The sequence below is a fragment of the Anser brachyrhynchus genome (assembly GCF_964034855.1).
Source record: "Anser brachyrhynchus genome assembly, chromosome: 10".
In the NCBI taxonomy this organism is placed as follows: Eukaryota; Metazoa; Chordata; class Aves; order Anseriformes; family Anatidae; genus Anser; species Anser brachyrhynchus.
The window spans coordinates 1,666,236-2,098,514 of NC_137705.1; the positions used below are offsets into that span (position 1 = coordinate 1,666,236).

The 432,279-nt window shown below is 47.1% G+C and overlaps 7 protein-coding genes and 6 long non-coding RNA genes across 37 annotated transcripts in view; 4 read left to right on the top strand and 9 right to left on the bottom strand.

The window, feature by feature from the left end:
• Positions 1–16,393, bottom strand: part of LOC308200554 — a 21,343-nt gene extending 4,950 nt beyond the window's left edge. The window contains exons 1-3 of one of the 2 annotated variants that reach the window (XR_013955683.1): positions 16,060–16,393; positions 12,320–12,447; positions 1,189–1,277 (exon numbers count right to left, since the gene is read on the bottom strand). This is a non-coding gene — a long non-coding RNA (uncharacterized lncRNA). The remainder of the gene's footprint in view (positions 1–1,188; positions 1,278–12,319; positions 12,448–16,059) is intronic. The other variant, XR_013955684.1, reaches the window with a different exon arrangement.
• A 4,498-nt stretch (positions 16,394–20,891) lies between these two features.
• LOC308200238 lies at positions 20,892–27,582 on the bottom strand. Of its 3 annotated transcripts, none has more exons than XR_013955368.1 (4): positions 27,516–27,582; positions 27,050–27,326; positions 23,457–26,403; positions 20,892–21,567 (listed from the first exon to the last, which is right to left on the bottom strand). It is a non-coding gene; the product is annotated as an uncharacterized lncRNA (long non-coding RNA). The 3 variants fall into 3 exon arrangements; XR_013955369.1 differs by lacking the exon at positions 27,516–27,582 and having other exon boundaries at positions 23,457–24,166; positions 25,803–26,403; positions 27,050–27,436; XR_013955370.1 differs by lacking the exon at positions 27,516–27,582 and having other exon boundaries at positions 27,050–27,436.
• Positions 27,583–34,415: 6,833 nt separating this feature from the next.
• On the bottom strand, positions 34,416–50,188 carry EDEM1 (ER degradation enhancing alpha-mannosidase like protein 1). The gene is made up of 12 exons (XM_080605999.1): positions 49,636–50,188; positions 48,322–48,394; positions 45,086–45,189; positions 44,068–44,239; positions 42,732–42,915; positions 42,022–42,196; positions 41,319–41,439; positions 40,746–40,916; positions 40,111–40,184; positions 39,003–39,099; positions 38,044–38,229; positions 34,416–37,617 (listed from the first exon to the last, which is right to left on the bottom strand). Exons 1-12 carry the CDS (start codon positions 50,088–50,090, stop codon positions 37,528–37,530), a joined length of 1,902 nt encoding a protein of 633 aa, XP_080462125.1. The 5' UTR covers positions 50,091–50,188; the 3' UTR covers positions 34,416–37,527.
• Positions 50,189–53,769: 3,581 nt separating this feature from the next.
• On the bottom strand, positions 53,770–67,966 carry ARL8B (ARF like GTPase 8B). Its single transcript, XM_080606010.1, has 7 exons — positions 67,689–67,966; positions 59,332–59,412; positions 58,626–58,699; positions 58,112–58,205; positions 57,482–57,549; positions 57,176–57,246; positions 53,770–55,744 (listed from the first exon to the last, which is right to left on the bottom strand). The coding sequence occupies exons 1-7, from the start codon at positions 67,809–67,811 to the stop codon at positions 55,695–55,697; spliced, it is 561 nt and encodes a 186-aa protein (XP_080462136.1). The 5' UTR covers positions 67,812–67,966; the 3' UTR covers positions 53,770–55,694.
• Positions 67,967–72,931: 4,965 nt separating this feature from the next.
• LOC308200363 (uncharacterized protein) lies at positions 72,932–87,712 on the bottom strand. Its single transcript, XM_080606007.1, has 3 exons — positions 86,595–87,712; positions 77,209–81,192; positions 72,932–75,935 (listed from the first exon to the last, which is right to left on the bottom strand). The coding sequence occupies exons 1-2, from the start codon at positions 86,918–86,920 to the stop codon at positions 80,511–80,513; spliced, it is 1,008 nt and encodes a 335-aa protein (XP_080462133.1). The 5' UTR covers positions 86,921–87,712; the 3' UTR covers positions 72,932–75,935; positions 77,209–80,510.
• LOC308200372 lies at positions 81,186–88,343 on the top strand. The gene is made up of 2 exons (XR_013955575.1): positions 81,186–83,875; positions 85,877–88,343. It is a non-coding gene; the product is annotated as an uncharacterized lncRNA (long non-coding RNA).
• Positions 87,842–92,929, bottom strand: BHLHE40 (basic helix-loop-helix family member e40). Its single transcript, XM_080606003.1, has 5 exons — positions 92,585–92,929; positions 92,368–92,437; positions 92,099–92,206; positions 91,339–91,462; positions 87,842–90,400 (listed from the first exon to the last, which is right to left on the bottom strand). Exons 1-5 carry the CDS (start codon positions 92,662–92,664, stop codon positions 89,541–89,543), a joined length of 1,242 nt encoding a protein of 413 aa, XP_080462129.1. The 5' UTR covers positions 92,665–92,929; the 3' UTR covers positions 87,842–89,540.
• Positions 92,930–95,582: 2,653 nt separating this feature from the next.
• Positions 95,583–104,917, bottom strand: LOC308200367. 6 transcript variants are annotated; one of them, XR_013955565.1, is made up of 4 exons: positions 104,787–104,917; positions 101,005–101,593; positions 100,414–100,548; positions 95,583–99,240 (listed from the first exon to the last, which is right to left on the bottom strand). It is a non-coding gene; the product is annotated as an uncharacterized lncRNA (long non-coding RNA). The 6 variants fall into 6 exon arrangements; XR_013955566.1 differs by having other exon boundaries at positions 101,005–101,627; positions 104,783–104,906; XR_013955567.1 differs by having other exon boundaries at positions 101,005–101,590; positions 104,787–104,904.
• Positions 104,918–115,551: 10,634 nt separating this feature from the next.
• On the top strand, positions 115,552–138,081 carry LOC308200370. The gene is made up of 2 exons (XR_013955573.1): positions 115,552–124,988; positions 127,337–138,081. It is a non-coding gene; the product is annotated as an uncharacterized lncRNA (long non-coding RNA).
• On the bottom strand, positions 137,380–307,319 carry ITPR1 (inositol 1,4,5-trisphosphate receptor type 1). 14 transcript variants are annotated; one of them, XM_080605987.1, is made up of 62 exons: positions 307,163–307,319; positions 294,703–294,810; positions 293,453–293,563; positions 290,845–290,915; positions 262,411–262,526; positions 258,790–258,876; positions 257,070–257,228; positions 255,741–255,839; positions 255,182–255,265; positions 254,948–255,094; positions 253,488–253,583; positions 252,048–252,092; positions 248,868–249,022; positions 248,157–248,256; positions 247,549–247,709; positions 246,700–246,841; positions 246,163–246,321; positions 245,424–245,596; positions 245,048–245,167; positions 243,579–243,773; positions 241,664–241,915; positions 240,149–240,290; positions 239,070–239,223; positions 238,556–238,743; positions 236,943–237,081; positions 235,272–235,330; positions 233,863–234,024; positions 233,592–233,762; positions 232,061–232,126; positions 231,006–231,143; positions 229,320–229,445; positions 228,763–228,963; positions 226,998–227,249; positions 226,338–226,463; positions 225,495–225,623; positions 221,610–221,730; positions 220,791–220,975; positions 219,388–219,536; positions 218,304–218,415; positions 214,797–214,826; positions 204,597–204,632; positions 202,852–202,902; positions 199,392–199,524; positions 197,821–198,011; positions 182,891–183,071; positions 182,025–182,278; positions 176,721–176,921; positions 174,572–174,682; positions 173,169–173,264; positions 172,335–172,457; positions 171,212–171,316; positions 170,210–170,402; positions 166,225–166,347; positions 162,903–163,078; positions 161,475–161,639; positions 160,026–160,221; positions 158,559–158,660; positions 156,763–156,902; positions 155,171–155,336; positions 154,344–154,504; positions 143,182–143,343; positions 137,380–138,776 (listed from the first exon to the last, which is right to left on the bottom strand). In XM_080605987.1, exons 2-62 carry the CDS (start codon positions 294,792–294,794, stop codon positions 138,690–138,692), a joined length of 8,367 nt encoding a protein of 2,788 aa, XP_080462113.1. In that variant the 5' UTR covers positions 294,795–294,810; positions 307,163–307,319; the 3' UTR covers positions 137,380–138,689. The 14 variants fall into 14 exon arrangements, with proteins under 14 accessions (XP_080462113.1, XP_080462108.1, XP_080462114.1 ...); XM_080605982.1 differs by lacking the exons at positions 202,852–202,902; positions 204,597–204,632; positions 214,797–214,826 and adding an exon at positions 222,615–222,641 and having other exon boundaries at positions 233,863–234,028; positions 235,276–235,330; XM_080605988.1 differs by lacking the exons at positions 202,852–202,902; positions 204,597–204,632; positions 214,797–214,826 and adding an exon at positions 222,615–222,641.
• A 1,495-nt stretch (positions 307,320–308,814) lies between these two features.
• SUMF1 (sulfatase modifying factor 1) lies at positions 308,815–335,806 on the top strand. 4 transcript variants are annotated; one of them, XM_080606005.1, is made up of 9 exons: positions 308,815–309,068; positions 310,672–310,845; positions 312,597–312,671; positions 322,618–322,700; positions 324,477–324,599; positions 325,295–325,409; positions 326,342–326,455; positions 330,759–330,804; positions 330,983–331,088. In XM_080606005.1, exons 1-9 carry the CDS (start codon positions 308,850–308,852, stop codon positions 331,030–331,032), a joined length of 999 nt encoding a protein of 332 aa, XP_080462131.1. In that variant the 5' UTR covers positions 308,815–308,849; the 3' UTR covers positions 331,033–331,088. The 4 variants fall into 4 exon arrangements, 3 of the variants coding, with proteins under 3 accessions (XP_080462131.1, XP_080462132.1, XP_080462130.1); XR_013955558.1 differs by lacking the exon at positions 330,759–330,804 and adding an exon at positions 327,051–329,234 and having other exon boundaries at positions 308,816–309,068; XM_080606004.1 differs by lacking the exon at positions 330,759–330,804 and adding an exon at positions 334,016–335,806 and having other exon boundaries at positions 308,817–309,068; positions 331,054–331,113.
• Positions 335,807–338,052: 2,246 nt separating this feature from the next.
• On the bottom strand, positions 338,053–340,279 carry LOC308200364 (histone-lysine N-methyltransferase SETMAR). Its single transcript, XM_080606008.1, has 2 exons — positions 340,154–340,279; positions 338,053–339,326 (listed from the first exon to the last, which is right to left on the bottom strand). The coding sequence occupies exons 1-2, from the start codon at positions 340,226–340,228 to the stop codon at positions 338,532–338,534; spliced, it is 870 nt and encodes a 289-aa protein (XP_080462134.1). The 5' UTR covers positions 340,229–340,279; the 3' UTR covers positions 338,053–338,531.
• Positions 340,280–354,176: 13,897 nt separating this feature from the next.
• On the top strand, positions 354,177–359,780 carry LOC308200371. The gene is made up of 2 exons (XR_013955574.1): positions 354,177–356,413; positions 358,983–359,780. It is a non-coding gene; the product is annotated as an uncharacterized lncRNA (long non-coding RNA).
• Positions 359,781–432,279: the final 72,499 nt, after the last annotated feature.

Sequence of the window (432,279 nt, forward strand, 5' to 3'; positions counted from 1 at the left end):
TTGAACAAATTTTGCGCTTTGATAATAGCTTGCTGTGGGAAAGATGACAAAATGGAGATCACCGTCTGATGCGCCATAATTCCCTCAAGGCACAGCGATGGGTGCTTGGGGCTGTGTGCTGAACAGGGCTGGGCTACTAATGGCGTTAATTGCCACCACCCCACTGTCCTGAAGGGTGACCATTAGTGTCAGCAGAGGCTCCCTTGTGGGTCACAAGCAACCCCTGATGAACCTCGGACGTACCCAGCAACATGAGGGTGAACGGGCGTAGCTCGGAGGTCTTCTGCTGACGTTCAGGGTTCTCCATGCACTGGTCTCAAGGGCTTTATTAAAAGCACGTCTCAAAAAGACTTTGTTTCTCTTTAGAAATTCATATTTTACTTTATAGCCATAGCTCTTTCAGACAAAACAGCACCGTGTACAAATAACTTACAAGAAGCCTCGTTGCAGTACATTCGCTGCAATGCTGTGTGAATTAAACTGTAGCACCACAGGAAAACAGAGCCGCATTTAATTGAGTTAGGGAAGGACAATTTATCAACTGACTTGGAGGATGCGCACATCCAAATGAAGATGAAAACATGACTCATTCCAGAAGCTGCACAAAGCAGAAAGTGCTGTTGATCTATAGCCTACAGTCTGATTACATTAAATACGTACTTTGCTGCACGTATTACGGGATGAAGAGAGCCATCACGCACTCCGCTGCTTATTCGCCGTCGGGCAGAGGCGCAGCAGGCGGTGTGCATGTAGCCGCCCCACGGCCACGAAGATCTGCCTCACCTGTGCAGGGGAAGGGGAAAATGGCCAAAAAAATGGTGCTTGTTGTCAGTTACACCTCTCAATAGATCCCATCTTCCTCCCTGGATCTTTCCTCCCTCTTTTTCCTCCTTAGTTGCTTGTACTTGTTCACGCGTTTCTCATTTTGCTGTTCCTGTGCCTTCTGTGACCTTGTTGTGGCTGCTTAAGCAGCCTCCGTGGGGACATTCTTCTAATTTCCGTGCATTTGACCGTGGAGTTTTCTTGACTGAAGACCCACCCTGGCTCAGGCACCAGCCTGGAGCAAGTTAATTAACCCCAGTGCCCCGAGTTTTGTCTCTGTGATAATGCTCACCTGTGCTGCGGGAGACCAATGGGTTGAGAGGATTTATTACTGCTATTAATTAAACGTCGCTACAAAAGCCTTACCCTGGAGGAAGAGGATCGCAGCTGCTTTCCTGCAGCCCGTGGTCAGTCCGTATTTCATGCAGACACAAAGGGGAAGAAAGGCAAACGACCTGCAGGACAGAAGTGGGACCAGCGGGACAACCCCTGCCACCAGGCTGGTTCACCCCCGGGAGATGGTGCCAATAAGCACAGAAAGCTGCTCCCTTGTACCATCACGTTACAGCATCTCTTTACTCATCCACTTCCCTAAGACAAGAATAATTGTCTCCCTGCTGGATTTCTAGAAGCTTTGCCACAAGTGTCCTTGCCAGATTGAAAGCCTCCCTTGGCATCCCACCCGGCCGTCCTGCCATCTCAGGGGCCCAAACAGCCGCTGTTGACAACCAAACGCCCTGACTCTTCTTTAGCTAACTATTTAAACACAGCATAGCTTTTAAACAGAGCCAAGGTGGTGCAGGGTTTCTCAGAGGAACGCGTGCACAGGGACACGTCTTGCCCTGCATCCCGCCACCTGCTGCAAACCTCAGCACGCAGGGACGCACCCAGGGCGTTGCTCTCACCACAGACACACCACCGTGCTGCACCACAACCACGTTCCACTGCCTCAGATATAACCCAGACAAGTCCCGTTTTAAACTATACAAGCAGGGATACGTGGATTTAATTAACAGTAAATCAGAAGTCAATTAAATAAAGGCAGAAACTATGTGCTTTTCAATGATCCTAAATCAGAGGCAATGACTCATCCTAAGGACTCTAAGTGAGGGTGTTAAATAGCATGATGGAGAAGAAGCCTTTCTGTACCAGGGTGGAAAATTTTGTGCCACTGCATTCTTTAGCTGTGGTTACTGAACAATTAGCCTGCACCCTTATTATTACTTAGAAGTATTTGCCATTAACTCCAATAAAAGAGATCATAAGAGGCATGGATTGTGAACAATAACAGACAAAAAATGTACTGCTTAGAGACCATACTATGGATGTAATACTCGAATTTCTGTCTCAGTCCCCTATAGGATAGACAGCTTAAATCATTCAATATAAACAAAGTTGTATTGGTTATTTTGGCTTTGATCTTGGAGCCAAAAGACTGACTTGCTAGTGACTCCGTTAAAAATCATCTAAAAAAGGTGACCTTCCACTTTTTGACCATTAAGCTCAACTCATTTGCACCACACTTGACCAGACATTTCTTTTGTATGCTGCCAAGATTTCAACCTTTTCACAGAAGGGAAAGTAAGAGCTAGGTGGGGAACATCAGGCAGCCAGTGATCATCGCTGACACATTGTAATAATGGCCCTTTGGAAGCAATCTTCTAGCCTCCAATTCACAAAATACACTTCTGCAGCTCACTGGAACAAAGGTTTGCTCTTCTCTTCTTTGTAAACAAAGTATTTTCAAATTATGCAGGAGAGGACTTTGACTCATCTGGCCTTTTGTCCGTCAGTCTACCTGCCGTCACAAGGAGAAATCTTTATTATCATTGGACTCATTAATTTTACTTGCTTGATTAAAAGCAACTGAAAATCTTTGTGTCTGATTTACGCATTGCCTTGGTTCCTAAGTTTCAGGTTAACACCTGGAGTTCAACACTACTCAAGATCCATCTGAGAGTCAAATATTTTTAGATGTTCGCAGGCTGAAGTTTTTTATTCCAGCTAAATACCTATAGATAGACAAGTGTTCATTCAAAATAAAAATTAACAAATCCCATTAGTAATTATAGTTCTACCAAATACTTAAAAATTTATACTGTGTATTGTGGCACTCTGTGCAGTTAGGTGACCTTAAACAAATCTTCAACATTGCTGTTTAAGGTGGCCGGATAATTATTTGATTATTATTTCATGCAAATGAAGAGATAGCTTTCCTAAAATAGCTGATTTTCAATTTCATCCTTATTTGCACACTGCATGAAACCATGACATTTCAAAGTTCTCCAGAGTCTTTCACACTGCCTGGCACCATTATACGTTGTTATCTGACTCTTTTTTTCTTCTTAACTTATTTCCCAGATCATTTTTTGTTATTACCACAGCTGAATTGGTACATCACCTAAATGCACACCATTTCATGCAACACCACGTTAGGAAGTGAATACAGAGACAGCCAAGCTGCGGCAGATCTCCTCCCTCCAACTACAGCTATGGGGGGGAAACAACAACAGACTTCTTGTAGGAATAGCAAAACTGCTTGAAATAAACACAGCCAGGAACCCACCAGAGCAGGGACACAAACACACACACGTCATTCACATCCTTTCCTGCTAGAGAAGTGCCCACATCCTGGAGCACAAAAATTGACACCAGTTCTCCAGCACGGAGCTAATTTGTAAGGCTTTGGTTATAGGTCTGTCCAGTTCTCTCCTGTTTGCTGCAGAGCCTTCGAATCCTCTTCTCCCTGGACAAGATGAATAAGCTAGCAAAGAAATATATTGGAGTTTTAATTATTGGAGCATCTCCAATACTGAGATCCTCCAGTAAAAAAACTGTTTTCCGTATGTATTAGATGCACCCAACAGCACTTCAATAAGCGTACAAACTCACAAATTGTTATGCCCATATTTTTTTAAAACTTCTGCCACTTCTTATCATTTGTAATGCAAACAAAGCTTTTCTCCTGTAATCCGGCCGTTTCTCCTCATGGAATCGTTCACCAGTGCCTCTCATCTGCCCCCGTGGCGTTATTGCTCTCCCTGCAGGAGCCTCCGGAGCTGCCCTGGGAGGACACAGAGCCTGTGCAAGCTCCTCGGGGCCATCCTCTCTGATATGGAGCATCAGATGCCACAAAATTTGCACTAAGAGCCTCGGTGAGCCTCTTCTTAGCAAGGCACTTAGATATGCAATTACTACAAATAAAGTGCCCAGTGCTTTGCCCGTGAGTTGCAATTAGTTCACAGGGAAAGCTGGCAGGGTCTCCCCTGTGCAGGCAGGGAAGCAGAGGCTGAGGGAGGGGGTGGAACCTGCCAAAATTTCCCCAGCAAGCCAAGGAAATGCCCACCTGTGCGCTGGTGTTGTGGCTTGTCACCAAGACATCTCAAAAGCTCTGACATCTCATCTGTGAGACGGGTACAGCCAGGTAAAAGAAAGGCTCAGGTTTGCTTTTGATAATGTAGAGAATACCACGCTTGAAGAAGCACCAGAAGCACACACTCATCCTCCTCCAAACAAGGGTGAGCAAAAAACCTACAGGAAGCTTCCTGTAAAGCCTGTGTAGACAAGGAGCCCAAACAAAAGAGCGCAAAGGCCAGGGCAGATAACACGGAGCAGAAAAAGGAGCATTAATGGAGAGGCTGTGGATTTCTAACAATGCAAACAAAACGTACGTTTCTGTACAAGGTCCCCAGTACTCAATAGGAAGTTCTGCTTGGGAAGCTGCATCTTTTTCTCTAGGTTATTAATATTTGTATTTGAATAAGTACACAAAGCCAAATAAAAGCTTCAAGGTCAACAATCTTTTTATAGCAGCAAAAGCCCATGAGAGGGATCCAAGCAATTATTCTTAGCCAAAAGAGCAGTCAGCTCAAATAAGTGTATCAAAACCTCCAAATTGTCAGCAATAAAATCTTATGTCATCTAATAATGACAATAATGATGATAATTACTAGGACAGCGATTTAAAGCTCAGTGTTTTTACAGTGCCTAATTTAACAAGTGCAGGTTACTTATTTGAGCCATTCCAAACTGAAAAAGCATTTGTCTGGGTTTGTTTTGGACTCTGGGAGATGAAGACTATTTCTGGAAACCATCGCGCATGTTCCTTTCAGGAAGAGATGCTGACAAAGACACAACTGTAATAGGCAGAAAGTTAGCAGATGTCAGTCTGCATTTACAAAGGAAGTGGAAGAATTAAGAGCAGAGGAGTGGCAGGCTGGTGGAAACAAAAGTCAGGGTTTGGAAACCAGCTTTGTTTTCTGGTCAACAGTCATCCAAGTGCATTCCCCGTGCGGACATCATTACAGCATTTTCTCTGCATCTCTGGAGCTGGAGGCAGAAGCCAGGAAGCCTAACACACGTGAGAAGCACTAATAAATACCCTTAACATTGAAGAGAATCCCGTGCTACATGCCACGGGGAAGAGGATGTCAAGAGGTGGCTTCGGCCGCAGCCCGGCGCTGCCAGGACGGGCGCCCTGGGGCTGGGAAGCGGCACCCAGCAGCACCGAGCCAGCCGCTGCCTGCTGGAGCCCTTTGCTCTCCTAACGTGAGAAACGAAGCTCGCTGAAAGCTGCCGAAATCACCTCTTCCCAGGGGCGAGCAGAGATCAAAGACAGAACATTTCTTCGGGCCAGTCCCAGAAGGTCAGCTTTTCGAAGAATCCCCCAAACACCGTGCCCTCTTTGCTAACAGCAGTATTTGCAACCCTCCGAGGCTTCTGGCACTACCCAGCGTTGTTTTACCCGTTAGCTTTCCCCAAGTAAATTATTCCACCAACCTTTTGCAGTCAAATGATGAATTAACCAACTGTTAATCCCTCGCCTCATCCCTGGAGAAGCCACGCTGTGCGGAGGAGCCTGTGCTCGGTTTGCCTCCAACTGTTTGGGAAGGGGGAGTACGTGGGAGCTCTTATGTAAGGTCCTAAAATATGAAACAACCCACCCAAATGAATGAAGTCATCCCATTCACTTCAGTAGGTGCTAGCTTAGTCTTTTTTTCCCCCCTCTGTAATTCAAAATAGCAAAAGCAATGAATGATACTGCATTTTTTATTTTTTTTTATAAGTCTGGGCACAGTGACTCACATCCAAACTGCTAAAAGCCAGCTCCGAAGCCATTTAATTATTACGAATTTCACATTGCCTGCTTCGCCCATGTTTAAATGGGCTAACCAAAGCAAAACACGAGTGCCTGCACACACTCCTCCCGGCCTCGTGATGTGAATTTACCCAGCCAACAGCAGCGCCCGCACCTGCCGTGGGAGCAGGATGCGCTCAGGCTCTGCCCCGTGTTCTGCTGCTGCCCCGTGGCACGTCGCTGAGCAAAACCTCACCTCGCTGCATGCCCCACAGCGTACCCCGGGCAGCTGCTTACATCCACCATTTGCTTTGCACAGCACAAAACGTTCCTGAGGTTCTCTCTGCTGTTGGAGCTGAACTCGCAGACTCCCATTCTGCTCAGTACTTCATAACACCAGGAGCACCTCGTCCGTGCCAGCAGATATATTTGCTTCTATGAATAGTTTTCACATCAAAACAATCTGCAGGACAAGACCTAACCCAGCCAATTTTTCAAAATATAAAAACTGGAAAATGGAGTGTGTCTCTACCAGGAGATTTCAGGTCACTTGTCTAAATTGGGACTGGATTCAAACCATACCAACCTGGGAAGCGTTCCCATTTTACGATTTACTAAGCTAATGGTTTGCTTTTCCCTGTAAAGCTGGAGAACTGCATAACCTGCAATATCCACAGGGACAGACTTCTCTTAAATTAAAAAAAAAATAAAAAGTATAAATATTTAATAAATTGTTTATATAACTCCACAGCATGAATCTCATGTATCTGATTGCAGGAATAAGCAAATTGGCACACTGCAAGGGCCCTGTTTAAGGCTGAGGTTGTCACCTGTACTTACATATTCAGTATGATGGTTGGACATCTACACTTATTTTCCTGACCAAGGAACTTAATGATCTGCAGTTCATGTATAGTTACCGAAATACGATGCTGAACAGAAGGAAGCTCCTAATTGCTGCCATTTGCCTTTCCTATGTCAATCGATGGGGGGGAAAAGAAAACCCAGAATAAATTAAAATCAGTGTTTACATCTCTCAAATACCTGAGTGGTGCTGGAAGTCTCGGGAGCCTCCAGGTCACTCAGCATCTTGGCAAGTCTGGCCGTGGCTCAAACTGAGAGAGAGCAAGTGCACGTTGACAGCGCACGTGGCAACTTTATTACACAGGAAGGAAATCAATCCATCACAGGGGAATTAATGCAGCAACTGGCCTCGCTTCCACGGGAGCTGCAGGAAAGGCTCCCTCACCCCAGCCGTGGCTGCACTCCCTGTGTCCAAGCACGTGCTGTTCCCACGACATTGCCCTGAGTGTCCTGCTCCTGGCATGGGGAGGGTGCCCTGGGTGTCCAGCTGCATCCACCCACCAGCAAAACTGGGTGTTAGTGCTTGCTCTGGAAGCTTGGGAGGGCTAATGAAGATGTAAACTCAGAAATGTGTGAGATTATTTAATCAGCATCAGCGGGAGGTGAGCGGCTGGAGCAGCCCTCCCCAGCCACAGGTGGGTGGCAGTGGCGCTGGTGTGTCGCCCACCTCAGGCAGGTTAATCATGGGTTGGCTTCCTCCCTTGGCAGGGTTCCTGCTGCAAAGAAGCAGAGCTAACTTGGGACGCTCCGTAACGCCTGTTCTGGCACAGGAGCTTATTCTGAATTTCACTGCGGAGGCACATGGCAGCACACGTTCACGAAGGAGAACAGACACAGGAGATTTGGGATGAAAAGTTAAACATCGCTAATACTAAATCATAACAAAAACAAGCAGAAACCGGAAAGCACACCAATGAATATCTATACAGAGAAGGATTTTATAACCAGGCTCCCTGAAGCCCAGCACGCCCTACGCAGCGTGGGTCGCGCGGAGCCCCAGCAGCGTGCACAGCAGGCGTCGCGCTGGGACAGCCAGGCCCAGACCCCACGGGCTTCCTACAGAGATAGCGCAGCAACTCTGCAGGCTGCTGACTCCAGAGATTTCTGAAAGGAGCTACTGCTGGCGATGAGAAATGATCTCCTGTTATGTCAAAACAAAACCAGTCTGAGCATTTTGTGTAAGAAACAGCGCTGATGAAACCAGTGGATCTGGCTGGGGCGAGCCCGCTGTTGTCAAACACCGAACAGAATCAAGACGTCTATTGACATGAGATCGGTATGTTTGCCTTGACTGCGAACAAATATTTGGCATTTCCCAAAAACAGGCTGGCTGCAGCTTGGCAAAGCCAAGTTTCTGCACAAAGGAGCTGAGATTTCCCTTCTCCCTTCGCAAGGCTTTCCCAGCGAGCGCGTCTTCACGCTGCTGGCTGCGCGACTCACCCCAGCTGTCGGGGCAGCACGGCCACCTGTGTCACGTTATTCTCTAGGCAAAAAAAAAAAAAAAAAAAATGCTGCTGGGTGTGTGCTTGCCTTTCTGATGAACCCCAGGAGCCATTCACATCATCGGCTGCAGAACCTCGAGCTCCTACAGCACTCCTGCTGAGCATCTCGTCTCATCGGGCCCAGGACCAAGCCCCAGCCAGGCTCAGCCCTCCTTTCATTTTCATTGCAGAAGGCTCCAGTGAGAACCTTTTTGTATGTGCTCCGAACAGGAGATGACACCGGTGTTTTTCAAAGAGATTTCAAAATATCTTTTCACAGCCAGGCGCCTGAGATGGGAAGTGGAGCCCTCGGCGTGCCAGAAGTCCTCCACGCCAACTCTTCTGCTCTCCGCAGCCTTTGCCTCGCTGTCTACACGTAACATCACCCACACGTATGTTATGTGATAGGTTTTGTACCGCAGATTCAGCTGCTCACAGTTTACACTGGTAAGGAGTATGCTCAGGAGGTTTCCAAACCCACAGAAACTCGTGGTTCCCACAAGCACTGGGAAAACCACAGCATTAATGTTTGGTTTCAGTATTTTTGCACACTGGCTGCCAAAAATAAGTTACTACAAAAAGTGCTTGCTGTAGATGTGTGAGCTTGTGCAAAACTGCATATTTTGGTGGTCAGTGCAAAATGGGAAAATGTGAAGAGCCAGACCCGAGAAGGTGCTGGCCCAGCTCCTACCTCTGCGTTTGGGAAGCCACCAGCACACGGGAAGGAGGTGAAGCGATGAGGGCAGGGGAATGTCCGGCCATTTGAGAGGTCCCACCTTGATTTTTTGCAGACTGCTTGAACTGCGGAGCTCAATATCTTCTCTGAAATATTTGTTTCTATAGGTTTTCTTGCCATGCTTACTCACAATCCTTTTTTGAGTCCTGAGTATTATGGTCTCAGTGTGGCAGGAAATTCAGTTATTTGATTACACGCCGTTTCTAATTAACCTGGCACTCTGATATTCCCAATGTGATCAAGGTCTCAGGTCTGTATTGGAAAAAGCTCAATCTCTTCACTTTAAATATAGCTTTGGTAGTGACTTTCCTATTGCCAATTAGAATATGCGCACACGTTTGCTTTTGCAATTCAAGGCAGCGAACGCAGGAGTTCGCCCTCTGCTTCTGGCGGTTTGCCATATTTCCCTCCAGCTAATAACATTCTGTCTGGAAACAACCAAGCCGATAATTTGCACCCATCAACCTCGTGTAACGTAATGTGCCAGCTATTTAGTAATGGAAAATTTATCACTCAACAAGAGTCAAGGATCTTGTACCAAGCAGTACTCCCACTTCCCAATTCCTGTCATTTCACTTGCTCTACACAATTTGCCAAAACATCTCACTCCCTGGTCTCTCCAAAGATTTAAGGCCAACATTTTCCCTGAAGCCCAAAATAGCACAAAGCTAGAAACACAAAAAACTCCTTCCAAATAGATGCATTATGCTAGTCACAGAAAACTAACCCTAAATTTATCTGCAAAAGCTAGCCGTGCAATGTGTAGCGGAATCCTCGGATGTTAGTAAAGTGTGCAAACAAATTTCAGCACCGAACCTGGACACCAAATCCGTCACCCACTGGTGGGTGACACCAGCGCCTGCCCCGGGTGCGGGAGGGGAGGAACGGGGAGGGCTCTGCCTCCATGGGGCTCCGGCCACGTGTCGCGCGCGTGGTGCAGATGACCGGTAATAAAACATAGGGAATTCATCATCATAACGAATGACCGTGAATCCAATTCCTTTTCATAAAACGCTATAATTGGAGTAATTAACTACCCAGTCGGTCGGTTACATACCGCTGCTATTACACACAATCCATCACAATTTCCTGCGGTAACAGCACATTAAACACATCCTCGGCTAAGAAATTCGGTAGCCCTAGCACGGCAGTGAGGTACAAACCTCGCTGATTACACTTTATAGCTCTTTAGGAAGGCGTGAGGAGGAGGCAGGTGCCTGATCCCGGCCGGGCACCGTCCCGAGCACACTCGGAGCTGCCCCAGGCAGCCCCGCCGGCCGGGAGGGCACCGGGGTGCTGAAGGATGCCTCGCCGTGCGTGACTGCAAACACAGCCCACGTATCAAATAATAAACCTTGCCATCGCAATAGAGGACTAATAGGTTTGCTTTAATGGATAGCACATTTCTGTGCCGCTCTGTATCAATACAGATGTATTGCTCCAGGCAATACGAGCAATTAAGCTGTAATGAGCTGCTTCCTCTGCACACACAAACCTGGGCCCGGATCTCCTAAATTAAACTGTAATGAATGAGCCGAGCCTGGAGGGGCCAGCCGGGGTCTCTGCTGGGTGTAAACCTGCTCCTGCTTCTCCTTCACTGCTGGGGGATGCAGCGGTGGGCAGAGGGCACGGGGCAGGTGACCAGAAGGGCTGGGGGACGCGTGGCAGTGGTGTGGCCGAACCCCACGCCCTTCCCCAGCACACTGTGCCACCCGGGGGGCTGACGGCGGGGACCACAGCACGGCAAGCACAGCACAGCACAAAGGATTTTTCTTTCAGGTAGTGGCAAGAAGGTCAATGGCTCTTCTGCCTTACAGAGGAGAATGTTACAGCTGCTCTTTTATATAGCCACAGGTATTTGAATTCTCTGTTGTCCGTCCTCCCTAAGGAGGGGAACCTGGTCACGCAACCAGCTGCTGCCACACTCAGAGCTGCTCTGCAGCCATAAAACCAGGCTTTGCAGCTCATTCTCTGCTCTAATCCTATGTACTACTTCCATTGCAACAGAATCTTAAAATATATATATATTCTGATGAAAGGATTAGCTTGGGAGAGAGGCTTTCAGCATCCCAGGCTCACACACACACATCTGGTTTGTTTTCCGTAGCATCTCACTGCCCCTCAGCAGGAGGAGTGCAGCCCGAGGAAATATCCAGGGGGCAGAGAGAATAAAAAAGCAGGAGCAAGAAGAAGGTGGCATAAAAGCACACATGATGCGACTACATGATCACCAGGAGTAAGAAAAGGGTTGGTCACTGCAGACAAATAAGATTAACGCAGCAAGACACTGGATAATTAAAACAGTTGTCCGTATGCAAAATTCAGCGGATATTCCCAAATGTCAGTGCCAGACAAATTGCACCATCTGGTCAGCCAGATAGAGTCTTTTAACAAGAACTTTGTAGGCTGGAGGTTCTCATCCACAAAAACAGTTCACACTGGTACACTGTGATGTCCCTAACTGAGGGCAATCTACCCTTCCTCCCCTCTCCTCCTGCATCCCAACTTTAAAAAAAACACAAGTGGCGTATTGTACAAATGGCATTAAGAAAAAGAAGCCAATCTCAACTCTCTCCTTCTTTCCCTACTTTTCCCTGACTTCAGATGCAAACATTATTGTTGAAAGACCATTTGTCTTTTTAAGAAGCAAGCTAAGTAATTTTAATAATATAATAAATATGTAGTAAGAATATTACATAATAAATATTTTGCATGTTCTGATAATATATACTGCATAAAAACACAGTATTATTTACAGATTTTAGCCTGCTGCCTCCCCAGCAGCATCACTCCCACATGCAGTCAGCAGCAGCAAGATTTTCCAGACAAACTTCAGGGTGTTTCTAGCACTTCTAGGGAAGAGCTGGGGCGCATGGCTTGAGAAACCTTGCGCCGTTTTGTATTTTGTCTGCTGGTTTAGCAAGAGGCAAGTCAGACCATCACAGGCATGGTTGCAAGGGGCAGAGCTGCACCATTTCACACTAGCCTGGCACACAGCCGGTCTGGCACAGAGAACTCAGCACGTTCCCAGGTGCTGGGCACTCCCGCACCACTGGCAGCGGTGTGGAAAGCACTTTCAGCACTCCCTGTGGAACTCTTTATGAATTTCACACACCACGCCTGCAAAACGATCCCAGAGACCACAGAGAACCCCTCGTATAAAACCAGATACGAGAGCCGTTTCAGGACAGGCAGAGGTAACCTCCCCTTTTATCTCAACACACTTGGATCAGCTGTCGATGCAAAAACCCACATCAAATATCTGCACCCTGGCTATTACTTCGGTGTGCCTACACACAGCTCACCAAAGCCGAACAGTGGGAAGCCTGCAGCACCTACCTGGGACCCTGACAGTGCCAGAACGTCTCGTGACGCGTGTTCCTAAGCGGCTGGATCTTCCACAGCCATTCTGAAGAGCCTGTGAACTACCACCACATAATAATCTCAAAGCCTGAAAGCCAGGAACGCTGCAACAAAAAAGAATAGATTTATATCAGGGGAGAAGTTCTCCTATGTCAGTGCGGGTTCAGGAATGTAATGGTTTTAATTACTATTTTATATGTAATACTAATTCCCTTGATTGTGCTGTGAAATCAAAAAACCTGTTGAAGACCTTTTTCCCCTCTAAAAAAAGCCCTCAAAGAAAATAAATATTCATGCACATCTGCCCATTTGAAATGAAAGGAGAATGAATCAATAATTTTCATAGCTTAGTAACCTCCCGCCAAGTGGCCTGTTATTTAGATTTTATACCAAGTTTGCTTTTATGAAATTCTGTTTAATATGAGTTTAAAAGTCAGATAAGCATAGTACACTAAATCAAAGCTGTTTTCTGTGCTACATCACATGGCGAAATACCCATCTGTTCTCTTCACACCACATTGCGAACTGGTATTTTAGCATTCACGGCAAAAAGCGATTTTGAGATATCCAGAGCACAGGCACAGCAGTGCTGTACCCATTACGACACCTGTGTATATCCTCATCTCTGGGCTCTGAATAATTTACCACGCGTTGGAGGCCAAACTTGGGCTCGGCACTGGACAAGAGGAAAGGATCTGCTGCTCGTTAGAGGTACAACAGGAAAGACATTCGGACAAGGAAAGGAGATCTGCATCATATAATGCAGATGGCCTCATTTCTACCAGTGCACATCAAGATTTAGGGTGCAGAGAAGCAGTATTTAAAGAGGCATTGGAAAACCGCACACATTTCCAGGCGCTGGGGAGACGGGGAGATAACACCCACGGAAATCCAGGCGAGCACAGCCCTCCCCGGGGACGCCCTGGGGACGTGAGTGCATTCGGATGAACATGGGTTTGTACTGCAGATGTAACTGCTCTGCCACGATCGGTCTCGTAATGGAAACGTGCGCGCAGTCCCGTGGATGAGAAGGAATAATCAGAAGGGAAATGCCACATGTGGCTGATTTTTCTGCTCACGGTATTTGAGCAGCTCGTGCTCTCCAACCATCTCAAAAGCTGTTAGGGCAGGAGAAGAGATTAAATGCTCACGTGTACAAGCTGCCAGAGTCTTCCAGGAATCCATCAGGAATAGGGTAAAGGGGCTAATAGGTTAATAGCAAATACTAACCAAATGGTAACCACGTAATAACTAGTAGGAGGTTTCCTGCAGAAGAGAAAAATATCAAGTCAGTGGTCGGCCAGCACCCCGGGGCTGGGGCAGCGGGATGGCTTCAGGCAGTCATTGGTGAGGAGAGTAATAAATGTAATATCCGGGGCTTCACCAAGCAGAAACTCCATCCGGACCCTAAGTTTGTACCCAGACACACTGGAAAGGTTCAGCAGTTTCCCAGTCAGGTTTATGAAAGCAAAAGCATGGGTGTGTATATATATGTATATATATGTGTGTGTGTGTGTGTATTAGATATACACGTATACACATACATTTCTCACAAAGAAAATCTTTCATTTGAGCCTAATTAAGTAGGCATTAATTACATCACAGTAGTCTCTGGATGTGTATGAGGCTCCAAAAACACAGTAGTGACCTTCCAGCTTTCCCCAGGACCCAGGAGGCCTGCTTCCCAGCGTACCAGATACACAGATCCCTGCGGGAAATCACGGAATTGCTTCCATTGGATTCTATGGAAAACAAACTAGATACACACAAGACACAATTATACAGGGCATTTTTTAATCCAATACATATGAAAGTTTGTATATGCTAACATGACTGAATGAATGAATAAATAGCTCGTTGAATTAACGAGTTCTCCTATACCCATTGCCAGTGCTCTGGCTCTACTCTCCATAGGCAGCTATGGCCAGAGACAAGCAAAAAAAATGTCTGAGGGCAAAAGGGAGCAGACTCCAAGCCTGAACCAGGCGTGAGCTGAAAGGTTTGTTTCAGACTGCACGAAGCACAGCGGCCGGCCTTGCCTCTTGCTCCTGCCTGAGCGGTGCCTGCGTGCGCCTTGGTTATTACAAATGCAGAATGCCCATAAAACATCAGCAAATCATTTAATGGTTATTACAAGTTACTTTTTATTACTGCTTCAATAACTATAAACTCCATTTGGTAACATCAATTATATTAATATAAGCACCCTCGGTTTACCCATTATAATTAAAGCAACTCCAAAACAACTAACTTAAGAAGAAAATGGTTTTCTCATCCCAAGTAAAGCAAAGCTTATTTTTACCTCTCCCTAGGCATTTAGCCACTTTACTAAGCGATAGCAATGTACACAAGTCTAATTACAAAAGCAGTAGTTCGCAGAGGTGCAGCTTTTCAGTGAGTGTCAATTTAAAACACAGTGAGCAAAGAGAGCCAACAGAGCCTTCACCTTTTGTAAGAGCACGTTGCAGCCTGCAGCGGGCAGATCACCAGGAACGCTGTTAAATGGGTGATTTGGGGAGGCTGGGCTCTGTCACTGCCCATGGAGGGTGCTAATGGAGAGCAGAGTTTGACCCCATCATTACCGAGATCATGTTTATGTTAAGGGAGCCTTTCCATTCCCTTTCTAGGGCAGTTTGGGACTACATTTATTATCTTTTTTTCAGAAAAAAAATATGAGAAAAGCAAAAAGCACTGGTGGAAGTCCCATAGAACAGAAGACTGTTGGCCCTGCAGTCACTGAATGCAAAGTGGCTGTACGTGTGAATTATTCCAATTTCCTAACCCTAAGCTTGACACACCTGCAGACCAGTAAGGGGGTGGAGGGCCCAGAAAGTTTTCTCTGCCAAGGCAGGAGACACCGAAGGGCACGTCCAATGCCACAGGAACAGTGAGCAGCACACCCTGTGCAGCGCTAGTCCATTATTTATTGTCACTATTTGTATTTTACTAGAGGTGAGCGCGGACAAGACATATAGCTGGGAACAAGGATGGCATTGTGCTTGGTACATGCCGCCATTAATGGATTTTGCTGGCAAGGCGCTGGAAAACAATTCATCAATAATCCCCATCACCGTCATCCTTGGCCAGCTCTAATGACTATATTACTATAGCATAAAGAGCAATAGCATCGATGCGTGATATATGAAGTACAGAATGTGTTTTCCTAAACATCTGCGAGGCAGGCAAACAACAAATTAACTTGTTGTAATTAAGTCTGATAATGCGATGATTTAAGCACGACCTTTTTTTTTGCCCTTTTTACAAAGTCTACCATCACTCATTAATGTTAATAAAGCAGTTGTGTCCTTTACTAAATAGATGTCCATCAACGCTACACTGGTAAATTGCTACACAGGTAGTTTTAATTAGTGCCTAGCAGGGCAGAGCACGCAAGGTTTCGGCTACGTAGAGAAGAAGAGTTCAGTCTCTGTGGTATGAACGCCAGCCAGGCGCTCGGTACTGTACTGAGCTGGCTCTGTAATCCACAACACCCACTAGGTCAAGCAGATTGTCTCAGAGCATCTTTACTCTCAGCCTTATAAATGATGGATTTCGTCCTTCTCTAATGCAGCAGGGAAAGCTCAGGTTTTGCCTGTACGAGGTTCGTAAATGATGCATCACTGCGATTCGTGATTCGCTTCTACACACCTTTCACACACCTGCCCGCCGCACCCAGCGCTGCCAGGCGCAGGAGCCGTACACACACGCGTACGTACCTGCATGCGGCCTCTCCAAGGAGTCCCCTGGGACTCCAAAGGTTGGGCAGCACAAACCACGCGGCAGCTTTGCCCTGGGAGCTTGTTCTTCCCTGCAGAGCCGTAACCCCAGCGCGCTGAGCACGGAGCAAAGGCGCAGCTTTCCCAGCCCAGAGCTCAGACGCAGCTGCCCCAAAGCTCTGGCCCCAGCTCCCCCCACACAGACGTTGCCAGCCCAGGTGTTTGGGGCTAAGGGGCAACAGCTGTGACAGCTGCCGGGTAAATTATGCCATCAGCAGCATGTGAAGGGCATGCGCGTCTGCATCGAGCTTTCCTCTCTCTTGCTGCCTTCCTGGAGAGCTGTAGACAGGACCCACACTATGAGTGTGTTTCAGGCTTGACCTCACTTGCTGGTATGACCAGCTTCCATCTTACAAGCAAACCTAGACAAAACACCACACAAAGGGAGGGGAGGGGAAGGGAGGGATGCTCGCAGCTCCTCACAGCCCAGCCATGGCTCTGGATGCTCGATGATTGTTGAAACGTGGACCCAAGTAAGCCATTTCTGCAGGAAAGATAGGCCTACATAATTATTGCCCTTGCACTGCCGGGCAATGTATATTAAAATGTTTGAATAGTGAACATGGCAATGAGTCCAGTTTCCATTTATTTTTTGCCTTCTGGAAGGTGTGAAAAATAGAAGCGAATACAATAACCAGAAAAAAAAAAAGATAAAAATTCTCATCTTCCTTCTTTTAAATTGAAGTTTACCTAAGTTACACAAATGCTGCATTTTAGCAGCACCTTTTACACTTCAAAGGGTTTCTATGTTTATATTAAAACCTTGATCAGTGGAATTTATTATTTAACTAATTCCACTTGCAGGAACTACCCCAACGTACAGCAGCCTGCATTTCAGTGAGCTTCTCTTTATACAATGTTTTCTGCTTGGCAGCAGGGAGGAAGGGAAAGCACCCGCCACCGAGCCCTGGGGTTTGTTTGATCGCAGCCACAGGCTCTGATGGAGGGTGGTCAGTACCGCGCCGCTCCCTGCATCCCACCCTGAGAAGTGCAAGTGCTAAAGCTACAGAGCCTGCAGTGTCCGGCACCCGGCCTGGCTCACGCAGCAGGGCACGGCAGCCAGCTGCTGCAGCAGTTTTGGCTTTGAGACTCAGGAAATATCCATGGCTACGTGTGGATCCCCGACCACCGTGGCAGCACACGGCTGCACAGGGCAGCACCCACACCGGCCGGTCTCCGCCTCGTGGCAGCGAGGACCAACAGGACCGTCCCAATCCATCAGAAAACAGGCGTCACTTGGAAAGGATGTTTTAAAAGACAAAACAAAGGGTGTCTTAGCGTGAAATCGATTCCTGGAGAGGCCTCAGAGCGCGCGGAGCAGCCCTGCGGCTCCTGCCTTCCCGCAGAGGTGTGCTGGCGTGCGTCCCCTTCGTTGTTAACAAACGTTTCCCTTGTCCTTGAGATCTTCCCATTAAGCACGCCCCTGACTCCCGCAGAATGCAAGCTCGACCTTTTCTATTGAATTAAGAGCCAATTTAGTGCATATTTTAAACTCATAATGAGATCAAAAGCGATAATGCCAGGATGACCTGGAGATCAGCCCAAGACACGAGAGGTAATTGTTCCTTAATTGTGATTCCTGCACTGAGCACCTCACGCCCTCCGCGCACTGGGACGAGGTGCAGGCGGCTCTGTGCCCCAGAGCTGTGACAGAGCCGACCCCTCGCTGCCGGCGGGGGGCTCAGCCCTGCACCCCTACACCCAGACAGCATGAAAGGACGGGCAGTTACCACTGCACGGACCCAGGACTGCAGGGAGAAGGGGGATATTTCGGGACAGGGAGGGCAATTTGCAGCGTGAGGCTTCCCGAGGGCCGCCGGGCTGCACGCGCCGCAGTGCTTCCCTGGCTCCGTCCCGCTCCTCGCTTGCTGTGGCAGAAGGAAAAACTTACTTCTGTTTTCCCAAAATGCATATTTTCAAGGGCAATTCTGCACAACTTGTCCTGGTTCTTCCATAACATCAGTATACTTGAAACAAAATGATAATAACACATGAACCGATGAACTGCTACCAAAACCCCGCTGGGCTCAGATCCACACGGCACAGCCCCAGGGCGCAGGTCGACACTTCTGGAGTGGTGGCCAGGGTCCCACCACGAGGCTGGCAGCACAGTTGTCCCCACCCAGCCCCAGCTAAGAAATTGGCTTTCCCACTGTAATCACCCCAGGTGTCTCTGGGCGTGCTGGCTAATTCGGACATACAATCTCTGCTGCACCTCCAGAACAGCAAGTCATTATTTACAAGGGGAAAAAAAAATAATTTAGTTTGAAGCTCCCCCCAAAATACAGATCGCATCACTGTATCCATTTCCTATGAGAAAAGCAATCATCTCATTGAAAGCTGCAGGCGTTTGCACATCGTCACCTGAGCATGGGCTCTAAACTGCAAATCCCTCCCACAGGCGACCCCAGACCCAGGCTCTCCCCCTTTCCTCATTCAACCTCTGCTTCCTCGTTTGTCCCCCTGCACATCGCCAGGTGCCCGCAGGACAGGCGGCCCGCGGGGCAGCACCCGGCCCCGCCAGGTCTCTGCCCCTGCCCCTGCCCCTGCCCCGCGTGGGGCTGCGAGCGCCGCTGCAGGGCGGGTGACAGCCGCTGCTTCTCGCTCCCGTCCTCTGTCAGCGGCCACTTGCCAGCCGACCGTAGCAAAGTGGTGACTCGAAACCATTCACAGCAGACGATTAGCTAATACTTGTTGAGCCAGCAGTATAAAAATTGGATGAATCAGCCTCATATGGAAGTCAACTCTCTAATCAATGTGCTTTAGTTCGTGCGATTCATACTGAATTCCTAAGCACAGCGTTAACTGGTGAGGATTATGGTTCCGTACCTGAGCTCACAACAGCCCTACAGTAACAGAGCTGGGGATTGAATAGCCTTTTAAATGCAGCCCACTGCTATCCTTCTTAAGGAGTGAAGTGGCTGTGAGGAGGTCATTATTTTTAATCCGTGATACCTATTAACGATCTGCAGCACAGCAGGCATGCCGTGATGAACCACTCATCCTGGATGAACTGTTCTCTCCTGTCAGGGAGAGCAGGGACCACGCTCACCCCACAGCCTTTTCCTAAAACCTCACATTCCGGAGACTTGTCGCAATTCATGGGGTGATGTGAATGACTTGGCCTCTCCCAAAATCCTGGCTTTCATTGACCAAATGTCCTGAGAGTGAAGCACGCACCCCAAAGACCTCTGGTGCCTGCTTTGGCTGTAAGCAGGCACTGAGCATTACTGCAGAGCCCTGAACGACATTAAAACCTTTGGACCTCGTCCCAGCTGGGTTCACCAAGAGTTTCCTCCAGCGGCAGAGCACAGAACAGCATCCTTATCAGGTGCCTGGTGGTGACTGCTCTGAGGTCCAAGGGGCTGCCAGTACTGAAGCAATCCTTTTGCAGAGGGAGCAGGAACATCCTTTTTGCTTCCAGGGCAGAAACACCTATCTCCCTGACCCACTCCCATTTTCCCTGTATGGAGAGAAAGCAAAACTCCAGCTGGTTTCAACATTCACTGTGACAAGCGGCTGCTCCTGCCCAAACTTTCTCTTAATGGTGCCCAGGGAAGAGCACAAGCCTCCTGCGGGCACCCCGGCTGCCATCACTCCCGGCGGGTGACGGTGACACCACCACGGCCGTAGGGGCAGCAAGGGGAAGGGAACACTTCCCGCAGCCAGCTTCACCTCCGCCCTCCACACTCAGCGCAGCCTGCTGCATAAGGTGGGTACAGACACTGATATGCATATAAATAACATATAAAAAGCAGTGTAATAAGTGGTTAAAGATTTAGGGTTGTTATAAACATGGGCAAATGTGAGCAGAGTTCATTTTATATAGTTTGTAATAGCTATCAAGTGGGTACAGCTTTTATTATAAATAGCTTGCTGATTTGCTGAGTTCTCTTACCTGCAAAAACAATTGATCATTTAATAAAAACATTAATGTGAAGTGCAACTGCAAGCTATTAACCCGAATATGAAAAAGAATTCAAACCAAATAAGAAAGCCTAATTAAAGACAGAGGAGACATAAGAGCACGTTGCTTTATTTTCAGCGTAGGCGATGCAAACACCAAAGGATTAAAAGATAGCACCAAAACAACTAACGTGCAAACTCTTGCACAGAGCAGGCTCCAAGCTCACCCTGGCCGGCGGCCAGCTCAAACCTACAAAAACACATCAGTCCACACCTCGGCCAGGGCCTGGCCCTAGATGGAGGCAAGTAACTGCATATACTTGTCCTGACGGTGGTGGGGCGCTGGGGGGTGAAGGCTCGGGTGGAAGTTGCGGGGTCAGGTACAGCCCTGCTGGGAGCCCGGCGTCCCTGGGCTGGGTGGGGAGAGCCGGGGGTGGTTTTTTTGAGAACACAGCCATAAAGAGCTTATTCTGAGTAACTTAGTGTCCTGCAACCCCGCCGGCAGCTGGCCCATGGAAGCGCCAGCTTAGGAAATACTAACGAAAAATTTGTTTCCTCCCCTCGCCCTGGGCTCGCACAGCGCAGCATCTCTGGAAGCAGACACGGCCTCGCATCCTCCTTGTTTCCATGGTGCTGTCGCCCTGCAGAGCAGCAATGCGGTCGGCTCGAGGGAAGGCAGCAGCGCAGGAGCCACCGGCCGGCAGCACGGCGTTACGGGGCGAAGCGAGCCCCCGGGCAGGTGCGGCACAGCCCAGAGCATCACCGTGCTGTCAGAGCTGGGAGAGCTCCCCCGAGCAGCCCCCTGGGCTGACTGCCCCGCTACACGTCACGCTTCACAAGTGCATGAAATACATCTGTAAACTGGAAGCCAGAGGTGCGTGAGGTGTCCCTTTCGTAGCCAGAATGGTGTTTCTATGCCTTTCCTCTAGCCAGAAGATGGTTGCACGCACGCGGCGGGGGGAGCACACACACCCGTGCGAGTTTTACCTTCCCACCCACGCCCGCTAACGAGAAACCGTTCGGATGGAAACAACGAGATTGTGTCTCACAGCTAACCGCGCGAGTGGCAGGGAGCACAGAAATATTGAATAATAAACCCGGAAGCAAGGTACAAAGAAGGATGAATATCAAGTAAATTAAAGGTTTTGCGGGAGGCTGATCAGAAAAAAAAAAAAAAAAAAAAACAACACTCAATTATCCTCAAAAAAATCCCCAGAGCCTCTCTCTGAAGTCCAGCTTCAGCAACGGAAGATGAAATCAAAGCACAAGGCAAGATCAGTGGGTGTAAATGGTGGAGAAATCCATTACAAATCAGATAACGAGGCCGATGTCCCCAGGAGGATGCTCTGTGCTAGTTCACCTGCCGCCAGGAGGGAATGATTGCTCCGGACGAGGTCGATGCCGAGCGCTCAGACGATGTCGCCTGTGTCACCACGTGGAGCCGCGCGCCCCACAGCCAGCACCAGGGGAGCCGGGATGTCCCCAGTAGGGCTCAGGCACCTGCTGTCAGGTCACTGCTCAATGGCACCGACGCCGCTGCTCCTGCACAGCAAAAGGCAACTTCAGGCTTTGGCCCTCCTTCCTACAACAGCACGTATAAAGGCACGAGGACTGAAAACGAACGCCCCCAGCGCAGGGAAGATGTGCGGCTGTAGCAGTCGTGCGTGCACATTTGTGGTCACAGAGTCTGTCTTTGCTTTTGCAATGACACAAGAAAAAACACGTTTTCCAGTGGATTTGAATGCTTTATTCCTAGCGTATAAACTAGCATATACACTCCTGTCCCCATACAATCATTTAAACACGTCTTCTCACTCCACAGAGGACCAGCTCCAGCCAAGTCTCCTAAGACCTAAGCTTCTTCATTGATCCCACTGTGTTACAAATAATTTCCATAGAAACTGGAAATATTTCCCAAACCAACAGAGACCTCCTTATTTCCAGCAATTATCTTAAGGTCTGATTTGCATTTTAAATGTCACCTGTATAAATTAAAACTGTTTACTGCTAACACTGTCATTATTCTGAGTCATTTGGCAATAGCCAGCTACAGGCTTTTTTTTGTTTCCTCCAGAAAGCTCCACGACACATCCCCAAAACGCTCGTGGGAACCCTCTCCTCCAGGCTCCAGCGCCCAGCCCTCTCGGCAGGCAGCTCGGCGATCAAACGCGCCATTTTTCACGGGTCTCCTGCTGGTTCTGGCAGTACTGCTGTCAGAATATTGCTTTGGATACATTTTTAAGCCGTTGCTGCAGATTATACAGCAATCTTCACTGCTGAAGGGACTTAAAGGGAAATACAGACGCAGGTACTCTCAGCCGCTGGTTTGGATTTTCCTACCCTCTTTTCTTTTTTTTAATGAAGTCATTTGTTCACTTATTTTTCCTGCTACTGTTCTGTAACAACAAGCAGCTTGCAAAGTTTGAAAACCAATTAAAATAAGCTAGGCACCCAAGCAGCTTTGCTCCTAATGGACCACTGTCAAACTGGCTGGCTCCCAGTTCAGACTGGGAGCCCCCAGCTGACCCACAGTGCAGGTAGGTTCACTAATCCCCGAGTTATGCTCACGTTCCTTGCCCTCGAGGCTTTTGTATCACAGTTCGTGCCCTCAGGTTGGGCTCCCTGACGGTGTTGCTTTGAACTTCAAACACTAAAATCAGCGAAAGGCGAATCGTGCATTGAAATCCAAAAATAAATAAATAAATAAAATCATCTGCAGACCTGAAAGAGCTTTGTAAAAATGAGAACATCCTGCCACATCCCTCACAGAGCAGGGGAAGGCCAGAAACGCAGAGCCTGGCTGCCTGCAAAGACCCCCTGAGCATTAGCTGTTAATCATGTTCCCCCTGATTCTTGTCGTATCATTGTGATGACCTGCAACATTTTTCACCATTCTGTTTTTTCCACCCTTCAGGCAAACTCCGACAGTTTTACCCATCGCACACAGGACTGAACACCGAGCAGGAGCTGCTAAAACAACAAGTCCTTACGCTCACTGGAAATTAAATACTGGGAAGCAAAACGCGCTGTCCTGAAGCATTCTCAAACCAACCCTTCCAGCCCCTCGCAGCACAAGTGTCGGAGACCTGGGGACCCAGCCGGGCCAATGCAGCGAGGTGGATCCTTCCCCCTGTCGCCCCCAAAAGCCCAGGGCTGCACCTTCCCCTCCCTCCCCTCCGCACCGGGGTCCCCCAGGGTCAGGGGCTGGTGCCCTTCAGCATAAAAGCTCAGGGAAATTATTATTCTAAGGGAGTTTATGGAATGATTATTTTGTCCAACTCTCCGGTTCAGCTTAGAGATCAATCTAGGTGAACTAATTTCTTCTCCCTAATGATTAAATGCTTCATATTAATATAACCCTGAGGAGGCAAGTTCAAGAAGGCTGTGTTTCCATTCCCTGGAATAATTATATCTTGAGAATAATTTTGTACCTCCTTGGCTTTCTCCAAATTCATTATTTCTTAAAAAGCTTTCCTTCACCTTCTGTTCCCATCTGTCCTAACAGGCAAAACAGCATTGTAACTCTGCCGAGCAAAAGCAGGCGTGGCTTTGCAGCCCAAATAAACCAGGTGAGCAAGGAGCAGCTGACTTACAGGGCTGGGAGATGCTCACAAACACAGCCCGCTCCTCAGCGGCCACTTAGCACCAAAATCAGGGTGGATTGCTTTGCCATGAAAACCATCAAGAGGAACACATTTCATTTCCCAGTACCTGCAAGGGCCCAAAGTAGAGAAAAGTTCAAATACACATTGATGCTTGTAGAAGATCGTGGAACTAAATAAATGTGAAATTGTGCCAAAATTCACGAAGCTCCTGTAAGGAGCTGGAGGCTCTGGGACCCAATGCAGAGCCTCTCCAGTCACAAACGCCATGCAGGGAGGTGGCCTCGTGGACCGCTTTAGTTGATACAAGAGGACTTCGTGCAAAGCCCTAGCCCAAAACAAGTCCAGTCACAGCCATCTATTCCCCTTTTCCTGAAGCTTACGCTGTCACTTTGCACCACAAAGTCTCCGAATTTTCCTTCTTGGGAAGGATTTGGCCGTGGTTGTGGCAGGGGACTCTGCTGCGGATGAAGAACATTGTGTAAGGGCTGATTTGACTCAATTCTTCAATTCTTTGTCGCTCCCATTCCTTCCAGCACCTTAGTCATAAGGGAGAAACGCAGTTTTAGGTAAGAAAGCTGAGAAAAGGGCAGTTACTTCAGCACAGCACTTTTTAGTTTTCTTTTTAAGCTATTAGAACTGATACAGCAGAAGTTAATTACGTCTTTGTTTCCTTGGAGGGCTCTCGGCTCAGTTAATTCATATAACGCCCCGAGGCTCCAGCTCCACGTTAACAGCGAGGCCTCGCCTCACGTAGCCCGACTCCCGCCAGCCCTTCGCTTTGAGGCCTGACCAGGAGGGAGCAGGCCCCACGCGGCCCTGCCCTGCCCCGGGGGCTCTGTGGGGGCTCCTGGCCATGGCCACGGCACCAGGCCCACCCCGTGCTGAGCCCCACGGCTCGCAGAGCCCGGCCACGGGAGTCAGCACCCGCTGCTTGGCTTTCGGCAGCGCTGGGACTCGGTCCGTGTGGGGCACAGCAGGGCAGGAGCCCCAGCCCTCACACCAATCGCCGCGTTTCTTCACCGTCTGTAGCGCAAGGACTTAGGGTATGTTGGTCGTTAGGGGTTCAGCCTGGTTTGGTTTTGGTTTGTTTGTCATAAAGCCGGGCTCACAAGCTCGTTACAGACCCTGCTTAGGCCTTGCTGTAAAGCTAATTAGGTTTGTGTTCATTGAGTTTTGCCGAATGATTAATATAAACCAGGATTTGCACGAATTGCAGGAGTCAGGGGTCAGAGCAGCCCTATCGATTGCAGACTTAGCGATAAAACATGGTTTCACACAGACATACCCCGGCCACCCCCCACAGTGGGTACCAGCTCCAGGCTGCACCCCAGCAGCGCTCCTGACCCTATAACACCCTACAACGCTCAGGGACCGCCTGGGTCAGACGGGATCTGCTCCTGCAAACCCCAGCACTTGCGCTTCCGCACGAGGAGCTCATCCCAACCTGCAGCCACAGCTGAATAACAGAGAGGTGAATACCTCTCTGTTTCAGCACAACGTGCCCTAATACGTTTTTGTTTAATTTACCTTTCATTTTTACTATTATTACAAAGCAATGCAACTTTCATAACCGTGCATTCATTATCATTTGAGTTATCCCTCCAGGAAATTACACTGGAGTATCTGAGAACCAAAGATAAATTACACATTGTAATTATACCGGCAGGCTCCCTGCTACAATATCTGGAAGTTGCAACAGGGAAGCTATAAAACAGAAGTAGGTTAGTGCTGCTCACAGCCAAGGAAAAACAGGATCAGACCCCGAAACCTCACTGACAGGAAAACAGAAACAGAGCAGCAACAGCTCAACACAAGTCGGAGAACTGCACTGGAAAGGATTACAGTTCTCCTCTCTCTCCAAACAGGATTTCACGTAAACAGATTAAATTGAAATTGCCGTCAAGTATTTACTCCAAAGGCCACTCTCGTCTGTTTGCATAGGATCCTTCAGTGCAACTGAAATAATTCCCAGGGATCAGATTTTACCTTATTTTCTCAAGGTTCAAGCGAAGCATAATGGCACATTGTGGCGTTGTCTAAAACTCCGGGAGGCTGCAGCCTGCCCACCAGTGCCCGGAGCAGCAGCCCCTCGGGCACCAGCACGTTCCCCGTCCGCACCCAGACCATGAAAGTAACAGCCGCACTTTGACGTGTAGAGAGGCATAAGCTGACCCCTAAAGCCTTCCCAGCTTCTTCCCAAGAAAATAAAATCTCCTGCTTTAAAGCTCTGCTTGATATTTAGAAGGCAAAAGAAAAAAGGCCCCGGACTCAGAGGCTGGTGCGGGACAGCTTTCGGAGCAGGACAAGCGTCAGTAGGCAGGCCTCGGGGCACAGAGCTCAAACAGGTCCTTAATCTAAGAGCAAGTTTTAGAATGGCATCTAAAAACCATAACCTCTAAATTAAAAAGGCAAGTGTACACAGCCTCTGGTATTGATTAACCACCCCCCAGCTTTATCACCACATAATTGCTCCAAGGTCATTTTTTGGCAGCACAAGCCAGCCCAAAACTTCCTGAATAAGAATTTTAATTTCAGGGCACCACTAATTTATTGTGCCCGCTACTGTTACGTTACAGAAGCCGATGCGATGTCTCTGCAGGTGTGACATTTTTCTTCTTGGCTTCAGCTTGATTCATTCCTCCATTTCAAAGGGAAAAAAACTTGCGTTTTCTTCTATCTGTGGTGCACTCCTGCATTTCTGATCACCACCTTTCCAAAAGCCCGGGGAAAGCTGCTCATTACACAGGGTTACCAGAATGCCTCCGGCCACAGCCTGTTTAAAATTAAAAACAGCAGACAAAATCCTTGCTTGTTGCTCTATCAGAAATTCTTTATGTTTAAAGAAGTCTGTACCGACATTTTATTTGTGGTAGTTCTGTGGTCACTTGTGGCACAATTTCAATAATTTATAACACACTGAGAGGTTTAATCATTATTTTACAGTCATTTACCTTTATTTTAGTACTAAGAACGCTCTCCAAAGATAATTACTCAGAAATGTCAAGCTGCCTGATGACTTTTTCTTATATTATTTTCCTTATGTGCAGCACTAAGGGTCACATCCAGGACCCAGCAGCCCTCTGCCACCATTCGCTTCAGACTGCTTCCAAGAAAACCAGGTCACAAATTTCCTTGGATTAATGCGAGTGCCGTGAATCCCACAATGGTCAGTTTGAGGCAGCTTTAAAGTCAGCGGACGGCAATAAGCAGGGCTATTAATGTCATTCCTCTGCCATGAAGGGCTGCCATTAGAACGGACTTCTAATGGGGCTGGAACATTACTTACATTTCCTAGTTTTCTCTGCCTTCTATTGTTTGCATTTATCTAATTTTTTTTAATGTTGAATCCACTTATATCTTTTTAATTATGTTTTAAATAGAGCTTAGAGTCTCCTCCTTTTCTCAGAACGATAACTTACCGCAGGCTCTTGCTCCAGAAGTCGGCCAAACCTCGGGCACTAACCTAATGGTGTCTCTACAACGTGTCCCCATCCCCATGTGCCGGACTGCACCGCCTGCTGCCGTCTCCAAAAGGCCTCCAAACACTCAAGCTTTGTCCATAAATGTTTTGACGTGACAGGGTGAAAGAGGTGAGAAAAGATCCTCTGGATTCTTTCAGTATTAAAGCCTCAAAATTGCTCCTGCAGTGAAGTTGCTGAACTTTTATCACAGCAAATCCCAATGAAATCCCTGGCCCTAGGCACGGGAAAGAAAAAGGATAAGTCAATAAACTGGAAAACAAAGCAAAAACTGCTTTATCGCATCTCTCGCCCAACAAGTGAGCCAGCACCATCCCACCCAGCCCTGACCCGCTCCTGGGAGCCGAGACGTCCCCGAACCAAAATAACCACACACCAGAGAGCACAGGGGTGGGGGCAAACGTACTGAGATTGGGTTTGCTCTTCATACTACGTTTCTTTCTGCACATATCTTTTTGGCCGGCCCCGCTGCCCTCCTGGCTCAACTCACCCCCAGCCCTCCCCGCTGCGATGGCCCAGCCGAGGGCATCTCCTCGGAGCGCGAGCAGAGGCTGCTGACGAGCACCTGTAACCTAAACCATGGCAAAAATGCAGGATTTGGGGCAGCCTGTCAATGGTCCCATAGCGTTTCTGCTTTTGTTCTGTGAGAACTGGTATACGGTCTATCAGATTGGATTTTTTTAAGAGTAATACAAAGTGCCTGGAACAAATTGATTTTGCTGCTCCTGCGTTTATTATGCAGGAAGAGTTCTCCCTAATTAGATAATACTAGATTTCTGGGCCCACACAAAGTAATTTAGAAATAAGACTCTCATCATTAATGGGACATACCATACAAAGAAACCAAGCAGGGTTTAATAATGCAGAAAAATATTAAATAGAGAAAGGTTTTAATTCTTAATAAGTAGATCCATGGGTTTCATTAACCGCTGTTGAGGGTTGTTTTTTTTTTTAGGGTCGGTTTTATTACCTAATTAATTAAAGCCTGACCAATAAGATACATTAATCTAATGGAGTTGCATCTTGTATTAACAGCAGTACTAATTAATCACCAAACTGAAACATTGCTCAGTGCTGAAATCTTTCCAGCATTAAGCTAGTGAGATCACTGAAAAGGGAAGGGAGAGGATGGGAGAGGACAGGCTGAGCACCCATTTCTGCCCTGCCCCATGGTCTGGGGGAATCTGCAGCTCTCAGAGCACGTGGGGTACAACCCACCCTGCCCCTACCACCGCTGGATGAACCCGGCCAGCCGGCCTGACACAGAAACCAAATCTCAGGGTTTTAGCAGTGTCCCCAGGGACACCAAAACCCAGGGTTTTGGTTATTAGCCGAGAAACACAAAGCTACGCAGACAAACAGGCAGGTGGAAGGGTGGCGGTGGTCCCCGGGGAGCACCTCGAGTCTCACCAGGTCGCCTCTGCATCCGACCGCCCGGCCCTACAGAAGCCGTGTGTTTGTTTTGCTGACGGGCAGGGGACCAAAATGTAAATGTGCGTTCAGCTCCTGAGTCATCACGATCAAATTACAGCACAGGTCAGCCATGAAATTGCAACCGTATATTTTTAGGGCCATTACATGCTAACAGACAAGGCCTATTTGTTTTTCTTTACCATAGCACGGGATTACTAAATCACTTCCTTGGTTCAAAAAGTTCTGATATTCATTCAAGTTGCATCAGTAGCAAAACAACTTCAGGTACAGTAATCCTCAAACACCTAATAATTGTATGTCAACAGAAGTGAAAAGCTACATTTTTCACATTATGAATAATACATTTTTAATAGCGTTTCCATTTCGGAAGTTTTACGCACATCACCTTAACCCCCTTTACGCCGTGCCAGCCTTGCTCTACCCGCAGGTTTCAGTGCAGAAGCGTGCTCAGGTTGAAGGGAGCTGTGGATTAACCCACAGGTGCTGAGCTCAGGGCACGCCGTGGCTTCATCTCTGTGGTCTCACACCACAAAAAGAACAGCCTGAACTTCAGTCAGTCTCAAAGTCAACATCGCAGACCCTCCTTTCCTTCTCCTCACCGCACGTTTTCAGCCCGTGCCAGCTGCTGAGATCCCAGGATTTTTAGGAGAACCATTTCAGCAGCTGAGGAGCCGTTAACCATATCAAAGCATGCCCCACAAAGAGCTGCTGTACAGCAACCGCAGCACCACGACACCTGTTACTTGGATTTTAGCGATCACAGCAAATTGTGAAGGATTTGGATGGCTGCAGTCTGGGCCCCCCCATGCCCAAGGGGAGCACCAGGAGGCAGAGCCGACCCCTTGGCGCACAGGCACCGCTCGCTGCAGCTCCTGCGGCCGCTGCAAACCCCAGAGGGCCCAGCCAGAGGGGCACGATTTCGGGCTCCTGGCTGGGGCCCGGGCTGCTGCTGTCACTTCAGCTCCACTGGAGGCTGGCAGCAGCTAAGGTCCGAGGAGAGGTTTGGGGAGGCTGCCCTCCTGGCTCCCCACAGGCCGGAATAAACAGAACCTTCCATCCACCCTGAAGCACAACCGTGTCTGTGGCGTAATTTCACTGCTCCCAGGAATGCAGCCCATTTCAAATGAAAGGCATCAATCCTGGTACCCTTAATGAGCTTGGCTCAGTGTTTTTATTTTTGTGGCAAGCGGGTGCCCGCCGGCTCTGGCTGGGAGAGGCACCGCTGGACGGCACATCGCTCCCACGCAGCCCCGCGGGCACGGGGGCTTCCCCAGCCAAGCCTGGGGCAGGACGGGACAACTCCAGAGCCTCCCATTTCCAGATGCCCGCCAGCATCTCTCCTCTCGCTGTCTCAGAGATCAGCCACCAGCCTCGGTGACCCAGCAAGCATAAAACTCCCATCAAAATGTCACTTGCTATTATCACAGCCTTTATAATATCACGCAACCTGCTCAGCCCCTCCAGGCAGCAAAGCAGCTCAGCCCATCACTCTTCAGTCACTGTGCAATCGGGTGCAAAACACGCTGGCTGAGGCTTACAGAGGGCAAAAATAATAATAATAGAAAAAAAAAAAAGTTGGCAAAAAGAAAATGAAGCCTGTTGGATGCGATTTTTCTTTTGGTGAATTATGGATTAATTATTCTTAGTACTCTCCACAAAGTACCTCACTGCTTAATAACAGCATATTAAAATGGCAAAAAGCCTGTTGATGTGCATAAAAATGCAGATCCGTGCTCTGCTGTGGAGTATCTGTGCTGCACTCATCTGCAGGAATGGAAGCAAAAGAAAGCAGGAGAAGTCATTTTCAAATAAATAAATAAATCTGTATCTACTGCGTAGTTTTTTTTTTCATAAGCAGCATCTGAGGGTAAGGGGATATTTGTTCTATTAAAAATGCTTATTTAAAAACTCCTTTTTATTTTTCCTCCTGAAGGCTGCTTTAAAAATCAGTCTCCTCTGTAAGAGAAGAGGCAAAAGCAGTGTTTTTTTCAAAACAGAATTTTATATTTCATCTGAAGTTAAGGTAACACAGCTCCTTGACAGAACAACGTAACTCCAGACTGCTAACACTACCTTCATGTGATGAAGATAATTGATTCGAGGTACTTTTCAAGAACTGTTAATGTTAAGAATTACTTATTCCACCAAATGAATACTTTAAAAAATTAATAGTGTGCAGATTTCCATTACTGTGAAGGCCTCTGGGCCTTACAGGGCAAGTAGTTTCAATTATTTAAATATATTAATAAAGGAAAATAATTTTTTATAATTTTCCTAATGTCTTTTTTCACAGTTTTAGAGCATCTGCCTCACATCACGGGGGCAAATGCCACTGTGTTTTGTGCTCTACCTCCGGAGCTGTGCAACGACAACGTCCTCAGGGACAGGTCCACAGACAGGTCCGTGCTGCCAGCGGGGGAGGCCCTGGGCCACCAGCTGCTCCCTGGGGAGACCGAAGCACTCTGCCGAGCAGCTGAGGGCCCCGTAAGTTCGTTTACACATTATTTCATTTGAAACCGTGGGTTAAATCGTTTGAATTTAAGCATCCACTCGCTGAACACGTACGCGGAGATGGCAGCAGGGCCGGATGCAGATTTCAGTCAGGTTCACGCCGTCAGACGGGACGGAGAGGCAGAGCTGCCCCTCTGGGCACCGAACAGGAGATGGACCCGGAGAGGGGTGGGCAGGGGGCAGAGAGACCTGGGCCTCCCCCGGCCCCAATAAATCCACGGCGGGATCGCAGCCTTCAGCCCTGCCAGAGGTGCCCGCAGGAGGCCGAGAGCTCAGCACCCGCTGGCAGAGGGGTGGGAATGGCAGAGCTGTGACTTGGTTTCACAAGGCCTTCGCCTTCCTGCTCTTGGCAGGGCGTTTGTGCCCCCCGTGCTGGCCGCGGCCCAGGGCGCCTGCAAGTCCAGAGCCGCCCCGAGGAGCTCCGAAGGCTCCCTGAAAGCTGCCTGCTGTCGGCATGCCCACAGCACGGACGTGTCTCCAGGCACAAATAATTGCCCCTTTTTTTGGCCACCGGGCCTACAGTGCTGGCTGCAGGGACCCAGTAACAGGACAGGCTCAGGAAGCCATTTAGCTGAAGGCACCCCTCAGCACCAACACCCCCCACCTCCCGTGTTTCAGGAGTGGTCATAAACACACCAGGATCATTTTCACAGCGGTTTCGTTCCATTTCTCCGAAGCACCCAGTTCAAAACAACACAGCTAAGACAGACCGCATCCCTTCCCCGTAAATTGCTCCGCTGAGCGCAACAGCACGCAGCTCCCTGCAGAATTCAGCAAGCTCGTCTCTGGATCGCGGCTCTCCCTTCAACAACCCCCATTCTGCCAGCCCCTTCTATCAGACCACAAGCCACGAGACGGCGTTCTGCAGAACCGGGGGATTTTTTTCCTATTTATTAGCACTATCTAAATAATAAATGACTTTACAGAACTTCACAGAGTTACTAATCAAACCCCGTCTCCTCTGGGAGCGACCAGTTCGTGTCGCTGCAATGCCGAGTTGTGCCAGCGAGGCTCAAGCGGCAATCCCAAGCTGTCCTTTTCTACAGCCAGGCAAAAATTTAAGGCAACAGAAATTGAATTACCTTTGAAAAAAGCTGCTTTTCAATGTGAAGGCCAAACGACCTTCTCATCTACTTCAGTTAAGTGGGGGACAAAGCGAACATAGTACAAAGCAGCTTTTAGTGAACACGTGCTTATCTTTTTCAGTGAATAAATTACTGAAGTGGTGATCAGTGAAACAAAAATTTTCTCTAAAAGAAATTTCAAGCAAGGACACAGATAAACGCCTCTGAATTAGGAAAAATGATTTTTGTCCTGAGCTGAGCTGCTGGGACAATCTGCCAGCAGCGGGACACGTTGGCGCTTTTCTCTCATCTTTCCTCAATGCTTTGCAGCTCCACCTGAAGGAGAAGCGGCGCTCACCAAAGCTATAAAAAAGCTACATTTCCAAACACTCCGCCTACAAGATATTACTTCTGTTTCACAGCTCCAGAGCAGACATTTCAAACAGTGGCACAAGAGTGGTCTCTTGTGGAAGCAGATCAGACCTACACCACTCTCACCAAACGCACGGGAATCCAAACCTGCCAGAAAAGTGAGAATGGGAATAGAAGCTTTTTGGAGTTATTTTAATAAACACGGACTTCAGAGAAACTACGATCAAAACAGTTCCGTTTCAGAGGCGTAACAGCCACTTTCCAACCCACCGACTTTCCGACAGCAGATAAGAGGGAAAACGAGATAAGGCACGTGGTAAATAGGGACAGCAAACAGTTGCTCGGGGCAGTGACACCACCAGTAAATGGGCAACTGCAGTGAAGGACGTTAGGGCTCTGGTTCTTCAAAGGCAGGACTTCAGCCCACTGAAGGTACTAAGGAACTGCCAGTCTGAAGTCAGCAAAAGCACCAGTAGAAAGCAAAAATCTCATCATAAAAAAAAAAAAAAACAGGAAAAAAATGTAAAACCACTACAAAAATCCAGTCTGTACAATCAGTAATGGTCAACAGGCATTTCCTCGTAACTTGGGGTTTGATCAAGAGCCAAAGACAGACAATGAAATGTCCTTTCAGCTCCAGCAGCCCTTGAATCGGGACTACAAAACATACAACAGAACAGATGTCAGTCAGAGAAAACAAATACAGAAAAAAAAAAAATCAAAGTGATGATCAAATACTTTGTTTTCACAGCCCTGTTTTAAATACCCTGTGAGCTCATTAGCGTACAGTTCTCCCAAGCCCTGAGAGAGCCCAGCAAGGCTGTCGGTGCAGAACTCCCACGTGCACTGCGCTCTTCACGGACCCACCTGCAGGCAGTGGCATTGAGAGACACCAGCAGGTCGCTCACCTCTCGCTCAGTTACCTGCTCCCCGGGTGACAGCTCGATGCCACGCTTCCTTTCCTCATTCCACATCAAATCCCTGCTTCAGCACCGGCTGCCCCTTGAGTCACTGCACAAGTGGCAGGGAAGGGGCAGAGGGAGGCTTTTTGTGCTGCAGGTGAGGGTGTGGGGTTTTTTTGTTTTGTTTTCCTGCAATATGGAGCCATCCCTTGTTCCCAGCTCGATGAAAATCCAGCACGTAAATATCTTACGGCTAGTGACAAAGGCAGATGAAGTTGCCAAGAAACCCCTCACCAGACAGCAAATGCTTCTCCAAACCCACTTATTGCATGTTGCTGCAAGGATGCGGTTGAGAAGTCTCTCTAATCTCCCGCAGGGAAAGTAAATGCTATTTCTTACACACCTCAATTATGTGCTCCTGTGCTAAACAGGTCCAACGCAGAGACAGAGACAAGTTATCCTTGGAGGAAAAGAATTGTCAGGTTCTGGGTTAAGCAGTCTTTTCCTTCCTCCCCCAAAATACCCAGCGGTACGCTCGATCTCTAAGGGCTGTAACACGGCATTTGCTGTAACAGACAGGAATGCTCTTGGCGGTGACAGCTCCTCATGGCTGGGGATAGCTCATTAAAAAAAAAGTGAATTCCCAGCCTACTCTGTGTGGCACACAGGTGGAGACTTGCATTCTTCACACACAGGGCTGCCCTACACACCCACAACAGAACTGGAGAACTGATTTAGGCCTTGGGTCGCTGTGTTGAAGTGAGAGGTCTCCAGCTCTTCAGATAGGCCAAGCCCAGGGAAATATTAGTAAGAGCCACAGATGTGCTCCAACACAGACGTCAGGTATGCCTTCCCTTACTCACCGCCACTCCCAGATCACCCTCACCTCCCAAAGCCTTCCTGTCTGATGACTGGTAAAGATGAGTTTGGGTGCGTATACCTCGTTTTTTCCTCTCCCTTTGGGAGATCACCTGTAAGATTCACGATGACCTTACAAAAACTACACCAGAAGAAAAACACAAGTGCTCAAATACACAATTTTTAATGCAAAACTTTAAAATTTAAGCTCAGTTTTGAAAATTTAGGACATTTCATGAAAGCACATTTGGTCCCCTTACAAGTTTCCCACCCCCAATTAAATACTGTTGAAAAACAACAATTAAGCATACATTGCATTTTTAATTAGGAAAAAATTATATTGCACATTATACTGAGAAATACAAAAGTCTGTTTCAGTAAGTTATTCCAGCAGTGTTATCAATTTCATTTTGATACCATTGACTTAGACAAAAATTTCCATTTTAGTGCATAGCATGTGCCCTGTCATTGCAGAGTAAAAACTTATCAGTATTTTTAAAACAAAGGAAAGTTGGCTCCTTAAGGAATACAAAGCCTTTCAGCAAGTAGCCAGTACCAGTCTCCTAGCAGACTGAACCCGCTCCTACGGGATGATAACTGTTGGATCACCTTGGCAACACGAATTTCAGCACAGTTTCTAATGAGAAGCTGACCACAAACTATTTGGCACTGTAATGGTCCGAGCCACTAAGGGCTGAAAGGCAGTAATACTCGCCTGTACTGTTCCCACTGTACAGCCACGTTCCACTGTTTCTGGCAATACACAAGAAGTGAAAAAGCAAGGTGTAGAACACTTGTGCAACTTCATTACAGTCGTGTAATTCTCTGAGGAAAACTCTGAAACAGATTTCTGTGCATAACACTCAGCTGGAACCCTTACCAGAGCTCAGGTTTTTTTTGTTTTTAGAAGGCACAAAACACAGAGGCAATTGCAAGATGCATAAATGCACATTCGGAGAGCTGAACTGCAAGTCGGGGAAAAATCATTACCAGAAGCATCCACAAACACACCTAGGACAATGTTTGTGTTGGCATCTGCACACCGTGACTTTACATGGCCTGTACCAGAATGCTGGGTTTTGCTTCCACGTTACCAAGCACTTCTAATTTCAGAGTTAAAATTAGAAGATCTGACCCAGCAAGAGCATTTCAGAAACCCCAGACATTTCTGCTTTCTCCCTCCCGCAGCAGGCAGAACGCGCTCCCTTGCTGCGTCCTCCCACACTCCTGTAGGTGTTTACAGACTGAAGTGTGCCAGCATGCCCAGTCAGTGTTTACAGGCAACTAACACATTCTAGGAAAAGATTTGCAAAGGCAATTCTAAAAGAGTTCAAATTGCCAGCTACCTCAAATAGCAAGGCAATTGATCCTATTGCAACATTTTGGGAAATCTTAACATATTCCTCTCTCCTACCTTTCAAACCCCTTGTTAAAACACATACATTAAGACTAGGAAGACAGAATATATTTTTTTGCCTGAATATAAGATTCTACTATCAAGAAATAGAAGATTCTATAATGAAGTCCCTGAGATGCATCTGTATGCTAAAGATTCAAGCAATAACCTCTTAAGCACTAACTTCATATTTATTAGAAATGTTCCAAGTTGCAACATATGGCTTATGAAAACCAATGTTTATGAAAACCAGTATTATCATAGAAGGTGAAAATACAGCAGATCAAGTTTGCCCTTACATTTAAGCCCTAATTTAAAAATAATGAACCCAATAACAACATTTAACTACTTCAACTGCAGCCAGAAGTAAAGAGCATGTAAGCAACGGGCAGCCACTGAAAAAACAGAGTAAGTTGTCTGGCTTCAGTTTCTCATCCCTCACGACAGTGCTGCCTGAACTCAAATGCTTTTTTCCTGGAAGTTCATATATAGTTACTCCTCAAACATATCTGAGCTGCACTTTATGATGCTGGGAAGAGACAACAGCAGTTTTTCATCATTCCTTACTGGAACCAAAAGGCACAGTTTGCAGTTACATTATAGCACTACTGTCAGCATCAATAGCTTCTGCAGGCATGATCCCGTTATGCTGGCATAGACCAAACTGTCCTGTAACAGAAGGAAATTAGTGCACTGCAAGCTCAGATCTCTTACCAGCTCCTTCCCTAGGATGACGCAGAGACAGCCCCTGTACTAATTACACTGACAAAGAGAATAAACCAGCTCGTAAGTATTCTCTGGGAGGGGCACAGCTGTTGATATTCTTGCATCATTTAAAAAAAAGGAAGAGTTGTCTCACATGTAAGTTACTTCATATGTTACTTTGGGACCCACCGTATATTTTAACTAGCTATTCAAAAATACTTCATCCCTCCTCCCAAGTAAGCTCAGCTTTTCCTACAAGTGAAGAAAATGCAAGGCACTAACACATTAATGCTGTAAGGAATATGAAACAGTTTGTTCTTCATATACTTGTACACCAGTTCTTTTCTTAGCAGCATCTGTCCTGAAGAGGCACTAGATACATGGGCAGACAACGTAACTCTTCGAACTTCTGCTCAGCTGAGCTATATCAAGTTAGCTGCTTCAACAGCTGAGTGGCTTTGTAATTCACTCCCCCCTTCCCTTACAAAAAAAGGCACCTAATTTGTTTTATTACTGGTTTCTGTAGCTACAGGCCCTTTTGACTGTGCAGTTCTATACAATTGTGTACATGAGAGAACTCATGACTCTACTGATAGCTTCTTGTATGATCAAGAGTTATCTTTTCAGGATACTATTCTAAACAGAGCATTTTTGTTTCAGCAAGAACCCACTACCAGTGGGTTGCTACCTGAGAAGTACTTAAGATTGTGTATTGCTAGTCAGAATAACTCAATAATTAACCTTGGTGTAAGAAATTGCACTTTCCCATTCCTTCCCCAATCCCAAGATCATTTCAAATTAAATACCTGACCCTTTTCCAAAGGGAAATCTGTAATGCAGCTACAAAGAGGTAGCTAAGTGGCACGTGCCAATTTTCTCTTTTTTTTTTTTTCCTTTTTTTTTTTTTTAAAGTATATCCAACCTTCATTTGCAACATTTTTCACTGGAAGTCTTAAAACAAGAAATCTCTATTCATGTGGCACATGGAGTTACCATAGTTCAGAAGACTGAACTCGTAAGAGAACAAAATCTCCCTTCAGGTCCATAATCAAAAACTAACAAGCATTGGGGATACCCAAGTGACTCAGCATATGCAGATGTGTGCTGAAGAGGAATGTCTAGAGCCAAATCCCATACTCCTCCAGACATACGATAGAAGTTACTCTGAAGAACCATTCAGATCAAGCCCACCATTCGATCAATCTGCCTCATGTAGTTGCTCTTCAGCGGCAGTAAATACCTCCTCTCATCAGGAACTCTGTTACACTGTTAACAAAACAAGAATATTTTTAAGAACTCAAATCTGGAAACGGTCCATCCCATATCCTATTTAACATAGCTGGCATTTCGGTATCAGTGACCACAGACTTCTTCCCAGTGCAGAAAATTGTAACCAACAGCACTTTTGGTCCCTACTCTCCCTCACCCTTTGCAAACTTAGAGCACAAACAGTATCAGTGAACAGCAAGTGTTTCCTTAGTGGGGGCTGTACGATTCCAAATACAAGCCAAACTACTGCAGCTTGTTATTCAACTGAGACTCCCCTCACTATGACAACTGTGAATTATTATTTTTTAAATAATGCTCTTTTTCTACAGGACTTTTCCACTTTTCTTTTTCCACTGCCTAGCCTAAGCCAACATACATTCCTTTTCCAGAAGCCCAAGCACACGCGGTCTGTGTATTCCTTACATTAGAACTGAAGTTGACTGCCTTTAATTCATTAGGTTTAACTTTTTCTGCGCGGTCCTCTTCTCCAGGGAGGATGTCTTGCCACAGTGAGTTCCGGAAGCGTTCATCCACAGACACGATATGTCCCTCAGTAGTAAACATGTATTTGTTTCCAGACTTATGCACTGGATTGTCTTCATCAAACAACTAAACAAGAGACACGAGAGACAGATCTGAATTAAGTGTGCAACATTTTTCAAGTCCCCCTCATCAAGAAGTGAAGCACACAGATGCATTTGAAGGATCACACGAAAAGCACACCTTTTCGTGCTAAATGGCCAACTACTATTAAAGCAAATGGAAATAAACAACTTTAATGCAAGTGATTTATTTTAGCAGTTAAAAGAGGAGATCAAAAGAAAAAACTTCTCACGCTACTTAAAGCAACCTTCTCTTTGTATGCTGCACTATGCAGGCATTTCTAGGCTGGCATCCACTGCTGCTATTCAGTCACAGGTTTTTTTTTTTTTCCTCCCCTTCCACCCCCCCTTTCTTCTTCTCTCTACTAAAGGAAATTGAGAAGAGTAGCTTAAGCAGTGTTGGCTCAAATGCTTTCTCCTGTGACTGCCAAAGCTCGATGGGGAGTAATTGGAGGCTGCTGCTATTCAGGCAAAATGGCTACAGCAATTTAACTTACAGCTGAGCCGTACCTCCCCTCCAGTCTCGCTCCCTCTCCTTTCAGCTTTCCCCTGAAAGAGCTGCCAGCTCTTCCATTTCAGGACAAGCAGCTCAGGCAGCTGCCCAAACCTCCAAGATTAGGGTGGGGGCAAAGAAAGAAGAGCACACTCTCCAATACTCTGATACCTAAACACCTCTGCTCCCCACAGCCCAGCACAGTTTCTAACAGCACCTGCTTCCTTGTGCCATCTTTGTGCACAAGACTTGCAATAGTATTTTTGAAATGAAGAACATTTACATACCAGGTACAAATATTTACAAGTTTCACTGAGAAAAAAGCTCTCCATTCGATCTTCTTTTGTCTTCTCTACAACATGGTGTAATGTAGCATAGCCACACCTGAAAGATACAAAGTTAAGTTTGGGCTTAGTTCCCACAAATTCTGACCTTGAAGAACTCCCTAAATTTCCCTCAACTTCAGACCATTCCAGTTAACTAGGGGTGAGGTTAAAAGGAAAAGTCTCTTTTACACGGAAGCATCGATTATTGATTCCTGGTATCCTGATGAGACTGTAATCATTGGAATAGCCCAACCACAGTGTCATTGTACGGACGTATTGAAAGAGTCTTTCAGAGAAGCAAGATGCTCTCAAGTCACGCTGCATGCACAGGTAATTTCCCCATAGCGAGCACACGAGAGACCCAGGTCTGGAAGCCAGGTCTCACACAAATGTTTTTTCCCAAGCTAGCAACTACTCTTCCCTCCCACTGACCCTTACAAATGCTGAAGCTAAAATATACTTGGAATGCACTTGGAATTATTTCAGTCACACCCCTATACTGCATCTGAATCCCATTTAACTGCAGAACAGCACCATTTTATACTGCCCTGTAGTTAATAGAGACTTGTCTATGAAAGCAAATTCCAACAGTTGAATTAATATCTGCTATCTTCCCTTTGAGTCTTGCAAGAAGTTCATATATGTACTATTAAAGTCAGGATTCATAGTTACTGTCTTGGGAAGAAAGCTGATATGCAGCAGAGTCTAGCTTGGAGGCCATCCCCTCAGTTTAGCCGAATACCACGAGTCCATGAGGTTTTAATTATTCTTGCAGGAGCCACAGGGAAAAAAAATAACCTTACCAGTTTTTGCCACCTGATCATGAACAAACCCTTTTTAAAATGTTATAAAATTCTGAAGACATAAATTTGTCACTGGACAATAAATTTCATTTTCAAATTAGAAAAATAATTGTTCAATAAATAAATCATCACTTGTGGCTTTCTGGTTTACCTACAGACTGGGTTTCCTGATTTACCTACATTTGGCAGATTAGTTTGTATAGAGCATTTATATAAAAATATACATATATAGCAGTGATAGAAAGCAAAGAACACTGAAGACTGACTTTGCTTTTGTGTATTTTTCCAAACTCTGTAGAATATCCATTCCCACGTGAAGATAAAATGGGTTCTTTGTGGCCTGGATAAGGGAAAAAGAGAACAGGTAGAGCCAGCAATTTGGAAATTTTGTAAAAATAACACTTATAGCAAAGGCGCAGTAGTATCAGATTCTCATGTGTCACAGTAAACTTACCTTTACAGGAACATGACTTAGATTACTCTGAGCAAGAACCTAGTAAAAGTTGTAATAAATTCAAGCTCTGATAGCTTCCTTGCAGCCAGAAATTTATTTTAGTTTACTGCATCTGCTGCCAGTCAGAGACTGTACCTGGACAATATAGCAAAGAAAGCTATTACACTTACTTCAATGATTTCTATTAAGTCACAAGTCTCTACTGTGTAAAAATCTGCCAGCCATTTTTCAACAGGTTGTTTAGTCTCACTTTTGCCTGTCCTATAAAAAGGGCTATTTTCAAAGCAAGCAACATAGCAACTACATTACATAAGTCAACTGCTTATACAGAGACCTCTATATAAGAGCATCCAGACACGGAGACACTAAGCTTTAACGGTCCACCAGTGACCCAAGGACATGGCAGGAAGTAGGGGTGTAAAAAGTGACTTTCTGAGAGTCAAGTACCTGATAAAGAAGATATGTGGATTCCACTAACTCCGGCCTCAGCGGATAAAAGGGAACATCCGGAGCTTGCAGTTGCCAGTTGTACCTCTCTGGGAGAGCTCCGTATCGTTTCCATATGGCATAATAAAAAGCATGGAGACAAATAGCATCTTCCACATCTCCTATCAGTACCTAGGTGTAACAACAGCCATAAACACGTATGCTTAACACTGCAGGCCAGCAAGTTACTTTCTACTCTGTACTAAGACCATATCACATAGCAAAACACTCCCCCCACAACATGGTATACAAATGCTGAGGTTAAATGAGGTAAGTGAGAAGTATCTCAAGTTCCATACAAAGCACGCCGAGACACCCAGTATCGCTATGCTGAATTGAAGCACTGCTACCCTGACACAGACATTGAACTGCCCTAATCCTCTCTCACCAGAACAGCCAGGTGTAAGCCTGCAAGTTAAAACTCATCTCCGAAGAGACGCTCGCATTCATGTGAAGGCTATGATTAGAACGAGCCTCTCTGAGAACCCCTCCCCTGTGTCATTCAGTCTTTAACAAAACCAAAGTTTACTTTACCTGTAGTCCTGGAAAAAAGGCTTGCAAGGAGTCAATCCAAGTGTTCATCAGCTGCCCAGTGAACATGTTTACATTAACATACAAAGGCGGGTCACCTTCACCTTCGTTGCAAGCTTCTCGACTGCCAAATGACAATAAGCATGTGTAAACATTCCCTGGTTTGGAACACGATGCTCGTTCCGTTTTACAGACATTTTACTGCCACCAGCAAAGAGAACAAGTTGCAGTTCTGTCAGTGTTAGGCCACTTCAAAGCCATTTCAAAAGGAACCGAGAAGTCCATTCAGCTCTCAGAAAAACAATTCATAAAGGCATGCACACCTTATCCTTCAGGTATGTCAGCAAGATGCCTGCCAAAAAGTCACACTAGGTAAGAGGAGGCCTTAAGAAGTATTAAGTTAGCCGGTGTAGCGCATTTCCTTCACAGCCCTACAGCTTTCTCTCAGCCTAGCATTTATGAATTTGGACAGTAACCAGTTCAGCTTCTTTGCACCAATAATGCCATCTACACCAGCTGACTAAGGAGTGAAGAGAATGTTAAAATTTCTTTCCACAGTGACTAACACAGAAATAAGTGTTTTTCTTTTTTAAAGAACAAAAGAGAACAAATTTTCCAGAAGGTGACCAAAACACTCCACAACCTGTCGTAACTTGCTGGAGTATTTATATGTTTAAGGAATCGATACTCATGTGAAATAACTTACCCTCTCCTTAAGTGGTTCTGAATGTTCCGATAAGCATCATTGAACATCTCCAAGTCTTCCTGTTCTCCAAAGAGGATGTAAGACTTCAGAAGATATTCGTAGAATGAATCTGACCCTGCTCCCAAGCCACTTTGCTTTCCAACCCAATGGCCAGTTTGGATATTCACAACATTCCCTTTTAGAACAGACAAAAGGTTTAGTCTGAAGTAGCTGAGTACATCAGAGAGAAAAAGAAAACATTCAAGAAATAGAACTTAAAACTATTAAATTTTCAAAGTCTTAAAAATCTTTTTTTTGTTCCCACTTATCAATGTGGGTGTTACAGTGCATTCATCCACGGAACTAGGATACACCTGCAGTCATTTTAAGTCCTTTTAGCCATCTGCCAGTCTAAATCATATTAATGGGAATATGAATACAAGCACTTCAGGTTCATTTCCCAGTTTAATGAAAAATTTGTCTTTGGAAAGCTGTGCCCTAAGGAGTCATTCAGGTAATCCATTTTTCTTATGAAATTAGAAAGTGCCATTTGTTCAACGGAAAGCACGAGTACACGAGGAGAGCACAAGTCCACAGCTGCAGGGGAAGCAGATCAACAAAGTTTCTGATACGCCAAAGAAACCTATAGAGTGAGGGCATTCTGCTACAGGAGACTGAGGCAGCACAAAGCAGAGAGCCAGTCAATGCAGCACCACCCCAGAGGAGATTACCTAGCAGTCCAGTGTTATTGCTCCTGAGACTCCAGAGCGCTTTGACAGCTCTCCTGGCCACCCATTCGAATGTGGAATCACCCAGCAGCCTGCTCAGAATACCAAACTCCACCAACAAGGAACCAGCTCCTGCAGTACAGGTTTCATTATTGCTGTTTGGAGGTACCCCCTTCTTCAGATTGACCTGTAAAGCAGAGAGTGCTAACAGCAAGGAGGCAGGCTGCTCCTCATACAGTTGTGCTCTAATCCAGTGTCTTATATTTATTAGAAAGCTTTTTTTCCATTAGTTTTTGCAATGCATTGAAAACCAGAATATTTCTGCTTGGTCAAAAAACTTTGCTAAAAAATCCTGAAATTCATCTTCTGAATTTATAACATCACTCTCAAGGTGAGAAATCCTCACTTTGTTACTCTTACACTTGATAATCCTTCCAAATTTCAATCCGCTTTTTCGTCTTTTTTACTAACCATTCAGGTTCTTGCAGGGTGACACGAGCACTGCTTCCCCTAGTTTAGGGCTCCCAAAATCAAGAGCTTCACCAGCAAATGCTCCTCAACTTCCCCATGGTGCAAATCGCTCAAGGGAAGTTGCGCCACCTTCAGCTGCTTTACTGCGCTCTGAGCAGAAGTGAAAGCTCCTGTGTCTACAGCCCGACACGTCTGGAAGTACAGCAGTGCTGCACAGCATCCCCAGAAACCCAAAGCAGTCAGGGAAGTGCTAATTAGTTTTGTGGTTGAGAGTTCTTCCCCTAGAATTTATGCCCCTCTCCTTATCCACTGCATGTTTAAAACCAGGGGACGCAGCATTCAAGAATACCGCGATGTTCTGGAGTGCTTACTGAGCAGCACTCGAGACAATGACAAATACCAAGCCCAACGTGACAATTATTTCAGACCGGTTTTATTTTGTCACCACAACGATATTAGTACCAAGTCACCAACAAAGATACTTGCTTAAACTATTTGCCTTCGCAGTATTTCTGGTTAACCTTCTTGCTGCCAGCACTGTTTGTTAGCATACGACACAGACGTGGAAAGCATGGGGCAGGGCACGTTCTAGCCAACCAGCATGGGAGCAAACAACTACTGACCCATAAGGAGCAACATATACGGGGTGAGGAAACAGCCTACAGAAAACGGTTACTGCACACCAGGAGCAACTCACACGTCGCCCATTTCACCACAACTTTGTGCAGTTCCCCCCCACACCCCATTTCAGTGTAACAGGCTCAATGCCCCAGATGCACGCAGAAATGTGGACGCAGAATTTGAGCTGTAGGGCAGGAGAGTCACTACTTTTAGATTCTTTCCACACCGTGCCGACATGCTCACTTACCCGAGGATAGGGGATTCCAGTTTTGGTGTTCTCAAAGGCTGGAAGTAGTCTCACTGCCAGGTCGTGAGCCATGTGCAACAATTCGTTATCGTAATCCTTAATGGTCATATCACCAAAGGGCTGTTTGGTATCTGTAATTATTATGTGGGCAGAAAGCAGGCTTCCCAAAACCCTATTGAAAAAGAAAAAGATATCCAGGTTTTAATTCTAACTTGAACCTAGTTCTTCAGCTAACCCCTTACCACTATCATGTTTAACAAGCATTGCTTTGTGCATCTTACAGGCACTACAGAAAGAGATCTCCTTTTTTCCCCACCATTAGTGAAAACATCCAGAAGTCGTTTTTTGTTACCCACAGAAACCTCAAGATCCTGTTCTGCAAAATTTACCTAACTTAGTAGCTCCTTTTAACATACCGAGCCTATTTATGAGCAAAGACTACATTCCCCCACCTTTTCTTGCAGTCATTTTACTGCTACAAACGACATTAAGTTTATGTAACAAATTTAGCATTCCCAAAAAAAGAAATCCTAGCAGGTTTACAGTTTAAGACAGTTATTCAAATAACGAAGCCATTTAATACTAGACAACATCTTCAACTCATCTCTAAGACCGACAGGCCTGTTTTTCATCTAGAACAAAAGTGAAAGCAAGCAGAAGGTCCGTGGCAAACAACCAAGACAAGGAAAACCTGTCAGCAGGGTTGTTTGTTGTGCACAGATCTGTGTCTCTGCTGCAGGAGCAGCAACAAAAACGTAGCAGTCTGCAACCCAGAGAGAGCTGAGACTGCCATTGTACCACCGCATCAAATCCCATGACTCATTAAAATCATTTTAAATATGAAAAGATGCAATCCTTTCATAGCAGGGTTAAAAAAAAACCTTAGTCAAGGAACATTCATGGCATAAAACCCACCAGAGATATCTTTATCAATGATTTTACTTTGGATCTCCCACATACACACAGCGAGCCTTTAACCTTGTCACTGTTTTAACGACAGAAACTCAGGGCTACCTACCTGATCGTTGCCTCAAACACTTGAACAGTTGAGTCTTTGTCAAATGAGACCGTATCAATCACCAACTTCACTGCTTTCTGGAATTCCGAGGAATTTCCCATTACCTTTTATACAAGAAAAAAAATAAAGTCTAATTACTGCTTCAGAAGAGGAGGGAAAACAAGAGAATGGCCAGCCCACATTTTAGACCAACAGTCATACGCACTAGATCTCAAACAAGTACTTCAAGCTCCTGGTAACAGACTTTCCAGGAAGTTAACCATACCACTGACATGAAAAACTGCATTTAAATACATATATATAATGTTAAAACAGGGAAATCCTGATGTATTTTTGTCCTTTTCACAAGTCTATGCACTCCCGTTCACCCAAGGTCACCATTGTGGGTGATCTCTTAGCCCACGAGCCTAAGATCTCTTAAGATCAGCATACTGAACATTTACCTGCTTTGCTATACATACACATTAGCTTAAGAGTTAAGTTTAGCTTAAAAGGTAACACGACCTGAAGAACAATGAAGTCTGATTTGACATTTACTTGACCAGGGCATCCAACGTCTTGGGCTTTTGACTTTTTTTTTTTTTTAACAACACTCACTGCACGCTGTGCCCAGGACAAAGGGTACCGGGTTTGTACAGGTGTACCTCAGCCAGTCCCCACCAGATCCAGAGACCGAGGCAAACTCAGCTCCAGGTTCAGGGAAGCAGGAATGCGGAAGGAGAGCACAGATCCCTTGCATAAGTTCACGATAAGGCCGGGCGTACAGCTCTTTAACCATCAGAGCACCGGTGCCAGCCAGCCTGCTCTTTCCAACACCCAGACCTAGTGGGAAGCATTCACACGCTTGATCTGAGGGTATGAAGAACAAAACAGCTTTCTCCCCACAGGAGCTTCCGAAGCAGAAGAGACTCCAGAAACCAGAAGTTTTATATTGGAGAAGTCAAACACTGTCCCCCGAGGCACAGACAGGACACGGAGCCCCCGGTGAAGGAGGACAGGAAGGCACCGTTTAACCAGCACGCGGCCAGGCGCACAGCTCACATCCCCGGCTGCTGCTTCAGTTACAACCAACGTTTCCTCACTTCCTGCTTTCAGTTCTGCTCCTGACCGCCACGCTCAGAGCAGCAGCTGAGACCCCTTCAGGCAGAGCTGCGCTCCCATTTCAGCAGCTGGAGGCACCGTATAACCCGGCGTCCTCGCACACACCTCCACCTCCAGACGAGAGAAGTGCTGCAGGGATCCTGCGCGTGGACGGGCCCCGGTCCCTCTCCAGAGGGCATAAGGAGTTCAGGGAGGGGATGCTTCTCCACGGTGCCACGCTACTGGTACTACTAACGTAAAACTGAGCTGCTTATCACTTTACCATCAAATTTCACCAGAAATGCATGTGACAGGCTACTGTGGCAGCTTTACAGCCTTTCCCCCCTTTCCTTTCACCACACTCCGTAAGGATTTACACACCCATCAGGCCCTCCCAGCCCAGCAGCACGATCAGAGCTCTTACCGCGTTCCTGAGTAAGACGAACTCTCCTCACACCATCTCAGCACCCAGGCAAACTGCAGTTCAAACCCACCCCTCCTGAACACCAGCACAACAGGAGTACGCCAAAAGAGATCTCATCTGGGCGCTGGGGAAAACCACTGAAATTGCCTCCACCTCTTCCGGAGATCTCTCTTGATCGTAGAACATCCCGAGCTGGAGGGACCCACGAGGATCCTCGAGCCCAACTCGACGCCCAAGCACGCTCGCCCTTCCCTGCGTTCCCAGCACGCTGCTCGCTCGTGCTCCAGCTGCTACACACCTCCGCCTCCGCCTCCCCGGGACGGACGGGCTGAGCCTCGCTCCTACAGAACACTGGGCACTTCCAGTTCGTGCTGCTCAACCTCCTGACAGGTTTTCATCACTCCTCACAAGGGCATTTCACCTTCTCTTCACGTTAAGTATTGATCTCCATTTCTGTCAGCAACTTAGTGTGAAACATCAGCATTTTTGCATTAAGAACACAAAGACTAAACGGCGCCTGTCCTGTGGCAGGCCCTCGGAACATGCCACGGACCAGCTCCCTTCCATTTAACACTTTTCGTTGCTGCCTTCCTTCGATTTCTCAACAAGTTTCTTTACATTCTCTCCTCTTCAGCTCCACTAGCTTGCTTCTGGTGTTTGTTGGAGGGGGTGGGAGGCATTGGGTGCTTTCTGCTGTGGTTTGGGTGCTGCTGTTTGGCTTTCTTTTGTATTTGTTTTGGTTTGTGTTTTTTTTTTTCCTGTTGTTGTTCTGCTGCGGTCTAAGTTCAACCTCAGAGCAAAGGACAACATCAGAACTGTTCTGTAACAGGGCTGATGAACTTTGCATGACCCATCTTCAAGAAGACACCAAGTAAATCGATGCTCCCCGTTTTCCCCTTTACCTTCTTCTTTCAGAGTCTGTTCTGAGACGCTACCTAGCAGAAGTTTAGTTCGCAGCCGTACTTCTACCTCGACTCGAGCTGTCCTGCAGCTGAGGCCCGAGTTTCACAAGCCTTCTAAAAGAAGCCCCGTGCCAGAGTTCTGGTTCTAGGTTTCCCACACCTGGGTCCAAACTAAACCAACAAACGTGACAGCCTCCCCCTTTCCTAGCCTCGTTTCCGCTGCTAACAACCAGACCAAGAGAACAACCGAGACACCCGTGCCTTCAGAGCACCTGGCGTTTCTCACGTCTCTCAAACCCCTCGCGCAGCTGACTTCATCCTCTCAGACATTCACGGCCATATCCTGTTAAGACACGGCCTTTACATTTTAATTAGCCAAATAATTACTCTTCGGCATTACATCCCAGCTACCTTAGCGTACCTTTAAACTAATTTGTAAAATCAGTTTGTTCCTTTCAGCCTCTCACGCTGACCTTTCTCAACTTCCTTCCTGAGCTTCTGATTGAATTTCGCAGCGGCTGGGCAGTAATTCCGAGGCTTTATCGTGCAGCAGGAGCAGGGTCACTGAGGTCGGGCCGATTAAAGCCTTCTTTAAGGAGGACTGACTTTGGAACTTGGCTGTTCCGTGATTTTAAGGCTCGGTAGCTACCCACAGGGCAGGGAGGATTTCACAGCACCCTTTTAGCTTCTCCCTGCAGGTGACGGGGCGCCGACACCCCTCCTCCCCAGGACACCACGACCCTTATAACTACTGATTCCTGTTCGGGACAGCGTGTGTTGTTCCCAAAAACGAAAGTGGGAAGGAGACCCAAAGCGTCCCGGCGACTCACCGCTAGGGTGTCCAGGGCGTCTATCAGCGTCAGCGAGTAGTTGCCCAAAACATCGTTGATGTTCAGGTTTGTGCTGGAAAATAAACATACAGCTCGGTGTCGGGGCAGAGAAACACACGGCTCCGCGTTAGGGCTCGGCAAAGTCACCGGGGTGGGATTTGGGGCTGGGGCTCTGAGATCTGGGGGGTTGAGGGGTTGGAATTTTGGCCCAGGGCTTTAGGGGATTTCGGGACAGGGCTCTGCGATTTTTGGGGCTGAGGGGCTGGGATTTGGGGCCAGGGCTTTGGGGATTTCAGGCCGGGGGGCTAGGATTTGGGAAGCTGGGATTTTGGATTTGGGGCCAGGATATAGGATATTTGGATATAGGGCCAGGGCCCTGGGATTCAGGACTTAGGGCCAGGGCTTTGGGGCCAGGGCTCCAGGATTTGGGGCCAGAGCTCAGGGATTTGGGGGGTTGGAATTTTGGATTTGAGACTGGGGGGCTGGGATTTGGGGCTGGGGCTCTGGGATTCAGGATTGAGGACTGGGGCTTTGGGGCCTGGGATTTAAGGGGTTGGGATTTGGGGCTGGGGCTCTGGGATTCGGGATTTCGGGCCAGGGCTGTGGGATTTGGGATTTTGGGTCATGGCGCTGGGATTTGCGGTTTAGGATTTGGGATTTAGGGCCAGGGGGTGAGGATTTGGGGTTTGGGGCCAAAGCTCTGGGATTTGGGGCCAAGGAATTTGGGGAGTTGGGCTTTGGGATTTGGGGCCAGGACTTTGGAGTTTGAGGTGTTGGGATTTGGGGCTGGGGCTCTGGGATTCAGCATTTAGGACTGGCGGGTTGGGATTTGGGGCTGGGGCTCTGGGATTCAGGATTTCGGGTCGGGGCTCTGGGGTTTGGGGGATTGGGATTTGGGGATGTGGCTCTGGGATTTGCAGTTTAGGATCTGGGATTTAGAGCCGGGGGGGGGGGGCTGGGATTATGGGGCCGGGACTTTGGGATTTGAGATTTGGGGCTTGAGATTTGGGGCCAGGGCTCTGGGATTTGGGGCTGGGGAATTTGGGATTTGGGGGTCGGGCTCTGGGATTTGGGGCCAAGGCTCTGGGATTTGGGGGCAGGGGATTTGGGGGGGTCAGGCTTTGGGATTTGGGGGGTCGGGCTTTGGGGCCAGGGCTCTGGGATTTGGAGGGTCAGGCTTTGGGATTTGGGGCGTCGGGCTTTGGGATTCGGGTCTGAGAGGTGGGGATTTGGGCCTAGGGCTCTGGGATTCGGGGCTTTTGGGGTCGTGTCGTGTCGCGTCCCCCCCCGCCCCCCCCCCGGCCCTCTCCTCACGGGTCGTCGCGGTCGGGCCCTCGGCCGCAGCAGTGCAGGGGGTCGAGCTCGTCGCTGGGGAAGGCGTGCCGCATGTAGCTGTCGTAGCCGAAGGCGAACATGCCGCGGGCGGCGTCGCGCAGGCGGGCGCGGAGCTGCGGGGGGAAGGCCCCGCTGTAGCGCGCCTCATACTCGTCCTCCCCCCCCCCGCCGCCTCCCTCCCCCTCCCCAACGGCCGCCCCCTCCCCGCCGGGCCGCGGCCGCGAGCCCCAGAGCGCCGCCGGCACCCAGAGCGCGCGGCCGGGCGGCGCCTCGCTGCCGCGGCCGGGCGCGGGGGCGCGCGGCGGGAAGGGGAAGGGGAAGGGCAGGCGGCGGCGCACGCAGAGGCCCGGCGCCAGCGCGGGCAGCAGCGCCAGCAGCGCGTGCAGGCCCAGCCTCAGCAGCAGCAGCCCCAGCAGCAGCGAGCGCCATTGCATGGTGCCCCCCGCGCCGCGCGCATCGTTCACGGGCGGCCCGCGCTCCGCTCCGACTGCACCCCCCCCACACACAGCGGGCAGCGGCGCCTTTAAGTGAGGAAGTGGAAACGGCGCGGGGAGTCCCGCCCCGCGCGGCGCTCATTGGGTGGGGAGCGCGGGGAGGAGGGAGAGGCGTTCGCGGATAGGCGCGTTGTGGCGTCAGTCAAGAGGGGAGGGGAGGCGGGGGTTTAAAGGGGCGGGAGGGGCGGGGCGGGGCGGCGGGGGCTGTCGTGGCACGGCCCGGAAGGAGGCGGCGGGGCCCGGCCTCGCCCCGGGGAGGGCACGGCCCTGACCCGGCCTCGGCTTGTCTGTGACTGAAAGCTGCTGGGTTCCTGACTGAAAGCTGATAGACGCGGCTTAAAATCGAGTCTAGTTCAGAAATAAGGCTCGTCCCACGTTGCAGCCCCGACCACCAGTTTATGGCAGCCTCTAAAATGTGAAATTTCCTCATCAGGCCCCAAAAGAGTTGGTGAAGGTGCCTCACGCTCCTCTCGCAGCTTGAAAGCAGCCCCAGACCCCACCAGGGCTGCCCCAAGGAGCTCACACTCCCCAGAACTGACGAAGAGCTGCGATGGGCTAGCTGGGTGCAGCGTTCTCCATAACTCAGTCCCTATTTCTAACAAAACAGCCGTGCGGCCACAAATGAATACGCCAAAGAAGGGTTTTCAACAACACTTTTATTGAAGCACTTCAAAATGTTCACAATGATAGACGTTGCCTTTAACAGAATAAAACCTGTAATGTCTTAATTGAAAGGCACTGATCCTGGCACAAAGGTCTACTTACCCACCTTCCACTGTGAGGGAGACAAAAACACCAAACTTTCACTTCTCCTTTAAAGGAGTACGAGCACACCCCTCCGAGTGCCATACTGCGTTTAAGCGACATGTGAAAGAAGTCCCTGATGTTTCACCAGGGCGTACTTTGACTTTCAGCATGCGTAGTAGTTCTAAAGCAACAGACAGTTTTTAGCAGGTTTATGATTTCATGAGAAAAGTCATTCTGAACTCACATTTTTGGAACAAAAGTCCCGGAGCATTTACCAGTCTTAAATATTCACACATCACTTCTCCTTTAACATGATTTACTGGTTTGCCGTTCACATACTTGGCAGCACACCACTCTTAGCAAGGTAGCTTAAATAATCTGATTTATACCCGCTGTCGAGTACTCATACAGCTCGCTCTAGCGTATGGGTCAGTGCAAAAACAAGGCAGCAGGGAGCAGAGCTGAGGCATGCTACCCGGAAAGAAGAGCATTTCTTTAACATTCATTAAACACACACCAAGCAAATCGTGACATGCCAGTACACCCATTGCACAGTCAGAGTAACTATAAAATCAAACGTTAGAAAAGTTAAAAACTTGATAATCTAGCTAAGTCATACTTCTCTTATTGTAGACCCTTGCACGACGCTCGTTAATTTAACCAGAAAGACTGTTTAAGGCATTTCCTTTGGCCTCTTTTCTTCCACCAGAAAGTGAAAATAACGCAGTTTTTTTTTTTAATCTGAGCATCCGAAAAGGACGGTCTTCCCAACTTGTTTCCATGAAGAAGTGAAAACAAAAAACTGCTAAGAACCTAGGCTATTAGTTCCACAGACCATGAAACAGCTCCATGTGTGCATTTTTCATGTTGTGATAGGGCAGAATTGCCTGTGCAGCTGCTAAGACACCGGGCTGCGCTAGGGGGTGATGATGCGCACTGTGCCGCACTGCAAGAAGCCACCAGCCACGCACAACATCACATAAACCACCCGATGGGCCATAAACACTTCCCAAGGAAAACTTGCACACAGCCCAGTGCTGTGGGCGCACGCACCATCGGTTCTTCCCAGGCAAGCCTAGAGACTTGCTGCTCCGTGATCGGTGAGTGATCACGTAGCACTGAACAAAATCAACAAGCGCTTGGGGCTGACAGCTACTGCAAACCGTAAGAACACCATACAAGACTAACACACCACAAGGCCATACAGGTATGACTGACGTCTAACTTGTGTGCATATTGATGATCACATGCATATTCATGACCAAGAGTTGTCTCTGGCTCAATATTTGCCTTTTCACAAGACTCAGTTCTCTTAATATGATAACGGTCTAGGCCTACTGCAGGTACATCAGAAGAGAGCTTGCTCACTACGGAGCCTGAGTCAAGTAATCTGAGAGATTAGATTGACCCGACAGATTTCTAGAAGCAGAACACTACTACAGCAACCAAGTTCAGCAACAACACTGCTAATACCTTCGGCTCTCCATTTTTTTTTTATTTTTTTTTTAGAACAGAAAAGGTTTAACCTTGGACTTAAGTCATGCCAGAAGAGCAGAGTCTTTTTCAGTCCAAGGCAGAAAGGTGGAGAGAAACAGCATCACTTCTCTAGAAAGACTTACTACACTTCCATTCCATCTCAAAATGAAGGTAACTGGCAAGTCCAACGAGCCCTCAAAAAAAGAGCATAATCCTCAGCATTAGATTCAGATAGTCACTTTGAGGTCTACATTTCTGCCACGTAACTAACTAAGGGCATCTGCAAGAACAGTACAAGAATAGCTGTGGAAACTTAAGCAGAGTCATTTTGTGAGTAACACAAATGTACAGTTTGAAATATGTACATTACAGGTGGCCAGTGTAGTCTTCCTTGCTATTAAGTAGAAGTAGCAACTGGCCATTATTTAAATACCACCTCAAGCAATCAGCTGTTGGCCAAGTTTACACTGCAGCTTATTTGAGTGACCTGCCAGGGTGACAGATCACACACACAGCAGTAACAGCATTTTGAGACTGTCACAAGGCAGTTTTGCTTTGAGTATTAGCTCCAGGTAGCTAATTTTGCATGCAGGAAACTCCTGTCAACTGAAGAAATAGGCATATGATGTTTCACTCAACAGTTCTTACTCCTTCCCCCAAGCCTGTGGGGATGCTAACCGATGTGAAGGATGCTAACCGACCAGTATTCAGGCCTAAGAACTAACCTGCTACAGTTCAGGGAGTTTGAAGGCTTATACGGAGGCAGACTGCATAGAAGACGTCTAACTTGTTACCGTTACTTGGAAGATGTTGACATATGGTCCTACAGGTCAGTCAGTCACCTAAGAAATAAATAAATCAGTGTTTGGGAGCCACAGTCAGTGCAGTTCAGACTGAAAAAATAATCACAAGAAAGGATTTTGTTTAAGACCTTAGTCAATGAAAGCCTCACCTCTCCAGTGAGACAAAAATCTCTACGCTTTAATTGGCAGCGAATGATCTGCTAGATCTGATATTTGTGCTAGGAAAGCAAGGACTTTAGGCGTGATGACAAGAAACAAGCTTTTAGATGCATGCATTTTTCTCCCCAAAAACAGAACTCCAGAAGGCTGACCTGCTCACAACCCTTCAGCTGACTAATCAGTGCCTTTCATAGGCGTAAAAAGCACTGAGCACTGAGGTTGACTCTAGCTAAACCTGCTCTTTCTGCTGAGAAAGCCCCATGGCTTGTGAAAGGTAGTTTTAGGAGCACTTCGCTTTAATAGTTTAACCGCAGAACATAAAGCAGCTCAGGTATTTATACTCAGCCTTCTTCACCCATTTTAATTTTATCAGAGGAGACAGACAGCCCACAGTGCAGCGCCATGAGTTAAGCCACTCAACTCAAGTCAGGCAGTTAAGTGTCAATACAACCCTCAAAACATAAGTTTATTGAATAAAGCTGAAGAGCAGTAAACCAACATATGCATCCACCTAAATAAAAAAATCCACATATTTACAAAGTTCAGTAATTGTATAAGTTGTTCACATGCAGAGAATAATGCACAGGTTAACAATTGGTAGTGTTTGGATGCCATTAATGCTGAAAGCAGTGAAGTATATAAACACCAAACACATCAAGTTTAGCTATAGGCCAGTTAACTAAACAGTGACCTGGTCCCCCACAAAGATCCACACATTCTAGTTTAGTTTCCATATTTTAGGCACAAGCAAGTTTGCTAAATAAAAGTACCTGTAGCAGTTCACGGTGAACTAGGGACTACAGTAGCAAGTTAATACACCCTCTCCTCTACAGCACCAGAGTATGAATTAATTGAAATCATGCTTCGGAGAACTGAAAGGGGACAAAAAGTTAAATGCAAGTTCAGACTGAATGCAGGCAGCATGTAGTGTCTGTGCAACGGTGCGACAGTTGGTACAGAACAGTAAGGCCATGGCAGTCCAAATTAAAACTGGTTTGTCACAACTGATACGGACTAAACAGTGTTTGCAACCGAGGACCCCAGAGTAACGCAAACTCCACAGTTAGGTAAGGAAGAATCACACACAGTGTGAGGCAACACAAGCAGGTGTACCATGTATTTGTATACACTAGCAAGCTACACTGACATTACTGTATGAACAAACCAGTCTTAACAAGTCTGTCCCTTTAAATATATTGAAGTCATTGAGAAAGTAAAGCTACAAAAACATTACAATCTTTAGTTTATACATACTTCCCTATACTGTAGAAGCTAGTCAAGAAATAGGATCGATTCGTTGGCTCTCTTGTGCTTTGACACAGTTGAACATTTCATCTTGCAACTTACAGACTTTGCACATGGTTACATCAAGAAAGCAGGCAGGTCTAGAGTTGTCACAATAGCCGAGATGTTTCATAGCACCAGGTGAAACTGTGCCCAGCTATTTCATGAGCAGGAGAGACACTAGACAATTACATAGATATTGTGCTAAAGGCCAACACCTGACTCTCTACAAAAACATCAGTAATTTAAGTGTCATGCAGCCGCTCAGAATGTATATTCTGGTTTCAGATAGAGATCACTAGTATCTGGAGACAGAAAAATGTGTTTGGACAAAGTCTGATGTTCCTAGCAGTTTGTTTTCATGCTGGAATACTCCAATTTTTGAAAGCTTAACAGAACAGTCCATTCCTATCCCCCAGACAAATGTTAAACAGAAGCAACAAAATGAATTTAAACAGTCGGCTCCCCTAATTCATGATAAGAGTTTTGTTTTGTTTTGTTTTTTTTAAGTGACAGGGTAAGATCTCAGCTGTAGATTAGTGATGCTGATCTGTGTCTTGTGCTCCCCTCTGCAAACAGTTTCCACTTCTCTGCTAACATACACACATCACATGCATTTGTGAGACAGATTAGTATCCCACAACTCACGCTTAAATGTTTTCTAACTACTGTATGTGGCATCTTACAGAATTTCAATGCTGTCAGGCGTCAGCATCTTCAAGCCACTAAACACTAGAAATAAAACACTCGCTGAAAATCATATAAAAACCTGGCCCTGAAAAACCAGAACAGTGTACCATCATAGTTAACATGGTAGAGATCTTTTTTTTTTTTAAAAAGCCCCCCCCAGAACCCTCCCACCATAGATGGTTGTAAAATAAATATTTGTGCTGACTTTATGACAACTCTAGTTGTTTTGTGACATAATAGGAATACAAGTCTTCAGCAGTGCACATGAGAAATGAACTGTGAAAAGGCAGATTCTCATTACAGGATTTTTGGGTAATATCTCGTTATGGAGGGAAGTGGACAATTGAGATTATGGCCAACTGGTACTGGAGATTCCAGGAAGACTTCAGCTTCTTCTAGATTTTGAATGCTGAATAAGCCACTGAAGCGTGATATCTGGAGAGAGAAGAGAAGTTCCATATTCAAGTGTTGATTTGTATTTGCATAACCAGCACCACTTTGGTATGCTCATGTCCTCAAACACATAAGAGTAGACAGCCTTTCTCTACAGGCTGATCCAAGATGGATTAACAGAATCATTTTTTGAAGGCTTGCTGTCTGTACTTTGGTCCTCTAACTGCCCAGAGTCCTGTGAGCAACATGTGAAGGAACTGCCTCAGACATCCACGTTCCTCAGTCAACCACACTTCTAAGAGACTTCCATTAATCTGATACCTCGGTCTCGCTCTCATGCTCACTTGTCATCAACATCGCTACATTTATACCAGCCTGACAGCCTGTGCTGCCTATCCTCACCTGGTGGAAACAATGTTAGTGGGCATCAAGCTTCTCCCTTCTTGGAAGAGGTTCTCTAAAGGCAGTGAAATGCGCAAACATCACACCAGCATAATGCTTGCAGCAACAGCTCCCCTATAGCATCAGTGAGGCTTAGCTGTGCTGTAAGCCTTGTGTGGGAGATACGACAGAAGGAAGCATCCCCTTCTCCTATCCCCCTTGTTTGCATCTCTAACTGAAGGCAAAGTGACAGGGGTTTCTTGAATAAGAAACCATAAGAGCTCCACAGGCTGTTCATTTTTCCTGGTCAGAAGTCAAGTTCTTGACACGAAGCAGTTCTGGTATCCTGTACAGTTTGTTCTTGTGACCACTAGACTGAAGATTTCCTCATCAGTAAATTCACGTTAGGCAGCCAGTGAACCAGTGTTAATTTCATGGCAGGCATATGAAGGCACCAGGAGAAGGACAGCAGGTGTGAAGTGCTTTCATTCAGCTGAGATTATTCAGTATAACAAGTACTTGACACTAGTATTTGTAATTACATAGTAGCATGGTTTCTGCCTTTGAATTCCACAAATTCTAAAGCAATTGACATCAGCACCAGAAAAATCTATTATTTGGCTGCCTGGAGTAGTGACTAGCACAGGCCACTACATGACCATCTTCGATAAACCAGAGAGGGAAGATGATTATTTCATGAGAATGACTGATGAGGAAAAGCTTGCTGCAAGGGCTTGCTAGCACCTACAGCCTCCAAGCAAAGCCAAGTTAAGAGTACCTGATAGAAGGATAAAATTTAGGGCAAGCTAATCGTGAGACTAGTCAGGTATTTCCTGCAAACTAATTAAAGGCAGCAGGTGTCAGAGTAGGCTATGATATGCTTTGCTAACTACAGCCCCTTCACAAACTAACACCAGTCAAGCTTCCTCGCTGCCATCAGGAGTCATACCACATTTAACCAGTGCATTTAAGTGTTGCTGTCGGATTTGTTACCACTTTCCTGAAGCAAGAACACTTATGTTTAAGAAGTTACAATCCCCCAATCCGTTCTGATGGTCTTTATAACACACAACATTTTAGGGTAATAGTTACCTATATTATCTTTCTCTTTGCATGAAATTGAGTAGCAGCAGATTTCTCTGTCCTGAATAGCAGCAAGGTTCCTACAAAAGAGACAAAATTTAAACACACGCTCCCCTTACAACAAGTACTCTTTCACAAAGAATCTAAACTACTCCCACTTCATCTTCTCCACGTAACTTGTTTCTGTACAATGTTTCAGTTACCACCTGTTGCTGTGTTTTCTACTTATAATACAAGTTTTTGATCTAACATCCCTATGTACATCAATTCCTTTATCGAGTTAAGGTAGCTTTTCTCAGGAAGGGTTAGACTTACATCTTTTCAATTAGTTGTTTCTCATCCAAAGCGTTAGGAAGGTCTCTCTTGTTTCCAAGTACTAGAACCTGAAATCCAAATCAGAAGAAAACAGTTGCACCTTTTTTTTTTTAAAAAAAAGTTTCAGGAGAGCCTGACGAGCAGTCAACACTCGACTTAAATCCAAGGGATTAAGACATTTAATAGTAAACGAGGTCAAGAGGGAAGATTTACCTAGTCATAGGAAAAGGGGGCATCCAAATAAACTCTTGTGAACTGATGTGTTCTCATGCTTGCTTTTTGCGCATGTGTGAACAATTCCAATAAACTTTCAGCTGAAGTTTCCCAAACTTACGTGGTATTTCTGTACTACCTGATTAACAGGTACTATAGTAACTAGAAGAGCACAAGCCCATATGGTAGAATACGGTTCTCTACATTACTGCTCTACTTTTTTTTTTTTGTGGGTACTGAACAAATATTATCACTGAAGGAACGATCAAGGTCAACAATTGTATTTAAGGCACTAGGGAGAGGTATTGCTTACAGTGCTTACACTGGACTTAAAGAGGTCAAGAGACTCTTCAGATGCACTAAACTACGTATATTTCTCAAGAAAGTTTAATAGTGATGTGAGACAATAATACTTACAGGGATTCCTTGTAACTGTGGCTTATCTAGAAGATTGTGCAGCTCATTCCGAGAGGCTTCTATTTTTTCACGATCTGCAGCATCTACCATGTAGCTTTAAGGAGAATTTAAGGTTAGTTCAGCAGGACTCAACTACTTCAGAAACAGCAGTCTTTGCTTTAAACTGTCAGGTCTGAGCACATTCAAAGCTTTAAACAAAGCTAGGTCTTCTGAGCAAGGAATTCGGTTCTTTTCAAAGAAATTCCCCACAATCAGAGAAGTGGGAAAATTCTTTCCGTTAGACTACTCTGCCTTCCAAGTCAAACTGAAAGTAGTTAGTACTCAGGATTAGACACTGATGAGAAAATAACACATCCTGAGCCCTGAACTTGAGGGTACAGAAGTTACTTAATACGGTTGCAGAACAGTTTCAGAATTAACACGAGCATACCAAGTCCATTGTGTACTACTACACTAGATACAGAAGAGAAGCAAATCTGCAGTTAAACATAAGCCTAAGGAAAATGACACTTACACAATAGCATTAACTCCTCTGCAGTATCGTTCCCACATGCTTCGGAATCGTGGTTGCCCTCCTATATCCCAAATCTGAAGTGGAAGGAAAAAAGACAATTTAGCCACACACTATTTAAGCATGTCATACATACAAGACGAGAAGTCAAAACAGTTTTCTTCTTTCCTTATGCTAGCTGCAGGACCTTTCACTTATTAGAATGGAAATAATCTCTGCAAGCAGTGAAAATACAGCTGCTCAAATCTCACAGGCCCAATAGTGTAAGATATAAACTAGAACATCTTATATCAGATGCATGAAAACCTGTGTATTAAGTTTTCTCAGAAGCATACTGTAGAATGCACAAAAATACAATGTACCAACTTCACACACTGGTTTTGACTTAAGCTTTGAGCAATACTGAAGAGCAGAAGAAGAACAGGAGAAATGTGAAAATTAACTCAGATTAAAGCCAGACATCATTATTAAAGCACTGCTTTAACTAGTCCAAGAATCTGGAAATCACACACTTTTTCTCATTTAAGAAACTCTGTAAATAAACATAACTGTATTCTTACGCTATTCTACAGATTTAGTGGAGCCTGTTCAGTTTGCTATACTTGTCCCAATAGTGGGAACAAAACAGATTAAGTGTACAATTTTTAAACTAGAACTTGAAGACAATTTAGTATGGGTTTAAAAAGAAAGACTGTCAATGTTAACATACCTTTATTGTAACATTACCCTTTGTAACTTTCCTCATGTTGAAGCCCACAGTAGGAATCATATCTTCACTGAATTGACCTGACTGGAAAAAAAAATAAAAGAAAGTTAAGTCTAGCACTTCTCATACAACTAGTTTATGTGGTAAAATACCACAGGCCTTCCAGTTGAAGGCCTTATAGCCAGGAAGTCACAGGTATTACACTGATGGGTGTTGAAGCTTGCACGGGCAGTCACAGCATTTCTTAAAAGCACTTAAATAATCTTTCAAGCCTTGAGGGAGTCAGAGACACAAAGTTACTTATAGAGCAGTGCTTTACACAGCTTAACAGATGGACAGCCAGAAGTATAGGACGAAAGCCATTCACCTACTTCTGCTGGAGCCAAGTTCTGTGCTTCAGGATCTGCGAGTCTCCTGGAAGCTCTAAATAGCCAGCTGTTCCTCTGATGCAAGCTACTCTATGGGCAACATTTGCAGTAATAAATCACTCTTGTGGAGTAAGCCTTCAACCCACAGGTATGGTTAGCACCTGAGGAGCCTTAAAAGGCTGGCAAGTGGAAGGACCTGCCCGGGCTGCTTCCTGTGTGGCTACAGTGTCCAACTCGTTCAGCAGTGCAAGAGGTGACCAAAACAAGTGGAGAGTGTTTCCTCCTGCTTCTACCAGTTCAGCATCACTTTAAGCTCTGGTATAACTGCTGCCGAACAGTGATGCATTAGGGAGGCTCTCTAATGGCAGATGTTTTACTATCAGTTACACTTTTATCTGTAACAGCCTGAAAGCCAAGTTCACAGCTATCTCTGGTAGCTAGCCCAGCAGTCACAACACGTGTTATCAACAGCAGTACAGATTTCTCCCATGCAACCTTGGCTATCTGGCAGAAGGTGAATCTCAACCACGGCGGGCATTATGCATCTCACTACATCCACTGCATTTAACAGAACCAGACAGATTTGGAAAAAAAAGGTCAATTCAGATGCATTCAGTTGTTTAATTAGTGCTCGATATCACAGCAGGAGGAAGCCTGCTTCTCTCCCCCCAAGCTGCACAGAGAAGGCAGCCTGAATGAAAAGCCCCTTTACAACAGCTGAAGCAGACATCACATCACCCTACAAGTTAGGGCCCAGCTGCTCACGAGCTGGAAGTACTGGCTTAGTCTGACTGGACGTGCTTTGACTACATGCTTTTCAGAGTCTGCAACCAGAAGTTTGTAATATCAGTGCGCTGTCATTCAGCTCTTGACCTAAAAACCCCACGCTTTCATAGGTTTGTTCCCCTCCCCAGCAGAACTGCGAACCTCCACTAGCAAACCAAAGCCAGAAGCTTCACACAATACGACACTAAAATACATTGAAAACATATGGATGACAATCTCATTTTTGTTTATCTGGCCAAACTGAAACTCTTCAGCTGAAAAGCTAAGCGGCACATTGTTCTGGGTGACCTCCAAAACAAATATATCCAGAGCTTGAACACGAAGGCAGCAGCCCCCTGAAACGGTGGTGGTTTGTCACATTTAAGATCTGCTTCCCAGTTGTACAGTTATACAGACAGTCTTAAGAGGCGTTTGAAAATAACTAAGTCCTTGAATCTAAGGAATGTAACTAAAAACAGTGATGACCTAAAAATGAACAACTTAAGCCTCTTTAAGCAGATGTTTTGCATTTCCATTTAAATGGAGTTTCAGCTGCCTAGACTACACAGAAGAACACGCAGCAGTCTCACGCAGCGCCACTTCAGGAACTGCTCAAACCTTTCTGCCAAGCTCAGCGAGGTAGGTGCGCAACCTGAACGCCTCCTTATTAGCTTCCCGTTACGGCCCTGAAAGCCTAGTGCCCAGCTTGGCCGTTTCAGCCCGTTTGATTGTGTGTAATTCAACAGCAGAAGGGTAAGCATTGTTTCCACGTTTGATGCAGCTTAGCTCAAAGCATGCACTGCCAGTCTTGCCTTTGAAGGGTCAGCTTGCCACGGTTGCTCAAGAACCACTGCATTCCTCCCTCTGCAGTCACACCCTACACCCACATCTTCTAACCAAGCGTCTCCTGAACACTCCCTGAACCTCCACTTCTGTGCTACTTCACAGTACCCCACATGCTGTTAGCTGTTCCTACTCACAGCTACTTCCAGATCCTTCAACAGAGAGCTGTTCCCATCGATAGCTTATGCTCTCCCACTGCACCTTTAGAACACAGATTCCTTCAGATAAGAGGAACTCCTCATCTGCACACAGTTCTGTTTGAGTTGGGCTTCTCCCCTGCCTCCCCCCATACGAACACAAAGCAAATTACTCAGCCCTATCCCTCGTTTTCACAATATGATGTTTTCTCCTCCTAAAATAGGCATCGGCTTCAAAACAAGTTTGATAAGCACAGAAATATTGTCAATCCCCAGCCTGAAAGTACTTGGCTGTTGTCACACATTGCTCAAACGCTCAAGGACAGCAGAGTAGCTGCTTGCAAACCTAGCCACAGCATCTGTTTTCAGCACCCGTGAACACCCCGACAGGCAGACACTGCGCTTCATTCAGGCCTCCCGGATCAGCCTTGTGCCCTGCAAGGGGTTGTGAATTCAGCCCGTAGCTCTGAGGTCACACAGACCACACAGCACTAACAGAAGCTGTTCACTGAAGGTCACAAAACAGAGTTAGTAACCTCTCGTCCATAAGTGAAAGATAAGAGGGAGACTAAACGGACTGAATTCCAGAGACCGCAGAAAGAACCTGCAGGATTAGTCTTTAAGCCTCTGAGTTTAAGAGATGCTCCCTTTACAATATTCCGTGCTCCTGGAAAACCCAAGCACGTGATGTATCAGAAGTTTAGTGTCATCCAGTTCCTAAGGTCAGGCACATCAGCAGGCAGTTCCACAGCATTTATATTAAGGTATTTGAATATTAGAATTAAACCTATAACCTGTTTAACAGAAGACAGTACCAGCCCCTGCAGCAGTGACGGAGATGAGCTAGAAGTGCCCTCTGGTACCTGTTCCTCACGTATCTGGACACTATATTCCCTTCACACTTGGTATGTCATGGATAATGGGCAAACAACAACCCTTTTGAAACCCTCACATCTGCCTACAGTCATCCCACTATTAACTGGGCCCTGGTGCACAAAACCATGAGGCTGAAGTCCCAGCAACACAGGGAAGCTCAGTGTGGAACTGCCCAGTGAAGACCACCTCGACCCAACAGTTCTTATATTCCAGGTCAGGCAAAAAATCACACCCAGCGCCAGACCTTAAGCACTTTAAGAGGACAGGGGTTACTAGCTAGCTACACAGGCAGCAAACAAACCAGCCTTGCGCCATGCTTGCCCACTCCGAGAGACAGTTCTCGTAACGAGCTGGCAGGTGAGATACAGGTAACCTTCTCCTGCAGGGCACTACGCACCCCTTACCTGCCCAAGTATCAGCCTGCCTTGGATAAGGGTTACTGAGAGAAGCAAAACTGCTTCTAGGCTGGACTAAGTAATTTAGGAGTACAGGGCAGACATCAGTTTGGACTCAGCTCCCCTGTGACTAGCACAGCCAGTTCCAACCCTTGCACAGACCGCGGCACTCACGAACGCTCTCCACACCAACCTGGTCCGCCTGTTACACACCAGCTAATGCTAGCTTTGGTTTGGGGCTGCACTGCGCTGAACTTCACCGTACAGTTCCTTGTTACAGGGAAGCAACAGGCACCCGAGCGGTTTGCTGGGCGCCCTCACACCGCTCATCAGCCCAGGCTCTGCACTGCTGCCACGGTCGGCTCCTCGGTTTGCACCCGCTTTAACGGGGTCTTGCGGCCGCTGTGTGCCCTGAAACACAACCAAACGTGTTAAAGTACAACCACATGCACTGCTTTCTACCTTGAACTCTGCCAGAGTGCCTTCCTGGGTCTGCACTGCTCTCCCGCAGCCCTGGTCTCTTTTGTTCAGCCCACCGGCAGCCCCGAGGCAGCCTTGCCAGCCAGCATCCCCAGAGTTTTCCCTCAGGAACAAGACTGCGGTGTGCCAGTTACAGCTACACTTCGTATTGCAGGAGGGGAGGATATGAGTGCTCTAGACAAGCATTTAGCCTAGCATCATCTAGCTTTTGAAAAGTATACACAGGATGCTGTTTTTTTCTTTAAATACATAGCATTGAAACAAGCTGCTTACTAGCTGTACCATTTTCAGCTGTCTCGAGTCAAAAGAACAAAGCAAGAGAGACTCCAGCTCCCGCCCGCCTTTCTGTAGCCACAAGCTACAGCCAGAGGACTGCCGGCTTCCAGAAAGGTACCCTTACCGGGCTGGCAGCATAAATGCCAAAGCAACTCAAGCAAGTAACTAAGCTTAAGACTGGAGCTCCTGTTTCCTGTACCTTCCCTAAAGATTCTTTAAAATGTTAAGGATGCTGAAACAATTAAGAGGCAGAACTCGAGTTGCAGCAGTAAAGCTCGCATTCCTTCCTCTTTCCTTCTGGTTAGTGTGGCAGCTTTCTTGCTGGCACCAGAAACCACATCTACAATGGCTCATCCACCTGGTCCTCGGTGACCAGCTACAAGATCACCATTCCGCTGCCTGCACGAGGGGATTCTTTATAGCAACAGGGAGTGGTAGGGCTGACCTTGGTTTGCATCTCAAAGCTAACGTGATTTATTACTGCTATAGGACAGATTTCTTCACATAAGTTTTGTTACTGCACAAAGACTCCAGCCAGGACACTCCTAGTCCACCTGAATGAGAACACCATCGTAAGTCCCGCTGTTTGCCCCTAGATTTCTGCCTACACTATGAAAAAAGCTGCATCTTACAAGTTCTTTTCAAAAAGCAGTCACTTTAGCATTATATAAAGCTACCCATACACTATGCCTCTTCTGCAGCACTGATGGCCTCAACCACGGGCGTGCATCACACAAGGACAAGTCGGCTCCATGGTTCCTGCAGTCACCTTCCTCTTGAAGTACTTCAGCATTTCAGCTACTTGTGATCACGTTCAGAAGCTTGAACACAAGTTCACAAGCTACGTGAGAACTCAAGACCGTGACAACAGAGAAACATTTCTATCTCAGACCACTTGGGGTACAGCAAGCAGGACCTCAAAGACAGTATTAACTGAACATGAGTCACTTAGTGTTGCCCTGTTACCTAATGAAGTGAGGCAATCCATTTCAATAGACTCCTGCAACTAAGGAGCACTTCACTTAAAGATGTATCGCACTTCTCACTGAAGTGCTACCAAGCATCAACGTAAACTCTTTACAGCCTACCTGGGTGCTTCAGAAGGCACTAAGCCAGCGCTGAAGCTGGTTGGAACAATGCTTTTCCATGCTCCTCCAGGACAACTCTAAGACAAAGTTACGTGTAACAGTCACGAGGACCGAAGGAAGCCACGGCTGCTGCTGCCCAGCAGAGCCGTTCATTCTGAGGAGCTTCGTTTGGTGTTGTCTCTTTCCAGGGACCAAAGCCTCACTCAAAGGCTTGTCAGACACACCACAGTTAGAGAAAACACACACTGCTTCAGGCCTTGACAGAAATCCTAAAGAGAGATCTTATTTATCCTATCAGCACAAACAGAACAGATTAAGTTTAGCTCTTAAACCCGACAACCACACCAGGGCAGCCTGCCTCCCTCGCAGCTACCCTCTCCTGCCCGCTGCAGCCCAGACCCCGAAGCTGCAGCGTTGCAGACGCCTGGGTCGAGGATCGCTGCACGGCGCTGCATGCAAGGTTGCCAACAGGGCGCAGCGCCCCTCCACGGAGCACCTTCCTGCCGCGGAAGCAGCCCTGCCGCCTGGAAGCGGCCCGTTTATTCGAGTCATGTTGCAGCTGCGCCACGTGACGGAGCTCGGTTGCCTGTCCTGCCTCCCGCGGCAGCGTGGCTGTGACTTGCAGCTCTGACAGCAGGTCTGATGAAAGCCCGTGGACAGGCGCTGGCTGCAGAGAGGCGAGCGACAGAAGATGCTGCAGACTCCAGAAAATAATGGTCACTTCCAGCCCTCGGATAAGGAGCCCGCCGTGCCCGATGCGATGCTGGGATGACATGCAGTTTCTCTGAAAGGAGCCACAGGCCATCTACTTTATGGAAATTAGGAGCAGAAGGAAATGATATCCTCCCTTGTGAGCAAGTTTACTCACGCACACGGAAAACTTATGCTAAATATCTAATTAGAGGCCGTGACTAATATGAAGCCAACAGCAAAGCAGAAGCTGCATCCAGCTGCGAGCAGATCTCACTGCTGAGGCTGCTAAGCCCCCTAGTCAAACGAAGTTTGGTCTGGTTACAAACTAACTCCTTGTTCAGACTAGAAAGATAAATAGGGCCCAAACCAGCTCACTGCCTACAAACACTGCTCTAGAACTGGACTGTTTGCCTCTCGTGGCATTTCCACCTCAGCGGTCGTCCAGGAGTTGTATCGAGCCTCCAACGCAATGGGCTCAAGCTTTCCCTCTGGTTACATGTGCCTGATCGTAGCGGGGACCCATGCCAGACACAAGAATACACTAGAGACTCACATTAAACTCACTGCTGTCAGGAGACTGGTAACAGCCCCTTGCTAGGCAGAATGCAACCTTAAGCTACATCCTGGCACGTAATCCAGCTTTTAAAGCTATCTACAGGACTAGCATCTTGCTGTGTCATTCCTCTCATTTCAGTTTTATGGAATCCCAGTGCTTGACAGCTACTTCCACCCAAAGCATTAACTGGCCTGCAGAGAGCAGTTATTCTTTTCCAGCACTAATTTCCCTGCGCACGCTCTGAACTAAAGACAAGACAACACCTGACAAGAGGTTAGCTCTGCACGCCACGGACTGCATTGTGCTGACAACTAAAGCTCACGCTATTTTTCTTAAGCCAATCATAAAAACCTAAGCAAGTTTCCCTCACTCTGCTTTTCTTAAAGAGGCACTAGATTTCCTAATTAAAAGCCTCAGAAATGTGCCTTACTGCTTCCAGACTTGAAGCAGTAAATGATCCTGTGTCTTATGCATAATGACTTCCTTATTTCAGTCAGTTTTGCAAGCCTATTTGAATGACACTTACTCAGATAAATTTCTGGGTGTGATCCTAATGAGCAGTCAAAACCTTGCAAGATTCAACCTCTAGCAAAGCAAGCTGGACGCAGTTGCCAGCTTTACTTCCAGTGCTTTTACCACCTGGGACAATCTAGATGGACAAAAATGCTGCGTGACCACTGCAGCTATCCTGTGGTACTCCACGTTACCTGCAGCAGTTTCACCTAACTCCTTGAAGGAGCTGTGCTTCAAGGCACAGATGAGCAGTACTTCAACACGTGCAGTCGCCATCTGGGATGACATAAGGGGAGAAACCTGCAGAGTAATCCCGATTACTCAAATTCAGTTGCAAGAACGCACCAAGCAGTATCAGTTCAGGGCCCCCACATTGAGGTTGTTCAGTGGCTCATGAGTTCCACTTGCAGAAATCCAGGAGCAGAGGAAGCTGCAGCCACTGGCGTGTGAGAGGAAAGGCTTCTGGAGCCCTCAGGTGAGTCCAGCAACTTTTCCTTAACCAGGCCGAGGAAGGGTCACCTTTTAACTAAGGCAGACCCACTTCACGTGGGTACCGCGAAGACCATTAAGACTAAGATTCAGCTGCACAAGAGCTTTGTTAGGTTTTGACACTGTCCCTGTAACAAGAACCATGTGTAACTGCAGAAGAATGAGTCTTTTTCCCTACCCAGTTTTTCAATCAACTGTGGCACTTAAATAAATACATTCATAAGAACACTCAGAAACATTAAGATGCCACCTCATAGAAGAGGCTGAAGGTCTGTTTGGGCCTGAAGTTGCGGACAATTCTAGGTGCGCTAGACTCAGGCCAGTCCCGGTCCCTGCAGAGCACCAAGGCCCCCTGCCTGCCCCCGTCAGCCCCCCCTTCTGAACTGGCCCCCTCGGTCGTTCTGTGGCGTGGATCCGCCGGGCAGGGCGCTGAAGAAGCCGAACAAGCCATTTAAGCACGCCACTCTTGCTCTCGTTCGACAGCGGGAGAGCTCCGTGTGGGAGGATTCCCACACCCTTCCCTCATCTGCTCCAGGCGGCTATCAGACAAGTAGGCCCGGGCTCGGCAGGCTGCTGCCGGGCTCAGCGCACACCTCCAGAGCGAGGAGGCAATGGGCGCGGGCCTCGGCGGCCACGAGAGGCAAAACCGGGAGCGCAGCTGCGAGGGGGGGAACCCCGAAACTGCGGCCGGGCAGGAGGGAGGGAGGGAGGGGACGGCGGGTGGCGGCCCCGTGCTGGGCCGGGGGGGAGCCCCGGGAAGGCCGCACGATGAGGCCGGGCCGGGCAGGGCCCCCTCAGTGCTGCCGCCCCCCGGCCCAGCACCGCGCCCGGCCGCACCCCCGGGCCGCATCGCCCCCCTCAGCCCGGTCCCTGCCGCTCACCGCGATGACGTTGACGAAGGTGGTCTTGCCCGAGTACTGCAGCCCCACCAGGGTCAGCTCCATCTCCTCCTTCCAGAAGAGCGAGCGGAACCAGTCCAGCAGCCGGGACAGCAGCGCCAGCATGGCTGCGGCCGGGCCCTCGCTGACGGGACGGGGACGGGGACGGCGGCGGGCAGCGCTCCGGCGGCTCTCGGGCACCCGCGCTGCCGGCTCGCCCCCGCGCCGCCCTCATGTGACGCCGCGGCCCGGCCGCCGCCGCCACCCCCCGGCCTCCCGCCGCAGCGCCCCCTGCCGGCCGCCGCCCGCACGGCGCCCCGGGAGGACCGGCGGGGAGAGGGGCGGCGCCGCCATCTTGGGCGGGAGCGCGGCGGGGGGGGGGGGGGGGCGGGCCGCGCCGCCATCTTGGGGCGCCCCCGGGTGGGCGCTGGGGAAGGCGGGCAGGGGATGGGGAGTGAGGGGCCGTGGTGTGAGCGGGACCCTCTGGTGTCAAACGAATGAAACACAAAGGAAGGCGTGCTCGCGGGGAATCCAGAAGCAGGCTCAGCTTCACAACTGGCCGTTCTCGCACGCCTGCTCGCTCTCCAGTTTCTGACCTGCATTTTGTGTAGAGCTTTTCAGGGAACTTGCCCTGGGCACTGCATCTCCACCAGTCACGGACCTGAAGCTGGTTATTTTCCTCCCCAGCCAAGCTAACCGTGGTTCCGTACAGAAGAGCCAATAGCAGGTGGAGGGAGATCAGAAATCCCTAACTCTGTTAAAGAACAGCAGAAAAAGAACACAAAACAGTGCACACACCTAAGCAAAGGTGGCAGGAGCAGTGCAGAGTTACGCACTGGACACCTTCACCTACATAGCAAACACCACTCCTCTAAACAACCCGTCTGTCCTTGGGAGAGGCGCTGCCGAGGAGCGCAGCGTACATATCCGTGCCATTCACCAGCCCGCCCAGCGCCAGCTCCACAGAGTTCAACTGTGGCACCTGCTGAGCGAGGCCAAGGCAGGAGGGATGTGAGCTGAGCATGTGGAGGCAGAGATGAAAAACGGACGTAGGAGGGTCCCTGAGGTGCCCAAGGGAGGAGAACCATGTCCCTTCACCTGAAGTGCACTCTTTTTTCCTCAGGATTTCTTACGATGCTGAAGAAAAATTGTTATCACTCGAATTCCCTCCATTAAGAGTTATTAGTGGATTGTATTATCATAGAATATCCTGAGTTGGACGGGACCCACAAGAATCATCAGGTCCAGCTCCTGGCTCCACACAGGACCACCCAAAAATCAGGCCGTGTGTCTGAGAGCGCTCTCCAACCGCTTCTTGAACTCCAGCAGGCTTGGTGCCATGGCCACGTCCCTGGGGAGCCCGTTCCAGTGCCCAACCACCCTCTCAAATGAATATGTAACAGGATCTGTTTGTCGCAGGATCACAGAGTCCCAGACCAGATAAGGCTGGAGACACCTGCGGGTGCCTCCGGTGCTCCAGGCTGTGCCCACTGCCCCTGGTCCTGGCACCAGGCACTGCCGAGCGCAGCCAGGCTCCGTCTTCCCCACACCTTCCTTCAGGTGCTTACAGACATGGGGGAGCCTCCCCGGAGCCTCCTCTTGTGCAGGCTGAGCAGCCCCAACTCTCCCAGCCCCTCCTCGCAGCAGAGGTGCTGCAGCCCCTCCACCACCTTGGCGACCCTACCAGTATGCCCAGGTCTCTCTTGTACTGGGGGGCCCAGAACCAGACAGTGGCTCCCCTGCCTTGCCCTGTCAGCCCCCACACAGCTGGGGGGCCACCCCCTGCCCCAGCCCCACCACTGCTAGTACATCGCGCATCTGAGGACCTGGCAGCCCATAGTATTCTCTGCCTTTTGGCTAAAGCACAGAAGACTATCTTCCAAAGTCCCTTTCTGCCTGTGGTTTGCACAGGTATGTGTTGAAGATTTTGCAGGAGCTGGAAGCTGTAGCACTCAGACTGAACGAGCCAGCTAAGGGCTGATCTGAGAGGCCGGTTGCTCCTGTGTGCCCGTCATTATTTCAAAGATAAAAGCTTCCTGAAGTGAGCATAGTAGCTCACTGGAAACAGATGTGGAACAGGCAATAGCACATTGTATACAGCAGTCATGTTTTCGATTAAATGATAAATGAATATTTTACTCCCGGGAGCCAATCCAATTTGCTAATTCACCAACTGGAACAAAATAGTGCGAGAGGTACCCAGCGCTTTTATAGCTGACAACAACAACACGATGCCCCCTCCCACTGTACTGCAAAGATATCAGAGAGACCTTCTGCATGGGCTGCAAATCCTTAGTAGAGGAAGTCTCTTCCCATTTGTGGCGTGTTTTCAGGCAACAGACTGTGATTTACTATCAGATACTTCCAGAGCCAGCAAATGGGGATGCTGCGTCTGTTTTCTCGAGCCTAGGGAAGTTGCAGAGTATTTCAGGCATTTGCAGGTTCTGATGTGTCTGCGTTTGAACATTATGAATATTTCTCCCATTAAAATCCTGCTATAGTGTGCAGCATAACAAAAGCTATGTGTGTCTAAACGCAAAGGAATGATAAAATTCATTACACCGAGTTAATAGTACATTCTTGGCATTCACCTCAAATTATGGGGCTCTCCAAAATCCCTTTTGCTATGATCGGCAAGGCAGCACTGAGCACTAATCTGGGTACATAATTCTACTGACTGTTCCACACAGGGTTTCTCAGGTCTTTAGACTTTGACTCTGCTTCGCATTTCCACTGTCAGGCTGTCTGCATAAAGCACCCTGGGAATCTTTGCGCTCATTATTGCAGCAGTGCAGAGCACTTACAGCAATGCAATTACTGATGCCATGGCTTGCAGGATATTTCTGGCATTTGAGGAGGACCAGTCTGCAGATGGCCATATTAGAGGAAAAGAGCACATGAAAACAGAAGCCAGATTATCACTTTCTGTGTCTAGACATTTCCTGGAAATTCTCTGGAGGTTGCAAGGCACAAGAGGAGAGCCACTGGATTCACCCAGTGACACAACACATCATCCCAAATATATTTAGGATGGGTACACTTTGGTTGGCACTCATTTAAATTACACATTACCTAAATTGCCAAATTTCTGTCATAACATGAAATGGTAAATTGCTGTATCCTCAGGTGAAACATTGAAGTTCATAATGTTTGGATAATGCAAGAAAAAAAAACTGCTGTGTAACTCCTACTAAGGACAAAGGCTTCAGATTTTTCCATGCATGTTCAGGAAAATATTGACATAATGAAAGGTAACACAGAGTATTACATCTCTGATCAGCACTGCTCAGTGATGTACATGTGCCTCTGTGTATACAGATGTATTCCATTTCACCTGGTATCATTAGGGTCCCAAGGCATTACAGTGATCTCGTTGGGATCCTGCAGCCCATTGCTCCATCCCACTGTGGGACACCTGCTCATTCTCCTTCAGCATCACTGCTGGAAGGAAATTTTCTAAATAACACTACATTATTTTCCCAAGCCAACAGTTAAGAAAGGGAGGGAGGAAATCTACTCTTACAGACCACTGTCAAACAGATGTAAAAAAGCAAACAGAATGAGGTTTGTGTAAAACCACTGGGCCTGCACACTCGGGCGTGACAGTCTGGCATCAGCGATGCCAGCCACATCAGGAGGATTCATGCTACATTTCCTACTGGCACCTCGTCCGCTTGGCAGCTCCACTGACCTTGCTGGGGGATCTGTATTAATTGGTTTCTCTCCGCACAGCGTTACGCAGGAGGAATGCTAAGTACCGCACGCAGAGAGAAAAGCCCATCCATCCACCTCCGCTGCAGAGATCCCACTGAGCCGGGCTGCACGGCGTGCTGTGCTGCCTTCGTGGAAGGTGCCTGCTATGAAACGAGACTGCTCTGCGGCACTGAAATTAGAAATTTCCCAGCTCCCCAGCGGCAGGGAAGGTGGCTGTGCATGTGCTTTCCCACCCCAAAACACGGCTTTTCTTTGTGTCCATAAAAAGCCAACTACTACACTCCTTCCAATTAAGCCGTGATATGAACTACACTTTGAAAGTTCTTAATCCATTTTATGGTTCATTAACTCAGAAAATTTTCTAGCCATGTCTAGCCGTATCAAAGAGGATGGAATGCCTGGCACCAATTAGTCCTAATAACGAGCTAAATTGTGCACAGATTTCTGAGTCTGTCATTAGCATGAGAAAATAGGACAGCTCCTCTCAAAATAGAATATCTTACTGGATATTTCTTTAATTTGTCTTCAGCTAAAGACTACTCCCACTGGCTGATGCAGACAAAGAAACTAATTGATTTGATTAGTTACAGAACCTCGCTGTGTGGCTCTTCCCCTGCTGCTGAACAAGCAACCTTGGCAAAATAACAGCATCAATATTGCTCTGAGATTTTACATTTCTGCTTGTTCATGTTTCATGCTTTAAGGAAGCAGGTATACACACCTCGTTTGTGCCTTCTGCTCACTTGGGCACCGGTTTTCTTTCAAGAAGGATTTGCGAAATGTCTTAGAAGCTGGCGGTGCCTTCCAGATCAGGCATCCTCCCTTACCGAGGGGGGAACTGGTGCAGCTAAGCAGGAGTTTTGTGAACAAAGTGGCCCTGACTGGGACTCTTGCTTCGCAGCACCAGCAGGTGGGGCCTGCTTCCGCTTCTGGATTTTCAAGTCCAACTTAAAGTATTAGGAACAGAAAAGCAGGCGTGCGGTAGCGTATGCAATATATGTGTCACCCTCGTGTTACAGATGCTCAAAGAAAGTGATAAGGCTGACGGACACCATCATCACCTCTGCCCAGAGCTGCATATCCCTTTGGCAGCAGCTGGAGCCTAATACGTTGGCAATCTCAGCTCAGGTGAATCAGACCTACATCAACAAACCGCCTGTTCATCCACATTAAATGCCATCCCAGCCTAATGCTGGACTTTTATTTTTTTATTTTTATTTTTCCCCCCTTTAATCAGTGGTACTCTGCGATCGCTGTTGCTGGCCAAAAGCAGACCACAACAAATCAGGTAGATTCCTCCCCTTCTCCCCCCCATACAGCAGCTGGGGCAGTTTCTAAGTACTCATACTAACAGCAGAAGACTCGTTTCTCTTTCTGCACCACTTCCTTTTTCTAAAGAAACAGCTGAAGAGATGGACATCAAAGTAGCTGTAACAAGATCTAAGGCTGGCACGCAGCCTGTGACACCTGGTGTGGCCGGACGCACCGGGGGCAGTGACCCGTGGCTTCCCGCACTTGTACCCAGGGCTTGCTTGCTCTTTTCTGGGACTTTTGGGTACTGCCACAGTGGAAATACTAACAGAGTAAAGGAAGGATTTCACTGTGTTTTCCCCACACCTTTTCTCAGAAAGAAAGTTGTCTGTTGTGCTATTATTGTTTGAGCTAAAACAGAAGTATTCCTTTGCCATTAAAAGTGAGACATGCATTGAAAATTAAAACATAATTTGTATTTTCTTAGAGATATTTGAATGCTGACAGCGTGCCTTTCAATCCTGCCTCCCTTCTGTCGCACAGGACAGCGTAAAGCCTTTCCCATGCTGAGGAGGAGGGACACAAAAGGGGAGGGAGGCACTGGCGAGGGAAGCTGAGGCCGCAGGCAGCACTGCGACGCCTGCAGGAAACCCGACCTGTACACCACTATCTCGTTCCCCAGCGTCTTGCATACCTGGCTGAGGGACGGGCTGCGCTGCCAGGTGGGTGCCTTCTGGGGCTCTAGGTTTTCCTGATCTCCGAGGGGACTGCCCATAGGTGAGCCCAGGTGGAAATCCTTGGGCTGCCACAGCAGTGAGGCGACCTGGCATCAGGTTTGCCAGGAGGAACTGCCTTTCGTGCACCCCTTCTGCCTTCTGGTACCCTAGCAGGCTGGAAACGTGGCAGCTAAGAGGCTGGCAAGATGCAAGTTTTTCCATTGCTGGCAATGAAAAAGATAAATGATCGCAGTCCCTTTAGCGTTCTGACTTGGTAGATGCTGGCAAACACTTTGCAGCGTGAGCTGCTGCATGCAAGTGATGACCTTCAGGAATGCTGGAGTCTCCCCGCGGCGAGGCAACAGGAGCATGAATCAGCAGAAGAGAGAGGGGAAAAAATGATGGTTAAAAAAGGAGCCTGCTGTTAGCAATAAGTTTTTTTAAAAAGTTTCCTCCTGGTTTTCCAGTCAGATTTATTAGCAGAGACCTTGGCACTTGCACAGACCCCTGTAAAAAAAGCCAGCCCATGCTTGCAGATTTATTGCACAGTCAGGGCCTTCGCCAGCTAAGTCACACCATTTCACCCTCTCTACAATTTAGATTTAAAATCCAAAAAGAAAAAAAAAAAAAGAAAGAAAAAACATTCTTCCAGTGCTAAGTGTAGCCACCAACAGTCTCCAAGTGAGCCTCTGCAAGAGGGCACGGAGCCCTGAGCCTCCAGACTGGTGCAGACACATGTACTACTGAATTTAGAGGAAGCCAACACCAAGGGAAAACCCACAGCAGCAGCCTCCTAGAGGTCCTGGGGGAGGCCCTGTGCCTCAAAACGGCATTGTTTTCCTTCCCAGGGCTTCTGACCGCTCGCTGCGAGGGTGCTGGCCGCATAGATCACGGAGCATAGATGGCCCTGTGGCACCATTGCTGATAAATCTGGGCACTTATGGGTCGGGTTCCTCTACACGTTTAAGTCCCACCAAGGCCACCGGTTCTGTACCTCAGCACCCTCTGGCCGTGGCCCCTCGGCACCACCTGGGCACAAGGCAGCATGGAGCAGCTCTGCTCGGCCTGCTCCACGCGTCCAGGCCCTCGCAGCCCAGGTCACGGTCACCTCATGGCCTGGACCCGCTCAGTGTCACCCCGTGGGGACACCCAGCACCCAACTCAGTGTCACCCCATGGGACACCCAGCACCCAACTCAGTGTCACCCCGTGGGGACACCCAGCTCCCCGGGCGGGCAGCGGGGTCTCCGCCCTGTGCCCCCGCAGACACCAGGAAGCCGGGGCTGCTTTGCCCTCCTCGAGTATTAATTTTCTCCTTTTCTCGCCCCGCTTGTCCCCGGCAGGAGGCCTCTCTCCTGTCCTTGCTTGGCTTATCCAGCAGGTGGGGGTGCAACCTCACCCAAACCGTGCTCCTCGCCTGGGGCCTCCAAAGCTTCAGCCTCAGCCTCGCCCCGGCCTCACCTCACCTCAGCCTCCCCAAATCCCCTCGGCCCCCAGCACATCTCTGCAGCACCCGGCATAAATCCACAGCGAGGGGTTTCATCGGCCCCAGGTGCCGGCAGGAGATGGCCGGGGGCACGCAGCGACACTTGGCCTCGTGTCGTCCCAGCGCCTTTCCACGTTGTCACAGACAAGGGGGAATAATCCTGGGAATTGGGTGAAGCTTCAAAACGAGGGAGCCGGAGGGGTGTTTGTGCCCAGCTGCCGTGGCTGCGCAACGTGCCCGAGGGACCAGACGGTCTCATTTAATACTTTTTAATCAGTGATATTCAAAGCGCCTCACAGAGCGTCATGCAGTCGGGGTGCTGAGGCAGGGGCAGGAAAAGCCACGTGCCCAGAGCCAGGCACAGACCCCAGGCTGTGGGCAAGGTGAGGTTTCTCCTGCAGGTCCACAGACCATGAAACGATGCACAGGGAGGCGTCGGGCTTTGCTCAGGTATCACTGCAAGGCTCTCTGCCATGGAGAACCTGCCCTGCCCTAAGGGAGAGCATGTCCAGGTGCAGGGGCCGGAGTCCCTGCCCTTGGTTTGGGCAGCAGCAGCTCATCCCCGGGTACGAACATCCTCGCTTGAACCAAGCCCGCCGAGCTGCGCTGATTTACACTAGCCGAATTCCTGGCTCGCCGCCACAGCACCTAACAGCAGCCCTAAATTGGCCAGGAGGAACTTTCCCTGTGTCAGTGCTGGAACCAGGAGCAGAAGGGAGCACCCAGCTCTGAGGAGGAAGAAGTCTCTCATCCATCAGATCCTGCATGCTCTGGTTTTCCTCATTGTCCCTTGCTGTCTCCTCTGGCAGTTGACATTTCTGGGAGCACGGGCATCTCAGGACGCTGGACACCTCACGTGCCATCACGTTGGAGCTGTGCTCCAGGGTTGTTTCCCACCAAATGCTTTCTTTCTTTCAGCCACCCAGTTGTTTTCTCCTTGGCTAAGTCAGCTGAAAACAGAAACAGTCTGCAGCCATGTTAGTTCTTCCTGCTTTGTATGCATGAGCAGGAAAGGGAATTTAGGATTTTACTGTAATGCCGCACACAAAAGCCTGCTGCAGAGCATCGCTGATTATCTCTTATTCTACAACCAAGAAAATAAGAAAGAATGAAAATAAGGGAGAGCCCAGCGCGTGGCTTCTGTGCCACACTGCTCCCAGGCTCCTCAGAAAATCCTCCTGGTTGCTCACGGCCCTCCTCAGTGGCACTTTTGAGCATATCACAAAAACTGGTAGGGTTTTATTTTCTTTTAATAACAAAGAAATGCAGAAGAGGAGCAATGTAATGATTTGCTTGCTATCACATCAGAAAGCTTTGGCTCAATTTAGCAACAAACCTGCCCAGCGCCTAACCTTGAGGCCTCCCCACACCGGGCTGTTGCAGACAGGTAAACACTGCAGATGTTTCATCGGGCAATGCTGGGAGTGACAAAGCCACAACAGTTTCATAACTGCAAACAATACATCCCAGGTCATAGGAGTCTGAGACGGAAAAATTAGATTTAGATCTGGGAATTAAATTAGCAAAAGGGATGAAAAAGAAGAAAAATGCCTCACATCCAAGCACTCATCTTTGGCAGAACCCATCACTGGAAAAAAAAAAAAAGAAAAAGAAAAAAAAACACACGTTATGCTGTGAATTTCGCAGATAGCTCTCTTGCACGATGGACTGGACCGAACTCGTTGTCCTAAACTCCCTGAACTTTGAGGAGTTGATGCAGATCCAGATTTAAAATTTCCACTGGGGCTTTTCTCATTAAAATCAGAAGCAGAAGGATCTAGTTTCCCTTCAGAGGCTGTACCAGATATTAATTTGCCCCTTCTCTCGGTGTGTGCTATCCACCCCTCTCTTTATCCTTTCTCAGTTTATGTGGGTCTTGGCCTAGGGCCAAAGCAGCCCCCAGCGCTCCCAGACCAAGCGGGCTGGGGTCCCCTAGACCCAGGGCACTCCTAGTTCTGAAAAACTGGGCTCCAGAATTTAGTGCAGGAATCTGCATACAGATTTTACATAAACTTAGTCCCAACTAAAGCTCATCTGATGGTGCAGGCACTCAGAAACCACGGTTAAAAAGAGAAGAGCGTGGGGGAGAGGCGATGTGGGGGCTGCACGCCCCCTCCCCAGCCAGCCCTGCTGCAGCACCACGCACACGACTCGCACAGCCTAAATCCCACCGCGCCTCTTTCCCACCAGACCGATCCTGCTTTATTAAACTAAAGTGCAAGGGCACTAGCAAGCTGCCTGTTTCCTTCACACGACAGTGCGTACAAGCAACCTAATCCACACACCAAGGCTCCTGAAAACCCTGGGCTGGGAATTCCCAGCAGCTCTCCCTTCCCCTCCTGCCAGCTCACGATTACCTTCCCTCCTGGGGCACCGAAAGGAGAAAACTCTGCAGGCACCTGCCAAAATGCTCCCGCTCCATAAATCCTAGAAGACCCCAGCTGGAAGGAGAAACCATGAAATTACAGAACAGCTCGGATTGGAAGGGGCCTTAAAGCTCATCCAGTTCCACCCCCCCTAACACAGGAGGCCTGGGTGCTGGGTCAATTAATTGAACGGCAGACTAATTAGCACCCAGATTTGCTAGTTAGAACAGCTCGTTTGGCTGACATGGCCAAAGGCTTCATGTCGTTTCTGTCTGTCCTGACGAGGCACGGGGGGATCGGGCTGTCGGGAGGCGAGGGATGCTCGTGCCTCCCGCCTGACCTGCCCTTCACCCCTGCCTGGCAGGGCAGCCCAAAAGTCTGACGAAAGAGAAAGGAAGTAAGAGTCAGTGTTAAGGCAGCGTTTAATTTACATGAGATAAGCGCCTTCATGTAGCAACTAGACATCAGGGCTAATTGGCATAGTCAGGCAGCCCGGTGTCTTTTGTTACACAAGGCGTAATGGTCCTGTTGGAAGGGATCAGAACCAGCTTCGCTGTTAACGAATGTTGCAGGCTGGAAGGGTGATGTTCTACATCCTATTTCTCAGGAGGGAGGAAGGAAGGAAGGACACGTGAAAAGAAAAATAGCAGTAAATGATCCCGCTTCATCATTTTTTTTTTCCTGTAACCCTTCTGGCCTTACAAACAGGAACTTCATTTTAACCTAAAAATAAAACACGATGCCTATTTAACAGTTGCAGATGGGTGTTTCCAACTGTGCTGCTAGGTTTCAGCCCCCTTCTATATGCAGCCTGAGCGAGGCATGGTAGGAAAGTGCCTCGCTTTGCATTTGCTATATTTACATATCATCGGTTATCGGGAGAACAGGATGTCCCAGGGGGGCTGAAATCGGATACGCCGCGCTCTCCGTCTCCGGCCAGTTCAGACGCGGGCCCTGCTGGCTCGCCGGCCAGCCTGCCAGCCCCGCTGCCACGCTGCTGCCCCCGGCCCCCAGCTGCCAGCGGGCAGGAGCTGCCCGCCGGCCCCTGCCTTCCTCCAGAGGAATCCACGCGTGGGGCCGGGGCCGAGGCCGAGGAGAGGCGCGCGGGGGCGGCGAGCTCGTGTTTCTCTTTCTGCCACACCTTTTTTTTTGCAAGGGCAGAGCAGATTAATTCTGCCTTCAGCACAATCACGCCTGTATTTCCCTCTGCGCTTCGCTTTTCACAGTAAAGCCCCAGCCGCCTTCGGGAGCGTTTCGGTACCTGGCGGTGGGGCGCGAGCAGCAGGAGGTCTGAGGGCAGAGCCAGGCACCTCTGGGGGCTGGCGAGGGGCGGAAGGGGCAGAGCAGGAGAGGGGGCAGAGGGGGCCGAGACCCCCTCTGTCCCCTTTAAAGACCTTGCGAAGCCCCGAGGTCTCCCTCTGGAGCACGCCCGATGCTCTGCCTACCTTACCACCTCGGGTTTAGATGCCTTTCTCACATGCTGGGCGTAGCTGCCAAGCATTGTGCCTTCCGCACATCACTCCACCTTGATTTCTAACCACTTCAGCTTGGGCTTGGGAGTGGTTTCCAAGCATTCAGCTCACCCATATCTTATCCACGCTGGTTTCCTTTATGAGCTGCACCCACTACAGGGCCAAAGCTTTAAATGCAAACCCAAACAAATATGTGGTAGTGCTTCCCATTCCCACTGGGCTGGCCTGGAGTGGGAGTGGAGTGACTCAGGAATACCATAAAGGAAAGTGAAATAGATCCACCCAGAGCCGACGATAGGATCAGGGCAGATTAGTAGTCTTGGATCAGATTCAAGGGTCAGCATAAATCTTTAATCTTTGCAAAGTCCTAGAGACTCCCTCCCCTGCACTCTGTCTCACATGCATGCACACAAGGCATGACTAAACAGCTCTCTGCGGGGATGGCAGACACTTCAGAAACTCCCGGCTGGTTTTGGTTTGCAAACTAAACCAATAAAGCTGCTGTCTGTTCTTTAAACGTGAGAACTTCCCCATGCAGCCGGATCACAACCGATGCTCCCAAGCCGTCGGGAAGGGGCAGGTGTCCTGCTGCAGCCTCCGCTTCTGCCAGCGCCCGCGGCTCTCCGCCGGCGGTTCCCCCCCAGCCTGCGAAACGCCCGGCTGCTCGATGCGCTCGGGTGGCAGCCGAGTGCAATCCCCGCGCTGCTTCTCATTAGGCACCGGCAACATGATCTGCCAGGGCGTCATTGCTTAGCACTGCTCTGTATTTGCTCCCCCTGATGCTCCGTGAGCATAATCTGCAGTTACCGGCTTGCACGTGGAGCTGCGAGTGCTTGGCTCAGCGGGGGGGGAGCTCCAGGCTGCCTGGAGCTCGGGGAGCGCAGGAGCTCTGGGTCGCCCCAGGGGGACGCGAGGTGCTCGCTCGCTTTCTGCTCTGCCAAAGCAGCTGGCGATCCGTGCTGGCCAAACGCGGGGAGCCACGTCCCACGTGCATCCCGCTGCCCGGGGCCCCGCTGGATCCAGCAGCTGGGGTCACTGAGCGAAACGCAGAACTCGGCTCGATAGGGCCAGCAGGACCCGGCAGGACTGCGCTGCTCGAGGGGAGGCCGCAGCAGCTGACGGAGGGGTTCCCCCATCGCTAGCACTGGGAGGAACACTAGGGGGGAAAAAAAAAAAGAGCAAAAAGCCCTGGCCTAGTTTTTGTTTCACTGTGCTGGTCTCAAGCTCGAAGGATGTGGTTTAGTGGTCAGCGCGTAAGACAGCAAATGAAAAAAAAAAAAAATTTCCTTTGATTTAATCCAGCTCGGGTCTGTGCTTGCTCTTCCTGTGGCCATTGGGAAATCACACCAGGGAAAACCCTGCCCTCCACCAGCTGCAGCAGGGAGGGACGTGGCGCAGGTCCCGCGGCGGCCCCGTGCAGCCCGGCGGGGAGCGCGGTGCAGGGCGGGTGCTGCGAGGAGCCGAGCTCAGCCCCGCGGGGCTGCTGCGGGACAGCGAGGGCAACTTCAGTCCCGAGCTCTTTGATAGATTTACAGCAATTCACGTCCTCCCTGACACCGCTCCGCGTGCAGAGGGCCAGGCGAGTTCCGTATAAATGAATATTTATACATTCGCATAAACATTTTTAATGGGAAATTGCCTAATATGTCTTATTAACCTGCAAGCGCTAGCAGCTGTCCAAGGCAGCCTGGCAGTTCTGCTGACAGTGGATGTGCCGGTGCTGCCGTCCCTCGCAGCCGTAATAATTTCAGGAATCCTTTGACTCATCTTTCTTCTGAGCGGCTCCAGGATCCGCACGGAGATCTCCATCTCCTGGCCTCCTCATAACCGCCTTCGCCTCACTCCTGGGTTCAAACGCCCGCGTTGCAAATGCCTCCTGGCCTCAAGTGCCCAGGTGTTTGCCAGAGCCCAGCTGCAGCTGGAAAACCCCCCTGTGGTCGGTGCCTCACCGGCACGCAGCCGCCGGGGCTCGTGCTGGTCACGCGCGTGGCAGCGCCCGGCCTCGCCGGAGCAAAAAAGGGGATCAGCGGGGCCCCCCCCAGGCACCGGCCCCGACACCTGCCTGTGCCCCAGGGACCAGCGCCTGTCCCCGGCCGCCTTCGCCCCGGGGCGAGCTCCCGCTGGGTCCCAGCCACCAGAGAGAGACGAGCGCCCAAACTGGCTGGATGGGGCCCCCGGGGGAGGGAGAGTCCCACGGGTGCTGCCGGAGGGGATGCTCCGAACAGCTGCCGGCACGCTCGGTGCAGCGGGGCCACGGCTCCGGCAGGCTCGGGGCAGTTTGTGGCAGCTCTCTGCAGTGGGGACACGCTCACCCCTGCAGCCTCTGCGTGTCTGCGCAACCTCGGTGAACGTGCCGAGCCCCGGGAGCCAAGCGTGCCCAGCGCCTGCGAGATCTGGGCCCTGCGGTGCCTCAGTTTCCCACCAGCAGCCCCGGGGATGTCGCAGTGCCACAGCACGGGGACGGGCTGCTCTGCTGCGTCGGGGACAAGCCCCGCAGGAACACCTGGAAGTGAGCAAAACGAGTAAATGCAGAAAACACGGCGGCAGCTCCGCGCAGACGCCGGCGGAGGAAATAACCCAGGCGTAACAACCTGCCCTCGTGCCCCGTCACCCGCCCAGCTGCGTGGCCGCCTGCCCCCTTGCGACACACGGGCGGTTCACGTCTTTCCCCGGTGCGCCACGGCTGATAACTCAGACCATTACACGCAGCTGGGGCTGCACACCCCCAAACACCCCGTGGGGGAAGCTTCGGGGCCGGGGTGGCCCCAGGAGCACATCCCTCGGGGCGAGCATCCTCCGGGGCCCCGCTCGGCCGGCTGGCACGTGATGGGAAGCGCTCGGCGGGTGTGCGGCAGGGGAGGTTTGACTCAGGCGCTGCACACCCACTGCTTATTCATTCAAGGACGTGAGCCGCTGGGCAGAGGCTGAATTTGCCGTGACCTTTGGACGCTCATTTAAACCATGGAAAGGGTGACGGGCAGCCAGCGGGCAGGGAAAAGGAGCGCACGGCCCTTGTGAGGTGCTGCCGTCAGCGCCCCCATCCCTCCGTGCTGGTCACGTACCTGTCCCTCCCGGTGCAAGCTCCTGCTGTGCCCTACGGCCCCAAAGCCAGGCGCAGCGCCCGAGCTGAGCCCCAGCCCAAGGTCCCCAGGGGATCCCACATCCCGGCCCCGTTCCCCCAGCACTGCCAGCAGCAGCAGCCCGGCCGCGCTGGGCAGGGGTGCTCCGGTAGCAGCGGGCCCAAAAAGAGGCTGGGATGGGCCTCGGTCACACCGCGGCACGGCCAAGGCCACCGAAAGCCTTCCTGAGGGCATCATCTTCGAAAGCTGCTCTTCGGAGAGATGGTGATTCAAGGGGAAAGCTCTGAAACAGTCATTCTGGGAAGTTTCCGTTTGAATTGCAGCAAAGAGCAGTTTTTCCATGATAAACAGATGGCTTCAGTTCCCCAGCAGCACGGGGGGGTGGCCCTGAGTCACCCCGGCCGCAGGGGCTGGGTGCCCGCGGGGTCTGGGACTGGCACGGCCCCGCCGAGATCGCGCCCACAGCCTGGAGGTGCTGGGAGACCACAAGGGGAACTCGGCCCGAGGGCAGCGGGTGCGGGCGCGCAGTCAGACGCCTGCCTGAAATCAAGAACCAGAGAAAACCCCTCCCCAGCGGGCTGCTGACCGCCGTGCTCGGCGCCCGAGCCTCCTCCCGGCTCCCGGCGCTTGTTCAGGTTTTTAATTTGGTACCAATTCGCAGTCACCCCGCGTGCCTTGTCCCGACGCAGCGGCGTAATTTTGCTCAGAGAGCTGAACCAGGGAGCGCCCAGCACGGCGCCGTTAGCCTGCACCCCGGGGAGCAGTGCCCCCAGCCTGGCTGGCAGTGCTGTGCTCTCACAGGATGCGGTCCTGACCACGGTCTGGCCCCAGTCACACCCCGAGGGGGTTCAAATGCACAGGGGGAGCAGGAGGCAGCAGTGCCAGGGGTGCCCTCACCCCCCTCCCAGCACCCCAAGGCAACCTCCCTGCCACGGAGCCCCGAGCAGGGAGCGGGGTCCCTCTCGCTCGTTAATCCCACGGAATAATTTGTCCTGCGAAGTAAAAGCTGGCTGTGGTCCAGCGCTCGCCGAGGGCAGGGACAGACCTCCCACCGCTTCCCCGGGGCGGGGGGGAGCAAGCCTGGGGTCCGCTCAGCGCGGTGCCGCGGCAGGGACGGCTCGCCGCGCCCCGCGCCCACCGTGCCGCACGCCACACACACGCAGCGTGCTGCAAGCTCTGCGCGCCCAAAGGTCGCGTTTTGCCACGAGTCACACCGATTCCACGACCCGTGCTAGCGCCCCACGATAACCGCCGGTGACTGCTCCCGTGCGGAATGAAATATTGCCCCTGCCGTGCACCAGTCGATAGCTGCAGTGAAGCTATCCAGGCAGGCTTCCAAGCACCAGATGCAGCAAGATGATAGCGCTGGGGAAGGCCCTTTAACGTTGCCATCACCGTGCTAATGACTCGCTGTCGAGAATAGAAATAAGAGTTAAATCTTCCATAAGCTGCTCAGATCCACGTTCGTGTTGTGTATATCCTCGGGCAAAGCGCCGACACGAACTCCGCGTGTACCCTGTGACGAGGATAAGTAATATTCCAGGAATCGCTGTCTGCATGTTCATCGGTGCTTTACACCAGAATTTACCTTTGCCTTTCCCTCTGGCTGCCCCAAGGGCAGGCGGACGGCTCCGGCGGAGGGGAAGGGGGCAGCCCCCGGGGCTGGGAGGGAAGCCGGATGGCAGAGAGCAGAGCAATGACCCATTCCTCTGAGACGGCGCTGGTGATTACGGGCCGTTGTCACCGGTTTGCACCAAGGTGGTGTTCAGAAAAATAATAAAACGGCATCCTGTGCTGAGTAACGGAGCAAAAGGCAGAGGTCAGGGTGGGGACCCAGCCAAGCCCTCCCGACCCGACCAAGCCCGGCGTGCCCAACCCGCACCAGCCCTGCTAGGTGCCTGCGCCCTGCCCGGCCACCTCTGTTTTGTTGGTGTTCCCCGGCCCTCCCTGGTCCTGCAGTTTCCATCGACGCTCACATAGCCACCAGCACTAACCAAACAGTTCGGCTGCTGCACGGTTTCCAAAGCCACCGGGCATAAGGGCAATATCTGGCTTCATGGAGAGAGGTGCCCAGAGCAGACACACGCCCAGGAGAAAGGGAGATGTGTAAGAAACGCCTTATTTCAAAATTCCAGACGCAAATCCCACCTCCATTTCTCAAATCCCACCGCGAGTGACCTGGGCAGGTCCCAGCGCCGGCCCCTCTCGCCACCCACCCTCAGTGTCCCCCCCGCCCCGTGTAACGGGGCAGAGCCGCCGTGTGCCCCGCCAGCAGTTTTCGCAGGGCCAGCGGCCGCCGAGAGCTACTCGGGTACCTCGGCGGTGCCACCCGGCTCCCCGAGCGGGGCCGGGCAGAAGGCCGGCGCGCGGCGGGTGGCGAGGGACGCATTCCCCGGCTGCCGCAGCACGCCCTGAGCTGGGGCTGGGCATCGCTAACCCGGGTCACGCAGCGAGGGTCAGCGCCCCAGCTCCTCCGGCTACGGTTTCACAGCCTGAGCCCAGCGCCGTGACTTTGCTGGCAAGAAGCACGGGCGGGGGACGAGGAGGGTGCAGAGCGCCCGGCCTGCCCCGTGGCCCCCCCCCCAGCGCCCCGGCCGTCTGCAGGGAAGGAGGCTTGCTCAAGACCGACGGCTTCTTCCACAATGAAGCAGCTAAAGCAGAAACAGCAATTATCTGGTTCAGTCTGGTGCTGCTGGCCTGGAACATGCCATGACAACGTGTTTCTTGTTTCAAAGCCTCTTTTGTACTAGGACACAGTTCAAGGGATCTTGCAATGCCTGCATTTGTAAACACTCGGCACTTGCAGCTACATGCTTTGCAGATGAAAGCCAGGGCAGCGCAGAAGGGCACCTCTCCCCGCGTGGCCATGTCACGGCTGGGGGGCCGAGCCCCCGCTCCCTGGTGGGCCCGGCCACGCTGCCTCCGGGGCTGGGGAGCCCGGGGCCGAGTCCCCTTCTGGGCGCCTGTTCCTGAAAAGTCACAAAAAATGGAGTCCTGAAAGAAAAAAAAAAGAAAAAAAAAAAAGGAAAAAAAAATCACAGCAAAAAATGTGCGTCACTGCAGATTATTTTAGGCCCTGGTCCATGCATAATGCAAATAAGCAGCTCCTGGGGTACATGCCTGTAAAAACCATCCAGTCCCATAGCGCTCAGCTACAGGAGCTTTCCAAACAGGTGGTGAAAAGCTAAAATTATGTGTGTCTGTGTCCTCGCCGGGGTTAGGGAGGGTCCTCGCTTTCAGGAAGGCTCTTATCCCACTGCCACAGGGCTGGCAGAAAACGGGACTGAGACAGTAAAAAATTCACGAGCATTGCTTTCCTTTTGAGGCAGTCCTGTGTTCATATTCACCAGACCACGTTCAGCATCTCCACGATTTCCTTTGATCTGCTTCTAACCAGGCTGCTTCCTCCTATTCGCTTTTCTCGCACTCTGGCTTTCTTTTCCTTTTTTTTTTTTGAAAAACGAAAAGAAAAAAAAAAAAAAGAGTGTATCTTCCTTGCCTTCCTTCAAGGAGTTGCTCGGGAAGCCCTATTTATGGGTTGAAATGCTGCTGAAAGAGTTATTGCCATGTTATTCAGCTGTTGTGCCAAGCCTGCATGGGGATCGGGTTTCTGCTGAAAGGGTGCCAGGCACGTCTTTTTCCAGGAACCAGCAGCCGTATTTAGCCTCCGGCTGCACATGAAAGACTGCAGTCGGAAACGTGACATTGTGTCAACATTTGAGGCAGGTCAGAGCTGGGTGAGACCATGAAAACAAGGCAGGGGAACTCGGCGCGGCCCGCCGCCACGGGCTGCGGGCACCTTGGCGCGATGCCGCCGGGGCCGGGGTTGGGGTCGGGGTCGGGGTCTCCCCGCGGCCCCGTGGCTCCCCCAACCCCTGCCCAGCCCTACCCGGCCCTGCGGGGAGCAGGGAGCTGCCGGAGGAGCTGGGCGGCCCCGGCGAGGGGCACGGAGCCCCCCGGCCCCGCGGGGAGCGGACGAGGGCTGCTCTGCCCCGGCAGCTTCACCTGTCCTCCTGGCGCCGCGCCACGCCGGCGAGAAAATACCCAGCCCGTAATTAGCGCTGGCTTCCTGTACAAATGTTATCTCTTCCACTTGTTTTTTTACAGCTCTTTCCTCCGTCACCGGGTTTCTGAGGCTCCTGCGCGCCCTCCCACCCTCGGCTGAGGTGGGACAGAAGACGGAGATGAAGCGGGGTGAGGGCTGTGGAAACAGGCCGGAAATCCAGCAGTTAACGAGGATCCGAAACGTGACTGCGCTGAGCACCAAATGTTGTCCCCAAAAGGGGGTTAAGTGCGGCTGCCTTCAGTGAGATCAATATTTAGCCGTAATTAAAACAAACACAAGCGCCAGGACGTATGGAGTCCCCAGACACACACATGCAGCAGCCGTGTGCGGGTCGGTCGCTGCGTTATCGCCGTGCGACGCGAACCTCGCGGGGCTCGGAGGTGCGGGGACGGCTCAGCACCGTCCCGCTCAGGCCCGTCACCTCCCGCTGGGTTTTGGGACTGGTCTGCACCATGAAAACCTGAAACGCCAGCGCCGTGCCCACGCGCCGTGCACATGTGCGCACGTCCTGTCTGCTCGGGGTAAATTATTAAAGATTCCCAGCGTCCGTGAGCGGCACGCAGAGAGGAGGCCACCGAAGGCCGGCCGGGCCGCGATGGCACGCAGCCATTAACCCCATCCACCTCACTGGCGGGGCTTTGTGCCCACGCACCCGGCCCACACCACAGCCTCCGAGGCCAGGAGGAGCCAACAAACACAGCCCAAAGCCTCCCCCCGGACCCAGGGCAGCCACGAGGAGACGGGGCCGAGCTCCTTCACCCGTCTCTCGCAGCTGGGACGAAGCTCCAGTGCCTGGCCCGGCGGCTCTCAGGCCTTGCCCGCGGGGAGAGGTTCGGTGCCTCTCTGCAGGATGAGGCCGGGACGAGGCCGGGACGAGGCGCTGCCCGGAGCCGGAGCCGCTGCCAGGTGCGCGGTGTCGCTCCCGACCTGTTCTGCAGCGGCCTCAGCGAACGTGCGCCGGGCTCTCGCCTGTGGCTACAACGCCGATTAAAAGGGAGCCCAAACGGGCACGACCGGCGACTCCCTTGGCACCGTGGGAGCCGGGCGGCAGCGTGCCGGGGGACAGGGCCGAGGCTCCTGCTCATCCCCGTGTGCCCAAGGCGGAGGCAGCCGGGGATTTACCCAGCCCAGGAGCTGTGCAGAAGGGGTGACCCCGGCCCCCCGCCAGCCAGGGCAGCGTCAGTGCGGCGGGGCCCCCCCGGCACGTCCCTGCACCCGCGCACCGAGGCTTTGGGCTCGCTGCAGGCCGGAGATGTGATGCTGGCCAAGGGGCTCCGGCCCAGCAAAGCTGCTGCTGGCACCGAGCTGCCCCTTCCTGCCTCTGCACGGCGTCACCCCGGGCCTGACCGGAGCCACCCGGGGCTCAGAGCTGCTCCACAGCCCCAGGGGCTGGGATCCAGCAGCCGGCACGGGGCTGGGACCGTGGTGACCCGCGGTGACACCCCCACACACCTGCCCCAAAGGGCTCCGAGACGTGGGGCCGGGGCACGGGAGGCAGGAGAGGAGAGCAGCGCCAGGGCTGGGGAGCGGAGGCAATTTGGGGCAGCAGCTCGGCGGCTTGCTTTCTCCCGTACCTGGGCGTTCGGGAAGCGCCAGCCTCAGCGCCCAAGCCAAGGAAGCGCCCAGAGGAGCAGGGCAGGGCGGCCCGACCCGCGCCCTGCCGCTCCTCCTGCCGCCCGCCGCGCTGAAGGCGTGCAGGATCTGCCGGTCAGGCCCGAAGAACGCAAAACCAAACGGGGGGAAGGTGCCAAGGCGGCCGGGCTCACCTGGCCCAGGACTGGAGGCAGTAAGGGAGGCAATCCCCGATGGTGCGGACGGAGTTCGAAGGACTGAATATCCCCGGCGACACGAGCAGTGACACGGGCAGACTGCAAAGGACCAGCGCGAGGAGCACGGAAAGCCCAAGTCCTCTGTGGGACCCCATCCTGCCGCCAGTCACTGCTGGATCGAGCCCTGCAAAATGACCCTGATCAAATATTTAAAAGCACAGGAGGCCAACCCTTATCTTCCACAGGAAAAGAATTATTTTATTAAGTATTTTTAAACAACTACTTAACATTTACTCGAGATAAAAATATGTACAATATCCCACCTTGAAGAAGGCTCCAAAATATAAACACTGTACCTCTCCCTAGAGAAAAACAAAAAACTCTTCTCTTCAAAAAAAAGACAACCCAGAAACAAGAATACATTCATATTTCTCACTTCTTTTATGCTCAAGTAGTTATACAAATAATAAACATCTGAAACGTTTTACCTTTTAATATATTTATATAATATATATATATTTATAACAGGATTTTACAAATAAAGGCAACAACTGTATACCAAAAAAAACAAAAACAAAAACAAAAAAATAAACGTTAGAACACAACCTGCAATCAAGCATAGTGCATCTCAACAGCTGGTGCAATGGGAGGATGAAATGAAAATCCATACAACTGTTGTTCCGGATACCAGTTCTCAAAACCAGTAAGGAAAAAAAAAAAGTAAAAAAAAAAAAAAGTAGAGCACTGCACTTTGCAGTGAAGTTTGTTTGTTTTTTAACAGAAAGCCAAATTGGACAAGATGTTTGCCTGCGGTGAAAGACCCCTGCAGCTCTAGGATTTAATGGGACAAGTGTCACAGCCCTAACCCTCTTAGTTTAATGCAGAAATGCGGGCCAGGGTTTGCCAAGGAGACTGAGGAACGTGGATGCTCAGGCCCCGCCGGATCAGGCTCCTTTGAAAATCCCAGCCTTTCGCTTCTCAAAGGCGCTGGCGGGGCAGGGCCGGCGGGCAGCGCGCCGGCGTCCAGCAGAGCGCTCCCCCTGCACCCCGCTCCCGACCTGCCCCGCCGTGCCCCCGCCGCCCCCGGCCCCCAAACGCCGGCGGCGGAGGCAGGACAGCAGCAGGAGAGGCCCCGAGTCAGGTGCAGCAAGCAAAGTGATCCTTGGGATATTTTCTCCCCTGCCCGGCCCAAACTAGCAGCTCAAGTTACAGGAAGGGGCGCGTGTTAATTTATTTATTAGATGTACGCCATGTAAAGCTTCCAAGCAGCATCTACCTTTTATTTATTAAAAATATATATATATATATATCAGCAAAGGTGTGGAGAGAAACCCGTCTTAAATCTACCTGAACCACTGACTGTGCACGACCCACCAGTGAGCGCTGCACTGCTCCTCCTGCACGTGCAGGGACCGACCGCCACCAGCGAGCGCCGTGCGCGCCGCGTGCCTCCGGCGTGGCACCGCGGGGGCACCGCCACGGCCCGGCCCGGCGCGGGCTCCCGGGGGGCCGCTGCGCTAAAAAAGCCCTTGCGAGAAGTACCATGGTTTGATAGCCACAGACCCTAAAACCTAGATCTGCCGAATGGAATTATTTTTTCACAGCTTTGAAACGTAATCGCAGCCGACAAAGTCAACTGTTGTTGTTCTGCGGGTGCGGAGAGGGAAGAAGTTAAGGGGTAAAGCATAAAACCCTTTTTTTTTTTTTTCTTTTCTGTCCTTTTGGAAGTAGTTCTGACTAGCTAACCTGGGTGCATCCTTCATCCTTCTCCAAGCTACCTGACAAGTCAGAGAAAAGGGGATTTAGCTTCCTACGCGCAGTGAACCTTATCCCCACACCTCAGTCCAGCCAATGTACAAAAGTGAAACAGTCTCAAACTAAAAAAAAAAAAAACTAAAAAAAACCAACGACAAAAAAATAAAAGGTCACACTGCGCTCAGTCTTTGGTTTCCAAGTTCAACGGAGGAATCTGCTTCAAAGCTTGAAGCAGAGCCGAGGAGTCGATGGGGGAATGGGCTGGTACCGGGGAAGGGAGTCTCTGGGGCATCAGCAGAGGGGGGGAGATTTTGTCGGGGTTCATGAACCCCGTGAGCGCTGCGGCGGAGGCCGGGAGGCTGGGGTACAGGACGGGGACGGACGCTGGGTACCAGCACTTCTCCAGCATCGGCAGATAGGCCGTTGCGGACGGCGGGATCAAATAAAAAGGCAGGCACAAGGGGGGCTGGTGAGCGTGGGGGCCCAGGAAGCCGTTGGAGGAGCCCATCATGTCACTGCCAAAAGGCCCTTCGTCTTCAGGCGTCTCCAGCCTGCTCCTTTTGGCCGGCGGGTCCTCAGTCTCTTGCTTAATAGAGCTTATTCTCTCCTGGACAGTGTATTTGAGATCGGTATCCTTTTTAAAATACTGCTGTTCGGATTTGGAGTCACTTTTCTCCAGCTCTCCCCCGTACCCGCTGTCTGTGTCTGTGTCGCTGCCGCTCTGCTCCCCGCTGGAGTGCGCAAATGTCCTCTGGATCACGGGCACACAGTTCTTCCCGTGCCCCTCGGCCGCTTTGCTCAAGGAGACGGGTTTCTCTTTCAGGTCCACCATTTTAGGAGGGATGTCTCCGGCCTTTCGGCCGGCTCCGCCCTGGAGCACCTCGGAGGCCATGCGGTGCAGATGGCTGACCAGCTGGGACGACTTCAGCTCCTTGCCGTTCTCGTGCTTTGCCAGGTATTGCAGCATTTCCTTGGCACACATCTGGAAACCAGATCGAAACATTTCCTGGCTGGAATCAAGGTTTCTTGATGACAGGTCACCTGAGGAAACATTAACAAGAGAGAAATTAAAAATTAACAGCGTGCCTAAATAGTTCCATTACCAGCTCCAAGGCGCGCTGGGGGCGATGCCAAACTCTCGGTGCCACACAGCGAGCGAGGCAGACGTGACGGCCAGCCTGAATTTTGCCTACGTTTCTGCGCGAGAAGCTGATTTACCGCTTTTACCTCCCTCTGCCCACTTTCACATACGCACTTGCAATTCTGCACTGACTGCATGAGCCCTGGGAACCGGCAGGGGGGAGGCAGCGGCCGCGCGGCGCCCGCTGTGCAGGCAGGGAAAGCTCCGGAGCCGCTGCCCCGGGCGATCCCGCTCCAGGTCCTGTGCTCAGAGCTCTGCTGCACTCCCCGTGGCTGGCAGAGCCGGGGAAGGCTCCTCAGGAAAACTAGATTTTACTTATCAGATTCACGTGAGCGCCACATGTGAAAACAGAAGGAGGAAGTACATCTAAAGCACGATAAGCTGCTACACCGGGTCCCCCTTCGCCTGCAGAGCACTGGCAGCGAGCTTACAGAGACCTGCAAAGGTGCTTATAGAGCAGGTTTTTGTGCGTTTTGAGAAAAAGCAAAGAAACACAACCGGACTCGATCCAAAGCTCTCGAACGTGAATGTAAAGATATGAATGGCTTTGGAGAGAACCTCACAGCAAACCCGGGCTTTAAATAAAACTACTTAAAACCCACTTTAATTTTAAAACAACTGCACAGTGCACTTAAGGCTGACCACACTCAGAAACACATCTTTTTTTTTTTTTTTGCGCAAGCTCACAAGCAAAGATAGAGAAAATGAAGGCGATTAAAAGAAGCGCGTCCTGCCTCCTCCCTTCTCGGGAGCGAGGAGCCACCACAGCCTTTCAAAGACCCGGCAGAAAGTCACCGAGCGCGCGCCGCTTCTCACCCGGTACGGCGTGAATACTCACCCGCTTGTAAACCGTTCTGTAAAGCAATTATTTTCTGCTGCTGCTGCTCGATGAGGTTGGTTAGTGCTTTCACATGCTTCAAGGTAAGCTCGAGAACCACAGCCTTCTCCAGGTGACCCAGGGTCTGAAAGCAGAGGGACAGGTTGGCGCCCGCCGCGGCTCGGCCACGCACCCGGGGCCTGATGGGGCTGCCAGCGTGTCCGGGGCGGCGGGGCAAGGACGGGGTGACGGGGGGCTGGGGTTACGGGGAAGGAAGGGGTGACGGGTGGCGATGGATGGGGCAGTGGGTGGCAGGGGATGGGGCGGTGGGCGGCAGGGGAAGGGGAGGCAGGCATCAGGGGATGGGTCGATGCGCTTTGGGGCACAGGCTTGGAGGCAGCCCCGTGCCCGGGGGATCCCCGCTGCCCCCCCGCAGCCCAGGGCGCGCTTTCTGTGCACGGCGCTCCCCGGCAGGCAGCTGCCAGGCAGCCCGGGGCGGCTGTCGGTGCGCCGCACGGGTATTTTCGGAGCGCCCGGGGGGGCGCAGAGAAGCGAGTCCCCCTCCGTGCCCGGCACCCCCGGCACCGCCACCCCCCCGGGCAGGGGCTCTGCGGGGCTGTGCGGGGCTCCGGGAGCAGGAGCAGGAGCAGGGGCAGGGGCAGGAATAGGAGCAGGGGCAGGAGCAGGGGCAGCCCCGGTCCGTGCGCCCCCGGGGTGGCGGTGCCGGGGTGCGCGGCGGGCAGGGGGCCACGGGTGGGGAGCGGGTCCCGGCGGCACCCACCGTGAGCTTGAGGTGCTCGGGCAGCAGGTCCTTGAGCTGGGCGATGCACTCGTTGATGCGGTCGCGCCGCTTCTTCTCGATGAGCCTGTGGGGCAGCTTGTAGGTCTCCTGCGGGGAGCGGCGCCGGGTGAGCGCTCCGCACGGCCACCCCGCAGGGCTCCGGGGCCGGGGGGGGGGGGCTCTGTGCGCGTCCCACTCCCCCCCCTCCCCGGTCCCCGAGAGCCGTCAGGACGGGGCTGGGGGGCAGCCCGGGGTCCCCCGCGCCTTACCTTGGTGTCCTCGCTGCGCTTCAGCCCCCTCCTGGGCTTGTACACTTGGTACATGTGCGCGAAGTCCAGCCTGCACGGGCGAAACGAAAGCAGCCGGGTTACCCCCGGGGGGCCGCGGCTGGGGAGCGGGGTTGGGGGGGGGGGGGGGGTCCTCTCCTTTCCTCTCCTCTCCAAATCCTCCTCCTCCTCCTCCTCCCCCCGAGCCCGCAGCCCTTACCCCGGCACGTCGCCGCTCTCCAGGGCGGGCAGCTTGCCCAGGCAGGCGGGCGGGGGCTGCGCGCTGGGGATGCGCTCCATCCTGCGCGGTGCGGAGCCGAGCCGGGGAAAGGGGAGGGGTGGGGAGGGACGGGGGGGGCCACGAAGGAGCCGCGGGCAGGGCAGAGCTCAGGCCGGGCTGCTCATGCCGTGTCCGCGCCGGCTGAGGAGCTCCGGGAGGCGGCGGCCCGGGTTAAATGCGGGCGAGTGGGTGGACGGCGGCGACGTGCGCTACCCTGTGACTCCCGGCACGTCTGGCGGCCGCCGGGGCGGGCGCGCCGGGCCGCCCCCCCCCGTCCCCATCACATGAGGCTCACGTGGAGGCAGAGCCGCCGCCGCCTCGCAACGTGCCGGGAGGGGGGGGGGGGACGGGGACGGGAGGGGGGGGCCAGGAGGAGCCGCCCCCGGGGCGCACGGGCTCGGATCCCGCGGCTCGAGGCGGCCCCGACGGCGCGCACCGGGCCCGGGCCGCCTCCGGGTGCGCCCCCGGTGCTGCCCCGGGGGGCGGCCAGGGCACGGGGGGGGGTGGCGCCCACCGAGCATCCCCCCCCCGCACTCATTTCCCGCGGGGATTTGGGATTTTCCTCACCCCCCCCCCCACCCGCCCTTCCTTTGGAGGCACCCCAAAAGGCGGAGGGGCGATGGGGATGCGCACCCGCGGCGGGGGGCTCGGCTGGAGGGGGTCGTGGGGGGGCTCGGGGGGCTTCACCCTCGGGGGGGGTTCACTCTCGGGGGGCTTTACCCTCAGGGGGCTTCACCCTGGGGGGGTTTCACCCTGGGGGGGCTTCACCCTCGGGGGGGGGGCTTCACCCTCGGGGGGCTTCACCCTCGTGGGGGGGTTTCACCCTGGGGGGGTTCACCTTCGGGGGGTTTCACCCTCGGGGGCTTCACCCTCAGGGGGCTTCACCCTCGGGGGGCTTCACCCTCGGGGGGGGCTTCACCCTGGGGGGGGTTCACCCTCGGGGGGGGTTCACCTTCGGGGGGCTTCACCCTCGGGGGGTTTCACCCCTCCTGCGCAGCATCCCCCGGCTGCTGGGTGCCAGCTGTTGCAAAACCGCCGAGCGCGGCTGCGCTGGCTGCCGTGTAGCTGCCAAAGCAAACCTCTCCTCCCGAAGGGCTACGGTCATTTTTCCCTGCCGAGCGCTGAGCAAGTGGAGGCAAGCTCATCAGATAAAAGGCGCACCGAGCGAGATAAGGTAATGGCAGAACTTGAGCGCGCTGCCTCTGTTATCGCCTCGGTCCTGGGCTGCTCCACGTAGGGAGGAATCTGAGGTCAGCAGCTGTTACGTGAGAGCACCGAGAGGCTGGATACCGGAGCTGGAGGCAGCCCTTTCAAGGCTCACCGGCCTCTGAAGGTGCCTGTTGTTACCGGCAGGAATCCCAGGAGAAATTAGAGCCTTGCAGAAATCTGCTGGCTGTAAACGTAAGTTTTTCTTTTAAAAAAAAAAAAAACAACACACAACCACCTCCTAAACTCCTTCCAAGCTCCCAGCTGCAGCGGCAGCACGCACAGCCAAGGACGGAGCGCAGAGCCCGGAGCGGGCTGAGGCTGCCCCAGGCAGGCTGCTCTTCTCGCGGCTCTGGTCCGAGCCTGCAGACCTGGCGCTGGCTCCGGGATCCCCAGGGGCTGCCGTGGGGCTGTGCACCCAGAGCGGCGTTGTGAGGCCGCTCCGCCGCAGAGGAGGGGGCTCGCCCGCCCAAAACGAAGCGCTGAGCACACATGGGGCAGGGTCACAGCCCCGGGCTGAGGGCTCGCAGCGGGGCTGGCCGTGCGTACAGGCACTTGACAAGCTCGGTGATAACCATCGGAAAAATGGAGGTGATGTGTTTGTCCCCTCCTGCAGCACGGGGGACGGTCACCGTCAGAAATGATGGGGGGAATCGGGTGCTTCATCCTCTTTCTGCCCCCAAGACCCGAGCTGCTACTTTCCAAACAAACGGGGGACAAAATTACATACGATTTATGCTCTGCCCCATCGCTGACCCTCTGTCCGAGGCTAGAGAAATAATTAGAGCTTGCCGCAGCTGATTGCTGATGAAAAATGAGGCATGGGGCCAACCTGCTCTGCATTTTAAGTTCAGGCTCCCTGTACGTGGACAGTTTCATGCCCATGAATTGTCTGATCCCTGCACGCTCTTTGAGATATTCGGTACATTCCTGCAGTGGGTGGTGAGCTACAAATCAGGGTCAGAGGTAATCCCCAATTATTTAGCCCTTTTACTGTTCTCCTGCTTGCCAAACAATTCTCCATATCGGGATTTACTCATGACCTTAAGGGAAGTTGCCAAGGATTTAGGAGTCCCCCTAAAAAGAGGACCCGAGCGAAGCCATCGCATTCTTGGGCATCAAGTTAGATTGCCGAGCGTTGAATTACATTTTCCCGAGGATCAGCTTTCATAAGCTGGGGCTGATGCAATCATCAATTTGCCGTCTCGATTTTGTTTGCTGAATTATTTCTACGTGGAAGGTTCCTCTGCAGCGTACAGTTAGGGCAGCAGCGAAATGTTTAAAAAGGCTTTAATTTTCTAAAGCCACGAGGAGAGCAGCAGGCCTCCGGAGGCTTGTCTCGGAGGGGCTGAGTGTCACAGGATAGCAGCAGCTCGCGTCCCGCGGGGATTTGGAGTTATTTACAGACGCACGAAAAGGCGAGGGTTCGCAGCTTGCTCCTGAGGGCGTGCTGAGGGGATCGGGTTCCCGCGGCGGCACCTTCCCGGGGCGCTGCCTCCCAGCACGGCGATTTGGGGCGAAACGTTCTGAAAATCCCCGGCACCGGCGCCTGATGGGAGCCTATGTGGGCAGCGCCGGGAGTTAGCAGATGGGTTGTGGATTCGGGCTTACGATAAGGTTACCGAGGGTGGTTTTGTTTTAAAATGTCTCTTACTTAATATATCCGCGAAGGCCAGGCATGTGCCTGTGGCCTGTAATCAAATAGCCGGCTCTCCTCCTCTCTCATTTCCAGCAATCCCGGCTCAGGTTACTGGCACCGGAGGTTAAAGGACAGCCGTGGCTTGGGCTGGAAGCGAAGGGCACGCGGGCGGGCGGCGCTGCGTGGATGCGCTCCACTCCCGGCACCCGCCGGGCATCCCCCAGCGCTCTGCAGGAGGAGAAGCGCGCCGGGAGCCACGCTGCCTGCAGACAGCCCTCGTGCCCGGCCTGGCACGTCCCCAGCCGCCGGCACCGGCGCGAGCGGGCAGGGGGGGCAGCGGGGCTCTGCCAGCCACGGGACGTGGCTCAGCTGCCCTGCAGGCCGAGCCGCACGGCCCTGCTGCCGGCCCACGCAGCGTGCACCCTGGGGTCCTGGGGTCAGCGGCTGCTGGGAGCCCCCCCAGGTGCTGCCCAGGGCGAGCCCGCAGCCGGAGGGGCGAAAGGGGCACTGCGTGACTTAGCAGCTCAGGATGTGAGGAAGAGTTTGTCATCCGCCGGGGCTCTGCCTTCCTCCTCTGGTAGCCTGCAGGTAGTTGCAAAAGCTTGACTTCACCGTGAAGCACCGTGGTTTCAGCCCGGTGCGTGTCTGACTCACCGTCTCAGCAGCACAGCTGGCCACGCTGCCTCGCGCGATGAAAGGAATCGCCCGCCAGTTAGAAGTTGAGATTTCACGTTTCGCGACAGCGTTTCGGGCTACCACGGGCCGTGTTTGGACAAAACACTGGGAAAAGCCGACGAGAGCCGCTCTCCCTGTGGCGTCCTGGGCGAGTAAATGGCGCTGGGTGGCTGCTGGGCACGTGCGTGCTGCGGGCAGGACGCTGGCACCGCGCAGCGAAACTTGCCTGCGGACTATTCAAATGAAAGCCGTTCTCCTCCGTGCGCGGAGATGTTTGCCAGCACTGAACGCAGCAGTGGGAGGAATACGTAGGTGGAAACTATTTGGAAGTGGCAAAATCTGTGGACATTACAATTCATAATAAGAGACTTTAGCCCACTTTGAGACTCTGTTTAATAAAACATCCCTGCCTCGCTGTGACAGCCTGCCCTGCCCCACGCTGCGAGCCAAACCCGGGCGCTCACGCTGCTTAACCAGCTCCCCGCCGGCCGCGTGCTCCATCGCGTGAGAACGAGCCCTCGGCACGCTCCGCACACCGCCCTGCGCGCCTCCGCGGCACCGCCTCGAGCCCCGTCTGCAGTCCCCATTGCAAGAGGGACTTTAGGGTTTGGCCGCACACCCCTCTGCCCGGCAGGTCTGGGGGGGGCAGGGCAAGGCCACCACGTCCCCGGCCACCGATCCCGAGGGTCGCTGCGGGGCACGGGGGGGGGCAGCTGCGGGTGCAGACACCGTCGTGCCCGAGCGCTGCTTTTCCTCCCGGGTGACACAGCCGTCTGGTGAGCGCTCTGCACAATGCTATCTGATCACGCTCGCAGCTCTGCCTAACATCAAACAGTGAGTCAGCGGCGGAGCCTCATCAGATGTCTCCGTGCCTTAGCTTTCATATCTGAAAAGCAGAAAGCACGGTGCTCTGCAGGTATGCAAAGCAAAGCGAGGTGCTTTCAGATCTTTGGCTTAGGAAACGCCACACCTTTCAACTGCAGCATTATTTATTTTTCACTGGCATCCACGTACCCCGGTAAGAATCAATACTGCGGGAGCTCGTCGTCTGGGTAGATTTTGTTCTGTCTGTGGGATGTGGGGAACAGCAGCTGCAGGGCCACGATGCATTTCCTCTGAGTCAGTTACATTAAAAGTGTTCTCAGCTTGCTAACTGGATTTAAAAGATTACCCCCCAAAAACAATAAAAGATAAAAACCAAGCAGGCACAAGAAGGGAGTGGGAGCATTGTCCTTCTGGCTCGTGTCAGGACACGGGTGGCTTAAACCTTGGCCTCTGAACCCTGAGCCTGTGGGACGAGGTCTGTGCGATCCACATGCTGATGGCACGCGGGGCGACTCCTGGTCGGTCCAGGGGGACGCAGTTCCGAGCAGAAACGTCAGAGCTGGCAGGCACCGAGGGAGGTGGCAGGTGCAGAGGGAGGGCCCCAGCAGTTTGTGGCAGAAGTTAAGGGCGAGGGTTGTGCCGGTGGTGGCACATGGGGACGCAGCCCACGTGGCAGGGATGCTGCCAGCCCCCTAGCTGGGGATAAAGGCAGGCGAGCCCAGCTGCAGCGGGGGGCTCGCTGAGCCCAGCCTGCGCTCTGCAGGCCACTAGCACCACGCCCGGGGCACCTGCTCAGCGGCGAGCTGCTGGTGGCAGGCTGCACGTGGCAGGCTGCACGTGGCTCCTCCGTCGGGAGAGGGAAAAGGACCACAGGTGCCTGAGCGTGCTGGTAGTCAGTGAGCATTTGACCCGTTTGATTAAATTGAGTTCTCGTGCAAAGAAAACACAGGAGGTAAAGGCAGTGCAGGTGCGCAGCACCAGCACACACCGCACACGGGAGGTTTGCTGGCCGTGCGGCCTTACAAGCACTCGGATGTGAACGTGGCTGAGCTGCGGGGCAGCCTGGCTCAGCGCAGTCAGGCGCTCTCTAAATGAGGAGCCGAAACTCCGAATGCAGACCTGCCTCCTCCCAGCGTGCCGCTCCGATCCCCTGCGTATCGCGAGCCAGACGCAGGCCGGGCATTCCTCCTGCTGCAAGTGCAGCCGAAATAAGCACGAACAGGAATTAAGTGGAATAGGAAATATTCACGGTGGATTTGTGCCTAATCAAGATGACACACACATGCTCTCGCTTTCCTCCAGCCCGACCCAGGACCACTCCGCACCGCAGAAGCCTCCCGCAGCCGGCCTCGGCACCTGGGGGGGAGCGCGCCCGCATTTCCGCAGCGAACGCAGCCCCGGGGCCGGAGCGGGGCGAAGCGCCCCGAACACACCGCCGAGAGGAGAAACAGCTGACAGGAATGTGTCTCAGGGTGCCCTTCCCTCTGTATCAGAAGCGATCTGGCTGAGAAGCGCTGGAGCAAACCACAACTGAGGGTGTTGCTGTCTTCCCCAAATACTTTCTCTAATGAGGTTTTTAAATAGTTTTGCCCCGCCTACACGGGCGGCCAGAGCACTTTCATCTCCAGGTGAATAGGAACCGAGGTGGGACCCTGCTGTCTGCTGGGAGGATCGCTGCCATCTCCCAGACGGGGCGGTGAGGTTTGCAGGCGAAACCCACACAATGGCGGGGAAGTGCTGGCTCTCTCCTCCTCGGCCCCCTCGGAGATGCCTGCTGCTTGTGGCGCAAACACCAACCACAGGCAGCGGCGTTTGAAGTGCAAAGAGAGCTCCGGCGCAGGAGAGAGGCGCGTTTTTCCCTGCGCCTCCGAGCCGATGAGAACCGAGCACCAGCGAGCGGATAGCCACGGTCAAAGGGAGGTTCAGGAGCAGGCTACAGGGCTCAGTTTGGTGCAACCTGTACCTAGGGTGCTCTGAGCAGCCCCGCACCTTTCATTCTTAGGTGGCAAAGATCAGGTCTGTCCTGCAGGTTTTGGGTGGGCGTGGAGGCACTTTCCACCTGAGCGCGTCTCCCACCCCTCTCCCCGGTGCAGCCGAGCGCTCCCCACCCGCACACACCTGGAGCCGAGCAGGGGCTTGCTGCGATCCTGGCCGGGCTCATCTCCCAGGGGAGCCGGTGCACAGGGCGGCCTGGCACGGCCACGCGGTGGGGCTTGGCACGGGACAGACAGCTGGCGGGTCAGGCAACGCTCTGAGCAAGGGAAGAAAGAATAATTTCATCATAAAAAATAAATCACGGGGGATATATCCCGGTAATGTGGGGAAACATAAATGGCCACACAAGAAAATTATGACCATCCCTTCTGATTTTTTAAACTGCATGAACTATAGAACGAAAATGAAGTCCCTGCCCTGAGGAGCTGAGCACATCTGCAGCTGCTACCCAGATGTCACTGCCCGGACCCTCGGCAAATGTTCCAGGGGAAAACCCTGTCTGACTCTCACGTCAGCCAAAACGGAGAGAGGTTTCGCTGTATAAACCTTGACCAGAGAGACATTAGGTGCCTTTGATCTCCAGATATAAAGATGATCTTTTGATTTAAGATTATGAAAATGAAGAACCATCTGCTAAGAAGCAGCTACGGACCCACGTTTTATTGAGGCCAGATGGTGTCCAGGGTTCCTACGTATGAATTCAATTAGCTGCCTGTGCCTGCGTCAGTAATTCTGGATCCACCCAGTCATGTTTTTGGAACAAATATTATAATATTCCCATGGATCCTCCAGACAGTGGGAGGTGTTTCCTTCACTGTGAAGGTTTTGGGAAGCGATGACTTTGTCTCATTTTCTCTCGCCCTACTCTGCATTCCTGTTTCCCAGCTTTCCAAGGTTTTTGAGTTTTCCCCGGAATCCCTGAGCCAGCGACATTGTTGGCTGAAGCCACCAGACCCCAGCTCGCCCACGGGTCCCACAGCACTGCATTCTCCTTCGCAGTTACAGAGGGGAAGCCCACGGCCCTGCATGCAGCTGCAGGAGCAAGAGGGATTTTGGGCTGGGCTTACAGCATTTCTGAGAAGGCAGCCCCTTCCCAGCCTCACCAGGCCCACTCGAGTCCTTTTTTCCCAGCGCTTATCCCGGGTTTGCCTGTGCTCAGCTCTTCTGCCACCGACTCACAGCCGTGTGAGAGCAGATTTGGGAGATGCAGCCCCGGTAATGGGATGCAGGGGGTGGAAATCAGCAGTCGCCTGACTGGTAGCAGCCCCGGCAGACGGGCGGCTCTCCTGCCGTAGGAAGCCAGATCATGCAGAACGCAGGCAATTAGCTGCCGTGAGCCTCCAGACCTAACAAGGTGGAAGCCCCTTTTCTTTACGGGTGCGGCTCAGCACCCCGCATCGTGCTCGAGGAGCCGTGTACGTGCACTGACCTGCTTCTCCGCAGGGTTTGGAGCAGGAGAGGTCCGGCAGGGGCTGGGGCGAGCCGAAGCCCCGCGGGTTGTGGTCACAGGCTGAAGGGCCTCGCATGCACAGCGCGCCTCCTCCTCTGCCTCCTGCAGACCTGCCTGCACGAGAGAGAGCCTCAAAAAGCACTCCTGAGCAGGGAGCATCCCTGGCAAAGGGATGGAGTCTGTTGTTTCCTTCCTGAGTCGTTTCTTTTTGGGGGGGAGGGAGTTGGGGATGCCAGGCTGGCTGCTTCCTCTGAGCTGCAGCCTGGCTTCGGCCGCCTCCCAGCTGCACCTGGTGGTGCCTGTGAGCTCACCCGGCCCCTCAGCGCCCATCACGCTGAAATACAGACTCACCACCCGCCTGACCGCTGGCCAGGAGCCCCTCAGGGCGCCCTCCTCCCTCTCTCACCCTGAGAGCATCCGCCCCAGACGATGCTTTAACCCCCAGCCTGCCCTGCCCCGCCGCCCAGCGCAGCACCACCGCCCCGAGCTGCCCCCGGCGCCTCACTCCAGGGGCGTCCTGCCCACGGCCTGGGTTTGGCTGTTTCACAAAGGGCTTCGTGTTAGCGGTACCTGCTCATATTCCTTCGGTCTCATGTGTCTGCAGGGATTTGTTGCTCCCCCGTTCCTGTCAGCATCCCGCCGAAGCCCTTGTGCCGCTGCCGTCCTCGCTGCGCTCTGCCCCTCGTCCTGCACCGCCATCCTCACGGACTTGTCCCCCAGTCAGCGGGCCACGGGCGTGATAACGCACAGCCACGCTGCTGATTCCCAAAGATTTCTCTTTTTTAAAATAAAATATAACCTCTTTGCCAGATCAGCTTTATAAAGGAGACCTCTGAGAAGCAGCCACGAGGAAGGAGCAGCGGAGTGGAAGGAGAGGAAAATGGAGCAGTTCTCATTAGGGTGCGAAGTGCGTGATAATTACTTGAGGAAGGGTAGGGGATGACAGGGCTCATTGCCTCCTCGATCCCACAGCGACTACAAGCTTGCTCGTGTGTGCATCTGCTACGGGCTGGGAATATTTTAGGGCTGCGTTGAAGCAGACATGAGAAGCGAGAGCTCCTGCCTGCCCAGGAACCCTCGGGAGCACGCAGCTGATCCAACGTGCCGCCTTCTGGTTTTCTTCCCCTTGGTGCTGAGCTGCTTGGGAAAGCAGTTACTGCTGGAAAACAGGATTTGGGGCAGATAATTCACATCTGACACCCGTCAGCACGGCTTAGTCAACATTATGCTGTACCCATCACTCCAGCCTTTTTGGGCTAAACTAACGTAAGCACCCCCATGACGCTACTAGCCGGCGTCCCAGCTTTCTGTCCTCACACCTCGTCACCTTCGAGGGGCCAGCCCGAGCCCCTCTCACCTGCTGGCACATCCCCCGGGCCCCTTCTCGCAGCCTGTGCCGGCCCCGCAGGTGGCAGATTTGGGGCTCCCGACCCTCGGCGCGGAGCCTCCCACGGGCGCTAAATGCAGCCCCCGCCCCGGCGCCATCGCACCCACCAACCTCGCTGCTCCAGGCTGTTCTGAGGAAGGTGAAGAGTTGGCTGGTGGAAGCCAAAAGTTGTGACTAATATCTCTTGGGGAAAGTACTTTATGTCAAAACAAGTGAATAGCAAAGCGGAGGCATGCGGTGGAGAGATGTGTGGAGGTAGGGAGGGGCTTTTTTGTGCCAAATTTCCCTTTTCCCTAAAGGGACAACCCAAGCTGCCTTATTTCTTAACATACAATGAGACACAGAAGGAAAACTTCCTTCTTCGCTTCTTTTAGGCCCTGGCGTTTCTAGAAAGCTGCTGAATCACCCCCTGGTGATGCACCCTGACGGCCGCGAGGCCCTCGCCCATGGGCGCAGCAGGACGCCACCGGCGACCTTTCACAGCCAGCGGCGAGCACCGCGGGGCCTCGAGCAACCCCTGCTGCCCTCAGCGCCGCCCGCTGCAGCGAGGGGCCGCGGGCCGCGGCCTTCCCGAGCCTCCCACAGCAAGCACAAGCCCAGACAGAAGCCTGGAAGAAAACTCGGCTGCGTCCAGGCCCGGGGGCAATGCCCGCACCCAGCGGGAGGCTCGGTCCTCGCGAGCTGCAGACAGCGAGCTGGAGCCAGGCGCCTTACGTGGAAACAGCCGGGCTCTGTGGCTCCCTGCGTGAAATAAAAACAATTTTTTTTTTCTAGTCATGTAGAGCAGGCGAAGGACTCAGCCCTCATAACTATTTTGCTTCCAGAAGATATTCAAGCCCTATGGAGCCACATATATTTGCTTATTAACTATGTCGCTGTAATAGCGAAGCCTCCTTCCTCTCTCTCCGGCTGAGATGTGGTATGTAAAATGGCAGTGCCTTTTATAGCCCTGTGCCCACAAAGGCTCAGCTGCAGAAGTCATTTCCTATTTACATCAAAAAAAAACAACAGTTCAGCAGAGATAGCTGCAAACGCAGGCAGCAAGGTGCTTTCTGCAGGTGTGGGTGGGTGATTCACCCCCGCCAGCAGCCCGCGGCCCGGCTCCATCCAGCACCGCAGCCCACAGCTTATCTTCATCCTCCCGCTCCTGGTGCTTCCCCAGCTCCACGCGGCTCCAAGCACACCCAAACAAAGTCCCGAACCAACCCTGTCTGGCCTCACCCTCTTTCCCAGAAGAGGGCTTGGATCTTCTCCAGGCCTCTCTCTCTCTTCCTCCCGGGGAAGTCGTCCTCAGAAGCACCCCCTGGAGACCTTCGCCCAGGCGGCCGGGCCTCTCCTGACACCCAGCCCACAGAGCAGCACCCCCCTGCTTCTCCTGGGGGACCAGATGTCCCCCCCCCGAGCCCTTCCAGGACCAAGCCCAGGTGCCTGCAGCTCTGCCCCAGCTCCTGCCCTCAGGCTCCCACCGCCCCGTTCTCCACCACCCCACCATTTGTGCTTGGACATTTGCCCTCCAAAGCCTGCCATCGGGTGAGCTCTGCGGTGCTCAGAGGGCCCCAGAGCTGAGCTGTGACGTACCGCAGCCCTTTGGCGAGGCACTGGGTACCCCGAAACTTCCCAAGGACACCCTACAGCTCGGCCAGGGCAGGTGGGGGCACCCGGCGGGGCTGGGGGCGGCTTGGAGAGGCAGAGGGGGGAGACCCAAGTCAGACCTCAGCTACAACGTGGACAACGACCCAGGCTGGCAGCTTTGGCTCAGAGCTCACTCCAAGACACCATTAAACCTCCCCAAATCCTTTTTTGTACCACCGTCACTGCTGCTGCACTGAGATGAGGGCAACTGGGAGCAGCACACGAAAGGAAAAAAAAAATAGAAATAAAATAGTGGCACAAACAGCTGGCTGAAGCCCTTCGATTTTGGCCACTCTTTAAAAACACTACACTGATTTTGACAGCCATCCCAGGCGAGTGCTCGCAGGGCTCCCAGCCAGCAGCGAGGAGCTGCCGGGGTGCCCCAAGCACGGCCAAGGTTTCACTGGAAGGTTTCACAGCCCTGGTTTCATCGGAAACCACAGTGCCAGGACAGCCTGATGCTGGGGCCCCGCCACCACGCGGATTTCCATCCTTTAGATGCTAATTCACTGCAAAAGGCACCTCCTGAAGACAGGTTTTTGAAATAAATTACATTAATGTCAGCTAACCAGAACCAGGGCTTGCTGCAGATAATCTGCACAGATAGGTGCAGGGAAGATATGCGGCAGACTACCTCGGGCACAACCCACCTTAGCAGAGATCGCTCCATTAATCATTTTGGCTGCAGCCCAGCATTGCCAAAATTAGAGAGGTTTGAGGTTGGCTTTTCAATCCGAGCAGATATGTCACGTTGTGACTAGATACCGTGCTGAAATTCAGCTGCCGGAATTATGGAGGTGGCAGACCTTTATTTAGCCCCGTCTTCCGTCGTGCAGCCACCTCCAGCCTGCCAGCGACACCCCGTGCGGAGCGCGTCAGCGCGCTGAGCAACGGCACCGCCGCAGCTGGCGGCCCTGACCTCCTCCACGCCGCTCCTCCTCGTGGGCTTTGGATGCAGAGCTGCTTTCAGCTGGGAGTCACTTCCTCAGAAACTTAGTGGGAGATCTGCAGTTTTCGGTTCGCTGTGAGCTTTTGAAATATGAATAAGTTACCTCCCTGTTTGCAAAGACAGCTCTGAAAGCGCTCTCCGGCAGAAAGCAGCTCCGAAACCCATTCTGCGTGGTGCTGAAGGGGTGCCCTGACCTCTCCGGGGACACCCGTGGCTGTCCCTTTCTTCCCCACTGAGCAGCATTGAGGAGCCCGGCTCCGTGCAGCACCAGGGCCACCACACCCGCAACCACACCACACCCCTACCCAGCCAACTTTCCAGAAAAAATAAAAGAAAAAATCAACTCTTTTGGCATCTCATTCACACGGCTCAAACGTTACCGACTTGGGGCGGAAATTCCCTGGCAGGAGCTCCTATTTCCATTCTGCGTGTTCCTGAGAAAGGCAGCAAAGAAACTTTCAGGAGAGGAGCTGCGATGTGCTGGGGCTGCAGGCTCACCCAGGCCTCGCTCGTGCTCTTTAAACACAACGCAGCCGGTGTTAAATTAGGGATAACGATGGGCACTCAGAGGGGTCTGCGTTGCTTAACTGAGGGTAACAGCCTTCCCCCGCCGGCCTGAACGGTGCTGATGCTCGCTGGCCCCACGGTAGGTGCTGCCACCCCGTCCTGCTAGGGGGGCACACGGGCGCAGGAGGCTGCAGCCGAGGTGGGAGCACGGCCACGTCGCCAACGGGACGTTCACCATCCCGATCCCCCGCCACCGCAGCCCCAGCTGATTTCTTTCTGATAGCAAGGCGCGGAAAACCCCCGGGGCCTGACACAGGCCGTGCACCGAGCGCAGCTGCAGGGCCGGTGACTCAGAGGAGGGGACGTGGCAGGGCAGCGGGGACGAGCTGGGGGAGCGGGACGGGGAGGGGGGCAGCGGGGCCGGCACACGGAGCCACCCCCGGGCTCACCTTCACGCAAACCCCGAAGCTGAACGCTTCCTCGCGCCTTGCTCACGAGGGCGTGCGGCGTGGGCACGTAGACGTGTGTCTGCCTGGGTGCCCCCTCTCCTGGCATTCAGACAACGAGGTTTTGCTTCACTTTACTGCAGGTGCTATCGCTCGCTTGCCGTATTTTATCTCTGGGGACAGTTTCTCTATCCCAATCTGCCAGGAAAGTGCCCTGGGACTTTTTAGAATGAAAAATACCGTGCAAGTTTAAAACTCCATCTCTTGGAGCCATTTAAATTACCTGGAAATAATGTAATCCCTCCAGTTCTGAAAACTCAGCGTGGTGTAGGATTTAATCTTTACCTGCCATTGGCCAAGCACATTCTTGCACTCCACCAAGATGTCCTAGCAACTGCCCTGAAGTGAGCACAACGCCGCGATTTCTGCCGGGAGACTGGTGATTGATTGATTTCACTGCTTGGATAAAGAGAAGGAAAGAAGTGAAATAGTGAAACAAAGTGAAACCACTGGTTATGCTGCAAACAGAGCTCCTCCAAAGCTGCATTACCACCGTTTATCACTACATCTGCCTCCCGCAGTCTGGATGGCAATGCCTTGTCAGTTAAAATTCAGATTATGGCCCACAACACCCAGAAAACCACAGCAGTTCCCTGCCTCCCTTCCCCAAGGCAAAGAATTAGAAACAGTGAAAACAAAATCATGGGACTGAAATAATAAGAATTAAAAAAAATATAATAGTAATCACAAGACCCGTGGTTTGGAGCCGCGCGGGTTTCCCACGGGCGGCGCAGGGCGGGCACCCGAATCCCTGTGCGGGGCTGCCACGGCGCAGGCAGGGCCACGGCATCGGGACTGGCCCCCAAAGCCCTCCGCAGGGCCAGGGCTGAAGGCTTTCAGCTGAGCTCCTCGCTGGCAACGCTGGCGTTTCCCTAAACCTCCATCGCAGGAGCCCTTTTTTCCACCTGAAGCCACCCGGGGCCTTCTGAGCGGGGATTTCTCCCTCCTTTCTGTCTTTTTTCACCTCTTCAGATTTTACCCCGTTGTGCACAGAGGAGCCAATTCAATTTACTAATTCTTTTTCCCATAAGGAAACCTCTTTTTTTTTTTTCCCCGCGAAATTTTCAAAACACGTATGTTTGAGGATGAAAGCTCCTCTCTCTGTCTTTAGCCCAGGAGGGACTTTGACTCCCCGCCTGCTGCTCTTGGACTGATGCGGGCGGGATGGCAAGCAAGCTGACTCCCATTTCCCCGGAGACTGCTCAGCCAGATTTAGGAAAAACTGAGCAGGCTCCTGTGCCAGGACCCATGGCAGCTGCTGGCGGGCAGGCGGGGATCTAGCTCCGGCTCCTGAAGGCTGCTACAGCTCGTTGCCAGACGGCGCAGCCGGAGACCCGTGGTCGGCAGCGTGCAGAGACGCTGGGTTCAGCTCCCCCAGGGACCTGCCCCCTAATCTACCGGCTGGGCTCCCCGAGACACTCCGCTTCACCCACGGAAGTCCTTTTACCGCCCCGGAGCCAACGCAAGGACCTCGGCAGCCTTCCTGCTGCCCTGGTGCCATGCAGGGGATGCAGAGGCTTGGTCAGATGCGCTGCCCCCTTCTCCGCTGTGCCCGGAGCACCATCGCATGGCTCCCCAGGCACCGCCCCCCCCCCAGGACCTGATGTCACAGGGTCAGGACGTGCGCTTTAGGAAGGATATCAGTTGACCTTCAGGGCTGCGTTTGGATTTTCACTGCCTCAGGCACAGGGTTTTATGGCGAGACCATAAACCCGCACTCCACGGGCGCCCTCCTGCTCGGGGTGCACGTGGAGACCACCCGGTCGGACCTTCTCCGTCTTCCCCCCGCCGCTACCCTTTGCCAGGCACACATCACACATTTTTAAAGCTTCAGGCTAAGGCCACCAAGTGTTCCTCACCCCCACCACTGGCAAATTATTTTGCTAGGCCCGCCGAGCAGTTCCTCATTCCGCCAGAGGCACAAGAACCCCAAAACCTGCTCCGTGCGTGGCAGCAGGCAAGCTTCAGGCTCCCTGACAGCCCCTGCCTTCGGAGGTGCCAGAACTGTGAGCTGATATTGGCAAATCAAAACCTTGCAGTAACCCAGATCGTCTGACTGCTGGTCTTGTGCTTTGATCACAAGACGATCTCTCCCTCCACAAGAGCACTGAGAGCGAGGGATGAAACATCGCCTGTGTTGCCCAACGCCTCCCCCACGGACACGCTCCTCTTAGACCTTGGTACACGTGGAGGAGAGCCAAGAGGCCGAGGCAATAACAAAAGCAACGTGAGGGCAGCCCAGCGCGGGGCTCTTCTATGTGCTCCGATCAGAAGCTCGGAGCTATCAAGGTTTTCTCACTCCCATCCCGGTAATCCCTGGTTTTTACAGCACAGATTTGGGACTGAGTCACAGAATCGCAGCGTCACAGAATATCCCAAGCTGGAAGGGACCCACGAAGATCACCAAGCCCAACTCCTGGCTCCACGCACAACTACCTGAAAAGTAAACCGTCTGTCTGAGAGCCTCATCCAGACGCTGAGGTGGGTCGTAGGCAGGCAAGCCCACACCGTGGCTGATGCCAGGTTGGGGCACACGAAGCCTTAGGAGGAAGAACAAGGATGGCATCCTGCAGGCAAAACACAACGCTCTGAATTTTTTTTCTTCTTAAGAGGCCAGCGAGGCCACCACATTCCTAAATGTAAAGCTGCAATGCCCCTGATCTGTCTATATGGAACCAGCTCAGTAAGGACTCAGTGTCGGGGTAAGATTTGCTGAGCAGAACCCTTCCCAAGGCGAGAAGCTCCACGGGTGGGCGTTCATACACCGAGGACACTCCTGCTCCCACCTCGCCTTGCCCAGCCTGCACCCGTGCACTGAAGGCCAGGGGACCAAGGACATCGAGGCTTTACAAGGGCCAACGACAGGCGTCCTCCTTGTTTGTGTGTACTTCCAAAATGCCTCAACACAAAATAAGGACATAAAGGCAGAAGCAAAGCCAAGGGACGTGATACTGCTCCCGATGCGTGCTGGTTTTTGCCTCTATTTCCTTGTTTTTGGGAGGCACTGCCACACTGCATGCAGGCACTGCTAGGATTTCTTGAGCATCCTGGAGCTCACTCCACTCACTTGCTCATCAGTCAAGTGACTTTTTCTTTCTGTAATCAATAATGACCCTCTCCAGAACTAGCTAATATGGAAAAAAAAATGTTTTATTGATCACATTTTTACTGATCTAAACTGAACTGTCTTTGCATAGGAGACAGACGACGTGGCTTTTCATTACCCTGCTCTCTCTCCCTTGGCTTGACCCATTTCATCTCTTTTTTTCCCCTCTTGCCAATTGAATAAAATCCTGCAGCTAACCTTTAAGGGTTCCTTAGTCTTTATTTTGTTCCTATTAACCTTCTGTTTCTCTGGATAATTCTGCAGCCAAGAGTAGGTGTGACTCCCACGTTACAAGTCTAGCTGTGCTGTTGACTCATGTGCTGTGCTCACAAAGCCAGATCCTTTAATGGGAAGGCTTATGCAACGTAGCGAGGTCTCCCAGAGCATATGCTCTTACTCGAGTTGTGAGATTTCTGCTTGTTCTCTCTGCTAAATGAGTCTGAGAGCGATGGTGGGCTGCACAGGAGGCGCACGCTATTTCACGAGCCCTTACTATGCCCCGAATGCGCACACGAATCCCCGGTCCCCCACGCAGCCCTTATTAAAGCTCCTTTGGGCAGATTCGCCCCGCTCTGCACCCAAAATCGAGTCTCTGCAGCGAGGTGCTTCTTGGCTCGGGACCAGGCTGGTGCTGCGGGGCAGCGCTGCCCTGCGCTCCCCAGCGCCCGTGGCTCCCCGGCGACGGGCTCCGACGTTTCAAAGGCCCCTCCGTGGCACTCGCACGTTATATAAAGCAAACCCAACAGACGGTCAGATTTGGCCTGTCATGTTCGAGGGCTCTCACTCAGGTTTTTTTTTTTAATTTTTTTTTTTTAGGAGGGAAACTAGCAACACATGGTGAAAAACACCCTATAGCTTTTAGCTAATGTCTCTGAGATCTCACCATCTGTTCCCATGAACTTCAAGCGAGAAGCAGGCACCATTTTGAAGGCAGGCGCTTAAAAAAGCGCGAGCGTCGAGCCCTCCGTTCCTCGGACAGAAACCTGCTCCGGCGCCAGCTGAAAGGCCGGCACAGGAACTCCCGACCTCTCGAGCAATTCTGCATTTTCCGTAGGGGCGAGCAGCACGGGGCCACCCGGCCCACCCCAGCTCCCCGCAGGAGGCGAGAGCGGGTCGGGGGAGCCTGTGCGAGCCCCCGCCAGCCTCGTTGCCGCCCAGCCCTTCGACTTACACGACGGATAAAATACAGCACCAAACCTCCCCGAAGGCTCTGCCGCAAAGAGGGAGAGAGCCACGCCGTTAGCTTTGGCAGGCAGCTTCTCCCAGGGCACGCCGCGGAGGGGGCAGCCCCGTTTTGGAGCAGCAGCAGCAGCCCTTTGCTGGGAATTGTGCAGAAAGGCGGCTGAAACATTAACCTGCGGCACGCTGCAGTGCTCCCCGTGGCACCTTTCCCAAAAGGAGATTAAGGCGAGCAGCTGCTGATATGGAAACCAACTGTTTGAACTGCAGTGCACTTACATATGCTAATAGCGCGGAGCTACTGACTCCTGCAAACGTGATGCAGGAAATGACTAAACATTTAGTGCTTGTTATTTAGCAGTATTCCTGGAGACACGTAGGTGGTGTGGACAGCATGGTATGTGCATTAAAGTGCAATTTAGGTCAATGATTCTTTGAAAGGACCATTCTTTCTTCTTCTTCTTCTTTTTTTTTTTTTTTCCTTCTCCCTTCGGGAGAAAGGGTGTTCAAAAATTAACTTTTCCAGCTATCTTTTCCAACACGTTACCGTCTGCTCAAAATAAAATGAAAAGGGGGGAAAGACTGTAGGAATTACCCTGCGTTAATGACATTGAAGTGTCTCTGCAATGCTGTTTTCATTTCACCTTTTTTTGAATGCTTAGAAAAGGAATTTAAAAGAAGCTTTACAGGGCAGAGTGCATGTTTAGATAAAAACAGCAAGATTAAATGAGGTGTCCGAGTCTAACTTTCTAGCAGGTGAAGTGACAACCCCAAACGAAAGCCAAGCCCGGTGGGGTGGGGGGGAGGCACCGGTGCAGCTGCAGCGCGCACGGCTCTGTGGGTGCTCCGGGTGCCAAGAGCCTCCTGCCGCCCCCAGCAGTGTGGGGGTCCCCTGGTAGGAAGCTGAAAGCTCCTGGTGCTCCCGAGGGACACAAGGACACCTGGCAGGCGAGGCAGCTGCAGACGAGTGGTGAAGCTCTGTCCGCGGGGGCTCACCTGACACGAAGCAGAGCCCGCAGCTGCCTGATTCCTCCCCAGCGCCGGGGAGCCCGATGCTGCTTTCAGCGAGCCAGAGAAATTCCAGCCTGGAGCTGGTGACAAGTCTCCAGCAGGGCTTGGGGGACCAGAGCTGGGCTTGCTGGGACGACAGACCCCTTTAGCGGAGGAGTCATAAAGTCTTTTTGCTAAAGAAACAAATAAATTATTGATGGCGGTGCTGCTTCCTGCCAGAGCACCAGCAGGGAGAAACTCAGAAATTCATTCCTTTCAGACAGGAACGAGACTGGGCAGAGCACTAGTTCTTCTCAGGCCACCTACTTTTTCCCCCCAAGGCCCAGCTAAACAAAGTCCCGAGGAAAGCTCGTTTGTATCCAGTTAATTACGCATTCAGCAGTACAGCTTTCCAGTCTCCTCCTCACCCCCGCCCAAGAAAAGAGCGGTGTCCCTCACGGCATCTGCGCCAGCCAGGGGGGCACAAAGCATTCTGCGGGGCCGCTGGGGGAGTTCAAGTTAATTAAAGAGGCACTAAATTAAATGCACAGAGCCGGGGACAGAGCAAGAGAAAACAATACCAAAAACGCTCGCCAGTGCTCGCCCACGAGTTTGGGTACGAAGGCTGGCTTTGAGGGGGCAGCGAAGGCCGGCCGGGACGCCCGGGTTGCTCCGATGCCCTTCCGAGAGCTCCCCAGGTCCCGCGGCTGCCAAGCGGGCAGAGGGCAGGCGGGCAGGAGGCAGCACGGGGTATCGGCTTCTCCACGGGCCATCACCTCCAGCAGCCTCCTGCCCTGGGCTTGAACCTTTCCCCTCCTGACCCAGCAGGATGCCGGGACCCGTTGAGTCACCGTGACATTTAGCAGCGCAGGCTCGCTGGCCGCTGTGGGCTGCCGCTGGACCAGGAGAGGCATTACAACAAAATTCAAGGCCAGAAAAGTTTTGAAAGCCTCTCTTACTTGCTTTTGCAAATCTTTAAGCCTTTCACACGTGCGTCCGATGGGAGGAAGTAGCTGCGGGTGGCTCTGAGATGCTATTAGTGGTGGCCAGGCAGCGCTTGTCCGGCAGGTAACATTTACGGGGAGAATTTTTCAAATCCTTGGGAGATGTCAGACGAACTTGAGATGTGTCTCTGGAGGGCAGGGATACACCTGTCTTTGTTCATGCAGTCCGGAAGGGTCAGACCCAAACCAAACGGGTTGCCCTTTTGCATGAACCACAGAAACGCTTTCATAAAACTTCTGGTGGCACTGGGCAGCTGCGACAGGTCAGGTGTGAGTCTCACTGGAGCCTCAAGAGGCACGAAAACCCAAAGTAAAATGCAAGAGGGCTCAAAATAACCCCTTTGATTATGCAAAACACTATATATAACTGTCCTCAGTTTTCCAGTCTCAGATATTTTCTTCCCCTCGTTCCCCAGTTTGGGGTTGCTCCTGATTTACGTCGCTCGTCTGATGCTGGGACCAGGCACTGGCGACACCACAAGCCTCTCAATCACAAGCTTTCACTTTGGCCAATTTTCAAGCATTAACTGCCTTTCACGACTGTTCATTCTCAGGTATAAAGCCTTTTTTCTTTTCCTTTTTTTTTTTCCTAAGGGAATTGATATGGCAATGCTTTCAGGCCTGCTGCCAGGGAAGGAGTGTCCCTGTTGCTCCTTCATTGCCATGAGAGCTGTTGGGACCTTTGCTGCACCTCAGTAACTTGGCTCCGGTTCCTGAGGCTGAACAACCTTTCCAAATGCAGGGAATTCCCTTTGGATAAAGGAGGAGGGACAGTCACAGGAAAGCTCTGACTACCATTCCTCAAATGTATTTCTTCATGCCCTTCCAGGCAGCTGCAAACAACACTGAGGTCAGCCGGCACCTCGGCGCTGACTCCGGCAGGCTTTGAATCAGCCCAGGATCCAAAGGTTAATTAAGCCTCCGGCAGCGCCAGATTTCCAACGCGGATGCAGAAATCACAATGCACTGAAAGCAAAATGCAGGAGATCTTCGCTTGTTTTCCCCTCTTACCCACTTAAGGGCCTTACACGGTGAAAAACACGTAACTGGAGAAAAGAAGTGCAAATACTGAGTATCATTAAAGTTTAAGCAGCTCATAGAAATGCAGTTAGGAAAAAGAGCTCTTACACTTCTACTCCTCTTAGCAATTGCTAACAGCTTCTCCCTTCTCTGCAGAGTCCCCCCTTGCTGCAGCTCCTTGCCTGGGTTCCTTGATTAGAGGAGCAGAACTGCTCTCTCATTTGCCCTATCACCACCCTGACATTTCCTGAGTCACCGCTCAGTATCTTGCCTGTCAGTGCCATATACTTTTCACTCCAGACACTCTCTCTGGAGCATTTATTACTCAGAGACATAATTACTTAGTGCTTTCTTAATCAGTCCCAAATGCAAGACATCAGCCGCAGAAGACATCTGAGAGTTCAGCTTCTTTAAGACCCCAAAGCGTGAAGACAGATAACGCCTTTTCCCAGGAAAACTGGATGGAAAATCATAGCTATGCTACTTAACATTTCCGCCACGAAGCCACCACACGTCCCCACTGTAAGCAGGAGTGACTTTGCTTTACCAATGCCGTTGCCCTTCTGTAAGGCATGGGCTGAAGCCTGCGCGCTTGGGTTGGCGATCGGGGAAGGTGCGATGTGGACATGGAGCCCAGGCACATCCCGATAACTACGCCTGACCACATCACTAAGCAACATGCACCCCACGTTTTCCATACCCCGTTCAACATTTCACACACAGATCTTTGCTTTCATCTAAAAAACATGGGTGGGATTTGTTTGTAATGGGTGGAAAGCTGTGTGAAAGCCAAGCGGGCAACCACAAGCGTTAGAAACTGGCAGAAAGGGCGACAGCTGTTATGATGCAAAAGTACGTATTTGCTTGAAGACTCTGGCCAGAAAACCATTAGAGAAATCCAGACTGATTCATGCAGTGCAGCCTCCCCAGATGACTTCCGACAGCATACTGCCAGCTCTCCTGCAGCAGCCCGGGCCCAGGCGACGTGTCGGCCCCAGGCAGCCGCTCGCACGCGGGTGACAAACGCTGGGGGTCACTGGGAGCACGGTGCTGGGGCTGCGCGGGCTCTTCCTTCACCCATTAAAAATGCACCTCTGTGCTGCTTTGAAGAGAAATTTCCTTGATATCATTAGACAGATTGCTCTTTAATCAAAGTATTGCAGTTAAGTAAGTTATTAAACTGTAGCATCAACAGCTGAATCACAGCTGCTGACCAAGCAGCTCGTGCCAGACAGGCCGTGTCCCCGCGGTACCTGGGAAGCCCCGGGGAGGCCAGCGAACCGGGCACCACGCCGGGAGAACAAGGCAGGGCGTCCGGGGCTCAAACCTGCACCGCAAAATCCACCTACCTTGAAGGAATAAGGGAAGACTTGGATGGGGCTGTGAGAAACCCGATTTAGTGAAAGATGTCCCTGCCCACCGCAGGGGGGGTGGACTAGATGACCTTCCCTTCCAACCCAAAAATCCTACGGCTTTATGTGAGTATTGGCTTTGAGTAAAATCTGCTTCGGAGCGATTTGTTTTGTTGTACTGACAGCAGGACGAGCTCAAAGCCTGACACGTGAGCGCTGGCAGCAGCAGCGCCGCGAGCAGGACCACGGGGTGGCCGGGGAGGGAGGTCCCACCTGTGCTGTACTCCCAGGACACCCTCATTCAGGGGATGACCCAGGTGCCACCTGGCTGGAGTTGGGGGAATTTGCTGCTTTTTGGAGGGCGCTAGCCTATTTTTTCCCCAGCACCTCTAACAAGATCGCTTTTCACCATAATGTCTGCAAGCCCACTGACCTGGCCAGGAGCTAATCTCTGAGCACGTTGCTCAACCAGACCACGGGCAGCGTTTCCCTGCTCTCGTCTCCCTGCTCCTTCTCAGTCCCACACCGGCCTTTTCCCCCCTCGCATTAATTTCAGACTCTCTCCCTCAGCTTGTGATTACAGCATAGGAACCCCCAGCAATGCAACGATCCCTTTGGGCTCTCCAGCTTGAGAAGCCGGCTGCCCACACTGGATTTATTTGGTGTTTGTTTATTTAATGGCCCAGTTAGGAAACTCAGGGAGTGGGGTAACGGAGGAGATGCACGCACAGCACAGTGAGGCCTGGCTAAAGTGCCTGGGAGCTCTCCAGCCTACGCCGGTGCAGCATCAGGCCACGCTGCTTCCGTACCATCCACAAGGAAGACGTGGGAATATCGCTCCCCATCCGCCCTGAGCAAACCTGCCCCTTTCGTGGGGGTGGCACCGAGCTGAGCCGCGTGGCTCACGGCTCAGTTTCTCCGTAGGAGTGCACGCCACAGGCTGCAGCCCTCAGGAGCGAGCTTTGCCTCCCCGATTTCCATCTGTCTCCTTCCTGCAGCATCAGGGATGCCAGCCCAACATCTGCAACCTTTGTAAACCCGTCCGTGGTTAATCACGTCGAACTCAGACATTGCTGGTGCAGGCTGTCCTGCTCCTCCACCTTTTATCCCTTCTACCAGAACAAACTGCGTGCAGATGATGTAGGAAGCAACTATGCCATTTCTCTGAGTTTTATGTAAACAGAAAACTCTCCTGTGGGACTCCCTGGCTGTTTTAGCTTTGCATTACATCACGTACAGCAGCACGATCAGCACAGAAGAACACAGAACCTGGCCCACAGCAAGTACATATGAAAAGCAGACACAAAGGAGAGCCTCTCCGTCAACCTTCCCCGCTTAGCTTTCAGATCATGGCAGGGCAGGCATAGCCAGAGACACATTTCTCTTCTAGCCACCAGACAGCATTAAAGAAATGACAAAGCAGAGCACCCGGCTCCCAGCACACCAGCGCGCTTCCTGCTCCCATCTCCAAGGCCAGGACTTACTTTTATGTTATTTGGAAATCTTCTTCCAGCTCCAAACCGAGACTTGAGATTATTAGAGGGAGTAATGCTTGTCAGAGCAGAATGCAAATTTAAAACACTTGTCCCAAATAACAGGAGGTAGTAATTAGGCTCCAGCACTTCCTCCTGCACCCTTTCCTGCACTTCTGCAGCGATGTAGGACATGTACCACCAACCTGCTGGTAACGTGCAGGCTGTGAGGGCCTTGGCTTTCTCCATTTCACAGACCAGTGCCTCTCTTCCCATTTCCTTCCTTCACTCTACCCTCTCGTTTATGATCTTTGTTTCCTGCACGTTCCTTTTATTTATATTTTTTATTTTGCCTTCTTGTTGCTGTCCCTTATTCTGGTCCCCATTTTTTCTTCTTTTTGTTAAAGAGCCTCTTTCCTTGAACAGTTCTTCTCTCCCTTGCTCTCTTTGCTGCTGTCTCCTCACAGTTAGCCAGCGTCTCCTTTCTCTTTGCTCAGGTTTCCTGCAAGGCCACTTGCGTTCTTTCTCAGTCACATCAAACAGGCAACATCAGTGCAGCAGCACCCAGGGAGACGCCCCAGCCAGCTGGCCGGCGTCAAAGCCTCCTGCCACTCCATTCACAAAATCCCACCGAGCAATTCTTCTGCACAGTAGCCACAGAAACCCCAGCCCGAGTGGCGTGCAGAAGACTTGCCAGCAGAAGGTCTTGGCCGGGTTCATGTCCAGTGGGACCATCTGCCAGGATGGACGTCTGGTGGTCCTGCAGCCACACACCACAGTCATGAGCCTTGCTGCTGTGGCTCCTGAGCTAGGGCAAATGCTCTCCCTGCACCGGGGATGTATTATTTGCCGCATCTAATGGGTGGAGGAAGCTCAGATTCACCTTGCCATGAAGTGATGGGGTGCATGAGGGGCTGTCATCGAGGCCAGAAGGGCCTGAAGATGCAATAAATAACATAAGCGACCACCCTTGTGCATCCCCAATGCGCAGGGTCCCTGCACGGCTGCAGGGCGAGGGCTGTGCTGCAAGGGCAGAAAGCCAGGGGAGAAACAACCGGGCACAACCGGCTGCCCCCATAGCGTCTGTGCCCTTGGAGAGAAGCAGAAAGTTAAAGAAGACGAGTCTTTACGTGGCTTTTAGAAAGCAGATATGTTAGTTATAATCTGATTAAAATTCCTTACAAATATTCTGTAAAGTTAGCTCTGGAATCAATGAATGGTCACGCATCCCCCTAAGCACAGGATTTATGTTTAAGAAACTCTGTCATTATGGTAAACCTACAGAGAGCGTGTCCAATCGGCTAAACAGGAGCAGCAAACACCCGGGTTTAAGCTCCTCCAAGGAGCCTGTGGTTCACTTTGTTTGTCCCGGCTGCCATTTCAACAGGCCCGAACTCAAACCCCAAGTGAAAGAAGCCAATTTAGAAACAGACAGTGCTTTCGAAAAGGCAGTTAGAAGGAAAACAAGTGTTGTTTCAGGTAGCACGTTTCCACTCTCACATTGTTTAGGCCTCCCAACCAGCCGAGGCCGATTCTGGCACCACAGGGCCGCGCAGCCCGGGCCACGCACCCGGCAGCGCCCAGAGCTGCTCCCGGCCGGCCAGAAACGCTGCCAGCGATGTGCCCAGCGCCGGAGTTTTCATCTTTTCTGATTCCTCTGTGGCCGTGCGGGCTCCAGGCTGCACTTACAGCCACAGTGACGGCCGGGCAGCGGCTTTGTTTCGGGCCGAGAGCGGAGCTCCCCGGTAATCCCAGAGCTCTGGGAGCCGAGGGCCTCGCGAAGGAGCCGAGGCACGTGCGCGCTCCACGGGCCACGCTGCCGTGAGAGGGGACGAGGAGCCGTGCCAGGGCCCTTCTGCAGCCACCACAGCGGGGCTGCTCGCCTGCTTCCTTCCTGCCCTCCTGGCAGCGCCGTGCCCGGCCCGCGGCCTGCGTTGGCCGGGGCTGCTCCCGTCAGCGCGGCGGGAGGCAGCGGGTCGCCTCGCTCCTCCGTGCTGGAGATGCAGAACAAAGCTTTTTGGCAGGAAAAGGAAGCGGCTCTCCCCTGCATCACCGTGCTGGGGCTGGCAATCCCCTCCCTCCTGCGCCGGGGCTGATCTCACATCCTTCCAGTCCCTTCCCAAGGCTGCGGGACTGCCGGCTCGCAGCCCCCCGTGGCGCGGTTCCCCTCGCCCAGCCTCCCCGCTGCCACATAACTTCTCCCCGCGGCGCCCTGCCCGACCCGCGTGCAAATCGTGCGAGCGTCGGATCGTGTTTTGCCTGCCTCGGAAAGCATCCGGCACGCTCGCCGATGCACTGAAACCCCAGACAAACAAACAGCAGTTGTGCAAGGGTGCAGGGCAGACATCTCCGGCAGGAAACGAAGCGCAGGACTTGCTCTATTTTAATCCCGCCAAGGGTCTTCTTGGAAGCGAGGCAGAGCCCGGCTGCGCAGAGTTAAGAATGAAACCCTATTTTTAGCCTGTCCCCGGTGAGGTAAGAGCGCGTGAGTCAGCCCCGGCGTGGGACGTTGCATAACGCGGGGCCCTGTGCTGCCGGCGCACGGGGGTGAGAGGAGGATGGAGGATGGAGGGAGCCGTCCTGCTCCCTTTCCTGGCATTGTCACCGCAGACAGACCCTTCCCGTTATTTAAATGCAGGGTTCTTCTTCGCACCCTCCTCCCCCCCCCTCCAAAAAAAAAAAAAAATTAATTAGAATCAGCGGCAGGCTGGTTATGTAATGTGATTAATTGCAGCATTAGAGTGAAAAAATATAGGGCATACAGGTCTTAAAGATTCACATGCAAAGTCATGTGTGGGAGTGAGAGAGACGAGGGTGAAACACGAGACTTATCTTATACTTCTCATGGGGCAGTGATTTATTCCCTGAATAATTTAATCAGAGCAATCTGCCAATAGCTGAGGGGAAAAAAAAAATAATAAAAAAAAGCGCAAACAAACATCCAGAAGACACGGGAACAAAACTGCTTTCACAGCATCTCTAAAGGTTAGGGCTGCACCTTGCAAACAGGATGTTGCCCTCACCAGCGGAGCTGCCCCTCAGCAGCACTAACTCACTCCAGTAAAAGTGAGCTTTTCCATTGAGTCATGATTAATGAACTGCAGACACATGCTGACTGCGAGAGCTGCAGCTAACTTTCACTGTGCTGGAACTTTATCTGGGAGAGTATCTGAAGCTTCAGGACTTTTTCTCTTCCTGTCTTTTGTAAACCTATCGCCAGGGAAGAACCAAAGCCCAGCTCAGCGCGGTCTCCTGCTGGTGACCTCCAAGCTCTCCAGACGGATGGGTACGGCTTTGTAAATAGTGTGCTCCCCACGGCTGTTGATTAAATTCAACCCAGCTCAATAACGGCAACCAGCCGCTGGTGTACCTGGTTGCTCAAGTGTCCTGTATGGAGACAGGCTCAGTGAAGGCACGTCTTCATTGCAAAACAGCATCTGAGTCTGAGAGCCAGCAGCCTCGCTGCAAAACTGAACTCGGAGGGATGGAGTGAGAGCCACGGAGACTTCAGGAGGCTTGTCTGCAGGTATTCTAACATTGAAGGTTTTCAGAGTGAAAGGACTGTTGTTAATATTCATGCAAGGGAAGATGAAAAGGCGCTGGAGAAGGCAGCGCATGGCAGGGTACCAAGGAAGTCCCAGCATGTTTTATCCTCTGCTCTCAGCGGAGAGAGGAAGGCTCACAGCCCAAGTATAGCTGCTCTGTGCTATAGATTGTGCTCCAAGACTGTATTCTTGCCAGCTGCCCCTAAACTCAAATCGAAGGCTCTAGTATGAAGAAGTATTAATTTAAGGCAGCCTCTGCCTAAGTGCCTGGGCTCTCCCTGAAGTGAAGGCTCTCCACCCAGTGAGCCCAGTCAGTCTCAGATAAGCTTCGCTGCTGGCAACCTTAGCTGTAAAGCCACGGCCTGAAACAGAGAAACTTCCAGACTCGATCCCTCCTGAATGAAAACTTCATTTGCTACTGCCTTGCCATTCCCTTGCAAGGACTTCAGAGGCCCCTGCGTCTGGATTTGTCAAGCATCAAAATGCCAAGATAAATTTAAAAGCAGCTTCAAAGTTACCTTGAGTTCATATCTTGTTTGACTGCTTTACTGATAAGAAAAACACTAAGTGATTCCCATCAGAAAAACAGATTTCAGGTGTCTTCTAGGGCAGGCCTGGTGCTGACTGCATCAGGGGTTAAAAGTGGAAAGGTGCCGCACGGCGATAACAGCAGAAGTACCCTCCCAGGAGGCTTCCAGTCTGCCTGGAGATGTAATGTGAAGGCGAGTGAACCGGCTAAGAGGTCTCAAGCCATTAGATCAGTTTGTACTCCCCCACAGCATTGCAATATTCCTCAGCTGCTTTTATGTATTTCTAAAGCTTTCCTCACCTCTGCACATGATAGCTGAGCATGAAGCATATCCATCAATTTAGCATTTGACTTCATCTATCTCAGTGCATCCATCACGTGTCACTTGAGCATGCTTTCTTCCCTATGCAGAGCCTATTTGTAGCCTGTTATCAGGCCAGATCCTGAAGATGCTCTCAGTGAAACTTTCGCTGGAACCGCCTTCCACTGGAAATATTTTTCTTCTCCTAGAAACTGGCCAAAGAAAAACTGCTCAGATATATCTAAGTGCACAGTGAGATTTCTCTTGAAGAAATCAAGATCAAAGCTCATACAATTAAGGACAAACTAAAAGCAAGGGCACCTTTACTAAAGCTCGTTAAAAATATCCTTTGTACCTATCTCCTGCATGGCACCCAAAGTCTCATGAATACAGTGGTCTAATGAGAATGCAGTGGTTGGTTTTTTTTTTTTCCTCCAGTATTTTTCTCTTCCATACTTAGCAAATGTCATAGTTTAATTAAGGGATGTCAAAGGCACAGAGAGCTGCCCCGAGATAATCGTCGCCTGCTGCTCTATAAATGCTGAGGTGAAGACAAGCGAGAAGGGCTATCATGTAAACGGTAAATTATGGAGAGAGGGCAAAGTTCAGAACTGGAACTGACAAAACTTTTATTTATAGAGGTGGGCTGCTTTTGCTGGCCTTTGCGAATGGCCTCCACCATCCTCGGTCCCCTTCGAGCGCTCCCGAGCTCGCTGCCATCTCTCACGCCGCTTCTCACTCCTGTGGCTGTGCAGGGAGGTTCGCTCCCGGGTGTCTCAAGGCGTCCTGCAGGCAGTGTCTTCAGCATCTTCCACTTCTTCAGGACCTTGCTGACAGCCTGTAATTTAGCCTTTAAAAACACGCATGTGGGTGCTTCTCTATTTATTAGTATTTACCAAAGCCCTTCCAATCTCAGACCCTTCATTTAACAACCTTTCATGATTCTCACTAGATTTTCTTTTCCTGAAAAACAACCTAACCCCAAGCCACACAGCTGCCTGCCTCTCTCTCCTGGTGTCTGTGCTTGCTTTCAGAGAGAGCTTGTCTCCTTCTCCTTTCCCTTTTCCTACATTGGCCAATACTGACCTGATCACTCCAGGTGCAGTTTGTGCTAACTGTTTCTTTATGCTCTGTTTTCTGATAAATCCACAACCCACAAACTGTCCATTTTTTTGCTCGTCATCCTTGTCTGGGGTCTCAAGAATTCATTTAGTTCAGAGGTTGCTTCTCAGAGTGTTTTACAAGAGGTGTAGTCCGTGCTTTATTTCACCGAGTACTCCTAATTCTCAGCAGCTGCGCGGAGGTGACTGAACGACGCCCAGTGAGTTCCTGGTCTCTTCAAAATTATCTCCAAATTAATCTGAAAGCGCAATATTCCCAGAAATGTGTTTCCTTTCAATGGAAATGATGCCCCCAGACTAGCTTGCTGGTAGCTTTCCCCACAGCATTCCATCAACTGCAGCTCTGGCAGACAGCAGGAGGGGGCTCAGCTCCGGCCTCGATCCCTGTTCCCAACGAGTGGAGCCCCAGCCATGCAGAAATGAAAGAAAGCATCTCTGTGGGATCGTGACACCTCCTACAACCTCCCTGCTATGTGGCAGACAACTGCAGATATGGGCTACAGCATTTCCAGACTCCCCAGGTCAAGCCAGGGGGATAATTTTTCTTTGATCGTGACTGACTTCTCCCTGCATTGTTAAGAAACAGCTGTATTTTGGCGGGCCTTGATGAATGCTTTATCAGACCCACTGGTGGGGTTCTTCAAGGGGAACCTCCACACAGAGGTCCCTGGGGTGAATGGCTCATAATGTAAATAATTGTAAAAACAAAAAGGAGCCAAATTAACTCCTTCACACAGAAAAACAGCACAAGTCTTCCGAGCCAGGAAACAAACAAACAAAAAGGATTTCTGAGGTGTTCCTCTAGAAAACTATCTATCATTTCATTAGCATGAAACGAGCTTCATAAAATATTCTGTAGTTTTACCCACAACTTCTGATAAAATTAAGCCCCCACACTGCTCAATTGCACTTACTAACAAGCCACTTGTCTATCAGGTTCATTTTGTTGTGCTAGGCACGCCAGTAGGAAAGGGCACGCAATTCTTAATCAGACCTGGGATACTCTCCACGACGCAGACATTTGAAGGCACAATGTCACCCCAACAAGCCACATCCATCACAGCTGCCCACAGAGAAGAGGGGGCCGTATCTCCTCCTATCCAAACATGTGCGGTACAGGAATATATCTCCTCCACCGAACTGCGGCTCCGAGGTATTTGCAGAGCTGCCTGCTGGAGCTGACCTGGAGGAGCCCCTGCCAGGCAGCGAGAGGCACCGCGCAGCCGCCAGCCGAGCAGAGCGCACACACGCACACTGACATCCTTGCTGTCTGTAGGTAGGATTTTTAGCGGAACGCCAGGAAAATGAAGCCTAAGGCTTAATTTGGGGAGGGTCTCTGAGCCCTAGCGTTTTCCCTTGCACGCCGGCTGCTCCAGCCGCGGCGGCAGGCAGCAGTCCGAAGGCATCCAGCCCTTCCTGCAGGGCTCTGCAGGCCTCCGCCAGTGCCTCATCTCCCAGGGAGACACGGAGCGCGCTGCTGTTACCATGGCTCTGCGAGACCTTTAGCAAACACACAATGCTCTCCAATAAAAGCTGTCAGCGGCGCGGGTACCTCTCGCTGCTTAGCACAGCCCTACGTGACCGGGAACACTGCTGCGCGGCAGCCTGCGACGGCACATCCCAGCAAGGGGCTCTCCTAACGTCCTCCCTCGCTCAGGCGGCTCTAGTAAAATCAAGGCCCAAGAACCTCAGTTAATGCTTTCTCTACAATTTTACGCAGTTTGGCTCGGACGCAGGTTCAGCCTCGCATAATTCTCTGTTGCAATACTGCTGGCCTCCCTCAGTGGTTATACCCAAGATTAATTTAACTCATTTTTCACTTCGGTGGGGTTACTCAAAGTCAGTGTTCAGGGGAATGCGAGCCCGCAGCTTTCAATAAATGCCCCATGTTTCTCATTAAGCGTATTTTCTCTAGTTCCTGACAGGCATTTGAGTGACCCCCAGAAGAATGAAACCTAGCCTCTGGGAGCCTGCTACTTGTGTGCGCTCGGCTCCTGAGAAGGCACGAGGACCGACATTGCTTATACAACATTATAAGCATTATAACATTATAACATTATATATAACATTGCTTATTCACCTTATAACATTGCTTATTCCTTCACACCTAGGACAGTTGTATCTCTTCTCTTTTCTCTCTCTGTTTTATCACACCGTAACGCCACAGTTTTGTCTGCTTTTTGCCTGGTCTCAGCCCAGAGCTTCTTGCAGAGCACAGAAATACGGGCAGAGATCACAGACGTACAGACAGGGATCACAGACGCGTTGCTTCTGCAGCAGAAGCATTTTCAAGTGGACTCTGAACTCGCTGCTCACTGTCACGCCATCTGGGTCGTTCCTCGGATGGCGCCCGTCATTAGGACCTCTGAGGTCACAGAAAGCACCTAGAACTTTCCTTCCGGACACTTATCTCAACAACCAGCGCACATCTTCGGCCCGCCGCCCTGCACTTAGAGTTTCCAGGAATATTCCAGGCAGATTGGTACACCTGTTATAAAGGTTGCCCAATACTTTCCATAGTAATAATAATAATAATAAAATCCCATTCTAAGTTGATAAAAATTTTGAAAAGCTTCACTGTTTGTTTCAAGCAAGGAACGGGGGGGCAAGCTTTTATCCATACTGAAATATTTTAGAGATGTCCTGTGAAAAGGTCTAATGCCACCAAGCCTTGGAATTGCAGCCTGAAATCTGGCTGTGGAAGGAAGGGAGAGCTTTGCCATCGCAATGACAACTCAACCAGCACGTGGACAACCACTTAGCCTCTGAGAAGCTGCAGCTTGCACAGTATCTTGGTAGAGGTTTGGTGGATGTTCCCAGCTACATTCCCCAAAGATTTCATCTCTCTGCGGCTTAGAGCGATCTCCTCTGCACCTGCAGGTGTGAGCTGCTGTGGTTTGGGCTCGGACCAGGCACTCGGACTGAAGACGGGACGTTTATCTTCCTTGTAATCTCAGCAACCTGTGGAGGCGGAAGCTTCCCAGTTTGCGAGCAGAAAGGACGAAAGCTGGACTTGTGTTTGAGAAACAGCCATTTATTTTTCCGCGAAGTCATTTTTCAGAAATTGAGGTAGGGAGTGGTAGGGCTGGAAAGGAGACTGGGAGCAGCTGGGCAAGGATGTTAGCGCAAACAGCCGTGAGTGAGGAGGGACGAGAACAGTCTGCAAGGCAGACTCCCGGCGTTCCCAAGCCCTGCGTTGCACAGAACAAAGCTCCTGTTCAGAGCTCAGAGCGGGCACCACCGCTCCTCTGCTGCCACAAGCGTCCACGAAGCCTCCTGGCAGGGCGTCCTGCCCGCCGCTGACACCCACCAGCACACAGCACACCGCTGACCTCCTGCCACCGCACGCCAGCAGCTCCCGGGCAGCAGACCTGCACGCTCCCACATGCACCTCACTGAGGCCCGGGGCGATGCGACTCACCCTGCCTCCCAGCCGGGTCTGAAGCACCTTGGCTTTTAGGGCCTCAAGCCACACGCTGCACTACAAAGAAAAAAAAAAAAAACTGAAGTAGAATACTGGGAAACGCTTCATTAAGTGAAGGCTGTCCACTCCGTTCCCTAAACAGGGCTCCAGTGGAAAAAGCAGGACATGATTATCTAATAAGGCTTCTAATTCATGCCCAAAGATAAGTCGAATTAATTTTGCACGGGCATCTCCGAACCTTTCAGTTCTTGATTTCGCAACCACAGAAATGGCCGTCTGTCAGTGTTTCCCTGTGGTCATTATCCGGGGCTTCACTGTGCCAGATGCTGTACGCAGGCGGGGAAAATAAAGAAGTGGTGCTGAGAGGGACCTGGAGAGACGGGCGGGCAGCGGGCACGGCCAGGTGAGGGAGGCTGTGCTGGGCCTGTTCGGTTGCGCTGGGTCTGGCAGGACAGCGGGGTGCCCCGGGCACCTCCCCGCGCAGCTCCTCACACCGGCGGGCGGCGCGGAGCACCCGCGTTTGGCTACAGGTAAGAACCCCACGGGCACTTGGAGCCATCCCTGCAGGCCCCGGAGCAGAACGCTGCGCACCGGCTGGCCACGTCCTCAGGGCTCCAGATGCAAAACTGACAGAATTTATTAAAAAAATAATAATAATAAAGGGGGGGGGGGGCGCTAATTCCCATCAGCGTGCAACCCCGCGGGGGGACGAATCGGCTTGGGCACGCGGTGAGGGCTGGTAGCGCCGCGGGGAGCCCCGAGGCGAGGCCCAGCAGCCCGGCACGGCTCGGCCCAGCTCGGCCAGGGCACGGCGGGGCAGGGGCAGGGCCCGGGCCTCGCGGCGCCGCCTGCGGGGCGTGCCGAGCCGGGCCGTGCCGGGCCGTGCCGGGCCATGCGGAGCGGAACGTGAGCGGGGAGGGAAGGGGCAGGAGGAGGCGGCGCCGCGCTGCGCCCCCGCCGGCCCCGGCCCCTCGCGGCCCGGCTGGCGGCTGGCGGCTGCGGCGGGGCCGGGCCGGGCCGGGCCGGGCGGGCGGCCAGGGCGCGTCAGGGCCGGGCGGGCGGCCAGGGCCTCCCCCGCGGGCAGGGCCGCACCGCCCGTGTCCGCCGGCCTTCCTGCCGCCGCTGCCGCCCGGCCCGGCCCGGCCCGATGGCGGCTGGCAGCCGCCGCCGCGGGGGTTTCCAGGCTGCTCCCTCCGGCCGGCAGCGACGTGCCTTGGCAGGGCGGCGCGGCTGGGAATGCGGCGGCTCCGCGGCGAGGGGGGGGCCGGGCCCGCATCTCCCTGCCGCCGGCCCTCCGTCCTCCTCCCTTCCCTGCCTCCTTCCCTCCGTCCCCTCCGCCAGCCGGCTCCCTGCGCACCCGGCTCCCCTTACACCCGGGCACGGGGCCGGTGAAAACCCCGGGCCGAGCTCTGGCTTAGCGCGGGGGGTAAAAATAAAGAATAAACCAACGTATGGCAGCTGGACCGGGCCGAATAGTGCCGCTGAGTTTGTGTGTGTGCTTTCTGTTTATGAAACAACATTTTTATGCCAGGATGTGGCTAGCCTTTGTAGCGAGGGATCGCAAACAGATTTCAGATGACCTCTGGTGAGCAGGCAGGCTGCTTTGTGTTTAAATAAAATAATAATAAATAAAAAAACAACAATCCCATTATCGGGCAGGTAGCACTGCTTCGCAGCACGCTGCAGTCCTGGAGCCCGCTGCAGGTTCTCCTGTTAGCTGAGCTTCCTGCATTCCTTTTAGGATAAAACAGAACAGCTTCAGAATTTTATTTTTTAAGCCATGGAATCATCAGAAGTGCACAGAGGAGGCAATGTCACACTGCGGCTCCGCTAAGCCAGCCTGGGCGTCCAGGTAACCACCTGTGAACGTGCATCGTGTGCTGAGCACCGGCACGGCTTTAATTTTTGAGTACGGTCGTGGCGAGGGTGTTATTTTAGAGATGTTGAGCTCACCTTTTGCTAAGCACGTTCCCCGTAGATTTCAGGAGCTGCGGCAGGCATTTAAAATAGAAGAACATGTGAGACCTTGTTCTTTCCAAAAGGCCTAAGCATGCACTTGCATAATATTCAAATGTTATGCCTGTAATTACACTGAGTTTTACTTTTCACACTAAAAAAAAAAAAAGTTGTTAGAACTCCACTTTTCAGAAACTAACATCCTTGCTTTTTAACATTTTGTAGTTAATTACTTAACTTTTTTAACTTGTTCGTGAAAAGACCTGCTCGTTAGGCCATTATCTTGCAGCTTACTGTGTATCAGTGCAGAACCGCATTTGCCCGAGTGTCTGCTGATCGCTTGGCTCAGGGCTGGGCAGAGATGTGATTTTCCAGCCAGTCCTTAGATCGTGAGGGCAGGGCTTATGCCTCTGCAGCTGGTGGCAGATTTATTGCCACAGCGTTATGACCGATGTGCCAACGTCCATTAGTTGCATTCAGCGCTGGTCAGAAGTTATTTAGCCCCAGCTGATAGGCTTGGTTCAGCAGAAATCCGTAACTTAGCACCTTTGCTCCATCCATGTCTCGTTTACTTTAGGAAAGAAACCTTTCATGGTGTTTGATTCAGTGCCCCCAAATCTGCCGTAGGTCTTGTATTTCGTCAATAAAATGGTGCAGAAAAGTTGTTCCATCTCTTAGTATCTTAAAATATGCTTGATGTTTAAGTTGTGCTTTACGTAAACATCCTTTGAGAGGGACTATGCATAGTGAAAGCATGTGAAATGATTTCTCTTTAAAACAGCGTAACGTAATTCAAATGTGCTCGTGCTTGTTCCAGTAATAAGGGGAAGGACAATGATTATTAACAAGAATCAAATGGGGGGGGGTGGGAAACAAAAACAACGCAACAACAAAAATAAAACCAGCACACTCATTTTTTAAGTCAAACATCCAGGTTGTGCCAGGCTGGAGGGGAAAGATTTTCTGCCATTTCGGTATTTTCACACGACTGAGACACCAAGGGATTTTGAAGAAACTGCCACTGCCTTTTCCCCTCAAAATAACCACCAGCGTATTAAAGCCCAGGTTTGCATGGGCAGGCGTCTCTTGCCAGATCAATAAATGAAGAACCTCGCGGGGCTTGGCCTTTGAGTTCCTGCTTATGCCCTGCGTGTCCTGTCTGAGCAGTACGACCTCGTGGGGTTGGCCAGTTCCCGAATCTGCTGCCCTGCTCTGTGCAAAAAAACCTCTCGTCCGACCTCCTCCTAAGTGAATGCAGAAGTGAGTGGAGCTGGTGGAGCTGCACTCGTTTTGGTTCTTTTCCTTGGGAGTTGGTAACTTACGTTTAGGAAGAGTACTTTTGGAGATTTTGTAAGGTAAATGTCTGATCTGAAAATGGAAGGTTTAAAGCTTTCTTTTAAAATGTTTCAACAAGCGGTTGCCATACGTACCAATGACTTTTCTAAATGCTTGCAAGTTTGTTGTGCCAATTCTTCTATTTAATGGCCGCTTTTTGTAGTAAACACATTTTCTGGGTCTAGAATCGGCTGTCCCCGCAGGGTGGCTCGCCCGCGAGGAAGGAAGGCAGAGCGGCACGCCTGTGCTCAGGCTCGTGCACAGAAGGTCAGCACCAGCCTCCGTGCGGGTAACCCAGCGTTCCCTACCAAAGGAGTGACTAATAACGAACAATGCTAGATGACAGAACAAAACAGACGTGCTGCACAAGAAGGTGAAACTTCTCTAGAGCTGTTAGCCTCTGAAAAGCGTTTTTAGAAGACAAACAAATGCAAAAAAAGTGGATCGGTCGTGCATCTTTGTGTTCAGCAGGAAACTCTTGCAGTCATGCAAGACAGCCCCAAATACCACTGGTGCCGGTGCACAGGTGATGGGTACGTGCAGAAACACGGCAGAGGTCTGCACCCACCGTCCAAAGCAAGGAATCTCCCTTACCACCAAAACGTGCGGAAAAGAAATTGGTAGTAGAGGAATGTGGGAGAAGGTCAAAGAAGGTGTAGAAAATATTTGCCCCTTTCCTATATAAATAGCTTTTGTGCAGCTGGTGCAAAGTGCCAGGCAAATTAACATTGCCGAGTTACAGCTGGAGCGGGAAAAAAAAAAAAAAAGTTGAGTTAAAATGTGAGCTGCAAACCAATACGAGCATCCCTGGGCACGTTCTGCGGCTGCATCTTAATGTCTGTTAGGAGGAAAAACGCGAGCATTCAAATTAAGGCCCGGAGTAATAGTTGTAGTGGAGCTTGTATTCAGCCGATCGGGGGACTTTTGGTTGCTTCCTATCTGTTTTTCAGTAACATGTCTGGTGGTTCTAAAATGAGCGGTATTTATCTGACCCGGGAGTCAGAGACATTACCTCATTGTCACGGGGTCGGTGGCAATTAGCCGGCGCAGCCCGGCCGAGCGGTGCCGCTGGGTGCAGCAGCCTGCGCCGGCCTCAACCTTTACGGTCACCGCTGCGGCACGGGGACAGCCCGCGGCACGGCCCCGCCACAGCGAGGAGAGGGCAGGAGGGGCCCTCTCCTCTCACAGCGCTTCCCTGAGGGCTCGGGCACGCTCATCGGCGTATGCGCTGGGAGAGCGCGATGTATTTGTTTAGGCAGGACTCTTGGGTTAATGATTTATATTATTTCTATCTCGATTTTGAGTTAAAAGCGAAGCTCGTTCCAAGGACCACCGAGTAATGGTGTAACGCAGTGTAAATACAGTAATTTATGCACACTGTTCATCCTGTGGTTACAGTAAACACGCCGGACGAAGGCCCGCGGGCAGCTGCGCGCAGCGGGGACAGGCAGCCCGCGGACGGGGCGCTGCGCGGTGCCTGCTGCCGGCCTGCCTGGGGGCGCCGGGCTCAGCACCACCGCTGAGCCGTGTGCTCTTCTGTAACTGCAAGCAGGTGCTTTTCCTTTCTGGAGGTGGCAACCTTACATTTCTCTTCTGCTAATATAGGGTTACGCGTTTATGCACGCTTCCCATTCACAGACGAGAGGCTTGAATCACAGGTCTACCCCAGGCAAGCCAAAATGCGATAACTCCGAATTTGAGAGCAATTTATTTTCAGATAGCGTGTTTAATATTCACCCCAAATGAGACAACTGAGCTGCCAGATGAAGGACTTTGGTCGTCGGCTTCCCACTGTTATTCATTGTTGACTGAAAGGGTTTGTCAGGTGGGTGGGTAGGATGCTGCGGGAATGCACGCAATAGGAGCTCTGCCTCATCGTGGCGCGCTGCCAGAAGGGCTTTCCTCCTCCGTGTTGTCACTGGTCCCTCTGATTCATCCTGTCTGCCCGGCTTGCTCTTGCACGATTTAATGCACCACCTCTGCTTTTTTGGTTCAGGAAAGCTTAATGGTCTGCCTATTTATTTTTCCAGTTTAAAAAATCTGGTTTTGGCATAGGCAGAGATAACCCTGCTTTCCCAAAGTGCAGCTGGGAGAGGCTGGCGGTAGCACTGCAGGTATTTTACAGGCAGGTGACCTTCCCTTCTGCGGGGTTGCTCATAAATAGGGTGAGGATATGGGTGAGGAGTAAGGCTTCTCCCTGCTGTCCTGCCAGGCTGAGCACTAGACCCACAGAAAGTCTGAGCTAGGGACTAGTCTCACAAAAGGTCTGAAAGCAAAAATCTGAGAGTTTCAGTTCTCACCGTGTTGTCACCCACTCAAGCCACAAAATTGGGGTCTGGGCTTCCCAGGCGGGGAACGGGAGGAGAAGGGTGGCTGCACAGGGCAGCCACGAAGGTAGCGAGTGCCTGAAAGCTCTGGGTACCGAGGCATCCCCGAGACAGGCGCGCCTGCCTTCCCCTGGCACGTGTCCTGCTTTGGACCATCTGACGCTGTTGTCCCCCGGGTGAGATCAGCTGGCACACTGCTCTGCGCTTCAGAAACCACTGCCCATGCCTGCCCCAGGCTATGGTAACTATTTTTAATCCATATTCACTCAAACAGCAACTGCACGCAGGCCCGCTCCCAGTCCCATCTCTGGGAACACGCCCGCTCACGCGGGCAGGGGCTTGGGTGCGTGCAAGTTGCGGGGCCCTGGGTGTTGCTGAAGCACAGATTGCCCCGGGTAGGGCCACGAACAGGAACTGAGGAGCCGGGACAGCAGGCAGGTGTCTAGGAGCAGGTCTCGGGCACAGTCCGGCGGTGCTTTTTGGTGGACGGAGAGGGTGACGCAGGCGCTGGGTCTCAGTCAGCACCAGGAGCCTGGCACGGGGCCTGCATGTGCTCACACCCCAGTGCTTCACACACTTCAGGGAAGCTGAGCATTTCCCACGTGGCTTGCCCTCGGTGCGTCCCCGCACTCCTGGGATCTCACCAGCCCCTGCTGGGGCCTGCCGAGCCCTTTCGCAGCCACCCCGTGCCCCGCACCTGCCGGTCACGCTTCAGAGAGGGCCGGCGGCGCGCAGCCAGGAGGAGGGCCCGGGGCGCGCAGCGAGCACGAAGGCCCAGCGGCCATTTGTGGGTGGCAGCAGCCGAGGAGCCATGAGGCCGTCCTGCCCGGTGTGGCCTGCCGTGCCGCCACCCTGCCCGGGTGCCCTCACGCCGCTGGCGCCCTGCAGAGCATCAGCAGCAGGCCATGAGGGAAGCCGGGAGCGGCCTGGCGGCGCCGACATCAAAGGCGCTGCGAGGAACCTGCGCTTCCAACTCTCTTCCCAGCATTTACATGGAGCAGGCTTTGGATGTCGTTTCCTGGTATTCCTCCCACTTCCTAATTCCAGGAAAAAGAAGAGCAGGCTCCTGTTGGCAGCCACAGACGCACGCCGTCGGGAGCAGGCTCAGGGCAGGCCCACCCGCAGCGTTTCCCTGCGGACAATCCGCCCCTGTCTGGCCGTGCCCACGGCAGGGTTTTGTTCGCTCTCGTCCTCGCTCTGCCAGACACAGAGCAGCTGAAGGCTCTGGGGTGTCTTCAGGACGAGTCTGGAGCTTTGAGGCTCTGCATTTTGGGTTTAGATAACCCAAGCCTCTTGTCAGCTCTAGATCTAAGTGAACGCAATCCAGATCACTCTGTGCAAAAGTCTCCTAAGCCCTAGGGATGACCTTTCGTACTTGAACGAGATTCAGTGGCTGCGAAAATTCGAACTGGAGACGAGCAGTACGGTTCAGGCAGTTAGTCACTGGGACGTATTGCCGAAGTCCACACTAAAGCTGCGGTCACGGGGAGAGGTTCTTGGTGGAAACGAGGGGCAGATTATCCACCAGTTATGGGGCTGGGGATGGGAACCACTGGGAGATAGTCCGTGGTCTGGATCCTGCAGGTAGCCGTGCTAGTGGATTGTAATGGTTCTGCTGGTTCACGAATAATGAATCATCCTGGGATTAAATTGCTGTGAAGATTCCCCTGGCGTGTAAATAGAGGCCAACTGCAAATTTTAACTACTATCAGGTATGCTAGCACTGAGGGGATACAATTTTCTCACTGCAATTTAATTGCATACTACATTGCTCCTATCATTCATAAGTAAAACTTTCTTACAGACGTAACAGATTGTGTTTCCATCTCTGTTGTGTAAAAACAGTATTACGGACACAAGTGAAATGGAAATCATAACATGCCATCTTCACTATTTTAAGAGTCGTATTGAAACACATGGAACGGATACGAAATTCCACTCTCTGCTGCCTTCAGATTCAGCGCTCTGTGTATTTACTTAGTGCTAGGGATGGAAAGTGAAAACAAAATTATCATCTGAAAAAGCACCAGTAAACAGGCTTCGATTCTAGCCTTTCCCTTAGGACTGAGTACCATTTCCAGGCAAAGGAAGTGCTCTGTGCAAGTGAGAGCTGCAAAGTCATTCCGAAATGAGACAACAGAGAGAAAGGAAAAAAAAGAAAGGAAGAAAAGGCTGGAGTGCCAGGGTGAGAACAGACAGCAGAGGAGGAATAATGGGCGAGAGAAAGCTGCGAGATGAATCTGAAGGATGATAGCTCTTGTGGATGAAAAGGCTGACTCGAAATAAGTCTGGCTGTTCCTGCTCCGTGTGCTCCTGGGGAAGCACCTGGCCTAAGGCAATTTATCCAGCTGTCAGCTTGTTTTCACACAGACAATGAATGCATCCTGGGATTGTGACTGCAGCTAGGCACAGGATGGTTTTCCCATCTTGTGATTATTTTTGAAATTTCAGAAATTTTCGCTGTGTTGCACTGGGACAAACCACTTCCATCTTTCCCACGGAGAAGCGAGCGCGGGAAGGAGCGGCTCCAGCTGCGAGCGGAGCCGAGCTGCAGCAGCGGCTTTGAGCAGTGTCACAGCCGGGGCACCGCGCTCCGGGCGCTGCCACTGCGCTCTCGCGACACGCAACAAAAGCGCAGCAGGCTTTGTGCATCCTCCTACAGCAGCTGAGGTCTAAATCGATCGGTGTTCTCTGTTTTCTTTCTGCAAACTTTTCTAGTTCCAGTTCCAATTGCATCTGTACTCAGACTTCCCCAGAGTTACCTTGATTTGGTAGAGTTGATTTTTTTTTTTTTTTAATTTTCCGTTCCAGCCTTACACAATTTCATTTCCAGGTGTCCCACTCACACATGTAACTGCAGTAGAGAAGCGTCCCAAAAACTCGTGAGAGCATGCCAGAAGTAGGCTAGCTGGTCTAATACGGCTACTCGGCATGGCACCTCCTGTGCGCGTATCATAGTTGAATTTCTGTATGACTAAGCACGCTGGTTGTGGTGTTTGATGGCATCTTCAGAGCACTGCTCCATATTTGTCTTTCCTTCCTCGGTTATCTCAGTTAGTTCTAAACTCTGTCAAAAAAAAAAAAAAGTGGGTTCCTGTGCTGACAAGACTTAACTATGCTGGCTGGCAGCAAGGTTATGAAGCTCGCAGTGTAGCCGAGTACTGGAAAGATATTTGTCACTGCAGATTTTGCTTGTCATATGCAGAGATGACATGCAGATCTCCCCTTTGACAGATTGATAGTCATTCCGAGATGCATCCACCCACAAAAACCACAGACATGCTGCTTTACTCAAATCTTTACTTTAACCACTACTTTGTGATGCAAAACTGGTGGAGTTTTTGGTACTTTTTGTTAAAAATGAAATCTTTATAGGGGTTTTCCAGCATCCTTGCTAGTTACTAAAAACAAATTGACATTAGCCTACTGGATGGGACAACTCGGTTTACTTGTGGGTGGTTTTGACATTCATCAAATTAACATGTTTAGTCTGAAAGAAGGTTGGAAAGGTAGTAAATAAAAAAACGGACACACAAATACTGCATCTCCCCTGAAGGTACCATTTATCCCTCGGTTAAAGTGCCAGCCTCGCATTGGCAGAGTGCTGATACCGATTTGACTCCAAATACCAACCTCTTCCACTGACCAAGTTCAAAGTTGAACACGGGTCACGCCGTTTACTGCGTTAAGCGTAAAGGTCGCGCTCCGCACCGGTGAGAGGCAGGAAATTTGCCTTTCAAGACCGAACGCCCGTCAGAGCCCAGGAGAGCACGGCCACATCGGCTCCGAACCAGGAGGTCCCCGATGAGAACACAAATCTCCCCCCCGGAGAGCCGCTGGTGGGGTTACAGCTCTGTCGTGCCCCGTCCCGCAGCAGCTGCCCGGTGCGGTCGGAGTTCGGACGCTCGTGCATTGCCGCACGTCCCGAGCACCGCTGTAACGCCGCGCAGAGCGGCCTGCCGCAGGGGCCCGCAGCGGCACAAAGAACACACACGGCAACGTCTTCAGATGCTTATGTTGAAAACGTAAAAGGGAAAGTACTCCAAATAAGTTTCTCTTGTTCAGAAATACAATAGGCAATTTAAAAAAACCTGTTAAGCATGTGTGTAGGAGCATTTCCCATTCTGGGAGACAAGTTGAATTGTTATAGGGAGCTATATTATGACTTCCCCGACAAAGTATCAATCAAGACTCCATTATGTAACGAGGTATCCATCACACGCGCCCCATCGCGAGTCCCTGCCGCGAGCACCGAGACTGTAATCCAGGCTCCTTTGTCCTGCCCTGTGCCAATTTGCTGCAAAATTGAGGGCAAGGCGAGGATTTGCCGTTGTAGCCGTCTCGGGGCCAGGGTGCTAGGGCTGTGCTTTCTGAGCAGTTATTTGCATCGCCTTGATTAGCATGTCACCCGCTTCATTAGCAACGAAAATTCTCATCCACAGATTCAGCCATTCATGCAAATTGAAAAATGTACGGAGATCCTTCCCCTCGAGGACTTTCCATTATTAGAAAAATTGGTAGATTCTTTTTGTTCCTTCCTCTTTGGAAGGTCACTTTCATTTTCACCTCAGAATGAAAGTTCTTGTTTAAGACGAAGTAATTGTATTCCCAAACTTTCAGATACAGCAGCCCTGCTTTAAAAAATCAGATTCCAAGCTAAGCGATCACAGATGCCTGCAAGACCGGTGGAAACGCCCAAGTTTTAACCTAATCCTTAAACTGCCACCTGGAAGCGTCACGGCATCGTTAGTTTTATTGGCGGTCAGGGAAGCGTTCTCAGTCACAAATTCTCCACCGTGAGGGACCCAAACCTCCTGGGCTCTCAGCCGGGCAGTTTCTACCCCTCACATCCTCCGCAGATGTGGTTGCATCCTCTCGGATAATACTCGGGAAATCTCGCTTCCTCTCCCACTCCCTGTTTCCGAGACCACGCAATTCCAGTTCCTCACGAGTCACCTCGTCCCGCATCTCGAAATCCTTCCTGCTTTCCTCCCGCCCCCTCTGCCCCGTCCACGCCACTCTCCTGAAGGTGCGACCCAACTAAAGGCCCTCCAGGAGGGGTCCCGGGGGTAGCAGCTGGAGCGGAGCGGGGCCCACGTGTCCGGCCTGGAGCCAGCTTGGCCACAGGAGCACCCACGCTCCCAGGTGGCCCCCGCAGCCCTCCTCCTCCTGCGTAGCCAGCCCCGGGGTGCCCGGTTCCCCTTCCTCTCCTCCGGCTGACCGCTGACACGCGCGGCTGTGGGCTGAGGGGAAAGCAGTGGGGCAGGGAGGAGCCGCTCCTCCTGGCCACCACGGAACCGGGGCTTTGATCAAGAGAAGGCCGGCTCCTGCGCACACGCCTCTGGCTGCGGCCGGCAGCGCCGGTTCTGTTCCTTGAAGTAACGTGCCGATATTCGGAGCTGTTCCAAGTGAGCGGTGCGCGCCCATCTCACCGTTCGGGGAGGTTTCCCCGAGCAGGACGACAGCTCATTTCTGACGTTTCTGAGAAAAGCTGCTACAAGAGCCGCAGGGGTGGACAGCGGGAACCTCGTACCGCATCCCACGGCGCCTCAAGGGACTCGGCCTCTGAGATCCTGGCAGCAAAGGCCCATGTAACGAACACATGGGCGTCATTAGAGTCTAGTCTTAGGCTTTGGAGATTTTTTTTTTCACTTTAAAGGCCACAAATAGCGAATAAACGTTTCTGTAGTTTCAACAGACAATCAGCTTTTGGGGACAAGAACCCCGACAAGGCGGCAGTCCAATTGCTCCCCGAGGCAGCCCTGCTGGAGCTCCGTCACCAGGTGCCCCGAGGTGCCAGCCCTCAGCCCTGAACCAAAACCCTACACAGGCAAGAACCCCCAAAATCTGTGGGGTGGCGAGCGCCGTACGCTGGGGGCTTTGTCCACTCCCCCCCTCTGCTGCCACAGCCACGGCCGCAGCGGTCGCACATCCCAGGTGATGCAGGCTGGAGAGAAAAGTCAAAAAGCCTTGGAAGCCAAACGGAGCAAGAAGAGAAAAGTACAACGTGGTGGGAATAGGCGAAATTTTGTCATGAAAATGAATTTCCAGAAGTGAGTGCTACGCTTGCTGGTGGAGGGCAGGAAGAAGACAGCAGCGCTCCTCTGCCGACCAGAACCGCCGCCAGGCCGGGACGCGGGACCAGCCCCAGGCCCCGGCACACAGCCCCCTGCCCCCTGCCCCCTGCCGCCAGGGGGGCTTCGCTTCGCTTCAGGCACCCGGCTGCAGCTGGAGCTCGGGGGAAAAAGCTTTTTGCATCTCACCGCATCTCCTGGGAAATGACAACCACACGTGAAAACAGCAGGTTTTACACAGCTGGTTGTCACACGGATCGCTGCACACACCGAGGTCTGCGCCTCTCGCTGAAGCGCCTGCTATTTTTGCCTTTTTAAGGCAAAGACGAAGCAGGGCTGCACGTCCGTGCCCCACACGGGGCTCACGCCTGCTGGAGGCTCTCCTGCCTCCCCCCCGCGAGTGCGGAGCCTCCTCCCTCTCACCTGAACTGCGGGAAACACCAGGAAGCCTGACAGAGCTGTGTGTGTGTGTTTATCCCCGGATGGCACGAAGGGAAGAAGTGAGTCAGATGCATGTCTCTACTGTTCAGAGAAAATGAAATCCTCCTCCCTTTATTGCACAACCCCTGATAGCAGTTGCATCTGTCACGTTCCCTGTGCATGCACCTTGCTGGAAGCCAGCGGCTGCAGAGGAAAAGGCAGCGTTTACTGGGATACGTATGGAAACGATGTGTGGTGAAGTAGTCACAGAACCACCAGCAGATCTCTGGCTTGGAGACTGCAGGTCAGGATTCCCCTCCTCCGTGGGATGCGTTTGGTGGGTGTTTTGCGATGACCTGTGGCAGGGAGACGCGCCCTTTTCAGACAGTTGTGTTCGCTTACCAGATTAAAGATGATTAATGGTACCAGGTGGTTCCTGCTACATCTTCATCAAACAGACAGTCAGCAGCGCTCCTGCGCACACCGTGGAACTGGCGCCTTTTTTTTTTCCCCCTCAGCCGGAGGATGCCATGCCCAAAATATCAGCAGTCCAAGTCTGAAGTGTCAGAAACTGGAGAGCGTTCCCGTGAGGCCGCAGGGGCGGCAGTGCCCCTCTGCCGGAGGAGGGATGACTTGGCTCTGCGATTTCCAGACCCACCTCTGCCCCCAGAGCTGGGCATGGACGAGCGCGATCCTTGCCTGCAAGGCCCCTTCGGAGCAGCTTCCCGGGCGCCCGGGCAAGCGTGAGACCGAGCAGAGCCACCCCCCGCCCTGGAGGGGGGACAAACCACCAGCAGCCTGCGAGCACGTAGTATTTTGCATCATTTATTTAAATACCTATATTTATGCATTTACAAATTTTCATAGCTCTGTTTGTAGCTTTTTTTCTTTCTTTTTTTTTTTGTTGACAGTATTGCAGAGAAGTTAGCTTTTGTAAAATGAGGTCCATGTATAAAACTATGCAACAGATTGAAGAAAAAAAAAAGAAGTTCCTCTCATACTTTCTAGAATCAGAAACCAAAGAAAGTGACCAAATGGAGGGGGAGAGGGAAAGAAAGGGGTGGGACAAAACAACCTCACAACAAGTGGCTCTCTCACAAGTATTACATATGTCAGTGCTCAGCTACAGTCCTAACGGGATAGTTCACGTTTCAGGTGGTGCAATGCCTGTCTGCTGAAGCTTTAGCAGGCACAGAGGTCTCTAACGAAAAAACAAAAGGAAAGGATCCTACACTGAGGAATGCAAAGCCTGGACAGCCTCGTTATAGGTCTCGGGTGTCACGGCACAAAATGCCTGTAAGAGACTGCACCGACTCACCAGTAGTGCATACTCATCCTAAACTTCATTTTGCATAAAAAGTTCCCTTTAAGAAATCTTAGCATTTAAAAAAAATTGGTATCTGAGCTCTTCTAGCCTCAGTACTTTGAAGAAATCACTTGAAAAAATACCTCCTGTTTTCCTCCTCTGGAAGCTTCAAGGTAAGGTTTTGGTTTAATTGGTATCAATTTAACAGCTCGTGGGTTCCCAGCGTTATCTCTGGGAGGAAGAGGCAACAGATAATGGCATTGCAAGATATTTACACACATGGTACAAAAATGTCCAAGGGTATGAAAAATCACCAGTAACACAATTTTGCAGCAGCCTCATTTACACCTGTAATTTTATACCATTTATTACATTGTACTAACACACCGGATTCAAAGATGTGCACTCCCTTTAGGACATTCAGGAGTTACAAATATATCGTGATTGCATAAGTCATATTGCACAATTGTATAAAAACATAAATACTAGCTATTCTATTTTTTTTAAATACAAAATACATGTCACATAGTCAAATATTCTTTTCAAGTGCAATTCAGGTGCTCTCTTTAGTCCTTCCAATAAAAAGGCAATTTTGATAGTTTTGGCACAAGTTTGCCCTCCTTCGTGTGCCAACAGTTCTAATTACAATACGTATGCCCAAAACTTTATATAGTAGCAGTCATATACATACAGTATAAAAACAGGGTATGTACAAAATGAACTAAACATACACAGAAGCAGCCTCAGTGGTTGGATCTGAACTCGTTTAGCATTATTCATGTCGGTGCGAGAGGGAGAAGTGACCCTTCTGACTTACGCTGGTTGCTGTGGGTTCACATTCATGGGAGGAGGGTGTCCTAGGAGACCGATGCGCTGTTTCTGCTTCCTCTGTTCGGTCATCTGGAAAATTAAAAAGTTTGCTCATTAGGCCTAGCCGCTTCCTGTGCGTCAGCACGCAGAGTGCCCCGGCGCCGCGCTCTGTGGGCAGGGTTTGGGCTGAAATCCGCTTTCTGCAAGTAACGCGCTCCTGCCCGCTCCGCCAGCCAAGTGCCAGCGGGTGGAAAAGGTGACTCCGAACCCGCCCGGGAGCTCACGGGGAGATCTGCGACCCGCTGCTGTCACCGCCTCGCAGCTCGCAGTGTCACACGCGTCCCAGGCCCTGCGTTTCAGAGGCAGCGAGTGCTCAGGTGCGAGCCCGGCGTGGGAAAAGGACTTGGTCACAACAGGCAGCACCGGGCAGCCTCCGAAAGCCCCTCGGCGTCCCACAGGCTGTGCAGCACCGCGCGCACCGCCAGGCTCGGCACCTAAACGGGCCGGGTGCGTATAATTACGCTCGCTTATTCACCAGGGAAAGGACTGAAATCCGACATTCATCCCGAAACCATAATTAAACTCGATTACAGCCTGGTGCCTTGCTCAACGCCTGACCAAAGGGGAGGCAGAACTGTTATTTTCTGTTACTTTTTAAGAAAAGTTACCACACTCTCACAAGGCTAGGTCACACCTCGCGTTCTCTGTCACATACTTTTGGAAGTCTACTTTCACAAAAAGCTCCCGAGGCTTCGCAGGAGTAGGCGAGTGGAAGAGAGGGGTCTCTGCAGGCGCGCTGCTCTCCTGCCGGGCCAGCTGGGACTTCTCCTCCAACATAGCCCACAAGTTGGCAGCGCAAGGAGGCGACGAGGCCGGCGTTTTAAAGGCGGCTGTTTCCATTAATTAGTTTCACTGAGCAAACCAGGAGCCCTGATTTCACACAGAGTGATTCAGAGGACACGTGAAGTACAAACAGGAAAGGACGGGGAGCGAGCAATGTAACGGGCCTGTATGAGGCAGCTTTCGTGTTCCGTGAAATCCCAAAGAGATGGCACGCTCTGACACAGGCGCGCCTAGAAGGAGCCGGCCCTGCCTTCTGGAAACAGGAACACGAACGCAATGCCCATGCAGAACGTTACTCAGCCTGCAAAGTGCACGGCTCTTGTCCGGGAGGCATGGGGCTGCACGATGGGGCAGTTTCCGTCCCTACCCCACCGATGCGGAGAGCGAGCCTGCTGCGAGGGCTCGGCGGCCGCAGCGACCTGCGCCCAGGGCCTGGAAACCAACAGGAGCCGCGCAACGCTTGGCAGGGGAGCTGCCAGCTGCCGGGGGGGGGGCCACGAGCAGGCGAGCGATGCCGAAAGGATGAAACGACAAAACCAAACCACGAGGCGCGCAGTTCAGCCGAGTCCAGCTGGGCTCCCAGATAACCGCGTGCGGTTACGTAGGTGCGCTCTGCCCAGTTCCAAAGGTTACCTCTGAGTTGGAACCGACTCCGGCAGCGCGAGCGCCGCATGTGCCAGCTGCGTGGGCAGGACCCGGCCGCACACGCACAACGTGCCACGCAGCCCGCAGCGCTCGCCTCCCCTGCTGCGTGCCCGGCACCGGCACCGGCGCGGGCGGGGTGCGGGACGGGGGCAAGGCCCGGCTCCAAAGACGCCGACGTCTCCTGCGGTGCCTTCGCTTGCTGAGATAGGAAGCGTTGGGAAGGACGTCTGAATGACTACAGCTAAGGCCCTGCTGCCGCAGACGGTTGTGTTGTGAGCTCTTTGCGCAGAAGACCATCGAGATTTTACCGGCTCTCGGTGCGTTACTCCCGTTTCAGAGAGCGGGCACGCTGCACTTCAGCTTTAAACACTCTCTGCAGAAACCCAACGGGCTTGAACAGCAGATGAATGAGAGGCTTGCCCTTTATTTGATTGCAAGAAAATAAATACAAATAGAAGTTCCCTGAGCTAGTTCCTTTTCCTGGAGACAGTTCCTAACCGGGAGGAGGGACGCACCAGTTCTGTCACATAATTGGAGCATCCTGCAGCCAAAGCAGGGTTCTCTCACTAACGGTACTTAGGGGAATTCCTAAAAGCTATCACAACATTAATGAAGCTGGTTTCCTCTTTTGCTTTTACAGTCAAATAGCTCTTTAAAAGCTAAATCCTTCATTCGTATTTTCACAAAGAGCAAGAAGGTTTTTTTAGTGCTTGGGCAGCCAAGAGCTGCAAGCTTTAGAAATAAATGCGTTCATCCAAAGCTGGCTTCAGTCGATGGAAAGACTCCTGTTGACTGCAGACCACTTTGAGTCAGACCCTTCAACAGGAAGACATAAGACACATGTTTCAAGATAATTGTTTCCAGGCAAAAGAGCAAAAACACTACCCAGCAAGTATGTGAGCCCAGACAAAAGAGCAACTGCCTCTATCCTCTGCCCTCAAAACCAACTGGAGCATGGGGGTCCGTGGCACGGTGTCTGAAAACTAATTACAGCCAAGAGCAGCAAGATTTCCTGCTCTCAGGCCGACACTAATCCCTCCCTGTGCTCCGCGGGGCGCTGGGGAAGGCCCCGCTCACCAGAAGAGCAGAGCGTGATCGGAAGCCGGGGCGCCGGGTCTCCGTCAGTGCCGTCTTCCCAAGCAGGCACCCACGAGGGCGACTTGCCTGAGCAGGAAAGAGGCCAAAGCGGGGTAGGGGTGGGAAGCAGGCATCAGGTTAGTACTGAAGAGAGCCGTGCCGACTATTGTGCAGTAGGTAGATCAACTCTGATAATGAACCAAATTCGTTGGCCGTTTCTGCCCTCCACAACGCCACCGACTGCCCTGGGATACTGTCATGTGCAAGCCCACAACCCACTTCATCCAGCGCAGCTCTCTCCATCTCAGCTAACTGAACCGCCTGCCGTCGGTTATTGATCCACGAAGACAAGCAGCTAGTCACTTGACTGCCACAAACGGCTCCGCAGGGCGAGCAGCAGCATTTTGTCCTTTTGCTCCCAGTTAGGCTGCGGTCCATACAGACAACACGAAGGGAACCGCTGCTGCCTGCCGGGCTTCTGCAGGGCCATCGCTGCGTTTGGGCAGGGAGCGATCCCAGCAACGCCCTCGCTCCTCAGCAAAACCAAGGGGACTCCCGGGACAGCGCCGTCTGTGCCATCAAAAGCTACTAGTGGCTATTTGTTCTGACCCTAATGAAACATTTAAAAAAGGAGGCACGGCCTATTAAGCATCTGTAATTAATCCTAGAGCTGGGGTTGTTTGTACAGAAGATGGGAGTAGGGAGCTAAGAAATGAGTAGCTGGGGGCACTCACTGAACACTCACCGAACTCCCCTTCAGAGGGAAATTTTGGCGAGTGCAAAGCCAACGCAAGGGCACACACAGGGCAGGGAGAAGCGGTCACCACGTCCCTTTGGGGATATAGGGGGTCTCCTCTCCTTTCTTAAAATTTGTATGTGCTGTACGGATAAGCATAACCTCCAGTACTTCTCTGTAGAGCAATGTGACAGTGACCACAGCAACCCAGCTGAAACCTTCCTCCACCCAGATCTCTTGTTTTTGGAGGGTTCTACCCTGTACCAGCTGTCAGTGAAACGTCAGCTACGAGGAGTTACAAACTACGGTGCAGTTAATTCACAGATGTTGTCTCTGATCAGCTATTACTTCAGCTTCACGTTATCTTAAATAATCCGTTGCGAACCTCTCCCAGAAAGAACAATGTTTACACAAGAAGTACAACTTCAAAACACTTAAAGCCATTGATCGCAGTTACATGCAGGAAGGAGATGGACAAAACCAGAAGTTAACACATCTCTCAAACTCTCATTGCACCAAGAACTGCTGCACTGAAGAACTACCAGAGGTCTATCCAGGGTTCTCGTGTTAAGCAGAAGCAATACACGCAATGCAAACTAGTTCTGTGGGTACGCTTGTGCTGTAGGTTTAAGCCTAACAGTAGCAGGCTCTTATCTGCACGAGCAGTGTGGCTGTAGCACGAAGGAGACCACTGCAAGCTAACCACTCAAGAATTTCTCCAGTTTCTCAGTGGGTTTTGAGGTCCGCGCAGCAGCACTACGCTTTTCTCAATATCCTCTGACTTACAGGATCATGCTAAAGTGTTGGGGTTAGAAGGTGTATTAACAACAAAAATATAAACAAAAAAAATACAGGCGACCTGCGCTGGTGAAAACTGACTACAATTAATGTCAACTTTGAGTTTTCAATGCAAGTTTTTCCTTTCAGGAGGGGGCCACTTTAGGCTACGCTGGTTCTCTCAGCGCTGCCAGGCAGGTGTGCTGTGGTACTGGGCTTTGGGAGGATGGCTTTTGTTCACTGCTTTCCTAAACACGAGTTACTTTAGAGAAGTGCTGCACAGGGCTCACAGAGTCCGTGGAGCTGCAAAAGGCCGCTGGTAAGAGAGGCGCGCAGGAGCTCTGAGCTGCCCACACACCTGTGTGTGTGTGTCTGTGTGTGTCTGTGCCTGCACGCCCACCGTCAGGTCTCCCTTACCTGGTCTTTGAGCTCTGACAGCTGGCCAGAGAGGTTGGTCACCAGCTTCATGGTGGACTCCAGCTTCTCCTGCAGGTTCCTCAGCTCATTCTGCTCTCCTTCTGAGTCGCTGCTGACCAGAGACATGGCACGCATCCGGGGGAACCAGTCCAGGTTTCGCTCCTGAGGATCAGGCACAGGTTTGTCATTAGCGCTCGCCGTGGGAAAGCCCGCACCCGGGCGGCGGGGAGCACAGCGCCACGCTGGGGCACTGCTCAGGGACACGAGCCCTGCAGCACTTCCATCTCACTGGAAAGGTTGCAAATTTGCCCACTAGAGGCAATGAGGCACTTCAGGCGCACCTACTGATAACTCAGACTCTTCTCGTTGGCTTTTCCTTTCCAGCAGCTCATAACCCCCAGCCGTTTCTTTCCCAGCTGCACTTCAGTGTGAGACATGGGCATCGGAGAAAGAAACCGACCACGCTTCACGTCAGCACAAAGCACTTCCCAGTGCTAGGAAATTGCTGCCACCTTACAGTTTTCTAACTCATGTTTGTTGAAATTTTGTGCTGATGCAGTTGGTTTTTCTACTTGGGTCAAGCAAAGCTTGGCTGTGCTTTCTGCTGGAAGGAACCGTGTTCTACCTCAAAACGCTTCTACAGTTGAAATACCTTCTTTTTAATGAAAAAGGAAAAAAATCCACGTTATGACCAGATGGTTTAATTTAAAACGTGTGGACAGGTTAAATTGCAAGGTATTGCTCATAACCAAGTTTTCGCTCAGAGATAAAGTCTCTGATGCTCCACGCTCAAGGTACGGTCAGGAACTTAGCGGACAGATGCTTGGTTTTATTAATATGTACACAGAGGTTCACACATACCCTCACTTACACGCCAGTGACGTTAAAAATAAAAGCAGGAACGGAATAGAAAGCCACAAAAGAGGCGGAGGGGTGCGTACCGCATCTCGACACCTAAAGTTTAGCGCTGGTTTCCTATCTAGTCTGGTTCCCCTCCCACACTGGAGATGCTCTCTAAAATGGAAGTGAAGGTAACACAGGACGAGAGGAGGATGTGTGCTCTCACAGGTGACATTTAGCAGCTGTTCCTGTTTCAGACGGACCAGATGAGCTGCTAACAGCCTACTGGCCGAGCAGCATCCCAAACCAAAGGCCGCTCGGCACCACCGATCAACACCAACCAAAGTTGGGGGAACTTCCCAGCGCTTCCGGAGGCCGGGCTGGGCACTTTCTCAAAACTACAGCTTATTTTTATGGCACTGTGAACTCGCTTTGGATTTTTGCCATCGCCTGCCTAAACCTCTAATTCAACCCCACTCCCCCATCTCTCTGCCCCCCCGCCGTGCTCAGTCTTTTCCAGGAGCATCCACGGTGCTGAAATGAGGGCTGCGCACCTCTACGGAGAGTCACAGTCACGGCCTTTCTGCAATTCAGATCTCTTGCCAAGAATCATCATCTTAAATTAGTTGCTTCTGATCTGCTCGGAGTTTACTACTGCAGAGATTAAAAGGCATAAATTAGGCCCTCTCCCATGCAGTGCAACACAGGATTCCCACATGATGCAAAACTGCCAGAAAGGCTTTTCTCCTGATCTCTGTTTGCAGGGCAGATGGTTTCTGCTAATAAAAGAAAAAATATATATACAAAAAACATGCCTTTATCAAGACAAGTGCCAAAATATTTTGGACTTTAGGGAAAGACAGTCCCACAGCTAAGATTTAAGAGCAGTAACGGGCAGCAGTTCACTGCGTGCTTCCAGCAGGAGTAAAACACCGGGTTAGGGACGAGCGGGCAGCCCTGTCGCTTGCGTTCACTACTGCCACAACGCATCTTCCCCGAACGGGGCAGGGGGATAACTAAGAAATTGCTGTTCCCCTCCCTGCTGTCCTCGAAGCTAAACATTTTCAAGGACAGAGCAAATTGGACTAAAACGCAATTTACACTCACAGGCTGGCCCGGACCCCAAGGCCACGTCCTGAAGCTTGCAGGCAGACCCAAGAGCAGAGCCCGGCGGCTGTGCCCACCTCCTGCCCGTCCCTTACTCGCCGTGGCAATATTTTCTTACCCTCGCTCCCAAAGGGGTGAGCTTTCCCTGCCCACAGCGCTCCCAGGCCCTCATCCGTACGTCCCGCTCGTGGAGCAGGACCCGGGGCCGGCACCTTTTCCCTACCCGTGATGTTTCGTTAACAAACACCCCAAAGCTTTTCTACTTTGCGATACGAGCAGAGGCTGGAGCTGCTGCTGGAGTTTTGTGCTTACTGGCTTTCTGAAAGCCCCGGCTCTTGAAGTCCCTTCAGTATGGGAAATCAAATCTCGGCTTTCACTTGAACAAACCAACAGAATACCTTCTGTAGTTCTCGTGGCTATGGTGAAGGATTAAAAATAAAAGTGATCCACGTGAACTCCGCGAGCTGAGAAAGGAGAAGGCTGACGAAAAGGCGACAAGACCGATGGCTTCCCTGTCGGCCTCCTGAGGTGGGAGGGCAGGAACGGCCCCCGGGACAGGGCACAGCGCCCCGCGCCTGCTCTGCCTGCCCAAGAGCGAGCCTGGGCACCTGGGAATTTCCTGCGCAGGCAGGGACAGGGCGAGGGGAACGCCTGCGAGGCCCTGCCGGCCGTTCTGCTGGCCTGGGCGACCTCCAGCCCCTTCTCCCATCCGCCCCCCGCTCCGCAGAAAGAAGCCCGGGAGCTTGGGCGCACCTTGCTGAGGTGCTGGATTCTGCCCCAACGCCCGTCCCTGGCTGCTGGGGGGGCTTTTAAATAATTGACAGCGATGCCTTCGGCGGAGATGGTGGCAACGGAACCGAGCAGGAATGTGAAAAGGTCGCTTGCTGGGGGGCCTGCAGGGCCGGTGTGCGCAGCCAGCCCAGCTCCCCGGCCCCGCGCCTCCCAGCAGCGCTCGGTCTGCAGAGAAATGCTATTCAGGGTTGAATAAAAGATTTATATCTTGATGATCTAGTTTCTGCTGAACTTTAACTGAACACCAGGGTGCCTTTAAAGATACAGCCTGACATCCTTCACTCGAGGTTTGGTAGGTGTTTTTTTTTTGTTTGTTTGTATGTTTTTAAAGGCACCAGGCGAGCCCTAAAGCCCAGGCCTCCATCCCGTTCCCCTGCCTGTCCACCGGGCTGCCGCGCGCCCTCGGCGGCTGCTGGCACCCCGCATACCGATGCAGTTATGCACTGTCTGCTGTGGTCCTCCTGCAAGCCGAGGCACCGCGATCCTGGTGTGCAGTCAGCTCCCTCTTCCCGTCACAGTCGCAGCTTCCTCTGTTTGAGCAGACGAACTGCCTACAGCCACTGACGGAAGCTGGCTAACCACAAGCGCTGGGTTTCGGGTTAGCTCTTTTCTAGGTAAAGTTGGAAAAGTCCCTCTTGTAAAGCAAATATCATTAAATCTCAGACATGGGGGCGATGCTGACCAGTCTCTTAAAACGTCCATGATTGGAAATTTGAAAAAGAGGAAGCTGCGTTGCATGATGCAGATGCAATTCATTCTGAGAAGTGCCCGCTCTTCCCTGCTTCTGCCGAAGAGTTTATTCTAAGAAAGGTTCCCGGGGCGACCTCGGCGCGGAACGTGCCAGGAGCTGCATTAGCTCCGCTCCCCGGGCACGAGGCGGCCGCTAACGGCGCAGCCGGGCTCGGCCTTGCCGCCGGCCCCGAGGAAGTCGCCGCTCCTATTCTGGGCCTCTGTTCTGTCAGCTACTGCCCCGCCTAATATTTATAGGGTGCTGAAAGGCTGATTCGGTGCTCGTCAAAAAATAAATCCCGATAGCCGGCGCAGCAGGCCTCTGCTTAGTCAGGGGAGGTGATGGCAGCAGATTTCAATTTGTCACGTGTCATTAAAAATCCCACACCTAATGAACAGCTCTGGGAAGTGCTTTGAAACTGAAAAGCTCCGTGCAATTTGTCGTTGTTTTGTTTGTGGCAAGATGCAACCCCTCGTGGTTCTTCCTTGTGCTTCTTGGTAAAAGCCCCACGTCAGGCTCTCTCTCTCCCTTCTGCCAAGGGCTTACCGTCACCTCTTCCACACCAAATCGACTTCCCTCTTCACGAAGAGCTTGACGGTGCCCCCACTCCACGCTAAGAATAGTTTCAAGCCCCACCTGTGTCTTTAAATTGGAGGCTAATGATACATATATATAAAAAAATAATAATAAAATCAATCTCCTTTTTCACTGTTGCTATAGCACAGAAGTGGCATCTGCACTGGCGCAGAGCCTGGCAGCAGCAGGGAACCTGGAGGGCAGACAGCTTCCAAAGGTGGAAGAAGACCACATCTGCGTAGGAACGATCCCACCATCCATCCCGGTAACAGTTCTGCTGAAGTGACTCACTGGAGCTGGCCGTTTGTTTATCACAAGCGGGGTTACCTCACCAAACACCACCAGCTCAACGTGACTGAGGCGGGTGGCCCTGGTGGGAGCTCCCGGAGGAGACCTCGCTCCTTCCGAGCGGACAGTGCCACCTCTTCGCAGCAACCTACTTCTGGTTGTTTGGATCTAGATTTTAACTAAAGTAGGGCGTATTACATCACGAGCCGTTGGGCAGGACAAAACAATTAAACATGCAAAGCCTGAGCAAACAGCTGCCGGCGGCTGCGGCGACCCACCTCCTCTTGCTCAACATGTCCGGTAAGGGCCCGGGTGGCCTCCGGAGCACCCGCGGCACGGGGTCAGGGCCTCCGGGGGCACTTGTGGGCTGGAGGAAGCGGCGGCGATGACTCAGGGGACGGCCATCTCCTCACCGCGTGCGGCCCAGGCTGCAGACAGAACAGTTTATTTTGCCCCCAGCGCTCCCCTCTCCCTCCCTCCGGGGCCGGGCTCCAGCAGCAAGGACAGAGCGGGCGCGTACCCTGCGGGCGTCGGGACCCGGCCCTCTCTGAGCACCTTATGCGAACAGGGAACTGCGCTGCACCCTGCGCTGCTTCTGTCGCCCACCCAGACCCTTTTTCTGGCGCACGGAGACTCGCTGGGCCCAAGCGAAGCCCGAGGTGCCCCCAGGGCTGCAAAGCTGCTGCTCGCAGCCCAGACACCGGCAGGGTCTCGCGCCAGCACCCGGCTGCCTGCTGGGGAGGCACGAGGCCACCTCGGCACCAGGGGGTGACGTGAGGAGGATGCTGGGGGCGAGGGGAAGGAAAGAAAAAAAAATTCCAAACACAAAAGGAAGTTGTGCTGGGCGCTGTCAGAGAGGAGAGCGCTGCTGGAGAACAGCAAGGCTTACGCCTCTCCCTGCGCCCTGCCGAACAGGTGAAGGAGGACAAGTGCCCCCCCCGACTGCAGCCGCTGCAGGGATGTCAGATATTTAATCAGAGCACTCCCAAGGCCAGGCTCCTTCCTTCCAGGTACCACCCACCGCGCCTTTGTTCTCGCAGGCTCCCTGCAGGGCACGGCCCTGCCCGGGTCACTGATCGGGGAAGACCAAGGCCCGGGAAGGCGGCGCAGGGGTGTTCTCTGGTGAAGGCCGCAGGCACGCCGCCTCGCACGCCTGGGAGGGACCGGCACGCCGGCACCGCGCGGGGAAGGTCGGCCTGACCGAGCGCCTCTCCCCGCGCTGCCCGTTTGCACCTTGCCTTTCGTGTCGAGGGTGCAACCAGGAGCTGGGCTAACGAAGCCCAACGCTCCGGCCCGTGCCTGTGACGCAGAGTTTCCAGCAGCCAAGGGCCTCCTGCCAAGCACACCTCTTGGCTCTTCTCTGCCCCTGCTATTATTTATTATTTAACCCTGCAATTATGTTAGCTAACCCGGTAAGGTATCTCAAGATGCAGCTTGTTTGGAAGATACCACACCAAATTAAGCACAATCAGCTCCAGCGCTGACCTCCTCGGCCCTCCTGCTCCCCGGCCTGCGGTCAGTGCCCAGCTCTGACGCCCTGGGCTCTCCACTGACAGCCCAACAACTGCATACAAGAGACTCGTACGGGCTGCTCTCTTCCGTGCCTGCAGTCTGTCCACAATCTACAGGCATGACAAATCTTTTCTACTTGATTTGGCCCTAAAGTAAAGGATTCCCAGGCACAAACTACACACGAACATGACCAAGTTCTAACACTTAGACTAATCTCAGCCACACGTCTTTCACCAACGCTGGGACTGGTAAGCCCCTTTTGCAATGCCTTGGCCACTTGTTTTTGCTGCAGGGGCTTCAGTTCAGATCCAGTCCCAGCCACCTCCAGCTGCAGCGTACTCAGCCCAGGGCCTGGGGGCAGCAACCCTTCAAAGCCATTACCAGGGAGAGCCGTGCATGTCGTGAATCACACGCTCCTGCCATGTTGCAGAGCACGACAATCGTGGCTTAACTCCTTAAAGGAGGCTTCAAGTTGAACTTACGCTTCTGGAAGAATGCAATTCTAAAGCTTGAGACTACTGAAACCTTGCTGTTGCTGATTGGGAGGCAGAAGTTACAGGCCACACTGGATACTCGATAAGAAGAAACACTTTCCAACCATGGTAACACGTAACTCAAGACCAAAAGAAGAAAGCCCAGCGCTACATTTAAATGCCCAGTTTTATACAAAGAGATTAATTCAGGCACAAAAGGAAACCCTTAGCCTTCATTTCCATTCCAAATTCCTTTAAGGATATCTGCACCATCACTTCTATTTATAAATGGTTCATTTTCAGATGACAACACAATCCCATTTAAAGTTCAGGACTCAGCGCTCTAGATCTGGACATGTGAGCTTGGGCAATCCCTAACACCTCTGCCTCAGTGTTGTAACAGAGGTTAATGACATGGATCCTTCTTGGCACAACGCTACATTAAAAGTCTGTGGAAATTGCAAGAGCTAGTTAGGAAGTTTTGTGTTATGAACTCTTCCAAACAAGTCTATTTTTAATATGCATATCTGCGTGCATACAATCACTCAGCTCTTACCCACTGTGATCAAACACCAACGTGAAGGTGTATATGCAAATCCTTATTTTAGTGTATGCAAGAGTTGTGTATGCAAATATTTGTCCATGCAAGTGACAGTACGCTGCAGCTGCAGCACGACAGCCTGTGAGCGCACAGAAAGCTGATTTGTATTTGTGGTTCTCCATGTATCAAGCTTCAGAGAAGGTTTTTTTTTTTTTTTAACATATTATAAATGCCTACAAACAGCTGTTTGTAGCAGAGCTTTGCCAGGACTCGGAAGACAGCTGTGCCAAAGGGGCAGATACGAGTGAGGCTGCTGCAGGAGCTGGGGGCAAACGCAGAAAACTGCAGAAGAAATTCTCAAGACTGAGAGGATGGGTAGATAAGACATTTAAATGAACTAATCTGTAGGGAGTTGCACCAAGTTCACATTAGTCATTTGGGTGTGGATGTCAATGTCTGGCCAACACGATAAGTGGATCCCCCCACCTCCTACACACATGGTATTATTCAGACATCACCTGATCTTCCCTGGTGACTACAAAGCAATGCAGCAGCCGAACCATACGCCTTTGTTCCTGGGAAACGCAGGATGCGCTGGACTACCAGCTTTGCGGCACAATTAGCATACTTTCCAGATAAACACTTTTCAAAAGGCATCGATCTATCGTGAAGCCTCGCTATCTTAAGTGCACATCTGCAGTGATTTACCAGATGAACACAAGTCAGGTCATCGGAAGGGCTTTATAAACACTGGGAATTAAAGACCAGCTCTATTGCCACCAGAGGTTTTCCTCGCGTCCTCGGGTACTTTCTGCGATATTAAATAGGTATTACGAGACCACTCAAGAATGCAATTTGAGGGTGATCTGCTTCGTACCAAGCTTCTGCTTGCCATCTCCTGCAAACCATAAACTTATCAACCTTGGAAGCGCTGCTAAGAGCTGCAGGACAGCAGATGATTCACTGCAGCAGCGAGGGCGTGGATGCAAGCTTAGCTTTACATCAAACAGCACCAGCCACCCCATCTTCCCCCTCGCATTTCTCCAGCAATTCCCAGCTAAGGTTCCTAATCTCTCTCACAAGCTTTACGCGGCACAGCGGGCACGTGTTCACCTTACTGATGAAAGTGAGCATTATCCCTATTTACGGGGGAGCGGGCTGGCGATGAATTCCAGGTCTGCTAATCAGAAAGCCCGACTTGTAGCTACACGAGCAATGCAGCACGGCTTCCCACGCTACGGTACACAAACAAACAGCGCTCCACAACCAAACAGAAACTTTAATGAAAACAATCCCAGAATTACAAGCACAAACACAGGCCCACATTGGTCTCACGGGACAGAAAAGCATTATGGAAGGTATAGTTACAAATCAGTACTGAAACACGGTGCGTTCGATTCTGTCAGATCACTGTGGTTTCTTTGGTATTTATTTTGTACATGCTTATGGTGTTCAAAATGCTCCTTAAATTTCGTTTCCCAATTTAACTGTTGACTTCGTTCTGCACACCGCATTTTAACTTAGTTAGCTTCTATCCGTGAAAAAATATAAAATTCACTAGAGAATTGTAGTTAATCATTAACTTTCCTGGCTACAACTTATTTTTATACTGGGTCAGATTCCTGCAGGCTGCAAGATGAATTCTGTGGGCACGATTCAGTTCTGCCATATCCAGTTCAGTGGACAGCCTCAGAACTGCCTCTCTGTACACATTATTTTTAGACTAGAGAACATCAAAATTCAAGATCACTCTTAAGGCTTCTGAATATTCACTATTTGGCATAAGTGAAATTGTCCAAGATTCTTTTGAGACCACAATGCTTAAAATATCTCTAAAGCACTGTACAAGCAGCACTGGATGCACTCACCAGCTGATGGTGAATCCCATTTTAGTGTCCTAAATTCTGTTTTATTTAATGTTCTGTGGTGTTGAAAAAATACAAGTACTAAATGGCAGAAGTAATTTTTCTATTTTTTTTAAATTGCCAAAAGGCAGAAATCCAAGATGTTTCTAAGGATATTTGCTGGGAGTCGGAACAAAGGTGAAGCATATTTGAGGTGTATTCTGCAATCACAGTATGACTCGGAGCACATTATGCTTCCTACCCCCAGCTACTAAAAATGGGTATAGATTTCAGCTGAACAATGGTACTGCATAACAGTCCATGGAAAAAGACATGCCCCATCTATGTCAGTATCAAAGATGTTAGAGTGCCACCTTCAGTTTGAAAACATGGGGAAAAGTCCCTTTTAAGTGTAACCACGAACTAACTAGGTGTTCAAGGAGAATCTGGTGGCTGCAGACATTAAGCAGCCATAGGTTCCCATTCACACTCTGTACAAACACAAAATAAACCCTCACCCTCAACAGGTGAATCTGAATCTCTGGAACTGCTGACATTTAAGACTTTCCTTTTGCATGTCCTTCCAGATTTATGGGATAAAGACAGGTGGCTTGAGTAAAAGATGAACCGAACCATGCTGTGAGTTACTCCTAGACACACCTTCAGCAGAAAAACGGGCTTCTGACTTTTACAGAAGTATTTAAAAGAGGGTTGACAAAGAAACATTCAGCAGGTTTTACATTCCGATTTTCTGGGGTGGAAAAGAGCAAGTGAACATTTTAATATTAAACAACAGAAATAAATTGAATTTCAGAGTCAATGGCCACACCAGCCCTAAGGAGTACGGCCCCTGGAAAATGCTGCTGGGAACTGCGGCGTGAGGCCAGCCCCAGCCCCAGCCCCTCCAGCCATGCCCGGGCTGAGCTGTGGCAGACCGCTCATGTGCAAAGCAAATTTACTTCCCATTCCACAGCTTGTACGGTTACACCGTGCTTTCAACAGCATTGCACCGAGACCCTGAGAACCGTCAGTTCTCAATTTAAAACTGGTTCCTGAAATGCAAAAAGCAACAGCTACAAGACACGCTCAAAACCTCTACCTGGGACACGCAGCTGTACAAAATTTCAGCTGCGTGAGACACTTGGTCTGTGCATATGCATGTTCCCATTGAACACATGGTAACTGCCCGCTGCCGATATTTCTACGAATGGGAATTCTAGGAAAAGTTTTCTATTTTTTGTGATTACTGTAATCACATTCAAAGACTGAATTTTTGGTTCTTACCTAAGTTAAGCTTTTAATCTGAAATAATCATTTGTTAATAAAATGCTAGCCAGTTTGAACACAACACAAAATATTCTTTTACAAGCAGAAACATTTTAAAGAGTACAACGCTTCCCCCCTGAAGTAATGCCTACTGCAGTGGGATAAATAAAGGGAGCAATATAATCGAGGCAGCAGTGATGTACTTAGTTATCTCACTGTGCTAATCCTCTGTCAGGTGACTGCTCACAAGATTTCTTTAAGCCCTCATGACAGAGGCAGAAATCCAGAACTAGGACACACACTTTAGTGACCCCAAAGTAACATGTCTAACCTCTAAGAAATCTTGGTGAGATTTACATTCTGACCAGACTGAGATAAATCCCCCACTTAATGGAAGGTTGCACCTCCACAGCAAAAACTGTAGAGATAAATAGGACAAGTATTCTGCTTTTATTTGTCTGAAGGCAAATAAATAACAACTGAACATTATAAACCAGAAACAGCTTTTGCTAACCAGCCAGAAGACACACAAATTAGTAATTGGGGTTTAGGATCTAATTCCAGGAGCACTGAACCTGCCACTTGGCAGAGATGAGGCTTTTAATTCTCTCATTAAAAGGCATTACAACTGAGCAGATATTAATTTTAGTTTCTTACAATAGTAAGCTAAAATCATACGATCATATGACAACAAAACTTACAAGTCTTTTAAAGACGTTTATGCTGGGACAGGTTAAAAACTGTTTATTATACTTCAGGCACTTCCACCAACGTGAAAATATTCTTTTGAACAGCAGTACATGAGTTTTGAAAACAATAGCTTCTTTATCCAATCTGAAACCACGGCGACTACCTAGCTGTCCCTGCTCACTGCCACCTACTCTGGCACACACTCGTGCGTATTCCAGCTGCTGAGAAGCTGCAGCCACGAAGCTGCAAATTGCTGTGCTGCAGCACACGTAGCCTCCCACAGGCGACCCTGCCTGCACCATCCATTTGTAGCACGTTGCAACGTGGTGCCATCAATGTGTTATCTTTTATCGAGTTATCTCGCCAAGCACATTCATAAACACATATCTTTAGAAGACACTTTGAAAAGGAAAGGCATTGGATTAAGCCTATTATTGTAGGAAAAATATTGCTCCAAGTCTTTGCTTACAAAGAAAGTAAAATAGAGAATACTCAAAACTCACCTTGATCATTTCTGCCACATAACTTTCTGGTCCTGTATATTCTGTTGAATCTTTTACTTTCACTAATACAATAAAGCACAAATAATGCCACATGTTGTGCTCTTCTTTAATATGCTCTTCAAACGTGACTGTCTTGTTATCAAACTTATCTCTTTCCAAACCTACAAGAGTGACACATTTATAACTCTTAGTATTTACAAACTGGGACTAAGAAAATGAGCTCTAAGAAAAAAAAATCTACAGTCTGCTGCAGATCTTAACAGTCACAAGCATTCCTAAACGAACACGGAATAATAGGCATAAACTCTAACAGACAGCCACCTAACAGAGGGAAGAGGGAGAGAGGGCATTACAAGTGCTGGTCACATTTGGTACACATAACAGAAAACTTTTGGTTAAAAAAAAGGTAGCTACCTTGTATGCAAACAGCTGAATTTCATAACACATCTCCTATTTTTAGGCAAAATGATACCAAATGCAACATTTGCTTTGCAGCAAACTTCCAAAGGTTACTTCTGTCAGCCTACGTGTTATGCAACTTCTGCACTACCATGTCAGTTAATTGCACTGGCCTCAAAGGCTCAGCAGCTTAATTCCAAATCTACTGTGAGAAACTTTCTCAGACACCACTCAACGCTGCACCCTTGAAAAATGACTGTTTATAAAATCTCTCCTATTCCAATACAAAATTATTTGAAGCACAGGAGAAGCAGAAACTAAGGATTTAAGGAAAAGGCAGTATAAAAATACATTCCCCATCTCATCTTCCTGCCAAGTTTCTATGCATGTGGAACCTAACCCTGTATTAAGTGTGTTTCTACACTTACCACAAATAAAGCAAGTTGTTTTTAAAATCTCTTCTTTCTTCTGTTTTTCACTCCTTAAATCAGCAAAAGTGTCAATGATCACACCAAAAATCAGGTTAAGGACAATAATGATGACCATGAAGAAGAATAACAGATCATATATCACTCTAGCAGCAAAGAGAGGTTCCTGCAAGATACATATTTTAATTATTAACAACCCAAATCCATGTCCATCTAAACCTTACAACACATTTCTTGCAGTTCAGCGACAAGTTCGCAGCCCCACAACTCCTCCCTTTAGAGTCTCCATTTCTGATGTTCTCCAATGATAACTTAGAACTCAAACATTAAGTGAAACTAAAATGCAAGATTACTGAAAAAAGCCGAATTAGTCAGCTAATGGTACGCAATCACTGGAGTTGTTCTTTCTGTTTACTACGTCCAAGTCTTTGCTCTTCTCTCTCACACAATGAATTTTTTCCTCTCCTCACCCGCTCACTGCAAGCCAATCCAAAATATATCCTTATATTAATCTGCCTCTATATCAATATAGTACCAGTATTAATTATAAAATCTTTTATTGGAATATCATAGTATTTGTTTATCTTAAAAACCAAGTATGCTGTTTTGAATAAAACTGGATGCAAAGCTGGACTTAGCAGTGCCCATGTCATGTTTATTGCCTAACCCCCATTTTCAGAACCACCCTGGCCAGCTGGGTGCCAAACGTTTGCTGGGAATTATATAGCCTTTAAACCATTTTAAGCTGAAAATAAGGCTAAACGTTGGATAACACCTTGAAATTACAGACCATATACTTAACTCCTGTTATCTGCTGGGAACAAAGCAGGCAGACACAACGCTACTCAAAGAGGTCAAAATGAGGCTGAAGAGAACCCTCTTTCCTTTCCCCTGCTACATGGTGCAAAGCATCCACTCTGACCAAGACTGCCCCTTTGTCTCTAATATGCTTTTGGGGAATGACCAGAGAGAGGCAAGCCTGAGGCTCTGATAGGTGCAATGAGCTACTCAAACAGCTATGTGGGCAGCTTTGGGCACTATGAAAAATGCCTGCTGTTTTTGACCAGTCTTTGCTCTGCCCTTCCTTTCCCCACAGCCCCAGCTCCAAGCCATCTTGGTCCCTGTCCTCTCATCCCATTCCCTGTTTTATACATCTCACCTTTCTCAGTAATGTTCCCGAAAGCAACTAAAGCCACTCGCATAGTATCAGCCACCACACCACTTTCATTCTGCTACCTAACGTAATCCTTTGCTAGCTTGTCCCTTTCTTACTTTTTCAAATCCTGAACTCCCAAAGCACAAACTGTTGGCTACACCATTTCTGTTCATTTGGGCCTCGTTCTGGATTCCCTTAAGCTGAAAAAGGTCTCATGTACTAAGAAAAAAACCCATGGTTCAAAGCTCGTTTGAACTGGCTGCTGTTTGATTTGGTACCACTGAAATTTGACTATTACACAGAGAGAAAGCGTGCTCCCTTCTAGTTCGCAAGGTCTACATCTGTTTCAAGAACATACGCACATTTTCCCCAGCAGAACTAGATCCCCAGCCCTCCACGGTTATCACTTTTCCACCCCCACTCAGTGATAATTTACCTCTTTGGATGGTTTCCTGAGCACATCACCTACTCCACCCCCACTCCTGAGCCCATGACTCAGTACAGTAACAATGCACATCAGTAACGTCTCGCACGTATGCTCTTTATTCTCTTCCTCCATTTCTTCAGCAATCACTTCTGTTAACACAGCAAGCAAAGACACGTTTAGAAGGCAAGATCGGTTTTAAATAATTCTCTCCATCCTTTGCTGGCTACACTCTCACTCCCCTTTGCAAAAACGGGTGATTTCCAGCAGCACTGCAAACGCTACGAGCAGACCATCAGAGCAGGTCTCCTACTCTGGTGGCTCCAGCCTGCCCTCCTCTCCTCACCAGCAGAGTTTTCTTTTGTGCTTTAACTGCTGTCTTTGACTTGGTTAAATATCTCTTTCCATTTCTGTTAGTATGCATAGCTTTGGATCACCAGCTGCCTGTTTATACAGAATCATAGCTTTTTGACAGCTCAGAGGACAAAGTGTTGCCTCTTACACTCTCCCTTGGTGCCTAACAGATTGCACAGCCTTTGGGCTGTACTCAAAATGGCAACTTCAACTCTTATTTTTCAAATGGCTAAAATATCACTGCTTATGGAAACAGCATTTTACTAAAAAAGTAGCACTATTTTTTATGACCCTCTCTCCATTTGGCTGAAGCCTCCAACTTCACTGTTGCAGTTCCAGGACTCTGAGAATTAATTACCTAATTTCATATACTTTCCCTGTACCTATTAAAAGTCTCATGACTTACATTTCATCATAGAAATGCTCATGAGTGGATCCCACCTTCCCACGGCAAGTCTTAGATGGGTCTAAATCCCTGAGAAATCCAGAAATACCCCAAACCCAAGAGGGTACAGAAATGATGCTAAAGATTTGGGCATCGTTAACATCTCTGTCCACATAAGACCCTGATATCACGTTGATTATTTACGATATAAACACATCTCTGAAGTTTTCCTTTCTGCAGCCAGAGCGCATAAAGACAAAGCACACTCTTCTTAGAGCCGAATAAAGAAGCTATTCTTGTATCTATGTTGAATCTTATTTTATCAAAGAGGACACTTGAGCAAAACAGAGCCATCTCCTCTTGAGAGCATGGGCTTGTGGCCATTATTGACATTTGAAACATTTGACCATATAAGAGCTCCACTTCTAAGAGAAATAGCGATGTTCTGTCTGGCTTTCTCAGCCAGCATCATAAATCTCAAAGTTAGTAAATTACATTTTCTAGAAAATAAAACTGAAAATTTTCAGTGCCCAGTCTGAGGCGGGTGATTATGCTACAAGTAATATCTCACATGCACTTTCTTGATCTCAAAAACCCCCCAAACCTACCCTGTCTGCTTAATCCATTGACTACTTCCTGACATGATATTAAAAACAGTTTCCTTAGTTAACTAGATAAAATAATGCTGACAGTAAACAATGTTCTGTTCCATATTTCAGAGCATTATCCTCTGAGATCACATTTAAGAGCCTAATGTTTTAAAATAATAACCTTGTAAGAAGGTAAACTACATCACTTCCTTTTCAAATTGATAAGGTAGAAAATCAAAGCATATGTCAATGTTTTATCAAAGGATTGCTCGGTTACAACAAGTTTCTCTGCAGAATTCATGTTGCAAATGTCATTTTTGCTGTTGGCTTAACTTGATTCTCTTTTAATTTTGTTACCCCTTTTAGTATACAGGGCTTTTTTTTCCCTTCAAATTTTACTTAAGGTGCTTAACTCGAAAAAGTGTGAAAACTTCAGGATAAGAAGTTAGTCATTCCAAAGCAGCTAAGCAGATACTCACGGTCTGAAGGAATGATTGAAGAACAGTTTTCACTGCTACCTGCTTTGCACACATCTGAATAGAGAAACTCGCCAGTCATGGTCTCACCCGGTTCTGTGCGATCTAAAACCAAAAAAGCGATGAGTCAAATAATTTAATATTTTGTGTTTTTCAAGATTACTTTTCAGATATTAAGATATCTCATCGTATTCAGTCTGCAATTACTAGGCAGATTTAGAGTTGTATGTTATCCTAGAGTTTAGGCAGCCACAGTCCTTTCCAATTCACACATTCAGTGATTTTAATTTCAAATATAAACTTATTTCTATGAATTCAAGACCATAGTTGTGCATTTATTTTGCATTAGCTCCGAAGTTGCGAAAGTAATTGAAATTGTTCCAAAAATATTACGTTCTAGTGCACAGTGAATTTTCAAGGTGATTGAAAAATTGCCCTTCAACATCTCGCAAGTATCAAAACCACCCTAGTGCCACACAGTAACACATCTTTGGCATTTCTCCAGCTTGGTGGAAATGTGAAATAATAAGGTCAGTGAGGTTTGGGTGTCCTACAGGGTAGGCAGTAAAATTAGAAAAAATAGTGGGTATGTCAAACAGTGCTTGTCTGAGTAACTCAAGTGAGAGAAAAACAAGAAGTCAGAATAAGCCAAAACCCAAACTCCTTCTCTAACAAATTTAATTCCTATGCTTCCCATCCACTGAGTTGCTTACTTGATGCTATAGGGCAAGGGAAAAGAAAACAACAAAACGTTTTATCTTACAATATGCAACCTATGTTCAGCACTGAGAAGTCTACTATGGAATTTAAACTATAGCAACAAATTGAGGGAGATTAATACAGTCTATAAAAACTATGAGCAAACCAGAGTTTGACACAGAGACCTCAGCTTCACAGGATCGTGGCTTTGAAGGTAATTTCCCTTCATTTATATTCACGGGGTTATTTTAGGTAAAATATTAAATTTTCTTATGTTGAAACTAGAACACACCATTAAAAGCCAATATAAGCATACAAAATCTGGCAAACTGAGGCAGAACTAAATATCCCCCTAGTGCAGAGCCTTCCCCACGATAGCCTACCTAAAGTCTGTTTGTAATTAAACTGGGGGAGGGAGTAGGTGTTAGATGAATTAGATAATCTCAACTGTTTTAGCAAACAGAAGAGAAATCTTCAGTGTGCAGAAAAGCCCGAGTGCTGTCTTCAGGGGTTCTGCTACCCCACCTCTCTATATGTTGCAGCCGATTACAGCATCTTGTCAAAATTTAAAGGGTAAATATGGCATCCATTTGCTCCAATCTGTTTTATTTATTTATTTAAGCAGAGCCCTTGGTAAGAAAGAAATTGTCAAACTTGTGAGATAACCAGTATTTCTCACAAAAGGTGGAAGACACTCAGCATGCTCCGGGGAACAGAAGTCCATTACTTTCTTCAACACTAGAACAGTCAAAATGAGTCACTGGTACCAACCTGGCAATAACGTTTCGTTCGGGAGCTTGTCTACTTCCAGGATGAAGTCATCTTTGAAGAACAGGTACCCCACTATAGAGAAGAGGTACACCAAGATGAGCGCAAGCACAGCCGTCAGGATGATGGAACGCCCGTTGCGAGTGACACTTTTGATGACGTTCAGCAAGGTCTCCTCTCGGTACACCAAGTCAAAGAGCTGGGGGACAACAAACAAAATCAATGGCTGTTTTTCACATGTACTACCAATATCTTTTGTGGCACACTAACAGTGAGCAATATTTTCACCCAAATTAGTGTTGGGAAGAAAATTTTCCGTTTAAATGTCTTTACATTCCTCACTCGTCTGGGCCTGTGACATGTCACGAGCATAGCCCAGTCAGGTTGCTGGCTATGTGCTGGCTGACAATGAGAGGACAGGTATTTGTTAATGTGGACCTACGTGAATACAGAAAATAAGCAATTCAGTTACCAGAGGATGTAGCAGACATCAAACAAAGGGATGAAAACAGAGAGCTCCGAATGGGATTTTGGGTTTGCATTACAAGCGACACATTTTCTCCACCAACACTAGATATACTCCTTTAACTGCTTATTCTTAGAAGAATTGCACCGCACAGGATGAATTCCACCCCACACAGAAAAAACATGTATGCCAGGCATCCCTGTCAGTTGTGTAAGGCCTAGAGAACAGCCATAGCTACAGAGATGCTCCACAGCTAACCAAGTACTCAAAGAACATGAACACTGTGTTATATAATTAGTTTTCTCTGTTAATATCAGTATCTTCTAGACCGTGTGTCTAGTAAACCTATTTTTAAAATAAATTAATATTTTAGAATACTTTCTTATTTAAAAAAATAACTCACAGCACGGTAGCTCCTCAAGTACCTACTGCTCAGTTACCTTTTCTACGGCTAGATTTTTCAATTATTTTTTTCTCATGCAAGAGCCTATGTGACCTTAAAAGATTTAAACTTTCACCAGGCAGTGATATTACCCGGAGTCAAACCAATTTAAAATGGTTTATTATCTTGGAAGTCAGAGCAGGGCCACAAGCAGTACCTCTAACCTAGAGAGCCTATAGACCTTAGCGTCCGAGATGACGGCCAACTACCACGAGGGGAAATACTAAATATCTTTGTGCACACACATTTACCCTAACAAGCAGTTTTAACTAAACTTAACCTCAAACAGGTGCCTGGCGTAATATGCTTGAAAAGACACAAAATTCTCCATTTGTCTGTAAAAATCAGGAAGAGGAGATAGGGCAGGGATCCTGTAGCCTTCCACAGTAACTTCTAAGTGAAATCACCAGAGCCCCATTTTCAAAAGAGTGCTTGCACGACAGTGTCCGGCTGTAAAGCAGAAAGCAAGCAGTGGATGACATCCAGGTGGGACTTTACAAGCACATAGGAAGAAAAACATTCTGAAGACAAAATGAATACCTACCAACAAACTATAAAAGAATTCATGTACAAAAAGCCCCAGAGCACAGATCAGGAGGTACAGCAGGTGATAAAGAAACTCTACATCCATGATCATTGCCTTGTATCCTCTAGTGAAGGTTCCACAGTTGCCCACAAAACTCATCAGAAAAATGATTTTATTACAAACCTAAGGAAAGATTAATCATAAATTAGTTGCAATACATAGCCTGCAGGAAAAAAGGCAATTTTTCAAAGCTGGTGGTAACTCAGCTATACGGCAACACCAACAACTGCTGAATTGTCTGCTACATGCCAGCATTTTACGTGTCAGTCAATGGCTGCTTTCTGTTGCATTTTCTGCACAGCTGAGACAGTGAGCCACAACTAAAACTTAACACATCTATAAAACAGGAACATCGACTCCTGTCCCCAGCTGGTTGTCAAAGGGCATCAGGACTTCAAGATTTAAAGAAAGTAAGAACACTCCCTGGTGTGAGAGGTGAACTGCCCTAAAAAAACCCTCTAAGCTCTGCACTTTCTGCAATCAAATTACTTGCTAGCCTCCAGCAGCCCTTACATTTCTGAAACAGCCCCTACTGCTCGCTAATAAGCGAGCGCTCCAGATTGCCCCAGCATTTCACTCTCAGATCATGCACACAGGAATCCTCCTGTATAGCCCCAGCCATCAGCACTGAAGGAGAGCTGCCTTCGACTTACCTGGAACCTGCTAAACACTGCAATTATCAACAACGGCAACAATCCTAACAACGCAACTCTGATTCTTTAGCACACAGCACTTGGTGACGTATTTTGAAGACAAGGAACACTATTAAATGATGCACGTTAAAGCTGAGAACTTTGTAATAAAGGCCAGTGCTTCAAGAAGATGCATCTTTGCACAGCTCCTGCTGACTCAGTCAAAGAAACATTTTTGGCTTACTTGCCTAGAAACCACAAGTATCCGGGTTTGAGCATTAATGAAGTTTTCTGGCGGCTCAGTTTACATGCTCAGTCCACGCGTAACTGTAGCAAAACTGCTTAGTGTCAGCTCTTGGCTGGCAGGTAGACTGCAGACAGACATTTGGGAAATGCATTGTTTAGTACATCTTACACAATCCCGTAAATACTGCAGCTCAGTCGCTGAGCAGGAGACGGGTTTGAGCGAACATCCTATTGCTGAAGGGTCACAGAGACTTGTGTACATTTCTGGCTAGGGTGGGAGCTGTTACTAGACTGTGACAAAACTGAGCGAGACCTTAGAGCCCTCCGGCTTAGGGAAGCAGAATTAAATGAGCAGCAGTAAAGTACTTCTGCTAGCAACGACCGAGGAGGGAACGACTCCTTACCCCAGTTCTGCCACACTGTTCCAGCCTATTTTTGCCTCGGAGCAGGTAAGAAGCCCTTACATAAGAAGCAACAGAACTTCAAAAAAACCCAACTTGATACTTACGTTGAATGCACCCAGAAGAAATAAAGTAGGTTGTAAACCAACTGAAAATATTAGGCGTAATATTGTAGAAGCTATTAAGGCTCTGATACCATGGGGCTTAGGAAGAGCTATGACTATAGCCAGAGATATCAGCATAGCTGTCCACAGCAGGCCTGACAAGTGGGGCTCTAGTGTACCTAGGATGAAGGAGAAAAAAACAAAAAATGTTTCAATACTTTGTACACCAAGCAAAACAAAACCAAAATAGCCAGATAAATGCCATTTTATCTTATCTTTGGTGGAGCGCCATTAATCCTCACGTTCAGACGTTCCTGATTTCAAAGTGCTAAGTGGAACGTCTGAGCCCAGCGCCTTCAGCAGAGCTTAATTACAAACTTATTACTAAAGCATTATGTAAATGATAAACAGTATTATAGGATTCTTCATTTTAGTGTTCATTACTTAGACAACTTGAATACTGAAAAGGAGAGGAGTTTCGCTAGTGTACTCTGTAGATGATTGAATGTGGAGGTGAAGGAAGACGACAAATACATCCAGGTCCCGATTCACATATTCATCCTGAGTCTCCTATTATGTTTCTGGTAAAAAAACCTTGCACCATTTTTTTTTTTTGTATCTCTTGCTATTTCTGGTTCTATTTAGACTGTCCCATGAGACTGCCTGCTTACATAACATCAGCCTGTGTATCTAAAAATACACTTCTCAAAGAACCATGAAAAATACCCAGCCTAAAATACTGTTTAACCTAGGTTTATGCAGAATATAAAAGACATCTTTTTCTTAAAACTTGCATTAAAAATGCTTTTCTTCAAGAAAACGGTATCTTGACAAGGAAAAAGGCAAGATCCCCTTGCCTCTGCAGGCCTGCAAAAGTAACTAGAATTAATGAAGTCCTTGGTATTGCTGGTGACACACACCTACACAGGGGCTGCTCATCACCATGAGAACAAGGAGCAAAAGATAAAGACTGTAACGGGGCTCAGCGGCCAGGGGAGCACTCACAGAAGAGTGGGTTCTGGGCCTCAGCTTGTTTCTCATTCCTAGGGACCAGAAAGAGACTGGGAGCAAATCGGAAGCGGTGTCTGCCCTTGGAAAATGAGGATCATGAAGCCAGCGTTCACTCGACACCGAGGTCCGCGCCCAACCTAACCTTAAAGCGCTTGCTGTGAGCACATGGACTCCACTACGAGCCTGCTGGCAGGAGGATGGCGTAACCCAGAGAACTTGCAGGGAAGTTCTGCCTCTCTGGAATTCCCGCAGTTTCAGTACCTAATCCCATGCATCCAGTTTTGTTTCTGCTCCTCGAGTCAGAAGTTTTACAACTCCTGCTACGGCCACATGCTGATCAGCTGCTCGGGTCAGCGTGTCTGAGCTGCTCAGGACACACAGAACTTCCCCCAGCTGGTCTGTTTTCAAAAGTCCAACTTTTTTAAAGCTAAAATAAATATATGCATATTTATTATTTACATGGCTGGTTGTAACTCATAGAGGAAGAGATTTTATCAAAATGTTACCTGATAAAGTATTTCAAATATGCAGGGTAGGGCACATACAAAATGCCAAATGATTCTCCGCACCCCCCAGTCTTGCAACTTGTAGTCTCAACAAACTTGTTTAATTACCAGCTTTGCTAGCAGCCATCAATTCAGACTTTTAAATTTTAACTTGTGATCTTTGAGACTGGAGACAGAAAATTCAGCTGCTCTTCGTGCTGGTTAAGCCCTTTCAACCAGCTGCTGGCCAGAAGGGAGCCGGGGTGACCCCGAGGTCTGCCGTCCCACGGTGTGACACGGAGGTACAGCTGCTGAAACCCAAGCCTGTTCCAGAAGTTATCTAATCTCTTCCCTTTCTCAGGAACACCAGACTTCGGTCTAATATATCCCGTACTTTCCCACACGCTTTACCTGAGCGTGCTCAGGATGCAGAAGCCCAGAACCACACGCTTTCCGTGCTCATTGTCTTTATTCCCCTGCTAAGACAGCTGCCGTCAAACACTACCTGGACAAAATGACAGCTCTCCTCAAATTAACTGCTGAGCCGCAGAGGGTGTGAAGTGGCTTTTATGTTGCACACAGAGCCCAGACAATAACTTTCTTACGTTGAGGCTACTGCTGCCCTTCAGCTGTATTTTCTGTAGGCTCTGTAGCTAGCAATCAACAAGAGAAAGAGGCCGAGGGAAGTTCAATGGGAAGAGATAAGCATCTATCTGGCCCTGTTGCATCATGAATGTTTAAGAAAGGGAAGTGAAAGTTTGAACATGAATAACCCTTTCCAGGACGGGGTTTTACTTTTGGGGTCCTTATTTACTCCAGTTGACAGAGATGTGGAAAAAGCTCCCATCCAGATGCTTCCTCCATACCAGCTTTGCAAGCAATAGCCGTGATAGAGCCTTTGCAGGAATATTTCTCCAGATTTTCTGATTCTTGCTGACATGAATCCACCAATCAATCTGCCCTAGGGTGCTTCTCTTTGCAGAGGCTGAATCTAAGGAAGAGCAGCTGAATCTAATCAGCTTCTATTGGAAGTATTTACTGAATTGGCTCTAAGAAGCACCACCGTCGCACAAACCCACTGTTTGGATCAAAAGCAACTTCCATGAGAGCTATTACAGCAAGATTGTGCAATCCCCCCTGAGCCACACATGTTAACCCATACTTTATGTTAGAGATGATAGCAGGCCCAGCTGCTACCCACTTATGGCAAGGAAATGCAGGTTGTTCCTGAGCCAGGAGAGGAGGCTGGCACACTCTTCTGCACTCCCTAAGGCAACCTCTGCTCTAAGCACTCGCAGAGGTAAGGTGCTTCTGAAGAGACAGCAGCAGGAGGGGAACCAAGCTCATATTCTCGATCCTCCAACAACTTTCAAGGCACGAGGCAGGTCACTTCTCATACGTCTCACCTGCCAGAACTCAAGGCAAGCTCCCGACCCTGTACAACACTCACAGACTTCCTGATCTGCTATGTAACCATGAAGCTTTATGAAAAATGACATTAAAAAAAGCAATAAATTAACATTTCTTATATTCTTAGTTCAATATTTCATGACAGAATTTTAAAACAAAGTAGAACAGTCAAGTAATTAAAAGTAGATGTCTGTCTTTGGTAATTTTTCCTAGGAAAAAGCACAGCTCTAGATTTTCTTTACAAATGCCCCAAGAAAAAGTCAGAAAATAACACAATTTAAATCAAAGCAATTAAAAAAGCCAATTTCTGTTCTACTGGCTCTACTGAAGTTAATAGGGATGTGCAGACACACAGGGGACAGAATTTGGCTCATCAGACCTTATTTGTTCATATATTTTTATATGTCTGATATTGGTACCTCCTCGAATTCCTTTGAATGGATAGAAAAATGCTACGAGCAAGTTCATAAGGACAGCCAGGTTAAAGGAAATACTGCTCCAGAAGGACATGTTGCGAGCACACCAGTACAGGAAAGGCTGAGCTGCAAAACAACAAAAATAATTCTTATTAATAATGGAGCATTTAAAAAACCAAGATGTCTATATATAAAAAAAAAAACAAACACATCATTTCCATCAAGCTGATTATTTTCTGTTTGCCCAAAAGCACAGCATCAACAGCACTAGTATTCATTGCTTATCCTGAAGTTTATTTGATTACTCTTTATCTTTGGGGTACTTCCAGCTTCTTAGATCGTGCTTTAAGGCAAAGAACTAATGTTAAAAAGGAGAGTATTTCCTAACATGAATTGATTTAGCAGCAGCATGAGAACAAGTTCAGAAATACAAGAGGTCAAGGACTTCAGGTTTCCCCTAATAACGTACTTTGTACTCAGAGTCACACAGAGAACGATTAGGAGGAAGAAAATGTGTACACGTTCGCATCGGTGAGATTCAGCCCCATCCCTCCCAGCTGTGCTGCTACCGCTGCTGGCAGCAGCTCCCCTGCCCTCAACGCCTGCCCGCGTTCAGGCTTCCTTTCCACTGCAGCAAGCCAGAAACAACACAGCGAAGGCCTAGGTGCACAATTAAGACACAAAATGCAGCGTAGCGACATAACAATAAAGCTAAAATGTTTAGGACTGGCTGCCAAGCAAATAAAACAACTTTACTTCAAGCTGATAATAGACCAATATAGTCCCAAAATAATAAACCAGTTGAAGCTCAGCTGGCCTTCCCTCTGTACTGTGGGCAAAGGGCACATATGTAACTGCACGGAGCTAGGGGTACAGCTAAATAGCTGTGTATTTTTGAATACATACAAATGCCTTTAAAAAAGCCTTATTAAAATTAATAATCTCTGCAGCTAGAACCAAGAGGCACAAAAGCAGAAAGATTCATTTTCTGAAGTGGTCATGGACAAGAAGATGAAAAGGACAACTAAAAAGCTGCCTCACAGTAATTCCCTCTGCATCAAGGCAAAATCCCCCAGAATTTAGCTCCTGCAGGCTTATTGTGCAGCAAATTGTGTACTCCTGAAATCTACAGTAGTGAAAAATCTATTAAAAATTCTTTCAAAGAAGGGAATGTTTTTCCCTTTTGGAAGGAGGTAATGCATACAGATACCAGAGAGCAAAGGCAAAGAAGCTCACAATGAAATTTAGGGAAGAGATTAAAATGCAAACTCTGAGGCTGCAAAGAAGAGTAAATTAACGAATGCAGCAGTTCTGAGCATCACAGTCGTCACCACCTCTCTTCAGTAAATCACCTCGTCTAGCATCCTAAGCAAAAAAGTGGGTTAAAAGAGTGATACAATGCTTCATTATACTGAGTTGAAACGCACATAAAAAGCATATGCATGCAACAGCTGAATGTAAAGGAAAGGACGACAAAAAGGCACCCAGTCGCTGTAAGAATAAAAGCTCCGTTGCACCTGATTAGCCAGGCACACGTTAAGCTTCGATGGAATGAGATGTGGCAGTGTCCTGAATACACGAGGCATTGCATTCTATATTACTTCTCTTCCCGATCTCGTTTTAACTGAATGAATTTGTAAGCAGGTTGAATGAATTTGTATGTAATTCTTGTACAAAGGGTCATTACAAAATTCCAGGTTTTACCTTACACTGCTATTTGGGGGTGGGCACAGACTACCTGCCCTATGAGGCACTTTCACCTGGTTTTGGCAGGCTCCTCTGAGTTCCTTATTAAGACCTTGAGAGACTTACGGTGCTCAGATCATGAGTCAGCTCCGGGAGCTGAAGAGGGGTGGAAATAATAATCTTTAAAGACTTTTTAGAAAAATGTTTCTTTCCAAGTTTAACATCTCGGGCTGATGCCTTTCTCGGGTTTCAATAAATTGCAAGTGGATCACATGAGCACAACACAGCACTGCCAGCCTGTCATGTCTCAAAAACACAAACCTGCACTGAAGATGTGAGAAATGATTGTATAAATGTAGACTATCAGTCAGAGGCCTAACAAAACCAGAACATTAGGAGACAGCCTGAAAGATTTCCCGCATGGTGTAACAGAATTATAATCTTAATGAAAAATTCCAGTTCTTCAAAGAAAAAAGAAATATTTTCCATTTTTGCATATGGATCTTGATTAATTTGCAGCCTGCTGTTAATTTTGGGTATCTTCACAGCTTGCTTGGAGATTGCCTCAAAGACAACTAAAGTAACCCAGAAATCTAGACTTAAACAGCAAAATCCAACAGAATATATGGATGCTGTCAAACGCAAAGTTGCCCATTTGTTTAACATGTCATATACTATCTTTCTTGTAGAGTTCTTAGAAGTCATTTTAGGAAGCAGCTTACTGGGGGGGTTTGATGCTGAGAGAAGTATTAATCCATTGTTAAGTGGAAATAGCTCCACTCTAGTATTCATAAAAATGAAAAATTTAAGTACAGCTAAATTTCAATAGAGCTGATCAAGTTTCAGGCTGTCCTACCTATATCTGATCTTGATAATTTTAAACAAAATTACAATTGCTTTTCTTTGTTAAAAGAAAACATAGAAATACATACACCCCAATTATCTGAAGCAAATACTGAGTTTCTGTTGCCAAAAGTGCAAGACATCATCAGCTCTGGTGTGAACTGTGCCTATGCATCCTAACAACAAAGCGGAGAGAATCCAGGCTTTTCTTGGAGGTGCACATTGAAAGGGCAAAACGCAATTGGAGGTTGCAAAGGGAAATCGTTTCATTAAAAGTAATCTTCAGAACAAGAAAGATCAAGAGGTCCCTTCTCAACCCTTTTTTTCCCCTACAAGATGCCACAGACTGAGTACCACCAACGTCTCCATCGGGGAAAAAGCTTTGCCACCACACCGGTGTGGATTTGTCCAGCCCCGCAGGCAGGTTTCGGTGGCTGGCAGCGGCACGTAGCCGTACAGAAGCCCACTCCCACATTTCCTTTTGTAGGGAGTCCTGTACTCTTTGTGCTCTAGCACTAATTACTGGTATTTAGCTGATTCAAGCATGGGAAACAACAGGGGTATCAGATGGCAGATGTTGACTCGAGGAGGAAATAACCACTTTATCTGACATTTCCGAGTGGCAATGTTGGTAAATTCTAACCACTGCCCACTGAAGCTGAGCCTCATGCACAACATTTCTCCTTCAGAAAAAAAAAAAAAGATTTTTTTTTTTAAATAATTTCAAGCAAACAAGCTAGAAAGTTTACTGGGTGAAATGGTGGCACTGTATGGATTAAAATATAGTTCTAAAAGTTTTCCCAGCTGCCAGTGGAAACCTCAGAGGGAAAAGCAGTGCTTGAAAATATTTGCTTTCAGATATCAGCATCACAGGGCTGTAAGGGACTTACTCAGCACGTCCTCTAGTCTACTCCTTGCCCACAGAAAGGATTAACTTTAACTATTACTGGAAAGCACGTGTTTAACCTGTTCTTAAACACCTCCACTGCAGGAGATGCCATACCCACCACAGGCAGCCCACGTTTGTGCTGCGTTACCCAGCCTTACTCTTTCTTGCAATGCAAGGGAAGTGCTGCTTGTACCCAGCGCAGGCAAGGAGAACGGACCACTGCTCCCTTCAGTTTGGCCCTCTTCATTTCTCCCTACCACCAAATGCCATCTCATTTAAGCGAAGCCTCCACAAATGTGTTCCTTTCTCTTGCATCTTAAAAAAGACGACCTGTGATCTTTCTTACTGCTGTCCCCTGGATCCCCTCCAGTTGGTCCATATTGCTGTGGCGTTAAGCTTGAATTCATTACGGCATATTGCCATCGTGCAGAGGAGCAGATTCTTTCAAACAATCATCAAGGTTGCTGCCACACTGGGGAACCATCTGCTATCAAGTCAACGTTTTAAATTTTTTAAAACCTGACCTAAGTACTCTGCTGGTAACCCTCCGCACTCGTAACAGCCACTTACCTCGCAATTTCTTTTGCCAGTTCATCTCATTAAAGAGGTCTTCTGATTTCATGAAGAAATCATTGATCTTACTGCCTTGTTCATCCCTCTCCGTGGTGTAATATATCCGCAGCTTGGACTCCTTGGTGAGGAATTCACATATACTGGGCACAGGGAAGACGATTTGCTCCATTGTACGGTCCGACCTGACAATCTGAACAACAGTCTTATTGGAGTTTTCCCTAGTTTTAAATGTTTTTATTTCTTGGTTTGTCTGCTTTCTTCTTCTGCACCCTTTAAAACCAGCTACGTGTAGAACTTGGATGCATTTCTGTAGAACAGCAGCCTGACAGACACTTCAGCCGATTTACCTTTCAAAGCAGGCCTACATTTTGCTCCAAGATTGATAATTTCCATGCTGTGGTCTTATTCTGGCAATACTGTTCAGAGCTGGGATTTCCAAGGGGCCCAGTAAATCCTGCACCAAAGCTGCTCTGAATTTCAGCACAATCTGGTCACTCGATTCAGGAAACTTAGCAAGTTTTAGCAACACATTGAGCAGGAAAGTATAAGGAGTAACAGTTATATTTATCTTGCTTATTACAGAGTTTTGTGAACTCTCCATGTTTGTATATGTTTTACTTTTTAAAAGCACCTCAGATTGACTGTACAACAGGCCAAAACGCTCATTTTAATACAGAAAGAATGGCAGAAGATATCACTAACTATGGATTAAGCAATAGTACCGGCCAAAATGTAACATAAGTGAAGTTACACTTCCTTCTGCCAACAGAGCTCTGCTCAGCTCCATCTTAAAGCCCACACATGACAGCTCAAAAATAGCTCCCCTCCCAGAGGCTGTCAAAAAAAGTTCTTATGTCAAAGATGACAGTCCACACAGGTAGTCAGTTCAATCAAAATATCATGTATAATGTAACTGTTGTTTCATTACACAGATTTTCTTCCAAACCGCTCCTTCCCCAGAAGACCACATCTCCCCATGCCCCCCATGTTTCCCTTTACCTCAATCTGTGCCGTGTGCTTGGCGTAAAACTCCAGAGCCTCATCTCCCTCTATCTGACCTCCCGGCTTCAGCATGTTCTGCAGCTCTTTGTTATGACGAGCCAACTAAAATAAAGGAATGCAAAGGGAGTGGGAAACACCAGATGTCTCTCTATGATATTAAATTTCTGATTTTTGGCATAAAAAAAGAAATAGTACGCAGTCAGCTGCTAAGAAAGGGCAAAGTTGACAGAAGGCTTCTTCTATTCCAACCAGACACCCTGCAGCTCTATTCTGGGAGCAAGTCAGAAAGATTCCAATATATATTTTAATATCCACGGTGTATTCCTCTTTTATCCATTTTCTCCCACTGTTTGCCTGACTTGGGAAAGTTTCTGACCATTCACATTCAGTCTATCCTTCTACACCCACCCTAATTCAAAGGTGTGCCTACTGCTCAAGTATTGAGGCAGGGATGGAGGAGAACGTTTGCATCACCTAAAAAGCAGATTCACAGAACACTGCTCAAAAAAATGCTTCTGGATGCTCTAAATTACTTTTATAGCATAATGACAGTGTGTTTTTTTTTTTCTCAGATGCAAAAGGAACAAGGAGTCTCTAATGGAGGGATCTATGTAGCATCGTTACATAAACAGACCTAGATTTTTTTCTCCCCTTGGTCTTTGACCTTTCCAACACCACGCTGTATCAATGCAGCAAACCCGACCAGCTCCAACATAAATGATGAGAGAGAACGTGGCACGAACAATAAAAGCAGGGTGAGATTTCTGCTTAAGGTTTAAATGATCCATGAGAATAATTTATTTGGGAGTAGAAAGTAACTTCTGATACAGCTGAAAAATAATATTTTGCTCCCCAGTTCTGCCAAGAACTTCAATTGTGTGTCCTCAGAAACTTGGTCAAGAAGCTGCCTGTTTCCCATTATAAAACTCTGAACAGTTTCTTATTCATTACAGAAGTTTCATTTTTGACTTTTTTAAAGATAAGATTTTGCTGTTATACAAAGAGAACATGCAGTGAGTTTGTCTCTGAGCCATTAAAACAATTTCAGTGAAAAGCAGACCTCTTGTTATTCACAATTTGTGTTACTTAGTGCTAACAAAAGCTGCGAATTCAATTCTACCTGATGAGCTAATATATAAATGTTGTGCCCCACGTTCCGAGGAGATGCTGCAAGATCTTCTCCATTCTCTCCATCCTCAAATTCTACTTCGCCTTGTAGGTATGCCTTCTTTATCACTTCCACCTAGAAAAACAGACACAGGCCAATGAAGAGACGGCTCAGTTTGAGGGCTGAAGTCTGCTAAGGCCCATACACATTTGGTGCTCTTAGAGCAGTGAAAGAAAGCTGACCGTACACATTCAAGAGGAAGGGCAGTGGGCTTCAACATCCAGGATAAAACAGGAGACCTGAACTCAGCATCTTCAGCCTGGCTCATCAACACGAGAAACCAAACTTTACATTTCCCTCCAAGTAATACGTTCTGGGCCGTGCTCATGGCACACTACATCACATCTGATCTTTGGCCCCTGCCATGACCACACACACTTGGACGAGCTGTCAGTGTTTCAGGGGTACTTTGAATCTGTTTGTGTCTTTACCAATTAACACATTAAACAGCCCAAAATGCTGCTAGAGTTTACTGAACAGCTTTTAGGTCACAATATATCCGTTTTGTGCACAAATAGTGTCTTTACACAGATTCCAAAGTGTAAGGCGATGCCCTCTTCCCTTCTTTATGCAGCAGTAAAGCAGCTGTCTCCGGAGCATTCAGCACAACTGAAGTGCTCCTGCTCTCTGGGGGCTAACCAGGTCCATGCTCGGCAAACACCGCATTCAGTCAAACCCGTGCCAAGACCTGCAGTTGTCCGGGACCTGTGCGCAGAGCTGCACAGTGCCTGGGCTCACCCCACGACGACACCTAGCCAGGAGCATCGGGGCAGCCCAGGGACTCACCAGCTCCTTGGGCCTCATGTTGTAGAGGATCCTCTCTGCATTCTCGCTGTCGTGCCTGCTCTCCATGATTGCCAAGAGCAACTTTGAAGCGTTGTTCTGAAAGGAAGGAAGAACACCACCAGTCACTGCATGGAGTCAAAAGCAGAGCGTATCCAGCTCCGGCTCCTCCAAACACACTGCCCAGAAGGGCTCGAGATACTTGGTTTCTGTGAGTACGAGCACCAGGCAAGGCAGAGCCACCCGGCTGGAGCTACGGCAGGGCTCCTACAGCCTCAGCGTGCCAAGCACTCCCTCTCATCTAATTATTTGGCTATACAGCTTAGGTGGGTTTTTTATTGCTTGTTTATTTTTTAAAATCAGTTTACTTCCCAAACCCTATTTATCAGCGAACACCAAATTAAGGTTTAGATTTCTCAAATAGTGAGGTTTTGAAGCTGGTGTGTATTATTTTGTAGTGTTAAAAATGCTGCAGCATTACTACAGGCTTTCAACCCCACAATGGTGCAGCTCAGCTTTACTCAAGATTCTGTTGATTAAATCAAAGGACAGCCAAGGCTGAAGACACAGACGTGCTTCGCTGCTTTTAACTGAAAATTACTCTGCGACCTGCTCATGCCAAGAAATAGGAGGAGGAAATGGGAAACTACCACAAGGCACCAGACTACTTTAATACGAACAATTAAGATTAAAATCCATCATGACTGACAATAAAAACCAATAAAAGTATTTAATTTTGAAGTATAATGCTAATTGAGTCTAAAAGCATTTTTTATTTAGAATAATAAAAAAGCCACACTAGCCATAATAATGGTGTGAGTCGGCAGCGGAAAACAACGAGACATTGCACTATAAGACAGGACAGTAAGTCGGAAAGGAAATACTTCTCAAACATATGCTGAAGTAGGAGTACTCTGTGACTATTGTAGCCAGAAGACAACCTGCTAGGGTATTTTGAAAACAGCACCAGGGCTAATTATTTCAGCATTAATACGAATAGCCATAAAAAAATCTTGATGACTAAACATCAACTGATTTAACAGCAGCAATAAAGTATTAGGGAACTAGACGTAGCACGAGAAATTTTACTTCCATTGTACATGTAAAAGCTTACCAACAGAGAAGTTTTAATTGGAATTAATTTTTTAACAGGTAATTATTTTAGGACTCCTCAGCACATCTTGATTGTCTGCAGTCACCCACATCTGAAAACTGGTGACTCCGTGTTATCATTTAAAATACGATATTGCCTGAGACAGTCTTTGGGCACCGCGTTCAGCTCTCTGATGCATATAATTTTTTGGCACTTGTGATTATTGGGATATAACAAACACCCACATTATTCCAACAATAAATTTGTTTCATCCTGCTTATGTGAACGTCGATCACACAAAACATTCACTTGCCTTCAGCTCCAATACAAGGTCCATCCTCTTCTTTCCCAAAGGGTTGATATCATTGAGAATTAATGCTGTGATGATGTCAATACCATTGGACTCATGAGTAGCAATGCAGTTCTGTCCAAAGAAAATTAATCAAACTTCACTGATTGTCTAACTACAAACGAAACCTAAGCTAGTGATGCAGCCAGGACAGAAGAGTTAGTTCTTTCATCACCTGGCAAGCTGTTTAAGGTGGATAACTGAACACAATACTCCAGACAGTGCAATAACAAGAGATAAAAGCATTTTGTTTCAAGCTTTTCCTATAATCAGCCACGGCATGCCCTACTGAAACCACCCAGACTCAGGAAGCAGAAAGCAACACAGTTGATAAACTAAGTATTTACATGCCAAAGTGCTCAGGCTGAATAAATAGCTAAGGAAGAACACTTTTACTAAGGTTAGGGAGAGTTTTCTTTGTTCTCGATGTGCCAAACACCACCAACTTCAGAGCCTTCTAATCAAAGAATGTGACTTTCCATATCCTTCGTGCTTGCCCTGTAACCTTGCTCTTATAACTGCCCGTAACTAAAACGTACGAACTGACAGCAGCTTGCTACTTCCAACGGCAGAGCCTTGCTCTCTTATTGAGCTCCTCTGCAAAGATGCATGCTCACATTTAAAGGTGGTTACTCCTCCTAGTCTGTGGTCTGTATTACAGAGATAAAATACAAATGGACGCGTAAAGCTTCATGCATTATTTTGCATAAATATGATTTCACCTGAACATCTCTGTCATCCCCACTACGCTTTGTTTAGCTCTCCTGTAAATTACAATTGGACAGACAAAGGTGCTTCAAAGGACAGGTTTTCTTTAAGACATTTGGAAAAGTCATATTGTAGTCTTTCTGTACCATACTAAGACTCCAACAGAATGCAAATGGAGGAAAGCAGCAGATATCCATTTTCTAATCCCAGAGACTCGTGTGTTAAAAGGAAGACATGATGATCAGATCTTGCCAGCCCAGTGCAAAAATTCTCCCCTAACACATACTGAGCACGTGTTATTTAGTCAATACCAAAGAGCAGCCAGAGTTTAGGAAATTATTTAGGCGTAGCTATCTCTTGTTATCTATAGCTATTCTAGACTTTCAGACTTCAGACTTCATTTGCCTAATTGAAACAATTATAGCAAGAATCACATTCAGACCAAGGGCAGAAGCATGGGACTGCTTAATTGGTGGTGCTGCTCTAAAACGCGGCTGTACAACAGGCGAGGAGGTGGGGCGATGAAGTGGGAAAGCAGAGCCAAGCAGTACAGCTGCTTCGCCCTGTGGTCCTTCCCACTGGAGCAAACCGCAGTTCTCGAGCAGCTACGAAATCCTGCTTATCCAGACAAAGCATTTTCCTGGATTCATTCTTAACCATTTGGCCGCAGAAGCACAGAACAGACCAGGTCCAGCTGTGGGTCAGTAACTGCTCTATCAATAGTCTGATATTTATCTATTTATTGCCGTTCCCCAGTTGCCTTCCCTGTAACGTCATTGCTCAAACCGCCACGCCTGCTCCAAAGCATCCTGCTCATAGGGTCACCTACACCACTGGCAGCCAGGCAGAGGCTCCTCGGGAGCCAGCACCACATCCCCTGCGCTGGCACAGGCGGTCAGCAGCGACACGCAGCTGGGGCTACCCACAAGACAAAATCTGAAAAGAGCCTCGAGCCCCCCCGCAGGGTTATCGCCTTCATTAACAAGGCCACAGAGCTCCAGCTTCTCCCGCTTGGCTGGGGGCCACATTGCTCATTTACCATGGGCAACACGGCTTTGTTTTAGTGACAATTTTACTATAACGGATTTTAAGTACAAAAATGTCCCACTCTCCCTGTCTGTCATGTCTAATATAACAGCTTAAATCCTAGCAAAAGCAGAAAAATTTCGAGTGATGCCTGGAGTGGTTTAACTCCTTGAGGGAGGCCCCAAGAAAGAGTAGGTGACTGTTGTGAGTTTATAAGGAAAAAAAAAAAAGCCAAACCAAAATCCCTTTGTCAGGCAAGCAAAGTGAGTAGCAGTGTAAGACAACACAAGTTGAGCAGGCTGAGAGCCGAGCCAAGCAGAGCACACGCTGCAGGCACGGGGAGACAGGGATGAGCTTTGTCCAGCTACAGACACGTTACCTGGTTTTCGTGGCATGGCCCCTGACAGTATTCGGTCAAACTTTCCAGTGTCTGGTTGATCAGCGCTACGTTTTTCTCATTTATGTACAGACCGAGAAGCCCAAGTCCTCCAGTTGTGCTTCCACAGATGCAGTCCAGAAACTGGAGTGTCTCGCACACCAGGTTGTAGTTCGTCTTGTTGTTCTGGCAGCGTAGGAAATTCTGCAGTGAGAGTGTCACAGCCAGGGCAGGGGGGAGGACAGGAAAGAGGCATACAAATTGATGTTTGGATCATAACGTTTTATTAAGTTCATCAACCCGCAATTGCACTGCATGGTATATTGCTCTAATTTCACTGGAACTTCATTACAGGGAGCCTGGACAAGCAATTTAAGACTCTTCCAGGGCTTGCTTGCAACGTGCTGCTCTCCGGAGCAGCTTGTTGGCTTCAAATTTTATAGAAGACAACAAGTAATAAACAGAGTGCATCCATTAGAGCACTAAGCAGCAACACAGAATAGGCAATTCACTACAGATCAGAAAGCTCCTCCAAGCCTGGAAGCTTTCTTTCTACCCTACGTGCTACATTTCACTACTGGTGATCACCGAAGACTCCTCCTGAGACCTTTCTCCCAGACAGAAAATGCCGTTCCCTGGCCTTGGCTTCACAGCAGCCCCACCTGCATGGCAAGGAGGCACCTGGCTGCATGACTTGAAGGAGAGTGTCTTTAAATGCAATTCTCTCAATTGCATTTCTTCCCACATAATTACTGTAATCCCTGCTTGAAGCTGCTGATTAGGAGCAGCTCCTCTCATGCAACACCAGACTTATCAGCATGGATTAAATGTGTTTCCCCTCTCCTGTATTCCAAATGAGGAAAAAGAAAAAAAACAAACCCGAAGAGGGACAATTAATGAAAAACAATTTCCCAGTGACTCAGATGCTATTTGTCAGTATGTTCCCAGCAGTGCTCTGTGAAAACAGACAGACACCACCACTTTCTTTTCCTAGAAGCTTCAGCAGGAGATCTCCTATCTGGCTCAATTCTAGCAGGTTACAAAACACTTCATTTTAAAGGTGGAAAAAAAAAACCACCCTTTGACGAGCAAAATGCATGGGACTATGGAACCAGCAAAGTCTTTTCTACCAGCCTGCAGCAGAGCGCTGCTAACTGATTGCCTCTGGTGGCTGCGTCAGACTAATAAGTCTTTTAAGGCAAGCAGACTGAGAAATTGCCAGATTCAATTGAAGGCTAAGCTAAAAAAGGAAAATGCTGTCTCTGAATACAGACTAAAGGTGACAGTGATTCAGCACATTTCAACTGATTGCTCATTTAATATCCTGACTTTTGATTAACTTGTCAGAAAGTAGAAAGGTTGATGCTACAGAAAGCAGAGCTCTTCCCTTCCCTCCGGGAAAAAAAAAAGCAAAAATCATGGATAATATCGAAATCTAGGAAACAAAATGCTCCTGTGGCATGGCATTAATTCTGAGAGTACCTAGCCGAACTTGTTGATCCAAAGTCAATAAAAACAAAGGGAAGAGGAGGAATGAGGTACAGGAGGCAAAAGGACAACATTAGATGGCTAAACAAGGTGAAGGAAAATACGGCAGAAAACAAGTCCCTGTGCGCTGGGAGACACTGCCCCAGGGAACCTGCTGGAGTCCCAGCTCGTCCTTTCCTACCACCCAGACCATCCCGAGGGCTACGACATGGGAACACAACCCTTAATATCAGAAGTGCCCTCCTGTAACTTCTGGTGGGAATGAACCTGAGGCACCACCTGCAAGACCCTGCATTCACAATAAAGAGCGAAGGGGCTGCAGATTCAGCTAAACGTGAAAAATATGCAGCTTGTGGGATCAGGAGGAGAAAGCAGGAAAAAGCACTCGTACTGCTTAAATTAAAGCATCCTGTATGGTCATTTGAGAGAGAAACGCTTTCCAAGGGGATGAAGTGCACTCAAAGGCAGTCATTAAAGTCCTGCTTTTGCGAACAACCTGCTGGAGATGTTTCATGCTGCCATCCTGCCCACGTCTGGGACACACGACTGGACACGGCCACATTCGGGAAGGCAGCACCTGCAGCGGGTCCTTAATGCCTCAGCAGCACGTTGGGCTGTCGGAGAACTTGCTTCCCTGTACACAGCCTAAAGCTGAGCACCCTTTAGAGAAAACACGTTGGATAAAAATAAAGCTGGCTACTAGCAGAACACTAGCGCACTTTGTTCAAGCACGGATGAGCACAGAATCCTTGGAAGGAAGAGCTCTGCCATTTACATCGGTAATTCCCCCACAAGCCTCGGTGTTGTCATTGGACGGCCTTTGTTTTAGCAGAAACCTGATCCCTGACTGCAAAAAACTTTGCAAAGAAAACACAAATAAGAGCCAAGTCTCAGTACAGCGAGATTTTTAAGTGATCAGATTTTTCTTTACTAGCAATCAAGTACGGCAAGGCATTTTTCACTGAATATTGTGGTCTATATTGGTCTTTAAAAGTTAATTCTCAGACAGGCTTCCTGCCTAAAACATGACAAGCTAAACCTGCTCATTCTCTGCATGCTGTAGTACTGCCCTGCCAGCCAAATCATTGAATCACTGCTCTGCAGCAGGCAAAGCTTTACTTCTTTATAACCTACGCTGTGCCTTCAGCGATTAGGAATAGAAACAAACAAACATTAAAAACCAACAGGAAAAGTTATGTCAATTCATTCTTTTTTTGCACAAAAGCAGTATTTAGCCTACTGGCTTAGAGCTTTCATCTTAGCACAACTTGCTAGCATATTACTGCAATATTTATCTTATTTTGCAGAGATAAGTCACTCGATAAGAAAAGAACTGAAGCACTAACAATTTGATCTTGATGGGGAGAAGTAAGCGTAGCAATGGAGCTGCGTGTTTAAGTGTGGCGGGGTGGGAGGGCCGGTCCTTGCCTCGTGCACAGGCTGGTCCAGAAGGAAGAAGAGTGATGCAAAAGGCACGGTATTGCAACTTGGCGAGCCATTTCAAAGGCTTCTGTCTCACTTAAACACATCCCCTTCCAGGCTCTCACAGAGGCGATTTGCATTTCCCCGCCTTTAGCAGTTGCGAGCAGCCTGATGTTTTGCAACAGCTTGTAAAATGCCTGGTTCGACAGACCTCTAATTGCGCTAATAGAAGTGAAGAGGAATCACCCAAATTTAAGCCTCACTTATGTAACCTGGGACGACGTACGGCTTCCAGAATAAAGAACAAGTCTTGTTTATTCCTTTAAGTAAGCGAACCCATTGGCGATATTGATAGGGGTTCCGTTATAACCTGCTAGCTGCAGACAGGTTTTGAAGCCCCATACATTCCTACCTCTGCTTCAGTGCTGAAGGAGAAAGGCAAGCATCAAGGCAGGCAAGCAGTAATAAGATTATTTTTGAAAAATAGTTCTTTCTACTTTTATTTTAACCTTTTTTCTCCCAGAGCTGAATGCAGCTACTAGATGCTCGGGGAATTTAATTGTTCAGGACGGTGAATAGCTCAGGCCAAGTTTTCGCATTGGCTTGAATTCAATTTTGTTCCTATAGCTTTCAGTGCCTAGCCAAAGACAGCAGCAAGAAAGGATCCTGTGCGTGCGGTTTGGACTACTGCCACGCAAAACTGGCGTCCTACTTGTCTCCGACATTGCTAACGGCATGAAAATTGTTTGACAAAACAAAGATCAAACAGTTTTCGAAAAATTAGGAGAAAGCCTGGTGTATGTAACCTCAGCACCTATAAAACGCTGGAAGAATTACATGTTCATAGCACAGAAACATTAACATACAGCTCTGATTTCAAATATTGCCAGCAGCAGGGCATTCAAGTTCGGCGGAAGTGATTTGGCAGGTCTGAAAAGCATTCACACAGGGTCTTACAGTTCTGGCATACTGTACAACAATATGCAATCAAGGCAATTATTCCTCCTTTATGAGGGCATTTAGTGCATTGTACTGTGTCTCTCGAGCTCCTCACGTTCAATTCTAATCCAGCGGCAGTGGTTATGCTGAACGAAAATCATGTTAATTACAGTCCATTTGCAAGCAAGAATCTTATCTCCTGTGGAGGCATGTGCTAAATCAGATGAGTCTCACTACTGGAATGCTACAGACACATCACAGAACATCACAGACCACCGAAGGTGGCAGAGACCTTTGGATTCTGCCTAGCCCCATGGCTGCTCAGAGCAGGGGCAGCAACAGGAGGCTTCCCAGGACTGGCCAGTGGGGTTTTTGATGCCTATTTCTCTATCCTGCATTTCATCAGCTTCTCCAATGATAAATCCAAAACTACTCCCAGTCGCCTTCTTGCTCTTATTATCTTTGAAAGTGGCTTCCAGGATTAGTTATCGCATCGTCTTCTCTGGGATCGAGGTGAGCCTGATTAGCCTGTGCACAGTTTCTGTCTTCCTTCTTGAAGACAGAAGTGACATTTGCTTTCTTCCAGCCCTCAAGAACCTTCCCTGGTCACCATGACTCTTCAAAGACAACCAAGGGCAGCCTCACAGTGACATCAGGCAACTCCCTCAGCACTCGTGGGTGCGTGCCACCAGGACCCCTGGACCTGTGCAATTCCATCTTGTTTGCATGTTTTCTAACCTAATTATTCTCCAGGGAGGCTAAGTCTTTTTAGCTCCAAATTCCCCTGTGGTCTCCGAGACCTGGGGTTTGTGAAGATCAATCTTGCCAGTAAAGACCAAGGTAAAGGTGGCATTGAGCATCTTGGCCTTCTCCATGTCTCTTAGCACCAGGGCCCTTGCCCCATTCACCGGCGAGCCCAGGCTCTCTCTAACCTCCTTATGCTGCTGATGCTCACATAGAAACCCTTTTGTCGTCTTCCATGTCCCTTTCCAGATTCAGCTCTAGCTAAGGCTTTCCTAACGTCATCCCAGCACGCTCGATTCTGTGCATGTGGATGGGTGTCACTGAAATAAGCTGTTCACTGAGAAGCAAGCACATGCTTAAGGGCTGCTGGAACCAAAGTCTCAGCGCTCTCTATTTTCCCACTGCTTTCTTCTTTCCCCTCTCAAAGAGGATCGACAACTTCACAGCAGAACACCTGCTTGCTTTAGGTGTATGTTTAAAAAAGCCACTTCAAATGGTGATCCCACCACCTTTTATATACATTGAAAAGACTGCGAGATAACTGGACTTGTATTTGTCCAGCAACTTATAAATACTTTTATTGGATTACCTTAAAGGCCAAAGAAATCAGTCACTTATGTATCTGTATAGAAAGGGAGGGGATTAGAGAGACTGATGTGACAGCAGTAACTACACAAGCTACATGAGCACGCTTGCTTAGCGATCAGACTGTACCTGCAAATCCCGATTGTGGTTTTCACAGAGCAGCTGCAAGAAACGGAGGATGGGTTGCATTATTGAGATCACAGCACTCATCTCCAGCTCATCTTTATTCTTGTCTGTTGCTGGCTGTGCTCCTTCCCCAGCTGAATAATGGTCATCAGAATCAGCTTCCCTCCGGTAAGTGCTGTAAGCCTTTCTTGTAGCTGCAGAGGCCTCCAGTAACTGATCCCGGACTTCCTCTGTAATTTGGGTCATAGGCTCTCTCGCTGAAATACATAAGAACAGAGCAAACTGAATGGAGGGGACCAGAAAATCTATTCACACGTTTCCCATTACGGTTCCACAGGCAGGCCGGCTATTCACCAGCAGTTCTTTCTGGTCAGTACGTTTAGTGTCATGTGAGGGTCCCGCGTTTAGAAGGATGTCACGTCATCTCTTCACACCTTTTACGCAAACCACATTAAAGTTACAAATTCCAATATTAATTGGTTAGGGAACACACATCTAGCACTAGCAGGAGTTATAATAAGAGGACCTGCTCTAGAAGAAAATGAGCATTTCTCCACTTTTTGTTAGAGAAGGCACTGACCACAACCTACAGTCCAGGGTCATTACTACGAATCGGATTTGGGCAGCTTGTCACGAGAGACAAGGTGGCAGAGTCTCATCTCAGAAATACTTTTCATCATTTCAACAGTACAATCTCACAAATGGATGAAGAGGGGATGAAGCTCTTGAAATCCCAAGCCAGGGCACCACTGATCTCTGAACTTTGCTCTGTGGGATCAGAGATCAGAGCATTATTGCATCAATTGAAATAAGTTCAAAACAGCGTTTTACTCCCTTGTCACTCTAGAAAGGGAACAACTGGGGATTACCTTTTTTTCTTGTCGGTACATCTCTGTCTGAGTCTTCATCTTTCTTTTTATTTCCTAAGTCACTAGTGTTGACTGTGACAGTAGCCTTGATTTCTTGCTGTGCTACTTTCATGCGATCATAAAAAACCTTAAAGAACTTCTCAGATTTCTTATCTTCTGTTAGTCGGCAGAAGAATGAATGCTACAAAAGAGAGAGGAACAGGATAAATATCTTCATACAGAGGTTTGAATACAGATTATTTCACCTTTCTGCAACGTGTGACATCCTGAAGGACTGGAAAGTTAATTAGTTTTCAGTAAACTGAAACCTAGAAAAATGGAAACTCAAACCTTATTTTTAAGGAAGAAAAAGTGTCTCAGCTATGGTAGCTCCCTTATCAATTACTTCCAAATGTGTTTTTAAAGAAGCAAGTGCAATAAATCATGCTAGCCCTCATACATTTAGGCGGCATACTTTTCTCTCAACAGCAGAATTAACGTAAGTATAACAAATAAAGGTAAGGTAAGGACATAAGAATTATCTGTAATTTGATTCTCTGTTCAGAAACAAAACAACATGAAAAAATACAGAGGAGAAAGTAGCAGCCTGCCTTCCCAAGCTTGAATCAAAGGGACCATGACTCATAATATGCAGTAGTCGATATTAATCACAGTCCAAAACCGTACAAACAGGGCACATGTAACAAGGGATATTTCGTGCTAAGTTTCCATTGCCCTGTCTGCAGACTTCTTAAAACCCCTTCTAATTCCTGCTCCAATATGCCTGTAAGTGACAGACGAGCTCAGAGCACTGACTAGTTTTGGGAAGGTTTATTAATGCTCTTCTGCCCATATGCGCACAGAGACAGAAAGCTGACCCTAAAGTTGAAGAGAATACAAATCACGTACAGGTCAAAAAGGAGCCAACGCAGTAAGCGATCAGACAAGTCTTGATGAAACCAATACGCTGTTCCGTAAATCAGGACCAGAGCTTAAACATGACTGAAGGATGAACTTGTAAGTGGGTCACCTTATGCAGAGCATTATGAAATTAGTTAGCATTCTGCAGTGGCTCACAATCCAACAGCTTTACATGATGAATAGGAATGAAACCTGATTTATTGAAAAAAAATATGAAAAACAGGAATAGTAATCTATCCTGCCTGCTTTTGTGAGAAGCAGAGCACACAAGCCTGTCTCTCGGACGCCTGCCTTTGATCACTCCCAAGCTGTTGCAGTCAGGACACCGCTGAATGACTTTGAAACGCTAAAAAAGTTGCTGCTTTGATTGCAGACAGAGGAGGAGTGCTACTATTTAAAGAAGCTGGTCAATACTCACGTGAGACATCCCTCCCACCTCTGCAATACTTTCTACCTGCCCGAGGCACCTCAGATAAACTTTAAAGAGTTTGTTTGTTCTAGCGATTATCAGAGGATGGAAAGAAGAACCCTGCACGAGCATCGCATGTCTGCAAAGCCACCCACACGGATCCTTTCTCCTGACACCCATTCAAATAGTCAAAGTACCACAGAGCAAAGCAATTGATAACGTCAGGTACCAGGAAACCGATGCGGTAACTTCACCTTCCTTTCTTCTCCATCACCCACTCTGTTCCTAAACAACGCAACCAGAAAGCCCTCTGACAACAGAAGATCCCCCTCACACCTTCGCATTCAGCACGCTTGGAGTTAGAGGAGAGCGAGTGGTTAGAACCAACAGGGAGCCACCAAATAACAGGGAGCCACCAACTTCTGACCCTGCCGATAGCCGCAAATGAGTAATAGAAAAGAAAAAAAAAGCGAAGGAGAAGTTTCAGGACACACACGGTGTTATACTTGCAAATGACATCCACAGGGACAATAAATTCACGGAGCAAACACGGGGATCCCAGATGTGAAGATGTGTGGAAGCGATCCAGGTCGCGAAGATCTACGTGGGAAGCAGTAAAGGTTTCACCTGATCTCTCACAAGGGCCAAGCGCACTTTCACTAGCAGGCAGCACTGGAAGAGATGCACCCTGCCAACAGGCTTAGAGCAGCATAGACACTTTTCTGGGCCCTGTGACATGACAAGAGGTGACTTGGGTGCCCAGTTCATTTAATAATATTTGCAGAATTATTCTCTAATCCAGTATTTTATATCAAGAATTCTAACGTTTTCTCTCTAAACAGCCTTTGAATGACAGATTACTTATCCAGGTAATATATTTATTCTACACTGATCCTTTGATGTGACCAGAGATGATGGATAGGATCCTGTCACACTGCAATCCCAAGCAAGCGATGCCATAACGTGGTTTCCCTGAGCTGCTGACCCGTAACCAAACCCAGGTTCGTTCTCTCTTACTTGCTGCCCGTAAGCACAAACAGAGGAAGGGTTGGTATCTAAGTTGCATCTTGGAAATTTCACGGTATTAAACAAAGCACGTAACAGTAATATGTTACAGACAGACCAGCATAAACCATCGGTTCTAGAAAGGGTAACCGCTTTCTGAAAAACACCATGATTTGCAGTTCAAGCTAGTGACTGCCGTCACCTGACTGCACATCTGAAGAGCCTGTACAGGAAGATTTTCCCTGTGATGAACCAGTGGTGAACCATTCTAATGAACCACACTGAAGAAATACCTTGCATGCGAGTAATTGTTACTTGCTGACAGGCTTGATTTTGGTCGTCTTTTCGAGCTTCTTAACTGACTTTCCACTGCACTTCAGAGAAAAAACAAATGAAACGAACGTTTCCAGTAAAGCGTTCTTGTGCGTGCTGTGCATACGTTCAATGGTTGTCACAAAATGATTGTTTCGCTTTGGGTCAGGATGCCTAACACCTTCACACATATGAATCAACCACATGCCAGCTATCAAAGACACTGTTCTTTAAGAGGTGCGATCTTGCAAGCTGTGCTCCAACAGGTAATTGGCGGTGCTAATTATGGCAGAAATCCTTAAACTTATTTTCAGATATAGCCTGAAAACAAAAACTGGGAAAATCTCCCTTTTTTAACGCAGAAGTGGAGCAGCCATTCTAGATTGCGGTGTGCCAGGATCCCGGCTTGTACCCCATCATGTAGCCACAGGCAAGAGCGCTGGAGGAGCAAGCGTGCTGCACTTGGGACACGAGGTCCAGCAAAGCTCTACCTGAACACCGTGCTCGAGAAAGGCACTCCTCAAGTACCGCTGATACGGCAGCATTTAACCTCACCTCCTCCTTTGGGGGCTCCCTAGGAAATCCCTGCCGGCCCCGCAGCCAAGTGTTTTGCCTGCGCGACAGAGCGCTGCCCTCACCTGTACCGGGCAGAGCAGCTCACGCTGGCTCCTCCAATTCGGCTGCCAGCAAGCTGGGACTTGCGGCCTCCAGGAAACCGACCGGAGACCAGGGAAGGGAAACGCGGCCCCTTCCACACCTGTACAGTCACTTGGCTATTCCAGCGCGAGGTACCCGAGGATGCTGAAAGTGAAGGTATGAGCTAGTTTTGTACTGGAGGAGCTGGCAGGGGACCAGCTCTCTGCTCTGACGGAGCAGTGTACGACTATTTGGTTTCCCTGACACTCGTTGCCGCTGAACACGAGACATCACATGGCACAGAGGAGATCATGAGGTTTGTTTTATGAATGCTGGATTCAGCAAGCGCAGCTCCACAAGTGCCCGCACCTCCATGAAAGGCAGACAGCTCCAGAGCACATCCACCAGCCGACTGAATGAGCCGAGACTTCTCTGATGCAAGGATCAGAGATAACGTGACTGCAATTAATTACAGAGCCACAGAATGAAAGAAACTCAGAAAACACGCACACGAAATCCAGAAGCTTCTCACACGCCAGCCCGATCACAGTATGTAAGGGCATCACACAAAGACTTCTTAAACGCTTTTAAAGACGGAGCGACAGCCACCTACACAACTCGTTCAGACCTTCATGGCTTAGCTTTCATCCGGGGCAATGGAAAGGGCTTTGCTGAACTGCACAGAAACACGAGGGGAAAACCTCCTCGCGTGAAGGTCTGCAAGCTGTACGCCCTGCCGGTGGCAGAGGACACGCATTTTTGTGGTGCGCTGTTTCCGTGCCGGCGTGGAGCCCTGGGCAAGCAGCAGTGTGCTGCACCTTTTACAAGCATTCAGTATCCTGAGCGTTATCGTGTTTGTTTCAAGGGGATGGAAAGAAGAACCCAGCACAAGCTTCGCTGGTCTGCAACCAGCAGAAGGGGTCTGTTGGACCCCGATTCCTCCTCCTGACATCCAGTGCTCAGTTAAGCTACCAAAATAAAGCAACCAATAAAAGCCAGTACCAGGAAACCTGTGCAGTAACGTCTCCTTCCTTCCCTCCACCCTCCACCACCCAACCCTGCTCCTGGAGAAATCCACCCAGAAACCTCTCGTGCAGCAGAAAATCCCCCTCACACCTTCTCAACTCCAGCACACTGCCTTGGAGCTTGAAAAAAAGGACATTAAGTAAATACCTCCAGCAGCGATTATTTACTGATATATTATGTTTTCTACAACTTTATTTCACTGGTCTGTGCATTTTGCAGGAGCAAAGCTGAAAGACCAGTGACTGATTTGAGCAGAAAATAAATTAGAGGTGAAGTTTAAATTTCCGTGCATTGATTAGCTACAGTCCCGGCCACCCCTGAGCACCACCAGCCCGGAGGTCCTGCTCAGTAAGCAAACCTGAAGCTGTGTTTAAGTAACACATCTTTTCAAGAAAAACATCCCCTTTCTTTAGAAGGCATCAGAGATGGTGAACTATGTCTCTCTGTAGTGGTTAATCACTGTTAGAAACGCGTGCCTAAGTTCCTCTATGTCACAATTTCCAGTCACTGATTTATTTATTTATTTTTAAAGACCACCTCTCTTCCACGGTTATCTCAGGAGCTTGGCATCTTTTCCTCTTCAGAGCGTTTACATGCAATACTAGATGTTTACCTATCTTTTGCTAAACTGAAAAAATACCCGAATATTTTTTCCAACCTTGTTTGTTGGCCTTTTATTCGGGATTCATTAAGTTTTCTGCGCTTATTACTTCATTACACCACAGGACCGCTCGATGGGGACGAGCAGCCAGCTGACGGCAGCTTGTTTCTAGCTCTCCCTTCCCAAGGCTCATCCCTTTGCCAGCTCGCTGCCACCTTCCCCTGGGACAGGTTCCTGGCGGCTGCATCTGCGCCCAGGTCACAACCGGCGGCTTTGCCGCCTGCCGGGAGGCCCACCGGCCGGATTGCTGGGCACCCATCAGCCCGGCTTTCCTCCCCACCTCAGTGACTACGGCTGGACGAGACGCGCTGAGTGGCCGTGTTGGGAGAAATATTTAAAGCTATCAGCAAACGCTGGGTTTCAGATACATCTGTTCAGATGCGTGCTTCTTCCTGAAAGAAGGCTGGCCTGATTTTAGGAAAGCATTTGGCTGCAAAACCCAAGCAGGGCTGGCCGTCGTCCCGCAGGGGACGGAGCGGTTTCTGCTCCACACCCTCCGCAGCTCCCGGAGCTGCTTCACACCACGGCCGTCGAGCCCTGCCCGAGCATCGCAACCCGTCCCAAAGAACTCCCCAGGAAAACAAATATTTGGTTACAAATAAATACAGGAAAGCCCCAGCAAACACCTCGCACAAATTCAAGCGAGCCGTTTCTCTAACGTCAACGAACAGAAAAGGTCCTATCAGCCCGGCGAGTCAGGGCTATTTCAGAGAGGAAAGTCCCTCCAGATACGAGAGAAAGATCAGCTCTCTGGCTTGCGTTCAGGACATTTTATTCCAGCGCTAAAGAGAAATTACGACGGGGATGTTAACTTGCCTGGGTTACCCGGACAGGCTGCCAGCAAGAACTAATGCGAAACTTCTGTGCTGCTTCATGTTTGCGGAACGAGCTTGCCACCCCCGTACCATTTCTTACGGCAGGACTACTTCAAAGCAGCCACATTTTAAGAAGAAGGGGAACTGCACCGCTAACACAGGCGCCAAATTAAGCACAAACACCAACCCTTTATGTTCTGCCTAAACTTATCACGAGGGGTTCCGCTGCAGAATTTAAAACCTAACTTTTCTTTCTCATCCCCTCCCCCTTTATTTATTTATTAATATAAATGACCCCCCCTCTTTTCCCAAAATCTTCCATACATCCCGGTTCCCTAAGGAGCCATCATTCCCAGGCACGAGTGATGAATATCATTACTCTTGCAGAGCCGACTGAAACGGCAGCTGAAATAATTCAGGCTGAACATACTTCACAGTTTGAAACAAACTCATAAGGAAAATCTGCCAGAACACCTCAATTGACTGCGTGTTTTTTTTTGTTTTGTTTTGCAAACTGTAAAATAAACTCTGTCCTGAAAGCAGAGGGGGACTTCCACTCTATTTTCCACAAGGAAGACAAACTCCTGCTGCCACGGGCATCCACGTGCAATCCTGCAGGGCTCGCCCTTAGCTGGAGCCTGCCGCGGGGCACGCAGGAGGTTTGCAGCGGGCGAGGAGCACGCACAGCCCGACGTGAGGATGCACAGACCAACCCGGGCACGCACTCGGCTTTCCCAACAAGCATTAAATGAAAGCAGCAAGAGAATTGCACCGCTCGCATCGGGAAGAGCCCTTATATCCTGCACGTTTTCCTACTGTAACGCTCAAAACCCTGATGCGGTCTCGTCCTTTCACAGGGAGGAGTAAAGCCAGCACCAAGCACAGGTCAGCCCCTCACAGACACGGCCGACCCCGCGCCCTGCGGCCAGCGAGGTGATGCCGGGTGAGCAGAGGGAAGCCAAGGCCAGCTGGAGGAGTTACAGGTAGGAACGTGACTTCGGTTCGGGGTTTAAATCCCTCCGAGCAGGGAGCAGATGGCTCTCACAGCGTGGGAGACTTGGGGGCCCGACCTGCTTTCAGCACGGAGCCTGATTTGAGTTCCTCCTGCGTGCATGTGCGAGCACGCACCGGCGGGTCACACAGCTAATCTGTGCGAGGCTCCTGTGTGGCAGGAGCACGAATCCCACTTCCTTGGTGAACCAGCGAGCTGTGTGTAGGTGTGAGAAACAAGGAAGTCTGCAGACTCCCCAAAAGAAAAAAAAAAAAATGTGTAAGATCTTCTTGAGAGACAGAGGAATTAAAGAAAACCATAGCAACAAGTCAGTCCACCTACCCAAACCACCCACCCACCACCAGTTTCATTTGCTGACGCACTTCAAAAACAAGCTGGCTCCTACCAGCTCTGGAAGGTGAGCAAGCCCTGAGAGCTCATTAAATTCCCTCCTCAGCTACTCGTGTGTGCCTGCAGCTAGTGAGCAAGTGGGATATAAATAGAAGTTATATAACATCTCTTTGTTGATTCCTGTGCTTACCAAAAAAAAAATAAAAATGCAGCATGACCTTGTTTTTCTGAATAGCTTGCCTCTGCCTGCTTGTGGAGGACTTTAATCCTGTTAGGGATCATCTTAAAAGTTGGATGTGGACTCCGTGGAGGGGAACAGGGAGAAGTAGCGACTCCCATCGCCACGCAGAGCACCGGGATCGCATCTGAACGCCGAGGGAGAGGCCGCAGGAGAGGTCTGTGGTAACGCCCAACCATGAATGATGTGGTATTCGCAGCTACCGAGACCAGGCGAGGAGCAAAGCAGCCGAGCTCTGGTGCAGTACACCTCCTCCTTTCTTGCCTGTATCGCTCAATCGCACACACGGGCGTCTCAGTATCTATGTGGAAAAGCTCCCCTTTGGGTAAAAAGGCTGAGAGATGCTATGATACGGGAGCACCGATGGCCCCCAAATGCTTCCAGTAGCATCGGCTGCAACTGAAGTAGGAAGCCTCCAAGTGCTGTCACTTCAGCCTCACTTCACCCACCCTGCTTCCCAACCTCATCCATGCATCCCGCTGCCCCCAGTGAAAATGAAATCATCTTTGTAAAGGGCAGTAATGACTCCTAACAGCTTTTCACTCTCTCGGTGCATTATTACCAGGGCGTGTTTGTTTTTAACACGGTGGCGTCTCACGGCCAGGTGAGATCCCAGCCTTCCCTGTACTAAATGCGTTGAAGCACACGTGAAAGAGACCGTGTGTGCCCAAGGGCTTGCAATCTGCTCACCTGCATGACAATCAGCAATGCATCGGGAGATGGATTTCCTCAGCACTCGCTTAATTACTACTGCAAGTTCAACGCCTTGTTTTGAAGGTAACCCTGGGTTCTGGATTTGCGCTGTGCTTCGTTTGGCTCTCTCTCGGTCACAGCCCCCAGCTCAGCGCCCTGTTTGATGCAGGTCTTTACTAAGATTTACTTTTTTTGTATATCGTGTTCAGAAGTAACATACTCAGGATGTCAAAACAATGTTATGGTACAGTTTGCCTTGAGAAAGACTTATTAAAATTGTGGAAGACACAGGTGATTACTTAATAGGCACCGACACCTCGCTGGTTTTGCATTAGTTTCCGCAACAGACATTATCGAAGCAATGAAAAAAGATAACAACATCCTATATCAAAAAATTCTGACTGCCTGTTAAAAACAAACATCAGCACTTCTTCTCACGTTCTGTCTGGACGAGGAGTTCTCAGACTGGAAATGAAAAGACTTTTTTTTCCAGTGATCAAAAGTTCTCAAGTGCTATTCACAGAAGTCTAGCGACCCAACAATATTCTTGCCTCTGAAGCATTTACCACCACGTACAGTTTTTGAAGCATTTACCACCACGTACAGTTTTATGTGCTCACAGGTATCTGTGACTGCTGCATAGCCTGCAAGAAGTACATTTGCTTAAAAAGTCCAAACCACAAACCCCAGAACACCGTTATGTCACTAAATCTATGTTTTGAATTACCGATACCTTCTGTATCATTTTGCCAAATTTTCTCCTGGTTTTGGAGGACAACTGCAGCGACAGAGAAAAACCCTAATGTCTTGGCAGCTAATAGGGCAGTACACATCCAGGCCAACAGAGAAAGGGGAAAAAAAAAAAGGAACAGGTTGACTGGCGTGTTCCAGCTATTTCACTGCTGTTTTCCTTAGCATCGCTTACCCTTCGGTTTTGTCACTGCTTCGCAGCCAGCGCTACAGGAAGCTGAAGGGCACAGATCTGTCTCAAAGTTACTGCCTCGTAAAAGAAGAGCTGTGGCTGGCAGCAGTAAAAGTGACCGCTGGGGCTGCCACGTCTGTGCACTGCGACGGGCTGGGCCTCCCCGAGGCAGCGTCCCAGAGGGTTTTGGGAGCCGCATATTGGAATATTTGTACTTAGCTTTTGGGATTCTCATGGCTCCCACGTTGTTCTTAGCACAAGGCCAGAACCTGAAATGCTTCTCAGCGCGTCTGGGCACTCCCAATACCAAGACAAAAGTGCACTGACTAGGTGTCCTCTCTGCGCCTGGTTAGCAACCTGGTTCACTTGGGTCCTGCTTCGGTCCTGTGCACCAGAAATACAGATAGGAGTTGGACAAGTCTGGATTCAACTCCTTTTCGTGCAAATATGCAATTACTTAATAACAATCAATCATCGTTGGACAGTCTGAGGCACTGAGTTTCGCAAAGGAGACTGCAATTCACCTTGCTGGAGTTTGGTTGCTGGTGGTAGCACACGAGGAGAAAAGGCAACCAAGCCGAAGCACGTTACATGGTGCAAGACAGAGCTGAAGGCAGGAGCATTGTGTCAGTCATTGGGCAGCGACTGCTCACATGAAAGCTAGGAGCAAATCCCATTTCTGTTCTGAAAAATAATCACCTCTTCCTTGGTACTGACTCCCTTTACCACGTCTTGTGTTTGCAGCGTGCCGTGGGAAGAACTGTGGATGAAGGGGTGAGGGAAAGGCAACGCTGCACGTCGAAGTGGTAGCTCTGCATCACATCACTTAAAAATGCCTTAATGTCATCAACCTCACTTTACCTTCCCTTGCTGAAAATACCAACGTGTGTGGGTAATTTGTCACATCATCTAACTTTTGAGAAGATCCCTAATTAAACCAGTGGACCAAACTCTCCACGGAGAGGTGGTTACGTAAGGGACTTTACTTGTCGGTAACTTCCATGGACCTAGGAATCCTGAAACTCCACGGAGGTGAAGCAGAGTATATGGTGCGTATAATTTTTATTTGGCAGATGAGAGACAAGTGCTACAGGAGAAGTCCTCAGCAATTTTCTTCACTGTCATTCATTTCCCGGGATTGCTTTAACCAAGGAAAACTCGCTGTGTTGCAGGTTGCGCAAGGAACGGACCATCCTTTGATCTCTCCAAAGGAGCAGCAGCTCTGCGGTAAGCATGCCTATGAGCAATGGCAACGGCCACGCAAGCTCCTGCGAAGCACGCCCAAGCCAGCACCTGCGGGGATGGGTGCCGTACACCCGCTGGCAGTGCCCCAGCTGGGGGCACGCTGCTCACCCCTCAAATTTCGGAGCAGAGCATGGGGCCAGCAGGGCACCTGCCCTCCCAGGGCTGCCCCGCGCAGAACCGCTGACGCGAGCTCTCTCGAGGCGGATGCTGAGGGTTATATAAATTAATAAAGGGGTTTATATAATTTTCAGTTCAGTGAACAGCACCATTTGTCAAGTTAATTTGCTGCTCGGCTTTGACCCTGCGGTTCCACCTCCGCTCCTGCCTCGTTACAAATGAGGGCAGGCTTCCCATCGGAGCCGGGAGCTGTGGCTGCCGGGAGCAGGCAGCTCACCGGGCACAGCTCCGGCACCGCCACCAGCACCTGTTACCAAAGCACCTGGCCCTGCTTCCAAACGTATTCAAAAAAACAACACTGAGAAGTTTCCATCCAGAGAGCTCTGAGTGGGCAAAGACCTGTCTTTCTCCCCAGACAGTAAATTTATCACATCCACGTTCACTCCCAACAACAGAACACCGAGCAGCTGGGATTAAACGTGCCGTACACTTCCCTCTTAGCCTATTGCCTAAGATAAACCAGGAATATTTTTTCTTGTCCTGCTTCTCCCCCACGTTAATTTTCTTAACAATACAATAAAAATCACTCCTGCCAATTATAATAAGGAACATTTCTAGATTTGCTTTTCTGCTAGAGTTGGCAACCACCTACTTTGCCTAGCCTTAATATTGGCCCTGCATACACGTAATGAAGCAGTAACACCTATTCCAGTTATCCCTTTCCAACATCACGGGGATCTGTTCTCCCACTAAAGCTCATGGGAGTCACCCGGGAACTCCCATTATTAACCATATTACAAACGTCATGTGCGAGTTCCTGTGTGTCAGTACAGACTTTTGCTTAACTTCAGGCTGAACTCATTTCCCGTGTGAAAACCTGGAGTTAAGAAAATGCCATGCAGGGGCGACATATTTCTGGCTGTACTGCCAAATAGCCTTTTTACATAACCTGTCTCTATCCCACTAGTTTCCTATTCTCAAAGGACTGTAGATATAAGCAATTTAAGGTTAGTAAAAATTATTCAGATGGAGCACAGAATGAACTTATTCAGAATACTATAAACGAAGAGCTGCTAATAATAACCAAAAAAAAATGTGAAATGACGATGAGCTGTGTTAGAACCCAAAGACAAAGCTAGCCGACTTGGCTAGGGTGACTTTCACAATGACAGATGTATCTGATGCAAATTGAACACAATTATTAGTCCAGTGACTGTAGATGACTCTTCCACTGACAGTTACTGGAAACTGCCATAGAATTTCAGAAAATCCACTCTGCAAGTTGCAGAGGTTGTGAAGCCCCACCTGATCTGCAAAACTCACAGAAAGAATACAGATTAGAGAAAGATCAGGATAAAAGACCACAGAGAGCACTGGGTTCATTTTCATAAGTGCACCTAGTTTCATAAGCATGCCTAGTTTCCACAAGCAGACAAAAAATTTTGCAGGGCTTTTTGTAGAAATAAAGTCTTACTAAACAGGAGACCATCACGCTGCTGTACCATTACTAAATCTGTACTGTAGTGAAAGACTGCTTCATAAAAACCACCAGATTTGAAGCTGTGCAGGCTAGTGGCTGCTCTCCTGCAGGGAGTACTGCCTCTGCAGAATTGCTAACAGCTAGGTTTCACCCGGAGCCTTCGGTATTTTCTGGGTGAGCAGATAAGCCAGCTCACTATGCGAAGAGAGAAAAGCTTGGTTACATGAATTTACTGTCTCAAGATGCCAGTTTAACTTGGACATCATTCAGCAATCACTCTGGGAGATAGAGAACAGAAATTGTGATTTTACTAAAGAGCAAACCTCCAAGTTCGCTTTGATTCACCAGCGTCGAGCCAGCTGTTCTCCCAGAAATTAGGCTTTGTGGTTGGTGTTTTTCTACATTAAAGTTTTATTTACTTGGCTTTCATGACTCATTACTACTGAAAGATGAGAGAGCTGAGTAAGTGCCGCTCCTGACTGATGTTGTGGTAGTCTCCATGGGCCCTGACTGTGCTGGAGATCGTGCAAGCAAAGCAAGGCCCCGGGGAACAGATTAACCAAGGCAGAGGTAACCCAGGGAACGTTGCGCACTGATAAACCTCCTTTTTTGCCTTTTGCTATTAGGCTGCTGGACTGGGACCACTTCATAGGATATTTTCAATAAAGTCTCCTCTGTACTTCCCATGCATGAGTAAGAGCTCCTGGGTGTGTCCAAGACCTCAGCCTTACACAGCATTAGCTGTAGGCATCAGAAAGCGATTTGGTTCCTAAAACATTCTGTACTCAAAAGCAACCAGGTCCATAATCCCCAACCCCTCGCTGTTCCATTACAGCACGTACACACATGGACAAAGCAACTCCTGGCTGCCCAGGACATTTCTCTAAAGGTAAAGGCAGCCACTAAGCACTTTTTCCTGAGTGGAAAAGGATGGAAAATAGTTACTCTGGCTTGTCGGAAGTAACGTCTATAAAGGCAGGAGTGCAGCAGAAATTGGCAGGACCCTAACGCGCGGGCGCGAGAGAGCTCTGCCATTTGCTGTAACCACTGTACGACAACAGCTCGCTCCTAACCACGTAATTATTTCACAGACTCCCAACCTGCAGCTATAGGCAGCAAATGCAAACTAAAAAAACCCCTTGCTTTTTGGTGAAAGAGGTGTCTCTGGACGTGGATGGAAGACTTCCCTGTTTGTTTTGACCCAAGGAGCTAAGGAATCTGCTTCCAACTCTAACAACAATTCGTGCACAGCAGGGAAGTGACTCTGCTCACTCCATTAGTTCTGGGTTCCAGGACAAGCAAAGGCTCTCTCCGTTTTAGGCTGGTGCAGTATTTGTTTTTCCTTCCAGCACAGCAGTGTGAGGTTACCTGAGGCTACCTGTGAGCGAGGAAGATGAAAGCTCAGCTTCCTTCAGATCTGAAGAGAGCAGGAAATTGAAAGGAGTGACTCTCCCCATGGAATGTTAATCCTGTGACTGCATTTTAAGATGACATGGGATTTTAAATGCTTTGTTCCCACTTTGTCTTTTGCAAAGGAGCTTCACTCTAGAGCACATATACAGGGAAAAAAGAAGGTACTGATTACAGAGCCAAGCGACGAAGGAACCCGAAAAGATTCTCTCCCCTCTCAGCAGAAGTTCGTGTGAAAACAAGGTGGTGCTGCTGTAGATGCAGTTAAAGCTTTAATCACAATCATCAATTATAACCAGTCAGAACTCAGCCTCATGTTACACTTGATCAAGTCTCACCGCACAGTGCTACCCAGAGGAAAGCGCCGCTCTTTTGCACATCTCTGGTCAGGTTTTACACAGACCTTTTCTATAGCACTGAATCTGTTGCTGCCGGCAGGCTGGTTTTCCATCAGATCAACTCTCTCCACAGCTGCACAAGCCATACAAAGGAAGGGACAAACAGAGCTAACCAGAACGGGACGAGCTGTTTTGGCTACAGCCCACAGTTATATTAGATCAAGCACAACGTGGAGCACTGCCCCTGGTCTGTTCCACATTTATCACAGAAGCTGCCACAGAGGTCTAGCAAGAATAACGTTGTCATTGTGGTGGCTCTTAGCCCTCTTAGCCACTGCAACGATACCAGAGACCAACCGCATGCTTTGGGTAGTTTGGTTTTCAGGACAGTAACAAATAAAGGACTGGGGAGTGGTTATATTGTACTGGGAACACTGGGGCACGTATAGAAGGTTTTCTTAGTTCTATTTGTCCAAGCTCTTCTGAAAACTTTACCTGGATCCTGATTCAAGTACCTAAATAGTTGTTCCTCATTAGGTTGCAGCACAAATGGTATCGAGTTGTAAGCCTAACTCTGTATGTGTATCAAATGCTTGAACATATTTATCTGAAAGCAACAACCTGTAGAATTGACCTTCTTAAACAAATCACTGATTGTTTTCTTCAGGCGTGAAACAAATGGCAGGAGGGTGAGGAAAGGGAAAACAAACTCTGGAACAGCTATGCACAAGGACCATTGTCCAAGACTGTTCGCATGCAGAACGAACACAAAGTCAAAAAAATTAGATATTACATATTTAATAATCTTTGTAGTCGTATTTTGCCATAATAAGGTTTTCTTTCTGTTTGGAAGAATACCCTATTTCTGAAATGCAGCGAGTTAGTTGCTGTACGTTCACTAAAATCCATACCAGGTACAGTTCTCATTTAAGGACACCAAATTTGTATTCAAAACACCGAAATGAAGTACAACATGATAACAGGAGAACAGTGGTGGCCTGGAGTTTACCATGCAGTGGTATTTTAAATTCTGATCTGAAATGTAAGACCTATAGTTGTAAAAGTCTCAAAGCATCTTGCAGTTGCTTAAACTTACTTGTAAAAGCAGTCATATTAACTTACGGTACAAAGCTGTTTTGTTATACATTCATACCTCTGTATTGCCCTGGGAAATACCTCAATTACCTAGTGCCCATGCAAACATTTAATAAGTTAACTTTTGCATGGTAGACACTGATATTTCCCTTAATTACAGGTCAAAGATCATTTAGTCATTTCCCCTCCCATCTTCTCCTTAATCTCTTCAAGTTTCCTGGATCTCAAAAATATTTCCCTTCCCGACATGTTTTAGTTAGAAGCTTAATGTTTTCCATTTTCCTACCTGTATTGTAGTGTTCCCACCTTCCAGAAGGGCAATGGCAAGTAGGATACTCTCATGGAAGACTCTGTCACTGGTGGCATTCATGATGAGGTCTATGACCAGGTTGGATGCACCTTCTTTATCCAGATGACACTGGACATCTGCCAAACTCATCTCACCTCGGCTCATTGAACTTGATCCAGAGCTTCCTCCTATAAAGGTGATCATGACAGCCTGAGATTCAAATCCTGCTACCCTACAGTGATGGCACCTCTCTTCTGGCTTAAATTATTAAGTATCCTGAATGGCACATGTTTATTAACAGCGATGAACTCAACTCCTAGCATTTCTGCAAGTGTTTTTAACTTAGAGGGCAGATGGGACGCATCATACGATGGGCACTTAATGCTGCTTTAATGTGTGCGAGGCTCCTAAGTCCTGAGGAAGAAAGCTCGGGCTGTCAAGGAGAAATAGTTCTTGCCACTATCACCCTCACTGCTAGCAGAAGTTGGAAGGAGCGCTGGTGTACCGAAAGAGGATTCTGGAAGCAGTATGGATTCAGAGATACAAAGAGGTAAAAGCTCAGTGGTACCAGCGAAGTGATGGAGAAAAGGCAAGACAAATTCCAGCAGATGGCAAAGCCAACGCTATGCTTCTGTACAATTACAGAAGCATAAAAATTCATGGATGAAACAGATCAAACAAGATAAAGCACACAAGATTTGGTGGAAGAGGCAGAAAGAACAAGAACTGAAGCAAAATGATCTAGAAAGCGAAAGAGTATCACAGCAGGCAGCACTACGCAAAGGCAAATGTAATTACAGCTCAACTTAAAAAATGAGGGAGGGATTTTTTTGTTTTGTTTGTTTGTTTCTGATCAGACCTGCCTTCAACGGGATTACCGACAGTCGTTAGAGGCAAAACCCACTGAATGGTGTTTGATGAAAACATGCCTAACTGACTTTTTTAGCAATGGTTTCAAATTAAATAAACTGCACTCTACAGTTGACTTCAAACCTGATTTTTGCTCATCTTACCCTGCAATCTCTCCGTAATGCAACAAAATGCTTTTGTTTTAGATACGGTTAATCTGACGTCCCTATGAGCACATCTCCCAAGTATTATTGCAAATGTTAAATTGATCAGATTTCCTAAGTACATCCATTCAAAGCAAGACTACAAAATCCAAGACACCCCAAGAAAGTCTCTAGAAAGCATAAAAAAAGCTCGGCCTCCTTAACTCTGAAGTATGTTCTCAAATGCAGTCAGGAAAACAAGAACACTACGCTCATCTGCGTAAGGAAAAAGCAGTTTACGTGATGAGAGACAGGAGAGCCATGTTCTGCTCAGCTTAAAGTGAAATCCCTCAAGGAGAGTTGAAACACTGGAGTTTCCAAAGCCAGGGAAAACGTGGGATTAAGAGTTCTTCCCCGACCGCTGTGGGTAATTTTTTTGTTGGTGGTGGTTTTCATTTGTTTGCTTTGTATTTCATAGAAACAGAACAGTAAGGGAAAAGTCTGAGGGGAAAAGACTTGGACGTGCAAGACACCGACGGGCCGCGCGGACGGACAGACAGACGCGCCGTGTCCTACCTCCTGCCCCGGCCTTGCTGGCGCCGCCAGCTGAGAGGGGGCCATTGCCGAAGCTGGTGAGGCTCTCCCGCCGTCCCGCAGGCCGCACGTTGCCGTAGTAACGGTTGACCAAGACTTGCCTGAGGGCCTCACCCTTGATTCAAAGAGGATAACCAAGTCATGATTCGAGCTTCGGGAAGAAATACGCCAGCAACACGCGGTACGGGAGGAGTGCTGTTACCATGAGCCTACTCGCAGCGAGGTGGGGGACCCGAGACCCCGGAGATTTGGAAAGATCTGCTGGGCATCCCCTGGGGTTCACAGGCAGGCTGGGAGATTGCACAGGGCTCAAATAAGATTAAGGGTTCCCAGCACCAGAAACAGCTACAGTCCAGATTTTCCTAATGCTTTCTAGCCAGATTTTATTTTCAGCGTGTTTTGTTTTCCTTTTCAAATTGAGGACTATTGCCTGTCTTAAGGGTAAAAAAAAAAAAATAAATCTGTACAGCACCAGGATGAAATAAAGAGGAGGATCAGAGAAATACTGCCATTAGAACCGGTTATCTGAGCAAGCAATCCCACCTCCTCAGACCTAGCCTCTCTTGCCGCCCACCGGAGCGCTACGGCACGGCGCTCCCCTCTCCCTCCCCGCCACCAGCCAGCGGAGCACGGCACCGCCGCCAGCCACCCAGCGGGGACCCGAGCGCTCCCCGCCGCGCCCCGGCTCTTTGTTCCCCGTCACGCCGGCAGTCAGCACCCGAGCACATGAGCCCGCGGGCACCGCGGGGCAGCGGTCCTCGGATAACCCCAGCGTCCCAGCCCCGCGCGGCCCGGGGACACCCGGCACGGCCGCGCGAAGCACGCGCTGCTGCCGTCAGCAGAAGTCGGAGGAGATCCAAGCAGCTCCCAGGTTGAACGTTAACCTGCGGACCCTGCGCTGTGCTCGCTGAAGTCTTCACAAGAATCCCCGGTAATTTAGAGAGGGGTAGAAAAGCCGGCTGTAGCGCCAGCGGTAGGCAGATGCAGAAACACTGCGGCTGGGCTAACAGATTTTTACAAGGCCTTTGTGCATTAAGAGAGGCAGGTAATTGTTTTAACTGTGAGCTGCTGCTCCGCTACTGGGGGTGTGCTGTGACTGCAGCAGTGCCACCCTGAGCCGCTGTCGGAGAGGGGACGCAGGATTTATTTCCTGAGGACTCCAAAAAATTTGAACTAGGCAACAATGATTTCAGACAAAACGTGCTTGATGCTTACTTTCAGCTGTATTTCAAACCAGATTAGCAGTCTGGCTGTGAATTCAAAATGTCATCAACTACAGGGCTCAATATTAGCTGTCAAAAAAGCAAAGCCTTCTTCCTTAAACTTTCACAAGGGGCCTTTAAAACACACGTAAGTAAATGGAGCAACGCGTGTGTGCGCTAGCTGCCTCAGCCAGAGCCCAGCCCTGCCGCAGCCAGACTGCTTTTGAGATGAAGCCAGCACTCACAGAACATAGCTTAGGTAAAGCCTTACACCCCCGTGCGCTGGAAAGACAAAAAACCTGTCAGAAACTAACAATCCTCGACCAAATCCCTCCCGAGCTGGGGAAGCCCACCCGCGGCCGCAGCTCGTGCCCCGGCAGCCAGCAGGCGTCCCACCGCCCGGCAGGGCGAGGGCTGCAGCGCGGGAGCTGCGTTTTACAGAATCAGATGGGGACGGGGAAATGACAGGGAGACGAGATGAAGATAAGCACTAAGAGAGCTTTCCAACCAGCTGCTTCCAAAAGTCAGAAGGAAGAAAAAAAAGGCAAGTTCTTCTGGAAACAAAAGTAGAAGAAAAGCAGTCCTTTTCCAAGGGACATCCACTTGCTGTCACTGCTTGGGCCAAACTGTGAACGTGTGGCAGAGGCAAGAGACTAATTCCAGGGCCCCAGCAAACTCATCCCGGAGGAACTACTTTGACTGACAACGACAAGATAGCGTTTAGTACACGCTGTAGTGCCTTACCCACTCTTTCTGCTCTCAGTCTGGCAGGTAAGGAAAGATACATGACAGAACAAGGCCAAGACAGGCAGAAAAAAACCCCGACACCTTAACTACATCTTTCTTCTACATGTGTACTGATTAGAGAGGAAACTTGATACTTACAGAGCCCCATGCCAAAACCAAGTCACAGCGGAGCTCTCCCGTTACCTTTTTCTCTTCTGTTAAGCTGACTAGCAGTTGTCACAGCAACTGGCATTTAAAAGCAGGATTTTTTACTACTTACTACAAAGATCAAAACGCACATCTGACTACAAGAACTGCTGCTTGGTAAGCTCCACTTCATCCCAAGTCCAGAAGGGTAACTCAAGCTCACGGGATTGTCCCTAGGCTTTCCTCCTAGCCCACTGCAGAGCAGAAGGTAACTTCTATTCCACGCTCAAAATGGTTCGCGTGAGTGGGCAGACCTGAGCGGAGCTCCTGCTCCTCGGACAGACCTGCTGCACCTCTGCTGTCTGTGCCTGTGGTATACCCAAAGCAGGACAAGCAAGCAGAAAATACAAGTGGGAACACGTTATCAAGCATTTGCTGGTTTTAGTCTGAAAGCATGCTGATCCACGGTTTCAGAGGTTTGGCAATCCGTTCCCACATTCGGTATCATTTAAAATTCTAACTGGGAATAAAAACTTCACCATTTACTACAAAATTATTCAAAAACACTGTGTTAGCTAATAAGTGTATGAAAATGTGATCAAAATAAAGGAGAAAAATGTTAAGAAATGTTATAATTAATTCAGCTGTGCTGCTTGGCTTCAGAACAGTTCCTTAACCATCCTGTTACTGTTATACACCACTTTGATGCGTACAATATGCAAACAAATATCAGATGTTTGGCGGCAGCGAGAAAAATCAAATATGCTACCTACTAGCATTCAGTTTCATCTGCATTCATCAGCAACTAACAGTAAGCTACATACAAACGGTATTAAACATATCAGTAAAACAGATGCAATATACAGTTCAGGTGTTATCAAAAACCTGTTACGACCTTTAAAATGGGGAATCTTTAATAAAATTTAAGAGTGAAGCAGTTAGGAGTCGCTACTTTTCTGTTCTGAGCTACAAGAGCAGAATAAATTAAGAAATGTGCTAACAATGTTGATTTGGCAGCTTGATTGTTTATGAAGGGGGCAGGTAGGGCCAAAGCAAGCAAACTCCACAGGCACTGAATAATCTCACTGTAATTTTGCGATCACCACCAAAGGGAGTGCTTTAAGAAGTGTGAACAGACTAGAGCAGGATCTGAGGTTTAATCCTGAGCAGCCAAGCACTTGCCCCTTCCACTGAACACAACAGAAAGTGCCCCCATACCCTATTTTGTAAGCACGGCTGCTAGTTTTGGATTTTCTAACAGACTGGCAAGCAGTTAACCACAGAAGTGTCTTACATGACTTAAACTCCACCGTTTAAAAGGAAAAGGTAGAGAATTAGTTCTGAATGTGCTTGACTGCTGTACATACCCTTCTATGATCCTCCAGTTGCCTCTGTGGTAGACTTTGATCAAGCTCCTGCTGTGCACGCAGAAATTTCATTTTAAAGGAGAACAACACTAAAGAGACACTAACATCTTTGCACTCATGGAAAATATTAAGGGAAGTCACAGCTGAAAGCAACGGGGAGATGAGGAAGACCAACCGACAAGCTAACTAAATAAAACATCAGCCCTTAATTAGCTCCCACAGTACTTCACCAGTCTGCTCTGACACTCGCCAGCAGACCACCATGGCATGCACATATGCCAACACATTTTCAGGGACTTAAAGAAAACACAGTCTACCTAATTTTACAGGTACCACACGACAGTTCAAGAACTCAAACCATGCATTATGCCCATGCATACATATACACATATACACACACGTACACATACAAACGCCCCCTTCCCACTACACGCACACACTTCTGGTGGAAGTGTAGGCACTTTAACATGTCTGATTGTGGTCAAGGAAGCTCTTTTGAGATTGTGGAGGGCCTCTGACAAAACCCACAGGGTTTTCATTCCAATGCCGTGGACTTCAGTAGAGATTTCACTGATTTATTGAAAGAAGTCCCTTGGCACGTGCCTATTTCCAAATCAAGTCTCTCATATTTTAGATATTAGGTATGTAAAGGAAGCAAATTTTCAGGAACTTCGTACAGACTTGAACTTCCACTTTGGAAACCTAAAGTACTTCAAGTTCTTGTTGCTTTAAAGCATTCTGAAAATGTGGAAATGTTCTGAAACCACTCTATACAGGGACCCATCTTAAACCAGGAGCCATCTTCCAGACATCTCAAAGTCATTCTATGACCACTGAGAGTTTCGGCTTCTATTTAAGTACTATTCCACAAAAAGTACAAGTACAAAGATTTAAAGCATCACAAACTTCATTTTTCTTTGTTATTTCAAAACACACATAAAAACTTCACACTTAAATACGTCAGAGAATCAACGTCCTCCTAGATTAAGACTTCATTGTTGTTTCACTGAAATTTGCACTGATAGAGCACCCAGATGTGAAATCTATCGATGCCACCTCCAGGTATCCCATTAATTCCAAAAGAATTTGAGATTTCATAAGTTCTCATGTTCTTTTCTTTTTTTTTTTTTTTCCAAATCTGCCTTAGGCCACCTGATGCTGGCGTGTCTCATAAATGAAATGCTCCTACATATCCAATTCACTGAAGAGCTAGGAACCTTCTTGGTGTGAAGTGACAATTAACAGTTTCAAACGGGACACCCAGCTGCTCTGGAATTATGAAAATTCCACTAACTTCTTTTTTCACCTCTATTTCCTTAAAGGCTTTAAATATGTAAGATAAGGGGAAACCAAAACTCTTTACAGGGAACCATAGAAATGAAGTCTTATTTTGCTGAAGGGAGATTTGGGAGGAGACTTCTTAAGGAGTGCCTGCACTAAAAGCCCAAGACAAATGGCTGGAAGGCTTGTACTACCTTGGATACGTTAAACCACTTGTCCTTTGGGTCCCTTACTTTGCAGGAACAAAATATTTGGGACTGGTTTACGTAATTCTGTGTATTTTCAGTCTGTCTTGCTGATGGCTGCATCAGACTCAAACACTTCAACCAATCTGCTCATTTTTCACTGTCTATACCACTCAGACACACATTTCACAGCTGTTTTTTCTACCAACAAGACACTCCACCAGGACTACTTCAGAACACCAATATTTGCTGTTGTACAAATATAGGTGAGTGACACACCTCTACCGAGCTTTCCGTTTCTGGAGGTTGCGGCAGCTAGTTGAAAGTAAAATGCAGAAAAATTAGTCATTCTTCAAGATACTTTCATCCCAACAGAAATCTAGTGGTCAACACTTAGGGGAAGGGAACTAGCAAACCACTCGACTTCAGCTGAATCATCACAAATGAATTACGGCATAATTACCATTTACACCCTCCCAGCCACCCACCATGCTCCTAAAAGAGCTACATTTTGAAAATTTAGCAGGTATCCTTTGAACATCCCAAACTACTTTGCATGAGCACAAAGGCACAAGCTAAAAGCTTTAGTTGCAGGTGCACACAGGCCTGCCACCCAGAAATAATGCACTTTTGGGCAGCTCGTTCAGACCACGTACACGGCATCTGCGACTTGCACACAGTGAACATAGCACACACACCCCCAGCGGGGAGGAGGAAGAAGCAAATGCTGCATGTCACAAAAAGACTTCAAACACTAATTAAAAATGGTTCCTATGGATTCCCAGCTATAAACATTTTTCCTGAGATAAGAGATATGTAATACAGTACCAAACATGAACAATGAAATAAGCTTAACGGTGACAGTTTTTCAAATTTAAAATGCTGATCATCACATTGAAACAGATAAAGACAAGCAACTTTTATCAAGTAGGACTTAGACATACAACAGAGACCTAAGCATTCAAATCAAACTGCCTACTTAATCGCGGGTAAATTGATTTAACTTCTCAGGAACATACACTAAGAAATAAGACTCTGACGATACAGCAATACCAAATTAAGTCTGCAGCTGATTGCCCGTGTCTGCCTAGAGGGCACACGAACTAGACAGAAAAATCAAGCATAGGCTGGGAGAGCGACCGTGGTGGTTTAACCCAATATCCGCTGTAGCCTGGGAAACGCACAGCGGAGAGAGGAAGGCTGTCGGGATCCGAGAGGCTAAATATGGAGAGATCTTACTTCGCAGGAAGGAGCCAGAGGAGCGAGCCCTTCCCTTGTGGTGCTCCGTGGGCAGGGGCTCCTTGGCCAGGAAGAACCGTTCTCCATCCTCCTCCTAATGGACTTTCCTCCTGGCTAATTCACGCGGCCTTTGGTACGCCATTTCCTTGCATTGTCACCTCTCTTGGAAACTTCACAAGCATGCAAACCATTTCTTTCTTGGCTAAACTGAAGCACAGAGTATTTAAGCCAGAGGATCAAAAGTTAACAGGAAGACCCTCATTTATGCAGAGGAACACACAGTTCCTGCACATCGCGCCGCGCTGAGTACACCCTTGGCTGCTTGTAGGCTGGATACTGGGAAAGCCATATCGAGTCATTAGGGAGTCTGGGCACATTGTTCTGACACTGCCAGGACAACTCGCTTCAGAGAAAAGCAAAAAATACCTCTTTCATTTAAGTTCATCAACAACAGCGCATAAATTGTGTGTAATCTCTATAAGAGAAATTGGGCACCTTCCTTCCAAAGAAGGAAAGACTGAAGCTGGGAGGTCAAGTGGATATGACTGCAGCGAGACGATGGACTGGACTTGGCTTACGTCATGACCCCAAATTAATCAAACCTGCATGTACATTTTGGGGCTGAAAACCAGCAGAGAAGGAGAATCAGCGCTGAATTAGTTTGATCTTTCCAACTTAAATTGAAGAAGGGAAAAGTAAGCATTCCAGTTTGCAAACTCCTGTGCCTTCCCACTTTAGCACAGACAGCATGTATAAATAGATCAGCATGTTAGAACCAGCCTCACAAACTCATCTGCAAGCAGAAACCACTGGCCTTGGCAAGGCTCCGGTGGATCACTCCAAATTACCATAGCTTTCAGCGATCTTTCAGTAAGAATATAAACTCCAAATACTGAAATTGGTATTCTTCACATCAAAATGGGTTAAAACAGGAAAGAATTATTCAGTTATAGCTACTGTGCTAGTCTTTGCACCGTCCTTTGTACTGCAAAAGCACAATATTAGCTTATGCTTCACAAGAAGGATTGAATAGGGAGAGAAGATTGAAACGGTAATTTTGCTAAATTTCTTGCGCTTCCGTATACCTCAGTTCTGCACCCAGACGAAAAGTGAGAGTCCTGGGGGGAAGGGGCAACAGGGCGGTAAGCTCACGGACCAGGAAGACACTTCACTGGGAGAGGCCAGGTGAGTGGCATGCACAAAGCAGCCGGCTTTTAAACTGAAACGTAATGGGCGGCAGGGTCAGAGAGGAGTACGGTGTTTTTCCTTTTCACTAGCGGTAGCAAAAGCTCCTTTCAATTTGCTGTACAAAAACCCTCTTCCTTTTAAGTTTCCATTCCCACAAGGCTGGCAAATAAACCACTCATCATTAGCCATAACAGGAGAACTACAATTTCGTTGACCTGTCGGTGACTGTAATGCCTCTAACATCCATTTCCCCAACACAGGCTGTGCGTGTTTCCCAGAATGGTCTTCATCTGACTCAACACTGGAGGTGTCCACCTCAAAAACCACCACAGCAAGCGACAGCTCAAGCCTGAACTCATTTCATCTCAACCTAATGACATATGGAAGAGGTTTTTGTCTTTTCTATCTGGTTTTGAAGAAGGTATAAAAGTTTTATTTTCATTTGCATTAAAAATATAAAAAAAATCAAGATGAAAGTTGCCTAAAGTTCCTGCCTCTCATGGAAAATTCAGACACCTAGCATTAGGGATAAAAAAAGTGAAAATGGTTTGAGGAAATGCAGAGAGACTTTCATTTAGGTTGGAACCCTCAGGACTGCTTTTCTCATTATTTTTTTTAAACTCAACTATGTAGTAAACATCTAGAACAGAAGTGCTGAAAAGGGCTGAAATGCATTTGAAAGACAGGCGGAGGTTCCAGTTCACATAGATGGGGTCTCCTCCAAGTAACGACTTCAGCAATACAGGACAGAAAACATCTCTTATTGTAAAGTTAAAAATGGGTGGAAAAGAACCTTATCAGAAAAAGCTGCATGTGTGTGAGCACACACATAAAAACACTTTAAAAAAAAAGTGATCCTTTTTTCTTCAACCTCACGGAGCTTCGAAATTTTGACCAAAAAATGGATAAAACTGCACACTAAAAGCAGAAACCTCCTCCATTTCCAGCCCTCTCTAAGTCTGAGGATTTGACAGGTGGCAAACCCCAGGCTGTTGAACTTGCCCAGGCCGATGCCACTTTCCAAAGCACCTCACATCTCCTCTGGGTCACTTCCCAGCCCGCCCTCCCACCAGACAGGGAGGTGCCAAGCAAGGGCAATGCAGTGAGGAGTGAGCAGCACCCAGCCGGGGAGGCGCTCAGCACCACGGCGAACATCAACGCGAAGGAGCTTAGGCAAGCTGCGTTTATTTGGCGTGGCGCAGAAGTAATTGCGAGAGGCCCTGCGTTGCTCAGGAAGTCGGGTTAAATTGCTGAATGGTGCCTTCTGGTCCCAAAAGCTGTGAATGCAGGAACTGACCCAACTCCCCGCATATGGCAGCTCATTATCGGGGTGGCGAGCAGAGAGATCTGGCATAGAGGAGGAAAGAGGGGAAAAACAAAAACAGAGTCAGCTAGCCAAAGTCATGTTGGGCTGCTGATAGCTAGGTTCTGTATCCAGATGTAAAGAACTACGGTAAGGATCTCAGATGTCACATGCTCAAACCAGTGCCCCTGGTTTTTCTGCCTTAACTGTTGCGGTATCAGCTGGAGACCCAGCTGGGACGGGTCTTTTAGGCACCCTCCTAGCAGCCCCTTTCCACTGTGTTCCTCCCTTTTCTGAATTTCTCTCTTCTTCTCTCTGCGGAATACACTTAGTACAGCTCTTACTTTAAACACACAAAGCAGAAGTGAAATGTTGCCATCCTGCCACCTCTTCTGGCTGACGACACCAGGCAGAACAAGTTACGTTGCCGGTCTCTGCAAGTGTTCAGTAGCTGCGGGTACCTCCACACAGGTTACTTGCAAAGCCTCCTTCACGGGGCCAACGCTGTTACCTCGCAGAACCAAGAAAAGGGTTGGGTGGCAAAGCTCTAGCCTCCGCAGATGAGCTGTGGGTGTGTCTGTCAAACACGTACTTGACTTGCCACGGGTAAGTTTCAGGACAGGGGGGAATAACTGGGACCCAAGAGCACCGAACCCGTTTGCCGAACATCCCACATGGCAGCTTTCTGCTGTAACGACCCATGCCGGCTTTGCTGTGCAGCGTATTTTTAGCAGGTGCCGGAGGGTTTTACCCTGCCTCGATTATGAGGCGGTGCAAGCTGTGCAGCAGCTCGCCGTCAGGGCACGGGCTCCCCTTGCAGGAGCTGTGGGGGCTTTCCAGGGGCACGGGCAGCCCCCGGCTCTGCCCCGGCCCTGCCGCAGCCGCATGGCAGCGCAGCGCCCGCACCCTGCACCCAGCACGGGGACGTGGCTGTCCCCGGCAGGAGCAGTGCTCGCTTTCTTTTTTTCCCCCCCCTTATCTCAGGGAATTTGCAGAGCCTTTGTGAGCTGCCAGACGATGAGGTGGGAAATTTGGCGTAAGGGCCGTCAGCGCCTGGACTGAAAGGTCACCGAGATCTGCCTGCGGGACTTCCTTTAATTTTCCAGAGTTTTCAGTCGAAGCAGCGTGTTTTACTTGGGCGGGGGCTTTCCTAGAGCTAGAGACCTCAGTCTCTGATACGCCACTGACCTTCACTAGCAATGAAATCCCACTTGCTTCTCTTTAAACCCTCGATCTTGCAGGTCTCACACAGTAACTGAATAGATAAAGGACTACCTTCTCTACAAATCCCACATTAGTACTTTTAATTAACTAGAAAAAGGGTGCAAATTTTTGTTGTTATTATTACAAATAACTTTAAAAAAGTTCCAGTCTCCTTTTCCAAAGAGCTTACCAATTCTAGTTCCAGTTTGTGCAATAAAAACAGTCCAAAGATTGCAGGATTTCTGAAGGAAAAAAATATAAGGCAGCCCACAAAAATTTATTAGAGCCTGCATTTCCTCTACTTGAGACATAACAAGTGAAGCACTGTCTAAGTGCAAAATACACAAGAGAGATGACTGTCATACGAGCTCTCTCTGCAAAGAAAATTTAAAACTGCCTCTCTCCAGCACTCAGGAGGTTAAGAAATTTTCCAATTCCAATCAAAAGATCCACAAAGTAGCCTATATTTTGCACCTTGCTCAGCCACTACAGCTTTATAGTTTATCATTGATAAACAGCATAGTAAAGGTTACTTCTTCAGTCAATCCCCTTTGAACCCGAATTCTCAGTTCCCTTTTTCACCTACTTGAAACCTCAAGACAAAAGTGAAGAGGTAAAAAACCAAAAAACAACAACAAAAAAAGCAACCTATATTGAGTGGGTTTTTGCAGGTGTATTTTGCTGGTTACTGTTTCATCAGCCGCATGAAATACCATTACAGAATTTAAAAAAATGTATGTGAGTGGGGTTTTACTTGATTCTGTTTTTTTTTTTTGGTGGTTTTTTTTTTGTTTGTTTGTTTGTTTTAGTTCAAATCCTGCACATCCTCAGTACCACGTAACGACAATGGAAACTCAGGGTGTTCCGGGCGTTCTGCTGGGTTTGGTCCTTCAGGCTCTTGCTGGCTCTCTGCAGCCAGGGGCCGGCCAGGGACAGCCGCGGCGCTCGGGGCAGGACGGCTCCGGCACGGAGCTGCGGCGGCTCTGCAGATGGACGGCAGCGTGACAGAGCTGCCTGCCCTCACCCCTCGCCCGCGGTCAGCCCCTCCGAGCCACGCAGGGACCCCACCACACGGGAACGGCCTTATCACGAGAGGCAGCGGCGCGCACACCGCGGCACCGGCGGAGGCTCGGCTGCTGGCAGCCGCGGGCCGAGGTAACTGTAAACAGCTCCACCACGTTTATTGGCAATCGCCGCTGAAGGTCACACATCAGCAGCGGGCCTAAATTCCAGGAAAAAAAGCAGTTCTTATGTAACTGCTGCCTGAATGTTGGCAGGTGCCCAATGGAGCAGTTCGCTGCAATGTGGCTGGGAGGGGAGGGGAAAAAAAAGAAAAAAGTAGGACATCTCCCAGCCCCATTCAGCATCCTGAGCATGCCACCTGCAGGTCAGCGCTCACACTTCTTTTCAGTCCATAAAAATATTAATGTTTCTCTCGGACGCATGTGTTTTGGTGCCCGAGACGTGCGGAAACTGGGCCGCGCTGTCCCCAGACACCTGTCTGGGCGGAGGAGAGCGGCCTTGCAAACAAATGCCCGATGCAGAGGGAAATGTGCTGCTGTCCTCCGGGATCACAGGGAACCCGAGGTGGAGCTCACCATCCCGACGTAGCTTCTGAAAAGCTGCAAAATCTGCTTTTGCATCATGTTTGGACATTTGAGTGGATTGGGGATTAAATTAAAAGTCAATTAAGCTGTTGTGTCCAATTACAACTAGGGGTCAGTAATCGCTGTTGTGTAAAGATTCACACTTGGTGACTCTTGAAAAAATTTAGCTTGGTCCTGGACCTGGACCTGGTCCTGGACCTCCTCTCTGAAAGAGCAGCATTGCCAACTACTCCACCAAGAACAAAGTCACACCAGTGCAAGCCCGGTGAGGAGTAAATTAAAGAGTCAGCCCCAGGGCTTTCACAGAGAACATGCCAGCATCCTGCCTTGGGGAGTTCTTCACTACCTGAGACACCTGCCCAGAGCCAACGCTACGACCCCTCTGCTGAGCTCTGCAGCCCCAAACATCAGCCCGATACCATCAGCAGCTCTGCAGCAAGCCAAAGGACAAGCTCTGTACCAAGCACGCCCTAAGGTCATGACAAAACCCCAAAGCAACACTGGGCTTTGTTGGTTTGTTTGTTCATTTGTTTTAATTAAAACAAATCATGCTTTCCCTCAATCTTTCAAGATACCTCTTCTGCTCTCTGTTTTAATACCAGTCTTATGCAGACCCTGTGCTGAAGGTCTGTGAACTCTCAGAACTTTACAGGAACCAGAATGCTTTGGAAATGCTGCAAGGGTGACTTTCGTTTTTAATGCATCATAATTTCTGTCCCAAAAGAAGCGTTCAACATGAATTCTGCCGCAATACAGGATGCTGCAGAGCTTGAAAAACATCTACAAAGGCTTAAAAATCCTACTGGGATATTTCTGCCAGAACAGATCATGGTCCTCAGCCTATATTAGGAGATGTTCAAAACAAACAACACTATACCACTTCTCGGAAAACTCCAGTTCCCTCCTCTCCCTCCTTTTCAGGAGTGACACCAAAAGCAAATTCAGGATAAATCCCTCAATAGAAAGCACAGGGAGTAGGCAGAGTACGGGCAACGGGATCAAAACGCGCTCCTTGCTCCCTTCATTTCCACAACATTCAGCACTGCAGACACTCCAGACACCCGCACGCTCAGCCGGCTGTCACAGAGGTATGTCGCCCCGCGGCCCTTTACAGTCCTTCCTGTTCTGCAGGGGATTTCCTACTGCCAAGGTGAATTCCAGCATTATTCACCCAGCTAAAAGGGCACTCCCTTTCTGCACTCTCAAAACTGATAAGGGGGACTTGTAGCTCCAATTTTCTTTTTATCTATCCTAACTCTCAGCAACAAATGCATGAGCCTTCCGTCATTTTCATCATCATGGATATCGCTGCAACTGGGGCTCGCCACGTACTGAAATCACCTCTCAGTAAACAAGTATCAGATGCGTAGCTCTATCTACGATCACAATCACGCACTCTGAAATCATGCAACTACACCATAAAACAGCTACTTTATTCAAGTTTTACCCCGAAGGTATAAGGAGCATTTCAGCTGATCAGAAAAATTAAGTTGTGCAGAGTTTGACGGGGAGGGAATTTAATAACTTTTTACTAACGCTAGAGATTTCTGTATTCTTTGCCCTAAATGTTTACTGTTGCCAGGGGTGACAAGCTAAAAAAAAAAAAAGGGAACACCAGGATTTCCTTTGAAAATTGTCAGTGGTTCTAGGCCCTGTCTGAATTCCTTCCTATAAGCAGCAGGGCTCATTTCCGATAGTTATAAACACACCTGCTCCCTCCGTGCAGCTGCTCCACTGAGGAGCAATAAAGTTCCTCCTTTGCAGCCTCCAGATGAAATCCTAAATTGCTCCACACACTCTGGCTGATTTATTGCAGGCAAAGACAGTGCATTACAGCCAGAAACTAAATGGGAAAGAGTTTCACGTTATGACTTAATTTGCAATTAAACAATTCAACGTTCTGTCTGAAGTTTCTCCAAGATGAAATTATGTATGCTATTCTTGGAAGCCGAAGCACCGTGCAGTCGGAGGGGTCTAGCACCTGACTGCGATGCTGAGGCGCTACAGGGCTTTTGTTCAAAACCAGGGCACATCGATGCTATGTGTTCCCCAGGTAAAGGGGGGGGGGTGGAGTCTGGGGGCTGCAAAAATCAGTTTAAAAACGTATGTAGAGGAGACAGGGCACCTCTGCAGCTATGTAATCCTAAATTTGGATGAGACCTGGAGACACATGAGGTGTCTCACACGGGCAGGCCCGCAGGCAGACGCCCCATGCGAAATGGGGGCATGCAGGACATGGCCGGGCCTCTGCTCTCCACAGCCAGCCTGCCCCTGTTTGCTCTGCACACTATGAGCAGAAAATCTCCACAGCTGATTGAGTTGTTCATTGAAACTGAAAGCAGCGATGGGAGACTCGTGAAGTTTCTCTCCGGAAAGGTGTCACAGTGCCGGGCTGGGCCTTCTGCGCGAGGGGACCGGGCCGGCTCAGGGAGCGGCAAGGCAGGGGCCTGAGCGTCCCAACACTGCTGGGGTAAAAACACCACAAAGAAGTCACAACCCCAGTTTGTTCTCATGAGGAACTCAGTTCCTTCCTTCCCTCAAAAGCCTCACTTAACAGGAGAAAAGCCTTCAATCCAGTGCCGGGGGATGTGTATGCTTTTTGGTCTATTTTTGTAACAAATCGGTTAGACTTCAAATATTATTTTGTTCTATGTGTGAAGTTTATACTGATAAATTCAGCTGATCGGCATCAAAATGTACACGTTCTACAGAAAGCAACTTGGAGCATATATCATTATCTATTCTACCGAACAAAGAGGAGCAGCATTGTAAGTGGTTGAATTTTGTTCCATATAAAAGGCTGGCTTGGGAGAGAACACAGGAAACAAACCACAACAGGGAAAATACTTCTTTTTTTCCTGGTATTTCAGTAGAATAAGGTGCCAGTCAATCACTTTCTCAGCATTATACATTTATGCAAAACGCATCTCAAATTTAGCACCCACACTCACATTCTGGAGCTGCAGGAGGAAGTTGCTGCAGCTCAGCCAGCCCAGCTCGCTCACCCCAGCCCGCACACCGGTGCCCGAACAAAACACGCCACTTTTACAAGTCCTTAGAAAGCTTCAGTTCAGTTACACTGAAAGCTCTCATTCAAATACAGCTTTTCTGCTTGTAGAACGACTACACGTAGCACAGACACGGACCGGGCTGTTGCACTGCCAACTGAATGCGCGCTTTTCACGGCAGGAAGCTTTTCACCCAGACCAGTAATTTTCATAGAGTTACACCACACCGCTTTCACAACATGTCCTAACGTTTTACGTGGCTTTATGTACCAAACCTGACTAAGAAGCAACAGGAAAGCCAGCTCGTTATTCTGGGGAACAGCATTCCTGTCACCTTTTTCGGTAAGGAAAGCGAGGCAGGCTGTACACCAGGGCACAGCGCTCACGGGCACCCAGCGCGCCGTGCCCTGGGAAGTGAGTAATGGCTCTCACCAGGCAGCGAGCAGAGACAGCTCACGCGGGCTCCTCTCCAGCTGGCTTCTGACAGGTTCTTCCAACTTCTATAGGAATGCCATTAAAAAGTCAGTATTTGGTTTTCCAAATAGCTGAAAGGACCTGTTCGCGGATGACAGGGGTATCACAGCGGAGTGCTAAACACTGACATTTTAATGGTGCTTACGGCGGTTCGTATTCCAAAAGCACTCAGATCTGGTCCTAAACTTTATGAGAACTATTATGGTACCAGATGATTGCAGACTGCCAGAAACTGTAACTACATTTGGACTAATATTCTAAGTAATGACATATGGAATTAGTTAGGGTAACTATTCCCAGCGTAGACACACGGCAGACTGAAAACTCAACTAATTCACTGACACAGGCATACAAATCAGAAAGCTCCGTGCTGAAGAGACAACAGGACAAATCACAGGGCTACTCATAAAACAAACACCATAGAAACAACACCGTAGAAGATAAATAAAATTAAGACCTCAGCATTATCCAATTCAATGGTAATCTGCTGGAAAAGAAAGAAGGGGAAGAATTGAAAGCGAGCATTAGTAAGAGAAATTACAGATAAATTTCACGTTAGGATCTTATAAATCATTTAACACTTTAATACTGTAACCCAACACTGTGCATATTTTACAGTCAGCATCAGCAACGTTTGCAAGCGGCTGGGATGCGGCGCGTTAGGGCCCTGACAGCGCTGGGAGCGCCGCGCCAGGGAGCTCCGGAGACAGGATGCGCCTGGCTTTGTTCCTGCGCCAAGTGACAAACCCCGCAGGCTGCTGACCGAGATCCAGCGGCGTCACCCTTGGGCCTAAGAGTCATCGCTAGCGTGAGCTGCGAGCAGCAGTGAGAGTCCAGAAGCTGGATTTCCAGTTTGGGAACAGAAGTGGAATTTTAAACACAAGAGCTGTATTTTAGGCTAATCATCTGACAGACAGCAGAAAGATGTGCATGAATGACATGTTTCAGCAAAGTAAAAAACTTGGGTCTAGTCTACACTGTCAATGTAGTAAAGTTTCCAGCATATTAAATATACCACAGTATGCTACCCATCGCCGAGAGCCTGAGCGCATGCCAAGACTAGGAGTCTTTAGCAATATGTAAAACTTCAAGCCTTCCCACAGGCTTCTGTACATCTGTGTTCTCACCACGTTTTTTGCATGCTGCAAAGGAATCCCAGCTGTTTAATGAAGGCCTTAGCTAATGGGATCAGACAACACTGCATTCTCATTACGCTTCCCACCTACAAAAGGGACAAGCGCACGGGCCAGAGGGTGTGGTATTTTTACTATTTGTGCTGGAAGATTAAGTGTGAGAGGAGGAGTACGATCTTTTTATAAATCGGATTGTTCCAGCGAGCACCACGCAGCATTACAGGAAAATCACATGCCATGCCAAAACTTTCCTTGCACTCTGTTGCTGAACACTGCTTTGAAGTGACTGCTGTCAGTTCTGGGAACATCTCACCTACGGCAGCACGGCCTGGATGGTCGATATCCTGGTCACAGGAATGAGCTTTGCCACCTTTACGTTATGCAGGGACTCCTGTATTTACATCTAGTGGGTACGATTTTCTTTCTTTCTTTTTACACTTCTGGATGATTTTAAAAGCAAAGGTATTGCCTTTTAAGTGGTGACTAAATACAGTTATATGAGTCACAAGGGAGAATAAATATGACTGCACTTCTCACAGCCAGACAGTAGAAGCTGTCCTACTACTACTAGCAGTCTATCTGTAAGCAATCAGTTGCTTTTTCATATTCAGAAATCTACTTCACAAGCAAGCGTATTCTTATCTCACATTATGTAACTACCTGCTGTTTCAGAAATTAATACATTTTCTACTTTGAAGACTGAGATTCTTGTAGGATTCTCCATAGTCTGAATGATCTACTAGCTCAGTCTTCTAGAAATACTGCTTTACTCAAGCTCGCAAAAAAAATAAGGAACTCCCGTAAATGAATTTCCATTTAGAAAAATGAACTGTTCTATTACATTAAAAACTTAAGGCTTGAATCTGGGTTCTGTTCATGTATAAGATCAGCCACCACTTACATTAGCTAAGCTGACCTTAGAGGGCCTCTCTTGGCTGTTTTTAACGGGAGAATCTACACCGATAAATTTACTAACAAAATGTGAAACCAAACATATGATTATGTTTAATCTTTTACATCCCACCACTTTGGGCAGGAGAAGGCATCAGCACTCAGCACTTGCTGAAAGGGCTCATCCAGCACAACTCCCTCTTGCTGGAGCAGCCTAACTGCTGCTGGCTCTGGCTTGTCCCCTAACAGATCTGACTTGTGCCATATTACAGATGTCTTAATAAAGGGACATGGGGCTGAAGGCTTCCAGCTGCATCCAAGGGGCTGAGGACTGCCTCAGGGCTTTGCGGGGAGAGGGCTGTGACTCAGAACAGGATGCTGCCACTTTACAGAGAAGGACAACACGTTGAAAACAAGCTGGAAGCTGCACTTGCTGCCCTTTCCTAACAATCAATCCTGATCCCCTGGCTCTTCCCACGTACATATGCTTCTTTCTTACAGTTGATTAGGGCATTCTCCCGAAGTCAGTTTATTGGAAACTACTGCTATGCAAAGTGAGGAAAACCCCTCGGTACAGCAGCAGTCTAGAGCAAAGCAGCAGGAGGCAGGCTGGATCTCGGGCAGCCGAGAGGTGGTAGCAGCAGGTGGGAAGAGCAGTCCCTGACACGTCAGGGAGCACAGCCCAGGCCATCCCTGCCCCGTGGGCATTTTCCTAGGAGTCTCCCGCTCACTCATGGCAGCGCTGCGTGCTCAGCTGGGTGTGCTCGGGCAGCAGCCCACACGCGCACCCACAGGCAGCCTCCGTGCTCCATTTGCTCTCCCTCCTGCCAGCTCCTCCAGGTCCCTGCGCTCTGGCGTGCGAGTGCTTGCCTCCTGCTGAACTGGCAACGGAGAGCTACTCGCTGCTCCTACGGTCTCGTTTCCAGCTAAGCCAGCCAAAGCAGAGGCTGGCTGTGACATCCCAGCTGGGCATTCACCCTCGTGGTGCTACAGCTTCCTCTGCCTTCACAGCTTCTCCTTCCCTGGTGGCTGCAGCTGTAGCTACAGCTAGAAACAGTCACTACTACAAAGCTGTCTGAGCTCTATAGCTTTTGCCTTTTGGGGCTGTGAATCTTGCACTGTGCAACAACTTCAAGCCCTACAGCAAGTGAGAATGGGACACGAGACACCATCTGCTTCAGGCACAGGCTCCCAGCTGCAGCACACATCCTTCCACGCCACTGCCTCCCCCCCTGGACCCAGCTGCCAATTCTGAACTGTTCATGAGCACCTTCACTGGGAGGACATACTGTATGCCTCTTGCATGGCATGTTCATAACCTAAATAGCTTTAAAAATGCAGGAGATGCTTTAGATTGGGATTTTGGGAATGGCTGTAGGAATGCCTAGATGCCCAAACATACTGGTGTAGACACACACTTCTGACTCAAATAGAGAATAGGCTTGTACCTACAGAATGACATTCCTCTCACCTGACAAAGGAGTTGTATGTGGGAAAGGGAAAGAAAAATACATGGGTGGCTGTACAGACAGTTTCCATCTATAACTCACAAGATGATGACTCAGATGTACACAAATTAAAATTAAACCACAAAATATCCTCTTATTGCAAGGTTATGTGACCTGATGAAGAGTCACCTAGACCCAGCAAACAGATAAGGAGGTTATATCCTTCGTAAAAATCTAACCAATTTTTATTTTTTTCACAGTGGCAGCAACCACAAGAATTGAGTTAAACTTGCAAATCTAAAGTACAAAAGCAACAGAAGCAAGCTTACCTTTTAAATTATATTTGAAGTTGTTGACTAAAAATTTTTTGTTCCTGATCCACAGAAATGCTTACACATACAAAACAGCTTGAAAGAGCCAGAATAATATTTTCCTTTACCGAATAATAAATACAGTGCTTAACACAGAATGATGAACTGTAAATTACATTACCTTTTCTCCATAGCCTCTATCTTTGGTCATCATTTCCCTGAGCGTCTGTAATACTTTAATACACAGTTTCTCCTCATTCTCCTCCAGCAGCTGTTTAGTATGCTTTATTAATCTGAAAATAAGCAATCAATCAGTTCATTTTAGTACTAATATTCTAAAAATGGGATATGTGGCTCTCTTAATTAGTTTAAGCTGCAAACAGGTTTTTATTAAAACATAGTTCTGTCATACCATTATACAACCACCTTGGGAATATTCTCTCAAGAGCAACATTTAACAAGCTACTAGGACCCTGGGCTTTGGTGAAGCTGTGAAGGAAACTTGCAAAGTCCCTGGCAGGAGGATAGCTAGATAAAACCCATCTGCCTACAAGCAGAAAGGAATCGGAGGAAGGAGCAATGTAATTTAAAACTTGATGATCCTCCAGAACAAACACTAAGAAGAAAACCGTTCCACACGCTACTTTGTTAAAAACATACTGAGAGTCCGTGATTGTGCAATTAGAAATCCACTCTGCCCGGCCTTTGTTACTTACTCAGTTACCTAGCTTCCCTAAGATCTGTGCACAATCCACCTCTTCGGGAGGTGATCTGAGAGCCGGGATTCTGCTCTGAATTGCCCTCGAAATGACCCTGTAATCTTTCCTTTCCCTTCACTCCAGATTTGGGCACAAGGTAGGTGATGCATGTGATAACAATTGATTTTGACATAGTTCCCCAGTATCAAGTGCTACAAGGACAAGTACCTCGCAAACATCATTAGGGTTGAAGGCAGGGATCAGCTCAAAATTTTATACTAATTTATACTAGAGTTCATTACATTTGTATCCTACAGCAAATAGAGATTTTTAAGCATTAGCTATGAGAGCATATCAATTTCCCCCACTCCAAGAGCTTCCCCCTACCAAAATGAGAAATTGTATTTACCATAGCATGAAATACCATGCTTTGTATAAAGCTGAGCATGGAGACATCACTCCCTAGGGCACGGGAAAATTGGGGGAAAAAAAAACAAAACAAAACAAAAAAAACAGAACAAAAAAACCCTCCCAACAAGCCAGACTTCAAGACAGAAGACAGCTTACTTGCAAATGAAACCTCCACTTTCACATTTCCTCCTTGCATCTGTGTTCTCTGGGAAGAGCAGTTCGGGTCTGTGAAGCACATCTACCAGTACTGATAACTCCGCTTGGACAAGAGGACGTAAACGATCCTCTAAAGCTGACACGATGTCCTAGAATATAACCATATAGAGAGATTTAGCAAGCATTAAACACATGAAAGTTATATACAAATTAATTTCACAAAGGGCAGAAAAATACGACTGTCCTGCCTGGATAGTTTGGCCAAGTTTTATCATTTATTAGCCTTCTTTAAAGTGGAAGTCTTATCTTCTAGCAACCCCCTCCCATGTTACTTAGTTCCTCTACACTCCCCAACCTTGTAGATGATCTTTTTCACATAAAAGAAAAATGTGGATTTATAGCTGCATTTAAACTTTGTGATAACCATCAGGACATTTATGTTTACACATACTGACAAAAGAAGTACCACTTAAAATTATGCAAAAATAGAATTCTTCCCTTCTCCTGTTCCTACAAGAAAGCTGTATCTACCTTAAAATGAAACCACATTTATCCCAAATATTTCAGCAATCAGAGAACACTGAGATACATATGAAGCCAGAGAGGAAGTTTAATCAAATTGAAATGAATAAATAGACAGGAATGGATAAAGAGGAACAAACTATTTCAGTGAGCACGGGTTGGGCAGTGTTTTTACATTATATAATAAGTTTCCATAAAGTTAGTTAGAACAGAGCACAAATCGTCAAAGAATAATAGTTCAAGATGATGAATTTTATTTGGTATAAAAAAGGCCTTATTGAACTGTCTTCTGATCTGAACATAGAATATAGCTAGAATACCTCAGTCCCTATTTCATAATGCTATGAAGCATTATGTTTAAATATTATTTTAAGTAGAAACAGCGTGGGAACACAGCCGTTTCAGGGAAATGACTCCAGATGCAACTGTGTCACAAAGAGCCAATCATCCCTTTATTTCAAGCCATGCAGTGGCTTCCAGGCAGGCCTGTGGCACCTTTTGCTGTACCGAGAGGGTTGGTGTACAAGGAGCAAAGCACTGTAGGGGTGTGGCTGAGACAGTGAAAATGTCCTGTCTGGCAAAAATAATGCTTTATTTCAAACTAATGGTAAAACAAGAATGTCTCAAGTAGCAGTAACTTCAAGTATCGTCACTTCCTAGGACAATAAAACCGCTGTGTTCATGTACCATGTACATTCAATTACCTTTCTTGATACAACGGCTTACATTTGATTTTACACACAGTATTACATTCAGCATCAGCTAATGTTCACCATGAAGCTTTTGACTAATTCCCACTTAGTGTCTTTACTTAGTGAATTCCTCCTTTTGTGTAGATACGCAAGTGGTTATCAAAGGTGGAAGGGGTGCTGTGTAGTCACCTGTAATCTTTCAATTATGTTTCGATAATCCCTGGAGGCAGCAAGCACTGAATCTCTGCGGGCAGCATTCCTTGCAGTCATTCGCCAGTTCATTGCAGTCTTCTGTACAATATTATGAGATTTCAGGAAGAGATTGTTGACCTGACTGTCCAAGTCTACAGGAATTGCAATTGCTCGGCTTTTTGCTGCAACAAGCAAAAAAATTTAGTAAGAATTGATTCCTTTACCCATGTATTACAGTCAATGCAAGAACAAGACAAGCTCTACTTGCAATTCCTTCTACAATCTACCTCGTATGCATTTTAAACAACACAATGCTCAGTCCCTGTGTAATGGGTCAGACCCCTCTGTAGCATTATGTTTAAAGGCTTTCACACCTCTGATCAGTTTACTGTCTTCAAATTGTATGAGCAGGAATACGTCACACACATCTCACGTGTGTTAGCATGCACCTATCCAACAGGATTTGACCTCACATCCAGTGCAAATTACTCTCTTTGCTGCTAAAAGCGGAGCAAATTAGTGGGAGGAGTGATACAAAACTCCAGATGGACCATTTCCTGGTCACAGATCAACAGGATTGCAGAGTTCTGAGGTTAATCCAAGAAAGCACTTCAGGTTACAGTGACAACATTGCTCAATAACGACAATGTACCAGCATAAGCCTGGCTTTGTAGTATGCCTTGGCACTGAATTAGTTGCAAGCGGCCCCAGCAGGAAGCAAGCTGAACTTTATTTTTGGAAGGATGCCATGTAAGCAGCGAATACTGGATGACCACATTTGCAGCATATTTAGATCTGATTACACGCATTTCTTACCTACATCTGAGAGCACCCGAATGCAGCTTTCCACCGATGCCTTCTGGCTTGGCATTAGCCAGTTGCAATGGTACACTCTGAACACACCTTGTAGCAACTGTACGAACACAGGCTGGCGAGTCTAGAACACAAGGTAAGAGAAAAATCAAACTCATTGCATCACATTGAGATGTATCAGCATCAACTTGAGGTAACACCAGTTTCCAGCTCCAGCCCTGACTTTCTGCACACCAGTCACTTCTAACTGGTCTGCATCCACTTGTTAGACAACTTCATGCTGTAGACAGCGTATCTACCACATAATCAGCAACTGAATGGAAAGGGTGGGAACGAGGGCTGGATGGGAAATATTAAATAGACAGCTTCTAAAGCATAAAGCTTTAGTAATTGAAGCCTGACTAAGCAAAGGAAATAAGCAGTAATCTTCATCTGTTTAATCAAGAGTTATCAGCAAACGTGGCATCGAGATTCTTCTCTTAGCGCTGACCAGCAGCTGACTCAATAGTCCACAGGTAAATGGGACTTCGCTCCTGGCCAAACACCAGCACAGCAACAGAGTTGGAAACTCATTTCAAATATTAGCTGGTACCTAATTTACCGAAGAAACCAGCTGCACATTTGTTATTTTGAATATAGGTAGTAGTTAGTGGTAAATACTATGGCTGCTATGGATTGGCCAAAATTCAGGCGGGGTTTTTAGCCCTGTACTTGCAAGGTGATCTCCCACTACAGATAGGTCAGCTATTCCAGCACACACATGAGCTCTGTTCTTTTGTCTTTGCACCATTCCAACTATATTGACCAGAACTCCCTGTTTGCTTTTGTACAGCAATTAGTAGAATAATTCATTTATTTTACCTGTATTTTAAATATTTCAAATGAACCTAGATTGGGAAGGAATACCCGTGTCCCTGTGCCTATTAGCTATTTCACGTTTCTATCAGCTAAGTGAACTACACCACAGTGCAAAGCCCACAAGACTGAGGAACACCAGTGAAAAAATACCTCCTTTATTCTGGTCAAGACTGATGTCTGTTTGTAAGAAAAAAGTGGAGTTAGAGGAAAAAGCCAAATCTATTAGATAATTAAATCCATTAAATTAATTCATTTAATAACACCATTATGAAATGTACAAAAGGAGAATCAAAATTCAAGAACCAAAAATTACTAAGAGGCAAACACCCATTATCCTTTCTAGAAATAAGCCAAACATCAAAAACATGGCAGACAGCAGTATTCTCCAAGGCACTGAACATACCTGCACTTTTGGACTTCAGCCACTGACATAGTCCTTCCAGTTCATTTTTAAAGACATGTCAGTCTAAAAAGCTTCAAAGATGTTTCATTTGCTTAAACTAGGTCCATAAATCAAATAAGAAATGTATTCCATGTCCCACATCTCTCTGACTACATTTGTGAAGGAAAGCCTCAGGCAGGAGCACCCTTAGGAGGCAAACAAGCTGAACCGTACTTCTTAAAGAGGAAAATTTTGGGGCAGCTGTTCTTTGAAAAGACATATTTATGTTCTCCTAATTTTATATTATTTGAACTTTATGATAGATGTACAAGGTGTTCCCTGAACAAGCAAGGCTGGTCCTGACTCAGGGGAGGTACAATGTAAGTCCAACGAGCCATAACATGAAAGAGCATGAGACAAGAAGAGGCTCGCATGAGAAGAAACAAGATGACAAGGTGTAGCAGAAAGAATGGGGAGCGATTGAATCCAAAGGCAAAACACAGTTGAATGGCAAAGGTCACTCACTTCTGGAGACAGTGGCACATGACCAGGTAAAAGCAGCTGCAGGCAGTCCTGCAGAATCTCAGATGTGAGTGCAAAATCCCACCTGGAGGAGTTACGGACACCCAGCAGGCAGTACAACAGGCTGTACTCCTCAGGTGGGAGAGTTCTTGGTTATGTGCAAGAGTCTTGACAGGCAGAAAAAGGTAAAGAAACAGAGCTTTTAACTTAAAGATATAGAGGAAAAATGTAGGGTAAGACAAAGACAGAGCAATCAGCTGAGATGGTGAAGAAGAATTATTTCATCCTGCTAGACAGAAGGAGAGAACGAGAAACTAAAGAAAACCCGTTGGCATATAAAGTTAAGGGCTAAAATATGATGGTAAGGAAGTGTATTCAAATGCTGTACACTCAAAGATGACAATTAAGAGTATGACAGCAAGGTACACAGTCCAGAGGGAAGAGCAGAAGGACAGAGCCCGGGGGGACACGGCTAACCACTCATCTCAATTTCCCATTTTCTTCTGATGAAATTGTGACAAGCTATCGTGGAAGCTGATACCACAGTAGTTGCTGACATTTTGAAAGTCACATGAAGAGCAAATCAACTGCTGGACTGCTCAGACTTGCAGAAGTGAAGACACAACCCTAATAAAGCTGCTCAGCCCAAACACAGCTGCTGCAGCCCTCTGTGCTCTCGCAGGCAAAGCACACAGTTTGGCAGTTTAAGAGTATTTGAGCCAATCTCAAACGCTGCTCTGTTGCTTTCGATGCAACCATCTTCTTGCCTGAATAAGGAGGGCTAGCTGCTAGGAGAAGCAGGCCTCTTGAATATAAAGCAGTTGGTTGGGTGAGGCTGGAAACTGGTCACCCAGACACAGGCTGAGTACTCATCCTGCCTCAAGGAGGGCAGTGTCAGCGAGAGAAAAGAACGAGCACACTGCTAATACTGATATGCTAATAATATTACCTGATACAGTCATGCAGCAGTTTTATGTGCATTTTCCTGGAGGACTGCAGTCACCCAGTCAGCACACCATGACCCAAAGGGTTAGCATAAGTTCCTTGATGAGGGACTGACACGGCAAACTGCCAGGTGCCCTTTATGGCTGCTTTTGGGAACCAGATGCTTCCTAACCTGCTGCCAGTTGCATTCAATTACAAACCTGGAGTCTGCACTTTGAACAACTGCCTTTGGCATGATGAAGCTGCATCAAGTTTCAGCAATTACCATATCCAAACCTGACAGAACAGCCAGGCACCTGACCACTCCACCCACACTCCTCCCAAGAAGTTATTTATGAATAAAAAAAATGATGTTATCATTGTGCTGCAATACAAATATTATGGCAATGTCCTGACACTGCTGTTCTGCTGTGGAAATCTCTATCTTCTGTCACTTCACAAATGTTCCAAGCTCCTCCTCCACACTTCTCAATTTTTTGTACAAGATCAGAAGTTACTCAGCTTAATAGAACAAGAACCCTTGGATTTTGTTTATTTGTTGTTTTATTTTTTAAAGGAAATTTGAATCCTTTTATAAAAACATGCTGTCTTTGTACCCTCTGTAATGCAACGCTCTCTCCCTCTACCTGGAACGCTTGCCAGCAAAGTTGTTTTATTTTTATTTTCGTTCTTCAAGGTGCTCTGGAGAACTCCTTCCTGCCATGCAGCTGCTTTACCACTGCTAGAGAGCTGGCATGCCCAAAGCAAAATTGTTTGCCCTCCTACACCTGCCCACATCACCTTCAGCTGTACTCAGATAACTGTCAGCAAAGAGGGCCTGACCCCTCAGATATAACTGGAATACAAAACATGGTTAAAACCTTCATTGCCTTACTTGCACTGTAATTTTCTCACCCTGAACCTGGCAATGACATGTAGGCCTTTTAGAGGGAGTTTCTACATGGTCTCAATGGCAGTACAGAACTGAATTTACTGATGAAGTTGTGACAGCTTCCATGGAAAATGTTTGTACTCTGATAATACAAATCTTTCAATTTCTACAGCAAAAACAAACATCTTGGTCACAAAGAATACATTTGACCCACCGTGTGCCTCTTTTTAACTGATAATAGAACCAAAGCGGAATTAGCATCACTGCATTGACAATACATCTTCACTCTTACGTCTCTACATTTTCCTACCTGCAGAGTAGTGCTCTGATCAGAGAATGGGGAACTGAAGAAAGTGGTGACTATACTCATCACTATTTCTGTAACGTACTTCTCCAATATGGAGTCAGCATGCTTTCTGTCGCTGGTGTTGTTACAAGCCTGCAAGGTAATTCATTATTGGATCAGAAACAGCTCAACCAAGGTAGTCTAATAAGTGCTACAGACTGGAGTTTTTGATTTTGTATCAGCCTAGTCAGTGCAATTCCCTGTCACAACAATATTTATGAAACTGGTATCTTTGTATTTCTAGCACATGCATAGGCAGAAGCTCAACACTGTTATTGTTTTAACGTGTTCTAATGTGTTGGCATATAGCATGTTCAAGAGGGAGGGGAAGAAAGAGTACCTTAGAGGAAAGGAACTAGTAGGGTCGGGAGGACTGAGGTGTAATGCTTTCGTATGGGGAAATACTTGGAATCCCAGGCAAAAAGCCACATGGACAAACAAATGCCAAGCTTGGAAAAAATTTGTCCTGACCTGCCAAAAAAACATTGACTATTGCTTGGGAAGAAGTTAACTATCACAGCCAGAATAAGCAAGCCAGGTGGCAGAACAGAAAAAGGCATTAGACAAAGGAGTAGGGTGTGGGGCTTTTCTGATTTTTTTAAAAGGAAAATATTAATGCGTTCCATGGAATATGACTAATGAAATCCACAGGCACAAGGGAAAAGGCAAATATAAATATGAAGCAGCACAGCGTTTAGGGCGCTTACTGTCTCGATGCAGCACTGCTATGTCTTATTTTTACTGCTATACACCAGATAGGTTAATTTAAACTTTCTGAATTCAGTTCCCAGATACAGAAATCATTACCCGACAGATGTCAACCAGGAAGTTCTCAAATAGCTTCCACATATGATTACTGGTGTAAATCTCTTTCATTTCTACTTCTGTGTCCACATAGCAATGATTCAAGAAGTTGATGTATGCAATTTTAACCTAAAAGTGGAAGAAAAAAATTACCATTAAAAAAACTTGAATGGTATCACGAATGGATATAATGTCACATTAAAACTGCTATAAGTCATCTGCAGCTCCACTACTTCTTTTTATTTAAGCACTGGTGAAATTTAATGCCATGAATAGAAAGACACCATCCAATAAAAAAACACTGGGATTATCGCAGACAAAATGTCAGCATAATAATCGTTTCCAGTTCTGCAGAACCATCTGTTCAAGGTTAGCAGCATACTCCATAAACCTCTCTGCCTCTAGAACCCTATAAAAGAAGTACAGCATCACATCCCCATTTTAAGGGCAAGGAAACAAGTATGAAAGGATTTAGCTTAGCTATTTACTGGGGTTGTCTACGGCAAAACCAGGAAAGGAATGGTACCCAAGCACCCAGCTCACAAGTACTGCTCACCTGCCCCACCAGCTTTCCCAGGCAAGAGACTCAACATCAAATCTCTCTCACCCAAAGTCAGTACATTTCAAATACATACAAGGCCAGTGCCCCCAAACAGCCCTCACCTCAGGTATGCAATCCTCATGGGTTACTACCCTAACAATGTCATCCAGAGGAAGAAGGGAATTGCATTTTATTTCTGTGTAGACATTTTTGCCTTCTGTGCACACAGCGAGCAGTTCTACTAAGTGGATGTGGTACATCAGCGGGCTGTTTTCATCCATCCGATCTCTTTCTGATCTCATCATCTGCACCAAAGTCTGGAAGGAGGCCCTGTCATTGTAGAACACTAGGACGTCTTCTCCTGCATTCACCAGCTAACAAGAAAGAAAAACACTCCATTAACAGATCAAAGCCTGGGCATCTCCCCACAGCATCCTCCCCAGTCTGTGGGCTGACTGTCACAGTGAAAATCCCAATTCGCTATTCCTTAGAAACTTAAGAAGCGCAGCCACCAAGTCAGCTGGACATTCCGCTTGTGCTCTCCTTCACGGGGCAGATGGCTCAAGTATGACAATTTCTCTTAAAGAATTTACCACTTCTAAACTGCTGAAGAACTTCAAAGTCAGTCCAACTGACTGCCTAGACAGAAGTTTTGCCAAGAAGCTTGTGACTTTCCATTGTGCTTTTTTTTATTTCATGTACATTGCCTCAGCTGACTTTTTAATACAGAGAGCTGTAGCCGGACCATTTTGTTCAGAGAAACGCCTCAGGGGCATGCTGGATGGGAGGGCTGCAGGGCTCAGTAATTCCGCCCTTCTGAACAAACATCATCAATCTTCCAGCACTAGCAAGTGACATGTTAAGTCACACGCTGAAGATTTCTACCAACTTCACATTTTAGATCTGGATGGCCAGATTTCCAGAGTAGCTCAGACCTCCTGTAACTCCACGAAGGAAATGACAGCAAGCAGGTTGAGACCTACTCAGGGGCTGAGCACTTCTTAGCATGCAAATGTAGGGATCAGAGATACCCTTCCACGCAGAGCTTGTGGCAATCAGCTAGACAAAATGCAGAAGGCAACCCCTTCTTCCTCAGCAGCTGCTGATCCCTGTCAAAGCTAAGTGCTGAGCATCTTTACAAACATAACTCCTTGTTGGAAAGCTCACAAAACCACTTTTAAACTGAACTACAAACTATGGAAGACCTCTGATTACTCTAGTAAACTGACATACACAGAAGCCGGAGCTTGAGAAATCTGATCCTTGGGCTCCCCCTGCCGAGGAGGCCAAAAAAATGCCAGACACACAAACAGAACGTCAAACTGATCACCTACAAATATCCCACTTAAAGGGACTTATTTACCCTTTTCTTACCTCTCCTATCCTGACAACCCGATTTCAGTTACCTACACGCCTAAATTGCTGAAGACCCTCAGTCTTTTCTTCCTTCAGCCCTTACCAAGGCTTACATGTTCAGCTGTTTAAGATACAAAGAAATTCTCATCAAATTATTCTATTATCATGGTAAAATTTTCCTTCTCCATTAGAACGCTGAAATTAAACTATTTCTCTTATTGCCAATTTTCCTGTGGAAAGGCAGCCTTCCTTCAAACCAAGCCTGCCTATATACTGCTTTGTAGAAGCCTGGAAAATAACTTGCAAATATCATTAGTAACTAACCACTCTCTATATCTATAGGTGAAGAGCTCAGAACACTTTTGGTCACAAGAAGTCTATGCTTTCTGGTAGCTGTATGCTCTTTTTGCATTGTGAGAGCTAACTGTCAGCTTCTTGGCAGTCCCAGAAGCGAGAGGATCAATTTGTCATTTTCACCAAATGGTATGTGAAAACTTCTGTTCAGACCTCGCAAATCTCTGCAGCTCTCACCTCAGCCATTACCATATCTTGGCATTTCTTAATGAATTTTCCTTCCGCCTTGACAATTGTCTGCAGGAACTTTATGTACTGAACATTTCTGCCATGTGTTTCTATACAGTGGACGAAGTGCTGAACGACGCGTTCATTAATCTCACTGCAAAGCTGGAAATTGTTCATGAAAATGTGCTGCATTGTTACTGCTTCCAGAATCTAAGGAAGATGATAAAACAAAGAAAGAAATTAGAAAGTAAATAAACCACCAAATCCACAGAGAGGTCAGGATAAAGTCAACACTCCTGCAGGGTTCAGGACTGAACAGAACATTTCTGAGGACCTAATATTTCAACACATTGGCTTGTATCTACACCTATTTTTTCAGTCCACTTCAGCCTCTTGAACTTTCTTCACTGAAATGGTCCTAAACAAAATTTCAAGGCTTTAGAAGGAAAACGAAATGTGACCCCTTCAACTGGTCTTGCAACAGAACAGGCCCAGAGGCAATCACCAAGGACAATCCATTCTTTTTTCTTGATGGAAAAAAAATTACGGCATGAGGTTGTTCTTACCCCTGGGTTAAGAAACAGGTTTATGTGCTTGTGCAGCAATGCCTGGTTCTGTTGGTTCCCAGCACAAAAGTTCTGCAAAAACTCGTGTGCAAGCTTCATTATCTCCTGCATCCTTGTGTCTTCAGCCTGTGATTGCATGACAAATAAGATGGGGTTAAAAAGAATCCGAAGGTTCACTTTCAGGTGAGCACTAACTAGATGAGTCTCAGCTCCAGCTCTGCAAGAGAACTGTCACGTCTCTCTCACACTCCAAAGAAAAACAAACCTCCACCCAGTTCACAGACATTAGGGATGAGTTTGGCCTGCTTCGCAGTTCTAAAGATCATCAAAAATAAAGACCATAATAGAAATTACAGTAGTTTATTCTCTAAAATTGCATACCCTATGACCAAGCCTGCCAGCAACGTGCTTTAGTCACTTTTACACTTCTGAACATACCAGTGCACTGGCCAAACCACACATCATCACCTTAGGGCTACGGAGGAAAATTGCCATGTTCTGTTGAAATGCATTTCAGCAGTGACAGAAAGGTAGTTCATGGCAAAGAAGAGATGGAAAGTTGTTATTGCAACAGTTAAGCCCAATTTATATTTACTGGAATCTGCACACTACTTGCATGCTTCCAAGCACAGTTCAGGAATCAGTGCCTCTCCTCTGACATCAGCGTAGATTACTGATGGTATAAAACGCAGTTTGGAAAAATTACTGTCTGCTTTTATTTTTAAGGAGTTTCATCTATTTCCAAAGGTGAAACACTTTCCATACTGCCTGTTCACTAGTGTGTTCGTAAGTATGGGACAGAATGGTGACAAGAGCTATCGAAGGGGCTACTTTTGCTGATTTTTTAGCAAAATATGAAGCAGGACAGCATGAGACTTAGTTTAACATTTCTCAAAGCTAGTGCCTGCAATGACTGGTTCTCAGAAACCTGTGGAATTTGGAACAGATGACAGGAGAGTAAGCTGGAAAAGCTCCCTCACCTGTGCGATGATAAGTACCTGTCACCAGTGACTAATGGGCAGCCAACATGACGCACTCGGGGTGTGCTCCATCAGCACGATGCGGTGCTGTGCAAGCTCCAACTGCACAGCAGCACGGTCAGAGGGGGTTCCACACCATACCACTGACATTACATGGCACTCTGACAGGGTTAATTATGAACTGCAGACCTTGTCTCCAGCCAGTTGGTATTTATTTATTCCTAAGAGGGAGTTTGGGACTCTGTAACCGGGAGACAGGTGTGGTGGTGGGGCGTCTGTTTCATGTCTAACTACTGGACAGACCTGCTGATAAATCCCACAGGGGAGCAGGCTCCCGCATGTCCCTTAGTGCTCCCGGCATGGCTTCCATACAGCTACCGCGTAGCAATAGCGTCTTGCTTCCACTGACAGCTTAACTTGAAGGCAGCAAAACACACCTCCCATAGAAAGCTGAAAGTTCAGCCTTGGTCTTACTCCGAGCTACGATGGACAAACATTTCTTCAGAAATTAGTACAGAACACTACATTCAAAGACTTTAAGCAAACAAAACCTATATAGGTTTTCAATTAGTTTTGGTATTTCGATATTTAAAATAGCTTCTTTGAATCCAGTTAAAAAGGTAGAAGTTTCAGGAAGATTCAGATGAGGTGTTAAAAACCCATCAATGTAACACGAAGTAAGGCAATAGCTGTACAGAAACCCAACCTTTTCGTAAGGGATCTGCAGCAACTCAAGCACAACTGCGTGCGCTCCCATGTTCCTCAGAAGCCGCTGCTGCTGCTTCCGGCTCTTCCTGACAGTGGCACTCTCCTGCACACACAGCTTGCTAAGTCGAAGCAGGATCTGGAGAAGAGACTTGCTTTAGAACTGGGTTTTATTTCAGAACATACCAGGTGGCTCTCGGAGAGAACTAACGTCAGAACACACATCTGCATGAACCACAGCGACTCTAGGCAGCAAAATCAAGTTTTGTGGTCTCAAGATGAGGAGCAAAGACTGGGCTAAAGCCTGCCTGCTCTTGCAACAACAGCAGAGATGCGGAAGGACCAGGCTGGAGATGAGAGCCTTTGGGAAACGTCAGGGCAGGAGGCAGCTGCGGTGTCTGCCACCCCCTTGAGCAGCAGCTGCCACCCCCTCGCCACCCTCCTGGAGACGCAGCAGCCAGGGCAGTCTTTCATCACCCTGGCACAGGCAAGGGAAGCAGTGAGGCAACAGCTCTATCATCACATCTGGTGGTTTACTGGCCTGGGCACTATCCATTTCAGCTCTAACTAGCACCGCTCCTGTGGAATTCAGCCGTGTAAAGTGAACCTAACGTCTGGCTCCGCAGCACAGTGCCGCAGAAAACCCATTACCTAAGAAGACAGGAGCGCCAATGCATGCTCTTTGTCTGGTATTTTTGAAATTAAATTTCAAGTGCACAGAGCTTTTTGCATGTAAACTACTCAGGACAGAGCAATTTAAATAGCTTCTTGACTTGCTTACTTGCTTTATAGCCTTTAATAAAAATATTGTGTTACCATTGAAACAGCAACAAAATGTCGCATTTCTCACTAATCCATTCTTTAGGAAAGAATACACATGTTGTGCTTATTATATTCCTGGCTTCTCATTCAAACTGGGATATGTTATTACTCAGCAAATAGTTTCCACAATGGAAGAGTGACTCAGACTTTCCTGGGTGTCTCCTTCTGACTGCAGCTCTCCAGGGCTGAGTTACTCATTTACACTTCCACTTAACTATCAAGAAACGGTTTTACCTCTTTTACTACTCGGTAGTTGTAGCTGCTAGTACTTTCAGGCTTCTGTGACTTGCTGTGACCTTCCTGTGGATAAAAATCATACAATTTATTAGCAGCTTATAGTACGCTCTTCATGAGGACTAAAATTACCGTTCTAGGCTAGTGACTGCTCTCTTCCTGGAAAGGAGCGTCATCCTTCAGTTTGCTGACAGTCTCAGAAAAACACACAGTTACCCTGTCATCCCACATTGACCTCTATAACATAAAATAACATGAGGGTGGGATAATTTTAGAGATAGTAACCTCCTGTCCTTTCCTTCACTTGGCACGTTCCATCTGTAATCCAGTCCCCACCGCATAAAACTTATTTTCTCTCCCCCTTTACTATTATTAAACTGTCATCCTACAGATAGCAAGAGATGCCTAACTACACACATGGAAAGTGACAAATAAATTACTTTTATTTACTTCCAATGATAAATATTCATATCCCAGGGATTATTTCTTGCATTCTCTCATCCAGTGTTTTCTGATTACAGTCACACTGAGATTGAAGCATTTAATTAGTTCTAGGCCAGATGTGCATGCCAGGGAAGTGCAGTACTATCAGGTGTGATAAAGCACCAGCATTTACCTGGTTCTTAAGCACTGTGCTCTTCTGCCATTTCATAGAAGTGAATACTCAAAACTGCAGAAACTAAGAAATATTCAGGGATTTTTCAAGTCTTTTCTCTAGAGTGTTGTATTTTGTTTTGATGCAGTGCTTTAGCACACTGTGTTCACCTCAGCATTCATTAGCTTCACTTGTGGGCTTACTATATATAATAATATTCATCATATTAATAGCTACGAGTTGTAAAGAAAACAGCAACCCCACATTACATATACAAATAATTTAGCCAAAGGATATGGAAAAAATCAAATGTGTTAAAAGGATGGTCCATATGACTTCCTTTGGGTGCAGGCACCTGGGTGTCCCCACTGTGCCTCCGCACAGCAGCTGGTGCTGCCAGTGCCCTCGCAGAGACCAGGCACAGCTGCCCGATGCACTGCTGCACAACGCACTGCTGCCCCCTCTCCCTGGGATCTGCACTGCAGCCCCTGCCTGCACCTGCCCCAGAGCCCTCTTGCCACTTCTCTGCTGCCCTTCCCAGTTCTCAAACGCCGCACCAGCACACGTGCATTGTGAATCACAGCGTAGCATCACCCAAACCGTTCGCAGCTGTCCTCTGCTGGCTGACCACCCAAAGAAGTCACGCAGTCTCCCAGTGCTGCAAGGACAACACAAGTGGCACAGCAAAACCCAAACCAACTGCTCTGTTAGGGCCTAAAGATGACACTACAGCAGCTGCTAATTCTGAGCAGTTTCTACCCAAGACTAACTGGCATCCGCTGGTCCAAGCTTTCCTCTTATTCTAACAGCAATGCAAACAGCCTCCCCAAGCTATGCAGCATGCAGAAGGGATACTTTTTGTACTCACAGTTCTGGGAGCAGTTACACTTTCAGAAAACATTAGCATATGAATTTTGGGAAGCACAACCTAATTACCTCTTTTTTCTTGTGTTCATTTTCTCCTTGCACTCCATCCATCACCTCATCGGGACCCTGGCCTTTGTATACCCAAAGCTCCGATTTTTCCACAATAGACCTCAGCTGGTCCAAATCTTGTTTTATCTGCTTGTAGTTGTCAACATCTTGGCTGGTAACAAGCAGTTGAACCTTATATGAATGCAATCCATTAGTTGCACAAAAGGATTTATTTTTAAACTGCAATATACACATTCAGATGAGGAATAACGTTCTTAATACACGCACATACCTGCTTAAAAGCTTGAAGGACTTCTTGTCTCTGACTGAAGTGCCGGAAGAGCAGCTGAAGTGCCCCAGACACCAGAGGAGGATAGTCGTGCATCGTTAAATGCAACAAAACTCTGAGAAATGTTCTGCCACCATGATCATCCAAATCCAGCGGTGTATTCTCCTCACTGAAAACAAAGCATAGGAATTAACTGTCATATTGGGCCTAACATCCCAGCAGGTTCCTGAAGTCCAGCCTCCCATGGTGGAAAACTTTTTTCTTATTTTGAAATAAGTAAGGCATTTGTCAAATCAAACGTTACCTTAAAATATAAGAGGTTGGTGTTTGTTTTTTCTTTTTTTTTTCTTTTTTTTTCCATGTGCTGCTTAATCGTAAGACTTCCAGAAATTCATTACTCATGGTTCACTCAGCATACAGTTTCTAACTTTTTCATGGACAAATTATGACTAGTTATTCAGCCCTACGTCAGTCTTATGCTATTACTCAAATAGTTCTTGAGCATTCCTAATACTGCCTTTTCTACCCACAAAATACAACCCTTCCTCAATATCACCGTTGCAAAGCTAATTATGTCAAGCACTTACAACCCTCTTCTTTGCTCTTTCCTCTGCACTTCTTTTCAGAAGATGATAAACTACCTATTTTTTCTTTATCAGTTACTTTGAATCTTTCCCAAATTCTGCTTCCATCTGAGTCTGCACACTTGCACTACAAATTCTGGTTATAAATTCGGTAAACGAATCTCTCTCCCTCCCCATTTAAGAAAACAGTTATCTGAGGTTTATAGAAAAGAACTGCAGCTCTCCAAGCAGCTAAGGACTGTTAGAATAGACACCTTCACAGGGCTTCAACGCAGAGCGGGCAGAATATCAGGATAGCTCAAGTACTTGAAGCCTGTCACTGACTCATCATCCCGTGGTTAAAGGAAGGGCATAAGCAACTCCAGAAAGAAAACAGGTACTGAAGACACAGCTTGCTGTGTCTTGCATAGTCTAATGCTGCATTTAAAAAAAAAAAGGCATGGCTAAGTAGATACCTGTCTTAGAAGTTCCAATCCTTGCCCACACAAACTTTTCTCTAAGATTTTAAAGCAGCACTCGGCTGAGATGCACTAATCCTCCAACTTTGCTTTCATCCTTACAAGTGAAGCACTCCAATGAAGATCTTTTTTGACTGAAGGACCACCTGTGCCTTATCCATGGCTTTTAATTCAAATGGACATTACTTTAAGCTGTATCAAAGGCATTTCAGGAAAATGAAGCCTAAGTAATTGAGTGGGGCAACTGTTTCCAATCTTTTCCCATTTACCACCTCAATTGCAACTGCAGTCCCCCCCCTTATGAGCACACTTGGGGCTGCAGCCTGGGCACCGCTGAGCTACACTTCAATTAGCACTACTGAAGTGATACTTTCCTTCCACCAAAGATCCCTTCAGCTTGTTCTTCAATATGCTCAAAGTCCAGGGCTCCTGAGAAAATAAGAACAGGCAAACATTATGTCAGAGTTGCACCAGAGATGTTTTTGCAGCCTAAAAACATTTCGAACTGCAAGAAGTGATGTAGGTGTAAGCAAGAGGGTCATCACGAGCTGAAAGGAGTACAGATTACTGAAGCAGTTTGCTAAGATAACAAGACAATAAATTAACCTGCCATCAGCTCACAAATTAAACTGCACAATCACTTCAGCAACATCCAGGGTTATTCTTCTCGTCTATTTTTAGATTTTACCAGCATTGTTCCAGGACACTGATGGGAAACGTTGTCATTCAGAGGGGCCACTCACAAGACACACCAAGCTTCAGCTCTAAGTTCCAAAGCATTACATTCAGCAGTGACAACCATACCCCTGTGGCTCGGTCGATAAAAAGGGCTTTATATTTTCCAGTGTAAGGTAAATATTATCGCATTGGCAATGACTAATCTTCCAAAATACAAAAAAAAATAGTAAAATGTGTTTGGCTTTTTTTTCCCCTGGACATTTCTCAGCTACATGCTGCACAAACATGCAGTTCTTCCCTCTCTGCTGCCCCAACACTCCAACCAGCAGAAATGACAAAGGGCATCTTGGTCTGAATTCACTGGGCTTACTGATCTATGAAATAGTTAAATGACAAGACCTGCCATTGGGCACAAGGGGCAATGAAATTAGAAGGAAATTTTGAATAAAAACCCACTGATGGCGAGTACAAAATAGACAGACTACTGATGCCTGACCCTGGTCTGGGCCCAGATGCTTTAGACTTGGAGATCTGAATCTTTCACAACCATTTCCAAATGGAATGGAAAGAGAGCATACGGATTTAACATCTTTGCCAAAAACATCTGCTCCCCCCTTTCCTCCAAAGTTTAGCTGACAGAAAGAGCTCTTGTGCTCCCCAACCAACCCGTTTTGAAGGCCTTGGTACCCTGGGGGGCTGCTGGACATGCAGTCCAAGGAAAAAAAAAAGTAAACACAACCCCTTTGAAGTGAGATCAAAAGAAGTAGTCTTTCTTTTGAAGACTTGACGTCTAAAACACATTTTTCTTATCTTTCCCTGTTACATCTAGGGATACAGTCCCCAAATCAAGTGAGAAAAACTGTTTGCTGTCTAATAAGCTGCCCTTTTAAAAGCCAGCGATTTTTCATGGTGCAGGTCTTAACTACAGAATACTTTTTTCCATGGATAGTGGTACAGCAATTAACAGCACTACATCTACCCAATGCACCAACCATCCTGCTTTCAGTTAAGAACACTGGTCATCGACAAGCTTACTGACATACCCTTGTCTATCAGTACTGACACAGGGTAACCTCTGATACCTTTCCTTCCCACAGTACTTTTGGGGAATAAAAGTTTTGGTGCGTAGAGGAATCAGCACAGGGGAAATGGATATGGGAATCAGATTCACATGACAGTGGTGTTTGCTGCTGGCATTTTTGGGGGGACAGAGCACAGTACGTGACAAGACATGACCACTGCTTCAGTGGGACCACTCGTCATATGCCAAAGCAAGAACCTGAATCAATTATTCAGTTGGCAACTCTAAGATTAAAGAGCCTTCCCTAACATACACGAACTCATTCTTTGCAAAGTGACTAACCTGGTACATTTGCTGGCATTTCTTGATTGCTGCTTCCAGTTGGCGATTCAGTCATCTGGGCATTGCTTTCATCGAATTCATGTTTAAATATACAAAGTAGGCAGGAGATTCTGTAGTCCAATCTCACATTCAAAATAAACTAGTGATATAAAGTAGTAGAAATGTTGCAATAACTTGCCTGCTTCCAGCACACATACACACAACTTATGCAAAATGCAGTGATACCAACACACAAGATCACCACAGTAAAAACGTGGATTTAACTTGGAAAAGAGGTACACAAAAGGGTTTTGTTTTGTTTTGTTTTAAAATCCGCAGAATATAGATTTTTTTTCAGCAACTTCAATGTGTATACTTACAGGTAAAAGACTTTGACAGAGTTTTGATCCCTTATTACTGTCCAATGCATGCACCCTCACACTGCCTCCCCCCGCGACGAAGAAAGCGTTTCTCTCTCTGTTCTGAACACGAGCTCCAGAGCCAGGTCACTGCCCCAAGCAGAGCCCCACAGCCTGCTGCAGCCCAACAGGGGGCACTTCAGGTGTGCTGGGGGTGTCATCGGCACGAGCTAGTACAGCTCAGCCATCTCCTTCTCAGTGCTTTACAATTAAATCTTAACAATTTTCTTGAGGAACAAAGTACAATGCAGAGAGCACTTGCAGTTATCTGCAATTCAGGGGAAAATGCTTAACGCCAGTTTTAATAACCCATGGTAACAGGGGGAACACTGGCACATTAAAATACCCTGCTGCAACATGCCAGGCCATATGAGAGCAGTTCTGAGTTTAACTAAAATTAGAAATGGTGAAAGGAAGTGAATCAAGCCTCCCCTGCATGCTGCATCTGTTGCTGAGCGGAAGGGCACGACCCCAAATCCAGCTACGTGCAAAACCTCCCACAGAGGGCACAGGGAAGGAACACCACGGCGTTCCTGCTGCCTTGTGTACTTCGCCCACACGCCTTTTGCAGCATTTTGGCCTACGTGAACTTGCCCATGAAGTTACTGAACAGAACAGGGACTTGTACAGTGAGGGAGGGAAGAGGGATTTCAGCATAGCAATTTTGTGTCACCAACACAAAAAGATCAAGACAGAGCTGTGGAAAAGGGGAAAAAAACCTTTTGTCTTTGTGTTCTGAAGCCTTAGGAGTGAACAAGTGGAAAAAGCCAGGCAAAGATGGAGGAGGCTGCAAGAGGCTGGTGCATGCGTAAAACACCGCTCAGGCCGACAGCTATACAGAGAGAAGTATCAAGTATAACTCCCTTCCTTGGGACACCTAACAAGTTGTTCCTGGGGATTTAGAGAAACTATAATGACAGCAGGGGGACTATGAGCTCTCCACTTCAGCAGATCAGATATTTACAAGTCACTGTTACACTTCTGTCATACGCAGAAGTCCACTGCTGACTCATTTCTATTGCAGGGTTTCAGTCATGGCATAGTAGTATTGTCATACGTGAGATGAGTGCTGCATGCCTGGAAAAGTTGCCCTTGTAACACTGCACCCATTGAAGAGTGGGACATACAAGGCAGGAGTGAATTAAGTGGCAGCATGGCACTATACTAAGACTTAAATGCAGCACAAGATGCTACATTACTTTGCATTGCTAATACCTGAAGTATTTCTATGATCTTCAGCTTGGTGTCCATTACCAGGATGTCCTCCTTCTCTGGTTCACTCTGCTTGACATTTCCCTCAGGAGCAGCAGCAAGCGGAGTCATGGGCAAGAACCCGCCACCTCTGAGCACCACCTGGGTCATCAGCTCACCGACTCCGTGGATTGATCTCATCACATTGCTCCCTTCAGAGAGGTAGGTAAACAGGTAAGGTTATGCTGGTGGAATGGGACCACATTAACAGAGCAAGGACCCTTCACGTCCTACAAAGAGAAATTGTCTCAACATGAAACAATGCCAGCTGGACACCTGAGTGCCTGGAGCAGAAGGAAGGCAAGAGGAGCACTGCGGTATTTGCAGGGGACACCTGCCCTCTCCCTCTTTCCTCAGACATCACCCTGCTTTACAGCAAAGCCACAGAGTAGGAGATGTTGAACCCAAACTGACATTTTTGTATGAACCAGAAACTGCTGATGAATCATCTCCTGTGCCGCTCGTTTTTCAGTCTTACCTTTACTTTCCTCGCCTTTTGCCATCTTGGTAATAGGGAAGATGGTAGTGATGTGCACGCAGTCTAATATAGCAAGGAGGATTTTGGTTAGTCTGAGGAGGTCACAGAAGTTGTAGAAACCAAAATATATCAGATTTCTGGCTAGGTTAACAACCTACCAAAACAACAATAGAAAGCCTGATTAATACTAAGCATTTTGCTACAAAAAACAAGTTTTCAACAGAATGAAAAGACCAATAATCTGGTTGTGAGTCATTCTGATTACAATACCTCATAATTCCATGTAAGACTGTATAGTTCTGCATGTTATCAGAAAGCTTTCTACTTGTCTACAAATACTGAAACACCTGCAGTAACAGTCTGTACCTACAATTCATATTCTATAGCTACAAAGTCATACTGTATTTGTCTCATTACAAAGTAAAATAGATCCAGACCAGAGAGAACGGTTTTCTTTGACAAGAAAACACGCTGTATCCAGAGATTACTGTTCCCAAGTTATCAAGCTTTCCCACACGTCCTCCACATGCACTGCTTCACAATCCACAAAAATAATTTCACATGTAGTGCAAATATTTAAGGCAGGCCCAACAGCTGCACATTGCTCAAATAATTTCAATTTTTTTAAATTAACTGTTCAAGAATACTACTGCATGCGTTTGCTACACTTTATTTGCACAGACAGAATATTTCAATTGGTCAGGAAGTCCCCAGGTACTGTATTGTTCTCTTCATGGATAATACCGTAAGCTCTACAGCATATCTGTGCATGCAAAGTGTTCAGTTTTACTGAATATTTATGCCATTAAAGCTTGACTTTGTAATAACACAGAGCACAGAAAGTAAACAAGGCTGCTGCGAGCCCAAGACATAAGCTTATATTCATTAATTGTATGTCAAGAACTGTCATTGCAAACTATCACTAACTTCAGTGGGGTTGCCTGCGTGAGAAAGGAGCACACTTGACAGCACAAGCATGCTGTGGCTTAGTATTCACTAAGTACTTGCCCACCTATCTGGTGTTGAAAAAAGTAACACATGCCACTAAAAAAGGATAAAAATGAGAACTGGATAACTACCTCAAAAGTGAGCTTATTTTTCTCTTTATCAGAAAAAGGGAACCTCTGACACACCACATCTCTTAAATATTCCTCTACAAATTCCATTGTTTGTGCAAATCTCTCCTTAATTTCATCTTTGGAGGTTCCACTGCTATCATAGCTGAAGAGGGAAAAAACAAAACAAAAACAAAACTTAGCATGCAAACACACAGGGCTTTCCCCTGATACAATATTTCAGTGATTTGCAAAAATCCAGGAGAAGTTAAAGGCTGTTAAATAACTTATCCAAATGAGGAAACCAAGAAGCTGACACCACAATTTCCTGGCTTTTACTGTTTTATCCCATATACTCATTTTGCACTATTTAAGAGTGTCTGATGAAAACAAAAGCAAACGAACAAGCAAAAACAAACAAAAAAGAGTCTTGTCCCAACAAAGAAGCCTTTTTTTTTTTTCTTTCTTTTAAACCAGAACAGTGACAACCTATGTACAGCACTAAGGAGAACAGATGTGGCCAAGAGATGCTGACTGCAAATAAAAACAAGATATATTCCAAGCAGACTTGAACTTAATAGAAATGTTACGTTGGTTTCTCAGCGTGTGTAGAGCATTGTAAAAGGAGAATCCCCATAACCTTCCACTAACTGCCTTTTTTTCCCCTCTTACTGTCTGGTCAAGGGTCACTCACCGTTTAGCCTCTGCCAGAGCTTAAGCCATTTGTTTCTGTTTCGGCATTTAAAGCTGAATATGATCTATTGCATTTCGCTCAGAGAAGACGACTAGGCTCTTGAGGGAAGGGAGGGCAAAAACCCGTGAACACCAGTACTAACACTGAAAGACTCATTCTTAAAATTTAACACAGTTGTAAAATGTTCGTTTCCTCCGACTGAAGAAGTTGAGTCACCGAACTACTCTAAGTGTTAAGGTATCCCTACAATCGAGTTGATATGAGTCTACGGTCAAAAAAAATCAAGTCTCCAGTCTGGCTGTGGTTTTGTATAGGTCTTTTACCCCTGCATCAGAGTATTTTCCATTGGGGTTTAAGCAACAGGACTCTGTATCCAGGACATGACTTGTTTCAGCGTCTTCCCCCTTGTCTTCACTTCTGACTGTGCTAGCTTCTGTATGGACAATCTGCCTTGAAGAGTCAATACTCTAAGTGAATAAGGCATGAGGAAAATCAAAATAGTTCTCTGTTGCTTTCCCAGAGCTAGGTTACTCATCACATCACCCCAGTCAGAGGCAAACGTCACTGTGATCACTGGATGTTCTGGAGAAAAATCACATACACCTTCCTAGTTTACACCAGGCACGTACAAGAAGGTTATTCTATACTCAGAAGGTTCTCTCCAGAAAACATTACAGACAAATGAAGCTACATGGATTGAATAACAGAACTTGTAAGAATAAGACCTTTTTTCTCTCTCACCCCCTTTTTTTTTAAAAACCCAGAAACAGCATAAACGATGCATCAGTTTAGGATTGATCCGCTTTCATTTTTAAGACGATGGAATGATTCCAGCAAGCACTTACTCATCAATAGCAATTTCAGAAGGTATCTCAGACCACAGACGAGCGTACTTCACTGGCGTGACTTGTTCCTGGGGGTCACGATCAACATGCATATGAAGCATTAGCCGGCAGAAAGATGCTCTCAGATCATACGGCAAGTTTTCATCAGACATGCAACGGAGAATGAGGTCCACATCCAGCTGGCCAGATATTTCGTTTATGGCTAAGTACTGTCGATCAAGGCACATTCTAGCAAAGAGGTTTAGCTGGTATCTTTGGGGTGGGGGGGAAATACATAAACAAACAGCTTACACTTTAATTTCCAGAACCTTCCACTGGGTATAGAGCTGATAAACAATTACATAGTCATTATAGAAAAAAAAGTTATTTACCAATCACTAGTAATAGTGGAAACATAGTGGAAAATAGAATAAATGTGGTCATCATATTTTCCTGAGAGTTATACAGAATTAATTAATGCTATTTATAAAAGTTACAGAAGAATCCAGAAAACACTTAAGGCGAGTCAGCCCAAACACTCTAGAAGATGGAGCACTTCTTCCTAATGCTGAAGCCACAGTGGTTCGCTGAGGAACAGTGCAAATAGGTTACAGAATCCTTAAAAATTAGGTACGATTAAACAGCTACTGAGTTCTGTTCCCTTCAGTCAAAGAATCTGTAGACAAAAAAACAACTTTATTCCTCAGCTTTTCAGCCTAGAAGCTAAGAGCAAGCAACTGGCATTTAAGTTATGCATGTTCAACAGACCGATAATTAACTTTTAGTCATAAAGCACATGTCCAACATTCATAAGTATTCATACCAATTTGTGTTGAACAGTGTAAACTACATTTCCTAAAGAAATGAATGTTTAATTGGAAACAGGCTCCTTTTAGCTCTAAGCACTTCTCATGGGGCCTAGACCAAACTCTACACTAAATAGTTGTTTTAAGCACATGCACAAGTCTACAAAGTGAGCTGAAAATAATTAACACTAGCAATTCTCTTCAAAAGAAAATGCAAGAAAACTCATCTTGAAATCAAATATAATTTTTCAAAATAAGTATTATAAAAGATCATCTTTTGAGCACAGCCCTCCAATAGGCTCAAATAAAAACATGTATTAAGTCTACTATATGAAACCTTTCAATGCAAAAGATAATGCAAAAAATACAATAAAATACAGCTATTAGAAAAAATCTAGTTGTACTTTCTGCACCACCACAGTCGAGTCTGTCAAACTATTTTCAGAAGTTTATAACCCAGACACAGGAATTTGGTTTGGGCTGAAACCTGATCTTACACTATGCCAAGAACTTGGTGTCTTGTCAAGTCATCTGGAAATATCACTTCACATTAGAAACTGCTAAAAGCATAGCTTAAGCTGTATGAAAGAACAGAGCATTCATCAAACCAAACTTGTGGCATTTTCCTAAGTTCATATACTGTCCTGCTGAGGGCTACAGGACTGCTAAATGCTTTGAGGTTAGAAAGAAGTTTAGAAGGCAGGGAGAACAGCAGTAGCTCTTTTTTAAAATCAAAAGCAAAGCCACTTGTGCACTGAAATCCTGTTGCTCCTACAAATGGTTGTTCACCCCAATTACCATTTCAGTACAGTTAACCTAAACAGTTAGCATACAGACTCGGTGTTAACATGCATTTATCTGGAAACCAAGCAGGAATCCAGGCAATGGTGTGCAAATTCAATGCACTCTAAGCTTCAGCTAGTTTAAAACAGTTTAAACTTGCTCATGCTGATAATGCGACTTCTTGCCACAAACCTTATGCTCCAACTTCATCCTCACTCTCTAATGGCTATTTAGTCCATTAGAGCTGCATCCTTCCACAAATTCAACTAAAGCCTATACACTGAAAGTCCCCCCGCAGCAATAGTCTCAATGAACTTTGCTAGCCAACTACTGCACACGCTGTTAACCTGTAATAGCTGAGTACGTCCCGATCTTCCTTCTGCCCTTCCTTAGCATCCTGAGCCAGCTCTCTGATACTCTTACTGCGGATTTCCTTGTTACTGTCTCTCCAGAATAGCCACACTTCTTCCTCATCTTCTCCAACTTCCAAGGCATTTTCTCCACTTGACACTTCTTCAAACTCAAATCGAGAGAGGACCAGCCTGCCAGAATGAAGTGTGGTTAGATTACAAACTGCCAAGACCCATGCAAATCTTTAAGAACATTTCTTTTAAAACACTTGCTGAAATGTACTGGCGATATAAAAGTAATTTTATGATCTCACCTGCATTAAGAAAACACATTTTATTCCTGAACTCTGCCAAGTAAAAGCTGAATATCTTACTCTTTCAGCAGTAGCAGTTTACTACGTAAAGTCTTTAGGTTTTAGTATTAAAAGCATTAGAGTGAATTTAGATTATAAGCTTTCCATATAGCCCTGAAAAGATCAACGGTACACATACATTTCACCTCCACTCAACTGACGAAAATAAAGAAGCAAAGACATTACGGCTAACTGACTTTCAAAAAACATCTTTATGGGAGAATTTGTTTAAAGAACATTCAACAAGCTAAGAAAAGATTTGGTAAACAAAAATATCTAACATTTGATCAGTACTGGATCCCCTAAATAGCAACTGGATCAAAACTTTTCTGCTTATGTGACAAAGCTAGAAACAAATCAGCCACTAAAAATGCAACTACAGCTTTTAGTTCTTCAGCAAGAAAGATCATACATCTGAACAATATAAATGAAATGTACGAGATAAGAACCAGTAACTGATGTAGTAACTTCAATTGCTGGTGGAAATAAATAGTCCTTATAATTTCATGAAGAATTATAATTTCATATAATTTCATACATCTTCAAGAATATTCTAATCCATGTGGATTTTAAATGTTACCTGACAAAGATCTGTTTCCCTCTTACAGTACTTTGATATTGATTATCTGTGCCCTATTCCACATACTGAGTCACTACAAAAGATGGTTGGGATTTAGTGCCTGCTGTGATGCTCCAGCAACGGCAGGGCAATGTTGAGACCAAAATCCCATCAGCAGGGGGAGAAAGGGGTGAGCAGAGATGCATCAGCTTCTGTTTTGCTGCAAGCTGAGCACAGTGTGCATGTACCCAAGAAGTGTTCACTCACATCGGACAGCTCAAAGAGGGAAGCCTGAGGCCCAGCAGAGAATCAGGCCCACGGAACCTTCACAAGAAGTCGTCTACTTTGATCAAACATGAAACATCCGAAAGATGTCTCTGACTACTGGGCTGAGAACACTTACTGCAGACTTTTGCAGTCATCAATATCCATTTATTGTGCATCCAAAGAGGACTCCACACTGCTTTCTCTAGACGTGCCAGCAGTGCTCTCTGCTTTGAATCACCTCCCTTCTGTTTCACACCAGCAAAACCATCTTTAAAGGATTTACTTACTTAGTTTCAATGAGTATGTCTGCATTCGCTGGATTCAGAACGGCTTTACAAATCAACTCCTGTGTCACTGGAATAGACTTGTTCATGGAAACGCACAGATCTGAGAGATAATCCAAAAACCTGTTGGAAAACGTAAGCCAGAAGGGTATCAATCCATGTTGAGATTTAGACTGAGGCAATCTATATTTCAGAAAGAAAAAAATCAGAACTCCGATTTTACACAGCAGAGTGAGACTGCTGCCCTAGTAGGAAGTTATGGCAAATGCCAAAAAAGAAGTGAGCTAGTTGTGTTCTTGCTAGCAAGTTGGCAAGTACAGATTTTTCTCAGAAGACCAAGAGGAAAGGGTAATTATTTACTTGAAAACGTGGATCTCACCTGGGCTCCCTATTTTTCCTCACAAGGCTAACAAAAGTATCAATCTCGGCAGCTGTGATGTGCTTCTCCAAGAGCTTGCGATTGTTATGAAGCAGTGCGGTGATAGTGTCCTCAGCCAAGACATCATAGCCAATTTGTTTCTGCATGAAGCCAAACTGCTTTGCAATGTATTCCTTTGAACCAAAGAGAAGGACAAAGGTGGTGTAATTAAGTCCCAGAATTTTAGAAAATCATCAATAACAAAACAGTAAGACTTGTTAATGCCACCATCCCAAGAAGCGAACTGGATTATATTCTAATTGTACTTCCTTTGAGAAAAAGTGAGTAATGACAGTCTGAACATCTTCACCTCTGGGCTGGAGACCATCAAAGCATTTATCCCCATCTGACATGAGTTTGTTTTTAATAGCTGGCAACAAAAAATGTACATTTCACAGTTCAACTTTCAATGGAGCTTGTAGTACGCAAGAGTAAAGAAAACCTTAAAGTTCACCTGGATCAACAGCAATTCCATTTCTTTCAGACATTTCCCTTAGAACTAGCACTAATTACACTGCACATAGTCTGACAGAGACGAAAGATGGCAGATAAAGTAAAATTGAGCAATCAAAAAAATCTCTTGCTGACTGTGCAATCACACCACAGCATTAGCAGGGTTTAATTAACAGGATGTAGCTCTTATTTTTTGGAGCAAAGGAACAGTATCAGTGCCATTGAAAGCTGCAAACATATTTCAAACCTGATTCTTTCTGTAATCCTGCTGAGAGTGCCTCAGCACTCTGTAGCAAAGCCGACATATGTGTCTGAAGGGAGCGTGCCGCTGGTCTCCAAGCTCCTCCAACCGCAGCATGGGGCCATCACCGCTGTCCGTAAATGGTGCTTGCAACAACTTGAAAATCTATGGATTTATTAAAAACCAGGCATTTAAATCCCATGAGGTACTGCCTTCGTTTGATTAAAGTTAATGTAAATGTAAAATTAAAGTAAATTAATGTGTTCGTATCTTTGAATTTCTACAAGATGCATCAGAAATACGCTATAATTGCAATGTTTGTTTCTTGGCCAAAGTACAGCCTGTACAGAAGACACTGCTTATCAGGTTTATTTACCAACATATGCTGTATTTTTTTGTTCTAGCAGTACTACGCCTGGAGTCCACTGACAACCTGCTGAAAGGATCCTTTGGTCCCAATATTTTGACCAGGTTCTCTACTATTAGGATTTTCTTTCTGACAACCCTTCTGGTAGGCAGAGTTTAAAGAAAAATGCAGTCTACCTGCTTTAGAATATTCTGTTCTCTCATCAGTTTTTGCCGTTCTCTATTGGGTTTAGAAAATACCACTTCAAGCACGTCTTGCCCAGAATTAGTTCCACCAGTAACAAAGTAGACCAAATCCTCCAACAATTTGGTAACAGATCTACAGAAAAGCCAGAAGTTGTTAATACAAGACTAAGTTTTATCTGTTAAAAGCACAATAACAGTGATAAGGTTATACAGATTTCAAAATGTTAAGTGACAAAAAAACATCAATTAGAGACTAACCCAGACGTTGGATAAAGCCCCTAGGTTTGTATGGAACTTTAAATTAGGAACTAGTGCTCCCTTTTTGTTACAGCTTAATGTTTAATAGCCAAACTACAGAAGCAGTAAGACAACAATATCACTTTAAGGCAACTATATGCTCCCTAAATCCTATTTGGCAGTTCTTTTGTATTGCCAGAAAAAATAAATCAGATGATAATCTCCCCAAGACCAAAGAAAAGCTGTTGGCTATGGAAGCACACAGACCCTGGTTTTACACAGTAGACTGTGCATTCTTTTTGAGTGGCCACATATTTTTCAAAGACATTGTCAGAGGATTTGCCAGAAGTCATATGTTCACTCTTCACAAGATGGATTATAAATTCCCACACTCATTTTGCAAAGCCCATCAAGAAAGGCATGCTATGGATTATTCCTCCAAGTTCACAACAACAGTTCCCATGCTCCCATTTCACAGAGCAACAAGGAGGGGCTGACAGAATATGGCTTGAGAACCTTCACTATGGACAAATCAACAATAAAAGAAACACTTATTGAGTAAAGCAAATAAATATTACCTGAACCAAATTCTTGTCTCCTTACCTTCTTTCATTCTGGGTTATTGTTCCCTTTTCCAGCTTGCCAGCGATGGAACCTAAAACCTTACTTGCATCATTTGCAAAGTCCAAGTCCCGAACCTCTGCAGGAGAAACTGGTACTATAGCAAAAGCTTCTTTGTCCTCTTTCACTGGAGAAGTACCAATCTAAAACCCAAAGAAGTTTTATTATCAAACCAAAAGGCAGAAAGTAAACTAGTGCTTCACTCATTGATACTAAAAAAGAGAAAAAGCCATACTCCTACACAGCCTCACTCAGAGACGGTATGAGAACAGTAGCACCCTGTACAAGCTCATAGGTGTTCCCAGTACAGAGACACATCAGGTGAGACTAGAAAATACTGCCACAGAGAGTAGGAAAAAATTCTCCATGTGCTGTTATAAATTAGAAACTTAACAGTGTAACTATTAAACTTCTGTGAAAACCTTATCTTCTAGATAATATATTTTGTGTAGGCACTATTTACCACTGTTATGCTGCTACCTGTTTGACAAACCCCAAAGTCCCAAGGGACTGGAACTTCTACCAACAACATACTGGTGAAACTACAGAAATTAAAGGATGTGAGTATAAAAAATAGTAGCAGGGCTTACTTTAAGCATCACAGGTTTCTCTTCTTCCTTATCAATAGGGATATTGGTACTATGAACCCAGGTGTTAGTGCAAAGGTGTCTAAGTCTAACGTAAGAGTTCCTGAAAGAAAGTCAAAAGTTTCAAAGTGTGAGTCAGTTTCGCAGTCAAGAAATCTTAGCATTGTTCAAAAATGCAAACTGTTGACAAGAACAAGCGAAAAAAAAATTTCACTCCACAAACTGTGGCAGCCCAAAGGAATGGGCAGCCAGGACTGCTGCATTTGGTGGCCACGTTAACTTACACCACCTTAGAGTATCTGATTTTTTAAAGAGTAACTTGGATGAAGTAGATCAAACAAATATGTCGTGCTTTCTGGGTGGGAGCAGATAGCAAAGAGTCCACATGTTGTGTCCTAGCAAATACAATACAGACAGGTCATGGGAATTAGCATTATCATAGACCCCAGACTTTTGTCAGTTTCTTAACTGGCAAGAAAGTCACTTAATCTCAGTTTCCCTACCTGTAAAATCAGATGTTGTTACTTACAAGTTTATTGTAAAATACTATACTGAAGCACTAGGCCTTTGTTAATCATTTCTATATTAATTTGAAGGAGAACCTTAATTTCATACGAAAATAAATAGTGAGAAAGAGCTTTACCTAAAACCAAACCAAACCGAAGCCAAACTCCAAGGCAGGTAGTCAGCTCTAATGCAATCGTTAGCTCGTACCTGGGGACAAGGCTGTCTCCTCCTCGCAAGGTGGTAGGGTCCAACTCAAATATGGAGGAGATATCGTTTCCTTCAGGCACGGACACCAGAGAGTACGCCATCTTCTCCTGAGCATCACGCAAGCCCCTTCTGGAGGCATCCTGCTCAGGGTCCAGCTGCAGAAGAAGTCCCATCACACACAGTCAGACCAAGCCCTCCAGACCCAGCTGCCTAGTGCTGAATAGATGCGCTCTGTGATTTGTAGACATAGCTCTGAACCACTCCAAGCACTGGTTAAGATGACTACGCTTCAGGGTACCAGTAAAAGTGAAAGTAGCTCCTCTTGTCAAACATTTCTTTGCTTTCCTTAGTGTTAATAACTTCTGAGCATTTCTGGGTTATAAACACAATAAATCCTAGACAAGAGAGGTTGTGTCTTGCAGAGTGCCAAGAGACTCAACATCTCCCAGCTGTTCACCCACAGCACACCAGGAACTCTGAGCAGTTTCAGATGATCCACGTCTGCTCAGATCACCACCCTAGACACTACTGGCTTTTGAAATGCATTTAATGTATGGCAGTTGTCACCCTAGAAGAAATTACATAAGCAACAAATATAAAAACCAGCAACACTAAGTACCAACAGCCTTGCTGGGAAATGATCAACTTCAACAGCAAAAATGGGACTCGGGCCTATCAACTGCAAATGAACAAAGCAAGAGCTAATCCAGAAGTTAGCTGCCTTGCTGCTTACGCTTCAGCTCACGAGGCACTCCAACACAGTGATACACTACACAGGACATGGCATCACAAGTATCTTCGTGTCTAAGGTGCTAGCAAATTACCAGCCTGCTTTATCAAAGTAAATACACGACCATCAAATGAGTGAGTAAAACACTAGATTTTAAGATGAAAGGATAAAAGGTTAGGGAAAAAAAAAATACACTGGGAAAAAGGAACCACCTCTTTTTCTAAAAGCTTTCCTCAGGAACTAGCAGTTATAATTAGTCAATAAAAAAATCTGTCATCTGACAAAACATAGAAACCAGCTACCAGTATAGAAACAAACACCTAAATCCTACATGTAGCTTACAAAGTGATCACCAAGGAATTTACCAGCTTCTGTGATCTTGGCACCAGTGGAAGGTGGGCACCCCAAGGAGTCAGAACGCAAGCACCTGTCTTTCAAAGTCCCGGTGTAAGGCATTCCAAGCCTTAAACATAAAGATGAGCTAGCTAACGTTGCTGGTGCCTCAGGATACTCTGCAGCTAGCACATTTGTAGTCAGTGAACTTGGCTGCAAGATAGTGACATTTCAAGTCTTTGATTTTGCACATGGGAACAGACAGTTAGCTGTATGGAACAGAATTATATATTGGGAATGTGCCTCAAATGAAGAAGCAACTATATACTCAGGCGAGTCCATCTGGAGGCTTTACACCAGGAGAAATTCACTCACTTGGAATGAATTCTCCAAGTTTCATCTGTCTCCTCCATCCCCACAGTAAGGCAGCCACTCTACACTCACAATTTGTAGTACCTTTGACACATCAGGAGACAATTTGTCAGCTACAGAAACTGTGGCAAAGATGAAAACGAGAATTAGTAAATTGGGAATTAGGAACTGGGGCAATTTAGGGAGAATTAAACTTCAACCACAAAGCTGACAGAAGCAGCCCACTCTCCTTTCGAACAGGTACTAGCTGGCATCTCACCTGTGCCATTTAAACCCTATTCTTGTACAGCTCACTGAAGTATAAAGAGACAACACCAACAGCACAGAGCTGTGCAATGAAACCCACAGTCCTGCAGAAAGCTCTCATTTGAGTGAAGCTGAAATTTCTGTATCGGAGCAGTGGTAAGCAGCCCACACCATCTTGTCACTAGTGCATGTTAAAAGTAATGCAGTAATTTTGTGTCAGAAATGAATTCTATGTGCCTGATCCTACTCTTTGTGGTCTATTTTTGCCACCTAGTGGTAAAGAGACACAGTAGGGAAAAAAATCAGCACAACTCTGAAACCAGCGCGTTACCGTTATTACTGCACTTATTTTCAGAAGGAGACATTAGCATAACACCAGTAGGAGGGATGTCTATATTAAAGATCTATAAACTGATTAACTTTTGAAAGTTAAGCCAACAAAGCACTTCAGTGTTAATTTTTTTTTCCACTGGAACAATAGCTGTGTGGGTTTTTTGTTCGTGTTATTTTTTTCACTTTTCAACTCCACTTACTGAAGACAAGCCGTCAGAAGATCAGCATTTGCTGCCAAATACTGCCAAGAAATAACCAGGATATCAGCTCAGTATCTGGGGGCAAGGGTTAGCCTTTTAATGGCTAGACTGCGATAACAAATCCTTTTTGCAGGAGAAAACTACCCCACTGCACTTCAAAGCACCACCAGGTGTTCACCTCCTTTTAAATATGGAGGAGTTCTTTCTCGTTTCTAAGTGGCACAGATTTTTCCTATACAGGATAAATGACCAAGCAAGTTGCATAAGCCTGCAATCTCATTCAACTAAAAATATAATCTACAATGGAAAGCGCTGTTCCAGTCCTAACTCTTTTCTCCTGCTGAAGCAATGCTGTTTTCCTTTTGACATCAGCGAGAAGATTCTATTAGCACAAAGCATCAGCACACTCTATCTTTGACACAAAAAAATTACTGAGAAGAACTTGCTTTCACAGAAAAATTGGAAGAATGGCACTGAAATCATTCTCACCCTGCCATTCTTGCTCTCTAGGCCCTTTGTCATGGCTTTCCTGTGACACGCTAAAACGAGAGGGAATTCATGAACTGAACAAGGAGGGCAGAGGACTGGCACAGCACTACGTTAACATCCCATTACGAACACTTGACATCCGATGTCATCTTGAGCAACTTGCTTTTCAAACCTATTCAAAGCGTGCTTCAAGGAAACAAAGGTTTAAGAAACAGGAAGACAAAGACATTCTACACAGTGGGGAGGAAAGGGGTCTGAGTAATACAGGAATTCGATTACAAATCTATTGTTCTTCACTAAAGCCTACTCCAGGTTTTAATATCCAGTCCTCTGGACAGACCTTAAAAGCTCATTCTGTTTTTTAGTGTCTTCACTAGCAACAAGGCCTGGACAATCTATGCACTGGCCAGTTAAATAGCAGGGCCTGTGCAAGCCCTCCTCAATTAGGGGCAAGATCGTACTCTTGCCTATACTTACTGAGGATTGACACTCCTGGTCATCTTCCTCATAGTCAGGGTTTACCTGATGAAACAGAATCACAGGCATGTCAAAACTAACAGAGCTAGCAGTGGGAAACAACCTCAGCATGATCTTATCTTGCTTTGTAAAGGATGCACTCTACTGCTACAACACTACCAGGCATGCAGAACAAATATACTATGCAAATAGATTTATTCTTAATCGGGCAACTGTCTGTCCATGAATTAAGCAGTAAAATAATCTGCAAACATGCAGACAGATGAAACTTGCCCATGATAATCACTAAAGGAGCAAGAGGAATAAAAGAGTTATCAAGTTTCACTTTTTTAAAAATTCCAAATGGAATTTCCACCAGAAATCACTGACTTGGCAAAAATCTTTTCGAACAAACACCCTTCTAACCATGGATAAGGTGAGCAATCTCCTCTGTCGTATTTTATGTGATGTAAGAACATGTTTTTGTTTTGGCTGATTAGCAAACCCAAGATCTACTGGAAAAGCTCACTATTGGACCATTATTGAAAAGGATGTGTGCATGTGCATGTGACAAAGCGTTGCTGCTTTTCCAATCTGCTTGTTAGAGGAGTTTAAAATGGGATATTTAATATGGACTTTTCCCACTGAAAATGTTCTCATGTCAACAACGTGGGCTGAGACAGGCTTTCTGCCCTACTATGCATTTTTACATCCAGGGCAGCCTTTATTTACAGAGGTGCCTGTATTGGTATATCTATGCTGTGAACTAAGTAAAACTAAGTAAAACTAACTTTAGTAAACATTGACAAGTGTTAAGCAGCAAAACTCTCAAAATTATAACCCTTGGACTTCCTTTTTTTTAATAAATGGTCTTGAAGTTTTTCTTCAAGGTGGAAAGGAGAGATGTCCACTTTGCTGCACAAAACAATTTATTTGTTTTGTGCTTGGACAGCTAAGTGTTACCTGCAGTTCTTACCAGGCTGGCCTGAAGCCTAACTGCAATTCCATTTTGCAGTCAGTCCTTCGCTTCTATTAGGAAATCAGTGATTCAAGAGAAACTAACAACAGTTGACTGAATTCATTTCCCCCCCAAAGGCTCTCAGCTATTTGCAATCAACCTGTGTATTCATAAATTCACCCTGATTCTTACTGCCCACATGACAGTATACTAGTATTTAGCACCTATCCTTTGTAGAAAAGCTATTGCCTTCGGAATTCAAATAGAAAGTGCAAAAAGCTCAAGACTACCCCCTGCACAGTGGTGTAATTACACATCTCTTTGACCATGTTTTCTATGTCTAGCCATCCACTTTTTTATTAATAGAGGACCCAAGCTTCACTCTCCTCCTCTCATCTGTTTCTATTTTTAGGGTGGGAAACGAGAGATTTTTCAGAAGGGGTAAAAGAAAGAAGATGCTGTGGAAGGAAAGGCAGAGCTTCTAAACAAGCCCCAACACCTACCTCTGCTGCTAAGTAGTGTCCAGTAGCAAGATGTTTGAACCTGAAAAGGCTGTTCCAGTACCCTGCGCCACCACGACATGGATCGTGCTGCACTACCTACAATAAAAGGAAACATTTGCACTACACATTAGTGACTTGCAATATTTCACTTATAGGTAAGGATGAACATAGCAAGGAACTCCAGAAAAGATAAACAATCTTTCATGCACAAACAACATGTAGTACACCAAATAGTTTGAGCAGACTACAATTAGTTCACTTCAATTTACAAACATCGATTTTCTGCTCGTTGACAAGTAACATTCTGCAAAGTCACTGACCACAGCTGGTACCCCATTAGGAGCAGAGCGATATCTGGTGGGTGACAGCAGGAAGATTATGGTGCTAGCAGCAGAGAATTAAAGACGGTGCTCTAGATGTGCATGTGTTGCTAAGTCCTGAAACAGCTTTCCTAAAGAGATGCAGCAGATCCTTTACCTTCTGGTATAAAAAATATTTGACCTTCTGAAAGCAGGTAATGGAAGACATCTGGAATTGTTTCAAATGCAGTGTTGTACAAGAGTATTGGAGGGAAAATATGATGGTCTGCAAACCTCTGTGGAAAGTAGAACCTCCACTCTGGGGGTACATCCATGTACTTAGGGAAAACATAGCTGACCTCTGCATTTTGGGGGGGACTAGCTCACCTCTGAACTCACATTTATCATTGGGTATCTGCATGTATGTGAACAGTTATCACAAAAGCCTCTGATGTGTTGTAACACGCTCAACTAACACTAATCACAGGTAAACTTGCAATTGAAATGGGGGAAAATGTGCATATCAAACCAGATACTTCTGGAAAGACAACAGGAAAATTATATCCACCATTGCAATTAATTTTATGGATCTCTCAGGCAGTTCACGTGGCTTCACGTGGCAGGCATTTAAAATCGTATCTACGTAAAACAACCAGCTTTGTCTATCACACCAATAGAGGGAGGATATTTTAAGAAGCCAATGATGGCAAAGGTGTTAGTCACTATTTAAAAGCCAAGTGCAGTAAAAAATGGTTCAGACAATGCACAGACTAGCAAAGGGTTGCCATCTCCTATCAAATGAGGATATGCATAATCGCAGTATTCCACACCAAAAATAGAATGTTCAGTACACTCAGCAGGACAGTTGAAATTATTAGGTTTTAGATTTCAGTGACTGGTAAGAAAAATGGCATCATAGATACTTCTGTCCTCTTCTTCTGAATTGTCAAGAACCTGCAGTTCAGAGCTCTCTGTTGCAGCATTAGAAAGCCCTCAGTTTTGATTTTGCACAGAAAGCACAGCAAGTAAAGGAATTCTAAAGATTAAACTTCAAACACTGGTAAGACTTTCACCTAAAAAAGGAAATCCAGCTAAATGTTTTTAAAAAGAAACTGTAATTGTCACTACAAAGCCACCCTCAACCTGCATCACAATCCTTACCTCTACTTCCCACAGTGCTTTTGAGCTGGTTGCAGAAGTGGCAGACTGTCTCCCTGTAGTTCTCAGGAAGACATGCTGCTTCTTCCTGTGCTCGTCGCAAGTCAGAAACTTCTCCTGTTCTGCATGAAACAATCTTACCACATCCCCCTGTCAAAGTCCAGACAGCATGATCAATACAGACATTATGCATCAGCGAACAAATAAGTCACAAACAATTAAAGTTTTGAGTCTTACCCCTTTGAGAATATCATCTTTATTATCACTCCATTTCATGAAAAGGACTATTTTCCAGCTTGTGTTGCAATTCACAGAGTTGACCTGAAAGGAGAAATAAAACGTATTAGCCCCACTGTCTTGTGCCTGCACAAGATGCTACTGCCTTACTGTTTACATGTTTTTCAGCTGAGCACTGCCATCCCTGTTGCATTACTCCAAAGAAAGCCATTTCTGCATCTATTCCAGAAAAAGTAACTGCAAATCTGACTTGTTAGTAAGTCACACATCATGGTGCCATGACGACTGATTTTGAAGAAAAATCTGATTTCTAGCCAGTCAAGCAAGAGAAATCAAACTTAACCTTTGTCTAGTGCCCAAAAGGTGCAAGAAAAGTCTTGTAGATATCTTAAGATGCTGGGCAACAAGATAACCATTCCTAAACACCACCTGAGGTACTAATGAACTTACTGAGGGCTTAATTTTCTTAAAACACAAGTCCTAGCAGCCTAGCTGCAACATAGAGCTTGTAAAGTTGTTCCAAAGCCCCGCACTCCCAGCTCTGTCAACCTGCCCTTACCTCATTGCATCCCGGATTATCAACAAGCTGATGACTACTAGCATGAAGAGGCTGGCCAGCGTTGACAGGATTCAGGACTACTTTGTCTCCAATGACAACCTGTAGGTAAGTGAAGCATCAGACAAATTTGCAGTCTGAGAAAGCTTTTCCCTTCCTTCCTTTTTTTTTTTTTTTGTTAATGGGAGTGATAGGAGGAAATCACCTTCTTGCAGTTTGGAGAGATGCCAGTCTGAATATGAAAACCAGGATTCTGTTTGCTTCAGAATTTAGCTTACTATATTCAGTCATTTGGGCAGAAAAAAAAGCCTATACTAACGGATCCAGAGGCTTACAGAAGAAACAGTTTACAGTTCCAGTAACAAATTTATCTGCTACTTTCCATTAGTTTCATTGGTTAACATTTAATAAGTAATTTTTATGGCAAAAGGTCAGCCAAAAGCTCTCCTCCTCCGAGAGGCACTTTCATTTGTAATATCAGATTCTTGACCAGGCTGGCATATGGCTCAAGACAAAAGCATTTTATTACGGACAGTAAAGGTCCTTTTCTTCCCTTCTTCCAGGGTGAAGTCTTACCTAAATTAAAACACAAAACCCTTCTCTGTATTGAAAGGAACTGGTCATTATGATAAAGTGTCTGTAAATAGGTAGGATTTAAAGAGCTTACTAGCCTGTAAGACTGTATTATCATGTGCTTTATTGTGTGCGTGTGTGTAAAAGGAAGAACAGCTACATCGAAATGTATGGGGCTGCTCTACAGAAGAAATTATTCCTACTCAATAAAGCTCACTGGATTTAGGTGCCAAATCCATGCCTGGACTATACCACAGAGCACCCTTAAGCTTATTAATGCCTAGTTTGGGGCAGGTAGCACACCAAACTCTCTTGTACAAAGGTAATGCATCAGAAGCAATTATTTTCTGGTTTTCCCATGAACAGGGCCATTTGGCCTCGTTATTACCTCATTCATCATATACAAAATGATAGCAAATTTTGATTCAAAACTGGCAACACTGAAAACCCAGATATTATTTGTTCTAAATATACCAGAGGAACGCAACAATTCCTGCCATTTTGAATTGGACAGGGATTGAGAAAGGCTACCATAATTAGGTCTCTTATTCCTTCCAATGTTAAATCATCCCATGTTTCCAAAATACAAGTTACCATAGCAATTTTCCTCCCCCTCCTGACAGCATAGGAAAAAAGTTGTTTCTGCAACGTAAGGCACGAAAAGATCTGTGCATTTCATTAACTGGAAGACAGACCTCCTGAAACAAGCTTTGCCAAGCTGTGCACAGAACAATACATGAGGATATTCTCAGCACTTACACTGTCTCCAATGGAACGCAGCTTGTAGAAAGGCTGTATGTAGAACCAGGAACCTTCGTTTCCGGCTTCGTCCAAGGTCACCCTCATAGCATTCTTCTCTAGCAGAGCTGGTAGCCTCTTATTTACTGTTAAGTATTTGTTACTTTTTAAGTGAAGCAGCTAGAATAAGAATTAGAGTTCAGTTCTAAGAATGCTCATTTTTCCTCCCCTCAAGAAACAGTGAGCACGTATAGGACAACCACAATATCATACAGGAATCAAAATAAAAGCTAGATGATATCTCATGAAAATATTGATGAATTCATGCACAATTTCACTGGCACATATTTCAGTAAATATATAGTCTTAGAGCACAAAACATCTTCAACTAATCTGTTTCTTCTCCAGCAAAGGATAAACACTTAGAAATGCCCACATCATTTTACAACAGCCTGCTCAAAGACCCAGGACCAAAAGCTGTAAAATGTAAGGCACTAAGTAGTTTTCCCTGTTCAGAAGGTGGTGGTGTAAAGTAAGGCTGATCTTATATTACTTTGCTCAGGCTGATTCGTTTAACAGAAAACTCTACTGCTTTTTTGAAGACTCTCTTCAAAAAGCCCCATTCCACAACCCTCCACTGCGTTAACAGCTCACACAGGCTGCACACAGTCAGCATGAAAATGCAAACTGCAACAGGGCACAGCCTAGTTCCTCAGCTGTTGTTCAAAATACCTGTTGCCACATTTCCAGTAACTTCAAATACTTTTGTATAGACAATTTTGATGTTTTTTGATTATTAAAAATAGTGGTTACTCACAGTACATTTTGACCACAGTGAAAATACAGGCAAAAGCTTATCAGTGCTCTTAGTAGTGCAAATGCTTGTAGTCCTGTTAAAATTGACAGTATTTATCTCTCCTCAGATAAGTAAAACTAGATTTCTTGCCTCAAACATACAGACAAATAGCACATTTAATTCAACCAAGGCTGATGCTTCTGAGCCCTTCCTCAATCAGGTTGCTCCAAAGCCTACAACTGCTTTGCCAACCAACTTCTTGCAACAACAACAAAAAAACCCCTCATGTCCATTCTTCTTGTCACTTACTCTGATTATATCAAACCAAAACCAGCTGGTAATCATCACTTCTTCTAAAGGGCTGCAGCACTCTACCTAGAGAAGCATGTCTGCTCTGGTTTCAGGGTGAACCAGAACCTGCTGCATATTCCTTTCCCCATTTATTAAAAACACGCCTTTCTTTATTACACAGTTATTGTACTTTTCATTTTTCTTGGGTTTGATGTATGACTTTGATTTTTTTCATTCCCTGCAACTAGTATAACCTTTGTTTAAATGGACCACAATGACTTATATGGCTTCACTCTCCTTTGGGGCAGTTTAGTGCTTGATATTTCAACATCTGACTGCAAGATAGTGTCTGTGCCACGTTCCACATGGCCAACTATAATGTAAGCACAAAAAAGAAATATTCCCAAATTTATACAGTGACCTCAGAGGGGAAAAAGCACAGCTAACCCATAATAAAAAAAATGAATCTATCCGTATCCTCACGGAGATCACAGCCATACACCCAATTCTTGCTTCACAGGACCATACCTCAGGATGCTGTCCACCAGGCAAAGCTACAGATTCTTGTCTACAAATTTCACAAGTTTAAATTCACATTGCACAGGATTTAGCTTAAACTCCCCCGTTCAGCTTGCAAAGATGTTCACAACCTACCTGGATAACGTTGCCATACTGGATCACCGTTCCCAGCAGCTTTCTGTTTTCAGTTTCGTTCTGTTTCTTTTCCAAATCTGCGGCATGCTGACATGAAAAGAGAATAATTCACTTGCTGTTTTATAAGCAGCGTGGCCAAACAACTAAGATGCTTTAAGAGTATTTCACAGAACTACAAAAAATGTGAACATCTGATAGAGCAAGATTTCCTTTTCCTAATTTCCAATAGTATAATTTCCAATTCCCTTTTTCAGTTGCTTAGGAAGATAACGAACATTTAAAAGCTATGTGTTTTGACTTTGACACATTTGATAAATAGCTGCTACAAGACGGAAGACGAGGCATTAGAAAACAACAAAACACCTACGGGGGGGAAGGAGAAAAGGGATGGTAACAACCCAAGCCAGGAAGTCTATATTCCTTTCTACTGACTTCTATAAAAAATGAAAGGAAAGGACTTTTACTTTGGTTCGTTATTTTACTTTGCCAGTACAGGCGCCCATTCTTCCACAATCTGTCTTTTTACAATGAATCTGATCACCTCTGTCACACAGCAGGATTATTTAGAAGGCATTTACATTTGCCCACGGGAGCTCTAAGTGCACAAGGTCCTGACTTTCCAGCATCACAGAGCTCACGCCTCATTAGGTACCACTCGGTGCTGCATTACAGACTGGCTGGGAAAATACAGCTGTGCACTTCTGCATCATACCAGCACATTAATAAAAGGAAAAACATATGCAAAATAGAAAAACTAATCCCTATGATTATTCAATTTAATAAGTTAATTTATAACCCATCCATATAAGCCAACCAGCTCTTCTTTACAATGGCTGACGTTTGCCATCCGCTCTACATCCTCACTATTCTCTTGTACTTTTTTGTACTGTACTGTTTTGTATTGTACTTTTGTACTGTTTTGTTTAAAAACAAGTAAGCTATTTAAAACCATTTTTAAACCTTTTCATTTGGTAAAGAAATTCACTTCCCATGAAAGTTGATTTTTTAATAAGAAATAATTATTTTAACATGCATCTGGGTAATAGTGATTTAAAACTAGACTTTTTAGGAGGCTAAGCATGAATGTTTATGACTCGGTTCTCAAGAATCTCAAGGACTATGCTAGGCCCAATTTCCTCTTGGAGGAAAAGAGACTGCCCGCAATTCCCAACTATATTAAGTAGTTAAAAAAGACAGCTTAGCTACTGCAAATGAAGAGCTGTATCTACACTGTTTTAAAGTTTCACCTTCTTCAGCTTACAAAAATTTGCTATTTTTAGGAGTTCTGCTAGGTATGATAAGTGGTTCTTTCTCCAGGAGAACCTGCAATACAGTTGCTCATTTAAACACAAAAATACATTCAGAAATACAATGCAGCATAATTCTTTTTATTATTTTTTCTTGATTTCACAGTACTCCACTGAAAAACAATTTATTCAGGTAAGACACTAATACCCCTCAACTATCAACGAGGATCACAAACAAGAGGGCTTCTCTGCCTGCACAGGATTGGGTGCCACAATTATTGTAACTAAAGAGAACGGTGTATTCTGTGAAAACATAATGAAGTCTTTGGACAGATTTCAGAAGCACATACCAAATCTGACAATCACTCAAGAAAAGCACTTTCTCTGGCCACTAGATGTCAGCTTCTCAAGCAGCACTGATTCTTGATACCAAAGAAAGACAAGTGTCCCAGATTTTAAATCCCTTAAATGGCATTAACTTAAAATAACCTGACCTCAGCATTGAGCGTGCCACAGCAGACAATAAATTCCACCAGGAGGCAAACAGAAGCCAAAAAAGGCAAGTGATGATGAATACATCTTGCACCGCCGATTTTGTTAAAAACTATAGGCACTGATAAAGAAGTCCAATCAGAGGCAGAGGTATCTGCTGCACGCACATGTCTTGGGGGCACAGCCTGCTTCCCCCCCAGCACACACTATGCAAAATGCAGGGGTTTTGGTGTACTCTATGTACCAATAAATGACACGCTCTTATACCGGGCAGAAAATTAAGTTTTGATGTATGAATGATGCGCATGGGACCAGGTTATTTTAAAGCCATGCATCAGACCCAGGTAGACCTGATGTAGCACATCCTCCAGAACAGGTTAGCCTTATGTAGAAGTAATGCATATTGAACCATTTCCAAAAAAACTGTAAAGTACTCAAATCCTTTCACCTAATCTAGTACGCGGTTCATGCACGGTGGCACTTCTCTGTACAAACATCCCTCAGCTGGAGACAAGTACTGGCAATATCTAATCCTGGATTTCCAGAGGGGCCCCGTCACAAACCAGTAAAACATCAGCTGAATATTACAAGTCTCGAACACCTGAGCTGGCATGTACTGAGGAAAGAGAAGACGACTTTAAATGACACTGTAATCCAGCGCAATTACATGGTGCTTTCCTCCAGGCATGAGGCAGTGCTTAGAACTTACCTGTCTTTAAATTCCATGAACTCGCACACATATCCTGCAGACATAAACTCTCCCCTTCCCTTACCCACCAGAAAAACAAAACCCAGAATCCTCTGACACTTCAAGCTTGATGGCACGGTCTCCTTCTCTTATCATCATTAAAGGGGCAGGAGAAACGCGGCACAAGTGAGGGACCTCTGTGTTACAGCCAGTACAGAAATAACTTTCTCCTTGCCCAGTTAATACTTCTGGGTTATAAAATTATGTTTTCAGAAGCAAAATGAGTCAAACAGCCTTTCTGAAATGCAGGCGCAAGGCAGCCATATGGCAATCAGCAAATGACACTCTCCTACAGGGCCATTTTGTATTTCAGTCTTCAATGAGCTTAATATAGGCTTTAAGAAACTAAAAATATTTAGAATTGTAATTTTGACATGAAGTACTCCAGCTATGTAATTTTAACATAAACATGCAGTTTATTTAACTCTAAAGTCAACAGATGGTATTTAAGTTAGCTGGCTTTTTGGTGTGAAAAAAAGGAACTCTAGAACCAGCAATCAACTGCCTTACCGGGTTTTCAACTGCTGAATGTCAACATTTTCGCCAGAAAAAATATTAAATACTGCAAGCTAATAAGGAAGGAGAGGCTGTCTGGCCTTATAATTAGTCATAATTACCCATCAACCTTTACATGTATCCCAGCAGCAATATTTGTGTGAGGCACCTCAATAGATTTATCAGACTATCAGATTTATTTAGCTCATGGCATCTGCCAGCACAGCTAACGCCCGTGACTTCATGCACCGAGGCACAACGCCTGAGAACCTGCTCCTGTGCAGTTGTTTGAAGGGTTCTGGTTTTATGCTATTAAAGGATGCCCCCCAAATGCCCCCGGAGAGCACTGCTGCAGTTAGCACAGGTTAACGACAAAAGCTTGAATTGCTCTCGTGACTCTAACCCAGTACCACACACACTGCTGGTGGACACAGACCTCAAAGAGCACGTTACCTATCATAAATCAGAGGATGCTTGTAAGTCACATCTCAGTGAACGTCTCAAAAGGAGTCTCGGGTACTGATTTTGATAGACTTCTCTGATATTTCCTTGTTAACAGTGTCAGGTTGATTGGAAATAATTAAAGCAGTATGGATGAGAGCGTTTATGATCAACGGCAGCCCAAAACTGAATACTTACGTGTAGCTTATTGAGCAGCACTGCATCTGTTGTGCTGTTAGCTCCAGGCTTTGCTGCTTTCCAGAACTGCTTCTGAGCAGAGTACCGGTTCATGGGACATAGTTTGAACAGGCAATCTATGAAAACAATGAAACAAACAGAGAAAGTGCTTCAACCAGTCATAATTAGCTGGGCTTTTGCTGCTAGTATTGTCCAAATATTTGAGCAGCAAGGAAAGATTTATGAACAAATTCCAGAAAGCTCTTGATCAGACACATGCTTTTTTGGGCAACAGGAACATTGCCCCATGAATGATAAAAATTAACTGTTGCTGCCAAACATCTGATGCAAGAGCAGAAAATTCATCACTTGTCCCGGTCAAAAACCCCACCATACTAAAATGGTAACGCTTTTCAGCGCTTTCCCAGGCAAACAGATTGATTTTACTCACTCACAACTTTTACTTTTTATACTTTAGCAGGTATATTGCTTCACCCAATGTTAGTGTTTAGGGGTGTTTATTTATTTATTTATTTATTAATAAATCAAATCACTTTATTGCTAAGGAAAATGACAGGCAAAGAACTGGAGAAACTTACATAATAAGTAGCAATGGTAGAAGAAAATACCCCCAAACAACAGCAGGAAAACGCAAAGAAACATTCACAGCACAGCTCAGAGGTGGCAGTAAACCCCTTGGGTGCCAGGTTCTTTACCAAGTTCATCGACACTTTATTTAACATTCTGCCTGGCAAAAGCCAGGAATTACAGCTGATTAGTCTTATTAGAAATACGTTTTCATATTAAAGAGATGCTAGCCTATCAGTAATACAACTAAATTAGCTGCATTTAGTATTTTTTCATCTGTTGCCAAGCAACTGTACACGCAAAAAATAATAAATTAAGCTATTCAAAGACAGCGCCTGAAGTAGCAGCCTCGAAGTTTAACCAAAGTGCCCCAAATGCCAGGACAGCTGCCCCCAGCACCTCTTTGGTGACGGTGTGGAATAAGACTTGAGGCTACTAATTCCCGTCGTACTTCCAAGGACTACTGACGCATGCTTGCGGGCAAGCACTAGAACATGGGAAGCAGCAAACCACGGAGAGACCAACCTGGGGGTTTTATCTGCTTCACTGGAAGTGTGCCCTGAGCGGGGCATTGGGATGGCCACCTCCACGCTGCTCATGCTCAAAGAACAACACAACGCGCTGGGGCACCGCCTGCCTGTCCAACCCTTCCTCGAGAGCATGCCGGGCAATGTCAAACCCCTCTGACAGAAGGGCAAAGGTCTTCAAAATGAAATACTCCTCTAACGGGGCGAAGCACCAGTGGCAGATCTGTCTTTCATCCCGCAGTGAGCCACTGACGGCCACGCTGGGCGCTCACTGGTTCCAAAGCACCGCCGCGCCTCCCGCAGGTTGCTGCGATGCCAGGAGAGGACACGGCAGGAGCTGGGCACGGCCCTGGGGACCCCTGAGGGCGCGCTGCACGCCGGGGAAGGAGAGGAAGAGCTGAGGTCAGGGGCAGGGCCTTCCTTTAGGTGCATCTGTCCGGAGACACGTCCTCCGCCTGGCACTGCCAGCATATGGCTTCTGAACAGCTAGAAGTGGAAACTGAAGAGCAAACTACACTTTCCAGGTACGCTCTCTTCAACACCCTTTTCATTTACAGGAAGATGATTCATCGAGATTGACAGCACGGAATGGGATTCAAGAAGCCACCGCAGACTTGCACTTTCAGAGGCTGCATTGTAAGCAACACATCAGTTATAAAAGTTTCTATTTTTGCTCAAACCACCAGTTCACACTGACAGCAATTAACACACAGAACTGCATAGAAGAATTAATTGTATGCTAGATTTAGTCACAGTGCAAGTGTATTTTTTCAGCCTTTTCAGTCAAGAAAGTTTTCAAGTTAGGCTCAACTTGCACATGGAAAAGTGCCGGCACCCCCTCTCCTCCCTCGAGCACAAGGGGAGAGGTCTGCAAGTGTTTGACCTTCTTCCGTGCAACAGGGGAAAATATAACATAGTTTTCTTAGGTTTTCTTCCTAGTTAGAAGACTACAAATCTAAAAACTAACAATAAAAAGCACCCAAGACTCCTAAAACAAATATTAATTAGAAAACGATTTCTTAAGTGGCTGAGGAGATGAACTTGGCCTTGTTTGCCATTCACCTTACCGCGACCACCAGAGGCTGGTTAGCACCGCATGCATTTTACCATGGATCAAACCTATGGCCAGAAAGCTTTTAGATCTCCAGGTTCCCCCGGCTTCTGTGTTTACAAAAATCAACATGCAAGCGCGTGCTCGCTGAGCACCACCACGGTCACAAGTCTGCAATCCACGGAAGTGACGGCGGTGTTATACAGACCAAGTACTTGTCAGACGCGGTACGTGGGGAAGGTCGCTCAGTTTCTAACAGATCCGAGATGAAGGCAAAGTAGTTGACTTGCCAGCAGCTGAAACCACCCGCTCCCTGCTCTGGTCACGGATTCAGGAGAAAGCCGATAAATAAAAGCCATCGCTGCAGCGTAATCTCATCTTACTAAACAGTGTTTGCTGAACTTTAACGACGAAGGAATGCATTTTGTTTTCAGATCTTCGTGATACATGGGAAAAACGTCAGAGTCGCACACTGAGTCAGCAGGAAAATAAAATAACCCGTAACTGCTGATTAAGTGAGGACACGTCGTCAGGCACCAACTGAGCAAAGTCCTGCAGGAAAAAAGCGGCTGTGTAACTGTGTATTACCTCATCGCGCCCAGGGGTAATGAATGACGTTGCACAGACACGCATTCAAATGCATTCACCTGTTTCCAGGCGAAATTTTGTTCTTTAGCCAGCAGTTGCCTTCAGAAAAGGGGGCTTAGTGCACGATTGTGCCCTGCAGCCACACACTCAAGTTCTCGCTGCCGGGACACTCAGATCCCCACGGGGCCTCTGCCACCTGAAGCTCGCTGAAGTATGCCAGGAATGCCTGCTTACCCTCTGCATGTACCAGCATCGCGGAGGAGTAATGGAAGGATGCTGGAAACACTAGAAAATTCCATGTTCTCAAGTGTTTGGGGATTCAAGAGTGAAACCTGCCAGCTAGATTACTCCAGTCTTACTTTATTAGGGATAAATAAATTACTGCAATCCCTCCTACCCCACGCTCCTCATGCTCTCATCTCCCTCTCCCTTTCTCTCCTGTTGTGCTAGACCTCGCTCCCTTCCCACCCAGTCCTGGTCTCCCGGCGTGCAGCCTTCCCTTCCAGCCCCAGCCCTCCTGTCTGACCAGTCCCTGCTTTCATCCCGAGTGATGTATCCGGCCCCCAATCCAGCCTTCTCTTCCCCCGCACCTTTGCCACGACAATAACGGACAGGTCCCCACCTAACACGTGAGGAAGGAGTACGTTTCACCCAGACGCTCAGGACCAGGCTGAAGGGCCGCGCCACGGTGGTTTCACACACCTCCACATCAGCAAGCTGCCCCAAAGCCAGACCTGGGCCTGTTCTGTGCACGGTGGGCACGGCACGCACAGCTTTTGCTATCGTAGCAAAATGAAAAACCTGACCAGACTTTTTTGCTTAATGGACTGTTTTAACGCACGCTGTCAATGGAAGAAGCCCACCTGGCCGCCGTGCTCCGGGCAGCCCAGCAGGACGCGGGGCTCCCTCCGGTGCCTGCTCCCCATTTGGATATGTTCAGCTGCAGGGGAAGCGGCCAACCCTCCTCTGGTGGCAGAGCCGACAGCCTTCTGCAGTGGCCTGAAACCACAGCCTAGTGGTTATCAGAGTACTACAAGTCAGGAATGCAGACTTCATCCCCCATAGCCAGGGTCAGTATGAAAACCCTGGAATTGCCAACAGAAGAGGTCTTGATTCTGTGCCCAGAAAAACCTGGGGTTTTGGCGCGGGGAAAGGAAGGCAGGCAGCTGTAAGAATGGCAAAAACCTGCTCAGCGTTTCCCTCTGGTCTTTTACTACTTGGGCTAAGTTGTAAAATTGTTCAGGAATTTCAAAAACATTGGGGAAGGAGAATTACATTTCTTCTCTCCTTGTTCCTAGGTTGGGAAATATTTTGGAGCCACAAAAATTGCTTGGTGGCAAGACAGACCTTCCTCACACCTCTGGAGTTTATACCATCGATTGCGATCACCTCAGCATATTTGCCTTGTTACGTGTTATTTTTTATTATGATTAAAATCAATCAAAAGAATCCAACGAACAACTGGCATTTCAAGAAAATTCTTGAAAAGCCATGATAAATCCAAAACATCTGTTGGGTGCCTTTACTTGCTTCCACAAGTGATAGAAAAAGAAGAGCCAAACCAGCAAAGTAAACTGCTGAAAAGGCACCAGGTTTTCCACCTTTTGTGCCCCCTCCCCAGTCAGACTCCATCAAAGCACCAAGGAAAGTTCAAGCTGCATTCAAAGATTAATCTCTCAGATTTTTTTTTTTTTTTAGCAACTTGATTAAAAGTTGCATGGGAGTTTCAATAGCATTTAGGTGGCATATTAATATTATTGTAAGAGAAAACGGAAAACTTGCCCAAACTGCAAGCATCTGTTAGCAGAGAGTCTGGAGGGATTTGGAGAAGCAGGTGTAGTATTTCAGAGCCCACCCAAGCCCATCACTTGCTCTCACCACAAGCCAGACAACCCGAACTCAAGAAGGCACGTGCAACCCCCACCTTCCCTGGGGAGGGTTTCTGCACCGCTTGGCGCTCTGACAGATGTCATTGTGCCAAACCCACCCGCTGCACGTGAAGCTCGGGAAGCTGCTAAAGTGCACCGCCGGCGTTGAACGCTCCTCGTGGCGCCTGAGCTGGCCAACGCGGGTGACAGCCAGACAACAGCTGCTGTGAAGGCTTTCCACCTTCGCTACGTTAAGGGCATGACCAGCTCCTGTCAGTTTGGAGTCGCAGTTGGTGACTTCAAAAATAAGCAAGACGACAGCCCTTCTCACAAAGCCTCCTTCAGGGCACTTCCACCTGAGGAAAAGCCACCAAGAGGAAGATACTTATAAGTCACTTGTAAGTCACTAAGTGACTTGTAAGTCACTAAGTCACTTACAAAACCTGTTGAATATTTAACCCCAACACAGTTGGTTCTTACTTGAAAAAAATACTTGATAAAACCCAACTCCTTTTTGCACAGCAATACTAAAATTAAATGAAAATTAGCAGCTCCCCATTGAAATTTCGCAGTTCCTCTTTAGTCTTTATACTTCGATACCCGACATTTCCCCCAAGGTCAAAGCCCAGGGTAGAAGATATAATAAAAATCAGTACGCTTATAAATATAAGAATAACAAGAAAGACGAAGAGTTAATGCAGCTGGCAACGATGGAAATATTCTCAAGACAAGTTCTCCACATCGTATTTACGAAAGTTTCACGGCCTCAATGCCCTCACAAAGATGGTAACACTCCACATGGACGCAGAGATTATTTCAAGACTCTTTTGTGTTTAAGTGAAATACTTTCATGCAGGAGGTACGCAGAATAATAAAATATCCATATATTCAGTCACAGGCAAGTTTCGCCTTCCCAGAAGGCCCTGCACTACTACATTGTCTATTTCTGTACTTGCTTTTTCTGATGTTTAAAATGAATAGATGACAGCCTAAGAGGTTCAAAGAATATAGAACAAAAGCGGCTACAGAAATGTGTTGATTATTAATCATTCCTGCACTTCCATAAAGAGGGAGAAAAAAGAACCTGATCTACTGAAATTACTGTCTTTGTGATGGGAAGACATCTTTTCATTTTCAATTTGCAGCGCACAAGCTTTGCTAGGAGTACAGCAGCTCATTGCCAAGGCGCACTGAATGCTTGACCTTCTGTCCCAGCAGAGCCCACTCCAACAGCAGCTCCAGCAAAAAAGGCAAAAAAAACAATTTGCCAAATAAAAGACCACTGAAATCTCCTCCCAAGTTGCCAACAGTTCTGTCACATACCTGGGGAAAATTCAAAAGCAGGTCAGAAGGACATTTGTAAGCCCAGCCCAAAGACCTCTTGGTGACCACGTATGTCACTGTCTCTGGAACCCCGCACCAGTTACACGACAAAATACGTTCGAGGTTTCTGCTGCTGTGAAATCTGTTGCCTCCCTTCTGCATGCCGTTGCATCCTGCCTGTTACAAGAACTTTGAATGTTTTTCTTTTTAAAGCACAAAAGAAAAATCACCCTTGCAACCAACATTTAAACGGAAAGGCTGCATGATCTATGATCTAAGTATATTTTTACATTAAAATAACCACCCTCCATTCACATCTGCGAGACGTTAGGGCAACCACCCTGTCGCCATTGTACTCATTTGTGCACGGCTCTGCCGATGGAAATCGCTACTTCATTTTTTCAAGCTGTAACAACATAGGAAATAAAGTAATTATTAACCGAGAGCTCATACACAAAACCAGACAAAGGAAGGGGACTAGACCGGTGATTTCAGAGAAAGAAGATACACCTGGAAGATGGCCCCTGAATATCAATGCCTATTAAATCAGCAGCATTCATTAATACAGTATTCATTAGAAAGCAATGGTGTTTAAACGCAAAGCAGGACATGACTCCGCACAACACTAAGTAACTTGAGAGCAATAAACTGCATGCTTACATGCACAGCGTGGCCAAATTTACTGCAGGATAAGGCTGTTTTTCAGCGAAAAACGAGTAAGGTAACTTCCTTCTGACCAGGAAAAGCAAGGCCAGCTCCCCACCGGCAGGGAAAGGTAACCTGGCGGTGCTCTGCGCACACTGCTCTTCCTCCGGGTGCACGGAGAGCAAAAGCAGAGGCAGCTCCCCGTGTTAGAGGCAAAAACCCTCCAGAAGCCCTCAGAGACCACAAGGGTGACCAAGCGCCCAAAAAACTACCAAAAGACTAACAAGAGAGAAACACCTTCAGGTAAACATTTTAGGTACCGAAGAGTTCAGGATACACCAATGTTTGTTTTATTTCTGCATGTAACCTCTTTGGTCTCCTTCAGAAAGAAAGCTGCTACTCGAAAAGAGAGAAATATTTAGACACTGGATATACAGGCAGCTCCAAAAGGAAACATTTGCAGGAAAGACCAGATACGTTTCCCAGTCTCTGGTATGAGCAAGGCTGAGCGAAGGCTCTGTGCAAATGCAAAGCCACGAGGGGCAGCAGCGCAAGGAGAGGGGACAAAAAGCCAGCTGCGCTTAACTACAACAACTCCCTTTTTTTAATTGCAACTTATCCCATTTGACTCCAAGCGATCTGACAGGCTCCTCGCAGCTGAGGGCGGCACCACCATGGACCTGTCCCCCTGGGTGGGTGACCAGGGACACGACAGTGACACAGCCCCAGCGGCCCCGCCGGGTATCCTGGAGAGCATTAAGGAGCCACTCGTATCTGCAGGCACAGAGGGTAATTCAGAGCAGGAGAAGCTACTTGAATTAAGCTAAGAATAATCTCAAGGACCTTTAAAAAGTCAAAACACCAGGGTGGCTCCTGGCGAGTGAGAAATACAAGCCAGAAAAAACTCTACGTGCTGAGGAGAGGGGAAAAGACAAGGCAGAAGCCCCCACAAACGGCCCAGAGAAGAGCTCGCAACTGCAGCCATTAATCTGAACGGATCCAGGCTCTCAAGGAAAGCTACTGGTTCCACTGAGCGTTTTTACTGTCTTAGCTCATCTCTGTCTCCGGTCCAGCACGACAGAAATCCTGCACCAGGGGTGAGCCTTGCCAAGAGGCAAGTCCAGAGGCCAACCCCTCCCCTCTCCCACAAGCACCGAAAATTAAGTTTTACACGCTGCAAGGAGCGGTGTGTCATACTTTATTCGAAGAGAACTCAGCGAGCTAACATACGTAAGAATTGCAGAAACATTTTTAAGTGAACTGTCTTGGCTCTAGGCTTTGTCACAAGCTGGAGAGCTGCACTCTTCACTCAGGAAGCCATCCGCTATCTGCCTTTTTATAGTTTACACGAAAAATCCCGCTGCGAGGCACTAAAACACAAATCTCAGCACATGAGCATTGGGACAGCCTTCCTCAAAACCTTCGGGTCTTTCCAGCATCCATCTGTAGCATTTTATGGCAGCAGCAAATCAAAGCATGATCTGCTGGCTGTATTTCATCTTCTTTCAACCGCTCGCCCCTTGGATTTCATTTTCACGTTTGCTTCTTCACTTGCTCCTGCTTTTCCGGAATAAAGTTCCTGCTCGAAATGGGTCAGGAAGCGGGGGCAGGAGGCGGGGAAGGGCTTGGACGGCTCTGCGCAGGAAGAACAAGGCGCAGATCGAGTTACAGGCACCATCTGAGAGCATCGGCCCGAGCGGTATGGAAAGAATATGGCTCTGCTGTGAGACGCCGCTGGCGTGCCTGACCGGCGGAGAAAGGGCTGCTTCTGGTTAAGAGCGGTTTGCGTGCGCGCTGTAAGGGACCAGCCACGCAGCAGCACGGGAAACAAAAGGCAAAATGTGCAGCTGTTCAACGAAGTAACTCGATTTCCAGCTTTTAAATGCATTTGGCTTACAAGAAAACTCGCATTGCCAAAAAAAAGAAGTTTGAGGGGCATTAAATGATTATTTGATAGTATTACTGGAGTCTAGGTTAGAAGAACTGAAGAAATAAAACTGAAATCAGTGCTTTAATTCTTCTTATGCTAACCAACTGCTTGGGAGACTTTGCCTGAAGTGTACGTTTGTTCCTTTCCTCCACTGCCTGCTACCTTCCTGATGGTTGGCCCCGCTGCCTTCTGCACGAGTGCAGACACCGCAGGTTCACTGCTCTGGAAGACCCTCAGAGAGCTGACCCAGCCCATCCCTCCCTCTGACAGGCAGCATGAACTGTGCCTGCTCCATCCCTGACAGCTCCCAAGGTGCTGGCTCCAGTGCTCTGCTATTTCTGTACCTAAACCGTTCGTTTTTATTGTTTGAGCCCCATCTCTGCCTTCCCTTTGCAGGTGTGCAGAACAGCACAGCCCCATCTCTGCCGTGTTCGCAGGCTCCTGTGCTGCGGCCCCGCAGCTATCAGGACACAGGAGATGAGAACTGTTCGGGACCATTCCACCCTCTGGATTTTCTCTCGTTGGCTCCCATCTTTCAGTACGAGGTGCGCCACTGAGCAAGATACTCCACTTGAGGCTCCACCAGGAAGTAAAATTGGAAAAAATAATTACTTACTATGTCTTTTGGCAATGTTTCTTTTCATATATTCCAAGGCAGCAATTGCACTTTTTGTAACAGCACGGCACTGACTCCTCCCGTTCAAGCCGTGATTCCTATAATCCCCAGCCCCGCTCCCAGGGAACCGCTGTGTCTGCCTGTTCTCCTCCTCCCCGGATTCAGTCAGCTAAGTGCAGCCTTTGACACATGCCCCCACTGAACTGCAGGGACATTTTTCAAACCATTTCTTTGTTTTTCAAGGTAATTCTGAGTGTAAATTGAGTAAATTCCCAGGTTTTCTTCTCTGCGAAGCTTGCAGGAGACAGCCGGCTGTGCAGATGCAATTACCAGCAGCACGGCAGCGTTCACCCGGAGCTAGAGTAGGGCACAGCATCACAAGGCATGTGCTGCCACACAGACGTCCAAACTCCCAGTAAACTGCTTATAGGTGGACTTGAGCAGCACGATTTCAAGAGCTTAGCAAGGCAAAGGAAGATGCAACAACAACAAGAAGCCAGACCTGCCTTAATTACAGGAAACAGCACCCTGGAGTTGACTAGAGCGGCGTCATGCTGCTGAACTGCGCTGCGCTCTCCTGCGCATGGAGTACAACTCCAGCATCCCCATCCATTTTCCCAATCTAAAGGCTTTATTCCTCCCTTTCCTTTCCCGTGCTTGGCTTGAGCCTTTCACCTCGCTCGCTGAGGCCCTCTCCCTCTCTCTACTTTAAACAGCCGCCACCCTGCTGGCAGGGGACCAGAGGTGCTCTCGCTGAAGCCTCTCAGAGGATGCTCCTCAATCCGTCCCAGCTCGCTCCCTCGCTGCACGCCACTCCCCTTCTCAGGAACAGAGCACAGAACACGCCAACAAATCATGCAGCTAATTAAAATTTGGCCGAGTCCTCCATAACGTAGTCTTCGCACTAAAGATCGCACTCCGGCTGTCACTTTCAAAAGCAGATTATGCTGACAAGGTATACACAGCAAACGCAAGTGCTGCCGTATATTGCATCTGCCCCAGCTGCCTGCAGCAGCACACCGGCGTGTCACGGCCGAGGATAAAACATTTCAAGCACTTCTAAAACGCAAAATATCCCAGTTAGAGCAGGAGAGCCGAGCTCTGCCAGCACGGCTGCTGAAACGCAACCTAGAGCTTTACGGATCAAAAATGAAAGCGGAAAACAGCCCCCGCGGGCGTAAAGCAGCCCCTTCCAGGAACAGCCCCGCAGCACTGCTTCACCAAAAAAGGCAGGCGGGAGCTCGGCGCCAGAGCAGCCCCGTGCTGCACGGGGAGGTCGGACAGCTGGATCGCAGAAAGGCCGACCAGCCAGCTTCACCAGACCGGATTGCAAATGGGAAGAACAAATGTTCAGAAACCAGGAGCGGAAGCAGAGCCTGCCAGCAGAGCTCTGAAGGCATTTATCCCAGCCTGCGGGATCTACATCACATTCTTACTGGATTTTTTTATTTTTTTTAAATTGCAACGCCATCACGCTAAATAAGCGACAGGATCACCATAGATTATGCCTGGATAGAGATGCCATCGGGGCACTTACCATCGCCTGGCGTGCTTGGCACTTCGGGGCAACGAGCATGCAAAAGAAAAGCAAATCCTACACTGTGTAGGTGCCCAGCCTCTGGACTGAAACACTGCATTCACCCCGCTGTACAGAGCTGCCCATGTGCTACTGCAGGAAGACGAGCAGAGCTGTAAAGCTGAAGAGAATATTGCTCGTTTATTCAACTTCAAAAGAGACTGAGCTGTTTCCCCCCTTTTTAAAGCACAGCTTTCAATTTATTTTAGCATGCCCTACTACTTCATTATCTTCCAGAAAAGAGACTTAGAACACGCTGTCATCTGTCTTTAAGGGATGTTTCATCCAGGCTCCAAACGTAAACCTTTTGCAGAAATAAACACCCTCTGTTAACATTATCTTTCAATGGATACGGCAGCTTCCAGGACTTTTCACTTTACCACCAGAGGTACAATGTCCCCGGACAACAGACTGTAACTGCTTGCAGCAGGAACGCTGACATTTCGTACAGTAAATCAATGAGTTAAAAATACCCTTAAAGGGAAGCATTAGCTGCATTTCTTTAACTCCTTGTGCAACTAAGCAGACCTGCAAGTTTGGTTTTAGATGCCGTAATGCTACATGACAACACCTACTTTTTTCCCTGAAATCTTTGAGATGGGAAACACCAAAACCACCATTATGCTGATAGTTTTATAAGCACATGCAAGCACCGGACCTCAGGTCTTTTCATCCCTCTGTTGCAAGTCAGAGCCAAAGAGGGGAGGCTCCTCTGTCCTGTGCCCTTGGGCACTCCACTTTTGCAGTGTTTGGCCTTCCAAATTTGCAGCAGTCACAGCGGCGCTCTACCAAAAGCAAGCAAGGAGCATCCACCTGCGTGCTCAACCCTGAATGCTGCCTGCTTCCTAAGCCGCTTTCTCATCAAGAACACAATATTTATCTGCCATTGAATTTCAAAGCCTATTAATTGGCGCCTTCTCACAGTCTGCGTGAATCAACAGCTCCATTCATCGCAGTCCCCTCTTCTGCCAGCTGCAAAAAGATGAGATCTGCACACGAGCGTGGCTTTTGGCACTGGCAGCTGGGAGGCCTTCCCAGCACCACAACGAACTGGAGATCAGGAGGGGGAAAAGCAGAGGTTAAACCTTTACCTAGCTACCGCTAGGGCTTGGATAAAGCTCTTCCTTAACACTGGAAGTATGTGCTTTAAATCAAAATGTGTTCTGCAAACTTGAGTTGATCCTTGCAGTGGAACTGAAGGGTAGCCCAGGGACCACAACAGCAATACGCCAGGCACCGGCACTGCCCAGGGAAGCGGCAGGAGACAGCCTCAGCATCGCGGCGTGACCACATGCATCCCATCCCTACCCGCATCTCTCTGAGAAGTCTAGAGAAAATTAATTTATTCAAGCCACTTCATGCTACATCTAGTTTCAAAATTTCCTTTTACACAAGCGTTAATTAGTTTTTTTCAATGTTTTAAGCCATCTTTCCGCTGTCTTATTGACATAATGATAACATATCAATCAGTGCAAAAGCAAAACTGATTGAGAAGTGATGGATGGGCTGGCGAGAGCTATTAAATAACACCAGCTGCATCACTGTCTGAACACATCCTACCCCAGCATCAGCACAGTCAGCAGAGTCTGGATCACCAACACCACCTTTCTCAGTAGCCTCAAAGCAGTGACAACCTTAACAGTTCAGAAAAACACACAAATCTTTGAGCATTGCTTGCTCCTTTCTCTTCTCCTGTTTCGATCACTGTCTTCTTTTTCCCCACTTCTTACTTGTACCATAACCTTATCAAAAACGTGTCCTGGTGTCAGATGGTCCAGCCTCTACGTCCAGACCTACATCAGGTTTATGCCCTTCTTATGGGTTCATTTTCCTTCTCTACATGAGATCTTGGCATTTGTAAATGGCAGAAGCATCGATAAGCAAACAGATGATATCCAACAGATATGACAGCAGTGCCTTAAACCCATCATACTGCAGAGTGAAACACGGTGACAGTGCGGGCAGATGAAACCCTTCAGCAGGAAAGGCCGGGACAGCCTGAGCTGGGACTCAGGGTCAGGCAGCCCCACTCGAGCACAGACCACACCACGTTTCAGAGGCAAACTAACACCGCTGGTTTCACAGACGCGATGAAGCGTCTTCAGAATTTCCGTGGCCCTCTCCTGCTCTGCTGTAAAACGAACAGAGCTCACAAGAACTGCATCAGCAGCGATGCCTGAACACACCACTTCACCTGTCCGGGTGCCCGGTGCTGTTTCCAGCCGCCACCAAACGTCCCTTGGCAGCTAACAGCGCTAAATGCCACCGTCTGATGCCAGCCCTCCCGCTGGGGTCTGAAACAACGCTTGCTAGATTTATGACTTCAAAAGGGAAAAGTCAGTAGCAGGCGTTTGCACTTAGCTATTTTCATCATCTGTAGATCCCAGGGATAACTTTTTAGCACACGGATGTCAGCGCTTGCTTTGGGAGAAACAAGTGCCCCCAGCCTTGTACGTATAAGTAGGACCCGAGCTCCCCTCAAAACACCTGCAGATAAGGACGCTACGTGAAAACAAAAATCTAAGTGACAAAGATGTGCAAAGTTGGTTATCGGTGATTTCCTCAGCTTTTAGATCTGGATGAGCACTTGGGACTTTCCTCATCAACTTTCAATTTTAGTCACTCAAGGTACGGAAAGGAAGTCACCAGAAGCAACGACTTCAATTTACTTTTCTGGCTTGTCTCTGGATTTCTAAAAGATGAATGTCCAGATACCAAGCACGTCTCCTTTCTGCACTTTGAAAACATTCAGAAACCTGCAACTATTCCAGTCAAATACACAAATGGCATATGTTAGAAGAACATTCAGACATAAATTCTGAATTTTCTTATTAAAGATCAGAGCAGTAGTGATGCTCCATTAAGCTAAATGAAGAACTTTTCTTTCTTTTCTCCTTGAAGTGCCATATCATTAAAAGCAGGACTTGTTTAAACAACGCCTGAAGGTGCACAGGCTGGCCAAGGTAACCCTGACCAAACCCGAGGCCCACGAAGCCCACCGCACGCTAGCCCTGCAGTCTCTCCCCTCCCAGGCAATGCAGAGATCGATTTCCTCTGGAGAAGACCCACCCTACGTGCCCTCAACGCCCCTCCACGTCGAGGCGCATGATGCCTGACAGCGAGGAGCTCCTGGGGCTGTCTGAAGAGCAGACTCGTGGCGTTTCTCTCCCGTTCTCCTCCCCCAGCCCTCCTCCCGTCACGGCCCTGCGGCAGCTGGCTCCTGCCCACTCCCCCCCACGCTCCCCTCCATGGCAACACTCCTGTGGAAGGGGAACGCGGAGAACATGAATATCGGATTATTTCTGCCTCCTCGGACCGAGCCCTGGAGTGATGCTTGGAATCAAGAGCCATTGCGAAGGAAGACGTCCACTTCGGCAGCTCGGTCACCCGCCGAGGTTTGAATCGAGGGGCTGGACCAGCTCCAAACGAACCTGACGAGCCCGGCCCAGCTGCTGGGCCACGGGCTTGTAAGCAGAGGAAACCTCCACAGGATGCCACCTGCCAAAGCCAATCTCAGGCTATTAAAGAAGTCACCGGGGAGGTCACTACCCCTTATGGACGGTTTATTCCGTTACACATCATACTTTCCTTTAATCACCACAAGTACCCGTTCGCTCTCACCCACTCCTAGCTCTCAAGCTTCTTTCCTCTAAATAAAGATACATTGCAGCCCTACTACATCAAAGTGGAGATTTGACACAGATTCTTCCTATACAATCTACTAATTTTGTTTCACATACATTTATACAAGTTTTGCTGAGAAATTCGCATTGATGCATACAGAAGCATCTCTCACCAGGCCACCCAACTTACTTTGCAAAAAGCCTGCCCCGAACCAACTCTCTCCACACCTCCCATACCACGAGAATATGACACAAAGCATCAAGTCCTCTCCTCAAGAGCGTGCAGTGCTTTACCGAGGAGCACAGAGCAGAAACACAGGGGAATTTGTCTGAAGGCAGAGCCACCAAGACGAGCTATTCAAGCCTGACACGAGCGAGGATGCCCACCGACTCTTCTGAAGCCACCGCCTGACCAGCAGGCAGATCTCAGAGGCCAACGCACTGTTCATTTCTTCTGGTTAACTGAGTCAATCAAAAAAAAAATATTCAAGGAACTTGTTTTCAATTCTTCAGCAGAGATCAGAATAACCCAGTATTACATTGCAATAAACATTAGACAGCAGTGTTTATGGAGCAGTCACTTTCAAACGGGGGAAAAATCTAGATAAACATAACTTTGCATTTGCAAAACAGTAAGTATTTATAAATAAATGTCCTCCTTTCTACTTACCAGTATCAGGGTATGATGCCTTTACAATTCTTTAAAAATCTAAATATTTAAATTATGTCTAAAATTAGCATGGTGCAAAAAGATGCTTCCAATGATGTACCCACCAATAAAAATCATCTTTGGAGGTGGAAGAATATCTTAGGGCTTCCAGCAAGAACCACATGCTAGCTGAAGAGACATTCAAAGTAGCTGAGTCACTGTGGTTTTCTGAAACGAGCCTTTAACTATGACTTGAGGGAAAGAACATTAAGTGACAGGCACTTCACAACGCAGGATAAAAGTTTTTCTTTTAAAGTTACTGGGTTTTTAAGGCTAAGGCTGCAACTCATTTTCCTGCCACTTTTTTTCTTTTGAGAACTTTGATGTCTAGTTCCCAACATGATGTTTAATTTTAATCCTGTATTAACCATAATTTAAGCTTTGCACAAATATCACAGTGCCCTTCAGAACAGTTAACTGTTTGGTAACTAGAGGTATATGGTCTCAAAGGTGCTTCTGGGGGTAGGACTTTGGCATGAACAGGGAGCATAACAGTCCATAGCTCTGGATTTGTGTCACTAATCTGAAGTCACTAATCCCTCTCCCCCCTTTTAATGAACTGCCCAATTAACAAATCCCTCCCCATTACCTTCAGCTGTGTTTTTATCCATATAGTAGTGGCAGGCCATTAAAGCTATACTCACAAAACCAGAACAGAAACAAATCCAGTGCTTTCTGCACAAAAAGGGAACAACACAGAATATAGAAATGTATACATTAGGAGCAAGGGGAAAGCAAGGCACTGCAAGACGGAATTAATTTTGCATGATAAGCTCTATTCAGTCCTTTCCCAGTTATCAGACATTTTGTGCAGGAACAAACTTAGCAAAGGATCACAAAGATCCTCAGTACAGCACAGATGTATCCATAATGAAAGCTTTAATATAGAAAGCTGGAAAAAATTACTTTCTGAAAACAGAAATGAGCTCTCCCCAAAAATGCCTGAAAAAATACTTTTTCCGATTTTTTTTCTAAGAACTTTTATAGTTTCCCCATGGCTTTTGTTTGCCTTTTTTTTTTTCCACTTGAATTTCAGAACCTCTCTATTTTCATATTCTTTTCAATAGAGGGTTCTTGGAGAAGTTACAAGAACACAATCTTTTCTCCAATTCTATTCTGAACATTCAGTGATTCTCACTAACGTAAAGGATAAGAACCCCAGTAAATTCCCCATCTTCTCAAAGCCTGCAGAAAGTCTTTCCTCTCCCCCCGTTACTCCCTCTCCCCCTCTGCTTGCCCCCGTAACCGATGCTGCGTTGGTGCGTGCAGGCAGAGGTGACTTGCAGCACCTCTCTGGAAACACACTGCCATGCCCACCATCACTTCTGTCTCAATTCCTGTTCCGAGCTGTGGCCCAAATCCCCAGCCACCCTAAAGCACTACCCCATTTTATGGCCGCTTCCTCACAGCCCTCAGGAACCCGACTGCCACTGCAAACCGGCCTGCAGTCATTGCTCGGGCCTGTCCACACCAACTGAAATGGGCTTATCCTCAACACAGCTGCAGGGTTTCCCCTCCACCAAACCTTTCATGGAAGCCAAGCACTAATTACTCACGTTTGTGCCCTCTACAGAAGCACTTTTTGGCTTTCTCTGCTAGCCACGTGCGCTCAAGGCCCTCCAAAGCGCTATTCAGCACCGCGACTGTGAAGACCGAAAAGCTATGGTGACAGCTAACTTCCAAGCTAAATACTAAAAATAAACAAATATGGAAACACCCTCTGGATTTTTGCATCAGAAAAATTAGAAATGAAATGTCAACCACAACATCAAGGTTAAAAGCAGCTGAAGGGAAATACTAGTGGTATTCGTTACACACGCTACTACATTTCGATATAAAGTCCCCTATTCATGCAGTGTACTCCCTTCCCTTGCAATTTTTAAATCTGTATATTTTACACATACCCACAGCCCAACCTGTAAGGAGATGGGAAGACAAACTGTTAAATCCCAAGGAGGTCTGTGCAGACAAATTCTGGTCCAAATGCAGAACTGTCACCTGTCAAGCTGTCGCACGGTTCAGCATTAATGCTGTGGCCTACAGTTTACTGTAGAAAGGAGTAGGACACTGAACTGGGATGAAGTGGTCAGCCTTCCCCTTCTGAGGTCCATTTGCTGCTCTGTATGAATGGGAAGCAGGCACAGAAGCTACCGCCCCACACATTATTTAACCCAAGGCTCCACAAAGCGAAAAAGCTTTAAGCACACAGCTGAGAGCATATGGGAAGAACTGCATATTTGGAGTTAAAACTTGTAAATCATATTTGAAGGATCTTCCCCCCGTTGTCATTCCTCATGACCAAGGCCATCTGCCTGACAAGGAGTAGGAGGGTATAAATTCTCAGCTTATTTTAACACTTGTCAATAATAATGAAGAGTTCTCTTTAAGATCTATATTGCCTTCAGATTTATCCTCCAGTCCTTAAGACGTTAGCTTGTAGCGCGCTGGTATTCCTATTTAGCCAGTAAGCACTTTGCAGCAGGGAAAGATTAATCTCGTACGTATGGCTCAGCACTGAGCACACGCAGTCACCATCCCGCTTCCGCAGCCAAATGCTCCTACAGCACCCACTGAAGATGCAATTTTTGTTTCCCAGAAAAATTTGCTGATATTCTCCTGCAGTCCAGTACTTTCGGTTCTTATCAGCTTTCTAGCGTCACTTTGTTCTCATCACACAGTACGGGGATAAAATACTTGCTTTTTAATCAATACCTAAAATGCACTTCTGAAAGACAGAAGCCAACACAATCCCAACAGCAGGCTTACAAATCTATTTGCTCCAAAATGCACTTTTGCTTAATACTGAAGTCAAGACATGAAAAGTCAAAGGCAGCCGGATGCCTTTGACAGGAGCATCTATTTAAATGAACAGAAAAAGGCTGTAGTTGAGTCTCCTCTGTGCGTGCTGAACCTATTATTGACCAGCAACATGACAAAGCCACCACGCTGTTCTTCAACCCTTCTCTGAAACCTTCAGTGCTGATTAATGCAAACCTATCGATTAATACAAACCCACACGCAGGCCTGATGGGAGCATTCATCAGAGCAATACTGCAGTTTCTGCTTTTTGAAGTTTTTTGTTTTTAAATAAAAAATGGCAATGAACCAAAAATCCAACTCAATCCTCTCTCCAGCCACATTTTGTATCCCAGACTATTCAGGCTGTAACAATTCACTCCAGAGTTTTGCAGGGAGGGGAGTAAACATTTCCTCTTTGCACATAGATCCTGGTTACATTCTAATAATACTGAGATTTATTCTTGTTTCTTTGAAAATAAAACCCAGCTTTATGGCATAACGAGCAGTCACGGACTGGAATCCCTAACACAAACAGCTCTTTTCGTACTGAGCCCCCACCCCGGTCCCAGAGGCTGGCGGGCCATCGGCAGTGCGAAACCCTGCCTCTTTGGGATGTCTGAGCTTAACTGGTGCTGGCTGGAGATCATGTGCGGCTCCGCAGGGGGAGGAGGGACGGATTTTTGTAGATACAGCTAGGATTTTTTCCTTTTCAGGACGGCTGCTCCCTCATCCAGTTCTCACTTCCTCATGCCTGCAAGCTCTGTGCTTATTTTTTCACTTGTATGATTTTTAACCTCAACAAATAGATGGGCCAACATTCACTGAACGCGAGGTCTAAGTACTACCAGATTGCTTTTGCATAACAAAGCTTTTTGTACCCTTAATAAAATCTGAACCAGAAATAATTTCTTTCAGGGAAGCGGGGAGAGAATCCTGTAGCAGCATTTTCTCGCAGTGTCACCGTTTCTCTGCTGTCAGTGAAGCTTGGAGGTGATTTCTTGTTCTAAAAATCTGACTGAAAGCTATGGAAAGATTCCTCAACTCAAAAGCAAGGAGTTATGTTTTCACTGAACTTCCGTATACTGTGTAATCAAAACAGATGATAATTGCCAACAGGAGAACTCGGCACCAATTATTTTCACAAATGAGGTACGAAGGAAGTGTTAGTCCTAACATAAATATCTCTTACTTGACTGAATAATAAGTTGTTCATTAGAGTACGATTTTCAAAGAACGCTACATTTAGTGTCAGTCAATCTGTAATGGCTATTCTAGCATTTGAAACACTCACAGGAGGCATGACAACCTAAACGCTTTGACTTTCACAGCAAGGTAACAGGATTTCGTGAGAGCTTGCCTAGCGCAGACTTCTCAGTTCTACGTGTCACAGAAGCAAAACCACGAGGGCCAAGAGGAACTACGTGACAGCTCTTCTATGCAAGTGTCAGTGCACGCAAGACGAAAAACATTTTTCTGAAGCAAACTCCGGTGCAGGTGTCATTGAAGTTTTGTGCTTCTGCACATCCAGTGAAGTCCCAAGGTTCCGACTCAGGGAATTTGCTATGCAAATCTTTGGCTAATTATGGCCACTTTTAACCTTAACTGAAGGCACTATCACAAAAGGTGGCCACCAATAATTTATTCTGGCTGACAGAGAAATAACAAAAGCTAATACCAAACAGTTAAGCATCACTCAGAGGAACCTCCTCATCTAGATCGTCTTCCTGTGTAACTGGTATCTCTCAAGCACCGAACTGTGAGGGAACGCTGCCCATCGCAGCACGATACAGCCGGCAAGTCGAGGCGGAGAGCTGGATGGCCCGGGCTCTGTTCTCAGGGCTGCCAAGGACAGCAGCAGAGCTGCGTTTCACTACCATGACCCCATCCGCTGGGCTGGCAGAGAAGGCAGTTCGGTTTCCTTAACTGCAAGCTGCCATTCAAGACCTACAGCGAGAAGGATCCAACATGTTGGTGGCTCCGCAAAGCTATGTATGCAACACAGCTCAACCAGGCAGAAAGGGTGAGCAGGCTGAATGAGAACTTACATTTCAAACAAGCGAATACGGGACAGCTCGCCTAGTGTCTGCTCCACCTCCCCGTTTGCACAGTTGTCATGTAGTTATACCCAAATAACCAACTGGCATATAAGAAAGCCTGGTAATTCATCATACTTCCCGTACTGTGAAGAAGCTATCTTTTACTCTGTTACCAGTGCCTAATAAAATCTCCCTCAAGGTTAGGTCAGTGAGCCTCAAATAAAAGCTCTCTCGAATAACTCAAATAAAGCGTTATGAACTGATGACAGTATTTTACATACCAGACCTTACATCCAGCCTCTGTCTCTCTCCCCCCCTGACATTTCTCAACACTCTGGACAAGCGGTGAAAAGCTGTCTGGAGATGTCCAGTACGTAATTCCGAGGAGACTGCTTCTCTCCCACCACATACACAGTGCTTTCCACAAACTTCATGCTGATGACTTTATCCGTCTGCTTCAGTATTTGCATCCTTCTATACGAAGGAGACCCCTTCATGTGTAAAGCGCTCGGGCTCTACTAACGACAAGCACGGCAGTGTCTCTGCAGTTTATCAGGAGGTCCTCTGGCAGCAGCATATGTACTACCAGTACTGCTGAGAGCCACCGCCAGACCAGTCTTCCCAGCTTACAGAGCAGACTAAAAGCTTTTAAAAGGAGCAGAGCAGGGTATACTGAGCACCAGAAGAGCACAACAGTTGAGCTACCCTAAATTTTAAGCAAGCCACAAATTTTAATAACTTCGCTATATTAAAAGATATGTACCAATGTCACCCCACCCCCACGATTCATCAAGGCATTTCACTCCCTTGGGCTCTTGTGACTAAGTATAATATTTCATTAAATATCCTGTTCATACTGGCTTATGTACTAGGGAACACACTAATTTTAGAAAACTGATTAGCTAGTTCTTTCTAACCGAATGTTATTGTAGCTAAGGTCAGATTTTGCACTGAAACTATGGCAACAAAGCCACAGTATTCCTTTGTCTACAAGGTTGGGGCTAGGTTTATTAACAGGAGTGTTCTACTTAATAGCTAAGCACTGCTTTTTGGCAATCCCTCCCTTGATCCTACCTGAAATACCCTGAACTTTCCACAGGGGAAAAAACTCAGACTTGTGAAAGATGTTGAGAAAAAAGCTGAACATTTAAACCAGAACTTGGCTTATTTCTTCATTTTCAGTACACGGTCACTACCTCAGCCCATTTCCCCATCTTCCTGCACAGTATGCCTCATCAGGAGAGATTGCTGCCCACATTTTTAGATGGGCAAGTGAAGCACACAGATCATAAAACTTCACACTGGGTCTTCAACAAGATTCCCCCTCTTCTTTTGTAGTACCTGAACCAACAGATTGTGTTTTTCGTGCACTGTTCCAGTGATGCATATTAACGGCCACTTTATATTTCAAAGGGGCTTTGCTCTGCCTTCATCTAGATGCAAAGCATCCAAGATGAAAGCACTCGAAACCCCGAAGTTGGCAGACAGCTGTTTGAGCACAGCACTCTACGTACAGCCCAGCATGCAAACTTAACCCAGCCAATCTTCACGCTCTGTGCCTTGGATCCCAAGCAGACCTGTCTCCTCTCCGTGTTCAGTATCTACAACTTTTTTTTTTTATGCCAAGTTAAAAAGACTCTTGTAATCCACGTGGGCCTTTCCTCCACTATGGTCTCGGTACCCCATCGTTAGGATGCAGCAAAACCCTGCTAAACCATCTTTTTTAAAGCAGTAATTATTTAGCCAATCATTTATTCATGGTTTCAGCAAAGCACTTAACAGCATGGGGGTGGAATGTCTTTAGGATGCGCTGCTGTTTCAGCACAGTAGCCCCCAAAGGGGATACAAACTTGTCTTGCTTAATAGGTCGATGAGGAACAGCACTGTGATACACGTGGCAAATTAAGTGGGAACAGCCTGCCGATTCCCCCTGCGTGACAATACTTACCTTCCTGCACAAACAAACAAACACAGCTGCCCTTTGATTCCCGCACCCAATCCCTACTGCCAAAGCAAAGCAAGCTACTGCTGCACATTTAAATCAATCACAGGACACAACAGCTACACAAACTAGCTCATAACATCTATTCTCTAGCTGTGCTCGTAAAGAAAAAGCTCCACTTTCTTCTCTCTCTGCCTGCTAACAGAGCAGACCATATAAGTAAGTATCCTAGATGAGACTGGTGAAGACAAAATCTGAGGTTGAAACTGTTTGGAAAAGAGGTGTTCGTGATATCACGCTGAAGTCTCCCTGGGCAAGGAGAGAGAGCGCTGCGCGTTGCCTGCCACCTCGCCTGGGAAGAGAGGAAGGAAGCTTGGGTGTGTTCATGCAAGTGGTGCATCAACTCTTGATTAGGATTCCTTTCGCAGAATTTTCCAAGCCTCTGCAGATATAAAGCACATTTGTATGAAAATACAACACTTCTGACTTTAGTTTTTTGAAAGATCTAAATGCCACCGTGACAATTGCCTGTAACATCTGCTTGTCTGTAGGATGCAGTGGGCTAAAGCTTCACTTTTTAGAGACTGCTCAGGAATTCTTGATCATATAAAGGGCATCGAATTCAAATGCACACTGGCAGTTGGCAGTTTTCTAGTACAGTTATATAAATGCTTAAGACTCATACTAAAGGATTCCTCATCAAGGCAGTGAAAACGTACTTCGGATACTTAACTATATCATACTTCTGCAAGGCAGAGATCCTACCCACAGGGAATAACCAATGCTTTAGTTTTAAATAAAGAAATTACAGGCAAAACCTTAGACTTCAATGATTTCTCATTTTTCTCTTCCACCATGCTAACAGTGAAGTTTCTTTTGATTTTCCACTCAATCACAATAGTGCCCTTTATGAACAAGGGCTAAGCATCATCAATTCTTTCTATGGCATTTGCCCCACTGCAAAAACAGGAGTTAAACAAGTAGGTGCTTACTACTGTTGCCCCACTTTGTAGTTTTGATATTCAGCAAGTGTGTTTCCGTGTGACTTCGACATCACAGAACTGAGAAGTCACAAATACATTGCAGCCTATTTATTTTTCTCCAAGTCCACCATGCTGAGCTTAGCTTTCAGCTTAGCATTCAGGCACTCTCAAACATCCTGCCTTGAATGAAAAAGGAATGCTGCAATTTTATCTGTTCATGTGCTGTTATCAGAGTGAAAAGGCCATATTTAGACATTAGTTGTTTCTTAAAGTAGTCTAGGCATCTGCATAATTAATATACCCAAATATTTCACCAGCACTGTAAGTCCCGTGTAAGAAAAAGGAGCCAAAGCTTGGCCACGCAGCCCAGGCCCAACACCCCTCCTTTCATCACCGTCACTCCTGGAACGTGCCCTCCACCCTCTGCACAACACCCACGCTAACTCATCTAATACATGCAGAAAGTCATCCAGTTCAGACTATTTCACATCAAAGTTTAAAAAGCAATCCGAGACGATATAATTGCCTTCAGAGTAGATTTGGAGAAGCATGCAAAGGCATATGGAGAGCAACAGGATTTTAGGCTGCACGCTTATCTGAAGCTGAACACTCGATAGCTAAAGGCCTGTAGTGCAAAAAGTTATTCTTGATGAGTGCAGGGGATGGCACTGAACTACCTTACTACCAAAAAAGTGTAGTTTTATGCTGCGAAGATTCTTCCATCACTAACAGGCAGAGGGATCTGGGTATTTATTACGGAGTACTGATTTTGATCAATGCTGGGCACAGCGAGAATACAAGAGAAATCTATCAAAAAGCATTGGTGTGTTTATATGTATTAAAGCTTCTCTGCAGTGCCCAGCCTCAGGTCATTTCTCCTGCTGAAGACGAAGCTGCAGTTCAAAGGCTCAGCCCCTCAGCGCCAGCCCTAACAATGCCAGATGAGCACAACCCAACGCTTCCTGACAGCAACACGCACAAGGAGCATACAGTATGGATTAGGATCAAAAGAACAAACAGAATGCGAACTACTCATCTTCTGCTTCGCCATGAGGGTATTTTAAGTCTAAGAGATACGGGTTCGTTCCTTGAACATCTTGCCAAAAAAAAGAGTGTTGCCCAGCAACTACTAAAACAGTGCTCTGGGAGGAGGGAGCTGCCGGACAGATTAACCCAGTAAGCGCCCCGTCTCCCTGCCTTTCAGGCAGCTATTGCTGCAGCTTCTGGATCCCTGGCAGACGAATCTGCATCCCAAATAAAGAGCTGTAAGGAATTTCCTGAGCCGGCTGTCAGACAGGCTGTTTCGGTGTAGTACGAGCGTCTAGCGTTGAGCAAACACACTTGGCTTAGCGCGCCGCTACGTTCCGCTGCAGCACGGGCACAAATAAAACCTCTGCAAAGCGCACCCAAGTTAACACAGAGCACAGCTCCTGCAGCTAAAGCAGAGTATCAGCCCTGGGCTCTGCCTCAGCTTCACCACTATTGCTAGGTCTGACTTCTTCAGTTTGCAAAGAAAGCAGCAAGCGTCTCCCGGCATTCAAGTCTGCCTCTTTTCTAATGAAGTAGAGCGGTGCTTTTGGCCTCACCAAAGGGCCAGCTGTACTTTGCACTTGCCACATAAACCCGTGCATATCAAAAGGATGTTCTCTTAGAGTCACTACCCAGATGCACAGTCATACTCACAGGCAGCTATCAGATTCCAGCTTTATAAAATACATAAAATGTCTTTATTTTTATTCAAAGCAGTTCAGACAACCAAGGAACTGTCACACTTTCTTTTTTTAGAGACTTCCCCAACCAGGATTTTTTCCAGGAATCTCATCTGTACACAGTATATTCGGACAAGCAAAATACTTTCCCAAGAATTTTCATATTAACATTTTTAAAAAGAAACACCTAAATGAATGTAACTCTGAAGTCTTAATGTTTTGCACAGCAGTTTTAGAGGGTTTCTGAATTAGTTGGAGCTGAAAATATGAAGGGCCAGAGAAACACTACTTAGAAAAAAACAAAACCAGAACAAACCACACCATTATTTCAAGTGGTCCAGAAAGACAGAACAAAAATCCACTGAAATCTCAGGCCATAATTTACCGTCCAACCTCAAACCACTAACTTTGTGTGCTATTTACTTCTGGTGGGAATGGGGAAAAAGGAAGAGGAAAAAAAAACAGCCTCGACACCTTCCAAGTGTTTATACTAACATTTTAAAGACCTAAAGGCACTACAGCATTTAACATGTGAAATAACTACCGGCAAGCGATCGTTGTGATTTGAGTGGGCTGGACTAATAACTTTCTTTGGAGCTCTACAGACCTACTACTACTACCTTCAAGCTCTGGCACTTCAGTTCTTTCCATCTATCATGACCTCTGTTTCTTTTTGCTTTCATTTTTTTTTATTTGTACTTCTACCCTGCACCCCAAATCTTACCTGAACTCTATCCCACCTTCCTCTCAGCCCCCTCTTGCATTTCTTCCCTTTCAGTGCTCCAGCACGACCAGATTAATGCCAGACTATTTTTTCCACAACTTTATCAACAAAACAAGCCTTCGTGTCCTTAAAATACCTCTGTATGCTTTCCTCTGAGCAGACTGAAAGTGGTAGAGACTGCTCTATTGCTCCCATCTCCGACTCCAGTTGTGCTGCTGCAAATCCTCCTGTTCAATTCAGCTCATCCAGGCACAAACCAAGCTTCCCTCACCAAGTTTTCCTTGGGACAACTTGAAGCTAACATTTTTTAAAGGAGTGACTTACTAACATAAACCAACCCGTTTCAGCTGCGAAGTGCTTGCTTTTAGGAAGAGGCTCCCCAGGCCAGGACTGTCTGCGCACTGCAGGCAGGTTATCAGAGCTCAGCGACAGTGTACGCTCCCGAAGTGTTACTGTCAACTGCCTTGCCTTTGGTACAGGCTCTTCAGGTGGAAGGCTGGTGCACATATATCACCACTCTGTGCACAGCAGCTCTGCTGCATTTCTAGGGCCTGAAGTAGGAAGAAAAGAAAAACCACCAGGCAGTAGCCCAGGGCCCTGCTGCTGGCATGAGATGCAACTGATTAAGTGTAGCCTAGGCAACAAGACTTTTTAAAACCTGAAACATCCATGGCTACGAAAAGGCAGGATGGATTCCTTCTTCTGCTGGATAGACACACTTTAGTTTCACACTGAATTTTCTAAGAGTGATGCATGCATCTCGAAGCAGAAAATCTCGCTTCTAAATATCCCTTACCACATGACGCATGACGATCATATTTACAACAGTTTTACATCTGCCCAAGATCTGTTCAGAGAAGTTTAGCATTATTTTTTAAAAATACTACCTGAAGTGAGACCCTCTGGAGGGGCCATGAAGCCACTATCAGGGTTCCCCGCAGAAGGTGACTTTGGATGTGACCGACCTGCATCTGGACAGCTTAACGCACAGTTCATTTGAAAGAGAATTCTCTCATAGATATAAACCAGGTTAGAGCATGGAGGCATTTTTCCAGTACTGTGTCTTTTCAAAGCTACAATGTAAGTCACTGACATCTGATTAATTTTGGTCCCGCTCTAATAAGATCTTCAGAAGTTACTTCTCAGTTACGCGTCAGCATTTCGCACCGATCTGAATTCAAACCAAGCTCACACTCCTCAAACTGCAGTCAGAGCAGCTCCACTACCACTCCCCATCAGCTGCGATGGCTAGCGTGGACTGTGAAAAATCACTGAGCAAGCGTGGACACCGCTTACAAAATTCATTGGCTGCTATAACATTTCCACACGCTGCTGCGGTAAAACCAGACCTTGTGCTACGGTCTGCTCTACCTGTGGCACTGCCCAGAGCAATTAAAACGAAGTCTCAAGTATGACAGAACTAAATATTGGGAGTAGTGAATTACATTCACCAGATGCCCACTGTTGCTTTGTAACCCAGAAGTAAACGACGTTGTTTGGATAAATACACCTTAGGGAAGACTCTGTGTTCCACTCGCAAGGAGGGTATTTTTGGAAGGTGCCATTAAAACCCCACGATTGAAGAGACATGGCTGTAGTTCCCGACATTGCCAGGGACTTCCTGGGCAACACCCCAGGCAAGTATCGGGGCGCCTTTGCTTCATTAAAAAAGGAATATTTTCTATTTGTGTTGAAGATGGTGAGATAGATTTCATTATTGTTTCTTCTGACTATCTATTGTGGAAAGCATTTTATCTTAGACCACAGTTAAAAAGCATGCGTATAAACAACTGACGTGCCTGCTAAACTTTTATGACTTTTGCTGCCATTTACCGTTAAGCATAAACTTCCTCATGAAAGCTTTAGTGAAGTAACTGCAAAGGTTGGAAAATGTTCATACCATTCTTTCTCCATGTATAAATTTTAACTAATATGAGAACTTTTATAATGTCCAACCACAATGTTTCATGTCAGGCAAATGTTTCTTAGTACTTGCAGTTCCTAAACTGTGCTAGAAATAATTGTTTCTCTCTCCTTTTTTCCCTGCCTCTTTCTCCTCCACCTCCACCCCCAATCTCTTCTATACCCAGTAGTCTCAGTCAAATCCAGGTTTATTCCTTTGTTTGACTTTACTGTCAAGAATTACTTGAACTAGAGCACTGATAGGTAATACCATCATTCTTGTTCTGGAGAGCTTAACAGTCAATTCTAAAAGCTTTTCCAGGTTGCTGTTCAATATCCAAATCACCAGCTATCAGTTTTCCAGTAAAATGGGGAAAAAACACTAAGAACTCACAGACTTCGGTAACATTTTTAAAAGTTTAATTACAGGAGACATCCTCATGTCATGGGAAAAACACCAAACCAAAACAACCACAGAAACAAAACCCAAACAAATGCAAACAAAAACAGCAGCACAGAAGATACACAATTTTCAAGGGCAATCTAGCCAAATTTGAGTAGAATTATGGCAATTCTAGGCCCCTGAGAAAACCGAAGCATAACCAAAGAAACAAGATTCATCCAGCAAAGAGATAATTAGTAACTGTCACATCTGAGAACAGCAATAAAAGGTATACCAAATTTTAAGAATATTTGGGCTGAGCTATCCTTTGGGTAAAAGACACGACCAAGGGGTGAAAGAAAGAAACCAAGATTTTTCCAAGCAATATCCCAATTAATTAGTGCTTCTCTGCCTCCTTAATTTTTTTCTTAATCAGACCTAGCCAAACTCCACAAAGAAGGAGCCGTTAATTTCTTACACTAAGCGTAAGTTTCCTGGGATAAAGAAGGCAAACTCAAGCTTAGCTAACAATGGATGAGATTGAACAACAACAGTTGCAACAGACATTTGCTCCTTTCCGTTTTTCCTCTTCTCAGAAACAGGTTTGGTACTGGGTAACTAAATGGCGCGTATGGATAGTAACCAAAACACGCTCGGAGAAAAAGAAATGAGACTTGCAGGGACATTCCTGGTTGGACATATCTGAAAGCCAGCCTCAGTTTGCAACTGCCCTTCACAAAGCCTTCCTTTAAGTCCCACAGCACAATTCACAGATGTTCATACATATGCACTTTTTCTTTCCTCGTGAGTCGGCCTTTGTGGAAGAAGGATGCCACTAAAATATTCTATAGAAAGTAAGGTGCTCAAAAGTAGTTTGCACAAAATAAAGGACTTCTTCCACCCAGAAGGGTAAAAAGCTGTCTCATAAACTTACCTCTGAACTTTTTGGGTGGGTTGTTAAGATCACCTGCTTCTGGCTGTACAACACACCGATCATCCACAAGGCTGCAAAGAAACAAGAAATAAAGTGAGATTCTTTTCCTTTGCAGCTGCTTATATCCTCGTTAGCAAAACCTAAGTGTTTTATTTGCAATATTTTATCTGAGTGGCCACTTCAGCAAAAGACATTCCCCAAATGCCAAATCTTTCTAAGAAGCATGCAGCTAATTTTTACTGTTGCCCAGAGCTATGCTCCTGGATAGGTGGGACAATAAATAAGTCACTGCTCCTGTATGCTGCATCTTCTTTATGTCCCCTCCTTGAGGTGCAGACAGAACAGCCCATATTCTAGTTAGGTGAGAGACAGCCTTAAAACAATTATTGCCTCTTGGACAGATTTAAATAATGTTGCAATTGTGTTCATAGTAAAGGACAGAGAACAGGAAAATATGACGACTGCATAAATTGGACACCAATCCTATGACCCCTTCAAGTATCAAAAAAGGCAGAAGCATCAACTGCCACAATGCAAACTGATTCCCACAAGACAGGAAGGCACAAACACACCCTCCTGCTTACCAGTCGTCAACACAAGCAAAGCCATGAGAGCAAACTAACCTCCTCCTGTTTTACCAGAAAGGACAGGAATTGGATAGTGAACCCAAGAGATTTCAATAGGAAATGCCGGCACAGAGCTTCTCCTGTGAATACACATTGGCAAAAGACCCTGTGGGTGAACTCAAAGCCCACAGAATAAATAAAGCATTTAAGATGCACTTGTCACCACTGCTCTGCCCTTAGCATGCTTTGTACCTACAGGGAATTGCTCTTTTACCAAACGCTATTTCTAAATAGCAAAAAATGCAACTGTAACCAAATATCTTGCAGGTTCTGAATTGATCTTAAAATTATACAGTTTGGCCCCTTAAAACCAATCTGTCAAAGAGGCTTTCTACACGAAAGTAGAAAGTAAAACTCCAAGGTCTTAAAGGGTAGAGATGTCCATTCTCATGCAGAATCAACTTGAGAAAGAGATTGAAACCTAGAATATGAGAGTTGTTCCTTGCAGAGGCTGGTTACATGCAGGGAGCATCTTGAGACAACAATTATGGAAAATTATGAAGTGCATAAAAATTAACAGATCAGAGAGACTAAGTGGATCAACAGTTCTATGCATCTAAAATTTGCAAATGCAAACATTCACAGTACGTTACTTTTTCCCCATGGATTTTCTCCCTGTTCAGTATTAAACAAACATGTATGTGCTCCAACAAGAATAATACTAGTAACACCTGATCTCACTGAAACACCTGCTTCTAGCAAACAAATGGCCAAAATTATTAAAAGCCAAATGGGTTATTCTGATAATCCCCCACACAGTTAACCTCAGTGCAAATGCTCTCTTATCCTGATATTAAATAGAAAGTAAGAGGAACTTCCCAAATTACTAAGAAAATAATTTTACAGGGTGCAAAGCCCGAAGGAGGCCATATAGTACACCAGTAATCACAGTGATGACAGCACTGAGTTTGGGAAACAGCAAGAGCAAAGTCACAATTAAGCAACAGTCGTGTCATACAAATATTAAATAGGAACACTCTTCAAAGAGAGTTACTTGGCTAAAATGACATTAGAATATATAGTGGTATCTGTTTCTCAACCTTCATTAACCACATGAACAAGTCATTACACATTGTTATGACATAAGACTGTCAGAACTCCACATGGTATAGAGTACAATTACACCAAATCTTTCCTTTGCTTCTTTAATTTTCTCCAGGACAAAGACTAAATTAAATATGGGACAAAGCTAATTTGATTACGAAGGCTTATTAAGATGATAATGCATTTCATGTTTCACATAGCAATTGGGATTTCTGGCTTAAATTAGGCTCAGAAGATGTGCGGCCATTATATAATACAGTTACCTTAAAACACTGCAAATCAAATCAACAAGGATGCCTTTAATACTAAGGGATATTTAGACCTGCCATCAGAACATCTCATCAAGCCTAAAAAAAATAGATGTGCTTAGGGCCTGCAATGTCTGAAAGGACTACCCATGGTGAAAAATATCTGCTCAGCAATGCCATCAAAAGCCACAGCCACTGCATAATGTTCATCATGCACCGCATGGGATTAAACATAACATAACTTTCTATTTGTTCTGGAATTATCTACTGCCAAACTTGCTTCAATACTAGGAATAAAAAAAAAAGCCAAATGTATCGTACCGCTCAGTTTGTTTTGCCAGTTTTCAGCAGATAGTATTTGGCCAGTTACAACACAGCTGATCGAATACTGCACAGTGTGCATGTCATATTTGACGAGTACCTTTGGGAAATTTGTCAAATACATTTGCCAAATACTATTCAACCAACCCTACTTACTACATCCCTTGCTTTTATCATACCTTCTTTCCTTTCTGGCAGCATCCCATATTTTCTTCTCTTTCCTATAATAGATCATGGTGCATCTTCAGTGTCTGCTTCCTCTCTGCCCCCTTATTTTCCAGATTCCTAATAGCTAGAGGACTAAACCTACAAGTTAGTTTGGAGTCACTGATGAGATTTCAGCCCACTGTTTCCTGCTGAAAGACTTACCAGGATGCTGTCTTTGTACCCTGCTTGGGAGATCCATTTATCAGATGCATCTGGACAGTAGGCATCAAAAAATTTGCTGTCACTGTACCCACCCTGAGGCCCTTACGGCTACTGGAAATGAGAAAGAGCACGTTGTGTGTATGCCCACTCACCACATCATCAAGCTTCCTGGTTGCTTCTTTGCTATTCATTCAGTATTGAAGTACCAGAGCAATATGCCACACTATTTCCCTCCCCCTAATTTCCCACTGCTTTGAAACGAGGTGGCAGATGTGCTCTTTTAGCTTCTCATCCAGCCCACTGGAAGGTCTTCAAACTCAGTACGTGGCTCCACTGCCAGCTTCTGATGTTCTGAGAGATTTCTCCTAAGCAGCAGTTGAGCAGAATAAAACATACCCTGTCCCTTCTGTCAGGGCTGCATTTCAGTTCTGTGCTTTCTCTGCAAAGTCTTCCTCGTCCTAAGTGAAGGGCTACTTTTTGTTTAACAGAGTGGCATTCACTTCTTACTGCCTGAGAGGTTCTCTCCTACAGAGCACCTAGCCTGATGTGGTTGCAGAAGGAAACACAAAGCAGCTCTGCGAGGCAGCACGCCAGGGACAGGAGCTGGCAGGGCACGGCTCCCACTGCAGCTCTGGCGGTGCTGGCCATCGGCAAGCTGCAGATTCAAAGTGTTCTCCTTTGACTGAAGAAGTACAATTTTGTTTGTATGAGAAACCTCAAATACTGCAAGACAAGACAGAACTAGCCACAGTGGTAAGTTAGTGGTTTATGAATGGTTTGGCTCAAGTTTTTTTTTTTTTTTTTTTTTTTGTAAACCACCTACTTACATCACTATCGTTTTTCTTTTTTTCCCCAATCAGCAGATTGCACTGAGGCCTATTCATTCCTGGCTAGGGGCGGGGTGGGCAGGAGAGAACAGGACAGGACACACGGATGGACACGGGACAGACAACATGAAAATCATTTTCTTGTATTCATTCCCTCTCCCCACAGCTTGACCGCGGCAAGCTGCTTCTTCCTCCCCACCAACTACATTAAAACCACAGCACATTCATTGATACACTCTCCATCTTCCCCAAAATCTAACTTGCCATATTAATTTCAGGCCATTTTTAAATTTAGGGCCAGATCTGTACAGAAAGCTACTTTGTTTTACCCAGTATTTCCTGGGAGTCAGGCTCGAGATAGCTAATTGAGCTCTGGCAGCCCTTCTTCCGGATGTTTCGGTACAAGAGAACAGCTGTCCTTACCCCAAAGTGCTAATAAATCCATTTGTTGAGCCCTCTGCATAGAGAGAACAAATATCTCCAATATGAAGGAAGCTCGACATCTTGTCAGTCATCTCCGGCTTAGTGCCCCTAGAAAAATAAAGCAAAACATTATTTATTAGGCAGAAGGATTTCTCCATGCAAGCTACTGGAGGTTACAACAACAGCACCCTTCGTGTTTGTTTGCAAAACTCAACGAGTTCTTGCCCTGCAATTTCAGGTATCGAGGGAAACACGGCATGGCAAAATGCTTGCTTAGAAAAACAAACTAAGGAAGAACAACAAGCTCCTGGCATCCTGCTCAGTGTGGGATTGTTTCACTGGAGCCATATTCATCCCCGCAGATGTTCGCAGAATCTCATACCAGGCGTGCTGGCCCCCTTCATCCCATCTGAGAAGGGAGGAGGGAAGAGGAATGCCTTAAATTAAGGCGCATTATTTGTACCATCTAAAGTACAACACTTTTCTCTGCCTAAACACTTCTGCCAAAATCAAAGGTAGGTATGAGCACATTTAAAGGTCCCCTGGTGTGCGGAAACAGCTCCCCCAGGAATCGACATGTAGAATACCGACACGACTCGGAATAGCTTCCATCAGCTACGTGAGCGCCAGGGTGAGCCACCCGCTCCGAGCTGCTGTCTCAAAGCTGGCATTACGTGAAGACCCACTGAATATGCCTGACAACAGATTTTGCATGTAAAAAGGTAAGGATTAAGATTTTTCAGAGACGGATTCTTTAAATGACGCATCAAGAAGCCAAATCCCTCTGAAATGAGGAATACTTCAATCCCGTTTAAAAAAAAAAGCCTAAATGTAACACAGAAGGGACAGCCACTTAGTGCTGTCAGCTTCTACAGTATTAAGAGCTACCTTTATTTTCTTTAAAGCCCCAAATCCTGGACTGACTGATACAAGACGTACCTGTCATTTAAACAAATATAGACAAGCAAGTTTCTATCTGTCACAGCAACAAAGAAAGAGACAAACAACAGGAGCCCTGATAAAAAGAATCCCAACCAAACAGATTTTCAAAGATGTCTTTCTAAAAGCCATTTACTGGTTTCTTGGAGATCCTCCTAAGCCGTGGTTTTTGATCACCAACTTCAAAACGCTGGAATAGCTTTCTGTGCAGGAGGTTTCAAACAGCAGGCAGTAACGTGGCTGCTCCAAGCTGCTCCTTCCCGCAGGCTGGTGACACGCTCCAAAAGGCAGCCTTGCCCAGGATCAGAATCTTGCATTTAGGGGAAAATAATTGAAAACATTTTCACCCTGACATCTAGCACGACACACCAAAATCAACTTTAAATGGTCTTTCACTGGGAGAATTAAGCAGCAGGAAATTATGTTCATTATAGCACACAGCCCTGACATTGTACATGGGACAGATCTTCCCTTTCATTGAACATTATCTTGTTTACCAAAAATGTAAGGATCGAGTTTATTAAGCAAGGCTGGAGATCAACAAGGTCAGATTCTTGGAGATTTAAAAGTTAATGTTGGTAACACCCTGCAGGTATCACAGCGTGAGCAAAAGCCAAGGCCAGGCTGCTCTCCTGTAAAGCTGCAAACAGCTCCCTCCCCTCCCTGCCCCCGAGTACTGGTGGCAGTCATCGCACAGCGATTACTAAGTCAAAGCCCATTACAGACGTTCTCATGCCTGCATGTCACTGTGTCACTTGCACAATTAAAATCAAGTTCAGAAAAAAAAAGCAGAAGATAGCAGGCCGCATTCATATGCAGGGGGAGAAGTCTCAGTTCCTCCGGAACCCTATCTGTGTGCCCACAGGAGCAAGGAACATGGCTTCAGGTCGCTTGCTTAGCGCCAAGTCCTTCAGCCACTGCGTACCTTACATAGTCCGTTTCTTTTCCCTCTTGGTAAGGGGACAGAAAAACAGCACTACCTATTTTAAGATATATGCTAGAAAACACATAGAAATATGCAGAGGGACTGAATTAGCATCACCAGAAATACAGCTCTCCTCATTTCCTGACTTGGAGGTTAACGACAAACTTTACGTATGAAGTTTTCAGGCCCTCCAAGTTAAAAATGCCTTAAATTCATACAGCCCAAAGCAACGAGCAACTAAATCCAGAAGGAACGTAGATACTTCTGGTGGAGACCAAGTCTACTCTGGCACTCATTTTTGGTGCTTTGGAATTTCGGGGCTGCAGAGCACTGAGGTATTACTACACGCACAAGGTATTTCTGATCCTAAACTCTCCCATTCTACAATTACACATACAGTATCCCTTTTATGGGGAACTACTTTACTGGACTACATCATTTGCCTTTAGAAGAGGCAGATGTTCACCACAGCTGTTCCCAAGAGAATGTGGAGGTCAAAATTATTGACTTCTGTTACAGAAGAAGAAGATTTTTTTTCTTGGCAAAAAGACTGATATCCCAGGCCACTGATCAAGACCAGGCCTAAGGATGGGCAATCCAATTTCTACATCATACAAATCACTTTCCACAATGTAGCCCCTTTTAACATTATTTTCTTTACCTAGGAAGCTCCAGACATACAATGTATTGTGCATGATGATAGCTTAACATCTAAAATAAGCAGTTCTGCAATTTATTGACATTTCCAGTCATATCATGGTCAGCAACGGTCAGTATCCGGCTGCCAGGAGGGCTGTCCTAACGCTTGCCCATGCTCCAAAAGGACACGACAAACACTGTCTGTGTCTATCACATACTTTAATAACCGAATACCCGAAGCCAGTCCACTTGACATTTGGCTTTAAAGACACCGTTCCTGAGGTTGGCCCGTGCTCAGGAACATGCTGTCCACGCAGATGGAGCGAGGGACTCGACAGCCCAACAGGCCTCACAACTCAGAAGGTTTACGAGTGAAGAGAATAATTTCTAAACCACTCTTGCTTAGTTCACAGCGGCTTTCCTCATCTCCTCACAAAAGGCTTGGGACACCTAACACAATTTGTCTGCTGATTAACCAATTCTTTGCATTAAACCCTTCAAATGATCAGCTACCACGGATTACTTCCCTCATTTGACTAGGAAAGCTGAGCCACTGAAGATCACAGAAGATAAACAGAGAATTATTTAGGTTGGAAAAGACCTCTGAGATCATCAAGTCCAACCATTAGCCTTGACCTGCCAACCCTGGCACATTTATCCCATGCCCACAGCACAGGTGGGCCTCATGGACTTGAGAGCAGGTTCCCTCCTGCGCACCCGGACCCAAATCGTCCTGCAGGTCTCCTCATACACGAGGGAAAGCAGGCTCCCTCCTGGGCACCAGGACCCAAATTGTCCCACAGGTCTCCTCGTCCAGGAAGGGGCGCTGCCGTGGCAGCTGAACGCGCGAGATGGCCACCAGAAATCCCCTGGACGCCCAGGGAAGGAGGACTCTTACGCACACAATCAGTAGCTGGCTTGCACAGCTAAAAGCATAATCTCTCTGCTCAAAAAACAATTGTGCTCAGTAGATAAATACGGCCATTACTCTGCAATTTATTTATTTTAGATATGCCTGTGCCAAGAGCAATTGATTACTACTGAAGGAGAGGACGGGGAGGACCTGACGGAAGGCGTGCAGTCGTCGCAGCGCACAGCCCGAGCTGTGACGCTGTTCTCGCATCCTCACGAGAGGAGCTCTGCAGGAAACCCACCATGTTCCTGCTGCACCACGGCCGCGCTGGAGCGGTGGTACTCTCCCTCTTCAACGCTGGGGGAAACAAAATCCTTTCCAGGTAGAAGTACTTGAAAAAAAACTGAAGATAAGGAAACAATAGCAGCGCGGCAATACTAGCACACAAGCAGAGTCAGGGTTCTCCGAACAAGTACTTGGGGTTTACCTCAGGGGCAGCAACGTTGACAGCAGCAACATGCGTTCTTAAAAGAAACAATGATTCTTCAGCTAAGTGGGAAAAGAACAAATTTTGACAAAGAGAAACTTACTGATTTTTAAGATGAGAAAGGAAACATGAACTAAGCGTAAACCGTTACATGGAGAAGCTGACTGTATTTATCCATACGCATAAAAAAGACCTGAAAGATTAACACTTCCTATGATGTTTTTTTAAGCCTTGACAGCTTGAATTCTTTTGATTATGTTGGTGATTACTTCATCATGTATATTATCTATATAAATGTTAGCACATCTTTAAATGTGCTTTATATACAGTTTATGTGCACAGGAAAATAAAGTCTCTGTTTAAGGAAATACCCCAAATAATAACTATGGAAACCTGATGAATTTCATGAGAACTGTGAAGCACTTCTCTAGAAGTCATTTTGCCTATCTGTAGCTTTGCTGTATGGGCCTGGATCTGAAAACACATAGCTAAATCCAGGCAGCGAATTAAAGCAAAGCAAACTGTCCGTTCCCTCAGGAGTTTTAGCGCTTGCCTTTCCCCTACTGCTCTGTGCTGCCTCGGTGCACACAAATCTGCATCACAAGACCTCAAGTCTGCTCTTCTGACTGAACAGGACTGCAATAATTACAGGTTCATTTCTGATCGTTTTCTTATAGATTATCTTGTGCATAGCCTCAAAACAAGCTGCACTGCCAACAGCAAAAGCTCATGAGGAGAGCCAATCTGAAATGGAAAACAAGCACTTGGAAAGGGTTCCTACAAAGCCCTTCTCCACAAGCACCTTGCATTCCTGTCCCAACCCTCCCTCACTAACGTCCCCACTGGCTTTCAGGAAGATTGAAAGGACTCAACCACATTTCAGGGCACAAGCAGATCATGTGCTTAGCCTCAGGACCTTGAGCAAGCCAGTAAAAGTTTGATAGTCACTAAAATTCACTTCAGAGGCTTCAACCCATTTTCGCATGAAAACACATTTTGTAACGGTAGTTAAAGCAGAATTAACAGTGAAAATGCTTAGAAATCAAACTGACTGTTAGATATCACATACCTTAATGAGACATCTGCTTTTTGAAGATCACAGAATAGGAAATGCAACTGCTTGGTAAACATATCACACTAATTCCTCCCATCACTCATCTAGATCTTGATGCTCAGTTAGAAAAAACAGGCTTCAGAGCAACGCTGAAAGTTTGCTTTCCTTGAATAACAGAGTCAAGGCCCCCTTTTGAAGTTCCTCCTTACGGGAACTGTTTGTAACCAGATTTTTGCAATATGCTATTCCTCATCTCCAGCAATTTAACACTGAAAGGCTTTTCAAAGAATTTGAAGCTATTTTGCTGATATCTTGTCCCACGTGTCTGCTTTGTGTGGGATTTTAATACTTTAACCTATGACTGCAAATCCTATTTGTAAAATAAATGAGACCAAATAAGTCCTATCACTGATGGCTTGATTTCCAGCAACTGGGAGACGAATAACTTAATCTTTTTAAGATCATTCTAACAATGTTTATTTAGAGCAAGAAAGCTCCTTGCTGTGCCCTGTAGTCCCACGATGTACTCAGTTCTCTATTATCATATTTTCACTGTGGTTTATTGCTCAATTAAATAGAGACCGTCAATTTTATATTTTATATGTACCATTCCAGAAACTGGGGCAGCACTTTATCCAAGTCTTTTTCACTATTTAGATTGTTTAGGCAAGAATCGAATCTCAAACTGTGCTTAACTGCTTAGACTTTGTTCCTGCAGACAGGAAGCTTCGCAGCAAAAGATTAATTCTGGTTTGGTTTTTAACAGAAAAGAGATCAGATTTTTAAGAGTAGAGACAACAAAAAGCAAACAAAGGGCTGCTTAATGGCATAAGCTATTGCTGTGCTTATGAAGAAGCATCCATAAATTAGCAGATACCAGTAACCATACTGGAAGACTTCACCAACAAGGAACCCAGAAGACCACGTACGTCAAACTGTTTGAACTGAATAGAACTGGGTCCATAATATTTCTGAATTAGGCCAAGCAGGCTATCCTCTTTAAAATGCACCCTAACTCACGAAACTTAGTCAGGTACTTCTGTAAATCAAATCTGTAAATCAAAATTTTACAACAAGATGTGATCAAAAATTTGGCCCTTTAGTCTTGATCCAGCGTACCTCTCAGTGAACACTTTTCTAATGATTTCCATGTGTTTCGGACAGTCCGCCCTCCCCCAGCATCTGGTATCTGTTTTTACAGGTGCAGCTATCTTCATGAAAACTGAAAAAAAAGTGATGTTTTCCATCCTTATTTCAATAAAAAAGAAGGTTTCTTCCCTGAGGGCTGTGAGAAAGATTCATATGAATTCCATTAAAACAGCCCAAGCAAGGAGGAAGTGCCCCATTTAAAAGATCATCTAGTGAATAATCGCTCTTCTGGGGCTGCAGGATGAAGCACTGCCATTTTCAAAGCTTCTGACTGAGCAAACCTAAAAGGAGCAATTTGTGCACGCGCACACCGCCACGGGAAGACAAATCCCAGGGATTTGGGGCAGCGGAGCGCAGGCGGCAGGCGCCTGGCGGCTGGGACAGGTGCCCTGCACCGCGCAGAGCAGCCCAGGAGCATTCAACTCCTCAGCTGAGTGCTATGTGAACAGCAGAGAGAAGTTCTGCATTTCCTAAACGCCGAGGCTGTTTGGCTCGTGGAGCACGACAACGGCAGAGGGAACGTCCTGCCACACCGCCTCGAGCGTCGGCATCCTCGCGCTGCTCGCCCTCGCACGCTTTTGGGGGGAACCGCTCAGGAATCGCGTTCGGTTTCGACAGGGCTCTGCACCGTTACTTTTATGCGCATGTAGCTACATTTTAGAGATAACACACTTAAAAAAAAATCAGCATGGTGTGTTTTATCTACCACATGATCTTGTTTTCCATTTAACTGCAACCTTTCATGTCCAGCAGCCTGCTATCTGCAGGCAGATTTTCCTCCGATGAACCGTTAGATTAAAGAGGAGAAATGCACCTTCTCAGAGAAATGACTTTCCTCCCACCGCTGGTAATGCAGCAGGTTTTTCTACAGCGCGCAGTCTGAACAGTCGGGGGGGATGTGAGAGGCGGGGAGGAGGAAGCAGCTCCGCGCTGTGACTTTCCCAAGGACACGCAGCGGGTCAGCCTCAGCGCCTAGATTTGAATCCAGGTCTCCCAAATCCCCATCCACCAGCCCACTCCGCCTCTCTTCTCCCTGGAGGAAACTCGGTCTCTCTGCACATCTAATCAAGCATACGTTTCCCCCTATTCTTGAAGAAAGTTGGAAGAGACAAGTGAATTCGTTCAGCAAGATGACGGCCAAGTTAATTATGTTCTATTCACACTATTTGCCACTGCACAGATGAAGAATTTATTTAGTTACCATACTAATGACAGAGTTACTCAGAAATTACTATTTAATAGGTGCAAGGAAACTCAGTTTAAGAAAAAAGTAGAAACAGATGAAGTAACTCCTCCTGCTACCTTAAACCTACAAAAATCCTCCACACAAGTAAGCAAATGTACGTGGCATCCCTTCTCAGAAAGAGCACCTCTTTTTTGGTTGTGCAGTGCAACCAGGCGGGCTAAGAGCCCTGCTGTACTCAGAAAATTCACGTCAAGCACCCGTAACAACGCGCCAGGCAGAAGTTACGCTGTGACAGGGGTATCTCATACAGCAGCCATCAGGCTGATGTAAGAAACGCAGCTGACAGATCCTATTGACAAGCACCTGCCGAAAGCTGAAAAAAGAACATCTATCAGAGACGTGCTGTCAGGGAAGCAAATCATTCCTGAAGTTTCAAACCAAATATGACCTGACAGCATCTTTTTAATTCCACTAAAAGTAGGCAGCGCTTACTGAAGTTGATACTTACTGAAGTTCATACTTACTGCCTCTAACCCTGAAGAGAGAAAGCAGCTTAGACGTCAGCCTCTGGAGGAGGCCCTACAAGCGCACACAGCGTTTTCCAGAATATTTCTATTAGAAGGAGAGACTTGGAATGTGCCAAAAGAACCAGGGCAGCCAGTGTCATGAGGAAGAGAGCAAGCTTGGTTTATAGTATCTCCTAGTTTGGCCAGGGCAGAAGGGCGTACAGAACAGCCCCCCTTCGTTTCACATGGCCATGTAGCCACAAGACTTGGCCACAGAAGGGGCTAACTCCTCAGCCCCGCTCCTTTCCTCACAAGGCGCGAACTTTCTAGCAAATGCAATACGCCCCAAACGCACCCAGGGATTTTCCTTCTGCCTGCCTGCCCCACGAGCCTTCATCCGCCTGTGTCCGTTCATCTCCCTGTAACCCTGCCTGCCCAACACTTTCGCCCTTCCACGTGCTACGCTTCCCGTTTCCTCCTTTGCCAATACCGCACCTGGGCGGGGGCTCCCTGGCCTCCATGGCGGCACCGGAGTCCTCCTCCACGGCTGGGCCCTGCAGGATGGCTGCTGGCAGCTTCGGGTCCCCACAGGCAGGAATATCGATGCTCTTCTCCCGCCCGCAGGTCTCTCCTGCTGAAGGCTTGCAAGTCTTCCCGCGGCTCCCAGTGGCAGCAGCCCTTCCAAGGGTGAGCCCACTGCTCTTCCCTCCCGGATACCTCAGCAGGCATCCGGGGCTGCAGAGAAAACCCTAAATGCCCGTGACGAGCAGCCCACGAGGAGGAGCCACCGCCAGCACGTGACCAGCACGTGGGGAGAACCACTGGTGGCCAGCAGACCTACTTTGCGCCCTCCTGATCTAAAAAACCCTTCGGCTGGGCTCCTTCGCAGGTGAAGGCTCCGTTTCTCAGGCTGACTTGTACACGCTGAGCTCCCCGCAGTAATTTTCTAGAAGGCAAGCACAAGTCGTCCGTCTGCAGGAAAGGCTCAGGCCATTGTACCACCTTATCGCATGAGGAGCATTAGCAAGAGGATCTACTTAACCCTTACAGATGGAAGAGTGGCCAAGGACTGATGAGTTACTTTAATCATAAGATAAATCAGTTTTCAATTAATCCTTCAGACCAAGCATCATTAGCAAACAGTCAGGCATCTGCCTTTGTGCCCACATGTCCCAGGGAGGGATTCAGATCGGACACATCTTGACATCACAGAGTTACGATTAAAGCTTTTCTTCAGAACTTCTTGGCAGATTTCTGAATTTCTGAAGAAGTGAAGAGGGTTTGCCATGGTGCAAAACAAATGTTTGTAAAACTTTCATACTCAACTGCTACTAAGCAATTCCCAGAAATTAAAAAAAAAAAGCCACAATCTTTTGGCAGTAGCCATTTTTTTTTTGGCTTACTGTGATGAGATAGATTTCTTACATGTATGTGCACCGAGATTACTGTCTTATGACATCTTGCACATGGTGGGGACGAGGAGAGAATGAACTGTTTATGTACACATCGTTACATCTGGATTCAGTATCCAGGCCTCCTTCCCTATAACTGAAGTGTCAGATTACTCCAAAAGCAGAAATGTTATCTAACATTCTAATCCCGATTCTTTTTTTCATCTGGCACTCAGTTTTCTCAGAGCTGTTTACCGTCCTTTGATAATCTGCTCAGCAGAGCGATCGGGGAGGTAGGAGCACTAAGCTGGCCGCAGCGCTCCTCACATTAGCATTCTGGCAGATGAGGATGGAGTTACATCACTGCAAGCTGTAAATCAGCAGAATAACACATGCTTCCACGCACATTTCTAATGCGTTTGTCTCCCTAGAGGGTTAACTTCCCCAGATCTGTAGTTCTTACTCTCAATAAAACACTGGTAGGAAGGGGAAAAAAGAGTTCTGATGCAAGTTTTGATAGGCTTAACCAAAACCACAACTATGAAAATGAAACTTTTCTGAGTTCAGAATCCAGAGCTGAATTTTGCATCCTCACTCTACTTTGGAATTATGGTTCCTGTAGTTTATTTTATCTTAAGTTCCCCCCCCCCCCCCCCAAAAAAAAAGAACGCGGTCCTACAGAACCCAACTGCGCTGAAGACCTGGAAAAGTAGTTTCTCAACAGGTACAGAGTACGCAAGAACTGCAGACACTTTGCGTGGCTGCCTCTGCCAGCCCAGCGCGGAGCTGCAGCCCCCTGGAAGCCAGCTCTGTCTCCATCCCCAGCTACAGCGCTTCCGTGCCAAGACGGAGAGCCAGGCAACAACGGCGGTGGTGCATTTGTGGCGTCTGCTGGGAACAGAAGTCAGAAAGGAATATCGGGCCGGATCAAAGCTCGAGCTGCTTGGCACCCTGCCTCCCGCAGCAGCCACTGGGAGATGCCCGACGAAGAACACAGGAATCGTTCTGAGTAACCGTGGACGTGGACAGGATCTGCCTTGCAGCTCGCAGATGTCTGCTGGCTTTTCAAGCCTTCTGCTTTACAGGTCAGTCAGCACTGGGTGCTCAGGCTGCAGTGCAGGGGGCTACATGGCTACTGCTCGAAGGTTTTTAACTCCTCTTCGGTGCTACTACACAACAGCAAGCAGAAAAACGGCTCCAGGCTCCTGAAGCAGTAGCTACCAGCGAAGGTGCCACCTCAGCAGCAGAAGAAACGAATTTGGAGCATTCCATAAGGAAGCTTTTTATGAAACCAGATTAATACCACAGCCACATCGTGACAGAAATGTTACATTTACATAACTTTCTACCAGCACGCCGTCTTCCAGCTCTAAGCCCCTCTGGTCCCTGTAAGCTGCTTTGGTGAAGCTGCCTTCCCTCACACTCACCCACGGGCGAGCGAGCAGCCAGTCTACCAGCTACTACCGAGCCACTACCCTCATCCCACCTCCCACGGGATTCCGAGATTCCTCCCGTCTTCCAGCACAATCCTACAACTACAACTCTCATGTTTATGGCGTGACGCCGCCGCAGGCTCCCGGCATGCTCCGTAACTTGTCGCGTCGCACGGCCCCGAGGAGCAGGCCCCGCGCTGACACCAACAAAGCCGCCCGGGGGGCCGCACCGGCTCACCACTGCTCCGTCCCGGGGACGGCACGAGGCGAGGGCTCCACAGACCTGCGTCCTGCTCGGAGCCTGCTGAAAAAAGTTTGGCTTCCATATCGCCCATCTCAGCCAGGCACCAGCAGACACCAGCACTGGAAGGAGCTCCTGCTTCCAGAACAGGCCTCAGGACCCCACCGGCTGGTATCGAGGCAGAAACCAGACCGTTACTGCTCCTCTCACACGCACGTACGACGCGGGAAACGCCACAATCTTACTTGCACGTTTCACCCAAAGTCTGCCGCTCTGGCGGGCGACTGGCCGTCTCCCCACACTGCCATGTCCTGACATCGATCCAGCACTACCTCTACAGCAAGGCTGAGCCCAAGACCTGGTGTCACACACCGTCTGCAAGGCTCGCTTTAGACTGCGATGGCACTTGTGGGGAGCCAGGACCTCAGGTTCCCTTTCGTCACTTGCACTTAATTCTTCAGGGTTCTGGTGTAACCCACACACCGATTTGTCGGGGTGATGCAAGAGGATGGACAGCGCCATGAGGCCCCATTAACCTCTCATTTCTAACAGGAACCACAACTGTCGCTGACACCCCGCTGCACCCCGCCTGTCAGTCCCTCAGGGCTCTGAGGGCTCCGACAAGTGCCGCCGAGCAGGGCACCGCCAAGCCCTCTCCCTCTTCACCGCTCTCCACCAGGGCCTTCCCCACGCTCCAGCCCTGCTGCTCGTGACCAGCAATTCTTTGAAAAATACGCTATTTCCCACAGCTAGGCTCCACCCCACGGTTGCAGAGGCGAACCAAAGTCACTCTTGCTGTTTGTTTACTTCCTAATTTATGAACCTCTGCAGGAGGAAGCCGGATTGCTCCCTACTTGCAGCCTTCACGACCTCTGCAAAGCAAGCAGGTGGAGGGCAGCGGAACTCGTCTAAGCAAACGCTGTCACTGGGGGTGAAACGAGCTATTTTAGCAGGAAAAAATCATTACTGGCGAACAGAAGATGCCCTGGGGAACACGTTAAAAGTAACGAATTCAGTGAGGAGTTTACCGACAGCACCCCATAACAGCACTGCTTTGAACCCCCTGGGGCTGCTGTCAGACCCCACGCTGGCTCCTTTGCTGTCCGCACACACCGGCCGCTGGCTGCACGGCTGCCGCCTCGCACGTGTGCAGCCCAACACGGCTCGGTGCCACCTGCCGTGCCGGGCCGTGGGGCTCCTTGTGGCCCCGCGGCTACCGGGGGGGTGCCTGCGTGCAGCCCCCAGCCCCGTGCCGCCACCACCCCCACGGCCCAGCAGCGGGAGCCGGGGGTGCCCGCTGCCCGAGGGGGCGGGCTGACGGAGGGGGCTTCCAAACGAAGCCCAGAACGGAGGAACCCAGCGCCTGGCAGCCGAGCGGCCGGAGGGAGCGGGGGGGATGGATGGGGGCTTCGCCCCGCGCCCCCCTGCAAGGGGGTGCCGTGCAGGGGGCCTCCCACACGGCCGGGCCGCGGAGATCCCCGGGCGGAGCTGGGGTCCCGGGGCGGCTCCGGGGGTGCGGGTGGAGCAGGGGCCGCCCGCCTGGGGACCCCCGAGCCCGGAGCGGCCGCGCTCCCCCCCCCGCCGCCCCCCGCTCAGCCCCGGGAGCCCCCCCCAGGGCCGCCCCCCCGGCTCTCGCCGAGCCCCCCCCCGGCCCTACCTGGCTCCGGCTGGGGCGGGCTAGCGGCGGCGCGGCAGCCCCATGCCGGCGGCGCTGCCCGGTGCCGTTGGGACGGAGGCTGCGCCCCGCTGCCGCCGCTCAGCGGCCCGTCCGCATGGTTACTGCGCGCCGGGGCGCGCCGCCCGGCGCTATATAGCGGCCCGGGGGGCTGCTGGGAAGCGTAGTCCCGGCCTCCGGCCGACGCCGGCAGCGGGCGGAGAGCGGGGAGCCCGCGGGACTACAGCGCCCGGCGTGCCCCGCGGGCGGGGGGCGGGCGGCGGGGCCGCTGCGCCTCTGAGGGCTGGGCCGGGAGCGAGGGCGGCCCGCGGTCCTGCCCGGGCCCGCCGAGGTGGCTGCGGGCGCCGCCTGCTCGACATTCACCCTCCCCCCCCGCCGGCCCTGCTGCGGGCCGTCCCTCCTCGGGAACCGGGCAGGGCAGCGGTGCCCAGCGCTGTCCCTAACCCAGTCACGTCGTTTGTCTTCTGCTTCTTTGGCAGCCTCTCTGGAACACGGAGTATCAGAGCAACAATTTCTCTCATGGACTACCTTTGCTGGGTCGGCTCTCCACTGGCTGCGGAGGTTGTGCCAGTGAAGGCCCTCCAGCCAAAACCACTGATCGAGTAGTGCAAAGAACTTGCTGGATTTGAAGGAAAGACAATTATGGATAGGTCTCCCATTTCTGTAGTATTTTAATAACAGTCAAATCAGTGCCTAAATTCTGAAGCACAGCACACTCAGCACCAGGAAAGAGAATAATTAAACTCCGTGTGGAAGAGATTTCCTGCCTGTGAAGAAATGACTTAGCAGCACAGACGTGGTCGATAAGTGACACCAAAGGAAGTCCTCAGGAGCCCTCAGGGTCACAAGCTGGAACTTGGGTGCTGTTCAGAAGCAACCTGTCGTTTTAATTGTTTCATCTAGTCTCCTAAGACAACACAGGAGCGTAAACCTTCCTGATGAAAGTACAGAAAAGATGCAAAAAAGAATTCTAGGGAAGCAAGCAATGGGAACGAGCAGGCAGGATACACCGGCAGCCTGTCCCAGCGGGCTGGAAACGAGCTGGTTTTCCTGAGCTCCGTAACGGCACAGCCGGCACCTCATGGCTCTGATGCGGGCAGGTTATTATCAAGTTTGTGTCCGCTTGTTTTTTTTGATTTTCTAAGTGCATCACGGGGCAAAAGGGACTGCTGATAGCTGCTGGGAACGCACGCCTGCGAAGGTGCCCAGCGCTGTGATGCCAGCACGCGCTACAATGTCATACAGCCCACGCTGTTGGGTAGTGTTGCTTACTAGTTGCAGTACTAGTGTAAGAGAAAACAAGACAGGAGTCCCCTTCGCTCTGCCCGTACTTCTTTTAGCTGCCACGTCCTAATCTGTGCAGTTACGTGCAGGGATCTGGTGTCCCACAGAGTGAAAGTTTCTTCCAGCGTGGCGGGGACCCAGCGGGTCCGTTCTGCGCAGACCTGAGCAGAAACCTCCCCACAGCGTAAAGAGTTACGTGGCGGAGCGCCAAAATCTCCAAGAACTGCGGTGACCCCAGGAAGAAGCAAGGAGAAGCCGGGCGCCCCCCCGCCCCGAGGCGGCCCCTGGCAGCCCCCAGGCGGAGGGGGAGAACACCGGGAGCCAGGCGCGGCCCCTTTAAGGCGCCGCCGCCACGTGACCGCGGCAGCACGTGACGCCGCCCAACATGGCTGCGCCCTGCGGCTCCGGGGCGCTGCCCCTCTTCCTGGCCCTGACCCTGCTGCTGGCGGCAGGGACGGACCCGGATCCGGATTCGAATCCGGATTCGGATCCGGCTCCCAGCGGGGCCTGCGGCTGCGGGGCCGGCCGCGGCGGCGGGCGGGAGGCGGCGGCGCGGCGCTACGTGGCGGCGGCAGCGGGCGGCGGCAGCGGCAGGAGCGGGCCGGTGAGCGGCGGGGGGAGCGGGGAGCGGGGTCGGGCAGCCGGGGGCAGCCGGAGAGCCGGCCGCACCCGGCTGCGGTCAGCTGGAAGCGAGGGGAATCGGGCCCGGCCTCGGCAGCAGCTGGGTGCGGCGGTGCCGCCGCCTCCTGGGAACCGCAAGGCCGGTGGTAGCGGGGCTGCCCCGCAGCGCTGCGGGCCCCGCTGCCGGAGCGGGCCTCTGAGCACACGGAGCTGCGCGCACAAGCCAGGTGCTGCTGCTGGGATGCAGGTGCTCGTCAGGAAGCCTCGGGGCGTTCCTAGCTGAATCCGCCCGGCAGGCTGTCAGGGTGCCTGCCTGGCAATGTCAGGATGTTTCAGGGTTTGGAAATGAACGCCAGGCTGCACAGCGAGAGTTAATTTTTCGTACGGTTTCAGACAGCGCTTCCCGAGTGAGTTTTCAGTCTTGCTTTGAGGACCGCTTCCAGGAGTTGTTTTAGCTACGGCGGATTGGAAAGAGGTTCTTCTTTTTGAGGTTCTTTTTTAGCCTTCTTTTTTTTTTTTGCCAGAACTGAGATGACACTTGTGGAGTAGCGTTAGGACCATGCTACACTGGGAACTTTCCTCGTGGAGTAGTTCTGTTATGAGACCTGCATTTCTGACGTACCAAACGTCAGGATCTCGCACCAAGTGCTGCTGTCCCTCAGAACGAGCAGTACTCGCTTTGCTTTCTGTCACTGCCTCACCTCCTTGAATCCCTTGTAAGAGCAGTGTGTGGCACAGACGGGCATGCGCCCTGTCAGCGTGTGCTGGGGCATCATGCACGCTGGGTTATTCCCCTAAGGGACGCCTCTGTCAGTGCTGACAGGATTTCCTGGTGCTCGCCCACGCACAGGCCTCTGATCCGCTGCCAGCAGAGGGAGGTGGCTGAGTTCAGCGTGAGTTTGGGACTGAGGGTACTTTGGGAATACTGAGAATGAAGCAGTGGGAGTTTTCTTCCCTACTGCATTCATTGGCTGGTGAGGAGTCGGGTGGCTTCTCGGTGAAGTAGCTCTTGGGTGGCGTTAGCCCCGGAAACGTCGCCTGCCAGCTGGGAAGGTTTTAAGGAGCCTGAGCTGTCGTTTGTGCTTCCAGCACAGGCTCCTGAGCAGGGATCGTGGCAGCTCCTGTTTTTTTGGGAGAACAGCTGTTGGGTGAGGAATGGTTTGCTCAGCCTGCGCTCTTCAGCGGGGTCTCAGGAAGCGCACAGTGAGGTATGGCAAGGCCTTCAGGGCCTTTGTCTTCCTAGGAAGAACCCTCTAAGGCAGAGGGGAAACGTGTTTTGGTTCCCTGGAAGTTGGCTGAAGCCTTAAAGGGAATACATCTTACTGAAACAGTTAAAGTTTAAGGTCGTTTTAAGTTTAAGAAAGTTTTTGCTCTCGATTTAAGTTCTGCTTTGTGTTATTTTCTGGGCGGGTGGGGATCGTGATGTCAATGTCGTTACCTTGCTGTGCTGTTTTCATCCGTCAGTTAAGCGCTGCTGCAAGCCAAGAACACCTTCAAAGATGAGGGAACGGGGCAGTAAGACCGATGAGAGACTTGTCAGTCTTTAATTTTTGTAACCTGTTTGGTGTTGACTGCTTCCTCTGCAGATGGTGGCTATTCCGGGAGGAGAGTTCACGATGGGCACTGATGAGCCGGAGATCCGGCAGGATGGAGAGTGGCCTGCCAGGAGAGTGCGCGTTAACGGCTTCTACATGGACCGGCACGAGGTCAGCAACGAGGAGTTCGAGAGGTTCGTGAATGCTACCGGGTACCTCACGGAGGTAAGGCGGAGCGGTTTCGTCTTCTGTCATCATTGATGATGGCAAAATCCACGCTAAAACGTACCCTTTTTGTAGGCCCTCACAGTGTGGTATTTGATTGGAATTTGCATGCTAGAGTGGTTTGGATGTAAGTAGTGGAGAGACCAAATTGTCTTGCCTTGCTGCCCAGGAGTCTGGAAGGGCATTCGGATAGATACTTACTGTTACTTTTAGCAAGTGTCTTGATCTGTGAACTAAAAACCTTCCCTGCAGTGTGACTGAGGCAGCGTGGGTGAAGTTAACAGGTGGCTGAAGACGTCCACGCGGATTTATTTATTTCCTTGACCTTTGGGTCCTAGGACATCTTTGTACTAGTACAACAATGCTGTTAGGTTTTTTTTTTTCCTTAATTTAGAAGAGCAGGAGCGAAGGGATTTGAAAAATTTTGTGATAGTTGAGGATTCTGTAGTCTAATTCAGTGCAGCTACTCGATAATAAGCTGAGCAATAGAAAGCCCTGCTGCCTAAAGAAGATGCAAGTATAGTAACAGTGTTCTGCACGTTTCTGGGAACAATGGACTCAGAAAGAATGTGCTAAGACTCTTTGAAGAAAGAAGCCACCTGTGCCTGAGGCTCTGATCCTGACAGTTAACTGTTCCTATGCAGCTTTCAGAAAGCCCTGACAAGCCTTTTAGGCAAATAGAGGCATTGGAAGCGATCAGGTCTCAAAGGAGACACTGTGAATTCACTTGATAAACTGGTTCTCATTTGGAAGACAGGATCGTTCTGGATGGATGAAGGGCTTCTTTTATCTATGGCAAGTTTTGTATTCTAAGTTCTTAGCTTAATTATGGAAAAGGCTGCTTAACGATTTTGAGTTTGAACAGGATGGACTTGTTGCACGCAGCTTCTGGAAGGAGCACGTGTGCATGTGCGGAGGTATTTGAATGGAGCGCTGCCTCAGCTGGAAGTGCTGAGTGTTGCTGCGTGCTCCACTTGCCCTTTCTCCTTTCACCCCATCACACGCTGCGTTTGAGAAAAATAAACTCAGAGTTAGGAAAAATCAGCACTGATTCTGCAGCTTTTTTATTTTTTTTGTAATGCAGACAAGCTGGGTTTTTTTGTGCATTTAAATAATGTCCACGTTACCTGCGTACTGAGAGTAAACAGCCAACCTACTTCCTGGTTTTCTTTAATAGAAGTCTAGACTGAGCTCTAATGACAATGAAATGTGGAAGTAAATAGCTGAAGAAAAAAATCTTCAGATATCTTGTTGAACCAGAAGTATTTTCTTTTTTGTTAAGGTTGTGGGGAGCAAAGCTCTTGATGGTGGCTCTCTGTCAGACTGAAAGCTTAGGTCCTTCAGTTGCTAAACCCGTTTGCCTCTTTGGCTCTTTTATGTTGGGCAAGAGGAAAAAGACTTTTATTTTTTTTTTCTCTTAAATTTATAAAAAACAAATGTGTAAAGATTAGTCAGATGCTAAAACTTCTTGCAATTTGATGAATGGGATCCTTCTTTTCAAAATGTGCTTCTTGAACAGTTTTGCAGGTATTTGCAGAAGCTCTGTGAGCTGTCATCTGTCCAGTGGCTGTTAAGATCAATGACATCCTGAGATAAATGCCTTCCCTTTGATTCCAAATCAGCTTCTTTAAAAGTAAACTCAAAATTACTGTTAGGATTTCCTTATTCTTGGTAGAATAAAGCTGTGAATGCGACTGGCATTTTAAGGATGTTCCTTTGGTAATGTGATCAATTTTTTGTTCTTTCTCTAGGCAGAGAAATTTGGCGATTCCTTTGTGTTTGAGGGCATGCTGAGTGAAGAAGTGAAGTCTGAAATCCATCAGGCAGTGAGTAACATGGCAGGGTAAAACTTGCTTGGAAGTCACTGGGTAAACGTGTTAGCGATAATGGCCATAATATCTAAATTGCATGATCTTTCCAAAGCCATTGACAAAAATGTGGAGGAGCGTTTGGCCTAAAGTACTGGATTTCCTGGGGTATGGGGGATCAGCAGCCTGGTCTCTGGTCTTCCTCTTATCTCTAGATATGCAAAGAGAGAGGTGGGACAGTTTGAGAATAAATTATTTCTTCGTTGGGTTTTACTTATGCACGCTGTTTGATCCAAGGTACAAGTTGAAGAGTTTAGTGGGTGTTAGTATTATTCAGACAAACAACTGGGAATACCTGGGTTTTGGTAGTTCGTCATTTTCACCAAAAGGATAGAAAAATTTTCCTTGCAAGTGCATGGTGCAGTAACTTTGAGTAATGAACGTTCACAGTTCTATATAAATGATGTTCTTTTTGTGGAGGGGAGGAAACTTTAGGGTTTAATTTTACGTTAGGTAAAAGGGACAGCCTGATACGATTTCTTGAAACCTCCATGTGAGTATGTGCAGTAAATGACCGGCAAAAATGTGGGGTTTGGTTTCCTACTGCAAGGAAAGAAAGATTATGAGAACAGTTTGTATCTTCTAATTCAAAATAAGCATTTGTGTGTTGTGAGGTCTAAGAAGACTGAAATGGACTTGCCAAATACTAGCATAACTGATGTTGAAGGAAGTATAAATGCAGCTGGGATCATCCCATCTTCACCACAGAAAATCCAGCCGTCAGAATTAGAGGCATTCTTTTTTCTGCCTTAGTTCTGTGAGGCAGAAATCTCTAAAGTAGGCTATTTCTTATTTGAACGGAGTTCTAGCATAAGTTCAGTCTTGGCTACTTGTATAAACAAATACGGTGCTGGGAGCCGCTTTCCTGGGTGTGTCAGCCAATACTTTAAAATCTGGCTGTAACGCTCACAGAAGCAGCATTATGCCAGAAGGCTGGAATGGAGCCCAAATTGGTCTCTTTGGCTGCTTTTATTTACGAAGCTTTTCTGTATTTGTTAAATGTGAACTTAGAGTGACTGTCCTTTTGCTCTGTTTTTCCATATTTCTTATTAGGTCATTTTGGGAGGTACTGGCATAAAGAGCATCTTTGGGATAGACCTGGAGAAAGACTGTACTGATTGTTTGGTTAAGTGCTCTGAGAACACTGCCTGCCTTCTAGTTTGGCACTTTGTGCTGTCCCTGGGGTCAGACTTACGTTCTGTAACGTTGTAATACTGTGAGAAGGTGAAGGAGTAAGTCCGGCACCTCTGTTACCAGGAGAAGGGGTCGGAGGGCAGGTAGCCGTGGAGCTGGAGGGAGACCTCTGATGTCTGAACACCCCGCTTAGCACTTTGTATGGGCTCCTGCCTGTCACAGCTGTGTCGTCTTGTTCTAGGATGTGTTTTCTATGAGAGATTATAACTTGAGAGCACTGTGCAGACCTTAGCTCTGAGGTGCACTGTTAGAATGTGATGCAGTCGGCTTCTCAAACCTCCAGATTCTCTGGAGGCAGAATTGGTAGCTTTCTGTAGGTTGTGCTTTCAAGAAACAAGTTGCTACAGACAACTTGCAGGAAACTTCTTACTGATAAAACACGGAAGCTTTCCAGCTATAGTGGGGGGTTTTCAAGGGCTCCGTGAAAGCAAATCCTTCCTGGGGTCTGCAAGCTTAAATAGAAAAAAAAAACAACAAAACAGCCAAACGCCAAACTGGTAATTTCTAGCTTGTTAGATTGCCTGAAATGTTTAAATCTTACTAGCCCCTGCTGGAGGAAAAATGGCGGAAGAAATCTAACGCTATTCAAATATTTACAAAAAAAAGTGAACATATTTTAAAACTTGGCTGCTGCAGCGTAGCTGTTAAAATGTAATTAGTGGAAGTATAAATAGCGTGAAGTTGGTCTGCATCAACAGATCGTGATGATCAGTAACAGAGAAGAGTAAGGCTCGTTTGTCAGTGTGTACCTGAGTCAACTGATACCTTAGCTTGTGGTATGTACCTTCCTGAACCGTAGCTATCACCGGGAGAAATAAGATACAAATATTTGTGTGTTACTGGTACTGAAACAAACCCGCGCCGAGCTGATGGGGGAAATGACTGTGCTGCTTTGTGCTCATAACCTGGATGTGGTTGGAGGCTTTTCTCCAGTGGAAGCACAGTGGGGCTAAGCGCAGATGGCCACGGGAAGAGCAATAGGAATGCATTTTGCAAATCTTATTCCATACACAGTGAAGAACTGAGGAAAGATGGAAGTGAAGACACTGACCCAACTGGTGTACAGCAGCTCCTATAAAGAGTGAGGCACGTGGGGTGGTGGGGGGATGTCTGGGGGTTTTGTTCTCTCTGGCTGCTTTGGCTTCTCCAACTCTTAAGCTGGACAAATTTGTCACAGGCCCTGAAAGGAAGCAGACAGCTAAACTAGAACAGAGGTGGGGCTGGTGAAAGCTGGTGCAGGAGCAAACAGCTTAGCACATAGAATAATTGTTGGAGCTCTGGGTGTGCGTTTCCTGGAGGTGAGGTGGTCTCCCAGATATCTGCTGCTGCTGGAATGTAGGTGGGACCTAATCCTCCTCTGGAAGGAAGCAGTAAAAAGGGGTGTAGCAGCCAAAAACGGAATTGTTCTAGATTTCTGGAGACTTGAGTTTTCATTTTGGCTTCTACGTTTGCTGTGTTAACGTGGCAGAGAGTGGGAATTTAGCACTGTAGCGGATGAAGGGGATGCTGGTGGAACTGGCAAGGACTTCTTCAAATTAAAAAAAAAAAAAAAGACTTTCTAGGGGTATGGGGGAAGGTTCTTCAGAACTGAAGCTTCTTGTGTGGGCCTACTAGTTTTGATAGCTTAACATTAAAATCTTTTCTTAGACTTGCAGGTTAAAAGCAGCTGTTAATTACTTGTGGCCTTTCTTGGATGCTTGGCTCTCATGTCATAGATGTAACAGGCTAGAATTGCCGATGGGTTGGCAGTCAGAGGGGTTTTTTCCTTTCCTTCTTTTTGGGAGGGGGTTGGGAAGATGGGTGGAAAACACCCTCAGCACTTAGAGGTTTTGCTGTTCTTATTCTGTGATGAGACTCCTTGCCTGACCGCTTATTTCCCTGACTGAGTTGAGGAGGAAGCGGAGAGGGGAAATGCATGGCCAGTGCTATTATTCCACTTGTATGCCGTCATAACATATCCCAGAGCAGAGAGCATGCGGGCTGTGTCTGTGAAATGAGGAGGCACTGAGGTGTACTTGCCAAGGAGGGGTTTAAGAGCTCTTACAAATAACTGCAAGAGTTTTTGCTGCTGTGCGGCCACCATGAAAAAGGCAAACAGAACAGCACTTACCGAGGCTGCTGTTTAGCATAAGTCAAATTTGCTCACTGGAGAGTTGTGGGAACGTTTTTATCCTTGGCTTGTGGAAGACAGCAAAATTAATTTTTGCTTCTAGGCCAGACAGACTTTGCAATGAAGAGACCGGCAGCATGCAAACCTGCAGCCATAATTTATTTTTGGGAGGTGTTCAATTTTAATCCCGGAATGCAGTGAAGTCAGTTGACTGGCAGACTTGAGCAAGCGTTATTAAACTGGAGTTCGGGTCGGTCCAGAGCTACTGGATGCTGGGTTCACCCTCGTTTGTACGGAAACCTCTTCAGGAGTCCTGAGCTGTGCAAATGGACTTACTTAGAGCAATTCCTCTAGCTTGTAACTCAAAGGTCCTGAGTCCCATTCTGAAAACGGTGAAAGCATTGTGCATTTCACATCGGTCATCTCACTAATTTGAAATGCTCCTGTTTGCAGGACAGGGGTCTTAGCATTTGCAACAGTTGCTGTGAAAAATGTACCTTCTGTCAGCGTGTAACTAGCTGATCTGTGGCTTGGGGAGAGCAGGTGGTTTATTGGGTAGGTTATTGGTACTTTCTGGTACTGTTGAAATGTCAGCATATATTCTGCGTAAGCAGAAGCTGACAAACACTTTGGTACTTCAAGAGCAAATTTTGCCTCTACTAGGCTCGGCTCTTGCTCTTTCAGAGGCCTTTCAGAGGAAACTGAAACCAAAGGAGGAGGTGGGTGAGCTTGTTTCTTGCAGCCCCCAGTGCTTCAAAAAATCTCCACGTGGAGCTGTTGAAATGTTGATCTCTATTTTCTTATGCCATTCACTTCTGGGACTAAGAGATGTGCAACAGGCAGCTCTCACTGGAAATTACCGCTAATATTGGTCTGTATTTATTGGTGTAAACTACCCCTGTAAAGTGGGGCATTGCCTGTGCCTCAGGCTGGAGGTGTATCCGTGCATGCCTCATTCTTAAAGCTCATATTCATTTGGTTATTGGAAAAAATGACTAGCTTGAGTGCAGATTTAGATGTTGGCTGAAAAATAAACTTCCAAAGATGGAACTCACCAGGAATATCAGTTCCTTAAAAGAAGCTTCTCTGGATTCCAAAACTTGCACTTAATGAATCTTGCTGGATTTTAGCATCAAATAGTTCTGGCTATTTTTCTTGGAGGACTCACACAGCTGTGAAGTATAACCCTGTTTGAAGGAGATTCAATGACCTTTCCTCATGTGAAGGAAAATGTCTCTTCATAAAAGTAAAGGGCTCATTTTCAATTAAATATGAAATCCTTTCTGTAACTTAAACTCTATTTATTCTAATTCTATAAAGCTGCCACATTTCATTTTTGCAGTACAGCAATCTCAAACTACTCACAAGTATTGGGACTTAAGGCAAGCAATATCTATAATATTAATGGTGATATTAAAACAAAATATTATCTAATATTGAACAAAAATCCTTACTGCTTTCATTTCTGAGCTAATGAGGGAGGCCAGAAGTCAGAAAATAAGAGCGAAACAGATTCTTCTGTAATTCTTCTGTAATTAGAGCTTTTGTGGGCAGGAACCTTTAACTGATGTACTAAATAGCACGAGACCTGTAGCACTGCAGGAGGTGGTGAGATCCAGTGGTAGTTACCGGGGGGTTACCCCAGCTCTCTGCTTCGCTGCTGTTTCAGCGTTCTTAATTACTGGTTTGGTGGAGAACTTGGCAATCACGTTGCAGTTCAGCTTACGTACATAATTACAGAATGTTTGCTCTGTTGCAGAGTATTTTCGAGCGCAAATACGAGTTACAGCTGCGTGTGCAGATTGCAGTCCCCTCCGCAGCTGCCGTGGCGACCCCGATAACCAGCTCCAAGGGACCCGTTCTTCGCGCCGAGCCCCGGAGCCTGCTCGCGCTCCCAGTATTTACATTGCGACGTCTCCCTGCCTCAGTTCCAGCTGTTCCAACTTAAACACAGGCCAGTCGCCATGGGGATGAGGAGCGCCACAGAAGTAGGTCACGCTCGTGCCCTTTGCAGCGCGCTGGTGGCAGGGAGAGGCAGCGCTGCGGGCCGAGGTGCGCGGGCGGCGTGCCGCTGCTGCGGGGCTTCTCCTTGCGCCTGGAAAAGGGCTGTGGCACCGAGGGGAGCAGCTGCATGGCTCCGGCTCGCTCAGAGCCATCCCTCTTTGAATGGCGTGTTCTCAGTTTGACCACAAAGCTGAGTGGGCAGGGGGCTGTGCTTCATGCCCCCCGCTGATTCCCCACTGACCGTGGGCTTGAAGTAGGTGCGAGCAAACAGCCAGCATGCCGCGGGGTCCACGTCAGCCCCAGGAGTGGGGCTGTGCTAACTCAGCACCCCGAATATCTGCTGCTTGCTGGGTCTGGGATCACTGAGTCCTCGTCCCCGTGCTGGACTGAGCTGCTGGGCCCACAGGCAGCTCTGCCGGCAGCTGTCAGTGCACGGGGAAGGAGGCGCCACAGTGCAGGAGGTGGCAGGAAGGTCTCTGCTCTGCTCTCAGCCACGGAAGGCGTTTTTGGGAGACATTAGGAAGATACACTAATACTATACAGAAGAATAAACATAAAGTTGCTTATGACCAGGACCCAGCCTAATACGATACCTGTGGTTTCTGAAGGGAAAATGCCAGTGGCTCATCTGCTGTGCAATATTTATTTTTATTTCTTAAACTCCTTGCCCTACTGAAAATGTTAAAGGTTCTATTTTTTTCCTTCAGTAGTTCATGAATCAGCTGTTCAAGGTTTAGAATATGGCTTAGAGGAGGAAAAGTTGACAGAGATGTCTGTGTATCTGCCTTACGTGGATAAGGTAAAATCTCATCCAAAAACGATATTCTTTACTAAAGAAGTACTTTTATCTGACAGCGATGAGGGTGTCCATTGGGTGTATTTCCCAGAGATAATGCTTCAGAACTTACCTGCCTCCAGCCTATGCACACGTTGCTTTTGCAGCCGAGAGGATGTTTTGCAAATTAAAGATGTACGGTGATTAACACAGCCAGACTTAACTGCTATCTGTTAATTCACCTTCTGAAACTGATGTGTCTTTTTATCAAGCCACCCTTTAATAAATGATTATTAAGGTGTTTTACAGACTTTTCTTCAATCAGAAAGTCAGCTTCAGTTGATTTCCTGAGTTGCTGACGTTGTCGCTGTGCAGTAACCGTTGGTTGTTCAGGTACACATCTTGGCCTGGTGTATGCTGCTTAGGACTGTGAATGCAGGCCTTATCACATGAAACTAATATTGTAATGCTGCAGCATATCAAAAGGGTTTGGTGCTGCATATCTGGACAAGAGCATGAATTTCTCATGATCGTTTGGGCCTGACTTCGTGTTGAAAGCTGCAGCGTCGCTATTTCAAGTGAGTGACTGAGTGTGAGAAGTGGAATTAGACCCCGAATTAGCTGCTCAGTTGAGTTCTTTCTCTGTATTTATTTATTTATTTATTTATTTTATTTTAAGGACATTTCCCTACTGCTTTTGCAGTGCCAGTAGCATGGTATAATGCTGATGATGGAACCGACTTTCCTGATGTTTCCCTATCCTTTTTTTTTCTTCTGTGTGTATTTAGGAAGGATTTTTCTTCAAGATAATTGCAAAGTAGTCTAAAAATCTTAAAACCAGCAGTTAATGGAACAATTAAAGTTAGGATATCCCAGCCTACCTTGATAAGAAAATTGAATACTTAAAACTTCTCGAATTTTATGCAAGCTGCTGGTGGGAGTAAAGGCTTCAGCTGTGCAAATTGCTTCATTTGAGCGGAAAGCTCGTAGGTTGGAGTTAACTGTTGAGGCACCTTCACGGTGTGTAATCCTAGAGGCTCTCGCTTCTTCAGTGCTAAGGGTCTGTGACAAGCAGAGCAGGGAGTCCTTCAAGTTTAATCCTGAAGCAGAGAGCTGGATAATCCCAAGTTTTCGGCTGGGTCAGACCAAACCAAGCAGTGAGCTGCTCTGCCTCTGAAGCGTGGTTTGCTCCTGGAGCTGCCTTTCCGTCTGCGTTGAGGCAGTTGTGTAACGTTTGCAGAGCTGCTCTGTTTAACCAATTCTCTCACAAGTGATAGGCTACGCAGTAAAGAGCTAGAAAAGGATCTCTGCTCCATTTTTTTTCTAATTTAGCATCTCTTCAGGATCTATTCAGCAGCATATGCTGCTGTTTGTACAAAGTGGCTCTGCTGCCAGTCTCCAGAACCCGTGTTTAGGAGTGAGGCGTGAGAACGCCCAGCGTTAGGGAAGTAACTAAGCTCATTAGTGGCAAGGGAGGGCTTTGCTGTACTAAATGTGATGTTGTAATATCTATGTCTAATTAGCTTTCCTGCTAATTAGATTTAGAGCAATTAAAAGCTTTAAAGACTTGTGAGAAGTTTTTGAAAGGACTGTACATCTCAGGTATGTGACTTCCTCTTTGGGAAGGAGCATCCTGGCGCGCACTCAGTGCTGTTGGTGGCTGACTTAAATTAGTTCCCAATTAATTATTGCAGTCTGTATGTAGTCTGTCACTGCTGTCGGTGTCCTAGTACTGTGTGTGTAACTTCTCTAAAGATCTGGGTGTTCTGCAAAGACTGGCAGCCATTTGGCGTTCAGTTCATCAGAGCCAGAAACAGAAGATCTGCACGCGTAGTGCTCTCAAGCGGAGAGACTATATTTTCCTCGGTTTAAAATAAACCATTTTGATTGAAAGCATCTGCTTTTTCTTTTGCATAATGAAAATGTTTTCCATAATTAGTCTTCTAAAGTGTAAGTCTTTGCAGTCTCTTGCAAAGATTTTTCCCCTAAACTAGAAGTGTAATTTGAAAAAAAAATAACACCCCAAAACACAAAACTTGTGTTTAATAACTATCAGGATAAAATTTTACTGCTGATATTTCATATTCAACATGAACATCTACCAAATAGTGCTGTGGCTCTCTTTTTTTCCGTTAAGAGATGTCAGATTCTGGCTTCAGATTTCTGTCGTGTCTTGAGTGTAGATTAAACCTCATAATATACAGGGAATTGGTTAAATCAGCCTAGTTCGAAGCCTATTAACTGCAGCATCTGTTTAGCAGCTTGGCCATTCTGAGGCTTTAGGATAGTGCTATGAGAGGATCTCAGCTGAATGGAAATCCCATCTTTGGGTTAGAATGCTCAGTAACAAAGCTGGAGTTTCTAGTGAGAGCAAATACTTCAGTCGAGGATTGCCATTGATTGACAACAACCAGCCTTCAGGTAAGGTACCCAGGCATCTGCTGGGGGCAAACCGTCCTGTGACGATAGGAGGAGGGGGAAAAGCTGCCATGGGAGCTATTTTTAGTGTAGACTGGATTGCATGTTTGAAAAATAAGGTGCTCTGTGTGTGTGTGTATTAGTAGCACTTCTATTTCCTAGGCACTTCATGTTTTTTTTTGTTGAAACATTGAAGTGAGAGATCTGAGGTTTGGACGAGACTTTTTCTTAACTAATGTATGTCGGAGATGACTCCTGGTTCTCTAACACAAATAATTATGTTCAATGCTCTTCACTGTTGAAGAATGAAGCCTCCTTCTAGAAGTCAAGAGTTAAATGTGCTGTGCAATGACCTTCTCAGCTTGGAAGTAAGCACAGTAGAAGAAATTCTTAACGAATACTTCCTTGGCTTTGCAAAACCAAATCTGAGACTTTTGGTTAGTGAAGCCCTCTGTTTACATTGTTACACAATAATCTGTTTGCAAGGAGAACTTCAGCAGACAACTTTTTTTTTTTTTTTTTTTACAAAGAAAAAAAAAGTTTCACTTCTGTGTCACCTCTGTCTCCACCTTCTGGAGGCTGATAGCCAAGAATTCAGACTCAGCTTACTGAGTTAAAATAGCTGGAAAGCGAATGTGTCGCAAGATGCGTGTTTTTGACCCTAGTTAAAGGATGTCATCAGGATTTTGTTTTAGTTATTCCAAAACACTGACTCCAGGGAGCAAATAATTGAGATGAAAACCCTCTCAAGGCCAAAGCTGTCCTCTATAATCTCTGCAGTATGTGCCAGACCAAAAGCAGCCAGGATGCTAAGTGGTTTAAATGCACAGTGCATGTAATGTTGTGAAAGGCCCAAGTACAACTGTAATGCTCTAGATGAACTCTTTCATGCACTGCCACCTGAGATGTACTTGACGTAGGCTTTCAGATGTGAAGAATTACACTTGAATTTCTGAGAGGACAGTGCGGTCCACCACAGGTAGTGCGCTGAAGACGTTGCCTTCCAACGGAACAAGCCTTGGCTTGTGTCAGACCTGCAGGTGAGAAAATCTGGAAGGGAAGGAGAGGCAGCCAGAGGACAGTATGCTCAGCATTTGGTCTCCCTCTCCCTTGTTTCAGTATGCTCAGCATTTGGTCTCCCTCCCCCTTGTTTTTGGGTGGTGTTTTCTTTGTGTTTTTCCATACCTTCGGCTATTTCCTGGCCAGTGTCACTGTAACATGGATCAAGTGATCAGCCTGGTTCATCGGGGATGATTCGGGATGTAATGGGTCAGTTAGCTACAGGCAGAGCCTCGAGCTGTGAGTTAAAGCTTTGTGGCCAGCTGCCACGTTGTGTTGGTTTCAGAATAACCTGTAGCTGGGTATTCACGTGGTCTTCTCTGGCCATTCTTGTCCCTTTTCAGGTTGCAGCTGCTCCCTGGTGGCTGCCTGTGAAGGGGGCCAACTGGAAGCACCCCGAGGGGCCTGACTCCAATATCGTCAGCAGGTAAGTTGTAAATGGCCGTTCAATTATAATATAAATATATAAATAATGCTTGTTGTAAATAAACCTGTACACATGCGCCAAGAACCAAGATGCAACAAAGGGTTTTGATTAGTTACTTGCTTGCTGCTGCTCCTGTGGCCATTTTCAGTTCCTCCAGTGCACTGTGTGCAGCATTCAGTGGCTGTAGGGCTAATGTCCCAGCAGTATTTCAAGCATATCTGTAATTACTTTCCACCCCAGGGTAAAAGAGACCATACTGAAATGTGCTTCAGTGTGTGTGTTCCACTGCTGGTACATAAATATGAGTAGAAGAGTTGATCTTTTAAGGGTTTGTTTGGAATATTCAGTGCAAATCTGGTTGTGGAGGTGAAGAGCAACTGCTAGCTGCGTGCACACTTGAGCGGTGCGTGTAGTGTCTTCCATCTGGGATTCAGAGGCCTGTCTTTCTGGCAGCAGATGACTAAAGAGTTCTGTGTTTTTAATGTATTCTGACTTTGTGGGCTGATTATCATGCAGAATCAGTTGTTACTTTATCTGGAAGCTAAATGCTTTGGGAAAAATGTACTCCGAGCAGTCTACAGTGAGTGTCGTGCCTTGCTAGTGTTAACTCAGAGACCTGCTAATCGATATCTTTATACAATCGCTTCTGGTTAAGAAGTAGAATGAATTCTATGCCTAGAAAACGAAAATGCTCCATTTTTTCTCAGGTAGTTTAGGCAGACGCTGCAGAAGTAGCTCTGGGCTGCACATGTTGAGAGCCATTGCTGCAGTTGTGCACGTTACTGTGTGCTTGGATGTGACTGTCCTCGTTTGGGACCTCGTATATATATTGCACGCCTTTCACTAGGCGGGTGACAACAAAGTTGACGCTAACTGCTTCCCTAGTTAAAGTTTCTAACCCGCTGCTGGAAATAGCCAGCCTCCCTAGCCTAGATCTAGTAGATACTGGCATGTTTCGGAGTCCCTTAAGGACAGGGTCGTGTTAGTGTAACATCATCTGCTGCCTGCACGGCTTGGTAACAAGTCCGTTGTCGTTTCTCCAAGGGCAATGAAAGACTTATCTGAGGCAAAAATAGAGATAGTATCAGGAGGCATTGTTAGGGGAGGTTGAGAAATTTAGGTCACAGTCAGCACATGAGATCTGGAAACCTGCCACGCAAATCTGGTGTTGTACAAACTTGGCCTGGTACTGCTGCTAGCGAGCTCGTCGTGTGGAAGCACTACAACGGCCGAGCAGGCCTAGACTGGCTCGTTAAATGAGGCAGAACAGACAAGTTAATAGAAAGCCCTCTGAGGCTGTCTTCTGGGTCAGTGCCCTCAGCTCTTGAAGTGACTTGGTGTGCTGGGGGCTTGGATGGGGAGGGTCCTCATGACAAGGCGTTCGTTCAGCCTTTGTGGAAAGGGAAGCCAGGATTCGAATGCAGTCCTAAAACCAAACCAAAGGGAAGAACAAAAAGGAAAAGAACAAAGGAAAGAAACAAAAGGAGCCTTTGTGTAAGCTGTGGGCTGCCTGAAACACCAAAAGAAAAAAGCTTTGTTAAACTCGTGCAGTTTGCTGTTTCGTGGGTTGGGAGCTGCAAAAGATGGTGTTGGTAGGAGTAAGGACGCTCATCTCACCTATCGTAACTTGTCCAGTCCTGATGAGTAGCCAGGCTGTGAGCTGCCTCACGGTGCTTTGTGGCCAGCTCTTCAGAATTTCATCGAGTGCCTGTGGTGTGTGGCTGTGAGGCTGCCCGGTTCTGCTGACGATCTTGTCCCGTTTGTTTTGTTCCCCAGAATGGATCATCCGGTTCTTCACGTTTCCTGGAACGATGCTGTGGCGTTTTGCACATGGGCGGGGAAGCGATTACCAACCGAGGCTGAATGGGAATACAGCTGTCGAGGGGGCCTTGAGAATAGGTAAATGCCACTAATGTGTCTCTGGTAGTATGTAAAACTGATATTTACTAGATTGGGAAAAGCCTTGAGGTTTTTTTATTGCCCTGCATGTCTCTTGTACAGGATGTGTTTCTGTGGAAAATATAACACAGGCTTATTGTGAACACATTCCTTTAGGTAAGTTGGTTTCCATAAATACCTGAGGGGTGTTTTGTCATCCAAGGTCTGTAACAGAGAAAGAATGCAAAGAGCCGAGCAGAGGAGATGTGACAATGCCAGGACGCAGGACTGCTGGTATCGCACGTAAGAGATGGAAGATAAAAAAGGGGCTTAGCGCCAAGGCTGAAAGAGTTGCCAAAGAGCTGGAGAAGTAAATAAGTGTGGTGCTTCACAGCAGCTTTAGGGGCAGTGGATACCCCTGTTAGGTGTCTGTGGGCTTAGAGAGAAGAGGAAGACAAGGTGAACAAGTTTGTGTATTCTCCTTCCTGTGTCCTGGACTGCATGCTGCACAGGGCAGCGCTGGCAAGTGCTGCCTTCCCTTCCTCCGTGTACATGTTGTCCTTGCAGAACCTCGTTAACTTTTAATTCTGGTAGATGCTGGTACACACTGAATTGGAATACAAACAGTTTCCCCAGAGTAAGGGTGGCTAAGGTGTTTTATTTTTATTGAAGGAAAAAAAGATAAGTTTGACAACTGTTTTTCTGTCTTTTAACAGGCTTTTCCCCTGGGGCAACAAGCTTCAGCCAAAAGGCCAACACTATGCTAATATCTGGCAGGGAGTGTTCCCAAGCAACAACACTGCAGAAGATGGGTACAAAGGAACTGCACCAGTAAGTGTGTCTCAACGTGAATTATCATACGGAAACAAACTTCTTCCTAAAATTGAGGCCTGTGTTGAACACAGTGAACAGCAGATGTTTTCCATTACTGTACTCCTTCACCTTTATATTTTCAAGTTCCAATATATTTCACTGCAGGCTTGACTATTACCAAGGGACACTTTTTAAAAGTTTAATTGAAAAGTAAAGATTACCTTCGTTTTAACTTCTAGTTCCTCTCAAACTGACCTCTTTTCCCTGTCTCCAGTAACTTTTGAGTAAGATGCTGAAATATTTTCTGCCTCCACATTTGGCATAGCAAACTTCTTAGCTCTCATTTTTGGTTAGGTGTTCCCAAGGCTACAAAATTGTACAATAGTTTAAAAGAAATGAAACTTCCCTTATTGGAAAGGCTGAGTCTGTCCGATATGGCAAACAATGGAGTGGAATTTTTAAAGACAAGCTTGTGCATAAATTATGTGGCAGTCAAAATAAGTCTAGAGAGTTTAATCAGCGGAGAAATCTGTACGTGTGAGCTGACAGCTGCTCTTGCTTTTCTTAGGTGGGAAAGGGAATTGGAATCTGGAAGTTAGAGGCATGAGCACACAGTTTAGAATACAAATGCTGTGTGCAGGTCTGCGATCAAACAGTGCCCCTCTTTAGAGGATCAAAACCAATGAGAAGATGCCGTGTGCCATCACAGAAACACGGTGCTGAGAACACAGAGGGTGATACCAGTGCATTCTTTCATTCAGTTTTATTTAAATGGAGTATGTAAAAGTATTATAGTTCTGCACTACCAGCTTGTTTGGCTTTGAGATACGAAGGCAGGTGTTCTTGGCAGAGATGAACGTGCCTTCAGCAGACAGGTCTTCAGGTTTAAAAACCTTATTTAACGTGGCGTGATTTAAGGAACTTGCATTTGTGCTACCTATCTTCTGCAGGTCACTGCATTTCCTCCCAATGGGTATGGCTTGTACAACATTGTAGGAAACGCCTGGGAATGGACGTCTGACTGGTGGGCTGTTCATCATTCAGCAGAGGAAGCTCATAACCCTGTAAGTATTTTATTGGTATCATGTGAGGTTTAGAACTCCCTCTTGGTACTCTGGTCTGGTTGCTGTTTAGAGTCATACTGTGCTTTGCTCCTCTCTGTGTGGGGTGGGCTGTGTTCTGGTGAATCAGCAAGTATCACACCACAAGTCATCAGCACTGCACTAGTAGTGTAGTCGTGCCTTTTTATTTATTTTCTTGGACAAACCTCCACAATTGGTTAGCAGTTGAATCCTTCCAAGCTGACCAATAATTTGCCAATACAGTGGAATTACGTTTTAAAAAAATAAATAGAATGCGAGAGGGTTGTTTTGCTGCTACAAGCTGCGCTATTTAATTCCTTCTCCAGGTGGAGAACAAACCATTCTGAATTATTTTAATGCCTTCTACTAGCTCATTTAAAACTTGGCATGTAATAAAGCTGACGCTTATGGGTAGAAGTAGCGTGCTGGGCTTTGATGGGGTTAATCTTTTGTTTTCTTTGTGGCAGCCAGAGAAAGAGGCCCAGCAGGGTAAGCTTTGTTTGTGGGGTTTCTCATGCGCTATCTCTCAGTAGATTCAAGCTCTAATATTACATCCCCTTCTCTCTCACTTATCTAGGATGACTAAATCCGAGAAGTGAACTGCTCCATTCTCACAGAGCTTGTTTTGTTCAGACACAGTTATCTGTAATGAGAAAACGAGTTAAACCTCTCTGGGCAGGAGCTATCTGTTGCTGCAGGATTTGAGTATCCCCATGCTGTGGTCTCGTGTGATACGCTGCCTTTGTCTGGTACGCTGGACGTGATCACAGCCCTGTCTGAGAAGTCAGCAGTTGGAAGCAGCTTGAGGAGCCTGTTAAACTTTTTCTGCTGGTCAGTACGTAGCAGAGGCTGACATCCTGCTCTTCCAGGAGGATGTTGCCAGCATGAGAAAATGGGCTCATCTTGGGGTCTAAATTGCCCTAGATCTGTACAAGCAGTTTCATCACCCTGGTGGAGAAACTGGAGACCTGATGTGTACCGATCACGTTTTTTATTCCTAGTATTGAAGCAAGTTTGGCAGTAGATAATTCCAGAACAAATAGAAAGTTGTTTAATCCCATACGGTGCATGATGAACATTATGCAGTGGTTGTGGCCAATTTCAAGTTATTGTATCCCAATAAGATCCTTCAGGTCTTCCTGGTGGCTTAAGCTATGCATCAGATGATATATTTACACATCTCTTCCCAAATAACTGAAATGTTGGGAATGTAGGTTTTTTTGTTGTTGTTGCTCGATTTAAAAGAAATAGGATGGGCCATTCTTTACTTCTTGTTGGCAGGCAGGCATAGCAGTTCAGCAATAGTTTAAAAAAAAAGGCAGCAACACTCCTTTCCTTTGGAACCTTGGCAGTGTGGGATCGCCAGGTGCTATTTCTCAGTGTGTACAAATAAGTCAGATGATGCAATTTGAAAATTTCACGATCATTCAAATTTTCTACCCATTTCTGTAATAATTCAGTAATAATGAAAAGCTGTATTGGATGGATTCTCTTGAATGTATAAATACACACCCGTCTCTTTCAAACACCAGCTCCTGCCTTGCATATGTTCTGTGTTGAATTAAGGTGCTGGTGACAAACGAGTTATTTCACTTCAGAATTTTGCTGTGTTACGCAAACTCACAGTCTCTTAAGTTTAGGTTTTTAAATTCAGCACAAACATTTCCCGAACGCTTCAGAAGGGATTTAACAAGGAGGTGTCAATAAGGATGCTGTTAGTTATTTTCAATCGGGAAGCCAAGTGTCAGGATCTAGGGTCTGAGGCCAGGCCCTCCAAAGTGAATTCCAAAGAGTTCTTCTGATTAAATGGATAAAGAAACTGAATGTCATAATGTGAAAAGCTGTCCCAAAATAGCCAGGCTGCAGTATCTTCTGAGTCATTAAAAATGATTAGCACCATATCTATCAGAGCCAATCTCTTAAGTCTCTCCAGAGTACAAGTCAATGTAACCTATATATAGGATACGTTCCTTCTGCCTAAAAGACGAGGTGTTCTTCTAGAGGGTCAGTTTTGTGAAAGGTTTTTTTAATTTTTTTAACACATTTAGTATAACATCTGAAACCTTCCGTCTTCTAGAACTGGAGAGATTTTGGCTATTTTGTGGGTTGGTAACAAGGAGTGTAACAAGGAATTTTATGCATGCTTTTTTCCTGTAATTCATTGGCTTGCATTCACAAATAATGACCAAGAGCAAAAAATAAACTGGGACATCTGAAAGTGTTTTGTAAGTTGTTTGCTGTCTTCTCAAAGTATTAGATTTATATCGTTCTATAACAGTGGTTTAAAAAAAAAAACAACAAAACCTCTTTGCCAGGTATAGGACCATATAGGACTTTTACTGTATGCTCCAGCAGTTGTAGCTGTGTAGCTGGACAACAAACCTTCTTCTCACCCTAAATTAGCACACCCCTCCTCGTTCAGAGGAGCTGTTTCGGAGCGAACAGCAAAGATCACTGCTCTGTGTTTGCACTGCAGTTTTTAATGGGAAATCCTGCTCAACAGCTCCATTGTTTTCTGGTTTGTCTTGTTCTCATGTGGCTTTTTTTAGGTCAGTTTTCTGATGCCTGGCTGTACCCTGGCTTCCCTTAAAATGAGATTAACAGGTTGTTTGAGTTGATTGTGCTTGTTCTTCGTGGCTTATCGTACAGCGGGGCTCAGTGCATCTGCAGGCAAGGTTTGGAAGTCGGTTCCCAGAGACCTTGGAAAAGGAGTGTGCCTGCCCTGCGGGGGAGCACCCAGGCGCGGAAATCAGAGGACACAGTACGTGGGTGTGTTTTTCCTCGCGTATTTGTAGGATGTTCAATGTAGTAGGCCAAACTTTTTTTTTTTTTCCCTACCAGTTCTCATAAAAGCTTTTGCACTAAATGTGAGACTGCTGAAGGTCCAGAATGGGAAGGCTTCGTCATGAAGGCTCTTAGAGCAGTCACTTTCAGTGGGTGCAGCTGAGAGCTTCTGTAGCACCAGCATCAGCTTTCGGGGCTTTCTGGGAGTCCCCGTGGATCTTACTCAGTGTTATGAATGCTTGTCCTGTGTCGGTGTGTTTGGAACTTCCATGCTGGTAATGCAGGAGCAGGAAGGGGGACTGCTGTACGCCTCCACAGGGGGAGGACTACGGTGACCAGGGGTAACCAAACTGGGCAGCTGGCGTCCTGAGGGCGCTGCTTTTCTCTGTGCAATCCCCTCCCAAAGGACCCCCTTCCTAGCGGGGAACTAGTCCTGCATTCAGGAGGTGTTAGAGGGGAAAATTTCCTTCAGTGAGTGTAGTTTTATATTGGTCAAGGCCTTTTTCTTGAGGCATGTGCAGAATAAAAATACATGTAAATGTTGAGAGGCTTCTTAGTGGCTGTACTACCTTTCAGGCTTTGCTTGCCACTTACCTGATAAAACACCGTTTATTTTCTTGATCTTGTTTGTCATGTTATAGGACACTTTGGCTCCTTCCTAAAAGCAGTTTCTCAATGCACAGGGACTGTAGGCAGCATGTAAGAACGCTCGGTATCAATACTGGAAACCAAGTCTCGCAGCAGTCTGATGTTAAGGATGACTGCAGTAGTAACTATTTCACAGCTAAAAGGACTGCAGTGGGAGAATTGCTCACCTGTGCAATAAGTGTGTCAAATCACAGAATCACCTAGCTAGCAGAAGAGTGTTATCAAGGAAGCCCAGCTTTCTCCTTGAACTAGTGGGCCATTATTTGGAGTTGGAATTGAAAAAGAATTGTGAAATAACCTTGTTAAAGCAATTCTAGGGCCAATTTCATAAGCAGTTTAAATAAATCACGTACATTACCCTGCAAACGTACCTGCAATTACAAAATTGTTGCTCGTAAGTGCAGTGCTTTCTGCAGACCTTTTTAGCTGTCACAGCCCCACATAACAACAAATTTAGTACCCAGTGACTGGGAGACGTTACAGACTGCCTCGCAGCGCAGTCTCTGACTTGTGTTGTGAGTCTGCACTGGGGACTGGGAAGAGAATCAACACCAAGCATCGGATATTGCAGCCCCTCGTCTCGAACTGGCCACAGATCCGCATAGCTGTGCTTAGAAAAACGGAGCTGCTCTGCGTTCTTAGAGGCTCACGGGGCCGCACGGCGATGAAGGCAGGGCCTTGGGTGTGTTTGTGTAGCGCCCTGCGGAGCCGACACGGAGCAGTGGAGCTGCCAAGTCAGCTTCCCCTGAGCGTGCAGGCTGGTGTGTGAAGGTACATAACCTGTCTGAGGCTACAAAATCAGAACTGTTTTCAGAGATGATTGCTCTCATGATTGCCACTGTGCTTTTTACAGCCTATTACCAGGTGCTTTACAGAAACAGGCAACGCGCTCATGGCAGGTAGGTTGCAACTGGAACGTGAAATTTTGCAGTAGCAGAGGGGGAGAACATCTACTCACCTGCCTGCAAAGCCTTCACCATCTGATCACTTCAAGCTGCCTTGTTCAGACACGGCTGAAGTTTGTTGTTCACTCTGAATACTCACGGGTGCTCCTTGTCCCTCTCCCTGTTCCTACAGCTCTGTACCCTCACCCTGTAGTTGGCGACTGGTCTCCGAGTGGCTGCTAACCGCTGTTGTCTCCCCCACAGAAAGGGCCCGCCTCAGGGACCGACAAAGTGAAGAAGGGCGGATCCTACATGTGCCACAAGGTAAGGCGAGAGGGCCTGCAGCAGAATCCGTCAGTTCAACCATTGGCTTGTTAGCAGTTTCTGCTTTCCAGCCATTTCCACTTATTTTTGATGTTATGAGACTAAACTGAAGGTATCCAGGGCATCCAGTATGTGACAGCAGCTAGAGACAGGCCTCGCCAGCAAGCTGCAAGCGTTCTGCACAAAGCTATATAGGTGTTTGTTTTGTTGTGCTCACCAGATAGTGCTAGTTTCCTTCTGGAAGGAGACAGATGTCTCTGTGGCAAGGAGGAAGTAAGCATAGATACTGTTGCCCAGGAAAACTGAAGCTTATTCAGCTCTGACTTGCAGAGTTTTTGGTTGCATGGGAAACTGAAAGCAACTTGACCAAGATACTGCTTGTTCAGTAGATCCCAGTTGTAGATAAATGTTCCTTTGTATTATATGGAGCTAAATATAGAGCTCAGTGTAAAAGGCAACTGACCTTTTATCATCTGAAATTCAAAAACTTCAGTACGTTTTATCATGTCACCAGGCTTGGCACGACAGCCTGGAAAACAGCACAAATATTGTTCGATGCAAATTTTAACTCAAACTGAAGCCTACAAAGTGAGGTCTGAACGCACGCCTGGTGTCTGGGAGAACAGCCAAGGTAGCGTGGCGAGTACCAGTACTTCTCACGTGGTTCTGAGTGTGCCGTAGGGGCTGCTCCATCCACTCCTAGGCTGTTCCTCCCTAGAAAATACTTTTTGATCGTGGAGGACCCCTAACTTATTTCCAGAATTTCCTTTGGAAAATAATATACGTCCTTCTCCATAAATAATAAATTTGGAGAAGGATGGCTGGGAGTTAAATGCTTCTGCTTCCATGATAGCAGACTTGAAATCCTTTCTGGAGAGCCTGGGTACCACCACATGGAACAGCCTTTCATGTGTTTCTGGTTTAACTTCTACTGGAAAATACGGGATATGTTTTGCAAAGCTACTTTCATGAACATAAATCATGTTTCAAACTCCGTTCACACTGTACTGGAGAAGATGCTCACTGTACATCTCCTTTCTCATTAAAGCTGTTCTGTTCTTTTTTTTTTTTTCCCTTGCAAAGCCTGCTGCTGGCAAACAATCCTCATAATTAGATTAAATCTTCCTACAGTGAGGTCCCATTTTCTACACTGACTTCCTTCTTAGGTGAAATCAATGTCAGATGTTAATTAGCAGTTTTGATTAAATTAACACTCAAATAGACTCATCTTCAGTGCTGAATAATGCGACCCAGTTTAAAGGCTTCTGAAGATTCTAGTCTGTCCTAGAGTTTTTTGTAGGTGATGAAACTAGGCTGTATACCAAGGCAAAAAAAAAATCACCAAGTACTATTAGTGTAAGGGCTTTTCGTTAGCTGCCTAAAAATCTGTTCAGACTCATGGCTCTTCTACCTCTTGGAGCTGACAAAGTGTGTACCTTCTTACACATAAACGTAGCGCATACTTTTATTTTCAAAATAGTTCAGCTTCTGCATCCTAATAGCGTGCTGCTGAAGTTCAGGGGCAGACCTCTGCCGCGTGCGACAGCAACAACATGCCCCCTTCTTGTTCAGGGCAGCTGCTGCTCTCCGGCTTTGTGTCGGTAGCAGGGCGAGCGAGGAACTGGTGCTGGAATGTCTCCTTAGATGGAGATGCTCTTGGGGAGAAACATCAGTGACCCGCTGCCTCCGCAGGGACGGCGCGCTTCTCAGTGACGGCCGCCTGACCACGAGCTGTCACTGCCCTCGTGGCTGTGCAAGGACAGTTGCTGGAGTAGCTACACCCGAATTTCTGAAGGGATTTTTATTTAAAGGGGTGGGGGAAACACGCACTACCCTCTGTTCTCCCCCAGCCCCCCAGAGTGGGGGGGGTGTCTGCCTTTTAACTCAACTGTTCCTGAAATGTGGTTCGGAGCCTGACCGTATGCAGCTGAACCAGCCGGAAAGGAACAGCGGCATTTCTGTTGGAGGCCAGGAGCTTGCAGCTGGAGGAGAGGAACAAAGAGCCTCAGCCAGATACGGTGCAGTAACAGCAAAGCACTCGGCTGGCTGTAAGCTAACGGCGTTTCTCAAAGTGACTCGCACAGGCTTGGAGCTCTACGGGTGCAGTGGTCCTTACCGGAATTGTTTCAGGTGCCGTTTTTGATCTAACTCGCCCCTCGCAGAAGCACCAAGTTCTGCCAGCAGAATGAAAGCTCTGAGCTTGCCCACCTACACACGTCAGTGCGAGGACCGGTGCTGTCGGACGGCGTCGTTCCCTTGGCGCACGCAGAGATGAAGTGGCAGTGGTTCCTGCCTTCGGTTTTGGAGGCAGCTGCGGCGTGATCGCAGCCCGTTCTGGGAGAGGGCTGCTCATAGCTTTTACTAGGAGTATCTGAAAAGCAATTGCATCATTCTAGCAGTGGCTTCATTCTAAGTGTTAATAATTTTTACAGCCACCAGACCAGATTACATCTCCGTTACAAATATCCAAAAAACACTAGCCAGAGGAATGGTGCGAAAAAGTTTCTCTCTGGTAACTCCTTTCTTCTTTCCTCATCTCATTCAGCCAAACTCTCTCTAACAGGTGCCGGTACCTGCTCATTTTCAGTTGCCCCCTGGTACCCTGATGCAGAGTAGGGCACTGACGATGGTCATTTTAGCTTTTGCCCAGACCAGGATACGTTATTAGCCTACTCCTCTGTTTTCAGACATTGTGCCATTCAAACTACCCTTTGTATGTGTTGCAGCTGGTCTCTTTGTAGTAACATTTCCCTTACCTCTAGCACAGCGATTTTGATCCGTACCAGCTCGTTTGTCTTTCCAGCGGCGTTTGGAATGTCTTGGTGTGTCACTAACACTTCTGCCTAAGGGAACACGAGCTGTGGCGGGCTCTAAAGTTACCGTTTCCCCTTTTTCTCTCCAGTCCTACTGCTACCGGTACCGTTGTGCAGCCCGCAGTCAGAACACGCCTGACAGCTCCGCTTCAAATCTGGGCTTCCGCTGCGCGGCAGACGCCTTGCCGGACCTGCAGTGACAAAGGAGCTCTCGCGCTGGGGCTGAGCGGCTGCGCTGCACCCAAGGACGAAAAGACGCGGGGAACGTCACCTGCTGCTGAGACAGAAGGGAAGAACCCTTCACGTTCCTGTGGGGCAGGGAATCCAGCACTAGCCACCATCGCTGGAAGCTTCCTGTATTTATCTTTGGGGAACCTGGCCTGGATTTCTATCCCGACTGACCTTTTTATTGCTGTTGGTTTCAGTGGGAGCGTCCTGGAGCTACGCTGGCGCAAAACTGAGCAAAACCATGCTGATTGTATTTTAAAAGGTTAAGTTTTGTAGATCCTTTGGAAAAGATCTTTAAGAGAGAGTTTTATGTATGGTTTGAATTTCCACACTCAAATCCCATAAACAAGGACTTTTATAGATTTGAGAGCTTTAAAAGAAATTTGAAGCAGTTCCTGCCTCTGTGACCTTGCCGGAGGCACAGTCACCAGTTTGAGGAGAGGTGAAGACTGAAGGCAGACAACTGTCCACAGGGGCAGTCAGTGCGGCTCTCACCTTGCATCCTGGTTGCACTGAAAATCAGATCCAGGAACATGCTTTTTCTGGTGTGGTGTTTGCTCTTCTTTAGAAAGTGCCTTCTGCAAGTGAGGGGTGGTAATCCTCACGGTGATGATTAGAGATCTATACACTTGAATAAAACATGAAGCATCTCCTTAGGTTTAAGACTCTTACTGATGGAAAAACACTGGCAACTTCCTTGGAATTTCTCTTGGACACGGTGTAGGCTTATTTGGGGGACTTGCAAATTGCAAAAATGGCATTAGAAACTGGGGCTGACAAATGACTCTACCTGAAAACCAGATCACTAAAGTGAAAATAGGGTAAATGTAACTGAGCCCTAAGGCCTAAAAAAGGAAATTCAGAAACTGTTCTCTCTATTCAAAACAAACAAAAACTTCATTTAATAGAATAATTGCAGCAGGGAGGAGAGGAAGGGGGTGTACTGACAGCTACCTCGTTTGGGGATCTGAACCTATTTCAGACCTTTTGCAAAGTGTTTTGCACTCTCACTCACTCTGACCGTGGCAGCCGGAGGCACTGCTATGCCAGGGCAGGGCTTGTGCTAACCGCAGCCCCGCTTGGCCCCGCAGTAAGCCCCATCCCAGAAGGGCTGTCCTGTCTCAGCTGGGTGGCCGACCCCTGCCAGGCCTCTGAGCTGCCTGCGTGTAGAAGGGATCGATCTTGGCCGTCTTGTCAGATGCTTCGAGAGGCAACAGTGAAAAATGTGCTGGTGTAACACAATTTTTGCATTAATGCCACCCCTTCCCAGCACTGTTTTCTTGTAGTAAACTCAGTGGGGGTCACTACACATCCGTGGCTTGCCAGGTACTTCTCCGCTTCTGTGTTTCGCAGGGAAAGGCGAGTACTGGAGAGCACCTGGGGCGCCTTCCAGGAGCATCAGCCTCTGGAGGGGATGGACACTACACGTCATTCTAGCAGCAGAAAGAAAGGATTCGGGAACACACCACCATGTTGAAAGCTATGTTAAATATTTTCTATTCTAAAGGCTATTTTACTACTACTAAATGTTTAATTAACATCGCTGTATTAAAAATGTATTTCCCTGTTGCTCTTAATAGATTCTACTTTTCTAAAAGGCGCATTTCTGCTATAAGAAGGAATGAACACTTTATTAAAGATGTTGCCTAGAATCGGTGGCGTTTTTTATTCTGGGAAAAAAATGCTTTGAGGGGAAAGAAAGAAAAAACCAAAACCCAAATATGTAATTCTGTATATTGGAAAGATCTTATCGCTATTTAAAACCAGCTTCATTGTGCCACAACACTGGGAACGTGCCAAGGCTCGGAGATAAGCGGAGGGAAGCCTTCCTGCTCTTCCACTGAGATTGTCAAAGGTGTCCCATGTGTGCTCTTTTTTGGATTATGGTTCCTGTATTTTATTACAAGGTCATTCATTAAGCACGCTTAAATTAATCTGATCAGATTTCAGTGGAAAGGTAAATCTCCAAGTTTGACCAAGTGCTGTTAATATTTTTGTTTTACTTTTGAGACCGTTGGTCTCAGGTTCAAACACTTCTGCAAGGGAGGAGTATCCCATTTCTTTTCTTTGAATGCTATTATTCTAGTGCAACGAGTGGAAATTAATTAGCATGAACCACAAGACGACAACAGTGCTTTGAATACTGTTTCTAACCAAAAATCATCCCTGGCTATTTGTGAATCTTGAGTGTATATATATGTATGTGTTGTTTATTTTCATATGATACTGATGCTTAGCAAAAATTGGAATTTAGCTTAAATTTGTGCTAATTTCCATGTGAGTGAGTCTCTCTTTCGGAGTGGGGAACCTGGCTGTTCCTTTCAAAGCATCTCCTGGTGGCTTTGTTTTGCAGGGACTTTGGTGCCCACCCAGGGCAGCTGTAGCACTGAGGCCCTGCAGGGCGATACACGTCGTATGCAGCTCGAGGCCCCTGCCAATTGCCAACGCATCATTTCATGTTCTTGCTGGGCCTTTAATGCGACCGGCCGATTTTAACAGTGCCACAGCCTCTTTTTGCCCCGTGCCGTGGACATCTGCTCTCATCAGGTAATCGCTATTCGGTTCACTTGCTAGAAATAGCACCAGCGTGCTGGGACGGAGAGGGTAGGAGTGCACAAAGGACCCTTGGCTCTGGTTTCTGATGTAAGGCTGGAGGTGCAAGGACTAGACAGCACTACTTTTTATTTTTGAATCCATACTTCCGTAACTGCTGGCCATCCTGCCAAGTACGTATTCATAACAGGAAACTAGCAAACAGTCGGGTCATCTTGAAAACCCATCTAATCATGAGGAATAGGAGTACAGGCGGTTAAAAAAATAATCCTGAAACTTTTTCCACAGGGAAAAAAGAAGTAGATTGGATCATCTACTCCCAGACCTCCAGTCCGGTAGGCTGAAAACGTCTGGGTGGCTGCCACAATGCTCCTGTGGAGGAGAAAATGAGATAAGCCTCTAAATGAGATGAGGTCTTGCATTGTGGTACGCGGTGAAGCATGCGCTGTGGGTTAGGGAAAGTGTTGAATTTCTGTAGAAACAGGCTGCCTAAATCAGGCAAGGAGTAAAGTTACTGGCCGTGCTGTGTGCACGCAGGGCTTTGCAAGCAGCTGAACTCCTCTGGAAGCATTCTGTACAGGCAGAAGAGCCACTTAATGGTTCGCTTTCAGAAAATCACTTGGTAGTCTTCAGCTTAAACAAACCATAGCCAGCTGTAAATCTCAACAGCAGTTCTTCAGAATGGAAGCAAGAAGGCATTCATTAAAATAAAAAGTTAATTAGCCCCTCAGATATGCTAGCTAGCTTGTGTGTGTGTTACATCCACGGTTACAAACACAGCTAAAGAGCAAACTGTACAGGGCAAACAAGCCGAGGGCTCGTGCTGCTGAGGGAGCACCGTGGCATCACCGTACAAAGCGGCGTTGCCGTTTCTGTCCCGTATACCAAAGCCGGAGGAACTTTAACATGAGGCTTTTCAAAATGTGTTGTTTTCAGATGTACTTTACCGTTTCCCACTTTAATCCATTTCAGAAGCCAGACTGGCAGCCTCGCGCTGTTTAGAATGCAGTCTGGATTTGCTTTTTGAGTGCAAAATTACAGTGCTGGAAAGTAACGTGGAAGTGATGCTTGCTATTACAGCAGAAATCGTATTAGATGAGCCTTGAGAAAGATGTGGTTTAAAAAGATGGGATGATTGTACTCTAAGAGCCCCTGGTACTGCGCAGTTTACCCAGCTGCTAAGAGGTAATGAAACTGAACTAGCCCCTTAAAAGCAAATTTTGGCAAGCAGTTAGATGTGACTGGAAGAGGGAGGAAGGAGCATTTAAGTTAATCATTCTGGGGAAGTTTTTAACATCAGTAAGAATTATTTATGCTTTGTGGAACAACAAAAAAATACAGCAACTCATTTTAAAATATTTCTTTTAATGAAATTTAAGAAACCTAATGCCCTTTTTGCAAACAACATTCCTTTGTCTCACTTGCTTCTCCGTGTAATTTTCAGGGATGTTTGTCACTGTTATCACATATCCTTTCTCTTCTTCCAGTGTTGAAGTACATTCTTTTTGAAAGCTTTAGTACAGATCAAGACAAGTGCTTTCACACACAGTAAGCTGTCAGAAAAGAACAACAAAAAAGCACCAGTCCCGGCTCAGTAATTGATTTTGGAACATCTTGAAGCTCCAGTGCTTCCTCTTATCATCCACCTTGAAAACGGTCTCTGGGATATTGCATGCAGACAGTCTCAAAATCTTATTTTTTAAGCTTTTACTCCACACATACTTCCTTGATACTGCTGGTGGAATCCACCATCAGAGTTTGGTCTAACTGCAATTTCACTGCTGGAGACGATGATAGCATTGTGTATGCTTAGGGACCGAAAAGCTATGAAGTGCTCTCTGAACATTCGTCTGGTGTGGAAAACAGGGAGCCGTCCCAAGGTAGGAAGGAAGCACATGCGCGGGAACCGCAGTAGCATGGCTTTCTCAGTCTGTTATCTTCTTCCGAAGTTTTTTGTTCTCTGTCGGTTAGTGGTGAATTACAGAATCTCCCAGAATAATCGTAAGAAAGTTCCTCTCCAGCAGCAATATCTGTGGCTGCAAAAAGTGCCAGTTTAGGCACCATTGAGTCAACTCGAACTGGCACCATAAATAAATTTGGTTCGCAAGAATGATTCAGGAATCTGCCTACGTTACCAATGTACGTGGGGTCAACAAACGTCTCCATTACCTGACCGCTATGGAGGTGTTCCCGCACTGCTATGATATAGTTTGAATCCTCAGGTTTCTGGGCCTGAATTCTTCTACGTGCCTCACTGAAGCCTAAAACTTCACCAGCATATTCACACACAAACCTTCCTTTAGCTATGAATTCCAACGTGCGGAGACCCCACCCTTTCTTAGCAGTCTTGAATACTTCAAGCCTGAATTGCAAACCCCTCTGAACAACCCTGTTCTGACAGGATTCACCACACTGGCACATGGCGTTGCATTCGAAGATCGGCCTGGCGTACTCCTCGCTGGCTGCAGGTCTGAGGCACAGGTTGTCGTAATTTTCACCCTGGCGAAGGCAGGAGCACACGTGAGCCGCACAGGAGCTGGTACGACAGGAACATCCCGGGAAGGTGATCTCGGTGGGGTCGACGTCGCCGTCTGCTCCAGGCACGTTGTCTGGGCTATACTGCGAAGAGAACAAGAATCAAATCCTTGTCACGTCCGATGCGTCTTTCCGCAGAGACCATCAGGTTATTTCAGAAGGCAGCACAGGGCTACAACTGGCCTCGGAACGTGGGGAACTGAAATCACGACCGCTTTGTTTTCCTGTAAACTTCTTCTAACTACAAGGGTCCCTTTTCTAAAAGTTTTTAGAGAATGCAAGTCAGATTCTCCACATGTACTGAAAAAAGAAAACAAAACAAAACAAGTCTATCTTGGTGACTGAATTTCTCAAAATAATGTACTAGCCAGAAAAAAAAAAAAAAAAACATTTGCAGGTGACATTTCAGCTAATTTGACCTAGTTTACTAGACAAAATTTTTACTTATAGAAATACCAAAGTACGTTTAAACTAATTTCTTGCCCTGCAAAGCACTCAATAAATCCTTATAACATTACAGTTATTTGAAAAGTCCTTTGGCTTCGCAGGATGCCAAATGCCCACTTTTATTAAAATTACGGCACTTTCACTGTCCCTTTTCAAAACGCTGCATGGAAACGTTCTCCGTTAAGCCCGTGACAAGGCGGTGCGGGCACGGCACGGCACGGCACGGCACGGCACACCGCTTCGCGCCCGGAGCCCAGCCGAGCTGCCGCCTCTCCTGTCAGGGTGAGGGGTGCCCGGGGTGCGCCACCCGCCGGGCCGGGTCCCCCGGCAGCTGAGCGGCCACAGCACCGCGAGGCGGCGCACGGAGGCCGACGGCCAGCTCGCCGCGCCTCTGAATCCCCACAGCAGCACCCGGCTGGGCGGCCCCGCACCGCCCGCAGCGGGCCGCCCCCGCTGCCCCTCACCTGAAATGGCGGCGGGGCCGCCCCCACAGCCACCGCCACCGCCACCGCCTCGCGCCCGCCGCTCGCGTCCGCCATGGCGCCGCCCCGCCCCCGCCCCGCCCGGATTGGTCCCCCCGGGCCGGGGCAGCCCCGTGATTGGCCGGCGGGACGGGCGGGCGGGCGGGACGGGCGGGCGGGCGGGCGGAGGCGCCGCGCGGGCGCTGTGGGCGCTTGAGGCGGTGCGCGGGGCGCCATCTTGTGGAGCCGCCGCCCTGGCGAGGCCCCGGGACGGGTGTGGAGTCCTGGGAGTTCAAACGTTAACCTCACAGCCCCGGGTTGTCAGTCATGTGAATAAATCCTTGCGTGTTCTGAAGGCACTAGAGGGTTTTTTTTAATGTGCCCTGCCTCATGTACACCTCCAATTAAACACTTTTTTGAAATGAATTCCCCCGGTCCGTAACCCTGCCTGTCTCCTCATGCGGTGCGAGGCTGTGCCCAGCCCTCAGGAGGCTCAGGAGCTGTGCTGGCCGGGGGCTGGAGGCAGAAGATGTGGGTCCTGTTGCTAAAGGCCCTGATCAGCCCCTCAGCCGCTTCCTTGGTGCGTTGTTCAGCAAAGGGCATTAATGGGCGAAGGGAGAGGGGCTGCGGAGAGCCGCGCGCTCATGGGCTGGGGCACTGTGCTGCCAAAGCAGTCGTGGCAAAATGCCACTGTGGTGTGACTGAGCAGGAGCAGCACAGTCACGGCTGGCCTTGCTCCATCTATCTCAGTGAGATCTGGGCAGGGAAGAAGGGTCGGGCTTTCAGATGCTTTGGACGCTGGCCGTTCTGCTCGTGTTTGTTTCTTGGGTCAGCTTTTTGGGGTGAAAGGTTGAGGAAGCTCTCAGATAATCTTTCCATGCCTCTTTTCCTTTCACGGGAAGCATGTTTTTACCTTTTGAACAAATCAATTATCACAACTGCAAATAACCGTTTGGAGTGAGGACACAGAAATGGTTCGCAGTTGCAAAACCGCGGAGCGCGGTCTGTGCTCCTCCGGCAGTGCGCTTCGTGTCTCTCCCTGCTGGCGGTGATTACCGGTGTGACGTTCCTGTTCCCTTTTTTTGCAGCATCCTGGAAGCAGGAGGAGGCTTCACCTGTCCTGTGCCCTTCCTCCCGCCTGGGAAGAGGAGCTGAGCAACACCAGCGGAGGTACAGCTAAGACTGGGGAGTGAAGCCTTTGCTTGTGGGTTGGACGGTTAGTGGGGATGGCAGAACAGGTAGAAAATGAAGAGATTTGTTTAGGATTTTGCTCAGTCTGTAAGAGAAGGGAAGGTATGAAACAAGAACTTAGGAATGTCAGTGCCTCCTGGTGTCTGGACAGCGTAAATTTGGAGAGGTTTTGGTAAGTTTAAACCGTGGAGCAATGAGTACTGGTATGAATGTTCAGGAAACGTACCTGTAGCACCAGCGCTTCGTAACTGAATGGAATGAAAATAGTGGAAGGCTTCAGGTACGGACAGCTGGTCACTCTCAGTTTGTCGACTGAAGCCAACCTTGAACTGCTGCCTGTGGGTGCCTCTGAGCCCTGCCTGCCTGGGAGCGGAGCTTTCATCCTGCAACCTCTTCTCGTTGTGAGGAAGGCAATAGATCAGTTTTATGAGATAGACACTGAAATGTTGAGTGATTGCAGATATTAAAACACACTTTATTTTTGTAGTTTAGGGCTTTGTGTTACTACCAAATCGACCTTTAGATCAAGACACGCATAATTTGGCGGCTAATCCTTATTGCCAGATGGAATTCCTTTCCATTTTGAAATGACAGAAGTAATGAGTCATTACTCTGTAGTAAAAGAAACAGATTGCTTACATGTTCTGGAGATGCCATTTTAGAAATCATGAGAAGGTCATGGGAAAACAGTGTTTTTCTTCATGTCCCTCTTCCACCCTAAGCTTCTATCATCTTGAGCTATGAATGGGTTGAACTCTTGAGATGTTCAGGTTGGGTGAAAAATTGGTGAAAGCTCATTTTAATTTGTGACATAAAATTGTTGATGAAAGAAAGCATAAAATGGAGATGAAAGTGAACTGTATGTGAACTTTACAATGCTGAACTACAGCACCTCGTGCAGCCGGGAATTTCTCTTGCAACACGTTCTGCTGTCCGGAGGATGACACCAGACGTATCATTTTTCATTGATACGTTGCATGCATTTAGCTGTTTTTTCTCCCTATATAAATAATTGCTTTCTGCCTATTAATCATTTTTATGACTTCTCTGAGCCTTCTCAGATTCCTTAATATCCCAGTGATAACGAGAGGTTGGAAGGTTAACTGTGCATGGAACAGTGTGTTCATTTGAGAGCTGTCTTCATCTCACTTCATCACGGAGTTTTTGTGGTGGATGCTGTATCTTGTAACGAGGTGGTAGAGCTCAGGGGTACATATGAACCCATGACTCGTCAGACTGCGAATAAGGGAGCTTTGTTCAGCAAACTAGGCATGAACCTAGTCTAGAAGAAAGTAGTTATAAAGCTTCTTGTCTTCCTAATATCAGTGTGGTGAAAGCTGAGAAATCTCAAGTGATTAATGGCTGGTACAGTAATTTTATATATTCTTAGAACTGTCATGGGGAATATCGATTAGAAGGGAGCTCGGGTGGTCTGGTCTAATTCTTTCATCAAGTGGGAGTGTTGCCAGTGCTCAGCCCGGTCAGCTGTGGCTTCTTGAGCTGACTTTTGGAAAACCCTGGAGGGCTGAGATTCCGCAGCCTCCGTGGGTCCCAGTGGGTGGTGTACCAGCCTCCCAGTGAGAGGTTTTTTCCAAATGTCACAGCCAGACTTCCCTAGCTACAGTTTGTTGCCTTTATGCCTTCCCATCTCTCGCTACTAAGAAGAGTTTCACTGTCATCTTCGTCCATACTCCTCAGAGAGCAGTTGTAGCGCTCCTTTAGATAGCCCCCATGGTGTCCGACTTGCTGGAATAAACAAGCTTATCTCCCTCAAGCGTTCCCTACTGGTTATGTGCTTATATGGCCACATCCTCATCGTCGTGGTAATGCTGTGCTGGATCATCCCTGGTTTTTCCACATCTTTCGAACCGGAGGGCCCCAGACTGGCCACAGTTGGTGTTACAATGTCCGCATGCCCAGTGGAGAGCATTAATAACTCTGTTGGATCTGTGTTCCTCCTTGTGGAGCCTAGTGTGAGGTCTGCCTCATTTGTACAGAGAGTATGCTGTTGGCTTGTGTGCAGCTGGCATCCGTGGTAACCCCAGAGGTGGTTGTCAGTGGTGGTTTCCAGATCCCAGTCTGTACTGGTGTGCGGGGATATTCTGCCCACAAATATCTTTCACTGGTCTTGCATTTGTCTGGACCGTTGGAGTATTTCCTGTCTCAGGCTTGCCTAAAGCCACACCAGCAAGTCAGTAGTCCATACAAGAGGCTCCTTTCATTCTGAGCGCCGTAGAATAAGTATTTTTTGCTGCCTGCACCAGAAAGGCATGAGCAGAAGAAGCTCTTCTACTGAAAGAGCCTGTTTGAAGACTCCCTTTGGCTTCCTACTTTCCTACAGAACTGACATCTGGAAGAACAAGGTGTTCCTTTTAAGTACATTATTTTATATTGCACATGGTTTCTGTCTGCCTTTGTTCTGAATAGGCTATTCAGGTGGTTCTTGGATATTTAAATTTGATGTTTTGCTTTAAAAGGATGCTTATCTCCTGTATAGTTTATGGGAGATGTTTCCTGCAGGAGCCCTAAAATACCTCATAAATCACGTCATTGGGCTCTGCCAGTCGCAAGGAACGTCAGCCTGTCATTCCCATTCCCAGGCTGAGAGCTTGTTAGCTGCCATGTCCATGCTGTAGTCAGGCTGGGTTTTCTTCCTTCTCTAGCTAACTTTTTTTTTTTTTTTTTTTTTTACTCCCTTCTGACATACTCTTCTCTGTGTGCTGCTCTTCTCCTCAGGTCAGGTTTACGTTTTCCTTTGATTTGACCTTTGTTTCTGGATAATCATCTCCATCAGCTTTGTGGGCAGGTACTCTCTATCCTTCTGCCAGTCCGCTGTGTGTCTATTAGAATATTGATTTGCAGAGAGTGGAGTATAAAAAATCAATATCCCATTAAGTGGAGTAGAGTGACAATGTTCTACGGCCAGTGGAGTTCAAAGGCGAGTGTCTAGACGCTGAAGTTGTGGGTGTTTTGTTCACCATACGGTCTTGCCTAGGCAAGTAAGATAAAACACATCCTGCTAGGAGGCGTTAAGATGCGTTCACGGAAGATTCACTGCAAACAGCCAGATTTTAAAAAGTGCTGCTGATGTGAAAAGGTACTTTGATTTATGATGATACACTTGCAATTTACTGTTATTTAGCCACTGTAAACCTCCGAACAATACAATATAAATGTTCTGCAGGGAATTTGGCTAGGATATGTAGACATTAGTAATCTGATATTGCACAGCAGTGCCTGTTCTTAAGTGCTCAGAGAACGGGGGAAGGAGGAGGTGTAGAGGTGATGCGTTCTGTCAGCATGAGGTGCGTACCACGGACAGGCGATGAACGCACCTCTGCTGCTGCCCACGTGCTCTCTGCACGCTACTCCTCCGTTTGCAGATGGGGAATCGAAACACGCATATTTTTCTATTTCCCACTTTTGAATCATTCTCAGTAAGACCAGTCCAGGGTTACTTTAAGATCTGCTTCTTGTACCACGCTGTCATTTTCTGTAACATAGATAAATAACATAAACGTGTTAATACTGCCTACTAATTGCTTAGCAAGGAAGCCAGTTTTTACCCATTTGCAGTGCAATTTATTTACGTTTTATAGCTTGTAAAGTACATTAAAGTGCTTTATGGGCCGAGCACTTGAAATAATGAGAGCCTGCAGTCTTTGCAGCAGGAGTGCCGCGGCGGTGTGCAGGGGAGCTGGCTGGCACGCCGCCTGCTCTTCGCCCGGCCGAGCTCATTAGCCGAGTCACACCTGGCTTCGAGCAGGGCTTGCGAGGGTCGCTCCCCAGCACGGGGTTCCTGCAGCTGCAGCCCTACCCGGCTGGCTGCTAATGAGCTGGTGAGGCTTCTCGAAGGACAGGGATGCTGGAAGGAAGTGTCTGGTAATCACATTTGTGAATCCAGAGAGGGAGAAGTTGAGGATCAGCTTGTTTACGTACGCCTTCGCTGTGCAGAGGAGACTGACCTTGGAAAACACTGTGTTTAAATAACATAGTTTATCAAAATATCTCCGAGTGCTGTGCAGAGATAGAGGGACTTTGTTTTCGTTCTTTTACAGATAAGAAAAGTGGTGCAGCAGCACATGAAATGAGCTGAGCAGTGGCTGAGCTATTGTTCTTGGTTATCACAGGGCTTGCCGCTTCATCTCTCCTCATAGGCGGCTGTTGCAGCATCACCTAGGTAATACGGACCATAACTCTCTTTGCCAGCACACACTCTCTTTCTCTCTCACAAAATCTTGACTTGAATATAAGTAAAAACATGTTTTATGACTTAGTTGTGTCATATCCTTAGATACAAGCAGAACACTTTTAAAGCAATGGGAACAATTCAGACCTCACCATGCAAATTGCTTCCTGACTAGTTATAACGTACAGCTCTCAGTTAGCCCCTGGATGTCCTCCAGTTACGTTTGTGTGAGGTGTGAAGGGATTGGAGCCAGTGTTCCCAAAAGACGCAGTAGTACTATAGTGCTCTTAGCAAACTTCTCTGCACAGTTTAGTTCGTAGCTGCGTGTCGTCACGGCTTGCTGCTTGGTGTGCCTAGAGCAGTGGTGATGAATGTGCTCGTGGTTGTACGGCGCTGTGCCTGGTGTGAGGGGGGGGCTTTCTGCTGCTCAGAAACGCACTGATGGCTTTGTGTAGCGGGGATTTCAGGGACATTTCAAGTTTGTTCTGGGGATACACGTTTTCTTACCCCTTACTTCCCCTTTGTATATAGAAGGCAATGCTGACTGAAATGTGGAATTTGGTCTTGGCAAATACTGTAGTGATCCTCCAAGCTGTAAAAGAGGAGCACACAGAGGCGGTCGTACTGAATGCGGAAGGGACTCGGTGCGTTCCGAGGCCGTAGCGTTAACCAGGTGTCAGCGTGCCAGTTAGTATTTCCCAGGAGTGGCTGGAGTGAGAGTCAGCTAAAAACGCACGTAAGCTGAGGCTGATGAGAACTCCTGTGCTGTGAACAGAATAAAAGACTGAGTAAGAAGTGATCATTTTTATCTTCATGATGGGTTGTGGAACAAATCCTTCCAGCTTTTGTCACATGTGGCATCTTAGTCTGCAGTGTTTCCTTTGTTACATGACTCGACAGTAAGAAAAACATGTTTTTTTTTTAAGTAATATTTTGCTGATATTTTACAAGGCCTCAAACTGTTGCTTCTGTACTATTTATGCTTTCAGAAAGATGGTATTTGGTGGTAGTTTATTTGCATCATCGAGAAAGATGTGCTGCAAAAGAATAAAAATGTCTCTTATCTTATCTTCCTGCTCCAGAACTGTACTTTGGTATAAATGAAATCCATAATTTCCCCTTGTTGGTATGACAACAGAAAACATAAAGGTGAAGTTAAAGTAAGAATATAGATGAATGTTAGCTGTATCTGCTGTAGCAGTTAAATCACTGAAATTTATGATTAAAGAATAATAATTCAGTATGGCACGCAGTCAAAGAACACTTTTAAGAGGGAAGGACCAGTGTAAAGAAAGAATTATGTGAGTTTAATGTAGTACTTCACTGTGATAGTAAATCAATTCCCCTTGTCAAGGTATATGAACAAATTTATGAGTACGTACATGTCTAGGGCAATTAGTAAGCAATCTTTTATAGGACTAAGACATCTAGTTTTGCATGGTAACCTTTATAAACAATTTTCTCAAAGGCATAATGCCTAAAACTTTATAAATGTTCCTTCTATAGGAAAAAAAGGAGAAGAAAAAGAGGGGAAGAAATAATTCCTTATTAAAAAGAAAACACAAAAGCACAGCAGCTTCTTTACGTAGCATTCCCCGTGCTTAGAATTTAAATACTTTTCAACGTTATCAATTTTGATGTGATCTCTCAACTTTTATCGTAGTGATCCCTTCAACACTGTTTCTGTGTGCCTCGTGAAATACAAATTTTCAACTACCTCATTTCTGGACGTTTCTGAATGCTTTGCCTTGGAGTGCAGCCCGAAAATGGGGAGTAGGGAGAAGCGGTCCGGCTGAGCGCCTCCGAGGGAGCAAGCTGCACGTGCGTTCCTCAGAGGCGGGACGTGGAGGTGTGCAGCGAGTCCTGCCCTCGCACGACGCCTGCAGGCTGCACAGCAGCAGCCAAGGGGGTGAGAAAGGCAGTTGTGACTGAGCTGCACCCGAGCGGGTGAAATAGTCATGTACCGTGCAGAGCTTTAACCATAATCTGCTTAGTCAACGTTTCTCTCTTGGTGGCTCCCTTTATAATATTGCTTTCCTCGTAATTTTTTTGCGTGTTATAGGAAATGTAAGGCTGTAAGACTGAGGAACAGAATCTAAATAGTCTGTACCATAACTTAATCCTTCCTGAAACGGGTGACTGGATTGACAGGGGGTTCAAAAATGATACGAGTAGTGAGGGTCTAGCAAGAGAAAGAAGCGTATTCTTTCTGTGAAAATTCTCTGGGATAGACACAGAGAAATGAATTGCTTTTTCTCTGAGGACCTGAGAGCGCCACCGTCACTGAATTTTTGAACATCGCTACCTCTCCTCTGCTCTTCAGCGAGTCGCTTGCCCTCTCCTCCGTCGGAGCAGCGGCTGCTGGTACGGGAGGGAAGAGGAGGAATTGATAAGGTCAGCACTGTTGGGCTGAGCCATCCGCAGCGCTCAGTGAAAAGGACATTTTTGGAATATGTTTCCAGATCATCTCCGGCCTGCTGTCATCCTTGTTTATTGTAACACTGACTTCGAAGTCCTTATCCACGCCGGGCGAGCTGACCAGGGCAGGGCTGTGCGCAGTGCCGGCCTGTTGCAGGCGCTGGGCGTGGGGCTGGGACCCTCTTGGGGTGCTCGCGGTGTCGGAGGGGCCCAGCACAGCGCCTCTCCCTCCTCTGTGCCAGGGGCTGGCTCCTCGGGGATGCAGCGGAGCTTTCCCGCTGCTCGGCGTAGAGAGAGGGCACTAGCCCTCTTGTCTCAGGGAAGTGCTCAGCTTAGCGGTGCTGCCTGGTCGCAGAGTTCTTGTCCTCTCTCTGCAATACGAGCTTGAGCCTCTTCCCTGGAGAGAGCTTTACCAAGCGTAAGGAAGTGTCTGAAGAAATCTGTCAGGTGAGGTTAAAAGCACAAACAGCTCTTTGCATGCAGCCAGGCTGCAGCACCCTGTGCATTAACTGTTCCCCCCAGGTGTTCTCCAGCTCTGTTAAGGATCTCACAGCAGGCGTTTCCAGACATACGAATCACATCTCCAACTATAACTGTGAGGATCCCACTGTTACACTGAGGAGTCTCCGTGTAGGAAGCTTTGTTTTCAGGAATCTGTCGGTGAGTGTCGTTAATCCTGCCTTTTGCACTGCCCTTGGTGAGGCACACCCTTGGCGCACAGCCCACGGCACAAACTGCTGAGTAGGCAGAGGTGAAGGAGCGAACACGGTTCCTGCTTGAAACGCAGCTGAACCGCTATGGGAACAGTCTGCTCTGATTTTATGTTGGCGTTCCTTGGGTGCAAAGGGAAAGTGACGTACTTAAGCTGCCTTCGTGAGTGACACAGGAGTTAGCATCGTCCTCACAAGTATTATTTGAACTGGTGGCATTCGACAGTCTAGCAGCTGACAGCTTTGGGGTATTGCATTTAGAAACAGGGTTTCCTTAATAAGACATTGCTTCCAGTTACGGCTTGTTTTCTCATCTTTCCTCCCAGCTTCCCAAAGTGCTTCTTGATTTTTGGTTATTTCTCTCTAGTTATGTGGCTGAAAATGCATTACATTCACTTATCTCAGAAGTCAAATAATGAGGAAAAGGCTGAAGACCTGCACTTACGAAAGCTGCAGGTAAGCTGCCTGCCTTCTCAGAAAAGGCAAACCATGAACTAATTTGAACGTGTTGGATCTAAAAGCTGTAATTTGTTTTCATGTCCACATATTTTTTTTCTAATGAAGGAAATAAATCAGCTGCAACTAGCATTCCTCATGTCGTAGCCAGTAAGAACAGACAGTTGTGGTAGAGATCAGAATGTTTCTAAAATCGATTTGGGGAATCTGCACTAGCTGTCTTTGTCACTGTATTTTTTCATGTAGTCCTCCTTTTTGCCACCTTGTACTGTTTCATTTTTTGTCTGAGCTCAGTTTTGTAAACTCGCGTTAGGAGAAGGGGAAGTAAAGACTGCCTGTCCAGTCCAGCCTTTATGTAAGTCACCGAGCACAGTAAGGTCTTCAGTTCCCCTGCTTGGTACCAGAGCAAGGCAGATTAGCAAAATAATTATTTATAGGAGCATTCTTACTGATTCTGGCAGGCCTGATAAGATGGCAAAGTTGTGAAGGGAGGGTTAAAGTTCTTGGCCTGGCAGTTGTGTAGTGTTGCTGTTGTGGACTGGTCGCCCTGATGACATTATGTGAAATATGGAAAAAGTGAAAAGCAATCCCCCTTACAGAGACTCGCTGGTGACCTTTAAATTGAGGCTGGGAGTCTCATCATAAACTGCAGCTGCAGGATACATGACTTACTTCCCTTTCCTTCTGCTCTGAAAGGTTGTTTTCAGAGAAATTACCACTTATTACAGAAAGGTCAGGTTCGTATAACCACATCTCAAGTGAGTAGACAGTGACCTTGTTTATCTCAGCGCAGTGTTCGCAATGGCATAATTCTGTGCTCTTTTAAAGCCCGTGCTGTTCTTGTTCATTTAGGGCCTGTTGCAGATTGACACGTTGTATGGGCTAGACTCAGCTGGTGCAAATTGTTCCTGTTCACTCAAATGGAACAGTGGTAGGTTACGCTTAGAGCAAGGTTTGGTGCTTTGTAACAGTTGTTCTTGAATTGGTCTTTGTCTGGTCTCCCTTGAAAATAATGCCTGGAGACTCTTTTCCCAGGGTTACGCTGCGGGTGCTGTTGGACCTGCCGAGGCTTTCGGTGTCATCTGCGGCAGGGTGACTGAGGCCTGCGTTGGGCGTTTTAGTTGATAACTTGCGCGTACTTTTGGAAATGAGGGGTAGCATTTACAAAAACCTGGACGAGCCGCTGGATTTCAGTGTGACTGAACTCTCAAACTGTTTATCTGATCTCAGATTGGATGGTAGCAGGGACAGGATTTCCACCCGAGGCTGGTGGTGTGTCTTCGTGCTTAATACAGAACTGAATTTTTAACTGGTAGCTGCCAAAAATTAAAATCCTGGTGATGCTTTCTGAGCTGCCACTTGAAATATTTCAGTGCTCTCTTAGGTCTGTAAAACCACATAATACAGTGAGTGTAAACATCGTACATCAGAAACAATTGGTAACTGTTTTTTCAGTGGTGTCAGGCCATACTCCTGTCTTTGTAGGTCTTTGCAATATTCTTTAACACACTTGAAAGGACCAAGAACTTTATCCATGTTTTCTTCCCACAGCTGACATTCAGGTCCTGTTTGGATGAAATCTTGAATGCAAGGCAGTGGCAATGTGCTACTCATCCAGGACAGCCCTAAGAATTAGTTGGTGGAAAACTAAAAAAAGTATAGATTTTAGACCATATTTAAACTCTTAACATTTTTTTTTTAAGATCTGTGTCTAACACTAAATACTAATCTTGAGAGTCAGGGAAATTTGGATGCAGCCTAGACTGTTCAAGTAGAACTTGAGTCTGTTTTTATTTGGCTAGTAAAAGAAGCATATCTCTATATACATTCTTTTCTTTTAACATCTTTTTAATGTCAACTTATTCCTGTACTTCACAGATCTTAAATTGTTATCTAGACATCTGCCAAGAGATGGCAGTGAAGTGCTGTTCAACGTGCCGGATGAGATCGTGGGGAAATCTAGTGGCTCTGACAATACACAGCGCTCTTCCCTGGGGTTTCTGGTGGCCTCTCCTAGAACAGACCGGCGCTGATCAGCTTGTTTCCTAAACGCCGTGGGCTGAGGAAAATGTGCAGGAGTTTACATGATTGCCTGCTTTGCAGTGCTCTTCATTCATCTCTGGGAAGTGTTACGCTTCCATGCTGCGTGCAGAGTAGATTTCCAAACTGTGCCTGGGCTTCTCTGTGTCTAAGAAAAATCCAGAAGCAGTTCTTGCGCTGGGCATCTCTTCCAGCTGGTGTAGATCCACGGACAGTAGTGATGCAACGCTGCTGTTCTCTTTAGGATGGTGTACTAAAAATAAAAAATCCATAACTCTCCAATATGAGTCACCTTGTATCGCTACTAGGTGCTGTATATATTCAAGTGTGGCAAGGCTTGTAGGCTGAGGTAAGCCCTGCTGTTTGTCAGAGTTACAAGAACAAACATGCTTTAGGATATGAAAGCTCTTCTTTGAGTCTCTGTTGTACACCCAGTCATTCTGGGCACGCCGGAACACAGAGCTCTTAATAGCGGAAAATCTTATTTTTTGCTCTCTGAATAACAGTGTTTTATGGAAAAGCTGGGTAGGAGGTTAGAGGGAAGCAGAAGATGCTCCATTTCATTGTCAATATCTAACGCTGAGACCACAAAGGAGGCTGCTTTGTTCTGCTGTGGTGGTTGTGCCTGCACCTGACAGGTAGGTGTGAGGTCTGCAGTAATTTGTCGGTGCTGGTACTTTCCTGGTACCTTTGAAGAAAGATGCAATAAGATTTTTTTTTTTTTACCTGGCTAACACTCACATCGGCAGCAGTGTTCCTTAGCTTTTCTGCTTAAGGACGCCGTTCTGACCCAAGGCGTTTCTCATGCCTGTTACTCCCGCGCCGACGTAGCAGTTCCAGCTCTGGGACCCCAGCACCGTGTTCAGGGATTGCTGCCTGCTCCCCGGCTGTGGCCAGGGCTGGAGCGTGCTGCTTTGCCTCGGGGGACGGCAGGGGAGCGCCAGGGGCTCAGGGTGCGAGGCGAGGAGCAGTCCTGTCACCGCCTGGAGACCTGTGCTCCTCCAGGGCACCGCGGCGGTCTCCAGATGCCCCAGTGGGGTCAGGAGAGCCATGGAGCTGAAAGTGTCTCGGGCGATTACAGCCCCTCTGAAAGAGTTTTCCACTGGTCCGCGGGGATGCCCTGAAAGTCACCAGTAATGGGCGTGGGGCAGAAGAATCTGGTAAGGGGTAATAAATATTCATTGTAAAGACACTTTCCGTTGAAGAAGCTGGAGTAACCTTTGTGATGAGTGAACACAATTTATAACTATTTGAATAATAAATCTAAACCCAGCTGTTCGCGGTGCTGCCGTTGCTCTTACTGTTACCAAGTCCTGCTTGCAGCCGCGATCTCGGCCAGCGCGTCCCAGGTCCTGCTGCAGGGGGGTGCCTGCAGCAGAGGCCACAAGTTGGCTCTTGACCAAGGTGCAAAAGGACAAAAGTTGAGAGAGGACTGGGCCTTGGTCAGTGTCAGGGGGGTCAGGGGGGCTTCAAAGCGAGGTGATTTTTGTTCTGATAACCAAACCAAACCAAACCCCACCAGGAGATCCTGAAGCCCTTCACAGAAGAGGCGAGTTAAGGGCTGCAGGAGCGAGGGCCCGAGAACGGGCTCACCGAAGCTCGCCCGGCAGGACACGGTGTGGGACTCAGGTCTTCCGAGTCTGTCCCAGTCTTCTGGCCAAATCGCCGCAGCTAGAGCTGAGTTCTCCAGCCTGCTGCTGTTCCCCTTACCCTGGGGCTCCGAAGCAATCCTATTTTTTCCTCTGTGTCTGAGCCAACAACCAGCGAAGGCAGTGGGAATCCTTCCATTGACATCAACAGGCTTTGGTTCAGCCTCTTTTTGCAGAGGAGGGAACATAATCGTCAGCTTTAAGCGTCTTTGTAATTCATGTGGTGTTCGGGGGGTTTAGATCAAATATTGACTAAATTCTTCTTTCTTCTTAGAAATGAAGAACTGCGTCTTGTGCCAAAAAGCGTGCTGAAGCTGTTGTGTGTTATCACATGGAAACTCGTGCACAATGGCCAATCTGTGTTCCCACTTAGTCAAAATAAATGGTTGCTTAGCATCCAGAATCATCCCTGCTCAGGATTATCTCCCCATATGCCGGTGTTGCAGCACTGAATGATCGGGATGTGCAGCGTGGAACAGAGAGAGCCTTTTGGTGGTGGTGGCTGCGCAGCACTAGCTGAAAGGGGTTGCATTTTTTTAGTAGTTGCCTAGAGTTTCTAGACTTACCTGAATAACACGTTAATTTGCTCCAGGGTTTTTAGTTTGTATGTTCACACACCTGTGGTCATGGGATGCGAACAAGTGAAGTGGATTATTGTCAGCATCGCAAGTTTGCTTCGATAGCGGAGTATAGAGAAACTTTTAAGATTAAGGAAAAATCATTCCTGTCGATAAGAAGACTGAATGCAATCACCATGGCTTTTTGCTGTCTGTCAACATTGCATGTAAATTATTTTCTTCAACCTCTGGTTGTTCTGAGAAGTGCTTTGTGTTTTGTACCCGTCCGTTTGTTCTCATGTGGTGCGCCAGGCTGGACCTGGGTTAAATTTTGACACACAGTGCACGTTGCCTATGTCAGTGGAATTAACTGTGTGTCTTTGCTATGTTTCCTTGTTGAAAGGGCTTCCAACACGAGTGTGTCTCTGTCTTTGTTCTCCACACATGCCCAGAATATTTTCTTGAGCGTCTTTGGCTTTGGTCTGCCTTACTTCAGGAATCGTTGCGGCAGGCTGCGGGCAGGGGGTAAAAACTTGCTTGACCTCGTTAGGGCAATAAAACCTGCAAAACGTTCGCTGGTGGAGACTCTTTGCTGAATTCCCCGCTTTGATTCCTGATTGCCTTTGTCTTTCCATCTGTTCCTCTCCTCTGCAGCATTTCCACCCAAGCCTGCTCCGAAGCTGGTGGTTACTGCTCCGGTTCGCTGTACGCCAGCCGGGTTTGGGGCCGGCTGCCGACGTGCTCCTGGGCACCGCTCTGCTTTTGTTCCCCCACCTGGGGCTGGTTCGTTCTGTTTCTTTCTCTGACACAGGCACTTTCCTTGCAATGGAAGGACTGGCAGGGTTTTTAGGGAAAGTAGTAAAACCAGCGTCCTGTCCTTTTGCCCAGAATCTACTTTTTCATGCGGCCTCTTACCTGCGTTTTGGCCTTGCATTCCACCTCTACCACGTCATTTCAAAACGTTGTGCTTGCCGTGGTTCTGTCATCTGGTCTTACTGAGCTGGGGTTTCTTCCCTTACGGCTGGTACACCTTTTCTTTCCTCACTGTAAAGAATTAGCTGAGCAGTCCTTCCTGAGCTGTGTGTTGTAAATACCTTCATTCTTTTTTCCTCGGGTTCCTCCCCTGCCCTTTTAGACAAGTGAATTTCATGCTAGTAGAAACGCCCAGCAACTGTTCTGGTTTCTGTCGGGTCGCGCTGGATTACCTGGTGTAAGCGAGATCAGAATCTGACAGCTGGCTTCTCTTCAGTAAATCCATCTCAACCTCTGGCACCAGGGCACCGCTCGTATTGATTAGAGCCGTCTGCCCCTCACTTGTGTTCTCGCAGCGCTTTGTAAGGCGGGGTTTTGAACGAAGATGCTGGCATCCCAGGGCCGGCCTGCTCTGAGGAGGTATTTTCAAAGTGACTCCAGGATCTAAACAAGTACACAAGTCTGCGATCGTGAAATGCATTTGAGCTTGTTCCTTGTGGCTTGAATATTCTTTCTAGTGCCTGAGAAGGATGTGTGTGTTGTTAAAGGGATTGGATTAAGTAGTTCTTGTCTGCGATTCGGATGGTTGTTTTAAAGTACGAATTGGAGAAGAGCTTCCAACTTAATATTATGAAGATGTTTCCCTTCCTCCTCTCGCACGCCCACTTTCCACTGTTTTCCCAGTGGCTTTGGAAACTTAATTAAATCTAAATAAATTTCTATATCAAGCTTGGCACAGAGTGCTATTGACAGTATAAACAAGGCAGACAAATTGTTTAATGCACAGGAAAAGAGATGGCGGAAAGGATAAAAATAAAAAACGGCGACAAGCTCCTTTTCCGCAAAGTCGCTGAAAGCAGGGTTCTGCCAGCCTCTGGGGCTCGCGGATCAGCCCTGCGAGGTGCGTGCCTGGTGCCGTCGGCTGGGCGTTGGGTGACGTGGGTAAGCTGGTGCAGGCCGTGCTGTTCCCTCCCCCCGTGCTGTGTAAGTCCTTGGCGACTCACTAGGGCCGTGCTCGGCAGTACAAGCAGAAGTATTTCTAAGCCAAGTACTTCTAAGCAGTTAAACAAAATAGAAATTGAATTACAGACCCTGAGCTTCAAAAAAGCGATCGCTGCGTGCGAGGTGTCTGCTCCTCCGTGAAGATGTTCCCAATTCCCGCTTACTCTGCGTGTGTGGTGGGGCAAAATGGTTGTAAGCATCCCGGTTCGGGAATGTGGCGGCTCCTGCTGGCAGGGCAGAACACGACGGTATTTCCTACGGCAGGATCTGCAGCCTGAAACCCCTTCTGCGTTGTGAGGCGGGGATGAGCTGTGTGCCTGTCAGTACTGAATGCTGTAAACCCCTGGACTCCGTAGCAAAACGAGCTCTTTGCGAGCCCTGTGTGCACGTTTCAGCTCGCTCCGCCCGGGGTGGGTTCCACGCAGCCCTCGGCCCAATGGACTTCGGTCCGCCTGTCTCCCGGCCCGCAGCCAGGTGCTTCTTGGTGGCGTTACACGGAGCTCAAGGCGGTGGCACCCCCAGTCCCTAACTTGTATCAGGGTGTCGTGGGGTTGGATTATATCAGGGTGCCACCGGGCCCGTGGCTCGCAGCTGCGTCCCCCGGCACTGGGGGAGCTGTGCTGGGCCCGGAGCAGGTGCCCGTTAAGCTGCAGCTGGTGGAGACGACTTCAGCAGAGCCACCTGTAGTGGTCAGCTGCTGGTAGGACGTTTCATTCTTTTTTATGCCTCCGTGGGGAAGGAAGATTGCTTCTGTCTCTCTGTTCTGCTGGTCCATGTGCAGCACTGCTTTTGTGCCTGTGCACAGCCCTTCCTGTAGGGTTTTCCTCCCCTCTGCCTTTAAGAGCGGAGGGAGAATGGGAAGCTGAAAACCTGCTGAGCAGAGCATTCTCTAAATTGCAATTCCAGCGGCTCTAAAGGAAAAAAGGCCCTGAGGTGACCTGTTGTTGTTTGCTCCCTACTTGTACAACTTATTGGTGCTGTCAGTTTTATTGTGTGGCCTTTGCGTACCAGTAACAGCAGCAGCCCCTGCTTTCCGTGGCAAAGGGAACGAGAGAGAAGGAACACGGAAGAACAAGAGAGTGAGTAATTAACAGTAAAGTCAGATCTCTCAAAACGTGACCTAGGCCATCCATAATGCTTGTAAAAATAAAAAATGTAATGGACTTGAATTCTAAAGACGTTTCCTGACAAGCTGTAAGGGTCCATTGCAGAGCAGAGGTGTTTGCGTAGGTGTAAGTTACTAAACCGATTGTAAAGAAAACTGTTCAAAGCAAGCTTTAAAGTTTGAGGGATACTTTTAAAAATAAACCTAGACTTGAGGGAGAAAAATATAACCGTAGCATTGACTTTCTTTGAGATAAGGTCTATGAGTTTTTTCCTCAAATAATTAGTAGGATATAAATACATCAGTTCAAAGAAATGTGTAAATCTCTTCTGACAAACATTATTATCGGGAGGCATTCTTTCTATCTGCAGGCATTGTTTCTTCTGCATCCATGGTTACTTATTCTCCCAGAAGGGTAAAAAAAAACCTGTCTGTTACTAGGTATCATATTCTACCTCTGGCTAAAACCGTGATGGGTGAAATAGTTTTTCTGCATAATCTATCCTGGGACATGGTCAATAACTAACCTAGCGTAAAAGTTAATTACCAACTGGTTGGCGATGCCGTTAGAAGCGTACCCAGAGGTAAGAAGAGGCACATGAGATATGAAGGAGGTACGAAGAGAGCACTTTTCAGTAGGGTTGTGTGTGAACAGGAAAATAATACTTTTATCTTCTCTTACTTTATGTAGAAAAAGATTGTAACTCAGTAATTAAATCTGATATGCTGAAGTCTCATTTAGTATTAAAAAGTTATTTCAGATAAGTTGTTGTTTACAAAAATTGTGAGACGAGAATGAGGCAAGAACCATTTGCATGATGGTGCCCTGGGTACGTTCGCTCCTGAGACTGTGTTACATACCTGCCTCATCAGAAAGCACTGCCTGGAATGGAGTGTCAGGAGGGCTCTGAGAGCCCCTCTGACCCCCTTATGGCCAGCTGAAATTTCATCGAGTAGATATGCTTGGGCTTTAATAAAAGTCCGTATCCTGCACCTCGGTCTGTAGCCACCTGAGACCAAATAGTCAGGGGGGTTAAAAAATAAATTAAAAAAAAAAATCACAAACCAGCATTTCCTCCTCCTCTGTGCTGTTTGGCTCACGAGAAGTGCTATCACATGGCTATGACAGCAGGCTTCTCACTGATCAGGTGTTTCAGCCCGATTTCCCCGCGATTGTACTGGGTCTGCGTTTTCTGCTCAGAGCTGGCTGGAGTCGAGGTGTGCGCTGAGCTGCTGCTGCGGGGAGCAGACCCGCAGCGTGCCCCGCTGCTGTGGCAGCCAGAAGCAAAGCGCTGTGGCATCAGAAATCCATGGCATTCGCATTTTACAAGGCCAGAAGAGATTCACAGAAAGGATCTTGAATAAAATGCTATCTGCGCAGGCTGCGAGTATATTGCTTTGCCAGGGACCACTGTACTAAGCAGATAACTTGTCGATACAGCTTTATCGCTGCAGTTCTTGTGTGCAGCTCTTATCAGTCTGCTGATATCTGATGGGGGGCAGGCTGATCACACGTATTTGCTCTCGCTTCTTATATTCATATCTGGTTTACTGCAGAAGGCCAAGATCGCGTAATATTGATTTCGACATATTCCAGGCAATGTCTTTTTCTAAGAACAGCAGCTTCATCCTGCTGGAAGAGCTGGCTTGTCCGGGCTGTCAGTGACCGCCCTGCGTTTGTCCACGTGCACTCCGGACAAGAGGCGGAGTGGATTTATTAATTAGCGTGCGACGAGTTGTTAACTTTTTCAAGCAGTGGTGGTGGTCCACGCAAAGGTGCCATATACCAAGCAGCACGGTTGATATTCTTCCTGAACAACAGCTAGGAGTGCCTGGGGAAATCCTAGCTCCTACCGAAGTGCTTTCCCCAGTTCCCTTGGCCGGGAAGCAGCGCAGCGCAGCACGGCAGCATCGCCTGGTCTTTAGGAGGTGGGTGCCCGCGGTGGGGACGTACCCGAGCGGGCTTTTGGCTGCCCTGTGCAGGCGCTGCCGAGTGGCCGTGGTAGCAGGGCTCAGCACGTCAGCCTGCTTCCCAGCTAGCATCGAGCGTCAGCTCTGAAGCTGGGACAGCCAGGCCAGCTGCTTGGAAATCAGCACGGTATAGACAGGGTCTAGATAATCGTGATCAAAGGCTGCATGCTGAAATGCCAGCTGCGATCCTGTGGAAAGCTTTGTGCTTTGTGAGGCTCAGATGATTTCACTTCCTTTGTGTAGCGTCCTGGTGGCTTCGTGGTGGCTCTTGGCGTTTTCAGCCTTACCACGTACAGCAGCAGAAAGGCAAAAGCTGGTCTGAGGTACTGGCTTGGTGTAGGTTACTTCCTAATGTGCTTTTCAGTAGCAGTTTGATTTAACTGCTTGAGAAAGATGCTGGATGTTTCTCAGCCCAGGTAAACACAGCCCCATTCTGTCAGGTGCTCTGCATTTAATGAGCCTTGCGCTAAGAGCGCCGTAGCAGAGGTGACCTAAGAGACTGGTGGGTAATAGTTCATCTTCCGTAATAATGAGTTTCTCTAACCCTCTTTGCTGTTTTCCATCTGCCTTAGGTTTTTGCTAGGTAAAAATTAAGGATGCTACAGATCGGAATTCCAATTCTGCTCCTTGTCACAAGGGACGACCACGCGCTGCACGATGAGCAGAAGAGGAGCCGTCAGGGTGGAGGTTTGCTGCTGCTGCAGGGAATTCCCTTTGCAGGGAATGCCGGGGACCTGAGGCCCTTCTGCACTTGAGCAAGAGCCCAGAGCTTAATGTTAACGCGTAGGTGGGTCCTCGCTCAGGCACTGGGCTCCGGAGCTGGCTGCAGCCTCAGCTCCACGTGCACTGACAGCCTGCCTGAACTGGCAGACGTCTCACTGCTGCGCTCCCTGAGCTCTCGTTTGAAGGCTGAGCGCTGCCAGGGATGAGTGGGAGACAGAAGCCCTGGGAGACTGGAGCTGTGCTGTGCTCGGGTAGGGGCTTGCAGGAGACCTGCAAAGCGAGGACACGTTAGCAGAGGCTGCGGAGAAGCAGCAGATGCCTGACCTGTGGAGCAGCAACGTGGTACTTCAGGGACTAACGGGGAGAGCTCACTTCAACATCTGCGTGAACGCTGGCACGGTTGTTTACTCTTAGTACTATTTGGTTCATATAAAGAGTTTTCTAAGCGTCCCATTTATATCAGTTGGTTTATAATTTGGACCCTCGCCTTCCAGATATGACAGAAAGAAAAATGGGATATGAAAGGCAGTGGGAGTTTTACAGTAAAGGATGTTTCTCTGAAATGGTTGGAGTGAAGCAAGATACATGGCATTAGGAAACATACCTCAATTTGTAGCTGCCAATAAAGCAGTCTTTCGTCCATCCCACTTGTCTAATAACAATTATTTGTTGTCAGAAATCATTTTAGTTGCAAGAGGCTAATTAAACTTTCCAATATGAACAGTAATATACAACACAGACAAGCAAATGAGGATATTAGGGTAGCGAGTGACTGCATTTACCAAAGAGAGCTTCACGTCCTTTTCTGTCTACAAAAAGAGGAGAATAACTGATAGCTGATGCAGAGCCCTGTAATAGGGGGCTGCCAACCGGAATATGTCACTTGCTTGGACGTTCTTTCATTCTGTGTTGCAAGCAGTGCCTCAGAACTGATAATGAACTAAGTGAAAGACAAGGTTTGAGATAAGGTCTATATATAAATTATTTTTAAGTAACTCAGCGGGGATAAGAATAAACCAGCAGCTCTGGGGCACGTAGGTCAGGTGCCAGGTGTGCCTTCAGGGCTGGGGTACTTCAGAGTTTGTGTGATAATCCCCAGTTCTGTCAGCTGATCTTATTAAAAGATAGTTTTGACATTCAGAGGCCATAGCGGAGGTGAGATTTGTAGCAAAAGGTTATAATATCAGTTCTACAGGACGTGGAATTTATTGAAACTTTTTTCATCTGTTTGCGTTTGCTGCAAGCTGCACTGCACGATTGGAGCCGTGGGTTTGTTGCAGCAGTACGTGATTGTGTCGGGGCGGTCTGCTGGGACTAAGGCTCTGTTTCTTGTTGAGATCCATCGCTGCGTATCAGCGCTTGAGTTGAAAAACCTCTTCAAAGTTGTAGCCAGCTTCATCCTCCAAATCGGAGTAGAGCTGCAGTAGCTGTTGAAGCGGTGCAGAGGGCGAACCTGCGAGCTGGGGTCCAGCCGCCCTGTCAGCAGGTGCTGGGGAGGATGTTTTGATGCATTTGATTCGCTACTTACTTTGATGTTCCTACGGCAAACACAAAACCAGATGCTGTCTTTCAAACAACAGAGTTCTGAGCTCCTTGTGTGTAGCAACGTCTGCTTGAGTACGAGTCTGCAAATTCATTACTGAGACAGCCTTACCTTTTTTTATGCCCATGGCAATGGCTAGGTCCTGGTTTGTGTTTTAGAAGCCAAAGTGTATAACCTCAAAAGTCCTCCCAATGTTCTTTTAGGGGTTACAGGGTCCCTTTCTATGTTTTCTAAAAGATTTGGCAAGGCCAGCATGCGGGTACCTGCGGTCTGAGCTTTGGGCGAGGTTTCCTCCCCTGCTCCCTGGGGAGGCAGAGCACAAGGGCTGACTGAGTGCTCTGCTCCAGGCTTTGTTTCACGGTCCTCAGGTTTCTGTCTTGTGTGGAAACTTGGGTAGCAGAATGTGTAATAAAACCAGATGGAACCCAGGCTTTTTTCTGGCTCTGAAATCTCTGTTAAGGAAAGAATTATTCTTGATTATTTTTCTATGGCTTGTGTTTATGAAGAAGGATGTTTTTCGAGGCTCCGTTAAAACAGCGTTTAGATACCCGTGAAATTTTCTGTGACTCCTCATAGGTTAGATTCCTGTTAGCTGCCTTCCAAAACCTGTTCTCACGCAGCTAGCAGAAGAGGCTGGTTTACGGCCACGTTTCTGTAAGGTGAAGAAAGGCACGCGTTCAAGCTCCGGCGCAGTTTTTCTCAGCTGGCTGTGCGAGGAGGTGCTTCTCTTTCCCGCTTCGCCGCGCCTCGCAGGGATAAGGTATTCCTCCCTGAGAAAGGAAGCACAAAGGGAAGATCTTACTGATCAAATATAAAGATGTTGTAAATTTCCTTTGATGTTATAACTAAGTAGCTGCTTTTTGCAGTGTGTTGACTAACAAGAAATGCTCTTTTTCTTGGTACAATACTTATTTGCAGAAACTTCACCCCATGTGTCCTGGGAGCCAAATACCCGAATTCCTTCCGTGTGAACAGGGAAAAATCATTTACCTTCTCCCTTCCTCACCCTGTAATAATATGTTGCTTTACATGGAGGTACGAAAAGGGTGACATAATCTGTGATTCCTTGCTCTTATCCATAGCAATTTCCTTCTATCTTCCTGTGTCTGCCACCCACAGAAAAGGGCTTTTTCAGTGTGCTTGTCAGCATTAGCTCCACTTTTTCCGAGCTTTCCTCCTCAACCCATTGCATCCTTCTCCCTCCTTCCTCCATCTCACTTTTATTGTGGCGTCCTCCCCGAGCTAAGGAGCAATAAGCAGCCATACTTTGCGTGAGTTACAGACGTACAACTTTCTTCCAATCCCTCGCTGTAATTAAGGGAGAACAGTCCGTTGCCTTGAAGAACGGGAAGCTCAAATCCATTTTTAAAACCTGATTTTTGTAATGCTCAATACCGCGTTGTTTGTGGGGCAGCATTAGGTTCTGGCTTGGGAGAGTCACGGTAACCGAATACCAATTGCACTGCTTCCAAGGAGTTTTCTCTGCGTGGCCGGACGGGTTGCTGCAGCCAGTTTCTCTGTCTCTAAAAAGATGATGCGGATTTGCACTTACCGAGTGCGGTACGGTGCTTTCAGCAAGCACTGCGTGCGGCACAGCAGCGTTACGATGATTAAAGAAGAAAGATGATAATCTTGAAAATATCCGCCTAGAAATATAATTGAAAATAAAACCTTAGTGTGTAGATTGAGAGAAGAGGATTTTTGCTTAGTCTAGTGACTCCATTAGTTTAAAGACCATTTCCGTGTACCCAGCAAAGATTATGCCCCCGGAGCAGATGTAGAGTTTGGAGTCCTGCTGAGGTGAATCATCTCTTCAGAGCTTGAGTTTGCTGGCAACAAAAAAAAGGAAACAGCTGGAGAAAGCTGAGAGAGGCTTTTGGGGGTAGGCTTCCTATAGATTATTCTCCTAATTGCTACAGCTGAGCACACAAGAAGAAAGGCAAAGCCAGGGGAGGTGTATTTATGGAAAGTATGTCCTTTCTGTTAGCTGATTGCCGGCGTTCTGATTAGCGTGCTGTTAGGGGTGAGGCTTTGCTTGAATTTTATCAAGCTCAGGCGTTTAACACAAATAAAAACATTAATTCTTAATAGCAATCTCTCATCATACCGCTTTATTTTCGCAATGTATGCGCTGTTCTAATTGCTCTTAGGTGAGAAGTAGATCTGAAAATCAAAGCTCAGGCTCTGTGATTTACCAGTTTCCACCTCTCCGTGGGATGCGGCAGCAGTTGGTGGTGGTTTGTTTGTTTTTCAAATGGGCCGCAGAGCCCTAACTTGGACTACTTTGTGCTTGGTGCCCGTAACTCTGGAAGGGAAGGCAGCTGGAGCAGATCTGGCTTGTTACCGCCGAACGCTTCAGAAATAATAAAAAGCTTGGACTGTCTAACTGTAGTTGTAGGGGGACTGAAAGCAGTGGGAAGCAGCACGTAACAGTAACTGTCCAGGTTGAAACCAGTCCGGTTGGGTACTGAGCACTGAGTCCTGATGCAAGTTTTCTGCTCTATGGTCAGCTCCATTTTGTAGATCGCTGCTTCCTCGGTTTTAAAGCCCTCCTCCGTTTAATCACATCCCAGCCGGGTTAACTGGGGGAAAGTGCGCTCATAGTAGATGCAAGAAAATGGCTCCCAGTGGAGTCCTGAGACCTGGGCACGTGGCTAGGCTTACTGGTTGTGCTAGCAAGCAGTGGGGGACGCAAAGCACGCAGGTGACAGCAGCGTTTCCAGACTTTTCCAGACCAGCCTGTCTCAAAGGGAGCTCCTGAAGCTGCCACGTCCGAGCGGAGGGACCGACCCCTGCAGCGCGGCGGGACGTGCCTGCGCCTTCCCGGGCGGCTCCGTCTGGGTCCGGACGCTTCAGCATCTCCCGGCTGCGTGCCGGGCTCGTTAGCCCCGTGTTAATCACAGCCTGCTCGCTGAGGTGCTGCCAGCTGACTGCTGCAGGTTAGGAAGGTACCGGAGACAAAGCACTTGCACAGAATAACTGTTTGATGACCGAACTTTCGTCTGGCGTTAGAAAATGGGTGCACATTTATAGCTAGGATAAACACGAGTGGTTGTTGGCTTTGTTCTTTGAGATGGATGAACTAATCCGTGTGTTCCTTTAGCATTGTTTCAGTCTGCTGTCACTAATAAATCCAGCCTCCTGAAGAGGCACTTCAGTGGAGATTTAATACAGACTTCTGGAAATGGTTATTGCCCTCAGATGCAGTGAAAGCTAAGGGCTCTACCAAAACAAGCAGTTATAAACCTAAGCACTTTTTTTTTGTCTGCTTTTAAATCGTGAGATCATGTAGATGACTTCAAGCTTTTTTTAGTGTAAGAGGCAACGTAAGGAATGAGTAGCGCTTTGGGAATCTTTGAGCATTAGCTACTACTCTTTCTACCGCTTACTAAGGCCATAATGCTGGAAAGGCCTGAAGATCGTCGTCCCCTACTTTCTCTTTCCATTAGAGCAGTTGTTGTGGTTTAAAACCCCGGTGGAGGCAAGCTGTAGTGTGCTTGTGAGGCTTCTTTAACGTTTTTGTTTCGGTGCTTGTTTTTTGCAGCTGCTGTAACCTGTTCCCAGGGTTAAGTCCCGTTATATACCTGGGGTTGGAATTCGCTTGCACAGGAGCTGCGGGTCTGCGCGCACCCACAGGCACGATGCAGAAGTGCTGTTCGGCTGGCGATGGCTCACGGGGCAGGGAGAGCTCTCTGGCCCCCGCCCCGGGATATCGGTGCCCAAGACTTGTTAGCAGGGTTATGTGCTAACAAAAGCCAACTAATGTATTGTTATGCTGAAAACACTTTGCCTGCCTTCTGGCACCGTAACTCTGTGCTGTCTGCCTCCTGATCAGCCGGCTGCTCTGCTCTGGGCCTCTCCAACGGGATGGAAGCTCGGCTCCTCGCTGCGGAGCAGCTACCCTGAGCAGGATGCGATCAGCTTTTCAGGCTGGGATCCTGCTGAGGTCAAACTCTCCGGAGGTCTGAAAGCCCGTATAAAACTTGGTTGCATCTGCGCTCTGTTCCGTAAATGCCAGCTCACTGGTAGCTTCGGTGTGCCCGCAGACATGCTGCTACTGGCAGAGAATTGCTCTTATTTCCCCTGTGCCTCCTGCTGTTTTCATTAGGTTTGTAATGTCATTTTCTTCAGCTGGATGATTAGTGTCTGTTTTCTTTGTTAATGCTTGAGTTCAATTCATTTAAAAAAACTGATAAGGAACCGTATTTCACTCCTTGAAATTGCGGAGGTACTTGGAGAGCCTTTTGTGTTCCTAGCAGCTGTAACATCCACATTGAGTTGGGAGAAGGCTTGAAAAACTGAGACCCTTAAAAATGCCTTCTGCGTCTGGCAACGTTAAATGGCTGGGCCGCTGTGTGCCAGGCAGGAGCACGCTGAACAGGAAGCAAAGGAAGATGGCAAGAGTTGTTTGTTGCGAAAGCACACAGCACCCCACCGCTGTCGGACACGGCATCTCCAGCGCTTGCGGCTGCGCCGCCAGGTTGGAAGCTTGGTGCTCCAGGGAGGACCTGGCAGCTTTCGGTGGGGCTGTGGATCCAAGGGAGAGGCGAAAGACGGCAGGGGACACTTGCAGGCTGATCTGTACAGGGAGCCCATTTTCCTGAGGAACTGGTAGAGAAAAAACTGTTTTATCCATCCCCAGAGATCTTTGAAACAGCGAAATGCAGAAGTGCGGCAGGTAGGCTGGTGGGTGGCAGCACATCAGTGGTGACGGGCGCGCTGTTTGGGGACGTCCTGACGCTTGGTCCCCTGGGTTGTTCACTGATGTGCTGTTGGCCTGGAGGCCCCTTGGGATATCATTCCTAGTTCTTAATCACTGGCTTCTGGGTTATTGAAATGCGTTGAGGTAGCTGGTAGTGCCGACAGCAGCTTTAATTGCCCTCGGTGAACTGGAGAACTCCCCGAAAAGTCAGTGAGCATGGAGGGAAGTGGGTATTGGGCGTCCCCAAGCTGCACCCTGCAGCCAGGGGGGTGATAAGGTTTCCTGGAAAATCAGTTTTGGGGAGCAGGGCATGGAGTGACGTGGTGCAGTTCTTCCCTTTGTCCTTCTGTGGTAGCCATCCTGGGTACAAATCCCTCTTCTCACTCGTCATGGCACATTTGCTGTGTATCTTTGGGATTGCTTTGTACAAATAGTTTACTCAGTGCTAAGAGCCCTGAATACACATCATTAATTTCTTCTGCTATGGGATTTGTGCTCAATTCTTTATTTTCATATATATCCAATAAATATTCAAAGCACTGGGCTAAGGAGCATTCTACAGGACGCATCTCTCACTCTTTTCTGCTGAAGTTGTTCTACTTATTAGGAAAAACTTGGTCTTTGAGAGAGCAGTGGTAGGGAAAAATGATTAGTCGATGGGGTAGAGGACTCCTGGGAGGGACAAAGTGAGACAAAGGTATCCTGGATTCTAATTCCGTCTCTCCTGAATATTTATTTATGCAAAAAAAGAACAGGTTCAGTAGGAGAAGCAGAACAAGGTCTTCCTGTGAAGTACTCTGGAGCTCTTCTTTGAAGCCGTGTCAGCTGAGGAATCGCAAGTGAAAGCCAGCGGGCAGGAGCAGGGCTTGCAGCGCGCTGCCACACAGTCCGACCTCGTCGGCATGCTGGGGGCTCCTCGCATCGCCGCGGCTCAGCGCCCTCGCTGTGCTGGTGGCTTGCACGGGGAGCCGGGTGCGCGGTTTTGTGTGGCTACAGGTGCCTCTGGACAAAGAGATTTGTTTCTCTTTTGGGGTGGTAGCGATTCCTGGTCAGTCACAACAAGAATTTCAACTGGACACGCTATTTTTTCTTCCCTGCAGTTATTCATTTATAGTAGATTTTAAAATTTTCAGGAAACCAAAGTAACGCTGTTCTGCGTGGGACCTCTGCTCAGAGGCTGGGGCCTTGGAGGAAGGGGACACCGGAGTGTTTCTCCTGGCACGCCTCGTGGCCCCTTCCAGAGCCGTACAGCTGCTGCCTCGCAGTGCCATGGGGTGTGTTCGCATGAGCACGTGTACGTGTTTCTGTGCTGACGGCAGCCTGGGGTAAAGCAACGGTATGCTTTTTGGTTTCTTTTAAATTTTGTTTTGTTTTGTAATTGGCCAAGAGTTGTCCGCATACACCCTGGTTACCAATTCCCAACGGGGACGGGTCCCTGGTGCTGCTTGTGGAGTCGGCCTGGCTTGTTCCCTGCCACAGCCAGGGGCTGCCTGGGGCCTGCCCCCAGCGGAGGCAGCAGGGCTCCCTCCTGGACCGTGCCAGCTCCAGCCTGCCCTCAGCACAGCGGGTACGTTTGGGATGCAGCCTTCCTCATCCGCAGGTACCAAGTAGCTTCCCAGCATCTGTAGCCCGCGTATTGCTTCATTTCTTCGGGGGAACTTGGTGTGAATTTAGCAATTGAATGCTTCTGGGCAAAAGGCTTGGCCAGTGTGTCGGTCCGCGTGTGTGGCTGTAAAACAGGAGCAGATCTGCATCGGCGGAGCCGGGTTCTGTCGTCTCGCCTTCTGCCAGCACCTGCAGCTGCGGGATTCGTGGGTTTGGTGATCCAAGTTAGTGCGATGAAGCCGGTCGTCAGGTTACTTAAATTTGATATCCCGGTAGAGGCAGCAAATCCAACACAGGAAAACATTTAACTTCTAAACCCACATCTGCTTAAAAGGCTGCTTACAAGGAATGCTAAAGGAACAGCTGAGAGTTCGTTGCCTTCAGGCAAAGCGGCTTGGGAAGGACACCGAAAGCTAGCGTGACTGAAATGGGAAGTGAAAGAGACCCTTCAAAAGGGGGCTTCTTCACAGAGGGAGGGAAATGCAAAGAACATCGAGAAACGGTCAGAATGTGTTCTGATTAATTGAAAAAGCACAAGATAAGCTAAAAAGATTTGGATGAATTGACAGTCATAATAAAATAACACTCTGAAACGAAGTCTTTAACAGTCTGGCATTCATCCTGTTTTTGCATTTAATAGGTAATCAATAGTAAAATAATAAACAGTAATACAAGTCCCATTCACATTTTATTTAAAACATAAAATGGATTAATAACATGCTAGTGTATAGGAAACAAAAAGTTAATAAGAAAGATCTTTTTGTTTGAATGGAGGGAGGCGTCCCCTGGTCAGACGGATCCATTCTTGGTCTTGTGCTGGCCAGTGCATTTGTAGCTGACCAGGGAAAGGAAGGAGCAGTGAGGTGATAAAGTGTGATCGTACATGGCTTAGTGCTCTGTAAAAATATATATATATGTAAAGAAGGTTCTTCAGGAGTGAGTATACAGCATTTCCCACAAAACACAGGGCTCCTAAGTGAAATTATTAGGTAGCAGATTTAAAACAACCAAAAGGAAGCAGTCTTTCTGCCCACAGCATGTAATTACGTTATGGAGCTCATCACCACAGGATGTTGCAGAGATCTGAACTATAACTGTACTCAAAAAGGGATGCAATAGATTTTTGGAGGCTGGGTCCACTGGTAAATATTAAATAAAACCGCCTCAGTTAACTCCTGGCTCATAAGCTCCCCAGGCTGCCTCTGAGGGAGGCGTGCTTGAAGAGCGTCATGCTTTCCTTGTCATAAAAATCAGCAATCGGCTGCTTGCAGACGGGGTGCTGTGCCAGCGGACCTTTTCCCTGACCCGCTGTATCAGTTCTCAGGTGTTCATTTTCAGACCTAGCAATGAAATTTGAAAAATGTCCACGGGCAAGAAGATATTAGTTTTGAAACATCTTCTCTCAGATTGAGTCAGTAACTTGAAGCTGTTTATAAATTATCTTTGTTCTGGTGCATCTTCTTCAGGGGCTAACCCGCCTCCTACCACGTGGGGAAAGCGAGCATCTCTGAAGTGCCTTTGTGCGCCTCTTGGCCTGCTTTTATCAGCGCTGCTTATTTGTGCTGTAGGCAGGTGCTGTCACTGCTCACCGGCTGTCATTTACCTGCAGGTACATCTCTAGAAAAGCTTTCTTATACGAGCAGGAAGAAAAGCAGAAGCAGCCGAACCACCCCCAGATGTTTTCATCTCTGTTGGAAGAACTGCAGAATTAGAGGTTGGCTCCAGTTAAAGGGCATCGGGCACTTTGCACATGCAAGACACGTCGCAGCTTCTCCTTGTGCCTTCCCCTTCGCCTTGTGCCTTCTCCTTCACCTTGAGGTGACACGCAGCACCTTGTGCGGGGGCTTGGGGACAGCTCGGTGCCCCCCTGCCGCCAGCAGGCAGCTGCCCGTGGCTTCTGGGCACCAACCCGTGTGCCCCGGGCACGGCTGGCATCTCAGCGCTCAACTTATTTTCCAGCCTCTCCCAAATTGTGCACAGAAAGGGGTGTTTTTGTTGACCAGCTGCGTGTACGCTCCTGGCAGGATGTAAGAGAGCTAGGTAGTGCAGCATGACGAGCAGTGCAAAGCAGCACAAAGCCCAGTTCCAGCTCATTAGGCTGGCTTACTAGCACTAATGATTAGGCTGTGTAACCACTGCAAAATCAACAATATTGCTGTTTCCTATGAGCTCCTACCACTAGAAATGGGAATACTGGTGACGAGTTGTGTTAATGTGTGAAAAATTATTTTTAGCTTTCCACTTGGAATTAAAAAAAAAAACCATTAATCTAGTAAGTTAAATATTTCCAAGCATGGTAATTAGCAGCGTTGTTGACAGAAGGATTGCCTCCTATTAATAGATAGGCATCTCCGCGTCAGTCAAGTTTTGCCACCTTTGTTTTGAGCTGTGGGAATTGGTGCTGGAGCTGATGCAGGTCGTCCAAACGAAGATGTGAGATCCACAACTCACCTGTGCTCATATGAGCAGCGCGTGCTGTTTAGGTGGTGAGAAGAAACTGGGAGTCTGAGCCACTGCCTGCATTATGTACCGTCGAGACAAGGTTATGTCTGGGAATCAGAATGGTGAAATAACAGCTGCTCTGTTTTAACCAAAATGGAAGAATTTCTTCTTCTCTGTTACAGAAGTGAGCAAAATCTCTCTTTGTGATAGCCCCGTAGTTGAGCAGCCTGTTTCTGGGATCTGGTCGTTAGCTCCAGGATGCCAGCCGTGACACCACGTTACGTGGATGTGTACGTGTCTGCTGTGTGGGGAAAGGGATCTTTTCTACCCTTCCCTCACCTGGAAGATTCCCAGGAAAATTCCCTGGGAAAAAGGAGCAGCTGGTGTGTTGAGTTCCGTGTAACATGGCCGCATTTTACTGGAGAATGCGTCCAGTTGTAACGATGGTTAAATTCTGCAGGACTTTTTTCATGGGAGCAAGAAGTCCCTCTGCGAACCCGCCGTTCGCTTCCAGAACTCGGCTCAGCCCCTCGTTTTGGGTAGCTGCCTGCTTCGCTCTCCCTGTCCCCTCACAAGGGAGCAGCTGAAGGTGGGTAGGGAAAGCAAACCAGGCCAGGGCTTTCCTTCCTGAACCTGAGCTGACGCGTATATAATTGACAAGCCTTTGGATTTGTGGTAGTCTGAACCTGCCAGTAAACAACCTTGGAGAGTGATTCATAATAATGCTCTAGTGGAAATATTTCTCGGTGTTCAGACCCACGTTTTTGTATCAAAGAAAAATTGGTAGTTAATCCTGTAGTCATTCCTGACTTAACAGGCACCTGCTAATAATTAAAATTTAATTCAATAGTTAAGACTGAAAATGAGAAAACTTAGGTGATGGAGAATTCAACAGGTTAAAAATAAGTGATCTTGAGTGACATATATTGTGTATCATTTGAGTAAATAAAGCTGTCACATTTTGTATTTTAGTTCCTTCTTGAAATCGTCCCACTTGCTTGCCTAGGGCTAAATTTGAATATTGCTGCTTCAGGGTAACACACCTCTGATTCAATCTAGGCAGGAAAAAATAAAAATAAAAAAGCTGATGGTGCATGCTAGGAAGTTGATATTAGACCATATGACTAATTTTAGTTTGAAAATACCTTTTTTTTTTTTTGTGCCATAAGAGGCTTATCTTTTACCTGACTTGAGACTTCCCACACAAAGCTAAGCGCGATTTACCTGGCACGGGGTGGGTCGATGTACTTTAAGGTGGAAAAAGTCATTAGCTGTCTCCTGCTGAGACCTTGTATTGAGAAAAGCCAAATTATGAGCTGCTGAGTTTAGCACAAGGGAAGGGGAAATTACTGTTTGTTATTTCACTGCTTGCTTCTTGGATCTCGTGGACTTGTTAGCTGAGCCCGTTACATGGCTGTTGAGGTGGCTGGGGATGGGCTCGCAATTGAAACGAAGGAGGAAGTTTGTAAGAAAACTGACACGAGATGCCTTTCCCATTGCGCAGGTTCGTGGAAAAAACATTCACCGCAATCTGTTGAATCCTGCTGCTGCCGCTGCCTGCTACAGCGTCAGTGGCAGGAGTCGAAAGCAAAATGCTGCCTTTGCTGATTCATCTTGGGAAGCTTTTCTGCTATTTCTATTTCCTTGCAGCAACTGAACACGTTTTGTTGAAATATCCTAGCCAATACCAAGTGCAGAGAGATTGAGGGCCTCTGAAAGGGTGCGTGCCTGCCTGAGTGAGTGAGGTGTTCCACGGGATCCTACTACAGCTCATAGTTCTTTATTTTTTTAAAGCTTTATCTATTTACAAGTGTTTCAGGGCTTTTGAGAATATTTCATAGGAGTAGTTTATTCAGATTTTAGTAGGTTAAACTTGTATATAACCAGTGCAACAGAAGTAGTTAGATTTATTTTTTTTTAAAGTGCTGGTGCTTTAGAAATTTTCACCATAAATGAGGATTTTTATTCACAAGAATTTGGGAACTTGTTGATGTTAAATAGATCGTATCTTGCCAGTTTGAAAACTTTGCTCTGTTTCTCCTGCCGTGGGGAAGGGCCGGCCAGGTAGGGAGGGTCCGGCCGCGCACACCTCGGGTCTTCTTGTGGGAAGCAGGAGTGCAGTCGTACGATGGCCATTTTGATGCTAATCTCATTAAATATCTCTACTGGATACACGGCAGTAAAAAACCACTCGGTTCTGGTGTCTGGAGTCGGAACCTCTCTCAGGGCGCAGGCAGGTGACAGCTCCGGTTCCTGAGGGCCTGGCCCCGATCCTCCTGGGGCCCTACAGCGGGAGGCGCGGGCCCGTGGCGGCCCCCCCGATGGCTTTGTGGGGTGACGTGGCCATGACGGGGAGCCCCGCGGCAGCGGCTGCGAGGCACCAGGCCCGGCCCGAGCCCGTTGGGGCGGTGCCCTCACTGCCGCCCTTTCTGGAGGGTGCTGGTGTGACTTTGTTTTAGTAAGCACCTTAGACAGAAGCTGTAATTCTCTGGGTATTGCTCTATTGGAAGAAAGCTCTCATAAATTTCAAGCAGCAGAAACTTGCATTTCCAGAATTTAAAGCCCCAGAAGACACAGAAGTTCAGTGCCTATTGATATGCTGATTATTTCAAGGTCAGGCCAGCAATCAGGAGCCTTTGCGCTGTCACTCATTATGGTAATAGCCTTATCTTTAAGTGAGGCTTCTTCACTCCGCTCTCGCAGCAGAATTCGAGATTTGGTTATTTGTCCTGCCGAGCCACTGCCTTCGCTCCCCCGTTGCTTCAGGGGAAACGTGCAGCCACGGCTGGTGTAAAGGTGGCGCTGGCGCAAAGGCGAGGGCCCTCGCTTCGAGGTGGGACTGCAACAGCGTGCTCGGGAGGATGGCTCTGTGAGGAGGTCACCGTGCTTGGGACCCTGCGTCCTGCTGGCAGCTGTTGGAAACCAACGTGCAAATACAAATGCATCTGTAACTGGACAACTACTTTTGAAATAACGTTAAATTAAGCTCTTCATACTGCTAGGAGAGTGGGATGGAAGTGCTCTTGGCACCGGATTTGTTGAAGTATGACGTATCGAGTTAGGAAACAGCAAAGCATTGTTTTATGTTGAATTGCTATTTTTATGTAAATGAAAAACACTACTAGCATGCATTCAAAAGCTTTCTGCCAAGACTGTGCCTTGTACATTAATAAGAGGCTATAACAAGGAAATCATAATATACAATGTATTTTTCATAAACTAAATTGTTGGCTTCTTTAACTGTAACTTTAATATATACAATATATAATTGCAATGCTTTATAAGCATTTCTTAACAAGAGCATTTTTTGAGCAGTCACTAAAAAGCAGTAATCAGTAATAAAAATGAGGGCATTAGCACTCAGACCACAATAAAAGCATCATTAAAATGTAAGTCCTAAGGTATACTACTTTAAATTTGCCTCATTACATGGGCAATTAGGGAATAAACAATAAAAAGTCAGTTTTTTTCCTATAATTTCTTATCCTAACTACCTTTTAAAAGTTTAATTAACATAAAAAACCAACCCGTGGTGGGGTGAGCCAAGGTTTAGCGAGCAGTACCATCCTTCAGAGCCATCGGCGATCACCGCCTTCAGCGCTTTCCCGGGTAGGCAGGAGGGTGCTGGCCGAGCGTCGAGGGCACGGCACAGCCCTCTGTGACATGCACGGCCCCATTCCTGCTCCTCCGGGGAAACAGGAGCAGACTCCAGCGTTAACTGTGCGCGTTCTGTTATACTGAGATGGATGTTGATGAAGGTAGCAGTCACTGAACAATTTCGGGTACCAGTTTTGTAATCTGTCTGGTTTCATCTGGACGGATATGTTAGCAGTAACAGATCAGATCTGGCAGTAACAGAAATCAGGAGGAAAAAGTGCTAGGGAACCAGAGCTGTTCTGGCAAGAATAAATGGTTAAAAAAAAAAAAAGGTAAACAAATAGTTCCTTCTGTGCAATAGGACACACCGAGATTTTGTTTCCCTCAAAAGCAATGATTCCAAACTTCAGGAAGGAAGTGCATAGGGCAGGAACTTAGCAGTGTGAACTGTGAACTTAGAAGCTGTGTTTTCTGAACTACTTCTAATGAAAAACAAGCTTCTGCTTGGATGTTGTTTAATGAACTTCGTAGCTGAGTGTATTTAGGAGGGTTGAGGCCAAAGGGTGAGTTCCTTGGCCAAAGGCAAAAAACAAAACGCTTTATTGGTGATTAATAGGAAGTACAAGAAAGGAAAATGTGTATTCACTTGGCACATGCCATAGTACTGGGATTTGTGTCAGTTGAGGAGCATCTGGAAGAGAATAGGACACAGACATCTGTAGTTGTAGTGCATCGGACACGTGTTTTGAGAAGAAATCCACTTTGGAAGTGGTACATTAATTGAAAGCTTTGCCATAAAATCCTGAGATATGAAGATTAATGGCTTCGGATAAGGTGGGGCATTGTTGTTTTCAACATACAATGTTAGTTAAACAGTGATTATTGAAATTTTGGGCCTGGGTTAGAGATTTCATAAACACTGACAATGGGCTTTGCAGATCTCATCTCATAACTTTTTGCCAGCCTACAGGAGAAGGAGACCTCGTAGCACTGAGCGTCCCCCATGGAGCTCCTGCACGTGGTACCCGATAGGGATGTGGGGTGCAGGTGCTGGTGCTGCCAGGAGCTCTGCGCGGCGGCTGGGGGAGCTGAGCAAACGGCCCAGACCTGCGCTGGGGTTTGGGCAGCAGCAAATGGCACTGCGCTCATTGGAAGTGCGAGAAGGAACTTAAAGCGGGGAACAAATAATTGCCAGAGATAAAATGGGGCCACGAGATGGCTGATGCTGCTGACAGGAAAGGCCAGAGGAAGATTATATAGTTGGAAATACTCGGAGATGTGTTCTCCGTGTAATTAGAAAGAGGACCTAGGTACGTTATTTTGGAGTGATGGAGAAACTTAGGCGATCTCATTGCAGATAGTGGGGTGAATTTATTTCTCCATCTAGTTATGTTTCCGTGAGATTTTTATCTAGTAATTGTGTTTGTCTGCAGCGTACAGACTGATGGCAACCTGGTCCTGCTTAGCCTGTGATGTCTGTCAGGATCACAGCATTGGAAGGCGTGACTGACGTGCTGATTCTTTAGGTATTACCTTCGGGAATCCCAGCACCCTGGAACAAGGGAGTAGGAGATGTTAAACAGATGGGAGAGTTTGCAAATACACCATAACTGCCGGCGTGGGAATATCAAGCAGCCATGCAGTGAGGATATTGTAAGATATTTTTCTGTAGCTTGGTTAAATATCCAGCTATATCTAAATCTTCACGAGCTAATATATTGAGCCTCCTTTCTAACCCCCTAAAGTACAGAATGAGGACAGTGGAGAAGGAGCAATTAAAGACAAGACAAAAATACCTACTTGTCAAAGAAAGGGTTCAATACTTTGTTTCTTTGCTAAAGGGGAAAAAGAAAAGAAAAAAAAAAGGATATAAGCTCAGGTAGTAACTTTAAATTAGCTTAGCTTGCTGATGCCTTAAGACTGGGGATTAGTGAATTTAATTATAGGAGCCAGGAAACGCATTAAGATAACGTTGGGCCTTAAACTAAAACCCACAAAGCAATGAAATTAAAGTTGGTTTGTGTTCCATCTTTATAATGTCCCGTTCTTGCTGTGCTGCAGCACAGGAGGCCCTCCCTGCTCAGCTTGGTGCTCAGCGTCAGCTTCGGCGTGCTGCTTGTGACCGAACGAGTGACCTTCAGGAGCCTTTTGCAGTATGGGGAATGGGCTGCTCTAGTGTCACAACTGCGCGTGAGCTAAAATGTGCTAGGTAGGCTCAGGTAGGTCAGGTCACCGTGCGGCTCAGTGTCACCCTGTTCCTGTCCCGGTGTCCAGCTTTGCTGAGGTTCCACCCAAACTGATTGCATCGGGCTGGGCGGCTGCCGCGAGGAGCGTTGGGCGTTGTGGTAAGGTATGGGAGGTTATGGGCACAATGCTGCTACTGTCCTAGGAGAAATCTGGGTTCGTTCCTGCTTTGCTTTCACCTTCCTGCTCTAGCTAGTCTGCTGGTCATTCTTATTTTTTATAGCTGGGCTTTGTATTTACTTTTCATTTTTTAAGAAAAAAGATCAAGATTAAACCCTTTTAAGACGACTTTTATGAGGAGTCCTAATTCTTAGCCTGTTTGCTGACAAATTATATAGTATTGACCTTTCTCTTGCCTTCACTGGGTGTTGATTTTTCTTCCATTTGCTGGTATGGAAGTTGCGCACCCCTTACCTTGCGTTTTTAACTTAAAAGCGATACAGTTTTAGGGGAACATAAGATTGCTTTGAAAAAGGAAACCAATTTACTTGTCTTGGGTAATGCCATTCTTCCCTGTGCTTTCTGTTACTTAGTGTCTTTTTTTTTTTGTATTTACTATTTATCTTTTATCTGATAAAAACGCCTTTAAAAAATATTTCAGTCCAGAAGTACTGTGCTCCCTTCTTCTAACCAGAGGAACTGGGAAAGTTAAATGTGTGAATTCAGAAAGTTTTTGAGGAATAGAAAAGGTTTGAGTCCCCTTGAAAGACTTCAACTCAAAGAGCTTGAGTACCAGAGCAATCTGTGGCCGCGTTTATCAGTGAGGTAAATACCCGAGGCACACTGCGAGCAGAAGCGTGCATGGCCTTGTGAGTGCTGGCACCAGGCTCAGCAAACGAGCAAACCTCGGGAGTTCCCATTCATCGTCTTCATCATCAGGTGTCAGTCCTTCAGCACGTCTGTGATGCTGTCCCAGTTCCTGCTGTTGGCCAAGACGTAAGAGACCCAAGAAAGTGCTGCTTGGGTCTGAGTCTTTGTATTCCTACTGCACGGCCTCCGAAGGTCCTTTCTGGCTTTGGAGTCACTGGTGCATTCTGGTCATCTGAATTTCTGTAGGAAAGAAACGTAACTAAATCCATGACAGTTACTTATATCCCTAGTAAATCAGCAATATCATAAAGATGGCTCTGGATTCATTGTGTTAAATTATATTAAAAATGTAGAGAATAACAGACTGAAACTCATGGAAAGATGCTGCTGCTTTCTGCAGAGCTTGTCTGGTTTTATGGCTTTGTTTGGTGAGTTTAGCAGCCCTCTTATCCATTCTGTACTCTCAGCTTTATGTCAGTTTATATATTCCTTGTTTTATGGATCACTGGAAGATAATTCTGTTGTTTTCTATTAGACCTTTAGTAAATAAAATGTCAGGATTTTTTCCGGTGCTGCATACGCCAGTATCCAGCTGGTATATCAATTCCCGTCAAGTGCCTTGCCTTCTTGTTTGTTCCAGGGATTCTGTTGTTTTCACGTTGGTTTAAATCATTAATCCTGATCGTATTTTTCACAGAATAAAAATAAGTATTTAAAATGTGTATTCAGTAGCATTTTTTATGCCTTCCGTACCACTTCTAGAAGTGCGATTTAGAAAGAAAACAAAGAGCCTCTTCCAGCTCCACTGAGTTTATGTGGAGCATTTTCTTTAAATTCACACGAGCAGTGCCTAGCTTGTAAGGCTTGCGAGAAAACAGCATCGTGCTGCAACCCACAGCAGGTTCCGTCTGTAGGCAGAGCTGGATATTCAGACCCTATCCCGTGTTTGATAAATACAGAATTTTTGGTTTGGGGTAAAAGTCATTTGGGGCTGCGTTGGGAATTTGAGAGCTTTTACCCATCCCCAGTGCCTCTGGGCTGCCTGTGTGGAGTCCTGCAGCTCCGGCAGCAGTACCTGGCTCGTGGCTGCCACGCGTGCCTCGGAGCTGGCCGAGTGCTGGGCAGCAGGACGAGCCCCGCAGCCACGGCAGGATGCTTGGTGCTGCGTCGCCGTTTCAGCACGCAAACATCCCAGCAACACAGCTAATGGTTAACGCAGCGGGCCTGGTGTACAGGCTCTTTGCAGGTACCTGGTCTCCATCAGTACAGGAGCTCATGCTCTTTCTCACTGGTATATTCGCATCCTGTTGTCTGAGTTCCTCTCGGGATCTTTTAGAGTCTTGAGTGTTGCAATTTCGTTCGGTTTTGGATGGGTTGGCATCTCATTTTGATTCTATAGGCATGTCATTGTCACCGCCGTGATGGCCATTTCAGGATTTTATTGGTAGCTGTATGTTTTGGAAGTCTGCTAGTGAAAAGCCCGGAAAATGAAGTTTATTTTAATGCCATGTAATTGCAAAGAAAATTGAAAGTTGTTTGGGATCCTCCTGATTCAGCACTTCCGCAATTCCTTGAAAAGTAGTCTTTGTTGATCGTTCTGCAAATAGCGATTTGGCTTAATAAGGGGAGTTTTCTTACTGAAGGTACGGGCACGTACATCGCACGCGGCCACCAACCCCACTCCCCTTTCGTCACACGGGGGCTGTGTCTGACACTTCGGCAGGGCAGCCTGCGATGTGAGACGTTCTCTCCTCTCCTGCTTTCTTGTACTCCGAGGCACCGGGCGACACGCAGCAGAGATTTGCCGTCTGCCTGGAGTTTTGCGGGTGCCGTCTCCTTGTGCTGCTTCCCTGCGCCCCCCGCAGCGCGCCCGCCAGCTGCAGCCCTGCCTGCTGCACGGGGACGTGCGGAGGGCCCCGCGCCGTGCTCCTACAGCCCCGCTCCTAAATGCCACGTCGGGCTGGTGGCGCCCAGAGCCGCACGGTGGAGGCTGGGACACGAGGCTGGGTGCAGGTGGTAGGGCCCGAGTGCCGACAAGAAATGCCAAATGACCTTGCCAAGCTCGCTGACTTGTTGGTCTGTCCTCACACAGGGTTTGCATGCATACTAAGCAGCTTCCCTATGAAAAATCCTTGAATCCCAAAGATGCTATTCACAGTAATTGCACTTTAAGAGGAAAAAAGGGCATTGCAGTGTTGTTATTTACAGTGCTCTCTGCACAGTGGCTTTTGTGACAACTAAATAAAGCTCAGCCACTTGTGTTACTCCTTAGTTATGCTTTTTCCTCTTACTTTTTTTTTTAAAGACATTAAAGCATTAAGACATTAAAAACATCCTCGGTCTGTGCAAATTCTGTATAAATGGAAGGATGATTAGAGGTAGAAAAGTCCCTTTAGCAAGGGGGACATTTTAATACGCAAAAAAGCATAGTAGAAATTGTGTGGTTTCAGGCTTGGGAAACTGTTGCTACTCTTGCTGGTATGTGAGGCTTAAAGTTAATTTCTAACAACTTCATATCAGTTGTATTAATTTTCTCCTATCAAATGCATCTCCGTGATTCCCTGTCTGTATTGCCGAGCTCGGTGCCTGATCCTAAGGCAGGTGGGAGTTCCCCCGTGCTGGCGGCGGACCCAGGCTCGTACCTCGCAGAGCGTGCCTCCGGCTGCGCTCGCTGCGGGCACCCGGGGCAGCCAGTGCCGGGCGGGCGCCTGCTGCCTCTGCCTCCAAGCTCCCTGCCCGTGTCGGCAGCCTGAGGGCCGGGTGCTGTCCCAAGGAAAGGTGCCCAACTGCTTCCCGTCCAACTGCTTACACCAGGTGTGCCAAAAACTTATGTTTCCCCCTCTGCAGCGACACCTGCATGGCGCAGTGTAGGGCCCGCGTCCTTCCCCTGGGTCGCAGGTTACTGATAATACGTTGCTGAGCCTTTTCTTCTGTACTCTAAGATGGTTATTTATTGATCTGCTTTTGGCAGCTGGTGAAATGCCAACTTTTGGTTTTAGCCACTGGCCTCATTTTATTTAAACCTTATAAAATTTTATCATTTCTCTTCAGTGGGGAGAATGTGTAAACACTTCTCCTAGAGTGGTTTAGAGCACGGCTTTTCGTATTTTTCTGCTTTAACCCTTAAAACTCTCATTGTGCAGATTTCATAAAGGGAACATGAAAAATTCCCTCACCCATCCTTCCTCCAGCGTTTTAAAGGCAGTGACCTATCTGTAACAGTGTTGGCCTGAAGGGAGAGCGAGGGAGCCGCGGTGACATTCAGAATTCCTGCAGATATAAACAAAATTAATGATAAGTAACAGCCCAAACAAAATTCATGGCCAACTGTTCTTTTTTTGTTGTTTTTTTTTTTTTGTATTGACAACAAAACAAAATTGTATGTCCTTAGAAAGTAAAGACCAAAGTTTTTTTGGTTTGCATTCCTGAATGCTAATTGCTCTTGTAGTGCAGAAAAACATGCAGAAGGACATCTGGCTTGGGGATTAATCTTTTGACACAGAAGGGCTGGAGAGCACTACTGGGTTTCTTTGTGGGAACTGCAGAGATGGAGACAGATGCGGCAAGAATCACAGAACCTATTAAAAGTCAGCCTTCCTGTATTATTAATATTCAGTTACCATACGCAGGTTTCTCTATAGTGATAAAAAAGAACATTTACAGAATGTTGTAACAAAATATCCTGACCATTATTACTATAAATAAGTTTATTTATAAGAAGATTCTTGGATGAACTTCAGGAGTGTCACTTTTCAGGGCTGATGTATTCACTCAAGAGCTCTTGAAGATGAGAACTTTGAGAATATTTGGGGGCTGTTAAATATGTTGTCATTTTAAGTCATCCAGCTATTCTCTCTATGTTTTCCTAGTATTTATTCTGTTACTTTTACCACTAAATTGTCATCTGAATGTTTATTATCTCCTCATTATGCAGTTAGAGCCCCTGATCCCTGTGCTGCTCAGAACGTTCCTAGCAGAGCCGCTTGGAGCTGATCCTGTTGTAGCGTGGTCATATTGCTCCGGACTGGGCTGCAGTTAGCATGACCTGCTCTTTGAAGGGACTAAGTATTTATAAATTTAGAAGACCAGAAAAAGCAGTTCCGATAATGATGTCTGACCTGCTGTGTCACAAAAGCCGTTGCCTTTCACTGGCTGAAATAATTGCTTTGCAGGGATCCTGTTAGAATAGTGCCGTGTTGTGTGGATCCAATATCACTGGCAAATAAATGGAAAATAACAGAGGGACTTGAAAACACCTAAGTAATGTAGGCTGTTGTTCATTGTTTATACTTTTTTTGGGGGGTTTGCTGTATTTATATATGGACTAATTAATTTTCGTATTCCCAAACTGGATAATAAAAGGTTAATCAGTTGCCTACAGCATAGACTATGGGAAACAAAAGTAGGTTGTGACAATGTTGAGAGGAAAGAGCGCACTCACATTTCACTGTATTTCTGACTGACAACTTTGTGGATCCATCCAGCCGTGAGCTTACAGCAGCCCTGCAGGGAGCTGCTTTCCTTCAGCTCCGTGTCGCTCGCTGGGGCAGACCTGGCTGCAGTACCGCTGGGTTCGAAGTTTTACCTAACATGGGTCCTCCCAAGGAGTGAGCTGATAGAATACACCCATCCATATCGATATCCTTCCTGCACTTGTGCTGGAGACAATATCGATGACTTCCATTTTAATAAATCATCTAGCTAGTACTCATGGTGAGCTGCTTATATAATTAAAATTCCCATCTAATTCAACTTCCATGTGTGAAAGATCATAGTAAAACTCTGTGCATGTTCTTCTGTCTTGTGATGCTCCATATTTCCCTTGGTGAAGTTACTTGTGGATTTCATTTGGTTTCACTGCTGAAGAATGCCACAGCTTTGATAGCATGCGACAGCCTTAGAAGCAGATTGTGAAGCAGGATTTTTTTTCTGCTTTATCTTTGTTTTAATTTTGCTAGGCATTTCACTTGTCTCTAAACCCTGCAGTACCGCAAAAATGGCACAGAGAAATATCTCTGTGTACAAAACACTGGCACCAGATCTAATGTTAGCCTTTTCATTACTCACCTCTTATGGTAACAACCAGACAGACCCGGAGAAAAGAGGTTGTGTGATGTACAATAGCAGATTTCAGCTGGGTCTAAACAGATGGAAGCAGGAAATGAGAAATAGTGACAAACATTACATGCCTTGTATTCTTTGCAATAAATTCATCTGAATGCTGAGTTGCTGTGTATATCTGCAAAATATGTCTACAGCTAATTTTAGGGGCACGGTTTATTTTATTTGGCATGTATATAGCCTTTGGCTTGTCCCCTGTGGCTGTAGGCAAATAATATATTTTTATAGAGCTCTGTTTGCTTTTATGTATTTTTTTTTGGCAGCAATTAAGCGTTCTAAATTCTTTTCTCCTAAGAATTTGTATCTGGTTTTAGTCCTCTTTTCTCTAATACATATCTTTGCTGCAAACGTATCAGTGCTACTCATAGGCAAGAAAAGAGTTTCACTGGGGCCACGACAGGAGGGGTGACAGATCAAAGTGCTTCTGTCAGTTCTGCGTCTTGTTCCAGCTCTGTCAGTTAGACACAAGTGCTGTGACCGGTGGTGCAGGTGTCCCGGGGTCATAGCACCAGTTTGGTTCGATTCCCAAGGCTCTAACACAAGACCCACAAAACCAATGCGCTACAAAATCAATTATCGTTATTGCTGTGGCTTCCAGAGCTACATGTTAGAGATGGAATTGTTGAAATTCAGTAGTGCTAATCAAGACCAAGAGTAAAGCAGTCCCATTCTGCATATTGCAAGCAGTGAAAGATCAGAATGGGGAAGACAAGTGATGGTGGTACAGGAAACCAAAATTAAACACGAATTACAGGTGGTGTCGGTTGCCAGTGTGCATGGTTATTCAAAAGGGATATCTGCCCAAAGTCATATAGTTAGACTAAGCAGACCATCTGGTTTCTGACCCACTGGAATTGGCATGGGCGAGTTATTTCAGGTAAATTTAGGAAGTCTGACAATAAGGCAGTAACACAACACAGATCTGGGTAGGGATGAACACCTTTTTTGAAAGAATTTGCGTGAGGCAAGTGTATTGTTGTAGTCCTGAAGGAATTTCGTGCAAGGCATTTTCCATTCAGTTACCAGACTCCCATCCGAAACCCAGGGTGCTCGTGCTGGTGGGGCATCTCGACCTACGCGTGTTCTCCGAGGCTGTTACAGAGGACCCGTAGGAGCTGCAAAGCCACCCGTCTGAACTGTGAGTTTGAGGTGAGCTCAGAGTTCTGGATCGGGCTTCACCACGAGAAGTCACCACCAGTTTGATGTGACGAACTCAGCAGGATGCTTTGAGTGCCAGAATTGTCAGAATTTGCATGCTCTGCTGTCTGCAGGGTGCAAACATATGAATATTTAGCAGGAAATTCAGGTGATAAAACAGCACAATTTGTTCAGAATCAGCTAATTCTACATTCCATTAGTACAAAGTGAAGAATGCTGCAGATTGGGACCATGTATTCATACAAATAAGTTCTTAAATTATTTTTTTTCCTTATGCCACCTGTTCTGGCAGCTAAAAATAAAATAGAATTTTGTATTGTATTATTACTTGAAAATGGAAACAAATGAAACAAGGCTGCACAGAAGTCATTTTCATTCTGTGCTATCCATTCCCGTGTCAGCTCTCCATTAGTCATGATCACTGGCAGCGCGGGCAGGGCTGCTGCTTCTTATGCTTGTGGGCAAACGTTTGCATTGTAGCTCATTGATTCTAGGAAATCATAATAGAACTGAGAGTGTGCTTACTCCTGTGACTATTTGCTTACCTTAAGTTTGCAGAGACTGATTGAATCTGAAGACAAACAGCCTAATATTTTCAGTAGAAGTATTGGATTCATAAATCTTCAGTTCATCCCTTCGTTAAAATTTCATATTCTGTAAAGAAAGATTGTAGATGGGGTAACCGAAATGTACAACAACTTGTTCAATCATCCCTCCCCGATTTCCATAGCGCCGAATTACCCCGTCATATAGCAGTGTGCGTGCCTCCGTTGTGTATGGCTGCTGACTTGGTGGCACGACAGGTGAGGTGCAGGATTACTGTCAGCGTAATTCTTGGCAGGAATAAGAAATACACGCTTACTTACAAAAGTCAAGATACTTCCTTACACCTAGGGGTATTGGAGGTTATTCTGTGGGTTTAATTGCAAATACGACAGTTCTCATGCAAAATGTTGACTTTCTGTGATGCTCTCCACTCCAGATATTTACAGTTGGTGCCCCCGGTATGGGTGCAGAGAGCTGTGCCCTTACTTGGAGCCCTTCCTTGGGAAAGTCCACCATGGGTAGATGGTACCCATTGGTTTTGAAAAGCGGGTCGTGTAGATGTATGTATTTCATTTGAAGTATCTGCTGCTGATCTCGGGCACTTGAGTGTCCTGTCCAAGCCTGCAAATAGCAGCTTGCACTCAAGAACAACTGTTTGTTGGTTTTTTTTTTTTAACTTCAAGAAAAAGCAGCCCAATACTCTCTTTCATATGGTTTGGAAAACACAGAGTTCTGCAATAAAATTTCCCAACTAGTTTGCCAAAAATTGTAAAGTGTATTTTCTGCAGTTGCAGTCTTACCCCTGAAAATGCTCATCTGTAATTGCTGTTAATGGGTGACCATACAAGCATTATCACTGAAGGATATTTGGCTGCTTCTCGTTTCATTCCTCTTGACCTTCTAATTTAGAAATGCAAGGCATTTATTTGATGAATGCCATCTAGGAGTCCTTTTGTCCTGCCTTCCCTTTTGTCCCACTGTTCCAGAGGCCCATAGTTTCCTGAATCCAACCGAGCAGGAGTTAGCAAATCTATTTTTTAAAATTGCAGTGTGTAGCTTGCTGTCACATTTCTTCATAGCTCCTAATTAAAAGCAAATAACACACAAACTTAGCTTTAGATTTCTGTAGATACGTATATTAGTACGCAAAAAAAGTACTTTGCCACTTGATTACGCCGTTAGTGACGACCTTGTTTCTAGCACTCCACGTTTCTAACAAAACCTGTCAGCTTTAAAGTGAATCTGGGCCTTCAAGTCTGACGTGGTTTGTTAGTCCCATTGTACAAACCTTGCTTTAAGCAGCTGTGTCCTGTAACGCTGCTTGATTGCCTCTTCTGTCAGAAGCAAAGCTGCCTTCTGCCCTCACTTACTTGTCCTACCCTCCAGCGACAGCCACGCTAGCACTGAGATTTTGAGGATTTTGTTTTTCTTAATATTTTAATTGTGGCAGTTTTACCATCATATCGTTTGGTGGATTTACGTTCTTATCTCTGCCCTCCGGCCTCTTTAGACCATTATGTCTTTTGGATACAGATTGCTTCTTTTCCCTTGGTCTGCCTCAAGGTCTGTTATTCTTTTTAATTTGTTTGCAGTTGAGCATCCAGCGAAAATAGGTTCTCGTGCCCAGTGTTGGGGGCAGGATGGACAAAGCAGAGCTTAGCAAAGCTGCGACGGTACGAAAGCCCAGGGCAGCGGGGCGAATAAGGGAAATAAAGGAACTCTGAAAAGAAATGGCGCATGAAAAAAGACACTTCTCAGTTCAGAGAAATAAGGCGGTGTCGGATTGTCCGTGTGGCAAGCGGCTAGAGATGGCCGGCAGAAAGGAGAGGGCAGAGCAGGGCCGTGTGGTGTCCGGCCTCTGTGGAGCGCTGCCAGGTGCTGTGGCATCGCGGCCAGCCCTGCGCCGTGAAACCTGCCTGGGCCTTCACTGCCTGGGCTCAGGTGTATCTCAAAGAAAGTGAAAGGAACAATATTTTCAAGTGATAACCAAAATAATGTAAGTTCCAGCGAGCACAGCAGAGCGATCCTTCAAAGAGCGCTCAGAGCCGTGTGTGAGGGCTGGGCTGAAGCCTGCGGGAGCCAGTAGTGACATTCAGCACCTTAAATCTGCTCTCCAGATGCCCGCAGGTTTTTTGTTCTAACTGGTGTTTTTTGTTGCTGTGGGTTGGTGTTGGTTCTGGTTTGGGTTCTTTATGTGTGTTAACCTCCCCATGACGTGACGTGCCCGTTGGATGTTGGCAGGGCCGAAGGAGGCCGCTGGCCTTAGAGGCTCCGGGCAGGGCCGCGCACTGAAGGCCATGCTTGCTCCCACCGCACAGCGGTGCTTGTGGGGCGGCCTGTCTTCATGTGCCCTTCCTCTGCCTGTGCTGGTCTAGCAGTGCTTCCACCCAAATCCTGGAAATAATCAGGATTTCGGTGTCTTCTTCCCCTTTCTTAAACAATCAGGTTCCCACTGGCTGGAAAACGTGTGACTCAGAAGTCTTAGATTGTCTCTGATGAATTCAGTTTGTGTTTCCCAGTTCTGAGTATGTCAAATATGTTAATTTGCTTTTCATTTTTTAAAATTCTGCCTGGTGAAGAACAGAGTGTCAAACTTGAATTGCCAGCCTTTCAACTGAGACCAAATAACTGTGATTTAATATGGTACAAAATCTTTTTGTTTTCATCTGAATAACATTTTTTGTTTGGAATCTGTTCCCTCTCTAGTTAATTGGGGAAAGATGCTTAGTTTTATGTGTAAGAGCAGTATATCTTTTTGTTTGTTTGTTTTCTGTTGGTTGGCCGTGCAGCTGAACATTTCTTTTTTTATTGTTACAGCAAGACTTGTGCATCCCTTCCTTGCATCAGAAGTCATATGGTCAGCAGTGGAACAAATTCTGTTTGAGTGTAAGTGTAAATCGGAAGCAAATTCTTGATGGCTACGTGATTGTTCTAGCAGGACGTTAGTGTATGTTAAATCCCATGGGGCTATTAATATCAAATAAATTGGAAGCTAAGAAGTAGATTTTATTTCATTTCCAAGATAATTTTAAATAACCAAATTGATTTTTTTTAGTGACCGTGATCTGCCAGTTCTGTTCAGAATGTTTTTTTCTACTTTGCTGAAATCCTTCATCTGAGCTGGTACTTCCCAGTTACTGACATGCTTTATTTTCAGTAGGGGTTTATAGTGTATGTTAAAATGTCAGACAAACTGTTGAAATAGAGCATCACGATGACAGAAAATTTGGTGCTTGCTGGCCCAATTGTTTCACGATGAATGATGAATTCAGAAAAACAGGGTAGGAAATAAGCAGAAAAACAGGTATTTGGGACAATTATATTTTAATATGAAAAAAGGAATTTTTAATAATGCCTTAATGTTCTTGAAGAAAATATACTGGATGATTACGTTTGTTCACTCTTTTTTTTTAATCCATCAGGAAAACAGGAACTACAAAGTATGAAATTATGAAAATACTGATAATGTTCTACCTGTTTACCAGACCAAATGACTCGTTAGGCCATTGTTCAGTATTATTAAAAGAAAAAAAAAGAAAGAAAAAATGGAGGGTGTGCTTAAGATGTTTTGGGCGCTGCTTGTTTAATGTGAACAATATGCCTGAGGAAAACCTTCAGTTAATTTAAACTTAGAATCCAATTGGGTAATCCAGCAGAACCACTAAAATTAGGTTTAGAAATAAGTTTGCTTCATATTCTCAAGCAACCTTTTTCTTAGATATTTTTCTAATTAAGAACAAAAGAAATAAATTATATAATCTTATTTCATTGCCAGTTCGTTGGTTTTTTTTTTTTTTTTTTGCCTCCTCACACAGTCTGCTGCTGCTTTAAAAAGAAAAAATGTTTTGACAGTGTCAAATACCAAGGTTGGTACTGAAGTTAAGTGAGGTTTTAATTCCTCCCGCTGCTGCAGGTTAGCAGGTCTGTTTGTTCTCCAGCCGCTTAGCATATGACCTTGAGCAAGACAGCAAAGGCTAAATATTTCAGAAAGTGGTCTTTAATTAGACAAATTTCTGTTCTCTACTAAATGCCTTGGGGGTGCTTGAATCAGGATGCTGGAAAAACACGTTTACTGGGCCTTGCTTCTCTGAGATGGGAAGTCAAGCTGCATGAGTAAAGAGGCTCTGCGACTTCGGCCGCTCAGGGTAGAAGAAGCTCCAACACGACGTTCAGTGGTGGGCTTCTGCCTGCAGGTGCAGCCCGGCACTTAAACGAATGGAAAGTTAAACGTAGTATAAAAGCTGCTAACGAAACCTGACTGCTTTGTGTGGAGGCACTAGATTAATGGTTAAAACTATTTAGCTGCCATGCTTTGCCTCTGTGAAAACCAGAGCACAAAATAATAGCTATCAGATCTCTTCTTGCCCCGCTCACCCTGCTATAGCTACTTTTAGCTCATTCTCTTCCTTGTTATTCTCTCTGGCTGTAGTTCGCCCCTCTGAGAGTTTGTGTGGAGAAGCTGTGCCAGAGGCTTCCTAGCCCAGCAATCTCCAGCAGCAGCAGCAGCAGTGCGGCGGCCGGGCATGCTGGAGCAGACGTGGTGTGCTGCCCTCCGGGGCATGCAGGTGACACATTTTCAGAAGGATGTCAGAGAAGTGACAGAGGCCCCACCGGCGTGTGCAGTTTTGTCCCAGGAAGAATGGTGAGTGCTTATTAGGAATGTATAATTGACTGGTGCAAGGAAACTTCTCAGAGGTTTGTCACTGAGTAAATCCACTGCCCCTTTTGTGTAAGGTCCTCTGTTTACCAGTGGTGCTGTTTTCAAGGCTTTCATGTAGTTACCGTGTGAGCTTTGAAATCGTATATTAATGAAAAAAGCAGTCACAGAGCTACTAGGCATGTATAGAAACCCGTTCACAAACCTGGTGGCATGGATGCTCAGTAAGTGCTTTTGTGTCAGGCTATTTTATCCTTAAATCCTGAGACTGACTTAAGTGACTCTGGGTGCTCTCTCCTGTGTCTTTAGGCATTCAGCAGCCATTCTCCACAGCTGCGTTATCTGCCAGTGTCTCAGGTGCAATTATTTTCTGTTGCACAGGTTTAAAAAAAACAATCTCACATAAACTTATTGGGGTCACTCTTGTGAGTCTCCTGTCTATTGGGTCTCCTTATTTTATGCATGTGTAAGTTGCTGTTTCTGAATAACCTTTTGAAAAAGTCTTGAAAAGCTGAATGTAGCTGAAAAATCTATAGCAGACCATTGTAAAGACATAATAGAATACGGCACAAAAGTAAGACCTTTCTCCAGGTCTTCCTAACACAGTTTTACAGCAGATATGTAACTGTATCAAGTACTATTGTTGAGCTTTTAAAAATTCCATAGAAAAGTTAGTATTTTCTGTCCCTTCAGTAACAGATTGGTGTGTGTGTGGTCGCCAGTTTTATTGGCAAGTTTATTAACTTCCTTGCTACCATAGTTATGGCTGAGAAATAGAACTTATTTTTCTTCGCTTTATTATGACTGTTTTTCCTCAGCTTTACTTATTGACTTAAAACTGTGATGTCTCAGAACCCCAGTTGGAGCCAGCCCCCTATTGCACTAAGTGCTATACATTAAAGGAACAATATGTAATGTTGCCAATAATGCTTGAGGCATTGATAAAACCGAAGCCTTCCCCGCTATTCAGCCTGTTGCATATGTATTCTGCAGTCTGTCCAGCAAGGAAACATTAGATCTGATTCATCAAGGTAGTTAAAGACAAGCTTAATGTTGAGTAAATGAAAAGTCCCACTGATTTCCTCAGGCTACTCATTTGTTAGAGATAGACAAATGCTGATATACAATGATGAATTGAATTTATAATGTACAAAACACGCATATGCCATTTTAGCAGGTGAATTTAAAGATTATCATACTCTGATGATAAATACTTTTGGGAAAAATTCTTGCTTCACCACATGAGTTATCCGTGCCTCTCCAGACACACTACCAGCAAAAACCCAGGGATGCCAGTAGTGTGGGTTGTGATTTTCAGTGTAGAGGTTTCAGAAGGGAGGTTTCAAGAATATGTATATGTGTCGGGTGAAAGCTGACCAGCCAAGGGCAAGATAGTTATTAAATATTTTTTAACAAAATTAGGAATATTTCCTGAAATAAAAGGCTGTTGTAATGGCTATTACGGAAATATCCATGCCATTATTTGACACATCTAAAACCTTAATGATAAAGAGGTTCCCAGTAGTGGCGTAGTGTGCTGAGGAATTAGTTGTAGTGTCACCGAACAAAAGTTTTACCAGTTATTAGGAGATGCAATTGGGTTCAGTGCCTTTGAAGTAAGAGGAGAAGAAGGCAGAAACTGTACGGCAGGCTTTCTGGCCTCCAGAAAGCTTGTGGATACTTTGCAAGCTACGTTTTGCAGAAGGAGGTAGTGGCCTTGCAGTGGGCAGGAAATAAAGGATAAAGGCATTTCAGGTTTACAATGTTTTTAGATAAAAGAGATAAACCATAGAAGCTGCAAAGGTTGAAAAGAAAATCTAGCAGCAGCTGAACCTAATGTCTGTGGTCTGAAACTGAAGCATATTTGGATTGAAAAAATAATTTACAATGCCTTTTTGTTTTATTTTTACAAAATTAAGAGAAATGATTACCCTAGGCATTCTTTTTGTAACACCAACACACCAAGAGTGCAGCACGCTGGGCATCCTTTCCCCTTCGTGCCAGCCGGTGTCATGCTAATCCTGCTGTCAGTGTGATGACGAGATGTCGCCAGAATGCACGATGCTGCTGCAGCATTCTTCTCCCAGCTGTCCTGGACAGGTGATTAACTTGCACACTTGCCATGCTTAAAGGAAGCGGGGCATGCAGAAATAATAGAAGGATGCCTTGTTAGTTGCCGTGACCGACATACAAATACTTCATTGATGAGAAATAATTCCCCTGATACTAATAGCAAGGCATTCAAAATGTCCATGTAAACCAAAATGTTGGGTTTACTTCTGTGTTCTCATCAGTGAGTAAACTTGAGATGGCCATTTGCTTGTCGTGGCTATATTGATTGCTGTAAATAATGACACTCCAAGAAAATGAATACTTATGCTCCAAATATAAATGCTGAGAGCAGCCAAAGGAAAAAAACAAAACAAAACAAAAAATTGCCAACAAGCTTAGGGTAGCTGTTACCAGAGGAATCTCAGAAATGGTTGGAAACTTAAGTCTTAATGATTAGTAGTGGTGTTGGTATCTTAGAATTATCAGCAGCTATTACTTTATACCTCGTTGCCCTTAGGACCTTGCATTGTGATAAGACATCCATTTAAATCCAGTTCTGGCAACTACAGTTGGTTCCCCTGTGTCACATCGTAACACAAAGAAGTCATCCGGGATAGTCAAGGATCTGCTCTTGTGCAGACTGTACGTAATTTTCTTTAGTGCTCAGTTCTGAAATGAGTAATTATATTTGATGCTAATAGTTTTATTTTTCTGTTCTACAATTTAATAATATAAAAATTGACAAGGTATGGATACTGAAAGGAGCTATCACTCAGGCCAAGCCATTTCTCTAAAGCTCCTGCTTATCTTAACTCTGCAACGTCTGCTTTGCCAGACGAGCACTGTACGATGTGCTGCAGCTGACTGTGACCATGCAATGTAAACCGGGACACTGGGAGAGAGACCGTGGCTTTGAACTTCACTCATGAGAAGCTCACTGTGCTTTTATTCCTTGGTATCTAAATAAGAGCTGCACCAAACATACAATAAAAGAAAGTTTTTACATCTGTAGTGTTCTGCCTTCTGTGAGGGTGAGGCTTTTTTCTTTCTTTCTTTCTTTTTATCTTCTTTAAGAGCCTTTGTTCTCCTCTGGAGAAAGAGGAGAAGGGGAGCAGCTTTGTAGCAGGAACAGAGAGAAGAGACTCCTGCCTGAAGATGGGCAGGACGGGGGCAATCGCAGGGGATTCGGCTACCCAGAACTCTTGCTTTCTGCTTCCTCACGCTGCGAAGCTGCACTGCAGCGGGGTTGGCAGGGGGACTGTTCACATATGCAAATACTGCCCGAGTTAGTAATGATTTCTGGGATCAGGAACCACTAGAGTCGGTAGTTACTAATTCTTTCCTTTGGACAAGGACGCATATTTTGTTACCAGCATTACGTGACTGGAGCATGGAAATTCGTCTTTTGATGAGCATGGTAGTGCTTGTAAATAGTGCTTATATGAATGCTTGTATATATATTTGTTTTCCATTATTATTACAGATTTTTTTCAGTAGCTTTTAGCGAATTACTGAGTTTTGGCAGAAATAATCATATTTACTTAGCAAATCTTTTCAGAAAAATCTTGCTATGTACTTCAGATTCTCATCTCTAATTCTCATCTCTTTTTCACTGTTATATTTCTAACTGCTTTTAAAAAACGTTGTTAAAGCATGAACTGTGTTTTCTAAATGTAGAGAGCAATAGAAAAAGGGCAGGTTATATTTCTGGTTGGGTCACTTACTCAAGATAAGAGTAATAGCGGTAAAATGATTGATGTGCCCTTCTGCTAAACTGTTTACAGGTGTTAATCTGTGCCATACTGCTTGGTAATCCAGCTGCTGGCTAGCCCGGAGATGCCTGGCAGGGATGGAGTCGGTTGCTTGTGCTTCCCCTGTGTATTGTCCTGTTCCTGCTAACTCCTCTGTTTCGTTCTCTAAACGAAAGGAGACAATCTCAGAGTGATGGATGATCGTCTCCTTTTTCCTTTCATTAACTACTAACCGCAATAGAAAGCAGGCTTGCTGCTGTAGGACCTGGGCAGATGGTCAGATGAAATAATAGATAAGGAAGGCTGGAGTCCTTCAAACCCCTTTTAATGGTGGATTTTAACGAGGAGCAAATTGGATGTTTCAAGAAGTAATACTGGGCAACAGGAGAGTAATCATTTTGTTTATTTAGTAATTTGTAGGCTGATGGCCCTAACTCATTTGAGAATACAGAATTGTTGTTAAGGATGTATCTGAAGCCCCTGGTCATCAGGATTCCCATAAAATACATTTATTAATCTGCAAAATCTTAAGTGTGCTTATATTGATTGCCTGCTCTCCGACATCAAGCCAAACAGTTCTTACCAATTCATCCCTTACATGTGCAGCGCTGCGCGTGTCAGCCTCCAGAGAAGGATTTGCGTTGCGCTGCTGGGTGTCCACACCTACTGTTCGCATATAAGGGAGACTTTGAAACGGTGGGGCTTATCGGTGGGGGATGCGCTATTCTCCCCACACCAATGTCTTTTGTACACTCAACTGAAAGAGGCGTTCATCTGCAGAGAACAGGTCAGGCGCTACGTGGGACCTGAGCAGACCAAGCTGTGGTCTGAAAGGGGTCAGCCCTCACCGTGTGCAGGGGGAACAGAGAAGAACCAGCCTTGTAGTGAGAGCACCTAAAAACGCCTCCCCTAAAATCCATAACCAGTGAAGTGATGTTTAGATCACTTCATCAGCTCTACACCGACATGCTGTTATATTCACCCAGAAACCCAAACGAAGAATTGGATTTCACAGGGATGCATCAGGAACAGGCAGAACTCTTTCACCACTTGCCTTTGCCTAAATGTGCTCTCTCAAATCAGCTCTTTAAACTCCAGAAAGAAAATTTCCAGGCTAGCATCTGATTGTGGATCATCTAGAAACAAAGAGCTTGTAGAGATGTTGTTTATTGTAGTGGCAAAGTAGTAAGTGAGAGTCAGTGCTGGAAAACTCCGGCACCTGTTTCCTTTCAGCTACACAATTAATCTCTCCCTGCTCCTTCACCTTCACGACTGAAACTTTCCTGTCTGGTACAGAAATATCTCTCTACGGAGCCAAATTACAAGGCACAGTGGACCACTTTTTGTGCATTTAAGGAACGTTTTACTTCAGGCTTTCCATGGAGAGAGCTCTAGGGCACCGCGCGTGCCGCTGCGCCATCTGAACCTCCTTAAGGAGTGGAAGGGCCTTTGTGATCAATGAGCACATTCTTTGTGTGCTGCCTTGTCTCCCGCTGGGGTATAATGGGGATTTGAAAGGGGGGGGTGTGTGTTAGGTAAGCCTTCCCAGAGTCCGGCTAGAAAGATGAGGATAAATGTACTCATACAATGAATAATTGCGTTTTCTCGCAATAAATGAAAATTCATACTAAATAAGCGGTCTGCGTCTGATTTTCATGATGCGGCGCGGCTTAACCAAGGCCATCAGTTAACTGAGATTTTTGCATAAAGGCAAGATATTTTAGACTGGAAGATTGTTAATAGCAGTCCTGGCAGAAGTCACAGCCCGCCTGCCTGGGCTGTGGAAATGCTTCCTGAGCTATTCATCTCTGCCCTGTGCACAGAAGCCACGTTTTGGGATCAGGAGCGCTGTCTGCCTCTTTCAGGGCATTGGCTAAACTGCAGAGAGCATAAAAGCTTCCCTTCACTTTTTTTGGTGCTGATGTGGGGTAGCTGAACGCCGAGTGAATGTCTGAATGTGGCGGAGGGTGCATCCCCGAGGCGGCCAGGCAGCTGGGCACAGAAGGCTGATTCACGGCAGCGCCAGCCCCTGCTCCGCTTTGTTGAAGCCCCTGGTGCCTGCGCGGGGAGGACAGAGTATTTTCTGTGCGGCAGGGGGGCTGGCTCTGCCTCGTTCCCCTCTCCAGCTGCACCGCGTAAAACATATTAATGTACTGCTGTGGATAGGCTGCCCACGTGACTGAAAAGTGGGGGAGAAACCCACATTTAAATCATTCACAGGCTCATCTTACAGCTTTCAGCAACTTCTCCCAAATCAGTTTCTCCCCAGATTTTTTTTCTGTCTCCATCCAAAAATATGTCAGCTTTCTGGCCAGGTTTCCTCTTGTGCCGCTTCCACTGTGGGCTGCAAGGGATACAAACTTCTCTTGGGGAGTTCAGCACTGGAACAGGCTCGTAAATCTTTTAGGATGTGCTAGTAGGAGAAGACTTGAACTAAAATACCCTAAAAATAAACTAATCTTAGGTGAAAATAACTCAAGTGGGCACCATCCTTCTTTGGCTTAACTTGAATGTTTTGTGGAGGACTTCTGTCTCACCTTCTCTTCTGCTGTCTCCATTTGTTTTTTCTTTTGTCTGTTATTCCCTGATCCTGCAAAAGCTTAAATGTATCTCCAGCTTCAGGTGCTGGGATAGTTCCTGCCTGCAGTCAGGCACGTGCCAGCGCTGCCAGGATTAGGGCCGTACGCTTCCCTTTCCCTTGGGCAGGGCTGTTCTGTGCTTGCACCTTTGGTAGTTGTACAGCTGGCTTGTATTTCCAGGTGCAATCGTAGTGTTTATAATGAGAAAATCTCTTCACAGTGCATCCTCTTAAGCTATCTGCCTGTTCATGCAAATTATTTAGATAGGGATATGCTTGAAATCTAAATTTGCATGTTGTTTGTGCAGATTGGAGGATTTTGTGAGTGTGTCAATGATGACCGCAGTGCTCCTCAGTCATCTGCCCGGTTCTCTTACACAACCGGTAGCCGTGCGCTCAGACCGCGTGTGCAGTGCCAGAGCAAACTATTGAGTTTTGAATGTTATTGAAGAGTTACATGAGAACCTGTTTCCAAGGGCGTTCTTCTTAATTAGAAATTGAGCCACCCTTTGGGGCAGGAGAGGACCAGGACTTACAGGAGGTCTCTTAACATCTCCGCGTTGGCTGTTTGTGGTGAAGGTAATCCTTGCCCTGTTGGAATTTCCGTCAGCACTGCCAACGACCGAGGCTCCAGCACGGTGAGCTGAAGGCCTCTCGTGAAAGAGGGGCCACAGACACATGTGTGAATACTCCTCTTAGTGACACTGCACAGCTTCGGCACGGGCTGTTTTTCATGTCTCTTGGTGCAGCTGGTTCTGTGGATGACTTGGTTTTCTTACCAGCCAAAGCTGCGAGAACCTTTTTCCCTGCCTCCCTCCATCCCAGGTGCAGGCCCTGATGCTCCCCTCTGCCAGGTCTTCTCTGCGTGCCTGAGCTTCCATTTCAGAAAACATCTGATTCTTTCTCAAAGATTCAGTGTTTAATAAGGCTGCTCGTACCGAGCTTCTCTGCCTCTCGGAAGGGCAAACCAGCACTTGCTGCCCTTAACGTTGTTGTAAGAACGAGGCAGGAGATGTTTCATAACTGCCCACACGTTAGTTCACACAAACCTCTGAAGAATGATGCTTTCCAGTTGTTCTGCTGAAGTAAACCCCGGCGTCTGTTGTAAGCGTCGCTGTACCTGAAATATTTTGTGTATTTCTTATCTGTTAGGGGTTGCCTTAACAGTTCTGACTTGGGTGTTAGCTTTCCATGTCCCTTACTGCATGTGTGATAGTAGAGAATAAGTTTTATTTATATTTAAAAAAAAAACCCAAACATTTCTGCTTTCTTTTACACATTTGGCCAAGTGCTGTGGGTTTCATTTGGCATAAGCAGACTGTGATGCTCAGCTGGGAACCTTTCGCTGGTGATTGCACACTTTGGAGAGGAGTCAGTAAAGGCGAGTGAGTTCAGTGTAAAATTAAAAGCCTACTTGGAGAGATCACTAATGCTGACCAATTAATAGGAACAGTCTCTTTACTTTTAGTGCTTAATGGACTGCATTAATTAAGCGAGGGATGAGTTCAAATGGGAAAATAACTTGTAATTCAGGTAATCAGCATTAGTTCTCAAAGTGCACAGGCTGTCCCTTGTGTGGTGAAGATCCTTCTTTTCCAGTCTGTCTCTGCAGAGCAGCACTTCTTGTGCAGACACCTTTGGGCACTACTTTCCAAAATGTAAAAACGGATTTTAATTCTGAAAGCAGCAATGACTGCCCCGTGTTTCTTTTTTCTGTGAACCAGTTAAATCTCTAATAATTTTTCATGTAGGATTCTTAAACACTCACTAGCACTGAATTTGAAGGAGAAATGACACCACTCGGTTGAGAGAGTGGCTTTCAGGGAATCTTACAACATTGCTATTATTTGGAAATCCTTTGCTTCCAAACAGAGGAAAAGACTGGAACTGATTTGTGGTGTTTGGGTAAGTGCGCTGTGTTTTGGGTGCTGCTCTTCTGGGCTGCTATGACCTGTGCTGGTTCAGGCACACACACACAAACCTGAGCTTGTTCTCACACCTCCCACGCTGGCTTTGCCACTGGAAACTTTGGTGATTTCTTTTAGATTGTATCTTATGGTGGCTGTAGTGGTTTGCTTTACTTTAAAATCTCGGTCTTTCATCTTTACAGGTTAGATATGTTGTTCCTTGCGTTTATGGAAGGTGTAGGAGATCGTACAGAATACGCGCTGATGGAATTATTTGGAAAGCTTTCTCTGTGGGGGGGAACACCTGCCAAGCTGCTGGTTTAGAAAGAAATGGAATGACGATCAAGTCATTATTCTTTTGAATGTTTAAGTCTTTATTTTTGTGCATTTGTCATGCAAACCTTGCCTTCTTCTTTATAGCTGAGCACAAACCATTCCCGTTCAGTTTCCATAGTGGAAGTGCAGGGAAAAAAAACTTTGGAACTGTATTGATATTGGAAGTATAATATAATTTTATTTTTTTTTGTAGACATGCATGGGGTCATAATATTATGGATGAGTGTTGAAGTTTAGGTGGGGATTATTGGCAGGGCTTTTTGACAAATGTCATGTTGAAAGCATCTCTGGAAGGGTGTTTTTTTGGTATTTTTTTTGTAGTTTTTGTTTCTGTTCTGTTTTGACTGTTGGTAAACATCACAGAAGAAGATCCAGTAAGGAGACAGATGCTGACTTAGTGGGTACACAGTCTGAATGACAAACCAAGATCAACAGATCATTATTTTTCACAGCAAGCGGAGAAGAGCTGAGAGAAATGGCTCATCTTAATGCCAACCTGTGCTGGTAGCAGCTCTCGTGTTCCAGAATGCTGCACAACAGGAGAAGCTCTCTATTGTACCATTTTGGGTTTTTGCTCTGTTTGATTGCAATTATGGTGGTGGTGGTTTTTTTTTAATGTTCAGGCCACTACCAGTTTGTTCAAAGTACTGCCATTACAAAACGGAGACTGATAACCTCATCTGCTCTGATTCAAATCAGGGATAGTAAGTTGTTGTGTATTGTCAAACTTCTAATTTTCTGGCTTTCTACAAGCTTTTGGGCTTTATTCCCAGCTTCAGTGAGCTGATGCTTACAGCAAGTCAATTAAGTCTAGGGGACATGGCCTTTTCATACTCTTTTGATATGCTTTATTGTTGAACTTGGCTAATGCTACACTAAAGCTTAATGCAAGTCAAAGTAAGTGTTGAAGCGGGTGTTCTGCTCTGCAGAAATCCCAGTGTGTCCTCAGCTTCTGAAGGGAAAAAAAAAAAGGAGGCGATTCAGGACAAAGTCATCAGTGCTTGTGGAGAGCAGCTTTGGAGACTTTTCCTACCATCCCAGTGGTTCACAGGGGTCTCATGTATTTCTTGTTTAGCGTTGTGGTGTGTATGGATATGGTGGTAGTTTATTCTTTGTGATGGCTAAGTGGATGAAGTCAATAACATCTGGTGATGCTAGATAACAGTCATCTTGCGTTTCTGTGTCCAGCCTCTGAGGTTTGAGTGCTAAAGGGAAGTACTTCTAAAAATGCACATCACTAGCTGGCATCGGTCACATTGCTCATAATCACGGATACACACAGGTGTTTTTCGTGCCTCTTGGTCTGATTTTCTCTTTGCCTACACAGAACTGTACAGCTGATGAAGTGCACACACTGCCTCAGTTTTAAAACCAGTTTCTGACTTGGTTAATTCTTCAAGATGGGAACGGAAGCGTTTGCTCCAACCGATGCTGCTGAGCAGCCGGTGAGGTGAAAACTCCTTGAAAGTACAGTCACAACTTGCCAGTAACTCACAGCTCAAAGAGCTTGGTTCTGCCTGTAAATATCTGTACTGAGGGAACTGCTTTATCGCTGTCTTAGATAGCAGATGGCTTGCCTGTATATTTTTCTTTACCCAGCAGGGGCTGTTTTACCTGACCGCACTGGTGTTCTGCTCATAAATACTCCAGCCGCTCGGGATTGCTCAGGTTTGGGGCACTCTAATAAAGTTCGGCTGTGCCGCGGGACTCCATAAACTCAGCGTGTCGTTCTGGGAGTGCTTCACTTCTACACAGCTCCTGTTGATCTGCGCAACCCCTCTCCTGTGCTTGTCCCTGGAAATTTTCTGTGAACGGCGTGAGCACGTAACAAAGCGGGGGGGGTAATCTGTGTCACCGGAGCCTACCTGGGCTAGACAGAGCATCGGGAGCCCTGGGCATTCTCTTACGGTTTGAAATGCAGGTGATAATTGTATCAGCAGGTGAGGGCTTTGGGCCTGCCGATTGCCGTGTTGGTCCATCAGGTGATCACTTGATTCTGTGGTTCTGTGTGATCAGTGGAGTCACCCCTGTGGCTAAGGAGTCTCACGTGTGTGGCCACGTGCTGGGGGAGGCTGTGTCCATGCGAATCCAACTGATGCTACAAAAGATCACAGTTCTTCCTCAATCTCTTTTTGCTTTTATTCTTTTCGTAACTAAATGTCATTTAATTTATATCTCCTTAGTATTCTGGAATAAGCCAGTAGTCGCATGAGCTAGTTAGGTTAGCACCAGTCCCTCCTAAAGTGAATAAGCAGACAGTCGTCCTGTGTCTTCTGGCCAGGGCAGAAAAATGTGTTTACCGTGGTAGACGTGAGTGCCAGAGGGTAGCCAACCAGGGTGATCTCAAGTCATTGCTTCTGAATCATTGCAGTCATTTTCAGCAATGTCAGTTAAAAAACCAGGAGAAAAATAAATATCCTCTTGTAGTTGAGATGGTGGTTGGCTGAAAATGTGCTGAAGGAGCCACAAGTCTGGTAGCGATACTTAAACCTTTGAACTGGAGGGCTGGGTTACATCAGTATAAATCTGTGCCCAGCTGGATAAATCATAAGCAGCAGAAGCTTCCAAACTGTGGGGTGAAACTTAGGAGCAGCTCACAAGTGGGTGTGCTTACTCCCGAGTTAGAAACACAAGGTTACAGGCTGGGGCGCTGTGCCGTGACTCTAGCAGATGCATCGTTCTCTTTTGCTATTAATAAAAAAAATAAAAAGGCTAGCTGGTACTGCCCTTACGCCTTAACCAAGATCAGCCGCCACAGGCTGAGCATAAGGGCCCTTCCCTTTAGTTCTAAATCTGCTATTTTTCTCAGTGGCAGCATCTTTGAACATATATGCATTTGCTAAAAGTGGAGAATAAACCAGTTTGTGTCTTAGACTCCAGGCAATGATAGGAGAAGGCTGTAAGGGAGGCTGTTCTGCTGTACGTGTGAGAGGAGAGCAGCTCTACTCTCGTTGGACCTGTTTGTGAGCCTCCACAGGGAATTTTGATGATAAATTGACAACCCGTGAAATCATGACGTTTGTACCAAATCGTCCTCGTGACCTTCATACATCTTCCCAGCACCCGCTGCTCAAATTTCAGCATGGATGTAGCTAGCAGGGTTTACGTAGCTTGCTAGGGTTGGAAATTACTTTCAACAAGTAATTGCAGTTCAAAAACTGCAGGATGTTTTGAAAGCACAGGTTTATTTATTTTTTTTTTAATAATGAATATCTGCAAGGCAGTACAGCACTTCAGGAGAAGTTGTTTTGTCATTCCTGGATTATACAATAAAGCAGATGAAGAAAACTAGCCCTGTATTTTGGAAAAAAAATATCGGAGATTTCAAAGGGGAAGGGAATTCCTCACGCAAAATGAAGAGGTGACTTCAAAATGCTGCAGAAGGAGGGAGATGTTTTCCAGGCTTTTGATTACGGTGCTGATCTGAATAGGAACACCCAAAGCTATTTTGACGTGATGGTTGGAAACAAAGCTAAAACAGTTTTCAGAAACGTCAGTCATACTCGATGAAAATTTGTTTCCCTTTGTCATAAAATTGTACCACCCACTGAAATTAAAACCCTTTTTCCTCGGTTTGCTGGTATGTCAGAGAGAAGCACACATTTAGCTGAATTTCAAGTAATCTTTGTCTCTTTCAGTATTCAGTTTGAATTTCTTTAGTATTAAGATGCGCTGACAGTTCCACAGTAAATCCTCATTATAAATACGCATGCTAAAGAGTCTCAGCATGCACAGCGAGAGTCAGTACTCGCATAGCGTGTTTGTTTTCTATTCCTTTAACCTGCTCAAATTCCAGTGCAACTCTGTTCTTCTTGCTGCTTCAGTTGATTTCACTGAGCATCCAGGCCCTGGTAAGGAACGCTCTGCTCCTGCCCCCGCCAAGCTGTGCTCCACCTACTGCAGTACTTGGCTGTACAACATCCGTGCTGGTGATGCGGATGCCGTGAGATGGATTTCCTCATTCCCCTGTAAGAGTTTTCTTTCCTTCGGTAGCTTCTATTTTTGCTTAGCTTTTAGTGAAGTTTCCCCGTGTTAAATGTTTTGAATTTATTTGTTCCTTCTCATGGTCCTCTCCCAGCATGAGACATGACTGGTAGGGCCTAGCCAGATTACTCAATCCATTTTCCAATAACCAGTGATGGAAAGAGAAATGGAAAGAAATAATTCTCCAAGTTTTTTGCCTCTTGTGCTGCGAGGGGTAGTGTTTTTCTACGTGGGAGGGCGGTCATCAGTATTTTCTGTGCTGAAGACCGGACTGCCAGTAACAGAAAGCATTGGTTTTCTACTGATTATTTTCCCCATGTACTGCAGAATCAAACCATAAACATGCTACATGTGCTTCTGCACAGGTCGGGGGATATCAAATAAGATGGCAATGAAATAACAAAGTGATTTAAAAGAAAGGAGAGCAGCTCTCCGTGAGACAGGTCCCAGCACAGAGGAGAGATTGCTTGGGGTGCATCTAGAAAAACCTGAACGCACAAACAGCATTGAATGCAATAATGATCTTAAAGAATTGCTTCTCAGCTTGGTGAGCTACAGTGTTTCGTTCAGACAAGTTGTAAGCTGGAGAGGGAAATTGGGGCATTAGGGAGAAGTAAATTGGCAATTCCTGTGACTGTCAGAATAATAATGGGACAGCTGCATAAGCCCGTCTCGGAGATGCTTAAACTGATCCTCTCCAGGGCCTGTGCTGGCTCATAGAAAAGTTTGGAGGGGCTCTTTGCTCGCTGTTGGGTAAGGGAAATGCAAGTGGGGTTTTTAAAGCATGGGTAGAAGACTTCCACTTCGTAATTTCTAATGTCTTCTTACAGTTGTGATTTTTTTTCTTGTCCCAAATCAGCAATTGGAAGGAATTAAGTCTGATGCTGTGAGCCAGATTCTGAAATACTCCCAGTCAGCATACCTCCACTGAATTCAAGGACTGCAGCAGCTTTTCCACCATTCTTGGGTGTGGATGAACATCCGCCAGTTGCCTTAGTCCTCCACAGTATCCAAGGGTTAATCCTTTTTTAAATACTGCAGTGTTTAATGTTTGCTGACATTTAATCGAAACAAAGCCTAGGAAACTGGAAACAGGAGAGCAGGAGATTTCCTAAATCACAGCGTGCCCAGGTTGGGGAGAACTTTATTTCTGTATTGGAAATTGCAAGTTTGATCCTAGACCTGAGTTAAGCTTTACCTTTTATTTATATTGGAATGAATCAATTTATTTATATTGGAATGAATCAGTTTCTAATTCTGAAGACATTAAGTCCAGTGCTTTTCAGGTGAAGTTTAGGAAAAAAAAAAAAGAGAGAACAAGGAATTTAGGGGGAATCTTCCACGGTAATTTTTCTATGGCTTGTTCTTCTTATTGTTCTAACATTGTTCCATATGTTACTTTAAATATAGTTTGTATGCATTTGAAAAGGAATACTTTTCTTCTGCCAGATGTTCCTACTGCTGCTCAAATGTCTCAATATAAATTATGATGCATGCTGCACTCAAGTAGAAAAGCATCACTGTTTTTTTCTTCAGACAATTACCAAAGGTTACACCAAGAGCGAAGACATTATTTAATTTAATGTTTTAGATCCATTCAAGAGAAAGTGCACTTGTCACTTCTGAAATTGTCTGATGCTGCCTTTGCCTCCAGCCAAAGAAGAAAGGATTTTGTTTCCTTCGCAGAAGGGTTCTCTCATCAGCTGCTGCCACTTTGCTGTTGACATTGTACCTCTGTATTACTCCTAGTTCAAGGATCATAAACTTCGTCAGGTTCATTACTCACCAATTAATCGCAAATAGATTTCACTGTCTAATCGAGTTAGTTGTATTTCTCTTGTACACTGCCGCTGCACCCCGTGGAAGACTTAGAGCAAACCCGGTACAAAGGTGCTGTGGCATTGGCATTTTTAAATGTCAAAAGTTACACACGGCTGTCTCAGCTGGGCTTTGTTTTTGTGACTCTGCCAGTTGTAGACAAGCCCTAGTCTAGGTGGTGTCCTCATTTGAGCTGTTACCTGCTGGTCACAGCTGTCTTCCAGGCCAGCGGCTTTCTGGGCTGTCAGTCGCTAACTTCTGTTAATGAAAGGAGGAAGAAAAAAACCCTACCTCTCAGCCTAGTTCCAGGCTCAGGAGGTTATGAGGCGTGTCATGCTGCATGGCTGGGAGATCGTAGCCGTGCAAATAAAAGCCACAGAGTTTGTAAGTATGTGTTCTTGTAAGCACGAGAATATTTTACATGCGAGTTCAGAACTAACAGGTGACCAGCTTACCTAGCGGCCTTCAGCAGAAGTCAGCCTCGCGTACAGCCGTCTCCGGCTACTGGTACACCGTGCCGCCTGCTGCTGCAAGTTCTCTGCGACTGCACATCAAGGGGAATTGTACTTTCTGCTGTTTTAACGGGAAATATGTTAATTTGTGTTTCCATCTCCCTTTAAGTTATGCTTCCGCTTGTTAGAGCAAATCTGCAAGGAAGCCATCGGTCAATTTTTCTTCAATTAATATCCTTAATTACTTTGTAATTTCATCCTTCTCAGTCGGAAGCCTATCGCTGAGTTGAATTCTCTTTAACGATGTGGCAGGGATTGGTTTTTTGCTTTGCACGCCACCAGAGATTTTTGAGGAAAGAAGCAAGTATTTTGAGCCCCCTCCTGTCCAGGCCCTGCGGGGGGCTGCCAGGCCCCCGGTCAGCGCCTCGCTGCGCACCCCCCTTATCCCAGGGCAGGTGGGAGTACCGGGCAGCGGCTGCGTCCCGGGGTTCTTCAACGGGCCGCTTCCAGCCGAGCCCCCTGCTTCCAGCCACGTCGCCCTGAGCGATACGGGCTCTCGCGGCCTGGCCTCGCGATGTGCTTACACGTGCCCCGAACGACTGCCGTGTGCGGCTGGAGTTGGATCCCCAGCGCTCCGGGGAGGCTTGTGAGCTGCGAGATCTCTGCTTTTTTGAATAATTTAAAAGACAGCTCATCTATTTGTTTAGAGACCCCTAATGCTAGGTTCAGACTTGCTCATCTCCGTGCTACGGTAGCGTTTGGGTGGCTTAATGAATTATGCATGTCGCCTGGTGCGGGGTCTTGATTTTCCGCTGAAGGTTATCAATACAAATAGCGCTGCCAACCGATACTGCTTAGCTTAGGAGCTGTGATGAGGCAGGAGCCTAAAGTAGTTTCAGAAATTACATTTTCATACACCATTGTCATAAAAATGTATTCAGAATTAGGTTAAAAAAGGGGAGGCTGAGGTAGTGATATGCTTACCACTTAGCAACACGCGGTTTCAGACAGAATTCCTGGAGTTACGCTGTGCGAGTGTCATCACTGAGCGGCTGTGGTTCAGCAGTACATTCATCCTTATTCCTGGAAACAGCAGGCCCCTGACGGGCCGCGGGACACCGCTGGGCTTGGCTGGCAGGGGCTGGCCGCGGGCAGGCTGCGCTGGGAGCCCTGACAGCCCCGCTGCGGCCCCGTACGTAGGGGTGCTCCGGGGGGCAGGAGGCAGGCTGCTCCCGGTGTCAGTCCTCTGTGTCTGGCCAGCAGAGTAAGGGAAGGTGGCAGGAGAATAATTGCATTCCCTTTGTTAATGAAGGAGCGCTTCAAGTTGCTGATAGCTCTACTGGCTTAATTACTTCGCAGGGGCAGCGTTCAGCGCCTTGGTCTGAGTTTTGTCGTAGTGGTTCCTGTGCCTATGAACGCCTGGGTGAACAAGGCTCTTTTTATGCAGTTGCATTTCAAATATATTTAAGTGCTTGAGGAAAAAGAGAGGGGCGAGGTGATAGCAGGCTGGATCGGGACGGGCGTGCTGGGGGGCCTGAGCTACCTGTCCGATCCTCTGATGGCCCCCGTGGCCTCCTCTGGAAGTACGGCCGCTCACTCAGCGGTGAGCTTGGGGTGGAAGCAGCGTCCTGCTGCGGTGGTGGGACACGGCCCTGTTTGTTTGGAAGTGCGACTGCTAAAGGGAGCTAAGAAATGCACAGTCGTTAACTCAGCAGCATCGTTAAACTTTCCTGTTCAAAGCCCTCTGCACAGTTTATGACGAGGCGGTTGTGTAAATCCCATCCTCGTTTCTCAAAGGCTTGGGTCAATAGAAAACTAATCACCGTCTTGGAGTTGTGTATTGGTAAGGGCAAAGTAATCATAAATAGCTGTCCAAACAGGAATCACATTGACACTGGACTTTTGAATAGTTTTAAATTCAAATACATCTTTTGTGATAATATGAAAAGACTGCTGCTCTTCAGATGAGTTAACTATTGACCCAAAATCTTGGCGGAGCATAGAATTCTCACTTTAAGTGTAAGTTAGCTTTTCTTTTTATTGTTTTATTGTTTTCTCTTTCAGAGCTGCGAGACATGGTGCAGAGCAACTAGAAATGTCCAGTTACCTTCCACATGGTAAGTCTGTGTTTGAAGAATCAAAATGGATTTGTCCCATCTTGTCACATCAAAACCCTGTGCGTGTCCTGTAGTTCCTGGCTGAGGGCACATAGCGGCACCGACAGCCGAGCGTGCCAGGACAGCGTTTCCTGGCGGGGTGTGCTTGCCTCTGTCCTGCACACCAGTAAAACCAGCTGGGATGGTCGCTGTCAGAGTAAAGCCTGTTCTGGGATCATGATGTGTGGTGTGTCTTACCAGGCTACACCTTTCTGTGTTGTCTGGCTGGTAATTATATCTCCTCTGTGAAACTGTCTTGCTGTAAATTGTGAGGACTTGTATTCATCTGCTGTTGTTGAACTATGTATAGAACTGAGCTGCAGCCACGGTCTGTGCATTTTGAGTTGCTTCTTATTTCTTCCTAAGAGTCTCGAGGCTTGTTTGAGAAGTCTGTGGTGTGGGATGGTATAATGCCAATAATGAAATGCTGGGTTCAAAGTGAAAGGCAGCCATTCCAAAACATTTTTATTTTTAGATCCCCCTATTCTTAGTCTTGGATGCTGTTTCTCTCTGCCCTCCTTCAGTGTGATTGCTTGCCAAGCTGTGTGAGGCAACTTCAAACTGACATCCAACCACAGCTTGAAATGTGCCTTGAAATCTGTTTTAATTAGATACGAGCCATAATAATTTAATTACAGATCCACCCACTAAATTGTCTGTTTTGAATTTTAGCAGCCACATTGTGTACAGAAACAAAAATGTTTGGAGTAGTTACCTCCCTGATTTCTATCAAGGGCATTCAAGCTAGGACTGCAGTACCAGAATACTCTGGTTGTTTAACCTCTAGCTTGCTAATTACCCACTTAACACATAAAATCTGCCAGATTTATCTAGTTGTAAATCAGATCAGGCTTAACTACCTGCTCCTGGGGATGAAATTCCTGGTACCTCTTGCACTGAGGAAGCACCTGAGTGCAGGATCAGTTGAGGAGCGTGTGGTCAGCCATCGATGCCTGGAACTTGCGAAATGTCCCATTGCTTTATGGGCTGACCTTTCAGATAATTAGTTCTCATAAATTGGAATTAAATATGTATCACATGTCTGAGTTAGAATTCCATCTTTCAGTGTAGATACATAGAAGCTGTTGTCCCAGGGGAATCACTGCTGGGGAACAGGGTCTGGATTGCTGCTCAGCGATGCGCTAACGTGAGTTAGTGCTGTTTGAGTTTGCAATTCACAAAAAGACGGATAGAGGAATTATTGCGTCCTTGTCCGTATTTAATATTTAGAGTAGGCTAAGCCTCTTGGTAACCCAGGTTTGTTGTAATGCAGCAGGATGGAGATTAAGGAGCGAAGGCCAGAACTGAAGAGGAGAGACTGCATCTGAGCAGCCGGCAGCTGTGGAGGTGAGAGCGGATGTCTCGGTTAATGGCAATTTCATATGCAGCTCTGTTGCAAAATGCCACTTTGTAATCCTCAGATTGACTGATGGAATCAATCAATCAATCAATCTGTGTCTATCATGGACATAAACAGTGGTTAGACAGAGAATGACAGCAGAAGAACTGTCCTGGGGGAAAAGCACTTGCAAATATGCCCAAGCTACTGTGTGAACATACCTGAAATATGAACTACTGGTCAAGTAGGAAATACTGATTTCATTAATTCTGGATTATCTGAAGTAAGTCGCTAAGTACATTCTTGAAGGGCTTAGTATGTTTTACTTCTTCAGAATGTCTGGAGAAATACTTTTGTAGAAAATATTGTAGTTGACAGCACAAATTTTCCTTCCGTTTTTCTGGCTCCCACCCGTTTTCTCATTAGTGTTATGAGGTAACAGTTACTTTGCCAACATGCAAATTAAAGGTAATCTTTAGATTTGGAATGTTCTGTATCTTCATATTCACAGACGAGTAATTTCTAATTTGATAACTTCTATGTTCTTAGGTCTAAATTCTTGAGACTTTTGAAGGATGTTTTTTCCAAAATTTTTGGACAGTTATTCTGGTGAAGTCTCTTTAACGGAATTTCTTAGTGATGAGCAGCTAGATGAGAAGCTGTAAAATCTAAATTAATTCTGCTTTTATTGACAATGATATGAATTCACATTTAAATCACTGAAACGGCATCGTTATGAAATGTGAGGGATGGGACCATACGTTTATGTGGGCAGGTACTAGAAAGCAGCTGAGGTGCTGTAGCACAACGATAACTTGGCTGTGTGTTGGGAAAAGTTCAAAGCAAAAGCTTGTAGAAATGAAACTTCCCTGTAGGGGAGGGGCTGCGTCACTTGGGGGGAGCCCATCGGTGGGGAGCTGGGGAGGCTCCCGTGGCTGCAGCTCAGCTGGGTGCTTTGTGATGGCAGCTGATGCCAGCTCGAGCTCATCACATTCCTCTGTGAGATTTCTCATGTGCTTGGGAAGAAAAGGTTGTATTCTTCTTCTGTCTTTGGCTCTGCCAGAGGCAGCTCTGCAGGAAGATGTTTTCTGTTGTGTCAGATGGTAGGTATCAAGAAATATTTTGGTATTTTTTGCATGGCAGAAGAAATGATTTTTATGAGCAATTCTTATTGAAAGCAGGTGCACCATTTGATTGAGGACTTAATGTTCTAAGAATTGATTTTGCCGTTACCTGTTGTGGGACTGGGCTCTTCTACTTAAATCGGCTGCCTCTGAAGCAGGAAGCTGAAGGGATAATACTTGTCAGGTGCTTCTCTGTTTCCTTGGCTACAAGATAGTTTAAACACCATCTATTTTATTGGCATTAATGAAAATCTTCTGGGATACGCATCTTTGCATGATATGCAATGATTTCATTTCAGTCATAGGCTGTGTTACAGCATTCGCTGTAGGGGCGTTGTATTTTGGGTACGGATCCAATCACCTCCCCAACAGAGAGAAAACGGTTTAGGAAGACAGAAGTATTAATACTGTGGTATAAGTCTCTATACTAAATACCCTCAAATGACACATTTTATTGATCGAATCTTTCCTTCCATGACGCTAATATGATACCAAGAATTTTTTCCCCCAAAAAAGTATGTGTTTCTTAGCAAACACCTATAATTATGTCAGAATTTTATAAAAGGGTTTCTATTTGCATAGAATAGCATGAATTTTGCATTATTCTCTCAAATGAAGCACAGAGAAGGAACAAAATTTATTCATGCAAAACCAACCTGCATGAATCATTTATTTACCACTTCTGGTAATTTCACAAGCTCACTTTTTATGCATCAAGCTGCACATTAATCAAAAATTTCTAGGGGTTGATTTTGTCTAGAGAAAAGTGATAATCACGTAAATAGCTTCCCTTATACAGAAAATCATCACATTAACTTTGGGGAAAAAAGTTCATATGGGGGATTTTTTTTTTTTTTAATTAAGTAACTATATGAAAAAGCAGCTATAAGAGCAACAGTTCTCACTGGCTTTAACCTTCAGAAAATAGTCTTAATGAAGGGTTGAACACAAAATTCTTCTCTCAAGTGTCAGCCTGATCTCTTTTCTGAAGCAGTCTCCAGCTGAAAGTCTACATTTGAAATATATTCCACGCTGAGGAGAAGTTAATCATTAAGACAGCACTGTGAGATTCGGGACATTTGGTCTTACATCTGCCAGTTAGTTTTTAAAGTATTGCTTTGTACTGGAGAATTTAAGTAAGCAATGAATTAAGCTGGCCTTAAAACTCAGTGTGTTTGGGTTCAGCTCTTAGCTTTGCCAGCCTTCCTGCATGAGTAGGGCAATTCACGTGGCCTGGGTGTCGGATCCCCGTTTGGGAAGGTAAGTTTGGTACTTCACTCGGCATCCTCTCCTCTCTTTAGAGCTTACAAAGAGCTGCTCTTCTAGCAAGGAAGAACCGATCTCAGTGAGAGATCCGTGTTCCAATAACAAAGAAATTCAAAACCTGACTGGACACGGTACTGAGCAGCCTTCTGTTGTAGCTGACCCTGTTTTGAGCAGCAGGGTTGGGCTAGGGGTCTCCAGAGGTGATCCTCCCTTCCGTTCTCGGGGATTTAATGATGCTCTGAAGTAATAAAGAAAGTGGAAGTGCCCACTGAAATGACAGAAAGGTGCTAGGATATGTTGTAATTGAGAATTACTTAAGACACTCATTTTATCCTGTGTTAAAAGCTTCACAATTGCAGGAACATTATCTTAACAAAGACGAAAAGTAATTATTGTGCTGCCACTTCTTGCCAGTGTAGTCAAGGGCCTGTCAGGATCTCCATTACTATAAAAATGGTTGCAAAGGCTAATCTAACCTTACGTGAAGGATACCTGCTTGGAATTTAAATCTGGTAGAGAGGTGCAAATATTTTGCTTTGTTTTGTGTTTCGGTTAATTTTTTTTAAGTTTCAGTAAACAGATAAGCTCTTGAGTTGTTCATTGGTATTTCTATATAGACTTGGTTTAGGCCACTTAAGCAAAATGCAATGCAGAATGATAGAAATGAAAGTAGTTACTGTTTGATGGATGCTTCGTAGCTCTGTTGGAAATAAATTATCTTAAAATGCATATATTTATATCACAAGAGTCACTGCCATAATTGCAATTATCATACCCCATTGTCAGCGGTCTAGCAGACAAGATGCATACTAAATACATAGCGATGAAGTATGTTCTTGCTTACAAAGAAGGACGTTCGTGGTACTGTATAAATACAGTGAGGAGCAGAGGTTTTTTTTTTTTTTTTTCCTCCAGCCTGTCAGTTTATTTGTCTTAATATTTAGGAATTGTTTAAAAAATATATTCAAATTTTATTTTGAAGAAGGTGCATTTTTCTTCTCAGAAAAATGTTCTCTATCCATAGTGTCCTGCCTGACTTTGTATGTTTATTCAGGGTTCGGTCTGGCTGAACAACTTGTCAGTGGTTTAACCTTTCTGAAGCAGACAGACAGCATCTATGTGGGCAGGACTCTCGGATGGCACACGTGCTGCGGTGCACGCGGGGAGGCAGGGGTGCAGAGCAGCAGGCATTCAACCAGGAGAGCCCGACCTTTCCATGCTGTGGCATATTTTAAAAAATGTCCCTTGGCCAGACATATTCTTTCACCTTCTCTGCAAAGTGTGATTTTTAAGAACAATGTAGATTTCAGTCCCTGCTGAATCTGGTTCTTTTCCAAATACATCTTGATAGGTTGACGCTTGCTAGTCCCACAGTTTAAAGATTTTGCATTGTCTAGTACACGGATCCTGCCCCTTATTGGTGTTAATACCGTACAATCCATTTTTTTTTTTTTTAATGCATGCTTATTTCCTCCTTAAATGCAGCTGTTTTCCCCAAAAAGGCTTGGGAAAAATTACTGCTTTCTTGGGGAGCACAACGGTCGTGGCCAGCAGGTTCAGCAGAGGCCCGGGCCAGCTGTGCTTGCTGCTGTCCAAGCCCTCAAGAGAAGATCTCCTCTTTGCGAGGCGTTTTCTCTGATGGAAAGCGTGATGGGAGAAAAGCTGAAGTTTCTTTAATGTCCTGCAGCAGGTTAATGGCAAAATCGTTTCCTTGCTCTGGTGTCCCAACTATTAGACTCTTGTACCTGCGTACTGCAAACCGTCTGGTGTTCTCTGTGATGGTTAATTTGATTGGTAACAAAAGCACTTCAAAGTTTATTGGATCTTCACAAGGCCTAGTTTCAAGGGTAATTAAACAACTCATTATATCTGGCAATGTTAATTGCATTTTTAATTTTATTTGTATTCTGACATTTGCTCTAGCTAAAAATAGCCTTTATAAATGGGACTGAAAGGGGAAACTAGAGACAGCTATGTATGAGTTGGTGAGTTACAGGTCAGGGAAGAGTGTGAATATTATCCATCTCAGACATGGAGCTCCCTGTGGTGATTGACATATCGTGGCTGGTCTTTCTGTAAAGTTCAAAGTCTTGGTAGTTTAGGAATAATTAAAAAAAAAAAAGGGGGGGGGGGGAGGGCAAGTTAAAATGTAATTAAATTGATCCAAACCACATTATGGTTTCTTAGATTTATATTTGGCTAACCTCTTGTTTGGGTAGAGGAACTCAAAAATGCTAAATATACCATATTTAAGTCAATTGATAGGCCTTAAACTGAGAACAATAGCCTCTTCCTCTGGAAAGATATTGGTTGTGTCATTGGAGGCTTTACATGTCTAGGTTTTACAAGTACGAATAGGGTCTTGCAGATCTTAAAGATGAGACAAAGATTTCTCTTCCCAGTTAGATACTTTCATAGAAGAAGAGAAAAGCTGAATTACCAGTACTTGGTAGACTTGGATTTAAAAGAAAGAATTTTAGAAACATATTTAAAAGCCTCGAGGACAACATGAAACAGAAGAAAATTCAAGCTTGAAAACAATTTATTTGCTTTCTGAATAATTAAAAAGTCAGTGTGAAACGCATGATAATGCATGTCAGTCCTCAGCTAACTAGCTATGCTAATTTATTCACTGTATTATAGTTGGCAATTAGTGTTCTTCTGCTAACAATATGCCAATTAAGCATTCTTGCATTTTATTAGTCATTTCTCTCAATCAGTTTTTCTTAAAGATAAGCATTACGGTGCAGTTTTCGCAGGTAACCCACGTGGCATTGGTGTATGAATGGTAGCAGTTGGATCTCCGGGATGGTGGTGGAAAGCTTCTGAAAGATGAATACTGTCAATTTCCAGGGTAAATTGCATACAGCCCACTACAGCCCCCAGCATGTTCGTTTGCGGTTGAATAATGAACATGCGTGTGCAAAGGCTGGTGCTTATCATTCTCATGAGTGCTGATACAGTTGCTGTGTGCCCTCCTTTGATTTCTGGTTTTGTGTGTGTTCTTGCCGAGGAGTCTCGGGGAGTACGTTGCTTCTGGAGAAGTTAGCCCGTCTTTTGAATTTGAAACACATCCAGACACAGCATGTTTTCATTTGACACAGATACTTACTCTAACACATGTTCTGTGGATCAGCATTAAGCTCTGCTAATATCTGGGGGCAAATTAAAGTCTTTGTGATAGGTAGGAAATCTTGTTCTCTGAAGTCACCAACAGTGAATTCAAAAATGAGAGCTCAAGCAGATTTCTTAATAAGGCAGCCTGTTGAAGTAACAAGAAGGTGGGTTTATGATGGCTATTCTGCCTTGACTTGAAAAATGATTCATCAATTGCCGGAAATATTCCTGAAGATCTTCCCGTTAGATTAAGAACATGGCTTGAAGTTGAATCGGCATACATGCTCTCAAGCTCTCTAAAGAAAATAGCACAATTTCTGACTCCTGTCGTCATCAGTGACCTTATTTAGTTGCAGTAGCAGTGCAAGAAGTACGCGTGGTTTAGCTTTGGAAGAGTTCAACCTTTGCATATATCAGGCACTCCGTTTAATAGCTTTATCTCAGCAGCATCTTGAAAGTATAATGAAAAATGACTTTTCTCTTGTTGCTGCTTGATAGCTTTGAAGCTTGGATTTTGAAGCTGTGTTGAATGTAATAGACTTTTCACTGGATAAACTTTAGGACGTGCAGTTCTTTCTGTGGGAAATGGAGCTCTGCTTCTTTGCGTTAGTGCTGAGATGTCCTATCTTTCAACATCCCCCTTTTCCTGAGCCTGAAAGGTGGCTTCACAGGAGCATGGGAATAATCATAATTGACATAAATCACTTGAGGTACTGTCAACAGAATATTACTCACTCCTAATCTGCTTTTCCTATTTCTTTTTAAGGATTAATGCAAATCGCATGTAATTACAGATTTTGTAGGTGGAAGCGAGTCCTTTTGATACATTAAACAGAGTCAGATTTACTCTTTCACATAATTCTTAGGTTCCCATGTATGCAACTGTGTAAAACAGACTTAGGGAATATGTTCAAAATAAGTTTCAAAGTTCTTGCTCAACTAATTTCTAAAACACGGGGCATTGCAATTGTAACTTTGAGTGTGGTTCTCAATGGTAAGTCTCACTAACCTTCTTAAATAACCTAACATTGAATGTGATTGTATTAAAGAAGGCCATAACAGTGATCAGAGATTAAGGAAGCTGAAATACATAAAATTAGCTTTGTCCATAACAGTCAATTAAAACATCACTAGAAAAAAGAAAAATACCACCCTGGAAGATTTATTATCTCAACAAATCTAGTGTTAGAAACATAAGCAATTGTTCTGCTATCAGATGTCAGAAATTATGGTTAAAGTGATTGAACCACAGATAAATAAGTTTGAGATTACTAATTAACTGTAACTTCTTACCAAAAAAGTCTAAACAACTGAGCTTGTCGGGCAGCAGTGTCGCAAGTAGAATCAGGCAGCTGTCAGTTTTCATGGGGTCATGACAGATTTTGGAGGAGCCTGTACTAAAAATATGACATCATAGATCTTTAGTAATTTGCAATTTCTCTATTGCTACTTACTCTATACAATCTTGTGTACAGAATAAACTGCACTCTAATAGGTGCTGGTTCTGTCCCATCTACACCACCTCTAACAATCATCTACATAGCTGTAACTTTGAAGTGGATACAGACTTAAAAAAACAACAAAAAAAACTTTGTTAATATTAAATAGCAATTTAAAATCTTTGCGTGTATGCAGAGGAACATCGTAAAGACATTTAAAGAACAAAACACATCATCAAAAAGAGAATAGTGTACTTTGTATCAACAAGCTCATTCTGTTAAGTAATGAGATCTGCTGGCTTTGTGCCAAGGCATACAATATCATTTATTGCAGTAATTCAACCAGAAACCGAAGAGCTAATTGTGTATCTTGGGCCTTGTGATTCCCAGTAACACTACGGCTTTTTAACACATTCCTTTTCTAATAGGAAACACGCTGTCTGGTAAAAGGATCCTTTCACCACGTCTTCCTTAAACCAGCTGGTGAAGGAGGAAGCCCATCGTGCACGTTCCTTAAGAACTGTTCTGTGCTCCTTTCATGGAGATCTAGGCTACATGTAAATAAATATGTATGCATGTGTGATAACAGAATGCAAAGCTTTGGTCTCAAAGTCGATCTATGGGGAAACAGAGGAACCATGTGAAACTGAAGGGCCGATTGGTTTTTAATTGCTCTGCAGCAAGAGAAGGTAAATTCCATCTCCCTTTAGTGTGTAAGAATTGCAGCGGCACAGTGCACTGCCTTCTTGCTATTGTACAGCAATTCTGCTTTATTTCAAGGTTGCAAACACATACTTAACCAGAGCATGTTACTTACCAGGGGCCTTAAATTTTATCCAGGTGAACTGTGCATTATGCCTGCATAAATGACTGATGACATAATGATGACATAAATGATCAGATTTTGATCATCAAATATATTGCACGTGATAGTTGAAAAAACTAATGTATGGCTGCTTTAGGTGATCAACTGCAGAGAAAATAATTGTGTTCGGGGAAGGTTTTTGAGTAAAGGAACGTATGGTGCTTTGGTGCAAATAATTTGTTGGGCCGTAATTTGTAATGTGTTAAGCATGGAAGTAAAATTTAGGAAAGAAAATTCAAGTGCTCTATAAAACAAGTTCAGACTAATTTCTTACTCTGAATTGGAATAATGCGCTTAATACTATATAAATATTTCGAAGTAAATGAAAGATCTTATAGAGCATTAAAAATTGATAGCACATCAATTGCCTTAAAAATGCATTTCCGTCCTTTCTCCTCCTGCACATTTTAGTCAGCTTGTCATCGACAGTGACTGGTTTATTACGGCCTTCTTATTTCTGAGCAGGCATTACAAATGCCCTTAAGTTTAAGTGAAGGCATTTGTGGTGGCTGCTGTGTGATGACTGTTTTACTCTGCAAATAGACTATAAATTATGTATGGAGGATTTATGAATTAATCTATAGTGGATATCTCATACTCATAAATATTGTACAATACCTTGCAGCCTCTTTATAACTTGCTGCTGAAGATCTTTAACCGCAAGGTTTTTCATGCTTTTCTCTTGTATCAGAAGTAGTGTTGATTTTCTGCGGTGCTGTTCTAGGCCATCTCTCAGCGCTGCACTTCGCAGCACAGAGCTAAATGGTCAAATATTGTGTATAATGGAGTGATGGATGCACCTCGCCTTTCCTTTCTGTTTTGGAAGGGAGGTAAATCGTGAGTTTCATTCCTCTGGAGCTATTTTTCCTTTCACCTGTGTCCTCTGAATAATACATATTTTCCCTAGGTAGCTAATTACAGGGTGAAATTAATATGGTAACAGATTGTAACTGCATCTGAAGATCTCAGTAACTAGCTATTAAAGCACTGTACATGGCAGTTGAGTGCAGTGCTGAAATGTTCCGTTCACTCAAAATAAAACTAAGATTCAGTGGTATACACAAAGGAGTGTTACAGGTAGTTTGGTACCTTCTGCGTGACAGGCTTAAAATGCCCATGTGGTTTAGATTATTCTATTGAGGAGTCACCACTGACTTCTAACATAGCAATATCTGCCCTCTGTGCTTGTAAACCTCCTTCCTTTTTTCAAAAATGCAGAATCAAAATATATAATTAAACAAAGTTTTACCAGCAGTGTAGCAAGGAGGTATTGCGAAGGTGAGCCAGAGTATCTTGTTTTTTAAAATACGTTGGCATAACTCTGTGTAGGCTATTACAAAGTATTGTTTAGTATTAAAAAATAAAATGTCTCAAGCTGGTTGAAAATGGTTATGAAGCCTTCAGTACAAATAAAAAGGGCCTTTTAAAATCAGTATTTGTGTGCGCTCAGAAGTCCCCTGGAAATATGCTATGGACTTCTAAGGTTGCTTTTATGCGAGGGATTCTCAGTTTCAGTGAGGTTTTCGTGAAAGTGTGCGTTGCCTGGCGGGCAGGATGCGCTGATGTGCTGGCTGCTGTGTATTCTGAATTCCTCGCTGTGACACAGCTGCGTGCCCAACCACGCTCTGCCCCGCGCCGCAGCCCTCGGCCGTGCGTTCCCAGGGGACATGTATCGTATCGACCATCCTTGCGAAGGCCGCTGAATCTGTGATCTCCCATTAAGACGTCAGCCTCCTATTCTGGCACCCGTATCGGGTATTTAGAGCAAGTCTTCCTGGTCCAAACTCCCGATCTTTGGGAACAGTGGCGTTACATAGTGTGCGTAGTGCACATCTGCTACCTGTGTGGCATGAGTGCGCTGTTAAGTTCATTGAATACAGGCTGATATTTTTGTCCATTAAATTCAGATGTCGTCCTCCCTGCAGAGTGAATTCAGCTGTAAAAGGAGGGGAGCTGTGAGGCCTCCAGAAGGGCTCTGCGAGGCCCTGGCAGCGTGGGCAGACTGCGGGCCTTCCCTCTGCCAGCAGCGAGGGACGCGCTGTCAGGACCCCAGCGCTGCTGCTTTTGCCAGCCGAACCCAGTCGGGCAGCCGAAGCGGACGGGGAAGCCAGCCCGTTGCCAGCATCTGCTTTAGGTTTCCTCCAGTTCTCTCTTCTGATGTTGCCACTGAGAGCGCTTGAGGGCTGCAGAACGAGTGGCGTTTTCCCCGAAGCTTGGATTGGCTCTGCTGTCCTGAGCAACTCAGAACAAATGCTAATGGGCTCTGTGAAGAGAATTTAAATTCGGCAATATTAGTGTGAGAGTGTTTCTCTAGCCTGCCTGCCTTGAGGAAGCCTCTCTTCAGTTAATTGGGTTACAGTAGACTGTAACCTTGACGGGAGAAATTTAGGAGAAAGTGGTGATCTCCAGGATAAATTTCCATGCGACATGCGGTGCAGTGTGCTGCGGTAACGCTGTGTGCTACAGGTCTCTTGTGCTTTGTAATCACCGCTGAGCTGTGAGTCAGTAACTGGGCTGGGGGCTGTTACTCAAATGCAAATTTTCTTTCTGTTGGGAAAGGAAATAGCTGGAAAATACTTAAATATCCCCAACTCGGGATATTCTGTGATTCTGCTTTCCCTGTGATGTTTTCGTGTTTGCGTTACACAACGGCAGGCCTGCTGTCTGTTCCGTTCCGGAATGAAGGAGAGGCTCAGAGTGCCGCTTGCTGTAGCTGGATGATGGGTGCTTCGCACTCGCGCTTTGCACTGCAGCAAGTGACGACTGTGATAGCAGGGGGAGGGCATGCCGCCTTCCTGCGCGCTGGTGAGAAGGCTGAAGCAGAAAAATTGAAAGAGGTTTCTGAAAATTTGTGCAAGAGCCAAGAATAGAACTTGTTTCTTGACTCCTGGTCCTGTGCTTCAGCCAAAAGGTGAAGCTCTCGCTCACAATATTGCAATTCCCAAGCTCTACCTTCGAGTTCTCTTAGTAACACTTCTATCATATGCCTTTAATAAGACTGTTTTATTCTGAGAAAATATTGAATAAATAAGTTCACAGAACTACATTCCAGTCAAAACTGAAGGAAGACATCAGAATATTCCCCTTTCTTGTCGTTTGCGGTCTTCAGTCTCTTTATGAGTCATTTTGTTGTCACATCTTGGAAGTACCTCATTAGTCCCCGTCTATTCTTATCCTTTCCTATCTGACAGACACCAGGTTTTTTTCTTCACTCTTTGATATTCCGGATCACAGATCATCACAGCATCACAATCTGTACTTGTTTACGCCTACACCACCGGCGGTGGTACCTGTGCCCTCAGACACCAGCGGTGAGCACCACGACAGTCGGCCACCAGTACCGCGCGCTGCAGCCGAGCCTGCTGCGGGTCTCTGACCTCCTTTCTGCTCCGGAGGCTGACCCTGTGAAAGCAGCAGCGTAAAAGTTTATGGTTTGTTACAGAAATGTGCGTTACCAGTGATGCTTTGTGATGATTTTGGTATCTGGTGAATTATTGTTAGGAAAAATAGTGGGTAAACCTCTGTTCGCTTTCTTTGCAGCAAATACCGAAACTTTCTAGGTAGCTTCTATGACTTCCTGCTGGTGTCTCAGAGTAAAATCCAATCTATGCTTAATATGCAAGGGAAATTATTTCTCCTGTATGTACGTATTGCATATTGAGTTATAGCAGAAGAAATAACACATTTTGGGAATGTGGAAATATTCAAAATCAAGCTGGAAGGAACAAAAGATCTTCCCTGAGCTTTGCCAGACAGGCACTTAAGGGCCTCTTCAGGTGATCTGCAGAGACAGAAATGAGGACCACAGGTACGTGGTTCTGCAAGAACATTTTATTTTCTTGCTACTTATTTAGGAGTACCATCCACTTACTTTTATCCGTCCCAGTACCAGAAGGAAGATGAGTGATTTGGTGATACTCCGGCGATGAGCGGTTAGAGCCCATCGGCTGTGTCTCTCACACTCCGTCTCCTCCTGACAACCTGTGTTTTCGTATCTATTTCTTGTCGGCTGTGTAACCTCCAGCTCTGTGGGGCTTTTCTTACTCTTTGTATGCCAGTGTGTCATCACAACCTGACAGTTCCTAGTTAGAAGCCATTTTACTTGGCCTGCGTAGCAAAACCACCACACGCTCTGCAGGGGCCGGAGGGGCCGGGGCCTCCAGGAGGCAGCACGGGTCAGCCCGGCGTCCTGCTAGCCACCGGCGTGGTTCTCTGTGCCACGTCCGTGCCTTTCCATCTGGAACCCAGCAGCCCGCGGTGCCCGTGGGTTGTTGGCAGTGCGGGTACCAGCCTCGTGGAGGGACAGGCGTGGTGGTGGGGTGCCGACGCTGACTGAGCCCCCCTGGTAGGCCGTGTAATCTGAATTCAGCACTTCAAATCCTCGCTCTGCTGTAATGTCTTGAATAGCGATTGTTCTCCATACTTTTTTCAATTCCAACTGTAAAATTGATCTTTAAGTAGCGCTTTTCTCTGTGGTGAATTAACCATTAGTGCATAATGGAGGAAAAACGCTTCTTCAAACACAGGGATTTTTTTATGGCCATTAAACGAGAAAAGAAAGTGCAGAAGGCAATTTTTGTGCCTTGGGGATGGATCTTCTGTTCTGCTCAAGAAGATGGCTTTTGGGAGGACCTGAGCCTATTGTCAGGAGACCCTGTTATTCTGGCTGTGGAAATGAAACATGATGTGCCTTTGTGAGACTTGCACTAGGACTCAAGTTTTTATATTAAAGGTTTTTTTTCATATAAACATAACCGAGGCAGATTTGTCTATTCTGCTTTCAGCTTACTAAACAAATCCTTTGGTTGTTTGCAGAAAGCAGTAATTTTGCTTCCAGCGTGTCTGTTTGCTAAGAAATAATAAACGCTTGTGGGGAGGTTTATCTTGCCGTACAGTCCTCCAGGTGCCAATTTTTTTTATATAATTGGAGTCTTCTCGTATCTCTAATTTCTAAAATCTTTCTATTTATGTATCTTGAAAAATAAATGCCTATCTAAGAGCTGTGCAGTGGACAGATCTAATCACCAGTGAAAAGCGGTAAGAAATGGCAAATGACTGCTTGTTTTAACTAGACTAAGGGGAAGGAATTGTGTGTGTAAGACAGATTTCCACTGGAAGTCATTAAACCATTTGGTGCACAGGGATGCATGTACCCGTACAAGACCCTACAGAATGCCATCAGACGGCAATGCAGAGCAGTCGGCCTTAATACTGCAGACAGGTGGGAGCAGCAGTGAATGACAGAGAGGAGTGAGGATCCACTTTCAGCCCGACGCCTAAAGACTTTTGGGAGGAGGATGGCTGGATAAATGCGTAACCCCAAGCTAGAACCTGTCTGTCCATTAATTCCCTCAATCAAGCTTTAAACTGCATTTCCAACCTCTAAGATAAAATCCATTTCACTTTTTTTTTAAACTTTAAATAAATACTATAAAAATTGAATGTCTCCTTGGAGACTCGTGGAGAATAAAAATCAGCAGTTCATTTTCAAATAATGTGTTAGTGTCTAGGTTTAAAATTGTTACTGATTCTAATTGAACTATAGATATTTTCCAGAGCACAAGTCAAAACAGAGCCATCGACTCCATGTATTGGGGTTAGAGAGAGGTTAAAGCGGTACAGTAGAAACAGATTAGATAGCGAGCAGGAACCTAGATTTCTATCTTGAGGTGAAGAATTTTCAGAAGTTCTTCCACTGTTAGAAAAAGCCAAGGAATTAAAAGGGTCTGCATACACTGTGTGCGAATTCGTTCACTGGGACTAGCGCGTGTAGCTTTGGACATCAACCAGTATTGTGTGTTTGGAAATCGATCTGTTATTGGTCTGTGAGAAAAATGACAGCTCAGCTCTGACACAGTGCTTGACAAATCTTTTGGATGTACTTTGAGTATGGGAAAAAAATATCTCAGTCCAGTATTGAAATATTGCATTTTCTAGTATTCTTTTCTTTTTTTTTTCCCTAAAACTTAGCATGAGTTTAGACCATTACTCTGTATAAAATAGCATTTCTAGCAAAAAGGTGTGTTGGGCTGCACTCAGGAGACCAGAATAGCATGTTATCAGAGCCACCCTGATGGTGCAGAACGCTTCTGTATAATGAGCATTTTAGCTCTGTATTTTTTTCCATCATAATTTTGTTGGCATCTTCAGAGGATAATCATAGAGGAAAAACCTTTCAACAAGCTGCAGTCCAAAAAGGGAATAAATACCTTCCTCTTGCTACCTGTTTGCTCTTTCAGTCTCCCTGCTGCCCTGCAGCTGGAGAAAGCCTGAAGGTTAGAATTAAAAAGCAGGCGCATGTTGAGTGAACATGACTTGGGAAAATAGCAAATAGGATGTTCTCAGGGTTTTTCTTGACCCCAGACTGAAGCAAAGAAAGCAATACAACACAATTAAATCATCTATTGATTCGTGTATCAGAGAGGAGTTTTGTCTTGAGCTACAAGCATGATTTTGGACTCATTTCTCTTATAATTCAGCGTAGGCTAACAGAGAGAGATGGTCTTTTAAAGAGGTGGCATTCTGTTTTTAATGCAAACGTACTTTTAAAACGTTATTTCATTAAACGGCCCTTTGACTTCAGTAATAATAACGTGATGAATAATTTAAAGAGAGAATATTTCTCATTTTCGGGGCCTATGGAAGAGAGATTATTCATATTCCAGGCTTTTGTTAAAACGGAGTGAGTTACCGTGTGGATGACGAACTCCAGACAGCCCTGAAGGCTGAAGGACTGTCTGTATTTATGGAACAAATACATCAGCTCGGAGGAGCTCGAGCTTCCCCCCAAGGTCCCATCGGTGCTGGGAGAGGAATCAGGCTGCGGGCGGCAGCTGGAGCCCCCCGCAGGGCCGGCATGGCGCTGGGCTGCGGATGCTCACCGAGGGGACCCAGCCCGTCACTGAGGTGGCAAGGGAGATGAAACTGCAGGCTTTCAGGTAGGCCTAATGCAAAGCAATGTGGGGCTTAAACCATTTCCCTGTCAAATGAAACAGCTCTCGGCTCATCCATCACCAGTGCTTGCTTTTAATAGCAGTGGTAGTTGGTCAGCTGCCAAACTACTTGGGAAGAAAATGAGCCGCCGGAGCTGCGAGGACTATTTTTGGAGGTGAAACCTGCTACCAAAATAGATAGCAGTTCCAGCGATGAAATCAAGAGATTTTTGCTGGCCTCGGTGGGTTTTGTCTGGCTGTAGTATTTGGAGATGTTACAGCAAGGAATACCGCTGGTAGATGGGTCCTGGCCCGGCTCCTGTACGAGGTGCGTGCTGGCTCCCAGTGCCGGCGCGTTCCCGTAACACAGCCCACGCGCTGCCTCCTCTCGTTGGACTTCCACAGTTCGGGCAACTTCAGCCCAACCCAACTCCGGCACTAGAAGATGAATTCCCAGGTAGTATAGCCTTGCAGAACAACCCCTGGCTCCAAAATCCATGGCCTAAATCCATGGCCTAAATCTAACCGGCAACACAAGCAGGCGGTGGGTGGCTGTGCCGTCAGTGGCAGACCCCACGAGGAGCGGCCCGGTGGGCCCGGCGTGCCCACGGTGCGGTGCTGTGCGCCCCGGGGCCCAGCTGGGCCATGCACCCTGCGCCCTGCCGTGGCCCAGGCCTCGGCCACCCCGAGGCTGTGCTCGGTCCTGCCGCTTCGTGATGTGCACGGCCCTCTGGCAGCATGACAAGCAGTGTCCGTACTGAGAGTCTAACGTTTAGCTTCCATTTGGACCCATTTTGCTTTGGAGAATGTCAGCGTAATGACGCTTAATGTGTTTACTCCATGACGGGAGGGTTTCTTTAATAATCTTTGAAATAAAGACGCTTTGAGGTGCGTCTGTAGTCCAACTTCAGTCTAGTCCAGGGGGAGACATCTAATGTGATTTGACGACAGACTTCGTGCTATTTGGCATGCTGCTTCCCGCAGAAACTAAAAACTGAAGGTGGCAGACGGAGAGATTGAGGCATATGGTGCACCAAATAAAAAAGGTTGTAGGGCTGGTGTGACATGGTTCGGGTTGAGCGCTGTCCTGGGGTTCGAGCAATGCCTTGTACAGGGAATTCTGTCAGAGCTTCCCTTTTAGAGGATTGTAAAACACACGATGACGCAGGAATTTCTGTGTGCATATTAAATGTGTCTTGTATACACACACGCAAATTGCTTTTATTGAATATAAAATTATGGATTGGTAGCCTATTTGCTTGCCTTATGTAGGCCAAGAAATGCTGGTGGGCTGTGCTGGTTCTGAAAAGGTATTTGCACGGAGTGAAACATTCCATCATCGGCTGCTTCAGTCAGTATAAATGTTGAATTTTAAATATTTTTCCTTCTTGAAAACTTCACTCATTTTTGCACTACCGCAACAAATTCTAGCCACACTTGTGTTTTTTAGTCGTTTATAATTAAACTTGATAATAGAAAAGATCTCAATTAAAACATTGTGGAAGTTCTGTAAAGCTGACATTGTTCCCTCTTATGTTATAAATGATTTATAAATTTATGATTCTATTTAAAAGTCACTGTGTAGTCCACTAGCTTTCTCTTTACTAAGTTGTCAGGATATCTTTCCTGCATGTGCTACTCATTTGGGCATCCGTGATCACTGCTTCAGTCTCTTACATTACTTAATAAATAATTATTAGTTAATAGTTAAGTTGAGCAGTATCATTGAGTGACATTCAAATCCCATAATCTGTCCGTGAACTGAGCTGCAGTCTGTGCAGTGATGCTTTTGCTCGAAATGCCACGTTCCCCAAGTGTTTAGCTTATCATATGCGATGGCAAATTATTCCTCTTGCACAATAGCAGGTGCCCCTAGGGAGTCACAATGATAGGATGACCAGCTGCTCGTACAGATAATACTGAAATTAGGAAAAGTGTTAAAAGCACATGATAAAATGTTAGTGCCTTCTCTTTGAGATAAAGCAGCCGGTATGATGATGAGGCTATTCTTTTTTTTTTTTTTTTCACAACTCGTTTTTATTGTCAAAAAGGAAATGCAGTAATGAAACTTGGATTCCACTTGTATTTATTTAGAAATGCTATGTTATTGTACTCTAGTAAAATTTCATCTGCTTATTCAGGAACTCTTTTTCTCAGTGACCTATAGAATAACCTACCAGGATTTCTCGGCTTCATTAACCGTTTCATTTAGGATGTCATTTAGAAAAATTATTCCCTTATTTATATTTCAGTATCTTTCATGCTTTCTTTATTCTTCGTATTAACTGTAACTTATTACAATCTAAATTATTTGCAGATGACTTTGTATGAAACCTGCCATTCAAAGTACCGGTATCCATCTAGTCATTTATGAGGATGATGCTGAAGTTAAATTCTTCAAACGCTTCTGTAAAATAGCTTAATAAAATCATCTCTAGTGATTCATCTTTCGGCTGGTGCCTTCCTGCCCCTCGGCTGCTCTGCGTGGTGCCAAACGGCCTGGCAGGGGATCCTGCCCCGGGAACCGTCCTCCTCACCTCATCCTTCTCCCTCCTGCCCTGCTCTGAAGCCGCAGGGTTTTACTTACTGAAAAGGTTATCAGCCTCTTCCTTACAACTTCTGCTTTCCAGGAGCATCTCTTTAGCATAACCTGTAGCACACGGTCTGTCCGTCTCGTGTCAGCTCGTAGGGCACGGGGAGGTGCCTTCTGCAGCCCCCCGGCTCGAGGCTGCTGGCCCTCTTGGAAACGCAGCCCCTCTGCCTCCGGCAGCGCTCGCGGGAGCGCTCCCCAGGGTGCCGCAGTCAGGGTTCGTGATAAAATGGGCATTCAGTTTTCTGCTTCCATCGGAAGAACGGTTTGGGCTTTGGCAGGGGAAGTTGGTGATAGAACTGTGTCTTTCTTGGCTTTTCTTTGGTGTGTTTCCCTTGCTGTGGCGTGGGAGGCCAGCTGGGGCTGCACAGCAGCACAGGCCCTTCTCTCCTCTCTGTGCCCGTGTACTCACGCAGTGCCACTTGACTCCTCCTAAGGTAAGAGGTTTTGCTTACCTCACTTACCTGTTCCAAAAAAGTCTGAACTCTGAATAATCCTAATTAACTGGAAACTTGATAATCTTTGATCAAGATCTGGGTCTGTTTAAATTTGCAAGCACATTTTTAATGCACAAGTTCTTCTTTGCCCCCCCTTTCCTTAACTATGCCCCTTTCTCGTTCTTTCTGCTGGTCTGCTGTGTGTTGGAGGAAGATTAAGCCTCTGCTCTCTATCCTGACATTTAACCTTTGCTTATCTCATAGTAATTCTATCTGCTTTAACAAAATTACCTTTTTTCTCCCATGCTGATAGACAGTGGAGGCACTTCAAATTATTAAAAAAAAACAAAAACCAACAAAAAAACCCCACACAAAACCCACAAACACACATGCACAAACAAAACACTGGTGACCTTCAATTAACTTTATTCTGCTGCATCTTACATTAACATGATTGATGTATGCCACAGGATTTCACTATATACATATGTGGAAACTGGCCGCTGTTAAATGTATTTTTACATCATCAAATGAAGCAACCTGAATAGATAAAATGGAACTGGGCTTCTGGGTGAGTCCCAAGGCTACTATAATGTGCGTATGCCTTTTATTTCCTGCTTAATTTTCTGTAGGAGTAGGTGTAGTGAGGGTTTTATTATACAGATTATTAAAAGATGGAAATGTTGCCGTTCAACCCAGCAGAGGAACGGCAAATGAGTGAATGTTTCGTGTAAGGTCAGAGTTGGGGAGCAACGGAGAGCACAAAACCAGAATTTTGATGCAGTTTTACCAGCGGAATCGTTTGCTCCGCTGAGATGGGGAGAGAGGACACCGGGGAATTCTGCACAGGGCTTGTCCACAGGGCTGGTGCGTAGGATCTCCTGGTAATGCTGTGCACCATTAACTTGAACAAACAACTTCTGTAAAAACAGTGCTTTTTGTAATTAAGCTGCTTGGCACCCTAGGAATGGGGAATCGTTAGCTGCTGATATCCTCCCGAGGACATAGAGCTGTTTGATCTCCGGGGATGCTGGAGATAAAGGGCTGTTTGTTTTCCGGGGTTAGACTCATCGTCTGATTCTTTCAAGTAAAAAGTAAAAAGATAAAAAATCATAAACAGAATCTGGTGAAGGCAAATAGCAAAGTGAAGCAGTTAGGCGTCTGCGGTATTCTCCTCTCATAATGAGTCAGATTAAGTTTACCCGGACTCTTCTCTAGGCTTTCATTTTAATGATGGCCAGATGCTCCCAGTGTTGCAAGCTTTATTACGACCAGTAATCTAAAAACTTGCCGTATGTATTGCCGGGTATTATGTACCTAGTTCTGATGATTGACTTTCATGCTTTTCTGAAGCTTATTTGCTTGTAGCTCAAGTCAGCTTGTTGTAGACGGTGCAGAGAAAAAACTCCAGAGAAAAACCATTACAGTTGTAAACATTTAAATGCTTAGTTTCACAGTTCACTGGTCTCAAGCAACCAGCTGCTCGTTTTCATCTGCCTTTTTCTTTTGTTCTCTATTTGCTCTGTATTGGGAGTGACTTTTGCATCGATTGTGTCAGGTCGGGTGGATTTTTTCCTTTAAATTCTAACTAAAAGCTTAAGATGACTTTGCTATTTTTTATTGTGATTCCTGTCTGTGATAGCGAATTATTTACAGAACGGTTTGGCCTTGAAAAAAATTTCCTGTGGGAGGTTCTAGTGCTTTCAGCAGATTTCTGATCTGCTGTTTCGTGAAGCCACAAATCCAGTGGACAAACAAAAGGTTGCTGCCTCGTGCTTAGGAAACTAGAGCCTGGCAGCTTTGCTGGAGGTGCTTGTGGGGCGAATTGCGTGCGTTACCGTTACTTTTTCCTCCGCGAGCAGGAGGCAGATGGTATCGACACACCACCATCCACCACCGGTTAGAAGTTTGCAAACAGTGTCACTGGAACCCGGTGTGATTTTATAAATTCAGTAAGTGTTGAAGCAGCTGCCCGCTGTTAACTGCGGAGCTTCGCAACCGTGTCCCGGAACAAACGCTGACTTGGTGTGAGCATTACCTGAGCCCGGGCCCTTAATACCCCGATGGGTGACTGGCAGTGCTTGTGCTTCGTACGGGGTGTACGGGGCACCTGCACACCTGCGTGCAGCTATATTGTGTGTTTGTGCACCGGGGCTCTCACTGGGTTTCTCCTTCTGAAAAAAACCACTCGGTTCTTTGTGGGCAGGCTGTGTAAATCCTTGATATTTGTGAAGGTTCGTTCATGTTGCTAAAATAGTGCATGCTTTTTTTTGTCAGTCCATTACTGGCACTGTGAAGGACAGGTTTGCAGATAAAAGAAAGGCAGTAGGTTCTCTCTGTTCAACTTTCAGGTTTTTATTTGTGTTTGGTGTTACGTAAGTGCACAAGGCTATATTCTTCTTACACGTCTTTGCTTTCAGACTCCTTTGAACTCTGCACCACTTAAATATAACAGAGAGCGGCCAACTGCACGCAGAGCAGAGATGTGGACACAGGGGCACGTGCAGGGTTTGTTGGGAGCTTGGCAGCTCTCCAGAACAGGCACGAATCTTTTGCCCCTCTGCGCCTGCTGTTAACTAAAAGCTCTGGAGGAAGAGCCGAGCAGCAGTGGTTCCAGCCCTCCAGCTGGTAACTGTCCCTCTGCTGATCAGGGAAACGCTCAAACAAATACACAAAACAAGTGTAGAGAAAACAGGGCGAAGACAAAAATCCAACTTACTTGATGCTGCATCCCCGTAAAAAAATTGCATTTTAAGTAGAACTTACCACTGTTACCACACGTCTGTAGCATCCTTTTCGTTATGAAAAGGGGATAAATACCAACGTGATTCAGGTGGAAAAAGGAAGGTTCGAAAGACACCGCACACATGGGCACATCGGGAGAAAACAGAGTGAGAAAACTGGCCCCAGGGCAAGGGAGAGGGCAGGGGCGGCGAGGCAGGCTTGAAGACCACAATAGTTCAGTTTCTCTGACCAGACAGATTATTTCCAGAACTCTCCCTCCAACTAAGCTAAGGGTAGAGAGCATTTTGGATCTTGGATTTTGGAGCCCAGGAAGTCTAAATTTCCAACATAAACACCTCGACTTCTTCCTCCCTGTTGTTTGTATTGGTAATACGAACATCTGAGGATGATATGCCTTCATTTCGTAACTCTCTGTCGTGGATGTTATTTAATTCATACATTCCTTGGCTGTAGAACCCTGTGCGGAATAATAAAGCGCTAAGGATATGCAAAACAGAGTTACGAAAGCCAACAGATTTAGTAAAATGATTGCACCGTGATGCAAGGTCATGTCTCTGAGGTATAAAGTAATGTGGAGAGATCTGAAATATTAAAGAACTTGGAGGCTGAAGGAGAGAGAAAGCATCAGCCCTTGCTAATGCGCAGACGTACAGCATGGGAACAAAAAGCTCGGGTAGCAGTGTCCTTAATGTGAGGACGAGAGGAGGGTGGGCTACTCGCCCACCTGGGGAGGTGGGAGGGGGTAAAAAATGCCCGTGCAGCCGGCTCTGCGGATGGGACCCCGACGGGCCCTTCGGGGCCAGTGAGACCGGCCTGGGGGCACCGACGGAAAGCAGCAGGGGTGAGACAGCACGCGAGTGCCTTCCGCAGAGGGAAAGCAAAGTGTTCCTTTTCTGTAGAAGTTGGGATTTGATTTTCTTCCTCATTATGGATTCCAGCAGACTCACAAAAACAGTAGCCCCAGCAGAGCTGCTGGCATCTCTCCAAAGCCCAAGTCTTATTCAGAGCTATGGCATTAAGTGCTTGAGATAAGGGTGACTTGACTTCTGGCAGGGATCCTGCTCAGCCTATCTGAGTGATGGTTCTTGGGGATATCATTACAGGTACCTTTTAATGAATTTCTTGAAGCTGTAGGTTTAATTTATCTCACGCTGGGCTTTGCTGAGCTATTATTCTTCATGCAACTTCTATAATTTACTAACGGCGTTTTCTTTAGCACAGGAATGTCAGGGAAATTATTCAAAACAATGCAATTTGGTATAGCGATCCGGGCAAAGTATGTATTCTGCAGGGCTGCAAGAAATGCCATCAGTCAGCTCGGTTGGTTCAGGAGAACTGATGAGTAGTCAGAGTTTATCACGAATTTGGATGTTAAACCTGGCAGGAAGCTGACACAGAAGTGAAGCCGTACATCACCATCATCTGAATTTGGGTATATGTATGGGGTTTCATAGAGGTGTTGCTAAAAATACGGCTAGGCTGTATCTTCAAAATATGTAAGTGAAATCTTAGACGCCTGAGCTTTTCCACTTTATTTTTCCCCTTCCCTTACTGTAGTCTGTAAAAGCTGCCGGGAGCTGCGGCTGTTTCCATAGGTTAGCAAGCACAAAACCTTTGTTTTCCTTGCGCAACAGGCGAAACCTGCAAACGTTTCCCTTTTGTTGCAGGTGAATTAAAGCCTCGAGCTCCTTGCTGAGACACAAACTTGCACAGGCGCTTTGTGGTTGGGATCCTACTGGGCCGTGCCCGTGCAGATGGGGAGGGCAGTGGGTGTCCGCGCAGCCTGGCTCCCGAAATCCCACGTCTGCGGGGGCTTGTCCCAGGGCGCTGGGATCCGAGGCAGAGGCCGTGTCCTGGCGGTTTTCACACGCAGAGAGCTGGCAGTGGCTCCTCGCAGAGGGTTCAGGAGCAAACTGGAGCAAAACCCTGCAACTTGCGAAAGGGCGAAGAAACGCCTGCTGTGAGTTGCCCGGTCCGGAAGGGTTCCTTGGCTCCTGCAGAGGGGCTTCTGCTGGGGTCGGCCTCGATGATTTCTGCAATGCTATTGCTGACTTAAAAATGTCTGGAAAAAATTGAGGCCAGCATATGCTGGGATTTGCACTTTTTTTCCTGCGTGGATTATTGCTTCGCTGGGCTAAGAAACTAATATCTGTAAGTCCTTTTTTCACGAAGAGCAGTGTGCATAATAACTGCCATACAGATGGGAGCTGAAGGAGGAGGTGACACACTGAAGTCCTGATAGATTTTGCTGCTGTATTTATCCTTCTAAAAAACAATTTAACAAACCCCTGTTTTTCCAGGATTAGTCACCACTTGGTCTTCAAATGGGGCTTGAAAGAGAGATAATCCTGTTGTAGTACCAAAGCAATAACACTGCGCGCCCTAAAATGCAAAATGTAGTGGGACTTCAAAAGATTGACTACCAGCGATTAGTTTGCATGAACACGACTTGATTGCTTGGTCTGGAAAATGATTTTCCTTGTCCCTGGAGATTTGTTTTCTTTGTAGAAGGTTTCCGGTATGCTTCTGGTGAGTTGTTATTAGAGATGATGTTACTTTAGGCAGAAGGATCCAAGCGACTCGCCAGCACCCTGCCAGTGGTTTTGGAAACCCGGGGCCCTGAATTGGCTTTGAGAATGGAAGCCAAAGTTTTAAATTACCTAGATATTGAAGGATTTCTTCTAGGAAGTGTTGGTATATAACTGTTCTGATGGTCTCCCTTGTTCCTGTGGCTTTTCATGAAGGCAAACTCTGAAATGGAAATGCTGCCTCTCCTGACTGAGGTTTCACTGCTGCCTGCCTGCCTGTTCGCAGTTGTTTGCTCCCTCCTATCTCAACCGCGCTAGCAGAGGTTTTCCAATGCTTTTGGACAGTGCTTGGCACAGAAGGACTCGGTCGGTAAATGGGACCTGTGTGCTTGCCTCTCTTCCCCATATTTTATTAAATTGCGCAGATTATGCTGTCTGGTCTCTCTCTTTAAGCTGGTTGAGTCCAAGTTAGTTCTTTAACCTTTTCTATTCCTCTTCTGCTTTTCTCATATATCTGTTCGCTTTCTGCTTCTACTTTTTTTTTTTTTTATTTCCTTGTCTCATCTTTCCTCTTTCTTTGCTGCATGTTGCTGGTGAGGAAAGAAAAATAAGCAAAGAAAACCCTCCAGGAGATCTGTAATCATCCCAGCATCTTCTGGCGGTGAGTTTTTCAGCCTGTTCCAAAAGAAATGTATTTGTGTTATTACAGGCTTCAGCCTTGAGGTTTATAGCTACGTATTTGTGAGGAGATGGGCTTTGAAAGCAGACTGTGCCATGTAAGGCTGCTGTCTTTTAAAGAAACAGGAGAAAAAAAAAGTAAGGGAGAGGCTACCGTGCATGCATGGATCAGTGTGAGTTTGCTAAATAGGTCTAAGGTGCCTGGGACCCATCCAGTAAAACGATCCAGGTGGGTTTCTGGATCGTTTTCAATCCAGGTACCATGCCCAGGGCCTGTCTTTTTGGAGATTTAACTTACGCCCCTTCAAGTTCTTGCAGCATTCTGCAAGAAGCGAATTCAGTGGCTAGGGCTGCTTCTAGAGGGTCAACATAAACGTTTAGAAACGCCGCGTTGCTGAAGGTAGCCGTGCCTCCTCAGATGCTCGTTTAACGCGTTGATCTTGCAGCCCAGCTGGTTGTTATGGTCCCTTAGCGTTCAAACCCTGAAGAGCCCTTCCGAGAGCGGCTGCTTTGTGGACTGCTCCGCAGGACGGCACAACCAGCCCGTCTCGGGCCCTGCCTTGCAGCCCAGCCCTGCTCAGCGCCGGGCGGCTGCGCGTCCTCCAGGCTGTGCAAAGTTTTGTGCAAAGTTTTGCTTCTTTGTTAGGAAGCCATGTGATATTTTTTCTTCCCTTAAAGCAACAAAGACTCATTAAATGGAAAACAACCTTGAGAGGCATCGAGGGAGTATATCAGGCATCCAAAACCAGTACAATTACTCAGTTTGAGGCTAAATTTTCCAAATGATTACAGGCTGTGCTAGTCAGTTTTATTCCCAATTACTGCCAAAAAAATTCTATTTATAGGATGGTTGCTCCCAATCAAGGGAAGAGATGAAACGTCAGAGAATGTAAAGAGTGGAGGAAAACAGTCAAGATGCACCGATAATTAATGCCTGAAGGGAAAGCAATTCGCTTTGTTTGGAGTTCTGTTTGAGTCAACCACATCTCAACAAATTTAACAAATACACGTATCATACGCTGATTGCAAGAACAAAGCAGAAGCAGGTGTCATTTTGCGGTGACTTTTTTAAAAGCAAGGCTGTACAAAGAGTGTCCCACGCAAGTTCGGGCGCTTGTCACCACCTATTTCTTGTGCAGGCACTCAGAAGGCGACGGTAGTGGTGGCTGCCCGAGGCAGAGCACTGTTAGGTTGTCTTCTAATTGAAGTGAATTAGTGATTTCAATTGCCTGAAGTCTGGAGACCATTTCATACAGCCCCAGTTTACTGGATACCACCGTACCAGCCTGGGTTGTCCTGAAACTATTTTTCCTGCACCAACCCCCACTCCCAAGAATAAATAAAAATGTATTTGAGCTAAGCCGGTGCTATTTCCCGTTTAGTCTAAAGTTTCATTTAGATGTTCAAAACTGATCCAGAGGAGATTGAAAATGTGTCAACTTGACTGCAGAGAGCAGCAGGCTTTTATTGTATTGTCCCAAGAGCAGCCGAGTAAGAAAGCAGTAAATTGCACCCCATTTCGCTTGCTGTTTTTCTTTCTCTGCATTCAGAGGAAAAAAACAAAACAAAACCCAGAACCCAGCCCCAAGCCCACCAAACCGTGGTCGTCTGCACCTCCAGCAGCAACTGGCTTCACGCCTGCCTGTGTTCTGCAGGGACACCTCCTGCGGGAGCTCCTCTCCTGCTCCAGGAGGGAAGAAGCCACGTTCCCCCCGGCTGTCCTGCCCGGCCGAGCACACGCTGGGACTGCTATGAGCCGTGGAGAAGATGGGAGAGGTGTTTCCAGCGCTTACCGATTGCAGCAGACCTCTCCGACGTTTGTGCTCCTCTTTGCGCTGACACGGGCAGCATCATTCCCTCCCTCCTTTTCGCTGCTGTCTGTCTGGGCAGCACTGTGTGTTTTCAGACGCTCATAAACGCGACCCAGCTTGTGTAGCCGGGCTGTTTCAGGGCTACGTGGAAGGCACCAGCCAGAGCCGCGCTTAGCAGGGCTTGTGCTGGGCTGCACTCTGCCTCCTTGCTGCCCTGCCTGATGGATCAGACAACGTAACCACCTGAGTTTTGGTTATCACTTTCAGCTTGTATTGTTTGTTATTCCTTGAAGTGTGGAGCACGGCTGAGCTCTCCTGCCGTACAGAAGCTCCTTCCAGTCAGGGGCACGGCAGCGACATGGAGCTTACGTAACAGCAGCCTGGGATTTCTCATACGGATGCGGCACAGCACAGCCCCTGCGCTGCTGCTCTCTAACTAGAGGAGAGTGCTCTCTGGCTCGGTTTGGTTGGTGTGTTAAGTGCCCAAAAAGCAGCCGTGGCCCCTGTGCACTGAGCTCTGCTGGCTGTCGCAGCAGGCTCGCTCCGCAGCCGAATCTCCCGAGACAGCGAATTTGCTGTGAGTGACCTCAGGCCGTGTGCAGGCCTGAGGCCGTGAGATGAGGGCCTCGCAGGTACCTCGGCTCCGGTGCGAGCAGAGTAGCACCCCGCAGGCCCGCTGGGTTCCCAGCCTGGAACACGTCCCCATCCCCGCGCGTTGTGCCACGCTGCGGGTTTGTCCTCGGCCACGCGACGGACTTTGCACGTTAAATGCTGCGGTTACACCGAGGGAGACCTGAAACTGTAATGCCTGGCATC

Excerpts from the sequence above, each read along its gene's own strand:
- EDEM1 (XM_080605999.1), bottom strand. The coding sequence starts at position 50,090 with ATGCAATGGCGCTCGCTGCTGCTGGGGCTGCTGCTGCTGAGGCTGGGC. Across the intron at positions 39,100-40,110 it reads GAAAAATACACAAAAGCAAA|GTGTGGCTATGCTACATTAC; the intron begins GTCAGTCTTCAG and ends TGTATCTTTCAG. Across the intron at positions 37,618-38,043 it reads CAGTCAACTTCAGTTCTAAT|TGTAACAGAGTTCCTGATGA; the intron begins GTAAGGAATACA and ends TTTTGTTAACAG.
- ARL8B (XM_080606010.1), bottom strand. The coding sequence starts at position 67,811 with ATGCTGGCGCTGCTGTCCCGGCTGCTGGACTGGTTCCGCTCGCTCTTC. Across the intron at positions 58,700-59,331 it reads AGGGTAATGTTACAATAAAG|ATTTGGGATATAGGAGGGCA; the intron begins GTATGTTAACAT and ends CTTCCACTTCAG. Across the intron at positions 57,550-58,111 it reads CACAGTTACAAGGAATCCCT|GTTCTAGTACTTGGAAACAA; the intron begins GTAAGTATTATT and ends TTTGGATTTCAG.
- LOC308200363 (XM_080606007.1), bottom strand. The coding sequence starts at position 86,920 with ATGAGCAGGAGCCTCGGCCCTGTCCCCCGGCACGCTGCCGCCCGGCTC. Across the intron at positions 81,193-86,594 it reads GTCCCAGCTGCGAGAGACGG|GTGTTCCTGCGGGGCTTGTC; the intron begins GTGAAGGAGCTC and ends GCTCACTTCCAG.
- BHLHE40 (XM_080606003.1), bottom strand. The coding sequence starts at position 92,664 with ATGGAGCGCATCCCCAGCGCGCAGCCCCCGCCCGCCTGCCTGGGCAAG. Across the intron at positions 92,438-92,584 it reads GAGAGCGGCGACGTGCCGGG|GCTGGACTTCGCGCACATGT; the intron begins GTAAGGGCTGCG and ends TCGCCCGTGCAG. Across the intron at positions 91,463-92,098 it reads CCGAGCACCTCAAGCTCACG|ACCCTGGGTCACCTGGAGAA; the intron begins GTGGGTGCCGCC and ends CTCTGCTTTCAG.
- ITPR1 (XM_080605987.1), bottom strand. The coding sequence starts at position 294,794 with ATGACTGACAAGATGTCGAGCTTCCTTCATATTGGAGATATTTGTTCT. Across the intron at positions 221,731-225,494 it reads ATCAGAGCACTACTCTGCAG|ACTCGCCAGCCTGTGTTCGT; the intron begins GTAGGAAAATGT and ends CTTGTGTTCTAG. Across the intron at positions 219,537-220,790 it reads ACATAATTGAAAGATTACAG|GACATCGTGTCAGCTTTAGA; the intron begins GTGACTACACAG and ends GTTATATTCTAG.
- SUMF1 (XM_080606004.1), top strand. The coding sequence starts at position 308,850 with ATGGCTGCGCCCTGCGGCTCCGGGGCGCTGCCCCTCTTCCTGGCCCTG. Across the intron at positions 324,600-325,294 it reads CGAGGGGGCCTTGAGAATAG|GCTTTTCCCCTGGGGCAACA; the intron begins GTAAATGCCACT and ends GTCTTTTAACAG. Across the intron at positions 325,410-326,341 it reads GGTACAAAGGAACTGCACCA|GTCACTGCATTTCCTCCCAA; the intron begins GTAAGTGTGTCT and ends TATCTTCTGCAG.
- LOC308200364 (XM_080606008.1), bottom strand. The coding sequence starts at position 340,228 with ATGGCGGACGCGAGCGGCGGGCGCGAGGCGGTGGCGGTGGCGGTGGCT. Across the intron at positions 339,327-340,153 it reads CGGCCCCGCCGCCATTTCAG|TATAGCCCAGACAACGTGCC; the intron begins GTGAGGGGCAGC and ends TTCTCTTCGCAG.